The sequence below is a fragment of the Mytilus galloprovincialis genome, chromosome 1 (assembly GCF_965363235.1).
Source record: "Mytilus galloprovincialis chromosome 1, xbMytGall1.hap1.1, whole genome shotgun sequence".
NCBI classification, from domain to species: domain Eukaryota; kingdom Metazoa; phylum Mollusca; class Bivalvia; order Mytilida; family Mytilidae; genus Mytilus; species Mytilus galloprovincialis.
The window spans coordinates 76,652,870-77,229,585 of NC_134838.1; the positions used below are offsets into that span (position 1 = coordinate 76,652,870).

The 576,716-nt window shown below is 31.5% G+C and overlaps 14 protein-coding genes and 1 long non-coding RNA gene across 40 annotated transcripts; 6 read left to right on the plus strand and 9 right to left on the minus strand.

Moving 5' to 3' along the window:
* Positions 1-2,338: 2,338 nt before the first annotated feature.
* LOC143084771 (ubiquitin-like-conjugating enzyme ATG10) lies at positions 2,339-13,015 on the minus strand. 3 transcript variants are annotated; one of them, XR_012981168.1, is made up of 7 exons: positions 12,841-13,001; positions 8,441-8,509; positions 7,314-7,455; positions 6,722-6,819; positions 4,986-5,083; positions 3,433-3,582; positions 2,339-3,388 (listed from the first exon to the last, which is right to left on the minus strand). XR_012981168.1 is itself a non-coding variant. In XM_076260847.1 (6 exons), the coding sequence occupies exons 1-6, from the start codon at positions 12,943-12,945 to the stop codon at positions 3,486-3,488; spliced, it is 543 nt and encodes a 180-aa protein (XP_076116962.1). In that variant the 5' UTR covers positions 12,946-13,015; the 3' UTR covers positions 2,339-3,485. The 3 variants fall into 3 exon arrangements, 2 of the variants coding, with proteins under 2 accessions (XP_076116962.1, XP_076116961.1); XM_076260847.1 differs by having other exon boundaries at positions 2,339-3,582; positions 12,907-13,015; XM_076260846.1 differs by having other exon boundaries at positions 2,339-3,582; positions 12,841-12,999.
* On the plus strand, positions 12,742-90,874 carry LOC143084604 (single-stranded DNA-binding protein 3-like). 16 transcript variants are annotated; one of them, XM_076260842.1, is made up of 21 exons: positions 12,743-12,842; positions 14,143-14,278; positions 14,691-14,763; positions 15,652-15,713; positions 23,200-23,284; positions 30,522-30,563; positions 44,704-44,790; positions 45,308-45,373; positions 64,381-64,455; positions 65,449-65,503; positions 77,067-77,140; positions 77,464-77,555; positions 78,015-78,057; positions 78,715-78,750; positions 79,078-79,120; positions 79,607-79,687; positions 81,339-81,371; positions 82,894-82,958; positions 83,815-83,887; positions 84,431-84,549; positions 84,993-90,874. In XM_076260842.1, exons 2-21 carry the CDS (start codon positions 14,223-14,225, stop codon positions 85,011-85,013), a joined length of 1,281 nt encoding a protein of 426 aa, XP_076116957.1. In that variant the 5' UTR covers positions 12,743-12,842; positions 14,143-14,222; the 3' UTR covers positions 85,014-90,874. The 16 variants fall into 16 exon arrangements, with proteins under 16 accessions (XP_076116950.1, XP_076116958.1, XP_076116957.1 ...); XM_076260840.1 differs by having other exon boundaries at positions 88,093-90,874; XM_076260845.1 differs by having other exon boundaries at positions 84,431-84,498.
* Positions 90,875-94,944: 4,070 nt separating this feature from the next.
* Positions 94,945-109,067, minus strand: LOC143084819 (chloride channel CLIC-like protein 1). The gene is made up of 8 exons (XM_076260886.1): positions 108,951-109,067; positions 106,645-106,791; positions 105,865-106,122; positions 105,121-105,342; positions 103,046-103,186; positions 101,887-102,081; positions 99,080-99,361; positions 94,945-97,757 (listed from the first exon to the last, which is right to left on the minus strand). The coding sequence occupies exons 2-8, from the start codon at positions 106,783-106,785 to the stop codon at positions 97,416-97,418; spliced, it is 1,581 nt and encodes a 526-aa protein (XP_076117001.1). The 5' UTR covers positions 106,786-106,791; positions 108,951-109,067; the 3' UTR covers positions 94,945-97,415.
* Positions 109,068-117,102: 8,035 nt separating this feature from the next.
* LOC143084830 (uncharacterized) lies at positions 117,103-255,854 on the minus strand. Its single transcript, XM_076260893.1, has 4 exons — positions 255,850-255,854; positions 118,291-118,385; positions 117,936-117,994; positions 117,103-117,345 (listed from the first exon to the last, which is right to left on the minus strand). Exons 2-4 carry the CDS (start codon positions 118,372-118,374, stop codon positions 117,183-117,185), a joined length of 306 nt encoding a protein of 101 aa, XP_076117008.1. The 5' UTR covers positions 118,375-118,385; positions 255,850-255,854; the 3' UTR covers positions 117,103-117,182.
* On the plus strand, positions 124,529-147,835 carry LOC143084515 (striatin-interacting protein 1 homolog). 4 transcript variants are annotated; one of them, XM_076260822.1, is made up of 21 exons: positions 124,529-124,639; positions 126,856-126,925; positions 129,079-129,153; positions 130,245-130,376; positions 131,348-131,468; positions 132,507-132,575; positions 133,003-133,109; positions 134,019-134,146; positions 134,497-134,685; positions 135,630-135,650; positions 138,805-138,992; positions 139,325-139,454; positions 140,452-140,523; positions 140,856-140,930; positions 141,286-141,383; positions 141,821-141,947; positions 143,166-143,266; positions 143,555-143,621; positions 144,196-144,300; positions 144,730-144,934; positions 146,730-147,835. In XM_076260822.1, exons 1-21 carry the CDS (start codon positions 124,553-124,555, stop codon positions 146,978-146,980), a joined length of 2,418 nt encoding a protein of 805 aa, XP_076116937.1. In that variant the 5' UTR covers positions 124,529-124,552; the 3' UTR covers positions 146,981-147,835. The 4 variants fall into 4 exon arrangements, with proteins under 4 accessions (XP_076116937.1, XP_076116938.1, XP_076116939.1 ...); XM_076260823.1 differs by having other exon boundaries at positions 138,820-138,992; XM_076260824.1 differs by lacking the exon at positions 135,630-135,650.
* On the minus strand, positions 154,297-162,283 carry LOC143084562 (uncharacterized). The gene is made up of 4 exons (XM_076260826.1): positions 162,229-162,283; positions 157,866-159,935; positions 156,975-157,142; positions 154,297-155,201 (listed from the first exon to the last, which is right to left on the minus strand). Exons 2-4 carry the CDS (start codon positions 159,901-159,903, stop codon positions 154,408-154,410), a joined length of 3,000 nt encoding a protein of 999 aa, XP_076116941.1. The 5' UTR covers positions 159,904-159,935; positions 162,229-162,283; the 3' UTR covers positions 154,297-154,407.
* Positions 162,423-173,650, plus strand: LOC143084578 (uncharacterized). Of its 2 annotated transcripts, none has more exons than XM_076260827.1 (3): positions 162,423-162,557; positions 168,926-169,057; positions 171,287-173,650. In XM_076260827.1, the coding sequence occupies exons 2-3, from the start codon at positions 169,019-169,021 to the stop codon at positions 171,554-171,556; spliced, it is 309 nt and encodes a 102-aa protein (XP_076116942.1). In that variant the 5' UTR covers positions 162,423-162,557; positions 168,926-169,018; the 3' UTR covers positions 171,557-173,650. The 2 variants fall into 2 exon arrangements, with proteins under 2 accessions (XP_076116942.1, XP_076116944.1); XM_076260829.1 differs by lacking the exon at positions 162,423-162,557 and adding an exon at positions 167,656-167,680.
* LOC143084843 (uncharacterized) lies at positions 220,518-238,438 on the plus strand. Of its 5 annotated transcripts, none has more exons than XM_076260907.1 (7): positions 220,518-220,618; positions 221,981-222,006; positions 222,500-222,600; positions 227,090-227,204; positions 227,773-227,811; positions 233,705-234,073; positions 238,271-238,438. In XM_076260907.1, exons 6-7 carry the CDS (start codon positions 233,759-233,761, stop codon positions 238,436-238,438), a joined length of 483 nt encoding a protein of 160 aa, XP_076117022.1. In that variant the 5' UTR covers positions 220,518-220,618; positions 221,981-222,006; positions 222,500-222,600; positions 227,090-227,204; positions 227,773-227,811; positions 233,705-233,758. The 5 variants fall into 5 exon arrangements, with proteins under 5 accessions (XP_076117022.1, XP_076117031.1, XP_076117016.1 ...); XM_076260916.1 differs by lacking the exon at positions 220,518-220,618 and adding an exon at positions 221,064-221,129 and having other exon boundaries at positions 227,693-227,811; XM_076260901.1 differs by lacking the exon at positions 220,518-220,618 and adding an exon at positions 221,064-221,129.
* On the plus strand, positions 239,237-251,787 carry LOC143084878 (cadherin-like and PC-esterase domain-containing protein 1). The gene is made up of 18 exons (XM_076260937.1): positions 239,237-239,377; positions 239,808-239,892; positions 240,314-240,437; positions 240,899-241,043; positions 241,357-241,487; positions 242,037-242,109; positions 243,144-243,281; positions 243,778-243,876; positions 244,605-244,825; positions 245,115-245,179; positions 245,546-245,729; positions 247,169-247,340; positions 248,281-248,413; positions 248,935-249,292; positions 249,639-249,740; positions 250,139-250,226; positions 250,533-250,679; positions 251,175-251,787. Exons 1-18 carry the CDS (start codon positions 239,267-239,269, stop codon positions 251,286-251,288), a joined length of 2,490 nt encoding a protein of 829 aa, XP_076117052.1. The 5' UTR covers positions 239,237-239,266; the 3' UTR covers positions 251,289-251,787.
* A 6,217-nt stretch (positions 255,855-262,071) lies between the features above and the next one.
* Positions 262,072-311,081, plus strand: LOC143042629 (uncharacterized). Its single transcript, XM_076215403.1, has 19 exons — positions 262,072-262,287; positions 263,133-263,308; positions 263,635-263,744; positions 264,571-264,830; positions 270,625-270,668; positions 271,991-272,095; positions 272,701-272,814; positions 273,136-273,249; positions 275,403-275,513; positions 297,720-297,833; positions 298,385-298,498; positions 300,898-301,011; positions 301,408-301,521; positions 303,479-303,592; positions 305,157-305,270; positions 305,796-305,909; positions 306,320-306,430; positions 309,787-309,877; positions 310,301-311,081. The coding sequence occupies exons 1-19, from the start codon at positions 262,226-262,228 to the stop codon at positions 310,383-310,385; spliced, it is 2,181 nt and encodes a 726-aa protein (XP_076071518.1). The 5' UTR covers positions 262,072-262,225; the 3' UTR covers positions 310,386-311,081.
* Positions 311,082-335,406: 24,325 nt separating this feature from the next.
* Positions 335,407-379,603, minus strand: LOC143084957 (uncharacterized). Its single transcript, XM_076261055.1, has 28 exons — positions 379,466-379,603; positions 374,730-374,951; positions 366,185-366,415; positions 365,592-365,792; positions 364,335-364,508; positions 357,984-358,181; positions 355,327-355,461; positions 354,249-354,386; positions 353,189-353,332; positions 351,694-351,825; positions 351,306-351,414; positions 349,384-349,406; positions 348,370-348,626; positions 348,122-348,209; positions 347,548-347,615; positions 346,610-346,646; positions 346,240-346,337; positions 345,818-345,955; positions 345,266-345,411; positions 344,586-344,721; positions 342,085-342,234; positions 341,667-341,766; positions 340,940-341,013; positions 339,133-339,258; positions 338,470-338,580; positions 337,494-337,639; positions 336,659-336,794; positions 335,407-335,642 (listed from the first exon to the last, which is right to left on the minus strand). Exons 1-28 carry the CDS (start codon positions 379,518-379,520, stop codon positions 335,571-335,573), a joined length of 3,645 nt encoding a protein of 1,214 aa, XP_076117170.1. The 5' UTR covers positions 379,521-379,603; the 3' UTR covers positions 335,407-335,570.
* Positions 379,604-395,734: 16,131 nt separating this feature from the next.
* On the minus strand, positions 395,735-424,086 carry LOC143043682 (receptor-type tyrosine-protein phosphatase epsilon-like). Its single transcript, XM_076216058.1, has 26 exons — positions 423,987-424,086; positions 422,599-422,733; positions 421,847-421,990; positions 420,397-420,531; positions 419,820-419,963; positions 418,607-418,741; positions 418,099-418,242; positions 415,884-416,018; positions 413,686-413,794; positions 411,731-411,798; positions 411,058-411,299; positions 410,458-410,545; positions 409,246-409,313; positions 407,846-407,882; positions 406,838-406,935; positions 404,012-404,149; positions 403,279-403,424; positions 402,560-402,695; positions 401,140-401,289; positions 400,704-400,803; positions 400,265-400,338; positions 399,675-399,800; positions 399,162-399,272; positions 398,381-398,532; positions 396,841-396,976; positions 395,735-395,903 (listed from the first exon to the last, which is right to left on the minus strand). Exons 1-26 carry the CDS (start codon positions 424,066-424,068, stop codon positions 395,832-395,834), a joined length of 3,105 nt encoding a protein of 1,034 aa, XP_076072173.1. The 5' UTR covers positions 424,069-424,086; the 3' UTR covers positions 395,735-395,831.
* Positions 424,085-431,957, minus strand: LOC143044685 (uncharacterized). Its single transcript, XM_076217162.1, has 6 exons — positions 431,879-431,957; positions 429,477-429,695; positions 428,811-429,026; positions 427,884-428,081; positions 424,536-424,673; positions 424,085-424,146 (listed from the first exon to the last, which is right to left on the minus strand). The coding sequence occupies exons 1-6, from the start codon at positions 431,931-431,933 to the stop codon at positions 424,085-424,087; spliced, it is 888 nt and encodes a 295-aa protein (XP_076073277.1). The 5' UTR covers positions 431,934-431,957.
* A 32,412-nt stretch (positions 431,958-464,369) lies between these two features.
* LOC143085010 (uncharacterized) lies at positions 464,370-470,747 on the minus strand. Its single transcript, XR_012981225.1, has 3 exons — positions 470,549-470,747; positions 467,632-467,852; positions 464,370-464,549 (listed from the first exon to the last, which is right to left on the minus strand). It is a non-coding gene; the product is annotated as an uncharacterized LOC143085010 (long non-coding RNA).
* A 12,758-nt stretch (positions 470,748-483,505) lies between these two features.
* Positions 483,506-533,745, minus strand: LOC143084951 (uncharacterized). Its single transcript, XM_076261044.1, has 30 exons — positions 533,638-533,745; positions 529,134-529,200; positions 528,373-528,591; positions 525,724-525,927; positions 523,823-524,020; positions 519,588-519,767; positions 518,136-518,333; positions 515,708-515,848; positions 514,508-514,645; positions 513,399-513,542; positions 511,102-511,236; positions 510,111-510,248; positions 508,757-508,868; positions 508,045-508,124; positions 504,829-505,103; positions 504,576-504,663; positions 503,736-503,803; positions 502,925-502,961; positions 501,142-501,239; positions 500,256-500,393; positions 498,773-498,918; positions 498,152-498,287; positions 494,885-495,034; positions 493,995-494,094; positions 493,290-493,363; positions 492,493-492,618; positions 491,504-491,614; positions 488,209-488,360; positions 486,760-486,895; positions 483,506-486,368 (listed from the first exon to the last, which is right to left on the minus strand). Exons 1-30 carry the CDS (start codon positions 533,641-533,643, stop codon positions 486,288-486,290), a joined length of 3,876 nt encoding a protein of 1,291 aa, XP_076117159.1. The 5' UTR covers positions 533,644-533,745; the 3' UTR covers positions 483,506-486,287.
* Positions 533,746-576,716: the final 42,971 nt, after the last annotated feature.

Below are 576,716 nucleotides of genomic sequence, written 5' to 3' on the forward strand. Positions count from 1 at the left end.
CGCCTTTGTAAACCTTATATCCTCATTAAAATGACAAAGACAAGTCATTTACTTGACTGTGAAAAAGCACATGAATTTTCCTTTCCCATCAGTAATGAACAGCTGATTCTAAAATACCAGACCCAATCCAGAGAACATGGAGTTGTTATTGCAGTCTATTTCAGTTGCAGATTAGGAGTTGGTTTCCTAATCTTTTGTTGATTTCATTCTCCAATAATCAGGATAAAGACAATTTGGGGTATTGTAAATGGTTTTGCCAAACTCTCGTTGTTGAAGGCCTTTCGTGTTCTATATAAAACTAACTTATAACTATAGCTCTTTGTTGGATTGTGGTATCAGTCCCTGGAAGTATCATTCACCTCCTTCCCCAGTGCTTCTATTCTGTCATGATTTAAACTCCCTCCCTCCCTCAGGTGACCTTGCAGTTTGGGTTGTTCGTTTTCGTTACTTTTTTGCGACTATGCTTTATTCTTAGTTTCTATCCAGTATTTATACTGAGACTTCTTATGGTAGCATCATCGGAAATTTATTTTATACTTTATAGCTAAAGCAAGGGTTGACTTGAATACCGTCATGACTGTCAAATCTGTTTTTTCTGTATCCATCAGTGGACATACTTGAAATATAATCTCAATGATTTTTTAAACAAAATAATTTTAAATAGTTTTTATAAAGAATCAAATAACACCATGAAAAGTTAAACCAAGACAGGCATCTTACACAAAGAAACTGAATAAAGGGAAATAATTCAGTTTTACTTTTGTCATATTTGTAACTTTCTAGGATTGTCTCTCTTTAAAATCTTTTAAAGATGCCAACATCGTTTCAAACATATAAATACGACACTAAACATTGACAGCTGGCTAAATCTGTGTTTTTGAATTGGAAAAAAACCTATATAATATCTATGGAGCAGTGATGTTTAACCAGTTACATTGAAATCTAAGTTTTAAAACTGAAATTGTTTTTTATTTAATACATTGTACTGTCAATCAATTTTGTTTTAATGCATTTATAACTGCCTTTGTTGAACTATGCACACGAATATGAAATGAATTATTGTTATTTCATAAAATACTGCAAATAATACATTTTAAAATTAAAATGCGAGTTCAAATTATAGCAACATTTAAATAAACCATCATAATTTTTGCAATATTAAAAACAGTGTAAAAAAAATCAGATTTTGACATTTAGAACTACTATAAGCATTACTTTTGATAATTTGCATCAGCATTTCATGTGTTTTTTTGTGTACTCATTATTTTATTTACCATTGAGATAACCTACAATAACTGCCATCGATCATAAAACTGATATTAACACAAATATCACATCACATGCAATTGGATTTTTCTAGGTCTGTTTGAGTTCATATTCTAGATTAATCAAAGTGCTTATAAGCACGAAAGGGTAAAAGTTGTGTTAATTTGTCAGTGAGAAGTAAAATTAAATATTGCATTGTCAATAAAGCATTGGTTATAGAAGATTTAACTACAAGTCTGGACAATGAGAGATAACTTTAATAGTGACATCATTTTTATTTTTATAACAGATATTAGATTACTGCACCTTGCAAATTTTATGTAATTTTGTTGACAGGTGTAACATTGTTTTGTGACTTAAATACCTATCCATATATAACATTTATAAATTTCTACCAAGTTACCATGACAACAAATAGTGACAAAATCTGACTTTCTTGATTTTCCTTTTTTTTGTCATCAAATTCTAAGTACATGTATATATTATATTCAGCTGTTGCCTGATCTTTTGTCAGGTTGTTCTCTCTTTGACATATTCCCCATTTCTATTTTCAATTTTAAAGATTGACAAATTATGTGTGCACTCAAGAAACAACTTTATGCTTGGTGAGATTATGCTAATAGATTACTTTGTTGTTTCATGACTGTACACCATGTTTCCATGATGGAAAACTGCATAAATTATATGTTTTTCATTGAATAAAATGCAGTTACAACTAAATAACAGTGCCTGATGATAAAATAAAGCCTGACTGGTTTCGGTCCTTTAATGGACCTTCTTCCTAGTATAAATAGTTTTACTGTGTTTTTGGTCTCCTTATATAGTGATTCGTCAATGGTCGACATGATTGAGGTTATTTGTTACCCAGGATATTCTGTGTGCTACCAGCAGTTGTGTTAACAAGCAATAGATATAATTGGCAGTTGTTTTAACTAGTGGTTGGGAGAACCAGCAGATGATTTATCTGGCAGATAAGTTTGTCCTGTGAAAGAATTTACCAGATGGAAGTTTTATATAATTAAATCAGAGTTACTAAAAGTGAGTGTGTATTAGTTACAACCAAAAACATAGATAAAAATAAATATTTATTAATATCAAAATAACATAGCAAAATAAACCAAAGTTTACAAGTACACAGGTGTGGAGCAATGTTGTTGCTTGCTTATATATCTGCAAACCTAGATGGCTGCCTTAATATGGTTCATGGTGTCCTCCTTTCTTTTTTGTAATAAATGGTTTGCATGGTGGTGTGTGTGCTTGGTAGTTAATCTCCATTTCAGGTATCCAATAATCACCAAAGTTAATGATGATCTCCAGTGTACACGCACAATTGTTAAACGATAAGATTCAATATTCTGTATGAATAAAATTGATATCTTCAATATCTGTGATTTTCACCGTGCTAGCCTGGAGTTGAACATCAAGTCCAAAGTCCAACAAATACTTGACACTGACTGGAGTAAGGTTGATTTCAAATAGACGATGATAAAGATTTTTGTTGAAGTCAGGGCCAGATATGATCTGTTGATTGTTTACACATTTTGTTTTATGATTGTGCAGACTGTTTTGTTTTGGTACTGCAGTATTGGAGAGGTTCTTTAGATTTGCGTTTGACTCCTAGGTGGATCCATCTGTTGTGATTTAAAAGACTGTCAGATTTAGTTAATTTAAAATCACATTTTTCACAATCAATGGTTTCTTGGCTGTGCATGTTTAAGTGTCGTTTTAGTCTGCTCTTGCTTTTTTTGTTTTTAACTTGCCTGACAAATATCACAAAGAAAGGAGCTTTCTGACATACTGGACGGTAAACAGTTGATTCTGATGTCTTGTTTTTTTTTTTTTACATATCAGTGATGTTCAACTAGTCAAGATTTAAACGGATGTTTGCTTTTTCCAACATATTGTTATTTACAGGATTTGTATGTAATCATTTAGATGATATTGGATGTGTTCTAGTCACCAATAATAGTTTTTTTTCTATATTTCCCTTCTGTGAATGTACTATATGCATTTATCTGGAACTGCAAACCATGTTGGACTTTCAGATTCTTAGAAACCTGAGGATACATAACACTTCTCAGTGATGTGTTCACTTCTTATGTTTTGACACTGAATCACCAGCCTATCTGGTGTTCACTTCTTATGTTTTGACCCTGAATCACCAGCCTATCTGTTGTTCACTGTAGAATCTTATATCATATATCAACTGACTAAGATTATTAATCTCCAGGTTTGACATGTCCATATCCATACAGTGGGGATATCTTCAAGCCAACTACAGGACCTACTGCACACAACCAACTCAGAAGGTAGTTTCTGAAATAAACACATTTCAATGATATTTTTTCGTATGAATTTAGGATGAAAGAACATATAAGATGAATAAAACTATGGTAATCAAATCATTTGGACATTTAAAATTTTCTAATGTATGTAGTTCACAGATTTTTTGCATTCTAATTCTAAATTAAATAAACATTATTTATTATGTTTTGTTATTTGGTTTGTCTTTAATTTACTATAAAACATCACTTACATTACTTTTTTAAGGTATTTACTTCAAACCACTGTATCAAAGAATATGATCAAAGCATAAGCTTAATTATTTATAATTCTGTGAAGATTGGATATAATAAATACTAATGTATACTATTGATCAAAACATAATTGTGTAAAGTTTTCTCTCATAATTTTAAATTGAAATAGGATATATATAGATTCCTACACTGCAACAAGAGTATTACGATATTTCTCCACTCGAGACATTTAAATTTTATTATTTAAAGCGCGAGGCTTGCCGAGCATTTTAAATAATTAAATTTAACTGTCGAGAGTGGAGAAATATCGTAATACATGAGTTATAGTGTCGGAATCTATTTCTCTGATGACTTTAATCATTCTTTTTCAAAGGTTTTCAGAAACTTGTGTTCTTTATATGAGACGTCATCAGGCAAGGTCGCCTTTTTTCATAACGTCACAATAGGAAAATTGAGGAGAAAACAAAACATTTTGACGTCATAATCAAATTTCGACTAATCATTTGCCGAGAACAGATTTTTCACTAGTGAGGAGAAATATTTTTCTCACACCAGTCAGGAAATGTGAAAATAGCACAAAAATTAGAGAAAATAAATACTAATGTATACTATTGATCAAAACATAATTATGTAAAGTTTTCTCTCATACTTTTAAATTGAAATTGGATATAATAAATACTAATGTATACTATTGATCAAAACATAATTTGGTAAAGTTTTCTCTCATACTTTTAAAATTGAAATTGGATATAATAAATTCTTATGTATACTATTGATCAAAACATAATTATGTAAAGTTTTCTCTCATACTTTTAAATTGAAATTGGATATAATAAATACTAATGTATACTATTGATCAAAACATAATTATGTAAAGTTTTCTCTCATACTTTTAAATTGAAATGAAAAGAATCTACACAAGAAAGCTCACAAAAAGTCCAAATAGAGATAAAAACAAATGCAAAATACAAAATACATCAGAATTGTAAGGATATAATTGTGAGTAAGATAAATCGTTTTTTTCTTTCTTCAAGAAGGGGTTTCAAAAAGGTCTTGATTCAGAATTCAAAAATACAGATAATGTTTATTTTTAAGAATTTATGACAACAAGAACTTTCTCGTAATAAATTTCTGGTCAATTTGATGTCTAGTATATATATGTGTTTGTTAAAACTGACATACCTGTGACCATCATCTTGTATTGCTGTTACTTGTGCCATCAAATCTTTAGTGTGACATGGATGCAGCATGAAAAATGGACGACCAAGTAAAGGATGTTCCTGAAAAAATTTGAATTTAACATGTTAACATATGCTAAATCAAATCCTGAAAGTTATGTCACTATCTATATATTTTGCATGAATAAAAGATGTTTGGTACTAACCTCAGTTTTTTTATGTACATATAATATTGTACACATTGCTTTTACAACAAAAACAAAACAATGCTGCTTTTGCATACAATTTTGTTTTTGTTTGTAATATTGGGTTGCTTCCTTATTTACATATCCTTTTATACATATATAAAGTAAGAGTTATCACTTCCTGTAAGTCTAGAAATTTATTCACACCCCTTATTTGAAGAAGACCAATCATTTACTTGATGCATTGTTCTTTTTTCTGTACAGAGGGGCAATGTTTAAAGTTTTGACTTTCTCTAAACATACATGTGACAGAGTTGTCAAGCCACAACTGGAGATTTGGAAATTTTCAGCTGGAGTTTGGGCCTCATAACTGGAGATTTTTTATCGACGTACACAATGCTTTTTTCGTGTGTGTTTAAACTGCATATCTTCCTTTTTTGTTAAAAAAAAAACAATGATTCCATACCTTCAAGCACCTGCATAGCCATTTTTACTTAGTAAAATAGAAGATAAGGAGGGGGGATTCAAATATTTATTCATCATATATAGTTCAAAGATAAAGTGATCAGCCATCATACATAGTTGGCAAAAAGTACCTCTGCTTAAGTCACATTGTCAACTTTAGTACCACTACTGAACATGTTTGTAACAGAAGGTGTTGAATTGATAGAGTTGTGGGCTGTCTGGTGGGTAGCTGTCTCCATATTTTTGGTCAAGTAAGTAGGGCCCCATAGTCAGCTTTGCATGAAGTGTAGTAAGTATGGTCTTGACCATTGGCACTGGACTTGCCCCATTTTTAAATTTGGCTAGATACTGTGTCTTCTTTAATATTATGCTGAGGTACATGTATTTGGTGATAACATGATACAGTTTGTATTTTGTCAAAGTATAAGACAAACACAATTATATAGGTATTCCATTGGCCTAGATAGAAGACAAGCCATAAATATCATATTTGAGTTGATTTTATTGTCTTTGAGGTTCAGTATAAACTAAGTCTGTTCCATGTTTTCAACAGCATCAAAATTTATTAAAGTCGATGTTTATACAACTGTTCCATTGTCAGTATTTCACTTTTAATCATCCAGACATGTATATTTAACTAGCTAATTGATTACTAGATAAATGCCAATCATCTTTTATTGTTGTATATACAGTCAAATCCTTAACACCTTCATTGAAATTTACTCAAGGCTATTTTCCTATTTACCTTATTGACGCAAATTCCATTACAGGAAACTTCCGTTTTTCTCGGACTTTTCCTATATCAATTTAGAGTTTTTCTGACTTTTTCCCTGTCCGTATCTATTTTGTAACCAGAAATGTCTACTGAAATTTTTTCGAGATTGACATTTTCAAAAAGCGGAAGATTTCAAATTTTAACGGGAGGGACGGAAGAGGGTCTGAAAAGCGGGAGATTTTAACTCCCGCCGGAAGAATCACATGTATGTCTAAAGGTTTGGTTTCTACAAACATAAATGTAAATCAGTTACTACATTAGAGTATTTGTAAATATGCAATTCTGACATATAAAATTATCAACATGTATAATTACCTGTTGTGTTATAAAACTCCAGCGCTCTTCTAACAATCTATCTCGGTAGCATTCTGGGATATCAGACCAAACTTCATCAAGACTCAATAACTTTCCATCTGCAAAACCAAAATTTTGGCCTAAAAAAATATTTCCTTATTGCTTAGGCCAAATAAAAAAGTATGTGTGGTTCCAGATACATCTGAAAAAAAAGTTAGGGTAGGTAGGTACGGATTTTTTTTATTTTATGTTTTTTTTTTACATTGAGTATATGGGAGCAACATTCTGACTTTAACAGTGCTTAATGAAAAATAACAATAAAATCTTTAGGGTAGGCTATTTTTAAGCCGAAAAAGTAGGGACGGTAGGGTTACTGGAACCTCACATATATTTTTATTTGGCCTTATGGCTAGTATATGTTGTATAGGTGTCCTGCTCAGTTATCAAAACATGTTCATGTATTTCTATGATGTAAGAAGAGTCTTGTTTTATATTTGTAATTAAAAGTTAAAATTGTAGAATAAATATGTAATTTCTAGTTTTGTACAACTATCAAGGCTCAATCTTAACTAGAAAATGGAACAACAAAAATTATCACTGTTTTTAACCTTACTCTGGTGATACACATTAAAATATAAAACGGGAACATTATAACTGTGGCTGTAAACAACATGGTATTCATATGTCAGACATTCTGTAGAACTCAATTCTAGTTGACAACCATCTTCCTCATCTATTGAAGTCAAATCTTCAGTCTGTAAATAAGTAAATATAAATTTTTGGTGATACATTTTAATTTTATACAATAAGTCCTTATGTTTCAAGAAAATCTTTTAAAAGTTATATCATAGTAGATCTATATCGATTAAACACAGTTACAGCAAACTTATAAATAATAAGATATAAACTTTACATGCTTTTCTAAATTTCAAAATACTAATGGGAGATAACTCTAGTTTGCAGCTGTGCAATTTATAAATCTACATGCTTTGCCTTTAGTTAAAGTGTTATAAAACAAACACCACAAAAAGAAAAAAAGTATTGTATTATTCTTTTAATTAAAATATTTCCTGAAGTTAGAATATCAAAGAATAAAGAAATTTTTTGTTTCAGAAACTGCTCCACTAAAATTATTGTTTCCATGTTTCTTAAAACCCAAGTTATAAGATTCTAGTTTCATGATGACTTTCATCTGATCAACTAGAACAGAACTTTGACATTCAAAATACCTGTAATATCAAAATCACATAAATCAATGCCAACAAAACCATAAAATATGATCTTTGGATCTTCTTACAAACTCCAAAGTTACATCATACCACAAAATTATGTGGAAGTGTACAATCCCTGGATTGAAAAAATAAGAAATCTCAAAAGATTAAAATTCTGCAGAGAAAGTATGAATCTAAAAAAGCAATCTTGAATTCTCATCAAAGAAAAATTTTCTTTTCTTTTTAGAATTAAAGTCCCATAAATCAAAACAAAGCAAAATCTTACAAATTGAAAAAGAGCTTCATTTCCACACTCCCAGTATTTCATGTAAATTATAAAAAGTTCTTCAAAGCAAACTTGAGTAATTGTACAACACAGAGTCGTGATAGACGGATCCACAGAGCTGATTACTAATGAACAACCTATAAAATTTTGAGGACTCTAATAGCACTTGATACCTATTTCCACCTACATTGCAGCCACACATATTTAATGGTTCTGTTTGATGGTATGGATGGAATTAATAACCTGCTTTTCCTCAATGTGTTGTCTTGACACTTTTTTCACTTCTTTCTTGGACAGATAGTACTGTTGGTCCTGAAAAAAGAACATCAAATTATATACAATTTTATCATATTTGCAATGAAAACGTCATAATTTATAGAATTGAAATTAATCAAAAAATCACAATATCTTTATTAATCTACTAAAATGAAAATAAATAAAATTTATTCATTTCAGGGCCTTTTATAGCTGACTATGCAGTATGGGCTATGCCCATTGTTAAAGGCCGTATGGTGACCTTTAGTTAATTTCTGTGTCATTTTGGTCTCTTGTGGAGTGTTTTCTCATTGGCAATCATACCAGATCTTCTTTTTTATATAGAAACCAGATGCTCCGCAGGGCGCAGCTATATACGACCGCAGATGTCGAACCCTGAACAGTTGGGGCTAGTATGGACACAACATTCAAACTGGATACAGCTCTGAATTTGGATTGTGATTAACTAATTGACATAGGTTTTTGACACAGAATGAATGTGGTCTAATGAACTTAAAATGTTTTTTTTTTTGCTTTTGAGCAATTCAGTATGCTGTTGAATATTAATCCTTTGATATTTGAAGAAATTTTCTTTTTCATTTCTGAAATCTGAAATAAGAATTTTTTTCACCTCCCTCTTTTCCCTTATTCCAAAAATGATCTCAATTCAAATTTCTTATGGAGTTTTCAACAATAACTACTCACTTAAATACATCATAAAATATAAAATGCCATACAGTCATGATTTAAGTTGATTTAACTACTATTCTGGACAAAGAAAGATAACTCCAATGCAACATTTTATATTGGCAAATTTCCAATGAAGTTCATTAAACTAAAGTTTTTGGCAAATTTTCAATGGAATTTATTAATAATAAAGTTTTTGGCAAATTTCCAATATACATAATTTAAGAGCAGTTTAGGTGAGATATTAATGAGAAATGAGTTTCAATTACCAACCTTACACTGCTTTTAAATTATGTTTTGTACTTAAGTAATTGTCCATTAACCATGAAACCCTTCCCCCCCTTTTTTGCACCTTATTTCTTAACAGTTTGAGCCATAACTTCCAAAGACAATTCTTACCATCCCTTTGTGGTATTCCAATATCTAAAATCTAAATACATGGTTAGATTCATCATATCAAAGAACCCCAAGAATTCAATTTTTGATGAAATCAAATAAAGTTCAATTTTGGACCCTTTAGACCTCAATGTGAACCAATTTGATAACCGGTCCTAAATAGCAAAAATCTAAATACATGGTTAGATTCAGCATATTAAAGAACCCCATATATTGATTTTTTTTTTTGATATCAAATAAAGTTTAATTTTGGACCCCGATTTGGACCAACTTGAAAACTGGGCCCATAATCAAACCAGATGCTCCACAGGGCGCAGCTTTATACGACCGCAGAGGTTGAACCCTGAACGGTTGGGGCAAGTATGGACACAACATTCAAGCTGGATTCAGCTCTAAATTTGGATTGTGATTAAATAGTTGACACAGCATAGGTTTCTGACACAGAATGAATGTGGTCTAATGAACTTAAAATATTTTTTTTGCCTTTGAGCAATTCACTATGCTGTTGAATATTTATCCTCTCAAAAAAAGGTTTGAAGAAATTTTCTTTTTATTTATGAAATCTGAAATGAGAAAAATTTAACCCCCCCCCCAACTTTTTTTCACATCCCCCTTTCCCTTTTTCCAAAACTGATCTCAATTCAAATTTCTAATGGAGTTTGCAACAATAGCTACTCATTTAAATACATCATAAAATATTAAAATGTAAAATAAAGTGCTTGTTATCACTGAATGGTAAAGATTGTTTTAATTTATCAGTTGGTAGTAAAAGTGAATATACATTGTATATTGTATAAAATAATGATTTAAGTTGATTCAACTACTATTCTGGACAAAGAAAGATAACTCCAATTGAAAACTTCTTGCTATTGCACAATATTGTGCGATTAGATAATTCTTGCTATTGCGCAATACTGTGCAATTGAAAATATTTGCTTTTGCACAATACTATGCAATTGAAGATTTCTTGCTATTAATGCGCAATACTGTGCAATTGAAAATTTCTTGCTATTGCACAATACTGTGCAATTGAAGATTTCTTGCTATTGTTGAATACTGTGCAATTAAAAATTTCTTGCTATTGCACAATACTTAATATAATAATTTTGGATCCTGATTTGAACCAACTTGAAAACTGGGCCCATAATCAAAAATCTAAGTACATGTTTAGATTCAGTATATCGAAAAAGCCCAGGCAAGAATTCAATTTTTGTTAAAATCAAACTTAGTTTAATTTTGGACACTTTGGACTTTAATGTAGACCAATTTGAAAACGGGACCAAAAATTAAGAATCTACATACACAGTTAGATTTGGCATATCAAAGAACCCCAATTAATCAATTTTTGATGAAATCAAACAAAGTTTAATTTTGGACCCCGATTTGGACCAACTTGAAAACTGGGCCAATAATCAAAAATCTAAGTACATTTTTAGATTCGGCATATCAAAGAACCCCAATTATTCAATTTTTGATGAAATCAAACAAAGTTCAATTTTGGACCCTTTGGGCCCCTTATTCCTAAACTGTTGGGACCAAAACTCCCAAAATCAAACCCAACCTTCCTTTTATGGTCATAAACCTTGTGTTTAAATTTCATAGATTTCTATTTACTTATACTAAAGTTATGGTGCGAAAACCAAGAATAATGCTTATTTGGGCCCCTTTTTGGCCCCTAATTCCTAAACTGTTGGGATCTCAACTCCTAAAATCAATCCCAACCTTCCTTTTGTGGTCATAAACCTTGTGTTTAAATTTCATTGATTTCTATTTACTTATACTAAAGTTATTGTGCGAAAAACCAAGAATAATGCTTATTTGGGCCCTTTTTTGGCCCCTAATTCCTAAACTGTTGGCACCAAAACTCCCAAAATCAATCCCAACCTTCCTTTTGTGGTCATAAACCTTGTGTCAAAATTTCATAGATTTCTTTTCACTTAAACTAAAGTTATAGTGCGAAAAACCATGAAAATGCTTATTTGGGCCACGACGCAGACGACGACGCCAACGTGATCAGGGGTTTCATAATCTTTCATGTTGACTGGTACTTTCCACGGTTCTAGGTGCTACTTTTCTATTTATTCCATGAATATCTTATATAAAAACTCCTACATTTAGGCGGTACTTGTCAATAGCATAGGAGGGTAAAAGTACCGGGTACCGCCTCCTAATGAATGGCCTGCGTGATACCAATATACGACCAAAAAATTTTCAATTTTTGCGGTCGTATAAAACTAAGTACATGTTTAGATTCAGCATATCAATGAAACCCAAATAGTTCAATTTTGATGAAATCAAACAAAGTTTAATTTTGGCCCCTAATTCTTGGGACCATAACTCCCAAAATCAATCCCAACCTTCCTTTTGTTGTCATAGACCTTATGTTAAAATTTCATAGATTTCTATTTACTTAAAATAAAGTTATAGTGCGAAAACCAAGAAAATGCTTATTTGGGCCCTTTTTGGCCCCTAATTCCTAAACTGTTGGGACCAAAACTTCCAAAATCAATCCCAACCTTCCTTTTGTGGTCATAAACCTTGTGTTTAAATTTCATAGATTTCTATTTACTTAAACTTAAGTTATAGTGCGAAAACCAAAAGTATTCGGATGACGACGATGACGCTGACGCCAACGTGATACCAATATACGACCAAAAAATTTTCAATTTTAGCGGTCCTATAATAAAAATGGCAAAACACGTTGCACGAAAATAACCCTTTACCACCCTCTTTAAAAGTTTGGAAATAAAATTCTATACAAGTAAAAAAAAAAAAATCAAATATCATTTCTTTTTTTTTTAAATCTTCGTTTATTGGTTGATTAGGGCCAGTGGTAATCCTCATAAAAAAGACATCATATCATGACATACGGTCACAGGCACTTGTTTCTATCCATTGGAAGACCCACTATCAACGTATATTTACTCGTAAATATACGTTGATAGTGGGTCTTCCAATGAATAGAAACAAGTGCCTGTGCATACGGTAGTATTCACCTTTATTTAGTAAATATCAATTTGAAGGTCTGAACCAAATTAAAAGGCCTAATAAAAATCACTTTCATAAATAAGATTCTTCTGAATAGGTTTCATTTGAGTTTGTTATTACTTGATTTGTTTACACCCTCTTTCAATTTTTCACTGAGAAACCCCTGAACAGAATAATTCATTCTCAGAACACTCGTACGTTAAATGTAGAGTGTTACGAATATAACGGAAGTTTGGAGGTAGACTTGGAGTTGCAGCCACCAAAAATAGGACAAAGAGTTTCCAGGTTAAGGTGTATTGACACTTTATTATTCTTACAGGTATTTCTTTAATTTTCCACAAATCCTTTGTCTTTTCAGCCAAAACAAGGAAATCATGTGCTACCTTAACAAATTCATCACCAGAGATTGAACCTGCCGCCATCACATAAATCTGGTCTTTTTACGTGGGAGTAAAATCCAAGCGTAGAACACAAAAAATACAGGTCGATCGATGTAGTGTGTGTGTATTTACCGAGAGGCCGAATGTGAATAACACGTTGATTTTATTGTCTGTTAATGTAGACTTTCAGCTAGGTAACTTAATTGGATGATTCTTCACTGTTTTCAATACTGATAAATGTGCAATTACTTTAAGACAGAAATACGTCTTGGTTATATATAAAATTATTTTATTTGTATACCCCTAGGAAACCTCAGGACTTCTGTGGAGTTTCTAGATCCCCATATCTATTGAGTTAACTTGCTGCAAATAGGTCAACACTATATCACATTATTATTTAAAATTTTTGTATACATATTATTGACCACGTATATAACATTTTTTGTTTACTTTAAAACAAATAATTATTTAAGAAAAACTTGACTAAAAAAGCTTATTAGCTTCAGTAGAAATTTGCGAATTTGTATTTTGGACAAAAATTATTACGAAAATTCGGAAAAATCAACAGGAATTAGATTATAAATTCATAAAGTTTTGGTCGATTTAAATAGAGTTGAATGATTCTTATATTTTCTGACGAAAATTTTTAAATTTATGTTTTAATTACGATCATTGTCATTAGGGTTAAAAGATATTATATAGGATAAACTTTTAGTGAAATGATCTGCAACAGCCTGCTGTGGGACCTTTGTTATATTTATTATAAACTAAGGAGATGACCATTTGAAATATTTTGCTTTAAAAAAATTGTTTCGACTGTAGAAAATAAAGTAATTTATCCCAAAGAGTTTTTAATTTCAAAATCTGCTATCAGATTATTTCTACATATTCTATATTTGTTAAAATTTTGAGGGGGGAAAAACTAAAAAAAAAAAAGCTAGAATAGTCATTATTTTGAAAATTAAATAAAAATGTTACATTTAAGGAATTTTCACCAATATGTATTTACACATAATGTTTGATAATTTTAAGCGATGTCGATTAGATTAACAATACGTAAACATTCATTGACGCATTATTTTTTTCTCGCCGCTAACTTGTACAAAAATATACGTCTTTTGTATTTGGCTTTGTGCCAACTACTCTTTGTCGCTGTAACACACTAGTTCTAGTTGATCAGTTTCTAGATCCTCTCCTTCTCTAAAAATAACTGACTAATCAACTGTCTTCTTTGGACAGCACAACTTGATGTTACCACAGCTACGGGGTCAGTGTCGTCCTTGATGGTTTGACAGGTGCGTGACAGTTCAGCTCCCAGCATGTACGCCAAGGGGAAAGGATCAACGGTACCATCAGACGCTCAAGCAAGAGAAAAGTAAGTTTTTATAAACATATAACATATGTAAGAAGGAAAGCATTCATTTTCGTTCCAAATAAGATTTTTATTAGGGCGCAATTTCGATTTGAATCCGTGAAGCGGAGCGTTTTCCACCTGTACTGGGGGATGCCCCATTCACTGTGTATTATACACGGCTCTTCCGGTTATTAAACTTTCAACAATACAAATACATGTTTCATGATTTAAACAAATAACAATGCTTCTTAACTGACTAAGACTCCAAAAACTGATAAAGATGATGGCACATGAATAAATGTTCAAATGTACGATGCACACAACACGTAAACAATGAATTCAAGACAACTTCCTGTGTCCAATAAACATATGAATGAAACTGATTCTGAATGTCTGCCCAATTTGTAAATAATAAAATATTACTTTTTTTCAGATTAGCACTATATGTTTATGAATATTTGTTACACGTTGGAGCACAGAAAAGTGCACAGACGTTTTTATCAGAGGTATATATAATTTATTACATAAACAACAACAAAATATCATTTTTTTAACCAATCTACAGTTTTACATTATGAGTTGTATATATATACATGTACAAGTTTGGTTTGCATTGCCATTGCTGCAGCTTTGTTTTATTATTCTTTGTGACAAAAAGGGCATTGAAGTAGCCTAATAAAGTATACCAAAATAATCATGGCAATGAGAAATACCCTCTCTGTATAATAGAGGTTCAGATATTAAGATGAAACCTATTAAGATAAAACATCCATGACATACACTGTTGGAGCACATATATATATATCCTGCCCTCTTGCTGACCATGAAGATGCATAGGTGATTTTTGATAAATAACATGAAAAAAAACAACATAATTTCTATACATACAATTTATGTTCAGAGATATATCTGAATGCTGTCAGGACTGAGGTTGCACTTTACATTTCACTATCTCAATGGATAAAAGTTAATAGATATACAAACCAGGAATCATTTGATTGTTGAATAATTTTGAATTCTGGATAATTGATGAGAGATTAATGATGAAAACTAACCCAACTAAATAGGGTTAGCCATGCACACATGACTAAATGGGGTTAGTTAGTTCATACTGAAATGATAGTGAAAGTAAAATTAACCTTAGTTATGCATGCATGGCTAACCTTATTTAGTTGGGTTAGTTTTCATCATAAATTTCTAATCAATTTTCCAGAATTCAAAATTATTCCACAATCAAATGATTCCTTGTGTAAATGAAAGTAATGAGCTTGGATTAATGTTTGTAAACTTGAAAAAGATCAACTCTTCAACGAGGAAAATTATTTGGACAATGTGATTATGTCATTATGAACATATCAAAAAGGATTTTGAAATATTTTTATTAACAATTTCAGATACGATGGGAAAAGAACATAACATTAGGAGAACCACCTGGGTTTCTACATTCCTGGTGGTGGTAAGTATATTTAGTGTCCCTCCCTTTGTCAGTTTGTCTATATCACTCTGCTCGGTCACTCTTTTTGTTGTAAAAAGGAAAGACATTAGCAAGCATTAACAGCGACTTAACAGTGTTTGAGAAGTTTTCAGTGACCTCAGAATGTGTGAGGTGACTTTATCAAGCTTGCTTTAGTTCACTAGGGTAAATTAAAACTGTTGAAAGGAGGTAGAAAAGTCTAGTAATAGATTGATAAACAGATTATAAGGTTTTCTACATGTTCATATATGTATTTGTATTTAGATATTAGCTGCTGGACAGATTGAGAAGCTTGTTTGCTTGTTGACTGGTCTCACTTGCCCAAAAGGTTCACATTTTTTGCTCAAAGCTAATATTCCACAATAGCAATGTGTAAAGAACCCGATAAACTATATACATACAATATTAATAAAGTATGCTTGAACAGTGTCTACTAAACATATACTGAGTGTGAGACAACAAGAGAAATACTTAAAACCTTTTGTTTTCTGTCACACTTGACTGATGGACATTGTAGCACAGATTCTTGGAACTTGCTGGGGGCCTTGGTGGCCATGTGGTCTAAGTAGTTTTGTAATCACTAGCGGTCAACACTGAGGCTCAGCCGCTCTACTACTGTCAACACTGTCTGAGGTTGTGAGTTCGAAACCCAGATTGTGCGAATTCACTGGACTCCAATTTTAATTGTCAAGGATTATCAGTTTTCCTATCATAGTTTTGTGGTTTTCTCTGGGCACTCTGACTCCCTCCACCTATAAAAACTGATTGCCACAAAAAAGCCCAAAAGTGGCACTTACAACACCAACAATCAAACAATTAATCTTGGAACTTAATTATAATTTCATTCTTGGATTCAAACTTATTATCAACCACCCATTTAATTATTACAACAACTAATGATAACAAAGATGAGTATGACAGAAATAAATCAAGGAGAACCACTGAAATTCAGACTCCTTACTTTGGGACAGGCACATATAGGATTAGTCAGGATAAGCATTCTTGTGATTCTCTCATCCCTCTGCAGTCATCTAATCTGGAAGCCTATTAGAGATCGTTGATAGTGATACTAGAACAAATTAAAACACAGTTGGAAAGGACTAGGCTCCTCAAAGCAAATGAATGTTCTCTTGAGTCAGATTTCATGCATATGCAGGGTTCTCACTAAGGCGAGTCCATAAGTCCTGGACTCAGCAAAATCTGTCTGGACTCACCATTTTCAAAACTGGTGAGTCCACAGATGCATAAAGATTGAAATATTTTGTTAAAACTGAACACAGTTAAACACAAATATCATCATTTTATAGCAAAAGTTTAAAAGTGATCTGAATTTAATATCATTTCATTGCTCTGTTAGGAATTGGAGACTAAAATATTACATTATATTGCATTAAGATATTTTCTTCTTGCTGTTGGACTCATCATGGTTAAAAATGACAAGTCCCTGAACTCTCCTTCAAAAATCCTTAGCGAGAACCCTGCATATGTAATTATATAGAGAGTCATGATGTAGTGGTTCGATCCACTTTCTGGGGAGAAAATTTCAGGGACTGAATTTTCGGCTCTCCCTTGACAGGATTTGGAAGTATGAGGAAACGATGGTAGTCTGTTGTAAGGAGACAGTAAATGGCTGACCCATGTTAAGAAAGAGCCTTATAATATGCATGTAAATTTTGAAGACAAGAATAGACAGTTGTGTAGATTCCACAGATATTGGGATTTCAGGAGTATTTACAAAATTTGATTTGGAAAAGAGACCTGCATTGTGGTCTGTGTATTCATTTGTAATAACATTCCATCATTACCAACACCTTGAAATATTTCTCTAATGTTTCAGTCATACATCATGTTTACTCCAGTTTCTGTTACATCTGTGACCACCACTATTGTATATTCTTTTTTGTCTGCAAAAATATACTCAATCCTGCATGACAGTCCTTTTTCTTTGATTTTGAAATTGAAGAATGGAACATTTCCTTGAATTAGTATGTCTTACCATGAGACGTTGCATCCCTTACATGGTGCGGGCCAAGTTTTAGTGTTTTAAAAGAAGTCATGTTTATCATTATTAACATTTTGTTTTTGATGTGAGTGGCATACAAGTGTACATGTGCACCTTGAGATTAGTTGATGGTTGCATGCAATATTAGATATTTCATGCAGGAGGATCTGAATGGGTCAAAGGGAATTTAGAGAATGATGGGCTAATACTATAAATAATTGGTTGCTAAAGTAAAATGAATAGAGAAGAATGTCTTTAAATTACCTGAAAATTCAAGAATACAGAAATGAAGGACCCATTCAAACCCTTTGGCATTCTAAGGATGATTGCATATTAATGGGATGTGAATATGGAAATACTCGCTGTTTTATGCTAGACTTTAGACATACAACTTCCGTAACCCACATTATTCTGATCACGAATTGACCAGTCTTTGGTCTTACTTAAATGCTGGGTGCTTGCAATACGAAAGGAAACAACAGCTGTCCATTTTAAAGCCATTTGATTTCAATGACTCAGCTAGTTGAACCCAAAACCTCTGTAACATGAGTCGATCAGTCTACCACAAGACCACAAAAGCTGTCCATAGAGATAAAAATAATATTTACATCCATTTATAACCTGGTGTTGGTCTCATGTACAAGTATGCACAAAGAGGACTTGGAAGAAGAATATATTGATTATTCAATTAATTAATACATGTAGTTGAACTTTTGTGACCCATGTGGTTTAATGGCATCGTTTTCATTTGAAACATGCCATAGTAAATGGCGAAACAATGAGGGGTCTTTGGCTTTCATGCACTGCAGATCAAAGCAAGGAAACCATAAAAGAGAACCGATTTACATATCCTTCCATAAACTATCAAACCTGGTCTAATGTGGACCTGCTTATTTGGTCTTGGATTCAATGTAACTGCTCCCTATTTCCTTGTATAAGTGTTCATGTATAGCATGAACGACCCAACACGAGCAGCCAGCACCATGATTTACCTTGCAAAATGGCAGAAAAGTTTTAAAAACCGGTAGTTTTGTTAAATTACACAAGTAAAATGTCCACCTAAGATGTCAAAACAAACAACTTTTGAAGTTCTCTGGCTTTTTCAGGGTACTACCTCTTGCTGCATAAACATTATCAGTCCATAACACAAGTGACATCATGAAAAATGCATCAGATTTTTGTTTTACGATACACAAAGCATCAAATTGATGGCCAGCATCCTTCAAAAATTAAAGCAACCAATAAAAATTCATTTCATAATTTTAAGTTTTGTAGCAAAGTTTTCTGAATAGGATACCATGATTTTACAAACATGTATAACCTTTCCCCATGCTAAAAGCAAGTAAGAAAAGGTCTTATTATAAATCAAATATTTTATCTTCAAAATTTTGGAGAGAGGGAAAGTGACAAAAATGAATTATGCTTTAATCAAAGCATATTGCATCAAGTCCAGATAGATTAGATCAAGATCAATTTTTGTCTTCAATAAACTGGGGATGGAGAGTGGTAATTTTGCATTTTGATCTAAAAGTACATGAACCTGGCTCTCAACAAGGACAAGAAATTAAAATAACTATATCATAGAGTTATATATGTATAAATATACTGTTAATGTGTTAATTTACATGGCATTATGTTTTCACTGTTTTTCTTGTAATTCACAGCATTTTGACCTACTTCACAGGTCTTTACCATACATGTATGTCAGCTCTGAATCAAACATAGTCCTTTAGACATTAGTCCTATCAGAAATTACACTTATAAAACCCCTTTCCTTTAAGTTCTCCACACCATCCCATTATATAACTCGACCCTCACACATTTAAAAAAAGATTAGTGAAAAGAGATATGGCTGAAACTCCTAATGTTTTCAAGGTACAACTTTTATATCATGCTAGGTGTTAATAAATACATTTAAGGTGTGCATTTTATCATGAGCTTGATTTTGATTTTCTTCAAATGTGCCAAAAATAACAAAATGTTAGAAGAAAAATGGTAATAAGAACTCCTGAAATTTATGGAAATAAAATGCTGTAATTTTAATCAAACTGTAATTTTGTGAGTAGAAAAATAATGTGATGTAAAAGGTCAGAAATATATAACACTGGGTTGTTTCTGATAAAAATATAGTAAGAAAATTAGAAAAAAGTGAAATTAAATTTCTGCAAAGGCAATCTAAATTGCCTTATGCATATACATGGAATAAAATACATGTTTTCCCAAAAGTAGTTGGCTTGCAGTGTTTAATGCAATAACAGATGCCCAACTTCGCCTGAATGTGTTTCACCTACAGGGTAAAATTAAAACTGTGATAAAACCTACTGAAACTTGAATATTCAGTCTACAAGTAATATTAACCTTAAAAATTTCTATCAAGTTTACAATATCTAACTGGATGAAATTGAAATGAAGTTTTTTTGTTACAATATTGCAAACATTTCATGTCAAATCTTTTGCAAATTATTATGCTCCTACCTTAGAGAAGGGACATTAACAGTGGCGGATCCAGAAATTTTCATAAGTGGGGGCACGCTGACTGCCTAAGAGGGGCCGCTCCAGTCATGCTTCAGTGATTCCCTATATAATCAACCAAATTTTTCCTACAAAAAGGGGGGGGGGACTGAAAAACCCTTTCATCACAATCACATTCACGAGGTCAATTCTCAGTCATTACAGCTGAACGGATGTGCTGGGCCAGCTCTCCTTTACCCACTATCTTCGATGAGGGTTTACAGTTAGATGATCAACAACTTACTTCTTTAAATGACAGTAACCAATCCAACGCCGTACAGTAAACGCAATGGTTGGGCCGCCCCACGTTAACATGCACTCCAAAACCATTGTATCATGGGGAGTGTTATGCCGATTAACGTCCGAGGGCTGTATCCTAGGTGTTGGGTGATTGACCTTCATTTCACTGCCTCATGGCTTTGGTCCTGATAACGCTTCCTGTCATCTTTAGAACTACATCCACGACTCATCTACCAGTACTCCTTCATCGAGGTTAGCGGGCTGCCAAGCTGACCAAACTGGCCCTGAAAGCAGCCGTTGTGAAGAAATAACATCAAATTAGTCAACATATCAAACCAAAACAACTTACAAAACCAAGATGGCAACCTCCAAAATGGTGACCACCACTTGTTCCTGACCGATGACAAAATTATTCAAAGCTCACCAAACGCCTTCGGGCACCGAGCCGACCGTGAGAGGGCTGTATAGCCAGTCAAGGTCGTTAAAAACTTCCATTTGTTGAAAAACTCTCTTAATCCGCCTCTGATTAAGTAAAGTTTAACTCTTGTCTACCTATACATCCCAAAGTTGGTTTCCGTTCTCAAACTTTAGTTTGTCTCAACCAAATTAAATGAAACTTATACACAATGCTTATTACATGTACTACAAAGCATAGATCAAGTTTGAATTTTGGTGGCGTAATTTTAACCATTGATTCTAGAGTCATTTAATTATAATTGTAGACCCCTATACCAATTTGAATTTATTTTTTCCTAAAACTAAGACAATACATAGGTATATATTTATTGGATTTTGATTTTTGATAAGAATTTTGAATAAATACCCCAAATTTGTCAAAATCTTCACCTTCTTTTCCAACAAAATGTTTTTAGTAGATAAACATTCCTTTTAGAACCTTTCATTCAGATTCTAAAAAAAAATCAATTTAAAACATGTAAAAATGTATATTACACAACTGAGTTACAGATGTAACAAACATGATTTATGTACACATTTTGGGGATTTTGTTTTAATTTAAAGTTGTCAAGTTGTGTGCATGCAAAAAAGGCAGCATATTTATCAGGTAATAAATTAACACACGAAAACATCTTTTTGTGTTGAAATCTTGATTCTGATTTTTAATTGGATATTTATGGTTTCTTTTTCGCTGAGTTTGGTTTTCACAGAATACACATTTCAGTTACTGTAATAATTTGTGTTTCTGGTGAATTAAAGGTTCAATATATAGTCTTCATAGATTAATACATACATGTATATAGGTAAATTGCACATGTATTTCAGATGCAAATGAAATGAACTACTTGTAAAAATACTTTAAAAAATATATTTGCCTTATAAATTTCATTCTGAGTTTTAGACATGTGTAGAAGTTTTCACAATTGGCTCAAGTCTTTGTCCAGGAATGTAGGTCTTCTATAGTGACCGTCCCACTTCATATTTAACCCCAAGGACATAACATCATTGTTTGGTTTATGAAAGTTTGAAGAATTGAAATTTTAACTTTGTATATATTATGTATGAGGGACATGGCTGAGCGGTTATGGCCTGCAGGGCTTTCCATAGAAACTGATGGTTAAAGAAGACATATTGATTTTGTGATAGTATTGATTTTAGAGCTGCTATAGTTTTCCTCAGTCAACCAACCAGAATCTTGTACACCTGCATATCTGCAATAGTCAATGGTTTTGCGTAGCAGTAAAACCTGACACTGTCCTAAAGTTAGTTACAGTGAAAACTGCCTTATTTTTAACTGGATATTTCTATGAGTCATTAAAAAAAAAACAGCTCCATAAGCATTGTTACTTAACAAACAACAGCTATTACTGTCAAGGCCAAAGCTAAGTCATGACAGTAATGGTATGCTATGTGGGTCATCACAAAGACAAAATAATTCTTCTTTAAGTAAACATATTTAGAAATCATCTAGCTGGATAATTTTCTTGTGTGTATTTAAAAATGACAAATTTTCGACTTTCTTCACAAAACAGTGCATCATATTGAATAGGTTAACAATTATTATGTTGTTTACTCTATAGTTAAATATTTTTACTGAAAATGTAAGATTATAAAAAACCTATGTAATTATGAAAAAATTTGTTTGCTTCTTCCTTGACCTTTTGACCTTACAACTTCATCTATTTTAGTTTTTATGTTTTCAAGCACATTGTTTAATTTACTGAACTTTTAGTTTTGCATGTGTCTGATGAAGGTTATTCCAGAAGCAAGTGTGTTCACACTTAGTACACATATAGACACATTTTGGATCACATGTTTATGTGCATGTTTGAACTAAGAAAATGCTTTGATGAACACAGGTCAATACTATGAAATGACAAGGAATATTCAATGAATTATAATAATAATCATAATTGTAGTTCTTCATCATGAAAGTTGCTGAAAGATCTTCAAAAATGACTTAAAAGTTCTCAACCTGCATGAAGATCAAGAATGCCCTTTTGGTATTTGAAATATGCATCAATTTGTTTTTCAGTATGAAAATATAACTCGTGTAGGTACAATGATGTCATTTATGGAAATGAGGAATTTGGAGTATAGATAAATTGCTGATGAAAATGCATTTAAGGAAGTGTTGACAAATCTTGCTCCTTAAAGATCAGCATCCAAGTACAATTTATAAATTTTTGACTGGTTATATATGTGCTACCAATACCAATCTGAAATTTGTTGAAAATGACATATTTTTTTCTATTTCAGTGTATTTTGGGATTTATATTGTGCAGCTCCAGAACGAAGGGACACATGTGATCATTCTAGTGAAGCCAAAGCATTTCATGATTATGTAAGTATTCATAACCAAGGGCCAATGGTGTGCTGTCCTATTTTGCTCATCTATGAATTACACAACAGGTTATCCTCTCTTTGATGGAGTGCTCCTACGTGATGGTATCCTGTGTTTTATGTGTTAATAAATTTGTGCCCCTTGTAACAGTCTGCACCAGAATCTTTTCCAACTGCTAGTTGGAAGAACATTATTCCTACATGTACCTTTCTTATGTGTCTAAACAAAGTTTATCAAATGCTTTCTAGACTGAATAAAATTCATACTTGTCTGGGGAATCAGACTAGAGGCTTTCAGTGCAGACTGTTGCAAAGGTTCTTGTTGGGATCTTGACCATTTGACTATTGTGATTTCATATGGATGAAAATAGATTTGGTGTATAAATAAGTGAAACAGCAACCCACAAGACATTAATAGTTCAACATAAAGTCTGAATACATTGAAAATTATTGTTACAATATGCCAAGCTCAATATCTGCACCAGTCTAGAAAAGCTGGATACAAAGTTTTCCAGAGGCGGATTAAGAGGGTTTTTCAGGGGGCCGGGCCCCTTTTGTGGAAAAAAATTGGTTGTTTATATAGGGAATAACTGGGGCGTTCCCTCTCTAAGGCAGTCAGTGGGCCCCTCTTGTGAAAACTTCTGGATCTGCCACTATTTTCAAAGCTTAATACTCAATTCCCTGTATGATTGACAACAAAAATATTAGGAGATAACTGAAGACAATCCCTGCTAAGATTCCTGATGTTGAATCCCTAACTTTGGATAATTGTTGAATGTCAAATAAATGTTGTCAATGACAAAAGGATGTCTCATGACCTTGTCTCAAGGTCATTTTATAAGTATCTTGGTACATGTAACAGGACAAAGTTTTATATTACCAATTTGATCAAAACAATTCTTGAAAAAGATTGTTTGTTACTAAAAATGGTAGTGACTGTGACACCCTACATATTAAAGTGATTTTTAGGAAACATACGTATTACAGTCACGCAATAAAAGTGAAGAAAAAATTGTAGACATAAGAAAAAAAGAGAAATGAATCAGTCAGTATTCATCAATCTTGTTGCTTGTAACCTTAATTAAAGTAATTTACAAAACAGCTTAGATGTAAAGTTTTATTTCATCCACACTGAGATTAGGGACATGTTGGACAATACAGATTGGGCAAAGGATGGAGAGTACTTCCAAGTTGTTAGAATGTGTCCACAATACAGATTGAAAATAAAATTTATTTTGCTTCAAAATTTGATTGATATATGCAGTTTGAGATAATAACTTTTTAGTCACTGGTGCCTAGTAAGATACCTACCCTCTTAAGTCACTAGATCACTTTTAAAACGAACTCATATCCTCAGGTCACTTTTAAGACAAATTTGAAATAGTTGATTTTAAACATTTTAAAGATCACAAGGTGGCCTGCCCTCCAAACTCCAAAATCTGATTTTCATTACTTGTTGAGAGCAATTTTGTAGCAGTTGAGGTTCTTGAACATAGAAATTTGCTTTAGATTTGTAGACTTTAGAGTAAGTTAAGCTTTTATTAATAATATTCCAATTTAGACAAAAAATAAATCCAACTCAACTAATGATTAGTTGGGAACTCGCAGCTAAATCTGAAACATCGTGATGCTGGTTTTATATAAGTTTAGAGTAAAATAATTAATTCAAGAATTTTTAGCATTGAGTAGGTGACTCTTGAGTAGGCGACTCCTTTTAAATGTAAGACTTTAAAGGATAGAAGTGTACATGTAAAAAGTTAACTTGAACTGCCTTGTTTGGAAGAAATGGTAAAATCTGCACAAGACATTGTTAGTAGTGACATAAAGTGAGAATGAGTTCAGAGACAGATTTAGAAGGAGGACCCTAGGACCAAGGCTCCATTTAGTTGCTACATATAAGGCTAATGCTAAGACTTTTTTGAAACATTCTTCTGCTGGATAGGGGACTTTTTTCAAAATGCTTGAACTGCACTTGATGATTATAAGTTAATAATTCATGAGTTGAATTATTAAGGAATAAATACTGTGTTACATTGGGAAAAAAATAAAAGGCATATTGGATAGTATGCTTAATATGAAACAATTATGTGCCAAAAGGCCTAAAACCTTCTGAGGATGTAGATAAGGACCATGGCCATATAAAATGGTATCAGTTGTAATATAGGCAAAAAGTTGATTATTACAAAAGTTTTAAATTGAAACTTATTTCTATTACACATGATTTGAATTTAAGTTTTGTAATATTGTTTTAAAATAATTATTTGTACAAACTTAGGTTACAGTAATTTGATGTCAAAATTGGCTTGTGATAAGAGGATAGCTTTAAAGTATGGGAGTCTGGACCCAACTTGGGCCAAGTGGAGTATACGTACTGATCCAATAGTTCAATCAGTCTTGACATTACAATTTTCAAATTCCAAATAAAGTCTGTTGAATCATGCATTTATATATAATATATATAACTTTACATAATCTATAACAAAATTTAAAGGATAAATCCCCATTAAAGGAGGAGGACCTCTATTGATTTTGAGATAACTAAGTATATACATGTATATGTATAAGATCAAGGTCGCAGCAGCTATAAGTGATCAGAGTTCTGTAAAATAATTATTTTTATTGTATAGCAATATAATATTTCCAACAGAAAGTAACCAAAAGTTAGCGTGCAATAAATTCTAATATTGCACTAGTGCAATAAATCCTCAAAATTCATGACGTCATCAACGACAAAATCTTAGTTTAAACCAGTTAGTACTTTTAAATATTATATTACTATACAATAAAAGGGTTATTGCATGAATATTGGGGAATATTGTCCCTCGTAGAACATATATTGCACTCGCAAGCTCGTGCAATATAAAATTCTACTCGGGACAATATTCCCCAATATTCATGCAATAACTCTATATTATTGTATAGCAATATAATATTTCCAACAGAAAGTAACCAAAAGTTAGCGTGCAATAAATTCTAATATTGCACTAGTGCAATAAATCCTCAAAATTCATGACGTCATCAACGACAAAATCTTAGTTTAAACCAGTTAGTACTTTTAAATATTATATTACTATACAATAAAAGGGTTATTGCATGAATATTGGGGAATATTGTCCCTCGTAGAACATATATTGCACTCGCAAGCTCGTGCAATATAAAATTCTACTCGGGACAATATTCCCCAATATTCATGCAATAACTCTATAGTATAAGCATCTTTTAGAATCATGAAATTAAGTCTTTGCTATTTTTAGAATAATCCACAGGTATGCTCATAACCAAAAGTTTTCTCTGTAAATAAACTGCATTTTGACAAAACTTAACATCATATATACTGCAGTATAATTTATTTATAAGAATAAGGAAATATGGTATGATTGCCAATAAAGTATCCACTAGAGATTAAAGGATGAGGATGTTTACAAAGGTTACCGTTCAGCCTTCAACAATGAGCAGCACCCATACAGTATATTAAGTTTAAAAAGCCATACCATGACAAAATATGAAACAAATCAAAAGAGAATAACTCTTTCTATAAACAAAAATAACAAATTGGTTAGACAGCAATGAGCCACCAACTAAATTGCAGGTCTAGACACCAGTCCCTTTCCTAGGACAGTGGTGTAATTGTAAAACATAAGAAAAAACTGTAAAAATCAATAGAAGAGAGTCTATTTAGCAGATCTGTAAGGTAAAGACCAAAACACAAAGTAGTCACAGTAACTGAACTTTTTGCTACATGTAGTTCTAAGGTAAAATCAACTAATAAATAAAATAACTGCAGTGCTTAATCTATGACAAATTTGGAAATTGATACAGAACTATTTGGAAAATGTAACATTTGAATTCTGCTTGAAAGTAATGATAATTGACCACAGTCACCGTCACATATTGTTACCATGGTTACTAAATATAAAGGTTTATTGGAAAAAAAATTATGAGCAAATTTTGAAATAAGTTGTTTGAAAGGACTTTTTGCTATGCACATTGCTAAAATGATTTTAAGGGTTTGAAAGTTGCCATCCCAATAAACATAAAGACCCTCAAAATTATTTGGCATTTGGGCGACTGATACTCAAGCTTAAAACTGGTGATCTGTTTCTCAATACTGAATCAAATCATATTTCAACAATAGTAGGTCCAGAAAAAGATTTAAGAAACCAATGCCTTTAAATTTCTGCCAGTATGTTGTCAGTTGAACAAAGAAAGATTTCAACATGTGACTAAATTAGGGTTCCATATTTGTTAGAGACCTACTATTTGTCTATAAGTCTGGAAAGTTTTAAAATAAGAAACAGAATAGAAAGGCATAATCTGTTTGTATTACCTAAACAAGATGAATGTGCACATCCTCTTATTGGAAAGGCCCTATTATTTATTTTTTTGAGTGGGGGATGGTTTAATTTTTGGGGTAGTACTGTAAGGCTTTTATTTAAACTTTAACTTAAAGGACAGCCATTAGACTTGAAAAAATGCAACAAGCAAATTTTAACATATATATTCCATTGTTTGATAACAAAGAATAACAGAAAGATTCCAAGGACACCTGTCCGGGAAAATTCTAGAATGGACTTTTCACTATTGAAGTTCATATTTAGTCACTTAAAGACTAATTTGTTAGTATATGGATTGTACCCCTTTGTTTTGTAGGTACACGAGGTACAGCCTCAACTTTACCTACACAAAGTAACAATAATTATTTAATGATATTTCATGCTTTGTTGATAGTTATTATTCCTTGATGTTTAAAAAAGATGGTAACACATATTCTAAAGCTAAAAATCAATATCTGAGCTTTAAATCTATACACACTGGTATTGTGTGTAGTGTTTATTGATTTGAATGTGACATCTCTCTAAACAAGGTGTAAGGGTCCTAACTGTAACTGTTTTCTTCCCCAAACTTATCACACTGTTGTTGGCACATAAATTAGTACATGTAGGTACACAAAGAAGATTTGGTATTATATAATACAGGATGTGTATTGGAGAACTGTTTTACTTTTAAATATTTGTTTTTAACTGATTGCTTGCTGACTTCATTGTTAGATTTTAAACTTAAATGTTTTATTAGTCGATTTCTGCGAGTTCTATAATTACAACAGAAGAAAGCATGTGTGGTGAATCTACATGTTGACAAAATAAAGTTAAATAGAAAGGAGAATGTTAGATAATTGCCTGCTCTTTCATTAAACAAATTATATTTTTAAGTAAGTAATGCATATTTTGTATTGGAATATTTGGCTTTCTTTTGGACTGACAAAAAGGGGGGTATGTTTTTCCCCACTAACTCAGATGAAATTTACACCAAATACATCTATATGTAAAAAATAAAATTTGCCTTTTCTTAAATTTGGAATGATATACTAAATTAAGGAATAATTCAACAATATTTTTTGCAACATTTAAGTCAAATATGAAATACCTACTATTGAAGGGTATACCAGTTCTCAAATCTATCCAAAATTTGTTTGTGTATAACTTTTGACCACTGTTATTTTGACTGCCTTGAACATGTTAAATGATATCTGGGATATATGAAATAATTTTTACAAGCAACAAGGACTATAAGCAAGATGATGTAATGAGGAAGGAATGTTTGCAAGGTCAATAACATCATTTCAAATAAACAAATTCCAGTCTGCCTCAGAACTATAAAATACCTTTAAATGATATTTTGTATTAGTGTTGCCTACCAATGGATTAAGTCACAAATAAGGTTGTAATGTCTGACAGGTCAAGGTCACCAACTTGTCCAAATATTCAAAGTACTACAGCTGTAAAATTTTGATTTCCTTGAATACAAAATCTTTGATTATTTTGTATATATAATAAAATGCATAGAAGGGGTTGGGGTATCATTTTGTGAGCTTTGTTCTCTGTACCTTTTCTGCTTCAACATTGTGAGTGCTTCTTTGCCAAAGTTTCTTTCTTGCTTTAATGAAATATAACATTATGTCAGATTAACAAACATCAGCTATATCTCTGATAAATCCCTAAATTGTGCTTAGGAACTGATGTCCCATGCATAGAATCATGCATATTATGAAGGAAATATTAAGTTTAGGCACTCTATGATAAACTGAATCTATATGCATGTGGCTGTAAAAATGACAAACTACTTGTTCCAAATTAAACGGTCATTTTACTTAATAAGCACACACAATATTTGGTTCACTTGCTAAATAAGACAGAATGTTTTTCACACTGAAAGAGAACTGTGCACACGAATCAGTCATAGAACTGTATATTTGCTGTGAAATCTTTTATGCCTCTGCTGCTGCTCTTCAACAGAGGTGTCTTTAAGTGTTACCCTTGTTCCTCTGTAAATCTGTCTGTCCGTAAGTACATCTGGTTTCTGTTCCTTTAACATATGCACAACCAAATGTTATGAAACTTTAACACAATGCTTATTACCACTTAAATTTTCCCTCGCCCTGATCGTCCGAATTTAAAGTATTTAATCTCTAAATTCAATAGGCTATAATTAAGACAAACACAGATATAGGATTAGTTGCTCGCAGTAACATCTTTTTTTCTCTTGCGATACAATATTTTATTTTACTTTATTGTACTTATTTCTTCGATTGAAACAATATATAAATACATGACATATAACATTGTTCCTCTTTCACATCGTTTCTTTTTCCTCGGCTAATACCTCCAACACCTGTACGTACAATAAACATAGCAGCAACTGCATATATACCTATGTGACCAACTTCAATTCGACGTAACTGCGAGCACCTTCGATACTAATACATTTAAATGCCAAACTTTATATAGTACCATTAAACCCCACCCGTAAAAACAGCCAAAACTTTCCTCGTGCCTCCTGCACCTAACATCAAATTTATAAATAGTACATACTATTACAAAACCAGTATCCAAACTAGTTATACTAGTTCCCATCTATAAATAATTACTACAAACAGCGAACAGGAAAAACCCTATTTCAAATGAAATAAAATACATATAACTCAGATCAAGTTTTGGCTGGTGTTACTTTTACCGTTCTTCAGTTATGTCCCTTTATAACTTTATATGATAAGCAAGCATGGCCATCATCTGTGTCCCATGGACACATTCACCATTTATATTCATATGTGATGGTTCTTTAAGAATGATATATATTGGAATTCACAAATTTTTTTTGTTACTTATATAACTAAAATCTGATGTTAAACAAACAACAATCAATTAATTAATGTAACTAAAACGTTTGTCTGTATTTTTCAGGGTTTTGTAAATTCAGGGTACGGTGTCAATGGCATGGCACACGTAAGTACAATAAATTAATTTTATTTCAATAGTACATATTTTGTTTCGCATTTACTACTTGTATGCAGTGTACTGCTCAACTTAACGGAATCTCGAAATGTTTGATTTCTTTGATGAACCAACTCAATTAAACAAAAGAAATTTAAAAGCATCTTAATAAAGTGTGAAAGTCAACGTGAAGCTATATTATGGTCAATCACTTCTGTTAAAACCAGAATAAGTCTTGGATGTTGGTACAAAACTGCTAGCCACATTCTGTATTTTTAGGAGTCTTAATGGGTCTTTAAAATATAAGAATTGTTGTTATCACAGTTAGTTTAATTGTCCCTTCCTGTGTTGAAAGAAGAGAGATGTGAAATCTGATGTTCTCAATACACCACAGTGAAATATAGCACAAATGTACCATTTTAAAAGGATGTGGACTTTTGATTTTATTTTTGTGCATAACCTTTGATAGCTTCTTTCAGTGTATTTTCCAAATTAGTGATAGATTAATTGGCTATAATATTTCTTGCACAAACATTTGATCATTTTCTAATTGAATTAAGGAATGATGATTTGAATAAATTTTTACAAAATTTATAGACCACTTCAAATTTGCCGTATTGACCAGTTACAATTGACCAGAAGTTGACTTCAATATTAAATACTTAATTTCATAATTGATTTTGCAGTTTCCCCCTAATTTTAAAAGTAAAATGGAACCATATAGATCATTTAAAATCGTTTAATTATTGGAATTTCTGAATAATTTTCCATGATCTGAGCTGTTTGTCACAGAAGGCTAGATACATGATAAAAATCTTTTTAAAGGTAAGGGTCGAACAAGGTGATAAAAGATTTGCTATGCTATGCTTCACTGGTTAAATGTGACACCATTGTAAAATTCAAATATCTGTTATTTACTGAATATTTACCAATACTACAATAGTATATAGTAAATAATATCAGTAAACACCAACCAGGCTAATTGATTTTGATACTCCAAATTTGGGGATCTTTTCCCTGCCCTAGCCTTGGTGTAGACATGCATGAATAATAGAATGTTTACAGATTTTCAGCAGGTTGAAGTTGGACTATGAATAGAAACTTTACTCACTTGATAAATCAATAGAATTGAGGAATCCCTGGGGGTTCTTACAGGAATTCTTTGTAATAAAACTTTTGTTTTGTAAAATGAGGAATGTAATTGTAAATGCATGTAAGAGTTGAAAAAAAGTTGATGAAAATGTATTTAAAAATTAAACATGATTAATGCTTCTTGAAAGTAGGCCATTGGAAAGGTTTCTGTACAATACCTGTGTATAAATTAATGTACAAGAGATATAGGCCACACCATGCCAATTTTATGAGTTAAAATACGGAACAACTAAACACATGGTAAACATTACCTTTGTTTACAATCTTAAAAACAAGAAAATAACTTGGGGTGGTCAGTAATTTAAAAAAATCTTATAGATTAAACTAACAAATAAAAAATGTTTTCAATTTATCTATTTAATTTTAATTAGCCAGTTTTGATAGATTTTAAACCAAAAAGAATGAAAATTTCCTTTAGTTAGCCTCATTCTGTATACCAGTACATAATGTGTTTAGGGGAGACGTGAAGGGTTTATAAAATTTATCATTCCAAGGATTATTGATTGCATAATTCTAAGGCATTAATTTGTTTTAATTTAAATAAGTGAAAATGGTTTGACTAAAAAATAAATAAACAATAAAGATGTATCTGAAAAAGAAATGGAAAAAAAAAAATGGAATAAACTAAAACCTGATAGTCAGATAGTGATGATTTTTATTTGTGGCAGATGTAATCATACTTAACTCCCCAATTGTGAACCTCAGTTGCATCTATTGATCAGGGATGGTTTTGTAAGAAGAGGAAAGGTTTTCAAATATTGATGTTGAAAATCAGTGATATTTTTTGTCCATTTGACATTTAAAATAACCATATTTACAAGATTTTGCCTTAATTACAGTTACTATTGTTTTATCATTGTAGTAGAACTAGTGGACACTGCTTCAGCATTTGGGAGATCTCAAGATCATCAGGGGTGTTTTTGTGTTTTTTCTGTAAAGATTCATCATTTGTGTACAGAGCTTTAATTAATTTAAATAAGACTAGACTATACTATGTCCTTGTCAACTATCAGGAAAACATGGTGATGGCTGTAAATGGGACACCAGTTTCAGAAGTGTATTTAATGAGGTTCTAACAGGAAGTACTTGCTTACTTTCAAAAGTTTTGACCCTGTCCTGTTTTCAGATCTAGTAAAATTTCAGCTAGTAACATATGTTTAAAATGTGTTTTGTTTGTTCAACTGTTTGAAACTTATGTACATTCTGTCTGAGAGTTGTCCATTACTCAATAAAGGTGACATTTGCATATCTGATATATTCTAATTTCTCATTTTCTTTTTCTAAATGATGGTTAGCGAAGTCCAGGAATATATCACACACCTTTTCTAGCAATTTGATGTGGCCATACCTTCTCTAACCTGGTTCAATTGCAAGTATCTGTGTAGCAGTATGACATCATAATTTGGATAGATGCTGAATTTAATTCCCAAACAGTCGGTTTGTCATCTTTATGATTTGCAGTATCCAGTCCTACCTTTGTGATTGTAATCAGTCCTACCTTTGTGATTGTATCCAGTCCTACCTTTGTGATTGTATCCAGTCCTACCTTTGTGATTGTATCCAGTCCTACCTTTGTGATTGTTTCCAGTCCTACCTTTGATTGTATCCAGTCCTACCTTTGTGATTGTATCCAGTCCTACCTTTGTGATTGTATCCAGTCCTACCTTTGTGATTGTTTCCAGTCCTACCTTTGATTGTATCCAGTCCTACCTTTGTGATTGTATCCAGACCTTTGTGATTGTATCCAGTCCTACCTTTGTGATTGTATCCAGTCCTACCTTTGTGATTGTATCCAGTCCTACCTTTGTGATTGTTTCCAGTCTCCAGATATCAGAGGCCATTTCTAGTTTGACAGTAGCTTACTGTGCAGCTTTTCTCATCACTTTGCGTCCGTCGTCTGTCGTCGTCTGTTAACTTTTACTAAAATCTTCTCCTCTGAAACTACTGGGCCAAATTAAACCAAACTTGTTAAAAAAATGTGTCCGGTGACCCGGCCGACCAACCAAGATGGCCATCATGGCTAAAAATAGAACATAGGGGTAAAATGTAGATTTTGTATTATATCTCTGAAACCAAAGCATTTAGAGCAAATCTGACAGGTAGTAAAATTGTTTATCAGGTCAAGATCTGTCTGCCCTGAAATTTTCAGATGAATCAGACAACCTGTTGTTGGGTTGCTGCCCCTGAATTGGTAGTTTTAAGGAAATTTTGTCGTTTTTGGTTATTATCTTGAATATTATAATAGATAGAGATAAACTGTAAACAGCAATTATGTTCAGCTAAGTAAGATCTACAAATAAGTCAAACATTACCAAAATGGTCAGTTGACCCCTTGAGGAGTTATTGCCCTTTATAGTAAATTTTTAACAATTTTTCGTAAATTTTTGTATTCTTTTACAAAAATCTTCTCCTCTGAAACTATAAAGACAAATTTAACCAAACTTGTCCACAATCATCATTAGGGTATCTTGTCTAAAAAATGTGTCCGATGACCCCACCCACAAACAAAGATGGCCGACACGGCTAAAAATAGTACATAGAGTAAAATGCAGTTTTTGGCTCATATTTCTGAAAACAAAGCATTTTGTGTAAATCTTACAGAATAAAATTGTTCATTAGGTCAAGATCTATCTGCCCATAAATTTTCAGACCAATCAGGCAACCCGTTGTTGGGTTGCTGCCCCTGATATGGTAATTTTAAGAAAATTTGGCAGCTTTTGGTTATTATCTTGAATATCATTATAGATAGAGATAAACTGTAAACAGCAATAATGTACAGCAAAGTAAGACCTACAAATAAGTCAACATGATGAAAATGGTCAATTGACCCCTTAAGGAGTTATTGCCCTCTATAGTCAATATTTAACAATTTTCATAAATTTTGTAAATTTTTGTAAATTTTTACAAAATATTTTCCACTGTAACTACTGGGCCAAGTTCATTATAGATAGAGATAATTATAAGCCGAAAGAATGTTCAGTAAAATAAGATCTTCAAACACATCACCATCACCAAAACACAATTTTGTCATTAATCGATCTGTGTCCTTTGTTTAATATGCACAAAGACCAAGGTGAGTGACACAAGCTCTTTAGAGCCTCTAGTTTATTAGATTTTTAATTGCCAAAAATAAGCTTCATTGAGAAAGTTAGAATTTAAACATAATCTAGGACACTGTGACCTACTTTTTCCTCTTCACTAAATGATTTGGCAGTGATCATGCTGCTAGATACTTGGTGTCCTATGGACAAATATATCTTAAAACATGCAGTCACATATGGGGTCCTCAGGGACCAAGTGGTCTAGGTAGTCAAACGACTGTATCACTAGGATGTCAACACTGAGGTAGCAGGTTTCAATCCAACACATTGCATGGTTGCTGGACTCCTATCTTAATTGAAATGGATTGTCAGTTTTCCTACAGAATAGCACATACTGAATAGTCCTCAAAAAATTTAAACACCAATCAACCAATCAATCAATTTTGATTTATAACTCAGTTGAGGTTTTTCTTTGTTTTTATTAAACTTTTACATGTGATTGCTTTACTTTCATTTTTGCATCTTTGGGTTTTAGTAGAGATAATGATTATTGGCACTACACTAATTAAGCCTTTTCTGGTTATGTGTTTGCTGCCATATTCAAACTAGTTGTGTAATCTCCATCTAAACTTAATCCCCCCCAAGTTTTGCCCATATCCATCAGACCAAAAAACTTCATGTATCATATAAGTAATGTAATACTGGTAATCTCCCCTTATTTTAGTGGTGGCTCTGTATGAATGGTATCTATTATTTGCATATATGTATCCATATATTCAGTAGGCAAATACCTATTACAAGGTCACACAAAATATCACTAACTAATATTATAGGCAGTCAAGAATATGAATAAATTCCATACACTTTTCAGGTACTTTAACACTAGCATTGGAAAAGATAGGGATGTTTGTTTTTTGGTTAATCTTACAGCTGCAAATATCTTTGTGGTATTATATCATTTCATCACTTAAATCTTCACACTATGTTTTTTTTCTGGCAGTTTGAAATAGATTGTCCTCACAGAACTTGCTGACAGTGATTATAACATTTGTAAAGTATGTCATCTTCACCGTGTTTGTTTACACTGATATGGAATTTGTAAAGTAGGTCAACTGGTTGGGGAAGAGTGCAAGCAATTGTTGCACTAGTTGGTACCTATTTTTCCTTCGATAATTCAGTTGAGATCAAGAAATAGAATGGAAATATTGGTTATAAATATTACATTTGCATTTTCTTTCAGGGAAATAAACTTCATAAGTGTAAAAAAATGACTGGCAAATTAGACCTTTTAAAACAAAAGGTAACCAGGTCCAGGGGACTTAATTTGTGTACATTATTGATAATTTGTTGTTAGTATTTACAATTTCTTCTCAGATTCTTACAGAGACGAAGTCTAATTTTGGAGTTGATGGGAGATGCTGATATTTTTTAAGATCCAAATATAAGATATTTTGACACTTATATTTGCTGTAAGAAAGCACTTGGGAGATAGTTATTTCAAAGGTCAATGCAAGATGGCATTGTTGGAGATTGTAATTTGAAAGGTCAAGCCAAGATGGCATATTTATATACATATTGAAAAACATGATCAAATGAAGGTATATGCTAACCCTTCCAGAGCACCTGATCATGAGGTCACCTAGGTTTTTGGTAGGGTTCCTGTTTCTCAATCTTTAATATTTTATTTAGTTAGTGTTTTGTAGACTGTTGTCTGCCTTTTGTTTTTAACCCAAGATGCTGTTGGCCTCTCTGTGACTTATAGAGTTTTAAATATCCCTTCTTGGTGTTTTATGTCTGTTTTTATGCCCACACCGTAGCAGAGGGAGCATTAAGTTTTACCCTTGGTCGTCCATATGTATGTCCCAAAGTTGGTTTCCGTTCTCTAACTTTAGTTTGCCTTACCAAATGTTATGAAACTTGTACACAATTCTTATTACCACAAAAACACAGATCCAGTTTGAATTTTTGGTGGCAACACTTTAACCATTCTAGAGTTATGCCCCTTTACATGGACACATTACATATATTAATGCTGATAGTTATCAATCCAAGCTACTTGTTTACATGCTAAAGAGCTGGTGTAAGAAACTATTAAAAAACACATGCAAATAAGTGTCTAACATTGCTTCTATCTGAGTTGAATATTTTGTAGAATTAAGAACCAGTTGTTTGTCAAGCTGTGTGTATTCCAACCTTTGTTTATTATATTATTAAGACATTTATCATTTCTTTTTAAACTCAATTGCTGTGTAATGTTGATATTAAAGTCAGAATGTTTGACAATTTTGTAACCAGAATTGTTGAAATCTCTTTTCCCGTCAGGTGGTCCTTGAAGAAAATCCACTGGTCTTCACTTTTATTTCTATTGCAAAATACCAAAATAGCGTCAGTCTTTTGTAAATTGTGGTGGACATTTCTTCAGACCACAACTTTTCATGAACTCTGTTCATAACAGAAATTTTCTGACCCACTTTCTATGCTTGGTTGGATTTTGTCCTAGGCCCAAAAATTCAATTGTTGACACATTATCAGAAGACTTATTAGTGTAACCACCAGTAGGCATTGCCTAGATAGTACATATGTCCAGGCATGCACTAGTTTGCACCAGAAATCATCCACACTTTTTTGTATTTGGCCCCTGTAATTAAGAATATTGATTTATTGAACAAAACAAAGAGTGAACATAAACATGTTTACACAGTTTTGTTTGTCACTTTCACTCATGGGTTGGGTCAACAAAATCAATAGCCAAGATCATTGATGTAAGGATGTAGGGTATTTTATTGGGGCTCTACATGGGAGGTTAAGGTAATGTCCCATCACATTCATTGTAGTTTTTTAGGAGTTTAAAATTCATGCAGAAACCTGTTGTATTGGAAATGACCTCAGGATTATTAGATATTTAATGAGGTCAACATTTAGGTTATTTCACCTATCATTGATATTGTATAAATTTAAATGGTAAAAAAATTAAAATGTTTGTTTTTTTGAAAGAATGTTTTGTTCAGGACGGGTGAAGATGCTGATATCAAATGTTTTTAAATCAACTTGTAGAAGGGGAAGTAATCTCAATAAAAAAAAATCTATTTTGGATATTAAGCTTTTTGCTTGTTCCATAGTTCTCATATAAATTCGAAAATATCAGATAAGTGCAAAAAGCAGGGTAGATTATTAAAATTTTCATAAATTGGATAAAAAACTCTTTCACAATTTATTGTTTGTAATTGTATATAAGTTACAGAAATGGGTCATTACTGGAATGATAGTCAAGTTTTTATGGTTATATAAAAAAAAAATACCGGTATGTAACACAAAATATACCTGTATCTATATAATTATTGAGATATTTTTTGAGCAGAAAATTCTTTAATAGAACAGCTGTTGAAAGTTTTATTTTCCATATTTATTTCTGAAAAACTTTATATTATCTAATTAGTAATAATTATAACAAGTAAACAAAGAAATTTGCTACAGAATTCTCAAATGTAAAATCTAGCCTGAGTTTGGTTTTCATTCTTTTTTAATATCGCTATGTTACAACTGGATTGCTGCTTTGAATTCTATGAAAACTTACTGGAGGTAGGAAGGTAATTGGCTGCTTTCATGGTGTTAAAATACATGTACTGTTATTTTTTTACCTGTATCAATTTCAAATGCACAAAATTTGGCACAACTTATAAGTGACCGTAATATCAAGGAAACACACTAGTGTATTTAATGGGATGGCCTGAACATAGCTACAGTAAAAAGGAAGTTGATAACTTTATATTCTGTTAAGTAACAAAGTGATACATTTCAATATAGATGTTTAAAAAGTCTTTCTGCAAGCAGTCTCCACTGTTTGTTTTATTGATTGTATAATTATCGCTATTTGCCAAGAACTCAAACAATCATCTGTTGTCAGAACAGAAATCTCCCTTTGTGAGCCTCCCAAGTATTTGATTTTATTTGTAGGTATAGTAAAACCTGCATTATCAGTAGCTGGTATTGTGTGTATGTGTTTAAATGTCAAAGCTTCAAAATTTAAATCTATATAGTGGTGTAATTCTTATAAACAAAAATACTGATCTTGGAGATCTATGTTTACCTATCTTCTAAGGGAATAACCTAGTTAGCTGATAATGGTTTCACTGTAGGATGAATTATCTGAAATCACATGACTGTATATGAATTATAACAAAGGGAATGGCTAAGAATTCCAAGATATATTTAGATCATGAAAATAATTTATGCCATAACATTTATGTTACAAAAAATAGAAATGTTGTCAGGTTGTATTTTCTATCATTATAAATTCTTTCAACTGGTTTTACTGTAAGAACTGATCTAATTTGTGTCACTGCTAAAAAAAAATCATGTCCTGTTTTGTTTTATACTTTTATATTTTGATAACAGAAATTAAAACATTATATTTTGGACAAATATGTGCAGAAAAATTGGCTTTTTTAAAAAACTTGTGTATTCCCTTCAAATTGTATTTGAACACATTTATTGAACACACTGGCTATCTAAATCTAGTGAAACAAATTTGTATCCTGTAGCCTCAAAGTGGACACTCAGTATGTTTTGACCCATGTCTCACTCTGTTCTTTTGGTAAATGATACAACTCCAGTTGTATAAGGTCTGCAGAAAATACATAATATAGAGGTGAATTTTTATGTGTTTTTTCTTAGAGTTCATTGCACACTCTTTTAACTTTTATGACATAATAATGGTGCTTTTTACTTTGAAAATTCACAAAAGTTGTACATGTCAAAACTTGCTAGATTTTTGTTGGTGCCTGCAGATATTGAGCTAAAATGTACATGTAGTTAAATAATATTAAGTTTAAACATCAAATTCACATTTCTCCTTAAGTTAATATAATACTGACAAACTTACTGTCGTTTTAATTTCATGAAATTTGTCCACATATTTTTAAAAAAGTCTGGTTATTATTGTATTTGGGGAACAACATATTATTGTATTTAGGGAACAACAGCGGTCTAGCAGCATCATCTGTTTCTATGTAAGTAACTTGAAAACATAAGATGACAGTAGACTAAGGATGTCTATTTCCATGAAAATGATTTTCACTTCTTTTATCAGGAGTTATGGTCCCTTGTTTATTGGAATATGTAACTTTATGTCAAATCTGTTCGAAAACTCCAATCTTTTTCAATTTGTAGTATGTTGTTTCTTCTAACTAAATGGTAGTCAAGATTATTTCATTCATAAATTATTGCTCTTGATTGTTTGTCATTTTGACAGCTTCTTGATCTTTTTTTTTGTACCAGCTATATTATATTTGTAGTTCTCATGAATGAACATCTTTTAGATTATGTGAAATGTTTTTGTTTTGTTTTTTATTTACTTGTTTCTTGATTGTGATATTTTTTCACAAAGGACTTGAGAAATTCATTTAGTTAGTATACATCTTATGCTATTGGACAGCACCTCATACAAATGTGGTTTACATAGGACAAGAGGTGTTCATTTGGTTCATACCCATCTACTTGCTTTGAACTGCTTTAATTGCTCAAATGAGGATGTACAACTAGTTAAGTACAATTACACATCAGTTATACAGATCCAAAATCTGCAGAGGGATCGAAATCCTGAAGAACATGTATTATTGAAAAACCAGTATGGGTATTTAAGATCTGGATCAGATTTACATGAAGTTTATGCTAAGTTTGGACTGAATTTTGGGCCGAATTTGGATACAACAGTATTTTTATGCCCCACCTACGATAGTAGAGGGGCATTATGTTTTCTGGTCTGTTTTTCTGGTGCGTGCGTCCATCCGTCTGTTCGTTCGTGCGTCCGTTCGCTTCAGGTTAAAGTTTTTGGTCAACGTAGTTTTTGAAGAAGTTGAAGTCCAATCAACTTGAAACTTAGTAAAAATGTTCCCCATGATATGATCTTTCTAATTTAAATGCCAAATTATAGTTTTGACCCCAATTTCATGGTCCACTGAACATAGAAAATGATAGTGCGAAGTTCAGGTTAAAGTTTTTGGTCAAGGTAGTTTTTGATGAAGTTATAGTTACATCAACTTGAAACTTAGTACACATGTTCCTTATGATCTGATCTTTCTAATTTTAATTCCTAAATTAAAGTTTTGACCCCAATTTCACGGTCCACTGATCATAGAAAATGATAGTGCGAGTGGGGCATCCGAGTACTATGGACACATTCTTGTTCATGTAATTGCTTCTGACACAGGAGTCAGATCCCTGTGCAGATTTCAGATCAAACTGCTCAGCGTGAAATACTTTGGATTTAGTTATTTTCATTGGTACCAATTCTTTGTTGCTCGAGAAAAATTGCCATATACACTTTGGCTCATTATATGTCTCTATACTTTCCATTCCTTACTCATTGTTTGGTCCTGATTATGTGAAATACACTGGTACAATTTACTATATTTCCAATTTTAATATACACTCAGAACTTGATTTAGTGTGTCATTAGAGGTCAAGGACAATTTTGTTTTATACATGCATATCTTCATTGTTAACCAGGTTTCCTTACAGCATAGGTTGTCAAGTAGGTTAATGGACAGACAGGCAGCTCCAGTTGGTTCATACGATAGTTTGTTCAACCAATGCTTTCAAATTTATATATGTAATGACAAAATCATGATGAGTTTAATATGACTATTTTCACTTTGCCATTTAGGAGTTATGGTTCTTGATTGATTGGAAATGGGCATTTTAAGACTTTTCTGTGCAATAATTTGAGAACTATTTACTCTTTACCTTTGGAATGTTCATTTTTACTGATGACAAAATTGAGCTCATATACTATTTTGACAATTTTCACATTTTGTCTCACTTGAGGTACAAAACTTCATTACCTAAGGCCAATTAAAATTAATTGATAGATTTTCATTCCCGCGCGCCCCTCTGAAATTGTCCTGTCCTGATTTTTTTTATTTTTAAAAATTTACGATTTCCGGATTTTGTTCATTTCCATTTCTGGTAACGGCCAAAAATTACCCCCCATTTTTTTCAAAAATTTGGATGAAAATCTACTAATTTATTTTAGTTGGCCTATTTACAGATATGTTTTTCTGTCTGCCTTGTGTTATAGTTGAAGTTTCACTATTTTGAATCTTTTGTTCAGAGATATGTTTATACAACTCCTTGTCATGACTTTGTTTTTTTTTCTGTAGACAGTAAGGAAATATAGACGACAGTACTTGTCACGACTTTTTTTTTTTATAAAACTGAGTTCATTATTATCATTAACACACATATGCAGACAGATGAGGATATCAGACATATGTATAGTGTGGAATAACATTGATCTTGTATTCGACAGCTGTTACCATGTTAAGAACAGTTTATTCTCGATTTGTATAGTCCTCTTGTCATGAAAATTTCACAAATCATATACTTTGTCTTTAAAAGAAATAAATGCCATACAGAAAAAAAAAAAAGTAGGACTTTTTAGTCCCTCTGAGAACTTTCTGTTTAACTCTGTTGAGAATAGTTTTTTCTTGATTTGTTTTATATTCTGTCACGAAACTTTTTATACAAATTATATACTTTGTCTTTAAATGAAATAAATTCCATACGGAAAAAAAAGTAGGACTTTTAAGTCCCTTTGAAAACTTTTACCATATAACTCTACAAGTTATTGACATTGTATAAGGAACTCGTGTTTCTGTTGTGAATTGTAGCATTAACCTTGTAGATGATATCCAGTACATTTGTACTGTGAGTTTCCTTGTAATTGGTCAATTGACTTGAACTATTTATAAAAGATTTTAGAGTTTGAAATTTAAAAGACTTGTTAATCTGATACAATGTAGACAGTAAACCAGAGCTTATTTAAAATGATCAAAATCTATATTTTTATGAAAAGGGTAAAAAGTGGGTATCTACAACCTCACAACTGATAGTACATTATTGCAATTTTTTTAGGCATATCTTGTCATCTTAAAATAGAATTCCGAAATTCAGTGAAATATTGGGACAAATAAGACCCTTATCATAGGTAACTCTTTAAATAAATCTGACAATTTAAGAATAGAACCTGTTGTTAGGCATTGATTTCTACAGTGGGTCAAAGGATGTAACTTACATATAAAAATATGACTATTTAAAAAAAAAAGGTAAAGGACAGCCTAAAATTATTGTTAATATTTTGATGTACTTGGTTGCATACTGTAATTTAAACTTTACCATTTAATAGCGTAAGTCGACTCATTGTATGGGTTTTCCAAACTATGGGTAGTTTGAAGTGATGTTTAAAGTAATATGGAATTCTGCTTCTGGTATATTCATTCATTTCTAGAATTTTCTGATGCTGACAATTTCTAGAAAGCAGAAAAGGTGAACAAGGATACAAGATTAAATGAGAGGTTTAATGAAATGTAGACTTTCCAATGCTTGTATGTGTGTAGTGCAAAACGAAAAACATTAATAAAGAAAGGAAAGGGTTTATAAGTTTAACAATAGTTTTAAAAAAAAACAAAAATTGGAATAAATCAAATACTAGATCAGTCAGCACATGACCAAAGGGGAATAACTCCAATTCTAAACCGGGGAAGTAATTGTTCTGGTTCTCGGTTCAATATTATAGAATTGAATGGGATAGTTAATGGCTTAATTTCTTAACAAAACAAGACACTTATGAAAAAAATATAATTGTATTTAAGCGCATTTTAAGCATATAAAAGCAATCAGTGATGCATAGCTTGTATTTCATTTTTTTTCAACTGTATATTATTTTTCAAGAGAAAACTAAAACAGAATAGATACCAAATGATTGTAAAAAAAACCCAACTTTATATTAGTCCAAGTACATGCTTATAAATTTGTACTTTTAAATGAAACCACCTAATTTTTCTGAGCTATGCTGAGCTATGTTGACATTTAAAACAGTTCTATTCAGTAAGGAAAGTGTTAATCAATGATGTGTTTCACAAAATGTTTACAAAAACTTAAAATTTGCATGATTCAAAAGGAGTCATCTCATCAATTATCAATTCTTACATTAAAGACATTTTTGTCTGCAATGTTAAGGTTTGAGATGTTATCAATTTTTGTTGATTTTATTTGTAGAGTTTGCAAGATAGAAACTTATTGTCATAAAGAAAAAAAGGAGATGATTTACAATTTGGAATAAGATTTTATATGTGATGCAGGAAAAATTTTGATTGTATTTAAAAGATTTTTTTGACTTGTGTGAATTCAAATCTTTTTCTGGTCTGACTGATAAGTTTTGAGGTTGATTTCTTTTTTTTTGTCACAAGTAATATCCAACCATATCCATATAGGATATGGCAGTTGGCATTTTCAATTTTGTCAATGGAGAAAACAGAATCTAACACACTTCCCATAATACTGCAACAATTATCAACTCTTTAAGTCTTTGTAGTTCAATTTATAAACATTAAATTGTAAGAGTTACTGAAAATTTAATTATCTTGAGTGGATAAAAATTGTAATCAACAGGAACTGGTAGAATATTTTCTCAAAACATTTTCTTTTCAACCATATTATTGGGTTGTGATTTAAAAAATATTAGTAACGGTATGATCATTACAAAAATCCATGTTTGTGTGTTATAAGCGGTTTATTATGTATTCTTACTGTTAAAGAGAAGTTCCTCAACGGGCAGAATTCCTCAGACATTTGCATTAATGCAATTGCTTGGTATTGCTAACAAAGCTGTTAGAATATGTGCTCAAAAGATCTTTCATATGAAATTAGTATAATTTGTCACCTTCTATGATTTTTGCTGTCAGTATGAAAATACTCCTTCCTGAGATGTACATTTCATGACATTAGCAAGAATTTACACATTTCATTCTTTAATTTCAGATAACAGCTTAAAACAATCACATTATTTCCTTAATGAATAACATCAATTTCAACATCAGGTTGATTTCTTTTATCAAATAAATCATCTTGAATATTTCCCTCTGTTTATGATCTCACAGTTTTGTTTTATATCTTTTCAGAATCCAGCAGCACAGAGTCCGTTAGGACAAATGCCCCCACAGGATGGAATGCCACCAGGGGGGCCAATGCCTCCTGGTTTTTTCCCTGTAAGTATTTTTCTTCTTCCATTCTTTGTTGATAAAACACATTTGATGCACAAATTTCATCCATCATTTCTTATCAAGACATCCCATTTACATAAGTTGTATAATAAAGGCATGGGAGACAACTCTGCTTTCCTTGTTATATGTATTAACTTTTGTGATGGTGTTAACTCCCTTTGTATGCAAAATTCCATAATATTCTGTTCTGTGCTGAATGCATGGATTCCTGTTTAATAAAATAATAAAATGTAAGTTTTGGATATTATAACATAAGAATTTTATATAATTTCATAGCTATTATCTTATAAGTGTGTGTGTTTGTGTGAAGTTAATATGGTTATGGTGAAAGTTTTCAGTAATACTAAATAAGAAACTAATTTGGGCTTTAAAAAAATCAAGGGGCTAGATTAAAAAGTTTAATTGATTCCATTTAAAATATCACATTGTATTGCCTTAAAATTGACTGCACTAAACTTGCACTAAAGCACCATCAAATAATGTTGGTCCCTTGTATTGGTAGCCGCCAGCATCACAGCCGTCCCCCCATTCACAGCCTCCTCACCCCCCTATGATGGGGCCAAATCAAGTGAGTAAACAACAATGTATACATTTCTATACATCAGTGTTGTCACATCTTGTTGTTGCCTCTTCTATCATCTTACAAGCAGCGAAGTGGGAGTTGTGTTTTACGACAAATCAGTTTTACAAAAACAACAAATCAGTTTTGTAACAAAAAAAAAAACTAAAGTAAAAGGACAGCTATAAGAAGCGATACTTATGTGGAAAGACTTGTGCCTTCATTTTAACTGGATGGGAATGAGGAACATTTATGATTACATGTTCAACCTTCTGTTAAAAAAGGTCAGAAAGTACGATCCAATTAGGATATAGGGTTAACGTTTGTTTCAGTTAGAAAAGAACTTTGAGTGTTATATGTACTTTTGTATTTGCACATCAATCTGTTCTTGAAAAGAAACTGTTGACCAAGAAGGACTTGAAGGGAACCTAAGTTAGGATGTCAATTTCAACTTTGAATCTAGAAACCTACCTTACAAAAAGGTTATGGATGCAAAGTAGACCAAATAAGCTGGACACGCCACAATTTTGAGATTTCGTCAGATTTTGTAAAATTGATTTGTGGTAAAGTTTCAACTCCTGTTCACTGCAATATTTTACTATTCATGCTTTTTCCTTATGTAGATCTTAAAAAAGAATAGTCATACCATTCTGTTTATATTTTCTGTCACTTAAAACAAACCTTTTAATGTTTATATTTTTTAGATTAAAATTTTTATTTTGTTAATTATTCAAAATTCAATATTATATATTTCTCAAATTCAAATCATCTTACTTATACCACCAGACATACTGGAAACAAGATGCACTTGAAAATACCAAGAAATACACAAATTAATAATTATTAATGAGCATTGTTTTTTGTTTTCTTCACATTTTACATTCCTTTCTTTTTCATAAACCTTTTACAATTTAACAATTACTATTTGCTTTGTGTGGAAATGTATCATTGTTGTCGTAGTTTACTAAAATTTAACATTTCTAACACAATGGGACATAACTCTATTTGACTTATAACATATTTAAAAGGGGAGGCAACTCTGTATACCTTAATTATTATTTAGAAGGGAGGTAAGTTATTATATTTTATCAATTGGATTTATTATTACCATGAAGTTCAGTTTAAGAACATTTGACTGACCACAAGAGTATAAATAAATAAATATACAAGTATATTACAAAAAGAAAATTATAACCTTATACTACAATATGGATTAATAAATTACCTTTTCTTCTGATTTGTAACTGAATCCAGAAAATATCCTTTTCACATTCTAGAATGTTGATCTTGTTCATATTCCAGAAAGTATCCTCTTCATATTTCTAAAAAAAATTATAAGAAAATAATTTCACTCATCTCATCTGACAAGTATTATATGCATTGAGATTGCCTATAAGATTTCACAGGAGCTATATTGTTACAAAGTTAAGCCTTTTGATCTAATTGAGTCTGACAGGTGGTATTGAATTTTCAGTCTTTTATCCTCTAGTTTGCATGTAATGTCAATAGAATTCAGTGGTAGGTTTTTAATAACCGAATCATCTGGTTATTTATTGTACATTCAAAATCCTTTGATCTCATTTATCAACCAAATAGGTTTTATACAGAGAAATCTTTCACACTAATTGCAAAGTAAAGAATTTTCTGAAGGTTTTCCTAGCCCATTATTGATCCATTCATTTGATATATGTATCACAATGTGTCTTAATTCCTGGTGGATTCTCATTCAATATTGTTTTTTATCATCTCCGTTTTATTATTTTATTTATTACAGATTATAATGAATATGTATGAAATGAAATAAAAAATATCATAATGTGTTTCTTATATTGTTTTATTATGTCTTGAACAATTATATTTTTATGTATATGAATGCTCATGCAGCTTATGAATATCTCATAAACTTTTGTCTGTATCATGAAGCTTAAGAAAGTCTCTTTTAAAAGAATCTGCACTTTTAAACCATACACATAGTAGAGCAAATAGCTAATGTTCCAATGACCTTAGCAAACACATAGATGATGCCACAACACAAGAACAGACTGTTTGTTATGGCAATATTTTGAATAATTGTGCATCTTATGAATCAAACATTTAATTTGCAAACTGAAATTCAACCCAATTAAATCTAATGTTGACTTTTTTCTTGAAGCAACTGAGATGGACAGTTCTGACAGTAGCACTAAAAGCCATCAATCTTTATAAGGGTTCATGGAGATTGGTAAAAAAAACAATGACACACAAAATGGATGTTAACATTCAATATAATGAAATGGGTTTCGTGCAGAATATGAAACAATACTGGAATATAAAATCAGAACCATGGCGCATCAAATAAATAAAAGATAAAGGGTATATGTCAATTTGACCATAAAACATCCAAGACAGAAAATATCACCTGAAAACAAAAAAAGTAACCTTTTACAGTAGTCACAATACTCCACAACACATCAATATCAGACAATTTTTGTTGGCAGCTATAAATTGAAGACCTGTCACGACAAAATGAGCTGGTTTTATCAGAATTGAATTGATATGGGTTGTAATAATTTATATTTCAATATGTGAACATGAAACTTGTTTTGTTAATTATAGAGGGTAGATAGAGAGAGAGAGAACTGGGATTTCGAAATACACTTAGACAACATATAAATTCACTTAGATATATTACTACTGAGTAAATATTAATGCATGATAATGGTAATAAAATAGCATTTAGTGGAGTTTGATATCAGGGTCTTGTCAAGTATTCGTTTATAGAGACCACAACATGGCTTGTAATTGATGTTACATCAAAAAGACATTGCATTGCTTTGTAGCACTTAGATTTAAGTTGTATGAACTAATTATGTCTTTTTGTAAAAGGGCTTTGATGTAGAATCCTAGCAGATTTAACAGCTATGACAGTGAAGAAATAATCTTTATTTAAAGTAATCAGAACTTTTTCCACAAAACTTGAAAGAAAATCCATTTGAAAAAATAAATGGACCTGTGTAATGCTATTAATGTCAAATCTATAGGTTCTCAGTATAAAAGGGAAGACCTAAGAAAATGTATGAACACATCAAAAGATTTTATTAATCTGATATTAATGAATGAAGATGACATCTTGACTAGAATTATCTGTCTTTTGAATGATAGGACTTAAGTCGAGCGAAAAAAAACTATCAGATATTTGAATGATTGTATATGAGATCCATCAACTTTAAAGCTAACTGCATCACGTTTAAGTTGATATTCTGAACTGAAGTTGTTGTTGAGTCTTCATATTATTATTATGTAATAATTTTATCGAGTACTTTTATTTATTTATTCTCCTCTCAAATTTCAATCATAATGCCTTATGATTGAATTTTGAGAGGAGAATGAATAATTATTTTGAATTGGTAAGGATGGGTTGGTTTCATAAAAAGATATATGGAAACATTGTTGACACATGTTTAGGTTGGTGGTTAATTTATCAGTTCATTTACAGAATTGAATTGACAGTGAAGTTTGAGAAGTTGCATGATTTAATTTGACTGGGAAAGGATATTTTGCTTTTAAGTGGCCATCAGTTTTGTTTATAACAAAAACTTCGAATTTTATTTTGACTTTCAAGACATTATATTGGAATGTCCTTTGTATTGTTACGGTACAAAGTAAGAATGTTCTTATTAAAGTCAAAGTAAGATTCTTCACATTAAAACATATAAAAGGGATGAAGGCAAGAATCAGAAAAAATAAACAAGGCTTAATTGGAACACCTCTGGATTTGCCTTTGTCAGACAGAGATATGTGTTACTTAGGTCTCCAGCTTGCAATGAGTATAACTTTGTTCAATGACTTAACAGGATCCACGAGGTCAAAGTCAAAGACTTGTTCAAATACCAGAGTTGATGAATACTAATAAGGTTTGAATGTCAAGGTCACAATTAAGGCAACTAGAAGACACACTGTTTTTGAAAATGAAAAAATAGGATTAATATGGTTTAAAACATGATGGTGATTGTTGCTCTCTGTCAAGAAAGTTTGTGTAGCAAATAAAGTTAAATTATGTCTCTGTAAGTACCTGATAGTAAAAGTCTTGTGTTTCAAGTTCCATATCTATTTGTACTCTACGTAAATTCAAGTTTGTATGTGTTTGACAAACACCCAAACATATCAGGAAATACGAATAAGCACTAAGCAACTTGTTACACAATTTTTGCTCTCTAGACCATGCAAGAGATTTAATATCAAATAACAGTTGCCATCAAGTGCTTGTTTTACCAATATCTATAGATTATTTAGGAATTAATTACTATGAATACAGTTTTGTGGAGGAGGTAGTTTGTCCAATTAAAGTTTACATGACAGCCCATCTGCATACAGTTCTAGCTTTATTGTATAACCAGAACACAAAGGAAATGGAGTTCCTGTTGTTAAAACCTTAGATGTCAAACTTTTACCTGTAATTGATCACAAAATGGCCAGAGTCTTGAACGGAAAGTAGCTTTTGTCATTAGAACATCATAATGGTATTTGTCTGGCATTCCTACTCAAGTTGGAAAATTACACAAGCAGTTTGGAAAGTAGAACAGGCCTTGTAGTACTTTTAGTCAGATGGATTTGTAGGAGAAAACGTTTGTCATAGGCTGAAAAAATATCAACACTGTATAAAGTATCATTTAGGTTTTTGAGGTACTCATTGGGTATTACATGTCTGTCTTAAAAGATATGATTAAATTTTTGATTGAAATGTTTGATTTTTTTGTGAACAACTTATTTTGGGCTTTTAATAAGAGTATGGTTTGCTGCTTGCAGTTGTTCATAATCTTGTGCTGTAAATTGTATATTGGGAAAAGGAAAAAATTGGTTTGAAGAATGATATATGATCTTAGAAGTTTTTCTCCCATATCAATTGTCATTAAGCCACATCAAATCGTAGGAAAGCTGTCAAAATAACGAAGATCCAATAGATTTTTTTTCTTGTGAGGGATCCCCATCTTTCAACACATTCTTGAACCAAATCCTTGAGAGATTTGCTCAGAACACAGAGTAGATTCATCTGAGTTTTATGAAATGTTAGTTTATCACAAACAAATGCATTATTAGTTTTAAATATTGCATGCATGCCATTTAAAGAGATTAATTATCTTTTGAAATAGTTTTGTTGTCAGGGAAGAAGGAAATGGAATTATTAAATTGGTCAGAAAATGTTTCATTTGTTCTTGTTAAAAGTAAATTTTCCATGTATTTATTGTTTGTTGCAAGGTTTGTTTGAAGTAAAAGGTTTTGATAACTTTGTAACTAGTTAATTTTACAAGAGGGCAATTGGTAGTTATGATCTAATCTGGTGTTTATGATGAAGGTTTAGTAAGTAGTTGTGAACAAAATATTTGATTTCCCTTGAGTACAAGAGCCATTTGGAGATGCTTGAGGGTTTGTAATCCCACAATACAAGTTAGTTTTTCTGTAAAATATTTACATTGCTGGTTTAGTTAAAACTCTTAGCTGTAATAAACAAAACACTTTTTTCTTAATTTTGGAGAGAGAAAAAAGATGACTCACTAACCCTTACAGTTATAAACCTATTTGTCCATTCCAGGAAATGAAGATTTTAATCATTTAGTACTCAAGAAAGGTCAAGGTCACAAGATGGTTTTGGTCAAGGTCACAATCAGGTTATGATCAACAGTTCTACAGTCAAAAAGATTTTAATCAATAAGTAGTCAAAATTCAAGGTCACAAGTTGGTTAAATATTAACACCATGGCAAAAATTCAGATTAAGTTTACATGTCATTTGGTCTTAGTAGTAAGTCAGGTCAACTGAAGATAAATCTAATCAAGTAGGAGTCAAAGGTCAAGATTACAAGAAAATTAAACATCAAAGATGTAATAACTGTCATACAGTCAGACTAAGTTTATGTTCACCAATCATTTAGACTTGGTGCAGTTCAGGGGGTTACCCAGTGTTACTTTCTATTCATAAATAAAAATCAGATATCTTCTTGTTTAAAAAAATTGGCAGACATTAGAGAATCATTCAGATAAAAAATTGAATGTTTTAAGTCCTGAAGTGTTCAAACTCTCCCCCTATTTTTTTTTAAATCACATAGAAATATATAATCTCAAAAAAAAGAAAAAATCTTTAGCTCATCCTTTAAGATATTTCTGGATCTTAGCCTGCTTTTATAAAGAAAAATGGTTTTCAGCCATAGAAAAATGATCTTTTGATGAAAACTACTCAATATGAGAAGAATGTTTCAGATAAAGTGCTAAAATCTGGCACGATACAAATCCGACCACAAATCATTTCAGTTTCTATTAAGATTCATAATATCGTTTTTTGCTTAGATGTGTGCTAGGATTACAAATCATGAAAGCTGTATGTAAATTGCTATACCATGTGACAACAGACAGAAATGAAATTTATATCAAGAACAAATAAATCTTCTATTTTTTTTGTCAAAACCATCATATATAAAATTCATAGCAACCAAGGAACATTAAGTTTCTTTCAAAAAAGTCGTCTGAAGATATGGGTTTATTATATCATAAATATTACACTAGTTTTCTTTTATATTTTATTGAAAAACGACTTTATCCATGCTCTTAGGGAAAAGAAAATTAATTGGATGTGAAACTTGAAAGGGATCTGTGTGTAGTTATATTGGAAAGAATGTTTATGGATGCAAGGGTTTTGATTCAGGACTGGATTTTTCTTTGATGAATGATGGCACATACATTGGAGGCCGAAAGTTTAATTTGCAATACATGCTTGGTTAGATGCTTTCCGTTTTCTTGACAAGCTACTTAACATGTTTAATTCATCTATTCACTTCAATTATTGTTGAATCAGAAATCGGTATTGATCATAGTGACATATCTGTATACATTGTGAATCTCATTTGAGACTTCATGATGTGTAATTTTTTTCTTGCATAGAGAATTGACCATTTTTTGCAGACGTAATGTTCAAATATTATTCTGCTCAAATTGGATGTTAGCTTTTTAATGTTAACACTTAATTTCTTGCAGTGTAACTAACAGCTGCAGGATGTTAAAAAGATAAAAGTCCAGATTTTAAAGCTTGCTTGAATCTAAGACTTTAAGCCAGCTGGATGTAGGATAACTGTTCACATTTCACTAGATATTTTCAAAGCATTTTTTTATCAAGATTGTGACATTCCCATGGTGGTCATTTTGGAAAATATTAGAATTATTTTTTATTATGGGTAAACATGAGTTATTGCACTGAATAATTATTTTCAAATTAATTTATGGAGTAGTAATCAATAAAAATCAAACACACTATCCCATCTGCAAAACACATCAGCCCTAGACTATGTTTATGACATGTTAATGCAATCTTGATTATCTCTCTGAAAATTTGTCAGGTTTTGGTAATTGGATTTGCTGTTTTTGCATGACAAGTTCTACTTGCAGATGATGCACAATGAAAACTTTAAAGTTTTGAATTAAGTCTATTACTGGTATATGGTTCTTACGCCATTGACTTTGGTCAGTATCTTAAATCTGGTGGCAAATTAATCAATTATTGGATGTCAAATTGAAAGATTTGGGAAATGTTTAATGAAAAGGTGCCATAATGGAATGGAAAAATGTTTGGTTCTACAACTCCTGACTGTGAATAAAATTCCTATTGATATGAAAACCGTCTTTTTCCTTAGGGCTTTAGAGCTCTAGAAAATGTCTTTTTGCCTGCTGAGTAGATCTTTGCTTCAATTATAAGTCTTATATGATATGTTTGTATGAAAATAAGAACATGCTTATGATTACCAAAGAGATAACTCTCAAACCAGTGATTAATTGACATAGATGTTAGCAAATATAGGCACACTACCTATTAACACAATTGGACTCATGTGAAGCAGGACTTTAACCTATTTCAATATAAGCTGTATATTTTATTTCGTTGTAACACTTCCGGATGTTTTAAGCTAAACTTTTAATAAATCTTTGCTATCTGAAACAGCTGTAGTCGAGAAAGCACATCAGTTTTCAAGCATCTCTGTGAAGGGCATATCTTGACAAATTTTGGTAGTGTACTGATCTTCAAAACTAACCAATCTATAGATCTATCTAAAGACCAGATATAACACAGGAGTGATGGATCAAATGTATTTAATTCCCATTCTTCAAAATGACAAATTTGTTGAGGTCATGGCACTTGTCTCTGTAAAAAAATCTTGTATACCTAGGATATTTTTTAACAGAGACAAGTGGCTGTGATATTGAGCTGAACTATTTGGTATACATTTCACTCCCCGTCAAGAACAAAAGGCTACTTCAATTCTCAAGAGATTCATCTATCAAAAGATTACAGTAGCCTTTGTGACGATACATTATTGTATTATAAACTGTATACAGATAATGTTTAAGGAAGAATTCTCTCTTGTTTCTACATTTAAGCAGAAATGCAAGAGTTTGAATGGCACATGACTTTGAGGTCAATAGGGACATAGTTGGAAGAACGAAATCAGAAAAGTAGAAAGTTGCTGTTTGGCAATATATACCTGTTTTCTTGGGTAATATAGAATTGAACTGCTAAACGATTCAAAGACAAAGAATTGATGGTAATATAGAATACAGAGATATGATTGTTATCAGTATGAATGGTGTGAAATTTTAGCAGTTAAAGGTCACTGTATGGCCCTTGACAATGAGCAAAACATGTGTGTATTTTCAAGTTTATTGAAATTTACATCCAAATATCTTCCAATTATGAAGTAAAATGCACACTTCCTAATTTGGGCAAAATCCACATCCACCCAACCATAAAAGTTCAGATAATAGACAATATTCAATGGGCTTGTTGAATTGTTTGGTTCACCAAATCATTTTATAAAGTGATAGCCATGCATCCAACAACTCAATTTTGAAAAATTGGGATTCAGTAACTTTTGGAATTGATTCAGCCTATGAAATAGTACTAAATATAAATTTATCAGAGGCAGTTTGAGATCCTCAGTGTCTAAAATGAGCTGGTAATTGATTATGCTCATATCATGATGTGTGGGTGAACAATGCACCTAGAATTGTATCAGTTAAATTGCAATATTATGTTGACTTTATCATTATCTACATAATAAAACTCTGCAATCATACTACATAAAAATCTTCAAAAGATTGCTTTTATCCAAAACCTCAAAGGAATTTAAACCTTAACTGATAGTTCTTTTAAAACTGTACCTGGTGTAAATAAAATCTGCACATTCGCAAGTCAGCCTGGGGTTATGCAACAAAGTAATGTAAAAACACACAAAGCAATTTAATTTGAAATTGGCATAAAGAAAGAGTAATTTAAAATAAAGGTGTCTTGTCAACAGAAAATTGTTTTCGAATGATCGTTGTTTTAGTGGTATTATACCGCAGAAATATAGGTTTTGCTAGTATTATTGATAATCGGGCAATGAGCTAGTTCTCTCATACTGTAGACACTTTAAAAGTTGTGGTTGCCCCAACATGAGAATTTGAAGTCAGTTTCACAAAATAACTTACCATGATTGGACATAAGTCATCAACAAATCAATGCATGGTGCTTAAGATAAATGTTAGTCAATGTTTTTTGTGTAACAGACTCCTAGAGCTCTTCACAAATAATCTTGCTATGAAAATTGATCAAAAGTTACATTCAAATGTTCAAGACTTGAACTATTTTATTCTCCCTTGATTTTTATGTGAAATGAGTTGCTGAACTGCTAAAAAAAGATTGAGCAAAAATCTATACTGTAACCTTATAAATAATGTTAACGAAATTGGTGTTCCTTAATGACCCAAAGATAGATTGTTTATTACATCAAATCACACAAGGGTCATACCAATGTATACTGCCAAAGATCACTTAAAGACAAGTATATGAAGCTGTTTGCAACATATAAGTTGGAGTATGGTCAGATGTATTGGTTAAACTGTTACGATCAAAGGAATACTTGGTTACACAATGAGGAACAGGGTTGTTAAAATCATATCACAAGACTTGAAATTCTGCCCTACATTTCACAAAGTATGAAGTATTGTTAAGGCTTCTTAAAACCAGAAAAAGTACAATTTTAGATCACAAGAAACCATTCATTGAGGTCTGACAGTCTTTTTGGAACTAGCTTGAGCTATGGAAAATGTGCTCCTGCAAGACCTCGAAAAGGCTTTCAAATGTCAGAACCTCTGGAGGTTAGAATAATGCCACCCAGGGCCCAAGCAAGACAGAAACATAAGAGTAACATTGTAGACAGACTTGCAGACGGTCAAGGATAACTCTTAATGTCCCTTTCGCTGCAGCAGAAGCATAAGATAAAGAAAGTGCTTCCACAATATGAGCATCACTTGGTGTTACACAACTTTGGATCTAACAAACAAGGGTTAGTAATGCAATAGGTTATATGAAGCTGTAAATAGTTCTGCCAATAACTTCACACAAAACCAGAAGAAAAGCTGCTTTAAATGTTGCAAATTCAGTAGAGTTACTTCAGCTTTAGTTCTAGATGCAGTTCTTTTTAAATCTCAAAAGACAGGCATTATTTGTATTTAAAGAACATACTCAAAAAAGAAATAAAGTCTGCCTGAACTTGTGATTGACTTTTTTTAATAATTATTCCAGCTGTAAAAGTCATGTGCAGAACTAATCTAGAATGTCTTTTTTTTACCTTTATGAATATTGATTTGAAATTAAATGGAAGAGAAATAGTTCTGCCATAACAAACAGTAGTAATTAGAACAGTAAAACAGCTTGAGATCTCATAAGAGATATATCAGAAACTGATTACTATTGCATAAAGATGCTGAACAACAGTAGATTGAATTGGAGAGAGATGTTAACTAGAACAATTATGGAAAGAAAAAGGGCAGGATTTTAACTGGCAAGCCACTTGAGAGAAATCTTGACTATTTTAAGTCTTGTTATGTTAAACAAATCTTGTCTGCTTAACATGCATGCAACAAATAAAATCTTGAATGAATACTTTTTAGTTGTCAAAGAAGTATAGTCTATTCAGGAATACATGTATTTCTGAAATGAAAATGACACAAACATGACAAAATAGAAAACCGATCCATTTAAAAAGTCATTTGACTTAGACAACTCTGACAGAACTACTACATGGACTAGAAAGGAGGAATCTAAAAGACTTTGAAAGGGTTTTATTGGAATTGCAATGCTTTTGATAAATACAGAAGAAAAAAATTTAAAATGTTTGATATCTCACAAGAGAATTTTCCTTTCAAGGCGTCTCCAGGAAGTCTTAGGAGAAATATTAACTGCTTTTGGTTACTCTTAGGAGAAAAGAATGAAACTTGAGAAACTTTTTAAGCTGTGTACATGCAGAGAAAAATTGAATGACTTTTGAAAACAAATACTAAAAAAAACTTTACTAACTGGGTAAGAATCCAGAAATTATGCAGCTGAATATGTTAACCTACTTAGTTCAGTCATTTCTATTGCTTGTATTACATGAAAGGGAATGGAAACTATGTAACTGAAGTCCCACAATAAAGTAATTTGGACTTGACTGAGAAATTCAGATAATTTGACACATTTACTGATTTTACTCTATATTTTGTAACTAGATAGAAAATAATTTGCCAAAAAAAATAAGTTAATCAAGAAATTGTGATGTTTACTAATACTTAAAAAAAAACAGTTTTCAGCTTCTTTCTGTTTATTATGAAAAGATTAAAATTGATATTTTCTGTTTCCACTGACTTCAAAGTTAGTCAATCAAGACTTCTCTTCATTCCAATCGTAATGAACAATTACAAGCTATCTTTTCTCATCTTGAAAGATAAGTTTTGTACAATCCTGATAACTTATAGTTATACCTGTAAATTGACTTTTTACGAGTTTTCGTTAATTACTCGCATGCAACAAATGTTAAAATGATGATGGGTAAAATAGCTGGCAATAATTATCGAAAGTTTGATGTAGTTGTTAATGACTGATGGAAATATCTTTGATTGCAGTTCACTTATATCTACAATATATGTCAAATTTGGAAGGAGAAAAAATAGTGATTGCCAGGTGTAAACGATACATTTAAACATTTAATTAACGATAATGGTTAAGGGAGGAAAATACGAACAGGTGTGAAGGCAAGAAAAGCAAGAGCGAATACAGATAGCACATGTAGTACAGACGTGCCTTAGACTTTGGCAGATCTGATGATTTAGATTCTGTCTTTTAAGTCTAGCACAAAATTTACATCTACAGCCAAATTTGAAAAACGATTTTGGTTACCGGTATTTAAAACTTGAAGACTCAAGTTTTTCATTAGAATGGCTTTAATATTCAGACTCTCTTGCAACTTCATTAAGTAGGCTTTCCTAGACTGTCACAGTCTTGTCTAAGAAAATATACTTGGTCAAGTTTCAAAAAGACACTTTTACAGAATTTAAGACTGCTCAGAATTTTGAAATCATAAAAAGTTTGCATTTCAATCAAATTGTGGCGTCATAGGGGTTGTCAATCTCAGGATAAAGAAGAAAAAAAAGAAAATGAATAATACATTAGAGCATTATTTATGGTTGCTCTCTTGAGTGTGGTTAATTTTTTATCTCTTTATGGTTATTAATTGAGATAATATTCACAACATTTTTTTAAAAGGCATATAAAATTTTCACTTATGGTTCATTGGAAGAAATACAGTACACAGATTTTTTACAAAGCTTCCAAAATTTTATGTTATAGTGTTTTTTAGAAAATATATGGTACACAAAATTTTGATTAAGTCAACAAAAATTGAATTATGAGATTTAATTACATTAATTATTCACTTCAGATGTAATTTCAGTATGTAAAGAAATATGAAGATAGTATTTTTGAAAATAAATTTAAAAAAAAAATTGATTTAGTAGTTAATTTATTCTGCTTGTTGTGTCAGGTGCATGTGTATGGTGTTGGTTAGAATGTAAATTATAGAAATTATGACATGGACAATTAATTAGAAAAAGTATTGAAAAATACAGAAAGACTAGTCTTTTGTACCAGTTACTCAAGACATAATGAGGGGCGTAAAGGGGGGTATCTGCATGGAAGAACTTGAAATGAAATTGGCATTTCACGATGAACAAACAATAAAAAAATTCTTGCACGTTCATCTTTTTACTGATTTCACGAAACACTGTGAATAACAAACCTTTTTCACAGCTGCACGTGAAATAAAAATGGCAAAACACGTTGCATGAAAATAATCCTTTACCACCCTCCATAATGATGAATACAAAGAAGGCTCCAACATGTATAAATAATGGAGAAAAAGTATCCTTTAATGTGGGTCTTCTTAATCAGATATAAATCATTAGATCTGCACTTTATGGTACATATTGAAGAAGACAGGTTCTTTTATGTGACTTTTATAGTCTGTTGCATTATAAAAGGAAATGATAATGAAGAAAAATTACCTTTGGTCCCCTTGGAAAGATCATTGCAATCATGGCAGAGGATGAATGGTTGAGGTGTATTTTTTGTAAGACAGGAGCTCATAAAACTTTTGATTGACCAAGGAAAACCCAGACAATTAACAAGATAAAAGAGTTTCAAGAATCCTTGGAAGAAACCTGTCATAATAACAGAAGTTCAAAAATGATTTTGGAAAACTAATTTTAAATTTTTAGAATTTCTTGATCAAAGGGGGAAAAAATCCTGAACAGGAGGATCGGCTCTGAGGTACCAGCTTCAATTAGGACTGATTTAATGTTGTCTGCTTAATGTCCAGTAGGAAATATTTTATGCATATTCAAGATAGAAAAGAAAATGAAAGCCAAGTTTCACTGGGTGAACTGGATTAACAAACATATTTATCAGCAAAGCAATATTTCTTCTTCAAATCTTTGGAAAGGTTAAGATCCATCATAATAAGCTATGCAACAGCTGGATTGGATATGAAAGCTTTTGAAGTATGATTTTGATCTATAGAGCCATCATTAGGTCGTTTGTCATCTTCATAATCAACCGTTACATAAAAGAATTCAGAGGCAGAACTCTACACTGGTTCTTATGTTTAACATAGAGCTCATAAAGCAAGTTCTATGAGTTTGTGAAATGTTTAATCTTATTGGAAGTCTTTATCAGGCCATTCATTATCACTGACATTTCAGTTGATGAATTGTGATATAACATATTAAAGTGTTTATTATAATTTACAGTATCTTAAATGTGTAATTTAAAGCTTTAAAATAGCGATAACAAAGCTGAAAATTGAAAAATCTGCATTTAAATATGATGCATATCTCTAGGCAAATGTTGCTGTCAAACGCACCCAATGTACACTAATGTTTTAAAATATTGATAAAATTGTTGAAAAATGATAGAATTTTATGATGGGGTTTGGTAGAATTAATTTAAACAAATCTCCAGGGAGTAATATTATCAGAAAACTGTTTGGAAACATGACATACTAGGAGTATAAATTGAAACTGTTATTGGCAATAGTGAATATTAGATATTTAATTGGGGGAAAAGGGGGGGGAGTTATCTTGGGTTTGTTAGGAGAAAATTTGGAACTTGTGCTGCACTTAGAGGACAATACTCCTCCCCCAGATGATTGTGTTGTCACTCCCTCATATGAGATGGCATAATGCAAAAGGCTTGGATAAAACAGTAATTAATTCAATAACATAGGAAAGAAACAAGGTCTAGGTCCTTGATATAACCGACCTTGCAATAACCTTGTGTGTACTCAAGGAAGTTAAGAACCAGTCTCATCATTGTCCTTTATATCCCTTCAAATTTAGTGGGTTAGCTTTATATTAAATCAGTATATTATAATTTTGGATACTATGTATATGAGATGGGGACCCCACTCAGGATTCACTGATTCTTGTTATGATATGAAGAAGGTTAACCACAGGACTTTGTTTAGTGGTAATTATATATAATGAGAGGTACTTTGTAAACAAGTAGTAAGATGTATTTGGTAAGCAGATCAGTACACTTACTTAAGCTAAATGTCAAGTTATGACAGTTTTATGGCTTTGTTTAGACAAAATAGTTATAATGTAATTAGACCTTCAAAAAGTGTAGCCCCAAACAAGACCAAAGTGAAAAGAGGACTGCAGAGTTGTGAATTTAAGTAACAGCACCACTGTACAGCGGCTTATAACTTAAGATTTGGAAAGAAAAAAATTACATGCTTGATACATACTAATTTTGTTTTATGACAAAATGTTAGGTTTGTTGCATAAATATGAAAACTGCACCTCGGATGGATTGCACTTTTTTCATACACCCACATTTGGCTAACTGGATTTCCGAATCAAAATTTAAAGGCATTATCGTGGGACTGTTTCGTGATAGGAATACAATGAACATATCCAGTTTATTGATGCATCTAAATGAATTAGGTTTTGTCATTTAAGTTGCAATTATTATAAATAGCAGTAGATTTATTAGGGCAAACAATAGAAATTCCAGCAGCTACCTCAAATAAGTAAACTTGTCATGCTTATGGGCAATGAATATATTTCTCATATTTGTTTTTTTACCATAAATGAAGAAAAGATACAAAAAATGATAATTTTGTTGTTTATTTTGGGGTGTTTTATTTTGCCTATTTATGCTGGGGTCAATAAGAAGGTCAATAAAACTATTTTCACAATGACACGGTGACAGGATTTTCTGCTTTGCAATGTTTGCCCTTTCAGATGAGAATCTGTATAATATAACAGGCTATTTTTATACCTACCTGACACAAATTTGGCTAGTATTAGTAGGTTTAAATTTAGAAAATTTATATATATACATAGCTTGCATAGGTGACATAGTTACTACAATCAATAAGTTGATTTTTATCAGTTGATTAGTGAATTGTGGTTGCAATATGAGAAAAAAATGACACTTATGTTAGTACATGTAACAGCAAAATACAGCTTATGAATATAAGTTGTCTCATTAATTTGATGGTTTTCTGTCCCATCATCTTTTTCATTGAAAGGATAATATAAAAATTGTCTTACCTGATGGCTGTGCTATCTCATTAAATCTTCAGAACATAATCCTTGAAAGCATTTTGTCAGATTATTACATTACTGATATATATATAGATTCAAGTAGAATCAAATTCCATATTATAATTGAATATATATTCCAAATAAAAACACCATTACACAGCTCCGAGGAAATTACACTCTTTAGAAAATTTAGACACATCTTCTTTCTCCAATGAAAACTGTCACTGATTCCGTGCTGGGTTTGTTAATCCTGTGTGTTAAAAATAAAATGAAATTTAGCTACCATTATTATGCTGCACAATAAATTGCCTTCAGGCTAGCTACATAATGAATCTACATTTTAACCTGATATGGTTTATGTTCAAAGGTACTCATTATTAATTTTAAGCACAAAAACCAATTTCTCTTGGAAAAATTACATGTAATTCATCAAAGCTAGAGAAAATAGATTTTCCTTGTTTGTTTATCTGGTTTAGCGATAAAAAACTTGAAAGGCAACTCCATGTGATCAACATACAGAAAAGCTGGTTGCATGTTAAAAATACATAATGACTTGTTTAGTTTCCTTGCGCCAGGTATGTGACGACTGACTTGAGGTGTTCGGTAATGATAGGTTAACTTTCTTCACAAGTTGCTCACTCTACTTGGATGTTGGTTCATTAATCATTTCGAGGATGATCCTTGTCCCAAATTGAAGAGCCTTTCAACCCACTAATATTAATTTTACAGGCTCAAGTGGCCAATTGCCCATTGTGGAATACGACTTTGCATTTAAATTTCTTTTTATGCTTGGCTGTCTTAAATGTGTAGCAGAATCATTTCGCGAAATTAGAAATGTACACTTCAACGTCTCTTTTGAAAAACTTTGACATTTTTATGGATTCGTATTGGATAATTTATCATAATACACACCTCTTTTAAACATGTGTTTGTGCAAGACATTTAAGACTCTTGTAGAACATTTTAAGTGATTGCTTTTTCAAATGAAATGATTTAAGCCTTTCAAGTGAGTAAAAAAAAAATGAAATTGAATTTCCGATTTTGCTAAAAGCTTTCAATGTCATAGTTTAATATGATCTCTTAAAATCTATTTTGAAGAGAGATTGAAGTTTTCTCAAATATTGAACATTTAATGGTCATAATAAAGAATAGAGAGTTAAAGCTGATATTTGTTGAAAACTAATAAAAACCTACCTTTGTCTAACTAATATGATCCATGGAAAATGAGAACCTGTCAACTAATTTAATATGTCATGCAAAGCAAGAGTGGAATTTCAATCTAATCCAGAAGGAAATAAATCAAGTCTCCTTTTGTACCTAGCATGGATTCACTTGTATACTTGTACAGAAAGCTTCTTTGTGTAATTCAATTGGGGAAGTGTTTGGTTATAAGAATAATATGAATTAATTTCGTTTTTGGATTCCCAACAGACTTATAAATAGATTGGTAATTGTTTGCGGTATTTGGGGGGGAAAGTAACTACAGCCATAGAGGGTTTACTAACTGCACTTTTTAAATGCGTAGATCGATCTTCATTACAGCTTTACATGCTAAGCATGTACTTCCTAGTATAGTAAGGGACCCTTCATTATATAATGTGAGAACTATTACAAGAAGGGACTTTACAATACAAGAACAAATTTACTTGATAAAAATATGAATTTCACTTAAGATCCTCTTTCATTTCCAGACAATATTTTTATAACAGAAAGATGATCACTGGTGTAATACTGACACAATTGCTATTGGAAAGAAAAAAAATTAAAGGCAGAGTTGTCTTTATAAAAAAAAAAGTTTGTTTTCCTCTTAATGACATGAACTCAGCTTTTTATTGTATTGAAGTTCATTCCAAGTTGCTGACAGAATCCAAAAACAAAATTATATTTGATCAGAAAATTTGAATTAATGATTTTAATATGCCTATAGAAAATTCTGTCTGTCTGATGTATCACAAAAATTCTTCATTAAGTTGAAAATGTCAAAGGGTTAACATATATAAGGACTGGAAGTTCTAGGAAATCTAATCTTCTCATATTAATATCATCAAAGTGCATGGATTTTCAGGGGAAAAATAAATATCTTCAAAATTAAAACTTCAAATTTATCAAGATTTGAAATATCGGTGATAGATGATAGACGCTTATGCTTAATCTTAAGAAAAGATAGCAAAGAGCTCAGATTTTGTTAGGAGAATGCAACGTTTTTCATTTAACTCCAACAGTGCACATGTAATCTTCATCAAAAATCAAAAGAAGTAAATGTTCTATACTGCTTGTCAGTCTTGAGTAGAATTTGGATCTATTTTGCTACTTTTTCTAAGCATTCACAGGTGATAAAACTTCGCTGACATGCCTGTATTATGTAGTGTTATTTGTGTTGAATGCTAAACATGTTTTGTATACCTTTAGATGTTGTTAGGATTGTCGTTTCATCATATTAATCATAACTACCTTGATTGAAGAGAAAACACTTCATATCAGCTGTCTATAAATTGAAAAGTGTTTTTTCGTATGTGGCTTTAATTTGCTTAGAAATTTTGCAATGAACTGCTATGTAGAAAATGTAGAAATATTTTTAGGTGGGTGGGGGTATGGGGAAGGTTATCATGACACAGTTTTTTACCTTATATTTGCTAGTCTTAGACCTAAATGCATCTGAAAGAGGTGTGGCACTTTCTTGTGCTAAATCAATGATGGCTTGTAACAATATAGCTGTATCCCCACAAGTTTATAGTTGTAATAAGGCATAAGAAAACCACGAGGTTTATAGGTCAGGTAGTTCAATGGGAAAGGGGTATGAGACTTCCTTAAAAGAGGGATGAAAGATACCAAAGGGACAGTCAAACTCATAAATCTAAAACAAACTGACAACGCCATGGCTAAAAATGAAAAAGACAAACAAAAAACAGCACACATGACACAACATAGAAAACTAAAGAATAAACAACACGAACCCCCCCAAGAAACTAAAAGTGTTGCAGTTAAATAAGGCAAAAAAAATCATAATTTGAAAAATGTTGAAATCAACTTTGACTGAATACGGCAAAATTTTTAGGCTTGTAAGATTATAAACTATGTCTTTCTTTTTCAGCCATTTATGTCCCCACGATATCCAGGTGGCCCACGAGGGCCTGGGCCAGTGCGGATGCCACCAAATGATTTCAATGTAAGTAATTTATATGTCTTAAAATGCAGGATAAAAATTTCTGAGGACTTGAACTTTATGGAAGGCATTAAATAGTTTAGGCTTAGGTTTTCACAAAATTGTTGTAATAGTGGACTGAACATTCTGACAACCATAAAATTGTAAATAATATTTGGTGAACACAGAGTAAAGCAAAATAATCAGTCTTCCTAAGCTGATATGAATACTAGATCTCTACAAGTCGGAGTAGTAAAAAAGATGGTTTACGAGAGGTTGTAACTTGTAAACAGTAGTTTAGTCGAGAGAGCCCAGTTAATCAAAAGTAACATGTCTGGTTTCCTGACAAGAGATTTCTTATTCAGTCAGTCGTCCTATAATTACTCCAAATAGAGATATCTATCAGTCTAACCAGGACTAGTTCATTCTCTTATGGGCATTTGATTGTAATCAAATTCTAGTGAAATAAACAGCTGTGAAATAACATGCTATTGATTCAAGTCCACTGCCTGTATACTGTCTGAAGTTAATAATTACATAATTACATACAATAAAAAACAGATTGTTCAAAGTGACTTTTGATAGAAAAAAGAATCTATTAGTTAATTCCTGTTTGTTTGATGAATGTTATATAACATGCATATATTGAACCTTCATTGGTCTGTAAAATCATTGTTTACATATTTGCTATGACATATAAAATATGCATAAAAGTTTTCCAACATCGGAAAAAAGCTATGCTTTGATCTTCAAAAAATGTTGGAAACTTGAAAAGTATCAATTTGCATTGAGAATGCTGTACTGAATTTGGCTTTCATTTACATAGGGGTGCCTTTACTTTAAGGTTATTATTTGTTTATAAATAAGGCTAAGTTATGAGATGTTCTTGGTTTCAGGTTAGATTTTCAAGTTAGAGTAAAGGATATGTATAGTTTAGTAAAGCTCTATATGGGTTGGGATTGGGATCCCTTCAGTAAAAAAAGTTTTGAATTTAATAAAATAATATATTGTTTGTAGCCACCTGGAGGAGGGGGAGGTCAAATTCCAATGAACAGTATGGATTCTCGGCCAGGTAAGTTCATAGCACCTCAATAGTAATGTTAAGGGAGTTATATCCAGGGATGCTGTTGAAATAAAATTGAGAATGGAAATGGGGAATGTGTCAAAGAGGCAACAGCCCGACCATAGAGAAAACAGCTGAAGGCCACCAAAGCATTGAACAGTTAAGTTTAAAACCTGCATAGCTTATTGTTAGACTGTGATGGTTGATATTAATGAATATAATAATGAAATAATTCAGTAAGTTCATAAAACAAGAACCAGCACTAGATAAGGTTCTAGTGAATCTAGTCTAGTTTCACTGATTAGTTTCGATTCATAGGTAAGGTTAATTAGCAATACCGGTACCTGAAGTTGAGCTTCAAATAAACAATTTAAAGCTACCAACACCCAATGGATAGACCAAAATCAAAATTCTATCAATTTGAAAATTTTACAATATTAAGTTTTACCAATCTAGTCAAGTATTTGTGAAAATTGTTTGATAGCAAATGAGAAGATCTTGTAAGAAATGTGATTTAAATATCAAGATTAGATTTTAATACAGTATTATAAATGAATTATACAGTAGTAATATTTTATAAAGGTTAAAATATTCAATATATATCTTGAGCGTTATTTTTCAGCATTTATATTGTCACTGAATTAACTTTGAATAGGTCATCAATGCTCCTTCCCCTTCTCTCTTATTTAAGATTTTTTTTTTTTTTACAAAACAAGATAAAATGAAAATTAAAGAAAAACAATTAGGTGAACTTGCCTGTGTCATGTTGTATTCCACGATTTTGTATGATCTCACTATATCATTGATGACAAGACGTGATCATCACTTGACACTCGTAAATTCCCAACCTAATTGAACCAATTCTAACCATTGTCAGTCTTTACTTTTACTTTCTAGCTTCTCTCCATGGAGTATCTTTTCTTCCTGTAGACATAAAATACAAGAAGCAAATCAATTAGTCCTGTTCTTTATATCTGTCTTATTCTTGCCTCAATAGGCCTTCACAAACACCAGATAAATCCTATATGAGAGTTTTTGATGCCAAACGAGAGTAGCATTGGATTGTGAGTGAAGATTTCAATTATATAGAATGCCATTAATACTCCATTCTTATCATTGGTAAAGTGATTGAAAATCCTTAGAACTAAAACCCATTTGTTTGTCTCTGATAACTGCAGCTGAAATGTGTTGAAAACATTTAAATAAACGAATCTCGTTTCCTGATCGGTAAAGCCCTGTAGCTGTTCATGTCACTTCCAACTACTGTTCAAATGATAGAAACTAAGAAACGAGAATCAGGAGTGCTTCATTGGAAATTTTTATAGTATATATAAAAATCTGATAAACATTTAAAAGTTTCAAGTTGGTGATGTTTTTTACATAGTGGGATTTCTTAATACCCTTAATGAGAATCTGTTATCCTGATGTAAGCTTTGAAAACAGCTTTTCTAAAGATTATATTGAGAACGGGGCATTTATTATCCATGAAAAGTAGACTGATTGTTTATACAGAGATGAAGGGGATGTAAGAAGTTTGTTAGTATAGCAATATACAGAATTGTTTGTCTGGTGGTTTATAGACAATGGACATCTGTTTAGAAGCTAATAGAATTGTTTCATGTCTTCTGAAGATTAATATCAGCAAGAACTTTCCATTCAATATCATTCTTGGAGTATTTATTTTCTTCTTTGCTTTTGGTGGTTGAAGGCTAATCATCAACAAATAACAAATTTTCTGTAGGCTTCTTTGCTTAATTTGTTAGAACCATGAAACGAAGATCCTGTGATAATAAATATGTTTGTTGTTTTTGAAGATTTTGAGAGAGAAAACAAGTTTTTGTGTTGTTTAGTTGCTCTTGTTAATGTGTATACGATTTTCTTTTATTCATATTTCAGAGGAGTTTATTTTTTGTCTCATTCTTGTTTATAATTGTACCCCTTCATTGAACTCCCTCCCTGGGGTTATTCTCAGGCAGAGCTAGCTGATAACAGAATTGATTGATACCATTGCCAAAACCATGTGAGAGAACATCTTCATGTCATTTGGTTTTCAGAAAGCTGCTTTAAAACATTGTTCTTCTCCAAAACTCAATTTATACAGCTCTTTATCAATAAACAGACAAAATCAAGTCTCCCAGCAGACATAATTGCATGTCCTGTTTTAGTAATTGTTAGATTTTTTCGTAATGATCGAGTTACAAAATATTTGCTGAGCCTTTAAATTGGAAAAATATCTCTTCTTTATAAAAGTTAGTGTCAGCTCAGTTTGAATTGCCAAAACACATTTGTTAAATTATAAGCTATAGTCTTACCAATATTTCTTTTCCTGATTGAATTTTAAAGTTGTAAGCGGTCTCCTTTATATATCAGAGTTTGAAATAAGATAGTTTATATTATAGAGACCCCACAATCCATTAGATGAAATAAATAGCCTTATACACAAGCCAATCTAAATGTAAATAGTTCTAACAGTTTGCCTATAATAACCCATTACTTTTACCCAATGTTTGATGAAGATAAATTGACTTAAACAAAACTTATCTTTTTTTCTTTCTCCTATAAAACTGCACATCAAAGATGACTGGTTTTCGTTCAGACGTTTATGATTCTGGTTACTTTATTTCTCAATTAATAAGCTTAAGTAGTAGTGATAAACTGGTTGCTTATGTCTATCAAACTTACTTTTCTATAATGATCAGGTTCTTATAACAGATCTTCAGTCTTTTTATTATCCGTCTCTGTTTCACTGCCAGGGTTCATACAGAACGTCAAAAATGTTAGTATTCTAGTAGTTTTTGTATCCAAATTTTGATATCGATTCCCAAGGAGGTCTTCCTTCTTCTCTGTTTCACTGCTAGAGTTCATATAGAATGTCAAAAATGTTAGTATTCTGGTGGCTTTTGTATCCAAATTTTGATAGAAGTTTGAATTTTCACTTATCTTTTTAGGTACCGGTACTGCTTCTTTGCAATAAGTTTTCACATTGATGTCTATTCAATTTCTGAGTTGGTCCCACTCCTTTACTATGCATATTAATATGGATGTCTATTTAGTTTCTGAGACAGTCCCACTCCTTTGCTATGCATAAAAACACATGTACAGCATGACTGATAGTATTATGAAGTAATAACTGTCCTGTTTGTTTAACGATTTTGTTTCGAGAAGATTAACATTTATTATGTCAATTTGTCACTGACTTCTGTGACATCAATGTAGAAAAAATGTCGCCAAATGTACTTTGTGGTTTCGTAAATCTCCCATCAATAAGCATTGTACTGAATTCACAATGTAAACCTTCCAATTTATAATAAAATCTGCACCAAATATTAGTCTGTACGGTCTGAATAAATCCTTCAGCTAGATTTATTATAGTGTTATTAGAAATTCTTATTCATCAAAAAATCCTCGTAGCTACATAATCTACAATGGCCATGTCTCTCATAAAGTATGGCTCTTAAGCACACCTCTTCACTCAAACAGTTCTGTCAATATAAAGAAAATGGAGAGACTGGGAAAATACATGTTTGTATAAATATTTGATACTTCTCTTAGAATAAATGAAGTCCTTGTGATTACGAATGTCAAAACATAATAAATTGATTTTGAACTTGTTTGAAAAGCCTTTTATATACACTATCATAAATTTCGTGGTAAATTATCCATAATTAAGTGAGTTCATGCATGTAACATGAAAAACTTTGATTACTTTAGGGGAAGAGAGAAAATGTAATATTATCATTCTATATAAAGTTTACCATTTGATATCATTATACCTTGTATGTTTGAAGTGATAGCCTAGTCCCTTGAAATATAGGATAGCCTACCTGATATCCTATCATTGTATTCTGATCTGCCTTGATTAAAGGCATGGGTAATTACTGTTAAATGGAGAAATAATGAGTTTGCATGTTGACTTTCTGTAATCATGGAGGATGACTGTGGACGTTTATTGTACATGCTACAAGCAGTTCCTGTATAGCCATTGATTTAATGCATAATTGTAGCCAAACTGTTACTTCGTTAACAAAATTTGATATAATTTAGATGGTGTTAAATTGTATAGTTGTGTACAGATGAAGAACTTTGTACTTTGGCCATTTCATTAAGTTTTATTTTTTCCCTGTCATTGGCCATTCATTTCAAGTCTTATTTCCCCTTCCCCCCTTTTCATCAAGTCTTATTTCCCCTTCCCCCCTTTTCATCAAGTCTTATTTCCCCTTCCCCCCTTTTCATCAAGTCTTATTTCCCCTTCCCCCCTTTTCATCAAGTCTTATTTCCCCTTCCCCCTCTTTTCATCAAGTCTTATTTACCCTTCTCCCCTTTTCAACATAATCTTAATGACAGTTAAATCAGAATAACAATGATTTTCTAATCAGTTCAGCATCTTGAAGTTCTTATTCATTGCACAGAAATTAATGCTTTTTTCAAAACTCTATCTATAAGAAATATGAGTCGTGTATTCTGAAGTTCCATTATTTTTCAGAATTCCCTAAGTGTTTAAGAACAACCTCCATATCTTGAATGATGAAGCTAATTAATGAAACACATGTAACAAGCCTGCATGTCAAACATGTAATAACATTACAAAACCAAATTAGAAAAAAAAAATGGAAATTGTATGTTTTTATGATTAATGGCGAAGCAGCTGTTTGGTGAATTATTTTCGAAATGAGGTAATTAAGATGAGGTCCTATCTATGCTGTATTATAAAATCCTATAGTGACATAACCATAGGTTCTTCAGGTATAATTAGTCTATATACAAAACAATAGTCAATTTCAATCAGTTTTATCATGTTTATCATTGTGCAATTCAACTAGCTTTGATCGGGTCATGTGACATTTTTGAGATGGGATAAAGGAAAGATTTTATGAAGATTGTAATTAAAGGCTAGATTTGCATTATTATACTATTAAGATTGAATGAAAGAAAGTTGTTAAATTAAAACTGCATGAAGTTACTTAAAAGCCTTGAACATCTCAGAGAAGTGAAATAAAAATTGATGGTTTTCGTAATGAAACTCAAATAAATTTTATTAAGGCTAAAAGCTTTGGTTATAGGGTCTCTTGGTGTAATTTGTTTGGGGAAAAACTAATTTAAATAAATATTCATAGAAACATAAGTGGCTGCATATTTAATTTAAGTTTGCAATAATTGGTCTTTACTGAGCTTTTTCTTAAAGAATCTCATGTTAAAAAGATAGAAATGTCCTACCTGTGTCTGCGTTAACAATCCTATAAAATTGATGGTGCATCCCTATGTTTATATGTTTTCATTTCTTTTGATACTACTGCATCATATCAAAGCTATTTAATGTCCTATCAAACCATCAAAATTCCAATAAATTTACATGGTATCTATAATTAACATGCATTACTATAACATCATTGATAACACCTTTAACAGACCAATGTCTCAGCTCCTCTATGGTTGAAGCATCCTCTAAAGGTTTTTTCCGATTATGGAGGGAAATGAAAATCCTGTCTTATAGTCAGCCAATATCCCACTGGGTCGGTATCACTTAAGATTGATAACAATTTCAAAGCACTTACTGCGGCTATTTGATATCTCATTTGATGCAAGTACGATGTAATTTACCCATGCAATGAATATTGGCTATATTGAATTTAAAAAGCTGATTTATTAAAAGATAATTTACGATCATGTTCCAATTTTAAAAGGGATTTAATACAGTGAATTTTTGCTTTCGCGAATTGAAACTGTACCATTTATCGTAAAACAATTACGAATTTGATATAACACTTCTGGCTGTTTAATATTACACATTAAAATATTCAATGATAAAAAGATACGTCTGTTTTATAATGCTAGCCTGAAGGGAGAAAGGCCATAATAGCTTTTTAAAAATTGGAAGTTTTATTAAAAAATATTCTCTTACCGTTTTAATCATATTACGAGATAATTCAGTCATCCAGCTGGCTTGTAAATTCACTCACTTGCATGTTGCACTGATAGACATCCATATTAATGTAATAAAAACATTTTTATTACAAAAAAAAACAGTCAGACATTGGTTTTTATGTCCAAACACAATGTTGACTTGTTTGTCCTCTAATGTAGAATCTGTAGGGAAAAAAATCGTGAATAAGAAAATTGACTCTCTGAGGAGTCAAGCAAATATTGAAAGTTGGTTATCCATTAATCTTATCATTCTAAAATTACATCGCTGACAATAGCCAAGAAATGGGATCTGTTTTGGATAGGACATCTATCTGTTGAACGATAGATAAACATTCTCTAAAGCTCAAATAAAATTATTGTTATATGGTCCAATGATAAAAATCTTTAAAAAAATAAATACCAACCTATTATGTATTCATGAAAGACTCTCTTATTTCACATAATGTAAGAAATATTGTTAATTTTTAATGTTTTGTATGTTCATGTACCGCCCAGACTTGGTGCAATTAATGAAAAATTGAAATGCTCCTTTCACAACCTGCCTTCCTAGTAATAACATAATATAAAACTATGATGAAAAATAATCAAATTTTCCTATTAGTTTGACATTTATATGCAATATACAAAAGATTAGGGCTTAAGATGAATGTCAGATCTAATGGGTTTTGTAACTTAATAATTTTAAGCAACTAGTAGTTTAAAATTCTTTGATGAAAAAGTTTCTACAAACAGTGCCAGGATAGCAACAATTTTGCATTGAAATGAATTTGATTTGAAGAGAGGATGCTTTGGAGAATTCCTGTTAAATTTTTCAAAATTTAAATTTTAAAGGCAGCATTAGGGAAAACATCATGAAAATGTCCTTCAGACAACAACCCAATAATATAAGGCAACTTAAAATTTACTTTTATTAAGAGGTTGGTTATCATATGAACTTTTAACAACAAAAAGACTCCCACCATACACTTTGATATACATGCAGATACTTACTGACATTGCTGAAAAAGTTCTTCTGTTGTATCCATTCCACTTCTAATGGTTTCATCTCAGACAGTTATCTCCCCTTGTAATGCAACTCTTCTGTTAAAAAGAACAAAAAAGTCATTACAGTTCTCAAGAGGGCGATGTTTGTTATGGGTTGGTTAAGTAATATTCCTTTAGATTTTGACTCATGCTAAAGACTTTGTATGAAATGTACAAGGCAGTTACATGCAGACATGCTTAATTTACAACGGTGGTTAATGAAACCAACACAGAGTGATAATAGATACACAAAGGCAACCCTCCTGGGTAATACTTATATCTGGTTAGAAAATTATCCCACTACAAAAAAACATCAATATGTTTATTGAGAAAACAGAAGTGTATGATCTTGGAGAGAGCGATTCTGTGATTGATGAATTAGGAGAAAAATCTCTTATCTTTCTCTAGTAGGATATTAGTTTTACTGAGAACGATCCAACTTTTGATGGTTTCCTTTTGACAACTTGTGGAATATATTGCCTTGCATTTCCCAGTCTTTTGATGGTTTCTCAATCTGATAATTGATGGAATATGTTCTCCTGGCTGCAGTCAATATTGAACTCTTAATGTCTAATAAAGTCCCTCTAATATTTCCAAATATGTTGTGGTATTATTAATAATGTAAAATCATTGAAGCATGAAATTGTCTCCTCCCTGAGCTTAGATGATTTACTAATATCATGCTTGGTCTTTTTTGAGCTCCTGACTAGTATAAATGCAGTGCATACAGTGAATAATTTACATGGATTTTATATCCATACTATATTTAGAATATCATTGAATTTGTAATTTAACTTTACCTTTAACTCATAGCTCTATTCCAATTTATTCTCCCAATAATTCAGACCAACATTAATGAATTTTGAGTCCAAACCAAAATGAGTATACAATGTAAGTGCCATTCAAACTAAAAGATCCTTGCTAAATTGATCAATATGCAAAAAGTTTGACACCCGTTTGTTATTTTATCCACCACTCTCAACAAAAGAACAATTTTTCACATTCTTTTTTGCGGAAGCAGTGGGCGCTTAAAAAACATAACTTATCCAAAGTTTATAATGAATGTGTATCTTCAATCATTATATATAGTCTATGCAATGATTGAATAATGTGTAAAAGGAAAGGGGATAAAAATAAATTACCTGTGAAATTGTTCCCTTGTTAAACATTCCATTGTAAATATTGTCTAATGAAGAAGAATTATACCAGTCCTTCACAATAACAATATAGTAATCACATAACTAAAATCCACTCTCTATTCCCCCATGATGGAAGATATTTCAATGTAATTGCATGTTGACAGTAGAAAATTGCTTATGAAAATTTGTTGTCTGTGCCAAGGCAATGTCATTAAGTTTAGAGATTGTTTAGCCCGCTGATCCTCTGTAATATCCTGCGTTACAATGAATTTCTTGTGTTTTTATTAAACGAACAGATTAAGAAAACGGAGACATGACATATCTCAAAGCAGTGCAGTATCTGGTGAACACGGACTATTAACTACCATTTGAAAATTAATACTAAAATGAGTTTGGTGTTGATTGTTTAGATAGAAGATTGTCTCTCGGTTACAGAAAAAGTCCACGAATATCAAAGCTTTTGAAAAATTTATCATTAAGAGTCGGGTTTAATACTATTGTTTGATATTTCATGTCATATAATTGTCACGGCGTTTTTAAGATCGTCGTTAGAAAACCCTGTTCAAAAAGAAAATTAAATCCTCTTTGCTTCATTATAAAGTCTTGAAAATATAAATTACAAATTCTTCTTTGATTTTATTGAAGGAACGATAACAAGTAGTATATTAAATTTCATTTTTCGCAGTATTAATGGTAAAGTTAGGAAAATGATATCATTTAATACTTCATCATGTACACATTTTTTTTCGGGAGACGGTGAATATAAAAGCCTCAGATTTCTATAATAAATCAACAGGCTTGTTCTCTCTATTTGAAATTTTATTATTTAATATTCTTCGGCTCGGCTCGCAAGAGGATCCTTATGTGAAAGCTATAATTGAAAAATATGAAATAAGAATACTTACTTGTAGACTTTCCTCCTGGTAAATTGGAAATCCTTGTTTAGATATGAGGGCTCCGTGTAACAAGCTGTTGACTGTTTGTTATATGATAATGTAATAAATTGAACACATATTTCCAATTTAAATGGAGAATGCTTGTATTGACCCTAATGATTCGTTTTATCTTTACGTTCTCTGATTCACAATTTTGTAAAACTTGGAATACATTATTTCTCCCTCAATAGCAATAAATATCTGAAGTTAAAAAAAATGTATTTTTTTTCCCAAATTGATAAATGATATAGGAAAAGATTTTAACAAGTTTCTGCTTTAGATTTCAAAGGCTTATGTCTGTCAACAGTGATTAACTTTGGATAATCAACAACTGTTGTGTTGATATTGTACAGCAATATCTCAAAGTTTGATATATATTTTCTCCTTGTAATCGAAGCTATTTCTGTTACAAAAGATGCAACTGGAATTTGTATGATGAAAAACGATTATTACACCATGTGTAAGAAAGATGTAGAGAAGGTTTTAAATGTTTTCCACCTGTCAATCAATCTCTCATCACATTGTGTAGGGGTTTAAATTTTAAAATATTGCATTAGATCAATTATCAGAAAAAAAAAAGCAGAAATCTGTTCATCCTTGTTTTGGAAAAGCAGGAGGTAGCTTCCATATTATTATTGACGTTGCAAGGAGTATAATGTTCTTCGTTAAAAAAAAAAGAAGACCTAATAAGTTTGAAGTTTAAGCTGTGCTGAAATAAAAATTTTGCTAGTTTCTGAAATTTGAGGAAGTTTATGAGATTCTTTTAACAATTTTACCTGTCTCTTATCTGATCTATCTTTATTCCACCAGTGTGTTGAAAATGTCTCCTCTCTATTTCACTACCAATTGAATAAACTATGGTACAATATCTCTTTGGGGTCTGTGAAATATTTGCTGCTGGGTGTTGAGAAATAATCAATTGAGAAATCCATCCTTATCATATTTTTCCATCTGTTCCTTGTCTCCTTTTGATTTGGGCTATCTTTTCTGTCTTTTCCCATCAGTTCCTTGGCTCCTATTGTTTGAGGCTATTTGATATAATATCCAGTATTGTGAATCTGGACTATCCATTAAGTTTTGTCTATGGATATAGATATAAGTATATATGACTTGCATGCAGAACACACAGACATGGCAGTTGATATAATTACATGGCATTTCAGGCTGTCATTCTGTCGTTAATGAAGTTGTACTGTAAATTACTCTGCCTTGCAGGATTGCTTTCCTTGATGAAAGTTCTATAATCATATTTAATTACACTCGCAAATCTACCTGTAAGATAAGACTTGCTCAAGAAAATATGTTGCATTTTCATCAAATAACTATTACGAAAAAAAAAAAAAACTTTTATCAGTTATTAACTTGTTACTTACAGGAAATGAAAAAGAAGAATGGAAAAACACCTTGGTCGTATTAAATCCCATTATTATAACTTTAATTCCAAATCTATGACAAATCTGTCAAACAAACACAGTTTATCTTGAAATAGCTGATCTGCAGACGGCGAAAATAGGTTTTGTCACTTCCATTGAGTACTGTGAATAGTTTTGTGATTATGTTAAAAGATCCTGGTATCCCCTACGGAGTACTGTAATTGGTTTCCTTATAGTTTCATATAAGGACTAGTGCAAAATGAAATTATTGGGATTTTCTTGTAGATTAAATCATGTCGTTTTGACATGCCGATTTTTTTTTTTTCTTTTTAAAACCATCTATTTATTATCGTAAAATTTTCAAACCAATTTATTCTGAGCTACTGGATTTGATAATGGGGTTTAAATCCATCAGTTTTAAGAGCTTTTACTGAAGATATAAAATTTCCTTTATTCTTACAATGAAATGGTTTGTTTGATATGATATTAAGGACATTTTCATATGAGAGTACTTCAGATTATTATATATAATCACAAATTGAAATTCACTCGCATATATATATACAAAATCTAATTCATTACAGTGATTTGTTAAAGGATTAGAGTTATCTCCCCTTCATTGAAGACCACACAAGAGAACCTGCAAGATATTTTTTTTTTCTGAATGACATTTCAGTGGCAATGTAAATGTTCTTTGAATGATTAGGTATCTGATAATAATTCTTACATAATTTGCATAACATAATTTGCATAATTTGGAATGCTTGATCTGATTGGTTACAGCTCAGGGCTTCTGGTAGTGATTTTTATGACAGGTTTATTTTTCTATAGACAGTATTTACTGAACTACTTTTTTAACCATTATAAAGATCAATAGACTTGAATTCACATTACACACACAAAACATGCAAATATAACTTAAACACAGGTTTTTGAACAAAAAATAAAAAAGATGAATAATTATAAAGATCAAGCATTTTCTCTTCAGAGCTTATTGATGTGCTAACTTTACAAAGGAACATATAAACAAGTCCAATGTGTGCACACCAGAACACAAGTAATTGATCCTAAATGAAAAGTCAGCTCATAGCTGATAATTCAACAGTTCATCAAAGACCATGCATATTGACAAAAATTCTTGTTATATTAACTATTTAATATTTCTTTCTTTGTTTTATAGGTCATCCTGGAATGGGACCAATGGGTCCACGAATGGGACATCCTGGGTCACGGATGCCAGGTCCAATGAATCCTGTAAGTTCTACACATTATAAAAACACTTGAAAAATTGAATAAACAACTAAGAAAAGAAGAATATAACATTTATGGTCCATTGGATAATCTTGATGCTTACTTTTATAGATACTTATACTACTTTGATCATTCACTTACCCTTGGAAATTCAGAGAGCACGCTTCTGCTTATAAGTGTTGTGGAATTTAGGAACTCAAAAACAAAAGGGCCTTTTAATAAACAACACCTGTAAAAATTTCATTTGGAAACCAAAAGAATTCAGAGACACAATATTTACAGTTATTGTTTTATTTTAAAAAAAATAAAAATATTTTGTTTTGTAGTATGATCCAATGCCTAATTATGGAATGAGAGGACCTCCACCAAACAGTATGGGACCTGGTCCAGGTCCAGGGGGAATGCCACCAATGTCAATGTAAGTACTCATGTCATAAAACCATTCATTTATAGACTCTTAGTTATTGATAGACTTATAGTTAGGGATACTTATTTTATGTCTTTGTCAGCAAATTTTAACCACAAACATGAGTGTTCATTGAGATAAACACATTTCTTTTCACTTGTAAAGAAAATTTGTTAAAACCACAGAATCAATTATCCATGAACATTTAGTTTCATGAATGAAACCAACAGTTATTAAATAATGTTCAAAATGAAGCGTTTTAAATCATTTAGCAATAGTATGAATTGGTTATAGTGATATTCACATAATTTATGTTATGAGCCCACTGACATAGTTAAAAAGTTATCAAATCTTTTAGTTATCTTACTGGTTATCGCATTTTATACTATTGGATAAGGGGATGTAACTCTAGTTGCACCATTGAGGTTTATTCAACAATATTTGATTAAAATTTTCTTCATTTTTTTTCAGGCCTGGTGGAGCAGGAAATCGGTGGCCACCAACAACATCATCAGTAAGTATTTCAATCACATTGTGAAATGATCAGGATAGTCAGGCACTCACTATACAGGTCCAGTTGTATAAATTATTTGAATTAATCAGTTGCTGTGAAGCCATGTTAATTGTTCTGTTGTGAAATGCATATTCTATGGTAGTAAATTTGAGAAAAAAAAATAACTTGGAACTGATCATCTTTATTAGTTTATTGTTATTTTTTCAAAATATAAAATCCAGAAAAACGAAGGATAAGGGGTATTCATCCATGACACAAACAAATTAGTACATGCAGAGCAAAAATAACGTGGAAAGCAGGAACACTACTTTTATTGCTGTTCTGCATCTCAAAGTTATAGTGAGGCCTGCAGCACAGATGCAAAAGAAACTAAAACCTCACTGCAAGTTTAGGACAGACCCAAGCACCAGTTTGAGCAAAACCTTTTGCAAAATGAAACCAGAAACAAACACAGAGTTCAGTTGCAAAAAATATCTGTTCTGCTACCACATCTTTAATTCATGATATTTTGATATATCACTTCAGTACAGAAGAAATGACTTTTATCAACAACAGTCTGAAAGAAAGTTGTCTATTTGGTTATACAGTACATGCTGCACAAGCATGCATATATTATCATTGACTCCATCCTAATAAAACTTAATTTTTCTTCTTCAGATAAATTACTCATCAGCATCACCGGGTAGTTATAATGTAAGTATTCTCTTTATTTTTTCCCAATGATTACAGTTTAAAGGAGGGTTCCTAACTGTGATTCCTGTTTAAATTTTGAAAGGATAGCTGAATATCTCAGAAGAGTTATCATTTTTCAGTCAAGTCTTAGATTCAGTGCCTAATAATTTTAATTTATTCATGACTGAAAAATGTCTCACATTGAACACTAATGGAAAAAAAAATTTGCCTGTTTAATACGAGAAAATTGGATGATAATATTTTTGTTGCAAAAATGTTGAAAGTGAAAAAGATATGGCATATTTGAATTTGTAAACACAATATTTACCAATAATTTGTGTATTTCAGGGCCCAGGAGCACCAGGTACACCTATCATGCCAAGTCCACAGGGTAAGATCATCATAAATGCACAATACTGTTTCTAATGACATAATTGTGTCTATGATCAAAGGGAGATCACTCTAGTATTTTTTAGCACTCATACTCAGAGAAGTATAAAGTTTATTATTATGCAAAGTCATATTTATAATTTGAAGCTTCATATTTTTGGAAAATTGATATTATGACATACAATAAGTTGAAACATCCCATTCATACTATTTTAAAGCTCACTTTAATTATTAAAGACTACCAGAGTTCCAGAATATTGAAACCAATTTTGTCGAGTAAATAACTAGGGTTTACCCAAGAACCATTGAATTTTTATGGACAAGCATCTAGTAGAACAACTGAATTTTATGGACAAATATCTAGTAGTTCAATTGTTTATATTATATGTAAAAATGGTAAAAGTGTTGCACTTCTTATTATATCTGTTATGGAATATTGATTTTAAATGTTGACTTGACAATTAAATGGTGCATGTATATTTATTAGGGTCACAAGGACCATTTTCACCTGCCAGCCACCAGCGTATGGGTTCCAGACCAGGTGATTACTATAACGACAGTATGCAGGGTATTACCATGCTCTCAGATTTTTCTCCCCACCCAGGGGGATTCTTAGGGAAATTAACAAAAGCCCAATGACCCCTTATTTCTGTTTTTGAGTGTTCTAATTTTTGTTGTAACTGTTTTCACTTTTTAGTTTTTTTTTTCTGTTTTTTTTTTATCTGTAGAATAGTTTAGAGTTTTACAGCTGTTGTTCATTTTGTTTAGTTTTAATGATTATTATTCACAAAATTCAGATAAGCTTCTAAAACATAAAACGCACAAATCACATGTTGTACTAATAAAAATAGATTACTGTTAAATTTGCACTAATATTAAATTTACGAAAAAGGGACAAATTAAATTAACGAATATAAAAAAGGGACAAAATAGAAAGATGAAAATCTGGTAGCATGGGACAGTATTCTATTAGTGCCATGCTTAGCACACCTAATCAGGAATGTTTCTTACGATATAAGAATTATGGCCAGAACTGTTGTATATAAACAGCATTTTCAGTTTCGGGGCTACGGTTGCACTTAATCGTATACCATGTCATCAGAATAACAGTATGTCCAGTAACCAGCCTCTGGTTGCTCGAACGATAACTGAATTAACAGACACAATACTTTGTAATTATTAAAGAAAGACTAATACTTGATTGTTTTGCCAGTGATAACTTTCATCTTTTTGGGATGAACTATTAAATAAGGCCTTCTTGGATGAAATACTGAATGTCAAGTTAAAAATCACAAGCACAGAAACTATGCTGGCAAAATATTCTGTTTGTATTTGTAAAGCTAAAAAAAGCATGATTCTTTTGTTATGTTGAATTATATTAACGTAAGCATGCAGTCTAACCTGAGGAAAACATTTACAGTTAGAGGTTTACTTCAATTATGAAAACTGACTAATATTTCAAAATGCTGTTACACACTTCTGATAAAATATGATAGAGTTATTAAGAAAAAATGTAATATATTTGATCAAATGATTAGAGACATTTTCTAATTAAGCATTTTCTCTTGTGCAAAGCATAAAAAACCTAAAGAGCAATCATTTAAAAGTAAAATAAAATTAAGGCGTTGCTTTGACTCCTAAAAAACACGCCTGAAGTAGTACTACAAGTAAATTTATCTATTAAATATTTATAATGCAGAAAAGCATAAATGATCAATATTCAAATGTTGTTATTCAAATCGAAAAACATTAAAAAAAGATGTTCATGCCAGATTGTTTCCTAATTTCTAAAATAAGAATTTTTTTTTAAAGATAACCATATTATATATTTATGAAATACTAACACAAGTTATTGGGCTCCTTCCACAAGTTTGGGACACTTTGGTCCTGGTTTTCATTCATTCAATGTTCAATATATACTATCTTCTGTTCTGATGTTATTGTGTATTGTTATCTGGTTATGCAATGCTGTTTCTTGCTCTAGATTGACAGATTTTCTCAATTTCAAATTTGTAGCTTTCTTATTTCTATCTCATAACTAACTATTGATTTCGTATTAAAGAAAATTGAGATTTATATACTTTTATCTTTTTGTCAACTATCAACTTGAAAAAGCTTGGTTAAAACATATATTTCAAAATAATATTGGAGAATAAAAATACTGTGCAGTGATTGGTCACTATAAATATAAATTTTCTTTCCTCTTTTCTCATGCTCAGATGACGTTGAACCCCAAAAGATGCTCTGTTTAGGTAAGGCCGCCTCACAAAACACTTTGGTGCTATGTTGTCTTTTGGGTTTGGAGTCGGACTTTACTTGGCATGGCATGAATAAAAACCACAATACCCTACTTTGCATGTCTACTGAAATTAGCGTTATAATGGGAAATTGTGTAAATAATGTTACTTCAAAGGGTTACAAAAAAGAAATTAGAAACCAAATTAAATGTGCTTTGTATTTTATTATTGTTGTAAGATTAAATAAGTTGGAGAAGGAAGTAAAAAGAAAGAAAGGAAAAATTATGTAGCAAGTAAACTAATAATATATGCTTATACCTTATGCATGCACTATTAATGCTTGGTTGTTATTCAAACATGAATAGTATTTGAATTCCTATTCCAATATGCTTTGTACAAATTAAATATGTGATATTGTTTATAAATAATGTGTACTTTGTTTGACAACTATATTTATATGATGCTTCAGGGCAAAGAAACCATATTTTGCACAAATTGTTTCTAAGGTTATTTAAACTGATGCCTATATTTAGTGAAATTTTTAAATGATATTAGAAACATTTGAGATGAGAATTAGAAATGTTTCTATTAGCTGTAGTCTCTGGGATGTAGCAATGTGGTGAATAGGGCAGATAGTACATTGTAGTATGATATTTTATTAAAAAATTCTAGTTTTATTCATTTATTTCTTTTTTTTTTTACTTTACATTATGTAATAGGTAACAACATTTTGTTGCTATCTTTATATATTTAGTTGATATCATTTACTATAAAGCATTCAAAACAAATATGACCACAATTTGGTTCTGTATTTTATAAAACATGATTTTCAAAGATACACAAGTCCTGTTTTGATGTTTGGTGTTGTGGATTTAATTATTAAAAAAAAATGCTTTAGAGAATTTTAATTGTTGTGCATTAGTGTTTGAATTGTTTTAAATGAAAATAGTTTAATATAAGCACTCTTTAATTATAATAAGAAAGATAACTCCTGTTATTTGAATTTTGGAGTGTTGATAATTTCGATTTGATAAAAAATCATTATTTTACAAAAAAATGAGTGGCATGCTGTTAGTTTGCCCCTATTTAAAATTCTTAGTAAAATATAGTTAAGGGGTTACACTTATATAGATTAGAATTACTTCTCTTTTCTTTTTTTATTTACTTTTTAATGGTGTTTGGCAATTCAGAAATTTATTTGACTCATAGATAAAGAAAGTTTTACTTTTATGTTAAATTTTGGAAAGTGAATAGTGAAAATATTTAATTTCATATCAGTTAAAACCGTTCCAGTAACTCAGTATTTCCCCTCTGATATTAAACTGAATGACATTTAGAATTACTTGAAAGAATTGTGTAGTTTTACATGATTTTATAAGGGTCTTCAATTTATATTTTGAGCAGATCATTTATATGCTTTATAATTGCTAAAGTTGAAGGAAACAATAGGAATTGAATATAATCTTTATATGCCTACCCTTATCTTAAATCAAAGAAGAAAGACTTTTGTAAGATAATTGTTTTTCTTACCTTTCAGACTCTACAAATTCAGGTGATGGAATGTATGGTATGATGAAAGGAGGTATGCCAGGCATGCCAGGGGTAAGATTTACTTTTATTCATTAGTTTGATTATAAGCTCTGTGTTGAAGACCGTACTGTGACCTATAATGGTTTACTTTTACAAATTGTGACTTGGATGGCAAGTTGTCTCATTGGCGCTCATACCACATCTTGTATCTAATTAGTACATATAAAAATAAAAGTCATTACAGTACCTGTAAAACAAGGAGATGCAGTATAATTGCAAATAAGACAACTATCCACGAAAGTTAAGTTATTATATAAACTGTTGTTGATGCCTCCTTATCTGATATTTTGTTGAATACTGTGGATTCATTATTATTCGTTGGATACCAATTTTCGTGGATTTCGTGGGTATCGGGAAACCACGAATTTAAATATTCAACGAATTGCAAATTTTCTAAAGGAATATATGCATACTTTGTCAAAACCACGAAATTAAATACCCATGAATATGCAAGTTTTCCTCAAACCACGAAAATTGGTAGCCACGAAAATAAATGAATCCACAGTTTCTTATAGCCTTCTTAACTTTTCATGAATTACAAGCACTCAGATAAAGCAACTTGTATTTCTTAAGATTTCAAAAGACATTAGACTATTTGACATCAGTATTTATATTAGTGAGTTTTGCCTTGCATATTGGTATAAGGTCTTTAAGCATCTTATGTTGAAAAAAAAATGGATAACAGAAAAAAAAATGCCAAAATATCCTCATTTTGAGATCTTCTCATTAATATTTAGATATTTATAACTGCTTTACTTTTTAACAATATGTTGCTACAAAGTGTATTCAATGTGCGTAAATGTCTTTTATGATTAGTCTGAACTAATCCAATGAAACTACTCTCTATATGAGTATTTTGTGTTTTCAGCATTTTCCAGGGATGGGACCAGGAGGACCCGATGGTAGCTTAGGGATGGGTCCTGAAATGAGTGTGATGAATGGTAAGTGTCACAGATATCATCCCAAGGAAAAACATTAACCAAGTTACATAAGCAAGATAATTAATAGCCTAAGGACCATTGTTAGAAAAGTTTAAAGATTAAATAAACTTTCCTACTCACTTGCTACAAAAAAATATATTTGGTATGATTTTAAAAGAAATTGAAAACCCCAAAGTGAGCAAGTATTTTCATCTCTGTTTTAAAAAGTTTGATCGAAATGCAATTGTTTATTCACACAAAATAATGGCTAATGTTTCAAAGTATTGGCATGGGAGGCACTATTTAGATCCCAGCCACCAATATTATTAAATGTATATTTTTTAAAGCTATTCAGAGGAAAAAACAGCAGTTAACAATTTGAGAAATGCTCATCCTCTACCACTTTGAATTTTGGAAAAGCCTTTTATAAGACAATGGGGCGTTTTTGTCAGCTACTAAAAAAATGAGATCGAATGATAATTTCACTGAAGTGTTGGTTATTTTTTCGGATTGAATTTAAATGAGTTTTATTGCAAGTTGGATGTATGTTTTCTTCCCTTGTAGGTGATATAGATGGAATGAAAAATTCTCCAGTAAATGGTCCAGGAACGCCGCGGGATGATTTACCTCCTGTAAGTGGGACGGGCGATATGGGTGCATATAATCTAGCATACCAAGATAATGTAAGTCAGATCAGTTTGTGAAAAAAAGATCTGAATTGACAAAGATGCTCAAAGAAAACCATGATGTGGGACATAATTCCAATGTTTTAGTCACATGATTGTCATGTGATTTGTATCAACCAATCATTCAATACCTTCTCTTGTTTTTATCAAACTTTTTCATTTGGACAATCTACAGTTTACTTGTGTGCATCTGTAGGTGTTTTCAATAGATGGAAATTATCAAACCATTTTAAATAGTAGAAGCACTTCATTTTGTATTTATATAATCAGGAACTGGTTCTTAAGCAATAATTGAGAGAGAATTTCCAGGTTTTATGGACAAGCACAGATACATCATCAAAGATTGTTGAATATTATCATGTACATATTTACAGATCTGATGAAATCACCTACAGTTGCATATAAATCCATATAATGAATGAAATCAACCATATTTGCAGGTATGGCTTGATTCCCAGTAGTAGGCGCAGTTCAATCGACATTGCTCAGACAGCACTTATCTCGTTCTAAAAATAGATCTGATGAAAGAATTTCTTTCTTTTGTACTAATCTGATTGTAAATTGATGATATTGTTTTATTTATTGTATGTTACTGTATATACGGTGTTTTGTCTGTGTGTATGACTCTTTAACCATCACAATACATGCTTCATTTTCACCAACGGCTACCTAATCTCTTTGCATGCCAGATCTCAAATAGCTTCTTTCTGTCATAACTATTGCTTGTCATTTTAAGTTTGTTTTTCCTCTTTTTATATTTTTGACTCATTTAGTTTCTTTATTTACTTATATTGCTTAATCTGAATAAAGACAATATAATCAAACAATCTTGATGGATAACGCTAGGTGTGGATCCAAGATGACATAGTGGACTAACAAGCAGTGGAGTGGATTAGAGGGTGTTTTTAGTAGATGAAGTTTTGGATCCACACCTATTACATGAAATTGTTGCCCAGTGTTTTCTCGTATGGTCGTCAGTTCTTTGAATGCTGATCCAAATCGCACATGTTTACATCACCAAAATGAGCATGTCTGCACATAAGAGAAAGTTGATTAGAAAGAGAAGGGTGCTGGTTTCTCTCAAGTCAGTCAAGCATGTCAATTGAAGCACCAACTAATATACATCTCTCATCCTAATCCAAAGTCATCTGAAAATTCTCACTTTCAAATCATCCAGTATACTGTCTTTCTTCTGGTATATTTTATAGCATGACTTAACGTCTGTAGAAATCATTTGTTGTCAGCATGCCAAAGTAAGACAGGTGATAATTTTTTAAAACTTTCACATACCTGTCAAAAAAGAAAATTAAAATTCTTCAAAAATTAGATATCAGTAGGGGAGTACACTTTTTTTTTATCAAAATTTGCACATTTGGTCACAGTTTTATTGATGGGTGCACTCGATTCAACCTGCTATAAGGTGCATTTGACAGGTGTGTGGGACCTCAACTGATAGATCTGTTGTACCTTTGCAGGAACACAATGAATCTGCTGCAATCCTAAAGATAAAAGAATCTATGCAGGAAGAGGCAAAACGATTTGAAAAAGACGATCACCCAGAATATAACTTTATGGCACCATGATAAAAAAAATCTCGCGTAGAATTGTTAACAATAGTCATGTAAATTATAATTGTTATTTATAATTTTTTTTGTACACATATGACATTTTATCAGTCGCGTTAAGCATGCATTTCTTTCTCGGAACTGTATGTGTTTGGGTAGGGGGGAAATATGATATCTCTATGGTGCTGTTCCATTTATCATTTGCTACATAATTGGATGGTTTTACTAAAGATGGGAGCCTAGTACACATCATTCCAGTACGAACAAAAAACTCGTGTTTAGAATCAAATAAGTCAAAATTAACACCTGTTCTTGTGATTTTGGAAATTTTTTATTTGAACCATTTTATTTTCTAGTCGTTAGCGCCTGATTGTCGTGCCTAACCATGAACGCTTTTGTTTAAGTGCTATTCTCCTTGTTTTTATTCACTTTATATTAAATCATATTTTTTCAGAACTGCCAAATTTCATTGGTGTATGGTTTGTAGGGTGCTTTTGTTTGAATTTCTTGGTGCAAGAAAAAAATGCATTTTATAACTCATAAAACTACTCATTTTTTACGAATTATTTCGCTCCTTATCTTGGTCAAATCTTGCATTGTAAGCAAAGGGTAAAAGGTTTCATAAAAGAGGACAAGATTGAATTTGTCAGGTTATTTTAAGGGTACATCAGGATTGTTTGAACAAGGAATAGTCTTTTAAGCCAAAGCTGCCTTTATGTTATATCATTTTAGCTTGTAGAAAGCTAATTATGTCTTTTGCTTTAGTATTAACATGATTTAACAGAATTTTATACTCATTTTCTTCCTTTTTTGTTAATCTGCATGACCATTTTGATGATGAAGCCCTTCATTTCATGGGCTTTGTGTAAAAATGATGGACATGTGAAAAAAATTGGGTATGATGCAAAAAAGAAAATAATCATTATTTCCAGCTGATTATTTAAAAGTTTGGAAAGTGTGAATGTTTTGAAATTCATGGTGTCAAGACATAAAACCACAGATAATAATTGCTATTTGTTAAAACATATTTCTAACTACTATATGATAGTCTTTCCACTTTTTACAGCTTTCTTTTTTACTAATATGCCATTTGATGGCCATCTTCACACTTGGCTTTTGGCTTAGAGATTATTCTTAGGTTTGCACATCCTAAAAATGGTATAAACCAGGGAAATGGTACAATCTTCCCAATATAATTTTTTTTTATGGAGAATAGTGACTTAAAGTAGAAAAAGATAACAGGGGAGACAATTTTTTAGTCAATTAAAGTGTCTAAGAAAATGACCTAGTAAAATATTTTGAGATTGAAAGGGTTTTCAGAGGGGCATACTTAACAAAAAAGAAATGTGTTTCTGTCCTTTGGTTGGTGTGTGTTGTCTCTTTGACACATTCCTCATTTCCATTATCAATTTAATTGTTATTTTACATCCAACTTGTACGATATTTTCCTGGTTTATCCCGATCTGCACCTCAAGTAGACTTGATTATAAGATTATATTGTGTTGTACTTTATCCATGGTGTTGTTTCCTCCCAATGGAACTAAAGAATGTAAAGGGAGATAATCATGTAAAGAAAGATAATCATGGCCAAATTCTATTGGTGTCATTTCTGAAAAGGTAAGTTCAGATTCTCATGATTTCAGATGCAATTGAGAAAGAAATTTACTTTGAAATTTGACAAACTAGTGCTTCATATCAAATTTGTCAAATAGCATTGCAAAAACAATCATGAATTTTAGATCTAATCTAACTGATTGTTTTGAAAATTTTACCTTTGGGCCATAAAATTTACACATGTAGTAAACCACCATGGATAAAAGTAATTAAACAGAAAGAGAATATTTTGTACTTAATTAATCTTATTTACTGTTAGGAATTTGTAAAAGATTCAAGATATTTATTTCTTGTGCAGCCTTCTTTTCAAAGACCTCTCAGTCTTATACACATTTTCTTTTGAGTGCAAATTATTTTTCAGATTGTTGCTGGGCTATTTAAAAATAATTTTGATATGTAACTTGTAAGCTGTTGATGTAAACATGATCGCTGTTGGTGTCCATCTTGAAAGCTGCGGATGTTCAATTTGATAGTTCAATGTTGAGGTCAAAGTTGACAGCCGATGACAGCTGTTGAGGTCAAAGTTACTCAGACGGAACGTTAGATTAAGGCTCTTCACCTGAATCAGCCGACTTATTTTTATTTCAACAGCTTTTTAAATAGTCCATGTAACAATCTAAAAGTGATTTGACCTCTTAACGAAACTAATTATATAATGAAATACATATTTTTGTAGTTTTCGCAATTGACCAAAACTGCTTTCCTACTAATGATGTTTAATATTTATCTTGGAAAACTTTATAACTTTATAGTCTGTACTTCTTTTTCCAAACCACAGCTCTTGAATTTTTACTTAGAATCTGTGGGTTCAACATTGTAGCCAATTTTTGTAAAAGGTCTGTGGTTGTGACTCAAATGTGGGGAAATCATTAATATGTCATTAATCTTAACTGGTACAATTGTTTATATGAAATCATTAAATTTCAAAAATGTGTTGTAATTTTAAATATTGGTATCTCATTTTGGCATAATATTTTTTTTCTGTTATATTTGTTTCAAAACCAAAGACTTTAGTTCTTTACTTTAAGCTAGTTTAGGAATCTCAACAAGGATGTTTTTATTTCTTTAAAGCCTTTAACTTTTTTTAATAATGCAAATCCTTAATTTACTTTTAGGGCACCCAATCAACTTCTGTGTTTGACATTCACTTGTTTATAAATCACCTTTTCATTTTTATGTGACCTAAAGACAATTTATTAAGTTGTACTGATCTTGGTTGCAGTTTTCTTTTGTTTAGGTTGTAAGGATTTTTCATATTTACATTAATGTATTGAACATGTGTCTGTCATCACATGTGAGATCTCCCATGTGACATTGGTCAGATGACTTAACTTGTGTGTCAGATAACCATTGTGCGACTGTATGAATAGAATTTCATATTGAGTGTATTTATATTTGTACCATGAAAATCATTCATCAAATAGGAAGAAAGTTGTTGTGATTTAGGGAATAAAAGATGAGAGAATGAAATTGCATCGTGTTTATTTATAATAAAAGTCTCATGTAGTTACATTTGCAATACTTGTACATTCATGTGAAGTTAAATGTTCTGAATTTTTAAATTTTTTATAAACAACATATGTACAAATGACATTTGTGTTACCATAGTGACTGTAGATTTGGTGTCATATTTGATTATGGAAAAACCATGTAGACATTCAATTTTTGTTGTCCATTTTGTAGCAGTAGTGCTGTTTAAAAACTGTGAAGACAGTCATCCCTGATATTTTTCCAAACGTCATATAGGCTTTGGGAATTGAAAACAAGCACAATTTGAAAATAGTAAATAATACAGTTGAACTGCCAATCTATAAAATGTTTATTTACGGGAGTTTAAACTTTTCAACATATCAGAAAATTGAATTTATTTCAAATCAATTATTATAAAATTTTTGATGAATTTTAAATCAATCTGTGGAACAGAATTTTTATGATTAATATTGGATGAAGCTTTGTGATGTTTATATTTGTTAAGTTATGATAAAGCCTTTACATTGCCAACAAATTATGAAAAAAAAATGTTAATTTAATAAGCATTTATTGTGTTTCTAGAAGGTTGAAGAAATGAGAAATTGCCAGTTCCTGTTATTATACAAAACTTTGTAATTATAAATCTAAAAAATGTCTTGTATTTTCTAGATTCTCATCTATGCTAATTCAGTAATATGCCACATACATCAAATTTTCTTACTTCAAATTTTGATAATATAAAGGTAAATTTCATGTTAAACTAGAAAACAGTTCAGCTCTATTTACCGGTAAATATAATAAATAATAAAAAAAACTTTCCCAACACATCATTTTGTAATGGTTAAATTAGAATCTAGGCCTAAAAATTCATACCCAATATAATGCCATAAGAAGACTACCTCATATTGAGGGTTTTTCAGCAGTAAAACCTTCAATTTTAAATATTCTGTCAAATTCCACATACAGTGAAATCCACTGCACCATAGTTTACGCAAAGTCTCTGAAGAGTTGTCTCCCATTCTTATTTATTTTTAGGTCATAGAAATGTGATGATTGTTTACATTTATCATAGGTTAATGTTGATACAATTGCAGCTATTAAAATTATGCATTTTGTCATAAGAATCATAATTCATGTCAGACAGTTAGAATAGTTAAATGACCAAATTTGCATCATTAAATCTAAGTTGTGACCAACGCCATTTTGTTTGTATGAAATCATTTTTTTTATATAAAAAATAAACAAAACATACAAAGCATATCAAATGCAATTCTGTCAACACTAACGGATGATAAATGATTTTGTTTATATATATATATTTGTTGAACAAAACTTGTATTTATTACTCATTGTTTATAGATCTGCAATGCTTTGTAAATTGCCGTATACATATTTTTATGAACGTCATTGATGTAAAGGGAGATGAATCATTGTTTTTCTTTTGTTTATTTTTCGAAGCCCTCATCATCATCATCATCATATCTTTTTTTTTCTTTATGTTTACAAACCACAAACACATTTCACAATCAAAAGACAATTTGGCAATATTGTAATATAAAAATCATTTTACACAGGAGGTCTGTGTTGTAATGTTGTGTATCGTGTCAACTGTAGTGATGAGGGCTCTATATATATATATATGATGTTAATAAAATATCAGAGAGACCATGCAATCATTGTCTTCTTATTATTTAATTGGCTGCTTCACTTGCACATTAAAGGCAAAAGATATTAGGAATAGTGAACTGATATAAGAGGTCTTTAAACACATTAGCTCCAAATGAAGATAGATATATTATTTAACAGTAGGAATGAATGTACTGAAAAGATGTACAAGATACTAGTAATATATTTGATTCATTCAATTTTGGTGGGCAAATGTATGGTTTGAGAATGATATATGACAAATGCCTTTTATCCTTGATTTTATGCTTATGTGTTAAATCTGTATGATTATTGGTTATCTTAGATCATCTGAATATACAATATTAAGTTGAGAATAGAAATGGGGGATGTGTCAAAGAGACAAAACAAGCTGTATGGAAGATATTAGTTCAAAGTTTATTCAAGAAACATGTTTCTTCCTGTTATCCTGAATTTTATGTTTTTAAGGTCAATTGTAAAATCAATATGTGTACTGTAAATTCAAAAATCATTGCATGCATTTATTATTGCAATTTTGACATTTGAGACTTGAATGCTATTTTAGATACGATAAAGATAAAGATATTTTATTTCCTAATCATAGGGCTCATAACAAGCATGTAATCACATAAAGTAAAAATAAAAAGCCTTTCTCTCCCACTAGCATACACTCACACATACAACTATCGTTCTGATTAAGGATGATTGATTTAACAGTACAACATGCAAATGAAAAAGATAATTTTATGATTTGCCATACTGAGAAAAATCCTTTATAACACAGCCCCGTTTTCGCAATAATAAAAACAGCACAATAATTTCTGAATTTACAGTAATTGTTATACGACCCCAAAAATTATATCGTATATTGGTATGATGTTGGCGTCGTCGTCTGCGTCGTCCGAATACTTTTAGTTTTCGCACTCTAACTTTAGTAAATGTGAATAGAAATCTATGAAATTTTAACACAAGGTTTATTACCACAAAAGGAAGGTTGGGATTGATTTTGGAAGTTTTGGTCCCAACATTTTAGGAATTGGGGGCCAAAAAGGGCCCAAATAAGCATTTTCTTGGTTTTCGCACTATAACTTTAGTTTAAGTAAATAGAAATCTATGAAATTTTGACACAAGGTTTATGACCACAAAAGGAAGGTTGGGATTGATTTTGGGAGTTTTGGTTTCAACAGTTTAGGAATTAGGGGCCAAAAAAGGGCCCAAATAAGCATTATTCTTGGTTTTCGCACAATAACTTTAGTATAAGTAAATAGAAATCAATGAAATTTAAACACAAGGTTTATGACCACAAAAGGAAGGTTGGGATTGATTTTGGGAGTTGAGGTCCGAACAGTTTAGGAATTAGGGGCCAAAAAGGGGCCCAAATATGCATTTTTCTTGGTTTTCGCACCATAACTTTAGTATAAGTAAATAGAAATCTATGAAATTTAAACACAAGGTTTATGACCATAAAAGGAAGGTTGGGATTGATTTTGAAAGTTTTGGTCCCAACAGTTTAGGAATAAGGGGCCCAAAGGGTCCAAAATTAAACTTTGTTTGATTTCATCAAAAATTGAATAATTGGGGTTCCTTGATATGCCCAATCTAACTGTGTATGTAGATTCTTAATTTTTGGTCCCGTTTTAAAATTGGTCTACATTAAGGTCCAAAGGGTCCAAAATTAAACTTAGTTTGATTTTAACAAAAATTGAATCCTTGGGGTTCTTTGATATGCTGAATCTAAAAATGTACTTAGATTTTTGATTATTGGCCCAGTTTTCGAAGTTGGTCCAAATCAGGGTCCCCAAATTAAACTTTGTTTGATTTCATCAAAAATTGAATAATTGGGGTTCTTTGATATGCCAAATCTAACTGTGTATGTAGATTCTTAATTTTTGGTCCTGTTTTCAAATTGGTCTACATTAAAGTCCAAAGGGTCCAAAATTAAAAACAAAAATTGAATTCTTGGGCTTTTTTGATATGCTGAATCTAAACATGTACTTAGATTTTTGTTTATGGGCCCAGTTTTCAAGTTGGTTCAAATCAGGATCCAAAATTATTATATTAAGTATTGTGCAATAGCAAGAAATTTTCAATTGGAGAGTATTCAGCAATAGCAAGAAATCTTCAATTGCACAGTATTGTGCAATAGCAAGAAATTTTCAATTGCACAGTATTGTGCAATAGCAAGAAATCTTCAATTGCACAGTATTGTGCAATAGCAAATATTTTCAATTGCACAGTATTGCGCAATAGCAAGAAATATCTAATTGCACAATATTGTGCAATAGCAAGAAATTTTCATATTTTCAATTGGAGTTATCTTTCTTTGTCCAGAATAGTAGTTGAATCAACCTAAATCATTGCTTTATACAATATACAATGTATATTCACTTTTACTACCAACTGATAAATTAAAACAATCTTTACCATTCAGTGATAACAAGCACTTTTTTTACATTTTAATATGTATTTAAATGAGTAGTTATTGTTGCAAACTCCATTAGAAATTTGAATTGAGATCAGTTTTGGAATAAGGGAAAGGGGGATGTGGAAAAAAAATTGGGGGGGGGGGGGATTCAATTTTTTTCATTTCAGATTTCATAAATAAAAAGAAAATTTCTTCAAACATTTTTTTGAGAGGATTAATATTCAACAGCATGGTGAATTGCTCAAAGGCAAAAAAAAATTTAAGTTCATTAGACCACATTCATTATGTGTCAGAAACCTATGCTGTGTCAACTATTTAATCACAATCCAAATTTAGAGCTGAATCCAGCTTGAATGTTGTGTCCATACTTGCCACAACCGTTCAGGGTTCAACCTCTGCGGTCGTATAAAGCTGCGCCCTGCGGAGCATCTGGTTTCATATCATATCATATTGCCTTCAGCACATGGGTTCCTTGAATCAATCTACAGCCAGGGCAAACCCCAAACCATAAAATTATTATTTGCTTCTCCACAAGCCACATAGGATTAAGGAGTAAGGGCAGACTTTGCTCAAGTCAGTAAAAGGTTTCAATAGAATATTGTTTCTTGGGGAATAGTACCTTGTGAGCTAACATGAAAAATATTTAACTCTATGATGAAAATTTTAGAATGGAAATTGGGAATGTAGACTACCATTCTCTAACTTTAGTTTGCCTCAACCAAATGTTATGAAACCTAAATATTTCCACAAAACACAGAACAAATTAGAATTTTGGGGGTTGTAAAATTTTGTTCAGTTCTGGAGTTGTGTCCTTTTATGAAGTTATATGCTAGCTGGGGCATCATCTGTGTCCCATTGACACATTCCCCATTTATTGAACATAGAAGTCAATCAATCTAAATACTTAATTTGGTGTTTGGAGCACTTTTGTACCCAATGACTGACCAACATGTCAGTCCTTGTCATAATACTTTCGTGCACAATACATGAATCAATATTTACAAACATTACTACCAATGCCATCACTGTTTGGGGGAAAATGTAAAACTTTTTGGGAGGAATTTTAAGCCATTTTTTTTAGTAATTGGGAATTTTCTCTAGGGGAAAAGGCCGAATTTCGGCTGTAATTTGAGGCAAACAATATCACTGAAATGTGTTTTCTGGCTTGGTACAACACAATTTGTTAAATTTTTAATTAAGTTCACAATACACACTTTAATTTCTTTTGGCAATGGTCATGTAATGTATCTTTTTGCCCTGGTATTGCCTATCCTTATTTTGAGGTATAACTTGTACTCATTGCAGTTAATTTCATTCAAAGTGTCAAACTGGTAAGATGTCTAGAAATTGTGTTTATATATCCTCACTTTTATGCAACTTAATACACTACATCTTAGTGTTATTGACATATAGTAAAGAATATCTTCCAGACATCTTTTAATAAGTCATCTTGAACTGTCAGAGAGATGTGAACTTTTGCTCAATGTTGTAGGTCTGAATTTGACTTTCAGATGAAGAACAACAATGAAGGAGCTATGTCTTTGCTCTGGGTTTTAAGTCCTTGTAGTGATTTTGTGGTGTGAATTAATACACCATATCCATTTCTTCTGTACATCATCAAGAACAAGCATTGTTTCCCCCCGTTATAAACTGGCAGGAAAATAAGACAATACATTTTTTTTTCTTTTCATTAGCAATTTTACTATCGCCTGAAACAGTTGTTCAGAATATTATAAAGTATACATTGTTAGAAAAACAAATATATAATTGCAAACTTTTATCACTGTAACAAATGTGAATACAATTTACAAAATTCATCAATCACTTCTTTCTAAACAAAACATAAAAAATGTTCATAATATCTTACACAATAGTAAGTACACATGTACATGCATATGGCACATTTTTTAAATTGTAGAACAAAAATATATAAATTTTAGCACTTACTGTGCACAAGTTCACCTTGTAGATAAATAAGATTTGGTATGGTTGCTAATGAAACAAGTATCCACCCGAGACCAAAGCGCAAGTATGTGAACAACTATGGTTCTTTGACGTTAATATCGATCTTAGGCATCACTGTTAAAAAATTTCAGTCAGTATCTCATATTTCATTGAAAATTTGAATCTTTATATAGATTAAGAGAATCTACTACAGGGATTATATTCCAGTGGAAAAAATACTATAAAACTTGAACTTTACAAAGTTAATTAAGAAAAAAAAAATACATCTTTCATTGTTACTGGCAGGATATACAAGACTAAATAATAATATTCACTTCTTTAAAGACAATTTTGAGTGGTAAGGTTATTTCTATCTGGTAAGTAAGACCTGGCAGGACCTATCTGGGAAACACGGTAGACAATCTAACAATAAGCTGTTCCAATACATTGTGTTGCTTCTTCAGACCATATATTACGTTGGCGCTCCTAGGTAGGAGGAACATATAGAAATTCCTCGTTACATGCCATCTTCGACTGTACATATTATCCTTTGGTCTTTGGAGGATAGTTGTCACATTATCAACCATACAAACATACATAAAAAGCAATATCTTTTTCCTGGGATTGCGATAAAATAATCCTGTTCTCAAGAATACATTCAAATACATGTACATATATCAATAACTGACTCATTCACTAATATAAGAATCAGATTTTGGCAGCATCGAGAACTTTTACATACATTTGTTTACAATTCAGAGTGAAATAATATTTAACTGGATTTGACTGAAAATCAACAAAATTTTATCTTTTCATAAAAGGAGAATGTTAACCTTATTTATTTTTTATTTTACAGCTATTAATGTAAATAATATCCCTCAAAAATTTAAAATCTTCTTTACATTTAGATAGTTTTAGGTTTTCCTTTCAATTCAATAATGATTTCCAAATCTTTTAACTTTATAAATAGGTCATATTTCTAACCATAATTTCTCCAAAAAAAAAGTAGTGAGACAAATAACCAAAACACACTAAGGCGTCCATTTCAGAATAATTCAGAAGAAAAAATATCCACTATATATTAAATTGGGTATTTAACCCATACATAAAAAAATAGCAGAAATCGTCTATATCAACAAATACAAAAAGTAATCATGGTAATGTACAACAAGATCCCTGCATTTACATTTTACATGAAAAAAAATACAATGTACTGTGTTTCAAAAGTCAAGAGGATAAAGCTAAAGGTAAATTTCACTAAAGGACTATAGCTTATGCTGGGTCTATTAGGAAAAAATATCATGTAAAAATATTCTAAATATTGTAACATGTTTAACTTCGAACATTTCATTGAAGTCCAAAGCCATTATTCCATGTAAAATTAGTAAAAAAACAACAACCTATAACTTGTTGTTATATAATTACAATCAAAATATAAGCAAAGTATCTGCAGGGGTAAAGAAAACAGTCTATAACTGTATGATTTCAGAATAGCACTTTATTTGTAGTCATGACATTATCATTAAATGTTGACATTCAGCAGAAATGCACTGATAATGTCATGCTACAGGTTTATAATATATTAACAGATTGGTATTTAACACCGATTTCAACACTATTGTGCTATACATGGCGGTAGGTTTTTATTGGCGGAAGGAGTCGGAGTGCACAGAAAGAACAATCAACCTTTAGTAGGAAAACTGAAAATCCTAGTCAACTAAGATTGACAATGAGTGCACCTGCCCTGTGCAGGATTCACAACTTCAGTGTTGACTGGCTATTGATACAGTAGTTCACCTACTTAGACCAGTATGACACTGAGACCCTTTTAAGACATATAGGCAGACATGGAATACATTTTCACATTATTGAAGAATATCTGCCAAAAACATTGTTGCTAACAAAAAATCATATTCTTTATCAATTGCTACTTGTTTCTATTGAAGGAATTCATCTGTATATAATATACTTTTGCTTAAGAAGTTCCAAACCGACAAAGTTGTCTCCCCTAGAAATGGGTAGAATTATTAGAAACAAAAAATATACAACACATGAATACTAAAGGGAACCAATTATGAAATAATCTCAAACACACAATAAATTATTACACATAACATATCTTTCCATTTGATATCTAGATGAAAATGAGACATTTGAGATGAAATGATAAATCATCACAACAATCACAATAATCACAATAATCATGAATTAGGACCAATATTATCTACTGGTGTTGCCCCACTCGGCTGCATCACTTTTGTCACTGATTCCTGCCTAACCACAACTTCCTCAGTAACAGAAAAAGAATCGTCTGAACACGGAATAGGAGATTTTATCTCAGTTTCTGATGAAGATTCGAAACTAATGTCACTTCTGTTAAAGACAATAGCTGACTGAGATGAGGGAAGAGTTGGAGGAGGAACGTTAATCGTCATGGCAGCAGCCGTATATTCTATTGATCTTGTCTGTATTTCTCCCATTCGTTTTAATTCGTCTGCCATGCGGGTTTCTGAGTTTTCTATGCTGCCTACTAGAGCCTCAAGCTGAAATAATAATGATAAAATTTGTTATTTTATTTTATAGTGCAATTATTCACACAGAACATGACATTTTTATGTTAACCATCCAGAGTGGAGAAATATTGTAATGCACTAGATTTGGAGGTAGAATTTGTTTCTATAATAATTTTTAGATTATACAAAGGCACCCTAAATCTAGTGATCTGCAAAATCATTACTTTTTTATATGTAACTACATCAGACATGGTTGCCTTATTTAGTAACGTCACAATAGGAAATTCAGAGGAAAGCAAGAAAATTAGTAGTCATAATTGAAGTTTGACCAATGGAGAACTGAGATGAAAAGAATTACACATTGATTAAATTAAGGAAGTTAGCTTGTCATGTTTTTGGATTTTTGTCAGATTTTGGAATCCTCTGGTTTTATCCATTTGAATGCCTTACAAAAATTTGCCCATTGACCCCCATTTTTCTTTTTATAAATCTTTAACATGTTTAATGATAAGCCATCTGTAAAAGTCTTATAAAATTTGGATTATATTTTAAAAGTTTTTGAGAACTTAAACTTGTCAATGATAAAGCTATGAAAAGTCAAGAGAGAATATTTTCCCGCCAAAATTTCAATGGCTAAAACCTCAAAAACAAGCACATTAGGAATTTTGGTCGGTACTGCTCTTCAACTTCGTACTTTATTTGGCCCTTTTAACTTTTTGGATTTGAGCGTCACTGATGAGTCTTTTGTAGACGAAACGCATGTCAGGCATATATACAAAATTTAGTCCTGGTATCTATGATGAGTTTATTGACCTATGTATTTTTTTTGCTCCTTTGATTCCTTTATTAATCCCTGGCCAATATAAACTAGTATTTTGAAAAGTTTTGAAACTGAGAAGCGAACTCTCTTAAAATAGTCAACCAGTCAGAAAATAGATATATCAGCTATACTGTGACCTATAATTGCTTATAACCACTTAATTTTAACTCTGGTGGACAGTTGTCTCATTGACAATCATACCACATCTTCTTATCTTAATATTTGTCACTGTTCACATGTTAACACAGAAATAGTTTTATTTCATAACTGCTAGTAGTGATATTGGTATCTTATTAAAAACAAACTGGAGGCAAATAAACGGAAAGTGTAATAAGCTATATTCTCTCCCTAACTACTGTGGATTAATTCATTTTTCTTAAAATTAGAAAATTAGTAATTTGTTGAACATTAAAATTATGTGGTTCCCCTCTGACCACGAAATGCAAGAAAATTGGTATCCAACGAATTAATAATGAATCCACAGTATGTTCTATGCAATTCATAATTATTTTTTGGTGTCTAATGATCTGACCTGTTTCTTCACATCATCTATGGCCTGAGTATTATCTGTTGTTCCTCCTCCTGTTACCATGACAACAGGACTTGGTTCAATGGACACCCAAAATGGAAGTCTGATACTATATCCAAACCACATAAACAAAAACAAGAAAAAGAACAACGAAAGTGTAACTATAGCAACTGGATATAAAGTTAGTGGTAAGTCAATTAATAAAGCTCTCATGAATTCACTAAATGCTGTCCCGATATCCTTCAAGGGAGATAAGAAAAACCTGACAAATGTCACTGCTATTGCCTGAAATTAAACAACTAAATCAAATACATGTATATATATCAAATACTACAACATTTTGGAGCATTTTAATTGCATGCACAATTTTTAAAACTAGCATGTTTTAAAAGGAAACTTGCTGTTACATTCCAAGATGAACTGTACATTTAAATACAACTGTTCAATGGAAACTAGTTTTCATATACTTTGCTGAAGATAATATACATGTATTGTTATCAAAGGTCATTTGGATTGCTGTCTCACTAACATATATCTTATACATAATTTTTTTCATGCACATTTTAATATTCAAAATAGTGCTTATTTTCAAAAGATTTCTTATGTAAATAGTCAGAAAAGATCCATTTAAAAGTAACAACACTTGGATACCTTATGTCTAGTTATTCACAATATTTACTCTCTTCTTGTTTTTTTTTGTGTTGTTGGGTTATTGTGTAATTGATGAATACCCCATATCTTCTTTCATTCATTCTTAAAAACTTTTCAATAGGGTAAACAATTTAAACTTAGGAGTAGTAGGAATATTGATGAGGAGTTGGAAGAGACCATATATTAAAATATAGGGGTAGACAGGTTCAAAACAACTTTTCACACACAATTATACACATACATGTGAACCTCCCGACGGGAGTACAAAACTCCCGTTTTCAGGGGTCTCCTCCCGTCCTCCCGTTCAGGAGAAAAAACTCCCGTGTATGAAATATTTCATGAATGAAAATTTTCAGACGCCATATTTGATCATTTCTTACTACTGTACGGGTGTAATTGACACCTGTGTTAAATTTTACCTGTACATTAAAGAAGATGTGTAATTAGTTGGATTCACTTGACAGCTGGGGTGTCAAACATACTGGTAATCAACAATGTTTACCTTTGGCTAACTGACGTTGTGTTATAAAAACGATGTGTATTGGGAATATTGAAATACATTTTTGTTACTTCCCTTTGTTTTATCCTGTTTTCAGTTATTTTGCTTTCAAAAATGTAAATTGTAAAAAGACTATGAATGATTAATATTTTAATCAAATAATCATAAACGGATGTTGATTAAATGAATTTAAATGTTTTGGGACAAATAAAAAAATATAAATTTATAAATTATTTTAGCAATCTAGACCTCCTTTCAAGGATTAAATTGAAGTTTATATTATAAATCTGTTTATCTTTTACATGAATGGAATATGCAATATGTACATTTAGACTAATAAATTTCTAGTTAACCTTGGGTTTGAGAATTGTAGATGTTAGAATATATAAGATTTTATTGTGTAAGCTAGAAATAGCAAAACATTTTACAATGTTTAAGTCTTTTTAAGTTTTCTACAAATAAGACTTTCATAATGTTTAAAAGCCATGCAGTACTACTGTTAGTGTTTGTTATTTTTTTAATTAATTTATGATGTTGCAAACAAACATGTAGAGCTTATTTCTTTCTTATTTGTCTATACATTTACCAATGATAAGGAGATGGAGACATGAATAAAAATCTATACAGATAAGATAGATAAATATAATGATTTATTTGCAAGCAGTGAACAATCATTTATCAAAAACAAAACAAAGCGAAAGAGGAAACAGATTCTTCTTAATATTTAATTTTATTCAAATAGAAAGGCAATAAGGGTACTTTAAACATATTACAATTTGTAGAAAAAACACAATTTCTACTTCATATGGTTACATTTACGACAAAATTTATGTCGATAAAAAACCTCCTGATCTGAGTCCAAATCTCCTGACCAAAATTTCCAAATCTCCTGATCTGAGTTTCACAGTCCATCACATGTATGTATACATTAAAGGAGTAGGTTCAGTAAGACCCCCTTTTGGCCCCAAAATATAGTAGTTTTACAAAATTTTGAAATTGTTATCTTTTAGTTATTTATTGGAAAGTAGAATGCTTCTGCTACATAAATATAGGCTGTTTTTGACAATACAATGTACATATATCGGGTACTGGCATCATTAAGTCATGCTAAATTACTGAAATCTTCACAATTTGAGCATTTTAGTTAAATTCTAGACGGTTTCCGTCTTAAATGAAAGTGGCCGCATTCGTGTTCATTCATAATATTAAAATTTAAGTTGTATTTGATGATAATACATAACATATATAAAGGTTGAGGATGAACACGGATGCGGCCACTTTCATTTTTGACAAAAACCATTTGAAAAGTGACGTTATTTGGCATATTTGATAGATTTTTCATATTTCAGCTTGAATCGGAGGGTTTTTAATGACTAAATCAGTTAAAATCTTTCACAAAATCTAATCAAATCAATTGAAATAGACACTTAAGTGTTTAAAAAGTGTCAAAAATCTTTCGTTAGATGAATCTGAAATTTGAGGCCAAAATCGGCTCTTACCGGTCCTACTCCTTTCTAAATGAAATTGTACAGGTTCTGGAAAAAGAGGTCCTGTCAAACTCTCCTTGATACATCCAAATTTGGAATAACCCCAATTATCAAATTCCAAAATTTAAACCAATAAAATGTAGATGGTGTTAATGTTTAAACCAAACCCTGACCTTTGTTGGGGTAACTTTAAGCAAAGGATCAATCAACATGTGTTCATAGTACTTCTGACAGTTGTCCTCCTGGAACGTAAATATATGTTTGAAGGCATGTGTATAGAATGTCAGCCAGTCCTCTTTCTCCATATCCTGAACACATTCCTTTGGAGCCTCTTTCATTGTTACAGTCTGCTGGTTTATCTGAGCTGTCTGAATAAAAACAATAAATTCATTTTTTTTCTAAATTGCTACCTTTTCAGTAAAAATATAAAAAAAAGAAAATTGTCAGACCCTGTTATTAAATTTCTGGAAGTCTTTCATTAAATTTAATGTGTAATGTGATGAAATAAAATGTAATTTAATGTAATAGATTAACATGTAGTTAATGTAATAACATGTATTTGATGTAAATACATGTAATTTATTGTAATTCAATGTAATAACATGTATTTGATGTAAATACATGTAATTTATTGTAATTCAATGTAATAACATGTAATTTATTGTAATAACATGTAATTTATTGTAATAACATGTAATTTATTGTAATTCAATGTAATAACATGTTAATTATTGTAATTCAATGTAATACGATGTAATTTATTGTTATTTAATTTAATAACATAAATTATTTAATAACATAAATTATTAAATAACATAAATTAATGTAATAACATGTAATATATTGCAATTAATTAACATAATATGTAATATGGTTTGATAAAATTTAAAGTAATGTGACTTGATCTAGATATTTGACAATTAAATAGCCTAAAAGAGGTCAAATTTAGAGTATAAGTCAATCTCAATGGGCCTTTTCCTTTTCTTTTCATATTCAATCGTTGGTTCTTAGTCGTACATTGACTGGAAGCTCTCTATTTTTATATTACCTTAATTTTGAGAACTGTTAGCTAAGGCTGAAATAAAACTATGGTACAGATTTTTATATAAAAATCTGGTAAGAATTTGACGTGTGAGAGTACTTACAAGATGGATAGATTGACATAACCCACCATTTTCATTTCCCCAGAGGCATGTTGAGTGTATGGAAATTAAAGAATGTCTCCTACAGTTAGTTGAAAAAATGATTCATGCTGCTTTAACAATCAAATGTGCTAAGTGAGAGTGATGACTAAATACAGTGATAACCAATCAATTACAAATTTAATTTTACCTGATAAAGTTCATACCAAGTCATTGGTATACTTATAAGAAACGCTAGCATTATCAGCTGTGTAACTCGTCTCCTCCATGAAATATGTAAGCCAATCTCCATGTACAGTACCATTGATATTAAACTCATTATAGTTACCATCTGAAATAGTCAAAAAACTAAAATTATAGGACAGGAAAAATAAATCCATGGACCATTCAATCAATGATAGCTAAATTAATGTAACTACAGTCGATTCCACTTAATTGCATACCGCTTAATAGCATAATTCGGTTAATTGCATACTTTTCTCCTGCACAAAACCATTTCCCATTCATCTAATGTTAAATTGTCCGGTTATATGCATAGCCTTACAAGTGGCATTTCGGTTAATTGCATAGAAAATAATCGCCAGCTAGATATGCTTGTTAAAACTGACGAGATTTTTGACCGGAAACGGCAATTTGGTAAGTATATTTTTCTTGAATGCATCATTATTTTCGTTATTATTTCACATTTACTTCTGTGTTATTTAAATAAAGTTTTAAAACCGTTTCTTTCATGTTTATATGATTATAAAAAAAAGACCTCGATGTGTACACAGGTAAAGTTTCCCATATTCTATTTTAAGCCTCGAGGTCATAAAAATGTCAACCAGCTGATTGTTGTAAAAACACAACCATTCTATGATCTTCTATTTTCAAAGATGTTAATTATTGATTGGGTTTCAAACATTGTTCATAGATTACATTTTTGGTGAATTTTTAAAACATTAACGCCTGCTAATTATCGATCATTATCAAATGTGTTAATCTCATAATTCGGCTAGGGGTGATCCACATACATTTATGTTAAATATTACAGGACATTTATATATGGTTGAAGAATTTTATAAATCAATCTTTCATTTTAAATATTTTTTTAAAAGAACATTTACTTCCAATTATTATATTTTCTACTTTTCAACACTCGTGTCTAGCAAATAACCCGTACAGGGCCCCATTACCTGTTAACTGCTTTGCATATACAAAACTAACGAGGTTAAAGTAACAGTGTTACATCACTGTGCATTCGGTAAATACTGCATATCAAAGGCAGTTCATTACACATTTATTGTTTAAAATGATTATAAACTGTGTACCATTGTTAAACAGTTTGTTATAATCAAAGCGTAACAATGTTATGTGTACATCCGGGACATAGAAACAAATCTATTTTTAGAACAATTTTATTTTCGTATGACAGGTAAAGGAAAGTCGGTACATAAATAAACTAAAAACAAAATGTGTTTATAAACTTTATTGAAAGAATGCACAATGAAATAAAATGTGTGACACTAGACAAATAACTTTTATTAGAATAAATAAGCATTCCATATGTTGTAAGTGGATTATGGACGTTCATCTTTCTTCAGGGATTTCCTTTACTGATCTGCACTACCGATGTTATTTGACTCCGTAATTTGGCATTTCGGATATAAGCATACTCCGCTTTATTGCATAATTTCGTCTGACAAATAGGCTATGCAAATAACCGGAATGTACTGTATAATCAAATTAATAATATGATCAGTATTTTTTTTTTCATGAATTATTTTGTTTTGAATAAGGCCATTAGTTTTCTCATTTGAATTGTTTCGTATTTTTCATGTCGGGTCTTTTATGGCCAACCAATCAGTATAGATTTTTCTCATTGTTCAAGACCCTACTGTTGCCTTTTATTGCTTACATCCACTTGATTTAACAATGGTGGATAGTTGTCTCACTGGCGATCATACCCCATCTCATTATTTTTATATAGGAAGATGAAGTAAGAATTCATTAGACAGTCAGTCAATAACACATAAAACAAAAAAAGTCATTCTGTTCTAAATGATTCAAAACATACAATGTGTCAAGATCTATATTATTCAAAGTGTAAACAAATTGTGGAAGAATTAACCAGAAACAACCAAGATCTTACATCAAAATGAAATAAGTATCTGGGATGCAAATTTTTTATTGTACTTATATTACTTGTTACTGTCTACTGGTCATTAATATAAACATAAGAGCTTTTACAATGACTTTAGGAATACATTAAAATGGTTATTCTACCTTTAAGACATTGTCAAGTGAAGCTCCTGTCTTTTCTTCAAACCACATGGATAATTTAGCAGCAGTTCCAACATTAGATCTCGTCACATCAGTAATCATACTGACTAAGATTTCTTGAGCATCATGAATATTTGAATTGCCGTCTGCAAACTTTTGTAAAACACCATACTGATCCTTGGATAATTTGACCCATACATGATATTCTTGTGTGGTATCTGGTGCCTAGAAAATAAGAGGTTGCTACTAAAACTACAATTTCTTTGATTGCAATCACCAATAAATGCAATTAAGACATAGTAAGATATAACTAGGCATGTATTTTATTATGTGAAAGTCTACTTTATAAGTTAGAACTTTTATTTTTCTAATGTGAATTAAAATTTGAAAAATCCATTCATCACTATTCATAATTGGTCACAAGAAATTATTTATCACAAAAAAGTACATATATTATAATAATTAACAAGAATGTGTCCATATTACACCAATGCCCCACTCACACTATCATTTTCTATATTCAGTCGACAATGAAATTTGTGCCAAAACTCTAATTTGGCATAAAAATAAGAAAGATCATATCATAACTTCAAGTATTATTAAGCAACATGTGTACTTAGTTTCAAGTTGATTTGACTTCAACTTCATCAAAAACTACCCTGACCAAAAAATTAAACCCCAAGTGGGACAGACAAACAGGCAGACAATTACTTTTTACTTGATCTTTTTTGTTCTAACCATGCTAACCTTTGATTGAAAATATGAAATCAACTTTTTAACAAATTTTCTGAACAAGACAGAACCAGGATTTCTGTCTGGTGGCTTCTGATCTTCTCGCTTTTTGTTTGTAACTTGTGGTGAATGTGTTGTAGATACAGGAGGGATGTCGTGGACTAATTTATCTGATGTGACTTTTTCCTCCTGTGAGACCTTTTCATCCTTCATGAGCTTTTCATTCTTTGGGACTTTATTTTCTTGGTTTTTCTCTTCCTTTTCTTTGTTTACCTAAAAAAAATTAATTTAAACTTTTCATTTATATACATGTATTGTTGTTTTTTTTAAATTGGGGTTTCCTTTGATATCTAGTCATATTTTAGTTTTTCATTTTTTCTCTCAATCTTACATGGATGACAATGACACTTATCAAATTGGTGATTTCAAGGTCAATTTCTGGATATAACTATTGAGATGATTTAGGGCAAAAAGGGACACAATCATAGCTAATATCTATCCTTTTTGTAAATAATACCGCTACATTGACAACAACACAATGTAGCGATATTTGATTGATTTTTTTATCTGACAACCCTTCATACCATCTGGTATCCACTTAAGGGAACTCTACCAGCACAAAACATAAGAGGTGTTGGTTCAGCAGCTCTTTATTTATCTTTTTGTAAATAAATAAAATAGTTTTATCTGTATTATCTTACTAGCATTCAAAATAGCAGCTTTAAGAACTAAAAATTCATAATTTCAAACTTTATACTGTCCCTTTGATGTCCTTATTATCCATGGTAAAGGTACCTTATTCTTCATAGTCTTTGTGACTGGATCAAAATTAACCATGTCAAAGGGATCAATGTGATCGTCATCGTGTTCTTCATCTCCATAGCAACAGGTCAGGCTTAAAACCACCAATACAACCAAGCAGTATAAAAACTTCATAATCAGCTGGAAAAAGAGAGATGTTGAAATCAATTAATTATCAAAGGATAAATATCATACAAGGCTATTTGTTAAATTATACAAAAAGTGATAATATGCAGTGAAACAACAAAAAACTGTGGAATTATGTATTTTTATGAATCAAGGATTTTTTTTATTTCATAGATATTTGATATGATATTCTGCTAAAGCCTACTTACAAGCCAACAAAATTGTACTTTGTTCAACATTTAAATTTGTGGTCAACCTACAATGTATACCCATAATTAATTGGTTGATTGGTAGCATTTGATTTTGTCTGTTTTATGGACTTCCCCTTTTTGAATTTGCCTTGGAGTTCTGTATTTTTGTATAGTTTTTTGGTATCTGTGAATAAAAATGACTTGACTTAAAACAATAGAATATCATATATGTGATTCTTCCGGCGGGAGTCAAAATCTCCCGCTTTTCAGACCCTCTTCCGTCCCTCCCGTTAAAATTTGAAATCTTTCGCTTTTTGAAAATGTCAACCTCGTAAAATTTTCAATACATATTTTTGTTTACAAAATTGATAGGGACAGAGAAAAAGTCTGAGAAACTCGAAATTGATATGGGAAAAGTCCGAGAAAAACAGAAGTTTCCTGTTGTGTCAAAGGTAAAATGAGGTCGTAAAAAAGTTAAAATCAGCCTGAGGTGTTTAGGATTAAACTATATATACAACAATAAATCAAAGATAATAGGCAATTACCTGGTGATCAACTAGCTAGTTTAAGACACAAGCCTGGTTGATTAAAAGTGAAATACTGACAAAGAATTAAATTGACTTATTGTACAAGTTGTATAAACAACGATTTATTTGATGCTGTTGAAAAAATGGAACATTTACTGAACCTCAATAAAAATGAAATCAACTCAAATATGACATTTATGGCTCGTTTTCTATCCAAGCCAATGGAATACCTATATAAGTATAGTTGTCTTGGGACTATTCTAAAATTTTAGAATTTGACAAAATGCAAACTGTATTTTATCATGTTTATCACCAAATACCCCAGCAGCAAATAAAAGAAGACCAAGTATCTAGCCAAATTCAACTAGATCTGATTTCAAATGGTGCAGATTCAGTACCAAGGGTCAAGACCATACTTACTACACTTCATGCAAAGCTGACTATGGTTGCCCTAATGACTGGACCAAACTTATGGAGACAGCTACCAACAGCAAGCCTACAACTCTATCAATTTAACACCTTCTGTTACAAGCATGTTCAGTAGTGGTACCAAAGTTGACAATGTAGCTTAATCAGAGATACTTTTTGCCAACTATGTATGATGGCTGATCACTTTATCTTGAATTATACATAATGAATAAATATTTGAAAACCCCTTATCTTTTATTTTTATCAAGTAAAAATGGATATGCAGGTTTTTGAAGGTATGGAATTATTGTTCTTTTAACCAAAAAAAAAAGGAAGATATGCAGTTTAATCACACAAAAATAACATTGTGTACGTCGATAAAAAGGTCGATAAAAAATCTCCAGTTATGAGACCAAAACTCCAGCTGAAATTTCCAAATCTCCAGTTGTGGCTTGACAACTCTGTCACATGTATGGAATATTGCATATTTCTGTGTCTAATACACAGTCTATCCAATGTTCAGTATGAATTTTTAGAGTCAGTGGCGGTGTTATAACCTGTGTCTACAGAGCCAGGGGGTCAAAACACAAGCATTTTATTAATTTCTCCGAGCAGACCAGATGTACTCCAAAATTTCTGAATAATCTAATACAAGGAGTTTTTGCCATCAATTTCAATGATACTTTGAATTAGTACTAAGATGATCCAAAACTTTCCTTGTGGCATATTTCAAGGAGTTATAAAAATCAGTTACTAGTCTGCACTCTGCATATGTGGTAATTTGGTAATCTGGCAAAACAGCCGTTCGACGTTAACTTAGAGTAATCTCGGACTAAGTTAGTCCAAATAATTATGACGTCTTGGAAGGCTATTTTAAATTTTTGCTTTAACACCTTCCTGCGTCGATGTAAGGCGTCAAAGAAAAAAAATATAAAAGTCTTTCAAGATGTCATAATTATTTGGACTAGGACTAAGTGAGTGAATGTAGCCTGTAAGACATCCTTCTTCTGTGATATGGCGTGACATACTTAGAATTTTGTGTTATTACCTTTGACACGTATTAAGTTTGATGAATTATGGTTCTTCTTCTATGAAATCTAACAATAGGGAAATGATATTAGGATAAATGAAGTACGAGTCTACTTTTCATTTGACAACAAAAGTTTAGCGGGGAAATTTTTCTAAAATTATGTACAGTGCTCCGGTCTCGAGTTCACCTCTAAAACTTTAATTTCAACATGTTAAAAGTAAGTAAGATAGCTTTATTTCTTGTAAATTTTAGTTTCCAAAAAATATTTATTATATTAGATATTGAAAAGGAAGACTAGAAAATGTCTTAATGCGAAATTATTTGTGTGCCTGTTACGGGTCTGTCTGTTGAAATTTGTTTTACCTCTCGGAATTATGACAACTCGGACCACGCTGACTCGGACCAGAACAATCCAGACCATCGTAAAGACGACTTGGACAACTTTTTAAATTAAATTCAACTTTGTATTTCCATTTCACTATATATATATATATATATATATATATATATATATATATATATATATATATATATATATATATATATATATATATATATATATAAATATATATATGTTTATTTTTTTATATAGCATGTGGTAGGTTACCTTTACGTGATTTTTGGTCTGGTGGTTATGCCACCATTCAACATCGTTATTGGTACCAATGGTCTTCATGAAAACAGTCACGACCAGGCTAGTCCAATCTAATGGTGTTACTACTAATTAATTCATCCATAACGAGATCAATTTGGCATCAATTTGTCGGATCCTTTCAATAACTCATTGAGGTTGAATAAATTTCTGAACTTTATTGTTTAGTGAGTAGTCAATAAGTTTATATGATTAATTTAAAAATATTCGTTAAAATCCTTTATACCTGAGACATATAATACAATTTTTATATGTCTCTGTTATATCCGAATATCGCAGGCTGCTCAAATTAATGTATAATTTGTATTACATTTATTGTAAAAAAAAATAGTGGCATGAAAAGAGACGTTATAATTCTTAAAATTGAATAGAAGTATAAAAAAAGTGGTCCGAGCAGACTTTCAAACCAGTGGAGGATCCAGAACTTTTCCTAAGGGGGGGGGGCCGCTGACTGACCTAAGGGAGGGGGGGGGCGCTCCAGTCATGCTTCAATGATTCCCTATATAATCAACCAAATTTTTCCCACGAAAGGGGGGCCCAGGCCCCCCCCCGGATCTGCCTATGCAAACGCGTCTGTGTTGCTTTCATAAGTAGTCAAACTGTCTTTCTATTCAATTCGAAACAACTAAAATACTGGCCAAGACAACTATGACAAATAAAAGACAACTCAGACTACTTCATTTACTTTAAAAGACAACTATGACCAAATAAAAGACAACTCGGACTACTTTAAAAGACAACTTCAAAGACAACTCGGACAGCCACTTATCAAAGACTACTCGAACCAATCAAACTTGGACTATTATGTCTAAAGACAACTGTAGGTTGATCCCCTCTGTAAAATACCCAGTATGCCTTCGGAATATAGAAATATTGTCAAGAATTTCAATAACGGCCGGGAAACAGACTTAGACAACTGGGACCAATTCAGAATGCTAATCGGGACAAGTTTGAAATACAAATCGGAACATTTCGAAAAGCAATTCGGACCATGACGGTCAGTCCCATTTCATGACGCTTCTAGTCTTTTTCGAACACGATTCGGACCACTAACGTATCTGTAACATATATATATTATACAATATGGAAACAGAGAAACAGAAGATACTACTAAGGGGACATTCAAACTCATACACTTGTAGCCAATCAGAATAACGTATTATAATGAAACATACATCTAGTAATGTAATTATCTGTATATATAACAGCATACTCAAATTTGATGAAACGTTAATAGTTGTGTTTTTGTTTTTCAACACAGTTTTTCAGCACGTTTTTTTTTATTTAAACATTTTTTTCATTGTAAATGTAACGTACATGCATTGATTTGATAGGTGATACCGTTTATCCTGTAGATGCTATGAATGCAAGTTGATTTGTATATTCGAATGTGTATAAAACTGTCTTTATTTCATTTTTGTGCAAGATGAACCATAAACCCTTTTAAATATCTTCCCAGCTAGATTACATATTAGTCCATATCAACTTCCACTATAAATAAATGCAATAATGTCTGAACTTCAACAACAAACTCATATTTGTTAGCCAAGGGTTACGATCCACTCCCGCTCGGTGAAGAGAGCGGGAGTGGATCGTGAAGATGCAACAAACTTAGCCCCTTTATTTTATTTCAAATTTCAAAAGAAATTTGGCAATGCGGAAAATCGCCTCCCTATCCACACAAGGACATTTGCTGTTAATTGACAAACATTCAAATTAAAATTGACCTTAATATTGTGTAAGATTTCCCACTCCTTTTCGTGTTACAAAAAACCCAACCAAAACTCGAAACGAAACGAAGATGCAAGAGTTGAGATTTTTATTGAAAAATAGTTTTCAGATGCAGTTTTCACTTTACACTGAAAAAAGTATGATAAGTCTCTTATCAAATGGCAAAATCAAAAGTCCAAACACATCAAACGATTGGAAAGCGACTGTCATATTCCTGACTTTGGTATAGACATTTCCTAATGTGGAACTAAGAACTCTGACCCAGAAAGCAACAAGATTCATCTTGGTTCAGTATATTATCATCATTGGTAAAATATTATCTACTATGTCTCTTGTTGTGACGAACGAAAATGCACACAGATTTAAAACGTCACGGGCCCCAAAAAGTTTTACCACCGAATTCTCCGCTCGAACGATGAAAGACTATAATTGATTTTAAATTGTTTAAATTTAGGACACCTTTTATCAACATGAGCTGCCCAGTGTTGTTTTATTGTTAATATCTAGACAGACCAAATTATTGAAAGCAATAGTTTATTTAAAAAATTGTCTAATCATAGTACAAAACAAGGTGACTTCAAAAGTTATTTAAAGTAATTAGTAGTAGCTATGTACAACGGTACACAGTATAATTACTTCTTTTCGCTTTTAAAAATAAAGTTAACAATTGAAACTAGTTTTTACACTCATAGCATTTTGAACGATTAGAATATACATTTTAAGAAAACGGATATCTATTTGAAAAATTCAAGTAATATTTTGCACTAAAAAAAAGATGCAAAAACCCCAAAAACCTAAGAAACGGGAGGATGAAATAGGATCAAAATGCTATAATTGGAAAGATTGGGAAAAGAAGCATAATCAAATGACTGGATTAAGTTTTAATAGATTGTTTGATGTGTATCAGAGAAATGAAAATGTGCGTGTTCGCAATTCAACTGAGATTGAAAGCATTCAGAAAGAGATAGAGAAAGTTGCAAGAACCAACCGTAAACAGGTTGATGCTTTGCGCGAAGACTACCAAACCATGATGGCATATGCTTATGTTTATAAACTCCATTCGATTGGTCAGGATCCAGACAACGACGATTTACCATTAATGAGGAAACGTGTGAAAGTCCCTAAACCATCTCAGTCTAAATCAAAAGACCCAGACCTCCAAGAACTGCCGAAAGATATATTAAGTTATTACGACGAAAGACCAACATCGATTCGGTTTCCGCCAGTTGCACGTAAATGGCGACCTGCATCCTTCAGTGGGAACGCACATGAAACAGAATCATTGGAGTCCGGGATAAACGACCCGTACCCAACATTTACAGCAGAAGACATAGCTGCTCTTCAAGCAGAAAAACGATCTTCAAAAAACAATGAAGGTTCCAGCCAACATATAAAGCTACCTCCGATTGGAACTCTTACATTAAAACTAGCAAACTGGCAAAATTTTGGTAACCAACGATTACACAATCAAAACAGAAAACCAGTGAGAAATGCAATGTCAGAACCACCATCAAGATGGCGTGGCAGAGAGCCACAAGTCAATAATGCACAGAAAAATCGTCCGAAGTCGTACGTACCAGTCACCGGAGTCGCCTGTAAAACGCAAGTTAATACTAAACGATTTTTTGAAAACGAGGCCAAGAAAGCGTTACCAAAATTTACAGCAACTCATAGACGGGTTCAAGAATCGCAAAGAATTCTTCGGAATATTTCAAATCCTATGAATGATGTCATTGACTCTAAGAAAACAACTTCTGCTATTTTGAAAGACTATAGAATAAGACAAAATGAACTTCAAGTCAAAAAGGGTCCAATAAAGGTACCACAAATGGAACAGAAAACAGACACCCCAAAGGCTAAAATGTTTCAAAATTGGATAACGGGAAACGAGAATCAGTGATCAAAATTAGAAAAATGGTAATTAATTATTTTATTGTTAATTGTGATTTATTGAAATTTATTCCAGAGACATGTTACTAATTTGCATTCACAAGTGAAGGGAAAATATCATATCCGTTGATTGTTGTATTTTGCAAGAGCAAAGTTGGACTGCAAGAATGGCTCGTATAGTGGATAGAAGCTTTGTAAAATTAAATTTCAAACAAAATTTAGACAGTGACAAAGGATATATATATTGACACACCCTGTGTTACTTTTCTTTTCTCGATTCGCAGGTGCATGACTGGCGAGTTCGTAATAAAGTAGACATTTTGGCTATTCTAAAGTGACAAATGCTGTATGTATTATATATACCTGTTATCAAAATTGTGTTGTTTTTTTTAAATAGAAATGTAAACGTATAAATAAGTTTTGTCTTCCATTCATTATTTATAGGAGAATACAATTCATTAGAAGCTGAACCGACCGTGCAAGCGCTGTATAGCCAGTCAAGGCCGTTGAATACTTCCATCATTGTAAAAAGCTGAGTGCTGCACCGTTATTCAAGCATCTTAAATAAAGAAATCACGCCGAGTCGGTGACTGCTTATTGATAAAAAAAAATAATTAAAAAGTAATAATATCAGAGACATATACATGATATATAATTTATCAAAATTGGCAACTCAATTAATTTTCATATTATTTTTCAACCCCTAATCTGAGTAAACAAAATATGTTCATCCAGCTTTGTCAAAGTGAAGAGTCCGTTTGGCTGCATGTGCGGGATATATTAACACCTTTACAACCACATCCTGTCAGAATAGAAACGTTTAAAAAAATTCTCCAAGAACCATAAAGCAATTCTGTGAGGTGTCTGGATGTAGCATGTTGCAAGTATGAATATCAGTCCCTCTCCAACATACATTTACCATTGTTTTGTATTACATCCGATTGCATTGAGTGTGTAGCATATTGTAATATCTTTGATTAGCTTGCTTGCTAGCTGAACAATGAAGTCATTATAAGGTAAGGTAAATTATACCCTTCTTTCGAAGTAGCATAGTCTTACAGACAGATATATAGTGTATCTTTCGGACTAGTCTACTCTTAAAGGGTGACTTCACGGTTCAGCTAACAAGCAAGCTAGACAAAGATAGTACATTACGCTACACACTCAATGCAATCGGCTGTAACATTTTTAATTTTCCCCACTTCATTCCAGTCGACCCTTATTACTGGATCTACCTATTGCATTAAGTTCCAACTCTTGTAATGAACAATGCATGAACTATACTGAGCCAAAAAAGTTTAGCAACAAAAATGTGAAATTTTATTTGATTACAAAATCATAGCAACATATAATTTTGATAATAACAAAATGGAATTATAACATGTCATCAGAAATACCATGAATCGGTTTATCACTCGAATTCATGAGGATTTTCTTTGTATGGAGCGCGGGAGGGTCAAAATGCGGAAATGAGTATAGTGTTATTCAAAATCAATATCTCAACCGTGCCCTAAGTGTACCAATGAAGGATTGGCAGGCACACCAGCAGCTGCCCTTAGTCAATGCACTACTTTTGTGGCCTGAAAAAAACTTGTCACGTGTTGACGCAAAGCGAAGATAGCGCTCCTCCCTTGAAAATAGTTGTTTTGGTCTACTAGATATCGACCTATCCTGTGCAGTTGCAATTTCTCGATATCTGTTTGTTATTCTCTAAACTGTTGCCTTATACCATGGAAGTACACATTAAATCGAGCCACGATGTCAGCAACACTCATTCCGGCATCAACCATTTCAAGAGCTTTCTGACGGTCATTTTCGGGGAGGCCTGGTTGACGCCCCATGCAATTTCTTCAAACGTGTACATGTGTTTTGCTTACCAATGGTGTGTTTCTGAACGTAAGTGAAAAAGAAATTTTTAATGTCGTTTTAGAAGATAAAACATCGATTACACGTGCAAAGCTGAAATGGCGCGAAATCAATCACCAGGAAAAAAGTACGACTGTTTTGAATTACAGGTAAAACTAAGGATTATGTCAATGATGTTTAAATAAAAAATTTCCAGAAAGAACAAAAAATTAAAAAAAAAAAAAGTGTTGCTAAACTTTTATGGCTCAGTATATTTGCCACTGGGTCCAAACAATAATCAATTAATAAATAATTTTCACTATATTTTTTCGCGTATTGACACATTCCTTTCTTGTAAATTTTGACCGATATGGTTTTAATTGTTAACAAAGTTGAAGTTCATATGGTTCTTGAAATACATGCATACAGAAAAAAACATAATGATATCAACGGGAATTTTATTTAGTTTGCGAGTGGATCGGTTCAATTTACATATATATCCTCTAGAAAAAAAGGTGTTTAATCCTACAATTTCCGTGAATTCGTTTATAATACCTTAAAATATGTGTCTGGTTTTCTTTGTGTGGTTTCTACGGTATTTTTTTTCCTAAATTAGATGTACACGAAACAAATTTGTCAAGTCATGATCTATAAAGTTACCGCATTATATATGAAATAAACAAATCACGAAATGCATGTCTTCTAACCTATTTTTTTTATATACCAAATATAGATGTAAATATGTCACAGTTTATAATTTAACTTTTGTTTTTTAATCATCATTTGACTTATAATATTACCTAAGTTTTGATTTACCAACATTTGAGAGATCACTTCTCGCCAAAATTAAGAATAAGCAATTGAAACTGGGAGATACATTAAACTTTAGCGACGGAACGATTCTGCAAATCTTGCGGAGATAAAGTAGAAGATGAAATGCACTCCTTTATATCTTATCCCCTCTGTATAGAAATTATATCATTATTCATTGTCATAAGTTTTGTAGACTACAAGTGTGAGGTTTAGCTAGCTATAAAACCAGTTTCAATCCACTTTTCTACATAAGAAAATGTCTGTATCAAGTCAGGAATATGACAGTTGTTATCCATTCGTTTGTTGTGTTTGAGCTTTTTGTTTTGCATTTTGATAAGGGACTTTCCTTTTTGAATTTTCCTCGGAGTTCATTTTTTTGTGATTTATTACCTATTTTTCTTGTTATTTTAAATGTTCTATTTGCCTTTTTTGTCATATTGTATATGTCATGTTTGTTTCGTACACTTGGATTACGTTGTTTCTTATTAATATACGCTCTATATCCAATAAAATATTTGACTTAATTTTCTGCATATGTTACAAAAAAGTAGTTTCTGCATATGTAACAAAAAGAGTATTTTCTGCAAATGTAACAAAATGAGTATTTAAAGTTTCTGCAAATATAACAAAAAGAGAAGTTTCTGCAAATGTAACAAAAAGAGTAGTTTTTGCAAATGTAACAGAAAGAGTAGTTTCTGCAAATGTAACAAAAAGAGAAGTTTCTGCAAATGTAACAAAAAGAGTAGTTTTTGCAAATGTAGTAGAAAGAGTAGTTTCTGCAAATATAACAAAAAGAGTAGTTTCTGCAAATGTAACAAAAAGAGTAGTTTTTGCAAATGTAACAGAAAGGGTAGTTTTTGCAAATATAACAAAATGAGTATTTAAAGTTTCTGCAAATATAACAAACAGAGTAGTTTCTGCAAATGTAACAAAAAGAGTAGTTTTTGCAAATGTAACAAAAAGAGTAGTTTCTGCAAATGTAACAAAAAGAGTAGTTTCTGCAAATGTAACAAAAAGAGTAGTTTTTGCAAATGTAACAGAAAGGGTAGTTTTTGTAAATGTAACAAAAAAGTTTTGTCTGCTTTGCATATGTAACAACTTATTTAACAAAAAGGTATTTTCTGCTTATGTAATCAAAAAATGTTTCTACTCATTATGTAACAAAAAGTATTTTCTGCTTATCACATGTAACAAACAAGTATTGATCTAAGGCCTAGACATGTAATGAAATAAGAGCAATCTGGTTGCATTATATTTAATTAAACTGATGTAATATTAAAAATACAGGAAAGTTGTCTATGGATTGATATTCTAAACATTTATAAGTTGTTTATGGCATCTCTGGCATTCTGTGCAGCTTCACCAATTCTGTCGCCTGCCTTATCACCAAAGTCCTCTAGATGACCAACAGCATGGACAATGCCTTCTCTGGCTCGGTCTGCCACTCCTTCAGCAAAGTCACCAACATCGTCCGCGGCATCACTTTAAATATAGAAATGAATTACATCATTCTATGATAAACCACTAAAAAATATGTTTACTCTGATGTCTTGAAAGTGCAAATTGAACGGTTTCAATTAAAGAGTCAGGTTGAAAAAACTATTCCTAATATTTGCATTGAACTGTTTTTTATTGCTATAATTAACAACACGATTCTAATGATAAATTTCTGAATAGTGTTTTAACTGTAAAACATGCAAAACATTAAGGTATTGTAATTGTATGAAAACACTTTTTGAAAAACTGGAGATCGCTATATAATACAAGATTGTTTTGTTTACTTTCGAATACTTTAAAACGCAGCAGGCAACCTTTTGCATATTTTTTTTAATAACAATTTATGAAAGTGGCAATGCGTTAACCGTTACAACGACAAAATTTATAAGTTTCACAAAAACATGTATTTTATGCAAACTCCAACTTAATGGAGATGTTCATGCTGCTGACAATATTGAATTGATATATCCGCAATAATTCGAGGCCAAGACCGTTTACAATTTATATATACAGCTACAAGATTTCCGTTACATATATTCAGAATTCTACTTTTGCTATGAACAAAACAGGCTTACCTTATCTTATCTCCTAAATCACTAAAGACATTACGAGCTCTTGAAAAGAAATCCCATCTCTGAAAACATAACAGTTAAATTGAAATAAAGCGTTATGATTTCTAACCAAATAGTAGAGAAATAAATCACATTTTGTATGGGTGTAAGTTCAACGCATTACACCTTAAGAAAGAAGTTCATCAATAGCCGCAATATAATTTAAACATACGCAACATATTAGTAGTATTCTTTTTAACAAAATTCATATCCAAACTCGATTTTTTTAACCATGCAAACGACTTCAACTACAGTCTTTCTCTCAGATGATTATAATTGTTTTGATTGAACATTTCAATAGCATATCTGTTGCAGTTACCTTTTGCCTTTCCGCTGGCCGTCCCATCACCAAATCTGATGCCAAAACCAGGAAAACTAATCCTAAAACAATTGTTATCTTCATTCTTCTTGGTCCTGTATGTTTCAAGAATAATAAAGGATTTTATTACATTTCAGTAGTAGATCACGGTATCTCATGTTACAATGTTGTATTTTGCATACTAGACCAAATTCCCCCTCATTAAACGTTCCTACTCATTCGACTAATCCGACTATTCGAACCATTTGGTTCTGTTTTGGATATTTGTGTGCTGCTGTTAAAGAGGTATTGGGTTTTCAAGACATTTGACCGTTTCAGAATCTAATGCATCCTTGGTAATGTTTTTTAGCGTGCAGCAAAACGTTGTGATTGGTTAAAAACGGTCATAGTGTATTCAACCAATCAAATCACGTTAGTTTCATTTTGGTGTCCGAATAATGAGATAACCCATAGTCCTTTGGGCGATTCTGAAATGACAGACGCCAATCGAGGTAACTCAACAACATTATATACAATCAGTAAAAACAGTTGAAATAGGTTCAATTCATCAGATCAATATTGAACACAAAACAAACAATAAAAGGGGGAAAAACCCGATCTGAGAGTACTTGGACTTTCTGATAGTTCCAAGACATAATTTCAACTTATAACTAGACCATGCCGTTTATAGGGCTCTTGATTTTCTGTGTTGTTTTTTCGTAATTGTCACAATAAAGTCAGTTGCTTTTCAGACAAATTCTTGAAACAAGAATACCATGTCAAGTTTTTTTTGAGCTGCTTACAATCAAAGTGATTTAAATATCGTAATCATATAATTTTAGATATTCTCTCGATGAACTATGTTTTATAATAGTTCTGTTGTTTCATACTTAACTGCGTCAATTTGTTTTGCAAATTGATGGTCTCTCATGTAGATGATTGTTCAATTTCTTCTGTCGAAACTATAGTCTCAGTACCAACTGAGTTGTTGATAAAATAAGGTGCGGAGTGTGTGTCAGTTAGAAAGCAACCAAACAACATAAAAAAAGTTATGAATATCAATAAAAAGCGATGCCTTTCATGTGACCGAGACAGCAACACGACAGCCATGACAAAAACTCAAAGGCATTTAAAGGAAAACAGACAATTGCCAATGCAGTATCAGAAGGTAAAATCACAAAAATACTGAACTCCGAGGAAAATTCAAAACGGAAAGTCCCCAATCAAATAGAAAAATCAAACGACAAAACACATCAAACGAATGGACAACAACTGTCATATTTCTGACTTGGTACAGGTATTTTCAAATGTAGAAAATGGTGGATTGAACCTGGTTTTATAGCGCCAAACCTCTCACTTGTATGACAGATGTATTGCGATGTTATTAAATTGTTTTATATACGTAATATATTATTGTTTGTTATGACAGTATAGATGAAAAAGTGAGATTTATAGCTCATCATAGATACAAGGGTTAAAATTTTATACATGGACCATGCAGATGCGCATTTTGTCAACAAATGACTCATCAGTGATATTCAAATCAAAATAGTTAAAAAGGCCAAAATAAAGTACGAAGTTGATCAGCATTGACACCCAATTCCTAAATATCAGAAAAGACTAAAACTTTAAAATATAAATTATTCTTCACATAATCATTTAACTTCATAATAATAAAATTATTTTTGAGTAATTTCAACACTGAAAACTAAATATACAATAACTTCAACAAAAGATACGTACCTGTTAAATACGTTTCCAAATATAAAGTATTAAAATGATGTCAGTGACTTAATATATATATATATATAATTATTGGTACTCATGATTAAGTGGACACTCTTCCGTTTTTCTGGGACATAAGCACTTTATAAAGTTCAATTGCATCTCTCTATAACGAAATGTTTACCATCCAATTAGGATGTAGGCTACTTAAGATTATAATATTACAACATAAGTGAATATTGAACTAATGTTATGGACGTCATTCGTTTTGAAAAAAAATCTAAAGGGCCCTGACTTTTAAAGAATTTAGTAGATTGTTTGATGCATTTATGAAGGAAAGGCGGAACATTCTAGAGGGACATTCAAACGCATAGGTCGAAAATAGACTGACAACACCATAAAGGAGAAAAGGACCAACAAACAAACAATAGTTCTCAAAACACAACGTAGAAAACTAGACTAAGCAACACGAACCCCACCAAAAACTGGGGGGATCTCATGTGCTCCGGATCGGTAATCAAATCCTGCTCCACATGTGGCAACCGTCGTGTTGCTCATGTTAGTACAAAAGCTTTAATATTTATATAGACGAATAATCAGTATACAGAAAACATAAGCTCTATTGAGCTTTCATATCGTCTTATTACAAACAAAACCTTAAGGGCATACGATACAGTTTTGAACCTGTATTTACAAGTTGATGAAAATTTGCATATAGGCTATTTTTTACCTGATTAAATCAAATATGTAATAAAAAATATACCTTCATGTGCTACTTTTTGAGTAAAATGAGGTCGAAATTTTGTATATTTGCTCAAAATTCAGATTTGTGTCCGTATTTTCTTTTTCGAAAGAACGACGTAACTTTTTTGCTTTAAAAGATAAACACAAATTGTTTTTTGTTAAATAATCGGTAATTTCTGTATTTAAAAAGTATCATTAAAAATTATGCAATTTTTATTCCGAAATAACTCTATTTTTATAAAATGTTCATGAATAGAGGAAAAAACGTCATTTTTTGCTGCATGTTTATCAAAATTAAAAAAATTGCGCTATTTACAGTTTTATAAAATTTGGGTCACATAATCTTCTTGCAAAATGAAACAAATTGCTGTTTTAAAAAATTAGGGTCCATGCACTCGTTTTCAAATTAAATCAGTTTGAATGATAAAAATCAGTCGAAAAATGCATCTTTTCCCGATATGTTATAGTTTGACGTCGCGAAAATAACATTTTACGTTAGCAACGTCATTACCTTCCCTGTAACTATCGTATGCCCTTAAAAAAACACGCACGTTTAAAACAAACCAAGCATACAGCATACACAAGAGCAACACAACCAAAGAAAATCATTGCATTGAAGGATATATACGTCATATACAATAAAATGACACGAAGACGTAAATGTATGTTATACTTTGCAGAAGTATTAAAAGTATCGTACTCAATCAATATTAGAAGCATATTAAGCACTTCAAACACATACTAGTAAGCAGTTTTAGCACATTGAGCAGAAAATCCCTATAAATTAAGCATTAATTATTAAGTAATTAATGCTAAATTTATAGGGATTTTCTGCTAATTAATGCTTAATTTATAGGGATTTTCTGCTCAATGTGCTAAAACTGCTTACTATTTGCAGGCATTACATTGGCATGAACTACCATTCCCGGTAACAATTATTTTCGAAAATCGATTAAAATGGTTTCTTCTCTAAAACTCTTTGGTAGTTCATTTTAAAATTTTTGCAGCTGCTTATAGCGAAAGGAATTAATGTCATAGCTTCTTGTTCTTACCTGAGGCTGTTCGACTGTATCAAAGTGTGGTGTTCATATTAATAACCAAATCATGTAAATATGATAGTCCGTCATTTAGTGTATAATTTTAAAAGTTTCTATAGTTATTGATCGTTTTCTTCTGAAGATTTGTCTTATGTAAAAGATCTTTTTTATGTCAGAGCTATCATAATCCTAATCAACAAATATCAAGGCTCTCTCTTGGATTTTTTCCTATCTTAACTGAGTTTTTTTTTTTTTTTAATCAAAATGCCAGATGACTGGGCAATAATTGAGATTAGACAAAATAAATGAATAATAAATTGTTAGACAACCACATGAACCAAGTATTTCCAAATACCTACTAATACTTTTAAGAACATTAAGTGGACGAGAGGGATTCTTAAAAATCTGAGATATATGTTTATCAAGATTTAATCTGTACTGAATCTAGTTTAACTCCCAGTAGCTTAACATCATGTTCACATTCTATTCTATTTCCTTTTATATTAAAAACAATCATGCAGATTAAGAGTGTTTTGCCAAGAATAACGCATATATTTTTAATGCGGCGACCCCGGCTAGGATGAAAAATTTTGTCCTGCATTTTTTTTTTTTAGCTGTAATCTCTGTCCTGCCTTTTTATTTTTCAGTCTGTTCGGTCCTGCCTTTTTTTTTTTTTTAGTTTATCCTGACTTTTTTTACCTAAATTGTCGTCCTGACTTTTTTTTTTGCAAGTGTCTCATCCTGCCTGTTTTTTTTTACTCAAAACTCCTGTCCTGCCTATTTTTTTCAAATTTCATCCTAGCCCCCCCCCCCCCCCCCCATAAAAATCAAATGGTAGCTCCCTAACTAATATCTCGAAAACAAGCAAATTGACCTATATTTTTTTTGGCTCTTTTGATTCCTTTATTAATTCCCTATCATGTTAAACTAGTGTTATGAAAAGCTAATTATTTTGAAACTGAGAAGCGAACTCCCTTAACATAAGATAAATTCATATATGTGGCGTATCATGCGGTTGTTGAACCCACCCTCTCCAGCCAGTGACTTGAACCGCATATTAAATGATGGACATGTAATACATGAAATACATAAAATCAATATATCCAATTTTGATATCTATCTCATAAAGGATTTGTATAGTCGTCTGTATAGGGGTGTTTAAGAAATGTAGAGGTAAACGATGATTTTAAGATTTAGAAGGGAACAAATCATCTTGGCAAAATCTCTTTTTTTCTTATTTTGTCAAAATTCATTTTCCCCCTCAAGTTTCTTTTCAAATGTATTTTTTTTATATCTTCATTCAATTATTAAACATGTGTATGTGCTATAGATTTTGGTAAAATTTTAAGGCGGATGAACTGGGGTGGGTATCATCGGAGACTTGCAATAGATTATTATATCGTCTCTAGTATTATTTACACCCAGTTAATTAACTGCCAGAATGCAAAATTCTTGTTTCATAAGATATAAACTCAGCCCACAAATTAAAGGGTCCATGTCGAGGAAATTATTAAGTCTCTCAAACAAAGTTTGGAGACTTATTGTTTTTGGTCAGTTCATATTATTTTTATTATTCTTCCTCTTCTTCCTCTTCTTCCTCTTTTATTATTCTTCCTCTTCTTCCTCTTCTTCCTCTTTTATTATTCTTCCTCTTCTTCCTCTTCTTCCTCTTCTTCTTCCGCCACTTTAAAAATGAACTTGTCCGCAGCGGTTCTCCTAAACGGCTTGTCAGATTTACTTAGGATTTTACGATATGTTAGACTAACATGTCTAGGTGAGCCATCAATGTTTTGTTTGTGCATTGGGGTCTATTAAGGGGTATTTTGGGGGGTAGAAAGGAGGGAGGGGTTTACTATAGAACCCTATTGGATTTTATTTTCTAAAATTTTCAAATGAATATAACTTGAAAACTGTAAGTGATAGATACATGCAGTCTTCAGAAATGATTATAGGACAATAAAACAAATCACATGAAATATAGGGGGAGTCCCTGGGGGGGGGGTAATCCCCACCCCTTTCAATTTGAGAATATGCTTTTATCTTGTAAACGGTCCAGATCCCCACCCCTAAACCATATATATTCTTGAATGGGACGATAAAACAAATCAAATGAAATTAAAAGGAAGTCCTTGGAGGTCATCCCCACCCCGTTCAATTTGAGAATGTGCTATTATCTTGTAAACAGTCCAGATCCCCACCCCTAAACCATATATATTCTTGTAGGGGACAATAAAACAAATGAAATGAAATAAAAGTGATGTCCCTATGGGCTCGCCCCATCCCCTCTTGTTTGAAAACTTGTAAACGGTCAACATCCCCACCCCTAAACCACATATATTCTTGTATGGGACAATAAAACAAATCAAATGAAATGTAGGAAAAGTCTCTGGGGGTTACCACCACCCCCTCCTGTTTGAATACTTGTAAATGGTGGAGATCCCCACCCGTAAGCCATATATATTCTTGTATTGGACAAAAAATCATATCAAATGAACATGGGACCATATAAATGGCGAGTTATGAGAGCTTTGTTTGGGAGACTTCGTAACAGCATCCTGTTACAATTACTTCTTGTTATTATAACAATTTATTTCATTCTGATTGATTATAACATAACTCTTAAATACACAGGGGACTTATTTAACCGAAGACGTTAAATATTGGCATTAAGGGTGAAAAAGTGGGGCGAATTGCTAATGGGATGAGTTGTCTTACTTCCAAGGGTAAGTAACTCTGTTTTGTATACATGATTGTCTCCCTTCTAAATAATAATAATAATGATGGATGCTGGGCCTCGAAAGGGCGAGGGGTTGCCCAAATTAAGGGACCTTTTGCGGAGGCAAAGAGAAGATTCGCTGTCAGAGGTACATCTATAAATATAAGTTTAAAGACAAACTATGAATAAAAGCAATCAACAAATGCAATGTTACTTCCGCTGTCAAAATCATCCCAACTTTAGTCTTTACCAGTTTACAATAATTTACAGAGATTTATACAGTGACTAATTTTAAATTTACACTTTGTAAAATTTAAATGATACAGGTTCTCAGTAATATATGATATAAGTATATACTTTTTTACTTTTCATAACTATCACTGACAATTAAATATTCGATTTTATATATCTTCTTCTTTGTTACTACTTTGATTGTCTTACCAGGTTTTGTGAAATAATTTACTTGCACAGCTTCATGACTGTGATAATTTAGTGAATAAAATTATTAGTATTTGACACACAATCCTTATTTTACAAACTGTAGAGGAAAAAGATAATGGTCCCAAATCAGTAACTGTCAGTTACAGGTTACTGTACAAATAGTTTTTAACAGGAAATCTTTTGAAAAATATTCTTTAAAAATAAAACAGCTTTATAGCAAATGTTTGATTATAAAGCACCATAAACTTTGAAAAAAGGGAAAAAAAACTTTTAAACGAAATGTTTATTTCCCTTTACATGTAGTTCATATCTTTTATTTTACAAAAAAATTACATAGATTTTGTACTCTATAAGTCTGAACTTGGATACTATCTGAAAGCAAATTCTATGGTAGTACCTGATCGAGACTAGTATTTACCGTCAGAATTTCACAGTTTTTATCAAATAATTTTAACAGGAAATCTTTTGAAAAATATTCTTGAAAAATAAAACAGATTTAAACCAAATATTAGGTTTTATCATATACTTAGCATTAATATGATAGCTTTTGCATATGTGTAATGAGCGGAAGTACACAGGCCATAATTTCCCACCCGGGCTGATAACCCATATCAGGGGTATCTCGTGTACAAAATCCATAATAGTGCCTCTCGTGCAAGTTACTTCTGATATTTCCAGTATCATTTGTTTACTTTTCAGTATACTACAGGTACTACATTTTACCATAAAATTTGCTTTCAGATATAGTATCCAATTAGGGACATTAAGAATACGATATCGATGTTATACATTTTGCAAATAAAAGAAATGAACTATAGTGTGTGATAACATTGTGTGAGGGAATTCGACGTTTGATGTACCACTGTTCACTCCAGTGCAATTTATGACAATACAACTGCATCAATCAGAATTATTTTTTTGCAGTGTTTTAAGAAATGATTTTGCTTTGTTGTCGCGTATTATTTGTGAAACATTCAATGTTTTAAAAAGGCGAATTTTCTTTATAAAGTCAATGATTATGTTGACTTTTGAAGGCCAAACTTTCTACAGCCTTAAATACGCTAATGAAAGATCCAAAAACTATACCAATACATAACGACATGATTATGAAATTATAACAAATCTATTGGTTAACAAATTTTTACTCGTTATTGCAAAATAATGAACTTAATATATCTGACATTTTCTCCCTACCCAGTTTACCCCTATACATTTTTATGATGTGGACTGGTCATTGTTATTGAATCGTAGGCAATTTGATTGGATTAAGTTGTTATTAGTTTACCTTCAAACTTGTTTATGCTTTTCATACACGACTATTGATTAATTAGAACATGCATGAATGTGACCGGTAACTAAAATGACCTTCAAACTGGACACTGGACGAGTCAATATTATGTTTTATCAATGAAAGTTAAGGTATGAAAGGTAAGAATTGCCACTTATTCGATTTTCACAAAATTTTCGGAATATACAGTTGGAAAGGTTATTTTTTAAAAGCCTATTGTGAAGAGTAAAGAGAAAGTTTACAAATAATACGTTTTGTTCCATTAAACAAGTCATTTTCGTAAGAGAAATACCGAAATATATTTTACGCACGACTACGGCAGGTAAAATTATTATTTATCATAATAAAAAAAAGCATTTTTCAGTCTCATTGGAATATGTTGATTACAATTAATCCCAAACTTAAGAAGTAAGTAACTAAAGTCAAAATATGTCCGATCTGCCTATTTCTGCACATCAAAAGTCAATACGATCGTTTTAAAGTCAATTTCGTCTACCTCACAAAATCTTGTTAGGCACTATAAAAGCAAATAACTATTTGTGTAGTTTTTACCCCCAGTTCCATGTAGTTAAAATATTTTGAGTAAAGCTGACTGTTTATGAATAGTTAGATAATTGAGTCTTATTATTTTCCAGAGTATGACGGATAGTCCAGATATAGAATTTTTGTATGATGATGCAGACACTTACCAGAGTGAAATGTCAGGTATAGTTAAAAGAAGTATTGACAGATAGTTATTGATTATTAGAAATATTACAAGATGTAAACAGCATGAATAATAAATTTGTATCTGATGATTTCTCAAACATGTCAAAGTATCAAGTTTTTCTTTTAAGGGGGCTCGTGGGTCTAAATCATTTTTTTTATTTAATATAGGATTTTCTATATTTTTCTACATGTATATATGAACTTTTTCTTATACCTAATAGAAAAATAAAATAAAATAATGGGATCACCGTACATTTACGCTCACAATCTGACTTTGAAAGAAGCATACATTTTTGTTAATGTTCCTTTTTTCTGTTGAACTAATAGCAGAAATAGTGGTAATATCGAAATACAAAAATAACTAAATTACAGAAATTGCTTAAATTTTACAATTATTTAGTTTATGTACAGCTTCTTCGAAAGCAACAATAAAAAATATAGGTCACTGATGAGTTAAAAAAGATATTGCAATTTTAATGCAAAAAATATGGCATTTTTGCACCAAAGGGAGATAATTTGAAGCATTTTCAATGATATCAACATTTTAAAAGTCACCTGGGGCCAACACGAATTGATTTTTTGGAATGATTTATGTACCATATGATAAAGTCACAATTTCTAAAGGTAATAGATAAAATGTATAATGAAAAATAAATGTTTAATTTTTTTCTGAAAATCTTATACCCGCGAGCCTCCTTAATGCACTTATTTGTAAAAAAAATTTAAGAGGCATAAGCTGTCAAAGTCATGTTTCCTATTTGATAAACTCTCAAATATAATTTGATTTATGAAACCTAAATTAGAGCTGCAAAAGTTCCATAGAGGAAAACAATGCACAATTTATTGAACATTTATTAAGTATCAACTTTCTTGTGTTTTCCTAACTTGAATCAATCAAATAAACTGTCAACATGATCCATGAAAACTATTTATTTATTTATAAATATGAACAGACAGGCAGGCAGATGCAACAAGTATTATGTTGATATTTTATTTCTTTTGTTTGATCACATTTCAAAGATAAAAACATATAAATTATTAAATCATTTACTCATTATTGATACAATTGAGCAATGGGTAGACTTTACATAGATAAATTCAGCCGTATTTGACGTGAAACTGTACTTATGTATCCCGTCATACTTTGAACCACACCATTATTTTATTTATTATTTTTACTGTAAGTCTGTTTTTGTTATATCTACTTTACGTGAGTCTGCATTTATGTATGCCGTCATACGACAAAATTATTTTTATGTCTACCTGTGCGAATTTCAAACGCGCAATTTTACACCAGTAATGAAAACCTTCTTTCATTTATGGGTAGACTTTACATAGATAAATTCAGCCGTATAGGAAAAGCAAAATGAGAATGTTGAATTTGATGTATGCCTTTTTGTACTACTTTGTTACATTTGTTGTTTATGTAGTGATATTAAGATGATAACACAATATTGACTGTTGTACCCCTATTTTTGACATTTTTACTCTTTGAGTATGTTTGTTTTGTTCATGCATCGTTGACAATGTAATGGAATTTGATGCGACTGTCATACAAGTGAGAGGTTTAGCTAGCTATAAAACCAGGTTCAATCCACCATTTTCTACATTAGAAAATGCCTGTACCAAGTCAGGAATATGACAGTTGTTATCCATTCGTTTGATGTGCTTGGACTTTTGATTTTGCCTTTTGATTTTTGATTTTCCTTTTTGAATTTTCCTCGGAGTTCAGTATTTTTGTGTTTTTACTTTTTAATCTTATTATTATGAGATTGAACCAAACTGGCTGCTTGACGCAACTAAAGCCAGTCATGATTTCAATATTCTGCTTTCATTATACCCCTTAAACAAAGTTAAAAGGGCATATAAGAATCAGTCTGCCTTTCCATCTGTTTATCTACCAGCTTCTTTGTTCATTTAACTTCAAACTTTGTAGAATAAAATATCGCCAACATTGCCATGTGGTTAAAGGAATTTTTATGCTGTCTAGCTAAATGTTAATCCAAAATAAATATGGCCCATTCACCTTAGAAATTTTGACCCTTTTCAAAACCAATCTTTTAAACAATGTTCCAGAAAGGGCTCGATTGCCAAAGAATTAGAGAAACACATATAATGCAAATTCATACAATAATAATTATATTTTGTAGAATTATACAGTTACACAGAAGAAAGTGAGTTTGCATTAAATAGAAAGTGCTTTGAAGATGGATTCACAGCAAAAGGTAATAAATTAGAGACTTAAGAGCTACCAAAATGTCAAATAAAAAAATAGGTGTCTAAAAAACTCTTTTTCAAAAAAGGATAAAGAACATTTTGAAATAATTCAATAAACATGTTATTACATGAAAATTCACTGAAATCTTTATATCTTATTCAGGTAGTGACAGGGACAACCTTGATATTTTAAGTTTGTTTTTCAGATGACTGTATCTACTGTGGATTCATTTATTTTCGTGGGTATTTATTTTCGTGGATTGCTGAAAACTTGCATATTCATGGATATTTGATTTCGTGGTTTTGACAATCTCTGTTTACTAAGCCTATTAAAATATGTATTTCGTTGAACATTTGATTTCGTGGTTAACCCGTACCCACGAAACCCACGAAAATTGGTATCCAACGAATAATAATGAATCTTCAGTATGTTATTTACTCTAATATTAACAGTTTCAGCTTTGCAAGTAATAATCTGTTTAGACTTTGTTCTACATATTAGTTGAAGTTTGTAAGATTTTGACATCCAAATAACATTTATCAGTCAAGTTACTAGCTTTATTCCTGGCTAAATTTTGTTGTTACAAAAATCAGTTATCAATCAATGTCAAACCTCTAAGGTTAACAGTTATTATCAATTAAACATTTCAAAGATTTCACCTTAACATTGAACACCATGTATGAATTGAAACATTAAAAAGTTTAATGAAATCTGTAGACCCTTTATGCAGTATAGCCCCTTAAATGTATGTTTTACTGATTTTCACAGTTTTAATAAAACTATTGGAGTAAGGCTTAAAGTGGAAATTTCTAAATGATCAGCCAAGTGCGGTATTTGAAAATATACTAAATTTATTTGCAATGTGCTAAGATTCTTAGAATTTTCAGAACTATTTTGAAAAATAACGTAAATTTGAGTACAGTTTGACAATAAATGGGACATATGTTATTGATAGAGCTTTTTGATTCATCTTGTGAAGTATTATTATTACTTGGTATAAGTAAACCTATGGCAAACAATTCAAGTACATATATGAACGAACTGTATACATTGAAACTTTTTTTTATTACAAATAAATTGATTCAACTTATATTGCAGGGTATGACAAGTGGACAGAGACATCAAGTGAAATCAGAAAGAAACACATAGTGTATCTACAAAATGAACTAGAAATAGCCAGTGAAGAAAGGAGAACAAACGCTGTTCATGCTGTTCTTTATCTTGTCCAAGGTAAGTGTTGATGACAAATTTAAATGTTCAACTAATTATAAAGGAGTAGGTCCAGTAAGACCACTTTTTGGCCCCAAAATATAGCAGTTTTACAAAATTGTTAAAATGTAAACTTTTAGTTAATTTTTGGACAGTAAAATGGTCCTGCTATATAAATATAGGCTGTTTTTGACAATACAATGCACATATATAGGGTACTATCACCATTAAGTCATGCTTAATTACTGAAATCTTCACAATTCTATCATTTTTGTTAAATTTTAGACGGTTTTCGTGTAAAACGAAAGTGGCCGCATTCGTGTTCATCCTTAATATTGAAATGTAAGTTGTATTTTATGATAATACATAACATATATAAAGGTTTAGGATGAACACGGATGCGGCCACTTTCATTTTTGACAAAAACCATCTGAAAAGTGACATTTTTCGGCATATTTGGTAGATTTTTCATATTTGTGCTTGAATCGGATCGTTTTTAATGACTTAATCAGTTAAAATCTTTCACAAAAACTTATTGATTCAAATGAAATAGACACTTAAGTGTTTAAAAAGTGGTCAAAATCTTTCGTCAGATGAACTTGAAATTTGAGGCCAAAATCGGTCCTTACCGGACCGGACCTACTCCTTTCTGTAGGCTTACATTTGTTATTTCAGTGCCTTTTGTAGCTGAGTATGCTGTATGGGCTTTACTCATTCTTGAAGGCCGTACAGTTACCTATAGCTTATAATTTCTGTGTCTTTTGGTCTCTTGTAGAGAATTGTATCATTGGCAATCATACCACATCTTTTTTTTTAATTTAATACAAACATTGGCATATTGGTGGCCTCAGTCGATTTTTGCTCTTTGGTCAGGTAGTTGTCTCTTTGACACATTCCCCATTTCCATTCTCCATTATATAATCTCAAAATCAAATCTACTGAAAACTGTTACCCCAAAAATAAATGAATTTACAGTATATTTTTTTATCCAGGTGTTTTTGGAGAATGCAATTCATTAGAAGAACAGATGGACTGGGAACACAAAAATGTGCACATGTTATATGAACAAGGAATTTTTACTTCTTTTGTTGAATTATTATCCTTCGAAACTGAGTAAGTACTATTTATAACTTCAGCATATACAATGATATATAGTGGGGTTGAAGATATTTAATGATTAGTTGATGTACATCTACATTTTTGTTGTACTTTTTCCATTTTCTTTTGTGGTCCACAAACTGTAACTCCTCTTTAACCTTGAATTTAGTGAAACTTATATACTAGATCTTTGGTTTAGTTTAAAACATATTTATTTATTGTGGATTGGGAAACAAGTTATCACAACTTATAGTAATCACTTTCCACTTTGCTGGTGTGAGTGCTGCCTTGAAGCCGCATTAGCCTGCTCTTTTTATCATGCAAGAGATATTGCTCTCTCTTCACAGGGGTTGGCCATTGATTGTGCCCTTCTAATGGACAATCATTGTTTCTCAAGATCATACTCGCAAATGGTGTCGAGGGAGAGTCGAAAAATTCAGTACCAGAAATTTATTTCTAGGAAAGGGGACTGAACCAGGAGCCCTCATGCGCTAATCACTACACCAAGGCTCTCCACTTTGAAATTTAGCTGTATTTTGCCTCCGTATGACCTTAGATCTACTCCCAATCACCTTTTGACGTGAAGAAACAATCACTTTTTAATTGTGACATCAAATGTTTTGAATTATGATGTCAAAGTTTACGGGAACCTGTGTGATTTTACATAATGGCAGATAAATTTGCATACAAGTGTAAATACGTCAATTGCCTACCCTCTTCTATCAAATGAATGGTTATAGAACAAAAGAAAACATCTTCCCCTTTAGTCTAATGAGTGGCAATAGGACAAAAAATATGATATACTTTTAAAAGGAAAAATATTTTTTTTTAGAATTTCAAACAATATTTATTTATAACACATACATATACATGATCATAGTATTATAATCTATTACACATATGCATAATGAAATATTTCAATCAAAATGTGTTAAAGCACTTTGTAACATAAAATTTAGGTGAAGTAAGCAATGCACTGGCTATTTTCTATTTTGTTTATACATGTATTTGATGAATTTCTAACCTAAATGTCAAATGAATCAATCATTTTAGAAATGGAAAAGCAGCAGCAAATGCCTTGATTAAACCAGCAGTATCTCTAGCAGATAGTCTAGATCTTAGGTAAGTATCAGTCTAACCATCATCCAGAGAGTGCCAGTCAAAATACTAGTTTCTATTGTAAAAAGTGTTCAAGTTTTTACATTTGGGAGAGTTGATCACAGGAAGGGATTGAGCTATTATAGTAACAGTATTTTTTTCTTGAATGATATTGAAAACTGTTAATTCAGAAATTATTGCGAAAAAATGTGACAGGGTTATAGTAGCAATGATTTAAATTCGCATTTTGAATTTTTTATATGAATTAAAAAGGATTTTTCTCAATGAAGCAAAAATCAACATTGCATTTTAGTCTAAATGACGAAATTGCATTACAGTAAATTGTAGCTGCTGAAAGGTAGTGTTATAATTTAAATTACTTATTAAACAACAACTTTCAATGCAATTGTTAGATAAAAGTGAAATGAATCTATTTACAATTATTTTTTAGGATGATATTAAATGTATTGTACACTATGGTAGAAACTATGAGAGTACCATTACAGTCTGAAACAGAGGAACATAAACGCAATAGAGAACTTTTTACAGAAGAGTTGGGTGAGATATTATTAGTTTTCAGTAAAAACTAGGCCACTTTCACCTACATTTTACACTTTTTGTGCAAGATACTATCTGCAGTCTTGATGTGTCATGAGACTGTTTAAAATAATTTTACAAAGTTTTATTTGGTCAGAAAGACAAAAGTTGAAACTACAATAAATCATGAAACAGCCAGATCAGTTGATCAGCCGACCGTGTGAGGGCTGTATAGCTAGTCAAGGTTGTAAAAAATTCCCATCATCAATTGATTGGTTGTTTGATGCCACTTTCAGCAAAATTGGCTTTTTTTTGTGTCGGTGAGTTTATATTGGTTGAGGAAGCTGTTGTGCTAGGAGAAAATCACTGATCTTTGGTAGGAAAACTGACACTCCTAGTAAGTAAAGGTTGGAGTTGCACGCAGGATTCAAACTCACAACCTCTACCCCCCGACCACTTCCACTTTGATCTTTGGTAGGAAAACCGACGCTCCTAGTAAGTTAAGGTTGGAGTTACACGCAGGATTCAAACTCACAACCTCAACACCTCGACCACTTCCACTTTGATCTTTTGAAATTTCACCTACACATACACCAATGTATTTATGTGCATAGAATAGAAAAAGACAAAATATACATTTTGATGAGATGGGGCAAAGAAAGATATATGTCACCACCATTGCATTTGGATATTCATGCCAACAGTATATTTTTGTGTCAATTATATTAATAACATTAGAAAATAGAGTGGGGTTGCTTAATTTGAGTTTTACCAGTGAAGCTTGTCTCCATAAAGATTTGTAGGAGCAGTCACTTTGCACCATGGTCACTATTCAGATGCAAGCAATTTGTAAGTATTGAATACTTAAAAACTATTGTCTTTTTTATATAAAAAAAAAACCAACAAAATAAAATTGTTCTTTTATTATAGTTCAGCCATATATAGGAGATTCTGTCTTGCTTGTGAGTTTATTTGTCATGGTAACAAAGTTCTGCAGTGGAAATGCCCCACATTTTCCAATGAAAAAAGTTTTATTATTACTTTGGAAAATAACTTTGGTAAGTAAAACATTTTTAAATAGAATTTAATTTATTTTCTTTTGGATTGTTTTGTTTAATCTCTTATCTAAAATTTTGAAGAATTGGAAAGAGAGTTCACTTTAGTTGCTTGATTTGATGGTTTTAAGTTAAATTGGTCAGTTGTTTGCAAATTTACAGACAAATATGATAAGGTTAAGAGGTTATTTTGATTGAAATATTGTTAATAAGAACAAACAAAGCTATCCACTTGAAGGTCAAACGATGTGAACATTTTTATCAATGAAATTATCTAAAAATGCAAATTTTGTTATAACAAATATTTGAATCATTTATCTCATGATTACGGTACATAAAAATTTTCATTACAGATTTGTTTGGGAGGATTAAAAGATTTACAAGACACAAAGAATAAAGTGAGAGAGGCTCATGGGATATCTCCCCTACCAGAGGATACATATGAAGTCTGTAAGAACATGAGAGCTTCATCTCCTCCAGCATCTGCTGTTGATTTGATCGAACAACAACTTCCACGTAGAGCTTTCAGGGGAGGAAAGCGGGTATGTATACACACATTTATCTCTCTTTTAAATCTCATTTTGAACTGAAAAATTTCCATTTGATCCCACCTAACCCTGTATTAAATTTAATTTTGAAATTAGTAATTTATGTTTTGTTCAAAAATCATTTAAGACTTTTTTCAGTTTCACTCAATCTTCTATTCTTAGTTTCAGAATTGCTCATTTTATAAAAATTCACAATTCACCTCTTAAAATTTGCAAATAATTTGGATAATTATCTGTGGATAAATACATATAGCATTGTCGTAACATTAACTTATTTTTTATGACCGATTTTTGAAAACAAATGATGTTCATACTACACAGCTACTTTTGCATAGGTACTATTTCTGTACTAAAAATCTGTAGTGCTGGAAATTTACTTTTAATATTTAGTACTATTTTGTTACTTTAAAACTATTGTAAAATTTTCAAACATGGAATATTGTATTATTTCTGTACTAAAAATATTTAGTAAAAATCAAGTACTGTAAAATACAAGTACCTAAATATTACAATAATTTTAAAGTAAAGAAATAGTACTAAATATTAAAAGTAAATTTCCAGTACTACATATTTTTAGTACAGATATAGTACCTATGCAAAAGTAGCTGTGTATGATAATAAGTTTGATTTAGCCATGGAAAGTTTTTTGCAAGCCATTTTTATAAGTACAAGATGAATTTTTCATGGTTATTTTAAATGTTTTATATTTACTGAATGCCCATAACTTGTATTAGACGTTAACATACTGAACAATCTTAGATATAGGATGCCAGATGCAATAAAACTAAATTAACAATCTGTTTACTCTCTTAACTTTTCTAGAATTTCTAGTCATAATATAATATCTCCATGATAACAAAAAATAAAATACCAATACAATATATAAGAGTTTAACTAATATTACCTATATTTAATTAATTTCTGCCTATTTTATATAGGATGATCTGTTTATGATGAAGGTTTGTCAATATTTGGCATTGCAATGCATCATATGATAAATAAATCCTTATAAACAGAATCCTCTGCATGGCCTACTAATCATGTGCTAGTATATATACAGTGTAACCTGTGTTATCAGACACACTGGCGGACCAGAAAAAAATGTCTGATTAAGCAGGGTGTCGGAATACTCAGTTTTTTTCTGCACGGGTAGGCATATTTTGGGACCATGAAAATGTGTCGGTTAAAGTAGGATGTTGGAATACATAGGTGTCGGATTAACCAGGTTACACTGTAGTAGTTAAAACTGATTTTTCTGCATGGAATTTCAAAAGTATTTACGGTAGAAACTCAAAAGAAATTAAAATGGTGGTTAAAATTACAGATTTTAAAAGTAATATTCTTTGTAAGTTAAAACTTTCCTTGGGGTTGTAATTTCTTTGAATATATATATACACAAAATAGCAGGTGTATTGATATTATCCACTAAATAAATGAAATTAAAATCACAACGAAAAATTTAGATTTACAAAAGATGACATCTTTATCAATAATTTCTCGGAGTCCTGATTTTGATATACATGTATTCACACAATGAGTTAATTCATATTTTGTTTCTGCTGGTTTTAAACCATTATTATGTAAAAATTAAAAAAAATATAGCTGCTATTTCAATAACTATAATACTGTTAAGTTCACTATAGGGAACAAATTTGTAACTTCGATCTTATTCCAATTTATTTAAAGAAGAAACAGCATACAAATTTTGTCCACATTTGTGACTTAGGCTTTCCTAATCTTCTTTAAGACTAACAGACTTTACTGATCTTAATTAAAACTAACATTGTTTTAAACAGTGTCACTTGTACATGTAGTTTATATTTTTCAAGTTCTTTATTAGTAGACAAAAATAAAGCTATGCTTTTATCAGTTTGTAAATTGTCTCCCTTGCAAAAGTGTATTAGTGTCTTAGGAAGATAAAAGAGAGTGACAATACACCATGTACATGTGTACCTCATTGGGAAATATGGGCTCACTTCTCAGTCAGATCAAACAAGCTGGTATTTGGTGCTTCTTCATATTTTATTCAGTTATGTAAAAAGTAAAATAAAAAAAATACTGAACTCTGTGGAAAATTAAAAAAAAAAGAAAGTCCATACAAAAGGAATTTCAGAGATTGTATAATGATGTGAGAATTTTGGCATGATGATTAATGTGAACAAGTTATGTGATATATTCTGTTTAATATTTTAAAGGATTTGAAGCAAGTTGTTTAGTGCATGGTTTGCCTATAAGAATTAGTAGTTCATAATTCAGTGGTCACATGATCTTTTGTGGAACTGATTCCTTGTTTTGATTATGTACCTCTGACTATAATGTTTAAGTACATTCTTCACCAGTCCAATTTCTGTAACATGAATTGAATTTTTCACATTAAAATTTACACTTATATAAAAATGATCCAGAACTTTTCATAAGGAACCCACTGACTGACCTAAGGGAGTGGCACACTCCAGTCATGCTTAAGTGATTTTCTGTATAACCAACCAAATTTTTCCCACAAAAGGGGGGTACTGACCCCTAAGCCCCCTGGAATCACCTATGTGTTGGTACAAGTCCTTATAAAAGATCTGTTTATGGTAGTCAGCTCAAATCACAATTCTTGGTGCTAGGTGATACACTGCCATGACTGCTAGGAACTGCTAGACAGCTAAATTTGATTCATAATTTAGGATAGTATGGCCATGTCCAAAGCTTATATTTGGCAGACTTTAGCTATATAGAGAATGTGATATAACCTTTCAGTCAGAGATTTTATTTTGATTGATCTGAAATCAAGTTAAAAGTTAATGGTAGCGTTCTAAGTAGATGATAAAATAACGATTAATGTACACTTTGTTTTTAGTTTCCTTGTATTTTCTTTTTCTCTGTTAACATTTTTTCAACCTTTTTTTAGTTCAATGTCCTGTTGTATAAGCATGTCTTTGTTCTTTTCATGTTACTGAATATAACAGCAATAAATATTTTTATGTATATATGCAGCTGCAAACAAATGGTGCTGGTTAGTTGTTGTCTGTGATGCAGGTCTTGTGTTTGAGGCTGAGAAATGGGTTATTCAAAAAAGGAACCAAAGCATAATGAATTATATGTCAGTTTTAGAAAAGCCTTAAAAAAACCTCACTTCTTTACATATGATATCATATAATTTAACAACAAATGCCAATAAGTTTTCACAAATTGTCCCATGGTTAGTGTATATTAGATAAAAAAAAAAGTTCTACTTACAATAAGCAATACTGGTTGTTGGAAAAAAGTACTGTGGATTCATTATTATTCATGGAATACTAATTTATATTGATTTTGTAAATCATGAATTTATAGATGTTAAATGTTCATAGAAGTACAAATTTTTAACTGGTATGTATGCAGACTTTGTCAAATATCCTCGAAAATTATAAATTTTCCATTGTCTAAGAAATTAGTATCCATGACAATAAATGAATTCACATTGTTCGATGAGTTAAATACAGTAGTTTTAGGCTATCTTATAATCCATTTACATCACTAATGAATATGTTGATGTACATAACTGTATGTAATTGTATTTTGTCTGATGACGATCTGTAAGAGTGCATGACTTTGGTTTGGGTTTGTTTATTTGTATATATATATAACTATAACTAACAATGTCACACGTAACAAATGTACACAGCAATCTTGTTTTTAATGGGTCAAGTACTCAAACGATTAAACAGGAGAGGAAAGATATGAAAATTAATATTTAAATTAGAGGCAAAAGACCCTTTTTTCAGGAACTTGTTGTTTGAGCCATTTAGTTCACTAAATACTGGAATAACAGAAAAGCCAATGAAACCTTTGTTAATTCAGATACAATTATATTGTGATGTGGGAATGGGCACACTACTTTCATGGGAATTAAGGATTCAAAATTTTATTTTCACTGGAATTCAGGATGAAACCCCTTCTACACTTCCCCTTTAATTTTTATTAATAGAGACAGCTTGTGTATTTGGTACGTTAGAATGGTGTAATATATTAATATGTGTGCTCTTCTGCTAATATGCTTGCTTTTCTAACCTCTTTTCTGTGCGCCATCTATCCTATCTTTCTACGGGCACTGTATGGCTTGCTCGGCAACATCGCAATTTAAAGATCTTGGTTAAACAGAGTAGTTTGAATGATGACCCCTTTGAGAATGAGAATGGTACAGATGATCTGATGAAAGATGTAGATGGGATGAAACCCAATGGGGATGATGAGCAGCTTCCACCAACACCACCTAGACCCTCAACACCAACAGTTCCACAGTATAGAATATTACCATGGAAACCTAAAGTTAGGTAGGTTTTGAGCTCATCTAGTGATTATGTCATAAAAAAAGAAAAAAACAGTAGAGAGATTACAGCCACTTTATAAACCTACTGCAGGGTTAAAATTGTATTGGGACTATTCAACTCTTTAATTTTATGAGTCTGTGGTTTGGTATATATTAGAGTTTTCTAAATGGGAAATATTTAAAAAAAAAAAAAAAAAAAAAACTAACATGTTCTTTTTTTAGCCATTCTGATTTTCTGTAATGAATTGTTTTTGGAAATGATATTAATTATATTTATTTTGAGGTTCTACAAGTTTTTTTTAATTTTGATTTAGTTTATCTATTTATATTTTTCAGACAAAAAGATTTAGAGTTATTTTTAGAGCACACAAGGAAGAAATTTGTTGGTTTCCATGTAAAGAATGATTTTACATCTTTAGCTGGGTTACCAAGACCAATACATGAAGGAGTAAAGGTTCTAAAACAGGTACAATATTATCCATGCTACAATGGTAACATAAGCAACTGCATCTTTCATCAATTTGAAAATGGAAATTTTTGTATTAAAGAGGCCACCATTTTATAATCTAAAATCCTACATGTACAGATAAGAGGAGTTTATTGCTGGCCTCTATTCAAAAGTATAGCATTGTATAAAGTAAACAGACCAGATTTAGCCAGTTGTACATATGCATTATATATTGTTAAAGATAGGCAAAAGATACCAAGGGGATATTCAAACTCATAATTAAGGTGGTACCCAACACTTTCACTAAAATTAATTCGGCTCGTTTAATTTTCATAAAATTTGGTCAAAGTACAATGTAGTTACTTTGAACCTTTAACAAAAATATAAAAATTTCAAAAATTTTGCCCGTTTTGTCAGAAAAATTACACTGGTTATATAGCAGTTTGACAAACACCAATTTTGATCATTGAGAAGCTTAATATTCCCTTTACAACACAATGTAATTAAAACGTTTAGCTGACTTTACAGAGTTAACTCCCAGTATAAGTAAACTAAAGACTGAGGAACACACACACTCCACAAAAACCTGTGGTTGATCTTAGGTGTTCTGAAACAGTAAACAGATTCTGGTCCTCATGTTAGTGAAAACAAAAATAAACTCCTATTTTCAATACAACCTAATTATGATACAGATTTAAAATTATATGACACATGCTTCTAAAATAACTTTGGATTCAAAATTATTCATTCAATACTCATCTTCTAGGAAAAAGTCACCTATGAATTTAGGTTTCCAACAAAATACAAATTCCTAGAGGCCTGTATGCAGAATCTATCAGTTCCATGAAAATTTATACCCAGGAATACAAAAGAATCCTCAGTCACCTTTATCAGGTGTGGTCAAGATAAACGGTTTAGGACGCCAAATACTGTTTTCAAAAGCACAACGAAAAACGGTCTACACAGAAAGGCAAAAATCAGAATTGTAATATAATGAATTTTATATTTTTTTCAGCATTTATACATATCACTCACAGAAATTCAGATAAAAAAAGAGGAAGAAATGGCAAAGAATCCTTTGTCAAAGGTAAGTTATTAGATATTATTTGCTGCTGCTACTTGAAATTTGAAAATATCGCAAATTATTCACAATCTAAGTTAAAGATTGATATGTACTCTTGCCAATTCCTTACCGATAATTTGAACCATTATAGAATAAGATTGAGCAAAATTAACCTGATAAAATTTTAAAAATAATTTGAGGGAAGAATTTCTTATATGAATTTTAATGTCTTTCACATGTATATGAGCAGTTAGATGCTAATAATAAAATGTTGTTTACATTTAATAAAAAGACTAAAATTATAGTTGGACCTACAAATATCAGAAATATATCATCAAAATTGTTTATGTTTGTAGCCCGAAGGAGAGATCCAGAGTACACCTGTAGAAATATTCTATCAGGAATTATTACCTAACTTGCCACAGTACATGGTATGTTACTACTTAAACAATAAATGTATTTGTGTTGTAAATATCTAACAACAGGGGAAAACTTAACGAAATAAAGTATGGTTTATTACAATCCTAGCATTATGTCTGATCCGAGCCCTGTTCCACTGATGTCATTTTGACAGAATCTTGTTTTATTTTTATTATGCTAGTTTTCTGTTATTTTGTTGCTAAAATTTACTAAAGCTAGATATTTATTAGTTTTTTATTTCCATGATCTTTACTGTGCTTTACTCTAGAAACTTATGCAGGTGCACTTTCTTGTGAAAGTAAGTCGTTGTGATCTACTATGGAAGATTGTTGTAATTGCTTCTAATTAGATCCTTTCTATCTACAGATTGCTTTGCTGAAGATTTTATTGGCAGCAGCACCTACATCTAAAACAAAGACTGATTCTATAAATATCCTGTCTGATGTTTTACCTGAAGAAATGCCGTAAGTATCAATACACTGTTTAATATTTTTATTTGGAGATGAAAAAATATTTATAGATGAAATAAGTATACAACTATGCATTAAACTGATAATTAGAAAAAGAAATTGTTATATATGAAATATATATTGAAAATTCGCATGTGTCAAAGTCTTTTGTCCATGTTCTGTATATATCACTTCACATTTTTTTATCAGAACAATGTACCTAGACACTATAAGAACAATGATTAACAATTTAAATTTGGCCATAAAGGATTTCTATTGTTTAAGTATCAAAATAGTTGATTTTCTCATTTGCAAGTTGATTACACTCATGACAGTTATGTTAACCAGCTAAACAGTCAACATTGGTTTGCTCCATGAGTTAGGTTGGTGGTCATGATCTTCCAATTTTGTTGATAATATACTTGAAATTCTGTTGTTGTTTTGCTTTATAGAACTACAGTGCTGCAATCAATGAAACTTGGTATAGATGTGAACCGACACAAAGAAATCATTGTCAAGGCTATATCAGGGTTGACATTGTTACTGTTGAAGCATTTTAAATTGAACCATGTATATCAGGTAAGTTTGTTATGGTCTACTTTTAAAAGGTCATTGCGTTTTGTTTTAAGATAATATATCGTTCTTTCACTGGGTTTGTGTTATTTTTTTTGGGAAGTTTCCACTGATGCATCTTTAAAATACAATCATACATTAGAGAGATTTTGTGCCATGAATATACTTTTATTACTATTATCTTTTGTAAATAAAAATAAGATGCCAAAGTCAGAGACATTTCTTCACCAGAATTCTAATAACTTGGATGTAAGCAGCTATAGGTCCTTATACAGCATTCAACAATGAGCAAAACCCATACCCGCCCTGACCTCAGACAGTCAACACAACTTCCAAAGAGCAAACTGTAAAAATCATTTCGAAATAACTTGACTTTTTAAATCGACATGATGCAAAAAAAGATCCATGAGTACAAAGGTAATTTTTGTTGTTTTATCTTTTGATATTTCCCAGGAACTTTGACCTTTCCTTTGTAAAACCAATCAGGAGTTAAGTATATCTTTTATTTCCCTTTTGGAACAGAACAGTCAAAAGTTGTAAGTCACAATTGGGGCAATATGCGCAATTGTTTCTCCATAGGCCGTAATGGTAACGTTTTCTTCTGTTGCTCAGCCCATATCGTAAACTTGTATATGTATGATGGCTTGTTTCGAAGCTGAGACATTTTTACATATGTGGTTAAATTTTCGGGGTACGAAGTGTGATTCATTTTTCCGTAATTTAGCAAACCCCGAGAATCCTTTTGCGATGTGGCTCCTCATGGTAAAAAATCCCATTTTTAACACAACAAGTTCTTTGAAATTTTAATACTTTGAACACATTTAATAGCTCCATGGTTTTTACACATTTATTCTGTGTTCCCCTACTTTCTAAATTAACACTAATGGTTCAGCTCAGTCATTTGTTTATCATAGAAATGTGTCAAATATCACTACACAGAGATTTTTTGTTTACACGTGACTTTTGTGTTCCTCATTTCAAGGCGCATTAGGGGTATTGTCCCAATTGCTGTAGAGTCTAAAACCAAAGCTGATTGATATGATAAACCAACAATCAATCAATGTTTGATATGATCAAGGTCAATCATTCAATGTTTGATATGATGAAGGTCATCAAAAGAAATATCTTTTTACATAAGGAAATTGAATTATCTTTTACATAAAAATTCTCACAAATGTTTGAACTTGTCAATGTAAATGACAAGCATTATTGATTTGTTTTCAGTTTGAGTTTATGAGTCAACATCTTGTGTTTGCCAACTGTATACCATTAGTGCTCAAGTTTTTCAACCAGAATATCATGTCCTACATTGGTGCTAAAAATAGGTAAGTTCTTTGAAAATTATGTTAATATTTTACTTCCAAAGAATTTCTGTTACTTTTTTAAACAAATTTCGAGTTTGAAAATGAATAAAAATTAATTTTCGAAATTAAAACAGGTCATTAATATAGTGAGAATTCATATTTGAATAAAAGATAAAGTGAGATCAAAATCTGTGAAACAGTAACCCAGCAGCTAAAAAAAAATAGAGTACCTTTCGTTTTTTTTTTTAATTTTAAGATTAAAAACAACTTTGATTTGCACTTATATTATTTTTCCTTATTTTAATACAGTATACCAGTGTTAGATTTCCCATGTTGTGTAATTGGAGATCAAGTTGAACTGACAGCAGAGGCATTGGTAAGTCAATCAACTGTTCTATATAATTATTTCAGTCATATAAAGTTAAAGAAATGGTTTTAAAATTCCTTACAAGACATACAACAGCTGTTAAAAAACTTCAAACTTTTATGTGAAATAGTTACTAATTTAGATGTTAAATGAAGTATCTATTTTTAATAATGCTTGTTTACAGACTTTGGCAAATGTACTTGATCAAATATCCACAAATAAACATTTTTTCCAAAATCCACAAAAATAAATTTATCTGCATTACTGATAAGGGCTATTCCAGAAAAAAAATGTATGGGGGGTGTTGGAAGGCAGTTTTTGTCAGCGCCCACCACCCAGAAAATTGTAATTGAGAATTATAGTGCATTATAGTGTGAAAAGTTGCTCTGATACCCATCACCCATGTATTATTAATACAATGTGCCTTCCAAACCCCCCTCCATACATTTTTTTTCTGGAATAGCCCTAATAAATATTGATTGAGAGAAATCTGTATCTATATATATGTTTATAAAGAGTTATTCAAGACTGTGACTTGTGATTGTTTAGAAAATTTTATATAATTTGAATCATATTTTTACAGGAGAATGGTGACAATCAGCAGTATTGTTGGAGGAATCTATTTTCTTGTATAAATCTACTGAGAATTCTCAATAAACTCACAAAGTGGAAGCACTCAAGAACAATGGTAAGGATTTGAGACCGACTTCAAACATTTTCAGAATCATTAGTTGCAAATTTGCAATGGTTATACGACATAGTGTGATCAATTCACCATATTCACATTTGCTTTGTAAATAGAGGGACTATCTTGATATTGAGTAAATGTGAAGAAAGTGAAGTTGTATCCCAACAAACAGTGTTTTTCAAGTAGACTTAAATTTCATATCATTTGTAAGAAATACTCTTTTTCAATTTGAATTAAGTTTTTAATGCAAAAAAAAAAAAAAAAAAAAAAAATAGGATTAAATCAAAATTCACTGGATTGATGAGATTTTATAGATATTTTCTTGTATAACTTTAAAAGAAAAAAAACAAAAGCTGAAATGTAATAGTTACCAGTTTCAGAAAACTGGTTGCCTTGAGATTGTTATAATGTAACAAACATACTTTTCAGATGCTAGTAGTATTTAAATCTGCACCAATCTTAAAAAGAGGATTGAAAGTAAAACAAGCCATGATGCAGCTTTATATTCTAAAACTACTGAAGATGCAAACAAAGTATCTAGGTAGACAATGGAGAAAGAGTAATATGAAAACAATGTCTGCTATTTATCAGAAAGTCAGACACAGACTAAATGATGACTGGGCTTTTGGTAATGGTAAGTGGAAGACATTTTATAGCATTCATAGAGTAGTTTTTCAACTGCAATCGGGTCATAAAAGAAAGTATAAAAAAGAAGATGTGGTATGATTGCCAATGAGACAACTATCCACAAAAGACCAAAATGACACAGACATGAACAACTATAGGTCACTGTACGGCCCTCAACAATGAGCAAAGCCCATACCGCATAGTCAGCTATAACAGGCCCCGATAAGACAATGTAAAATTCACATTGAAAACAAAGGGGAAGATATGAATCTACATTTTAGGGTCCTTGACTTGCAATGTTCTGCTTGAGCATTCCGATTCAAGGTAGATTCAGAAGAACTCTCTGACATGTAAAAATTATAACATGTTGTTTTCAATTTTCATGGGGTTTCAATTTTGAAACATTGCAAGACACTGTAAAAATTAATTTCTGATCTGATTTGAAAATTTATACATTTTGTAATTTGAAAATCTGAATATATACTAGTCAACAAAAGAAACGATACACAACTTTTTTTTTCAAATTTCAAGATGAAGTTTTCCATTTAGAAGACCAATATTGAAGGTAGTAATACTTAATAACCATGGAAATATAAATCTGTTTAGAAAACATTTTTTTTGTTGCTTTTATGACTTCATTTGGCTAAATTTGAATTTTTTGACAAAATTTACATAAAACGACAATTTTAAATAACAGAAGTTCCAACTAATGATGTCAACCTCTCATTTAAAGGTTAAGACCATGTTTGCCATCAATTCTTTTTTAAAAATCGCACAGTTTCTTTGTTTATTTGTAAAGCAAAGTCTGGCCCCATAAGAAATCGTTAAAATAAATACATTATCCATTGATTTACCTGATAGACAGTATGTGTAAAGTGAAAAGGGTAACAATCTTAAAGCTTATCCAAAAGGTTTCAAATTAATGGTGTTGTTTTCATATCGAAAGCATTGATTTGAGACGAAAACATTTTTTTCTTTTTGCATTTTTTGAGATTTCAAAAAACACTTTTTTTTACCAAAAATTGAAAAAAAGCAATATTTCAACCCATGAGTTACAATATGAACATAACTTGATTAGCATATTGAATATTTTTAAACAAATTTGAAAATTCATTTAGTACTTAGAAAACTGTGGGTCGATTTTTGATCCAACTTTCCGCTTTGAATTGAAAGCTCTTTAAAATAGTGTATCTCATTTTGTTTTACATTTAATATCTTTAAGGCTGTCTGCTGGTCATGTTTTTGAATTCTTGTCATATTTTCGATTTTCTCAGGTTTTATCCATCCAAATGTATTAAATTTTTTTTTACACGACACCCCACTTTTGTCTTCATAAATCTGTTCAATAGATCATTTCAGATTTAGTGATCCGGTGGCATGAAATCCTTGTTATTTTTTCTTGGTTTAAAGGGTAAAAAACAATTCCAATGTTAACCAATAGTAAAGTCTGAAGAAAACCCTTTTCCCGCCATTTTCTAAATGTCTCGTATTTTGAAAACTACACACGAGACTAATGATTTTATTACTTTATTTTGTTTAAATATCAAAGTTGTTTTCATTTTAAGCAACCACATGAAATCCTTGTTATTTTAAATTAGAGCAGCAGACATCCTTAATGAATTTTATTCAAAAGTTTTGTATCGTTTCTTTTGTTGACTAGTATATATATATATTATAAATTGTTTATATGGAAATGGATAGGATTTAAAGAATGTTTAAATAACTACATTATGTCTCTTGGTAAAATATAAAACAATCCAATGGTTGATTTGACATTTATAAACTCTTTTATCTATTAATAGATATGGATGCAAGACCATGGGATTTCCAAGCTGAGGAATGTGCCTTACGTGCTTGTGTGGACAGATTTAACAACAGGCGTTATGGGAACAATGGAACGGATCCAGATTTTAAACCAGTTGATAATTGTACACAAAGTGTGTTGGGAGAAGATCTTGAACTTTGTGAAGATTTTAAACAAAATTATGAACGATGGTTAGATATTGAAGTCTTTTCAAATCAAATTGATTGGGATCAAGTTATAGCTCATTAGTATGCATACCTAGATTTAGGGCATGCAGTTATATGTTGTCATCAAGATGTTGGACAGGAGCTTAACTTTTGTCTCGTCAACTTAAGGTTTGCTTGTCGTGACCCCAGCCTCCACTGATAGTGGGGATTCATCATTATTCATTGGATACAAAATTTGGTTGGTATAGAAAAATCAGGTTTAATAAAGTGCAAATTTTCTATTGGCATATACATTCAAACTTTGATAAAAACCATGAAATTAAATATACAAATTTTTTCCCCCCTCAATTCATGAAAATTGGTATCTGTTAAAACTTTTAATACATAAAATTACGAAGATATATCCAGGTTTAGAATTTTAGATTGAATACGAAATATAGATTTTGGTCCATATAAAATAACATTGCATACATTATTTGCATTGGGAATTTTAAATTCAAAATAAATATATGTTTAGTCATCTGTGAATTGTAAATAATCTCCTACCCAAAACATATACAATGTAAACCTGTTTTTGGATATTAGTCATATAATTGTCTCACAACTGAACTAATCCAAGAAACTTTAACAATCAAAATATAATCAGGTTTTTTGTAATGATCATATGTGAAAGGTAAAAAGGCAAACTATATATGGAGAAAATGGATATGATAAAATTCTCTCCACTTATAAAAAGAATATATAATCTCATATATATTATGAAAAGTGACTAACTATGTTCAATACTCTTAAACATTTGTCAGGAGTGGAGTCATGTACTACAAAATCTTATAAACTCTCAGCTGGTATTGCAGTTGGATAAAAAATATGAATGAATTTGAAATTATGTAAATTGTTATTTATTATTTATAAGCTTTATAATATCAATAAATATATGTGAAGAATACCTGTTTTTGAGATCTGGAATTAGCCATACAATACAGGCATGACTTATAAGATACTGTAGTGAACTAGATTGGGAATAAGGATTGTCATTTGCATATGACTTGACCAGAGACTTGGTTATTGTTGCATATGGACACCTTGTGAAAGCATTCCTTTGAGACTTGTTCTAACAGCTTTCAAGTTTATGTGAGATTCTTTGTCAGATTGTGCAGTTGACAAAACTACTGGTATTTTATTGGATATTTACCATGTGTTTTGCTTATTATAACATTCTGATGTCTATAATTGTCTTACAATTTGATCAGCACTCTCTTGAACTTCACATGAAGATCTATCATTATGCCAACATTTCAATACAGTCTTTAAATACACAAAATTACTTTCAATGTTAATGGCAATTATCAATCCTACAAAGAGCTGAAAATAGGATAATGGTGAGTAAGTTCACACACACAAGAACCCCCCCTTCCCAAATTAAAATGCATAATTGGATATTGCAGATACCTTATGTTATGAAGTTTTAGTCTGTCATTTTGCAAAACTTTTAGGAATTTTGGTTCTCAATGATGTTCAACTTTGTACTTTATTTGGCATTTTAAACTTTTTAGGATTCGAGCATCACTGATGAATCTTTTTTAGACGAAAAGCGTGTCTGGCGTATATACTAAATGTAGTCCTGGTATCTATGATGAGTTTATTTACAACCACTGGGTCGATGCCACTGCTGGTGGAGATTTATTTTCCAGTAGTCATTACTTTTGTGCTGACATGAATTATCATTGATATGGTTTAATATATTTATAAATTAACTGTTTACAAAAATTTTTAATTTTTTAAATACTAAGGTTTTTCTACCTCAGGCATAGATTACCTCAGCGGTATTTGGCAAAACATTTAGGAATTTTGGTCCTCAATGCTCTACAACTTCGTACTTTATTTGGCATTTTAAACTTTTTTGGATTCAAGCATCACTGATGAGTCATTTTTAGACAAAACACGTGTCTGGCGTATATACTAAATTTAGTCCTGGTATCTATGATGAGTTTATTTGTCCAAGACCATACTTTGACCTACAATATATAAAGGTTTACTTTTACAAATTATGACTTGGATGGAGAGTTGTCTCATTGGCACTTATACTACATCTTATATCTATATATAACTACTGGGCATATGTGGTGTAGGGAATGATTGTAATATTAACTTGTAATTTCGACAGGTTTAATCCGACCATGACCTCATTTTCAGGGTTCATTCCCATATGCAATGTTTTTGAGCTTTGGACTGTTTTTAAGTACTATAATCGATTGCATGAATTGGTCAACTATATTTTGCATATGTAATGAATGTAAGGTGTAAATGTCAGTCTGGTAGGTATTTACCCTGACCTCATTTTCATGGTTCATTGGTCAATGTTAAGTTTTTTATATTTCGGTTGTTTTTTACAAGTAGGATAATCAATAGGTCAACTATCTTTGGTTTTATGGAATGACTGTTAGTTGTACATGTCAGTCAGGTAGGTATTATCAGACCTTTACGTCATTTTCATGGTTCATTGGGTAATGTCTAGTTTTTGTGTTCGGTCTATTTTTCAAGTAAAATAAGCAATAGGTCATCTTTATTTGGTGTAAGGAATGAAGGACGGTGTACATGGTTATCAGAAATTTACCTCATGTTCATGGTTCATTGGTCAATGTAAGGTTTTTGTGTTTTGATCTGTTTTTCGAGTACTATAAGCAATATGTCATCTATATTTAGTGTACAGAATGAATGCAAGGTAGACATGTCTGTTAGCCAGTATTATCTGACCTCGACTTTTTCATAGTTCATTGTTTAATGTTAAATTTTTGAATTTTGGTCGTTTTCTGAAAATACTAATAACAATAGGTCATTTATATTTGGTGTATGGAATTATAAGGTGTACATGTCTGGCAGTTATTATCTGACCATGACCTTATTTTCATTGTTCATTAGAGAATAATACATTTTTGTAATTTTGTAAGTTTATCAAAAACTATAAGCATTAGTTCAACTATATTTGGTGTACGGAATGATTGTAAAGTGTACATGTCTGTCTGGCTTGGTTCATCTGACCATGACCTCTTTATCATAAAACATTGATAAAGTTAAGTTTATGTGATACTTGTAGTAAAGCCTTCATGTATTAATAGACTTTCAACATAAATTCAATGTTAAGTAAAACATGTGAGACATTTCAGCATGTGCACACATGTTACTTGATTTGCTTGAGCTTAAACTGAAATATTGATTGAGTTAAGGAGGTAGACCTAGGTTAAGGGAAATAACTCTTAAAATCATCCATACGTTTGTGTCAACCATTTTCAAAAATATATTCTAAGCTTCTAGGTTACAGAGACTATTTTTTTCAATCTGTTTCAGGTAAATGCTTAAAATACATTGATGAACTTGACTATTACAAACGCTTAACTGATTTAAAGAGTTATCTCCCTGAACCAAGGTCTACCCCCTTAAGCCATCTGCAACTGAGTTTTAGTTTGTTCTTATGTTGTGCTGTAACACTACTGTCCCATGAAAGGGAAAGGTTAAGGGCTAACAATTTCTTTAACTCATCCGCCTTCTTTATATGTGCCTGTCCCAAATCAGAAGCCTGTAATTCAGTGGTTGTTGTTTTTTTATGTTTCATATTAGTTTTTCATAAATTGTATTGTACAAATTAGGCAGTCAGTTTTTCAATTGAATCTTTTTTTTTTACTTTTTTTTTTCTGGATCTGTTATAGGTGACTTTAAGGCATCTTTTGTCTGCACAGTGGCAAATTCATAATTGCATTTATCTTCATTATTTGAACTCTACTAGATTGTTTTCCCAATAGCAATAGTACCACATCTTCTTATTTTTATATCAAATAAGATAAAATCAACTTTAACTTACTGCGATTACTATATTTCCTACTCTTAACATTTTAATTTCAAATATTTGAAAATTGAAAAGCTGTTGATAACTGTTGACTGTGGTGTGTAACAAGTTGAATATACCCTCTTTTAGAAGTACCCATATTCAGTTAATAGGAAGTTGATAGGGATGGTTGAAAAAGCATCAAAAACAATCAAATGCTCACAAGAAGCTAGATACAAAATGTCTGAAAGCTCTGAAATGTAGTTCCTGAAAAAAGTGTGACAAAAAAAATTCATGGGGCGAAAGGACAGAAACACAGATGACCATACAGCCAGACGAACTGATGAAGGATGGGAAAAGACATAAACCGATTTATATATATATATATATATATATATATATATATATATATATATAATTAAAATTCCACCATCTAATTGATTCAATATTTATCCATTTGAAACAAATAAATTTACATACATTAAAATGCAAGATTTTAAAAGCATTTTAAAATTAAACTTTTGATGGTAGACAAATATTGTTGTCACAATCGTTAAGTGGTAGAAGTATTATTTACTAACTATTTAATGGAAAAGTTTAAGTGCGATACTCAGAATATATTTGGCAGGAAATTGCAGGAGACAAATTTATTCAAGTGTGGTATATCAAGACTGATGAAAGAGGTCAGAACCAGTTTTAATGCTGTAGTTTCAAAGAAATTGAAATATAATATATCAAAAAATTTTAATTGTCATAAGTGATCATAATTGGACAAAGTATCATATCACATTATAGAGAAACCTCTTCTAATAACTTAAAAAGAATGAAACATTCTGTCCTTTTATTGATTCTGTTAATGAGTATACATGTACATACTTACAACAAATAATAATTTCAATTAATTTCAAAATATTTCATACTGAACAGTAAATTTGTTATATTTGTGAATGGTGAAAACAATTATATAAATATTGAGAGAAGATAACTAGAGGCTCTAAAGAGCCTGTGTCGCTCACCTTTAAAATTTACTATAAAGGAAAAAAAATAACTCCTTAGGGGGTCAATTGACCATTTTGGTCATGTTGACTTATTTTTAGGTCTTGCTTTGCCGTACATTATTGCTGTTTACAGTTTATCTCTATCTATAATAATATTCAAGATAATAACAAAAAACTGCAAAATTTCCTTAAAATTACCAATTCAGGGGCAGCAACCTAACAACGGGTTGTCCGATCCATCTGAAAATTTCAGGGCAGATAGATCTTGACCTAATAAACAATTTAACCACAGTCAGATATGATCTAAATGGTTCAGTTTTTGAGTAATAAGCCAAAAATGCATTTTGCCCCTATATTCTATATTTAGCCGTGGGGCCATCTTGGTTGGTTGACCGGGTCACCGGACACAATTTGTAAACTAGATACCCCAATGCTGATTACGGCCAAGATTAGTTCAATTTGGCCCAGTAGTTTCAGAGGAGAAGATTTTTCTAAAAGATAACTAAGATTTATGAAAAATGGTTAAAAATTGACTATAAAGGGCAATAACTCCTAAAGGGGTCAACTGACCATATCGGTTATGCTGACTTATTTGTAAATCTTACTTTGCTGAACATTTGTGCTGTTTACAGTTTATTTCTATCTATAACAATATTCATGATAATAACCAAAAACAGCAAAATTTCCTTAAAATTACAAATTCAGGGGCAGCAACCTAACAACAGGTTGTCCGCTTCATCTGAAAATTTCAGGGCAGATAGATCTTGACCTAATAAACAATTTTACCTCTTGTCAGATTTGCTCTAAATGTTTTGGTTTTTGAGTTATAAGCCAAAAACTGCATTTTACCCCTATGTTCTATTTTTAGCCATGTCGGCCATCTTGGTTGGTTGGGAGGGTCACCAGACACAATTTGTAAACTAGATACCCTAATAATGATTGTGGCCAAGTTTGGTTAAATTTGGCCCAGTAGTTTCAGAGGAGAAGATTTTTGTAAAAGTTTACAGACGACGGACGATGGATGACGGACGACGACGGATGACGGACACCAAGTGATGTGAAAAGCTCACTTGGCCCTTCGTGCCAGGTGAGCTAAAACTTAACTGAAAGATTGTCTTTTTTTGCAATAACAGGAGTCAAATTATGACTCTTTTTAATTTTTGCAATAATAGGGGTAAAATTATGACTCTTATATACATTATATACCTCTTCCTTAAAAACTAAATAGGTAAGAATTTTAAAATATTTTAATTTCTTGCAACAGTTTCTACTAATATTTAATATTTGTCTGGCAGAAAATTACCTTTTTTTAAAATTATGAAAATTTCATATTATGATATATTATCAACAAAATTTCTTTCTTAAGTACATGTCTGAAATTTTTCTGATACTTTTGTACATGTATATACACTTTTTGATAATGAATATATGTACATGTATATCATAACAGAATATTTTAAATACAATCAAAGGCAAGATTACATAGTATAAATCATTCAGAAGATTGTCATGAAAATTTTATATCTGTGGCGTATTTCAGATATTTTCCTAAATTAGATAATTCCGATACATTCTTTGTTGACAATAATTGAACTTATTTAAAAACAGATGCATTTGTATAATAATACCTTTTTATATACATTTTTCTAATATTGTCATATTGTGTACAATCAACACATATGTAGTACATTATAATTCATTTCAGCATTGTTCATTTCTATTCATATTTAATAATAATAACAATAATAATAATAATAAAAAAAAAAATGCAAACAAATAAATACGTATAGATTTAGATAACAGAAATTATAACAAAGTTTTATTTCATTCATATTTCATGTCTTCAAAATACAAAACAAAACAAACATGGTTACATATCAGGGGCGGATGAAGCCATTTTAAAGAGGCGGGGGGGTCCCAACCCAGGACAAAAGGGGTGTGGGGTGTGTTTCCAACTATATGTCCCCATTCAAATGCATTGATCGACAAAAAAGAGGGGGGGTTTCAACCCACCCGGATCCACCACACATATATATGGCAAAACAAAACTTGTCTTTTTGTTACTCTTTAAGTACCCAAACCTGGAACAATAAATCATAACCTTATAAGACCTTAGATCCCTAGAAGTAGAAAAATATTGACAAATTGGAGTTTCATGTAAAAAATTATGTACATGTACTGTTTATCTTTCCACACACAATGCAGCCTATAGCTACACAATGACTTTAGGAACATACACAGTAACAATAAACAATTCTTGAACACAATCAGGACTCAGGAAGTATATGTTAAATAATCATCCAATAATATCTTTTCAAAATGCACCAATGGACCACAGAACAAAATAAAATATCATAACAAAGATTGCAACTTCCCAAAATTAAATACATATTTTTTTTTTTAAATGGCTGTTTTACTTTGAGACAGGTTTTGTTTTTTAATCTTAAAAGTACCCTGCAAGCCTCACATTATTTTTAACAAACAAGTTTTGTATTAGAACTTAAATATAATGACAAAAAAAACTTTTTTTTTGTCCCATTTATTGATCAAAATATTTTAAAACCAAATCATCAAACCAAACAAATGGCTGAAGGCCACACAGGTGCTCACAGAGGTGGACAAAAATATTGAAATCCCAAAACTTTCAAAGGCAAACTTAAACTTTTGCGAAGATTTTACACTACATGTATTTCAAAATAAAGCCTGAATGAATGGTCCAAGCTGGCTATAATCTTGACTCTGAGTAGTGGTCTGTTGTCCAGCAGATGTCATAGGAACCTGAGTCATAACATTCTGTATGTATGTCTGATGATCTTCTGGAATCAAGGTGACAGGGGTGACTGGACTAGTGGCTGGTAGAGGGCGTGATGTAGAAGTTTTATTGATCTCGTCACTAGCCATGACCAGATGTTCCATTGTGATTGGCACTTGAATTGTCATGCCTTCTAAACCCCCATGACCAAACTGAGCCTGTCTTATTTCTTCTAATGTGAGAGCATGTGCTCCTGAGTCATGAGTAATACCCTGGATCGTATAACCAGAATGATCAATATTTTTGACATACACTGCTTGATCAATGCCTAATTTTGATTGAGTCATTATTAAATTGTTTGGTGGTATTTGAATTTTTCCTCCTTCAGTCAGTATAATCGGTGGTGGTATTTGTTTAACAGGTTTTCTTATCCTTGGTTTTGATGGACGACCTTTGGTCTTTTTCTCTCCATTTGGGTCATGACTTTTATTAAGATGATACTTTAATTTGTCTTTTCTATTCGTACTATAATCACATAGAATACATTTAAAAGGTTTATCACTAAGATGTATTTTTTCGTGTCTCTTAAGATGACTTTTCTCTATAAAACTTTTACCACATTCTACACAAACATAGCTACGTATACCCAGGTGTGTCCGCATGTGACATTTTAACTGACTTCTCTTTGGTGTTGTGTAATTACATTTTGGATGCTCACATTTGAAAACTTCACCTGCAATAAATTAAAATCTTTATCAATACAAAGGACATGCAGTGCAAATGACCTCATATGACTTATTTTTTTTAAATTTAAAATTTGTATAAAAGACTTACATTTCTGTCCATTTTTAGAAGTTTTAAATTACAATGACAATACAATAATGTATAGAAATTCTTAAAATCATTTTCATATTGAATGATTTGGGATTAAAGTCCTTTAGGATGGTAAGTACCGGTATGCTTTATTTTATCACCTTGCACCTTCAGAATTCATCACTTAACTCTGGTTTCTTGTATTTCATACTATAAATTCAATATGCACAATCAACCCCAAAAACTTATTGTCTGATTTAAAATCAAATTATTTTTTTTTGCTTCTTCGTTAGATTACATTTGTAAATGTATATTTAAATTTATTGGTCATTTATGTCTATGATATATATTTACACAGTTTTGACCACTGGATCTCAATTATTGTCACATCAACCTATTATGTCTGTTTGGATTTCTAACCCAATTTTGATAATATAACTAAACATAGTGAACTACATACAACTGTAGTACAAGTGGGAGGTAAAACTAGCTATGAAACCAGTTTTTATGTGTTTGAATTTGCCTAAAGTTTGATATTTTTGTTATACAATGTACTCTTTGTAGTATTTAGCCTTAGAAGCACCTGATCGTTCTTTTAATAAAGAGTGCAGCATTTACACAGTGCTATATCATCAGTGCCTTATTTCATGTATTTACCAGTACTAAATTAAATAATCCAACTCAAATGAGAACCAAAAAGGGACATTTTTTAATTTAACAACTACACAAATGTATAAACATGATAATTTTAGATCATTATTTTTTTGCTATCAATATTGATGTACAGAATAGATGAATCCAGTCAAGGCATGACTAAGTGCAGCCTGTCATTTCTTTTTTTTTTTTTTTTTTTTTTTTACTGCAGAACAATTTTTTTTAATGAATCACCACATTCCATATTTAACATGCATGCATCTTTTTTTTCTTCTTCAGACTTAGATATATGCTTCACATGTAATTATTGTTTTTTTATTTCAGGAATGACTGTAATATTTTTTCTGTCTATGAAGGAATAACATCAGCACACTGAATAACCCTTGTAGTGGGTCATTTAAAGTGTGCACCACATTTTTTATGTTATTTCGAATAGGCAGAAAAAATATTACAGTCATTTCTTATAACATAATTTTTAAATCCATTTTAAACCATAGTAAATCATGAAAAAACATTGATGATGTCACAGTCACATGACAAAATTATGTTTATAGGCTGATAAACAAAACAACGTCCGCCAATCAGAAGACGTGTTACATCCAAAATTAAATCATGTAAATTATTACAGAAAGACCATCACAGATTAAAAAAAATCTGAGCTATAAACACTTACATGACTTACATAGAAATAAATGCCATGAACAAATTTAATAATGAACAAGAATGTGTCCCAAGTACACGGATGCCCCACTCACACTATCATTTTCTATGTTTAGTGGACATTGAAATTGGGGTAAAACTCTTAATTTGGCATTAAAATTAGAAAGATCATATTATAGGGAACATGTGTACTGTTTCAAGTTGATTGGACTTCAACTTTATCAAAAACTACCAACCAAAAGCTTTGACCTGAAGCGGAAGGAACGAACGGACAAACAGACGAATGAATGGACAGATGGATGAACGGACCCACAGACAAGAAAACATAATGCCCTCTACTATCGTAGGTGGGGCATAAAAATAACAAAATTAAACATACCTGTGTGTGTTCTTTTGTGAGCTGTTAAATGTGATTGATATTTAGTTGCAAATCCACAAAAGTCACATAAATATGGCCGAAGGTCATCATGGATTACCAAATGCTGATCAAGTGTGTTCTTCACAGCGAATGACTTTGGACAGTGTGGACACTGAAATGGTCTCTTCCCTGTAAAATAAATCAAACATTTCAAATAACTTATAAGGATAAAAAATTCCTTAGTTATCCAAGAGGACAAAATATTTAACTTGCAGTTCAATTTCTTTTTTTCCTCCCTACATTATCAACAACTCTAGAGGAAAATTTTAGCCCATTGCTCATGTTCCTTTCGCGATATTGATATTTTAAGTAAATTGTGGATCATTTTCATACCAGAGCAGTGAACTAAATATCTGACTTATAAATATATATATATATATGTAATTTACCATTTATGCATTTATTTATGTAATTACATTCATTCACATCTAAAAGAATAGTGAACAAGATGGGAAATACATGTATATAAACTATTAAAAGGACTAGTGGACAAAGGAATATTACCACCCCAAAAAAGGAAAATTACCAATAGGGAAACAAAATGGTCTTTTGTTTAAATTTTGTAACAAGAGCTTCCAGTGAGAAAATGAGATATATCCAAATCTAGATTAGAAGAGGACAAATTTTGTGATTTATATAAGATGTACCTATTCAATTCAGATTTATCAGAACAGAATTCTTTACAATTTAAAGTTGAGCTATAAACTGTAATATATTTTTTGAAATCAACCATGCTAGTTTTCTTTTGAGTAAACCAGGTTTAAACTAACCAATTTTGCTATTTTAATAGCTATCTGCAAATTTTTTATTGCAAGAAAACTTGTATCTTTTTACTACATGTACAATAATCACCTGTATGAGTCTTCTTATGAGCGTACAAATTATTTCTGGTTCTGAATCTGGCATTACAAATCTCACAAGCATATGGACGTTCTTCAAAATGTTTCATTCTGTGAATTAATAATGTTGGGAACTTTTCTGTAGAATAATCACATCCATACACTTCACAATGAAATGGCGGGCCATCAAAGTGTTTTTTCATGTGATCACTGTATGTCCTGTTCGATTTTGTTTCAAATGCATTGCACACAGTGCATTTTAATAGAATATCATTTTCATGATTCCATTTTAAATGTTTTCTTAACCTGCCTTCTATCTTTGTACTATATGAGCAATGAGGACATTCTAATTTGACCATATTGTATATAGGGGTATTCTTTTTCTTCTTGGAAACCTTTTTCCCCCCATTTTTCTCTGTATCACTACCATCTTCCTCCTCCCCCTCCTCCTCAATTTCATGTATATAATCTTCATCTTCCTCTGCATTTTCATCTTCTTCGAATTCATTAAATTCTTCATTGTTCTCCTCATCTTTCTCTAGATCTTCCTCCACATTATCTTTTGTCGAATCTTCTGTATTATTTTCTGACTGACCTTGACTTTCTCCTGAAGGTTGTGGTGATGACCTTGGCTGATATTCAGGTTGAGTATAACTTCTACTAACTATTAATGTATCTTTTGACATAATTTTAATTTTCTTTTTTACTTTTCCTCTTATACTTTTGTTTGGAGTTTTCTCAATTTCTGGTGTCAATATTGTGCTACTTGTTTCTTGTTCAACAGCTTCCCCAGACTGGGAACCAGTTACTTCATTTTCATTGGTTGCTGACTCATTGTAATTTTCTTCATTCTCTTCAGGTTGAAAGCTTTTATCCGATTCATTTATAGGCTTCGCGGTGTGAGATTGTATGTACATGTAAGACATATTGTCTGTGTTTGTCCCTGTGTTCAGCTTTATGTGTCTTGTTGTCGTACCAACTGCAGTAACAGCTATAAAATCATCAACCTCTGGTAAAATCAATCCTGAGGTCACAACTTCTGTAAGCAAATGAGAATAAGTGTGTCTCAATGATGAGAATGTTTCAGTATACGGACCCAAGGAAATCCCAGAACTGAATAATGTTTGCAGCAGAAGGTATAAACTTGATTCATGAGTTGTGAAGAAATTTTCAGTTCGACTGATCTCTAGTAGAAAGTCTGAAGCAACAGATGACCAATCAATGTGTTTTAATAATAAAACCAAGAATTTCTCTCGTGGTTGAACTTCAAAACCTACCCAACTTATCACCAAGAATAATTTCATTTCTGGTTTTAATTTCAACATGCATCCTTTAGAAAGTAAAGCATGAATTTTTCCAGCTTTCATTTGCAAGAACTCACTCTGCTTTACTGCATCTGATAAATTTGACTGTAAAAATCCGACTAGAAATTCTTCAAGTTCATCTAAACTGTATTTTCTTGACAGGAAGTAAGTACTGACAAAGTTCCCCAGATGTAAGTTGCATCGTAAAAATTCTTCACAATAACTTTTCAGTAAGTCTATCTTGAAGCTAACAGCCAAATGTAACAATTGGAGAAAATTTGTTTCTCTTGGAGCAATTGTACCTGTGTACAAAAATTCCAAAAAATCAGCAAATACCTCATAGCTATCATAGTGAACAATCAGCAAGTCTTTGTCAACATAGTCTGTGCTAGTCAAAGCGTCATCAAAATATGGACTCCAAGCAGCAACCAATGACTTGTGAGCAATAAACCGCATGCCTTTAACTTCAATAAACAAATCGCAATACCTCCCTACGTCTCTTAATTGCTTTAATTTTTCAAGTATCATTATCTGTGGTTTTGGACGTTCCTGGTTTGCACTATTTGGACTGTTACTAAAGTTTGTAGAACTAGGAGGAAATCCACTTGATGGAATAACTTCCACATTGTGAGTCAGTGGCACAGGAATGAAGCTGATGTGTTGTTGTGTTGTCATTACTGATGCATTCATCCCAGAGCTGGTATACAGCTGCTGGCTAAGAGATTGGTTGGAGGTGCTGAACGACATCTTGGATCACTAGAGAACTGTTATGGTTTCACCTTTAAAATATAAGAAGGGTACATGTATTTGCAATGTACATATATATACATGTATATGTATGTCACAAAAGAAAAAATAATTTTAACATACATAAAAAATAATGTGTACAATATTATGTTATGTGAATTATCACAAAAACCTGATGCTAAATTTTTGTCAGCAAGGGGGGATAATTCAATTAACTTTCTTTTCAAACTTTGAATTATCTCCCCTTAACATCTTTTTAAAAAAAAATCCTTGCACCAGCTTACAAATGTAAGTAGTTTTATTTACAACCTCTTCCATTTGTTTATTAATTTCTTTTTTGAGTTGACTCAGAAAACATTCCCCATTTTCATCCTCAATTTAATTTCATTGTATTTAGATAAAATTTGTAAAATATTAATTTTCTTTTCAAACTTTGAATTATCTTCTAGTAAATTTGACATATGACAGACAGAAACTTTATTACATAATCTATAAAGCATTTAAATACAAAGAATGAAGAATCCATGTCTTTTTCTTTCTCAAATATTCAATAAAAAGTGTGTTTAAAATATTGGACATGTCCAAGTCTGAAACTGACATGCTTTATAAAACAGAATAAAAAACATTATTTGACCTTGTAGTCAATGTACAGTTACATTACCTACATTGTATAGTATCATTAGTATGACAATAAAATCTCTTCTGAGAATTTAATTTTACAGCTTTTTGTTACATGTGTCAAAGATTTTTTTTTAAAAGTATAGACATACATGTGTACTCTATTTTTTACTCATATTTTCTTAAGACAATAACCATGTTAATAATAAGAAAAAGAGCATTGCCTAACAATGTTGTCTCACGTTCAAGTACAAAAAAAAAATGTAGATGCAACTGCATGAGCATTATATATTTGTGCATGGGTCATGAAGTGAGTAATAACTTCTATTACTTTTTTCCTTGACAATAATTTTATTTCTCCTGATTCCTGCTTAGTTTTTTATCATTTATATTTTCTGTGCAATGTGTTAGAGATTGTTACATCATGTGTTTCCCTTAGAGAGCCCCCCCCCCTTTTTTAGCAGCCTCTAAAAGGACATGAAAAACAGATATGAACAGATTTTTTTTTTAATTTTTGTTTTTGTTTCGCATTTTACTGGGGGCGGGGGGGGGGGGAGGGGGAATTCACAATCAAGTGGGTCTCATTGGGGTCTGAGCATGACACTGGATTGCTGATTTTTTGTTAGTGTGACGCGTGAAAGACAAATTATTGTGCCATGAAAATGGGCAATGAAGTCTAGAGGGACACAGGAAATTACAAAGCAATGAGATTTGCTTACATATATCATGTATATAGTGTAAGCGATATCAGAACCCTCCAATGAGACCCGAAATCAAGTTTTCATTTGGCTTTTCTACAATTGAGTATACATTTGTAGTTCATTGTTCCTTAATGTGTTTTTATGTTTAAATTTCCAATTTGTTATAATTTTTTTTAAAGGAACTGCAGTTTCACTCTTTCAGTGGGTGTCTCATTTTTGTGGATGTCTGATCCTGGATCTCACTTATTATTAAGTGAGAATCGCATATCATTATCTTGCTTCTCTTTCATTGGTGTTGCCAAAATAGCCCGTTAATGTAATTTCCTGTGTCCTGCTGGACTTTGTTTCACATGTTCTCCCTTTATTATGTGACTTTATGTGTCAACGATGCTTAAAAAAAACCATGTCAACCTTAAGTCTCCAATGAGACCCCAACTAGCTGCTACTACTGAGTGCTATCTGAGTGCATCTCATTTGCGATTCACAAAATCTGCAAATTACTGATATCTATTTACTTTTCACATTTCGTTCCAGATCCAACATGTGTAATGACTTTTTATTATATTGACTTTTATTGTATTATTTACAAGACAGATGACGTAGTCAGAATCGTGCCTACAAAACATGCAAAAGTAATCCATTTTTTTTGCAGTCATGACAGTAGAGATCAATTACACAAAAACATGACCTGCAAGATACATCAGATAGCACCAGCCTCTTTAGGCATTGCAACAGAAAGTAGAACCATCTTCAATCTATTTTACTTTTTTAGGCATAATTTGCATATTTTGTGAAATTCTTGTTATCCTTCCTTTCAGCTATAATTTTTTTTTATTTATTTGTTTCCTTATCTAGCATGTCTAGTATTTAACAAACAAGATTTGCTATTATGACATACACATGTATGCAATATGCCAAATAATTCGTTTGTGTATTGGAAATTTTCTTTTGTTATGGTAGGTGTTTTTCAAGTGGACATTCTCCCTGTATATTGAATGAAACTTACATTTAAAACTATTGAAATGATCCCCAGCTTTATCAAAGCCACAGGAAATGACGTCATACATTCATAATCTCGTCGCAAAGATAACATATAAATTTGTACATAAATAAAATTTTATATTTTTCTGACGTGACTTTCATATTTAGGTTCAAAATGGTATTTTATGTGACAGATAATTTCTTTTAATTCAAAGACAATTTTATTTAGAACGGAACCGGATATTGTTGCTCATGGTAACTATGACTCGGTTATAAACCGGGAGTTTGACGATGTTTTCTAGATTTTATGATATTTAAACACTCAATCGTATAATTTCAATGATTTCAAGAAGAGTAAGTTTACTAATTTAGTTGTTCATTTCACCCAAATAGCTGTCATAAATAGAATAAATCGAAAAAACTCACAACTTCTTGTTAAGCATCTTTTTGCCACAAGCACTTGTCTCTGACTCTGTCTTTTAAAGATAAACCTTTTTATAGGTATCTTTGTGTATTCTAACCTATAGAAATGCATGATTTTTTTTTTGACGAGAGACTTGCATCACAAACCAATGACCAGCTTCTGTTGCGATACATTCTTGAATGTTGTACTGTTGTACCACTGTCCCAGGTTAGGGGGAGGGTTGGGAACCCACTAACATGTTTAACCCGGCCACATTATGTGTGTATGTGTCTGTCCCAAGTCAGGAGCCAGTTATTCAATTGTTGTTGTATGTTTATGTGTTACTTATTTGTTTTTATGTTTTTTTTATAAGGCCGTTAGTTTTCTCGTTTGCATTGTTTTACATTGTCATTTCGGGCCTTTTTTAGCTGACTATGCGGTATGGGCTTTGCTTATTGTTGAAGGCTGACGGTTACCTATAATTGTTATTTTCTGTGTCATTTTGGTCTCTTGTGGAGAGCTGTCTCATTAGCAATCAATGAATCATACCACATCTTCTTTTATATATTTTAAGATAACTTACAATGTGAGAGGGATGCATCCTTTAGGAATACAGTTAACTGTTTTGTGACAGAAATTTTGCTACTGTTACTCAGTTAGTGACAAATGTAATATGAGGCAGGTGTTACCTGAAAAAGGTATCAATTAATTTTTTTTCCCTCCTCAAATATTTTAATGTTAAAAAAGAATCAAAAATACCGTAATGTTTATGATGTTGGTCACTTTTACTCAAAAACTCATGCCAAACGAGACTGGAAGAAAGAAAAAAAATAGATTTCTGCGCAAATGTGGGAAATTAAAAAGTGAGAAAAAAAGTTAACGATTTGGAGTTTATTAGTACATTGAAAATTGTATTTTTTTTCTTTTAATGATTTTTCTACTGTTTTAGCGGGCTATGTCCCCTTATTACATGAATTGACATTCATCAAATCTCATTTTATTGTAACAGTTATTGTCAAATGCAGCAAAATGTTTATTGTTAACATTATTTTAAATTTAAGAAATAACAAATATTTTACTGTCATAAGTAAAGAAGCCAGACCGGGTACCCCAATATCCCTACCCTCATATGAGGCTGTCTGTAAAAGGACACCCTTTCAACTGAGCCCATTTTAAAATTGGCTCTACAAACTTGGACTACTAGAAGAATTATGATTAAAGATGCCGTTTACTTTATTTCAATTGTATTATCAGTTTAACTAAATAATTTTAAACTTTTTACAAGAAATAAATAATTTTTAACATTTTACAGGAAATAAATAATTTTTAACATTTTACATGAAATAAACAATTTTTAACATTTCAGACATTGTCAGACTTAATATATGAAATATATAATTTTTAACATTTACCTGAAATAATAATTTTGAACATTTACCTGAAATGATAATTTTGAACATTTAACAAGAACTAAATAAAAAGTATGTTATCAAGCAACAAAAAAAGGAAAGAAATGTAGTTAATATAAATAAAAATTACAATTATTTTTCTTGTCTTTAATTGTTTTTAATTATTAAGTATCTGCACATACAATGTACATGACTCAATATTTGATTTAACTGGTCATGTAATAATAACGCTAACTGGTCATGTGATAATAACGCTATAGTGCAATGTGTACTGCTACATCTTAATTTTGTCACTATTGATCTAATTACTGAATACTGGCAAAGTGTTTTGTTGACAACTTTTACAATAAAGTTGTTAGAAATTCAAAATAAAAAAAAATATTGAAAAAAAACCATGTTGAAAACATAATCTACAAAACATTGGCTGCATTCGTTTATTTAATTTCTGTTTAAAAATACATGTAAGTTTGTCATTATTTGAGTTTTCTCCAGAATCCCAGAAAACAGTGTTGAAGTGTTTTCATTAGTTATTGTAAATGCTTGTGATCTTTTTCTATGAAAATCATATCTATTTGATAGTTTTTTTTTTGCAACAATTCAAAATTTCTCAAAACAAGTGGGCCAACCATGTGTTTATTGAAAAAAAAAAGTTTATAGATAAATCAATCCATATGATATACATGAACATGTAGATATTGCTTGACTAATATTTTTATTCATTTAACATCTCCCTTTGGAGCAAATTTAATGTGATTGCATTTTGGTGTGTTCATTTTGGCAGAAACTGTACATCTGTACCTGTGTACATGTATGTACGTTGAAAATACAAATTCTGGCTTTTACTCAAAAGGATTTTTTTTAACATGTACTGTACATGTATGCAAAAAAAATCATCAAAAAAAAACGAAAACTGAAAGAGTATTATCGCCTACTCTTGTTAATCCATCTACCATATCATATTGGAGTTTTATCTGAATCTGATGTTACATTTACCTGCAAAGCTCTAGAAGGTTATTGCTTTTTTTTTCAACAACGTAAGCAAATGGATTGTCAGCTATAATGTCAGTTGCTTTGTCTTCCTTCAATCCAATTTTTAGGATTCTCTTAGTTAATTCCACCTTGCTACATGTACATTGGGGGAGTGATTTATGAGCATTATGTCTGCCAAAAATAACAATTCAGTACCTATGGTCTGACAATTTTTAATACATGATGGCCTGTCACAAATGCTGCTGATTTCAATAAAGTTAATGTTGAGACATCATGAAAATAATTGTTACGTGTTTCTCTTTTTTCCATTTTCTTGTGCAGCAGTATCCAACCAAAAGCTTGCTATAACAAGGTTCTAAGAGCACATTTTGATTTTGCCCTCTGAATTAGGGGATGTTTTTTTTCATTGTTCATAGTATTATACATGTTATATATACCTTGTTGCTTAAGCTGCACCTGCACTGTTTATATTGTGTATTTTTCCTTCTATGACATATGGTCACGGCAGATTTAACTTTTGCAGCTTAGGAAATATTGTCCATGATAAATTGGAAAATGGCACTTTTTTTCAATTAATGGTTTTTAAAATTTAATATGTTGTTACTGATGGATAAAATTGGGGTTAAGTTTGATATTGACTGTTTTTTTCAAGTTTGTTTTTATTTGCCTTTCTGGTCCTTTTATATTTGAAATGACCTTTCTCAATAAGTTAACAAATGATTCTACCAATGCTTTCTAAGTTGTTGCTGATGACAAATTTGAGATCAAGTGTGACATTGACTGTTTTACTTTAATACAGTCGTGGCCATGGGTTGCTGTAATTTTGACAGGCTTTTGTTCTACATTTATTTGTATTCTACACAGTTGGATAATTCAAGATTGATAATTTTATATATAGTGTTTCAATAATTTATATAGTAGTTAGGATTACATTAGAATTATCTCCCTTTATACATCTGACTGACTCTTTGGCCAAGTTCGGATGGAACTAGAGTTCTGACTAGAGTTCCATATGAACGGTAAATAATTTTGAAGAGTAAGGTCTCTAGATTACCGGAAGTACAAGGCCCCTACTCTGAATATGTTTACATTCAAATTTGATTGGATTGACGTCATAACATCCGGGATATCGAGTCGATCTCTAGGAACCCTGCCTCAACCAGGGTTCCTCGAGTGTTAATGGCGGAAAAGCTTTATCCAATCATAACAGGTGTTATATATGACCATGTCAATTCAATCTACTCTAGATATCCATCCGAACTTGGCCTATAATGATAAGAAGATGTGCAAATTAGTGAATCAGTTTTATTTATCTTTTCTGTTGATTACAGGCTGGGGATGAGTATTTTGATTAGGTAAATAGCAGTTTATATAAATCTGTATGTCTGTACTGTCATGATTTATAACATTCATTTCTAAAATTACATGCTGAAAAATTTCTAAAGTAAGGTTCCAACTCCCTCATCATGGCCTCATGCAAGTTGACTTGAATTATGGGACTTTTATCATCAAAACTAGGGAAACAATATTTTTTACAATTGGTGGTTTAGCAGGTTCTTGCTTGTTAATGTGTACCATGCACTTTATCAAGAAGTATCAGTAAGATAACAGAGGTAAAAGGCAGAATTTTTATTAGAAACTATGGTTTTCTGGGATTTTAAGCTTAGATGGGGAAATTATTTTTAGGACCATGCCATTGAACAATAACTGACTTTCGATGAAGTTGATACAATTGTTGACAATCTCTAGAGACACGATATAAATAAATAACCTCATTTAAGTTTTCCAGTTGTATTTAAAATGTTTTACAAAAGAATATTCCTCAATATTCACCAATGAGAAAACAAAAATTTAGTAGTAAAGTAAAAAAATAATTATAGTACATGTACTTTAGATATTAAAGGAATTTAAATAAATTAATAAATGGATGAATCATTATTCATTGATATTACAAAAATTAATTAAACTTGTGTCATGATTGAAAAATCTATCAAAGAAGATACTTATAACATGCTTGCCTTGCATTAATACATTTTGTTCATGTACACAAATGTATATAATTATTACAGCCCAGTCAGCATTGGTATTTTATTTTCTTAAAACCACAAATGTGAAAATGTTTTTGTGACAAACATGCATATTAAAGAATCAAGATAATACTATTTATTATATTGATCAGACATTTCAAAGCTAGATTATGTTGTCAAATGAGGTTTTCTAACTCTATACAAAATATATACATGTATATACAATGTTTAAGACACACAGTGATCTGCCAAAAGAATTATTGAAAATTCTTTTATGCAGTTTCTTTATTTTCTATCATGAACTTGTTATGTTTTAATCCAATTTTTTTATCCAAGGGGATCATTTTTTCTTTAACTAAATACTTTTTTAAATCTGTCCAGAAACGAGAAAACTTAGTATAATACTTTTTCAAATCAAATATTTTGATTTTTTTTTTTCTTTCATAAAGACACGTTTCATAACAACACGTTCCCCTATCAAGATCTTTTGTCTGTTTGTTTCAGTCCATTACTTAGCATTTAAAGCAAATTAGAAACAACGTTTGTGTTAACCCACCGCAGATAAAAATATTGACTGGTGTCTTTTGTATAAAAATGGGCCCTTTAACATTGTCACATATTGTTGAAAAGGTGTTAGCATTATAACAGGTACGTGGTCGTGAAAAATCATTTAACAATGTATAAACTTCTTGAGGTTATTTTTGTGTTATAATTAGATGTTGATATTGTCATCCATGTAATTTTTATTTAAATTGATCTTTAAAAATTAATTTAAATTGCTATGATTTTTAATTGGTATAGATAATCGAACAAATTTGAAAGTTGACATGTTTGAACTAAAAGCTGTGATTTTAATGTATATTTAATATCTCTGTACATAAGCCAAGTTATTAAAGGATAGTATCATATTGTTAAGGTTGGTTGTTAAAAGGTATTTACGATATCAGTAGCATGTTTATCTAGGTTATTGAAATTTTTATAGATGTTGAAAATTGATTGTTAAATGTTGAACCTCTTATGATTGATAGAAATATGACTTTACAAATTTTAATGGAAAATTTAACAGAAAGGCTGACGTCTTTTATTTCTTCACAAAAATAGGATCTATAAAAGTCAAAATGGATGTGTACAATAGTATTGCTAAGATATTGTAAAGATATAGTTTGGTTGGTAACCAATGGATGCTTATTTATGGTTATTATTAAAAGCTTCATACATGTATCCTTCTGATTTTGTAGGCTTTAGTTCATGTCTGATGTGAATTTATGTCCTCAAATCAATTTTCAATACATTTACAAGTACAATTGTATTTATAATGCAATAAGGATGACAAGACCCACTGTGTAAACGGAATCCGAGTCAAGCTCAAAAAGAAAGGAATAACTGAGGATCGTTTCATGTTATCAGAATGCACATTAATGATACCAGATTAATCAAAAATATTGTTTGAATCTTCTTTGCAACTGGGATATATTGACTTTTGGTGGAACATAATTATATTTCAATTTTGGTAATGAATTCCTTAATTAATTTCTGTTGAATGATTTGAGTTGTCAATTTGCTGTTCTCAAAGAAATATCAATGATCATTACTAGAAATAAATATGCATTGTTAGAAATAAGCAACCCTGTCGTCAAAACAAATCTAATTTCAATTGCATGATGGCAAATAAATTGTCTCCTCTATCTATGGTAAAACACATTTTATTTGATTCCAAATAAAAAGTTGATTTCAAAACAGTTCTTTTGTGAATTGGTTAGATTAGTTTTGAAGGCAAATATTAATATGTTGTGTACTCTTGCATATGGGATAATAGATTTTATTGTATGTTCAATTTTGATTCATCTTTCAATAATATCTTTAGCATAACTAGTATTTTATTTTTCATTTCAGCATATATGACGGTAGCCATATTGGCTTTTGACATTTGATATTGTGTAAACCAAGATGTAAAATTGATGGTCTTGACAACAGACCAAGTGTTCAATGCATATCCCGTCTGACACAGCAGTCAAAGGAACAATGGTAAGAATTGGTCTTTTTTATATACCTGCAAAATGTTAAATATATATATAAAAAAAATTGTGGTACATGTACATGTATGATTGAAAAAATAAGCTATATATACTCTAGTAGATACATGTCATGCATGTAGTGATCTGATATTTGTATATTTATTGGTGAGTAATTGAAAATTCAGTTATTGAAAATTCAGTATTTGAAAATTGAGTAATTAAAAATTATAAGCTATTTTACTTAATTTTTGCTAATGTATAATGGACAATAATTTTATACTTCCGTTAGAAAATTGACCTGGTATTTACATTGTACCTTGGTCTCAACAGGGAAAGCAGGTCTAGCAACTGCTTCACTCCATACATTTGCCTTGACATCATCCTGTTCAAAACACCTTGGATAAAAACTTTTGTCAAAGATTTTTTGGCTTCTATAGAAAGAAATGCATTTATATTTGGTTTGGGCTTGGCTATGTTCACCTGTTGCTATCAAGCAATTTTCACAAATTTTATAACACTCAATTTCAAGGAAAATTTTGCAAACCTTTTTTTAATTTCTATGGAAGGAATGATTTTATATTAGGCCTGAGGGAATGTTATGTTGTATCTAGATGAAATTGAAATGAACAATTATGAATGATTCTCATTTCATACATTTTATCAATTAGATCTCCATTAAGGTATAAAACCACTAATTCATAGCCCCATTGCTTTCTATGTTAAATTTTGCAATTTCAAGCATTTATGGCTACTTTGTCTTAAGTTCAAATAAAGTGGCAGTTATTTCATGTCAAAACTGTACCTTACCCTGGCTTGTACTGAAAGAATCAACATACCTTTAATTGCATATTAAAGCATACTGGTTCCCGGAAGTTTGATAGTACAAAAACAGGAACTTCTGATCTAAACAACAAGCCAAATGTGCCCTCCTCAAGGTTGGCAAAAAAGCGGTCAATACTAGTATTGACCATGCCAGTGGTAAATACCGGTAATTACCGGGAAATACTGGCAAATACTGGGAAATACCGGGAAATACTGGTCGATTGTAATTTTGAGTGGTCATTACTATATAAACCATTCTTTACCTGGTCAATTGTTATTACTTTTAATAATTAAATATAGAAAGTGTTCAAATCATTTTTAATGCTTTCAATTCTATTTCTATTGTAAATTCAAACAGTGATCTATATTGATTAATGTGTAGTAAAAGATAAAAACTTTTTGTCCCTGTTTCAAAATTTCCATTTCCAGCATGAAGAAGGTTTTGTCACAGTTAAATAGACAGGAAATAATTTATTATTTAAGGGAGTCTTCAAATATCACTTTTATTACTTTCAACCCATGTACTGTCAACTTTTATTGGGGGCTGTTGTTTTAGTAATTAATTTTTCACACCTAGCAATGTCAGGTGATATGTAAAAAGACCCATGTAACATCATTTACCTGTAGTTTTATTTACCTTTAATTTTAATTACCTGTAAAGTCATATATTTTGAATAAAAAATATACATGATATCTATATTGATTTATAAATGTTGAAATAATATGTAAATTTTATATATGTCTTAAGTATACAATATCATAATTCATAATAATTAAATTTTAAATCAGTATGAATAAGTGTTATAAATGAATAAAACATATCAAATTCATTAATTTTATAAGCTGACACATGCATAAAAATTAAAGTTAAAGTATATTTAACTTTTTATCAAGTTTTTACTTCAATTAATTGTAAAAACAACCATGAAAATTTCAATTGACCAGTATTTGCCAGTATTGACCACTTTGGGAGTATTGTCCGGGGCGGTAAATACCGGTAAATACCACTGGTAAATACCGGGGGTGGTATTTACCGCCCAACCTTGGCCCTCCTATTAGAATTTTCTATACTTCTTTATTATTCAAGTAAAACTTTCAACAAGGGTTCTACAGTGATCCCAAGTCCCCAAGCTTTCATTTGATACTAAAACTACCCAAATATTCCCACTAAATGACAATGGTATAGCTATGCGTAGGAACTATTTTGTTTCAAATATGTACTACTTTCTTGTATGCTCTTTCCAACCGGCCCTGAATTAGTGGTTCTATACTTTAATGTTAAACACTATGCAATAACGGGTAATTCAACCTGCTTAGTGACTTGTTTTAGTTTTTTAAAAATTGCAAATGCAGCTTTATTTGTCAAAAAGTGAGAAAACTTTGTTATACTTCAATCAAATACCTTTTTTTGTTTCAGCCGGGGAAGAAAAAGGGTGGTGGAAAAAAATCGGGTAAAAAATCAGGTAAAAAGTCTGGAAAGAAAAGTGGCAAAAAATCAGCACGAGCCTCAGCCAAATCAGGAAAGAGTGAAAAAGAAGGACCCCCAGATATAATGAGTGGACCTGCTATGGAGAATTTATATTTTATTGCACATGATGCACCAGATGCATTAGAAAAACGCGGCTTTGGTTGGCCTGAGGCACCAAAGGGTAAAAAAGGAAAAAAAGGAAAAAAGAAAAAGAAGTGAAGAATTGGAATTCAGGCTTCCTGACCACAAGTCAATAAATAGTGCCACAATTTTTTTCTCTCAAGAAAATGCAACATTATGTTATTAGAGCTTTAAATGACTGTTTAATGAATATGTATATGTGATTGAACATGTTGAATGTCTGTGCTATTTTTGTCTTGGATGTTTACCACGGCTGAATAGGTAATGGGTACTATAACTACACAATGTCATCTATAATGCCAAATTCAGTCATAGCATTTTGCCTGCCATTATTGTTATAGTTTTTTGTAGACGTTCATATTTATTTACAAAATTTGTTATGTTTAAATGAATGTGTTGGTATGTTTTATAATAGATTGTGCGTGTATGTGTTCTCATTCAGAATATGGTTGTTTGACTGATTTATATTTGTGAATCTCATGCTAAATCTCAAAATTAGAAAACAACAAATATTAGAATCTAGTCATAGGAGAGTTTTTAACAAGAATTTATCATTGCAGTTAATACTAATATCAAAGTTTGAAAATATATTCTATATGCCAAATCATTTTATGCTAGATAAAAGATAGTTTTGTATGCATAATTAGTATGACAAGGGCATAAAATATGTAGATTCTACATGTTCCTGCAAAATAAAGACATAAGTGTCCAAAGTTTCAGATTACCAGTGACATCATACATGAAATGTTTCTTTTTTTTTAAAGTTTAACTTGAGAAATTAGATGCATAGTTAATGGAGATTCCGTACATGTATTTAATAAACAAACATTGTTAATACACTAAAACAATAACACTCAATTTAAATACACAATTAATAAAAATTATGCACCTTTGTATGAAACATGAACAAGTTATATTTGATAAAAAAATAATAATATTGTGCCTGCAGAGTTGAAAACAACGAAACAATTTACTTAAATGGCCTTTTGAAATGTGAAATCTTCTTTTCTACCTTTTAAGTTTTGTTTTACACTGTCTTTAGTCTTTTAAAAGAATTGTTTTGTTAATAAGTAATTAATACTGTAGTATTATATAGCTCAAATATTATCTTGCCTTTTGTTCTAGTTGATATGTTGTTTGATTGATTTTTAATAAGTTCAAATTTGAAATGAAATTTAACTCAATTTGAAATTATGAGGGGTGTCTCTTTAGTCATGTTTGATTTATGTTTCTTTTGAAATTTTTTCGTATATATCTTTCCAAATATTTTAAATATTTATTAATTGATTATTTCCGATTTAATTTAATGAATGTTTGAAGAATGTAAGTATTGCTACAACAAAGCTAAAACTGTGATGTTTGAATTATCTCCCTTTTTATGATATTTTATTTCAATGGGCATGTTGATCCTTTGAAGTAAAAATCAAATGAAAATACTAAATTTTGACTTCACTTGTGTTTAAATTAAAGTTATTTGCACTGAAAATATTACATCACTATGATGTTTGAATTATCTCCCTTTTGATGATATTTTATTTCAATGGGCATGTTGATCCTTTGAAGTAAAAATCAAATGAAAATACTAAATTTTGACTTCACTTTTGTTTAAATTAAAGTTATTTGCACTGAGAATATTTCAACACTTTGAGAATAAGTTTATACTATACAACATTGAAGTTCTGACTATTAAGAAATCTGTTCGCCAAAGAATATCATTTAAAAGCCTTTGATATTGACAAATTATTAATTTACACAGCATTTCACATATGCCAAATTGAAATCAATAATATTTTATACAGAAGTGTCCTTTAAATGTGATCTCTAGGTGTTGATTTTAGGTTTTACACGGTAACACTTAGTTATTTTAAAATGCTGCATAGTTTGTTAGGGCAACCACATGTAAACTCTCGAAACCATTTATATTACATATTATATACATTTTGTATTTTTGTTTTCTTTTGATTAATATAAGATATGGTGTGAATAGAAAAATATGTAAACTTCTGTAACATTTTATTTTCATTACATTTAGGTGTTCTGTTTTAAAAAAGTTCCATTTTGGAGTTTAATTCTTTGTCATATTTAAATCCATTTGTTTTGTGATTACTAGTTCTCTGTGTGCCAATTCATGGACAGGAAAGACAGTTATTACATATTTATTTCAAATTTAGGGGAAAAATACAATTTTTTTTAGAATACAAACTATATCATTTTTGCTTTTGTCAAAGGCAATATTAAAAACTTAACATAGAAATACTGGTTTTTCTCAGCAGTATTCTGTGAAGGTGTAAGAATGGTGAAAAAAGGGATCAATGGAAGTCCAAATAGTGCTTTATTGAAAAGTTAGCAAGATTGTTTTTCCTGCCCATGATTGTTTATTTGTTAATTAATTATTTTTGGAGCAGGGAAATATTACAAGTGTTCTTTACTAGATATTTATATGATGTAAAAGAAAATATTTTTTATACATCTTATTGTTACATCTCATGTGATATCCGTGAATAACAAATAGTAGAAACTATTTATTGCCAAATAAAAATATGAAAAAAATGTGGCTTTCAATTAATAAGTGAGTTACTTTTAACAAAGCTGAGATGAGAATCTTTTCCTAAGATATAAGAAGATGTGGTATGAGTGCCAATGCAACAACTCTCCATCCAAGTCACACTTTGTAAAAAGTAAACCATTATAGCTCAAAGTATGGCTTTCAACATGGAGCCTTGGCTTACATCGAACAGTAAGCTATAATGGGCCTAAAAAAATAATAATGTAATACCATTCAAATTTCAAACAGAAAAAACCAATGTTTTATTCTATATATAGTTAAATTAGTCTTTCCCAAAAACCTAATTTCTTTTTCGAGTTATTCCTTGATAGGTCTAATGAAGAAATCAGCTTTGTTGTCATTTTGAAATATCATTAATTAGAATATGCAGAAAAAGTCAGAAAAAAAACCATTTCATCCACTGACCCACCAACATATATATCTTAACGAAACATCTAGTGTAGGATTTTAGAGCAAAAAGTAGAGTATATTTTAATCCTTATCAGGTCATTAGCTCTCCATACTTTTTAAGATGAGAATTCAAAGATTGCTTACCAAGCAATTTACCATCAGCTCATACTGTTTGTATAATAAATTGGTGCAAAATGAGGTTAATAGCTCATCACACACCAATCTTAGTAAGAGTAAGATTGATGGCTTACCAAACAAATCACCTTTAGAAATTGGGTAAATTGCTACCAATATGATGCTGTGATAAGAATCACACACCATCTAAGTAAGGTCAGGATTGCTTTATAAACAATTCACCATAGTACACTGTCCTTCAAAGTTGGTATGATGATAAGTGATTGCTCACCACACACTGTTCTTGGTAAGCTAATGGTCAATTGCTCATCTTCACCATACACAGTAATTGGTATAAAGAAGACGATAGATTGCTCACCAAATAATTCACCATACACTGTCTTTGGTAAGACTAGGATAGATTGCTCCCCAAACAGTTCACTAACAACTACCCTTTGTAGGTGAGATGAAGTTATATATTTCAACAAACACTGCCTTTGGAAAGATTGTTGGTGAATACTATAATATATTGTCATTGAAGATGAGGATACATTGCTCACCAAACAACTCGCCATTCACCATCCTTAGTAATACTGGTGGTGATTTCTCACGAAAAAGCAACACGAATTGTCCCAAGTAAGATGAAGACATTGCTCACCAAAAAATTCACCATACTCTGGGTGCATGACGTGAGGGTTGATTGTATACCGGAAAGTTCATCATACATGTCTGCAGTAAGATTACACTTAATTGCTCTTCATACGTTGTCTTTTGTAAAATTAGGATTTAGGATTGCTCACTAAAATCTGTTTCGAACAGACGATGGCCGATTGCTTTACCAAACAGATAAGCGCATTTACAAACATTTAACAAAACCTCATGTATTCGTGACTGTCAAGTCTTTTATAAGTTTTGTACAAAGAATTTGGTTTTAATTTTATTTTCTTTTTGGTTTCTATTGATTCTCACTGTGAGAGTTATGTGATTGCTTCTTTCAAAGTCCATTTATTTGTTTTCGTTTTCAATGTTTACTAAAATACACTTTTGCTCTGTACGAGAAACAGATAAACCTCGTATTTTATAAAGTCTTAGCAGCCTATTGCATTGAGTGGGTAGGTAAAGGTAATATATTTTGTTAGCTTGCTTGCTAGCTGAACCGTGAAGTCATTATAGATTAGGAAAACAACCCTCCTTTATAGAATATAAAAAAAAGAAGTTGTGTATAATTACCAACAAGACAACTCTCCACAAGAGACCAAAAATGACACAAAATTTAACAACTATAGGTCACCATACGGCCTTCAACAATGAGCAAAGCCCATACGACATAGTCAGCTATAAAAGGCCCCGAAATGACAATGTAAAACAATTCAAACGAGAAAACTAACGGCCTCATTGATGAATAAAAAATAAACGAAAAACAAATATGTAACAAATAAACAAACGACAACCACCGAAGTACAGGCCCCTGACTTAGAACAGGCCCTTACTTACATAATGTGGCGGGGTTAAACATGTTAGCGGGATCCCAAAACTCTCATAACCTGACCGGGGCAGTGGTATAACAGTACAACGAACTATAAAAAATCAGTTGAAAAAGGTTCAACTCATCAGATGGATAAAACAAGAGTGCACATGATGAAATATCTCGCCTTCTATACTAATCATTGATATTATGTTGATAGTCCTAAGTATAAAGCTAAGCTTTATTACAACTGTCACATAAACTTAACATTAACCAAGATAACTAAACAAAGACCAATGAACCTTGAAAATGAGGTCAAGGTCAGATGAACCATGCCAGGCAGACATGTACAGCTAACAATGCTTCTATACAACATATATAGTTGACCCATTACTTATAGTTTAAGAAAAATAGACCAAAACACAAAAACTTAACACTGTGCAATGAACCGTGAAAATGAGGTCACGGTCAAATAAAACCTGACATAAAGATCATAAAATATTTCCATACACCAAATATATAGTTAACCTATGGCATACAGTATTAGATAAAAAGACCGAAACTCAAAACCTTAACTTTGACCACTCAACCATGAAAATGAGGCCAAGGTCTCATGACATCTGCCCGCTGGACATGTACACCTTACAATCATTCCATACAACAAATATAGTAGACCTATTGCATAAAGTATGAGAAAAATAGACCAAAACACAAAACTATAACCACTGAACCATGAAAATGAGGTCAAGGTCAGATGACACCTGCCAGTTGGACATGTACACCTTACAGTCCTTCCATACAACGAATATACTAGCCCTATTGCTTATAGTATCTGAGATATGGACTTGACCACCAAAACTTAACCTTGTTCACTGATCCATGAAATGAGGTCGAGGTCAAGTGAAAATTATCTGACAGACACGAGGACCTTGCAAGGTACGCACATATAAAATATAGTTATCCTATTACTTATAATAAGAGAGAATTCAACATTACAAAAAATTTGAACTTTTTTTTCAAGTGGTCACTGAACCATGAAAATGAGGTCAAGGACATTGGACATGTGACTGACGGAAACTTCGTAACATGAAGCATCTATATACAAAGTATGAAGCATCCAGGTCTTCCATCTTCTAAAATATAAAGCTTTAAAGAAGTGAGCTAACGCCGCCGCCGCTGCAGGATCACTATCCCTATGTCGAGCTTTCTGCAACAAAAGTTGCAGGGTCGACAAAAACTAGTCTGACTGACAGATAGCCAATGTATCTGTCTATAGGAGTGGGCTTTTTCGAAAGGAGGATAGTTTACCTTACCTTATCCTGCAAATAGGTGCTCTACTATACAGATACAGCCCCACAGATATCGATATGCTGTATCTGTATACTATACAGATATCGCTTTAAAGCTCCGCCCACTGCCGGACTGAGTATTGTAGATAAAGATCTCTAACAAATTCACATTGCACACTTAACACGATATAGTAAAAATGTATCGTGAATCACAAACTGTAGATAAGGATCTCTAACAAATTCACAGAGCACACTTGCTATGGTAAATTCACATTGCACACTTTACGTTGTATAACATCATGAATCTCCTTCTATAACTACGAATCTCTAACAAATTCACAGTGAAAACTTTACATGGTATAATATCGAGAATCTCAAACTGTAGATAAAGATCTCTAACAAATTCACATTGCACACTTTATATGGTATAAAATCGTGAATCTGAAACTGTAGATAAAGATCTCTAACAAATTCACATTGGACACTTTATATGGTATAATATCGTGAATCTACTTCTATAACTACGGATCTCTAACAAATTCACAGTGCAAACTTTACATGGTATAATATCGAGAATCTCAAACTGTAGATAAAGATCTCTAACAAATTCACAGTGCAAACTTTATATTGTATAATATCGTGAATCTCAAACTGTAGATAAAGATCTCTAACAAATTCACATTTGACACTTTATATGGTATAATATCGTGAATCTACTCCTATAACTACGGATCTCTAACAAATTCACAGTGCACACTTTATATTGTATAATATCGTGAATCTCAAACTGTAGATAAAGATCTCTAACCAATTCACATTGGACACTTTATATGGTATAATATCGTGAATCTACTTCTATAACTACGGATCTTTAACAAATTCACAGTGCAAACTTTACATGGTATATTATCGAGAATCTCAAACTGTAGATAAAGATCTCTAACAAATTCACATTGCACACTTTACGTGGTATGATATCACGAATATTCTTCTATAACTAAGGCTCTCTAACAAATTCACAGTGCACACTTTACATGGTATACTATCGTGAGTCTCAAACTGTAGATAAAGATCTCTAACAAATTCACAGAGCACACTGTATATGGTATAACATTGTGAATCTGAAACTGTACATGAAGATATCTAACAAATTCACATTGCTCACTGTATATGGTATAATATCGTGAATCTCCTTCTATAACTAAGGATCTCTAACACATTCATGGTGCACACATTATATGGTATAACATCGTGAATCTGAAACTGTAGATAAAGATCTCTAACAAATTCACATTGGACACTTTATATGGTATAATATCGTGAATCTACTTCTATAACTACGGATCTCTAACAAATTCACAGTGCAAACTTTACATGGTATAAGATCGAGAATCTAAAACTGTAAATAAAGATCTCTAACAAATTCACAGTGTAAACTTTATATTGTATAATACCGTGAATCTCAAACTGTAGATAAAGATCTCTAACAAATTCACATTTGACACTTTATATGGGATAATATCGTGAATCTACTCCTATAACTACGGATCTCTAACAAATTCACAGTGCACACTTTATATTGTATAATATCGTGAATCTCAAACTGTAGATAAAGATCTCTAACCAATTCACATTGGACACTTTATATGGTATAATATCGTGAATCTACTTCTATAACTACGGATCTTTAACAAATTCACAGTGCAAACTTTACATGGTATATTATCGAGAATCTCAAACTGTAGATAAAGATCTCTAACAAATTCACATTGCACACTTTACGTGGTATGATATCACGAATATTCTTCTATAACTAAGGCTCTCTAACAAATTCACAGTGCACACTTTACATGGTATACTATCGTGAGTCTCAAACTGTAGATAAAGATCTCTAACAAATTCACAGAGCACACTGTATATGGTATAATATTGTGAATCTGAAACTGTAGATGAAGATCTCTAACAAATTCACATTGCTCACTGTATATGGTATAATATCGTGAATCTCCTTCTATAACTAAGGATCTCTAACACATTCATAGTGCACACATTATATGGTATAATATCGTGAATCTCCTTCTATAACTACGGATCTATAACAAATTCACAGTGTACACTTTACATGGTATAAAATCGTGAATCTCAAACCGTAGATAAAGATCTCTAACAAATTCACAGTGCACACTTTATATTGTATAATATCGTGAATCTCAAACTGTAAATAAAAATCTCAACAAATTCACATTGCACACTTTACGTGGTATAATATCGTGAATCTCCTTCTATAACTACGGATATCTAACAAATTCAAAGTGCACACTTTACATTGTATAATATCGTGAATCTCAAACTGTAGATAAGGATCTCTAACAAATTCACCGTGCACACTTTATATGGTTTAAAATCTTGAATCTCAAACTGTAGATGAAGATCTCTAACAAGGTCACAGTGCACACTTTACGTGGTATAATATCGTGAATCTCAATAGAGAAAATGATCTCTAACAAATTCACATTGCACACTTTACATGATATAATTTCGTGAATCTCAAACTGTAGATAAGGATCTTTAACAAATTCACAGTGCACACTTTACATGGTATAACATCGTGAATCTCAAACCGTAGATAAGGATCTCTGACAAATTCAAAGTGCACGATTTATATGGTGTAATATCGTGAATCTCAAACTGTAAATGAAGATCTCTAACAAATTTACAGTGCACACTTTACATGATATAACATCGTGAATCTCAAACTGTATATAAAGATTTTTTAACAAATTCACAGAGCACACTTTATATGGTATACTATTGTGACTCTCAAACTGAAGATGAAGATTTTTTAACTAATTCATAATGCATATTCAACATGGTATAATATCGTAAATCTCCAACTATAATTTAGGATCTCTAACAAATTCACAGTTCACACTTTACATGGTATAATACTGCGAATCTCCTACTATAACAAAGCATCTCTAACAAATTCACAGTAAACACTTTATATGGTATAAAATCGAGAATCTCAAACTGTAGATAAAGATCTCTAACAAGTTCATAGTGCACACTTCACATGGTATAATATCGAAAATCTCGTACAATAACTAAGGTTCCCTTACAAATTCACAGTGCACACTTTACATGGTATGATCTCGTGAATCTCCCTCTATAACTAAGAATCTCTAACAAATTCACAGTACAAACTTGATATCGTATAATATCGTGAATCTCAAACTGTAGATAAAGATATCTAACAAATTCTCTTTGGACACTTTATATGGTATAAAATCGTGAATCTCAAACTGTACAAAACATCTCTAACAAATTCACACTCCACACTTTACATGGCATAATATTGTGAATCTCCTACTATATATAAGGATCTCTAACAAATTCACAGTGCACACTTTACGGTGTATAATATCGTGAATCTCCTACTATAACTACGAATCTCTAACAAATTCACAGTGCACACTTTACATGGTATAATATCGTGAATTTACTACTGTGACTAAGGATCTCTAACAAATTAAGATCGCACACTTTACATGGTATATTATCGTGAAACTCCAAAAAAGAAACGATAGTTTCAAACTGTAACTAAGGATGCACATGGGTGATCTCTAACAAGTTCACAGTGAAAACTTTACATTATATATATATAGTAACTATAATTTTCAATCTGTAACTAAGGATGCACATCGGCGATCTCTAACAAGTTCACAGTGAAAACTTTACATTATATATATATAGTAACTATAATTTTCAATCTGTAACTAAGGATGCACATCGGCGATCTCTAACAAGTTCACAGTGAAAACTTTACATAATATAAATAGTAACGATAATTTTCAAACTGTAACTAAGGATGCACATGGGCGATCTCTAACAAGTTCACAGTGAAAACTTTACATTATATATATATAGTAACTATAATTTTCAATCTGTAACTAAGGATGCACATGGGCGATCTCTAACAAGTTCACAGTGAAAACTTTACATAATATAAATAGTAACTATAATTTTCAATCTGTAACTAAGGATGCACATAGGCGATCTCTAACAAGTTCACAGTGAAAACTTTACATAATATAGATAGTAACTATAATTTTCAATCTGTAACTAAGGATGCACATGGGCGATCTCTAACAAGTTCACAGTGAAAACTTTACATAATATAAATAGTAACGATAGTTTCAATCTGTAACTAAGGATGCACATGGGTGATCTCTAACAAATTCACAGTGAAAACTTTACATAATATAAATAGTAACTATAATTTTCAATCTGTAACTAAGGATACACATCGGCGGTCTCTAACAAGTTCACAGTGAAAACTTTACATAATATAAATAGTAACTATAATTTTCAATCTGTAACTAAGGATGCACATCGGCGATCTCTAACAAGTTCACAGTGAAAACTTTACATAATATAAATAGTAACGATAGTTTCAATCTGTAACTAAGGATGCACATGGGTGATCTCTAACAAATTCACAGTGAAAACTTTACATAATATAAATAGTAACTATAATTTTCAATCTGTAACTAAGGATGCACATAGGCGATCTCTAACAAGTTCACAGTGAAAACTTTACATAATATAAATAGTAACTATAATTTTCAATCTGTAACTAAGGATGCACAGGGTCGATCTCTAACAAGTTCACAGTGAAAACTTTACATAATATATATGTAGGACTCGGAGGTGCGATGGGGACGCTGAAGTGCGATGGTCACGCTGAAGTGCGATGGTCCACGCCGAAGTACGATGGTCCTTTCGCTGAAGTGCGATGGTTTGGCTTGACGTTCGAATATTGTGACGTTTTATAATATAACGTTTTTAAAAATACAACATTGATTTGCAAGCAGGATGATATGATTTTGTAGATGAAGGTTTCATGCTCACAAAGGAAATGAAAGGAAAAAGAAAATAACGAACGATTTAAGGCGAAGTGTATGTAATTAAACTACACAATGGATTTTTTTGAAATTTTACATGTAGATTCTACTTGCAAAAATAAATCGGAAAATAAAATAAAAAAAGGGGGTAACCGTTTTCGTTTTTGAGATACGAGCTGTTGAAGTTAACAGCATCATACACCAAAATTACAAAGGATATATAGGGAAAATCGTGAAATTCGGCAGGAATTGTTACATTTCCAAGATTTTCTATTATATTAGACAATCGATTTTTTTTTAAATCTATGAGACGATTCTAAAATGTCTGAGGAATCGATTGGTGCAAAGAAAGTCCTTAGCAACCGTGCTACTTTTCAAGCTATATCCTGTTAAAGTTGAATTTTGCGTGTAAAAAAACAAAAAACAACGACAAACGTTATTGACGTCGCTGCAACAGTTACGACGCTTCATATAGTTCTATACTTGTATGAAATATATACCGTTTTGTTGGAGTTCATGTTGCTCGGTCTTTAGTTCTTTATGTTACGTTTTGTGTACTATTGTATTGTATTTGTCTATTATATTCGGGTGCATGCGGAGATCGCCAAGCTAGAAAACGGTTGACATTTTCTTCATTATGAACTAGAACTATTTTCGACCTTGGTGCCTTATTTTTGTTAAAATCTAAACACTGCGACGTGACCGGCTAGACCCAGACCGGCTAGTAATCGTTGTATAACTTTACACGTCTGAAGACGAATATTTGCGTGAAACATTTTTGTATGATTTTTATTTCTGGAAATCAATCTGAAATCTACAACAGTCCTTTTCCGAAAGTCGGGCTGGACCTTTACTTTTATGTGCATTCGGGATTTACACAAATTGTAACCCGAATAATTCAGTCGTATTATTCAGCTGATGTACGAATGCTACATTTCTCGTGTGGGAGAAAATCGGACACGGAAAGGGCTTGAATTATTCGAGTTACTCAAATTGAAACTCGGGAATATATTTCTCGGGAATATATTTCTAACTGTTCGGAATTCGCGGAAACAAATGATTGTTTTTCGCATTACGGTATTGAATCAATATGAGTCAGAGATACCAATTATTTCTTTTAACAAATTCGAATACCAGTCAGTTTATAGGACCTCAGTTTGAAATAGGGGCGGCAATCCATTCATTTTATCCAATCAATTGGAAAGGGGGCCGGGGGGGGGGGGTAACATTGATAGCCAAAAAGCCTTGAAAAACGTTGAATGTAAAATATATGAACTCCAAAGTCTCATATTATAAGACTAGTAAACCACAGTCTTCTCAATTCTTGTATGATCATGAACTAGGTGAAAACCTAGAGCTAACCGAGTGCGAGATCCTCATGGATAATCATCGAGGTCGTTAAACACCCCTTGCAGTAAACTTGGGTTAAATTTAAAAAAAAAATTAAATGTAATAGTCGGAACACATTTCACCTCTCATTTCACTAAATATTAAATTGCAGTTACAAGTATCACAAAACTTCCCTGACCTCTTTTCTTTAACCATAATAGAGGGAGGAGGGAAGGAGGGATCCAGATCCCGAAATCCCGGGCTTAAAAACACGAAATCCCGAGGTCCCGAATTTGAAATAAATTAAATCCCGAAAGGGTCAATTCCGAAATCCCGAGCTTATAAACACTTGATCCCGGAGTTCCGATAAAGGTCCTACCCTCCCCCTCCCCCGTAATTCTATATTCTATTCATTCATAATCTTGAATTGAGACTTGATACTTCAAAATTACATTCTCTAATTTTGAATGCTGCACACAGGCACAATAAAAGAAAACAGATATCGCTATATATCTCTTCGAAATTGGAATTTGTGAAAGAAGAAATGACATGTTATATTTTATCTTACATGTGTACTTTCAATTTCAATATGGTTCTAAATTTAGTTTTCCCATAAATTGCGGACGGAATAGAAGACACCCTGTTTATTTTCTGCACATGTAGAAAAAGTTGAAAACTGGGAGTTGAATGAAATAATTTTTACTTATTTTAAGATAAATGTTAGAGTGAGACAATTTTTAAGTTACTAAGTAATTTTTGGGGCATAATTTGTTTATTTTTTGTTTGTTTTCCGTCTTTGTTCTTCCTACTTGTAAGTGTTGCACTAGTGGTCAAATTATTCTCTTGGTATCGTCTGATATCTTATATGAATATAAATCATGTCCTTAAATTTTCAATTGCACAAAATACGAAGTTCAACATTTCAACGTCTTTTTAATTAAACAATTAAATTCACACGTTTTTCATTAATGAGGGGGGGCAAGGGGTTTAACTGTTATGTTGTTATGGGGTAATTTAATTCTTTGTTATCTGTTTTTCTGAAAATATATTTACTGTTAGCTGTTATTGTCTCATTCCTTGTTAGCTGTTATAGGACTATTATTTTTATTGTTATCTGTTATTGTGAGATTGTATTTGCTGTTAACTGTTATTGAAATTTGGAATGTTACCATTTTGGCAGCCAATCTTCAGTAGGAATTGAAGAAAATTGAACATTGTGATTTGGATGGAGAGTTGTCTCATTGACACACATACCACATCTTCTTATTATCACTATTGGGGTCTTTCCACTAGTAATATGGAGGTCACGTATTTGCAGAAGGATTCCAGTAACATACATCACATAAACATATTTAAAAACAGTCGGGTCCAGTATACATTATTATTATTTTTTGTAATAAATTCCATTGTCTGTGAACATATTTTAGATGTATAATTTTGTACAAATTATAATTTGTACAAAAAAGGTACAAATTATAGTTTGTATTTTGACTTTGTACACATTTTTTGTACAAATTATAGTTTGTTTTTTTACTTTGTACACATTTTTCTTACAAATTATAATTTGTGTTTTGACTTTGTACACATTTTTTGTACAAATTATGATTTATAGAAATAACAATGTGTATAAAATTTGACTAAAATTTACTTATAACTTTTACAATAACTTATTATATGGATTTTGTTATAAAAAAAAAGCATTGATACACCGTATATAATTTTAATTAAATCACCAAATGATAAACGTTATGTTGTACTGTTACACCACTGTCCAAGGTTAAGGAAGACTTAATTGGCACCAACCAACATGCTTAACCCCGCCATATTCTGTATGTGCCTGTCCCAAGTCAGGAACCTGTAATTCTGTGGTTGTTTTTGTTCATTATTTTGTAGATAAATTCGGATGTTAATTTCTCGTTTGAATTGTTTTTCGTTTGTCATTTCAAGGCCTTTTATATTTGACTATGCAGTATTGCCTTGCTCATAGTCTAAGGGGTTATGGTGAGCTATAGTTGTTAATTTCTGTGTCTTTTTTTCTCTTTTGGAGAGTTGTCTCATTGGCAATCATACCACACCTCCTTTTATACTTGTTTACAAAATACAAAAATAGAATATTTGTATCATTTGTTTGAGCATGTGAGTGAAATATTGCCTGTGGGAATTACACAGCATTGACTTCGTTTGCCTTTAGCATTCACATTTAGAAGTGCTACTCCTCCTCATATTTATTACATGAAAGAGAACCCTGACTATCATTTTTTAAAAGCTTTTTCAACTGGTTCACATAGTGAAAAGTGAAGCTCACAACTGTCGCTGCAAATAATAATGTGTCTTTAACAGCTTCAATTTAATTTCTCGACAAAATGTCCTGTAAATAAGTGAATATATATGTGTTTGTTTAGTTATAAGGCCTAGCTAGATCCATGCAACCAGTTATATAATAAGATCTACTGTATTGGTCCTGGGCCGGACTGATTTTAAGATTTCATTTACTGTTATCTGTTATTGACCCTTTTCAATTCCTTGTTATCTGTTATAAGCCAAATCAATTGACTGTTTTGCTGTTATTTGAACCCCCCTTGCCCCCCCTCATTAATTATTTGTAACCTATTTAAAACTTTACGTTGAGTACTGTGTTTTTCGTTCAAGACTACGGCTTTTTAAATCGATATTGTTGGGTCAATTCAGGTTTTATTTTAATTAATTTGATATCAATAGAAGAAACAATGTTACATGTTTATTTGTTTATAATTTTGTTGTGAGGCGTTTTTTCTTTCTGATGATATCATAAACACGAAATGCCTTCTCCTACGCGTCTAAAACCAAACAAAACCAGTGTTTTTAAGTCAGACTGCACACAGAACAACGTACAGAATGCTGTGATTTCTAGTTGGAGTTATTTAGATAATTTCTATGAGGTTTAAGACAGCACAGGCGTGCTTGTTGGATTCATTATAGACCGCAGAAAGTAGTTTCTCTTTCGTGTGTCCTTTCTTGGAGTAAGGGAGATAACTTGCGTAACTAACGACGAACGTTTTAAATCCCGTATTCCGCTAGAGGCGTGCAATTACGTACACTTCGCCTTAAGTCCCAAACTGATTTGAGCATAACATGTCGATGTTACAAAAATATTTTTAACCATGCCAGGCAGCAAAATAAGGAGAGCAACGGGGCTGAAAGATGAATTTGGTCAGCGAATGGGTTATCCTATGTTCGGAATAATGTCGCACGATAATGATTTAACTGAAATAAAGTATACTGATATAATTTTAAATATTGATGTTAAATTATCATTAAGTAACAAAGCTTCACGTGATTTTATGTGGACAATTTAATTAAAAAAAAATAATTGAGAGTATTAGCAATGTTTTTGTTAATGTTGTTTAATCCCGAGATAAATCTTGATTTCGTAAAAACACCGTCGTTCTAGTCTTTTTTATTACCGTTACAGTGATTATTGCCTGAAACAAAGTACGCCGAAATTACCCTGACTGCTCCCTACGTGTACTTCCTAAAATAATAAATAGGAAAAATTGTTGTTATCAATTTCTAAGTTTTGTCATAACATAAACCCTGCTTAGTGTTACCGTACAGACATACACGCTCATTTTTTTTTTGTTCAGTTCACCCTTGAGCATCTTAGATCTGACTCTATATTCCTGCGTGATAATCGGAAAATTGGCAAATTTAAAATTACATTAACAAAAATCAAAATTAAAATCTTTCGTTTGACTTGAACGGAAATTAAAAGATCTTCCAAACGCGAGGCTACATTGTAGCAGCTATGTTTGTAAAATCTAATTAGTTTGATTTCATTTTACATGTTCGTAATTAAACTTTTATTTTTTACTCAATGTGTTAGGTAGACCATCGCACTACAGCGTAACCACCACCGCACTTCAGCGTTGATATCAACAAGTTAACGTCATAATGTCACCATCGCACTTCAACAAATACCATCGCACTTCAGCGTGACCATTGCAGTTCGGAGTACCGTCCTACATATATAGTAACGATAATTTTCAATCTGTAACTCAGGATGCACATCGGCGATCTCTAACAAGTTCACAGTGAAAACTTTACATAATATAGATAGTAACTATAATTTTCAATCTGTAACTAAGGATGCACAGGGTCGATCTCTAACAAGTTCACAGTGAAAACTTTACATAATATAAATAGTAACTATAATTTTCAATCTGTAACTAAGGATGCACATGGGCGATCTCTAACAAGTTCACAGTGAAAACTTTACATACTATAAATAGTAACTATAATTTTCAATCTGTAACTAAGGATGCACATAGGCGATCTCTAACAAGTTCACAGTGAAAACTTTACATAACATATATATAGTTACGATAGTTTCAATCTGTAACTAAGGATGCACATAGGCGATCTCTAACAAGTTCACAGTGAAAACTTTACATAATATAAATAGTAACTATAATTTTCAATCTGTAACTAAGGATGCACATAGGCGATCTCTAACAAGTTCACAGTGAAAACTTTACATAATATAAATAGTTACGATAGTTTCAATCTGTAACTAAGGATGCACATGGGCGATCTCTAACAAGTTCACAGTGAAAACTTTACATAATATAAATAGTAACTATAATTTTCAATCTGTAACTAAGGATGCACATAGGCGATCTCTAACAAGTTCACAGTGAAAACTTTACATAACATATATATAGTTACGATAGTTTCAATCTGTAACTAAGGATGCACATGGGTGATCTCTAACAAGTTCACAGTGAAAACTTTACATAATATAAATAGTAACTATAATTTTCAATCTGTAACTAAGGATGCACATGGGCGATCTCTAACAAGTTCACAGTGAAAACTTTACATAATATAAATAGTAACTATAATTTTCAATCTGTAACTAAGGATGCACATGGGCGATCTCTAACAAGTTCACAGTGAAAACTTTACATAATATAGATAGTAACTATAATTTTCAATCTGTAACTAAGGATGCACATGGGCGATCTCTAACAAGTTCACAGTGAAAACTTTACATAATATAAATAGTAACTATAATTTTCAATCTGTAACTAAGGATGCACATAGGCGATCTCTAACAAGTTCACAGTGAAAACTTTACATAATATAAATAGTAACTATAATTTTCAATCTGTAACTAAGGATGCACATGGGTGATCTCTAACAAGTGCACAGTGAAAACTTTACATAATATAGATAGTATAACGATAGTTTCAATCTGTAACTAAGGATGCACATGGGTGATCTCTAACAAATTCACAGTGAAAACTTTACATAATATAAATAGTAACTATAATTTTCAATCTGTAACTAAGGATACACATCGGCGGTCTCTAACAAGTTCACAGTGAAAACTTTACATAATATAAATAGTAACTATAATTTTCAATCTGTAACTAAGGATGCACATCGGCGATCTCTAACAAGTTCACAGTGAAAACTTTACATAATATAAATAGTAACGATAGTTTCAATCTGTAACTAAGGATGCACATGGGTGATCTCTAACAAATTCACAGTGAAAACTTTACATAATATAAATAGTAACTATAATTTTCAATCTGTAACTAAGGATGCACATAGGCGATCTCTAACAAGTTCACAGTGAAAACTTTACATAATATAAATAGTAACTATAATTTTCAATCTGTAACTAAGGATGCACAGGGTCGATCTCTAACAAGTTCACAGTGAAAACTTTACATAATATATATGTAGGACTCGGAGGTGCGATGGGGACGCTGAAGTGCGATGGTCACGCTGAAGTGCGATGGTCCACGCCGAAGTACGATGGTCCTTTCGCTGAAGTGCGATGGTTTGGCTTGACGTTCGAATATTGTGACGTTTTATAATATAACGTTTTTAAAAATACAACATTGATTTGCAAGCAGGATGATATGATTTTGTAGATGAAGGTTTCATGCTCACAAAGGAAATGAAAGGAAAAAGAAAATAACGAACGATTTAAGTCCCAAACTGATTTGAGCATAACATGTCGATGTTACAAAAATATTTTTAACCATGCCAGGCAGCAAAATAAGGAGAGCAACGGGGCTGAAAGATGAATTTGGTCAGCGAATGGGTTATCCTATGTTCGGAATAATGTCGCACGATAATGATTTAACTGAAATAAAGTATACTGATATAATTTTAAATATTGATGTTAAATTATCATTAAGTAACAAAGCTTCACGTGATTTTATGTGGACAATTTAATTAAAAAAAAATAATTGAGAGTATTAGCAATGTTTTTGTTAATGTTGTTTAATCCCGAGATAAATCTTGATTTCGTAAAAACACCGTCGTTCTAGTCTTTTTTATTACCGTTACAGTGATTATTGCCTGAAACAAAGTACGCCGAAATTACCCTGACTGCTCCCTACGTGTACTTCCTAAAATAATAAATAGGAAAAATTGTTGTTATCAATTTCTAAGTTTTGTCATAACATAAACCCTGCTTAGTGTTACCGTACAGACATACACGCTCATTTTTTTTTTGTTCAGTTCACCCTTGAGCATCTTAGATCTGACTCTATATTCCTGCGTGATAATCGGAAAATTGGCAAATTTAAAATTACATTAACAAAAATCAAAATTAAAATCTTTCGTTTGACTTGAACGGAAATTAAAAGATCTTCCAAACGCGAGGCTACATTGTAGCAGCTATGTTTGTAAAATCTAATTAGTTTGATTTCATTTTACATGTTCGTAATTAAACTTTTATTTATTACTCAATGTGTTAGGTAGACCATCGCACTACAGCGTAACCACCACCGCACTTCAGCGTAGATATCAACAAGTTAACGTCATAATGTCACCATCGCACTTCAACAAATACCATCGCACTTCAGCGTGACCATTGCAGTTCGGAGTACCGTCCTACATATATAGTAACGATAATTTTCAATCTGTAACTCAGGATGCACATCGGCGATCTCTAACAAGTTCACAGTGAAAACTTTACATAATATAGATAGTAACTATAATTTTCAATCTGTAACTAAGGATGCACAGGGTCGATCTCTAACAAGTTCACAGTGAAAACTTTACATAATATAAATAGTAACTATAATTTTCAATCTGTAACTAAGGATGCACATCGGCGATCTCTAACAAGTTCACAGTGAAAACTTTACATAATATAGATAGTAACTATAATTTTCAATCTGTAACTAAGGATGCACAGGGTCGATCTCTAACAAGTTCACAGTGAAAACTTTACATAATATAAATAGTAACTATAATTTTCAATCTGTAACTAAGGATGCACATGGGTGATCTCTAACAAGTTCACAGTGAAAACTTTACATAATATAAATAGTTACGATAGTTTCAATCTGTAACTAAGGATGCACATGGGCGATCTCTAACAAGTTCACAGTGAAAACTTTACATAATATAAATAGTAACTATAATTTTCAATCTGTAACTAAGGATGCACATGGGCGATCTCTAACAAGTTCACAGTGAAAACTTTACATAATATAAATAGTAACTATAATTTTCAATCTGTAACTAAGGATGCACATAGGCGATCTCTAACAAGTTCACAGTGAAAACTTTACATAATATAAATAGTAACTATAATTTTCAATCTGTAACTAAGGATGCACATGGGTGATCTCTAACAAGTGCACAGTGAAAACTTTACATAATATATATAGTAACGATAATTTTCAATCTGTAACTAAGGATGCACATGGGTGATCTCTAACAAGTTCACAGTGAAAACTTTACATAATATAAATAGTAACTATAATTTTCAATCTGTAACTAAGGATGCACATAGGCGATCTCTAACAAGTTCACAGTGAAAACTTTACATAATATAAATAGCAACGATAATTTTCAATCTGTAACTAAGGATGCACATGGGTGATCTCTAACAAGTGCACAGTGAAAACTTTACATAATATATATAGTAACTATAATTTTCAATCTGTAACTAAGGATGCACATGGGCGATCTCTAACAAGTGCACAGTGAAAACTTTACATAATATAGATAGTAACTATAATTTTCAATCTGTAACTAAGGATGCACATGGGCGATCTCTAACAAGTTCACGGTGAAAACTTTACATAATATATATAGTAACTATAATTTTCAATCTGTAACTAAGGATGCACATGGTCGATCTCTAACAAGTTCACAGTGAAAACTTTACATAATATAAATAGTAACTATAATTTTCAATCTGTAACTAAGGATGCACAGGGTCGATCTCTAACAAGTTCACAGTGAAAACTTTACATAATATAAATAGTAACTATAATTTTCAATCTGTAACCAAGGATACACATGGGCGATCTCTAACAAGTTCACAGTGAAAACTTTACATAATATATACAGTAACTATAATTTTCAATCTGTAACTAAGGATGCACATGGGCGATCTCTAACAAGTTCACAGTGAAAACTTTACATAATATAAATAGTAACTATAATTTTCAATCTGTAACTAAGGATGCACATAGGCGATCTCTAACAAGTTCACAGTGAAAACTTTACATAATATAAATAGTAACTATAATTTTCAATCTGTAACTAAGGATGCACATGGGCGATCTCTAACAAGTTCACAGTGAAAACTTTACATAATATAGATAGTAACTATAATTTTCAATCTGTAACTAAGGATGCACATGGGCGATCTCTAACAAGTTCACAGTGAAAACTTTACATAATATAAATAGTAACTATAATTTTCAATCTGTAACTAAGGATGCACATAGGCGATCTCTAACAAGTTCACAGTGAAAACTTTACATAATATAAATAGTAATTATAATTTTCAATCTGTAACTAAGGATGCACATGGGTGATCTCTAACAAGTGCACAGTGAAAACTTTACATAATATATATAGTAACGATAATTTTCAATCTGTAACTAAGGATGCACATGGGTGATCTCTAACAAGTTCACAGTGAAAACTTTACATAATATAAATAGTAACTATAATTTTCAATCTGTAACTAAGGATGCACATGGGCGATCTCTAACAAGTTCACAGTGAAAACTTTACATAATATAGATAGTAACTATAATTTTCAATCTGTAACTAAGGATGCACATGGGCGATCTCTAACAAGTTCACAGTGAAAACTTTACATAATATAAATAGTAACTATAATTTTCAATCTGTAACTAAGGATGCACATAGGCGATCTCTAACAAGTTCACAGTGAAAACTTTACATAATATAAATAGTAATTATAATTTTCAATCTGTAACTAAGGATGCACATGGGTGATCTCTAACAAGTGCACAGTGAAAACTTTACATAATATATATAGTAACGATAATTTTCAATCTGTAACTAAGGATGCACATGGGTGATCTCTAACAAGTTCACAGTGAAAACTTTACATAATATAAATAGTAACTATAATTTTCAATCTGTAACTAAGGATGCACATAGGCGATCTCTAACAAGTTCACAGTGAAAACTTTACATAATATATATAGTAACTATAATTTTCAATCTGTAACTAAGGATGCACATGGGCGATCTCTAACAAGTGCACAGTGAAAACTTTACATAATATAAATAGTAACTATAATTTTCAATCTGTAACTAAGGATGCACATGGGCGATCTCTAACAAGTTCACGGTGAAAACTTTACATAATATATATAGTAACTATAATTTTCAATCTGTAACTAAGGATGCACATGGTCGATCTCTAACAAGTTCACAGTGAAAACTTTACATAATATAAATAGTAACTATAATTTTCAATCTGTAACTAAGGATGCACAGGGTCGATCTCTAACAAGTTCACAGTGAAAACTTTACATAATATAAATAGTAACTATAATTTTCAATCTGTAACCAAGGATACACATGGGCGATCTCTAACAAGTTCACAGTGAAAACTTTACATAATATATACGGTAACTATAATTTTCAATCTGTAACTAAGGATGCACATGGGTGATCTCTAACAAGTTCACAGTGAAAACTTTACATAATATAAATAGTAACTATAATTTTCAATCTGTAACTAAGGATGCACATGGGTGATCTCTAACAAGTTCACAGTGAAAACTTTACATAATATATATAGTAACTATAATTTTCAATCTGTAACTAAGGATACACATAGGTGATTTCTAACAAGTTCACAGTGAAAACTTTACATAATATAAATAGTAACTATAATTTTCAATCTGTAACTAAGGATGCACATGGGTGATCTCTAACAAGTTCACAGTGAAAACTTTACATAATATAAATAGTAACTATAATTTTCAATCTGTAACTAAGGATGCACATGGGCGATCTCTAACAAGTTCACAGTGAAAACTTTACATAATATATATAGTAACTATAATTTTCAATCTGTAACTAAGGATGCACAGGGTCGATCTCTAACAAGTTCACAGTGAAAACTTTACATAATATAAATAGTAACTATAATTTATAATCTGTAAATAAGGATGCACATGGGCGATCTCTAACAAGTTCACAGTGAAAACTTTACATAATATAAATAGTTACGATAATTTTCAATCTGTAACTAAGGATGCACATAGGCGATCTCTAACAAGTTCACAGTGAAAACTTTACATAATATATACAGTAACTATAATTTTCAATCTGTAACTAAGGATGCACATGGGTGATCTCTAACAAGTTCACAGTGAAAACTTTACATAATATATATAGTAACTATAATTTTCAATCTGTAACTAAGGATACACATAGGTGATTTCTAACAAGTTCACAGTGAAAACTTTACATAATATAAATAGTAACTATAATTTTCAATCTGTAACTAAGGATGCACATGGGTGATCTCTAACAAGTTCACAGTGAAAACTTTACATAATATAAATAGTAACTATAATTTTCAATCTGTAACTAAGGATGCACATGGGCGATCTCTAACAAGTTCACAGTGAAAACTTTACATAATATATATAGTAACTATAATTTTCAATCTGTAACTAAGGATGCACAGGGTCGATCTCTAACAAGTTCACAGTGAAAACTTTACATAATATAAATAGTAACTATAATTTATAATCTGTAAATAAGGATGCACATGGGCGATCTCTAACAAGTTCACAGTGAAAACTTTACATAATATAAATAGTTACGATAATTTTCAATCTGTAACTAAGGATGCACATAGGCGATCTCTAACAAGTTCACAGTGAAAACTTTACATAATATATATAGTAACTATAATTTTCAATCTGTAACTAAGGATGCACAGGGTCGATCTCTAACAAGTTCACAATGAAAACTTTACATAATATAAATAGTAACGATAATTTTCAATCTGTAACTAAGGATGCACATGGGCGATCTCTAACAAGTTCACAGTGAAAACTTTACATAATATATATAGTAACTATAATTTTCAATCTGTAACTAAGGATGCACATGGGCGATCTCTAACAAGTTCACAGTGAAAACTTTACATAATATATATAGTAACTATAATTTTCAATCTGTAACTAAGGATGCACATCGGCGATCTCTAACAAGTTCACAGTGAAAACTTTACATAATATAAATAGTAACGATAGTTTCAATCTGTAACTAAGGATGCACATCGGCGATCTCTAACAAGTTCACAGTGAAAACTTTACATAATATAAATAGTAACTATAATTTTCAATCTGTAACTAAGGATGCACATAGGCGATCTCTAACAAGTTCACAGTGAAAACTTTACATAATATAAATAGTAACGATAATTTTCAATCTGTAACTAAGGATGCACATGGGCGATCTCTAACAAGTTCACAGTGAAAACTTTACATAATATAAATAGTAACTATAATTTTCAATCTGTAACTAAGGATGCACATAGGCGATCTCTAACAAGTTCACAGTGAAAACTTTACATAATATAAATAGTAACTATAATTTTCAATCTGTAACTAAGGATGCACATGGGTGATCTCAAACAAGTTCACAGTGAAAACTTTACATAATATATATAGTAACTATAATTTTCAATCTGTAACTAAGGATGCACATGGGCGATCTCTAACAAGTTCACAGTGAAAACTTTACATAATATAAATAGTAACGATAATTTCCAATCTGTAACTAAGGATGCACATGGGCGATCTCTAACAAGTTCACAGTGAAAACTTTACATAATATAAATAGTAACTATAATTTTCAATCTGTAACTAAGGATGCACATAGGCGATCTCTAACAAGTTCACAGTGAAAACTTTACATAATATAAATAGTAACTATAATTTTCAATCTGTAACTAAGGATGCACATGGGCGATCTCTAACAAGTTCACAGTGAAAACTTTACATAATATAGATATTATAACGATTTCAATCTGTAACTAAGGATGCACATGGGCGATCTCTAACAAGTTCACAGTGAAAACTTTACATAATATAGATAGTAACTATAATTTTCAATCTGTAACTAAGGATGCACATGGGCGATCTCTAACAAGTTCACAGTGAAAACTTTACATAATATAGATATTATAACGATTTCAATCTGTAACTAAGGATGCACATGGGCGATCTCTAACAAGTTCACAGTGAAAACTTTACATAATATATACAGTAACTATAATTTTCAATCTGTAACTAAGGATGCACATGGGTGATCTCTAACAAGTTCACAGTGAAAACTTTACATAATATAAATAGTAACTATAATTTTCAATCTGTAACTAAGGATGCACATGGGTGATCTCTAACAAGTTCACAGTGAAAACTTTACATAATATATATAGTAACTATAATTTTCAATCTGTAACTAAGGATACACATAGGTGATCTCTAACAAGTTCACAGTGAAAACTTTACATAATATAAATAGTGACTATAATTTTCAATCTGTAACTAAGGATGCACATGGGTAATCTCTAACAAGTTCACAGTGAAAACTTTACATAATATAAATAGTAACTATAATTTTCAATCTGTAACTAAGGATGCACATCGGCGATCTCTAACAAGTTCACAGTGAACACTTTACATAATATAAATAGTAACGATAGTTTCAATCTGTAACTAAGGATGCACATCGGCGATCTCTAACAAGTTCACAGTGAAAACTTTACATAATATAAATAGTAACGATAATTTTCAATCTGTAACTAAGGATGCATATGGGCTATCTCGAACAAGTTCACAGTGAAAACTTTACATAATATAAATAGTAACTATAATTTTCAATCTGTAACTAAGGATGCACATAGGCGATCTCTAACAAGTTCATAGTGAAAACTTTACATAATATAGATAGTAACGATAGTTTCAATCTGTAACTAAGGATGCACATAGGCGATCTCTATCAAGTTCACAGTGAAAACTTTACATAATATAAATAGTAACGATAATTTTCAATCTGTAACTAAGGATGCACATGGGTGATCTCTAACAAGTTCACAGTGAAAACTTTACATAATATATATAGTAACTATAATTTTCAATCTGTAACTAAGGATACACATAGGTGATCTCTAACAAGTTCACAGTGAAAACTTTACATAATATAAATAGTGACTATAATTTTCAATCTGTAACTAAGGATGCACATGGGTGATCTCTAACAAGTTCACAGTGAAAACTTTACATAATATAAATAGTAACTATAATTTTCAATCTGTAACTAAGGATGCACATCGGCGATCTCTAACAAGTTCACAGTGAACACTTTACATAATATAAATAGTAACGATAGTTTCAATCTGTAACTAAGGATGCACATCGGCGATCTCTAACAAGTTCACAGTGAAAACTTTACATAATATAAATAGTAACGATAATTTTCAATCTGTAACTAAGGATGCACATGGGCTATCTCTAACAAGTTCACAGTGAAAACTTTACATAATATAAATAGTAACTATAATTTTCAATCTGTAACTAAGAATGCACATAGGCGATCTCTAACAAGTTCATAGTGAAAACTTTACATAATATAGATAGTAACGATAGTTTCAATCTGTAACTAAGGATGCACATAGGCGATCTCTATCAAGTTCACAGTGAAAACTTTACATAATATAAATAGTAACGATAATTTTCAATCTGTAACTAAGGATGCACATGGGCGATCTCAAACAAGTTCACAGTGAAAACTTTACATAATATATATAGTAACTATAATTTTCAATCTGTAACTAAGGATGCACATGGGTGATCTCTAACAAGTTCACAGTGAAAACTTTACATAATATATATAGTAACTATAAGTTTCAATCTGTAACTAAGGATGCAAATAGCCGATCTCTAACAAGTTCACACGGTGAAAACTTTACATAATATAAATAGTAGGCGATTTTTAACAAGTTCACAGCGTAAAGGAAATGATGATTTTACTGTGAATGGCTTACCTTAAATGGTATTCGACTAGTTCATCAAAAATTGTTATATAGAAAGATACTTACAATTTCACAGAAAAATCAAGTTTAAAATCGTAGCCTTGTCATAAGAAAAAAAATCCTTGTTACTCAACGAAGGACTGTCCGACCCTCGTGGCAGTGTGAGAGGGAATGACTGCATGCACATTCCCACCGCTATATTTATTTACCATAAAGACTGTGACGTCGACAAACGTCGCTAACCGACGGCTTTTTTCTACCTTGACAAATAGTATGCGCTAGGGAAAATAATCCTCGAAGCCTATGAGTTTGAACCGTTACTAGAACGTAGTGCATGGTTATCTAGATAAACATATCATGAATAATTACTGGTTATTCATAATCTATTTGCAGTTTGATTTGTCATCTTGTGAAAAGACATGTTTTGATATCAGTAACGTGGACGTGATAGAGAACACCTAAAACGTTCTCACGGCATACGAAATGAAACATGGCGGAATTAGAAAACTGTGCTTCCTAGAGCTTTTAAAATAAACATAATCCATTCAATACAACTTTGTTACATGTATGGAAAGATAAATATAATTAACCTTTTCGAGATTTGAAATTGAACACAAATAAATAGTTTTTCAGTATTTTTTATCTTTGTGTTTTTAGTGAAGAAGTGTGCTTATTTCGTATGATGATAACACTATGCACCATTTGAAAGCCACAACACTAGTTTGATATGATCTGATATGAGTCACAATATTAGTTTGCATGGACACATATTAAATGAACAGTGTCGGGAGGTTTGTTTTTTTTTTTTTTTTTTTTTTTGTTTTTTGTTTTGTTTTTGGTTGTTGTATATGTTTCAGGAGATTCCGTAATTTTGATTGACATGGAACAATCGCGAGGCATTTGCAAAACAATATTATATTTACAATAAAATCGGCAGCATCTGTGACTGCCAGACTACTTTTTGTTCTAAATGACAAAACAAAAACGATGCATATGAAAAAATTATGTGCTAGAAATATACTTCCACTATAACACTGTGATCGTGTTCTCGGAGTGTTACGTAAGTGGCCAAATCTGTCTGACAAAGAAACTATGTCAGGATGTGATATAAAGTTGCGTGAATCTGCATCATTTGGCCTCAGTTAAAGACGTTTCGAGTTGTCTCCCTTCTGGAAGTCACTTCCGTGAATTCTGAATCAAAACATTACGTTGAGAATAATTAACTCGTTCTGTCGATAAACGTCGTATAATATGAAAAACGATCGCAATTTAAACCGAGTAATGTGTACGGAAAGGAGTAATGATCACTGACCCAAAGGAAATTAAATATTTTAAAAAGAGTTAGGAATGGGGTTCCTCCTAGAATTAACGTACGAAAACAGGTGATAAGATACGAAGTGAAATACTTCTCTCACTCTGAGTCTCAGTGACTGCTGTGGAAAGTAAACTTGGAATTGATAGTACAAAAATAAAACACAATAGGCCTAAGTTCATTGTTCATACACTTTTAACCGGGATTGGCTATTTTGTAACTATTCAGATTACGTAAATTACATTTTACATGTGCAGTTGAATTAGTTTTGAAAATGATATTATCCAGCTACATGTATACATGTATACATGCGGACCTGTTTTTGTATTGCTATGAGTTACAATTTATGACAAAAATAAGCAAAGACCCATCGAAACAACATCTGATAAACAAATTTAATAATACTTTTAGATATTTGGATGATATTTTGGCTCTCAATAATGACGAGTTCAGTATGTATATTAAAGAAATTTATCCTGCTGAACTTACTTTAAATAAAGCTAATACTAACAATGACCACTGTCCTTTCCTCGATCTTGATATCTATATCACTAACGGAAAGCTGAATACTAAAATTTATGATAAAAGAGATAATTTTCCATTCCCTATCGTTAATTATCCATTTTTAGATGGTGACGTTCCCTTGTCACCATCTTACGGTGTTTATATATCTCAACTTGTACGATTCGCTCGTGTATGTAACAATGTTTTAGATTTTAACGAGAGAAATTTATGGATTACTGAAAAATTATTACACCAGGGTTTTCGATATCACAAACTAGTCAAAACATTTACTAAATTTTATCATCGGTTTAAGGACATCATTCGTAAATATAGCTCAACATGCAGACTTCTTATACGTTCAGGTATTTCACATCCAATTTTTTATGGAAATATTCTTTATAAAGCACAAAGGTGTCAGTATTCACCTCAAAAACTAACAAAACCTTTGAATAGACTTATTAAGAATGGATATAGTTACGATACTGTTGTCAGGTCATTAAAGATTGCATATTTTGGCGTTAATATTGATTCACTTATAGGGTCTTTGCATCGGAACTAAACACATTTATTCAAAAACCAGTTGTTGGCATGACACGGGTTATGTTCTTCTCATATATGTTATGATGGTATGATACTAAACCCCTAACGGGAAGGATTGTGCCTGATGTTTATATGATGAAATCATAATCTTTTAGTCAGTTTAATTGAAGTCTGGAGCTGGCATGTCAGTTAACTGCTAGTAGTCTGTTGTTATTTATGTATTATTGTCATTTTGTTTATTTTCTTTGGTTACATCTTCTGACATCAGACTCGGACTTCTCTTGGACTGAATTTTAATGTGCGTATTGTTATGCGTTTACTTTTCTACATTGGCTAGAGGTATAGGGGGAGGGTTGAGATCTCACAAACATGTTTAACCCCGCCGCATTTTTGCGCCTGTCCCAAGTCAGGAGCCTCTTGCCTTTGTTAGTCTTGTATTATTTTAATTTTAGTTTCTTGTGTACAATTTGGAAATTATTATGGCGTTCGTTATCACTGAACTAGTATATATTTGTTTAGGGGCCAGCTGAAGGACGCCTCCGGGTGCGGGAAATTCTCGCTACATTGAAGACCTGTTGGTGACCTTCTGCTGTAACAGTTGTTTTTTTCAATGGTCGGGTTGTTGTCTCTTTGGCACATTCCCCATTTCCATTCTCAATTTTATGTGTCAATGAAACAATGGCAATCGTATCCCTCAAAGCAATCTGCTCTTTGATTTTTTTAATTTTTTTTTTGGGGGGGGGGGGGGGGGGGTCAAATCTGTTGTTTATAAGTTGTAAATCAGGCCATTTCTTTTTCTCAATTTAATTGTTGCGTATTTACATGTCTGGACAGTTTTTTTTCTCTTTTTTGAAGGCTGTATAGTTGCCTACATTTACTTTGTTATTTTAACCTTCGTGGATAGTCGTTTCAATGGCAATCATACCACATATACTGATTTTTATATGGATTGCAGGCCTGAAAAAGAAGTCAAAGTTGAATATGCTGCAAACTTCAAACAGCATACTACAACTTATTTACCATGAAACTGTTGATCAGAACTATATACCTCATAGTTGATAGATACTGAATGCTTTTACCACAAATTTGTGAAAGTTTTAACCGGTATATATACTTGAAATACAATAAAATTTATGTCTTTCTGTTTCAGGTCTTCTGATTAAACCATGTAGTATGGCATGTTATTGAGATATGGTTTTGGTCGATGTTCGTGAAGGACCTGTAATTAATACAAAGTATATCACTGGATTGAGCTCTTTGTCTAAGTGTATTATGAAAGTGCTTTGCTCTGAGCTCAGTTCATTGTTATGCAATTCATTCATTTGGAAATAAAGATTTGACAGACAACTCTCATGTACAAGGAATTACAAAGTAGTATCCATTCTATGTACAATGTAAGTAATAGGGAGATAATAACATTTTATTTAGATTTGAATCAAACAATTTTTGTCCATTAGCCAATTTAAAAAAAAAAAACACACAAATTTACCAAGCAACGTGATGCTAGATTATGTTACACTTTATTTTTTTATACATCTATATATACTGCCTACATGACACCTTAGTTTTGAGTGTAAATGGTCATTCAGTATGTTAAAAAAGACTAAAATTCATAAGGCCTGTTTGGCCTAATTGAATTCTTAAACTACATTTCATTGTACATGTTCAACATTTACCATTCATTTGTTTATTTCTCAATTTGAGTGAATCAACAGCAAATATTATTTACTACAATACACTTTCATACCTCAACAAAACTGCCTTACTGTATTGGTATTACTTATATTTGTATCCATATAACTAAATAAATTGAAAAGGGAATATTTTTGCAATACCTTTTTCATATTGAATATTGTAACTTTTTAGATCTTTTAGACATACACGTATTAAGTAGATGTTCATATCCACTTGAAATTTTATCAGATGACTTCTATAGCAGTTATTAGTCTTTGAAGCATGCCCACAAAGGTTGTTTTGATGATATAATTTTCATACTGGCCAATTTGTTTTGCTTTGAACTGCTTTGGAGGAAATATTTTCAAATAATTTTAAAATTAATATAAAATAACACAGAAGTTTACTCTCTAGCTCAAATAGCCTCAAGCATCATGTCAGGCATTGTCATTACTAATGTCTTCTAATCTGAGTTAATTGATTACTTAAAACAATTAAATGTATTCTAATCTGAGAAACAATTTCGACATTTAATGAAATCTTTTACTTATGATAATGATGATTCTCCACAAAGTAATATAAATAGAACCATACAAATAGTAAGCAAATACATGTTTTCAGATACCATCTCCTATAATAAAAAAAAATCACATCATGAAAAAATTAACCTGTGATGTGTTCCTCTCCTAGCTTCAAAATGTATCCAAAATCAAAGATGTGGAACATATTCTATCTGACATAATCATTTGGTAATTAATGCAATTAGTGTCTCGAGCTCTTCGATGCCAGACATGATGCCCGTCTTAAACATAAAAAACTAAATATATACAACTCTCCTAATGCTCAGGTTGGTTGTCATGTTATGCAACACAGTTAATAATATAGAACCCTATGGGAAAAACATAGAACTTCTTTTGTCATACAAAACACTGTCAAACATCCTAACACACTATCCACACTGATCTGTGTCCACACTTGTATTTTAATAAAAAGTAAAAAAAAAAAAAAATAACAAAAATAAACCGCGGAAAATTAAACAAACAAAAAGTCCCCAATCAAATGGCAAAGCAAAAGCTCAAACAAATCAAACGAAGTGATATTTACCGTCATAGTCCTGACACTACAGGCATTTTCTATGTAGAAAATGGTGGACGAAAACTAGTTAAATGATACTTACGCTTCTTTGATATAAAAAATATAATACAAATTGATAATAATACAGTTGAAATAAAAGAAGAAAACAAGGTTAACAGATAATAGTACAAGAAAAATTGTATCTACGGAGATAGAATAAAAATGGCAAACCTAGTGTAGAAAATCTAGCTAGAATCTGAGACTACTATAATTGTTAACACATGCAATTATAGTAGTCTCTGCTAGGATGCTTCAACAAACAAAGTATTCAGTCAGTGCAGAGGCGGAATTAGGGGGAGGGTCCGGGCCCCGCCTTTTGAGGAAAAAAATGTGTTTGGTTATATAGGGAATCACTGGAGCGTGACGGAAGTGGGTCCTCACTTATGAAAATTTCTAAATCCGCCACTGCAGTGTATTCGTTTTATACAACTTGGTGTTGAGTACTATAGAAGATAACTACACACCTACCGTACGGTAGAACTTCGTATTATGATCTATTATGTTTGTTTTATAAATTCACACTGTCGACTGTTGCAAAGAATATATTTTTATTTTTTTTTTGCCATGACGGTCTGTGCATGAAAGTTGTTCAACTGGGTTGACTTTTTACAGCCGATTGCATTGGGTGTGTATGTAAAGGTAATATCTTTGGTTAACTTCCTTGCGGCTTACTGAACTTGGTCGTGAAGTCATTATAAATAGACAATAACAGTTTAGTGTCTTTAAATATCAGCTGTATTTGTATGAGGCTAGGAAACAGGTGTAGTAGCACGCTAAAAGCTCATATACATAACAGTTTAGTGTCTTTAAGAATCAGCTGTATTTGTACGAAGCTAGGAAACGGGTGTAGTAGCTCGCTAAAAGTTCGCATACACTTTGCAAATGCCTCGCGATTGTTCCTTGTCAATCAAAATTACGGAATCTCATGAAACATATACAACAACCAAAAACAAAACAAAAAACAACAAAACAAAACAAAACAACAAAACAAAACAAACCTCCCTACACCGTTCATTTAATGTGTGTCCATGCAAACTAATATTGTGACTCATATCAGATCATATCAAACTAGTGTTGTTGCTTTCAAATGGTGCATAGTGTTATCATCATACGAAATAAGCACACTTCTTCACTAAAAACACAAAGATAAAAACTACTGAAAAACTATTTATTTGTGTTTAATTTCAAATTTCGAAAAGTTTAATTATATTTATCTTTCCATACATGTAACAAAGTTGTTTTGAATGGATTATGTTTATTTTAAAAGCTCTAGGAAGCACAGTTTTCTCATTCCGCCATGTTTTGTTTTCGTATGCAGTGAGAACGTTTTGGGTGTTCTCTATCACATCCACGTTACTGATATTAAAACATGTCTTTTGACAAGATGAAAAATCAAACTACATATAGAATGTGAATAACTAGTAATTATTCATGATATGTTTATTTAGATAACCAACTATGTATTGGCTTCCGAAGCTACACAAAACCCCTTACAAATATAGATTTATTTCGTCTTCAAGCCATTGTTCAACTACTAAATTGTCTATTCTTCTTACCAGCACACTTGGTACAATTAAAAACCTGATAATAAATTGTTCAAATAAGGCCTTCGAAAATAGTGGAATAAATTACTTTTGGAGTGTCAAGAACTCGTTGGAAGTACTTGATAAATTGCATGCTTATATTGGTGATTTTGAATCTGTTCAAAGTTTTGATTTTTCTACCCTGTATACCACATTGCCTCACATTCTCATTAAGAAAAAATTCACACACCTAATTAAATGGGCATTCAAAAAATCAGAATGTGAATAGATATGTTCAAACTCTTTTAGGTCATTTTTTAGTAGCAATAAACAAAAAAACTATGTTAATTGGACATGCTTTGATACTATATATGCCCTTGAATTTTTACTAGATAACATTTTTGTTCGCTTTGGGGATTCCGTATATCGTCAGATTATCGGAATTCCAATGGGGACTAACTGTGCACCACTTATTGCGGACCTGTTTTTGTATTGTTATGAGTTACAATTTATGACAAAAATAAGCAAAGACCCATCGAAACAACATCTGATAAACAAATTTAATAATACCTTTAGATATTTTGGCTCTCAATAATGACGACTTCAGTATGTATATTAATGAAATTTATCCTGTTGAACTTACTTTAAATAAAGCTAATACTAACAATGACCACTGCCCATTTCTCGATCTTGATATCTATATCACTAATGGAAAGCTGAATAATAAAATTTATGATAAAAGGGATGATTTTTCATTTCCTATCGTTAATTATCCGTTTTTAGATGGTGACGTTCCCTTGTCACCATCTTACGGTGTTTATATATCTCAACTTGTACGATTCGCTCGTGTATGTAACAATGTTTTAGATTTTAACGAGAGAAATTTATGTATTACTGAAAAATTATTACACCAGGGTTTTCGATATCACAAACTAGTCAAAACATTTACTAAATTTTATCATCGGTATAAAGACATCATTCGTAAATATAGCTCAACATGCAGACTTCTAATACGTTCAGGTATTTCACATCCAATTTTTTATGGTAATATTCTTTATAAAGCACAAAGGTGTCAGTATTCACCTCAGAAACTTACAAAACCTTTGAATAGACTTATTAAGAAGGGATATAATTACGATACTGTTGTCAAGTCATTAAAGATTGCATATTTTGGCGTTAATATTGAGTCACTGATAAGGTCTTTGCATCGGAACTAAACACATTATTTTTTAAAAACAGTTGTTGGCATGACACGGGTTATGTTCTTCTCATATATGTTATGATGGTATGATACTAAACCCCTAACGGGAAGGATTGTGCCTGATGTTCATATGATGAAATCATAATCTTTCAGTCAGTTTAATTGAAGTCTGGAGCTGGCATGTCAGTTAACTGCTAGTAGTCTGTTGTTATTTATGTATTATTGTCATTTTGTTTATTTTCTTTGGTTACATCTTCTGACATCAGACTCGGATTTCTCTTGAACTGAATTTTAATGTGCGTATTGTTATGCGTTTACTTTACTACATTGGTTAGAGGTATAGGGGGAGGGTTGAGATCTCACAAACATGTTTAACCCCGCCGCATTTTTGCGCCTGTCCCAAGTCAGGAGCCTCTGGCCTTTGTTAGTCTTGTATTATTTTAATTTTAGTTTCTTGTGTACAATTTGGAAATTAGTATGGCGTTCATTATCACTGGACTGGTATATATTTGTTTAGGGGCCAGCTGAAGGACGCCTCCGGGTGCGGGAATTTCTCGCTACATTGAAGACCTGTTGGTGACCCTCTGCTGTTGTTTTTTATTTGGTCAGGTTGTTGTCTCTTTGACACATTCCCCATTTCCATTCTCAATTTTATGCACTACGTTCGAGTAACGGTTAAAACTCATAGGCTTCGAGGATTATTTTCCCTAGCGCATACTATTTGTCAAGGTAGAAAAAAAAGCCGTCGGTTAGCGACGTTTGTCGACGTCACAGTCTTTATGGTAAATAAATATAGCGGTGGGAATGTGCATGCAGTCATTCCCTCTCACACTGCCACAAAGGTCGGACAGTCCTTCGTTGAGTAACAAGGATTTTTTTTTCTTATGACAAGACTACGATTTTAAACTTGATTTTTCTGTGAAATTGTAAGTATCTTTCTATATAACAATTTTTGATGAACTAGTCGAATACCATTTAAGGTAAGCCATTCACAGTAAAATCATCCTTTCCTTTACGCTGTGAACTTGTTAAAAATCGCCTACTATTTATATTATGTGAAGTTTTCACTGTGAACTTGTTAGAGATCGCCTATTTACATCCTTAGTTACAGATTGAAACTATCGTTATTATTTATTTTATGTAAAGTTTTCACTGTGAACTTGTTAGAGATCGCCTATGTGTATCCTTAGTTACAGATTGAAAATTATAGTTACTATTTATATTATGTAAAGTTTTCACTGTGAACTTGTTAGAGATCGCCCATGTGCATCCTTAGTTACAGATGGAAAATTATAGTTACTATTTATATTATGTAAAGTTTTCACTGTGAACTTGTTAGAGATCACCTATGTGTATCCTTAGTTACAGATTGAAAATTATAGTTACTTTATATATTATGTAAAGTTTTCACTGTGAACTTGTTAGAGATCACCCATGTGCATCCTTAGTTACAGATTGAAAATTATAGTTACTATATATATTATGTAAAGTTTTCACTGTGAACTTGTTAGAGATCACCCATGTGCATCCTTAGTTACAGTTTGAAACTATCGTTACTATTTATATTATGTAAAGTTTTCACTGTGAACTTGTTAGAGATCGACCCTGTGCATCCTTAGTTACAGATTGAAAATTATAGATACTATTTATATTATGTAAAGTTTTCACTGTGAACTTGTTAGAGATCGCCCATGTGCATCCTTAGTTACAGATTGAAACTATCGTTACTATTTATATTATGTTAAGTTTTCACTGTGAACTTGTTAGAGATCACCCATGTGCATCCTTAGTTACAGATTGAAACTATCTTTACTATTTATATTATGTAAAGTTTTCACTGTGAACTTGTTAGAGACCGCCGATGTGTATCCTTAGTTACAGATTGAAAATTATAGTTACTATCTATATTATGTAAAGTTTTCACTGTGAACTTGTTAGAGACCGCCGATGTGTATCCTTAGTTACAGATTGAAAATTATAGTTACTATCTATATTATGTAAAGTTTTCACTGTGAACTTGTTAGAGATCGACCCTGTGCATCCTTAGTTACAGATTGAAAATTATAGTTACTATTTATATTATGTAAAGTTTTCACTGTGAACTTGTTAGAGATCGCCTATGTGCATCCTTAGTTACAGATTGAAAATTATAGTTACTATTTATATTATGTAAAGTTTTCACTGTGAACTTGTTAGAGACCGCCTATGTGCATCCTTAGTTACAGATTGAAAATTATAGTTACTATATATATTATGTAAAGTTTTCACTGTGCACTTGTTAGAGATCACCCATGTGCATCCTTAGTTACAGATTGAAACTATCGTTACTATCTATATTATGTAAAGTTTTCACTGTGAACTTGTTAGAGATCACCCATGTGCATCCTTAGTTACAGATTGAAACTATCGTTATACTATCTATATTATGTAAAGTTTTCACTGTGAACTTGTTAGAGATCAACCATGTGCATCCTTAGTTACAGATTGAAACTATCGTTACTATTTATATTATGTAAAGTTTTCACTGTGAACTTGTTAGAGATCAACCATGTGCATCCTTAGTTACAGATTGAAAAGTATCGTTACTATTTATATTATGTAAAGTTTTCACTGTGAACTTGTTAGAGATCAACCATGTGCATCCTTAGTTACAGATTGAAACTATCGTTACTATTTATATTATGTAAAGTTTTCACTGTGAACTTGTTAGAGATCACCCATGTGCATCCTTAGTTACAGATTGAAACTATCGTTATACTATCTATATTATGTAAAGTTTTCACTGTGAACTTGTTAGAGATCACCCATGTGCATCCTTAGTTACAGATTGAAACTATCGTTATACTATCTATATTATGTAAAGTTTTCACTGTGAACTTGTTAGAGATCACCCATGTGCATCCTTAGTTACAGATTGAAACTATCGTTATACTATCTATATTATGTAAAGTTTTCACTGTGCACTTGTTAGAGATCACCCATGTGCATCCTTAGTTACAGATTGAAACTATCGTTATACTATCTATATTATGTAAAGTTTTCACTGTGAACTTGTTAGAGATCACCCATGTGCATCCTTAGTTACAGATTGAAACTATCGTTATACTATCTATATTATGTAAAGTTTTCACTGTGAACTTGTTAGAGATCAACCATGTGCATCCTTAGTTACAGATTGAAAATTATCGTTACTATTTATATTATGTAAAGTTTTCACTGTGAACTTGTTAGAGATCAACCATGTGCATCCTTAGTTACAGATTGAAACTATCGTTACTATTTATATTATGTAAAGTTTTCACTGTGAACTTGTTAGAGATCGCCCATGTGCATCCTTAGTTACAGATTGAAAATTATAGTTACTATCTATATTATGTAAAGTTTTCACTGTGAACTTGTTAGAGATCACCCATGTGCATCCTTAGTTACAGATTGAAACTATCGTTATACTATCTATATTATGTAAAGTTTTCACTGTGAACTTGTTAGAGATCACCCATGTGCATCCTTAGTTACAGATTGAAACTATCGTTATACTATCTATATTATGTAAAGTTTTCACTGTGCACTTGTTAGAGATCGCCTATGTGCATCCTTAGTTACAGATTGAAAATTATAGTTACTATTTATATTATGTAAAGTTTTCACTGTGAACTTGTTAGAGACTGCCTATGTGCATCCTTAGTTACAGATTGAAAATTATAGTTACTATATATATTATGTAAAGTTTTCACTGTGAACTTGTTAGAGATCACCCATGTGCATCCTTAGTTACAGATTGAAACTATCGTTACTATCTATATTATGTAAAGTTTTCACTGTGAACTTGTTAGAGATCACCCATGTGCATCCTTAGTTACAGATTGAAAATTATAGTTACTATTTATATTATGTAAAGTTTTCACTGTGAACTTGTTAGAGATCACCTATATGCATCCCTAGTTACAGATTGAAACTATCGTTATACTATCTATATTATGTAAAGTTTTCACTGTGCACTTGTTAGAGATCGCCTATGTGCATCCTTAGTTACAGATTGAAAATTATAGTTACTATTTATATTATGTAAAGTTTTCACTGTGAACTTGTTAGAGATCGCCCATGTGTATCCTGAGTTACAGATGGGAATTATCGTTTCTATTTTGGAGTTTCACGATAATATTCCATGTAAAGTGTGCGATCTTAATTTGTTAGAGATCCTTAGTCACAGCAGTAAATTCACGATATTATACCATTTAAAGCGTGAACTGTGAATTGTTACAGAACCCTTGTTACAGTTTGAGATTCACGATATTTTATCATATAAAGTGTTCAATGTAAACTTGTTAGAGATACTTAGTTACAGTCAGAGATTCACAATATTATACCATGTAAAGTGTGAACTGTGAATTTGTTAGAGATCCTTAGTTATAGAAGAAGATTCACGATATTATACCATATAAAGTGTGCACTGTAAATTTGATAGAGATCCTTTGTTACAGTTGAAGATTCACGATATTATACCATGTAAAGAGTGCACTGTAAATTTATTAGAGATCCTTTGCTATAGTAGGAGGTTCACAGAATTATACCATATAAAGTGTGAACTGTGAATTTGTTACAGATCCTTTGTTATAGTAGGAGATTCACAGTATTATACCATATAAAGTGTGCACTGTAAATTTGATAGAGATCCTTTGTTACAGTTGGAGATTCACGATATTATACCATGTAAAGAGTTCACTGTAAATTTGTTAGAGATCCTTAGTTATAGAAGAAGATTCACAATATTATACCATACAAATTGTCCAATGAGAATTTGTTAGAGATCTTTTTCTACAGTTTCAGATTCACGATTTTATACCATGTAAAGTGTGCACTGTGAACCTGTTAGAGATCTTTATCTACAGTTTGAGATTCATGATATTATACCATATAAAATTTGCACTGTGAACCTGTTAGAGATCTTTATCTACAGTTTGAGATTCATGATATTATACCATATAAAATTTGCACTATGAATTTGTTAGAGATCTTTATCTACAGTTTGAGATTCTCGATTTGATACCATATAAAGTGTTTACTGTGACTTTGTTAGAGATGCTTTGTTATAGTAGGAGATAAACAATTTTATACCATGTAAAGTGTTCACTACGAATTTGTTAGAGATCTTTATCTACAGTTTGAGATTCACGATATTATACCATATCAAGTGTGCACTGTGAATTTGTTAGAGATGCTAAGTTATAAAAGGAGATTCACGATATTATGCCGTGTAAAGTGTGCACTGTGAATTTGTTAGATATTCTTAGTTATAGTAGGAGATTCACGATATTATACCACGTAAAGTGTGCAATGTGAATTTGTTAGAGTTATTTATCTACAGTTTAAGATTCACGATATTATACCATGTAAAGTGTGCTCTGTGAATTTGTTAGAGATCCTTAGTTATATTTGGAGGTTCACGATAGTATGCCATGTAAAATGTGCACTGTGAATTTGTTAGAGATTCTTAGTTATAGTAGGAGATTCACGATATTATACCATATAAAGTGTGCACTGTGAATTCGTTAGAGATATTTATCTATAGTTTAAGATTCACGATAGTATACCATATAAAGTGTGCTCTGTGAATTTGTTAGAGATCCTTAGTTATAGAAGAAGATTCACGATATTTATACTATATGAAGTGTTCACTGTGAATTCGTTAGAGATATTTATCTATAGTTTGAGATTCACGATATTATACCATGTATAGTGTGCACTGTGAATTTTGAAGATGATTTTCTTAGTTAATGGAATTTGTAAGATATTTCTTAGTTATAGTTTGAGTTTCACAATAGAATGTCATGTAAAGTGTGCACTGTGAATTTGTTAGATATTCTTAGTTATAGTAGGAGATTCACGATATTTATACCATGTATAGTGTGCACTGTGAATTTTGTAGATGATTTTCTTAGTTGATGGAATTGGTAAAGATTCTTAGTTATAGTCGGAGATTCATGATATTATATCATGTAAAGTGTGCAATGTGAATTTGTAAGATATTTCTTAGTTATATTTGGAGTTTCACAATAGGATGTCATGTAAAGTGTGCACTGTGACTTTGTAAGATATTCTTAGTTATAGTCGGAGATTCATGATATTTATACCATGTATAGTGTGCACTGTGAATTTTGTAGATGATTTTCTTAGTTAATGGAATTGGTAAAGATTCTTAGTTATAGTCGGAGATTCATGATATTATATCATGTAAAGTGTGCAATGTGAATTTGTAAGATATTCTTAGTTATAGTTGGAGTTTCACAATAGGATGTCTTGAACTGTGAATTTATTAGATATTCTTAGTTATAGTCGGAGATTCACGATATTATACCACGTAAAGTGTGCAATTTGAACTTGTAAGAGATCCTTAGTTATAGTAGGAAATTAACGATAAATTATTATACCATGCAAAGTTTGCAATGTGAACTTAGAGATCTTTAGTTATAGTTTGAGATTGACGATATTATATGATGCAAATTTTCACTGTGAACTTGTTAGAGATCCTTTCTTAGAGTTGTAGATTCATCATGCAATAAAATTTTGCTCTTCGAACTTCTTAGAGATCCTTATTTATAGTTTAAAATTCATGATATGATATCATGTAAAGGTTGAACTGTGGTCTCGATAGAGAGAATTTCCGCTACGCATGGCATTTTTTGTATATAATGAAGCGAAAATTCCCCTGTTTTTTTTTAATAATCACCATCACTCTAGGACGGGTTCACATTCACATTGCTCAAGTCTTGGCGTGGGACTCTATCGTTATTTACAGACGTGATTGATACCTACGTTTATAACTTATACTTATATATGTAGTTTTATCATAAGGTGGAGGCATCCCTCCCAAACCCAACCCTTTAACAGGTAGTTCAAACGAAACTGACAGGTTGCATTTGAGCGAATCTGATTATAATGCAGCTATATCTTAGATCCTGTTTTCTCGTTGATGCATAGTTGTAGCCGGTAAGTTGTAGCTAAATTCTGTAGTGTTAAGAAGTCACGGTTAAAACACCAAACACCAATATGAGTTCCTGAAATACTTGGGATTAAAGCATATATATATGGGAGATTTTCTCTCTCATCTTAACCTCACAATAAGATTTTAAAACAAGTGTTTAAAACTTCAAATATCGAATAAGAAGTCCGGAATAAACTATTACCGTGTTTGTGTTGAGTCGTATAATAAAGACATCCGGTTTTCATTACCACTATGCCATATGCAGATTCATAAGTTTAAACTTAAGTAAGTACACATGCAAGTAAGTATTTATTTTAAATTTTGATCAGGATCATGAGGTGAAAACCCCTTACAATCGACTATAACATAAGTCTGATTTACAGTAATAATCAATACAGCTATACGTCATTTCTGGAATATTGTCTTTCACAAAAATATTTCAAATAACACAGACACTTGTTTCTGCCAATGAGGGGTTTACTATCAACACCCGTACAAAGAAATATTTTTCGTAACAGTGTGGATAGTAAACCCCACATTAACAGAAACAAGTGTCTGTGTCAAATAACACGAGAAATGAGGTCTTGAAGATCCTTAAACAGGTTGGGAACAAACCCCCTGTATGGTGATTATACCTGTATAGAGGGATAATCCGTCTATAGAGGGGTAAATTTATTCCTCTATAGAGGGAATTTTTGTTTAGACTGGAGTGAAGGAGGAAGTAGAAGTATTTGCTAAAGTGCCTTTTTGAGATAAGCACCTTCATCTTTTCAAATAGTTTCTGGAAATATGTGGCTATCCTAAAGTAAAGAAAGCTATGATTCTTGTAAATTAAATATCTACCCATAACATTTTTGTTAACATATTCAAAATATGTTTGGAGTTTTAGCAGATGAAAATGATCTTCAACAGTTTAACAATTTTATAACCTGAAAAAAATCCTTTCGGCCTAGCCAAGATCAGATGTGCATTTCATATTGGGTCTATGTTATAGGCTTGTAAAGACAAGAAGATAAACTTTACATAAGTAATACATCTTTGAACTGAAGAAGTGAATATAGGGCTTCACAATGAATATTAAATATCATGTATAGGTGTTACCGTTTTGAAAAAAAAACACTAAAATACATGCTGAAAATGGGCAAAATTTCACGTTATGTTGTTTCATTTAAAATTTCGCTGTTTTTATCAATTGATAGTTAATAAGTGAACTTAATTTGAACTACATTATTGGTTCATTGCTATAGACAATTTATTCATCTTTCTTTTACTGTTTGTTGCAACAAAAAATCTTCAGTGGTTACAAAGTTATGATAAAAAGTTGAATACTATGTGCTTGTTATGAAATTTTGTACTTTTGTTTTTAGCTTGCTCAGTGTAGTGATAAAAGAGAAAAATAAATCAAATTTATGCTATTATGTGTTTTGTTTTCTCTTCTAGTATATGCATTATCAAAAACTACCTCATTTATCAAAATTGAAGTACCCTAGCTGGAGATATTTGCCATCAAAGTTGGATATACAAATAAAGTGAAAAAATGTCTTGTCCGTAGACATGCATTCCCTAGTAAACTGGAAGCATAGTTACATTAATGTTGCATTGCTAAGTTCCTGTTCTTTTGTAGATATGAAAACACTACTAACATTTTTTTCTACTATCTATTAATAGAGGAAAAAATTCAAAAATATGTCAGAATGTCTTGTCCGTAGACACATGTCTTGTCCGTAGACATGTCTTTTTATCAATATTGCTTGGCTTAGTGGGTCTTGATTAGTCCTATGTGTTGTTTAAACTTAGAAATATCTTATTTTTAATAAATAAATGGTAATTTAAGTGTTCTCAATTTTTGTAAAATTACTTTACAGGAGTGGATTTTAAAAAGTGTCAGATTATCAGTCATAAAAAGCATACCTTATTTTACTTCAATATTGTTTATTCCAGTTGCTGCATACCTTAAAAGATTTACTAAAATCAAATGAAGAAAAAGTATTTCTCCCTCTCTAACTTTATCTTTTGCATTTCAGTATTAACAGCAGATGAGGAAGTGTCTACGGACAAGACACTTGTACATAACAAGTATTAAATTCAATTATTGTCTGCTATGGAACTGAAATCTTATTTATAGGTGATGAAAGTTATCTATTCAAATTAAAACTCAGTATTTTCAACATAAATATAGTCACAATTAATTCTAACAGATTTTTTTTTTAACTGAAATTGTCTTGTCCGTAGACATTACCACAATACATTTGTATTCAATTTCCTCGAGTTCAGCCTAATTTGATAGGTAAAATGTATGTTATTTTTTCAAGAGAACACATTCAACTATGTCAAAATTGAGTTTTAATAATAGTTTGATTGTTTTAAACAGTCAGATATATGGATTTCAGTTAAAAGAATGTGTCTTCATTTTGGCTTAATCAATAAATTATTGAGATATGTAAAGAATTATGGGTACATTTTTATATTTTCCAAAATTAAAAAACACCCCTTAAAACTTAATTAGTAACTTTTAATCTTAACTTTAACAATCATCTTTGAAAGCATTTAATTGAATATCAATAAAATGTCTTGTCCGTAGACATTATCAAAATGTATTTGTTTCCATTTTCCTCGAAGTTAAGCATCATTTGATAGATAAACCTGATAAAATGTATGGTTTTTTTTCAAGATAACACTTTCAGCTATATCAAAATTAGGTTTTGATAATGCATTTCATTAAATATGAATACAATGTCTTGTCCGTAGACAAAACATATAAATTGTATTGCTAAGTTTGATTGTTTATTGTAAGAATATGCATCAAGTTATTTTAATGTTCTATACACCAAAAGAAAGGGTTCTTTTGGAAGTTTTGTTATTTATAGATAATTTTAGATACAGTTTTATCAGATAAGATTAATGATCAAAGAAAGCTACTGTTGTTTGAAATAACTGTGAGTCAAACATGTTCTTGTTATTTTTTTTTTTAATTAAAATGTTTGATATTCAATAGTTCTAAACATATTTTGTTGTCTTTGTCATTGACCAAAAATCTGTCACTGGTGACCATGTCTTGAAGGCAACCATTAAAGAAAATTATACAGTTTTTAAACACCATTTATTTAATAAAAATATTAAATATTTCCTTCAAAAACTGCATGTAATTATATAAATGCTTCCAGTGTTAGCCTAACGATGGCAATTTTTCATAATTTAAACCATTTTTGAACCAAAATATCAAAAGAGTTTTTCCCTGAGGTGATACTCATTTTTGACTTCATGTGAAACACAAAATGCACATCTGATTGTGGCTAGGCCGTTTTGTTTCTTGTTTTCTGTTTTATTGGTTATAAAACTTTTATCAGTGATACCAGATTGTTTATAAAACAGAAATGTTCAAGGTCTCACACAAGCTTGCATAATATTACAAGTAAGCTTGCATAGTATTACAAGTTCTGTTTTATATGATTAGACGCATGAAGCCATTAAGATGGTGATAAACTGTAAACATGCCCTACTGGTAAATTTCAACAGTAAGATAATTTGTTAGAAATAAGTTAGATGTAGGTAAAGAAAATAGATTAATTAAGCTGTAGCTGAAAATATCTTATAAATCAGCAAAGGTTTTACCCCACCCAATGTTGTATAATTGCAAGGTTATGATTTCATGTGATTATATAAACAATATTCTGTCTTTTTTTCCTGTTTTAATTGTAAGTTTTGTAATGTAATGTATTTCTTAGAAGACTTAATTTTAAGTTCATTGCAATCACCAGTTAATTAATTTCGGTAGATTGAATTTTATTAGAAAAAAATCCAATAAGCATATTTGATGTTATAATTAGCTTTTAAAACAAAAAATCTATAAAATAAGCTTGTATCTTATTGAAAAATTATTTTTCTTTATATTTTTACTGACACCAGCATCACGAAGAACAGCCATAGCCACATTTTGTCTAACTGTAGGAACTTCAATCTAAAGTTTATCTTTTTTGTTGGATATTATTTAAAAACTTTCTCCAGAAGGAGAATTATGAATATTTCAAATGAACTGCATGGAAAATCTTTTGGTCAAATGGTCAGATAAGTTTTCATAATGAAGGCTGTTCTGAAGTACGTTATAGGGCAACATGATTTGGTTGTATAGATGTAAGAAGATGTGGTATGACTGCCAATGTGACAACTTTCCATCCACATCCAAATCATAATTTGTAAAAGTAAACCACTATTATATGTCTATCTGACAAAAACTGACCTGCCCTTATTTTCCTGCTGTAGTAATCAGAAAAATTAGTGGTACATGTACTAATGTTATCCTGACAGAAACATTAACAGAAATGTTAGATAACAGAATGTTAAATTTATGATTTTACCAGGTGTTAAGATGAGGAAAGTGAATTTGATAAGATAAAATAAATATTACTTTGTCAGATTTTCTAATGTTTATTGCATTGCAGATAAGTTGCAGTAAAGAATATTTGTAATTCTCATGCATTTATCAAGTACATGTCTTAAAACTAGTCAATTTTAAAACCAGGTGCTCCGCAGGGCGCAGCTTTATACGACCGCAGAGGTCCAACCCTGAACAGTTGGGGCAAGTATGGACAAAACATTCAAGCGTGATACAGCTCTGAATTTGGATTGTGATCAAATTTTTGACATTACATGGGTTTTTTTTACACAAGACAAATGTCAAGATTTTACAAATCAATTAAAAATTTCTTCTTCAAACTTTTTAAATCTAAAATTAAATAGTTGACACAGCATAGGTTTCTGACACAGAATGAATGTGGTTTAATGAACTTAAAAGTTTTTTTTGCCTTTGAGCAATTCACTATGCTGTTGAATATTAATCCTCTCAAAAAAATGTCTTTCCCTTATTCCAAAACTAATCTCAATTAAAATTTCTAATGGAGTTTGCTACAATAACTACTCATTTAAATACATCATAAAATATTAAGATGTAAAAAAAACTGCTTGTTATCATGAATGGTAAAGATTATTTTAATTTATCAGTTGGTAGTAAAAAGAGAATATACATTGTATATTGTATATAACAAAGATTTAAGTTGATTCTGGACAAAGAAAGATAACTCCAATTAAAAAAAAATCTTGCTATTGCACAATATTTTGCAATTAGATATTTCTTGCTTACTATTCTGGACAAAGAAAGATAACTCTAATTAAAAAAAAATTTGCTATTTCACAATATTGTGCAATTAGATATTTCTTGCCATTGCGCAATACTGTGCAATTGAAAAGACTTGCTATTGCACAATACTTAATATAATAATTTTAGATCCTGATTTGGACCAACTTGAAAACTGGGCCCATAATAAAAAATCTAAGTACATTTTTGGATTCAGCATATCAAAGAACCCCAAGATTTCAATTTTTGTTAAAATCCGACTAAGTTTAATTTTGGACCCTTTGGACTTTAGTGAAGACCAATTTGAAAACAGGACCAAAAATGAAGAATCTACATACACAGTTAGATTTGGTATATCAAAGAACCCCATTTATTCAATTTTTGATGAAATCAAACAAAGTTTAATTTTGGACCCCGATTTGGACCAACTTGAAAACTGGGCCAATAATCAAGAATCTAAGTACATTTTTAGATTCAGCATATCAAAGAACCTAACTGATTCATTTTTTGTCAAAATCAAACTAAGTTTAATTTTGGACCCTTTGGACCTTAATGTAGACCAATTTGAAAACGGGACCAAAAGTTAAGAATCTACATACACAGTCATGACAGTTAGATTCGGCATATCAAAGAACCCCAATTATTCAATTTGGATGAAATCAAACAAAGTTTAATTTTGGACCCTTTGGGCCCCTTATTCTGTTGTGACCAAAACTCCCAAAATCAATACCAACCTTCCTTTTATGGTCATAAACCTTGTGTTTAAATTTCATAGATTTCTATTTACTTATACTAACGTTATGGTGCGAAAACCAAGAAAAATGCTTATTTGGGTCCCTTTTTGGCCCCTAATTCCTAAACTGTTGGGACCTAAACTCCCAAAATCAATACCAACCTTCCTTATGTAGTCATTAACATTGTGATTAAATTTCATTGATTTCTATTTACTTAAACTAAAGTTATTGTGCGAAAACCAAGAATAATGCTAATTTGGGCCCTTTTTTGGCCCCTAATTCCTAAACTGTTGAAACCAAAACTCCCAAAATCAATCCCAACCGTTCTTTTGTGGTCATAAACCTTGTGTCAAAATTTCATAGATTTCTATTAACTTAAACTAAAGTTATAGTGCGAAAACCAAGAAAATGCTTATTTGGTCCCTTTTTGGCCCCTAATTCCTAAAATGTTGGGACCAAAACTCCCAAAATCAATACCAATCTTCCTTTTGTGGTCATAAACCTTGTGTTAAAATTTCATAGATTTCCATTCACTTTTACTAAAGTTAGAGTGCGAAAACTAAAAGTATTCGGACGCAGGACGACGACGACGACGCAGACGCCAACGTGATAGCAATATACGATGAAAAATTTTTCAAATTTTGCGGTCGTATAAAAAATTTTAAGTGCATCTAAACTTTGAATAGAGACAGTTTGAACTACTTCCTAAAAAATACCTATAAAGGAATTTTGTTTATTTACGATTAACATTGATCCTGTTGCTTTTGGTCACAATGCTTATACATGTCTACATTTGATAGTCATTATAGTTTTGAACATCACAACTACAATTATGCTATTCAATGATTTGAAAATTATTCTCTGTTATCATTGGCGGATCTAGAAAATTTCATAAGAGGGGGCCCACTGACTGCCTAAGGGGGGGCTGATTCCGTCACGATTCAGTGATTCGCTATATAACCAACTGAAATTTTTCTGAAAAGGATTTGGTGTTTAGATACACAGTTGTCAGAAAATACATTTAATAACTCATTTAAAACTTATCATTTTGGATAGAGAACTTTTTGCATCAACCGCTTTTAAGATCTTTTTTAAAAACAGCTTATGATTATTCCATAGATGTATAAACCCTGGGGTTTACACATCTATGATTATTTCTTTAAAAAAAAGAAACGTGAATGTACGTAATTAGCCAATTGATCTTGTTATGTAATTGAACTTAAATCAGTCAAAATGCAAGCTAATATCAAATATCATCTTTTGATTATTTTTATGAGAAAAATTAGATCAGATGATTGTTATACCAGTTTGTGACCTGGCCATTGGTTTTTCGTTTCAAGATGCTTACTCAAATACAATGTACTTTTTATTTAATTGCAACCCTTGTTAGATCAAAGTCTCATATATAAGTTGAGGAAATTCCCTGCATTCATTTACAGTCAAGGTCAGAGATTGTAGAATGGAAAAAGACCAACATTATTGCAGTTAAATAGTTTTTGAATGCTAAAGTTAGTAATCCATGTAGGATTGCAACTTTACTTGAATATTAGTCACAAATAATGAGAGGAAGATCCTTATTGATCAATACCCCTATGTATAAAGTCAAGGCCATATTTACATTACTAGAAATAGATATTTAAGATAATGTTACTGAATGAAATAAAAAAAAAAATAAAAAAATAATACATAAAAGTAAGCAGAAAAACTAGGCCAGCAGGTCACAATAAGCTCTTTCCCATTATATAGGTGTATGTATGTGACCTTCCTTGTCAAGGTCACATACGTACATGTACCAAAAATACTCTAAAATATTTACAGTAGTTTCTAGATCATTGCTCAATTAAATATTTAAAAAAAATGAAAATGGGAACATGATGGTTTTGGAAGTTCTGATTGGTTTAGGTGCCATTTTGAAGTATGCTGAGACCAGTCAACATAATTTGCAAGATTGGAAGTGGAATTTATGAATTTGTCCATAATAGAACAATACCAAACTTATGAAAGGTAAAATACTTTAAATCAAATACTAGTATATAAAAATAAGAAGATATGATATTATTGACAATGAGATAACTATCCACAAGAGACCAAATGACACAGAAATTGAAAACTATAGGTTACCATATGGCATTCAACAATGAGTAAAACCCATACTGTTTATTTATGTTTACTATATACAATGTATGCTTGGGATTAGAAGGCTAGTCTCTAAAGGATCAGAGAATCTATAAATATGTGTTTAAGAATTATTTAAACATATTGCACAGACTATGGAAATCAGCCATATGGCAACTAACTTAGGTGAAAGATAATTTCTGTTATAATTGATTCTTCCTCATGACTTAATATGTATAATTTACTACAAATTAATTTACATGTAGTTATATAATATTCAGTCATGGGTGTCAGAAATGTACATCTGTGTCATCTGGGAAAGTGAATAAAGACGGGCACCACTATTGGTTTTAAATCTAATACATGTATTCAAAAAGATGAGAAATTCCTAACAGTAATGGTAAACATTTATATTTAGTTGACATTTTTAAGAAAAAAGTTTTTTCTTAAGGAACAGAGGGAACCAATATTTGTGGATTAAGGAAAAATGGCATTGGTGTGGATGTTTGATATGGTTTTGCCGAAGTCTGCATTCAATTTGCACTTCATTTAATATTTATATGCATGGATTTTAAAAACCCACGAAATCTACGAAAATTGGTGTCATAAAAATAATAGTGAATCCATGAGTATAACTTTGTAAAGGACAACAAATTTGTTGATTTCAGTGAAAGTACTATGATTGGAAAAATTATTTAACATTTTGTTACATATTATAGTCTGATTTGCAAACATTAATGATAATTAACATTAATACCAGATACATTTTGAATCATATAATATCAATAATTTTTGTTTAAGAAGTTTTGGGGATAATATTTAAAAAAAAATTGCAAACTGTTCTTAATTTGTCCTTTTGGCCATTTAATAAACATTGTAACCCATAACAGATATGCGTTTTAAAAGATCTTTTGCATCCTTTGATCACTGATGTCAATACTTTACTATTGCCAAATCCCCAACAGCTTCTGTACTTTAGAAAGTTATATTTGAATTCGTAAATGCCTTGTTTACTATTAATAAAAAGGATATTATGTTCAAGGGTATAGAAAATTTATCTTTCAATTTTATTTTGTATTTGTTGAGATATAAATAAAGATTAAACTGCATTTGAGCATACATTTGATGTGTAAATCACTACTAACAATAGGGGATGTCATGAACGCTAAGAAAATAAAACTTTTTCAACATCTGTCACACATGTTATTGGAATAAAACAAAAAAGGGAATAATTTTGTTTTTCATTTTCAGGAAACAAAAACTGTTATGCACAGAAGGTGAGTACTTTACACTAGTATAAATATTTCAAATTCATAATATGTATTATTGTTTTGGATCATATCTTCAAATATGATGCAAATCAAATTTTTAATTTAACTTTTGAAATATCTAAAATAAATGGTAGAATGAGGGTATATGAGACATAAATGTTAATCAGATTTTTTAAAGCCTTTTGTCCTTATACGTTAAGGTCAAGTTTCAGTAAATGGGCTATGTTATAGATTTTGGTAAATTTTGCATAAGACTTTGGCTCGTTGAACTATAGCCCTTTTACTATCCCTTAACCTTAATTAACATTTCTGTCATATGTTGTATATAAAGCTTAAAAGATTAAGGACACTAAGATTGACTAGATCATTTCAAGCAAAAAAAGCTTACGTTTTTTAACTTTAAATTTAAAGATTACAGATATTAAAAGGCTGAAGTTAATTTAAAATTTAATCAAAAGGAAAAGTTTAAAGTTTAATAATATGAACAAAATGATTACAGGCTAAACAGAATGGACATTTAAGATGATAGGACACTGCTCCAATGATGAAAAGGCTCGTTGAGGTGTAGCCAGAGTTTGTTCTCAGGTGAAGGTACACAAAGTAGGTTGACACATTTGTATCTTTACAATCAAAAGAAGATCTTCTTAAATTTCTCATAGTATTTGGAAAGTATTGTTAAAGGTAAACTATGCATACTTTAAAATCAATATATAGTTGAAAGGGATGCTATAATTAAAGCTTTTTTAGGGTAAGAGTATTTTGTTAACCTTTTTGCAATTTTTTTTTTTAATTTACAGTATCATTTTAATTCTCTGTAAATTCTCCAGAAATTATATACAAATAGCAATAAGTTTTTTGTCGATATATCATGTTCTTTATGACATTTTCACGTCTGATTTGAAAAAATGAATGCTATAGGCATTTAATGTATGATTTTATGAGTAAACTTTAAACTATAATTAGATGGATTAGGAAAGAGATAAGTAGTTTTGAGAACTATTAGATACAGATTAAACACATATAAGTCAGTATAAAGATGTATAAACTCAGATGGTATTGTTTTCCATATTTTCTTTAAAGCATGCTGTGAGAATTTTATAGTTTGACCCAGCTATCTGAAAGTCTATTGTTCATCATTTGTCATTGAATAGTATATAAGAAACTTACAGTGTTACATATGATCTCACTTATTTGTATTGATACATTATACGACCAAAGTGTATATCACATTGGTGTGTTTACAAGTCAGTGCCACTATGTCCCACACATTGTTATGGATACAATACATAATTTGAGTGTATCTCACATATTTAGTGTGGATACAATATACTGCTAGTGTATCTCACATATTTGTGTAGATATCTATGCAGCATCACATATACTGCCCCTACATTACACTGGATACAATATACTGACAGTGTCTCCCTCATTCTACAAATTATTGTGGATTCAAATTACTAACAGTGTTTCTCGCATATGTAAGGGTGGATATAATTATACTAACAGTATATCTCATATATTAATGTGGATTCGATATACTGACAGTGAATGTCACATATTTGTTTGGATAGAGTATATTGGCAGTGTCTCTCAAATATTATAGTGTGGAAACAATATACTGACAGTGTATCTCACATATTTGTGTGGAAACAATATACTGACAGTATATCTCACATATTTGTGTGGAAACAATATACTGACAGTATATCTCACATATTTGTGTGGAAACAATATACTGACAGTATATCTCACATATTTGTGTGGATACAAAATACTGACAGTGTCTCTCACATACTTGTGTGGATACAATTATACTGACAGTGTCTCTCAGATATTGGTGTGGATACAATAAACTACAAATATGAGAGAGACACTGTCAGTATATTGTATTCACACAATTATGTGAGAGACACTGACACATATTTGTGTGAATACAAATTCTGACAGTGTCTCTCACATATTTGTGTGGATCCAATATACTGACAGTGTATCTCACATATTTGTGTGAATACAATATTCTGACAGTGTCTCTCACAAGTTACTGTGTATACCATATACTTCCTGACAGTGTGTCTCACATATTAGTGTGGAAACAATAAACTGACAGTGTATCTCACATATAACTGTGTACACTGATGGTATAGTTCTCAAATACCCACTTAAGTCTTTAGCGGTATCACACTTCTAAGCAACTTATATCAGAGCTTTTCGATATTTGATACCAATCTTCATATTGGACAGCCAGCACTGTGTGACACATTTATTTTCAAATCAGTCAAGTATCAATCTTCTGTTTGTCCATACATGTATGTTAAAATTTCTTCTCGTTGATGTACTGTGATTAATGCATGAAATTTGTATTATGTCTGGCTCAGCAACTACAATTCACATTTCATTGATACCAAGGTTATTGGTTTTGTATGACACACTTCATACCCTCCAAATATCTACTTCCAGCTTGCCTGATACAATTTGTATGGTCTTTGCATTGATAAAATTACAAATTAAATATTCTTGATATTTGGTACCAGACTTGAATATTACAAGACTCTTATGGTCTGGATTGATCTTGACTATAAGTCCTTGTTCAGACATGAAATTCTACCTATGAAGCAATATGTATATTTTAATCAGTTTAGGTCTATTTTCCCTCACCCTTGTAAACCATTAAGGTTAGGATTACAAACTTTTGACCGTAAATTCAAATTTTCTCCATAGATTTGTATTTTGTAACAGAAGGTTACTGTCACTGTGGAAGATGTATTACTTCTTTAATTTTATGTAAAAAGTTCATAATTTGAAAATTTCTTGTGAGAATGTGTATCCCATATCAATCTGTATTACCTTTACATTACACCTGGGGTGGCTAGATAAATTGTTTTGGACAGGTGTTATACTGGTGTGGTGTCAAGAGATTAATTTATCTTGTCACAACAAAGAAGTGACCACCCAGAGTCACCTCAAGAGAAAGTGTTCATATAGGGCATAATTTTATCATCAGATTTCATGACCAATTTGTCCAAATGTTACAATTATTTAACCATGATATCAAGATTGTATGGATTAGTGAAATTTAACGCTTTAATTTACTTGTATTAAGAATACTTCAGAATCTATATATACAAAAATAAGTGAAGGGGAAAGGGATGGCCATGATTTTTTAAGTCAAAATAATAAAGGTCAGTTTGGAAAATAATATGCACTCTTATTTAAAACTGCTTCCAAGGCTTGTATGCCATTATGCAGACAACAGTATGAAACATGAACTGAAACAGCTAAAAGTGTTTAATTTTTTTGAAAAAATCTTAAAACGTCTTAAACATATTTTAGGTAGTCATCTGAATTTTAATTAAAAACAAACCTTACAGAATTTGCATACTAAAATGGGAATTAGCCTCACAATAGCATAAAGGTACCCGTTCTGCAGCAGAAGGTCACTTGTCCTTTCAATTATATAATTCTTCAGCACTCCAGGTTTAGTTCACATTCTCTTTACAGTTTTGAGTTTTACTCTTTATGTTTTTTTGTACCTTCAGACTGCTGTATTTGTTTATAAATGTGTTTTTTTCTTTGCTATGGTGTTATCTGTCCTTTTTAAATTATGAGAGTTATCTCCCCTCCATTTCTTCTTTTTTTTTATAGACAATGTTATGGATGTGATGATAAAAGTTTCTAAAAACATGATAATTTGTGCTTATGAAAGTAAAGGGGGTGGAGTTGTTATAATTTCCAGTCTGTGTATTGTTTTGTTAGTCTGTCCCTTAATTACTATGTAAAAGATAGGTAACACTCAAGTTGTTATATCAATTTGAATTTTTTGATACATGTTCATTACAATGTGAATTTTTAAAATCTTTGCAAAATAAGGGTTTTGACCACAATGTTCTGGTTCACTGAAGTGGAAATATGATACTATAAGAAGGACGCAGTAGCCTACGGACACATATAGTAGTGAAGCATATAAATTCACAAACTTTTTAAATGCTATTCATTATCAGAACTTAGAAATTCTTCCAAATTTTTTTATTTAAATCTTTTCCTAAAAGTTGTATACAGATACGGAAAAACGCTCAACATACATTTTATTTGATGGACTTAATTGTAAAAGGGCTTAGCTTGAGGTACCATTACTTTGAAAAGACCACTCAAAATAGGATATATCATACAGAATTAAATCCTATTATACCTATATATAAATCTTGTTTAATGTTTAAATACATTTATATAGAATCCATTGAAAGGGGTTGATGTGATTTTAAAGATGTTATGATAGGGGATTAGGTTCGTGATGGATAATGTAGGTAAGGTTTATGGATACATACAAGCATGTTTATCTGTGAATATTTCTTATAGAATTTGAATGATTTTTTTAAATAAAATATTTTTGTCTCCTTTTTGCAAAAGTTCAAAGGTTAAAGATTTTATTGATTTAAATTCCAAAATTTTCATTGTCACCACACAACAATTTTAGAAATAATGAAAAAGGTATGTGCCTGCATTAATCAAACAGCTAGTTATAAATTGTTATGTATCGACTGTCTTATTTATTTTGGGATTTTTATGGTGGAGATGTAGAATGACACTATGTTATTTTATGTATTGATACATTTCATTGTTTCCTTTGTCCCCTACAATAATTGGTGACGCCACTATTGAAACTTCGTGATTAAAATGTTGGTGCAACTACATTCAATGCATCAAGTCTGCAACATGATTACTGCATTGTTTATCTATTGGTAAAACTATACTGTTTAATTCATTAAAGTTGTTAAAATGTTTGCATCACATTAAAAAAATATTTGATTATTTCCAGTTGGAAAATTGATGGAAAAAGAATTTAAAAATTAACATATGTCTTGAAACAACATGTTAAAGAAAAGTATGTGGGACATTTTTTTATAAATGCATAGTAACTAATGTTAACTAATGAATAAATTCATGTGCAAAAAATCCAATAAAACTGTTATAAATTTCAACAGAAACTGATATAATTACTTCATTTTAATTTCAAGTTTCATAAAAAATTGCATAATCTGACAACACAGCTGGTTCTTGTCAAGATTGGTGAAATTTCTTCCATCATTTTCAGATAAACTTAATCAACCTTGAGATGATGGATTATCTTCAATAATTTAGAACAGTTGTACCTGTTTCATGCCAAATGATGCTGGTCGTAGAATACAATGACCTTCACAAAACCACTAGTAAGTTATTTTAAGTAAACCTGATAGTTGGAAAAAAGATAAAAATACTTTTGTTTTTGCTTAAATTTTCCTATTTATTCTAAAGTTTGCACTTACTTGTCACAAACTTTTCTCTTTTTACCATTGTAATTCATAATGATGTGTTTCTTGCAACAACAAAAAATTGTCAGGTTGATTTGATTTGATTCATAATTATATAAAAATTTTATCAGATGTTTGCAATTATTATTTCATCAAATTTCTGTTCTATTATAAAATTTCCTCTAAAATTCCAAATGGTATCCTTGTTGAGAAACTTTTTGTTGCAATTAAATACCACCGAGTTCAAACCAAATTCTATAATTTATAAACCTGATAGAAATTTAATTCTGATAGAATGAGGTTGAAAATAATAGCTAAACCACCAAGGAAGAAAACTGCCTTTTTCTTATAAAACAAAAAAAGTCCTATAAAATTTGCATTATGTAATAACATTTGTTATATTTCAGAAATTTGACAGTTTTGAAAAAAAGAAGATAAGAAAGAAGGAAAGTGAATGAATTCTCAAAATGTTTCATTATTTTTCCAGATGAAAGACATCTGTACTCGGTGCTGACTTTTATAGAAGGTGAGAATTTATGTGATAAGCATGTACTAATAAAAGATAGTATTAATCCGTAAATCTATACTGATAGGTAATAATAACTGTAATATTGGGGCTTCTGCTCAGTTCACACATTCTTACTTATAATTGACAATTTCTAATATTAAAAGTTGAAAAGTTATAGTTAAAAACCAGTGAATCAGAATCATTGAAAACCAACAGAAAAATAATTTTAATTGTTGCAAATATTTCTGAATAGGATTTTCTTTTATAAGAACGCATCAACAAAGAAATCACTAAAAAATGAAATAGTTGCAAAGTCATCAAGATAGAGCTAAATGTAAATACTTATAATTATTTTCAAAAAATAAATTGGATTTACACTGTTAGGTTTGGATGAAAGATTGCAAAATTGTAAAATTTTGTTTATCTCAATAATAAGTGAAAATTTAATAAAATTAATTAATATTGGATGAAAATTTTCGTACCAAAATGGATTGTTTTGTTTGTGGACAAAATTATCAATAATGCATAGTCCGAACGATTCAACTTTGACAAAAATGGAAAGGAATAGTTAAAAATAAAAAAAACAGGTATAACCCTCACAAAGCAGGGGCGGATCCCAGCCCCGCCCCCCCCCCCCCCACCTGGATCTGCCTATGCAAAAATTGTTGAATTAAAACAATATTTATGGTTATCATGGTTATACTTCATGCAAATTTTTTCACCAATTTAGAGTGCTTTCATACTGTAGAGCATGGCAGAGTAACATTCTAAGTACAGTTGAACAGTTGAACAGTTTCTCTATACCTTATCAAAATGATGGTTTATTGAGAATAAAGATATACAACTTTTAAAATTGTTGTGTTGTAAGTATTCATTTTGAAGTCACAAAACTTAAAACAGTTAATGTAAACATCAATTTTGGACAGCTATATTAACAAATTCATATGCACATCCAGGATTTTTAACACCAAATCAATTTTAGATAAAAGTCTATGCATTAACCGTATATTTAGCATACCCGTAGCCAGTGGGGTTCGGAGGATTCGGACGAACCCCCTTGTCCGATCCCCCCTTGAAAACAAATAATGACTGCTAAAGTCAACGTTCTGTTCAGATTGTCACTGTTAAAGTCGAGTTTTTGGGGCCAAATAACCCCCCTTTGGAAATTCCTGGCTACAGGCCTGTTTAGCTACGTAAAACTGCCAATATTCAAATGTAGTAGTTTAAAACATTAGAAAATAAAAAAGAAGTACTTTCAGTATCATGCACAAAAAAAAACCCCAAAAACTTGAAGAGTTGATAATCTATTTCATAATCTTAAAGTTTTAATGTGACTGCATTTGATAATTGAATATAAAACGCTAAGATAGAGATTCAATTTTAGATCAAATACATTACACTGAATCTCAAAGGAGGAACAGCATTGTACAGTAAACCAGTTATTTAATTGTTGACATGAATATTACAACGCTATAATCCCTAATGAAAACAATTTCTAAACAGATGCATTTGATACATCTGCCCTTGACTTTAAATCCTTAGAATATAAAAGTTTGCAGAGCCATTATAGTATTTGATCATAGTATTAAAGTCTTTACATAAAACTTGAAGGGAATAGCAATTCGTTTTGTTACTATTGGGACATTGTTTGGTTTCACGTAGATCAGGTGGAACATAGAATTGTTACAGGTAGGTCAGGAATATATTTTTGGTCCATGAAAAAAAATTTCATTGCTATTTTTATAGGACTTTCAAATCCTCAGAGACAGGAATAGATAGTAAATTATGATATAATAAATTGGTGAATCTTGTTAAATCTTGTTTGTCAGATTTATGATTGACAATTGGTTTGTAAAATAGGGGCTTTGGGGCAGGCACCATCACTTTATTTTTTTTTATTGTTCTGTACAGCTGTTATTCATTATTTCATCTAATTTTCTGAATTTTAATTATTTCCTAATCCTGTTTTGCAAAAATAATGATAGTTATAGGGGTCTGATCCTGGATCCTGCTTGTGGTTCCTTCCAGATATATTTAAAAAATGTTAGGAAATAGATAAAATAATGATAAGATATAAGAGGTTTACAGTAAAAAAACAACTTATTTTAAAAAAGAAAAGGGTTCTTGGTAGAGATAACAGTATGTATAATTTACTACCAGCTTACATTATACATTTTTACAATGATAAAACATTATGATATAGTGTTTAATATGCACCTGTAAACGAAAAGTGAAAACTAGATAAATAGTAAGTTAGAGATAAAGATGTCTTCTATGGCTTTTTCAGCTAGAAAAGCATGAAAAGACTGTGAGACAATAAAAGTCAAACTTTCTTGTATGATGCTTTAAAACCTAAAAAGGCCTCAAGGACCATGTGTGGTCAGTTTAAATGAAAATGAAATATTGAGGTACGTGTGGTGAAATTAAGAATCCCAAAATAGAGAATGATTTATTGCGGTATTTGTGGTGAAGTTAATGTACATGTATACAAGTTTGTGGGTTACCACAAGATATATCAATCAGGCAATGAAAATAAAAGTAAATGTTTGCTCAATCAGCAGTTGTAATAGCATAGTGGAAAATGTTATTTTATCATTCAAAAGTTCTATTTGTATGTAAATGTATTGAAGCTTGTGCAGTTTATGTTTCTAAAGCTAAAGAGCTTTTGTTTTATATTTCTAAAGTACTATTTAACCAAAAATAATAAAAAATGAATAGTACTTCAAATTAAAAGCTGTGAATTTCAGAGTTTTTTTAAGGAATTGATTTTTATAGATATTTGGTTCATAGATAGGGTCCAGTATTTATTGAAGATACTGATGTTTCGTTTTGATTTATGAGTACTTATAGTTGTATTTCTTGTAACCTTGGACTGACACCAGTCAATAAAACAGATAACCAGTAATTAATGGGTACCAGTATAATATATTACCTTCAATCTCTACCATAACTTATTATGTCTAGAGTCTAGAGCTGACATGACAGTTCCAAGTGACATCATCATGATATACTCTTAGTCTTGTCTGTTCTCTTGAAGAGTTGTTGCATAAATAGATACTATACAAAAGTATAAAAACTCTTTATAGTATGACTATTTTCATTTTTTGGAAATTTTCTTTCTTTGTTTTTTAAAATATTTTTGGAGCCATGACTGCCTTTTTATTACTAAAACTACAACTTAGTATTATGATGAGGCTCTGCATGTAGAAAAGGCATGTCTGGCATAATAAATTTTAAGCCTGGTGTTTTTTATGAAATGTTTTATGAGCATAAAACAGCATCTGTTATTAACTTAATGTATATTGAGAAATTGAATACTTAGATATCTATCTGAAAAAAAAAAGAGCTAGATTGTGAGTTAGAAAGTTTTTTTCTGGTATAAGTAAAGTGTGTGTCTGCATGAGTCTCCTATTTCTCCTCACAGCTCACCTTAAAAAAAAATTATATGGAAAAATATTTAGTAACATAAATCTTAAATTGCTTTTTCTTAATTTGAAAATTGCATTATCAAGTAACATTTATACACATGTCATAAATGACAAGAATTTTAATGAAAAAAGTTTTAAAAAATTGTACGACATACAACATATTAAATTTCATTCCCTAAAAAAAAAAAGATCATGGCAAGATTAAAAATTTCTCTGGCAGAAGATATGAACTGACAATAATATAATACATCCATGGTCTGACAGAAGATATGAAAACGATCAGGTTTCAATTACTCAAAACTTTCAATTTAGAAGATGTTTAAATTTCACAGTTATTTTGATAACGATGTAGAGATTTAGCTTGAGGCTGTGCGGCTTGTTTAGTATATACTGTGATGTATGGTAGGTTGATCCCAGCGTTAACAGTTTATCATTGTCAAGTTACAATGGCTCTAGGGTCAGGGATTATTATCCCCTCCCATCCTTAACATAAAACAGTATGTTGCTGGTTTTGTTTACATTGTTAACCTTTAACTTCTTTAATCCATTCATTACACAGAGATCAGTGACCCTGGATTAAACAAACAATCTCTTGTTTTTTTTCATGAGTGTGGAGTTTTAACATTTTTCGTTTTCAGGTAAGATTTTTTTTTCTGTGTTTGAACTTTAAACAAAAAATTTAATGTCTATTATTAAGGATTATTTAAAAAAAAATTATGTTAGAGTTAATTGATTTATGTTTAATAGTTTTATTAAAAACAAGTAATTTTTTCAAAATTTATAAACACTTGTAGCAGTTAGAAATGTAGGGAATGTATCAATTTAGAATATAGCTTTTATTTTGGTTATCTGAAGCTATAAGAGTCACATTTGAAATATGTATGTCTAAGTTTGGATTAATGCTTGTTGGTACTTTTTTGTATGAAAATCCTTGAGCTTTTTGATATTTAAAAAATGGCAATAACAAATAAATCTTTATAACGCACTCTTTAATATGAAGGAGTTAGTTTTCTGCTTTTAATTCTTTTTTGTTTTTGTTCACCCAGCCCATTCTTTCGTTATTCAATTTGGGTGTTAGTCTTTGCTAATTTATGATTGCCTGTAGAAAATTAGATTTGTTGAAAAGTTTTTTTTCCACATTGATTAACCATTTGGTAACTCAGGTTTTACAATGTATGAATAATTTTTTTGTTAGTATTGAACATATTAATTTATAGATAATTGATAAGAGGTGCTGAAATGGAGCATGCAAAGATATTTTTTTAATAAGATTTCAAAATATATTAGACCTACCCAAAAATGACATTTATCACATTAGTAGTAATTATAGAGTAAAAACCTCTTTTTTCAAAGTTACAATGTAAAAGTTTTTATGAGACGAGTTTACCCCCGTAATCCAAGTTACAATGGGACGAGTACCCAGGTAATTCATCATCTATGGCATGAAAGTAAATACCATCTTGCTTTGTTATTTATCTAGGTATTCCCTGTTATTTATATATCAATTGTATGTTATATATACCCTTTATTGAAAAATTAAAGAATTATTTTCCCACCATTTAACAATAATTATATCTTAACAGTAGGGGACATCACTAGACATTATGTCACATACGTCCTTGTTTATTTCACCTTTTAATTTGTCACTAAATAGCTAAGTAATAATTGTTATTTTCATGGTTTATTTGATAATCATAGACCATGAAACCTTTTATCTCTAGTAATGATAGAGCATGGTCTGTCTAAGGGAAAGTTTTGATAAAAATTCTGCAGTTGCAGATAGGATTAGTTAACAAACAGATGGATTGTCAAGGTTTTGTGGTTGAAATTAAACAGATATTTTTGAGAAAATGATATACTTTTTATCTTAATTGATGGTGAAAGCTGTGAGGAGTGATTGTGCTAACTAAATGCATGTTATGTAATAGAACTGTCAAATGATGTTTATTTTTTGTGTTTTTTTTTTTTATATTCAGCTGTTGTGTCATATTATAAAATTGTTAGAAAATATTGTGAAGAGATCTTATAGGATTTTAATATTCAATTTTGGTAAGACATCTTTGAGAGAAATATATATTATTACTTTATGAAAATTAATTTTATAAAGATACATAATTATTTTGATACCATATGTTAAGAAGGTACTCTTTAATATGTTCATGAGCGAAATTGCTTATAATTAATTGGGCATTTTTCTCTCAAATTGAGTACTATATTTATGTGCATACAATGCATTATTAGGAGAGAGTACACGTACATGACTTAATTGTCCTATTAAAGAACTTTTTATGCTCAGCCATTATTATCATTTTCATTAAACAAATTGCCCATTATAATTAGACTAAGTATAAAATTGTTATATATCAACCCAAATGATCTGTTTTTATCCATCTCCTAAAATTAGCATACATGTATATATATATAATTCTATAAAATTGGATATAAAAGTACATTACATAAATTATATAAAAATTATCTTGTAGATATTGTCCTTGGAATGATTACATGTATGTATGAATAGAAAGTGATGTTGAACAATGTCTGCCTGTCTGTCAAAAAGTACTTTGCGTCAGACATTTCTATGGATGATAGTGGTAGCTTGCTTATCTTCACTGGTAACCTACCATATTGGACTGTTACTACCATGGGTAGAAATGAACCAGGCTTCAGATCAGGTCCAGCAACATGTCAGAATGAACCGTATGTTGATGAAAGAAGTTAATTCAAAAGAGACTTCTGGCATTGATGATAGAGTATACGAAAGAGATGGCAGGCAAAATTCCTTGAGGAAGTTATCTGTTAATCAGCAATACAGTACTCAGAGCTCTACTATACTGGCCAAGTTAAGACAAGTAAGTATCAGTACTCATTTGTTTGCTCACAGTACTCCGATTGCCACAGGACCTTTTTTTGGGACGTCGGGATGAGGTGTTTTTGAGCTCTGGATTTCGGGATTGAACATTTCAGGATCTGGGAATTCTATTTTTGAATTTTGGGATGTCAGGATTAAAATTTCTTTTAATTCGGGACCTTGGGATTTTATTTTTTTAAGCCAGGGATTTCGGGATCAGGACCCCTACCACCCCCCCCCCCCTTTTTATCCCTATTAAAGTATTGTAGCTATAACAGTTCAAATTCTTTCACATTTTGTCTTGCCAGGTCCTTTTATTGCTTACTTCGTAGTATGGGTTTTGCTCATTGTTAAAGTCCGTACAATTACATATAGTTACTAATTCATTCACATCCTATGGTCTATGGTGGATAGTTTTCTCATTGGCAAATGACAAGCATTAACTATATTTTATAGAGGAATAAATAGTTCTATTCAGCAATTTTTTTATATTGGATGCAAAAATAAAGAAAACAAGATTTCCCAAAGATAAATCCTATTCAACTTTAGTATTTTTCAACAATCCACCTTTTCACTGATAATTTGGTAAATTGGTATCATTTGTTTAGTAAATACAAGACTATGCTTTTGAAATTGAACAGATAAGCACCTGGAACAAATCTTTTTTTTCTACAGATTGCATTGACACATACAAATTGTTTAATGCTTTGCTTTTGATGTTGAGAAAAGGTGGTACAAATGTTTGTGCCAAAATAAAGATTGGTCTATCTTATTTATATACAATACAGAATTATTTTTAATGTATTTTTGATGATTTAAATTATCAAGGGAATTTATCTAAAAAATCTCTTTTGATTGCTTAACATGGAATTCTGTCAAGTCATTTTGCCATTCGGAACATTACAACTGTATTGAACATCAGACTGCAGAAAAAAAACCAAGTTGGAGGAGTTTTGTTTGTTTCTCAATTTTAAATCAAGGGAGGGGGTAGAGCATATATCCCCTTATGATTGCCAGAAAAATAACAATATCATGTTTATCCAAAAAATTTATATATTTTATACATGTTTATTCATTCAATTATCAGGAATGACCCCCTTCCCCTTTTCCCCTCCCCAAAATCCCCCTGAAATCATGCCACAATGTGATAAATTATATTTCAGAATACACATGTTCTAAACAGTATAATTGGTATATAATTGGTTTATTTAGCTGATGATTTCTGATAACATAGATAAGTGCATTGATGATGTGTGATAAACTTATCTGATTTATATAGATTATTATCATAATGTTGCTTTGTGTTATATAAACTGTATACAGAAGATATTACAGTTGTTTATAGGCAAGGTCTTGTGATGAAAACTATCTGTAAATTATTGGATCATAAAAAAAATCCTCTTTATTAATGTATAAGTATGGTAGAGCCATTAATTCAAGTGAAGACATTAATTAAAAATTGCTGCTACTTGTATTTAAACTATTAGGACAATACAGATCTCAAATAACTAGTGAAAGGTGAATGTGGATTCAGTCTGAAACATCAGAGGTTGCGAAATCTTTTTTTCCCTGGTGGTCCTTCAAGAAAATCTGCTGGTCCTCACTATTAGTTCTATTGAAAACTACTAAAATTGTGTCAGTCCTGTGCAAAATTTTGGTTGTAAAATCCTGAGGACCGCCACTTTTCGCGAACTCTGATTAACATGAAATTTATGCAAATTCATGCAAAATGATGACTTCAAAGATATAAAGAAAACGACCAATGTGAATAAAAACTATAAGACAGGGACATTAGCATGTAAATGGGTTATCTCCCTTTTTAATTAAATCCTTGGACAAACTAAAGAATTAACAATTCTGATATCTAAGGTCTGACAAAGGCATATTTCACATTGCTAGAAGTTAGTTCAGGTTAAGTAATGGTGACAGTATCTCTTCAGATCTCTATGAAGTTTAGTCATAAACTGTTATATATATATTATATAAGCTTGGAAATAATTCTGTGATAAAAGAGGTGCACAATTTGTCCCAATCAAAATGCCATTTAAACTGTATACTCTTTCTTTTAGATTATTAAAATTTTATAAAAAAAAAACCTTATAGCTTGAAAGATTTGTGTGAATGTCTATAACCAGAGACTCGTTATTTATCTCTGATTTTAGTAGTTTTTTGTGTTGTTTTGTTTTTCCTTTAAAGGAATTCCAAAGACTACTTTTACACATATAAAAACAAGGATTTATTGAAAAACCTCTCATACATAAGAAAATCGTGTTTGATAAGATCTGATAGTGCTGTGTAAACAATTTGAACCTGACCCTGGAACTAAGTTTATCTAAAACATTCAATATTTTTTTTAAAGCTAATTAATTGCCACCTATACATATGGTAATTAACACTGTCAACAAATATATATGGGTTATTTTACAGTGGCGGATCCAGAAATTTTCATAAGTGGGGGCCCACTGACTGACCTAAGAGGGGGCCCACTCCAGTCACGCTTCAGTGATTCCCTATATAAGCAACCAAATTTTTCCCCAAAAAGGGGGGACCCAGGCCCCCCCCCCCCCCCCCCCATAAATCCTCCTCTGTTCTACATCTACGAAGTGCTTATCTAAGATAGCATACATTTTAAAATACTGGTCAATTCACTTTATTATTGTTCATAAAATGTAGCAGTACTACATAAATCAATATCAGTACCATATAAACAGATGTAGGTATATCAACAGGTGCTTGTTTTCTTGTGTTATTTATTACAGTTGATGAATACATATGTTAGATTTAATTACTACCTGCTTCCAGATAATTTATACATGTCACTATGTTTGTCTACAGGGGGAGATAATCAATTAATCTAAGTGACCCTGCTTCTTGTTTTTATGTTTTGACCTTGGGGGGGACTATAATAGACCATTTATCTCTATTACAACTCATAAACAAAACATTTTCACTTACATATAAATAATAAAATTTAGGGACTTTTTTTAACAGCTGTAAAAAGTCAATTGTCGTTTCTCTGTTAACTGTGGTGTGAAATCTGATACGCTTTTATTTTAACCCCTTGGAGCATGTTTTTATGTTGCGGTCTTTTCGACCTATACCCCACATCTCCTTTTAATGAGACTAAAAGTCATGTAAACCTGTCTTTTTTAGTGTAAAGCAGTTAAAAATAATGACATCTTCTTTTATAGCAATGTATTTGTTAATGGAGTTGAGGGAAAAGATAAGGTCTTGACTTTAAATAATAATGTGGGTCCAGCAGTAATCTCACAACATACAATTAGTCTACATTTAACCTTAAGGATGTGTTAGGTCTGGTTTAGGATTTTTTGTCAGATGTTCAGGTGCAGACTCCTTGTCGGGGAGGTTGGTGGCTGCCAAACAGTTTTGTCTTTTGTGGAGAGTTGTCTCATTGGCAATCATACCACATCTTCTTTTTTTATATCAGCTATTAACATGAAAACGCTTTGACAAAATCTTTTCAAAATTTATATATGCTGTGTCCTGTGATTAAATGATGGTCAAGTTTAATGTTCAAGAATTTAGCTTATCTTGTGTTGAGTTGTAGACCTTTCAGTTATTTTTTATGTTTATTTATTTTTATATTGAGTTATTTCCCTTTGAACAGGGAAACAATGTAATTAATAAGTAAATCAACTTTTGTTTGATTACATACAAATATTAATCCTTGGTCTTTTTTTGATATGCTGATGTACTTAAGATTTTGGATAATGGATCATAAGAGGTAAATGTCCAATTTCAAGTTTTTTAGTTCTATGACCACATTCATTGTGCAAACCTATATGCAGTGTCAAATATTCAATAACAATCCAAATTCAGAGTTGTTGTAAGCTTAAATATTGTGTCCATACTTGCTCAAATGTTCAGGGTTTGACCTCTGTATGAAAATTTGGTTTGCTGTCAATCGGACAGCCTCTTGTATAGTTTCTAAATTAATTTAAACATAATATCTTAGTTGAATATATCATCAACTAATGTCAATGCTCTTTGAGGTTTGGCCCTTGACCTCCAGAATTAATTACACATGCTCTTTAGTGTGTTAACTCTTGTTGATAATGATGATTCAATTTATGCAATGATCTTTACCATAATAATAGAAGTTCAATGGTTTTTAATTGTAGATTTCAAGCTCCATGTATTTATACTAATTATCAAATTATGAATATCTCTTTTCCAGATTGAAAGCAGACTACAGAGTATATCAGCATACAGAACTGTGCTGACATTAGGTCTGACTAAAAACCAAACACAAGTTATAAAGGATGTGTTCTCTAAACATAATTATACAGTGTTTACAAAAGATGAAACTACTGGTATGTTATATAAAGGTTATGTTTATTTCTAATCTCCAATGATAATTAATTCAATTAAATATGACTTTATTCAAATTGCTGGAATAGCTCATCAGGTAGCAGTTTTAGTTTGAATCATTTTCATAAATAATGTGAAAAAGAATGTTGGAAACAGGGCTATCCACTTAATGTCTTGTGATTCTCCAAAAAGTAACAGAGAAAGATTAAGAGCGCATTTGTTTCTAACCTAAACGACGTAAACGATGTACGCGCAAAATAGTCGCGTAGTCGTTGATCGTTTATCGTTGAGACGTGTAAACGATATATTTGTTTCTGCATCTGTCGTTTAAATAATTACGAGCATGTGTTGTTTTCGCAAAGTCCTGGTTATTTATTTCCTGGACTTTTACCTGTTTGTTTACAGTGCGTGAGTGTAATCTATTTCTGTCTGACTACGCGGGGTCGATAAAGTTTATTTAACAATGTTTTTGTTTCTAGCAGCTCAACGTTTACTAAACGATAGTCATCGATGACAAAATTTCGGGTTAGAAACAAATGCACTCTAAGTAAAACATGAGTAGCAAGTCATATCCTTGTCTTCATGATAAAGCAGTTCTAAAAACCTAAATAAAAAATGATGTATTATATAAAAACAGGCTAGGATCCAGAGGGGGGGGGTTCCGGGGGTTGGAACCCCCCCTTTTTTTGGACAATCAATGTATTTGAATGGGGACATGTAAATGGAACCCCCCCTTTGTCCTGGGTTAGGACATATGTTCATTATGATGTTAAATATATAATTATTAGCTAAATTAAGGGATTGACCCCTATTTCATGGTTCACTGAAAATTGAAACATGATAAGATGATCTTGTATATAAAATGTTAAATAGTGTTTTCGATATTTGTTTTCTAGATACAAAAGTGAACTGGTCTGTCGTATGGAGTGCAAGTAAAACTGATATAGAAAATAGAAATGATGCCTTTACCAAGGTAAGGAAAAGAATTCAAAGAAACAGTACTAGATATCTTTGCCCTCTTAGTGTTAATGTTTTTTTACCAGCGTTCAGATACTTTACTTGTATGATAGGCTGACTTAACCCTTATACCACACCTCTTCAAAAGAGTCTTACAAAAAAAAAATAACCATGTAATTGAAAAATGTTTGCCTACTCATTTCCAGAAGAATTTTTTAGTAAGTTGTAATCATAGAAAATTGTCATGAAGACATTTCTACTTTCAAAGATATACAGTCAAATATAAGAATGTTAAATATCAGGTTTCAAAGCTTTTATCAATACCATTGTATGAGCACTATTAAGTTGGTGGAAACTATTTTGGCAATTTTGTTCTATCGGCAAAAATAAGCAAAAATTTACACCCCAGCAAAAATAACCCGCTATACAGTATTATTATCTTTCAGTACAACCACATACCAGTCCTACATCAAGTTATGGAACAGCCAGAATATATCTGTTACCTACATACAGTCTATAGCAAAATTACAGGTATTTATAATTTATGTAGAAAATTTTAAAAAAGGATAAAATATTAGTTCTCAAAATTAGCATGCCAAAAAACCCTCAAAATAAGAATGTTAAAAAACACTCAAAATTAGGATGCTAAAAAAAAATTATAACTATGCTATTATATGCCTGGAAGCTAAACTCATCATTTAAGCTCAAAGTTATAGAGTTAACAAGTTAATAAAATGTCAACTAAATTCAATTATACTGAAGTCCCATGATGCTTGAAAGTTAACCTGTTTAATTGTCTCTAAATGAAATGAGTATTTCAGCACAAAATCTTGAAACATATTTTTTGCATGAAATTATAAGATTTGGTATTGTGTAAAAAATATTTATAAGACACACAAAAGAGTAAAAGTTTTGACAAGGTTCGTTCTTATTAAAGATAATTGTATTGCAGAGAGTCATAATGCAACATGCTATGACAAACTACCAGCATTAGAAAAGAAAAAGTCTAGATATATATTGTATGATGAAAAGAAAGGAATTCAGACCAAACATGGAACAGATGCAAGAGATATAAGGTGGGTTTAAATCACCATCTCTGAAACTAAGACAGTCTGGGTAATAGTTTCAAAAGCATACATCAAAATGTTGCGATTGGTCTCCAAATTTTCAACTTTAAAAAAATGAAATTAAACCAATGATGTGATCATATTTTTATGAACAATGAAATACCCTAAAGTCCTTCAGATTCTGAAATGGCAATTTAAGTGGATTTTAACTTTCCTAACTGGATTATCATGTTTTGAAAATTAACTTAGAAAAGGAGATGTTGCGTTTACCAGACAGCAACCCAATAACTTAAAAACAAACAACTTCCAGAAGTCAATATATGGGTCGCTTAATGTAAGATTTTCTTCTTTATAAAAATGAGTTAATGACATCATATTTTCTTACATTGCTTTTGCTTTTGGATTAGCAGAGAGTAGACATCTACATTGTTTGACACGTCTTAACAGTATTGGATTTATTGTTTTTTCAGATACAATGGTAGACTATGGCACAGCGACAGCAGTTTATTGAGGAATAATGGTACTATCATCCATATGAAACTAAACGTATATGTGGCAGCAATGTTTCCTGTAAGGCTATACATCTACTCTGGAAAAAAACTGGAAGAAATGAAGGTATGTTATTTTTTATGGAACTACTAGACATGTTTTGAATTTTCTTTATAAAATGTTGAATTTCTATTATCATCAGTTTTTCATACTCGGTCCTAATCAAATGTTAATATATTAATACATTTTTCAAATTTGCATTGTATGACAAATAAAGGAAGATAAAAAAAAATTGACCAAGGCAGGGGAGATAATTTGCCAAACTTTGTTTAGACACTTTATAAAAATGTTGGAATATTAGTCAAAATATTTTGGGGCATACTGTATTAGCTTTCATTAAGATTTCTGAATTATTGATATTTGACATGATATTTTTTAGACATACATATCAGATAGTGTTGGTGAAACATTAGAGGCCATCTGGTGGACAAACCTGAAGCGGTCTGTTGTTTTAAGTTTATTAACATCAGAGAATTTAGCATTGAAACTGAATCTACAGTACAATTACATGTAAGTTGTTGAGTGAAAATTTTGTCAATTTAAGTTGTGGGTTGGCTGTTAAAGTTTGTTTATTATTTTTATAAAAGCAAAACTATATTCAACATAAGGGGAATGCAAAAAGTGATACATGATACAATTTTAAACTATTTAATTACAAGTGACTTTTTTTTTATTTTGAAAATGATAAAACATATCTCATATACTAAAGATCAACTAGATCTAAAGGTTTTAAATTTTTGAAATCTTACTTAACATAATTAACTCTACAGAAATCACCATATATATCATGTAATATACATGCATTATTTTTTAAATGTAACTGTGTCAAATAATAAAAAGGATGGCTTAAAGAAATACACTTGCTGATCGACACAGTAATTCATTACTTTGATTTTTCAACATCTCTTTAAATTAATTTTCAGATTTGTCATAATCTTTCAAATTTGCCAATTTAACACCTAATTGTTTTTTGCATAATGATATAAAATATGTTATAATATATATCTTCTCTTTTGAAATTTGTAAATTAGCAATTTCTTTGACATTTCTTAATTGTAGATATAACCAATATACACAGTTGTTACAGTACCATGTGGTCTTCACATCAAATTTCCAACCAATCATATTGAAGGTTTGTTAAAGTTTTTGAAAAGCACAGAACTATATAAGTCTATGAATTCTTATAAGTCAGATAGAAAATAATGTCTTTGTTGAAATTTTAATAACTTCTTAAGGTGGTACCCAACACTTTCACTAAAATTAATTTGGTTCGCTTAATTTTCATATAACTTTGTCAAAGTATTAACTTTTATCCTTAAACAAAAATATAAAAATTTCAAAAAAGTTTTAACCAACCGTTTTCTTAGAAATATTACACTGGTTATATAGCTGTTTGACAAACACCTATTTTGATCATTGAGAAGCTTAATATTCCTTTTACAACACAACATAAGTAAGATGTTTAGCTGACTTTACAGAGTTATCTCCCTGTAGTGTTAAGTACCACCTTAATGGAGTAAAAAGGAACTGTTTGATAACTGTAAATACTGCTTATTATGGTTATTTATAAATGCGTACATAATATATTTAAAAATCTTTTATTGCAGCAAAACAATGATCAATGTTAACACTGTTAAGACCAAATCTACAAGAAAATATAGTTCAACAACCACAACACTTAAAATATATGGCAAACAATATAAGAAATTAATCATAAATAGTATAGAATTAGGAGATATTGTATGTTTGCCAATTAGAATAAAATTGAGAATGGAAATGGGGAATGTGCCAAAGAAACAACAACCCGACCATAGAAAAAAACAACAGTAGAAGGTCACAAACAGGTCTTCAATGAAGCGAAAAATTCCCGCACCTGGAGGCGTCCTTCAGCTGGCCCCTAAACAAATATATACTAGTTCAGTGATAATGAACGCCATACTAATTTCCAAATTGTACACAAGAAACTAAAATTAAATAATACAAGACTAACAAAGGCCAGAGGCTCCTGACTTGGGACAGGCGCAAAAATGTGGCGGGGTTAAACATGTTTGTGAGATCTCAACCCTCCCCCTATACCTCTAGCCAATGTAGAGAAAACTATATATAGTAAATAAAAAAATATATATATTCTTATATAAATACATCTATGTTTTAATTTCTTTTCAGATGAAACCATTAACCCAGAGTGAATGTTTTGACATAGTAAAAGATACTGTTTCTCTAATGATTACTAAGGAAACAGTTTCAATGGAAGTAGCTGTAGCTCTCGGTGAAAGTACCAGTGATATTATACTGGATCAGAAGGTATATTATTGATTTTCCTGAATCAAAAATTGAATGATTTAGTCAGCAAATTTGGCAGTTGAGATCTAACACCTTAGTAATACCTTAAAACTGGAATGGCTGAGATTTACAGATGCCTGAAATTATAGAAAAATGTATTTGAGAAATTAATATACCTTTCTTCAAATCATAGTTATCTCCCCTTAAATAGATCCAAATTCTGCATACAAGTCGAGGAACTACAGGATAATTTGAACTGGATAGAACACTTGAATTTGTGTTACACCAATTCTCACAAAATCTACTAAAACTATAACCCCAGGAATAGAAATAAATCTTATTTTCTAAAATGTCATTCTAACACATGATAAGATTTTAAAATTGGTTCAATGTTTTATACAACTTTCAAAACCTCTTTTACTATGACTTTAGATTTCTTTTAGATTTACAAAACATTCTGATCAAAAAAGAAAAATATAACAAATTTGTTTATTACTTATATATATTTCTTTTACAGAAATGCAGAAATGGTTTTGGTGTTTGTTTACTGGAATCTGACCTGATTTATCTTCTTAATAGTGCAAAAGAGAGTAAATCATTAGGAAATTTTATCAAGGTAACAGTCTTTAAATTAAAAAAAGTTACCATTTATGGGATGAATATGCAAACATTGATGAGGATACTGACTTTGTATTTGCTATAAAATTTACACCATGACAAGTTAGCATTTTCATTGAAGGACAATGAATTTTAAACCTCTAGTGGACTTGGTATTGCCATTCCATTCTCTCAGACTGCTTGTTGATTAATGATAAAATTGAGAATGGAAATGGGGAATGTGCCAAAGAGACAACAACCCGACCATAGAGCAGACAACAGCAGAAGGTCACCAACAGGTCTTCAATGCAACGAGAAATTCACGCACCCGGAGGCGTCCTTCAGCTGGCCCCTAAACAAATATATACTAGTTCAGTGATAATGTACGTTATATTGAACTCCAAATTGTACACAAGAATCTAAAAGTTAAAATAATACAAGACTAACAAAAGGCTCCTGAATTTGTTTCTGTAAATCAACTTATTTTTGTGAATTTGACGAGTAGAAACATAACCTGAATATGAATAATTGCCAAAATGTAAAACCAGGATCTTTTGTTATCTAACTACATCAGGTAAATTTGAAAATCCCGCATGCAATGAAATCATCGTGAAGTGGTCAAGAAACGGCAAAAACCTGAAATAAAGTATCCACTAAAATAAGTTAGTTTACAGTATCTCTTTGTTATCCTCAATCTTTGCTGGACAAAATAGAACAAGTTGAATGAAATATTATTTTTGATTTCAGATATATCCTTCATTGTCAGATGACTATACATTAGATATAACCAAACTCCAGCAGATCTGGATGAATGATAGATCTCTACAGACACTTAATCAACAGATCAAGGATCATCATATCCCAGAATTCCATTCTACAGCAGATGTCCATTCTCTCCTTCATCAAGTGGAGAGTCACTTATCTGCAGAAGTGGATTATGTTGAGGAAGATTTACTCAGATCAAACTTGTAAGTAATATTTAGTTAAATATATGGCAAATATAAGTTTTCTGTAATTTCAGCCCATCCCTTATTGAATCTGATATCTAACTTCTGCCCAGATTTTTTCCATTATGTCTTTACAATCTTATTTTGATTGGTAAGTGTATAATGTTGAGTTACAGATCAAATTCATATTTCCCTTCCAATGACCCTCTTTTCAAAGAATTTCTGTCCTCTGACTTTAAGAATATTTTCTTTGATAGAAGATTTAAAAAAAATGCTTTAATCAAAGGTTTGAAAATAAATATATTTACAGGGTTCCACACTCAAATTTCCGCAGACATCTAAAAAGTAGTGATCAGAAAGACTACATATTATCTGGTAAGTAAAATATCAATAAATAACAAAATGTGTGGGTTACATATTAATTGGATCTCAAAATAAAAAGAGAAGACAAACAAAGGTCATTGTCATTCTTTCAAGGTCAAATAGAACCAAGATTTAAACATCACTATTGCTTAAAGCTTACAAAGAACTATAGAAAACTTTTCCATCTACAAAAGTATTCTATCCAAGACATAAATCAAATCATTCTTATGATATAATTATGTTATAGGTATGTTATTAAACACATGTGATATATGCAAAAATAGCAAAATGGATTGGACACAGTTATAACAACATTAGACATTTCCAAGAGAATAAGTTCTATATGTGATGTATTGAATTATCATATTTCCATTACAGATGAAGAAGGTGCAACATTACTAAGCCATCTGGAGGTATATCCTACAATTGACCTTCAACTTGACCCATACAAGATGAATTATAACATTACAGTGAACTACGACATCATAATGTTACATTTTGATGTCAGAACTAAAGACAGTAAAACTGAAGCTAGATTTGAAAATATTAGTGGTTTAGTCAGGTAATTAGTCACATATTCTAGAAGAACCAAGTTAAGTTTAGAAACGTTTTCAGAATATTTTTGGTGCTCAAAATTTTGTGGTATGATTGCCAATGAGACAACTATCAGACAGAGTTCAAATGAAGTGGATATAAGCAACTATAGGTCACTATACAACAATATGCAATATCCATACTGCATAGTCATCCAGGCCCAAACTTGACAAAATTATTCAAACAAAAAATCCAACAGCCTGTTTCATAACAAAACAATAAACACAAAGTAAATCTGACACATACAAATTATATTAGCAACCAAATTTCCACCAGATTCAGATGGTCGCTCATTTATTGTAGAAATTTAAAATTACAAAAATTTTGCTTATTAGGATGTTATATGGAAACATAAAATATAGATGATAGCTATGACACAGAAAAGTTTGCCTTTTGATGCTCTTCAGTAGGAAAGAGTTCCACAAAATGTTGCTGTATTGAGTTTCTAGAAATATCCTATTTGATATATATAGTTAGCAATTAAGCAAGAATAGCTTACTCTGCTGTATAAAATTATTTGTTTTTATACCCCCGCCTTTAAAAAAGGGGGGGTATACTGTTTTACCTCTGTCTGTCAGTCCGTCCGTCAGTCCGTCCGTCCATCAGTCCGTCAGTCAGTCCGTCCCATGAAACTTTCGTCACATTTTTCTCAGGAACTACACATCCACCCTTTCTGTAATTTGGTATCAACATTTATATATGTCAGCCATACCGTGTGATGCGTTTTCAGATTCATCACTTCACAACTTCCTGTTTACCGAACACTTGTCTGATTTTACACATGATAGCCAAGTTGAAAATTTTCGTCACATTTTTCTCAGGAACTACAATACAAGGATTTCTGAAATTTGGTTTCAGGATTTATATAAGTCAGCTATACCTTGTGATGCGTTTTCAGATTCATCACTCGACAACTTCCTGTTTACCGAACACTTGTATGATTTTACACATGATAGCCAAGTTGAAAATTTTCGTCACATTTTTCTCAGGAACTACAATACAAGGATTTCTGAAATTTGGTTTCAGGATTTATATAAGTCAGCTATACCGTGTGATGCGTTTTCAGATTCATCACTCGACAACTTCCTGTTTACCGAACACTTGTATGATTTTACACATGATAACCAAGTTAAAAATTTTCGTCACATTTTTCTCAGGAACTACAATACAAGGATTTCTGAAATTTGGTTTCAGGATTTTTATAAGTCAGCTATACCGTGTGATGCGTTTTCAGATTCATCACTCGACAACTTCCTGTTTACCGAACACTTGCATATTTTTACACTATTAATATTATCCACTTGCGACGGGGGTATCATCAGTGAGCAGTAGCTCGCAGTTTCACTTGTTTTGTTTTCTTTCTCCCTTCATATTCTGACAAATATATTTTTTTTCTTTTCATTGTAGAAAAAGTAACTTCACAATAGGACTGGGAGACAATTTAATCAAGATACATGTAGTGGATATTAGTAAAAGACAACCAGTTATAATAAATACCTACACATTCAATGTCTATAGAAAATATGGAGGACAGACAGGCATTTCTAGTACTGTACTGAAAACATGTGTTCTTAAACAGGTAAATTATACACAGTCCTGTACTGAAAACATGTGTTCTTAAACAGGTAAATTATACACAGTCCTGTACTGAAAACATGTGTTCTTAAACAGGTAAATTATACAGTGCTGTACTGAAAACATGTGTTCTTAAACAGGTAAATTATACAGTGCTGTACTGAAAACATGTGTTCTTAAACAGGTAAATTATACAGTGCTGTACTGAAAACATGTGTTCTTAAACAGGTAAATTATACACTGTAGGACATACATAGTACTGTACTGAAAACATGTGTTCTCAAACATGTAAATTACAGGGCATTTTAAATACTGTACTGAAAACATGTTTTAAACAGGTATACAGGGCAGTGCATACACAGTTTATTGCCCAAAAAACTAAACTGTCATGCTACATGTCCCTTATAGTAAGCTATAAAAGGCTGTGACATAGACAAAAGTTAGAACAATGGAAATGAGAAAACAAATTAACTGATTTACATACAAACAATGAATGAAAAACAAATACGAAAGACAGCATAAACAACAATAACCACTTGGTACAAGCACATACAGAATGTGGTTCGGTTGAACATGTTTGCCAGCACTCAAACCTGCCTGCTGGGTCAGTGGTGCAAAGACAGAACATGAGAACATAAAAAAATGTAGACTGATTGTTAGACCTTGATTGAAAAGAAAATATCAGTCCCCAAAACTAATATCATCTATTAGGCTTATATAGTATTGTATTAATTTGAGAGATTATATTTGCCATAAAAATTCTTGTTTCATTGCAAAAAAAAATGTTTTGGTTTTCAGAGATCTCTTCATAGAATTTTAGTAATAAAAGTTAGAAATATTAATCAGGTATTCCAAATATCATTGTTCTAAGTTGCCAATTGAAGGAGAATCTCTTTACAATTTGTTATCCAATGTATTTTTAATGGCTCTAATTTAAATTATAGGATTGTACACTGAAGTTTCTGCCTGATCAAAGCTGTGGATTACAACCATCAGCTCAGTATACAACATGGAACCAGTTTATTTTAGAGTCAAACAAGAAACCATATTGTTACAATTATCAAGATTCTTTAGATGGTAGGCATTACTTTTTAATGGTTAACTTTTGACAGAAACCAACACCGTAAATATAATAGATACAAGAAGATGTGGTATGAGTGCCAAAGAGACAACTCTCCATCCAAGTCACAATTTGTAAAAGTAAACAATTAACAGGTCCAAGTACAATCTTCAACATGAAACCTTGGCTCAAACAGAACGGCAAGTTATAAAGGGCCCCAAAAATGACAAGTGTAAAACCATTCAAAATGAGGAAAACCAACTGTCTAATCTATATGAAAAACTAGAAACAAGAAACACTTATGAACCTATCTTTTGACTTGACTACTGAGTGATGTAGCAGATCTACAAAAATACTTGTTAGGTTGATAAAATAAAATAAAAAATTCTTCTCTATTTAGATGAAAGTTATCGGCTGCAGGTAAAATTATTGTAAAGTTACAAATATTTCTGAAGTATGAAATTTACATTCTTTATTTAAATAATGGTACAATCAGAAATTTATTGTCAAACTTTCTGACTATAATTAATATTTGCAGCTGACTGGAAAGTTCCATGTTATTCATGTGCAGATAGAGAAAGTTGCTATTGGCAACAAGCAAGATGGCAGCCATCATCATGTCAGCACAGGAAACATAGCATTACAGAAGTGAAGAAATGTTTTGTTGGAAAGAAATTTTTATTTATTGGGGATTCTACAAATCGTGGTATCATGCACTATATTTTAGAAAAAATAAATGGAACTTTGTATGACTGGGATAAAACACATGATCTAAAATTTTACACAAGTGTTAACAATCAGCAGACATTAATGAGTTTTGCATATTATCCACAATTCTGGTTGCCTAACAACCATAGACCAGGATTTGATAAAGCTGTGTATCAACTTATTAAATGGTATGTAAAAAGAATATATTATTTTATATTTCGTAATTGACCTTCAAACTTTTATTCTTTACTGATATTTAATTGTTCACAGAAACTACCTTTGATATCTTTTAATCACCTTGACAGAAAAAAATTAGAGTTATCTCCCTGTATTGTGAAGATAAGGAAGTTTAGTGCCAAAAAACATCTTTGATCTCTATTTAAATTATATTTTACGAAGAAAAAAAAAGAGTTATCTCCCTGTATTGAAAAGATAAAAGCAAATTCAGATGAAACTCTGTTATTATATTTCCTCCCTTGAGGGAAAATGAAAATTCAAGAAGATAGTTTAACTTATCCTTTATTATTTTAACAGGACATCACCTTTAGAGAATAATAGTAACACTGTATTGGTGGTTGGAGGAGTCCATTGGTTAGGCAAACAACACATTAATGTCATATGGAAGGCATTGAAAAGGTATGTTATAGGTAGCATTGATTACTTAGTTCTTAAGTCGTATTGACTATTTTGGAAGAATTTCACAATAGGAAAATTAATATGAGGATCAGTTCATATGAGCAGAGACATATATACACATGTGTACTTGACATTGAATTAAGTAACAAGGGCGATAAAAGCCTTGGATGTGCAGGAAGATTTAAGGATAAAAGAAAATTTGAAAAATAGTTTGCACATTGCTTTTTCAACAATTTGAATAAAACACACTGGAAAATGAATTCAAGTATGTTAAAACATGATATATTAATGGCAAACATGTTGCATGAAAAATACCTTCAATCAACTAAAATTGAAATTATAAATGTAGATAACGAGTTATAGTTTTTTTTTTATTATTGATCAAATAATTGTTTCAGGGAGGGATTGACGGGAATCAAATTGATAATGAAAGGTCATGGTGCAGGATTTCATCAGCATGTAGAAGGTGTACATTTTGCATCACAAGTGAGTAGACAAATGTATTTTAGTTACCTCAGTAGTTTTATGTTACAGCATGTTTTAAAGTTCAGTCAGGTTTATAGTCTGCTCAGGGTTTACCTCATTAAAACGTTTTTTTTAAAGCAGACTATTAAAATTTTATTTTCAATTAGAAGAAACTCATCATCTCCTAGTTACAAGTTTGCAGCAGAAAGGACTTTTGTAGATAATTTGGAAATTTTATTGTGACTAAGTTCCGCAAAATTGTAATAACTGGGTGTTTTATTCATGCCTGTGTCACATGTTAATCTTGTCACTTTTCCTTTTATCTAGAACCACCAAGAGAAGTTAGAGATACAAGAAAGAGAAGTAGGCAGATATGCTAGTAACCATGGATTCCATGTTATACCAACATTTAATATGACTATGTCTAGATATAAAGATTTCTTACAAGGGAAATGTGCTTGTCATTTTCATAAGGTATAGTATATATATTTTAAGAAATAAATACCTTGATCTTGTCCTTCAGATCAAATCATTGGTTGTAATTTAGCAGTACAGAAAACATCAGTAGTGAACATCTAGTCTCACAAGTCTACATGAAAATTTTGACACTTTTAACATTTCATAAAATAGATTTATATTTGATTGACTGCTAGTTTATCAGGGTATAATTAGCGCCAGAGTCAATGTGTCAGTACTGACAAGATTTTTGGCATGCCTTTCTTTAATTTTCAATCGTTGAAATTCTAGACTTATGTGTGTTTTTTTAATATAGCCTACAAGAACTTTTCTTGACTGTATTTTATGTACTTGTTTATGAATAAATTTATCTTATGTTATTTGTCTTAAGCTAACAAGAGTATGTTGTATTTAGGCAATGCTTCTGTATTGACATGAAATGGCAGGTTACCTTAATGACAGTAACTAGTCCCCCACAATAAAAAATAATTTAAATTTAAATTTTTTTTTTAGGTTACCACGACAACAAATAGACTTGGAATAAAGCAATACCACATTGAAGGTGACATCAATGCTGCTTATTCAGAGTTAATGATAAATGCAATATGTCAGCGTCATCCTGGATGAAAAGCACAGTTTCATTTTTATCAGGAAAAATGACTTGATCACATGATCTCAAGAGAACTAACACTTAACCTAGATGTGTGCAGAAGTACCTAGAGTTTTTAGTCACATGGTTCTAGTCAACGATTCTTCAGAAGTATGTCAGCCCAAAAGTTCATGGCAAGACGTGAAGTAAAGAGAATCTTCAGTACATTATGATTGATGAGTGAACTTGTGACTTTATATTTGATCTTCATAATAAATGTTCCACAGCCAACAAAATAGTATATTACAAATGTTCCTTAAAAGAACTAAAATTACATGGTATTTTATTAAATTATGTGATATTTTTTCTTCATAGAATAGATTCCCTAACTTCAAGCCCTATAAATTTTCTTTCAGGAATGATTGGAAATAAAACAATAGAGTGATTTTAAAGGTCAAAATAAAAGATAAAATCAAATTAATAATAATTAACAAACATATTCATCATGTGATTGTTTACACCTATTAAAGTGCATTTTAAAGTGTATCTCATGTATTTGTACTTTTATACATGAATGATATTTTTTCATAAATGAAAGTTAGAAGCAATATTTTACTTATTTAAACATTTATTGCTCTTAGTTTTTGAAAAAATGTCTTGTTTCTTCAAACTTCTTCAAAGAGAAATGCCTTGCCAAATAATTTTTCTTTAAATATCTGTTAAAAATAGATATTCCTTGCAATTCTATTATATAATAAATATTCCAGGAACTTCTCTTAATAATTATCATTGTAAGCTTTTACATATGTAATCATTATTCAAGGAACTTTTCTAAGATGAATATCATTCCTGGTATTTGTATTACACATTTTTTAATTCTAAGAACTTCTCCTACATAAAATAAAGTACAAAATGTTTTTTTCTTTTCATAATTGTTTACTGTCTTTAAGTGCTTAAAGGGTAAAAGATGTTTTATCTGTATGAAGAATTACTTTATGATACTATTTATCTGTGGTATTTTAGTCTACTATCATCTCATAACATATTTGGTTGTTTGATGAGAGGGTAATGTCATCTAAAAATAAACCTCTGTTTGTCACACCTACAAAACAGCTGGCTCCTAGACAAAAATATATACTATTTCAGTGAAAATGGAGTTCATAGTAAATTCTGAAATATATAAATGATTTAAAAAAAAAACCAGCATACAAGACCAACAAAGGCCAGACACTCATCTGCATAAATGTGACAGGGTAATGTTTATTGGAAAGGCATCTATGAGTGCTCTTTAGATTAAAGTTTATCATTTTACAAATTACCATTTGTTCTACATTTTTTATTTGTTTAAAAAATGCCTTGTTATTTATATATTATGCACAAAATGTACTATTTGAAATGCAAATTTTAACTATTTTGCATTGTTTTATTAACATATGATTTTTATAATTTTATGTTAAATTTTTTAAGTATACAATATTTACCCATGTATGTTTATTTCTATTGGTGCTAAAATTCTATTGTACTATTAATTGTTAGTTGATTAATTATTTATCTATTTGATAATTTGAAATTTATACCAAATGCAACATCAGAGTTCTTTCAACATCTTTAATGATGTAAAAATTGTGAAAAAATTGTATTCACATAAATATAAACTCATTTTACACATTTTCAATTTTGAAAGCACTATTTGTATGCAGTTTTTCATAAAACTGTGATGATAAATCTCATAATTTTGTTTATTATTAAAAAATCAAATAATAAATGCATTCAAAAATTTGAGGACTTACAGTATTAACTACATTGACAGTGCCTTGACTCCTTTTGATAAACTGTTAATATAAGCATTAAAATGAATTGTTTAAAAGCAAACAAAGAAATAAATGCACATTCTGATAAGACCAGAAAGAGAGAACTTTTACCTTTGCTAATTTTTGTATTGGACAGAATAGGTTTAAGTTCTCAGTATAATTGATGTTTGGGGAGGATTTTAATAGAACATTCTAAAGAAGTCAATAATAAAAGTTCATTGTATCAAGGTAGTACACATGCATTGACTTTTGAGGATAGCTTAATAGTAAATTGCAAGAAAGCTTAAACAGTCATAGAAAATGAAAAATTAATGTCTTAGATATGTTTTAACATTTATGTATTGCATTACAAAAAAAATGGTTTGGCAGTCAAGTGCAATGGAATATTTCTGTTAATTTTTTTTCTCTTTATAAATGACTTGTGTTTGTATACAATATAACATGTACACATATTTGGTTCTTGTTGCCATGTTCTACACCCATTGTCTTTCAAATATATATTTTTATCAATTTATGTATCTAATAATAAATTGTATTTGAAATAAATCATATATATTTGAATAATTTGAATTTGTGTTTTTATTAAAAAGACATAGTAAAGATTCTTTTTTGTCTGTATATGTATGAATTCTTCTTAGTTCATAGTCAAAGCAAGTCTTATGGTTTTTTTATGCTCCCACTGTAGGCAATGTGTGCATTAAGTTTTCCTTCTTCTGTCCACCCCATTTTCGTTTTCATACTTTAACTTAAGTTTTCCTCATCCAAATTTTATGAAACACATACACAATGTTCAGAACCACAACACACAGACAGAATTAGGCAGTTAGTCATGTACCATTCTATAGCTTTGCCCCTTTTAAACCTTCAATGCTTGAATGGGTGCATTCATGTCCTCCGGCACATTCTTCTTTTATTTTTCACTGTAGATTTCTGAAAATGTTGTATTGATATCACTTGTTTAGTTGAACTATTTGTGTCTATAACACAAGTTTTAGGATTTTGACTGAAAGAATTTGTGATTTTAAAACTTTTTAGACTCGAAAAGATAAAGTATTAGAAAAAGGCAACAGTAGTATACCGCTGTTCAATATCCGTGGGAACAGTATATTTACATGTTCCTGAATAGTCATAAATCGATTTAACTAAAACCAATTCGGGTCACAAACCAAAACTAAGGGAAACACATCAACTACAATGGGAAAACATTGGAAACACTGAACCGGAACAAAAACAAATGCCAACATACACAGAAAATGTCACAAAACAACTTTCATTTTAGAAAGATACAATGTATAGACTAAAATGGTCTATTACTATAAAACATAATGCTGGAGAACAGACATGATAACAATGATACATATATTCTAAAACCAGGATATAAAATAATGTTTTGGTTGCAATACATTCATGCAAGTTTTGTCTTTTACAATTTTGGCAATATCAATTTTATGTATCCCTCTTTGGTTTACTGCTCCCAAACATTTTATATTTTTGAATTTCATAACTCTTTGTACTGAAGAGTATTCCAGAAACTCTTGTTATGCACAATAAAATTAAAGACATCACTGTAAGCTATAGCCATTACTTGGTGTCCATCATCTGTCTGTCAACGGTTCATAATTGCATCATCTTTTAAAATAACTGAACAGAATAAAACCAGATCTTTCAAAGAGCTTTTCATTTAATGCCAATTTTTAAAAGAAATTGCAAATATCTCATTGTGGTTCAAATTATTAGAATATAAAAAAAAATCACAAAAACGATAATTGAATTAATGTTCGATAAATAATATGCAAATAAGGAGATTGACAACTACTGTGAAGCATTAGTACGGGAATTTTGCACTCATTTGGCGATATTTTCCTGTATGCAGGGACCTTGACTGGGAGATCTCTCATTACAATGTCGACAACGCACAGCTCAAGAGCTCGGGGAAAAAACCATGAAATGTAAACAAACGTGCGCTGAAAGGTAAATAGTAATACATGATTCTAAAAAGAAAGAATTTAATACAACAACCCAAAAAACAGTTAGTAAAAAGTTTAATTAACGAATGGCTCTATCAATTCTCTTGTTTGTCACTGACTTATATTAGTGTATATGCATGCATTGGTTCAATAATTTACAGAACATTAAAATTACAAAAAAAACTAATTGTAATCAAAAGTTAAACATTGAGTATCGACAAGTGTAGGATCATCCAACATTTGTCCAATGTTCAGTCTTAACTTTGTAGAAATAAATATTTGGAAAACAAATTATGCATTTTAATTTACTAAAACAAAATCAATGTTAGTACTGATTAATATTTGTTAAACCTATAGCCCAATCAAAAAAATGAAAATAATATAATCTTTTTTTTAAATAATAATTCATACAAAATCTTAAAATTTACTTCCTCTTTCATTTCAGGCAGTCTGAACCTGCGTAAAGCAGAACAAACTCTATAAAATTGTCAATATGTCTAATTCATAATCATTGTTTATATTTTACATATTAATATAGTCATTATGTACAATACTGATTATGTATGATTAACTATGTAATTAATATACCATGAGCCTTAACCATTTATTGTTGATGAGTTTGTGCTAATAAAATATTTGTATTTGTATCAAAAGACCGTTAGTCTCTATAACTTATTATCTTATACTTACAATTTAAAGTAAAGCTAAGTCTCAGACTAAAGTGACTCATATCTAGTCTCAAGATCGCTTCTATCAAAATTAATCTCAAAATCAAAAGGTCCTTCACGGAAAGACCGAAAGAACTAAATTATGATTAATATTCGTTAAATACCATAACTGATTCCATGTGAGCAGGCTATGTAAAAACATATTCTTAGAACTCATAAAGGAATTATTTAAAAATAAAACACATGACGTCAGTACACGTCAAACGCCGGACTATAAATTACATTTTTTCTAGTTATCATAGCATAGACAAGTTATACTTGCATCTTCATAGCGTTTTTTTTTGTAGCGAAGATGAATTTTAAAAACACAATTTTGACGGCATTAATATTAATTGGAAGTAATATTATAGAGGGATCTCATTTTAGAGGTGGAATTATTTCATGGAAATACAGAGACAATAAGGTAAACTTCTACAAATGTAAAATTTGATTTTAAAAGAACAAGTTAATCGCCATATAGAAGCTTATAGAAGCACGCAATATTTGAAAAAAGTTAAATAACACAAATACCGAACCCCAAGGAAAATACAAAATGGAAAGTTCCAATTATCAATTGATAAAATCGAAAGACCAAATATCTCAAACTAATGAAAAAACTCTGTCATGATCTTGACTTTGTACAAGCATTTCCTTTTGAAGAAAACATGGAAATAAACCTGGTTTATAGCTAGTTAAACCTTTCACTTCTATGACAGTCGCATACAATTCCTTTATATTGACAACAATGTCTGAAGCCAGTAGGTGATAACGCCGTTGACGTTTGGTATTTTGAATTTCATGGACAAGTCACCCCTCTTTCTTTTATCAAAAATTAAAACCCCATGCACAATTGACCTCCCCTGTTTATTCTGTACAGGCACTTATTGAATTTATAAGCAGTTAAAATGCTATTGTGAATGTATAATCTAATATCAGACTTTGAAAGTTAATGGGAGGGGAATTGTCAACCCCCGTGATATAGGAGTCAAAATAAATTGCACATGTAAAAAGTCTTCAGCAAAACAAGTTTTTTTTTATTTCAGATACTTTTTACAAGCATAATGATTTAGATATTTTTATATTTTAGAATTCTGATACTGAAGTAAAGGGAGTTCAATCTGTTCCAACATATATTTTGTCATTTAAGATACTATTTACTATATTGTAACTAGTGTAAGATTTTAAAACACTTTTTAATATTAATTTTGATCTATTAGGGGATATTTGAAAATTCAATTGAAAGGTGGGGAGAGGGGTGTAAATAAAATGGCAATGACATAGCGTAATACAATCTTTCCAACATTCATTTTTCACTTTAAAACTTTTTGGAATTTTATATTCTCAATGTTCTTCAACTTTGTACTTGTTTGGCTTTATAAATTTTTTGATATGGCTTTATAAATATTTTGATATGAGCGTTACTGATGAGTCTTATGTAGACGAAACAAGCGTCTGGCGTACACAATTATAATCCTGGTACCTTTGATAACTATTAGGATACTTTTTGAAACTTTAAAATTAGATTATTTGAAATCCTGATTTATATATGTTGAGTGATCCAATTTTCAAATGGAGGGGGTAAACTATCATGGTTAAGATTTTTTTTCCATTTCAGATACTAGTTTAGGCAGTCTGAGTATTACTAGTTACAGTTATTCCAATCCTTTTATAATTTGCAATCTGGCCTATTAGGTGTTTATAGTGTGCATGTGTGAAAAGCAAGGAGGAGGTGCTCAATTTCTTCATTGACATTTGTTACGTTTTTAGGACGTGTTTTTACCCTAACAATCAGCATTTAATATCTGATATTAATGTTTATTGTCAGCACTTTGATGTTGACATGAATATCAAATATATTAATAAATATCCTGTTTACAAAAATTTAAATATTTCGAAAAAATAAGGATTTTCTTATCCCAGGCATCGACTTCCTTATCCGTATTTGACACAACGTTTTTGGATTTCGGGTCCTCAATGATCTTCAACTTTGTTTGGCTTTATAACTATTTTGATCTGAGCGTCTTTGATGAGTCTTATGGAAACGAAACGCGCGTCTGTCGTATCAAATAATAATCCTGGTTCATAATAGAAATCCACGGAATCATCTACATCTAGGTTTCGTCAGCTATTCTATGTATTCTGGCCATACGGACATCACGTGTAGTTTAATCCAACTTTCACTTTCTTGATAGTACTTACATTACATGTTTCCTATTACAAATCACTCTATGATTGTGTATTGATATTTGAACTGAAATTTCTTCCTATATTTTCTCGTAGATTCAACATTTGTAATGTGTAGTATTAAACCTCAAGCACTTGATTTTAACATTGTTTAATTTTATGAATGAAATACATGGGCAGTAGAACAACTGTGTCACTGAGTACGATTTTTCATTCAATTAAATACTATTTTAACGTTTTGACAATTGTTTGCCAGGTTAATTCATTCCTAATCACTTATTCACAAATTGTAAATCTAGTATTTCTAAATTTTCTAAATCTTTTGCTTATAGCATGTATAGTTTATTTATTCTTTTGTCAAAATTCATGAGATTTCTTAAAGAAAAATATTTAAATATTCTTTGGTTAACTGGCATATTTTTGCAGACATAAAGCTTCATATCAAATCCGTAATGGATTCTTTCCCAAAAGGTCTGGAAACTATGAGGAACACAAAACACAATTTATTAAAGGCATTGATAGTATTCTATAATTTTTTTATAAATAAAATCGTCGAGAAATGTATAAACAATAAGAAAGTATTGTTATTAATAGTAAAACAAAATTTGGCATTGTAAAATAGGTTATAAAACAAAGCTTCTGTATTGACTGTATCTTGAACTTGAAAGTCTTGTCGATAAGACATTTTATGGTTTAAATATGGTTACTTAGTCTAACTCTACAATTTTGTTCTTAAATTGAATTTGGTTTCATATAGTATTATTTTTTTTCAGAACCTTATGTAAAACGATTGATAACATTTTATGATTTTTTTTTCTCCAAAATAAATATATAGTGTAGGGTCATTGAAACAACCTGCTTCAAAAATTGGTTTGATAAAATTTCCCCTTCCATAATTATGATTACTTTTAGATTTTAGTTCGGCAATGAAAGAACACACTGGTGGCCTTCAGCAGTCATCTTCTTGTTGATTGGGTTGTTGTCTCTTTGACACGTCCCCATATTCATTCTCAATTTTATTGCATAAATAAATTAATTATCAACGATTGAAGAATTTATAATATAGATCTACCATTTAAAATCCTACAGTGTATATACATAATTGCAATAGTCAATAATATTATTGTCGTATTGATTCATATATACTGATGTTATATTGATTATTTGTTGTTTGACACTTTTTTGAATGATAAAATGATCCGAGTCGAGTAGGTTAAGGTGGGTATTTAAATCCTGCACTATCAATATCTATCAATTAATTGAATCATCTTTAGAATCTTGCACATTAAGAAGAATTCATTTCAGAAATAAAAATAATACATAAATAAAGTTCGTTCTAAAATTTGGACCATAGCATATCTTTGATCAATCCATAGTTGCGTATCTTTTTAAAATGACATAATTCTTTTAAAGAGAATAGTTAAAGAAGATATGAATTTGGAAAGATGACGTGCACCTATCTACCTAATGTTCTTTCAAACTTTTTACAACTAATCTGATGTAGTTAGATGTGAATGTTGAACCTATTCAAATTGATCCAATTACACTATTTACTGTTCTTGGTAAAGAACAAACCCTAATCAAGTGCATATTATGAATAGGTGGTGTAATGAATCAATATAAATTAAAATATTATAATTGCGACTATGATTATAATTGGAATTATAAACGTAGAAGTTTCCTATTTAAAAGTTCGATTCTATATATCTTCGAAAAAACCCACCCCTTTATTCATAGTTTTCCTAATTCCAGAAGTGTTTAGGTTCCTTTTTTCAACATAGACTTTTTCTGTTATGTCTGTGTATTTTGTTCACATAATCTTGTCAATATAAAGAATTTTATGCGACTGTCATACAAGTGAGAGTTTAAGCTAAAAATAAAACCCGGTTTTATGTACTATTTTCTACACAATGAAATGTCATTTCCAAGTCAGGTATATGACAGTTCTTGTCCATTCGTTTGATGAGCTTTTGATTTTGGCCGTTTGATAAAGGACTTTTCGTTTTCCTAGGAGTTCGGTATATTTGTTATTTTACTTTTGAGTCGTCATCATATTATTTCCGACGTTAAACAAAAGAGAAGAAAAAACCAACATAATTTACTTTTGAATTATACTGTTCGTTAATGTAAATCTACCGTTTAGTTATGAAGTGTTCTTGCTTTTATTCATACGATATTATTATAACAGTAGTTATAGTATATGGTTCCCCTTTTTTCCCCAAGAAGGCATTAAAGACAAAAAAATAAAAATAAATATCGTACATCTTGTCCCCCCAATACATATTATTTGCAATATTTTCATTAAATCATGCGAATAAGGATATGTATGACATTAAAAAGTCTGACCTTTTTGTTTCTATTGATGCTTCATTTGGACAATGAATCCTCTATCCAAAAATTGTTTCACATCACGGTGCCCAGCATTAGTTTCATTTTATGTTCACGCCATTTTAAATCATTCCTTAACTGCTACTATTACAGGTAATTTCATCCTCTATAAGGATCACTCCGAAAGGAAAGCATACATTAAGAAAAAATATACTCTAAAAGATATTTACAATTTACGTCAAACTGTAAATGTATCCAATCAGCCATGATTATTGCGAAAACTAAAAACATTGTTTGTGACTTTTTATAAATCGGCATATTTCAATTAGCATTACGACGAGTTCCGTTGTTTTCCTCTTATTGTTAATGTGTTTCCCTCAGTTTTGGTTTTGGGACCCGGACTAGTTTTATTTTTTCGATTTATGACCATTGAACAGCGGTATACTACTGTTGCCTTTATTTGGTTGGGTTCGTGTTGTTCAATCGAATTATCGGTTTGTCTTTTTGTCTTTTTCGTTATTGGCAATATCGTTGTCAGTTTAGTTTTGACTTATGAGTTTTAACGAGTCTTTAGTATATTTCTCCTCTGTTTAACATGGTGTCTTTTTTTTTTATATGTGATATGTGCGGGGAAAGGTTCTCCTCACATGGGGCCAATCACAAAATTTTCTTGATATTGGTTCAATGTCAATGAAGTTTATTTTCATGGAAATAAATCTTCCCACACTTAAAAAAATGGAATCCAAAAAAAGTTGCAGAAGAAGTCCTCCTTTTATAATATCTTCATATGCATCTTTTTTTTTTACATCTTTTAACTAACGTTAGGGTGGTCAAGTGTTTTTCCGCAAGTATTATTATTTACCATTTATCAACCAAAAAACCCTCTTATCTTCTGTACCATTTGAGCACGTTTTGCATTTTGCTGTCTCTGTGTTATTGCTAGATTTGCCTTTATTCATTTGTATAGTATTAATTCTAGTTTGCATGCTGGCCTTTACGTTAGTTTTTCACCTTTCCATGCAATTTGGAATATATTTTAATACCTGATGAACATGTATAATTATAACCTATCAAGTTTCGAAGAATGATAGACTTATATCCAATTTTTAACTGTAAAGGTTATCATAGAAAAAAAACCCCAAAAATTAAACATTGAAAGTGTATACAAAATTAGTAGACAATCGTTACACATGTTGTTTTTCATTACTGCCTACTTTTAATTTCGATAATTTGTAAAACTAAGATAACTTAGAAAAAGATAGTAAATCAGGAACTATTGTTCTGATTAGAGCGAATACATATCATATTACACAATATTTGGTGGTGGAATATGTTTCTCTTATAGCAAAAGTATATTGGCAATTGTATATTCCAATCTGATATTCATGCAGTAAAACCACTATTGCTCATACGAATATTCATCATATTCTATATTTATGAAAATTCGTAAACAAACTTGTTCTTTCCATAAAATTGTGTCGGATATTGCGGTAAGTAGTCAACTTTCCTTTCGATTTTCTTTTTTTTAAATTATGAAAATTTAATACTCCCAATGATTTCTTGATATTTCCATGCGCTTAATTGAGACATGGACCCCGTTTTGTGTTAACGTTGTTGTTATTTATTCTTTTAGTTGATAACCTAAATATAACCACTAATTTTCCCTTATTAAATGTGTACATACAAATAAATATACACCCCTTCTTAATAGTATAGTGAATCATAGTGATTGTGCCAAGAGTATAATTATCTTAAAACTGTTTTTGTACTGAGCTATTGTTTTTTTGATGGCACAATATTTCTGTATCTTTCAAAATAGGTCGACATAGCATATAAATTGACATATACCGGTAGTCCTTGTGGCGATTCTCTTGATCCTGGTGAAGGTAGCATAAATTGCCATACTGGATGTGTAGGTACCTTGATAAGTCCGCTGTCATATTATTGCACAGATAGCAGTGTCGATGAAAACTGGAAAATGGGTCAAAAAACGATGCCTGTCACGCTTAATTCTTCGACAGACAACATTTACCGATTTGGGTATGTATAAAAGAACTTCATAAGCCATGACAAATTTTTGAACAAGACATAAATATTGATGGAAATTTCGGGTTATTCAGGTTTCAAGTTTCTTACTTTAAGAGAAATGAAGTCAGTTTATCTTAATCAAGTATTTCTTCATCTTTAAATTGTTAAAAGGAAGTGTTGGTTAAGCCATAGCATACAAGTTTTTGTTCATTATCTCTACGTTATGAATGATTTTTTTTAGAAACTATATCAATCTTTTCTTCGATGTAGAGAAGGAAAGCTAAACAAAAATGCAAACTTGTTTATTACGACACTTAACTTGATTGATAGACTTTAAACGCCTCTTTCCTCACGTTCTATCTCGTGGAGGTAAGTTTTCCCTTTGGAGGAGGGTAAACTGACAATAGAAGTCAATTAAGATTAGAGTCGGTTGCACCTGGCACGTACGGGATTTGAAATCATTACCACAGTGTTGAAAAATTAGAAACAGAGTAGTTACCTACTCAGATCACCCGTCATTTTAAAAAAAATATTGGTGAAAGCATTTTTTTAACAGAGCGAAAAAACATACAAATTTCAGCAGAAATGGGATTTTTTAATTCCACATTTGTTTTACGCCACTCAACCAGTTTCTAGTTCGTTATTGTAAAAAGTGAAATGAACATTATATCTTTCAAAGAAGAAAACAACAAAAAATGCCTTTTAAACATATACTACACCCAAAAATATATTGGTTGTACAACTTCACAACCGAATGAATATCAAAATTCAAAGCTGCATATTCCAACATTTGTTTTCGATTTATGAGTTTACTGTCCCTCTTTTATATGTATTTTAATACCTCTGTCTGATTTAAGATACTCAGACTGTTGCTTGGTCTCTCTTGTCGAAGGTGGAAGCAGCTGGTCAGTGATGGCAACTGCGAACTTAACCGTTCGTTCTGATACTGGACTTATTAATTCACCACCAATTTTTGCAATGCAACCAGTTGTTCGACTGAAGCAAAGCTGTTCGTATTCAATCAAAATTCCAGGTAATTTACCTACAGATTGTTCTGTATATCGAATCACAATGGTTCGCTTTGATATTTGATAAAGGACCCTGTATTAAAGGTAGGTCTATTGAACAACACTGAAGGTACATTTAAAATTTGCAGAGATAATTTGTGTAAAAAGGTTCATTAGGAGTAAGAATATTAAAAATTGTCAAAATCTGTCATTTACAGGATAAGTTACTAAATGAAAATCTAGTCTGTTTAAAAAATATATTGAAAATTATCAATTGGAGAATGACTTTCTTGTTATAAAAATAGGTTATCTTGTTTATATAACCGTTAATACTTGAAATATCTGACTTTAGTTATAGATGAAGATGGCGATTTTGTAAAGTGTCGATGGGCAACCAATTCGTCGGGAGTAAATGAATGTGGGCAAGCTTGCAGTGGTCTAAGTAACTCAATACTGGATGAGGTATATTTCATTTTGTTGTATGTCAATGATTCGCATTTATTTAACATTTTCGTTTTTAATAATTGTTGATTGTTAACGCATTAATTGCACACTTCTTTTATATTTGTTATTAATTTTATAATTGTAGAGTATTGTTTAAAAACGACCGGAATATTATTCCAATAATTCTAAATGACATTTACATAAACGTGTATTTAATGAAAAAACCAATAGAAAATAAATAGGACTGAACTTCTTTTATCAATCAAGTGAGATTATTATATGACCCATCATTCGAAAAATCACATGCTACAGCCCCTAACAATTTGCATAGCTCTACTAGTAGTCTTCTCCTAAATTTATAGTTTTTGAAGGAGATTTGAAAGTGTCATGTCTAATTGTTGTCAAGTTTCTAAGATACCATGCCAGTAGTTGTCTTTTTTTTTTATATCTGAATCTTTTGCGTTTTTATGCCCCATTTATGGGCATTATGTTTTCTGGTGTGTAGGTCCGTTCGTTTGTTCGTTTTTCCGTTCGTCCCGCTTCAGGTTAAAGTTTTTGGTCGAGGTAGGTTTTGATGGGGTTGAAGTCCAATCAACTTGAAACTTAGTACACATGTTCCTTATGATATGATCTTTCTAATTTTAATGCCAAAATCAGAGATTTTCCCCCATTTTCACGGTCCATAGAATATCATATTGCAGATGGGGCAATTGTGTACTATGAACACATTCTTGTTGGATTAAAGTCAGGCGTTGTCAGTTTATTTTCGATTTATGAGTCCTTTCGTCCCTCTTTTAAAAGTGAAAAATTGAATTTTATTTGAATCAATTATATTCTATTACAGGAAAACTGCACTGTTACTTATAATGCAATGGGAGCATCCGGATGGTATGTTGTTGCTCTTCAAATTGAAGACTTTGCTACTCGGCAATATACGAATCCATTAAGTAGTTTGCCTTTACAGTTCATGGTCTACATTTACTCTTTTTCAACAAGTTGTGACAGTAAACCAGTTATAGAAACTAATGTTGCCGATGGTTCAGTAATTCAAATTTATATGAATATCACTTACCAACAAACAATCATAGCAAGCTCATTGAGTTCGTAAGTATTATGAAATAGTTAATTTGTGGTTAGGAAGTTAAAGAGTTCAAATATATGAGAATAATTCATACTACGAATGAGTAAAAATTTGTAGTACTAAGGTTTATATGTAAAAGCTTTCAGCATATCATAGCATCATACATTACTTCCTTTCCAAGTAAACATACTATATTAAAAAATGTCATATAATTATTGAGCTTGTCATACCACCCTGCTATTTGGCAATGCTGTCGTATTTGAACAAACATATTGCAATAGGGAACATTTTGCTATATGTTATTCACTAATAGAATTAAAAGACAAGAACACATAAAATATTAAATATAAAAAAAGACAGGTGTAAAACAAAATAATGACGAAAGGCAACAAACACGTACTTCTGTGCAAAATTTTGTAATCTATATCAGTTCATTCAATTCTACAGATATGAACATACATTCAATTTTAACTTTTTTTTACAAAGAGTACTTTTGAACCAAAAAACATCTCTTTTTAAGATTATTCATAATCAAACAACAGATTCACACCGTCTATTGGTATTACGATCACGTCGTCTATTTTTGATAAAAAGGAAAAATATTAAATAAAAACAAGAATTTGTCTCCCGTACGCGGATGCCCCAGCCGCATTTTTATATTTTCTATGTTCAGTGGACCGTGCACATAGGGTAACAACTCTGATTTGGCATTAAAATTAGAAAGATCATATCATAGGGAACATGTATACTAAGTTTCAATATGATTGGACTTCAACTTCACCAAAAACAACCTCGACCAAAAACTTTAACCTGAAGCGGGACAGACGGACGAACGGACGGACAAACGGACCAATGAAAGAATAGACGGACGCACAGACCAGAAAACATAATGCTCATAAATGGGGCATAATTAAAAACGGGAGTAGTATTGATGCTTTCAATTTTGAACATTTCATGCATTTGAATGCATAGTTCTTTCCTTAATAAGTAATTACAAGTTTAATGAGAGTGTGATGTCTACATCTTGATATGTAAGTTTTGAATGCAGTTTCTTTAGCTATTTTCATGTATCAATCATTACAAATCCAGCGTTCAATGAATTGGGTACAGGCGTCATTAACAATCAGAGAAAAACATAATATTGTTCAATTACGAAATACGAGTATCGTCAGAAGGTAGAACCGTCAACTAGATGTGGCAAACTAAATATGCTGAATATCGTTTTGTGTTTCCTTCGGTTTTAGTTTGTAACAGGACTTTGTTTTTGCTTAATCAATTTATGAGTATTGAACAGCGGGGTATTACTATTTGCATTGAACACCGTCTGTTATCAATGATATTACCATTGCTGTCATATCAATTTTAATGGACCTTCAACTCAATTTCACAAACAGGTTTGATGGAGAAATATATTTTCAATGAGGTATTATAAGCTATCAGTTTTTTTTTATATTAGTTTCCAGATATAATTCTAACGCTATCACCGGTTGTAAAAAGGCGTTATCTGCTTCTATTTCCACAATTTTAGACATCCCTTCAAATACCTTATATTAGTAACCACTTTTAAAATACTATTCCTGTTGTCAATTACCGGTCAAAAGGTTTTAAGAATTATTGCCCGAAAATGGGGTGTTTATTATACTTGTATGGTCATGAATTCTAGTTCAGAATTAAAACTTATCATATATGTATGTCGAAAATGCTAATTTTCTAGCAGACAACGCTTACAGTCGTCCTCCCTAGACACCACATTGCTTCAAAACGTCTTAAACGTCTTATCTGAATAATTTTGTGATATTTGACTATAGTTTTCTGTTAGATTGTTATTCATATTTGGTTTTGTCAAAACAATAGGTCATCAAATGCTATATCTTTTTCCTTAGAATAGCAGCAATAACTACAGTGTCACCATTGGGAATGACAAAGTCCGAATTGCTGACGTATGGTATATCCAATAATAAATCTTCTATAAATGTAACATGGACGCCCACGGAGACACAAATCGGCAGTCATATATTCTGCTATACAGCATTTGATGTTAACAGGTAATTGGTCATTATATATTAGAAGTAGGAACCTGAATACCACAATAGCGACATTTGTTTTTGAAACGTTCTAAGATATAACACACATTATTATTTAAGTTTCTTAACTAAAATGATTCACGGGTAGTAAGGTCGTCATAACGAGAAGCGTTTAGTACAGTGATTTTGTCATAGTTTGGTTAAGTTGAACATGGATAAGTTATGTTACTTCCCAAAACGATTGCCTCAGTTCTTTTCAAATGAGCAAACAAAAGCAAAATAAATGTTTGAATCTATATTGTGAGTCAAACTATCTAAATTGAAATTGTTGTTTTTTTGAAGAAATTAACGCAGGATGACCAAAAAGTAAAATCACAAAAATACTGAACTTAGAGGAAGATCAATTGGGAAAGTCCATAATCACATGGCAAAATCAAATAACAAAACGCATCAAAAACGAATGGACAAGAACTGTCATATTCCTGACTTGGTACAGGCATTTTCAGATGTAGAAAATGGTGGATTAAACCTGGTTCTATAGCGCTAACCCTCTCACTTTTGTAATGACAGTCTCATCAATTTCCGATATTTTTACATTGATGCGTTAAATAAACAGACAAAATAAATATAATAGTCAAAATGACCAAAATATCCAAATTGGTTTGGTTTGTTTAAGCGATTGACAGGGTTTAGTTAAGAGTCTAGAAATTCGCCATGGTTTTGGTTACATTTGTCATGGTTTAGATCCAAATTAATACATATTTGTGGCACCTTAATTTTGATAGTTTGTTTGAAGGCGATTTTGGAAAATTACAGTAACACAATTAACTAATTGACTAAAGTGGAAACAAAGCCTTTTGACCAAATTAGGTGGTCATAAACGGAAAATCGTAGATTTATATATGTTTGTACCCCGCGTAACGTATTGCGGGGTCAATGGAAATATCGGGCGTCGTCCTTCTGGCCGTCCGTCTGTGTGTTCATCTGTCCGGTCTCACAATTACAATTCTTGCAGGATTTTTTTATGATAATATCATAGTTTTTTTTAGTAATAGTTTAAGTTAGTTAGAAAATCAGTGTCGATCATTTATTTTCAAAAGAGTCATGCCCCTTGGAAACATTAGTTATACTAAAAAAATGCGTTGTTAGCACTCGCAAATGTACAATTCTTGCCAGAATTTTTTGACACTTACATCATAGGTTTATATTAGCAATGTCTTGGACGAATTCAAAAAGTATTGCCGATCAATTAATTTTAATAGGGTTGTGTCCCTTAGAAATATAATTATATGGAGAACTGCATTTTTAGCGCTCTCAAATGCATAATTCATACCCGAAGTTAAATCATAGGTTGATATCAGTTATGTTTTGGGCTGATTTGAAAACTAGTACCGAAAGACTATTTTTGTATTATCTAACTGCTTCGTTTTGCAAGTCTAAGTAGACGTCATAAATCATTTCTTACGATAATTATCCCCGGCAGAGTTCACCTTCTTGGAAATTATACCGTCCATGAAACAATAACTCAACTATAAAATTTAACAAATGATATCGAGAGGACACCATACAGTCCTCAAACATTCACGGAACAAAATGTTAACCTGGACAACAGTTTAAACTTATCTATTTAGTAAACTGTAAGTATAATTGATATGAAAATTAATTTCTAAGTGTAATATTTAAATGTATGAAAGATCGCAAGTTTGAATTAGAAATAGGTCCATAATGTCTACTTTAACGAACGAATAAAAATGATTACGTTTTATTCATATTGTATAAGTGAATTATGCAGTACCCCTTTACTCATTTAACCATTTTTTCTTGTATGCCATAAAGTTCCGATAATATCTGAAAAAGCTCTGTCGGTTTAGTATTTAATATGAAACAATGTACATTATAAATTGTGATTGAAAAACATAATTGACAAATTCAATGATACACGTACTGTTGTGCTTAGTACAAGTACATTTAAAATGTGAACAGCCTCATTTCTGATCCGACAAGGCGATAGATCACAGACAATAAGATAAATATTGGTAGCAGTATTTCATTCTAAAATAAATAAAAAAAAATTGTTGTCTTAGACTTATGTTTTTTTTATTAGTTGTAATTGGCTTGGTATATATTCACCTGACATTTACGTCATTTGCTCTAGGGTGGATAGTTGTCTCATTGAAAATCATACTGTATTTACTAATTTCTTAGGCCATAGTGTATTCCAAATACACCAACTTTTAAATAAATTTGTATAATTGAAATTTATTAATATATTACTCTTGTGATCTCTTTATACGTACCTTTTCTATGATTATGATAATTTTAATGCTGATATCTTAGCTTTACTGTAGTCTGTACACGACTTATTTTCTCGTTAATATGTTAAACTCAATTCTACTCGTCTTGTAACAAAATAACAACACAAGAAAATAGCGACACTATATTGACTCAAAAAAGGATAGAATGTGTTAAACACGAAAAAAAGTATCAGCGAAAATATTGTTTTAATAGTGGTTCATAATGTCTGTTTATTTTGATCGTAACACTTCCATAATTCAAGACAGGAATCACATAAATGAACCATGTCGATCATGAACTAAACTATGACACTAATGAACCAAACCATAACACTGATTTTTCTATTATCTTAAATTGTGTGCAAATGTAGTTTTTTTTAGGAATAATTGACGGCAGATTTATACCATCACGAAATATGGGACGTAACAGACAGTCACGAAAAAAACTGTACCTTATACATAAGAAACGAACAACAACTTTTAAAATAAATTTTGACAGACGCAAGCATTATCCTGTGTCAAATTATAACTATATGATGAAAACTTTAATGTACTAACTTATTAGCAATCAACGAAGATACTTACCAGCTTGAATTTATAATCAGAGGTTCCTTTAGCGAAAAATCCGAATGTTTATATCGTGCCATTGATTGTCAATAAAAGCTGTCTAACTTAACCAAACTAGAACAAAATCACTGTATTAAGGTTGCACTTGGTAAATACAGCTGTTTCCCAAACCACGCCTCTTTTGGGGGGATTTAGAATATTCATAGAAAATTTATTTTGTTTACATACTGGTTCCCAGTTATGCTCTCTGTGTTCCATCTCATAGAGACATAACTTGGGAATGTTACCAGTAAATATACATGTGCATATTGTTTACATTGAAATCTGTGGTAACCATTCATTCGAGGTAAGTGTAGTTAAGAAAATTAGTGTTAGTTTAAACTCTAAAAAGTTCAGGGCATATAAACGTTGAAAATATGCCGCACAGCCCTATATTTTACCCTTTGAAAAAAATTGTAGTGCATATGAACTTTCAATTCTAGGAATATTTTTTTTCAAAACTTCATAGTTAAAGTGATACAGTTTTAGCCGTAAAAGGAGTTCCTATGGAAAATTGCATTGTCAATATTTACAGAAATGCAACCTTAAACGCCTTTCGATATGACGACCTTACTACCCGTGTGATTGTCTTGCATAAATTTATTTGATATGATATGATATGTTCGAATAAAATTGTTTTCGAGCGCTCACGATAAAAATATACAAAAAAAAAAATATGTCCTTTTGTAATTTTAGTTTGACTTAAAACTCATTTGCAGTGCAAATAATTCTACAATAATAATGTTACAAATATTAAATGAAGAAATACAATGTTTAACTATTCAACAAAAAGTTATTCATAAAAATCCTTGTCTGGATTACTCAAAATATTTTAGTGTATTTCTAAGTATTTTTTCGATTAATCTATTTTTTTCTTCTTCTCTTTTTTTCAGAGAAGCATCCGACCAAGAATGCGTAACACTTGTTGTTTTAAATGGTGAGAAATTTATTATATATATTTTGATAAACAGATGGCTGTTAATGAAATATAGTCGAAGCAGAGATAACTGATGTCGTTCCACAGCGTATAATTATAGCGTATTTAAACTTGTCCATGTCTCTGTTATCCACAAATTGACTTTTTATTTTTTTTTTAATTTTTTCTTCTACAATGCGATATCTAAATATTTTAGTAAATGTTTAACATTGAAAGGTTAGCCACATACATATTAATTTTTTATTCAGATGTGGATAAAATCACATCAAAACTGTGATCTTAAGGTAAATTTTTATTTTCGATAATATTGTCGTAATCGAACATTGGTTTATCCAAGCAATTCTAAATGGCAGGTCCCTCCTTTGTTCACTTATTTGAATTCGAGTTACCTCCCCGTTTACGCAAACCTTACCTTGAGTAAAAATAAAGCGATTTGAAGAGTGACCTCAATATGTGAACCGTTTGTCCTTTAGGTGGCATACCCTATCAAAACCGTTTACTTAATTTTCAATGTTGATAGTTATTTAAATATTTTAAATGACTTTTTATTCGAACCACTAATGTCATGAATTCTGTACGTGCCATATTTTTAGTCACCTTTTCAGCAGATAGTTTGCTTTCTTTGCTGATTTGTTAAATTGCTGATATGACACTACAGTGTGCAAGATATGTATTTAAATTTCAATGACAACTTCATTTACAACATTAAAACTTCAGTGTTGCGCTGAAAATTTTTGCAAACTTAGGTTAATCGTTACGTCTTAATTTCCTATGCAACAATTATCCAATTCTTGGTTAAATGTGTTATATACAAAAATAAAAAACTCCAAGGTTAACTCGAAAAGGGAAAGTTAATAAAAATAGTGTGTTAAACCTGTTTACATAGCTAGCTTCACCTCCAACTTGTATCACAGTTGACAATAGTTCCGTTATATTGAGGAAAACTTGTGGGCAGTTCAAACTTTACATATTAAACCTTGATTAAATAGTTGTATTTCAAGTACAAAAGTAGTCAGTAGAACATAATTTCGAAAAGAGAAATTTTTCATACGAAATAGGTACTTGTCATGATTTCAAAAGTAAATTTTCATAATTCTTTCCGAATGTATATAAAAACTACGTATCAAGAATGATTTAAATGTTTTCAGAAAGGAATACTTGTCATTTATAATGTGAAATAATTTCTAGCTTGATAAAAAAAACCGGCTATATATGTGAGGACAAGTATATTGAACAAGTCGAAAAATGTTGCAAGGTAACTGTTGATATAGTTAGAATACATAATTGGATGTCAGGTTAACAAAATTTGAATTATTTTACAGATTGTTCATCTAACCCATGTGTTAATGGAGGTTCTTGTAATGATGAAATCAACGGATATAAATGCACATGTGCTGCTGGATTCACTGGCACACGCTGCGAGATAGGTAAACAAGTTGATCTAACATTTGCAATTCGTTATGGTATAGTGGTTATATTAGAATGTTACTGAGAGTACTGTTTCAGGTACGAATTTTGTCAGTGCAATACTAGTCCTAACGGAAAAAGTTATTAACATCAAAAATGTATTTGTGACTGTCATGGTTCAACAGTGAAGTTGCGTTTTCCTTAAAAAAAATGTTCATCTTCAATGCCCTTCAACTTTGTACTTGTTTGGCTTTATAATTATATTGATCTGAGCGTCACTGATGAGTCTTATGTAGACGAAACGCGCGTCTAGCGTATTGAATTATAATCCTGGTACCTTTGATAACTATTACAGGTTTTCAGTAAATAGTTAATTGTGTAAATGAAAAAAGAATGTTATTAATTTGAAACCAATAAATGGAACTATTTAGAAAAAAATCAAGATATTATTTGACAAGTTAAATACTGAGTTCAGTATTTTTGTGATTTTACTTTTGACAAGTATATATATATAGTCGAAAACAATTGTGTTTATATCGTCAGAAAAAATTATAAAAACATAAACATATGTAATTGAGATAAATACTCCGTGTATATGTAAATATTATATGATATTGTATTACAGATATTGACGAATGCTCATCTAACCCATGTCAAAATGGAGCTACGTGTAATGACAAAGTCAACGAATATTACTGTACATGTGCTGCTGGGTTCATTGACACACACTGCCAGACAGGTAAAAAATGTAATAACAGTTACGATTCAAATTTTTTTAGATCTTATATTTGTTGACTGAGGTTGAGTATTTACCAGTGAGACGGACTAGATATGCATACTAAAAGAATTGTAATGCACAATATGAGCTGGTAGAATTATAAAATTCCACAGAAAACGAAAATTTAATTTTAGCAGCAGAAATGATTATTTACACGTTTTATACTAATCTTGGTCAGAAGTCAAGTTTTGATACCTTAACATTGCAAAATGTGATAGTCCCATGAATATATGTGAATGAAATGATTACTTTGTGTACATGTATATAAATATTTTGCTACAGATATTGACGAATGCTCATCCAACCCATGTCAGAATAGAGCTACCTGTAATGACCAAGTCAACGGATATAATTGTTCGTGTGTTGTTGGATTCATTAACACACACTGCGAGACAGGTAATTAATAACACAAAAAGACGAAATATTTGTTATTAAATTTGTTTAAGTATAAAAAAAGAAGATGTGGTATGATTGCCAATGAGACAACTCTTCACAAGAGACCAAAATTACACAGAAATTAACAACTATAGTTCACCGTACGACCTTCAACAATGAACAAAACCCATACCGCATAGTCAGCTATAAAAAGCCCCAAAATGACGATATAAAATAATTCAAACGAGAAAACTAACGGCCTTATTTATATAAAAAATGAATGAAAAACAAATATGTAACACATAAACAAACCACAACCACTGAATTACAGGTTCCTGACTTGGGATACGCACATTCATACATAATGTGGCGGGGTTAAACATGTTAAGTGTATTTATTTAAACTAACTATGATAGTTGGTTGCAGGTTAACAATTCTTCCGTATTACACGAAACCGTATACAGAAAATTGTTCAATTAAAAATATGTTTTACTTTAAAAAAAGCAATGTCTACAAATGGTCATTTATTGTATTTGTGTCTTAATGTTCTGTTAATGTGCTTTATCTATATGCCTTTTGTTTTTCTTTATTTCTTGAAGTTGCTCTGTATACTTATACATCCCGCCACTGTGGTATTGTTCAATGGTAATTTTGTGAATTTTTGTTTTTCATTTTTGCTAAACTGTTTTGTCTTTAAACCTTTTTCTTCTTCTTTGTTACAAATATTTTGGTTTCATAGTAATTAAGATATTAGCATAATGTTGACTGTTGTACACCCTTTTTGACATTTTTACCTATTTTGTCTATAAAAAAGAAGATGTGGTATGATTGCCAATGAGACAACTGTCCACAAGAGACCAAATTGACACAGACATCAACAACTATAGGTCACCGTACGGCCTTCAACAATGAGCAAAGCCCATACCGCATAGTCAGCTATAAAAGGCCCCGATAAGACAATGTAAAACAACGGCTTTATTAAAAAAAATGAACGAAAAACAAATATGTAACACATAAAAAAACGACAACCACTGAATTACAGGCATAATCATAAATAATGTGGCAGGGTTAAACATGTTAGCGGTATCCCAATCCTCCCCCTAACCTGGGACAGTGGTATAACAGTACAACATAAGAACGAACTATACAAATCAGTTGAAAAAGGCTTAACTCATCAGATGGACAAAAATACAAGTAGACGTGGCCGGGTACTTATACATCCCGACACAAAAAGACACAATGAACTGATCTGAGAGTACTCGCAGTTATCTGACAGCTAGTTCAAAGCCACTAACAACTAATAAAAATATCATGCATCTAAGACTAAACTATCAATCCGTACACATCCAACATCCAATGGATTTAGTGTAAAGACGTCATAAACAGCCAGAGAAAAACATGACCTTGTGCAATACCAAGTTACAGGAATCGACAGATTGTAGATCCATGAATATGTATATGTATATAACATACTAGTAATATTTAGTTAGCTTTTAATTAACTGATATCAAAATCAATATTTATACCAATAAAAACAATATTCAATGATCTTATTACAGTGTTGAATAGGTAACCTTATAGAATAAGTTTATTTAAAGGAGCGACAAGTTTACATGGATCATTTCTAAATTTCCGGGCACGGTTAACAACATTTCCGTAAAAATGAGGATGTGCTATCCCGTTTGAAATAAGTTTGTTTGTTTGTTTTGTTCAAACATCGTTGCCAATCTGACTGTCAAACACGTGAGAGTTTAAGCTAGCTTTAAAATAAGGAGTAACTCAGCATTTTCTAAATAGGAAAATGTCTATACCGAATCAGGAATATGAAAGTTATAGACCATTCGTTTGATGTGTTTGGCTTTTGATTTTACCTTTTGATTACTTACTTTCCGTTTAGAATTTTCCTCGGAGTTCGTTATTTTTGATAATTTACCTTTTTTTCATTAGATTAGCAGAGAAAACATTTCAGAAGCTTCCGTACTGAGACCTCTTCCACCAAAACAAAAACATAGAAAATCAAACGTTACCAAAAAATTCAAGTAATGACCAAACAAAGTCAAAACAATGAGAAAAAAGGGATTCTGCTGGTCTCACATTATATAGTCACTAACATAAGTTTTCAAGTCAAATCATGACGTGCGAAATAACAAATAAAATATATGTTTTGTTTACAGACATAGATGACTGTGCCAACAATCCATGTCAGTATGGAACATGCAATGATCGAGTTGATGATTTTCACTGTGATTGCGGAATCTTCCTCACAGGCAAAACATGTAACAAACGTAAGTACAATTGATAAATAGAAGCAATAAAAGATTGACAACAACTAGCTAATAAGTAAATTCAGGCTACATGGATTGTTCACTGTTCGGATTACGCATCAGGTTTAGCTTCTTTTAGAGCTCATGCGATTCTCTGTTAATTACCTTTATTTTACTTTTTAATTGAAGTGTGAGTTTTTAACATTGGTAAACTACTGTTGCCAAATTTGCAACACCACACCATTAATCTAGAGGGTATGATCATTTTAAAAACTTATATTTTGGAATACGTTCGAGGTTATCCATCGAAAAACGTTGTAAAATATAATAAGTCCATATCATATACAATGAAAATATAAATAAATTTAACGATGATCTAATGCACGATTATGGTACCAACGCTACATGTATTAAGTAAGCAATACGCTGTATGTGAGAACGCACCATACGGGATAACAAATTCCTTAAACACATTCGTAACAAATATTATACATGACCATTTTATATAAGAACTCGCTGGACTAAACACATTCAACTTGAAACTCTGATGAGAAGTTCCTTTAAAAATGCAAAGTAAATATTATCGAAGAGACACGTAGACGTAGGTAAAACAGTATGCACATATCCTCTGCACCAAGTGTATATAAAGAAAAAACTAAATATTCCTTCGATTTATGTTAACTTGTACAGGAAATACAGAGTATTTGAGTGAATAAACCAATTGAAGGCAACAAAAGTAGCACACATGTATCAATTTATTAGTAATCCTCAAGGATTTTCAGATATCGCTATGAGTACGCTATGTGTTGAAAAATTTCCTGTCATTTTGTTTTAAGAAAAGTTTGAATTGCTCATAACAAAATTTGAAAACAGAATGTACTAGTAATGTATTTATTTAAGACAGTCACAACAATAACATTTTCTGTAATTAAAAATATACAATTAATCTATTTGTAGTTTCATCATGGTCCATAGCTTTTATAGCCTTAGTATCTGCTACAGTTCTTGCGACTTTTTGTTGTTTTTGTTGTTTTTGTTGTTTTAGGAGATTTTTTGGAATGTAAGTACTATGAATATATACAATAGCATTGACCTTTTACACGGCTGGTAATCTACACACGCAGAACATTTGGTTTTGCAATGAAAACCGTGAGAGGATTTTCCGGTTGTGGTTGAGTGGAGTAATTGTCACCGCTTCAAAAGGTATGTACATTTCTAAAACTCAATTTTCTTATTCAACTGATCAAAATATTGAAATCAGAGAATGCTATGCTGTGGTGAATACTTTAACGAAAAAATACATATATCATTTACTGTTGTACGTAGAGTTGAACTCTTACAAAAACAGTTGCCTCACGAGAAATTGCCTAAAAAAGTGACATTTCAATTTTGAAATGGTTCTATTTACAGACCTACAAGTTCAAATTTAGTTTTTTTAGGGCAATGGGTATGAATGTTGTTTTTGGCGGCGTGTACGCTGTCCGGGATTGTCAGACGTCTTAATTATTCCAAAAACTACATTTTTTCATTAAGTCATGCGTGAGGGGATCGGTTCTGATTGAGGACATCGTGAATGCGTGAGGGGAAGTACAAATCATATCTTTATATTCAAGCTATGAGTCGTTGAAACTTATCTAAATAGGGCTACATTGTTCATGAAAAAACACATAATGTGTGCTAAAAAAATCACTGAGATTGATATTGAAATAAATTGTTGGAACCTAGGGTTTAATAATATGTTTCACGAAGAATAAAAACAAAACATGTTGTCAACGATAACCAAAAATACTGCAGAGATGTTGGGGAGTATCTCATTCGTCTTGATTCATCCTTTTCAAACTACTCAACAATGTCCAAAAACAGGTCGAATGCAATGTTGTTTTAAAGGATAACGTCCACTAATAAAAAAAAATCAAAAATCTTTCCCTTTTCCCTTCGTCTCAGAGTTTATTTAAAGCACTTTGAAAAACTTTATGTTCTTCCTCAATGTCTTCCATGTGGTCTTTCCCGTGGTCTACTACGTGGTCTTCTTCTGTGACTTCTTCTATGTCTTCTTCGTTGTCTAATACATGCTCTTCCTTATGGTCTTCCTCGAGATTATCTTGGCTTACATCGATGTTCGTGAATAATAAATTCTGTATATCTGCCCTTTTTGTTTCGAAAATTTCGTGATTTTAGGTGAACAGATTACGTCTAATACATATATAGGTGTTGAAGTTTTGATCGGCGATATACTTTTCTTTAATATATGGCTTTTTGTAGAGAGTCAATTTTAGTCCTCTTTTCCTTTTACCTTTGAATAATGGCATTTTCTGAATTTGAGCAAACAATTTTAAATAGTTTGATTTCATTGAATCAGTGATCAGTTTACATCTGTTAAAGTATAAGGACAAATCTGTGATGATTTTTAATCAGCATTGATCACATGTATTGAGTCAACAAAAGTCACAAAGCCAAGGATTAAAAAAAAATTCTGTACTTCCCCTCACGCATTCACGATGTCCTCAATCAGAACCGATCCCCTCACGCATGACTTAATGAAAAAATGTAGTTTTTGGAATTATTAAGACGTCTATCAACACCGGACAGCGTACACGCCGCCAAAAACAACATTCATACCCATTGCCCTAAAAAAAAAACTAAATTTGAACTTGTAGGTCTGTAAATAGAACCATTTTAAAATTGAAATGTCCCTTTTTTAGGCGATTTCTCGTGGGGCAACTGATTTTGTAAGAGTTCAACTCTACGTACAACAGTAAATGATACATGTATTTCTTCGTTAAAGTATTCACCACAGCATAGCATTCTCTGATTTTCAATATTTTGATCAGTTGAATAAGAAAATTGAGATTTAGAAATGTACATACCTTTTGAAGCGGTGACAATTACTCCACTCAACCACAACCGGAAAATCCTCTCACGGTTTTCATTGCAGAACCAAATGTTCTGCGTGTGTAGATTACCAGCCGTGTCTTAAAAATATTTAGAAAGAAAATATCTTCATTTAAAAAAAAAGCAACTTATCATTTACAAAACGCTTGTTTATATTTTAGTTTCATCTAATTTTTTCTTTCTTTTTTATATATACATGAACTATGAGATTGTTTATAAAGATGGAAACAAAACTATCAGCTTACTGGTAAATGGAGGAGTGAGCTGGAATCTAGAGATTGTCAAGTATTTTTGTCAACATATGACTGAATATGCTTATGTGTTGTATGTAATATATGTTTCAGTCTTTGCATGTACAATAAACGTGTGTATACTATAAGCTTATCTTATAATAAAACATTTCGTGTTTTCAGGTGTAAACTGGACAATGAAAAGAAAAAAGTTAAACCGCTAAAGATAAATGTTAAACCAAAACTTCTGGATTTGGAATGGATATGACAGATGGTTATCAGTGTTCGTTATTACAAATACTACGGCAAAAGAGTTATATTATAACAATCTGATGTAAAGGTATTATTTTCAACAGGAGCTCCGAAAACTTGTTAAATATTCGGATACCCTACACCTACACCAGATTTTTTGCACTATGACTGATGTGATATTTCTAATATGGAATTGACTACAACTTCATCATTTTCGTTTTGAAGAAAATTGATATCTCCGAGATGCATATCTTAACGTCATAAATAATCGAAATTGTTTTTGTTTGAGTTTACTTTTAATTCTTTAAAAGTCGTTTCAATTTCAATTCAATAATGCAATATATATGACTTTGATTTTACCATAATCAACAACAATCGATAGTTACAATTGTCCCATTTTCAAACTTTTGCTATTGGTTTTATGGAAACAATTTTATAATACCTTTATCCTGTCCTGGTATGCGCGGACGAACATTTATAGAGCTGAAATATTTTTGTAATTTTATTTTGTTTACATCGTTGATCAACAAATATTTTGTTTCAGGTGCTAAGATATTTACATTTTATTTTGTCGTTTGTTGTTTTAATATTCGTTATATTCATTATATCGTTGTCATGGAAATCATGTAAGTTTTGTATGCTTTGTCTAAATATAAACTTAAATTTCACTTTAAATCAACAAGTTCTAATTATCGGCCAAGTAAAAAATCACTTCAATGTACATATGTGCAAGCAATATTTGTAGATACTATCTGTTAAAGCATGATATTCATAATTGTTTTTAAATACAAATACTTTTCACCTTTAGTTGAATGTCAAATTCGTTTAGATAATCCTTACATTGAAGGATTTTACTGGTAAAAATGGACTACAAAAAACGATTTTTTATTGATTTTTGAGCAAAATAATAAAGATTATACCAGCTGAAAAAATCTATTGAAATCATTATAGGTTGCATTTCTGTAAATATTGACAATGCAATTTCCCATAGGAACTCCTTTTACGGCTAAAACTGTACCAATTTTACTATGAAGTTTTGAAAAAAATCTTATCCTAGAATTGAAAGTTCATATGCAACACAATTTTTTTCAAAGGTCAAAATATAGGGCTGTGCGGCATATTTTCAACGTTTATATGCCCTGAACTTCTTAGAGTTTAAACTTACACTAATTTTCTTAACTACCCCTACCTCAAATGAAAGGTTACCACAGATTTCAATGTAAACAATATGCACGTGTTTATTTACTGGTAACATTCCCAAGTTCTGTCTCTGCGATATGGAACACAGAGAGTATAACTGGGAACCAGTATGTAAACAAAATCAATTTTCTACGAATATTCAATTACTCCCCAAAAGAGGCGTGTTTTGAGAAACAGCTGTATTTACAAAGTGCAACCTATATGCGGTTAGATATGTCGTTTACAGTTATAGTCACATGTTGTTACATTTACATTTGTTCTTTTCTTATTAATGAATAAAATTGAATTTTGTTTTGTTTTTGTGTTTTGTGATTTGTATATTGTTGTTCGTTTTTTCGGTTGTTTACTTTTTTGCCCTGGAGTTGTCAGATTATTTTCGACTTACGAGTTTGAGTGTTCTATTGATATCTTTTTGCCTTTTTTGCAATAAAGAATTATGGGTAATAGGACCAAACACAGAACACACAATTAATGAACTGCGTTATCAGCAATACCAGCATAGTAAAAATCATAATGATTATCGTCACCGATGCACATTATTTATTACCAAAGGATTTCTGTTTGAAATTTTTTTTTATTAATTTTCCGTTAATTATATTCTTATTGAACGAAAATCCCAGCAGCAAATTTTGATTTTGGTCTCTTACGTTGGTTACGAAAGTTAATCCAGACAATCGTGTCTCGCGGATGGAAATCGACAAAATTTCGTTTTTGCTTCTTTTCTTTCTTAAAGTTAAGTAATAAATGCACCTTCCGATACAATACCACTTGTATACATACGCAATTCAAATTATTATCTATAATCAATCAAATCAGATTTTTTTCCTAATTTGATGACGTAATCAATTGATTGATCAATTGTTGCTTGCTTAACGTCCAGTGGCAAATATTCCATGCATATTCAGGACGAGAACAAGTTCACAATAAATACAATAGGTAGGTCGTGTCATAATAGAGGCCATTCGGGATGATGATCGGGGAAATTTGGACTGCCACAGGAAAATGAGTGTATATTGGATAGGGACAGAAATTTTGCCTTGCAACAGTCCACCTATGGGCCCTCAAAGAGTTGTTGTTAGGGTTTTTAACGTGCAAAGAACATTACACTCTCTTTACACGAGACATCGGATTTAACGTCCCCATTCTGACCGGACGTGACTGCGAACTTGATACATCCCGCACAGCCAAACGGACGCCCCAATTCGGCAAGAGTTTTACTGCCGGTCGGGAGAAGACCAAGTGACCATATTTCTATTCCTCAGTCACCCTTGTGACGACAACGTAAGGATGTAAATAAACTGTGGTTGTTGTATGAAGAAATGTTATTCCGGATATCAATACATTTGATTGAATCGTTGTTATATGAAGTTTTCCATTGTAGACTATGAAATGTTAAATAACGAGCACCTGTTCTAAGTGTCGAACTATTTTAATAATTATTTTGTTTAAATCTAACTTCCGCGGGAATTTCTTACGTTCCAACATCCAACAATCCAACATCCCACAAATGTCCAACAGTGATGTATTAAAAAACGCCTAAAACTTTGGCTAGTTAAGGCAGAAATTTAATTCACGTTAATTTTTAGACAAATTTCCAAATTTACTTTAACTAATGGATTGATTGTTGGTTGCTTTACGCCGCATTAGCACAAAAAGGCTATATCGCGGCGATACTTTAACTGAATTTATAGTACTAGAAGTTATTATAGAAAGCTTATTTTAGTAGACTTTAAGGAGCCTGGCTCTTAAGATTTTTTCTCATCAGTCATAAAAAATTAATTTTGAGAAACTGTAGCAAATACTTTCAAACCCTTTCAGTTAATTTTTACGGATTTTGTAGACAATGCGCCAGTGTAATAGTTCCGAGTTTATTCAAATTGCCAATCCGATAAATAGTTATTTATTTGGTGTTTGTATTTTAAATTCACTACTTTAAATAGGAATAAAAAGGCAATATTTGGAAATAGGGGTTATGGTTTCCATAAGGTTTTTAAACCATATTTAAATTCGATACAGTTAGAAAGGATCTAACTGATATCTTCAAATAGGTACAGTTTCAGGAATGACCTTGCAGTTGCCTTGATATTTTTTGGAATGCTGTATAAGGAAGTACCTGACAGTATTTCTTTGAACAACATTTTTTTTTGTATCTGTAATAGGAAGGTCCTGACAGTAATTAAAACATATTTTGAACTAATTAGGAAAATGTTTATGATTAACTTCTATTAAATTTATTAAAACCTTATATTTATAGAAATGGTAAGCCTCGGTCACACCTTACCGGATAGCTCGAACGGACGCCTAACGGATAACATTTTTTCAATCCGATCATGTCCGTTAGACGTCCGTTCTTATCCGTTAGACGTCCGTCCATATCCGTTGCATGTTCGTTAAGCGTACGTTTTATCCGTCGACGTCCGTTCTGTCCGGTGGAAAATTCTGAGCATGTTCAAAACTTTAAACGGACGTCCAACGGATAAAATGTCCGTTGAACGTCCGTTAGGCGTCCGTTTTGTACGGTACTCGTCCGTTTCGTTTCCGGTTTGAATCCGTGACGTGTCCGTTATACATCCGTTGGAGATCTTGAAGATAAATTCACCAACGGACTATTATCGGACGTTTAACGGATAAAACGGATGTTGAACGAATGAGAAACGGACTTCTACCGGACGTATAACGGATAAAACGGATGATGAACGGATCTGAAACGGATAAATGCCAATTGAAAATTTCGCGTCAGAAATGCCAATCATTGGTATGTCAGATTTCTTAAGATTCATGAATTCTTATTATTCATAATCGATCTTAGAGTAAAGGCACGTCTTCACAATCAAACAGCTTTATTCAGGCTAGACACTGCACGTTGGCGGCATTTTGAAGAACGAACCAAAACCAGTTACACAGAAACATTTTGAATATTTATGCGATTTACATGTATTATTATTGTCGCCTTTAATTTTTTCGTATATCTTGTTTATCCGTTTTATCCGGTACGCTTCCGTTAGGTGTCCATTTTAAGCGGTACTCCTCCGTTGGATGTACGTTCGACATCCGTTCTGTCAGGTACGTTTCCGTTTCTCGCACGTTGCATATCCGGTGTGTGTCCGTTATGCATTCGTTACACGTTCGTTTTATTAGGTCAGTACACCAACGGATAACAATTTTGTCAACGTTATTTTCATCCGTTATGCCTCCGTTCTTGCTATCCGGTAGGGTGTGACCGAGGCTTTAGTTAGATTAGCACATTGTATAGCAAGACTCAAACATATAAAAGTTCGCATATATACTGCTGTACAATTGTAAATACATATTTAATGTATAGCCCATATAGTATATAAAACTGCAAACATAATAAAAAATGGAAACATCAATTATTTATTTACAAAATAATTGCATTAGAATTATCTATAGATTATTCAGTCTTAAGACTTGAGTTTATTGTTTTCTAAGTGATTGGAATACATAGATTAAAATTGTGTTTTCTGTTGGGCTAGTCATTATAATGTCATTGCACCAGATGTTAAATGGGCCAAATGTACAAGTTGCATCCACCACCTGTCTGATACCGAATGTTAGAGAGTATAATGTTCTTTGCATATTAAGAACCATCGAAACGACTCTTTTAGGGAATCGAAGATTGTTTGTTGTTAGGTAAAATTTCTGTCTCTAAGCAATATAGTAGTATCTTAATGCTCCAGTGACAGTCCTAATTTCCCCGACCTTTATCCCACAGTGACACAGTCTCTTTTATTGAACCATTTATTCTATTCATAGTTTATTTAGGAAATTTTTGTTTTAATAAAAATGATTAATTACGGAGGAATAATCTTACTTTTTGCAAGATTTATCTACTTCAATGTTTCAAAATTGTGTACCAAAGTTCTGTTATACATTTTATAATTGAAAAATAAAGTTGAAATCTACTTACTTATATTTACCTGTTAAATTGCATACCTGCAATTTTCACCTTAATACTCAGTTCTTTTAAATATATAAAAAGTTGAACGATTTTGATAGACTTAAGAGAAAAATATTAATCCGCCCTCCTGTACCCTAAATACATAAGTGTGTTATATGATGATATATATACTAGTTTATGGTTAATTTTAATTTCTATCTCGATAATTCGTGTAATTGTTTCTTTATTTGAACTATAATTGCCTATTCATATTCATCTGCAGACATACATGCATCCAAAGGATCTAGCATTAAGACGTAATAACCAGTCTGATCTAACATGTCATTGTTCAAAACATAAAGATGAGTATCTACATCTAGGACCATAAATGTTCCTAATTGTGTAGCAATAGATATTTTCAATAGAAGTAATACGTTTAAATTCATTACAACAAACTCAATGTTAGAACCGATTTCCTAGAATCAGAAGACCCTAGGACTCTATTTGATTAACTTAAATAACAATTACAATTGAATACATTAAGTGGAAAAACTTTTATATCTAGCCCCAAGATCGCTTCAATTGGTGAACACTATTATCAAAATCAAAAGGTCTTTTACAGAATGGCAGAAAAAAACCTAACGATTAATATGTTTATATCCGCATACCGAGTCCCTGTGAGCAGGATATAGACAGAAATATTCTGAAATTGAATTAAGAGGTCTTTTAAAAGTAAAAATACACGAATTCAATACAAGTAAAATTTCCCGGACCTAAATTGATTTTTCTTAGTTACCAGACTTTTCATACCTGAATTCTCCAAGTGTTCGTTTGGTGATTTTTTTTGGTTTAGAAAATGAATTTTAAAAGCACCATTTTGACAGTAATATTATTGATTGAAAGTAACATTATAGAGGGATCTCATTTTAGAGGTGGACTAATCTCATGGAAATTTAGAGACAATAAGGTAAATTTCTACAATTGTAAAAGTTAACACCTGCTAGATAAAATCGATATACTGTAAAAACAAACCCCAAATATCACTGCTTCCTAGCAGAGAAGTTTCTAAATTCCATGGACAATTGATCTCTCCCCCTTTGATTTAAAATTGAAAGCACATTGAAATTGACCTTTATTGTAAATTGATCAGTCCAGACACTAATCGAAAAATGATTTTTTTAAGGTTTTTGTAAATAAAAACTCTGACACATATAAAAATAGGGGTTAAGGTATGTGTTGGGGTGTTTGTCAATTGCATATACTATGGGACCCTGTAACCATATCTGAAACAGTTTTATTAAACCTTATCGAATTTTGTTAGTTTGAAATCCAGATACTTCACGCTACATTATGATTTGAAGCCTATATATCTTAAAATTCTGATATATAAAGAGGATTAAATTTTCTTCAAACGGGAATTCAAAACATCGTCTAAAATCTTTCATATATACATTTTGTCATTCAACATACTTCTCACAACATTATAACTAGTTTAAATTGGTTAAACACTTTTTGGAATTTAAATTTTTGTCTATTTGGCAGGGGTTAAAAATTCCTTTTTAGGGGGTTAAAAACCCATTGCAATAAAATAGTGTCATATAATCTGTTCTAGTAATTGCTTTCAATTCAAAGATTCTTTTCAAAACATTAAAACTTTATAATTTAAAATCCTAATTTATAAAACGGAAAGGGATTATATTTTAAAGAAGGGTAAAATTATAGGGAATTTTCCAAATAGGTTTTCCTTTCCAGAAACTAACAGGCTGACTGAGTGTACTACTTACAATAATTCAAATCTTATTGTATTTCAAATTTTGCCTATTTGGAGAAGGGGGAGTCAAAATACCATGGCTAAGAATTCGTTCTATAAAATTTGTTCCAATATACTTTTTCCATCCTGATACTTTTGTGGTGGGGTTAAAATACATTGATTTCTTTTATAGATCTCAGGTTGCAAGTCATCTCATTCATTCAAACTGTTTTTATTTAATTATAATTGATGTAAAAAGTATTTTGAATGAATATATCTCTGAACATTAGAGAATAGCCATTTTTACCCCAAAACTATGGAAAGTTGACCGTCATTGGATATCCTATTCTCAATTTATTATAGCTATTCAAACTACTTTACTATTTTATACGGTTATTTGGCATGAATAGAGCATGTTCAAAAAGATGTTTTTAATATTTATTTACTTAACAATGGTGTTATACCTCCGCACAATGAAAAATTGAACTATACAATACAGATACCATACCTTTAAATCAGCATGGATTATCAGTAATAATTAAAACTGTAAAAGATGTTTTAGCCTTTAACTTTATCTTATTATCTTTAGAAACTCTGACCCTTTATAGACCCTAGATTGTCAAATCATCATATCCATTGAACCTATATTATATATAAGGATGCTATGGTTAGTATGTTCAAGAATACTAATAAAACATGTTGGAAAAGATGTTTTACCAACTTAACTTAATGCTCTATTTGTATTTAGTATTATAAGCTAAGATATATCGAAGATATTTGACATTTTTATTAAACAATGAAAAAAAAAAATTGCAATTACATTTCACCTAAGAGAAGTAAAACTCTCATATAGAGTCTCCAGATTGCCTCGGTCAAAATTATTCTCCATATCCTGGATATGAAAGGCAATCTGGAAAAACACATTGTTGGTTTCTTTTGTTGGTGTGAAGGAGTAGCGATAACAAGTTAACAATAACGTCCAAGGATACACCTCTTTTCATTTGTCTGTTTGTCTTTTCTTTTTAGCCATGGTGTTGTCAGTTTATTTTCGAACTATGAGTTTGACTGTCCCTCTTGTATCTGTCGCCCCTGTTTCAAAAGGAATGTGTTTTGTTAATCAGAAATAATTTTCAAAATTAAGAAAGACATTATGATTTTTTTATATCCGCTAACTGAATGATATGCATGGTATTGAAAAGAATGTGCCGATTTGAATATAAAAGGTGTTTCAGTGCAGTCTTTTCAAAATTAACAATGCAATAAGTCAATACAAGTCAAGTTACCCGTATTTCAATAATTTTACCTAGTGTAGTTACTAGTTACTGTATTTTTTGCCAAAGTAAATTGAAAAAGGAATTCAATTAAAACTTAAAAAAAACCCCGTACGCTCGACTTTATCAGCAAACGTTACAACTAGGACAAAATAAAATTCCAAACCCGGGGAAAATCAAATCCGGAACATAATATAGCATGGTAAAATAGTTTATATAACAAAGCTTCAATATATAGCGTTTGAAAAGCTTTAACAAATATATAAAGCAAACATTGAATAAAACTCTTCAACTGTGTACTTCTTTGACTTATAACTATTTTGATCTAAGCGTCACTGATGAGTCTTGTGTAGACAAAACGCGCGTATTGCGTATTAAATTATAAGCCTGGTACCTTTAATAACTATTGGACTACTTGAAGGTTCTCGTCGTTAAGGCATTTCAAAGTTCAAAAATATGGTTCCAGTTCTACTTTTTTGTCTTAAATGTACATATAGCATTACTGTCTTCAAGTTGTAATGTGATTTATAGGTGTAATACCACCATTGATTTTTCCCCATTAGTCTTTGTTAAATTGGCACTTTTAAAAAAATCGTACAGTATTTACCTTTATTTCAACCAAAGAAATACTTTGCATGTGTAAAGTTCAATCCTTTCCAGTGATACAGTGAAAATTTCACACTACATTTCATTGCATATTAGAAAGTAACCACCGCCGAGGGTAGACAACCCAATTTTTACACTTTTATTTACTGGTTACCTACTTTGGTAACTATGTAACCTTAACGTTCCAAAATATTTTATAAGACCATCAAATAAAAAAAGAATGATGCTTTCAGACACCCAACATACATATTTAACTCAGAAAAATTTAAGTGCATTGAAATGCAGGGTTAATTTTCAACAACTGTCAAATTCAAGGGAATATTTTTTTAGGCCTACTTTCGTATGCAACCGGATGTGACGTACCATGATTTGGTGGTATTACACCTTATAAGTTTGACAATCCCTCTGGTATCTTTCTCCCCTCTTTTATAACATTGTATTTATGTTTTTCTGAATAAGTATATAACATATCTTCTTTATAATAAAGGGTCAATGCAACAATCTTCTTTGAAGATTGCGTTAATAAAGTTATCCCTTCAAAAATCAGAATAAAATGTGACAACGATAAACGCTTTTTAATACAACCCTACAAATTCATAAAAAAAATAAACATTCAACAAACATTATTCCATATTCATGATGCAACCATGAAATTAAGAGTAATTTAAAGCTTTTCTTTTGTTTTTCTGTGCATTGTTTTATAATTGTCAAGGGTATCACGTGCAGTCATAACTGTAGTATTTTTTTTATTTGAGTGTCTCACTATTGTTGTCAGCAAATCATGAGGATTATAATAAAATATAAAAGTAATGTTATTATTTGTCATGTGAAAGGTTTGCAATACAAACGAAATAATCATCGATTGAAGATCAAATATAGTTCTACCATTAAGAATCCTAAGGTGTAAATAATTGCATATGTCAACAGTAATCATATCATTTACATTTGTATTTTCTTAAAAAATATTTCTTTCACTTTTTGAAGAATTCAATGCGGACACAAACACTAATGTAGTTCTTTATAAAACTTGACTTATTTGAACCTCAACATATCATTGACTAATTTATCAATCGATTGAATACCATGAATGATATATTTCTTATAAAGGGGAACAGTGAAAGAAAATACGGAATTGGAAAGTTGATGCACCTATCTGCACAATGTCCCTTTAAATAAGTTAACAACCACTCTGATGTGAATGTTGAACCTATTCAAATCAATCAATTGAAAAGCACAAAATGTCATGTTACGTCAGTAACTAATAAAACTATTTACTGTTCTTTGTAAAGAATTAACCCAATCAAGTGCGTATTATCAATAGGTGATTTCTTTAAACAAGAAAAATTCAAGATTACAGTTTCGACTTTATAATAATAATTGGAATTAGTAATAACGAATTTCCTGTTTAAAAGTTCGAGTCTATATATCTGTGAAAAAAAACCCTCCCGTTCATCAATTATTATTTAATTTCAGAAGTATTTATAGTCTCTACATATCTGTCTATATTGTTGGCATAAACAAACCATAAACGTGTGTGTGGTTCGTGTACAGCCACAGGTGCTTTTTGGAAATAAATATCCTTTTATTCTAAATATTTTGGTATTTGGTTATTGAACTTCCGTCGATGAAGGAGGATATGAAGATTTAGTCTCCCTCGAATAGTCATATTTAACTAGGGCGAACAAATCTATGATCTGCCTCAAACAAGAGAAATGAATGTTTAATGATTTTAACATCTTTAACTTGTATCAGTTGTTCTTGGTTTTATTCATACGATTTATTACATCAACTTTGTTTATATAATGTCCCTTTTTTTAATGTCATTTTCGTTTCTTTTTATGGTTCGTATGGACAATGATTCAGCTTTTAATAAATTGTTACAGTTTTTTGCTTTGCATCATGCTGTGAAATTATTTGTTTCATTCGATACTCACGCCATTTTGAAATTATTACTTTATGGAAAAACCGGGTCTGGTTGGTTGCTTAACTACATTGCTAAGGTTATGTTACCTATAATTATATATAGAATTGGAAACATATCCAGAAAATACAAATAATAATATATCAATGAAAATGGATTCAAACACAGTAGACACTTTTTATAAATCTTGTTTATATGTTGATTTAACCATACATCGTGTGTACCAAAAAATCTATAACCAACAAAAATAGAGAGTATGTCAGGAACAATGGTCCTGCAGAATTATTTTCTGTACATCTATTCGCGTAGTTTCGTGTTAGTGAGAAATATATACTCATAACGTTCTGTACATCTTTCTCCCACAGGCGCTTGAGGTATGGACAACTTTGCATTTTTTTGTATGTATACCGTTTAATTTGATTTCTTGAACAATACAAATATTTTGCCCTTATTGGTGTGTACTTGCTGTTACATTTATTAAACTAGATAACTTAACTACATATCTTTTTAATAATGTAGTCAACCATTGTGGTTGTCGCAAGAGTATATTTATCTTAAAAGAACTTCTTTGCAGCAACTAATATTTTCTTTTCTTTATTTAAGATTATCATTTTATCTTACAAAATAGGTAGACATTACATACAAATTATCATATACCGGGAGTTCCTGTGACGATTCTCTTGTAACTGGTGAAGGTAGCATGACTTGCCATTATGGATGTGATGGTACTTTGATAAGTCCACTTTCATATTATTGCACCGACAAAAGTGTCGATGAAAATTGGATTATGGGCCAAAGAACGGTGAATGTCACGTTACATTCTTCTTCAGATAACATTTACCGTTTTGGGTATGTATAAAATATTATTACATTGGTTGCAATGAATAACATTGATTTTCTAATAAAAAAACCACGATAATTTCACAGTGAAATAAACTTGCACGTGGTTATTTCACTTCTCTGACGTCATACAACAATAGGCGTTGTCATGAAGTAGGATCAAAACATAGTGGAAATGCTTAGAAGAGATAAAGTTCCTTACATTTTCTACTTTAATTTCAGAAAAAAACATTTACCAATGTAATAAAAAGAATAATTAATCAAAGAATTCAAATATCGGAAAATATTCAATTCGTGATCGAACAACACTGACAATTAACTCATGCGCTACGCGCATTCGTGAAGTAATGTGTTGGTTGGTCACTCGTTGAATGTTTATCTCTTTTTGAAATATTCGATTAGTTATTCTATAAGTATCATAAGCCATTGCAACTTACATATTCATTGATATAGACCTATACCACGGCTCTTAAAAATACACACATATATATATATATATATATATATAAGGTGAGTGTGTCCCTTATAAGTAAAATATAAATTATTTTTACATGTTAACACACATGTGACTATGGTATTTAACAATTCTACTATCTGTCAACCCTGGTGTCGAGTCAAAAATCAAGTAGTTACTGGTAGCGTAGCTTGCTGAATGGTCAAGGCTATGGTAGCGTAGCCGGTAAAACAGCTAAGGCACTGGTTTAAAAATGGTACCTCAAAAACGCTATACCATTAACTTACGTTGTATTTTATTTACAACAGATAACAAAATTAATTAAGCTTTACATTTTTGTTAATAAAAAAACATTCAATACTCTTACAAGTTTAAATGAAATATACAAAGACCCCATTTTTGGTACGTTAATCGTTTCTTAACAACGTAGTAAGTGTAGTAAAACATCTAGGTCAATCATGGATAGGTTCATTTATCCAACAGGCATGCATACAATTTCAAAGGCAGTTTACGGGTTGCATCAACCGCGACGGATTTGGTTCGCACAATAAATATCCTTGGTATCAGTAGTGAACGCCCTGGTAGTGGGCCGTAGTCTCTCTGAGGACTGTTGTGCGCTCGTTTTTATACTTTAATCCCACCAGTCTCGTGCCCCTATGGTGGTGGTGGGCAAATTACGTAATGATGATTGGATGCTGATATCGGGTGATGAAGTTACTGACGTCAATAAACCTAGTGATGCATATGGTGACGATTTCGAATGTTGACAGTCTGTCGAGTCGGGAAATAGAAAAAAAAAACAGGACTTAACTAAGCTTACTCTTAGCATGTATGGCCCCGGTTACAATATTCAGGCCACATTCAAATAAAATAGCAAGATAATACATCGGGAACGTGTGAAATAAGGGTAAACAGAAGACTGGCACAGTCGTTCAGTCAGGGGACCCCACTGGTCAAACAGTGAAGACGAACTTGATAACTTTATTCCGAGAGACATAACTAACAATATTTACTTACAATAACAATTATGGTTTGTACAATGTACATCAAATGTCTTTGTATACACGTTGATTAACAGTACACGACGAACGTGAAAGTGAGTCTCAAATTTAGCACAATAATGTTAGAACTTCTAATTTAAGCAAGTATTTGTTCTTCCCTCAGGGGGCTTTTGTGACATCATAGAGATACCGCCTGCAACATGACCAGCGCCCAAGACAATTTTACCACCAAAGCTACATTAAAAATTGCTTTTTATGGTTGATGTGATGCCCTTCTTTGTTCGCTTTATCTAGGATTGAAACACAGAACTGTAGAAGGAATGAAGTCAATCTTCATTCAAGTATATCTTCATCCTTAAAATTGTTAAATGTGTTTACTCGCTTACTTACTAGATAATAAAAGGTTTTGTTTGAAGATATGGAAGACAACTTTTCGGATTTATTACCTAAGTTGGAAACTTTCAGTCTGTTTTTATCTCGTCATTATAAAAATTATTTCAATCTTTACGTCGATTTAAAAAAGAGGAAAGAACTAAACACAACTGATATCTTAGTATATACGCTGTTTATTGATCGTCTTCTAAGAAGAATGAACATTATACATGTTATATTAGTTAATAATTATGAAAAAAAAAAAAACCAAAGAGCTGTCATAACGTATACGCCATAAAAAAATATTTGTTGTAAATATGTTAATAAAGAACGAATATTAAATTTAAAAATGCTTATTTTAACATAATATGATTTTTTGACACCACACTTTATTTAAGGTACGACGGCGGAAACTGGATCCCTCTAGTAGAAAGTGGAAGCAGCTGGTCATTAATGGCAACTGCAAACTTAACAGTTCGTTCGGATACTGGACTTATCAATTCTCCACCAATTTGTTCTATGCAACCAATTGTTAGACTTAAGCAAGGCTGTTCTTATTCAATGAAAATTCCAGGTAATTAACCAACAAATTGTCCAGAATATTCAAATACAATGTTTTCGCTATACTATGTGATGTAGATAACCGTATTTAGTGTAGGTTAATTGAACCACCCCCATAGTAACGTTTATGATTTACAGATATATATAAAATAGCAATTATTTTTCTAAAAAGCTCAATATGCCATGACCAGAAGTATGAAATATAGTGACGTTTCTAAAATGCATGGCTTAACTATTAAAGAAAAAAGAAAACATTTATTCCTTTGAACTATAAGTTACCAATGTTTTTTAATTGTTTATACTGGCAACATCTGCTTTCAGTTGTAGATGAAGATGGCGATTTTGTTAAGTGTCGATGGGCGACCAGATCGTCAGGAGTAAATGAATGCGGAGATGTTTGCTATGGTCTAAGTAATGCTACACTGATTGAGGTATATTTCAGTTTATAGTTTGGATTTAAAGAACTGTTAATTTGTTAACACACAATTGCTCATTTTTCTAAGTTTGATATTTTTGTTGTTATTGTTAAATATCGTGAAGGACATTTTATACAAAATAAATATGAGCCTAGGATATGTAATGATGATATATGTTTTTAAAACGATATTTCAAAATCGTGAATGATATTCAAGATGATGTTTGACATTTACATAGATTTGTATTTACCTGAAAACAAATGGAAAATACTATTAGACTGACGTTCTATTATCAATCCATATTGAAATGACCTATCATACCAAATATCATATGCTACAACCTCGAACTATCTTCATAGCTCTACTGGTAGTCTTCACCTGGAGTATAGTTTTATGAGCGATTGGAACGTTTTGTGAGTGTCATGGTTCATTCCTGTCGAATTTTTAAGATACCAAGTCAGTGGGTGTCTTCTGTTTTATGTTGATGCTTTGTCATTTGTGGTCTGAAAAATGTTGCTGAAAAATCATCCATAGTTCCTGTGAAAATTATTCGCAACTTGTACAGTCTGGAGCACAAAAAATATTGACCTATTGTATCAACAACAACCGGTCGTTGAAGAATGTATGTTGACCTTTTATTTGACTTTGCGATTATAATTTGTTTTCTTATATAGTTTGAAACATAACTTTATAAAATCCATATATTCATAACCACAACAAACTCGATACTTGGTATAAATGTAAACCTGTTATTCCATCAATACTTTAAGTTACCCTTTAGATGTCGTTTGGTTATACTCATCTATCGCTTGTTGTTTCATTAACTCACGAACGTATACAATACAATTAATTAAAAAATATTATACTATGTCGAAAGCAGAAAAATCTTTCATTTTTTGGTTTAATTTTCTCAATCTCAATCTTTTTCCAGGAAACATGCACTCTATCTTATAATGCGACGGGAACATCAGGATGGTATGTTGTTGCGCTTCAAATTGAAGACTTTGCTTCTCGGATAGAAACAAATCCATTAAGTAGTGTGCCTTTACAGTTTCTGGTCTATATTTCTTCCGGCTTAAGTGATTCGTGTGACAGTAAACCAGCTATAGAAACTTCTGTTGCCGATGGATCAGTAATTCAAATTTCTATAAATACCATCTACCGACAAACTATTGCAGCAAGCTCTTTGAGTTCGTAAGTATGACATCTATCCCAGGCATAGATTACCTAGTCGTATTTGGCACAACTTTTTGGACTTTTGGATCATCAATGCTCTTCCACTATGTACTTGTTTGGCTTTATAAATATTTTGATATGAGCGTCACTGATGAGTCTTATGTAGACTAAACGCGCGTCTGGCGTACTAAATTATAATCCTGGTACCTTCGATAACTGTCAACAATATCCACTTGTATTTCTGAAGGGACTCAAATTTAACTATGGTTAACCAAGCTTCCATCTTCCAGCAGCAGTTTTTTTTAATTGTTTCGTAGGTTCGCTTGCGTTGCTGGTCCAATGTGACCCGTCTGTTTAATTTGCAGAGACATTTGCGACAGAAAGGGGTTTTAATTAATGGTGGTAATTGATGATTGACCTCTGTCGTGCGAGTTCAATTGAGGTGGTATGTACGAACCCCTTTAGTAACATAAATTTGTTTTTAGTTTAATTGGAATTACAGTATTTGTTTGTAGGCAAATTATATGTACACTTCTTTGTACTACAGTGTTTTAACAGCCTATACTGTTTGGAATTAAAAACTGTCAGTAATTATTCATTTTCACATTGCTGCCATATTTACACTACGTTGCTACAAAACATCTTATCTAAATATTTTAGTGATTTTGAATATAGTCTTCTGTTAGGCTGTTAATCATATTTCATTTTGGTAACACTATAAGGTCACCATAAGATAACGTTTATCACATCTATACTTCTAGAATAGCAGAAATAAATACAGTGTCACCATTGGGAATGACAAAGTCTGATTTACTGACGTATGGCACATCTAATGATAAATGGTATATAAACGTAACATGGACTCCAACAGAGACACAAGTCGGCAGTCATATATTCTGCTATACAGCATTTGATAATAACAGGTACTTGTGCGTCATGTAAAAGAAGTGAACATTTTAATACCACAATAGTGACATATATTATGGGAGCTTTCTTAAATATTGTATACATTTTTATTTAAGTTCCTTATCTGAAATAATTGCCTTGCAAAAACTTAATTTGATATCATGTGTTTACTTTGCATACATACAAGAATGTTCCAGCGCTCATGATGAAAAAATAAGGAAAACATTGACAACTTCCTTTTGCAATTTTATAATTTTTATTCGTATTTAAAAAGCATTGACTAAAACACACTATATGTATGAAGTGTCGACGCGGTTTTAAGAAGTATGTGCGTATGATCAGCGTTTTTACAAAAACAAACGTAAACAGGCATTCGATTTTCATGATTACATTTATATGATGAACTATAACATGACGTGTTGTGTCCCTGTTTTCGTTTTTTTTAAATGTGCTTTGTTGCGCGATGCATATTGTCACGAGGTACAGGTGTTGCCATACAAGTTGTATGCTATTTACAGAAAAGGTTACAATAAAAATCAACAAATATTCAGAGTTCCAATGTGTATTTACCTAAAGCTATTCAATAGCCAATTCCTGCTCATAAAACGTAGCGTAACATAAAAAATGGAGTTTCCAAATTAATGTAAAGTAAAGTTTAAAGAATGATCGCAATACGCATGGATCTATCATTAAAATAAACTATTATCTGATTGTACATGTTATAAACGTGCTCAATATCCATGCTTCTTTGTTGATTGTTTACTATAAGGTGACAATCGGTAAACTACGGCTTGAAAATACGAAAATTAGTTAGCTGCCATATTTTCACCTCATAACAGAAAAAGAGAGAAAAAATGACGATAATACGATATATTTGCGTACAAAAATGATAAAATTGTAAACAGAAGATTAAGTTTATGATATATACATTCATTGGTTCAAGAATTGGATAAAATTTTCTTTTCACCAGTCACTCGTTTCATATGACTTTAATGTTATTTTTATGTACACATTTTTTTATCAATTTATTATCTGTTGTCCCTTTTTTCAGAGAAGCATCCAACCAAGAATGCATAAGACTTGTAGTAGTAAATGGTGAGAATGCTTTTCTTATATATATCGTATTTATTTTTGTTTCAAATGAAGTGCAGTTGAGGTAGTCACATTTTACTTCATTTAAACCACAATTTTACTTCATTTAAACCACAATTGCCCTGAACATGGTGATTGAGCATGTCTCACATTTTTATTTCCAAATTCCAAACAATATGTTCTCTATGCTGGTCATTAAATTTTCGACATGACACAACAGAGTGCAAACTATTTTATATAATTTTAATGACGTATTCGTTTATCAAATTTTTCCTGACTCTTTGTGTAGGGCTGTTAAATGTCGATTACATATCTTGTCAGTGCCGTGACAATGACACCCTGTTGATACCCTCAGTCACTAGTTACGTTACAACATAGCGCTTGAAAATGAGAATGATACTTATAAGTTTGTTGCGTTCGAAGTGCTTTAATAGATTTATCTTCAACGGGAACAATGTATATACTTTAAAGGTATTGTATCAAACAAGAATCTTATAAGGCCACATAAAACAAATTTGGCCAATATAGATGAAACATAATATTCACATTATCATAACATTAAAAAAATAATTTTGTATGTGGGGTAATGTAATCCTTTTAAATTGATTATTTTGGACAATGATTAGTGGAAATGTTGTCTCTAGTGACGAAACATAATAATAATAATAATAACAAAATCTTACACTTAGGCAAGTACAAAGTATGACAAAATCAAATATGTTCAAATTCAGTACATCTTTTATAATGAAAATATAAGAACAGAATACAAAACGATCCTTTACTGTTTCTCTAAATTTTCTTAAAATGAAACATAAGGACCGAATGTTTTCTAATTTAATATTATTCACTTCAAATATTTGAATATGTACCTCCAACCCATGTAAAAATACAGCTACTTGCAATGACCAAGTCAACAAATACAGCTGTACATGTGCTTCTGGTTTCACGGGCACAAACTGTGAGACAGGTAACTAATTGACTTAACATTTCCGATGTTTTACGATACACTTATAACTGTCTTTTCTATGAGTGTTGTGTTTTCGGTTCAAAATCGACAGATTAAGTGCAACATAGTTCTGAGAAAAACAATCTACTTATAAAAATGCATTTGTCATGCTTTAGAAGTGAATGTTTCACTGGCTTTCTTAATTCACGTTAGAAAAATGGAACGCTTGTAACTGATAAATTAACTAAAATAACTGTTACGTTTTTGAACTTTTGAGTATCACTTTCAAGAAAAATCATGATTATATATTATAATGACATCAATCAAGAAAATATATCTTGTCGAGAAAAATTGCAATCTGCGTTCACATCGTAATACGCTCATGCAAATTCACATTTATTGCAATATATACTTTACGTAAACACTTTAAAATTTCCTTGCAGATATTGACGAATGTTCATCTAATCCTTGTCAGAATGGAGCTACTTGTAATGACAAAGACAACGGATACAACTGTATATGTACTGTTGGGTTCACTGATACGCACTGCGAGACGGGTAAATCCATTGCAAAAGTAAAATAACAAAAATACCGTACTCCGAGGAAAATTCAAAACGGAGGGTCTCTAATCAAATTGAAATTCGAAAGGTCGAACACATCAAACGAATGGATAAGGAAAAACTAAAGACAGGAACACAAAAATGTACCATAACAATATATGATAAGATGGTTATATTTGACCTTACTTAAAGAGTTATACAAAGTTCTTCAGTAAAATATAATGCTGAAGGTTGAAACATTGTTTATATATATGAAATATGTACTTGTTTTGGTTCAACAAATGCATTTCCCGCCTTCCTTTCCAAATGTATATAAACACAACACGGTAAAGATACGTTATACGTTTTCAAAAACTAATACTTCCAAATTATAATGAGAAATTGTGGTATTTCTTTTTAACTTAAAGAGTTTAACTGTTTAGAAAAAAACAGCTATAAATTTCAGGACAGGTGTGTTTACCAAGTTCAGAAATATAGTAAGGCATGTGATGATATCGTTAGAATACACAAGTGATGTCAAGTTACCAAAAATCCCGTTTTTTTTATAGATATTAACGAATGCTCATCTAACCCATGTCAGAATGGAGCTACTTGTAATGACCAAGTCAACGGATACAACTGTGTTTGTGCTGGTGGATTTACCGACATACTCTGTCAGACAGGTAAAAAATTGATTAATCGCTTACAATCCATTATGATTAAATGAATGTATTCTACCTCATTTTGAGAGATGTGTTCCCGGTTCATTTCGATTGGTTTCATACCGAATTATCCTGAATTAAAATTAAGTTCATACAATCCAACATCGACTTGTCATGTTTCAAAAGTGAATAATGTCCTTGAATTTACAAATGTATATAAGAACGACACAATTAGAATGTTTAATTTAAAACGAAAAACGGATCTAATGTATCTTGAATTTTAATGTATAACTTTAGAAAATAATCCTGATTTAAAAAGTAGCTATATCTAGTGTATATAATTATGAGGCGTGTTGATATAGTAAGAATCAAATACGGTTGTGATTGGCGCATAAACATGAGACTAAAATTAATCTGTATCTATATGTATTGAAATTTCGAAACATTGTTTATATGAAATATGTAAAATTGAGAATGGAAATGGGGAATGTGTCAAAGAGACAACAACCCGACAAAATAAAAAACAACAGCAGAGGGTCACCAACAGGTCTTCAATGTAGCGAGAAATTCCCGCACCCGGAGGCGTCCTTCAGCTGGCCCTTAAACAAATATATACTAGTCCAGTGATAATGAACGCCATACTAATTTCCAAATTGTACACAAGAAACTAAAATTAAAATAATACAAGACTAACAAAGGCCAGAGGCTCCTGACTTGGGACAGGCGCAAAAATGCGGCGGGGTTAAACATGTTTGTGAGATCTCAACCCTCCCCTATACCTCTAACCAATGTAGTAAAGTAAACGCATAACAATACGCACATTAAAATTCAGTTCAAGAGAAATCCGAGTCTGATGTCAGAAGATGTAACCAAAGAAAATAAACAAAATGACAATAATACATAAATAACAACAGACTACTAGCAGTTAACTGACATGCCAGCTCCAGACTTCAATTAATCTGACTGAAAGATTATGATCTCATCATATGAACATCAGGCACAATCCTCCCCGTTAGGGGTTTAGTATCATACCATCAAAACATATATGAGAACATAACCCGTGTCATGCCAACAACTGTTTTTAGAATAAATGTGTTTAGTTCCGATGCAAAGACCTTATCAGTGACTCAATATTAACGCCAAAATATGCAATCTTTAATGTCTTGACAACAGTATCGTAATTATATCCCTTCTTAATAAGTCTATTCAAAGGTTTTGTAAGTTTCTGAGGTGAATACTGACACCTTTGTGCTTTATAAAGAATATTACCATAAAAAATTGGATGTGAAATACCTGAACGTATTAGAAGTCTGCATGTTGAGCTATATTTACGAATGATGTCTTTATACCGATGATAAAATTTAGTAAATGTTTTGACTAGTTTGTGACATCGAAAACCCTGGTGTAATAATTTTTCAGTAATACATAAATTTCTCTCATTAAAATCTAAAACATTGTTACATACACGAGCGAATCGTACAAGTTGAGATATATAAACACCGTAAGATGGTGACAAGGGAACGTCACCATCTAAAAACGGATAATTAACGATAGGAAATGAAAAATCATCCCTTTTATCATAAATTACTTGTTTTGGTTCAACAAATGAATTTCCCGCCTTCCTTTCCAAATGTATATAAACACAACACAGTAAAGATACGTTATACGTTTTCAAAAACTAATACTTCCAAATTATAATGTGAAATCGTGGTATTTCTTTTTAACTTAAAGAGTTTAACTGTTTAGAAAAAAATCCAGCTATAAATTTGAGGACAAGTGTGTTTAACAAGTTGAGAAATATAGTAAGGCAAGTGATGATATCGTTAGAATACACAAGTGATGTCAAGTTACCAAAAATCCAGTTTTGTTTATAGATATTAACGAATGCTCATCTAACCCATGTCAGAATGGAGCTACTTGTAATGACCAAGTCAACGGATACAACTGTGCTTGTTCTGGTGGATTTACCGACATACTCTGTCAGACAGGTTAACAATTGATTAATCGCTTACAATCCATTATGATTAAATGATTGTATTCTATCTCATTTTGAGAGATGTGTTCCCGGTTCATTTCGATTGGTTTCCTACAGAATTATTCTGAATTGAAATTAAGTTCATACAATCTAAAATCGATTTGTCATGTTTCATAAGTGAATAATGTCCTTGAATTTACAAATGCATATAAGAACGACACAATTAAAATGTTTAATTTAAAACGAAAAACGGATCTAATGTATCTTGAATTTTAATGTATAACTTTAGAAAATAATCCTGACTTAATACGTAGATATATCTAGTGTTTAGAATTGTGAGGCGTGTTGATATAGTAAGAATAAAATACGGTTATGATTGGCGCATAAACATGTGACTAAAATAAATCTGTATCTACATGTATTGAAATTTCATATTTGCTTTCAGAAATTGACGAATGCTCATCTAACCCATGTGAGAATGGAGGTACTTGTGATGATCAAGTCAACGGATATAACTGTGAATGTGCTGATGGATTCACTGACACACACTGTCAGACAGGTAAACAAATTAACCCCACTTTAGCAACAATACTGATAGAATATCCAAATTTGACCTTACTTTAGAAAATGTGTTCATCGTACACAGTTGTTCAGTTAAACATGATGTGAGATGTTCTTGTCATGATTTCAGAAGTGAATTTTGCGTCTGCCTTTCCGTGTAATTCATGTTAACAAACACAAATACTTGTCATTACTAATGTGCAAGAGTTATAATCTATACTGAGCTCTTGAGATTGATATTAGCTTTATAAATATAAATATTTTTAACTAGACGAGAACCATTGTAAGTCCTATTGAGATCATTTTTATACCAAATGTGATGAGCGCGGAATTGTAGACAAAACTTAGTGAATATGTGTTATAAAGCAACTCAATTTCAATATATTTATTACAGATATTGATGAATGCACATCCAACCCGTGTGAAAATGGTGCTACGTGTAATGATAAGGTCAATGGATATACGTGTACATGTTCTGCTGGGTTTACAGACACTCAGTGCGAGACAGGTAAACAAATTCATTCAATATTTGCAATTCATTACGTTAAGTTGGTATTTTATTTATCCTTGCTTTAAAATTTGTGTTTCATGTACGAATTTGCGCAGTGCAACAAAGTTCTAAAACGGGAACAGTTATACAATTGAAAAATGTTCTTGACATGATTCAAAAAAAAAAACCTCGTGTTTATGCTTTTCCGAATGTCTGCAAACCCTACTCATTAATGATAAGTTTGTTGTTATTAAAATATAGACAGAATAGTCAATATGTTAATCTATTCAAAAATTTCAGTCGCTCGAAACAGATTCCACCAATCAGATTATTATGTGATATTTAAGAAATAATTCATGGCAGCCGTATATTTGGTTTCATTTAACCATGGTTTGGCATTTATATTCGAGTATTTTACCTTGAGCGTTAGCGAGGGGTAAAATACGAATATAAATGCCCAACCCATGGTTAAATGAAAACAAATCTACGGCTGCCATGAATTATTTCGATTCTAATTGGACAAATTCGGTAGTTTTGTTAACCGTGAAGGCCCTCTACATACGATACTGTTTTGGCTGTTCCGTGTTACCCAATTTTGATAATATTAGTAAATTTATATAATTCAATAAATATTGTTTTTTTTAATCGCATTTTTCACTTACATATTTTCTTCCAATGTTATTTTATTCGTTTTGTTGCGTACAAGAAGTTTTAAAACGCCCGGTATTTGCATTTGATTTTTTTGTTCTGTTTACGGAAACCTACTTGTGACGTCACCGTGTTTCGTTGCCATGCCAAGACAATAACATCATTTCGCGGATTTTAAGTTTTATCATGAAAAATAAATTGAAATAGACTGATTTGTTTATTGTGCTGTAAATAGAGATTTATATATGGTATCTGAATCTTGCCATATGTAAACTGGGTGTTTTGATGTCGAAATATGGGAATATCTAGTAAAATAAATAAGTTGGTCGTAACGCGGAACAACCGCTTTTGTGTTTTACTGCGTCTGCGCTAAAGGTAGACATATTGCGATTATACTGGTTGACGATAATAGGTAGTCATGTTAGAATTGCAAATAAGACTGGAATTATGAATAGAGCTATAGTAGTATTACTCAATAACCAATGCGATTTGTCCTATTTTACTGTAATGGGTAAATGGTCTTTATTCTTTTAGAATAAATGAGGCCGTCAATTTTCTCGTTTTAATTGTTTGACATTGTCATTTCGGGGCCTTTTATAGCTGACTTTGCGGTATGGGCTTTGCTTATTGTTGAAGGCCGTGGGATGACCTATAGTTATTAATTTCTGTGTCATTTTTGTCTCTTGTGGAGAGTTGTCTCATTGGCAATCATACCACATCTTCTTTTATAAGTTTCAATGAGCTGTTGACTTTAAAGAAAATAAATATTCCAATATGGGGAGCTTATTACGTCATATGAATAGAGCCATAATGAATTACTCAATAAATCATAATCCCTCTAAATGGATGACTACATAATGCGATTTGTCAGTGTAAACCATTTGCAATTAAAATTTTCTATTAGAAACACGTTTTGCAGGATCTCAATATGGACGACTTCAACCTCTTGTCTATCACTCAAAAGTAACAACCTCTTGTCTATGACTCAAAAGTTCGTCTGATGATGTAAACAATATCTACACACCTCTATTTTCGTTTCCTACCAAAATAATCCTCACAGAGAAATCAAATGAGACTATGCAAAGGACACAGAGACATGATGATTAATTTTATTGTGGATGGAAGAGAAGCGACATACAAAATGGATTCTGTTAATTTGATAGTACAGATATATGACAAGTATATTAAACAAGTCGGGAAATATTGTTATGCCTGTTAAGTATCAATACAATACAAAATTTGATAAGCGCAGAATAAAATTTAACTCTGAGTTCATGTGTTACATGTAATGACACAAGTATTCCAAAAATCAGTATTTTATTTACAGATATTGACGAATGCTCATCTAACCCATGTCAGAATGGCGCTACTTGTAATGACCAAATCAACGGATACGAATGTGCATGTGCTGCTGGATTCACTGACACAAACTGCGAGACAGGTAAACAAATTGATAAAACATTTGCAATTCGTTATTATTACGTGACTATAATTGACCTTACTGATAGTTATGTTTGAGGTACTTCCTTTTTCAGTGCAATATAATTCTAAATTGGAAAAAAATGTTGATTCTCATATAATATATGAGTGTTACTATATTTATTGAGAAACACCAAGGCAATATTTGAGAAGTATATATATAATCTAGATAATTATGAGACAAGTCATAATATCACTAATAAGTGATAGACGCATATTTATACGAAATTGAAAAAAAACCCATTTATACGTGTATTAACTGACGGCCTTAACAAACTTAACACATATTTTGGGAGATTTGTCAAAACCAAATCATGATTGATCCTTATATAAATACTCATTATGTTTACCATACTTGTAGAAAAAAAGGAAAATTAGATACCTGCCTTACCTGAGGAAATTTTACATTCTGATATTTTGAAGCTTTTAAAGCGTTATTGGATACCAATTAATGATTCTTTGAAAAAAAGTTAAACGTAAAACAATTCTTTTAATAAATACCCATCATTAAATCATTATTAAAAATTACATCTTCATTTTACTGAGATAAAGCAATGACAATCGGAATTAGACCATAATCATGATGCAGTCAGGAATACGTGAACATGAAATTACTTTGACATTTCACGCAAGAAACTCCACTTATTGTCGTCACAACAACGGTACAGGGAGGTACGATGTGTTGATGATCACCCATGACCAGATAAAAAAAAAAGGTTTTGACATTGCAACTTCAATGATATCGAATATGTTCACAAATGATATCGGATATGTTCCTTACGTCATAACTACAATCCCCTTCCTTTTCATGAATGTGACCTACCGAATTAGACTATTTACCGGATTTGTTATCACATAAGTAACACGACGGGTGCCACTGTCGAGCAGGATCTGCTTACCCTTCCGGAGCACCTGAGATCACCCCTAATTTTTGGTTGGGTTCGTGTTGCTTATTCTTCAGTTTTCTATGTTGTGTCATGTGTACTATTGTTTGTTTGTTTGTCTTTTCTCCATTTTTAGCCATGACATTGTCAGTTTATTTTCTATTTATGAGTTTGACTGTCCCTTTGGTATCTTTCGTCCCTCTTCTATAGATTTGATAAAGCAATGTCGTTTGCGAGACATCTTTTTGGCAGCAACGTCACCTCTATATCAAGCAGAAACAATTGTAAAACACACTTTCAAGTGTGGGACAGAGATCAAATCAGAAGGTACAAACCTACATTCCCATCAGAATTGGTTGACATTTCTGTCAATCATTTTGCGTTTGTTACAGGCAGTCATTGTTGTCAGCGGTGATACATCCATCGATATGGAGAAAATACAGGGTTTCAGTCACATGATTTGAACAATAAACATTACTCAATAAATGCAACTTATGAACTGCAAACTATTGTAGACAATTAAGTAATGCATGAATGGTTACAGTTATATTTTACAAGAATTATATATTTAAAAATGAGAATCGAAAGTATGGTTTTCACATGCGTTTCCAAAGTCAATTAATATATGATTATTTTTAACAGATATTGACGAATGCGCCTCTAATCCATGTAAGAATGGGGCTACTTGTAATGACCAAGTCAACGGATATAACTGTACATGTGCTGATGGATTCACTGACACACATTGTCAGACAGGTAAAAGACAAAAAAAAACAAAAAAACGTTTGCTATCCAACAATTCAAAGATCCTATATTCGAGAATGGTACGATGTCAATCGGTTTAGTACAAACATAATTGTCAAATAACAACTTCAATATAATAAGTTGTTCATGCAGGATATGTAATTATCAATTTTGCGCTTTCACATGAGAATATTCAAAAGAATATCGATGTTATATATCGATGATATATAAAGAATATGCGTTATCAAAACAGATACTTGCCATTTTTAATTCAGTGGAAGGCGTTTTCACTTTTGTTTTTATCTTTGATTATTTGAGAAAAAAATCACGGTAATATTTTACGTTAAGTATACTACTCAAAAAGTGTACAAAAGTACATCAATGTTAAAATAAAACAAGTCAAAAAAGTATTTGTACATATTTCATGTAACAGATATCCTTCATCAGTATGATACGATAATGTTAAATGAATTATGATTAAACTTACATAATCTTTATTTAAAACAAAATTACATGTATTATGCAATTATGCCACAGATATTGACGAATGTGCATCTAACCCATGTGAGAATGGAGCTACTTGTAGTGACCAAGTCAACGGATATAACTGTACATGTGCTGATGGGTTTACCGACACACACTGTCAGACAGGTAATTAAACACAAAATGGCGAATCATTTGAAATTTATTTTATTTTAGAAGCTTTATTTGATTTTACTATTTTAGGTACACAATTCTTCTGTATAAAATCAATCTGAATGCAAAATAAAAACAAAAGATCAATCCTATAAATGTGAATTTCTTTACAAATAAAAAAGTCTTTTTAAGTCATCGTATATATAGAGAAAAAAGTTCGAAAGCATCATTTACACTAGACCCCTCCCCGAAAAAAAACAATTGAAAAAAAGAAAATCAGACATAACAAAAAAAGTCAAAGTAATGACGACAAATCAAGGAGAAAACAAATTCTGCTGGTCTCATTTAATGAAGATATTAACACAAATTTTCAAGTGAAAGCATGATGTGCAGAATAGAAATGAAAATGTATGTTTTGTTTATAGACATAGACGACTGTGCCAACAATCCATGTCAGTACGGAACATGCAATGATCGAGTTAATGATTTTTATTGTGATTGTACAATCGTCCTCACAGGCAAAACATGTAACAAACGTAAGTACACTAGATAAATAGAAGCGATGACATATAGTCAACAACTAGCTAATAAGTGAACTCAGACTACATGGATTGTTCACTGTTCGGATTACGCATCATGTTTAGCTCCTTTTAGAGTGCATGCGATAATCTATTGGTAACCTTAATTTGACTTCTTAATCGATGTGTGAGTTTCTAACATTAGTAAACCACTGTTGCCTTAATTTGCAACACCAGACCAGTAATCCAGAGTGTATGATCATTTTAAGAACTTATATTTTGGAACAGGCTCGAGGTTATCCATTGAAAAACGAAGTAAAATATAATAATTCTATATCATATACAACGCAAATTTAAACAAGTTGAACGATGATCTAATGCACGGTTATGATACTGACGCTACATGGTTTCGATAAGCAGTACGTTGATGACAGATGCATCATACGAGACAAGCCACAATGAAGCTGGTTTTCAAATTCCTTGACCAAATTCGTAAAAAAAATCATACATGGGCGTTATGTGTTAGAATTTGCTAAGCAGGGATATTATTAGCGAGTTAAACAGGTCACATGGTATAGTATGGAAGTATTCAGCTTAGTTCTAAATCTCATAAAACTATGATGAGAAGTTCCTTTAATAAATATTATGGAAGATACACGTAAACGTAATAAAACAAATATTATGATATTCAGTATGAAAACTATACAAAGTAATTTTTCTTTTTCTTTTGATGGTGTTACATTAGAACCAGTTCATACGCATAAGTATCTTGATGTCATATTTAGTAGTGATTGTAAATGGAGTAAGCATGTTGATAAGCTGATAGAAAAAACTTCGAAGCAGCATAATGTTTTACGAAAAGTAAAATTTGGAAAAAAGATATATGACCTTTATTCGGCAAATTTTGGAGTATTCATCAGAAGTATGGGGTAACTATGGACAAGTAAATTCTGATCGGTTGGAAAATATCCAAACCGAGGCTGCTTGAATAGTTTCGGAATTAACAAGCTACGCTAGCCGGAACAGTGTCTTTTTAGAGACGGGATGGGAAGAATTAAGCGTCAGACGTGAGGTTAAAAAATCATCTTTGTTGTATAAGATTATTAATAACCAAGAGCCGGATAATTTACACGATTTGGTTCCGGATTTTGTATCAAATATTTGTAATTAAATTTGCGAAACAGTCAAAATATTACTATTCCCGTAAATCGTTCATCAGCTTATCAACAGTCTTATTTTCCGTCATCTATTGCATTGTGGAATTCTTGAGACTCAAGTATAAGACATATTCTTTCATTTTCCTTTGAAAAATCTAATTTGCATAAACTATACTATAGAAATAATAAATCCCTGAGATATTGTTCTTTAGGAGACCGTTTGTATTCTGTTTTACACACACGACTGCGTAGCAGATGTACCGCACTGCATGCTGACTTGTTCAAAGTAATTTTGATACAAAATGCAAATTGTTTATGTGGTTTTATCAATGAAAATGTTGAACACTATCTACTATATTGTATTAATTTTTGGTGACGATGCTTTAAGTACTGAAGAAAATGATAATATTTGTTTATTTGTTCAAAAGTATATTAAAGTATATAAAAACATCAAACGTTTTTCTCTGCATTGACAACCTAAATTCTGTTTACAACAAATGTGATAAAGATATTTCTATATACATGTAATGGCAATAATCGAATGATCTTGATGAATAACTACTGTTAACCTGGGGTCACACATTCACGATTTTTACTGCCGTCCTTGACAGGTCCATTCCCGATTAAAATTTGTAAAAAGTCAGATCAAGATCCTGTGAATCGTGGATGGAAATTCAAACTTTAATTAAAATCACGACAACAATCAGATATTGGTCAGGAAGCGTCGATATTCAACCGTTTCCAAGCAAATTTATCCCGAAAATCCCGCTCTCAATCCGCTTCCAATCCAATTTGTATCTTTCGCCTGGTAAAATTCGACCGAGTATGTCACGACTGCGTCCCGATTCTACCGAATGTAATCCGACAGAGATCAGACAGTGACCAGACAGTGAACCGACGCTGACGGACGTTATCCGTTCAAAAACTGTCGGCATACTCGGGATGATCAGGTACTGTCGGAACGTAATCCTATCACTGTCCACTCTATCGCATTGCAAACGACTTTTTCTGATCTCTGTCGTATTGTATTCTGTAATTGTCACGACTTTGACGTGGGTATCATTGACGAATTTCGTATTAACCAAAAAACAAAGAAAAACAGCAATGAAAAATTTCTCCAGATCATTTCCGTTCCACAGGACACCGCCCAGAATACACAGAACATTGTTAGGATTTTGATCCGATACAGCAGAATCTGTCACGACATAGGCACGATTGTAATCCGACTAGACAAAATCGTCTGAGTTTCCCCGAATGTTACGGGACCCACCTAATTGTCGGAGTGCTTCGCCGAACTATTCGGACCCTTCCCGACCCGTAGGAATCTGTTTCGAACTAAAACGAATGCGTTCAGACAATGATAGGACATTCCAGATAATGGAGGATAGTAATCCAACTTTTTCACTTTTCGTGTCGTATCGCTGTCTGATCTCAAACGGGAGCAATAATCGGCAATGTGTGAACCCCGCATTATGTTATGTTATCAATAACTATACAAAGGATTTTAACGAAAGAATATTAAGATTAAACTTGGATAATATATTAAGATCTCACGCATTATTATGAGAAACACACAGACACATTAAAGTTATGTCAAGACAAAAAAAAAAGGATTGGCGCAAAGGTAATTCAACTAACAGTTCGGTGTGTTTGTGTTTTTATTATACTGTAAAAAAATGCACTCGATTAAAATCCATACCGTTAAGTTTTCTTTTGTGTTCATGTCTTTATTCTTAAATTATTTGTTAGTATGATTTTAGTATGTGTTAGGAGAAGACGTTACTTAGTTGTAACACTTGTGTCTAATCCATTTGTCATTTTGAACAATAAAATATGTTTAAACTAAACTAAACGTAAACGTGGGTTAACCAGTATGCCCATATCCTGTACATCGGTTGTAATATTAAAGAACAAGGAATATATAGCTTTGATTTATATGAACTGTTAAAGGAAATACAGGGTATTCAAGTGCATACACAAATAGAAGGCAGCAAACGTAGCGCACATGTATCTATTTATTAGTAATCCTCAAGAATTTTCAGATATCGCTATGAGTACGCTATATGTCAACAAATGTCCTGTCTTTTTGTTTTAAGAAAAGTTTGAATTCTTCATAACAAAATTTGAAAACAGAATGTACTAGTAATGTATTTATTTAAGACACTCACAACAATATTATTTTCTGTCATTAAAAATATACTATTAATCTATTTGTAGTTTCATCATGGTCCATAGCTTTTATAGCCTTAGCATCTGTTGCAGTTCTTGCGACTTTTTGTTGTTGTTGTTTTAGGAGTTTTTTTGAAATGTAAGTACTTTGAATATATACAGTAGTATTGACTTCTAAAAAATATTTCAGAAAGAAAAAAATCTACATTTAAAAAAAAAAAACTTATCATTTACAAAACGCTTGTTTAGATTTTAGTTTCATCGAATTCTTTTTCTTTTTTATATATACATGAAATGTTTGATAACTATGAGATTTTTAAAAAGATGAAAACAAAACTATCAGCTTGCTACTAGTATATCTGATGTTGACACAAATTGTCTTTAAATTACTTGTAAACGGAGGTGTAAGCTGGAATTTAGAGATTGTCAAGTATTTTTGTCAACATATTACTTCATATGCATATGATATGTGTGGTATGTGATATGCGTTAAAGTCTTTGCTTGTACAATAATAAACGTACGTACACTATAATCTTATAACATTTGTTTTTGCATTTTTCAGGTGTAAACGAGACAATGAAAAGAAAAAAGTTAAACCACTGAAAATAAATGTTAAACCAAAACTACTAGATTTGGCATGGATATGACAGATGGTTATCAGTGTTCGTTATAACAAATATTACGGCAAATGAGTGATATAAAAATAATCTGATGTATATGTATTATTTTCAACAGGAGCTCCGAAAACTTGTTAAATGTTTGAATAGCCTACAACTTAACTAGATTCTTTGCACTATGACTGATGTGATACATTTACAAAATGTATTGACTACAACTGTTTCATACTTTTTAATGATTGTTTCATTTTTCATCATTTTGTTTTATGCAAACAAATCTATAATTCCTGTATCCTGTTCTTTTGGTACACGAGCTGAAATCTTCTTTTTGTAAGTTTATTTTGTTTACATCGTTGACCACCACATATGATATTTACATTAAATTTTGTTTTGATGGTTTTTGTTTAAATATTCATAGGCTTCATTATATCGTTGTCATAGAAATCATGTTCAGTCGCCTTATTAAAATGATGGAAACCAAGTTAACTGTCTATAAATTGAAAATCGTCATCAATGCAATAAATCACTTCAATGTAAGCAAGCAATAGTTGTAGATACGTCATGTATAAGTGTGATATTGTACTTGAATACAACCACTTTCTACTGTTATTTGAATGTCATATTGGTCATTTTGAAAGAATTTTATGGGGATAATGCATAGTACGAATTTTATTTGGTTAAAGCAAAATGAAAAAGATTGTACCAATTACAAAGTTACCATTTAAACATTATATTATGACGTTTACACTAATTGTCATATGTTGTTGTATATATATATTTGTTGCAATAACGTAGATTTCTTTATCAGAAATTAACGTTATATCGTTGATTTTTTTCTAATTCATAAATAAAATCGAGTTTTGTGTTCTGTATGTGTTTTTACTTTTCATAATATTGTAAATCTTTTAGTTTTTTTTCTTCATTTTGTGCAATGTTGTCAGTTTGTTATATGTCCTTTGGTATCTTGCACCTATCTTTCGTAATAAGGAAAATATATATTTTAATTGAAAGAAAATCAAATCAGCAAATTGAAATTTTGGTCTCGTACGTTGATTACGAAAGTTAATCCAAAACAGACGTGACTTGCGCATGGAAATCGATTTAATTGCCCCAGTAGTCATATGCACATTCCGATACCGTAATAGTTGTATACATAAAATCACAAAAATACTTAACTCCTAGGAAAATTCAAAACAAAAAGTCCCAAAACAAATGGCAAAATCAAATGATCAAACACATCAAACGAATGGATAACAACTGTCATATTCCTGACCTGGTACAGGAATTTTCAAATCAAAATGGTGGATTGAACCTGGTTTTATAGCGCTGACAGACTGGTTTCAATTTTTTTATTCACAATTACAAAATCATGATAATTTCTTCGTCAATTGGTCTCTTGTGGAGAGTACTCTCATTGGCAATCATACCACATCTCCTAATTTTAATATAAAGAGGTCTACGAAACACTCCATTGTATTGAGGCGCTAGAGTCGTTTTTACTCTAGAAGATTGAATCTATTAATAAACAATAATTTCTCATACAGAAGTTCTCTTTACCAAAAGTTACTCCTAACGTACAGAAACAAATATTTAAGAACAGTTTAGTAATCAATCTGAAAGATGGCTCTTGTAGATAATGAAAAATATTAAAAGGAAATATGAGATAAACAAGATTACGCCTAATATAAAAGTTATTTTTGTAGGAGTTTTACAGCAAATTTATTAAGAAATATGCAATTTTTGTTAAACAAACGAGTGTTTTTTTTTAGTGCAACAAAAGTTCACACTAGTAACCCGAATTTAACTTGAACGGACAAAAACGTGTTAACGCTATTTAAATGAGATTGATCGTTTATTGATAAAGATTGACAAAAATTAAAAATTATATTTAATTCATATCAATTCATATCAATTCATTTTAACGCCAGTCAAATAGATTTCTCTGCGGTGAATCAATTGAAATCAAGTTGCTGGTTAGTTGCGTTAAACTAATAGGCCACGCCCCCGTTAAACTATTTCAAACATCCATTAATTCGTTTTAAACATGGATGAGACCCGAGCTTTTTACAGGTAAATCACCCAAGCAAAACGACCTCGATGTATCTATCGTTTTTTGTTTCAAACTTTAAATGCGTAGTCTTATTAAGTCACATGCTCCACAATTTAATTAAACGAACGTATAATACACGTGACATTTTCATATATAAGGCATTTAAATAAAAACATTAAAATATATATGCACGCGTGGTTTAAAAATGTCAAACTAGGGAATCTGTTGAAAATAAAATAGTTAGATGGATAACATAAATTTAATTTGCTCAAATGCACTAGATCTTTATCGCACATATATATGTGCGTTTCAAAAATTACTGAATGCTATGAAACCTCATGGCATGTAAGTAACATGTGGTCCTTTGCAACTATTTACGAAACTTTATGTATTCCTGTATATTTACCGTTTCTCTTTTCTCTTTTTATGTTTACTATATTGTACTCGTAAATCAAATGTAGACATGGAAACTACACAGCAATTATTTATTGTGTACATAATTTAAATCGATGTATCTTATATTTCCGGTAAGCAACAAATATTCATTCTCTTGCCGTATATTGATATACGGAAAAGCTTGTAATGAAAAACAAGGTTTTGATGAATTGAATAATAAAATTGATGAAGACAATGTTGACGTATGTTGAATATGATAAACAGAAAGTCATACCCAAAATTATAAATGAAGTAGCAGCCCACTGAACTTTTAAAACTGTGTTAAATTGTAATACCGGTCACTGGCCAAATCGGGCGTTAATTGTGGAAGAGAAGCAAATATCAAACAAAAATATTGTTCTTACGATTCTGTAAAAAGATTATTGTGCTGTCATGCATCCTGACGTACTTGTCATAAATGAACATATATATATGAGTTAAATTTTAGTCTGCGATAACGATGGGTAAGTTGATTTAAGTTTAACGACCTAGACTGGCTATTTATCGGCATACTCTCACGGTATGTTTTAAGGAGGCTCGAGGGTATAAAAGTTTTCAGAAAAAAATCAAACATTTGTTTTTCATTACAAATTTTATTTATTTCCTTTTGTAGTTGTTACTTTATCATATGGTGCAAAAATCATTCAAAACAATCAATTCGTGTTGGCCCCAGCTGACTTTCAAAATGTATATACTATTGAAAAAGTTCCAAATTATCTCCCTTTGGTGGAAAAATGCCATTTTTTTGGCTCTAAAATTGATATCTTTTTTAATATAATTTCTATATAAGCTGTACTTAAACTAAATTACTGTAAAATTTTAGCGATTTCTGTAATAAATTTCTTTTTTTTTATTTCGATATTACCTTTATTTCTCCTATTACTTCGACAGAAAAAAAACACCTTTACAAAAATGTATGCTTCTTTCGAAGGCAGATTGTGAGCGCAAATGAACGGTGACGCCACTTTTTTATTTTATTTTTCTATTAACTATAAGATAAAGTTCATTTATAGAAAAATATAGAGAAATCCTATATAAATGATTTAGACCCGCGAACCCCCTTAAAAGAAAACATATATTTACGTTTTGGGCATTAAATATAAGTCTACTTACCAAATTGAAATGAACATAAACATTGTTAAAAAAAAAATGGAAAAGAAACATTCTGCATTGTTGTTTTCATATAATTTTATTTCCTATATATTTGAGCGGAAATTTCTAAGTTAAAACTGATTGTAGTATAGATAAAATATTTCATCTAGGTGCTCTCGTTGAAGTTCGCGTTACATATTAAAATGAATTTTATTGGTCGGAACGTTTGCAAACTTTCAATTCAATACACAATATAGAGTCCAGTTCGGCAAAAAAAATCAAATTAAGACTCTACTTTGTCCGATTAAACAAACAGAATTTAGAAAAATAACACTTTTACGATTCTTTCAACCACGACCAAAATATCTATCTTTTTCTCCGCTGAAAATCATTACTATTGATATTAGAACAAGTCAAAAGTTGCCGGAGCCGGTTGATTTATGATGCATACGAAACTTTAATAATTAATTATACGGTTTGTATTTTTCCAAATAACTACTATATCCGATAAAAATCGAAAAATAAATTATCGGTTAAAACTACCGATTTTTCTATGAGACAAACATTATCCTTATATGAGTCAAATTTGCAATATAGATTCATAAAGGACAAACCATATCCTCATTTTTTTTTATGCAACACTAGTAAGCATAGTTCGTCTGTTCTCGCTTCAAACCAAGCCATCATAAATACACCAGAGATGACTAAAATGAAAGTCTTTTCGCTCATTGAGATTTTTTGGTAGGTATTAAGCTTCAATTCGACCATTAATTACCGTAAATTTTCGATTTTTGCAAAATTACGAAAAATATGTTATAATCCTTGACCTTCCCGAAGCTTATACTTCGTTTAGTCGATTGTATGAAAGTTTTTTTTTAAGAAACCGGTCTTTTACTGCAAAAAAGAAAAAAAAAAGATAAAAGCGATTTTTGTTTGAAGTAACGAATCTCATTCTTACAAGAAAATGAAAGTTTTCGTGTTTTAGGTTGTGCTGAAGCAAACGTAAAAGTTGAAATAAAAATTACACTCCGAGATTATCTTTATGTCTTTATTACCAAAGTCTATATAAACTATAGGTATACAATTATATCAACATCAATAAAACATATAATACATACATAAACACAGACTATGTGACAGCAGAAGGTGTTGTAATGATAAACAAACATTATTTTAACATTTCGGATCTAAGCTTAAAAGATCTAAAAATAAATTTACCTAAATTACACAATTCTTTTACATTATTAGTACTCATCAGTTTAATAAATTTGTACATCGACGGTTTTTTCCAATAAAATGGCTTAATATAAATTATTCTAAAACCTTGAAAACGTGGACATTTGAGGATGAAATGAAACTCATCCTCTATATCATTTTTACAAAAAGTACATATTCTATTATTTCTTGTTATACCATAAAATCTTCCATTTTCTATAGCTAAGTTGTGGCTACTTTAATCTTATTTTTGTTATACATTTTTTGTAAACATTTGGAATTGGTTTGCATAAATAAAATTGCAGACAAAAATTATCTAACATATATTTATAATTAGAACATTTTGGAGACATATGTAACTGAGCATCAAGTTCTTGTTTTAGACAATCGTATAAACGTTGCTTTATGACAGCAAAATATACATCAGGCAAGTCACAAATAAGGTTTTGGATTACACTAAAGACATTTCGCTAGCACACATGGGACTAGATTTATTAATTGTTCATTTGCAAGTCAAAATTAATAATCATGCAAAACAAATGATAAAACTTCCCAATTTAAAATTGAGAAAAAACCGACAGGAAACCAAAGTACAAAGGTACGGCATTTATTTAAAAACAATCTCCATCCAACTTCAAAATGTGAGGTAAATCGATTAGCTTACGCTAGCCAAGCAACCAACAGACAAAATAAATCTTGACTCTCCGATCAAGACTATCTATAGACACGGAATAAAAAATAACGGAAAATAATAGCATGTTAGAAAGGTTACAAACATATTTAAACAAACAGGAAGCAGCTGTTTTTTTACTGAACTGGTCAGTGGTAATACAAAACTAGGGTTTCAAAAAGATGAAGAAAAAGAAAAAGACATTTAAACATGCTAAAGTTTCTGAAAAAGCAAATCAGACATAGTGTTTAACTGAAATTGAAAAAAAAGAATCATGATAGTCTATAATATGTAAACATTTATTTCAGAAAGCCAACAACAAAATGAAAGGAAACTATGTATTGCTTAAAAACATTGACCAGGGCCGTAACAGCCTCATGTTTGAAATTTTAAAACAAAGTCACAGTACAAAGGCTTGTCTTCATATCAAATTGTTTTCACGGCGAATGTCTTGCAAGAAGCAAACTCCCATTACTCCGATGTCGCCCCTGCTTAATTTTGCGTGATCCATGCATTCCCTATTTCCATTCTCAATTTTATGTTTCTGAATTACTTGTCTTTTGTTCATTTACTTCCCTACTAAATGTCTATAGTCTAAGTGTTAATTTTCATTTGTAAATGTCTGGTTTCGCATTAATGCATGTCCACCAATATCCAGACATTGTGCGAAAAAATATAGTTTAAAAGATATTATTCTATGCTGAATACAGAAAACATATAGTCGTTTCTTCATGAAGATTTGAACTCTAACATTAAAGAGAACCAAACTGGCTCTCCTTTTTGAGTATTTCCATCTGGTGTCTTACATTTAAGGGTTTAACTAGTATAAACATGATTAAGTCGTGTCAACTTACTGTCAAGACAGACGCCTTTATAGAAAATAAAGGAATATGGGGTAAACATACACGGGACCTAATCGAACACAAAGTCAGAGCTTAACAAAAATACAAATTATCAATGGTCAGCGTTTTTATTCCTGTTCATCTTTATAGTCGCTAGAGGGTCTTCAACGATGAAAGAATCTGAGAGTTCTTAAGTTTCTGACAGCTAGTTCACACTGTTACGTTTGGAGTCTTCCTGTCCGTCATCCCGCAATCTGATAATTTGATTATCTGTCTCAGGACCTGCGCATATATAAAATACTTGCCACTGAACATTGAACCAAGTAAAATCAATACACATCGTTTCATATATAAAAATCAATCTACAGATGATTATGCATTTCTTAGTTGATTAGATTCCCTTTTGTGGGAGTTGAACACTTTGCGGGACAATTTTCTTCTCATGGGAAGATATATTTTTCCCATGGGAATATTAGTTTTTTCTTTTCTTTTTTTTCAGAATTTGTAAAAGTGCTATGAAATATCGAAATGAACTGACAATCATGCACTAGTAACCAATGACTGGAACAATATAACAGGCATTTCAATAAATTAAAAGTATTTCTATCATACTTTTACACTCAAAAGGCTTTTTATATCGTTGAATGATTGATAGAAATTCTACCGTTCAGCGAATGATTTTACAATTTGAATCTTTCACCTTTGTTTTCGGTCAATATCATCGTGCATTTCATGTAATAGTGTTCGCTGAACTGTCACGTATCAGAAACATGCCTTTTGAATTTCAGAATTAAAATTATAATTTTGTTTTAATCTATAATTATACATGGGGAATGACGAATCGTGTTTTAGATTGTTTTCTAATTATAACCTTTTAATTTCGTGAATTTACATCATAATTATTATGAATGTAATTATTCTTTTTCGTCTACGTAACTCGATATGCGTGTTTTTCGCCACTACAAAGATGAGCACGAACTTTTTTTGTTCAAATTTCCTAATCATGCTTATGCAATGTTGTAACTCGTCTACACAAAAATCTTTTATTTCAATTCATTTTTGGTCTTTTCTAGATCTTTTATAACCTCTCAGGTAATTTTCAAAGAAAATCCAGAGTTTTCGGCATTTACAAGGACGCGTACGGATGAGGATTAAATATAATCTTTTTGTGATATATTCACTTGTACTTTACCCGTAGGCTGTCTTCGTGTACTGCAATTTATGGTTTACATTTTTAAAGGAATACGAATACTTTATTTCTCATAAAACTTCAATTACTAGTTATCAAGAACATACATACACATAACTATAAGGTAAAATTAGTACATGCATGTGTAAACGATACAATTAAATTAGCTTGGAGGACTGACTTTCACATTTATAACTTTTACATAGTTTTTCTAATATTACAATATTTGATGAGTTTAACTGTTGATCAGCTTTAAAGATATAAGGGTTTGACTAACAGTAGTTCCTTAAACATTTCCTTCTTTTTCTATAGTTTATATGTTCTACAATTCATAATGTAATGGTACTCATCATCAATGTTGTTTGTGTCACAGAGACGACATATTCTGTCTTTTCTGTGTAAATCCTGACACCTTCTGGACTCAATCGGCAACTACCACATCTATATCTGCGTAATATATGAATTTAGAAATGTAAAAAGGAGTTTTCTAATTGATACTTCTTTTTGAAAATATGACAGCATTATGTTTTATGCGATTCTGCATAAAAGCAAAGAATTCTTCTTGAAACTGGTCTTTGGGTTTCTGTTTAATACATTTTGACACCCATTTATCACAAACTGTGCACAAGGACGGAAAACAAATATACGTCCTTGCTGTGCACTATAATTCGAAATAGTTGTAAATTGCAATTTTTTTTAATTTCTATTTTTTCCTCACTAGATAGGTGAAAGTATGTATAACATTTATTGTAAATTGCGAAAATGCATTACGAGCATAAATTTATAATTTTAAGTTAGAATTTAGAGTCTCAACTTTTTTCAAAATCTCTGTAATATTACTCATGTATAATTTATGTTTATGTCAAAGGCGTTTGATTGGATAATAGGTAAAGGTAGGCGTGGTTTTTGGTAACTTTCCTCCAATCAACTGCCCCATTCGAGAAACCTGTGTGCGCTGATGCGTGTAAACTGGGTATTGTAACGGTACGTGTCTTACATCAGAACCTATCGTGCGTGACCAATGTTTATTGTATAATTTCTTGTCACGTGGTCAAATTATCTGAAATACAAGTTCTAAAGGTGCACTACAGCAGAATTACAGTTTCAGTTGTTATAATTCAGACACAAATTAATATGGTTATTTTGAAATCTGCTGCATGGTTTATTCTATTGGCAATCATATTCACGAAAAGTTGTAAATCTTGAATATTCTGTAATATCTTTATGAAGCGTGATTGAGAAGTAGATTCACACAGATACTGCAATCATTGTCATCTTTAAAATTTACTTTGCATGCACTAAATTTCTAATCCATTTGTTTAGAACAATAAAATATGTTTAAACTACTAAATATCTAAATGAGATTACATAGGAATAACTTGTGGTGTATTCATGTATACTAGTATGTAATAATAATAAAAAGAAACCAACAGCACTATTTGACGAAGACGAAATAAAGGATTGAATTTTAACGTTCAGTGACATATATTACAATGATGTCGAAACAGAACTTGAACTTGACAATAGGTTTTCATAGAACCGTCGCTTTTCCAAAGTACGCTTAGTTGCGATTTCACAACTTCGGGTTCGCATTATAGTTATACATGTACAAAATAACTTACAATAAACAAATTCTGATGATTTCTTCAACTGTTCGAGGACTTTCTAGTTGTAATACAAATTTGTGATTTTTCTATATTCGTACTTTCGACGAAGCAAAGCAGTTCGATCTAGATCTGGACATGTATCATCATTAAACATTTACAATATTCAATAGTTGTACATTTTTTTTGGTACATGTAGAACATGTAGAAAAATCCGTCTTTTCGAATAAAATCTTAATTTACGTACCATTGTAAAATTGAGAATGGAAAATGAGGAATGTGTCAAAGAGACAACAACCCGACCAAAGAAAAAAACCAACACTGAGCAGAAGGTCACCAACAGGTCTTCAATGTAGCGAGAAATTCCCGCACCCGGAGGCGTCCTTCAGTTGGCTCCTTAACAAATATATACTATATATATATTGCGATCCGATGGATACATCTGTTGTAGGGTTGTCACTGACTCAGACGTACTTATGAATATAATTATTTTCTGTGACTGTATCTTACATTAATTTGTAGGATCCTTTACTATAGATAATTTAGCTGATCTGTAACAATAACATCTTCATGCCTTATATATCATGTACTGTAGTACGCCGCTAGATTAAAACTGACGTGGAAAGGTAACACATGCCCACCGAAAGCTCTTTTTTTGAGAGCCCAGGTGGTCGTGTGGTCTAGCGGGACGGCTGCAGTGCAGGCGATTTGGTGTCACGATATCACAGTAGCATGGGTTCGAATCCCGGCGAGGGAAGAACCAAAAATTTGCGAAAGCAAATTTACAGATCTAACATTGTTGGGTTGATGTTTAGACGAGTTGTATATACATTATGTACACAGCCATGTATCACCATCATTGATGGCGATCCGATGGATACATCTGTTGTAGGGTTGTCACTGACTCAGACGTACTTATGAATATAATTATTTTCTGTGACTGTATCTTACATTAATTTGTAGGATCCTTTACTATAGATAATTTAGCTGATCTGTAACAATAACTCTTCATGCCTTATATATCATGTACTGTAGTACGCCGCTAGATTAAAACTGACGTGGAAAGGTAACACATGCCCACCGAAAGCTCTTTTTTTGAGAGCCCAGGTGGTCGTGTGGTCTAGCGGGACGGCTGCAGTGCAGGCGATTTGGTGTCACGATATCACAGTAGCATGGGTTCGAATCCCGGCGAGGGAAGAACCAAAAATTTGCGAAAGCAAATTTACAGATCTAACATTGTTGGGTTGATGTTTAGACGAGTTGTATATACATTATGTACACAGCCATGTATCACCATCATTGATGGCGATCCGATGGATACATCTGTTGTAGGGTTGTCACTGACTCAGACGTACTTATGAATATAATTATTTTCTGTGACTGTATCTTACATTAATTTGTAGGATCCTTTACTATAGATAATTTAGCTGATCTGTAACAATAACATCTTCATGCCTTATATATCATGTACTGTAGTACGCCGCTAGATTAAAACTGACGTGGAAAGGTAACACATGCCCACCGAAAGCTCTTTTTTTGAGAGCCCAGGTGGTCGTGTGGTCTAGCGGGACGGCTGCAGTGCAGGCGATTTGGTGTCACGATATCACAGTAGCATGGGTTCGAATCCCGGCGAGGGAAGAACCAAAAATTTGCGAAAGCAAATTTACAGATCTAACATTGTTGGGTTGATGTTTAGACGAGTTGTATATATATATATATATATATATATATATATATATATAAAGATCACTATAATAAATGTTCTTGTGTATAGAAATATATATAGATTACTAAAAAATCCAACATTTCCGATATGAATAGTTTTAATTCACTAGTACTTTCATGTTTAAATATCGGCCAAACAGGGAACAGTGTAACAGAAAGAGTGCGCATTCATAGACAACATATAAGGCAGCCACAATACAGAAAAATCCCCCTAAGCAAACATTTAGACGAATGTGGAGGGGGATTTTTTAAAATATTCCCATTTTATAAAATGAATATGGGTTGTGACATTACACGAGAAGTAAAGGAAAAACATTTTATTTCAAAATTTAAATCACGATTGAATGCAAACTATGCATTTTCTATTGTGTAATAATGACGCTCCATACTTCTATATATAGACTAAGTGTAATACGATTTATCTCCCTTTATATACTCAACGACAACTATGACGTTACATACCTACCGTTACATAGTTACGTTAATCATGTATAGTTTCACCTGAAGATTGTTATTTAAACATGAAAGTACTAGTGAATTAAAACTATTCATATCGGAAATGTTGGATTTTTTAGTAATCTATATATATATATATATATATATATATATATAGTCCAGTAATAATGAACGCCTTACTAATTTCCAAATTGTACACAAGAAACCAAAATTAAAATAATACAAGACTAACAAAGGCCAGAGACTCCTGACTTGGAACAGGCGCAAACATGTTTATGATCTCAACCTCCCCCTATATCTCCAGCCAATGTAGAAAAGTAAACGCATAACAATACGCACATTAAGATTCAGTTCAAGAGAAGTCTGAGTCTGAAGTCAGAAGATGCATATACGGACCCTGGATTTAAATCAGATATGATCTGGCGGTTTTTGTCTTTTTTTCAAAAAACATATTTTTAATTGTGACTATCTTTAGTTTCGAATCTTTCTTTCATTCTAATTAATTTAGTTTAAATGAAAATAAGGAAATTGGAATTAAAACACTGTTGAAGAGAAACTACATATTCGGGTTAAATTCACCTTAGTTTGTTAATTCAAGTTTGACATCTAACATCTTAATCCGTAATCCACATTTACCCGACAACCTTAAATTGTTTATTGAATTTTATCAATCAAATATCCTCACACAGGAAACTAGACAAAATAAGTTATTTGTAATGGTATTTATCAAAACTAAAATGATTGAAAATATCTTTGTAGAATATGAATTTGCCTAATAAGCGAATAATTATAATACATATATTTCAACATCTTCAATAGAGAGATTACTGATAAGATGCCCAAAATATATGTACATGTATACATATTGCGATTAGTGCTATATAGTATGTCAATGATATCGAATGCCCGCTGAGTGTTAAACATGTTTGACACTGCTGGTTTTAATTTTCTGACTCAAGTATAAATTTAAGAAAAGTTAATAGTTTCTGAATATTTTTAGATTCAATATTTTATCATTATTATTATTTTTTAAAGTCTCACCACATACAAACATAAAATGAGAATCACAGAACTAAACAAAACATTTAAACATTTGCATTGTGTGCATCAATCTTTAAAAAGATAAATGAGACGCGTATAAGACACAATATATAAATATAAACAAATTTTTACTCATTTACATTCAAAATTTACAGTGTCCGTATATAACAAATGAAATGAAACATCTTTTTATTTAAGAACAAGTGAAATAAAATGCCGTTTCTTTTCAATAAAATATTGTTGATGTTTTTGGCATCTATTGCAGCAACATTGTCGTTATTGAATAAATATATATTTTTTTCGCTATTTGATATTAATAAATTGAAATGTTAAGCCTAATGTATTATTATATGTCTATAATGGGCATTTTAAAAGGACAGGAATATAAAAAAGAAGATGTGGTATGATTTCCAATTAGACAACAGTCCACAAGAGACCATAATGACAGAGACATTAACAAATATAGATCACCGTACGGCCTTCAACAATGAGTAATGCCCATACCGCATGGTCAGCTATAAAAGGCCCTGATATGACAATGTAAAAACAATTCAAACAAGAAAACGAACCGCCTTATTTATATAACAAAAAAAATGAATGAAAAATAAATATGTAAAACATAAACAAACGACAACTACTGAATTGCAGGCTCCTGACTTGGGACAGGCGCATACATAAATAATGTGGCGAGGTTAAAATTGTTAGCGGGCTCCCTATCCTCACCCTAGTCTCGATCAGTGGTATAACAGTACATGTACAACATAATAAAAAAAAGAGGGTTTGGATGGGGTTCAATGATTAGAGAATAATGCCCTTGAAAATGAAGATTAGAGAATAATGGGCATAAAAAATAAAGATTAGAGAAATGCGTGGTCTAAAAATATAATGAACATTGAATGATCAATAAAAGAAAACGCTAAAAGATACCTGAATTTTATTGAATGATTAATAAAAGAAAATGCTAAACATTATCTGGTAACAGAATTTTCTCTTCTTAAAATTTAAAGAAAATTATCAAAGTTATCATTGTAAAAATATGATAAAAGTGAAAACAAACTTGGTAAACCTTTTTTGGTTTCGTGGTAACAGACTATAGGATTCAGTCAATATGAACTGGTTTCCGATACTTCTACTCGGGCTTTAAATTCAGTGGCGGATCCAGAGGGGGCGTAGAGGGCGTACACCTCCCCTTTTGCTTGGACTTTTTTTTAAATGACTAATCAGACTAGACTTCGTGAATTAATAGGGAGATGCAGCATCTAAAATGTCCAACCCTTACACCTTACCAGCAACTACAAAATATGCATGCCCCACGCCAGGAACCGTTTAAAAAGTGCATATTTCACTTATTTTATGTTTTAAGTCCTAAAAAGGGGCAAAAAAAAATTTCGCCTCGCTCCCCTCGTTACAAAACTACAGCCCCTCTTTCAAAAAGCCTGAATCCGCCCCTGTTTATATCTGACTATGCGGTTGGCTTTAGCTCATTGTTGCATGCCGTACAGTGACCTATAGTTGTTAATTTCTGTGTCATTTGGTCTCTTCGAAGAGTTGTCTCATTGGCATCTTCTTATGTGTAGTCAAAATCACTGGAAAGAACTGATGAAAACTTTGACTTGTTACTTCATAGAACTAGCACTTAAATCATGCAGAACAATACACACCAACACGTCATTGTTGAGTAACAAATGAAAGCCTTGCTGTTGTTTGGAAATCACCGTTCTCATTCATTTAAAAGAATGATTTTTACTTTTTTTTTTTAAATTAAAGAAAACTGGGGAAAAATTAGAGAATAATGCGTAAAAAATTACTTTTAAAGAATAGACTTATTTTTTGAAGAAAAAAAAAGGGGTGAAAATTAAATGTTTACAGAAAAACAGCCCCCCCCCCAAAAAAAATTCAGACCCTCCTATAAGAATCATTTTAAATAGGATGGACAAAAAGATGGAGGGGTAGAGTGTAATATTTGTAACTGGGCGTTAAGCAATCATGAATCATTTAATCTATTCTTTATATTTTCATCTCTTTATTCTGTAATTTAAAGTGCTTATTCCACTATCATCTTTATTTCTGTAAACTTACTTTCATAGCCTCATATATGTACATGTACATGGTATTTGATACAGGAACAATATACCGTCGTATATTACAAAAATTGAGAATGAAAATGAGGAATGTGTAAAAGAGACAAAAACCCGACTATAGAGCAGACAAAAGAGGAAGGCCTAAATTACGGGTCTTTAATGTAGCGAGAAACTCATGCGTATACATACATGTACATGCATTATTGTATGCACATGCTTGTTCCAGAGACATATAATACAATTATATGTCTCTGGATAAACATAATTATTTAGAATTAAAAAGTGTATAGTTATCAATAAGTTCATTTTCAAAATCATTTATTTAAAGTGAAAAATCGCGAATTATCCCTTTAAGGCTTGGTGAAGATCTTCATCAAATAACGAATGAATATAAGAAGATGTGGTATGCTTGTCAATAATTTAATTCACCGTACATGTGGAATACCGTATGATAGTTTTTTTGGTCTAAAAAAAAATACATCTACTACATGTCTTTGATTTAACAAATGATAAAAGATCTGGCATAAAAACGTGATTCTGAATATAATCTAAAAATTGAAGAGAAAGCCAGACTAAGACGTTATACAATTTAAAGAATACAAATCTTAAAGTTTTATTACTTAGAGGTATACTGTCCCCTTCTTTTAACCTACAAGAAAACTTCACGAGAGCCGATGATTAAATATCCACCTTGTTTTTCCGTATATATACTGAGCCAAAAAGGTTTAGCAACACTTTTTTTTTATAATTTTTTTGTTGTTGTTTTTGGAAAAAAATATTTAAACATCATTGATATAATCCTTAGTTTTACCTGTAACAGTCGTACTTTTTTCCTGCTGATTGATTTCGCGCCATTTCAGCTTTGCACGTGTCAATGATGTTTTACCTTCTGTACCTGTTATTTTAAAACGATATTAAAAAATTCTTTTTCACTAACGTTCAGAAACACACCATTGGTAAGAAAAACACAAACACCGTTGAAAAATTTGCTTGGGACGTCAACCAGGCCACCCCGAAAATGACAGTCAGAAAGGTCTTGAAACGGTTGATGCCGGAATGAGGGTTGTTGACATCATGGCTCGATTTAATGTGCACTAGGCAACAGTTCAGAGACTAACAAACATATCGACAAATTACAACTGCATAGGATAGGTCGATATCTCGTAGACAAGAAAAAACTATCGTCAAGGGAGGAGCGCTTTCTTCGCTTTACGTCAACACGTGACAAGTTTTTTTCGGCTAAAAAAGTACTGCATTGACTAAGGGAAGTTGCTGGTGTTCCTGTCAATCCTTCATTGGTGCACTAAGGGCATGGCTGAGAAATTGATTTTGAGAAACACTATACTCATTTAAGCATTTTGACCCTCCCGCGCTCCATACAAAGAAAATCCTAATTAATGTGAGTGATAAACATTCATGTTGCTTCTGACATATCATAATTCCATTTTTGTGTTATTAAAATTATATGTTTAAATTTTATGATTTTGTAATAAAACAAAATTTCACAATTTTGTAGCTAAACTTTTTTGGCTCAGTTTATATATTAAAATAACTTAAGAAGCAATGCAAAAGATATCCAATTTGTTTCAATATTGCCGAAAACTGAGGCTACTATAAATTTTATACATGTAGTCGTCTCAGCCGAAAACAATACATAATATTGATAATATAAGCAAGTGTGACAAACCAAATTGAATCACAATTCGTCTTTTATATTAAATTTGCTTTTGATTTCATATATTTTGGCCTCGAGCATCACTGAAGAGACATGTATTTTCGAAATGCGCATCTAGTACAAGAAAATTGGTACCGTTAATTGTATTCTATATTAACCAGTGACACGTGTCCTAATTTTTAAGAAAAGGGATAGAAAAAGTATGAATCAAAAATATCCGGTTTTTCAAAACTATATTTTCAAAATGCATTGCATAATTTAAACCGATTTAAAGTGTTTCATTTTATTGTATGTTTGTGCGTATACGAAAAAATGATAGAAAGTTAAACTTCAATGTTCATGACTTACAAGTATTATAATATTTCTTGTAAAATTGATAAATGAGCGGTTTTCACAAATACTGAACATTAGAATATATCGTAAACGTCAATTAATGAACAAGCAACCCAACGAGAAAAATATAATTTCAGAGGCATCTACATGTACATCTATAACTAGTTTTGAGTTAGAGAAATCATTCAACATGTTCATTGCCATATGATTCTATTCAGATTTGTGAGTTTTTTCGATTTACGAATAAGTCTATAAGATACAAAAAAATAATTGAAGCAAAAAAAAAAGAAAGAGACATGAAATAACGAATTAACATAAGTTTACAAATACATACCTAGGTGCATTTACCAAAACAACATTTGAACTTATTAATACATTTTTTCATATTATTGTAATTGTATGTTTATGTACCCGATATGGAGTTCTTCTGAAATTAAAAATCACTTGAATGGGTATTTCTGGTGTATATACATGTATCACACTTGCTATCTACATGTACAATATACGGAAATGACACGGCTGGGTATTGTAAAGTTACTGAAGGTAGATTACTGGCAGGTGTATATCCCCGGGCGAAGAATTTACTGATTTGTCAAAACGGTTAGGTGTAACTTGTCATATTGTAAAGTTTTGAATCGCGCTCATCTCTTTTTTTTTATTATATGTATTGCGCCAATAAATGAAACTTGACACATTCCCCATTTCCATTCTCAATTTTATTAATTGTGTCATATTTATCTCGAAACTATTAACCTATTTACACGTACATGTAACATTAGAATACCTACTTCAACTGTTGAATAACTTTATAATTACTAAAATTCAAAATTATGTACTTCTCCTTCCGTATGCTATGTTTTTTTGTGTCAATTCTATCTTTCCATCAGGTCCATAGTGCACTTTTTTTGTCAGTCTAAGTGCACTAAGGAGGCCCTTTCAGTTTGCGATTTCTGTACCTACATGAAAATACCTAAAAGGACCTCCTCAGTGCACTAAGAAGAAACATTTGAAAAGAAGTCTATAATATTTGCGCAATTAAATGATTGTTTTATTGGCGCTAATGAATGTTGCATTTTTTAATGATAAAGTTGTGCAAAAAAAGAATTCGCGTAATTAACTTGTGGTGCAAATTAATTCTTTTTTAGCCAAACTGGATATCGGCCTTCAAAACATTGTGTATACACAAACAAAGCAAGATTTATCTTTTGCGCAGTCTAGCCGGAGAATACAAGTTTTTGCAATTTGTGAAGGATTTTAATTTTAGAATGTAATGAACAAGTAAGAAGATCGTTAAATCGGAAAATGAGCTATGCACGATGAAAGTTTGGTGCGTCGATAAAAATTTCATGGATTCACTTGATAATTGTAAAGTTTCAAGTCTTTAAAAATAACACCCATTTGTAGAACTGATTATTTCGATCCTTCAAATATGCATGTGTAGAATAATAATAAAAAAAATATATTATTAAGTCTCTTTCATATAGATACTGTAGATTTGTATTTGAACATCGATTGCAAACATAACGTTCAGTGAGAAATATTTCATGTATTCGTACAGAAAACAAATCAACTTCTTTCAGAATACAATTGATTGGTTATTGAAGTAAATGATTTGCGACAGAATCAGTGACACTTGGCCAGAAGCTTACCTCTAAAATAAAGAAATATAAAAAAAGGTAGAGTTATTTTTAATTCTGTATTTTGCTCATAAAGGACTTAAGCACTTTTTACAGTCAATGCCGAAAATATGAAATACATCGATTTAAATTATGTACACAATAAATAATTTTTGTGTACATAGTTTTCCGTGTCTACATTTGAATACGAGTACAATATAGAAAACCATCATGTTATATATTTAACTTTTTTTTTTCAACAGATTCACAAGTTTTGCATTTTTAAACCGCGTGTGCATATATATTTTAATGTTTTTATTTTAATTCCTTACATATGAACATGATACGTATATTATTCATTCGTTTCAACGTTTTAAATTGTGAAGCATGTGACTTTAATAAGACTATACGCATTTAAAGTTTGAAACAAAAAACGATAGATACATCGAGGTCGTTTTGCTTGGGTGATTTACCTGTAAAAAGCTCGGGTCTCATCCATGTTTAAAACGAATTAATGCATGTTTGAAATAGTTTAACGGGGGCGTGGCCTATTAGTTTAACGCAACTAACCAGCAACTTGATTTCAATTGATTCACCGCAGAGAAATCTATTTGACTGGCGTTAAAATGAATTGATATGAATTGATATGAATTAAATATAATTTTTAATTTTTGTCAATCTTTATCAAATAACGATCAATCTCATTTAAATAGCGTTAACACGTTTTTGTCCGTTCAAGTTAAATTCGGGTTACTAGTGTCAAATTCAGTTAAATTGAAATTATAATAATATTATTGATGGCCAAACGGGCACACAAGTGTATTCAATTATCTAAACTCAAAAGAAGAGTGAGACATGGTGTGACGACAAGGTCAGGATATATGCTATTACCTACGTTTTGTGTCGTGGTATTAATGTATTGTTTCCTGTAAGATATTGAATCGACTTGCCGAAAAAAACAAACACCAAAAACAATAGAAATCTATAGCCTTTATAATTAATAATTTATCACCATTTTGACAAACTTCATGAAATTAGCAACAATTAAATTAATTTAATTTCATGCGAAAACGATAACGATAGCATTTGAATTAAGACAAAAACACGTTTCAATTTTACTATATATCATTAGAAGGTCTTCAGAATGAAAACAAAAAGCATTCAGGAATCCAGTGAAAGAGCATACTTTAGTTGCTAATGTCATAATTTGACTTACATAACAACAATACCACGGATCATTTTGTGCTATCATTACATCGAAGTTAATGTATGCGTTAGCATCCTATTTTTAAAAACAAATTGTTTGTCTTCACATCAGATTATCACAGTTCAATTTATAGATTTATGTTCTATTTAAAAAATGATTTTCTTAGGAAAATAAGAAAAGGATAAACTTGTCGACACCAGCAGCAGTATAAACTATATCAAACTCTATATTGAAAGATATTTTGTCAAGTTATAAGGTATTCGGAAATTATAAATATATAATTCTGGGTAAACTTACTTCAGACGCCATATCATTTAATCTAATGAAATGAAAGCATATGATGGAATTAAATAATTCGTTTTTCATCCAATAAAAAGTTAGCATGTGTTTGATATTAACATCTATCGTTAAGTTTAACAAAACGATTTTAGCTCTATATACATAAACTTCTATAATCTGTTTTTATACTCATGATAATGTTCCTTCATCCAAGCATATCTTGGATGTGCAGGATGAAGGTCATTCTTAGAATATGAGCCTGAGGCTCGAAAGTAATGAATTAGCTTTACTTCTCTATGAGGGGTGAAGCTTACATATAATATCTCTGTTTAAAGAAACAAACTATATAACCACCTATAGCTGGCCGGTGACCTTGACCCTAGTATATAAGCACCTGTTCCATAATAACTTGTCATAATTTAAAGCAAGTTTGTGTCGACCAAATATAAAACCCAGTGGAAAAGGGTGGGTCTGACTGATAATCCCTAGGGTGGGAATTAATTACTTTCGAGCCTCAGGCTCATATTCTAAGAATGACCTTCATCCTGCACATCCAAGATATGCTTGGATGAAGGAACATTCTTATTCATATTTCGCCTTCGGTCTCAAGTAATGAATTAGCTTGTTTAAAGTGTAGACACAAACTAAAAACAATTTTTATATAAATGCCAACATTTAATAAAGGATAAAAATCACAAGATCATCCAGTAACTACAACTGAAGAAAAGTGTTTTAGTACTGATATTATTTACTTTCCTGTTATAGAACTTGTAAAAAGTTTTACCATATGTCCAGACAAAACTGTTGCCATAATGTCCTTAATAGAACATCCTGAAGCTAAATGCACTTATGAAGAGGTTCCTCCAAATGAGTTAACCTTAAAACCTCGGATAAAATTAGAACTCTCTCTAACTATCTAAACTTTACGAAAAGACTTAGATGAATTCTCTCACCTATTTTGTACACAAAACATGATAAATCATTGTCTTAATCAACACAAAGCTTTGGTTTATCAAAACCTTTGATCACCTCATTAGGTAAACTAACTAACAGATCTAGTATTTTTCAAAAACTCATGTATATGAAAAAATAAAGTGCCATGTCTCTGAATGAAAGACATAGAATGTAAATCTACAGCTGATAAAGATAGTACTTCAAGGCAGATGTAGTCAAGGCAAATAAAGACACAAGTATAAAAGACAGTTTCAATGTTAAATACTCCAATGAATATTAAGAACTTAAAAAAGATAGCGCTAAATTCATCTCCCAAGTGAAAGAGTATCTAACTCTTCAATTGCAGATTCAGGTTTAAGCAACCTTCCACAAATACATGTAGTAAACAAACAAATTCAGTAAAATCTATTTCTTAAAGGATAAAGTCTGTTTCAACATAGACCAAGAAAAATTCACATTAAACATGCTGAATATGAAAAGCTTGTGTTTTACAAAAATTTCAATAATCCGTGACTAACATCCTTTTTAGATGGTGATAAGGAATTGGTTCTCTAATTGAACACACCAAATAATGAAATTTCTCAAAAAAATATTGATAATGCTTGATTATAGATGCATGGTCTCCAAGATGAAGTGTAAATATATTTTACAAATGATTCTGAAATCTCCTGTTTATATTAAAGTGATTTCTGAGTATAATACACACGTTTTTACCCTACTGCACAATCAACCCTTCAGGTGTTGGTTCACTTTAATTTTTTACAATATACAGTTAAATTAAGTCTCTTCCTGACGGAAAGACATTATCTTCAGTATGTAACATTGTTACTAATTTTTATGCTTAACAGTTTAACTGGCAAATAAATTAAAATTGGTCTTAGCAAAGAAAACCAACTCTGAGCAAGCCAAAAAGGATAATCAAAAGAGCCTTCTGAACTTTATCACTAATAATTTTCTTTATAAATATCCCCAACAATGAAAAAGATGGGAAAATATAAGGTCATAATTCTGATCATGAAAATAAAAACATCTCTGAAAGGAGCTTGTTGGTCAAAAGACAACGAAGTAATTATCTACAGATTGAAAATGAAAACGTAATAACAACAAAACAAATATATCTTCTTTCAATTGACATCCTTTTGAATCTGTAAATTTTTTAGACATATGATAAGCATCAAAAATTTTCTTACCAGGAATATAAAGAGCTGTGATAAAAATGTTCTTTCTTGAACACCAAGCCCAAATAATGAAATATTTGTAGTAAGCATGTTAAGTGACAAAGAGGTTACACCTCCTATTGCATAATAAAAGCTACTGAAATTGTATCTTCTGATTGTATAACTCTCTGTGACTAAAACTTTTTCTCCAGAAGAATATTATAGCCAACAATACTATGAAATCTATATGAAATGAGTGCATACTCTTAAAGAAGCTCCGTCTACCAACAGAAACATTTTCTTCAAATTTGGATCCCAAATCCTTATGTCAGAGGAATCTGGTACAACCCAAAAACTTATTTGGATGGGTCTATAAATCAAATTTTTAATTTCTGATTTTAAATTGTTAAAAAATTTCACCTATTGATGATAATAAACAACTATACAGTGTTTCAACATTATTTCTCGCCATGTTTCTGCAATGTAACATTCCCATGCATGCCACAGATACTGCATTAAAAGCATTCATCACAAGACCAATAAATGATGTAAAACATCTATAATACCGTTACACAATTCTATTTAAAAAGAATTTCCCAAGGGAGATAATTTTACCATTTCTCATCTGTCAGAAAAAACTTAAATAGCTCAGTATCAATAATGAGACAAAGGAAAACAATGTGCTTCCAAGGAATGAGTACCAACTTCTCAAAATTTTTCTGAAGCACAGCTTATCAAGCATTTGCACCACCTCTTCTGTATTCACAATACAATCATCTAAACTCTGATCCATAATAAAATAATCATCAATGTATAAACTATAGCATGTATATACTTCAAGTGACATTATTTCATAAATACATAGACAGGTTTAAAAACCTTAGTAAAAACTCTTGATGCAGAAGCCAATCCAAAACAAAAAAACATAAATATCATATCAATGTCTTTTCCACATAAATCAGGAAATTGTGATATAAACATAAATGATACTTAAATATGCATCTGTGAGATCTATAGATGTTAGCTCTATCTATAGATAATTATTCTAAAGAATTACATCTAAACAAAAGATAAATGGTCCTGCTCCAAATGCTGATAAGCCACACACTTAGTTTGTTTTAATTTTTCAAATAGATACAGGCCTTGAAGACCAATCTTTCTTAGGAACCAAGAAAATATAGGAAATAAACTGATTTTCCATTGATCGATCAACCTTTTAAATAGCTCTCTTAGCTATCAATTTTTGGACTTCTGAAATTAATTCATCCTTATGAAAGGTGAAATGTATTTAATTCAAAAAGGATAAACCTTGTGGTACATCATTAAAAATAATTTTATAACCATTTCTTAATAAATCTAATATCAATAGATCATTAGTAACATTTTCCAAATCATAATATTTAAGTTATCTACTGTATATATAGCAACTGGTTGAGAAATGTGACCTCTTTGAGATTCTCTGATCCCTTTTTGGAAACGTCTCCCTCTCAATGAAGGGAATTGCCTACTACATGTAGTATAGTCGCCCTGTTGACCAACAGAGCCTCTGCAGTTAAAAAACTGATATTGCCTTTCCCATAACAGCTGGTAGTAAATTAATTGCTAGACCTGGAACCTCTTCCAAGGAATCTATAATTTGCTAAGAATCTTTGTATAAACACTAAGTTTGCTTTTTGCAATCATAACTAGAAATGTGATAAAGCAACTATCACAACAGAATTACAAATAAGTTTTATCATCTAAATATTTCTGAGCATCTCCTATGGGTTTAACCAGAAAACCATGGTAAAACAAACAAATATAATTTTACAATAAAATCCTTGTATTATCAAGATCCAATGGCTCATTCCTACAACAAGAAATAGCAAACTCAACAATAGGGGTGATGATCAACCCCTTAATAAAGTATCTCTGGGTTTCCTGCATCTTTGAAACCACAGAGTGGGCCTGTCTAGGCATTGCCATTTCGATTTTTTAATTATCCTAGACACACTAGGATTGTCACAGTTCTCAGTGTGATAGTATTTCCTCTAAGAACTTTATATATTCCTGATTTTATCAAAATCATGATTAAACTGTTCAACAAACAGGATGAGATAATGGACCATTAATCTCACTAAAAGAACCTTAAAGGCTTCTGAAAACCTTAATGCAGGATCAAAAGACCTTAATGCAGGATCAAAAGACGTATCAAATTCAACTCCGGCTGGACTATCATCAGCCATGGCACATACTCCAAAAGGAGGTACATACACCGTATCAATTCAGTAGATAAGATCAAAATTTAGAACTAAATCTTCATTAAAGTAAGCCTCTAATGGCAAAAATTCAAATATAGCAGCAGGTTTCTCTACAAACTCTGCTAGAGTTGAAGGCAGTGAAACTGTCTCAAACCTCATGATTCATACAGGTTCTTTAATACATTAATAATAAATAGTAAATGTATCAATATACATGCCTATCTAAATCTCAACAGCACTTTCGTTAGAAACAATCACAAATCAAATAGATTTTGAAGTTATACAAGTAACACTAGATTTTAAAACTTACTTTTTACACGTTCTGTTGCTTTGTCAATTATTTCCAATTGCCATGCCATTATGATCTATTATAAAACTACTAGGTTTTATAACTGTTTAAGAAGAGGATTTATTCAAAATACCTCTTGTATTCCTATTAAATTTATCATCTTTAATTTCTAAAACATTCCAGAGATGATGAAAATCATAACCATCACCCTTGTAAGTGTAAACATCATTCTAAACATCTTGCAAAAACAATACATTTGCATAAACAAATTCAGCCATTGTAATACAAAAATGTGTACCTGTGCAGGTAAAACACGTGTAAATTGTGAAAAGTACTCACGACCTTCAGATGAATAGAAATACTTTTAAATATCTACCTGTTTAACAAACAGGAGTATGAATTAAGTAACAAATGTGCTATTAGGCAAAAACTTAATGAATATATAAAATTGTCATACATCGTAGACAATAAAATATTTAATTAATTTCCATGAACACTTGTCATACATCGTAGACAAGAAATTTTTAAATTCATTTCCATCAACAATTGTCATACATCGTAGACAATTGAGGAATTATTATTTGTAAATAACAAAATAACATTAGAACTTGTCGTACATCGTAGACAAGTTAATGTAACTTTAATAACTTTCTGCCAAATTTAAGATAAAAATAAAATAACTAAAAAGAACTTATGTAAAGTGTTCACTTCAACCCTCTAGAAAAATAATGACAAGTTATTATGGAACAGGTGCTTATATACTAGGGTCAAGGTCACCGGCCAGCTATAGGTGGTTATATAGTTTGTTTCTTTAAACAGAGATATTATATGTAAGCTTCACCCCTCATAGAGAAGTAAAGCTAATTCATTACTTGAGACCGAAGGCGAAATATGAATAAGAATTATCTGTATGCATCACTGTACGCATGGAAGCGCTAACAATTTTTAATAATTAATGACAGATTTATCTAAAGCATAACAGTTGAAATGTTTCAATAACACTATGTTATAGCCATTCTCATTTGTTGGTCGTAAAAAACCCTTTGAGCACGGAGTCTGGTATCACTATAGATTTGCATACACCGAGTCGTTTTCTAAAAACTCTTTGATACACCTGTAGCAATATTCATACTGATCCTGTCAAAAAGAAACATGCAGTCGTTTAAGAAACAATATTTAAATGATTCAGACAGTCGGAAATATCATTGACCTCATAGGAGTTGGAAAATTTATAGAATTGGATATAGTAAACATCGAAATTTATAACCAAAACTAAACATTTGCTTGTGCTTTTATTTTCAAATAATGCATATATACAAGTGTCTCTGAACAAAAGAGTGTGTACCTTGAGAATGTACTGATTATAAAGCTCTTTAAAAAAAAATTTCTTCAACTGTTGTGAGTCAAGTATTACTGATGAAAATTCAATAGATGAAACATGCGATTGGCATACTTCATAATGATCCTTGTAGGTTGTTTTTTTTGGAAAAAAAACCATAACATTTGTGATAGATTTTTTCTAAATTTTAGCCTTAAACATTCTCAAAAAATAGATACACGATTTTATTTTGCTGTTTTTTGAAAGATCACACCTAAATCTGAAACATTCACCAAAATAAAACATTGGACAATTCATTGTGAAACTAGACCAATTTAACTATAAAACAGATCTGACATACATTTAATGCATTGTTGAAAAAAAGAAGGACGGAATTTTTATAATTTTGTTGTCTTTTCCCCCTTGGTTAGTAAGGGATTACTATGAATGCAAAGCATGTCAAATCACACACAATAAACACCATGATAAGTATTACGTCCAGTATGTTTCTTAGAGGTGAATAAATAAAGTATGGAAGAACTTTAAAGCTTACATTTAAATAAAAATCTAAAATAAATGATTTTGAACATGTTAAAGGGGTAGGGGTAAATTGGATGCTATGTTTGTTGACATATGTTTTTGTTTCACTTAGTGCTGTTCTTTGTTTTTTTCTTTAAGTTTAATTGTTTCCCTCGGTTTTAGTTAGTTTAATTTGTTTTCTATCAATCGACTGAATTTTAAATACCGGTATACTACTGGTACCTTTACCTGCTTCCGTTATATATTTGTAAACAACTTGCATTTTCTAAATAATATTTACTCAAACGAAACTTACAAATTCCGTGAAAAATTCGGGTCGTCTAACTTGCATTGTTCTAACAACTTGGAAAACATCAATTTCATCGTCTATCTCCATTTTTTCCAAGATAAGTTTCAAGGCAATAAACACCCCACTTTTACTGCAACCATCACTAAAAAGAGTACGGGGTTGTTTCATGTTTAAATAACAATGTCATGACCGTATAATTAATTAAGTAACAATAACTAAAAATAACTGGTCTAATAAACATGCCAATAACATTTAAACCTATTGGATGAGAAAGGATTACCATTTCAGTAGTCGAAAATAAAAAAAATAATCTTAAATAACAAAAAAGATAGTATTCCCATCGGCAACATACCAGGTATATTATTTAACCATATTTTTTATTTGAATGCTCTATGCACTTTTCAAGAAAGCCAATATCAAATTCCATGGCAAAATTAGCTTTTAGTCTCTGTGCAATAATGATAAATTGTTTTTGAAAAAGATTCTATCATATAAAATTAGCACATAACAAGATGTCTGAACATTACTCATTACTATTTTATGATTTTAAACTCTAAAAAAGTCAACAAATTGAAATATACAAATATGATTCATTTGTGTATTTTGCGGTCTTTAATATGTTTGACGTGTATTAATTTCAGAACATCATTGGTACGAAACACTTACATACAATCATCTTGATAAACATACAAATTCCAAATGTGTTTTGTTAACAGTGTTGCTGACATTTTCTCTGTGATTAACGTACGAACGGCATATTATATTGCATTGACGAATAAATGATGCAACAGAATATCCAATGACACATTGTATGAATGATATTCATATGTTATAGACTCACCTACACACAACAGTAATTGGACCTTTTTGTATTTTCCAGTACTCTGTTACTTTTTTCAGCAGGTCAAGTAAAACGTTTGATGGAAGCATTGCATCATTGTTCACTTTACTTGTGGTGAAAACAGTTATTGACATCGGATCCTTTTCCTGAAGGGAAAAAAATCAGAATGTATTATCACATAAGTTAAATTGTTGAATGAAATCGCTTATTGATCAATGTTTGATTACAACAGGCGACGCTTACTCTGTTTATTCACCTGATTTTGTTTTTTGGGTTGATGTGAAAAGTAAAATCATAAAATTACTGAATGCCGATGAAAATTGATAACAAAAAGTATAATCAAATGGCAAACAAACAAACACAACAAACGAATAGATAACAACTGCCATATTCCAGATTTGGTTCATGCATCTTCGTAAGTAGAAAATGGTGGATTACACCTGGTTTTATAGCTAGATTTACCTCTCACTTGAAGGACCGTCTCATAAAATTCCGATATATTGACAACGATATGTGATTAGAGCTTTTTTTTTTTTTTTACCTCCTCAGACATTTTATTAGGTATCATGAAAGTCGCATAAATTTCCATTACATTGATTTTCACAGTTATTTGTTTTAAATTATGGGATTTGAGGTGGTCAATCGTTAGTTTTTCGTGTTCATATATCGTGTTGTGTTGAATTATGGATGTCTGTTTGTTCTTTTGTTTAAATTTCATATTGTAACGTCGACGTCTAATCCACCCCCCCTTTTTTTTTTATTGAAGTGACGTTTTAAATGGCTCTAATGGTACTATTTAATTCATGATCTCAGGTTGCACATTTGCCTTCAATTCTTACGTTCACTACATTTGAACTTGATGGATAGTTGTCTCATTTGCAATCATATCAAATAACTTTTGTTACAGAGGTGTAATGCATATCAAATAAAAAACTTATTCTGCTTAGAAAAAATGTTTTATAACCTTCACATTTACCTTATGGTTTAAAGTAAGTTTAAGCTCCTCGGGATTTGGTGAGTTGTCTTGCACAATAGTAAAATCTTTAAACTCCAGCACTTCCTGTCGACCTAACCACAACGGAGCATTCTAAGAGAAAAATATCATATTTAATTTGATAGCTTCTATAAATACAACCCTATTCAGAAAAATTTAAGCAGATGAGTATATAAAATACAAATGAGAAAGAAACACCTTAAAATATGTCCCACAGTGTCTTCAAATGCAATAAACAACGTATGGTTTTATTCAAATACTTTATTAAAACCAATACATCTAATAAAGAGTACTAGGTTACAGTATTACAATAAATATTCAATAGTTATCATTTTTAATATATAATGTAGAACATAGATAAATGATAAATAAGAAAAATAATACTACATATTACGGAACTTTACACTTTTTACTTTAATTATTCAGTTTTTTTCTCATAATTGTCATTATATATTCTAATATAACATATAAGTTTTTAAAATGAGTGAGTAAGATATTTTGTCAGATCTTTTTAAAGATTTTTAAGAGAAACGTTTAATTTGTAAGTGACACATTTTGATTAATTAGACAATGAAAAAAGAATTTGTTTTTTTACTTTCGATTTTTTAATTGCATACACTCTATGATCACATAACAATATCTTACCCTGTTCAACTGGTCCAACAAAACAACAATAGGAGAGTTATGGTCATATACCATTGTCCAGAAATCAACAACAGTTTCTTCAAGAGGGCATTGAGTTACTAAGATTTTACTGGCATATGTATATCCCTGTAATGACAATAGCATTGTATTATCCATGTATACCAACAAATGGGACAAATCATATTTTGCACTGTTATCGTAGAGTAGATGCAGGCATGTAAAAAAATAAATAATTGGATCATCCCAGTAGATTAACATAGATTCTACCACTGCATCGAGTGCAATACGATATTTATCCACTCGAGACAGTTAAATTTTCAAATCTAAAACGCGAGGCTTGCCGAGAGTGGATAAATATCGTATTACACGAGATTAGGTGGTGGAATCTGTTTCTCTAATGATTTTCTAACATTATGCTGGCAAACTTATTCCTTCTTTTCGAATGATCTGCAAAAAGATGTGTTCTTTCTATGTGACGTCATCAGACATTGTCGCCTTTTTTCATGCCGTCACAATAGGAAATTCAGAAGAAAGCAAGAAAATTCGACGTCATAATCAAAGATTTTAACCAATGAAGTACTAAGATAAAACAAACCACACGTTGATTCATATTTGTTATACAATGGATGCAGAAAGGGATAAATTGATGAAGAATTAGAGAAATACGTGTATGAGAAAAAAGAATAAAAAATATCTAATAAATAAAGAATCTACTCTGTGTTTTTGAATATTAGTAATATATGGTAAACAAAATCATTCGCTGTGTTGTTTATCACAAAAAAGTACAAACTATCATAATGTTGTTTGTAAGCAAAACAAGGTACTTGTTGCACTTATATGTTAATCATTTGACAAGTCTTAAATTTTATAAACATTAAAATTGTATAAAGATATTTATAGTAATGATCATAATTCATGATATAATATGAGACAAGCATTACCTGTGAAAGGGGATGAAGTCTGTATTATTTATTTGTTTTGTAACTCAAGTTCAAATCTGTTGAAAAATAAACTGAAATACCGTAACGTTTCCGATTGTGGTTCTGTTGTTAGGGATTTTACTTGTGACGTTATTTAAGTTATGGCGTCATATTCAATGTAAACAAAGAAACGCGATCATCAGGTAACGTTTATTCATATCAAAGACATTTGAAGAATTATTAAAAATTAAATTTGTATTGTGTTCCTTGAGTTCCTATATTTTACTAGATAACTCAAAGTCTCATGACAACGAGTCCGGAAAAGGAAGAAGATTTCTGCGTTCTGCGCAAATGCGGGAATTAAAAAAAGCGACAAAAAAAAAAATAAAATTGAACGATTTGGAGTTCATTAGTACAATGAAAATTTCGGGAAATTTTCCGATATTTTTTTTAATTTATTGATCTTTCTACTGTAATAGGGGACTTCGTCCCCATTTACTAATAAAGAGGAAAATCAATTCATATTTTTTAGCAATCAATATTTGCATAAAAACTGTTAATATGTAGAAACAACGTTCAAATAAGACCTTTTTGATGATATAGATTTCAGTTCCTATACTTCCTTAGATTTCAATTATTTGGCTTTGAACGTTCCTGATGAGGGTAAATTCAGAAGAGCGCTTCGACCGCATTACATGTATAATGTGATGTTTTAATTTTTTAGATGCAACTTTCAATACGTTAATATATGATCTAAACCTAAACCTGCATTGCAATATATAGTAACAGGGACTGATATCAATTTATCTCCTCAATCATTCCTTGTATCTGGCAAAATGTATTTTTTTAATCTAATGTAAATCAATTATAACACAAAGTTTACTCACGGGAATAATCACTGCATTGATGTAATCATTGCGCGTTTTTGAATATGACATTGTATAAGGTCTATATCTGTTGTCTAAAACAAAAATCATATATGTTCAATACTTTGGAATTGTTAGAGCTCTGTCATAAATTCTGCAACGATCTCTTCAATTTCTAATATAGTGAAGTTGAGTTAAGGAACCATCAATTTATCTTTAAGAGGAAAATATCTAATATTATAGTGTATTTTGTTTTTTTCTATCCGAGACCACACTTTTTTTTAACTAAAGATAAATAATAAATGTCGAATATGATCGCTAGAAATATCGCACATAATAAACGACATACATACTTTTTGTTGACGACATTGTTAAATTAAAAATTAACTGTCTATGGCAATGGTTTTTCACTTGTTTATATTGATTGATAATACATTCTATGCAAATTCTAAAAGGAGAGTCCATAAAAAACGACAAAATCAAACACTGTCAATTTACGGAACATGTTGAAAACAAATGCAATAATCCTGAAATAGTGCAGGCATTTCGAAAATGATGGACAAATAGATATAAGAAGATGTGGTACGAGTACAAATTAGACAACCCTTCATCCAAGTCACAATGTATAAACGAATTCCCTGGTTGTATTGATAGACTTCAGATTCAGTCAATTATAAATATTATGTTAAATATATCGTTTTCCAGAGCATAATAATAATTGAATAAACAAAATGTATTCCTTACTTACGTGGAAATATTTTCTTATTCGAATTTTTCGATATATTTTCTTTTGATGTAGCAGCAGAAAATGCTGATGGAGGATACACGGGTCTCAGGGTTTCCAATCTCTAAATCAAATATATAACTTTTATTGACAATTGGTTATAGTACCTAATTTAAGGTAGATGGTTGTAAAGAGAAAGTATGTATATACTTTATAGTTAACTAGCCGTATGAAATTCCATCTAATTTGTTTTTATTATTATAAACCCTTATGGAAAATAACAGAGTATGTATGGTTCTAACAAATACATTTAAAACAAATAAAACAGGGTCAATCAACAATGTTTTTGAAACACAAAAAAGTAATTTTTAAGCGGGTATTTGATATAGTTGAAGAAACATTTGTTTTAACCCACTTTTCTATATTTTGACTATAAATATACCTGAAATTCTAGTTTATAAAGCTTTTGATTTTGTGGTAATTTCCTCTGTTCTTGATCCAAAATAAATTGACAAAACTCGTTCTTCGGTATAGACGTATCTGGTACTGTGAACAACTCCAACAAGGCTTCAAATATTGCCTCATATTGTTCCTGCAATTTAAAGTAACTCCAGGGAATTTTTACTTTGTAACTGAAAACAGTTCATTTCATTATAATTCTTATATCATTTGCATATCTATAAATACTTGAATTGGATTGGTCAAGTAGAATTTTTCTCTGGGTTTACACCTCGATAAACAATGTTTCCGAAACTACTTTTGTAATCTATTCATGCGCGATACACATTCTTGCAGGGATACTGGGATTTTCAGCAAGTTGAGATTATAAAACAATTGCATAACAGTTGTTTCTATTCTAATGCATATACAATCAAAAAAATAAAATAAAATAAAATAAAACAAATACACTAAAGCTTCGAAAATGTATAAAAATAAAATTTAAATAAAATTCCGGGAAATTTCACGAATGATTTGGCGAATTTATGTCATGGCAAAACACGACGTCATACGATTGAAAACTTTCAGACGGAAGCTTATTTCGTAACTTGTACGCTTCGGATAGTATCTAATTAAAATAAAGTTTTTGAGGTAGGTGCCAGTTCATTTTAAATTCTGTTGCATTTATCGAACATTTAATTTTTTAAGAAAGTCAAGATGGCGGCGTACTCCTTAGTTACAACATGCCATTGTGCTTCTGATGGTACATATAGTAGCCTTCAAATTAAAGTAATAATGTAAATTATTAATCGCGTTTGTTTGGTTGAAGAATTATAAGGATTAAACACATTTCGGACTTTTATTCAATTTGTGAGTTAACCGCCCCGGTTTACACACCAATAACCTCTAGAAAAAATGTGTTTTATCCTATAATATTTTTCAGTCTACCTTATTAATTGTATCGATGATAAGTTTAGTTAAACCCACAAGGTGTGTCCAACTGCTGTTGGAAATTATCCCCCCTTTTTAAAAGTACCACCAGCCCAGTAGTCAGCATTTCAGTGTTGACATGATATGGTCATAATTATATATAAGTTGTTAAAACCTTTTGAAATTTTAAGATTTTTCTTCCCCACGAATATATTACCTATGCTTTATTTGGGAAAACTTTTCTGAAATTTAAGTCGGCAATGCTTTTCAATTTTGTTTTCTGTTTAGCCTTTTTGAATAATTTTGATTCTAGCGTCATCAATGAGTCTGCATATCTTGTGTTCATTTATTTTAATTTTTGAATGTTTTTATTGAACCAAAATAAAGCAATGTATAACCAACAAGGTCGGTAGTCAGTATTTCAGTGTTGACATGATATGGTCATAATTATATATAAGTTTTTAAAACCTTTTGAAATTTTAAGATTTTTCTTCCCCACGAATATATTACCTAAGCTTTATTTGGGAAAACTTTTCTGAAGTTTAAGTTGTGGGTTATCTCATGTACCAATTTCTAGGTTTAACAGATACGGTCACGAATGGTTATTGTATTTGTATATTACGTTTTTGAGTTTTATTTGGTTTTATATTTACATTCTTAAATACATTTTTCTCAGTTTTATATCAAGGTGCTGTGGATGTTTAAACTTGCATTCTATTTTAAAAATTTCCATTCAAATATATTTATTCATAGGAGAACACTTATTTCTTGTGTACAATTTACTTGTTTCTTGTGTACAATTTACTTGTTTCTTGTGTACAATTTACTTGTTTCTTGTGTACAATTTGGAAATTAGTATGGCGTTCATTATCACTGAACTAGTATATATTTGTTAAGGGGCCAGCTAAAGGACGCCTCCAGGTGCGGGAATTTCTCGCTACGTTGAAGACCTGTTGGTGACCTTCTGCTGTTGTTTTGTTTTCTATGGTCGGGTTGTTGTCTCTTTGACACATTTCCCATTTCCATTCTCAATTTTACTAAAGCAAGTAGCAGTTTTAATTTCAATTGGTGACTGACATCGATGAACAAGAGTTTGTTTAAGTTCATGCAGAATGATATTTGAAGAATTATTTTTTTCTTCATAGTTTGGTGTCATTCCTTTGGTGTTCATAATTTTAGCTCCTAGCAAATGAAATTTCAATACAATTTTGTCGTTTCTGAATTTATAATTTTGTATTCATATAATTTTACCGAATATCGATCAATTTAGTAAAATGGAATCGTAGAAAAATGTACATGGCGAGAAATATTTGAAATCCAAAGCATAAGTTGATATAACATCACATCACAATTTCTTCTTCTTCTGGAAAGCAGTTAGCCAAATTAATGGCCGTGTTTCGGTCTCTTTTCAAGCCAGAAATATTTTGTTTCATTTCCCATTTCCCAATCAAATATTTATTTAAAACAAGCAAGACATTTAAATTTTAGAGTAATTAAAAAAAATTGGAAATGAGTAACAAGTCATGCGACTTGGCTTTCAAACTGTGTTAATGGTTTTTGTTATATTGTACCTACATATGTTTGAACCATATTCATTCTGTCTTTTCGCATCATCTGTATACATTCCATCACATTTATATAACCTACTTTCTTTCCATTTTCATACAATGCATCTACAGCTATAAATGTCCCTGTTCGTCCAATGCCAGCACTAAATTCATAAAGTATATATGTTATAACAAAATACAAAATATTTTTAATCTAAACAAAACATAACCAGCCATTTACAAATACATCGTTAATATGTACGTGAAGAAAGATTGATTTCAAAACATAGTTCTTAACAACTATTGAACTAACGTTTGACTATTAGTTCATTATTTTAGTTACACAATAACTATCTCAACAGATCTAGACAGGCTATACATATGAGTTTTTTTTCAGTTCAAATTTATCATATATAATATAAGATATGATGGTTCAACTGATAAAAGTAAGTTACTGTTACGAGTGGAAAGTGGTAAATACTCAGTTGTCGATGTATCGGTTTCCTATGATTTATAACATTTCTTTCTCAAATTTTAAAATGATGAATTTAAAAGCTCCTGAACCCTCAAACAATGATTACCCCATTTTGCTATGACTATTGAAGGTACCTTTTTGTCAGACAACTCAAGTATAAAATATTTAGACATTGTTGGTTTTCAAATCTTTTGTGTTTGAACTTTCCTATTTTTTTTGCCTAACGCACATACCTACAGTGCACAACAATCGGTCCAAGTTGATTACACGTTTTACTCATGACCTTTCTGTAAAAATTTACCACTTTGATGCTGTCTGGGACACCATGGTCAGGCCACTCAGTAAAATGAAAATGATGAATTTCTCGTTCTTTCTCGTTCTATAATTAGAAAAAACTATACTGATGGTCATAACGACACATATACATATACTCATATAAAGATATTAACATTTGAATTTGAAAATATTTTGATCAGTGTTGGTAGTGACAAAAAATAATCGAAGTCAAAAGGGATTTTATTGGTGTTCATCTCAAAGAGATTGATTTTCTCACGAAAGCGAGAAAAGCAGTCGAGTTGAGATGACCAATGATAATCTGTTTATCGCTATTTGACCTATGACGAGGTTGTCAATTTCATTAGCAACGCAACGTGCCTCCTTAGTTTCTAGCGATAATTTTCAATCTCAAGCGAGTAACACAATATGAAAAATAAAAAAAAAAAGATCAAAGGAAAAATGCTCAAAATAGCGATAATGTCTTTATATCATATATTTTATTTTGTCACCTTGACATTTTTGTTCGATACTATGAGCAATCTGTACACATAAACTGTATGTTCTCTTTCTTCTTTCATTGTAACAATATAGTTGTTTACTACCATTGGTGTATTAACTGTTTCAGGCCAGTACATTTCACATTTTTTCTGAAGAAAACGTATAAAAATGAATTCAGTTATGGTATCGCATTAATATCACACGTTATATGTTGCTTCTAATCTATTATAATAAGTGTCAAATAACGTGAACAGTAAACGAAATCATGTTGCATTAACAGCATTTAAAATTATCGTATTTATGTCTTTGAGCATTCATTCGACAAAATACTTTTTAATAATGCTCATGAGAATCAACCTATAAAATCTGTTACACTTTCAAATCATTCCCAGAAGAAATAAGATGTTGAAATTATCCCCATGTAGTGTGTTACCTTTTTATTTTCTTCAAGTTGTGTTACCATCACTATTTTCCCAACATTCTCTTGCCATATCATATGCCAGAAATCTCTCATCGTCACCTTTTTAGGACCTTCATATTGAGAAATACAAAATATGAATAGTTACAGGATAACGTCAAAATTGTATAAAAAAGTGCCAAATAGCATTATTCTTGAGTGAACCTCTCCATCGCTCCGATGGTCACCTTAGAAAACTTAAGTTTTGAATATAAATGACGAAGTTTGCTTCAGGCAAGGAAAATCGGATTAAAACATTACATGTATAAACCATCATATTCGAAATTAATTAAAAAGTACTAGTTAAAAAACAAATACATAAAAGTACATGATTTTTCCCCGTTACCTTGTGATGCTATGTATGCCTTTTCCTGATTATAGTTCTACAATGATAAAAAATAAATTACGAAACCAAGTGATTGATATTTTTATATGTAATTTTTTTATGCTATTATTGTGTTTGGTACTAGCATGTTGTATAAGGTTCGTGTTGCTTATCCTTTAGTTTTCTATTTTGTGTCATGTGTACTATTGTTCGTCTGTTTGTCCTTTTCATTTTTAGCCATGGCATTGTCAGTCGATTTATGAGTTTGACTGTCCCTCTGGTATCTTTCGTCCCTCTAAGTACGTTTCGGTCATTAATCCCCTTACGTTCAGCCATAATCTAATATTCCTGCGGTTATGACGACCAAGAACAGCTCGTAGGAAGCACGTTATTCATGAAGACGTTATATCGTTTTCTAGAACTGGGTCGATACCTATGCTGGTGGGCGGATGAACTGGATAAATGGATTTTCATCATCTAAGAAGAAATCTGCTTCAATACAGTTAAAAAGTTTAGAAATTTTAACTTTTGTGATACAGGATATCTTTCGACCTTTCGGATGGATAAGAGGAATACTTATTTTGCATTTACTTTATGGACTCATTTGGCGTTAAAATAACTTGAAGCATAGAATTTATGAAACTTATTTTCGTTTTGTAGAGAATTAACTCATTAGTCATCGTGCGTCTATTCTATACAAAGCCCTCTCACAACTCAAAGTAAAATAAAAAAATATCACAAGAAACGATATAAAACACAAAATTAATATAACATATACATGTGTTTGTATATTTATATCCCTAACACGTATTGCAGCACGTACTTTAAAACTAAACAAACTATTTGTAAAACCTTCTACTATTATATTCAAGAACTGAATAAAAGTTAATAGCTGTCTCTTAATTTTCAAAATAGAAATATTTCCTCTTATAACTTAGCCAGTTTTATTTTAAACTTACATCAATATAACTAGCATTTATATAATCATGCTTCGTGTCTCCATTCAGAACAACACGTGAATGGTCATCTACAATGAACAAATATAAAAACTATATTATTTGTTTAAAAATAAGAAGCTGTTATTCGAACATAAGTTTAGGTTTGAAATTGCAAAAAACAATTTGGAAGTAGTGATTTTGTTGTTTGTTTTTAATTTAGTCTTTTTTTTTATGCCAAGGCGTTGTCAGTTTATTTTTTGCCTATGAGATTGAAGTTGTTTTGGTTTTAATTATTTGCCTCTGTTTTAGAAATTCGAAAATATAATCATAATTGTATAAGGTTATTAAGGATTTTTTACACTCCAGATGTATTTTTGAAATGATGCTTTTATACATTAAATTGTCCCGTTGTTGGACTCTATTTCCTTTATTAAAAATGATCATCGTTTAAATGGAACTAACAAACTTGTTGATTACTTTTTATATTTTAGAATCCAATTCTTACTTTTGATTCTTGTAAATCTTAAAATCATAATGTAAAATTTAATATTAGAAATGAGTAATATAATTTATTAATCATTTATGTTTTACATACATGGCCACGTTGTAAGAAAACGATTTTTTACTTTATTCTCTGCTTTTGAACCTGCAGAGTGTGCACAAACAAGCCCACTAGGTAAAACCTACAAATAAAAAAAATACAAATGCATGTTATAACTGACTTATCATTTAAATGGTATTTCATTGGACAATTATTTTATTTGAATGACACATTGTATACCACTTCGGAAAAGAAATTATGGAACAAGTATTACCTGTAAATGCACCTATTTTTATCGTTACCTCATATTCTTTTTTAAAACCCTCGTCTTTCTGTTTCTCATGTATAGCCTCTTTCAGATCTTCAACAAGTATCTTGTATTTGAAAACGTTGTGTTTACTAGGTACATTATTGTACACGTTTCCATCTCCATCGTCTTCTATTTGGAGTCCATTCTGTCTTCTGTCTTTGAAGGACACATTAACCTCCTGTGCATCAAATACTACTGCTGCATTTACATTTGCATAATTGTTTCCCGTATTTGTTTCCTTCTTCGAATCTGTACAATATTTAAAATATAATATTAAAAAGATTGCTTATCATGATTCGGCTCTCATTTAAATCCACTAACATCATTTAAGAGAAATTTGTTGTCGAAGTGCGCTAATAGTACATCAAAGATCTATATTAATAAGAGCATCTCCCAGTGCTAATCACGTACAAAAGTAACGATAAAGTGCAATTTATGATTGAGGCATTTTGTCGATAATTCTGTATCTTAATAGGAATAATAGTAAGAAAAAATGATAAAGTTATCAACAATCAAAAGTCTACAACAGGCATGACAAATAAAATAAATAAAAAAAAACTATTTACAGTAAGACAAGATAGTGCAGAAAGTAATGAAAGATATTACAAAATCATGAACTACATGGCTGTGGAAAATCTAAGATTTCAACCCTGGTCATACTTTGATTTACTCATTACAATAAAACAATCCATGGCATCCTTCTAGCGAACATTTATAATAATTTCTACTCAAAGTGATCATTATAGGAATCAGGATAAACAAAAAAAATTGTTGTTCATCAAATTCATACTTGATACCAATATCACTGATACATCTTTTGTAGACAAAACGCGAGTCAAGCATGCAAAATTCGTGTTATTTTGATGATTTTATATGCACTTCATTCTAAGATTGAGTATAATCCTAATTGCAAGCAAACATGTAAGTAGAAAATCTATAAAACAATAAAACAGATTTATCTCATCGTCCGGCCACTTAAGTTGAGTCCGTGCGGTTTGAATATTACCTTTTGTTAACGAAAACCTGCGTCTGCAAAAAAAAATAAATAAACTAGTTTAAATCACGGTGTCCCATTAATTTGAAAATACCAAAGCAATATCAGGGAAATAACCATGTTGAATAATTGAACCTATCAAGACAGAACATATGACTTGGATATTTCATATGTCCCCCTTTCATTGTTATCAAAAACTGTTCGTTTGTCTCAATGTCCAGTAACATAATCATTTCATTTTACATATTTCATATTCCAAGCATAATAATTAAACGTATACAGCAATGTTTTACATGAAAGCTATACGATGCTTATATTTTTTTCAGACCGACAAAAGTCTATATTTTTGCAAGATTTGAAATATATTTGGTATATGGTTGAATATCGATATGTCAACACGAGAAACATAAAATATAAAAATTAAAAACAAATACAGAAAACTCAGCCTTTTCTTGTACGTGGATCTAGTCAATGGACATGATGAACAAAATTGTGAAAAAAAATTATGGCGGATGTTGTTGGTGAATTTCTTCAAGCGAAATATCGCTTTTCTTTGCTGACGCAGTGTAAAGCAAACACGAATCAATCGATCAATAAGGTAAATTGAATTACAGCAGATTCCAACGAGTATGAAGATATATGTAGATTCTTTGGTTAGCTTCCTTGCTAGCTCAACCATGAAATCATTATTAGGTAAGGTACATAAGCCTGTGGGTGGAGTCAATAGTTAAACAGAACCAATCAGAACTAGTGACAGAATATAAACATTGTAAAACTAGTTTTACAAGTCATTTTAAAAATAAGTTTTCAATCTAAATTTAAAATTTATTGATTCACAAGCATTTTGTAGGTGTGTTTGAATTGCCAATTTTATTTCAATCAATTACTCAGTTCTTTATAAATACAGTTATGTGTATATACTTTACAATGGTACAATGAAGGCGTAAATATTCATTTGTTTCCTTTGAATTACGAATTTTTCAAACTGCAATAGTATAAAAACAGCAAAGATAATGAATAATAGAGATGGGCCATTTTGTACACATACAAAGAGAAACTTCAAGCAAGCATTATTATTTATAGTTTCATTGCATTTTTAAAGGTAAACGGGATTTTGTGGCAAAAAAACCCCAAGATTTTTGTAAAAAATCCACAGATATTTTTGTTATAAAATTTTAAGCATAGATTACTCTCTTGATTTTCTATGATATGCTAGCGTTTAAAGTTTACAAAAAGTCCTATTACAACCTTTAAATTAAAACAAATCGTGCTAAGTCAAGAAAGTCGAGTGCACCCTAGAAGGTGTACTTTAATTGGTCCATATTTATATATATTTGTTTAAACCAATATCTAAATTTCTAAACTTGTTTTTTTAGGAAATCATTGCTAGCACTGCTTGCAGTAATCCTCCATCTATCAAGTACCAAATTGCCAACTATGAGAGTACAACGGGGACATGGTGTGGTCTATAAAATTTCTGTTGGTTTAGCATTGAATCAACACTAAATATTATCATCCTTGAACAAAACATAAACCGTAACTCCGCCTCTAATTTATTGTAATACAAAGATTTTTTTAATTCAATCAAAGACTATAAGAAATAAAATTTAATTTACAAAGTTATTTAGGTAAACCTGTTTGTATGAAACATACATTTTTATTATAAACAGGCCATTGATATGAGTGTTTTCATTGGATGACGAATTAGTGCTATGCTCCTCCCAATTATAAGGTAATAATCATTTCATGGTTGAGCTAGCAAGAAAGCTAACCAAAGAATCTACCTGTAGCTTCATACTCGTTGGAATCTGCTGTAACTGATGAATTAAATTGCAATAAGTTGAAAAGTTAGATAAAAAACAAACATGAAAAATTTCACATTAATCATTCACCGCTTATTTTATTTGTTATATTGCAGTAAAAATAGATCGTACTTATAAAGTATAAACGCCACCACCACTATTAACACTATTACAACAGCAGCAAAGCCACCACCTATAGCACCAGCTTGAGAGGATTCTTCTGGCTGTAAAGCAGATTTCACTGAAAAGATATTTCTATTTTAATTTTTAAATTTCCAATGCATTTACATAAAAAGACTGATTGATACATACTACACTATATACTATGTATGAATAAATCGTATAAATATTGAGCGATGGTACATGATATGAAAATATACATAGCAAATAACAAAATATGTAAAAAACAATATTGTATTTACTAAATGCCAACAAAAAATGACTCATTCCAATAACACTATGGCATGTTTATCAACATTTTTTTATTTAAAGGTAAAAACTTTAAAATTAATTGTCTAACCTTCATCGCATGCTTCGCCATGCCATCCCTTCGCACAACCTTCAGGACAATATCCTGTAAGTGCGCTACAATTTCCAGTCGCACAATTACACACCCTTGTACAGTTATTACCGAAATATCCATCGTCACAGGCTAGAAAAATAAGAAATACTGTTTAGTGTATTGATGAAACAATAGATATTTTTTAATGTTAAGAAGGTTTATTTGTCATTGTAATACTTATGTGCTATATTGTTCATTGAACACAGTTACTATGATTAAATGTAATTATTGAGGTTAATTTCAGGAGCACATGTCATACATTGAACTAAGCAATACATTTATTGTAAAAGGTAAACGTAAATTCTCATTAAAAAAAACTATGCAAATGCAACTATCGGATCATAGAAATAACTAGAAAATGAAGGATACCTTGTCAATAATCAATCATGACTATAAAACGCGACCACCAAACTGACGCATTCTTTACATTTGGTTTTTATCACAACATTCAATAATTGAAAAAGATTATTACACCTAATTGTGTTTTGTACATTGGTTTATTTTACTTTTCAGAGCTTTTTTTAATGTGTTTTTTTTTTGTGTTTAAAGACTCAGAAGCCATAGGCGTCATAAATATTTATGTTAAAGAGACTATGCATATTTGTATAGGGACCAGCTGAACTCGCTACATTGAAGACCCATTGGTTGCCTTCGGCTGTTGTCTGCTCTATGGTCGGGTTGTTGTCGCTTTGACACATTCCCCGTTTCCATTCTCAATTTTATTTGAATGCCATCAACTAATTGGGAAAAATATATTTCTAGCAAAACCTCGTTACAATGTTGGAATGACCATTTTGTATCAAAATGTCAAATAATCTGAACCATTTGACTGTTTTGAGCTGAATGACACAAACATAAACTTTGACATGTTTGATTATACTTGTTTGAATATGTACAATATGTATATGTAAAAGTTATAGATTGTCACATAAAAGGTTTTATCTTCATAAAAGGAACCAAGTGAAACTGCAAGTTACTGCTCACTGATGATACCTGCGCCAAATACTTGACGATAAAGAGGAAGTTGTTGAGTGGAGGATCTGAAAACGTATCACACGGTGTAGTTGACTTATATAAAACATGAAACCAAATTACAGGAATTCTTGTAATGTAGTTCCTGAGAAAATGTGACGGGAATATTCATGGGACGGACGCACTGACATATCGGCTAATGGACGGACGGCAGAGGTAAAACAGTATATCCCCACTTTTTTAAAGCGAGGTTGTAATTAAAAAAATAAGTTATAAATGTCAAGTGTCCGATGCCCTTTTCTTGATAAACCTTCATCGGAAACGGTCAAATCCGAATATTTGAAAGCATAAGAACCAAAGCAGATAAAGAGTCATAAACAAATAGGCATGGAATAACGTGAGGCTTTTTCTTTACTTTTGCAAATAATTTATTTATGAAATAGTTTCATGGCACATTTTAGATATACCAAATAAAACGTACTTCTGTTGCAGTATGCACCATACATATAACCAGGACTACAAATAGACGTGTCATCACATAATCCATTAACAGGATCACACTTCCCAAGAAAACATCCATGACAAAACTGAGAACAGTTCCTCCCAAATTGACTTTTAGGACATTCTGAAAAAAGCGAATTCTGCATCAGTACTTTATATGTATCGAAATAGTAACATGTTTAGAAACTCATAAACATAAGTCAGCATCTATTAATAAATTAAAAATACAAAATATCAATGTTTTTTAAATTATATTATTAATAACACACCAAACATTCTTGAATTACTGTGCGTATCAAACACCAGTAATCTATTTACATAAATTATCTTAAATTACATGGATAATGTTTATTGCATTTAAACGACCATTTGAATAAATAAGAAGTAAAACTGAACAACTCAATTTGCAAGTGATAAAGTTCACAAAGGAATTAGTTGTGGAGATAATAGTTAAACGATGTCCAAATGTTGTAAATCGATAAAGAAAAGACAATCAAATATTATAAAAAAATAAAAAATGAGGGATTCGGAAAGAGGCCGGATGCATCAACTGGGTAATCATTAAAATTGGCCATCACATTTTGATATTTGTCTATACATTGGCCAAATCACTATATATTAAACTCAGAAATAGTTGATAATATAACTAGTAATACAAAATAACTTCTTGTTAGCATACATAAAATATGAATTATTTGTATTGTAACGTCAGTTTTTTTTTAAATTTGTCGTTATATATCACTGTTTTCCGAAATGATATCTTTAGCATCCAATGCTCCAAAAAAAGCGTTGTTTCTAAGTATTCAATATAACCATTTAGACCTTTTGGTTACTGAAAATTTTGATCGGAAGTTAGGGCGAAGGTTTCTGAAGCTTTTCGGTATATCAATTGACCATACATTTTTTCTCAAATGAATAGATTATTACTTTTTTTTACTTATTTTGCGATAACGTTGAATTTCAAAGTCAAAGCTAAATTTCTATAAACGGTAACCTAGCCCTTCAGATACAATGTCAATTAAGAAAACAATTAAACAAACTTTCAGAACAATTGAATCCCTGCCACCCATCAGTGCATCCACCATTGCATCCTCCAGTTTCGTGATTACATGGTTGAATCAAACAGTTAGCGGAACAATTCCAATGACAATCTTTTCCGTAATAACCAGATTCACATGCTGTAAGATGAAAATTTCGATTCAAATAAATACGTAGGCATACAAATCATAGAACTGTTAAATAAATATTTGAACACAACAACACAAAACCTGCTTAAACCACTAATTTAAGACAATTTATTTACGTTTTTGTTTAAATAAAAATGATGATAATTACGAGTGAATGATTACTTGTAATAAAATATTATAGAAATATTCATTGAATAATCTGTATGTAGTAAAATCTGGAGCACAGGTTGAAAACCAACACGTGAAAATCACCAAAGGTACTACAAAAATATGTTAGCATCAATCTCAAAAGATTATTCCTAGATGAGATTGATTGAATGAAGATCGTATTCGCTATGTTAAAAACCTTCTCTTGCAGATGTTTAGATACATTTATTTTTTCTAAGTGCAAACCTTAAACACGTCGTTAATATACAAAGGTATGCAAAAGTTTATTTGAATTGGGGATCTGAAGTTTATAAACTAATTTTTCGTTTACGAAAGTTAATCTGAATATACCAACTTCCAAAATTAACAGAACTACACTAGACGAAATGCAATGGCGCGGGTAAACGATAAACGAATTACACACAAGAGACACGGGAAAATGCGTTAATCAGAACACAAAACAAGACAAATTAATAAAAAAAAGCCAGGAAATCATTAATCTTAAAAATATAATTATATGTATATTAGAGAAAAGCTCCAAATGCCTCTAGTCTTGCAAAAAGTGCATGCATCTATTAAAAGAAAGATTTCAAGTTAAATATTTACAAAGTTTGATGCCCAGACCTTAGTTTAAATGGTTACTGATAAAAATGTATCAATAGTAATGTCAAAAGCTGCCAATAATTGCCTGTTTACTGTGGTTCCTTTCTGCAATAAGTATCATTCATGGTGTGCTTGATACAAAAAACAAAAACCTATAATTACATCGTAAAAATGTGTTTACCTTTGTCACATTCAACACCAATCCACCCATTTAAACAACCAAATACACAATGCCCGTTCTTAAGGTCACATGGTCCATAGCAGTTATTCGGGCATGATGTGTTACACAAGGGACCATAATGTGTAGGAGGACAACCTAAAAAAAGGTGAAAAGATTAAAATAGAAATCTAATAACTCAATTGTATCCTATATCTTTTAACTTACTGAATCACTTTTGAATATGACGCGTTAGAAGCGTTTTACAGATTAAAAATAATCCTAACAAAGTACAGAAAGACAATTGAGGAGTATGTACCCTTCTATTGATTCAATGCTAAACATATGGACATTTTATAGAAAATCTACAGCCTTTTCCCTTGTACTCTCATGTTTGGCAGTTTAGTGCATGATAGACAGAAGATCAACGATGCAGTTCTAGCCATGAATTCCTAAATAGAAGTTTGTTTATGTAATTTTTGGTAATAAAAAAAAAATATTGACCAAATCAAGTACACCTTTAAGGGTACGCTCGTCTTTAGTGACTCAGCACGAGTTTTTTTTTGGAATTAACAGGTTGCTTTCAACTTTTGTAAACAATAAACGCTATCACATCATAGAAAAGCAGCTGAGTAATTGATGTTTAAAATTTTATAACAAAAATCTCTATATAAAAGGCTGTGGATTTTCTATAAAAATCTTGATTTATTTGCCACAGTGCCCCTTTTCTATTAAATGCAATGAAACATTAGATAATACTGCATTGCATCAAGTTTCCCCTTGGTATACGTACAAAATGGCCTTTCTCTATTATTCATCATATTTGTTGTTTTGATACTATTCCAGTTTGAAAAGTTCGTACTTCACTGGATACAGAAGGGATCATACACCTTAAGACCCCTTCTGTGGCCTGTGAATTCTGAACCTTTCAAACTGCAATAGTATCAAAACAGCAAAAATAATGAATAAAGATGAGTCTATATACCAAGGTGCAAATTCGTGCAAAGCATAACTTTTTATAGTTTCATTGCATTTAATAGAAAAAGGGCATTGGTGAAAATAAAATCAAGAATTTTGAAGAAAATCCACAAATTTTAATACAGAGATATTTGTTTTAAAATTTGAAACATAGTTAACTCACAAAAAATCATAAACAACCTTTAAATTCAAAAACACTTCGTGCTGAGTCACTAAAGTCGAGGGCACCCTAGAAGGTGTACTTGAATTGGTCCATATTTATACTTATTTTAATCAATGTCTAAATTTATAAACTTGTTTTAAGAAAATCATTGCTAGCACTGCATGCAATAATCCTCCATCTGTCAAGTACCAAATTGCCCAAATATGAGAGTATAAGTGGAAGACTGTGGATTGTCTATAAAATTTCCATATGTTTATCATTGAAGCAACACAAGGGTATAATATCCTTAACGTTAATGTCTGCTCGTATATATTGACTTGTGTTAATGGTTATCGTCTGAATGGTATTACACACATCTGTCTTTCAATCACAATCCTTGTGTGACCTCACAAAGCAAATCATGTGAATACTTTATTAATGTAGTCATTGAATTTTTTAACTTGGTCAAACATGTCATGCCCAACCTAAACGTCAATAATTATAAAAAAATAGAACATTTAGTTATTCTTTTTTTGTGAGAAACCTAACTATATAGGTACATGCTTTTCATATTATATTTTCGTTAAAGTGTGGAAATAAACAATCGATGAAAATGGATTAAAAACAAATAATTGTAAGATATTTTTTACAAATGTTCGGGCGCTATTCGGAACAATACAGAAATGTTTGAATGATATATATGCTTATTTAAAATTGGTAGTAAAATAATAATTATTGCTTGTTGCAAAACGACTGAAACTTCTTAGAAGTGAAACAGAAACTATTTACAGAGCATACACAAAGAGTAATTTTATTTAGATGAACATAGTTTGCATTCACCCAAGAAGTCAAAGTGTGTATTGTAAACTTCAGAAAGAGTTAAGATAAGACAGCTGTCAAAGACACATAAAGGAAAACTGTGTACTGTTTGTACAGTGCAGAAAAAATTATAAAATCGATAAAAGGTGATAACAAGAACCTTGTGTGACAAAATGTCTAAGATTTGTTGAATGATAATCAGTTATGATTTTGGAGTTTGTTGCTTGGGACATGGTTATACAAATGACATTTGTAAAACACTATATGATTGTGAACACCAAACAGAAATAACAATTTATGCAAGATCATTTGCCACGACAGCTTAACTGATATGCTTACAAGAATGTCTGCTTGTTTTCATTCGCAGGTCGTTGTTAAAGTGGTAGCATTTTATGCGAATGCCATGCGGGGGAGGTTTGGCTGGATGTGAGGCGGGTTTGGTCAACTATTTTCTACACGGGAAGATGCCTGTTCCGAATTGGGAATGTAACAGTTGTTGTTCATTCGTTTGGTGTGTTTGGGCTTTTGATTTCGCCATTTTATTAGGGACTTTCCGTTTTGAATTTGCCTCGGAGTTCAGTATTTTTGTAATTTTACTTTTTATATGTTGACAAAGAAGTTTTTATGTTTTTTATAAAGTTCGATTTAAAGTTGAAAATGCTCTCATGTAGATGGATACATTTTCAGCCTGCTAATTACTAACATTGTGTATCACTTTTTTTTATGCTAAAGAAAAACTCACCAACAATCCCAATTTCACAGATCTCAAGTTCAGAAGTTTGAGTCTTAACTGAATGTACAAACGTTAAGTATCTGCAAACAGCATGAAAGTTGACAGAAGTAGGCAAATCAGTCCCGTTGTATAAAACTGTTCCAGTATTCCAAAAATTGCTGTTATTTGAGGCAAAAACAATATGAGAACCATCCTTTGTAGTTGTTTCTAAAATGATAAAAATAAGATTGAAAAGATATACATGTATATATAAATAACAACCCATGTTTTATATGCAATTCAATATCGAGATAAACGCAAATAAAAAAAAAAAAAAAAATGTATGACTAGCTCATAAGTATTGCATTAATTATGAATAACAGCGATATTAATGCGAATTAAAAAGATAAATGTAAAACGAAAAGAAGCAAATCATCTAAACTGTAAGGCTCATTCAATACAACACTAATGACTTGCAGAACAAGGAATAGTACAAGGAACTTTTAGAAATAGCGCATGTTTTATTATTTACAACTGCTATGTTTATCACAATGCATGTAGATAAACATCGTTATAGGGAACTTAAGACCAGTTATCTGGGACATATATTCAAAATCAAAATGTGGTTGAAAGCTATAAAAAAGAAAAGATAGAAATATCACCAAAGAAGTTTTATCTAACTTTTATAATAGTTTTAAAAGTTTTAAAAGTGACGATTATACCAATAAACGGGTTTGTAATGACATGAGCAACACGACGGATGCAACACGTGCTTACACGTCTGGAGCACCTGCGACCACTTCCAGATTTTGGTGGGGCTCGTGTTGTTTACCCTTTAGTTTTCTATGTTTGTGTTTTGTACTATTACTTGTTTGTTCGTCTTTTTATTAATTATCAGCTATTGCGTTGGCAGTTTTTTTTCGATTTACGAGTTTGACTTCCCCCCGGGTATCTTTCGCCGCTCTTTAACGCTAACGTTTATTCTGTCGATTCCTAAACGCAGTTTTTTTGTCTTTGATTTTTTTTTGTTTCAAGGTACAAATATATTTATTCATATTCAAATGAATAAATAGTAATACTTTGGCTTGCAAATATTTCGTTTTGGTTGTTCCTGATGAAGTTATATTCAGGAAAGCACCTCTTACACTCGAAAGTTATAGTGTCATTTTCATTAAAAAAAGCCCAAGGTTTAAACAATATTTTTCATTTAAGTAAATAAGGTATATGGATAATTAAACCAATAGGTGTTTAATGTTGATTTGATAATCTGATGACTCAATCAAAGAATATGAATGAATGAAATGATAACCACTGTAACAACTCGTCACGAAAGACGTAACAGTAACAACTACAGATTGTTATATAGCCTTCACACAATGAGGACAATCCATAACTCATCGCAGACTATAGAAGGCCCCGAAATGACAATTGTCAAACATTTCACACGACAAAAAAATCAAGCATTTTTCCACAAAAATGTTTAGGTTTTTTTATGACGAACTATTACATAATAGATACAGGAAGAAATTTGGGCGCGACAAATTATAGTAACAAATCCTCATTCTGTATTTCAATGGTTGTCGTTGATTATGTTATAGGTGTTCTTGAAGGTTTTATGGTTTCCTATAGTTGCTAAAATCTACATCATTTGGTTTCTGATAGATTGTTGTCTATTTGACAAGCTCAAGTGCATATCAAATGTTTTTAGGTAGAGGCAACAGTAGTTTAATTATGTCATAATCTCATAAGACATTAAACCAAGCATAATCATCGCTAGTAAATTATGGACTATTCATATCATAACTGGAAAGGGAATATCGTAAAGTTTGGAATGTATCTCTCTCATGTATAACTCTGTTCCTTTTCTGGACTTGGATACACATTTTAGTGCTTAAACGGTTCTATATTTAAATAAGTTTTTGACGACGTTTGTATTAGGTTTAGGTTTTCCAAATAACTTGACCTCGATCATCCGTATTTGTAAAACGATAAGTGTATGTTTCAATGTTTTGATATTTTTTTTCTGGTGTTGTAAGTATAATCATTTCAGTCTTTATCTCGGTCAGTGCGTTTGACAAGAGAAACAGATACAAAAATATATGTGTATATAAAAAAGATGTGGCATGATTGCCAATGAGACAACTGTTCACAAGAGACCAAAATGACACAGACATTAACAACTATATCTCTCTCATGTATAACTCTGTTATATATTTATTATATATATTTATTACATATATTTATTACAGTTAATTGCTATTAATAAGTATTGCAATATGCATTTTGTTTAAATGAATTATCAGTATTTAGTTCTAAATCAATCCTAATTCTATCTCATTTTTGAATGATAATTTTTCATGTGTGACGTCATGCTGTTTCTAAATTTCATAAATTCTAATGTGGCATAACGTTTCTGCCTTTTCGGCATCGTATGTGACGTCACAATTTTTTTTAATTACGTTGACGCCTGAACTGATTCGGATGTGTGTCTATTTTGTGATAAACTTGGGTTTAGTTTTCTGTAATTAGTTAATATTTCAGTTTCATTATGTATATCGCTTTCATATTCATTTGTTAAAATTTACTGGTTGCAATAGCATTAAGTGTTCTATATTATAAGGATATTCTTATCCCGTGCATAAAAACAATGCCGTGTTTGTCAAAACCTTTTCAACTTTTGATCTTCAGTGCTGTACAACTTTGTACCTTTTTCACGTTCGATCTTTTATATCTAGGCGTTATGTATTCAGGTTTAGTTTTCTGTAATGTTTGATGCTTCAGTTTCTTTGTGTATATCTCTTTCATATTCATTTGATGAAATTTACTGTTTGCAATAGCATGAGTTGTTCTATATAATAAGAATGTTCTTGTCCCGGGCATAAAAACAATGCCGTATTTGGCGAGACCTTTTCAATTTTTGATCTTCAGTGCTGTACAACTTTGTACTTTTTTCACTTTCGATCTTTTATATCTGGGCGTCACTGGTGAGTCTTGTGTGGACAAGGCGCGTTTTTGGCGTATTGAATTTTAAACCTGATGCTTTTTGTTATCTATTAATCATGTTTTTCTTTGTCTAATATGTTCTCCTATTTATTTGTATTGTAGTCCTGTAATATTATGTTGTCATTTCAATGTTATATTTAACTTTGCCATTAAAGTGCGAGGTTTGGCATGCCATAAAACCAGGTTCAACCCACCACTTTTATTCCCCTTTAAAAGTGTCCTGTACCAAGTCAGGAAGATGGTCATTGTTATATTATTGTTCGTTTCTCTGTGTGTTGTATTTTAACGTTGAGTCGTTTGTGTTTTCTCTTGTTTTTGAGATATTGAGATAAGACGTGGCACGGTACTTGTCTATCCCAAATTCTTGTATTTGGTTTTCATGTTATATTTGTTATTCTCGTGGTGTTTTGTCTGATGATTGGTCAGTTTCTGTGTGTGTTGCGTTTCGGTGTTGTGTCGTTGTTCTCTTATATTTAATGCGTTTCGCTCGGTTTTGGTTTGTTACCCCGATTTTGTTTTTTGTCCATGGATTTATGAGTTTTGAACAGCGGTATACTACTGTTGCCTTTATAGGTCACCGTACGGTCTTCAACAAAGCCAATACCACATAGGCAGCTATAAACGGCCCCGATAAGACAATGTAAAACAATTCAAACGAAAAAACTAACGGCCATTTTTATATAAAAAAAAATGAACGAAAAACAAATATGTAACACATAAACAAACGAAAACCACGGAATTACAGGCTCCTGACATGGGACAGGCACATACATAAATAATGTGGCGGGGTAAACATGTTAGCGGGAGATATGTATATATGTTTCTGGTTTAATATATATTTACTCATACACTTGTATAGTGCCCTTGTAAGTTCGTGATAAAATTAAGTTACACCTATGTGTTGCTTTCCTACCAAACTATACATGTATAATTTTATCAGATTCAGAATGTTATATGCTTTCAAGTGTTTTTATCAGTGTGAGGAAATATCAGATTCAGTGTGCTAACTTTTTATTGCATATATCTGATTATTAATTTTTGGAATTTAAAACAATAATTAGTGAATCCGACTAGTCAATAGCAAGAGGTTTTATATTTACTAAAAGTTTGTCTTAGTAAAACATTTTCATAAACCACACAACATCAACATTAATTACTCTTTTCTAGCTTTTGAGTGTTGATCAAACGTACAGAAATCAGGAATACATACCTAAATAAAACACAGAAAAATTAAGGAAAGACTTTTGAAACTGTAAATGTATGTTATTTCTATTTTTATGATTATGCTTTGATTGCAAATACTCTGAATACCAATAGACAATCAATAATAATCTTGATAAATAGGAGTGAAAACAGATGTTTTTACATATTAGATATATATTATACTATAAAAAAGAAGATGTGGTATGATTGCCAATGAGACAACTGTCCACAAGAGACAATACTACCTATTATTTAAGTCTATTAACTTAAGTTAAGTACCTAATTGTTAACATAAGGAGGAATGTAAAGCCTATGTCACACCTTACCGGATAGCACGAACGGACGCCTAACGGATGAAAATAAAAGTTGTCCGTTGACAAAATTGTTATCCGTTGGGAGTCCGTTGATGTACTGATCAACTAAAACGGACGCCTAACGAATGCATAACGGACATGCAACGGATATGCAACGGACGAGAAACGGAGACGTACCGGACAGAACGGATGTCGAACGTACATCCAACGGACGAGAACCGCATAAAACGGACACCTAACGGAAGCGTACCGGATAAAACGGATAAACAAGATATACGAAAAAATTAAAGGCGACAATAATAATACATGTAAATTGCATTAATATTGAACATGTTCTGTGTAACTGGTTTTGATTTGTTCTTCAAAATGCCGCTTAAGGGCAGTGTAAGACCTGAATAACAGCTGCTTGATTGTGAAGATGTGACCTTATTCTAAGATCGATTATGAATAATAAGAATTCATGAACCTTAGCCGGGTAGCACTCCACAGTTAGATGTGTAATTTCTCATTTTGGCCCCTGTGGATTTTTCAAATATAAGACCTAGTGTGCAATATAATTCATTTTTGGATAGCTGAGTATTAAAATAGCCTTCGCATTGGGTTTATATGAACATCAAGATCATATAATGTATGTAATATAGGCTGTTTTCTATATGACAGTCCGTATTTGTATGTCCATACCATACATTGGTCCGGCAATTATTGTAATGTTTTTTTCCAACTATTTGTCGCACGAACTTTGTGATTAGATTTTACGAAAAAATGAGGCAAAAGACACCCATTTTTTGATCATTAGAAAGATTTATGAAAACAGTTTCTAAAAGGTATCACTCAAAGGCATTGAAATTCTAGTTTGATCCGAATTTCGGGGGATATGTGACATGTTTACCCCCCTTTTTGCAATATTTTATGGTAAATAAATGCAGAATGTTGCCATGGATACACAGAAAAGGAATTATTTTTCACCCTTTTAACTTTTAAAAATCAATTCTATGGAAGATACTGATTACATACATATGCACATGTACAGCACAAACAGTTAGTTAGGTAAATGTATTAGAAATCCAGGAATAGGAGATGATAAAACATTTTGTGGCTCATTTTTTATTTTATTTTCTAACTGTGAAGTGCTGCCTTAAGAAATCTAATTGGCATTCCTGACGAGAAATTTTCAATTGGAATTTATCCGTTTCAGATCCGTTCATCATCCGTTTTATCCGTTATACGTCCGGTAGAAGTCCGTTTCACATCCGTTCAACATCCGTTTTATCCGTTAGACGTCCGTTAGAAGTCCGTTGGTGAATTTATCTGCCATACCTCCAACGGATGTATAACGGACGAGTAACGGATACAAAACGTAAACGAAACGGACGAGTACCGTACAAAACGGTCGACTAACGGATGTCCAACGAACATTTTATCCGTTAGACGTCCGTTCAAAGTTTTGAACATGCTCAAAATTTTCCACCGGACAGAACGGACGTCGACGAATAAAACGTACGCTTAACGGACATGCAACGGATATGGACGAACGCATAACGGATAAGAACGGACGTCTAACGGACATGAACGGATTGAAAAAAAGTTATCCGTTATTCGTCCGTTCGAGCTATCCGGTAAGGTGTGACCGAGGCTTAAATGATATGCATTTCGCCTTTTTCATAACTGAGTGTTTGTTAAAATTAACAACAGATGCGTTGGATCACCTACAGAAAAAAAAACTAACAGGTCATGATCTACATGCACATGCAGTGAGTTTTCGTTTCCATTTCAAATACAGCAATTATCGCAGAACATAAAAAGTTTTTATTTGAAACTATCCTGTTACAAACTTATATTTAATCAGTTTCTAATAACATACCACTAAATGTTATATACATTTTGTTTACGATGCTTTTTTTCTTTAGGTCAACATGAAATGATACATTTAGTCCACTTGTTTTAGAGCAAGTTGTTCTGTCGCCATCAATTGATAGACTAGCAGGTCGATCGCCACCTGGATTTTGAGAAACGAAAGCGTCAGAAACCACGTTATCTGTAATAAGAAGATGAAAATGTCATCAAATGTTTTAGAGTTGATATTGGCAACAAATAACAGGAAAGAATATATCAGACGGTAGCATTCCATACTTGTCTGTTTGTATTATGTTATTTTCTTTGAATAAACTGTATTAACTGAGTAAATCTGGCGAAGTGAATACTAGTTTTTCTAAAGATGAAAATACGTTATGTTTATAGAAATAATGAAAAAATGTGTTCTACCTAATTACAGGGATACCCATCTTGAACAATTTAGTTCATTGATCGATTGATGTGTGTTGTATTGCCAGAACGAATCCTGATGTAGATTTCAGCATTTGGAAGTACTCTTTTTTTAATTCTTCATCTTTACTTATCAAACATGTTTCTATTCATTTTGATTGTCCGATGATTATAATGGAAGTGTTTCTTTTTCAAAATGTGTTCCTTTGACATTTCCATGCGTTTTCATCAGTAGATAACCATATTTTTTTTTTTGTATAAGTTCCAAGATATAAACTTATTTGTATGCCTATAATATTAACCTGCATATTTTAAATATTAGAACCTGTAATGCAGTGGTTTTTTCGTTTATGCTGTGTTTCATTTTTGTTATTCGTTCATTATTTTTGTACTGAAATGATGCCGTTAAATACCTCGTTTGAATTGTTTTACTATTGTAATTTCGAGGCCAATTACAACCGACTACGAGGTATGTGTTTTGCACATATGGTGACCTACAGTTGTTAATTTTCTATGTCATTATAGGTCTCTTGTGAAGAGTTGTCTAATTGGCAGTTATATCTTCTTATCTTTGTCAAACCAGTTTTTAATTGTAACATGAGTTACTAGGAAATGACAACTGCTATAAAAATTGCTCGCACATTATAATTCAAACAACCCCATGAATGTCCCTGAAAGTCCAACATTGTGTTTGTACAATCTTTGCATTCATTCAAGTATCATTTAAATCATTGATACTTAAAGTACTGGTTATCAGTTAAATCCTATATGTATAGAGTTGGCTCCTGCTGTATTTATATTGTTTATACATAATATTATTACATATTATACAAGGTTATTATCAAGAATAACTTACACTCGTTACAATATCTACCAGTCCTATTTTTCTTACAACCCTTGGTACAGACTGCAGTATCTTTATTACAGATATCATGTAAACAATTTTCAGGGTTACATCCCCAAACACAGGAACCGTTTCCAGGATAACAATGTCGATCAAAACATTTGTCGGGGCACAACTTCTCGCATTGACTTCCCCAATGATATTTTTGACAACCTGCACAAAAGTAGAATTTACATTATTATTTAATTACAATTATAAAGGCCTATATTACAAATGAATTTTAATAAAATGATTACAATCATTACATATAATTTTGTAGTTTTATAAGTAAACAATGTCCTACACTATGTTAAATATTGCCCTTTAATGAAATTATTTAAGAATAGTTTCCTCTAATTTGCCTTGATTGAACCAAGAAAAATTTTGCAAAACCAGCATCCATGCAAACCAAAGCCAAAGTATTGGAACAAACAAACTGTAGATCATTTTAACGAGCTAAAACAATGAAACAAATCATAAAATATACATATGCATGAAGTAGGAAGAAAGATTTGTGCAATGATAATGAAAGGTTGAAAATGTATTCACATTCATACTTAACTCACCATTGATGGCAACGTAACATAACTCAACAATAGGTCCATTTGTGCTATTGTCTGATTCGGTTGATCCTTTATTATCATAATATATGACATATTTTCCAAGTTGATTACAAGGAATATTTTGAGTGATGTTTGGAAGACCAGGATCAGGATCTTCATAACAGAGATGACCATCAGGTGGAATAGTTGTTGTATTAGTCACATACAATTTAAATCCATCCATTCGATTAGCAACTGTAATAAAAACACTTACAGTAGAATTAGTGTCACAGTCTGTAAATGATATAAGCCGATAACAGTGTATTCTGTAAAAAAAAATTACAGAAAGGACTGTTAGAGGCTTATATCTTCCTGCAAACATTTGTTTAAAATGCCATAAAGGTGAAAAAGCTAACAAAAACAAATATTTATTAAGATTTATTTTCATCAAGTGTGTAAGATGTTTGGTGGATAAACTTTATTTACATTATCCTACATGTAATGTTAGCCCCTTTAAACAGTAGCTGAAATTAAACAATAGGGAAGAATAAACAGTTGAAGGTGATCAACAAGTATAGCTGGATGCACATAAAGACACAGTGTATGTGTATCATGCTATTTGCGTGCGCTAGGACTGCTGTATATAACTTCCGTCAATACATGAAACTCACATTATCAAGATGCTTGATTTTTTGATGGACAATATCTTTGTTACGTTCGGAGGACGTGTTTTTCAACAGACTGTCGGCATTCCAATGGGAACCAATTGTCCTCTCTTTTTGTAGACTTGTTTCTCTATTATCATGACGCTGACTTCATGCAGGAATTTCTTACGAGGAAAGATAAGAAGTTAGCAATATCCTTTAACTTAACTTTCCGCTATATAGATGATGTTCTCTCACTAAATAATTTAAAATTTGGTGACTATATTAAACGCATCTATCTCATTGAGCTAGAGGTTACATCCAGAAATTGATAATGAAAGTCGGTTGAAAACAAAACTTTACGACAAAAGAGATGACAGCTTCCGAATTGTGTCCATTTCTATGTATCAACATTCAAGCAGTGCCTGCATACGGAGTATACTAGTATATATCTCACAAATGATATAATATTCCCGGGCTTGTATGTCTATCATAATTTCTTTGATAGAGGGTTGCTGCTAACAAGGAAGCTTTTAAACCAAGCGTTACAAATGGTGAAGTTGAAATCATTCCTTCATAAATTTTACAAACGCCATCACGAGTTGGTTGAGCGTTATGGAATAACCGTTTCACTGATAATATCGGATCTGTGCTGTATGTCGTAACTACAGTCCTCTTGCATTTTCACGAATACGACCTACTGAATTAGAATATTTACTGGGGTTGTAATAACATGAGCACGAGACGGGTGCCACATGCGGAGCAGGATCTGCTCACCCTTCCAGAGCACATGAGATCACCCTCAGTTTTGGGTGGATTCGTGAAGCTTATTATTTTGTTTTATATGTTGTGTATTGTGTTCTATTATTTGTCGGTTTGTCTTTTTCTTTTTTAGCCATGACGTTGTCAGTTCATTTCGATCTATGAGTTTGACTGTCCCTTTGGTATCTTTCGCCACTCTTTCACATGCGTTTATTGTCTCAAAACGGATGAAGACGATGAAATTACATGTCTATTCTTAATGCCAAAAAAGTAAGATATTGATACTTAGTCATTATTAGTGTTGATTGTGTTCGTTCAAACTTGGAATAAAAATCATTGGCATTCACACCACATCTTCCTATATCTATCCAATGACCGAATGTACATATCAAAATCATCCGTTTGAAAATGAGGAAGGTTAATGATTGTAAAAGTGAATACCAAATACCAATAACTTATCATAAGTCGTTCCCTTTATTTAAACCAATACACAAACGTTAGTTTGTAAACTATGTAAAAGTTTCATAGCCTATTAACAAGGGGTTGAACAATATAATATCCATGTAACTTGCAAATGCTTATACTATCAGTTTATTACATGGTATTTTTCATACCGCATGAATTATCAGCCCTAGGTTCAATATCAGGCCAAGAGCCGCATGGCTCGAGGGCTGATATTGACCGAGGGCTGGAAAATGGCGTAGAGAGTCTCTAATCAAATAGCAAAATCAAATAATAAAACAAATAAAATAAATGGACAACAACTGTCATATTCCTGTCTTGGTTCATGCATTCCCAAATTGTAGAAAATGGTGGATGAAACCTGGTTTATAGCGCTAAACCTCTCACTTGTATGAAATCGCATCAAATTCCGGAATATTTATAACGATGCGAGAACAAAACACATACTATTAAGTAAAATTGTCAAAAAACAGATACAGACATCAGCACCGTGTCACAATCTCAATTAGAACAAAAACAAACAAATATATGTAAGACTCAGATCGACGTCCGGTCTCTTATCGACGTCCGTTCCTCAAATCGACGTCCAAATCTGACGTCACAATAAAATATCCTCCCAAATCAACGGCCAATTTTATGCCTTTCTAATCGACGTCCATTTTTTGGCTTCTCTAAACGACGTTTTTTTAAGACACAGAACACAAAATTGACCAGAACCGACATCAGCTGAAACCTTGAGACCATTGAACATATAATGTGTGACAAAAAGGATCTATTAAAAAAAATGGTATATGATAACAGTTGTTTAACAGCACAATATAAAAAATAATGCCAAGTTCTTGCGTACATGTTTCACTCCATGTGTAACAATCAAAAATTTGTTGAAAACTGTCCGAATTATGACACATGTAATACTAAAAAGTCTATTTGCTATACTTCTTTAGTTTGTCTACTGTTGAGATTGAATAATGCTCTCTAGCTGTCGTTTGGTTTTCTTTGTCGTTAGGCTGCTTTCTTCTTGACAAACACCTACATGCATGTCGTCTATTAACATGAATAGGAATGACACACTACTATTCTATGATGAGTTTATCTACTATGTAGAACGTTTCGATTAACTTTTTATCAAGATAAACTTTAATATGCATGATACCTATTTCGGGTTAAAAAAATCTATATGGAAAGTATGTATAAATGTTTGAACCCTACAAAACATGTTCAGAAATCTGATGTTCAGTGGTTGTCGTCTGTCTATGTGATTCATAAGTGTTTCACGTTTCTCGTTTTTATATAGATTAAACCGTTGGTTTTCCCGTGTGAAAGGTTTTACACTAGTAATTTTCAGGGCCCTTTATAGCTTGCAGTTCGGTGTAGGCCAATACTCGTTGTTAAAGGCCGTACTTTGACCTATAATGGTTTACTTTTATAAATTGTTACTAGGATGGATAGTTGTCTCATTGATACGGAAGCCGTAAGGGGACACACAAAACATTAGAAAATATTTTTATTAATTCGAGATCACGATAAAACATAACCGTTTTACCGAGATCTCGATAACAAATATATCGTTATCTCGATAAAACGAAATTGTTATATCGAGATCTCGGATTATTAAATCGTTATCTCAATTTATTATATCATTATTTCGATTTATTATATCGAGATCTCGGATTATTATATCGAGATCTCGGATTATTATATCGAGATCTCGGATTATTATATCGAGATCTCGGATTGTTAAATCGTTATCTCGGTTTAATATTTCGTTATCTCGAGAAAACGAAACTGTTATATCGAGATCTCGTATTATTAAATCGTTATCTCGGTTTAATATATCGAGATCTCGATAAAAAATATATCGTTATCTCGAGAAAACGAAACTGTTGTATCGAGATCTCGGATTATTATATCGTTATCTCGATTTATTATATCGTTATCTCGATTTATTATATCGTTATCTCGATAAAACGAAACTGTTATGTCGAGATCTCGGTTTATTTTATCGTTATCTCGATTTATTAAAACGATATCTCGGAATATTAAATCGTTATATCGGTTAAATATATCGTTATCTCGATAAAACGAATCTGTATTTCTGAATTCGTCATTTTGATGTTATCTTACAAGTATTCAAATTAATATCAGAAACAAAAATTCAAAGCACTCTTTAAAAATTTTAACTTAATTCATTCATTTATTTAGTTTCGGAGAATAAACTAGTGGATTTCCCTAACTATCATTAATCGAAATCTTTGTATGGAAAACCTGAATACCAAAACATATATATAAATATTAAGAAACTCAACGTTATCTTTTTTATTTTCACGTTACCTTTGCTGTTCTTCATCCCATATATATAGATATAACATGTCCATTGTACCGCAATGACCATTAGAGGGGTTACGGAGGACCGAAATGCCAAAAAAAAACGCGTGAAAATTATGAAAATAGCCAATTTTAAATAATGGAATGGATATTTTGAATAATGGAATGGACTGCTGCGACCCTTTAGCCCCTTTTTACATACATACCTTATACCTCATTCGAAAGCTTATTTATAGAGAACAAAAGACATATAGTCAATATGTTCCGCAACGCATATTAGAGGAGTAACACAGACCCTTCGGCCCCTTTATACACTACTTGAAATCTTATAGAAAGAGAGATAAAATGGTATATTAATAAGCTTTCGAATGAGGTACAATGTATATTTGGAATTAGGAGCTGAAGGGTCACAACAGTCTATTACATTTTTCAAAATATTCATTCCATTATTCAAAATAAGCTATTTCTTAATTTTCACGCGTACTTTGTCATTTAGGTCTTCCGTAACCCCTCTAATGGTCATCGCGGCACAATGAACATGTTATATCTAAATATGGGATGAAGAACAGCAAAGGTAACGTGAAAATAAAAAAAAATAGAGTTGAGTATTTTAATATTTATATATATGTTTTGGTATTCAGGTCGTCCATACATTAAACCAAGGAATTTCTGTTAAAAATAGTTAGGGAAATCCACTAGTTAATTCTCCGAAACTAAATAAATGAAAGAAATAAGTTAAAACAAATTAAAAATTATTTTCATTTTTTTTTCTGATATTAATTTGAATATTTGTTAGATAACATGAAAATGACGAATTCAGAAATACAGGTTCGTTTATCGAGATAACGATATATTTTTATTGCGATCTCGATATATTTAACCAGAGACATATATACACATAAGATCTGAGTCTAACAAAGAAGCACAAAAAGGAAATACAAAATTTAACAGCCACATTGCTACTTATATATGTATTAAAATCAACCGAAATGACTTAATGGCGAGGTTCACATCAACTCGAGTAAAGAGTCGCGTGTTTGATGTTACTGAATGTTACGTCACATTAGAAGAGATATAAAATAATTTTGTCGTTCAAAAGTAATTTACAATAGTATAATAGAAAAATAACATAATGACATTACAATAGAACAATAACGCATATTGTGGGATGTTAAAAGTACAAAACTACGTCATATGTACCAAAGAAACACAGAAGGTAGCACGTACAAAGCACACCGGCAAAAATGAACGATTATAAAAACAACTCATTATATGAGAATTCGTGGTAAAGTAATATCATGCAAAAACTGAAGACTCAGCTTATTCATGATTCTCTTCATATGCAACTCGTTCTTTTTTTTTTTTTTTTTTAAATAATTATCATTAAAAATGTCTTAAACCGAAAAGATTTCGTATTCATGATTTATTGGACAAGAAATATTAATACACATACAACTTGTAATTTATCTATCTTGTTTAGAAAAGTTAAATATTAAATTGCCAATTTAGAACCTTTGAAATTTATATATATAATAATTAACCATTTGAGAGCACGACCCTCCTATGAGGTCACGGTGGTCAATAAGCACTCGTTGTCAGAGGGCTGGAAACAAAATAACCGTGCTAAGCGAAATTCATAAGCGATGATACTTTTGTTCTTAAATGGATTTATTCTCAATCACAGTGACACTCCCACTGGTTCATGCTGCTTCACTTCATATGGCGCTTCAAAGCAAATACAAATATTTGTTAAAGATTCATTTAACAGATTTCAAATCACGCTGTTCATAGCCGTGACGTTCAATCGTTGGCAAGAAAAGTCACAATGAAGGTATCTTAAACAGTACATACTAGTAGTTCTATCTGTGTACCTAGAATGCAATTTTTTCATCGTAAAATGTTTTCTCGACCAATTATTCTAATCTCAGAGGTTTTTTTATAGATTATCGTTGGTCATCTCAACGATATTGATTTTCTCGCTTGGGCCAGTACAGCGAAAGTGAGAAAAGCAATCGAGTTAAGGTGACAAATTATAATCTGTTTATCGCTATTTTACCTTGACGACGTTGTGTTAATTTCATTGACGACGGCATGTGCACCCTTAGTTTCTAGCGATAATTTTTCATATCACTCCACTGGGATAAGAAAGGAAATAATTAGTCAAAGGAAAATTTCGTAAAATAGCTTTTATATATAATTCATGTTCATATAATTGCGATGATTTTATTTGGGTTCTTTTCGATCAAAAAAGTAGTTTTCTTTGCGGGGGTTTTACCTTTATTTACTATATTCAAATTATATTCCGTTGAATGTTGATGTGATGTATATTTAGAACATTTAAATTCAAACAACCCCCTCCCCAAATTATTAATAACATGATAATATCATAAAACTAAAACCACAAGTAAGCATTACATATGATGAAAAAGAAAATTGAAAGTCTATGTTATGTCAAAGAGATAAGTGTTATGGGTATATTTGGATGGAGAGTTGTCTCATTGGCACTCACACCACATCTTCCTATATCTATATGGATGTTTATTTTATCAAGATATTCATCTTATATATATACAATTCCTTGTTTTTATAGCGACTACAACTATATCATTAAAGCAACAATAGTATGAAGTGTCAGCTCATCATACATTTTAACGATGTTAAAAATCGACTAATGCTAAAACCTGAATTAACTTTTTTTATGATTGTAAAAACAATGTTCTATTTATTTTGCTTTTTATCAGTATCGTTCTACTAGTATTTTTTTTTAATATTGCTATATAATTATACACATTAACGTTCAAATGTCGAACATAATGTTCCCTTAGAATTAGCAATCAAGATAAAACAAATGAAAATAAGGTAATAAAACCAAGACATAAAGACTGTTTCATATATTACAGAAGCTAAAATAGTCAACGAGTTTATTGTCATGAATTAACAAGTAAACGATGCTTTAAGAGTAATATTTAAATATTGCTGGTTTAGTGATAATGCAAAGACTGGCGATTGAAAAGAGTTTTTTGCAAATACACGCGAGTTCGAACCCTTCATATGAAACTCGATTTTAAGAGGATATACCATCGTAAGTTAAAGGTTATAAAACAAGTTATCTTAAATCAACACAGTGGTCATTTAATTCTTGAAAAATTTAGAAGTGCCTGTGATCTGTAATTAAGAGCAGTTTGTCTCATCGCACTAAGAAACTTAATGATGATGAGGATAGATTTGACCTTGCACATTTAGGACATTCGTGCACGATGTAACAAAACATATTTATATTAAGATAATAGAATTATTCTTTATATTGGTATATATAATTTAACACATTTCAAAACAAATAAAAGAAATTATAGATATACTTAACTGTCTTTCATAAGGAAGACAATCAACACATTTACTTTATGAAATGAACATAGTTCAAAGGAATATAACTCTTGTATATAAATGAAACATCAATCGAATTAATTAACTGCACATTTGTGCTCCATCTTCACGGAAGATTCTAAATTATCAATATAACACACGTTGTTAATCTATATGTAATGCTGACGACTAATGAAAGCTAACCCACAATAAAGAGTATTTGTTTGATATTTTTTAACACTTACTCAGAAAATGCTCGAACTACATGACTTTCAAAGTATATAATTAACGTGTTTACACACTGATATAATATTGTTGTTAAACATTACAAACTTGTAACCGTATAAGACACTATATACCTCGTGTGATTGCATTAACTTATCCAAATAGATATTTATTTAAAGCCTGAACATTTCGACATATTGTTTACATTTTATAAATTTTGGTATCACAAATTCCGGTTAAGATTTGACTAAATACCAATTATTCCGATATCGTCAGGTAAATATGCTACTATATATACAGGACAGTCCTTAACCTCTATTGAAAACTTTTAAATTGCCTAGATGACAATGGAATTTTTATTTGTTTACCAAGCAAATGATAATAAAAGAAGTTCAATTTGCACTTATAAAGACGGTGAAATAAAGTAGAATAATGTGTCCCAAGTATTGTATTCTACAGCATTTTTAAACCAGTACGATGACAGCGCATGATAGCTGATCTTTAACAAATAGAGAATATATTGTATACGATATCAAGTTTAGTTCTTTTTCTTGCAGAGTACTTTACAAGCTTCATAATCCCAAAGCCTAATATGTTAATTTAATGAAAAAATGTAACTTGTTGAATTGTATAGGTTTGGATTTTAGCAGTCCAATAAAAAAAATACTTCAGGTTCAATAACAGCTGATGAGGTCAAATACTATAATTTGTTGTTTCATACAATTATAAATGAATTTGTGGGCAGTATTCACACATTGATAAATATATATAAAAGCATCTATACTTACATTGTTCCCTGTAGTAAATAGTAATATTCGTTACGTATGCAGATACGAAAGAAAATCGAAACATCCACCAAGCTGGTGTTTGCCCTGGGTGCACGTGTGTGTGAGAACAAATGGTTTCATTAAATCCATTTGATATAGGCGGCTGTATCGCATACACCGATTTATATTTGCCACCACCAAATTCAGAGCTATGTGTTGCTGTGCCAAATGGTGTAAGATTATCTATAAAACAAGAAATAGATATAACTAAATAAACATATATATATATATATATATCTTTAAATTCTACATAAAATTGAGAATAGAAATGAGGAATGTGTCAAGGAGACAACACCCCAATAAAAGGGCAGAAAACATTCGAAAGCCATCATTGAGTCTTCAACACAGCGATAAAACCTGCACCATAGGACGGGCTTTATCTGACTCCTTGACAAAATGTGTACTGTTCTAGTGAAAATGAACACAACAATGAACTTCAAAACAGACAAATGAACTTTGGGACAAGGGAAAATATGCAGCGGGGTTAAATATGATTTGTAAGATCTTAATCCTCCCTCTATATATCTAGCCAATGTAGAATTAACAAAAACACAGCAAAACGAACAGTTAAACTCTGTTCAAAAGAAGTCCGAGTCAGATGTCAGTGTAGATTACAAAAAAAAAACTAATCAAATTGACAATGATACATATATTAACAGAGGACTACTAGCCGTAACTGACACGACATCTTTTTTTTACAATGCAGAAACCCTATGACGACATGACAACAGAATCGTTATTATATCTCTTTGGAATGATTCTGTTTAAAGGTTTTCTTAGCTTTTGAAGTGAATGCCGACATTTTTGGGATTTGTTTAAAAACATTACCATGAAAAGATTGGATGTAAAATACCTCAACGTATAAGATGTCTGCATGCTGATTTATATTTACGAGTGATGTCCTTGTACCGATTATAAACTTTAGTAAATGTTTTGACTAGTTTGTGATATCGGTTTTTAAATTTAATCATCGAACGTGCTACATGGGTATGTCATATATCACTCGATTGGACAAAGTGCGTATTTTAGTTTCAACGCGATCGTGTGAAGAAAAGATGGTGCTATTTTTTTGAGAAACCTCAAGATCAAAGGCCAAAAATTATTCAGCATAATATTGCATTGGATATAAACTTCAATGGATAAAAAATGATTGACTTGTTTGAAGAAACAGACCGAACAATACCAAGTTTAAATGAAATTTTGATGATAATTTTTTGTGATATTTGGGATGAGGACATGTACAATTGTAATTGTTGATTACACAAATACTAAAAATATTTATCCTGCCTTTGGTTAATTTACTTATATAATGTAATACATATTTGAATTGTTAAGAGGAACAAGGAAGCAGCGAATGTACGTTTGTTGGAAAGGGTCATTGTCATTGCACAGATTAACATTTCTTTTCCTCTATCACTTTATATTCTTACTTCGCATGATATCGAAAGCATTTTATATATATTATGTCATAGAGGTAAAACGCCTTTGAAACTGACACTGTTTAACCAAACGCTTTACTTTGTCAGGTTTATCTCACAGAACACTGTTTTACTTGTGTTTATTACTCCTTTGCATCCATCAAAGATTATGTTTGAATAAACCCATCATAGATACCAGGACTAAATTTAGTATATACGCCAGACGCGCGTTTCGTCTACAAAAGACTCATCAGTGACGCTCGAATCCAAAAAAGTTAAAAAGGCCAAATAAAGTACGAAGTTGAAGAGCATTGAGGACCAAAATTTCTAAAAGTTTTGCCAAATACAGCTAAGGTAATCTATGCCTGAGGTAGAAAAGCCTTAGTATTTTAAAAAATTATAAAATTTGTTAACAGTAAATTTATAAATATGACCATATCAATGACAATTCATGTCAGCAAAAAAAGTGCGGACTACTGGACTTGTGATACCCTCGGGCAAATAAATCTCCACCAGCAGTGGCATTGACCCAGTGGTTGTAAATAAACTCATCATAGATACCAGGACTAAATTTAGTATATACGCCAGACGCGCGTTTCGTCTACAAAAGACTCATCAGTGACGCTCGAATCCAAAAAAGTTAAAAAGGCCAAATAAAGTACGAAGTTGAAGAGCATTGAGGACCAAAATTCCTCAAAGTTTTGCCAAATACGGCTAAGGTAATCTATGCCTGACGTAGAAAAGCCTTAGTATTTCAAAAATGCAAAAATTTGTAAACTAAATTATCTTCCAAAAGTTCTTGAAATATCATAAAATATCGAATAAAAAAGGTTTGAAAGAAGAGGTACAAAGACTCCATATTGCAGAGTTATAACCTTATGTATTTTATTTATATGAAATTTATTTGTAACTGGTAAATTACACGTGATGGAGACCATGGGCGTTTCGATCTGAGGTCCTTTATCAAATCAGAAGTCTATGAGGTCAAAGTCAAGTGAAGATCTTGTTCTAGATATTTTGTTTTGGTTTGTTTTCGCCTCTTCTAAAATACCGCATAAAATATCGATTTTCGTCTAAAGTAAACAACAACGTCATGGGTAAAATAGACCATGAGACAAATAGATAAACACTAAGCAACACAAACCCCACCAAAATATTGGGTTGATCTTGGCTGATTCGGAAGGGTAATTAGATCCTGCGTAACATGCGACACCAATTGTGTAACTCCAATACAATATGTGTACAAGCTATAGCAAGTGATAAGGCATCACACAATATCGTATTTGCTCTTATCTTACTCTTTATGTTTTAATATTGCGAAATTTTAAATAAAAATAATTTTCCCCCAACTACAGATCAGCGCCTAATTAACACCAATTTCGTGTTTCATTTATTCAGATTTCAATATCCTTCTAAATGTATGACAGTTTCTAATTAAAAGGTCGGTCATTTGAAATTTTGGTTGTGTTTTTCATTGAATCAGTTTTAATGTCAATTTGAAAATGACTACAATAACGATTGTTTGAAGACCTAAATAAATTTCATTTGGTAAGGAAGTTGAAACATTTAATAAGTTGGTAAAGAAGTTTTTCTACTAAACAGATTCGCTTCGGCTAAAACAATGTATCTCATATTTATGTTACTTGTTTAAATGATTTTAAAACATTTTACGAACATAATATTTCAAATGCATTTCTTTAATTAAATAGACTAAAACACTAGAAACTCACCACATCCTTTCTGGTCCCGTGTATATCTATTTAAATAGTTTAACTTTACTTTCAAATAAACTTGATAGCAAATAAACAATACATTGAATTATTTTAAGTGTTCGTTTAGAATCGTCATATCTAATCTAGCATCTCAGTTTCTACTGAAAAAGTTGAAATAAAAAAATAAGAGTTTAAACAACTTTTAGCAATGTATGCTAGGTTTAAATGCCATGAGAAAAAGGAAGGGAACTATCGTGTCATTCTGTCTTTAATTTTTCTAAAGAAGTTTTTTGTTTTACTTAATTTTACAAATTTACAAAATTTTAAAGAAAACATTTACATATTCAGGTTCTCAAATATGGAAAAGTTTACCAAATGAAATAAAAATGAGTAATACACTTGTATCTTTTAAAACAAAATGTTACACATTTTTCATCAATTGTGCAAATTAATATGCTTTTTCATTATTATTTAAATACAATTGTATATTGTGTATAATATAACTTTATAATACTCTTTGTACTTATAAATATGCTATTATTATTTTGAGGACTCTCAGGAGGATTAGTTTTAACTAATGGGATCATCCTCCTCTTGAAATAAGGATTATTTATTTATTTATTTATATGAAATTGGGTATTTAATTACAAAGAAAATATTTGCATAACGTTTGATGTTAAACAAAAAAACCCCAAAAAACAGAAAAAAGTAATAGTCAACAATATTTCGTGTTTAAATTATTTCTTAAGTAGGCATCAGAGTAATATCAAAGCATAAAAGTGTAAGGCGGAAATGGTAGAAGCAGGCAGGAAAAGACATCTTTTTGAAATAAGGAAATCATGTAAGTTTAAGGACATACGATACAGTTTTGATCCCGTATTTACCTTTTGATAAAAAATTCCATATAGACTATTTTTTACCTAATTAAATCAAATATGTAATAAAAAATATACCTTCATATGCTACTTTTTGAGTAAAATGACACATTTTGTATATTTGCTGAAAATTCGGATTTGTGGCCGTATTTTCCCTTTCGAAAGAAACTCATCACTTTTTTATTTTAAAAGATTAACACAAACTGTTTTTTGTAAAATACTTTGTAATTTTTTTATTTTATAACTAACCTAAATATTTATAAAAAAAAATTCAGAAAAAACTCAATATTTTTCAAATATTCATGAATATAGAAAAAAACATCATTTTTTGCTGAATATTTTTTAAATTTAAAAACTATTTATGTTTTCATGAAAATTGGCTCACATAATCTTCATACGGAATCAAACCAAATGGCATTTTAAAAAAGAGGGGTCCATGAACTCGTTTTCAAGTTGAATAAGTTTGAATGATAAAAATCAGTCGAAAACTGCATCTTTTCCCGATAAATCATAGTTTGACGTCTCGAAATTAACAACTTACGTTAGCAACGTCATTACCTCCCCTGTAACTGTATCGCATGCCCTTAAGTAACGATATATAACGATGAGTTTGTGCGTGACAAGAACCATGAAGTTTAGTATAAATACTGTTCACATATTGTCAACACACATTAAATTCTAAACTAACTTACGTTGTGCTGTAACTGTCAATATAACTGTTGCCTGGATTAGTAAAACGAATAACATTTCAGCCTTTGTATTTGTCGGAGCTTATGTCTTGTGCTAAAATGATATTAAAGAGACCATCGTATTCATGCAAAATAGTTCATTTAGATAGAAACGTCTGAGGAAGTAATCTAGACTACCTGGATGGCGCGTATTTAATCTTTTAAAGTATGTAATGAATCAATACTTTATCATCAGTTATGTCACATGTAAATACTCTTAAATGTCAAAAAAGTATTGTTTTAGTTTACCGCTGTTTATATATCAATTTTACCGCTATATAAAATACATTTTATTTTAAAATTTTTGAACTAATTATACCGGCAGTTTTTCGTTGTACGTTAAATATCTTTCCTTTAATAACATCAGATTATTACATGGCATTTTTCATATCGCATGTATTATCAGCCCTAGGTTCAGTATCAGCCCAAGAGCCGCATGGCCCGATGGCCGATATTGACCGAGGGCTGATAGTACATGCGATATGAAAAATGACATGTTATGATCTTTTTATCATATGCTTCAACAATGGAGAAAAAATACAGATTCATATATTGATCCTTTTACGTCGTTCCAATATAGGAGTTCAAAGATTGAAAAGTTCACGGACGTCGGACCCCAGATTTAGTACATTCGATATGATATCTTTCTATAATATGCCTCAACAGAGAAGAAAAATATTCTTATATGGACGAATTAACAAAATAAATAATTCAACAATAAACACAATGAACACTGTTTGGAAAAGTCAACTGTTTTTAAAGCAACTTTCTAAATTATGTTTGAAACTTTTAAAAATGCATTTTAATAATAAATATTTTTATTTGTTTTTTATTATTTTACACAATCATACTTTCCAGTAGTATCCAAATGATTGTTTTGTATACTACTTCGTTATGTTTTTCATGGAAAACGTAGCATTAAGGTGGCTCGGCCCTTTAACAGTGCGCATATTTTAACGCATGTTTCTTACGACGAGTGCCTTGGAAACGGTCGCTTTTAGGGGTCTTCTCAAAAATAGCTTTGACGACCTTAGAACGCGGGCGTGTATGAAAGCACCCTTCTTCATTTTTCGCTTAAGGTGAAAAAGGACAGAAATATACATGATTTAGGCATAACATTTAAAAAAAACCTTATAGATACTGACATGTACGACGTCGACGGTATTCCCTTCCAAAAACACATTCTCGTCATACATTTCATACACGTTCGCCCCTTTGGTTGGGTCTGTTCGCACCATATTTTGAATTCACTTAAATACCGGTTGAATTTAATGATGTCTAAAAATTTATATTTGAAAATGTTTTGCCAATGACGCAATGATTAACAGTAAACAAATGATAGCGATGTAAACAACTGCATGTCATCGTTCAGTTTTAAAGTATAGTATGTTCGGCGTTTTATAACATTTTGTTACTGTCTTAAATCTCTTTTTTATTTGAAATATCTGTATTTCCATGTCTTGTTAGGATTTTATTCCCAAGTATGTGAAATATTTTTTCACTGCAAATTTTTGATAATAGTTAAGTATTTTCTCAAAACTTGAACATGTCAATTTTCCGCTAACAAATCAAATAAAAGACTTTTAAAATACTTGACAGGCACACGTAACATTTTCATACATAAAGATTTGTTTACTTCTATCAAATAATGAGCACGAAGATCATCTTACAAATTTTCTCGTATCACAATTTTAATTCCCGGAACACTAGTCCTATAATCTAAGACCTCAGGGCCAATGTTTTCTATTTTTATGATATTTTCCTATAATACAGTACTTATTTTGCTAATTCAGTAATTGTTATTTTGTTAATTTGCAATTTTTTGTTGTATCTATCAATATCTCAACCGAGTTCAAATTAAAAAGAGGAAAACTAGTATTATTGAATCAGAGAAAGGGTTATTATAATAGACCAATGGATCCAGCAACTTATTTCACTAAATTGATTATTAATTTTGTTTTACGCAGAAATAAAACGACAGTTCAATAATTTGCTGTTTTCCGCCTTTTCATCACTCGCACTTGTCTCTGAATCCCCTATATACCTTAATATAACACAAGGTACTTAACCAGAGGCGGATTTGGGGGCCCAGGGGGGCCGGCCCCCCTTTTTGGGAAACAATTTGGTTGCTTATGTAGGGAATAACTGAAGCGTGGCTGGAGCGGGCCCCTCTTAGGCAGTCAGTGGGCCCCCACTTACAAAAATTCCTGCATCCGCCACTGTTTAACTAAAAATGAAAAATGAAAAAAAATGTATTTTCCGGAATATGCCGAGTATCACCGGAAGGCCATGCGATAACGTTACGGAAAGGCATTTGATAACAATCGAAGCATGCGATAAACTTTTCATATCAGCCCACTAAGCACCAATTCGTAAAATATGAAAATTACGTTAATTTAATGCTATTGTCGTACAGTAAAAAATCATATGTTATAAGTATATGATAATGATTGTTTATTAAAGGCTTAAGTTGTCGCACAATATTATGAAAGCGTTTTTTTCATTTGAATCCTAACTCCATATCAACTTGTGAGAATTCTACATTTTGCTGGACCGAAGATGGCCGCGATCTTCTCGGAGGAGATGTAATTCTTCAAAAGGATAGATACGAGTCACTTTGAGTTTTGGTGAATTACTTGAAAAGTTGCAACAACCAAGTTGCGGAATATGAAAGTGGAAACAATCTTTAACGGGAAAGCTAACATCTACACACAACAAATCATGTACACAATTCTTCTCGTAGAGAACTATTGCATATGGTATATTATTATTCAAATACTGATATTATGGATTGATATACATTGTAGTAACAATTCGTCTAATATTTTATCCAACAATATGGATTTAACAAAGTGAAATATTCATCAAATTATGTTTATTCATAGAATAGGGGTCTCAGTTATATTTCTGACGGAGTATTCAAGATCACATATATATTGGTTATTGTTTATAAACATAACTTCAGAGAACAATTGAAGGTCTTTCCATCCTATGATACGGAAAATATGAAAATTGGGTTTGAAATGTGACTTCCAGTTGCAAATTATAGCTTATTGTTAGTTGATTATATAAATAGATAGTTTGTATACACTTTATACTAATTGCTAACTTTTTTTGAAAAATATGCAATCGATAGCAAAGAAAAAGGAATCTTTAATCACCCACACTGACATATTTCAGGTCTTAAGTCGTGAAACATGTGGCAATTCTGAAAGTGTAAGATAAGTTTTTTCAAGTTCGTAACTGACTAGTGAAAAGTGTGACATTCGATATACGGAGCTTTTTTTTCTGGTCATTTGAAATTTAATTTGTTTCAGATTTTTTAAACATACGTACAGCGACACCTTATACACTCTTAATCGGACATTCATCATATATGTAAGCTTCACATTCTTTTATGGACGATCATGGAATTAAAGAAGTGTGATCATATTTAATTGGTTTAATTATCCGCGTCGATGTCTCACGATTTTTAAGTACTCACTTTGGCTAGTAGTTTGTATAACGATAGGTCCTCGTACTATGAACAACTTTACATTGTAAACAATAGTTTCCTACTCCTCAAAACACAATAAATATATTTAACGTTACCAGTACATGTGTGCGTAATTTATTAAACGCTTTTTTGTCACAGGTTATAGTTGTCTTTTTTACATTGTTATACATATTGTATTTATAGAGTGTCATATACTAGTAATGAATTTGTTCAGTTTATGTTTTCTTGTTGTTAAAAAAAGTACGACGAAAGATACCAGAGGGAGAGTCAAACTCATAGATAGAAAATAAACTGACAACGCCATGGCTAAGAATAATGAAGAATGGTGATCGCAGGTGCTCCCGAAGGGTACGCAGATCCTGCTACACATTTTGCACCCGATGTGTTGCTTATATTATTGAAAATCCGGCAAATAGTCTAGTTCGGAAGGTCACAATCGTAAAAAGGGAAAGGGTATTGTAGTTACGACATAAGTATGATATCCGATATCATCTGTGAAACCGTTATTCCATAACGGTCAACCAACTCGTGTATATCGTTTTTATTGAGTTAAGCCAGCGCAATTGATATTTTATATTATGTCTCTCAATGTTGCCTTCTATCTTTTCACGTTGGCATAAAGGTAGGAACATTAAAAAAAAAATTAACCCCGCTGCATTCGTTTGAATCTGTTCTATTAATTCAGGAACCTGTTGTTCGGCGGTTGACAAATTTTGATGAAGTTCATTTGTTTTTCTCGTTTGTCTTTTTTTTCAAAGATTAGACCGTTGGTTTTACTGTTTGCATTGTTAAACGCTATTCAATTCGGGGACCTAGTAACTTGCTGCGCGGTGTGAGCCAAGGCTCTGTGTTGAAAAACGTATTGGATCTATAACGGTTTTCTTTTTTACACATTTTGACCTGGATTGAAAATTGTCTCATTGGAAGTCATACCACATCTTTTCATTTCTGTGTTGACTCGTGTAAAATTATGAGAGTAAGGAATCGATGTTTTATAGAATTAATTACCTTACTCAATAAATATAAAAAAAATATCAATATTGTGTAAAATTAGTTTTAGTAAATTCGAGCATAATCTTAATTTTTTTATCTATACGTATGGGTTGTAAAAGTGTCATCATTTTAAACTTGTTGTTATTAAGTTTTAGAACATTTATAACTGACTGTACTTAGAAGACTGTGACTAATAAAATTTCATAATTTAGAAATTCATATGTAAACATTAAACAATATAATATATCATAATAATTTAATTCACAAAGGATCACAAAAGTGTCATCAGATATTTAAGTATCAATTTAAAAATAAATAATTGATCCCTGGTTGAGAGATACAATATTATCTATATAAACACTCTTTTTTTTCTTGTATTTATAGGTGAATCATAGATCATTAGTAAATATCTTATTATTGACTTATCTCTTGCTATATAATAGTAAGAATGTTAGTGTCCATTAAGTAACAATTCATCCAATTACATCTGGCTACGTCACGATACCGAATTTCAGGATCAAAATATCACACTCAGAACTACTAAATTCCCTCTGATATATCAGCAAACAGAAAATAATAGAAAAAGAAAAAGCGCCTCTACCATTTCTTGTTAAGTACTTTTGTTGTTTTCGATAAATATTTACAACTGTAAATAAGTTAATGCAATATACAAAGTAGTCATGTCTTTAAAAGTAGGAAAAAACAAAACATAAGGTCAATTGAATAAAACAATATTAATATATAAACAAGTGAATAGTTTGTATTTTAGAGACAAAAGTTCAGTGTATGCATATGAAAATATTTTTATTTTCTGATTGATTAAAATCGATCATTATCTACCCGTTTGAACAATACATTAACGAAAAAACTTCATTAAAAAATCATCTCAGATTATCTTTATCCTTGGTTGTTATGAGATCTACTTTTTTTAACAGTTGTGCCAACAGTGCGCACTTTAAGGTCCGCGTGATTTATATAAGAACACTGTTCATTAATGATGGGTTTTGTTTTGTTATAGATTAGGCAGTAAGATTTCTCATTTGAATTGTTTTGTATATTTCATGTCAAGACCTTTTATAGCTGACTGTACGGTATAGGTATTTCTCCTTGGTGAAAGCCGCATAATTGCATATATTTGCTCAAATCCTTTTACTTTGGCAATCATACATCATCGTCTTACTTATTGTAAACAATATTCAATTATGAATAATACAAGTATAAATAATTATACATACATTCACAATTAGGATTCAGAAACAAGCAACAAGTACTGATATCGTTTTACTTGTATGCCATTAGATATGTTCGAGTTTTATCATTGTATTTTAGTGTTGATTGTAGGCATAGAAGAGGGGCGAAAGATACCAGAGGGACATTCAAACTAACAGACCGAAAACAAACTAACAAGGCCATGGATACATAAGAAAAAGACAAACAAGACACAAAACAGAAAACTACAGACTAAGTAACACGAAGTGACTTCAATGTTTCAGAAACAATGTATCTGGTCCGAGACCACCATTATTTCGTAGTGCATTTCTTTTAGAACAGAAATGAAAATAAAAAAAATCCCACCTGCGCTTTCTCAAAGAAACTTTGACAGTGTGTTGTACTACTTTTGGGACAAATTATATCAAAATTATTGAAAACTTCATAGGCTCTAACTCAAAATATGGACAATTTTATGTTTAGGGCGTCTTGAAATCTTTTGACAGCTTCCGAAGTGCTACTTTTAAACCCTTTTCAGCTGGACCAAATCACTTCTTTCCTTTAAAATTCATGTACCAAATTTTTTTACAGTGTAATTTCACCACCCTACTTGCATTAAACATGGAGTAATAAATTTGGAAGGGGTATAAAAACTAATGGCAAGTTACTCACTGTCAACACTAGGGACTATATTTGTGAACAACGAAAATCAAGGGACGACAATTGTGGTCTCGGACCATCTTACGAGTTTGATATTTGTTTGGCATGTGGTTTATTATATCGAATCTTAAATTACTCAAGTTTAGACAGAAGTACCAAATTAATGACACATTGGAGTCATTGTTTTGACTTTTTAATACAAAATAAATTAGGCATATTTTTGTGTTTCTTTGTAGATTAGATTCATTGTTTATTCGGTTGGTGTCGTAGTTTGAATTGAAACTTCCAAGTTGTATACACAATTAGGGTTAATATCAAAATTTTAAATAAAAACATTTTAGATTCCAATGAAAACATAAGATAACGGTGTCTACAAAAAAACAGACTTCAGTGTACCTAAAAAAATATATAAAATAATAAGTACAATGTATGGTTAACATGAGTCGACATATTTTGAGTGTTACAAAACATTACTTACACTGGGATGTAACGGCCAACAGAATGGTCGTTTGGATTACTAGAAATATTAACATATCAGCGTTTGTATTATCCGACAGTCTGAACTAATATCATCTTCAAAGTTATGAATAAGTTGATTGTTTGAATAAACAACAGTTCTTTTAGATAAAAATGAACTAGGAAGTAAACTATATTGAATGATATGATAAAGTCAATAGTTTATTGTTTGAACTGAATTTATATTTACAGTTCTTCCTTGTATGTTATATAATTCCTTTAAACGAGATTAAATGTATCAATGTTTAGTTTTAGACAACTATCATAACACAGCATGAATGTAGTGTGAAAAGTAAAATCACAAATACTGAACTCAGACGAAACTCAGATCGGAAAGTCCCTAATCATATGTCAAAATCAAATGACAAAACACATCAAAAACGAATGGACAACAACTGTCATATTCCTGACATGGTACAGGCATTTTTAAATGTAGAAAATTGTCGATTAAATCTGGTTTGATAGCGCTTAACCTCTCACTTTTAACGACAGTCTCATCAAATTCCGTTATATTTACAATGATGCGTGAACTAAACAGACATAATAATACTTGATATCATCTATATAAATATCTCATCGAGAATAACGCAATCTAGAGAACCGAGAATTGTTTTTTTAAATTCTGTCTTTTTGGTTCCCTCTTTCTAAGCATTCCTATACATGAAACGGGTATCAAAGACTAAGCCTTTTTATATCAGATATATGCGTGATATAGTTCTAAACATAGAAATGACAATGAATGGAACCATTTTATTCTACAGCGTTATGACCTCTTAGAGTTAGGCATAGTTTCCCTTATAATTCGTGAAACATCTTTGCAGACAATTGTTTTTTGGATTCGTTATTCATACGTTGAAATATAATCATACATTTTCACACTGTATATCGTAAAGACGTATCATATGGCAACTAAACAGTGTAAGGAAATCACGAAAGATAGGAATGTCATAATTTTTCAAGTAATTATAACTTTTTAGTAACTTTGATTTCGCTAAATAGTAAATATATCATTTCTTTTCAAATGTCCTGAAAAAGCTTGCGGATATTTATTTTATATATTTTCAAGGCAAAAATAACTAATAAACGCATCATAAATACCAGGATTAAAATCAGAAAATATTTCTATCTGAGCAAGAACTCAAAAGTAATAACTTTACAACTGATAACTAAATGTTAGATTTCCTTTAAACTTATTTTAAATATATATTTGACTGCGTCGATATTAAAGACGTATGGCATTAAATTTCGACGTCAGAAAAATGACGTTCGAGGTGAAAATATATTCAATGATAAACAGTTCCTCATAAATTGCTGCTATATTTGTTTTGTATGAATGCTTTCTAAACTTAAAGGACAAGGCATGATATGGATATATTTTGCAACTGAATACGAAAAAAATCAAAAAAAAGAAAAGAAGAAAATCCACCAAATAACAGGTTTTAAATATTAAGAATTTACGCTTTTTAAGACCAGTATTTATTTCATATATTTTGTTCCTAAAGGATATGCTCAAACCAATAATTATATATGTTATGTGAACAAGTTATCATTTTGTACAACTGTACAAAAAAAATTGAACAACTTATGATTTGTATTTTAACTTTGTAGCAGTTGTAATTTGTACAAAAAGTGTTTGTAACAAGTTTGATATTACAGGACATTACAATATATATCACCAGTTGTTATATTTATATATTTTGTCCTTGCAGGAAATGTCTCACCAAAAATTATATATGTTGTCATTTTGTACTATTGTACCAAAACATTGTACAACTTATAATTTTAATTTTAATTATGTACAAACTGTTACAGGTTTTAAATAACACGACATATGAAAAGTATTTATATTCTTATATTTTGTTCCGAAATTTAACCAATTTTAAAATAGTACATGACTCATACACGTTTTGTGAGATCAAGAATGGATTTAAGAATTTTTTAGTTTTTTTTTCTGTCTATATACTACCACCGAAATCCATCTGTGAAGATATCTTCTGACATCAGACAATTTGTAGCAAATAACGAATGCTATTTTTAATGCGACTGTTGCGATGAACAAAAAGGGTTTCTTTTTGCTACATGTTTACAAATCAGTTTTGTCTCTTATTGTACAGGACGACCTTTATGTAAACATATACTTGTCTGTATAGAAATGCATTCAAACTTTAAAAATTACCAATATTAGTTGTAGGAATACATTTAACTGTTCTTTGAACATTTTAATCTGTATGACTTACCTTTGATTTTGAGAGTACAACAGAATAACTGATAGTTAATATTTTCAATTCAACTTACCTGATCTCATTTTAACCGTGTTGTGAGACAACAGGAAATTTTAAACATTGTAATAATTCAATTGAATAACTAGGGCTGCATTTTTTAAATCTTACAAGTGGTAAGAATTTAATTAAGTATTTGTCTGGTCTGTCTGTCTGTCTACACAACGTGTGAACACATACATTTAATATTTTTGTTATACTACACGGGTGAATTAAGGAAAGATAAGCATGATAAGTTCGTAATCTATCAATAAAAACAACGACTTTACAATCTATACTGATTTTGGCTTCAAACTGGACAAATGATAACCATTACAAAGGGAAAGACGACGTACCTTGTTTTTGAGTTTCACTCGAAAAAACATTTGCAGACAAATCTTATTTTTATAGATTTTCTAAGCAGTGTAGATTTGAAATCAACAAGATTTAAACCTATATAAGTCACGCATATATTTGCATGCTAACCTTATGAAGATTTAATTTTTTATTTAATGAAAAATAATTACCTTCTTTTCTAAATCTATTTGTTTACAGTTATTCCCCAAACTTATTGACACGGAGTAAGTCTTTAAGCAGAGGTTCTATTTACTAAGATTTATAATGGGATGATTAATTTGACACTCCTCCCCTTTCGATAACAGCAGTTTACCCCTGTTCAAAAGTAATAAATCGATTGAGAGAAAACAAATCCGGGTAACGAAATAAAACCGAAGGAAACACATACAATGTAACAGAAAAACAATGGAACAACAGAAACCTGAAGTTCAACAAAAAGAAACACCAACATACATAGAAACGGACTGTTTGATAACAATTGAAATATTCCTGACTTGGTACATGACATTTTAAGAATGTCCATAATGGGAAAATATAGGAAAAAAACAGCAAGCATAATATATCTTCGTTACAGTTTCGTTACTTTTTTTTGGGGAAAAGGGGTAGGAGAACCATGATGGATCCGGAGAGAACAATCCGAGCTTCGGTAGGAGCAAAGACAATCGAACCTTCATGTAATATAGATCGAAGTCGAACACACTGTTACGAGCGGAGTTCGACTTCACAATCTTAGTGTTGACAAGCTAGATATAACCGTTGTTGGTCTATTTAGACCAACAAGGTACTTGAATATTAAAACAAAGGTCTATATGAGTTTGAAAATACAAATGGTAGAATTTCAAAATTTATGTCTTAATGAATATCAAGCTGTCGGAGACGGTACTGGCTGTTTCAATTTTGAACATTTTATATATCTTTTTTTTTTAGAAACCGGAATCAAATAATTCGCATGTTCCTTTTCCATGAAAGGAAATGTCAAATAAAAATATACATGAAATGAATAATAATAAAATAAACTTGCTGTTGATAAATATTAGATTAATTATCTTTCCTAGTAAAACGAAAATAATGATTTATTTTAATGACGTTTATCGCAAAATTTTCATTTTTATTTTGATAATGTTGAATAAGACGTTGTCAATTTTTGTTGATCATAGATAACCAATTGAAACAGGTAGGTTGATAGTTTTAGATAGACGAATATGTCAATGTCAAGAATTAGGTGACAAGTTTTTGAATTTTAGACGACTCAATATAACTGTTTTTGGAGTCATGTTATTGTAACAGGGTAAATGTAATTAAATGGTGTAAATTATTAACAACAACACAAAAAAATAAGTAATATTAGAAATATAATTTTAAAGGTTAAAAATGCACTAGCAGATCTTCCTTGAAGGAAGTAAAACAATACTAAGATTTTCAACCTTCCCTTGAAAACATATATTGATTTTGTTTAGATTATTCATTTTTTTCCGCAACTTTTGTTACTGAAATGTTGATTTTGTTTCACACAATATAGATATGATAACATCTTAAGGAGTTTTCTACCCTTATATATTCAAATTTAAGTGTTTTGTAAGAAAATCCATCAACATACTTATATTTTTTTTAATCTGATATACATGGCTATTAACTTTGGTATTGAGTTCATGGTTACAAGCCGATTTGACGTTAAAAATGTTTACAGTTGCTTGTTTTATTACATGTAATTAGAACTTCATCAAAAAGAAGAAAATATTTTGCACATCAAGGCCAAGTTTTATATATTTTGTTCAAACCAATTCGATAAAAGTTATAAGAATTATTTTCCATAGGATGCTTCGAATAGGAAACGATTAAAAATATGTTCAAGACTGTTCAACACTGTACAATACATTTTTATTAACTTTAATGTCACATTCAATAAAAAAACAAAAAACAAATAGAAAAGAAAAATTATGAAAGTAACATTAATTATAACAACGATTTGAATAATAATAATAGTAATGAGTAGAATAATATAACTTTGTCAAATAAAACGGTTAATGTTCATTTCAAAATCACATGTTAATTATGAATTGCATTGTGATAAAAAAAATTAAAATTAAAATATGAAGCATTTGGATCCTCATCAGGAATGTATTGTTTAGATATTGCTTTTTATATATTTGATGATTTTTCTTCTCTCTTCTTCAAAACACGCACTCTCTGTCATCATTATCGCAAATATTTGTCCATTTGGTTTTCCATGAGATACCACCATAATAAACATAAGACATTTTATTTTCATATTGACCAATGTATTCGAGTAAAGTATTAAAGTGTAACCTTTGAAGAATATCAAAAATATGGCCACGACGGATTGAATTTTCGAGAACATCTCGTGTGTGAGAGGTCATATGTTTTATCAACAGTTGAGTAATTGAAAATTGAAAAAAAGTGGCTGCTTCAATACTGCTAAACACTAAGTATTCAGGATTTAAAGCAAAAATCAGTTGACAAGAATGGAGATCGCCATCCATCATAATCTTCATAAATGATAAATTATTCGGACGTGTCCTTGTAATGTCTGAATAACAAACCATTCGAATGTAAGTGCAGTTGGGTTCATTTCAAAGGTTTATCCTGAACTTAAATACTTTTAACAAAGAGATTTTCATGTATATATATGATATGCCCTATTTACGCTTGGTTTATTTATACTATTACATTTGGAATGCATATGCATCCAATGTTCACAATTGAATATATTATTTTGAACCTATATGCATATAAAGCATTCATAAAATGTTAAATATCACATGTATTAAAAATAAAATTCAGTAAAAACCACAGCTAATCAGAATATACATTGAGAAAAATATCAACATAAAATTAATGATTAACAAATTTTCATAGGTTTTATGAGCATTAAAACCAGCAGTCATGATAAAAAAAAACTTCATCTTCAATGATAAAAAATGTCTTTTGAAACCTATTTTTCTTCAAATATATACATATTTTGCATGATTCATGGCCCATTCGTGAAGATCCCCTTTATATGTCAAATAAACATTGTTACTTTTTTTTTTTTTTTTTTAATAATTATTCAGTTTATTGCACTATTGGTTGTTAACAAATACCCTGAAAAGTACAACTATCCCAGATAGGTTTATCCCTGTGTGTGAATTATCAAATGAACCAGGGGATTCACAAGATAAACTTATTATAAGTTTCAAATAAACATTGTTACTTTTTTTCTTTTTTTAATAATTATTCAGTTTATTGCACTATTGGTTGTTAACAAATACCTAAAAGGTACAACTATCCCAGATAGGTTTATCCCTGTGTGTGAATTATCAAATGAACCAGGGGATTCACAAGATAAACTTATTATAAGTTTCAAAATGTTTATTATGTATCTTGAACACGTGTGTTTTATTCATTCTTGTATGTTGGAATATTCTTAATTTATTTGGTAAGTTTTAAATTTAATGAAATAACTGTTTTGTTTTCTTTAACGATTACTTGAATGCGCTACAGAATACTAAGAAACTTGATGCATTAGCCTATTATGAGTATCAAACATTGATGACATTCTGATGGTATAAAGTTAACATGGTCAAAACATGGACATGATGGATAAAGAATGATACTTTTTTTTATACTTTGTATAAAGTATTGACAATTGTTTCGTGTTAACAGAGAAACAGTATTCATAAAACATAAATGAAAAACATAATATTGCTCTGCGAGTACATGGAGTATAATGTCTTAACTTTCACATAAACAGACACACACACATGTGCCTACACACAAACTTGGTCACAAAACTAGCACACACACACACTCTCTGTCCCACAACTACGCAATTATAAGTACTTGTACGTCTCACCTATTGAATTACATTGTGGTGAATTATATATATTTAAATGTTTCTTTCAAAAATTTACTACATTTTCTTTCTAGAGTATACTATTTTCATACCATTCTAAGAATTCTAATTTAAAAACCCTGTATACATCAATGTACTTGTGTTTTAACTCTGATGCATAAATGCTTTTGTAAACAGCAAATAAAACAATTGTTAACAACACATTAATATCAAAATATGAACTGTCATGAATTTTGTATCGAAGTATTAAATTTTGCATTGATAAAATATGTGTACCTATTTTTATTTTATCTAGTAATGACCCAACTTTAATCCAAAATTCTTGTAAAAATTCACACTCTTTAAAAAAATGATTAGAATTGTCTACTTTGTGACATATATGACATTGATTATCCTTCATTATTTTCCATTGATAAAGCAGTTGCTTACATGGCAATATATAATTGATCAATTTCCACCTAAACATTTTTAGTTTGTTATCAATTAACTGGTGAAATGTAAAGTTTAATATATCATGTAATTGATTTGAGGAATTTAGATTGAATTTTTTTTTCCATTTTATGAAACCAATAGGTGTGTCACTTTCCATACCTTTGATATAATTATATATATCTTTAGGTTTTAATGTTTTAATGCAAATTGATTTGGCTTTGTTTTTTGTTTCTAAGTAAAGATTTCTATCTATTTGAACTTTAGTTGAAATTGATTGATTTGATTTTAACATGAGTTTCCATTCCTTTTTGATTGCAGATTTCAGTTTAGAAAGTTCTGCTATCCAGTTTGATTTTTCTTTCAATTTATTTAAGATTACTTTTTGGGAGATATTTCCTTGTTTATCTATGATATCATTAATAAAAGGAATGTCACTTTCTATCCAGTTTGGAAAAACAAGACTTACTATTTAAATTAATTGATTGATTACCCCAAATAAATTGCTGTCTTATACATTTGAAATTTAACCCCTTGCTTATCTTGGAACTATTATGTACTTTATACCAACTTTTTAAAATTTCAAAATAAAATTCTGGCATAATTTTTTTTAAATTTGGTATGTCATATACATTTTCAGGGTTCATGTTAAATAGAGCAAAGTTTGCTCCAAATTTGTTAAAGTAATATAAGGGTATAACCTTCCAATTTGAAAATTCTTCTGTTGTTAACCTTTTAACCTAAGATATATAGATTGATGTTATATAACTATCTATATCAATCATTTTTAAACCTCCATCCTGATAATCATTACATAGAGTAGATCTCTTGATTTTCTCATTTTTGTTTTGCCATATATAGTTAAATATTAATTTTTTAAATTGTGTTAGAAAGTCTCTCGATAAATTAGTTACTGATGCTAAAAAGGTTATGTCTGGTATAATTAATGTTTTTATTACTGTTATTCGTCCAATCATTGTAAGCTTTCTTTTCTTCCAATTTGAAATTGCTTTTTCTGACTTCCTCAAAATATTTTCTGTGTTTAATTTATGGCATTCAATTTTATTAGTTCCAAAATATACACATAAACTTTTAATGGGGCTTTTATTCCAACTAATGTTTTCATATTTATCTTTAGAATGTTTTAATTTACCTAGCCATATTCCTTCAGTTTTTGACTTATTAAGTTTTAGACCAGAAAGAGTTCCAAATTTTTCAATTAAATTTAATGCCAGGCTTATTTCTTGTTTTGATTTAAGAAAGAGAGTAGTATCATCTGCAAGTTGTGAGATTTTAAGACTATGTGTTTTAGAATCAAGTTGGATTTGAAATCCTTTAATACCTGTATCTTGTCTTATTCTACATGCCAAAATCTCTACAGCTATAACAAAAATTGTCGAACTCAAGGGACACCCTTGTCTAATACCACGAAAAATGTTATAGGTTTCAGAAATCCACCCATTATTTCGCATACAACCTTTGACACCATTATATAAAGTTTTAACCCATTTAATAAACGACTGCGGGAGACCAAATTTTAAAAGAGCTTCATACATAAATGACCATTCTTACGAGTCAAAAGCTTTTGAAAAATCTATAAATAACAAAGCACCATCTATATTAAAAGTTTCAGAGTAGTCTATGATATCTTGAATCGGTCGGATATTAAAACCAATGTACCTATTTTTTACATATCCATTCTGATCACTATTTATTATTTTTGATAAAACAGGTTTTAACCGTTGGGCTAAAGTATAGGCTATTAATTTGGTGTCTACATTTAGTAAAGTTATAGGTCTATAATTGTCTAGGGATAGCGGGTCATTTTTTTTGTACAATAAAGATACTATTCCTATTTTTTGTAATGTTGTTAATTCTTCTTTCTCTTGAAAACTTCTACAGCTAGTTCTTTTATATTATCCCAGAATGTGCGATAGAATTCAAGATTTAGACCATCTATACCTGGTGATTTGTTTAGTTTCATATTAAAAATGGCTTCTGTGCATTCTTCTATTGAGATGCTGCCGCCTAGAGAGCTTTTCTCGTCATCACTTAATTTATGATCTATTTTTGTTTCTTCAACATATTGCTTAATATTATTAACATCTGGATTTGTACTTTTATATAAATTTTCATAGTAACATTTTTCTAAATTTAAAATTTCCGATGGCTCTGTTATAATTTTGTCTTGCTTATCTTTCAATGCCAAGATATTTTTTTTTGTTTGTCTTGATTTTTCTAAACCTAAAAAGAATTTTGTGTTTTTTCCCCTTCTTCTAACCATTTGACTCGAGATCTTACTTGCGCACCTATTTTACTTCACTATTAATAATATGTTCATTTTTCTCTATTAGATGGGATTCTTGTATGAATAATATATTCCATTTTTGATGTTATTCCACAAATATTATCTCTCTCTTTTCTCTTTCTGTCCTAAACCTTGACAGTTTAAGTTACTTTTTTTTAAAGTGTCTTATTCTTATTTCCTATAAACAGGAAGAAAAACATGTCTTAATAAATTGTGTTATTATTGTCTATATCACTGTGAGGCTGCCATCATTATACATTTGCATACAACGAGTCGTTTTCTATATGGTCTTTGATACACTTGTAGCAATATTCATACTGATCCTGTGAATATAGAAAATAATTGAGAAATCTTTTATAATTGATGTAACATGTGTAAGGTGTAAGAAACATTTTTATAACATGACTCAAATCGATCATGAAAATATTTCCAAATATAACGGATACAATATATTTATTACTTATTAGATTTGTCTACCATTTGCACTGAAAATACATTTTGGCATGAGACGTCTTTTATGTTTTCGTACATCACCATCCAACAAAAACATAAACAACATTACATTTTGGTAATTATTTTAGATTTATTTTCGTGCATACCAATTTTTGTTGTTTAATGAAAACTTAAATATTTGTGGAAATTAAATTTCGTGGTTTTGGCAAAGTCTGCACTCATTCCTTTAGAAAATTTGTAATTCGTAAGACATTTAAATTCGTGATTCTTCTTTGCACACGAAGTCCACGAAAATTTGTTAAATATAAATGACTCCATAGTAGCCGTAAAGTAAACCGCTTGAGTTTTATAAAACTATGCATTGTATAAAAACTTTGAGTTATTTCTGTGTTGTTGTCCTTAGTAAGCATGTGGTAAATTATAGATGTAGCATTATAAATCGTATCACAACAAATATGATTTCCATAAATACGATAAATGGATACGAAGAGGCAAAACGCATTAACTAAAGTTAAATGAAAAGACTATTCAATGTCCTCTTGGTTCGTCATCTATTTACAAATCCCTGAACAAAAGATCTGCAACTAACTGTTCTTCAACGTAAACTAATTTTATAATTTCAAAGAATTAAAAAATAAATAAATATAAAACAATGAGAAGATTGACTATAGGTAAAATAGCTTACATCTACAAAACAATTTATCTGAACAAATGCAAATGTCTAAATAATTGAATGCGAAACTCTTACTTTCTTAACATTTCGCATTTAAGATACGTTAACATAAAAGTTATCTATTGAAAACTTACAAAATTCATTAGAAATTCGGGTCGTCTAACTTGTATTGTTCTAACCACTTGAAAAACATCAATCTCATCATCTATTGCTATTTTTTCTAAGATAAGGCGTAGAGCAAGAAATATCCCACTTTTACTACAGCCATCGCTGAAATATTAAGGTGGTGTTTCAATGTTACTATAGTAAAAACCAATAAAGTAACAAGAACTCGTAAACACTGATCAACTTCTTCGACTACCGGATGTTTATTAAATCAAAACAATATCAGTATTTGTATGAATGTCCTTTTTATATCTAACGAAACAACCAATATTCCATTTTGTGGCCATTAAAACTCATATTAATAGAACGAGTCAAGCTGAAATTTTTTTAAAATATTTTAATGATTTCCATCTAGACATGTTTAATCAAGGCTTGCAGATTTAAGAGACTAAATATCCATATCAGTTTTTTTGGAAAAAAAACCTTTCGGAATTTAAAGATCTTCAACTACGAACTTGTTGGCCTTTTACCGTTTTTTATTCTAGTGTCAGTGGAAAGTTTGTTTCAAAAATAAAAGTTGTCACTGGTTTACACAATTTTAATTCTGGTAATTTTTCCTGTTAGAATTGCTCTAACTAGCCATTTTTGGGCACTTTTTAGGTTGTATTTATGGTGACACAGTGCAGACCTATAATTTTTTACTTTTTACACATTGTGATTTTGTCTGAGAGTTATCTCATTGGCACTTATATCATATCTTCTTATTTGTATTTTATATGAATGCGAACCAATAGAGAGACATATGTCATAGGTTAACAAAAAAGTCATCATTGATTTCAGACTAAAAATTTGAACCAGTATGTCATACGAAGAAATTAAGGCATCACTGCTAACACATGTACTGTATTATTTCAATACTGTTTGACACCATAATTGACCTCTAAATGTAGTGATATAGGTTAAACACATATGTAAGTTACTTGCTACTCAATAGCCAAACCATCTACAAAGAAATCTATGTACTGAATATAAAAGTAAAATATCAAAAATACTGAACTCCGAGGAAAATTCAAAACGGAAAGTCCCTAATCACACACTTTGATATCGTAGACGTAACAAGTGATCGCCATATTAAGTTAGTTAATCCACCATTTTCTACATTTTGAAAATGCCTGTACCAAGTCAGGAATATGGCAGTTCTTGTCCATTCGTTTTTTATGTGTTTTGTTATTTGAGTTGCCATGTGATTATGGACTTTCCGATTAGATTTTTTTCTAAGTTCAGTATTTTTGTGATTTTACTTTTTAATTGTTGTTTAAATCAAGATAGCTCTTCAAGACTAAAATTTGCCTTGTTCTCATCATGCTCATTAATATAAACTTGCTAATATTTCACACAACATATCATAAGTGATATATTTGAAATAAATAAATCAATATAGTTCCAAAAAATCCGACATGTCGAAACAAGTCTTGACTTTAAATTTAAAGACTGCAAAAACAAAATAGTTACATTAAAACTTCACAACAAAGATATACATAGTTTATCGCTGAAATTTTTTGTACGAACCTGCAAACAACAGTAATAGGTCCTTTGTTTTCTTCCCAGCAATCGTTTACATTTTTCAGAAGATCTAGTATAATGTTTGAAGGGAGCATAGTATCACTTGTTCCATTTGATTCGTTTAGTGTAAAAACAGTTATTTTCCTCTCACCTTGATTCTGAAGAAAATACAATAACAAGTAGCGAGGTCTTCTTAAAACATCGATTTCTTATCAAAACAAATTATCATATTAGTAAAGCGTATAACAGAAATACTAACTCCAATGTAAATTCAAACAAAACAAGGAAGGTCCATACAAAAAGAAATATTCAAACGGTAATTATCAACGAAACTAGTGAAAAACTCAACTGTCATATTAATAACTAGGTACAGACATTTTTCGAAGTGATATTAGATGCGGATAAAGGGGGACAGTCAGTAAAGCTTCCCTTACATGAAAATTTGTGTATATCAACTCATCATAGATACCAGAATTGAATTTTTATATTAACGCTATACGGGCGTTTCGTCTACAAAAGACTCATCTTATTTTGCTATATAGTGATTAGTTTTTGTAAAAATAACCAACCAATGTGGGTACCTCAAATAACCGTATGCATGTGTTTCACCACGAATTGTTAAAAACATATATGGCGTTTTGATTGTACGACAACCGCAATGCAGACAATCCTATTATGACCAGCATTTTTTAAAACCGTTTTCGTTTTTTATGCATTTATCATTTTTGTTATTATCATTTCATGTTATTGTGGACTTTCTAAGAACTATATGTAAATGAATATTCACCTCATGAGTCAACGTAAGCTGCAGCTCATCTGGATTGGATGCGTTTTCTTGCACAATATTGAATTGTTCAAACTCCAGAACTTCTTGTTGTTCTAACCACAAAGGAGCATTCTAACAGATATACAATTTAAATTTGAAACCAATTAGTTTTTTTTTATCAATACACATAAATATTATAAGAGTATTAACTCATGAAAGATACAAGGCTGAATAGTCGATTTGAAATATCATAGTATATATATCGAGAAAAGATTTTTAATATCTTTTATAATATTTTTAAATGTGATTGAAGATCAACGATATCATATCTATTTTTCCAAATGTTTGAATAAATCTTTTCTTTACTGGTTACTGTCAAAGTGACTTTTGTGATACGTGACCAGACACACTTATGTAAAAAACGACCTGGGAAATCTTACATAATAATTGTTTAAAAAAGCTCACTAAGTTATCCTTAAATTATAGAATAGCATATGACTGAACATACTCCCTAGTCAAGTAAGATTAACATACCACGTTTAATTGGTCTAATAAAACAACTATGTTAGATTGATGATCATAAATCATTGTCCAGAAATCAACGACAGTTTTCTCTAGAGGACATTGTGTAACTAAGAGCTGACTCTTCTCCTCGTATCCCTGGAAAAAACCCATTGAATTAGGCATCAATTAAATGTTAGAATACGGAGAAATTTAGTTTTCCATATCAGCCTTAAGTTTGGACAATAATAATATATAAGTTTTTGTAAAATGACAGTCAGAGACTGTTTGTGAAAAACGTAAGAAGTATTCTGTTGGATTGATACAAGAAAAAAAACCTCGTGTTTTCCTACCTATTTATGTCGAAAATGCTTTAAATAACGTATTTTACTTTAAATATGCACAGATCAGAAAAACGAAATATTAATATATAATAAACATGTGATTGTATGGTTCTGGTTTCCTTGTGCATAACAAATACTTGTTTGAATCTTTGAGTGTATATTTATATGTTCATGAGTTGACAAAACGTTTGCATATTATAGTGTTAATCAGCCTTTCATTTATTTAAGAACTTGGATATTGAGTATCAATATATAAAGTGTGACAAAATTAGAACTTACGGGAACAATCACAGCGTTGATGTAATCATTACGTGTTTTACCATATGACATTAAATACGGTCTATACTTGTCATCTAAAAACAAAACAAAATATAAACATTACATTTCGATTTCGAAAATGCTGTTATGCTGAAATGTTTTTGATTTAGATACAAGTAAATCGGTTCTTATTCAACATTTTGATGTGTATAAAGCCAAAGACATTAATTGAAATACTTTTTAATCTATATGGTAAATTTAACACCATTGACTAGCAAATGAAAAATATAACATTTGTCAAGTGTATTTTTCGTGCACTTGAAAGTAAACACGTGTTCCCTTTTTGTGTTAACTGATTTTGTTAATCCTAAAATAAACTTTGTGTACATTAGTTCATTTTTTATTTTGTCTAAATATTTAAATATAATATTCTTATATTAAAGAACGTACGACTACTTACGTGGAAATATTTTCTTTGCCGCATTTTTATGAATATTTTCTTTTGATGTTGCAGCAGTATATGCTGATTGAGGATACATAGGTCGCAGGGTTTCTAATCTCTAAAATTAACAAACAAATCAATGACAAGAAAGAATAGATCTTTGGTCGAAAAATCTGGCACATAACATTACATAAAAGCAATAAATGCCCACCCATAAGTACTTCAAGAGGACACCATAACAGCTTGGTTTTAATTTTTTTTTATTGGTTTCAATAAAGAATAACATTTCATTAGTGTTTCTTAAGTGATGCAATTCTTTATGCATATGGAAAAGTGATTGTTGGTCAACATAATTCGTTGTCACCGTTTGTTTCAATTTTATCCCAAATGCGGTAGCCAATTTTTAATTAATTCACTATACGTTATCCAAACCATTCAAAATGAAAAAGTATACCTGGAATTCTACTTTATACATATTCTGATTTCGTGGTACAGTTTTATGTTCTTGATCCGAGATGTATTTACAGAAATCATTCTTCGGAATTGACGTTTCTGGTACAGTAAAAAGTTCTAATAAGGCTTCAAAGACCGCTTCGTATTGTTCCTGCAATTTAAATTGAGCAGATTTAAACATAACCATTTACAAAGTAACAATTGTAAAAGAAGTTACATTTATATTACAAACGTATTTTCAGTAATTTGTTTAATATGTAGTTTTTCGTGTGCGCATATAATTGCACAATTGTCAAAAACGATTTTTTGTCTCTGGCAAACGCGGGTTGTACCAACAACTTAAACAGTCTAGTTCAAGTAGAGTCCTTATCAATGATTCCTTTATTTATGTAAACATTTTTCAGTCATATTATTAGTCTAATTACACTCATTGCTTACTATATAAGAAAGATTGTTATATGACTATGCATGAGAGCATAACGATAATTCTTGTTTCTTACTACTAATGCAACATAGTTAAGTTTCATAATTTGATCAATCTGAAACATTCTGTTTTTCTAGTAGCAATCACATGCACGGTACATGTAGGTATTGTACCAGATACGCATTTCGAGAAATCATGTACACTGCATCTTCAGCTACGTTTGGGGTTAAAAAATTCAATACCGTATATCTCTTCAGACACAATACTAAATTTTTATTATTCGTGATTCATGCTTGCTAGTTTACGTTATTGCTTTGTTTCCTTTGATACTGAGACAGCTATCTATGAGGAGATCTAATGGATCAAAGGGTATTAGATTAAGAACATTTAACCTATTCTTTAAAGAATGCTGGATAAAATAGAACACGTTACATTTGTAGGTTAAACAAATGTAGTTGAAAGAGTTACCTAATGGAGTCTTTCATAGCCCTGATTTATGATCACGTTTGGCTGAATATGTTTCTGCCTATTTTGGATTTGGCTCAGAAATTTTTTTTAGACACTTTTCTGCGTGACTGATTTCTGATTGTTCCTGTTATTATTAAATACATCCTATTTTTCTATCAACTGTTTATTGTGATTTTTTTGACTACATTTAATCATAACGCTGTGCGGACATAACAAAACAATAAAAAACACAATAAAATTGTTACAATACTTCCAATAAGGCTGGAATAATGCTTCGAATGTTATAAATGCCAATCAACTTTTGTTCCAATGAGATCAGAGCCTATTGTATTATCCTAAATCATAAACGTGGAATGCTTATGCTCAATTCATAAACGTTCCTAACTACATAATACAAGTGATTTAAGTGTTGCATGTTAGGATACAAAAAAAAAAGCAATAACGCATGCAGGAGTAGCAGTAAGGAATTATAGGTCTGTCTTTCAAACTTTAGTACAAGTATCACGTGTTTTTACATAATTATACTTACGTATGTTTGGACCATATTCATTCTGTCTTTCCTCATCATCTCGATACATTCCATAACATTAACGTAACCGACGTTCTTGCCATTTTCATATAAAGCATCAATAGCTATAAATGTTCCAGTTCTTCCAACACCAGCGCTTTAGAATAGAATACTACAATGTACTTGTATAACTGAAGAAATCATAAACATTTTATTAAAATATAAAAAAGGACGTTTTTCCTTTTAATTTTACGAAAAAAGAATTGAAAATGCATTGTGTTAGTAATGTTTTGAAAGCAGTTTTAGGTGGGGTTCATGTTGCTTAGTTTTTTGTTTTCTATGTTGTGTATTTTGTACTATTATTTGTCTATTTGTCATTTTTGTTAGTCATGGCGTTGTCAGTTTATTTTCGATCTATGAGTTTGAATGTCCCTCTGGTATCTTTCGCCCATGTTTTCAAAATTAACAGTTGTTATCTATTTGTTTCATTTGCTTGAGCTTCTGATTTTACCATTTGATCAGGGACATACCGATTTGAATTTTCCTCGGCGATCGGTATTTTTTTAATTTGACTGTTTTTCGATATTGAATTGTAAACATTATTCTAGTTGTGAGTGCTTTTTTTTTAAGAGACAGCAATTTAAACAAAGTAGTGTAACTACATTAAAATTATTTTTCTAAGTTATTTAATGAATGAAGTTTTAATTTTCATTTACGATATCTGCTTTTCATACACATACCTACAATGCACAACCATTGCATCATTTTGGTAACATTTTTCAATCTTTACTTTTCTATAAAAACTGACTAATTCTATGCTGTCAGGAACACCATGGTCAGGCCATTGTGTGAAATGAAAATGGTGAATTTGTCTTTCCTTTTCACTCTAAAATAGAAAATATTGATATCATCCGAGCTGCAAATATTTTTTTTTTACTTTGATATTCACTATAGCATCAATCTAAACATCTTCCTGGTTTCCAAATATAAAAAGTAAAAGTGTCCAAAGTATAGAGAAAAAAAAGCAAAGCATTATAAAAAAATAAAAACAAAGCAAACTGAGTAAGAAACACTGGTCCTTAAGGAGGAGTAGGCAATTTATAAAATTCCTTTAAATAAAATTGCAGATTAAAGCCTGAATAAAACATTATAAAATCTCCTCGGTTTATCACCAAAATAATCAATCTTAGTACATATAACTTTTGCTTTGTTACTCTTTTTGTAAGCTTCTTGTAATTATTGACTTATCAATCCGTTTCAGACTTTTCATAGATATTTTTTAAACCCGAAATATGATAACAGGTTACTTAAATGCATTTAGATATTATCGTTATCTATCCGACGCAGCTCATATGTAACCATACACAAATCAAAGGGGTAATTTAATAAACATTTTGATGCTGATTCGTCATAATATTGGTGGTATATAATTGAATTTTTTTATCGAGCCAGATTCGTAGATAATGAAATTACCGTGTCGTTTTTGTTCAACACTGTAAACAACCTGTACACATATACTGTATGTTTTCTTTCTTCCTTCATGGTTACTATATAGTTGTTTACTGCCAATGGTTTTGTGACTGATTTAGGCCAGTATTGTGCACATTTTATCTGAAAAACGAATGAAATCGAAATAAGTTAAAATAAAATCTCAGAGCGCTGTTATAGAAGAGTTTGGTTTTTACTTTACTAAAAGGTAAGTTGAAATCATCACTTTGTGAATTTTACGGACGCCATTACGAGTTAGTTGACTGTTATGGATTATCAGATTCACAGATGATGACAGATATGTTCCTATTGTAGGAATCGCAACCCAGTCCTCTTTCTTTCGAATATGACCTACCGTACAAGACTTATCACCGGGTTCGTACTAACACGAACAACAACACCAGTGCCATATGTGACGCAGGAATTGCGTACCATCCCGGAGCACCTGATTTCATACAAGTTTTTGGTGGGATTCTTGTTGATAAGTCTATAGATTTCTGTGATGTGGTTAGTACAATGTTTGTCTTTTTTGACAAAGCGTTGTCAGTTAATTTTCGACTTATGAGTTTGAATGTCCCGTTAGTATCTTTTGCCTATCTTTTACCATCTGATGATATAGTTGTTGCTTCCATATTTATATGAGTTGAACATGGTGAAATATTTTAGTTGTCAATTAGGACCTGACTGTTTATGACGTCTTTACAACACAATCCATAATATGTTGGTTGTTCACTGATTGATAATTTAGAATCAGATGTATGCTTTTGTTTATAAGTTATTATTGGTTTTGAACTAGACGTCAGTAACTGCGAGTACTCTCAGATATATGAAGGACTCAAATCTATGGCGGGTTCCAAATCTATAGCAGATTCTTAATCTTGGGCAAATGTAACGTTACAAACGCCAAACAACTCAAATATATGGCAGATTTTTGTTTTCTTAAATTCTATGGCAGATCTGGGATAAAGAGTAACATAAAACGTCACTATTGAATAACGCCATATTACATCTTCGCCGCCGCTAACGATGTCGGAGTTCATAGATTTAAACACCATTCAATATGAAAGTATTTTACTGACAAATATTTGCGGGTGGTTTAAAGGAAGATGTGACCTACTATTCTGGAGAGGGACAAACTGTTCTGTACTGGTCGATGTCCGCGATGAATAAGGGCATCGCTATTTTCAGTATTTTCAGTCAACAAATACCAAAGCGGCATTCTTGTTTGTTAAAGGACTTATAATAAAATTGAGAATGGAAATGGGGAATGTGTCAAAGAGACAACAACCCGACCATAGAAAAAAACATCAAGTTCACCAACAGGTCTTCAATGTAGCGATAAATTCCCGCACCCGGAGGCGTCCTTCAGCTGGCCCCTAAACAAATATATACTAGTTCAGTGATAATGAACGCCATACTAATTTCCAAATTGTACACAAGAAACTAAAATTAAAATAATACAAGACTAACAAAGGCCAGAGGCTCCTGACTTGGGACAGGCGCAAAAATGCGGCGGGGTTAAACATGTTTGTGAGATCTCAACCCTCCCCCTATACCTCTAGCCAATGTAGAAAAGTAAACGCATAAGTTGGTTTAATACATAGTCGTATTTGGCACAACTTTTTGGAATTTTGGATCTTCAATGCTCTTCAACTTTGTACTTGTTTGGCTTTATAAATATTTTGATATGAGCGTCACTAAAAAGTCTTATGTAGTCAAAACGCGCGTCTGGCGTACTAAATTATAATCCTGGTACCTTTGATAACTAATTAAAAAAGTACCATGCTCAGATTTTTTTTTGATTTTTTACAGACCACATCATTTTCATCTTGAAGTCTTTATTAAGGTATATGAATTTATCACTTTTGATTTTTTTTTGGTTGACCATTAATATATGGAATGTTTATTTCATTAATGATTATAGACATGCTCCCGTTATCGTAAATTTCCACTTGCCTAAGACAAGTCATTGTTCGAAAATGTACTGCATTGTTTTCCATTTGCACAATTTGCCATAGATTTGAAAAACGACATAAATTCGCCATTATGATAGATTAGGAAATTACAAAACTTGCCATAGATTAGATTGTAAAAAATCGTCCATAGATTTGGAATGGCATGACGTCACATTTACCATAGATTAAGAATCTGCCATATATTTTGAATCCACCATACATTTGAGTCCTACATATACACTGTGTGTCATTTTGTTGTCTAGACGTACAAGTCTAAGTTCACGTCCACTTTGTTTTCTTAGATGTATTTCTATTTATATCCCTCTGATTAGTTAAACCTTTTTCAAATGATTTTTATAGTTTTTCTTATAATGTATTGTAACACCATTGTCCGAGATTTAAGGGAGAGTTGGCGCCTCCAAACTAGTGTAACCCAGCCACAATTTGTATGTGACTGTCCAAAGTCAGTAACCTGTAATACATTGGTTTTTGTTTGTCGCTGTTTTTCGTTCATTATTGATGTACGTAAATTAGTCCGTTTGTTTTTTGCGTTTGAATTGTTTTACATTTGTCTTTTAGGTGCATTTTAAAGCTAACTATGCGGTATGGGCTTGGCTCATTACTTAAAGCAGTACAGGGACCTATATGTGTTAATTTTGGTATCACAAGGTCTCTTGTGGTGAGTTGTCTCATGATCAATCATACCACAGTTTCTTTTGCTATTGTTTATGTTTTAGTTTTGAGTATCCAGTGAGCAATGTCTTCACAAATGAAGTTTAATATCTCTGCACATATTGATAGACTAAATGATAAAACAAATGTAACATGAAGAAAAAATGTTAAGATAGTGTGTTACCTTACGATTTTCTTTAAGTTGTGTGACCATCACTACTTTCCCAACATTTTCCTGCCAGATCATATGCCAAAAATCTCGTAATGTTTCGTTTTTCGGACCTTCATGTTAGAAAAATCATAATATTCAGATGTGTAGGTCAGTTTATTGAATCAATTAGGCTTAAAATTATTTTCTACTAAATAAATTCATTAGTTGTAATCTATCTTTTTGTTTAATTATATTTCGCTCGCGATAGTCAGGATTAGTAACTTATATAGTCTACAGGGCCAAATGAAAAAAACATCTTTTCAAATATTGTTCAAGTAGTCCAGAGAAGACTGCCAAATATATAAGAAAAAAAAGAACAATTAAAAAACAAACAAAACGTCGAGGATACAAATTTGAGTAGTTCTTTAAACTTGAAAGCTCTTTCTAACATATATACCTTGACCGATAAAGGTTTACGTTTATAATTGTGACTTGGATGGAGAGTTGCCTCCTTGGCACTCATACCACATCTTCCATTATATATAACTATCACCCAGCTATAACAAATGAATTGGACTACTATTATTACTTTTATGTCCCTTTGGTCATTCAAATCTGCATGTGATCCTTATACATCCTTGGCTTTTAAATCATTTTGTACGAACGTTTTTAATAAAGGTAAATCTAATTTATAATGATCAATTTACATCTATGGAATGAACGCAGAATTTGCACTTCTTTTCTTGTACAAGTACAGATGATTTCTTGAATACATATAATTCACCTTTGCAAAATATCTTATAACCATAGACATCAATTTATGAATAGCTCATCAACGTTTTTGGTCTTTATACATCCTTGACTCTCAAACATTTGGTTTGATGAAGGTAAATCCAGTAAAGCGTTTAGGACGCAAGAAATTTATAAAGTTTTGTTGTCATTTCATTTTATATTTATTGAGTACACCTTTCAGACTAAATGACTTTCGATTATCGATTTCATACCAAAACAAACATCAAATATAGGAAATACTATACCAACCTTGTGCTGCTATGTATGCCATTTCTTTTTCATAGTTCTGAATTGTTAAGAAGATAGTTTGAATATACTTGGTAAGTGTCCCAATACAATGAAAATCATACCAAATTAATAACATGCAATAACCTTTATTTAGTCCCGAACAATACGATTGGTATTGCCAGAACAAAAGAAATATTTGGTCCAAAACCTAAAATCGCATCAAATGAACCTATCCTTAGTGTATGCTTTATTTCCTGACTGATATTGACTATTATCGACAATTTTGTACAATGAGCATTTGAACTAACTGCCTTATATTGTTAACCCTCTTGCTGCGGGAGGGACACATATGTTTATGTTTTAATTCATGCAAACTTCTTATCATTGCTGTTTCTCTTTCAATTAAAAGACTGAAGATTAAACAGTGTTATATTTTCAATAGGACCCAAATGTAACGGTCATTATGGCGTGACTTCATATATCGTATGATGACATTGTTGGGCATGTGACCTCGCAGACGTAGAGCTGTCGTTTTTTTTTCTGGAACACGGAATACAACCTTGAATAACTACCGGCAGTAAGAGGGATATGATCAATGATATGCCTTAATACTCAAAAATGATAAGCAATGACGTCAAGTATCAAGTCAATCTGCGTCAATATAATAATGAAATAAGCGCGAGTTCTATCATACAACCGAACATTTATTCTAACGATGTGTACGCGTGAACCGTTTTACTAAGTATTTCATTTTAGTACATAGTATCAACCCGTCCCCTTAAGTATAAATTGCCGATAGACAGTATAATTGCATGTCATTTATTTGAAACTGTCTTCATCAGCTAGATCAACTATGAGTCTTTATGTATTTGCAATGTGTTTTCTCTTGTTCCAAACTTTTTTTGCCCTGTTATCCCGGTCTACTTTTAAAGTTCCCAGAATCTACTTGAATTATTTGAAAATATGTTGATGTTAGTTTTTTGCATGCCCAATTCGGACGATAGACAATCATCATTGTTTTCTGTCCTGTTTTACAGTTTTTTTTGTCTCCAAGTTTTTTTGTCCTGCTTATTTCATTATCATTTTATTTTTACTAATAGAACATATTTTAAACGTGACAATGAATAAACTTTGATTGTATAAACATGTCAAAACTATTCACAGGTAGTCGTTTACGTTTAGGGTAACAGAAATATAATATTATATTCGTTTTATTACTGGTTTAGTGATATATTCGACATATAAATAATTGAAAATACCGATTTTTTTTTATCCGTTTCCTAACAAGAGTTGAATATGCATTTCAAATGGTAGAAATATTGTCATTGAGACTTACACCTTTGAATATCTCTAAATTCAATTTGACAACATACACAGATGATAATATTATAATATAACAGAATGTACATTGTTAAACTTACATCAATATAACTAGCATTTATATAATCATGCGTCGTGTCCCCCTTCAAAACAACTCTTGAATGATCATCTATAACAAATATATATTGATGATTATGATGTCAGTATAAAAAATTGATACCAATATGTCATTGGTATAATTAAATACGTCGTTAGAATACAAATCAAACGTTAAGCATGTATACTTTTACTATATCTTGTCGATTCCATTATGTATATTTGTAATCACAGTTTGCAAGAAGATATTTTCGTCATAAAGAAGATACAACTTGGGATAGGTTTGGTTGTTCTCCTCACATGACAAAAAATGCATGATTGTATGTAACTCCGTCCATGTTTAAATTTTAATAAAAAATTCTTCGAGAAAATGTGAATAGCATTATGTTCTTCAAAAAATAAGTTCTCACCATTAACTAAGTTAACTGTATCATAACTGCTATATAACATGTATAATGCATAGCATACAGACGGTTTATTAAGAATTCTAATTTGACGTGCTTCTTTCGCTTTGTGAATAAACCCATGCTCTTAATCCAATAAAATTTGTTTGTACATGCGTATATGGACTACTGCAGAATAAGGAATTTTATGAAATTAACATGCATTTAATATATTTCATTAATTTAAAACACTTTCAAACTCTAAAATAATGCTCAAATTGATACTAATTCATTTATTATGACTGTAATGTGTTTCAGTTCGAAATTGAAATGTATGACCTAGATACGACAACCGTTCATGCTGGCTGTTCAAAAGTCCTCCCTCTTAAAAAATCACATTCTCGTTGTTTGCTTGTTTACAAATAAAAAGGGAGGTTCATGGAGGAGCCTACACAAACACTCTACTCTTATACAAATCCTTCCTCTAAAAAAGCACATTGTCAGTTGTTTGTTTGTTTACAAAAAAAAGAGGTTTATGGAAGAGCCTGCACAAATACTCTACACTTATACACATTGGACATAAACATTACCTTAATTGTCCTAATCAGAATCGAAATAATTTATGCAAGCTACACTTTATTATATTTTTAACATGGGTAGGCATTATATTCGTGTTATTTTAGCCCTCACTATCGCTCGGGCAAAATAAATCACGAATATAATAACTACCCATGTTAAAAATACAATAAACTATAGCTCTCATCAATTATTTCTTTTTATAAATTAAACAACAACATTATTAAGTAAAACTTAGAATATTCCCTTATTACATACATGGCCATAGCGACAGAAAACGGTTTTTGACTTTATTTTCTTCTTTTGAACCTTCAACATGTGGATAAAGTAGTCCTTTTTGTATAATCTAAAAATAAAGCATAAAGATGTGTTATATCAATCAAACTACAGCATTTAACACTTATCAGTCAGCACTTCTCTGTTGACTTTAACTATCAATGATATGATCATATTTTTAATAGAACTGTTTGTAAAATTTGGATTTACTTCGAAATACTTTCTTTCCAATGTTTAGATTACCTGTGTGTTATATAAAAAGACATTTCAGAATAATGGATCCTAAATGCTTTTTCATATTTTATAAGTCCTATTTTACCGGTTTGATTCGAGAGTCAAGAGATTTTTTATGATGAGGTTTTAATTATGAGTCAGATGGTTCAGCATTGTTGAATTTCAGCGTTATTCAACAATAACCCAGTAATTGATTTACATGACGTGTATGTTAAAAAATTCTAGCTTTCATATTTTTAAATAGCTGATAAATTATAAAACAAATATCTAATAAAACGAAAAGCATGATCTTTTGAATTAACCGAAAATAAAATAACCATTAAATCAAATGTGATAAATTGTGCATACCTCATACTCTTTTTTGAAATCCTCGCCCTTTTGTTTTTCATATATAGCAGCCTTCAGATCTCCAATCATTATCTTGTATTTCAAAACGCTTATGACATTACCGTACACGTTCACATCATCGATTTTTACTATTTGTGACTCAGTTTCTTCGCTCTCTGTCATGGAAGAAGTATCCTCTTTTGTCTTTCCTATACTATCTATATTAGCGTAGTTATGGTTATTACTGGTTTTCTTGCTTGTTTCTACATAAAATGTTCAATAATTTATTCACATTCATCTCGAATGTACATATACAAATTGTTTAATAAGTCTTCATTACAAAGTGGATATGATTAGGTCTCTTTTATAACCCATACACATTTCCAAAATCTTTTACATCTAGTTTTTAATGTCAAGAATAAACATGATTGTAACATGAACAATAAAAGCTGAAATTCGCTTTACAATATACTAGCTATAACAACAGTACTGAACCATAAACAGGATGGTGCACCGGTTTAAAGCCTGCACCATGTATGATGCATATTTCACAACAATGGGTGTGAAACAGAACAAAAGGTTTACATTGAACGCACTACAGTATTAAGGGTTCTGAAATGCAAATACGTTGTCTTTTTGGTGTTCAAGGTGAATATAATAAGATTTGAATGTGAATTGCTATGTGTTTGCTCACCAAAAGCAGTCTCATTCATTGATGATTTCCGGTCTAATTGTCTATCTTCTGTCAATATTGACCTGCGTCTGTTAATACAAAAAACCTATAAGTATTAGTGAAGTTGTAAATGTCACGGAATAATGGAAAACAAAATATGCCTGTCATAAATTCATAGAAACGAACAAATAAAAAAGATCATTAATAAAACTGTATCTGACAATGCACAAAAATCTCAATAAATGACTGCAGTTTTTTTCTAAAAAGATGTTTATATTTTACATACAATTAGTAAAAAAAACTCTTAATGTAATTAGTTATGTCAATAGCAGTATTATGCACAAATTAAATGAAACACTTCGAAAATTTTCCGCGTAACGTTTTGCACACACGTTAGTATTGTCGAGACACTTCATAGGATACATCATGCTTAAGGATGTACTTGGGTGAAATTAGTAAGATTAAGAATTTTTAATTGATACTGTCGGAAGAACATTAGTTAAGGAACAAAATAAGAATCTGCTTAAATTTTGGTAAATGACCTCGGGGCCTTTTATAGCTGACTATGCGGTATTGGCTTTGCTCATGGTTGAAGGCCGCACGGTGACCTATAGTTGTAAATGTCTGTGTCATTTTGGTCTTTTGTAGATAGTTGTCTCATTTGCAATCATACCACATCTTCTTTTTTTATATTGTATGAGCTATTGAGTCTTATATGAAAAGACAAATGGATGTTATGGGGCAAAATATTGTACTTTGTTTCGTATGGAAAATAGTTAAGAATTCTAAAATTCTGACACTAATTCCAAAATCTCATCCTTAAAATAGAAAGCTGAAGTAAAAAAAAGACGTTTAACAAACATTGATTCATTGATTGATTGTTAGTTGACCATCGTCCAATGGCAAATATTCTCTGAATTTTCAGGACGACAACAAATTAACAATAAATAAAATAGTTAGGTCTGGTGATCGAGGCAACTAGAAAACGATGGTATTAACAGTATTTATATCTTGCAACAGGACCCCTCAAAGAATTGTTACAAGATTTTTTAACGTGCAGAGAGCATCGGATTGTATCGTCTCCATTTTGTTCGGACGGGGCTGCGTACATGTACATCATACACTGCAAACATTACAGAGCTGGTAAAACAAAAAGTACATAAATAAGATAAGATATATTCCAACGGTTAATATGCTTCTTGGAATCGAATATATTAACGATGTAGACAATTCACTAGTCTGAAACTCAAATTTGCCCCGATTTGAAAGCATGTGATCTTGAAACATAGAGTATACGTTATAATGTTTTGATTAATGAATTTAAAAAATAACGATATATTAAGAATCGTCTTACATTTTTGCAAATATTTTACGTTACGGTACTTTTACTGTTAGAATGGAATATGGACAAAGAAAATAAACAAGTTTTAAATAATGACTTATTCCATTTAAATTGTCTTTGTCAAAACATATGAGTAATTAAACGATACTAGCATTCACTACATCCGATACATATGACCCTAATTAGATATTTCAATAGATGACCGAGAAAACACATGACGTCATACAAAACATAAACGAGCTGATATTTCCAAAGAAGGATAAAAGCATACCGAGAAGGAACCGGGATATAAAAAACTTGACTGAAAATATTACTTGCAAAAGATATCAAATAGACAATCAAAAGTCTGGACGAACAGACAACACATTGACAGCAATTTATATTATCAATACCATTATTTTCATGTTTTTATAGCAAAACTGAACTGTTATCCTTTGGAACTAGCATTCTACTATCAGAGGTATCGACTAAGATAAACAATTTTACGTTACCGTAATTACTGTACTTTATTTGAAATCTTCTGCATTGCTTTCAAGATAATACATTGAACAATAACATTAATAAATGATTAATGGTGGTAATAAAAACTTTTCAACGGAGAAGTGTGATATCTTTCAAGAACAATACAACTAACCTGTAAATGATGAATATCACAACTATAAGCAGAATAAGTATGACTGCAGTAGCACCTCCTCCGATTGTGGCAGCGTAAGGAGGATCTTCCTTTTGTAATTCAGATATCGCTTCAAAAATAAAGTAAATCGTCAGTCAATGTTACATTATGAAGAAAGAAAGAAGCCAAAAAGGTAAAGCCATTTTTGCCGTGATTGAAAAGTGCACGTAATAAATTTACAGCGTCCAAAGTCTAAAATACTTCCATTTTCAGCTACAATTAGTTTTCACTGATACTAAAAGTATTGTGAACACATTTTTAATATACAGACATTGGTTACTGTTGCAGAATTTTAAAATTGATGACTACGAGCGAGTATAACCACCTTATTACATCCAAGAAGGGTCTCATTGATAGAATCCGTAAAACACAAGTTATAAATATCAGGCCCGTAGCCAGGAATTTCTAAGGATTTCCAAGGGGTGTTATTTGGACTCACGAACTCGAATTTAACAGTCACAATTCGAACAGAACATTGACTTTAACAGTGCTTATTTATTTTCAAAAAGAGGGGGGGGGGGTTCAGAGGACCCCCCCCCCTCAGTACCCCCTGGCTACATGTACGATTAAGTATAGTTATTACCAAAAAGCACCCAAAATTAGCCTCTAAGGTCAACTTTGCCCAATGGAGTTGAAACCTTAGCTTTCATTTATTTCGAAATTTATCAACGGACAATTTAAAAAGTTTTGTAATAAATCATCTCGGTACCGAAGAACTGACTACTTAGCTAATGATAGCATCTAGGAATGATGGTCCGCCAGCAGAGGTATCCCACATTGCTGTAAAAAACTAGAGGCTCAAAAGAGACTGTTTCGCTCACCTTGGTCTATCTGCATATTAAACAAAGGACACAGATGGATTCATGACAAAATTGTGTTTCGGTGATGGTGATGTGTTTGTAGATCTAACTTTTCTTTACATTCTTGCTGCTTACAATTATCTCTATCTATAATGATTTTGGCTCAGTAGTTTCAGAGGAAAATTTTTGTAAAAGAGTACAAAAAATTAGAAAAAGTTGTTAAAAATTGACTTATTTGTAGATCTTACTTTGCTAAACATTATAGCTGTTCATTGTTTATCCCTATCTATAATAACATTCAAAATAACAATAAATAACGTCAACATTTCCTTAAAATTGCCAAAATTGCCAATTTAGGGACAGCAACCAAACAACGGGTTATCCGATTCATCTGAAAATTTCAAGACAGGTAGATCTTGACCTGATTAACAATTTAACACATGTAAATTTGTTTGCTCTAAATGCTTTGGTTTCAGAGATATAAGCCAAAATCTACATTTTACCCCTTTCTTCTATTTAAAATCATGGCGGCCATCTTGGGTGGTTGGCCGGATCACTAGACACATTTTTTAAACAAGATACCCCAATGATGATTGTGGCCAAAGTTTGATTAAATTTAGCCTAGTTGTTTCAGAGGTGAAGATTTTGGTAAAATTTAACTACGACGGACGACGAACGCCAAGTGATAAGAAAAGCTCGCTTGGCTCTTCGGCCCAGGTGAGCTAATAAAAACAACAAGTTACAAATGTCATGCGTCCGACGCGCTTTTCTAGATTAACCTTAATCATGATCAGGAACGCTCAAAATGCCAAAGGTTTATGAAAAGCTATATATAGCTTAAAAAATTTGGGAGCTGTGTAACAAAAAGGAACTTTGAAAATAGATAAATCGATCTAAGGTCAACTTTGCTAGAGGATGTTGAAAACTTAGTTAATAATTATTTCGAAATTTATAAACGGTAATTTCGAAAGTTTTATTATTTGTTATAGATCATGATCATGTCAATACCGAAGTACTGACTACTAAGCTAATGACACCACCAGGGACTGACAGTCAACCAGCAAAGGTATCCCACAGTGCTGTAAAAACAACACACGTTATTTATGTTTTGTTTTTTATTGACTTGTTTAAACCTCTGCACTAGTTGCCAGTAGGTGTGACTCACTTAAATCTGCATGCGTCTTTATAAAACAAACAATAGAGCACCACATCATTTTTCAATGATTCAGAATGAATAAGCTTAATCATTGAACCTTTGAAAAGTAAGGTAAACCTTTAATACTCTGGTAAGGTAAGAATATAAATCGAATGTCAAAAAGCACTAAACGAGTCACAGCAAACATTAATTAAATGTCCTACCTTCTTCGCATGATTCGCCCTGCCACCCCTTTTGGCATCCACCAGATGGACATATTCCCGTAACCCCACTGCATGGCTCAGTTAAACAATAACACTTCCCAGTGCAGTTTTTACCATAAAACCAATCGTCACAGACTACAAAGTAGCAAATATAAAGTACCTTAATAAAACGACAGCTATCCTAGCTAAAACAAATCCATTTGTATGTTTTTTTTACCCTATTTTCAAACGTGCACATACCAGATGCTACTTTAGTCAACATCAACAGTAGTTGAAAGGGTAAAATTATACAGGTATATATTATACAGAAGAAATTATGATATAGGGGACAAAATGTTTACATGCATTTAACTGACACAGTGGTATAATATTCCATTAATTTCACATAGTTCTTCATGTTGGCAATGGAATTCGGTTCTGAAGAATGTAATGTCAACAATAGATATATATATCAAGTTAGCAGTAATTTATACCATGCGGTTTGATTTATGTCTTTATTTAATTACCGGGCCTAAAATTTTCTTAGGAGAACATGCCGAGCTGTGATGATGTTGGAAAAGTTAGCAAACTTGACCATGTGGTTAACTTGCAGTAATTGCATACAAAGAGCTTTCGTGTAATGTATGATAAATAGGAAGAAAGAGTGCACATGATGATGGTTTTTAAAAATATATAGCGTTCACCCCTAGCTTTTGATCGGATATACTCCTTACGTCGAAACTACAATCCCCTTCCCTTTCATGAATGTGACCTACAGAATTAGACTATTTACCGGATTTGTCATCACATAGGCAACACGACGTGTGCCACATGTAGAGCAGGATCAGCTTACCCTTCAGGAGCACCTGAAATCACCCCTAGTTTTTTATGGGGTTCGTGTTGCTTATTCTTAAGTTTTCTATGTTGTGTCATGTGTACTATTGTTTGTCTATTTGTCTTTTTCATTTTTAGCCATGGCGTTGTCAGTTTAATTACGATTTATGAGTTTGACTGTCCCTCTGGTATCTTTCGTCCCTCTTTTAATGAATGGAAAATTAAGAATTGTAAAATTGAGAATGGAAATGAAGAATTTTTCAAAGAGACAACAACCCGACCATAGAACAGACTACAGTCGAAGGCCACTAATGGGTCTTCAATGCAGTGAAAAACTCCCGCACCCTGAGGAGTCCTTCAGCTGACCCCTAAACAAATATGCTACTATTAAAGTGATAATGGACGTCATACTAAACTCTGAATTATACACAAGAAACTTAACTTACAATCATACAAGACTAACAAAGGCCAGAGGCGCCTGACTTGGGACAGGCGCAAAAATGCGGCGGAGATAAACATGTTTTTTTATATCTCCCCCTCTGCCTATACCTCTAGCCAATGTAGAAAAAAACAAACGCACAACAATACGCATTGTAAAATTCAGTTTAAGAGAGGTCCGAGTGCGTTTTCAGAATAGGTAGCAAAAGAAACATAAACAAAACAAAAGACAATAATACATAAATTAACAAAGAACTACTAGCAGTTATAGTCATGCCAGCTCCAAATCTAGACCTCAATTAAATTGATTGAAAGATGTCTTCATCATATGAATATCAAGCACAATCACTCCCGTTAGGGGTTTAATATTATGCCATCATTAAATATATATGAGAAGAACATAACCCGTGTCATGCCAATTGGTTTTAGAATATATATGTTTAATTCCGATGCAAAGACCCTATAAGTGAATCAATATTAAAGCCAAAATATGCAATATGTAATGACCTGACAACAGTATCGTAGCTATATTCCTTCTTAAAAAGTCTGTTTAAAAGTATTCATATAAGATAGTCCTATTTGAATAGGGAATGGATACACAGCGTTTTTTTTTAATTCAGAAAATAACAATTAAAACCGTTGAACAAAAACAAAAATCTGAAAATTGATTCTGATTTTTCTCGACCCTTTCGAAAAAATTAAAAGAGTTACTGTATCAGAATGGAAAAGGAAAAAACAACAGGTGGATGTACTTTCATACAGGGAGACGTAAAAGAAAGATGTATATAAAAAAAACATATAAAGCTTACAATGTATCTTTCTAGACTCGCGAAGTGTCTACAACAAACACATCAGTGGCGCTAAAATCAAAACGTTGATAAGGTTAAATCAAATACATGTACGAAGTTGAATTGCATTAAAACAAAAAATTCTACAAAATGATCTATAATATACATGTACGTACGTTTGTTGCAATATTCATCAAACTGATAACCAGGTTCACAACCAGTGGTGTTAAAACATAATCCATCAGTGGCTTCACATCTATTTGATATACATCCATCACATGAACGATTACAGTTTCGTCCAAAATGACCCTCAATACATGCTGAAATGTTCGTTATATAAGACTAATATAGTATGTATTCAATCTGTTTTAAGTCAAAGTAGACTAACTTCTTTGTTTTCACATTATAAGTTTGAATACTCGTTTGAAATCATTCTTCGTTTTGTCGGAGTAAATATTTAAGAATAGCACACTCTTATGTCGCTTAGTTGAAATGCATGTCGTCTACAATATTATATAACGATAAACATCGGAGGAGATATTTGGAATTATCTATTCATACTCGATGTGTGGTACCTTATTGACTCGATTTATGACAGACAGTAAAGAACGACAAACAATGGTTTATACTTTGATATAGAATGAATATAATTCTTAAGCCGAAACATGAAAACTAATCGCATACCTTCCTCACATGATTCGCCTTGCCATCCTTTTTCACAACCACCTTCTGGACACTTTCCTGTAAACCAGTTGCATGGTCCAGTCAAACAATTACATTTTCTTGAACAGTTAGAACCAAAATACAAATCATCGCAGGCTATAAAATAGAAATTTTATTAACGTATATCAATGGTACAACAGATATTCAAAATACACATTGCAACATAGTATTGAGTTTATATATCTCATATCTCATATGGTTTATATGCTCTTGCAAGTTTACTTTATACGCATCTATTTAAGAGCGGTGTTTTTGTGTTCAATCTGATTATTAAGATGAACGAATATAAATCGACACTGCACAAGTTATACTTGTAACTACCTAGTAAGGCTAGTTGGGAATACGACAGATGATTTCCATTGGTGTAATATGTTTAAACATTTGAACACTTTAAATGTCTGATAATCTACTGTTGCCTCTTATTTGCTGATATGAAGATGATCAACACAACGGTTTTAAAATGTGGAGTAAAGCGGGATCTGCTAACAATATAGGGTGTTTTGTGATCGTTCTCGGTTTTTGGTGTGGTTCGTTGTGCTGTGCCTTTTTTTCTATGTTGTGTTTTTTTATTAAGTCTTTTTGACGTATCATGTAGTATAAAAAGTTATCTAATTCTATCTATATACACACATGTTTAAATGTAATCTGTCGATTTATTGATCCAATGTGTTCTGTTTTGATGATCGATAATTTTGTAACATGTTTCCAATCAATCTTCTATAAAAAAAAATCTAGCTACAGTGCCTCTCGTCTAGTAATCTTTCTATTTTGAATTATTTTGTATTTTAAGTTAATCATATGAGGAACTGTTGAAAGGCATCAACATATGTTCATCAGGAACAATGAATTATGTGGTGAAATCAGATATCTTAATTTAAACAACAATATATTTATCATATTTAGTACGATTTAGTTTCGGGTTATGAAATCGTATTAACATTGCATACCTTATTTGTGGAAATAGTTGCAATGCATGTTTATTATTCCGAAAAAGAAAACAACAGATGATTGTAAATAACACATAGACAAATGTCTTCAAATTTATTATCGTTTTCCTATGCTATTCGAGAAAGTGAAATGTCTAACAAACAAAGTTATTCGACATAAAAAGAGTCGATATACTGACATTAAGAAAAGTTGGACAGAAAAAAGTATATTCCAGTTTTGTACGTACTTTTGTTGCAGTAGTCCTCCAAGTAATAACCAGGTTCACAACCAGTGGTGTTAAAACATAATCCATCAGTGGCTTCACATCTATTTGATATACATCCATCACATGAACGATTACAGTTTCGTCCAAAATGACCCTCAATACATGCTGAAATGTTCGTTATATTAGACTAAAATAGTTTTTATTTCAAATTATCGGAAGTGAAAGTAGACCAACTCTCTGTTATTACCTTATGTTCAAAATCATTCTTTGTTCGTTCGAAGTAAATTTGAACAAATTATTCATACATATGACTATCAATGATTTAGATCATTTTATACCCGTTTTACTTAAATAATGGCATACACGTGTCTTGTTGAGTTGAAATGCCATGTCGGTTCAATGTTGAATTACGATAAAATCGGATGATATCTAGAATCAGCAGCTCAAAGTCAATATGTGATACATATGTCATTATTCGTGACAGCAATTTCGATTATAATTCGAATAGTATGTCAGGTCAACGACAAACAATGGTGAATGACTGCGATTTAAAATAAATATAATTGTTATGTCGAAAACATGAAAAACAATTTTCTACCTTTTTCACATGATTCTCCATGCCACCCCTTTTTACAGCCCCCATCTGGACACTTTTCTGTAAACCAGCTGCATGGCCCAGTCAAACAATGACATTTGTTTGAACAGTTTGTCCCAAAATACCAATCATCGCAGGCTATAAAATAGAAATTTTATTAAAGTATGATTCAACGTTTAATGATGCAAAATAACGACCGCGACATATTATTGCGTTCATATATCTCTAATGGTTCATTCTGCTCTTCATGTTAACTTTATTCTATTGTTGCCTTCGTCTTGCTGATATGAAGGAGATAGAATAGACCACTTTCGAGTTCATCCGTCACCGGAAAAAACTCGTCAATTATACGCGCCTTTATCACCGTCATTTTTGCGTTTAGGGGCGTCGTCACTTCCTTCCAATGTTGAGCGAGTGGTTGGAAAACTATAATTCTATATTGTACGAATTATTCGGCAAATTGAATTCTCAAAATTGACAATCAACACTGCTGTCATTAGGGAATTGTCAGTAAGTACCTACAGAGCAACCGTTATTTCTAGGTTATCCTGCACAAAGACGATCACTAAGACGCTTGATGAACGTAAATAGTGCAGGGATACAGGCGAGCCCCTCTATCTGGTAAGTGACGTCATAAAGGCGTGCATAATTGACGAGTTTTTGCCGGTGACGGATGAACTCGAAAGTGGTCTATTCTGGGAACAATCTGCACTTTGGAAATTTGATGGACACTTTCACGAGTTGTTTGACCGGTGTGGAAAATCTGTTTCACAGATGACGACGTATGTGTCCCAACCTTTGTAACCATATTCCCATTTCAATTCCCTCAAATTTGACCTTTCGATTACGACTTATAACCTGGTACGTTCTAAAATGAGCAACACAACGGTTTTCACATGTTAAGTGGGGCTTCAGTGATCAATCCCGATTTTTGAATGGGTTCGTGTCGCTCGATCTATTATTTTCAAAGTTGAGTTTTTCATTAAGTCTTTTTAAAAGTATCAGAAAGTATATAAAGTTATCATCTTATTTCATCTATATACACATATTTTAAAAGTAATATGTCAATTTATTGGTCCAATGTTTTTTTCTGTTATTATGAAGGATGATTTTTTAACATGTTTCCGAACAATCTTAGAAACTAGCCGCAGTGCGTCTCGTTTAGTAATCTTTCTATTTTGAATTATTTTAAATGAAAATTGGTTGAAATCGTATTTACATCCTAGTTTATGGAAATAACAGAAAAGCATGTTTATTACTCCAAAAAGAAAAAAATACAATGATTAAAAAAACCAACATAAACAAACGTCTGAGAATTTATCATCCTTTTCCTATGCAACTTGGGAAAATAAAATGTCTTACAAACAAAGCCATTCGACATTAAAAGAGTCGATAATAATTACAATAAAAAAAGTTGCAGAAAAGACAAAATATGATCCCATTATGTACGTACTGTTGTTGCAGTATTCCTCGAAGTAATAACCAGGTTCACAACCAGTGGTGTTAAAACATAATCCACCAGTGGTTTCACATCTATTTGATATACATCCATCACATGAACGATTACAGTTTCGTCCAAAATGACCCTCAATACATGCTGAAATGTTCGTTATATAAGATTTTAATATCATGAGTTTTGTTCTTTAAAAGACCACATGGCTTTCTATGTCATACGTCTGAAAACACAATCGAAATCTTTCTTTTTTCAATAAATAATATGAATAGATCGGAAATTTGAAAATTTGTGATATATATTCACATATGGCGTCCACTAGTTTACTTGTTACATGTAGGTTGTTATGTACAGAAAAAAATACATATCATCTACAATTTAAACTTCAAAGATCAGAAGAGATATTTGGTTTTTGAAATGAACTAGTAGTTCATGCAAAGTATATGGAATCTTATTCATAACAGTAAATTCGATCATAAATCCAAAAGTACCTTAGTTGAATATCAAGAATTGGTTTATTATACAATGTTGAATGCCTTACCCCTATATTGACACTTTAACCTATTATTTCCGTTTGTTTTGTTTACAAATCGTTGTTAATGCGATGGAATTTTAGGCGACTATCATATACTAGTGAGAGGTTTAGCTACCTAGAAAACAAGGTTTAACTTTTTTCCTGCGTACGAAAACACCTGCACCAACTTAGGAATATGACAGCTTATAAATAATCCAACAAAAATTTAGCTACCTACGTTGATTACACGATTCACCATGCCATCCTTCTTTACAACCTCCAAGTTGACATTTTCCGTCTACTTTGTTGCATGGTTCGGCTAAACAGTTACATTCCATTGAACAATTTTTACCAAAATACCAATTGTCACATTCTGATGGACGAAAAAAACAGTAGTCAAATATAAATGATAGATTTGTATAGCATATGATATTCTTGGTCCAGAAAAATGCCCTCGCCCTAGACTGTAAAACAGATAGTTGGACTCGTAAATCAATGTAAGATGTACTAGCTAATAAAATGAAATTAATGACATAGTCAACATGGATTTCCTTATACTTAGAGTTTTTTTTATATCAGCAATGAAGTAATTTTCACTTACCGAAACCATAACATTCATAACAATGCCAAAAACCACGTTCTACTTTTGGGGTAAATAGTATTAGTTCTGTCATGTCATGCTGTCCTGTTAGTGTTATATTTAACATTGCCATACAGGGTGAGGTTTGGCTAGCCACAAAACCAGGTTCGACCCACAATTGTTTCTTAAAATGACCTGTACCAAGTCACAAAAATGGCAGTTGTAATCTTATAGTTCGTTTCTATGTGCATTATCGTATCGTTTGTTTTTTTGTTGGACTTTTGTGTTTCTGTTGTTTTGTTGTTTTCCTCTTATAGTTGATGTGTTTCCCTCGGATTTAGTTTGTAACCCGGATTTGTTTTCTCTCAATCGATTTATGATTTTCGAACAGGCTGTTGCATTTATTTAGATAAGTTCCTTAATTAAACTAAGTAGAAAAACGTTGTTATTTCGAGATGACTTTGTATAATAGATATAAATTGTTGTTAGGGAAAAGTAGTCTCCAATACCCATGATCTTAAATAAATTGCAGGATCATTAAAAAAAACTTGCTATGATGAATTGGGGGGAGGGGAACATATGAGTTACAGAATAAAAAAAAACTGAAAATAATTCCTCTGTCAATATTAAAAGCCTTAATTATGAACAACATTGCAAACGATTATAATAATTACATCTGTTTAAAATGATTTGTCCAACCTTTTTTAAATTGAATGCATGATAGTAACAGTATTTGTATAGTTTAACTTGTATACAATTGATTAACCATCGAATTTTATATGCCAGTTCGATGTTTGGTATTGTGTTGTAAGGCTTCTTTTATTATATAAATTAATCAACATTAGTTTTTTCAATTTCACACACTACTGAGGAGACCACAACGTTCGAAATGCTCATCTTGTTAAATTGGTACCTTTATACTATTCAATGACATCCGAGCGTAAAACGGTCATAAACACTCTGTATCTTTTTTTCTGAAATAAATCACTATTTCGTTGGTGAATTGATCAGGTAAATGTACAATTTTGATTTTGCAATCTACATACCTTGTTTGCAATATTTCTCGTATTTATATCCAGGGTTACAGACCGTTATGTTTTCACATAAACCATCGACATGATTACACATATTCGAAATACACCCATTACAAAATACACCCATTACAAAACTTTGAACAGAGTATTCCAAATTGACCATTAGGACATTCTGAAAAATGGTTAAAACATAAACTCTGTACATATATAATAAGAACAGTATTTGCTCAAAACATGGTACTAAATTTCAAAGTAAAGTATACTTCAAATAAAAATGTGTTTTTTTTTACACATATGTTTTCTGCAAAGATTACTTTGAAATAAATTTTGCAATTACCTTAAATGAAATAAATTACTTGGACTGCATATATCTTCAATAATGAAATAATGCATTATGATTGAATCGCCTCATAGAATAATTAGTGAAATATTGATCATAACGGATGTCCATTAATACTTACATTTATAGACAATGTCATATAATGCATTCATCTCATTATCATAAGTTATGGTTTTAAGTAATACAAAAATTGAATACTTGATCGGAAAAAAGAAACATACTTTGTGAACAATTGAATCCCAGCCATCCATTATTGCATCCACTGATGCATTCTCCAGTCACATGATTACATGGTGGATTCAAACAGTTTTCTGAACATTCCTCAAGACAGTCTTTACCATATCTACCAGTACTACATGCTGCAATATACAGTCGTACTTTTATAATACCAATATGTGGATATAATACCCTTTACCTTAATACTTTTTGTAAAAGTATATATATAAACAAAGCATGTGTATGTGAACATAACATGTTTTTTTATTTTTCTACCCTGTATACCACATTGCCTCACATTCTCATTAAGAAAAAAATCACCCACCTAATTAAATGGGCATTTAAGAAGTCAGAATGTGAATATATATGTTCAAACTCTTTTAGGTCATTTTTTAGTAGCAATAAACAAAAAACTATGTCAATTGGGCATGCTTTGATACTATATATGCCCTTGAATTTTTACTAGATAACATTTTTGTTCGCTTTGGAGATTCCGTATATCGTCAGGTTATCGGAATTCCGTTGGGAACTAACTGTGCACCACTTATTGCGGACCTGTTTTTGTATGGCTATGAGTTACAATTTATGACAAAAATCAGCAAAGACCCATCTAAACAACATCTGATAAACAAATTTAATAATACTTTTAGATATTTGGATGACATTTTGGCTCTCAATAATGACGATTTCAGTATGTATACTAAAGAAATTTATCCTGTTGAACTTACTTTAAATAAAGCTAATACTAACAATGACCACTGCCCTTTCCTCGATCTTGATATCTATATCACTAACGGAAAGCTTGATACTAAAATTTATGATAAAAGAGTTGATTTTTCATTTCCTATCGTTAATTATCTATTTTTAGATGGTGACGTTTTCTTGTCACCATCTTACGGTGTTTATATATCTCAACTTGTACGATTCGCTCGTGTATGTACCAATGTTTTAGATTTTAACGAGAGAAATTTATGTATTACTGAAAAATTATTACACCAGGGTTTTCGATATCACAAACTAGTCAAAACGTTTACTAAATGTTATCATCGATATAAGGACATCATTCGTAAATATAGCTCAACATGCAGACTTCTTATACGTTTAGGTATTTCACATGCATTTTTTATGGAAATATTCTTTATAAAGCACAAAAATGTCAGTATTCACCACAGAAACTAACAAAACCTTTAAATAGACTTATTAAGAAGGGATATAGTTGCGATACAGTTGTCAGGTCATTAAAGATTGCATATTTTGGCGTTAATATTGATTCACTTATAGGGTCTTTGCATCGGAAATAAACACATTTATTTAAAAACCAGTTGTTGGCATGACACGGGTTATGTTCTTCTCATATATGTTATGATGGTATGATACTAAACCCCTAACGGGAAGGATTGTGCCTGATATCTTTTAATCAGTTTAATTGAAGTCTGGAACTGGCATGTCAGTTAACTGCTAGTAGTCTGTTGTTATTTATGTATAATTGTCATTTTGTTTATTTTCTTTGGTTACATCTTCTGACATCAGACTCGGACTTCTTTTGAATTGAATTTTAAATGTACGTATTGTTATGCGTTTACTTTTCTACATTGGCTAGAGGTATAGGGGGGGGGGGTTGAGATCTGATAAACATTTTTAACCCCGCCGCATTTTTCCGCCTGTCCCAAGTCAGGAGCCTCTGGTCTTTGTTAGTCTTGTATTATTTTAATTTTAGTTTCTTGTGTACAATTTGGAAATTAGTATGGCGTTCATTATCAATGAACTAGTATATATATGTTTAGGGGCCAGCTGAAGGACGCCCGCGGGTGCGGGAATTTTTCGATATATTGAAGACCTGTTTGTGACCTTCTGCTGTTGTTTTTGCTATGGTCGGGCTGTTGTCTCTTTGATACATCCCCCATTTCCATTCTCAATTTAATAATATGAAAAATTATATGAAATGTCCATACCATCATCCATCTTTCATTTTTGTTGTTTTGATGCCACTTTTAAGCCCTGCTTTAATGCTAACTCGTGGCGGCCAGTTTTTTTTTCTTGAAGGGAGCCGGATTCCCCGGAGAAAACTACCCAGTACCTTCGATAGAAAAACTAACAATCCTATTCAATTAAGATGAGAGTCGAGTGCACCCGCATGAGCGGGGTTCGAACTTACAACCTCAGTGTTGACTGGCTAGTGATTTTAGTAATAACTTCTTAGATAAAGAAAGGCAACAGTAGTATACCGCTGTTCAAAACTCATAAATCCATGGACAAAAACAAAATCGGGGTAACAAACTAAACCCGAGGGAAACGCATAAAATATAAGAGGAGAACAACGACATAACACTAAAATGTAACACACACAGAAACGGACCGAGCATCAGACAAAATCCCACGAGAATAACAAATATAACATCAAAACCAAATACATGAATTTGGGATAGACAAGTACCGTGACACGTCTTATCGCAATGTGAATTCACAATCAAAATAAAGAGAAAACAAACGACGCAACGTTAAAATGTAACACACACAGAAACGAACTATAATAGAACACTCGGCCACCAATCCAACATTTTGAATATTGTAGATTCTTAAAAAGAGTATGAAATAAGAGACTTTTTATTGTATGTAACCATGGTAAAATCGAGGTTGAATTTCATTGTATTATGAAATGTCCAAAATATGATAAAATAAGAAAATTGTATATTAAAATGTCGATGCCACTGCTGGTGGACGTGTTTGTGTTGACATGAATATCAATATTATGTTGTTTTTTTTTTGTTTTGTTTTTTTATATATTTCCCGTTTCATGCCTTTACAAAAGTTTGAATTTTTCCAAAAACCAAGGATTTTCTTATCCCAGAAATAGATTACCTTAGCCGTATTTGGCACAACTTTTTGACAATTTTGTATCCTCAATGATCAAATTTGTACTTGTTTGGCTTTATAAATATGTTGATATGAGCGTCACTGATGAGTCTTATGTAGACGAAAATCGCGTCTGGCGTTCAAAATTATAATCCTGGTACTTTGATAACTATTATCATACAAATGCATCTGTATTTAAATTAGTTCAGTTATTGTCATCAAATAATGATTTTTAGAATTGTCTAATTTAATAAATATTTGAAAAACGCCATACATTTTCAGGACAATCCTTTGAATGATGTATGCTCTGTAGCCTTACCTACGATTGTATTGAAACTGTTTTGTAATGATATACGTATAGATTTATGATATACTTATAAGCTGAATTGCTTCCAATTTGAAATCAACTATTAAACTATTAAAACAAGGTGTTTGTTACTTTTGAGTTTCGTACAAATTTTGCTAGTTTGTATATTATGATTATAGAAAACAATACTTACATTTGTTACAATGGGTTCCGGTCCACCCTGTCTTACAACCGTCGATACAAATTGCACTATCTGTTTTACAATTACCATTTAAACAGTTCCCAATACATCCCAGTACACAAGAACCATTTCCAGGGTAGCAATGACGCTCTACACAATGTTCGTCACAAGGTGTTTCACAATTAATTCCCCAAAAGGTCTTTTGACAACCTGAAGAGAACCATATTTTGTATGATCATTGTGGTTAATTGAAACTTTTTTTAATACTTCACAATGATATATGTTTTAATAGAACAAAACTGAAGTAAAATATATTAGTGAAACTCGTTTACTGGTTATTAAATATCATCACTAACACTTTTTAAAATTTATTTTTTACCTAATGACCAAGATTTTATGTGGAAAGGATAATCAGATAAACAGGAATAACATAAATGTAGTTCAAATCGAGAAGATCACGAAGTTCAATTATATTTTGACTATTTTACTAATGATGCCTGTTTTGTTTACGCATCGTTGTAAAAATAACGAAATTTGATGCGACTGTCATCAAAGTCAGAGGTTTAACGCTATCAAACCAGGTTCAAACCACCATTTTCTTACTTTTGAAAATGTCTGTATTAAGTGAGAAATATGACAGTTGTTGTCCATTCGTTTGATGTGTTTTATCCTTTGATTTTGCCACTTCATTAGGGACTTTCCGTTTTGAATTTTCCTCGGAGTTCAGTTTTTTTTGTGATTTTCCTTTTTTTATATGAATTTATAGTTTTGTTTTAAATTTAGCTAAATGCTTCCTTTTGCTAACTTGAAGTTTGCTTATATCAAATAGTCTGTGAAGAAATGAGACAATCGACCAACATATAAAGTATAGCCACGCATAAATAACGCGACATCGTAAGAGGAAGTTAATGATACATGTCTATATGATATTATGCCCACCATTAATGGCAACGTAACATAACTCTACAATCGGTCCCTGTTTGTCATCGCCATAAGTATCATAATAAATGACATATTTTCCAAGATGATTACATGGGATCGTCTGAGTGATGTTTGGATATCCAGGATCAGGATCTTCATAACATAAATAGCCGTCGGGTGGAATAGTTGCTGTGTTGGTAACATATAATTTGAATCCATCCATCCGATAAGCGACTGAAATAGTAATTCATCATAATTGTAAACGTAAGAAAACTTATAAACACCACCATTGTCATTTCAGACGTACACGAAGAATGCAACTGTATGGTTAACCAAAAATGAAGCTGTATTTACTGGTCGAAGTGTATCCAAATTGTTGCCGGTTGTTCTGTTCACAAATGAAAAAATGAATTATTTGGGTCAATTGAACAATCCTTTTTTTCCCGTAATACCGGTACGTACCAAAAGATAATTTGCATAGGACCGTACACGTTACAGGATAAATTGTTTTGGTTTGGCTTTACGGAGTTCAAATAAACAAGTCTGTATACATAGTCAATGTTACAATAAAGTTGATAATCTCCCAAAGTTATTTTAATTGAAAAAAGTCTAGAATATTTAAATATAAAGAGTATTCAATCTATAATTAACTTGTACAATGTACATCTTGTGTATAATACTTACAACCTACTCTGTAATAAATAATAATGTCTGTGATGTATGCAGAATCGAAGGATAACTCAAACATCCACCAAGCCGGTGTAGTACTGCCCGAAGGATATGTGTGTGAACAAATATGCCTTGAAAAACTATTTGAAATAGGTGGGTTTATAGCATATCGTGGTTTAAATCCCCACCGATAAGACGAACTTTGCGTAGCTGTGCCTGTTGGTGTAAGGTTATCTGTGAAATGCACAAAAAAGATCACAAACGTGTATTTACAGTAAACAAATGATTAATTTGATATCTATAATTTTCTAATTTCAGAACATATTCAATCTTAGAAGAACATATACCGGTAGAAATGTTTAAATGGCAGGTAATTATTTAGGTTTAATATATTCTAAATTTTTACTTTAATCATATCTGACCTGGTAAGTGCTCCTGCATTTTTTTTATTCATATATCTTAGGAACGAACAGAAAATTTAGAATATTAGCAAGCAAGTTGTAAATATAGGACATTAAAGTAAACAGGAGTAAAGCGTTAGTTTATTTTGAAATCCATACCTGTCAATTATTTTATTGTGAATAGAAATGCAGATATGTCAGACACCAAACCGGTTAAAAAAAACGAAGGCGAGCTGAGATTTTGGAAAACTAGCCCTACGACACGTTTCATTTTTTTTTGTCCCAAGTAAGAGACTGTGTCATTAGTTGTGTTTTCTTATATACAGTCCGCCAAAAGTTAAGCACAACCTATTTTGCTTGCATCGATCTAAAAAAAACCACCAGTTTATCCTCGAAAAAGAGAAAATATTCATGTAGCAATTTTGCTAATAAACGAACCATACACTTAAGTCTGGTCACTTATGCAAAATCTTTGCATTTGAATTTTGTGTTCATAAAAATAATGAAAATTACATAAACGAACCATACACTTAAGTCTGGTCACTTATGCAAAATCTTTGCATTTGAATTTTGTGTTCATAAAAATAATGAAAATTACATAAATCTGATGGAATTTAAGTTCAAATTTAATTGTGATTTTGTTTTTTTGCAACTGTTAATCACCCAATATCATTAAATGTCTCTATAATTATTTTTTGGTATATTCGGCAAATTTAATTTCAATATTTGAGTCAACAGAATATGTAACCACCTCTCTTCCGATACAGTTCCATAACACTGCGTCTCATACTCTTAACTTTAGTTGAGCAAATTCATTCCATTCATAAACAATTGGCCCGCTTAAAAATATTGCAAAGTTGGATCTTAACGATTTAGATTTATGTAAATGGCATTCCAGACATGTTCATTGGGTTCATGTCTGGAGACTTTGAAGGCCAAAAGACAGTGCCAATGGCTTTTTGCTCTTTGTACTCGTCACAATCCTTGCCCTGTGTGGTCTAGCGTTGTTGTCCATGTACAATGGTCTTCACGCAAGTGGCGGATTATCAAAATGAGAGACTACAATGTTTCTAAGAACCAAATCCCTGTATGTCTGTATGTTTCCCTGCAAAATATGCATACCCAGCTTACACCAGTATGAGTATAAACCCATATTGCAACACCACCGGCAACGAATGTGAAAATGCAGTTTTGGTCATATTTTTTCCGTCGCCAAACTCGTATTCTGCCCTCTATTGGTTGTAAAAGAAACTGACTCTAATCTGACCAATGAACATTTTGACAGCTTCTCGTGTTCCAGCGTTGATGGTCATTAGCCTTTTGAAACCTGATCATACGGTATCAGACTGTATGGAAATGTCTCTTGACAACAAAACGTGCACCAATGTTTCCTCTATGAATTCGACAGATCAATGATCGAAACACTAACCCGACTACCTGGAGGACAGAAGTGTCTACGTTCTGTGGTAGGAGTAGATTGATTGGATTTAGCACTACCAATTAGCAGTCTGTCATCACAATAGTTGTTGAACGGGGTCTTCTGGATCTTCGTCTTCCATTAACAGAACCTGTGGTAACATGACGTTGTAAAAATCTGACAATGACGATGTGATAAAGATTGAAATGGTAACCTATGCTTCTAGTGTTCCTACCGGCATTTAATAAATCAATCGCTTGACAACGTTCAGACACGGGTGGTGCTTAACTTTTGGAAGATTGCATGTTTTAAAGTTTTCGTTATATATAGGATTATGATTTGATTGCAGATCTTTGATTGAATAAGGACGATTAAGATATTGTCTTTTGTCTAAAGCTAAATTTTGCCCTTACCAGGTATTTTCATTTGTGTTGTCTTTATTTTGCTTATGTATTCAACTTGTACATGTCTTTTGTTTATTCAAATATATCATGAATTATCAATAAGCTGCAAGTAGAAAGCTTCTTCTAACATGGAAGATAAATGAATTCAGGTGAATAATTAGAAATAATACATTGCATCTGGTAGTATTAACTTACGTTGTGCTGTAACAGTTAACATAACAGAGGTCTGGATTATCAAACCAAATAACATTTCAGCTTTATTTTCTTCCAAGAATATACAAGTGAAGCTATTTCTTGCTGAAATCAACAAAGAGGTCTGATAAATATTGTATAAAACAGTTCTTTAAAATGTTAATGTACTTGAACTAAAGTACACTATTATAATTACATATATAATACAATTTTAGTTAATGAGACTATCTATCCAAGCCACAATGTATAAAACGTACACAATTACAGGTCAAAGTACGGAATTCAACACGGAGCCTAAACTTACACCGGGCAGAAAGGTATAAAGTGCTTACAAGAGGGACAAAAGATATCACAGGGAGTGTCAAACTCATAGATTGAAAATAAACTGACAACGCCATGGCTAAAAATAAAAAGACAAACATACAAATTATAGTATAGAAGACACAACATAGAAAACAGAAGACTAAGCAACATGAACCAAACTAATAACAGAGGAGGGGTGTGTGTGATCTCAAGTGCTCCGGATGGGTAAGCAGATCCTGCTCCACATGTGGCACCCGTCATGTTACTTATGGTATTATATATCCGTTAAATAGTTTAACTCAGTAGGTCACATTCGTAAAAAGGGATAGGTATTATAGTTAGGACATAAGGAACATATCTGATATGATGTGTGAAACGGTTATTCCATAACGGTCAACCAACTCGAGATGGCGTCTGTAAAATTTACAAATGACAAAATTAAAAAAAAATTACAGACTTCACCAGTTGGAACTATTGGTTTAATAGCTTCCTTGTGAGTAGATACCCTCAATCAAGAAAATCATGATAGGAAATATCGTACCAATTAGAAGATTTATACTCTGCATGCAGGTGCTGCTTGAATGTTGCTACACAGAAATGGAAAGTTTGCATTTGGGAAGCTGAAATCATCTAGTTTGTCGTAAAGTTTTATTTTCAACCGACCCTCATTGTCAATTTCTAGCTGTAAGTTATAAGGCAGACTTTAATGTATCTGTAGTATCCTTAATATCTAGTTCAATGGGATGTATTCGTTTGACATAGTCACCAAGTTTTGTATTAATTAGTGAGAGAACATTATATTTATTCTTTATACGACTAGTGTTAAACAAATTAAACAAGTCCATGTATATATGTTACAAGGAATTTGTAAAAAATCAGGGATTTTTTAAAATCACTGGACTTATCAGTGATTTTGTAAAATCACTTACAGTTTCAGTGGTTTTGTAAAATCCCTGAAATTGTGAGGGATTTTACAAAATCACTGAAAATAGAGCTAGGGATTTGGTAAAATCCCTGATTACAATTAAGTTCAACTAGTTATTATAAATGTGTTTTTCCTTATATGAAAATAGACAAATGATCACTAATGATTTTGAAATTTATTTGTTTAATAAACACAATGAGCTAGAACTAGTGTTTTATTATTTTGGTTTTCCCTCGCCGTGATTGGGTTCGAATCCCGACGAGGGAAGAACAAAAAAATTGCGAAAGCAAATTTACAGATGTTACATTGTTGGGTTGATGTTTAGACGAGTTGTGCGTATATACAGAATGTACACAGCCATGTATCAACATCACTGCTGTTGATCCAATGGAGAAATCTGTTGCAGATTTGCAACTGATTTAGACGTACTTATAAATATAATTATTTCTGTGACTGTATCTTACATTAATTTTGGAGGATCCTTTACTATAAATAATTTAGCTGATCTGTAAAAATAACATCTTCATGCCTTATATATCATGAACTGTAGTACGACGCTAAATTAAAACTGACGTGGAAAGGTAACACCCGGCCACCGAAATTTCATTTTCATTTCAGGTTGTCGTGTGGTCTAGCGCGCCGGTTACAGTGCAGGCGATTTGGTGTCACGATAACTCAGTAGCATGTGTTTGAATCCCGGCGAGAGAAGAACAAAAAATTGCGAAAGCAGATTTACAGATCTAACATTGTTGGGTTGATGTTTAGACGAGTGGTAAATAAATATATACATATATAAAACGAGAAACTAGAAACAATATGAATGGAATGACTGTAAGATTAGCATGTCCGCCTTATCATTTTGATAATCTACTGTGAATGTAACGTACGGGACATTTTATTGTAAAGACTTTCAACATCAAATTGAATCATGATTAGTAATATATGACATTCCGTTGTGGAATTTTCCCCTTAATGAAAATATTAAAAAACCCAATCATTTTTTATATTAATAAATAAATATCAGTAACTAATATATGAATCCTTAACATGCGGAACTGTAATTTAAGGTCCGAAATTTCCGTAAAAGTCCTTATGTCAAGACTATTGTTGTTTTACCACAAATGGAATGATAATGACTTTGGCTTTGTGAATGATGTCATCCTGATTATTTAGAAATACGATTTAGTAGGTCATATTGAAAAACGAATATTGACAAGTTACTGTCCTGTGCAGAAGCAATGGAAATCATAGTTAAAAAACGTGTATATGAGTATGAAGAGAACGTTCTTAAACAACGCCTAGACAGTGACAATAACTTTGAATATTTTAAACTTATTCATAATTCATATTTAACCACACCGTGCTTTGACAATATCGCGCCAGTATCCATCTTTGAACTTTTAAGCAAAATTTATCATATCTCTGTGCGCCCTGGTTAGACCAAGCGAACCTGATGCTGAGTTACTGTTACAAATGTATGTCATAAGTGTGGTTTTTTCTATAACAATGCAATTGTGCACATTTTAATACAATGTTGTAGTGTAGCGTCTACAAGAGACTTGTTTTGGATAGATATGATTAATATTGGACCCATTGAGTTTAGCGCAACGCTCCATGCTATGGAAGATATATACTTGACACTAACTCTGCTATCATGTAATAGTGACAAATGTTTCATTCTTGAAAAATCAGATGCAGACAGTTTCACCCACTCTGGTGTAAAATTTATATATAGGTTATGTAAGGAATATGACAGTTAACTTGATATTTATTACAACTGAAATATCTTAAAAGACATTTTTTCGATTCATCTGAACATTTACTTGTCTATTCTATTTAATCAATGATCTATTTTATTATCTATTAATATAAATATTTATTTATTCTTTATTTTATTCAAATCGTTTATTTAAATTCTCATTATTAACACTCTGTATTATACCACATTTTGTTTATGTTCTTGTATATCCATACTCTCCTTAAGGAGGATAATAAACATATATATATATAATACATGATATCAACCTTAAACTATGTAGTGTCATGTTTATCAGGTTAAAGGTTAAATATTTATTTTGAGCTCATTAACGAACTTCGAAAATAGAATTCTGAAAAAAGATGGGCTTTTTTGGCTTTCCCTATAATGTTTGGCATACGAAGTTGAGGGGCATAAATCTCCTCAAATATGTAAAACCAAAGGTACATAACTACTGCGTACTGTTCAATTTAGAATACACATAGACAAAGACCACATCCGGTTTCAGGCCCAGTTGAACTCAAAGTTCGGGAAATTCTTGATTGGTTTGTGCAAATTACCCAATTGATAGATATAGGAAGATGTGGTGTGAGTGCCAATGAGACAATTAAGACTATTTAATCTAGTTCGTTTTCATTCTCAACTGTTGTGGCTAATTGGGTTACTGGGGTCCACCCTATATGCAGACTACAGTAGGATACTTATGTCCATCCTCGGTCTTCCAGGTCAAGAAATAGGACAAAAAATCGTCAAAATTGACACTTGTTGTACCGGAAGACTAATTCTGGGCAAAATCTAGCCCACCCAAATTCTTTCTGTTTTTAATATTATAAAAATCAGCTTCAACTTTGTAAGGCGAAAAAGTACTAAATATATTTTTAACATTAACATGTAATCAGTAGGGCATTTACATCTTAAACGAAAGATAGTGAAACATTATGTTACTTCATGTCAGCAGGGGCTTGTATAGCTTGTTCTCCAATTGTGACAGTCTGCACTGTCAATATAATCAACTTGTACGCTAATTTTGTAACCAGTTCAAAGTGGTGTCACAACTTTAGGGAGAGTTCCGTTTACGCCAAAAATACGTCCTTTTGCGCCGAATTTGTTTTCTCTAATGCTACGTTTGCGTACGCTCTGTTGATTTGCTGTTTTTTTTCCATGCAAGAACATTAACAGCGCGCTTACTCACAATTCACAGCCCCAAATGACGTTTCTCAATCACTGTTATATCCGTTTCGAATGCATTATTTCTTGATAGGAATGTTCTCCAAATGTTCCACTGAGGTAACATAGAGAATGTTTTACGAACACCATAAACCTAGACTTGCTACATGTCCCTTCCTAATTATGTTTTTTCTTTTTTTTTTAATTTTGCCCCTTTAACAGTTTTACTGCTATAACTAGGATATTACAATTATACTGACATCTGCCAAGGGCAATCAGTAGGCTGGCACTTATCAGTAAACATATAAATTAGTAAGAGAAAAATAATAGAAAGGGAATTGTAGCAAGTCTGTCCTAAACCTTGAACAGGCCACTACCTTGGCGTCAAAATGCCTAAATTTGCAAAACGAGCTCAAACCATGTTTTGTAACAAATAAGATTCTCCTTATTTATAATCAAAGCGATTAATACATATAACAATATATGTATGTGTGACATCAAATACATGGATACACTCATGTAAAAATAATTGTTAAGGAATATTTGTGTTATTTGAGATGCCACTTTATTATAACTCATTTAAACTAGACTATTAACATCGCATTCATTGGTTTAAGTTTTTAGAAAATATAACGTGACCCTCCAACAATGCAGAGTTCCTATGTTCATATAGAAAAGTCATATCAAACATGTCAAAAGAAATGAAATGGAAAAATACTAATTTTAATTCCAAATATACGATGTGTTCGATCTCTCTGTTGCATACAAATCCAGAGACTAAAATAAATATAGATGGAAATTGCTCATGTAATTTTCATTAGTGGTAAATATCCTCCCGCTTTCTGAGAAATTAAACGCAAATAAACTGAATAAACCTAATATAGTTAACATACAATACTGAAATTGCTTTTATTTTTATTTCGAGAGTATTTTGACTTAATTATAACTTTACATCATTCCGCGGTCTAACTTACATATATAACAACAGGAAACGTAAGACATTGTTGTTTTGAACGTTTGAAGTCAATTTTATATCACTAATTGTAGTACTTTTACACACTTATCAATACATAGTTTTTCCGAGATATATTTAAGATTTCGATTCTCATATGATAAATTTTGACTAGAAAAATTACATACCTTGTGTTATGAGTTCTACGTATACAAGATTACACAAATAACAAGCGGACGTACAAAATGTATTCTTTTCAAGTAATCTAAATTTAAATCGGAAAACATTCTAACCTAAACCAGTCAAGTGTACATTTGAATAACTACTGTGTATCATACCATTATGTGAAAGTATGATTTAGTTAAAGTTATCATCTATTTAAAATTCAGGTAGAATGCATCCATGGATAAATAAATCAAATAAAGGAGATAAAATTAAGTTCGTGTTGTTAAGTCCAAAAAGGACCAAGTGAGCTATTCTCAACACTTGGCGTCCGTCGTCCGTCGTCATCTGTCGTTGTTAACTTTTACAAAAATCTTCTCCCCTAAAACTACGTGGCCAAATTTAACCAAACTTGGCCACAATCCTCACTAGGTATCTAGTTTTAAAAATGTGTCTGATGACCCGGCCAACCATCTAAGATGGCCGCCATGGCTAACAATAGAACATAGGGGTAAAATGTTGATTTTGGCTAATATCTCTGAAACCAAAGCACTTAGATCAAATCTGACATTGAGTAAAATTGTTCATAAGGTCAAGATCTATCTACCCTGAAATTTTCCGACAAAACGGACAACCTGTTGTTGGATTGTTGCCCCCGAATTAGTAGAGACTTATTTTCTAACACGTCTATTCAAAGTGCATAACAAACACGTCACATCATCTTTTTTTCATACCTTGAACATGTATTCCTACAATAATCAAGGTCAAGACTAATGATTTTTTTGTTTGTTTATCAAAACCTACATTGATTATGCCCCTGAGAAGTATTAAAATATGAATCATCAACTAATAGATATTCAAATAAGTTTTGTATAAAGAAAACATGTATTTCATAGCTTTGTTTAACTTAAAACTAACCAAATACTAAACAAAAATGTGTCCATAGTACACGGATGTCCCACTCGCACTATCATTTTCTACGTTCAGTGAACATTTAAATTGGGGTCAAAACTCTAATTTGGCATTAAAATGAAACATATCATATCATAAGGATCATGTGTACTAACTTTTAGGTTGATTGGACTTCCACTTCATCAAAGACTACCTAGACCAAAAACTGTAAGCTGGAACGGGACAGGTGGACGAACGATGGAACGGATAGACGAATGAACGAACGAACGGACGCACCGACCAAAAACGTAATGACCCTAAGTGACGCACACAAAGGGGTGTTAAATATAAATACGAGAAACAATTAATAGTATATTATTATCTGATATGAATCAGATAATCTTATTCAAAATATGTATCTGTTTATATGCAAAGAAGCAAAAAATATCGGACTCATTTTACTGGAATATTGTTCATTATCTGGATGTATTTATATCTATACAATGTACCGACTTTTAAAGCTTACCACCTATATGAAACGGAAACAGCTGACACCAGCTGGTACAAAACGGCTTGTGTAACATACACATGTAGATCTGGTCTTTTCTGCATTGTACAAAATGGATCGCCGATTTGTAGTGGACAGTACATGGCGCCAAATGGGACTCTTGTGGTTTGGTACTCGAAATTCACTTTTGTACGGACAATAGTGAGTTTTGTTCAACAAGAATGGGTTCAGTTTAACAAACTTTGCAGTATACTATAAATTTGTCATACAAAATTATCTTTCAGTGGACAAAAGTTACTTTTTTAAGACAGAATTCATTTTTGTAACACAGATTTTACTTTTGTTACCTAATTATTTACTTGAAAATGTCCTGTCTACGGGGCGCCGAATGGGACTCGAACTTTTTGTAATCAAAATAAATTTTGTGTCCACAAAATTCAATTCTGTCTTACAAAACTATGTGATACAGACTTATTTTATGGAAACTTCAATTTTGTAATGAAAAAAATTATTTTGTTATGCAAAATTCACTGTTGTCATGACAAAATTCAGTTTTGTAGACAAAATTCCTTTTAGTTTATGTGTCAATTTTGACACATAAACTTATTTGGCATACAAAATTGACTTTTGTTACCAGATATGGAAATTAAAACACAAAGGTCAGTTTTGTGAGACAAAATTGAATTTGTACGCAATTAATATGCTGATTAAAGTAAATATTTGTAATTTTATCCGCGAAATTCACGCGAAGTCATTCTTACTGTCGAAAATTATTGCAAACTTTTTTACGGATAATAGATGTTTTTCTTTTCTTTTTTTTTATTAAAGTTTCCAATTTTACTCCAGGAAACACGTATCTATACAAATTGACGATAAGAGTTATAATTCAATTATTAATGACTTTACTAGCTCGCGCTCTTTTGACTAGCTTTATAATCTTGTTTTAAAGATAGTATAAAAACAAAAATGACATTTTATATTACTACATTTAAATATTGAAAAATTCAAGGTAAGTAAATATAATTTATAAAAGACACCATTCAAATATCTTTCTAAACTTTTACAATTATGAAAACATTAAAACATGACTACGCAAAATTTGAACAGGGTGAATGTATCCTTGGAAATACATAATTATTTTGTACTGACATAGTAGAGAATGATTTGACACGATGGTCTTTAAGTGTAGATTCTGGGTACTGATATTGTTTTTCATCTTATTAACGTGCATGTTATTCTTAAATTTGTCTTCAGAAATATGACATTCACTGTTTAGTCTATTTTTTATGATTTCCATTTCACGTGGCATTGTTCTTGTACATGTACAGTCCGTCATTGTGTTATTGTGTTGTGGTAAATTTGTTTATTCTTTTTTTTTCATTTTTGTTAAAGTGCTTTGTCTATATGTTTTTTTGTGTTTCTTTGTTGACTTGCTTTTATAGTAATTAAGATTAAAATACAATGTTAACTGCTGTACTTCTAATTTTGACATTTTTACCGTTTTGTTTTGTTAACACATCGTTGTCAATATAATGGAATTCTATATGACTGTCATGCAAGTGAAAGGTTAAGTACCTATAAAACCAGATTTAATCTAACTTTTTCAGGTTTTATCAGGTCATTTTATCATTAAAAAATCACCGTTTTTCCGAATTTAGTTTAATGTTTTTCCTAAAAAATTTCACAAAATTAACTCTCATAAAAAAGAATCAAAATTTCCCATTGCTGAACAGATGAAACAGGAAGTTTTAAAAAACACTAAAAACAACCTCAGGAAAAGTGATACTAAGCAGTATTGCGATTACTAGGTATTATATGTATTTTGACTTCTTCTATTTTAGGTTTAAATCGCAGTTATATCAAATTACCCTTTAAATATTTAACTTGTGCGACACTTATGACAATAACACTTTTCAAAGCTTATACTTTCTGATATCAATATTGTTAAAATCTGCTATGAGATTTAAAACCATAAATTACATGACATACTATATCTCTGAATCTCAAGCTGACACATTATTATGTATTAAATTGGATTTAAAAATAAACCCTAGTCAGTCAACGTAAAAAAGTCAGCAGTTTTAAAAGTTCATTGCACAACACTCTGAAAATAAAAAAGAATATAAACAAGATGTGTTATGATTGCCTGTGAGACAACTTTATGTCAAAGGCTATAGATAAAGGAAACAGTAGTATACCAGTGTTAAAAAGTCATAAATCGATTAAGAGAAAACAAATCTGGCTAAGACACCAAGATCGAGGAAACACACATCAACTTTAAGAGAAAAACAAAGGAACACCAGGAACACCAAAGTGTAAAAAAAAGAAACGCCAACTCATATAGAAACGAAATATTTGATAACAATTGTCGTACGTCTGTCTTGGTACAGGCCTTTGGAAGAAAATAATGGATTGAACTTGGTTTAATAGCATGCCAAACCTCCTGCTTTATGAAAATAATAAAACAATATCGCTAAAATACTACGTGACATACAAACACACACATGAACATACATAATAGAGAAACACACCAACACAGAATATGATAGTCGACACAAAATGCATAGGATCGAAATCCATTTAACAATCTGCAAACAAATATAAAGTATAAAAATACACTCATCATATATACCAGACTTTAATTAAAGACATGCGAATCAAAAATGTGAAGCTTTTCAAAGGAAAAGCAAAAAGTCAGGACGCTTCTTAAACAAGATACAACCAACAATTATAACAGACCAAACCATCAACACTTCTCTCTGTAACTTTCAATTTTTTTTCAGTACCTCTAAGTATTGTCGCAAGTGTGATTTATTTGTTGTTTCAAGTTCGATTAATAGTTATCTATCAAAGTTCCCAGGTTTATAAAAGAGAGAGGGGCGAAGGATACCAGAGGGACAGTCAAACTCATAAATCGAAAATAAACTGACAACGCCTTAATACGCCCGACGTGCGTCACGTCTACATAAATTTTCCCTCAACACATATTACATTCACCTTTCAATAATCATAGTCTAAATTTGGCAGTACTCATATTTATGACATTTTTACCTATTATGTCTCTTTGTTTTGTTCACAGATCGTTGTCAATATAGTGGAATTTTATGCGACTTTCATACAAGTGAGAGGTTTCGCTACCTTTAAAACTAGTTTTAATCCATTATTTTCTGCGTGAGAAAATGTCTATACCAACATGACCAAGTCGGGAATACGACAGTTGTTATCCATTCGTTTGAAGTGTTTAAGATTTTGATTTTGCTATTTGACTACGGTCTTTCCTTTTTGAATATTCTTCAGAGTTAGGAATTTTTGTCATTTTACATTTAAACATATAATACATTCAAGTTTTAATAAACCAATCGCCAGTGTTTCATATAAATACCAATTTGTTTTGTCAATTACGCAAATTATTTGGTTTCTTGATTCAACAAAGATAATCCTTACCTATCTCAATTAAAATATTGATGGACAATAAAATACAAAATATTGGAAGGTAATTTTCATGGACCTATTCTGTCATTTAAATTTAAACTCAGATCCCATTATTGAAGTGGATGGTTTTTTTTTTATGTGTCGGTAGCTACTAGAATGTATTTAAGTTAATTCACCTATATACTACCTTATACACTTCTGTAATTGAAAACGGAAATACATACGTATTTACTTTATTAAGCATTGATCTGGAAACATTTTATTAGGCCGGGTTTTAATACTTGAAATAATATCCTTGTCTGTGCATTTGCACTTAAATGTATTATTTTTTTTAAATGATTACTTTATTATGCTTCTAGTTTTATTCCATGATTTAAAGAGTATTATTCAAAGTTCAGACCTTAAAATACATAAACTTATATCTTAGAAACAATTTGAATTTAGATAAAAGAAATGTTAATTACACACTTTGATTCTTCGCTGGTTCAAATGTTATCCTTATCAGATTCCTCAACGAGAAATCAAATATCCAATTTTAAAGTAATCTACCGCACCTTAAGTTCATTATTTATTCGAGATGCAGCCTTGGATAACATTCTTTTCTGTCATCTATACCATAATAGTATGACTTTGGTTAAAGTTGTGCCAATGTTTTCTAATCCACTTAGATATGACGTCTTATTACTAAATAAACTCATTATAGATACCGAGATAAACATTTTGAACGCCAGACGCACGTTCGGTCTACAATTGACCCACCAATGATCTTCACAAAAAATTTGAAAAAGTTAAAATACGAAGTTGAAAAGTGTAAATTCAGAGAAAAGTCGTCATAATTTTACGAATCTGTGAAATTGGACACTGTGTTGCGTTTCAGTTACTGCATTGACTCTCAGATCGGTACGTAGTGTGTTTGCGTGTGCTTTATTCCGACCAGAATGGTCACGTAAGTATACATACATGAAAGCTATACGGTTATCTTATTTGAAATGTTTAAATTTTTAAATACAAATTCATTTTGAACCTTTTATTGATAAAGGAAGAGAAAAAAGATACCACGGGAACATTCAAAATCATCAGCCGAATAGTTATCAAAGGTACCAGGATTATAATTTAGTACGCCAGACTCGCGTTTCGTCTACATAAGACTCATCAGTGACGCTAATTTCAAATATTTAAGTGTCAAACACGTACAAAGTTGAAGAGCATTGAGGATCCAAAATTCCAAAAAATTGTGCCAAATACGAAAATTGATTAACAACGCCAGGGCAAAAAAAAAAAAGAAAAGACAAATCCACAAGAGGATCGTTGTTAGACAAAACATAACACAGAAAGTAAAGTATAAACAACACAAACCCAACCAGAAACGAGGTGTGACCTCCAGTAGGATGTACTTAATTTGGATGCCGTGCAGTGACGATAAACCAGGTGTAATGACTACTCATGATGTACAAAGACAGTGATTTAACTGTCTGTTAAAATAATGTATTTGAAACATGAAATATATGTCATTACCGTACGTTTAAAACTCTTATTTAAATTTAAATCGTATAACCAGAAACGTTCAATTATGATTTTATAGATATATTTTTGCACAGGAATTTAGCACAATAGTAACTTAAGGATAAATGAATACATTAAGCAAATGGGTAGTGATTTGAACAAAATTATCTCCATGGAGTAGCTTTGATAATAATCATTTTCCTGTCGATCTTACTCAGTGCTATAGATTGAAACTTTGTTGAATTGATTATTGTTGAATATGATTTTAACAATGAGAAAAAATATGAACTGATAACCTAAATGTGTCTATAATAGTGCAATAATATTCGTTTTTTATTTTATTTTCTAAGTTTAAGACAACAAATGGAGGTTTTTAACGACCTTCACTGGCTATACAGCCCTCGCACGGTCGGTACTGTAAGTTTAATTCTCTAGTACAGCTGATGAGAAGTTAAAACATTAAAAAAAAATACACATGGGTAATTGCGGGTGACATTTCACAATATCAATCTGGGGACAAACCGATCAAAAATTTATACTTATAATCTTTACTTATAATCACAAAGAGCAAGAGAAGTATAAATCGGTTTCCTTTGAAAACATGTCAGTCTGTTTTCCTTCCTTATTGGAGTAATATACATACATACACTATGATTGCGATTAAACTATCTTGTATTTGTTAGGCTGCTATTTATCACATTATATTTTATTTTACCATCTGCATCTTATAAGCAATCAAAATACATTATTTTTTTAGGAGGTATTTATCTGATCATTATCATTTGATGTTGGATATATCATGTATATATTTTCGTTTTTAATTGGAAGGTCGTCATAATGTTGCTGCTCATTTCTACGAAAAAAGATGATAATTAAATGAGTTTTATGAAATTTTGTATGGTATTTACAACTCGATGATCTGCGATTGCATTTAAGTCATGCATAACGCCTTGTTTAGTATTTATTGGGCTCGTTTCTCATAATCAGAAAAAAAGAAGAAAGAAACCTTGAATTTCTTTAAAATCACTCGAAATGTATTTCTGAAGATTATTATATTAAAGAAGTTATTAAAATCATCTCGGAACAATATATTTATATATATGTTTCTGAACTAATTTATAATAGAAAAACAAGAGATATGGAGTATACATCGATGGCACAATATCAGTTCATGCACAAGAAGAAACCCCCTGTTTACAAAAGTGACAACCGGTTAACTTCGGCCTCAACAGAAGAAGTTAATGTGCTGATGTTTTTCACATCAACACTGATCGAATGAAATTTTTTTTTTGACGATTATACGATACGGATACGTAAAAAAATGATAATTTTGTGCACAGAAGACAAAGTTTATGATATACGCATGCCTTGGTTAAAGAATTTGTTCAACAATAGTTTTCAACGGTAACTCGTTTCATACGACTTTAAAGGTGTATGTATATATGTGAATTGATTGTTTTTCTTCTGTTGTCCGATCACCTTTACAGTTCATATCCACGTCATTCATAATTAACTTATAATGCACAAAACCAAATTCTACAAAAAAAATGATTTTATTCATAAATTGCATACAAGAAAGAACAAAGATATGTACAACAAACTTGTCAAATCAAAAACCATCAGCTATAAACATGATCTACATGTATATATGTTGTATAAAATCTATTCATTCATCACATTGTGTGTATACAGTTCTTTCCCAAGTTGTTCATGACATATAGTCCATCAGCTGGTAAGGTAAAATTTCAGTTCTGTGTTACACCCCAGGGTACCGCAATCTTTTTGCATAAATCTAAAGAGTAATGTCTGAAGAAAATTTTAAGAGGTGTTAGACTTTTGAAAAAGTGTCAAAAAGGGGTTAAAAGGGGTCTTATTTAAGAGTATATCAAAAATTTTGTTTAACACATTTATACAGTAAAAAGAAAAAATAAGACCAAGTATTTGGTACTTTTTCTCTTATTAAATTGAACAAATCATATCTTATTAATACGGAGGCTAATTTTTACTTAATTTTTAAATCGTATAGGACCAAGAAAAAAGGGGGAGGGTTATATCTAAAATCCATGATTTTGAATGAAACAAAGCATACATACTAGTTTTCTTGATAAAAAAGGTATATTTTTTACATTGAAACATAGAGCATCAAGTAACTTAAGGCAGTTGAACAAAATTCAAAGGTAAGATAGGGAAAAAACATGGAATCAATGACAAGCACAAACATAAGCAATGCACATCACAGTCATTAAAAAACACACATAGTACTAAAAAAATAAAAGAACTGTCAGGGTTTCAAGATCTATATTATAGTTCTTTTAACAACAGAATCACCACATTTTAAGGTCATGAAGAAGGTCAGTCCGTAGAATGATCAATCATCTTCAATTTCGTCAACGCCATCTACCGAATTACAATGTATCATCACCATCATCTTCATCATCTTCGTCGTCATTGTCAGCCATATCAACGATTTGATTATTCTTGTTGCTACAAGCATTCGTACATTTGCAGCCATCTGTACAGGATAAACCTTGTCGAACACATGAACATCTTTTGGTGGCACAACCAGTTTTTCACGAACAGCTTATCAGTATCAATATAGCATCTAACGCTGGCGGTTGGTCTAGCCAATGGATGCTGATCAAATCGTTCTTAACAATCCAACCATGGTTGTTTGGCGATGGAACCGTGTTGTGTTGAAGAGCAGATTTCCAAATCTTTGCCTGAAAGTTGGTTCGTTTGATGTGCTTTAACATTGCATCTTTTATTGGGAGCAATAAATGACAATGAATGTGTTTTACATTGAAAAAAATTCTGAATCTTAATTCATTGATGTTATTATTCTCGTAGCCATATATAGCACACAAAAACCTCTCGAGTGTTTTTGACAGTTCTTCGCCTATCCCTTCAAAAGTTTCACCAAGACGAGATAGACCTTCTGAAAACTCCACAGAACGTGTCAAAACGCCGAATGCTTTACTTTTTCCTTTACCGGACAAAGCACTAAATGAATCACAACCATTAAAAGCGTGAAATCCTGGCAGTGCTCTACATACATTTTCCCCAAATTTTGTGTCGGCTTTTTCCTGTTTGCTTAAAACATCAGAGCATTTTACACTTGTCACTATTTCATTTTCAACAGAAATTTTGTGGCACATACTTCCATGTGAAATAAATAAATTAATTCCTTCAAGTGTAAATCTATAGGATTGTTTACTCAATTCTGACACAAAGAATTCAAAAAGAGCAACTTTGTTTCTACCAACTGACACAAAGTTCTTCCATTGCCGAGGACACGATTGTGATGGTCTCGAAATTATTGTTATGACTCGCCCTCCCAAGGACCTGCGATCCCGTTTTAAATTTTTTTACGGATAATGTGGGATACTGACCAGTGACAAAATCAATGCGGGGAGCTCTTTTTGAAACTGAAAGGATGGTTTCAAAAACAACATTTGCCAATTCAGAAAAAGTACTTGGTATCCTTGTGATGGATTGAATGACTGCCATGCCATCAAATATCCACATGCTTTCCTCAGGAATAGCTTGCATTTGTTCAACGCCCTTTTCTAAAAGACCAACCAGGACAGATTTATTTGTCTTTACAGGTGTACCATCAACGTTTGCAAGAGACCATGGAAGAGGACCTAATTCAAACTGGAGGACCTCTCGCGTATCCAACTGTCTTGTTTGGCTATTACAAGCAGGCGACCAAAATATTTCTATCTGCTTTCAATGTGTTATTGTCGTTATCAGCCATTAACTGCTTACCTTTTATTTCCTTTGTTGAAAATGTAAGCAATGATTGTCTTGTGATTGGTTTGAAAATGTCGATTGACTTTTGAACAAGTCGTCCACTGATGAAATTGTCTGATGCCAACTTTCCCCTTTCATACTCGTTCAGAAGGTCGCACATTAATTCAGAAGCAACAATACCCGAGGACAAGCCTGATAACTGCTCAGATGTATCAAATGGATTTTCCCAGCTATGAAGTGTTTGAACCAATTTCAAAACGTCAGTGTTATCTCGCTTCATTTGAGTTTTGCCAAATTCTTTTTGTGTGGATGTTTCAGGGTTAACTATTCCTGCCAAATCTCGACATTTTGATGATATTGAAGCTCTTTCATGTGCATTTAACAACCAACAATTAACAAAACTTTTATTTAAACTGAAACCAACAATGCTCCTCTTGTTTTTGTATCTCTGTTCAATTGTTACTCGATTATTTGGTCAACTGGAGATCTAGAAAATCCATGAGAGCTTCGAATTTCTCTGAACACAAAAAAACAACTAGATGAAAGATATTGATTCCCATCAGGATGGGTATTTGACAGATTTTGCATATGAGGCAAATAGACTGACATGTATCGGAAATAGTTTTAACGGTCATATGCAAAAAACTGAATGCAAACAAAGTAACAAAATCAGTTGACAATATGTGCAAAATTTATAAAACAAGACTAAATTCATTTTGAATAGTGAAGCAATAAATCCAAGTAAGAAGGAAAGAAAATGAGAAAAAAACACTATCAAATGAGGAACAATGTATACATTACGAAAAGCAAATAAATAGTAACCAGATGGTATGTCAAATCGACATATTTTTGTGTCAAAGAAAGTAAAAAGTCTGAACAAATTCCCCAACTGACTATTAGACCTTCGTTCAAAGCAATGTTTGTCGATTGAATGACTTTACACTCTCACCACATAGCAAAAACACAAAATGTAAGCAAGCACACCTTTATTGAGTTCGATAGAGTGCACCCTTTCAGAAAGCAAAAATTTTACTTTAATTTGTCATTTTTTCATAAAAATTTTTGTTATACATTTACTTTATAAAATAATTTGTCTCACAAAAACAACATAATCGGCAATTTAATGTTTGTTTTCAGTTGCAAATTGATAAGCTTGAAGTGCTGATGTGTGCACTCAGGTATGAATATATTGTCGACTGAATCGAAGACGGTAATGTGATGATTTCCGTTATTTTACGAGTATTTGCACGTACATATGTTTTATTGAATAATTCATATCTTAAACAATATATAAATACTGCAAATAGTTTAAACATTGCATACTGGTCAATTCTAAAGTTTTATTCACGAATACGGGTAATTGTATTACGAATTTCTTTATGAAATGAGAAAATATGCATTAATTTTAACCAAAAAAATCGGATTGTTTGTAATGTAAATAAACATTTTTTTAAAACAAAAAATCTTCAGTGTTACATTAAATAGGATAGTTTTATATCTGTTTTAGTTGTTTATACCTATACTTTTTTTAATCGCTTTATATTTAAAATGTTCAACCAAAATTACTTAGTCGTGATAGCTAAATGAGGGGACCATTGAAAGGGACGTTTTTAAACTTCGTTTGGACACTTTTTTTTTTTAGTCTAACACCTTGTATTTTATCAATAAGATAATGAAGTTGAATTCTATCCAAAAAAATCGCGATACCCTGGGGTGTAACACAAACTCCTTAACTAGAGCGCTTTTGAAAACTAGCTGATGGACTAGTACACTGTACATGTATACATACAAAATATAATAATCCAAAAAATCAAACATCATCTTCATTTAATATAAAATTTATTTACACATCAAATGGTATGTATACAGATCTTTAAACAAGCTGTTCATGATAAACTCATCATATATACCAGGACTAAATTAAGTATATACGCCAGACGCGCGTTTCGTCTACAAAAGACTCATCAGTGACGCTCGAATCCAAAAAAGTTAAAAAGGCCAAATAAAGTACGAAGTTGAAGAACATTGAGGACCAAAATTCCTAAAAGTTTTGCCAAATACAGCTAAGGTAATCTATGCCTGAGGTAGAAAAGCCTTAGTATTTCAAAAAATTCAAAAATTTGTAAACAGTAAATTTATAATATAACCATATCAATGACAACATGTATACACAAAACATAGATGAATAATACGAATAATGTTCATTAGAATCAAGCTTATAAGTTAGATCTATTGTTCAGGTAAAACAATAATGGGTCAACATTAATGTTTTAAGATGATGATTATTATTTGCAGCAATTTTCAATACTTTCTTGTATTTATTTTCATGGCACGGTGTTAATTTGTTGAACATTTTTTTCCATGGAAATGTCTTTGACATTCTGAGAAAATCAGAATTTTACAATTTTTTAATTTCCAGTAAGGTATTTGTTGCCGTTTCTAATTTGAAATATTATTATTACACACATGTCGGCATTTATTTCCCCTTCAGTAGCCAGTATTTGATCTCAATATTCAATTGCTTCTCGTTATTACCAAATATATCATCTACTTTTGCAGTTGCTAACTTTGTTAGTTTTAATTCAATAAGTTTTCCTTAAAAAAAGACAAGAAGAAAAAAGACGATACAAACCTACGTCATTTATGTTGCCTTGGAATAATTATATTTTAGTTATACGTTAGCTGTTTCAAATTTTATATTTATTGCTCATGATTTTTCCTGGGATGAATATATATTGTTTTTGAAAGGACAGTTCTAGTGTTTTAGCCTAGTATGAAAAAAGAGAATATTCACGGTCAAATAATAAAAGTAAATGGCTTTTGATTAAGTAATTTTTTTTTTAAAGTCAAATAAAATAATTTTTTCAAAAAAAGAACAGTAATTATTTTATCACATATTCCGAAAGAGTACCGAGAGAAATGCATGTAATGACTTTTATTTACAAAAAAAAATTTTTTTACAACAAACGATATTTACATTATTATTCATAAAAAGCTTGTGACATTTTGCGCGGTGAATACACTTTTTTGCAGGTGAATATGCTTACTTATTCAAATCTCAATAATTTAGAAAAAGCCTGCTCAATTTTATCATTATTGAATAACAGAAATTATACAACTTTCTCTAAAGAAAAAAACAAGAAATAATTTTTTATATTATTTTGTAGGTTAAATATGAAAAAATGGTTTTGTCGGTTACCGCATCAAGAAAATTTACGCATTTTATCTCAAATGAAGTACTTATGGTAAGTGTGGTCTAGCGCTATATATAAACAGTGAATATATATCACATAAAAAAATTAATGAACTATTGCAGTATAAATAGAATGTATAGAATAACGTTAAAGATATAGCTATGGATTACAAAAAAAAACAATTTTACAGCAAACGGTATTTATATTACTATTCATAAAAATCTAGTGACATTTTGCGCGTTGAATACACTTTTTCCGCAGGTGAATATGCTTATATATTCAAATCTCATTCATTTAGAAAAAGCCTGCTCAATTTTATCATTATTGATTAACAGAAATTATACAACTTTATCTAAAAGAAAAAACAAGAAATTATTTTTTATATTATTTTGTAGGTTAAATGTGGAAAAATGGTTTTGTCGGTTACCGCATCAAGAACATTTGCGCATTTTATCTCTAATGAAGTACTTGTGGTAAGTGTAGCATAGCGCTATATACAAACAGTGAATATATACCACATAAAAAAATTAATGAACTATTGCAGTATAAATAGAATGAATAACGTTAAATATATAGCTATGGATTACAAAAATCAATTTTACAGCAAACGATATTTACATTACTATTCATCAAAATCTAGTGACATTTTTCGCGTTGAATAAACTTTTCAGCAGATGAATATGCTTACTTATTCAAAATCTCATTTAAAAAACGCCTTCTACAGTTCTATCAATATTAATAGCAGAAACTATACAACTTTATCTAAAGGAAGAATGAGAAATATTTTTTTTGTTCTATTTTGTAGGATAAATGTGGAGAAATGAGGTTTTGTCGGTTACCGCCTCAAAAATTTGCACATTTAATCTCCAATGAAGTATAAGCGGTAATTTTGGTCTAGCACTATATACGAGAAGTGAATATATATCACATATAAAAAAATATTGAACTATTGCAATATAAATAGAATGTATAGAATAACGTTAAAGATATAACTATGGATTACAACAAACGATATTTACATTACCATTCATAAAAAGCTAGTGACATTTTGCGCGTTAAGTAAACTTTTTCTGCAAGTGAATATGCTAAGTTATTCAAATCTCATTCATTTAAAAAAAAGCCTGCTACAGTTCTATCAATATTGATAGCAAAAAATATATAACTTTATCTTAAGGAAGAACGAGAAATCATTTTTTTGTACTATTTTGTATGATAAATGTAGAGAAATAGGTTTTTTTCGGTTACCGCTTCAAGACATTTGCACATTTGATCTCTAATAAAGTACTATCGGTAAGTGTGGCCTATCGCTATATACGAGAATTAAGTGAATATATCATCACATCAAAAACATATTGAACTACAGTATAAATAAAATGTAGAGAATAACGTTGAAGATATAGCTATGGATACTAAAAACAAATAAAACTCATACACTACAAAACCCGTTAACGAATATAAGAGCACCATGGAGTCATTCAGTTATATATATATGTCATTTGAGGTAATATTGGAATAGATTTTCTTTCATTGTCAACTGCGTTGTTTATAGCAATGTTGAATAAGAAGGTATAAAATAGTTTCATTTAAAAATAACTGATTGTTTATACTAAAAAATGGACGTATTATGGTGTACTATTATCCACGCGCGTCTGCACGGGCATGTTATCTGACAATTGATGTGCCTTGTCTAGTGTATTGATGAAATATTAACTATGTCTTTATTTTGAAATATTTTTTTTTGGAATAACAAGCTCTGAAACTTCCTGATTAGTCCTGACAATTTGAAAATGTGTCAGTTTTGACGATGATCAGTTTAGGCATGGCTACCCGATCAAATATTTATATCATATGTACAACAAATAATTCAATAAATTTTTAAAAGAAAAAGTTAAACGGCATATGCATCATTAAGTATTTGCATAGATTGACTCTCTTTACAGTAGTTCTTTGATACACTTATAGCAATATTCATGCTGCTCCTGTAAACAAAAGAATAAAAAAAGGTGAATTTGCAAGTAACATCAACGTTGCACCAACAGTAAAGATAAGATCTTAGAAACTTTACATACGAATTTATTATTTTACTTTCATTTACTTATATAAGGTTTGAAAAATATATCTTCCTTTCCAAATTATCTTTTCTTACATCATTTTTATTTGTATACTGATGTTAAATTGATATAATTTTATAAGTTTTTTTTGTTTATTATGCTCTAATCTGTAGTTTACATTGTTGTCCACTTTGGAAGTGAATGTATCATAATTAATGCTATTACAGTCAAATATTTCCCTTTCACTTGGATATATATGATAATTAACACGTGAAAAGTTTTCATTTCAAACAGATGCACATAACTCATGTATTTTGAAACCACAATTCGTACAAATACTTTCTCGAAAGACCCTTATACAAAACAAAAACAGATTCTTTTTTAAATCTTCCATTCTAATTAAGTTTAGCATTTATTTTTATTTCAACACTCGCTTATACGCCAGCTATACAAAAATATGACCATTGGTATAATAATCCAATGCAGTTAACATGTTGTGTTCTGTTTTAAACTGTTATTTGTCTTTTGGTAATTATTTTGTTTTTGGCCATGATACTGTCAGATTGTTTTCGACTTTTGAGTTTGATTATCCTTTTGGCACATTTTGTCTCTGTTTTATGTTTCAATGCAACTAGCTTTTAATCCAAAAGTAAATATTTTTATGTAACAGAGATATGGAGTATTTAATTTTTATGTTATCGTTCCAATTAAACTAGGGACCTCAAGTTTCGATCCAGGAAACAATTTCAGTTAATTCCTATTTCTAGTATCAGTGACTTGTTAACTTTAGCTATTAGACGATTAACCACATCCTACTTATGTCTATCTTAAGCATCATCCTACTTATATCTCTCATCTGTAGAAGTGCGATTTTAATCTATCAATGAGAACATATAGAAACCCTTTCCTATAAAGTACCTTAAATTTGTACATATTGGTCACAAGTATCGATAGACTTATTTCCCGTGCTTTGGATTTTAATCTGTATTATATATATATAATTAAATTTGAATTTGAACAAGGTGAACCAACATCTGAAGTGGTTATCGTGGCGAAACATGTCGAGCATAATAAACTCTTACCATCCGGTATTTGATGGGTGTTGTTGTCAATGTTATCGTTTTATTTTATTTTATTTTATATTTATAATTTGTTTGATTTTGATCAATGTATTCTTACACCCATTACCCTCCATTCAACGTTTGATTCGGACACACGGGAGACAGGGATGACAATAGGAATCATAGACCAACAATGCGATGACTATATTCTACCGACATATACATTGAAACTGGACGTTTTCACATAAATGTACTACCGTGTGATCATGTTTTTAAACAACCTCATTTTTCGGACAAACGGTTTTTGGATAAGTGAATTAAACTTTGCATGATAATGTGTCGAACATATACTTACACAGCTCTTCAATAATTCTGAGCGTCTGGTTGGAATTTTTTCTTACAACTTGAAAGACATCGAACTCTTCATCTATTTCCAAATTATCCAAAAGTAAATAAAGTGATATAAGCAACCCGCTTTTGGTGCACCAGTCTCTAAAAATGTTACAAAAAGGTTATAGATAAATTAGTATTAAAACTGATTCAGTACAAGTTACGTTTAGAGTATAAACATGATAAACCCCTACGCTAGTGTTTAGAGATATTTTTCTACCAATGTGAACAAATCTAAAATTCCGGTTATTTAGTTTGAGTATCATTCATAACTAGAGATTATCGACCTATTTTCTACTAGTATGTCACATTTTGGGATGTTTTCTCCTTTATATTCATATTCCCCTCAAAATGTGCAAGTGAATGTAATGAACGTAATATTATTGACTGATGACTATCAAGCCATATAGGCAATGGAACCAACGAAATTTCAAAATGATACAGAAATTTAAATATTATCATGATAATATTGACAATAATCTACAATACGTCCTTTTAATTTTCTAACAGTGATGAACTCCTAACTTGCAAACACATACTTAAGAATTTAGAAAAAAGTGACTACACTTATCATTTCACAATCACGTATTGTATGATAATTACAAAATTATTGTTTTCTGGTTTATTACAGAAATTCGAATTAGTTGAAAATTCCGCATAGGACATTGTCATCGGTTCCATCTTCTTGACAATCTTATATATACTTTAGTATCGCATTACATGTGATGCTTGTATAGCAAATATTACAGCATCGACGCAAATAGTGTCTTTTTCATTACATGTGAAGTTCTTGTATTTGGCGTAAAATATTGTGTATGTTACATGTACGTTAAATCTAATGTTGGAATTGAGTATCTTTTGATATCTTAAATTTAGGTACCTGCATACAACAGTAATCGGACATTTCTGTGAGTTCCAACAACTAACTACACTCTTCAGAAGATCCACCATCAGCTTTGTTGAAGGAAGTGCAACACCTTGCAAGTCACTTGTCGTAAATACATGTATTATTCCTTTATCCTGTTGTTTCTAGGAAAAAGGGACACAGATTGTGATAGAAGAATTATTTATTTTATTTTTATTAATGAATACAGAGAAATTGTATATGCAAAACAGTCAACGGCAATCGTGCTGTATCACTTATCTGTGATGATATCAATATCAGTTTCGATTGGAATGGATTTATGACACCTTTGATATGAATGAAGGTACATTATCGATATCATTCATAGTTGAAAAGATTCTTTGAAATGTCTTATTAGAATGTTAAGAAACATTATTAAGTACTCATATAAAAAAGGGTGGTTTTATTTAATTCAGACAACAGCGAAATGATAACAAATTGAATAATGTTTGAACTGCAGTTTTCAATACCCTGTAAAATGACAACGCTCACTTACATATACATGTAATTATAACACTGTGAAATAAGTTTTTGAAGAAATGGCATACTTCCACGTCATTTTGAATCTGATGTATACCTTTTCATTGTCAATTATTCAGTATCTCCAAATTTGGATATCCAACAAAAATTTTGAAATAAACGAGCAAATTTGAGCTTAAAGTACAAATAGTTTTATTATACATTTTAAATTGAACTGTCACTCAGGTTACAACTACAGAATTTATATCATTTACCTGATATTTCAGAGCAATATTCAGTTTATCCATATTATGGTCTTCTTCTTGCTGTATACTGAAGTCATCAAGTACTAGCGTGTCTGGTCTTTCAAACCCCAGTTTTGCGTTCTAATATAAACAAGAGCATAACAGTATAGATCCAAGCAATATCCAATATGAAAATGATTGAACAGTTCAAATACAAATATAAAGTTCCGATTAAAACATTGATGATAACTGACCAGGATCAGGATATTTTTTCACTTTTTCATATGACATGTTTAATATCTTGAATGAAAATATAGAATGACGATTCAAAGAAGGCGACAACAAGCACATTAGTCAACTGAAAACCATAGAAATAATATTTATCGACTTCCGTGACAACAACAGACACAAAGAAATATAACAGTATATTATTTAGCAGAGACAACAATAATCCCACCACAGTGTGAGGTCGGGCGCTCCGGAAAGGTAAAGAGCTACTGCTATACTTGAGATTCTCACATTTTTTCTCGGGGCAAAAACGAAACGGAAAGTACTACAATATGTTCGTTATAAATTATGATACATTATTAGATAAAAAAAAGCATACTATATAGCCTACTTTACTTTGATTTCAGATGAATGTACGGGTTGTCATACAAGTGATATCTGAAAATAATTATTAAGTGAATGGAACTAAAAGATATATAGTTGAAAAAGATATTTGTTACTAAAAATATGTGTATTGCAATCAAAACGTGAACATGGAAGACACTTCTACATGTATTTTTCGTTCGAAGCATTTGTTTGTATGTGTCTTCACCATTTTTACCACGAACACTTAAAGCATTGAACCGAATTTCTGAAAACAGAATTTGTTTGACATCACCGTTATATTTATAAAGTCTTGCCTTATTCTTCACTTTCAGACATTTGTGAGCACTGTATTGTGGCATAAATCATACTGACCTTTAATGTGAACACACGTTGATATATCGATAAAATCCTGACTAAACAAGTGTTTGAAATTAGTCTATACTGCAAGAAATACACTCTTTTTGTGGTTGCTCTGGGGTGATTGTTGTCTCAGCTGAGAAATCTTCCAACAAAATCGATTTTGTATGATAATCACTTTACATCAACTGTTTATAAAGAACGAATTTATTGACTATTAAAGTCAAGACTCGCAATATACTTCAACGGCAGTTACCACAAACGAAATTTTGAATTTTTGACCTATTTTCGTTTGAAAGTTCAACCAAACAAAACTAAATCTTCTTTCGCTTTTTTTTGGTTCACAAATTTCATAAAAGTCCTTACACGCATTGTTATATTGTTGTTTATTCCAAATGCGTTATAAACTTTTTTCCGAATTCTTAGCATCTTTTGTTTGAACACATTGCCTAAGAACCGTAAATAAATCTACTTCATATAGGCGATTAGAATCCGACGAGGATATGTTCACAGATATGTCGTTATACATTCTATTTAAGAATCTTTGTCATGCAAAAAAATATATCCTTTCCTTTAAAACTAGACATCAAACATTTCAAAAATTGCAATACTAACATGTACGATCAAATAAAGGCAACAGTAGTATACCGCTGTTCAAAACTCATAAATCCATGGACAAAAAACAAAATCGGGATAACAAACTAAAACCGAGGGAAACGCATTAAATATAAGAGGAGAACAACGACATAACACTAAAATGTAACACACATAGACAAAATCCCACGAGAATAACAAATATAACATATATATATAACATCAAAACCAAATACATGAATTTGGGATAGACAAGTACCGTGACACGTCTTATCGCAATGTGAATTTACACTCAAAAATAAGAGAAAACAAACGACACAACGTTATAATGTAATACACACAGAAACGAACTATAATATAACAATGACCATATTCCTGACTTGGTACAGGGCATTTTTAAAGGAAAAAATGGTGGGTTGAACCTGGTTTTGTGGCATGCCAAACCTCGCACTTTTATGGCCATGTGAAATATAACATCAACATGACAACACAGGACTACAATATAAATAAATTGGAGAACACAATTGACAAAGAATCACACGAACAACAGCCAACAAAAGGCAACAAGTTCAAAAATTTTAATACGCCATAAGTGTATTTTGTCCACACAAGACCTATGTGTGACGCACAGATACAAAAGTTTGAAAGCCGAAACGAGTACAAAGTTGAACAGCATCGAGGACCAAAAGATCAAAAAGGTTGTGCCAAAAACGGCAAGGGTTTTCTGTTAAGTTACCAGAAAATCCCTATAATTTAGAGTAATTTATACTTTTGCAAACAGTAAATTTAATAAAATGAATATACAAAAGATGTACATGATAAAGCTGAAGTATTAACTAATTACAGGAAACAACTTAAATACATTTACATAACCAGACATTTGAAACACAAAAGTAGACACATCCGAATACGTTTAAACCTCTACGCCGAGTGACGTCCTATTTGAAACTGAAAAATGACGAAAAAATGACGTCATTTGAATTAGTAAAACAGAGCATCAAAAAATGAAAAATGACGTCACATAAGAATGAATAAGATAGAATTAGGATTAATTTAAGATTATATATTTGAACTAAATACTGATATTGCATTTAATAACAAAGCACATTTAAATTCTTATTAATATAAAACTGAGGTAGCAATTAACTATATTATAAAACTATGTCAGGTTTGTTATGAATCTAACTTCAAACGTAAAATATCGTACTGATTACTTTGAACGAAATCAAATCTGATAAATGAAGGCGGTGATTAATTTTCTTTACCATAACACATAAATATAATAGAAAAGACGTCAACACATTTGACAAAATCCGATGAGAATTACAAATATAACATTAAACATTTAAACTAAATACATGAATTTGGGATGGATAAGTACCGTACCACGTCTTATAGTAATGCGAGTTCACACTCGGCAAAACAGTCACAATCGGGAATAAGTCACGTATGGTAATTAAAAGATTAGACGACATTATGACAAAACACAATCTACCATGTGGTAAAAATGTCCTTAGCTAGTTTGGTCAACGAAACATCGTATGGATCCACCAAATCGTGATGGTGTCCATAAAATTTACGGAGTGTCAATTTTAATCTGTCCTCCTCATAACTTTGTTGGAGCAGTTTCTGCGTAAGGAGCACACTCCTGTATATGAAGTCCGTATAGTGTGAACAAGCACGAGAATAACGTATCAATTGTGATATGTAAACACCATACGAAGGGGCAGAGGGTATGTTACTGCTGAGAAATGGGAAATTGATAATTGGGAAGTTGAAATCGTCCCGTTTATCATAGATTTTCGTGTGAAGTCGTCCATCTACGTCAATATTGAGGAAAAGATCAAGGTATGAAGCAGTCCTTCTAGTATCAGTGGTATCCTTAATTTCAAGTTCACTTGGATATATGAGATGTAAGTATTGGCTGAAATATGGGTTATTCAATGATAGAACATCATCAATATATCGGAAAGTAAAATTAAAGAATTTCGCAAGGTGCTTTTTCTTTTTGTCTTTTAGAAGGTTCTGAATGAATTCTGAATCAAAGAGATGATTTGTCATTTCATATTGATAATTATCCATTTAAGATGGTGAAAAAACCTTGGCACCATCGTATGGTGTTTATATATAAAATCCTAGTACCTATGATAACTATTTATTAACTCAAAGAAAGGACTTTTTCAATGAAACATTTTGTTTAAAGCAAAAGTAGAAGCACATACAAGTCAAAGATATTGTGTTGTACAAGTTATTATCTTTTTCTCAACAAAAATTGTACAAGTAATTACTGGTACAATTATATTTGTACAGGTAATAACTTGTTTGGTGGCATCATACAAGTAATTACTCATACCAACCTTTTGTACAAGTAATAACCTGTACAAAATAATAAAATGTACACGACATATATATATATCTACTTGTTCAATTTGCTTGTGTGTGTAACAACGCATTTTATTTTTGAAAATAAATATATGTATTACTGTAATAAAATAAAGAATGGAAATGGGGAATGTGTCAAAGAAATAACAACTCGACCATAGAGCAGACAACAGCCGAATGTCACAAATGGGTCTTCAATGCAGCGAGAAACTGCACCCGTATGCGTTCTTCAGCTGGCCCCTTAACAAATATGTATACTAGTTCAGTGAAAATGGACGTCATATTAAACTCCGAATTATAGACAAGAAACTTAAGGTCACACAAGACTAACAAAGTTATCACAATAGGATTTTCGATGTTACTAACTTTTAATAAATTTGATCATCGCTACAAAGACATCTTTCGTATTTACAAATCACGAGCAGAGATTGTATACGTTCAAGTATTTCACGTTTCCATCTTTAATGGTAATATTTTATGCAAACCACAAACATGTCAACATCATAAGCTGACTAAACCTTTAAACATACGTTTTTTTAGAAAGGGGAATAGCTTCGATACGGTCAAGTTATGAAACATAGGAGTATGTAATATTTTCACTTTGATTTTCATATATTTTGTTAGTCTGTCGTGAAATGTTACTAATTTTATTCACAAATAGTACTTACCATCAATGATTTATTAAACGGTAGAAATTTCAAACTGGTTTGTTAATTAGTTAGTCACCACCATACGTCTCATTTCCATTGGTGGTAAAACGTGTAAGTTCTATTTTGAATTGTAGTCTGGTAAAAATAGTAGGTATCTTGGACCATTGAGCAGGCATTGTGTAGAGAAAAGTACAAAAATGCACGATACAAATAATAATACGCATGCCAGGTGTTTCTGTGAAACTCATAAATGTCCACAAACATGAATTATTTTGTTTAATTCAATTATTTCAATGAATGTTTCTGAATGCAACGTTATTTTACTATTACTATGAGTATTTATAAGGAATGGTATGCACTATTTGTTTTTTAAATCTAGTACACATCCAAAATATTTTTAAACTTAGGATATAGAGGTACGCAAAAAATACAGAGTAAATCAGTAAACGACTTCGATAAAGACGGCAAACGCAAATTATTAAACAAGTTGAGAGTTGTCTCATTGGCCTTCATACCACATCTTCCTATATCTATCTATGATATATTCAAGATAAATATCTTCAGTGAGACTAGTGTAGCTGAACATATATTCGGTTGATTTTTAGGGTCGACTATAACATAAATAAACAAATACACAAATTTAACATAATATCAATTTGTAAGTTAACACATTATTTATAACAATGTATAAAATGAACTCCAATATATAAGTTAAGCACAAACCACTATACCAGCATTATTTAAATAATGGAAGCCGTATATTTGAAGCATGCTAAATATGATTAATAACGTTGCCTTGCAACTAATCACATATATTAGTTTTTTCGCTGAATCACCGCTAGAAAAATTAAATATTAATTGGTGCTATGGTTTTGTCCTAGTATATAAACACAGATGATTAGGAATCATGGATGTGTACATAATGTATATACAACTCGTCTAAACATCAACCCAACAATGTTAGATCTGTAAATTTGCTTTCGCAAATTTTTGGTTCTGCCCTCGCCGGGATTCGAACCCATGCTACTGTGATATCGTGACACCAAATCGCCTGCACTGCAGCCGTCCCGCTAGACCACACGACCACCTGGGCTCTCAAAAAAGAGCTTTCGCTGGCCGTGTGTTACCTTTCCTCGTCAGTTTTAATCTAGCGGCGTACTACAGTACATGATATATAAGGCATAAAGATGTTATTGTTACAGATCAGCTAAATTATCTATAGTAAAGGATCCTACAAATGAATGTAATATACAGTCACAGAAAATAATTATATTTATAAGTACGTCTGAGTCAGTGACAACTCTACAACAGATGTATCCATCGGATCGCCATCAATGATGGTGATACATGGCTGTGTACATAATGTATATACAACTCGTCTAAACATCAACCCAACAATGTTAGATCTGTAAATTTGGTTTCGCAAATTTTTGGTTCTGCCCTCGCTGGGATTCGAACCCATGCTACTGTGTTATCGTGACACCAAATCGCCTGCACTGCAGCCGTCCCGCTAGACCACACGACCACCTGGGCTCTCAAAAAAGAGCTTTCGGTGGCCGTGTGTTACCTTTCCTCGTCAGTTTTAATCTAGCGGCGTACTACAGTACATGATATATAAGGCATGAAGATGTTATTGTTACAGATCAGCTAAATTATCTATAGTAAAGGATCCTACAAATGAATGTAATATACAGTCACAGAAAATAATTATATTTTATAAGTACGTCTGAGTCAGTGACAACTCTACAACAGATGTATCCATCGGATCGCCATCAATGATGGTGATACATGGCTGTGTACATAATGTATATACAACTCGTCTAAACATCAACCCAACAATGTTAGATCTGTAAATTTGCTTTCGCAAATTTTTGGTTCTTCCCTCGCCGGGATTCGAACCCATGCTACTGTGATATCGTGACACCAAATCGCCTGCACTGCAGCCGTTCCGCTAGACCACACGACCACCTGGGCTCTCAAAAAAGAGCTTTCGCTGGCCGTGTGTTACCTTTCCTCGTCAGTTTTAATCTAGCGGCGTACTACAGTACATGATATATAAGGCATGAAGATGTTATTGTTTCAGATCAGCTAAATTATCTATAGTAAAGGATCCTACAAATGAATGTAATATACAGTCACAGAAAATAATTATATTTATAAGTACGTCTGAGTCAGTAACAACTCTACAACAGATGTATCCATCGGATCGCTATCAATGATGGTGATACATGGCTGTGTACATAATGTATATACAACTCGTCTAAACATCAACCCAACAATGTTAGATCTGTAAATTTGCTTTCGTAAATTTTTGGTTCTTCCCTCGCCGGGATTCGAACCCATGCTACTGTGATATCGTGACACCAAATCGCCTGCACTGCAGCCGTCCCGCTAGATCACACGATCACCTGGGCTCTCAAAAAAGAGCTTTCGCTGGCCGTGTGTTACCTTTCCTCGTCAGTTTTAATCTAGCGGCGTACTACAGTACATGATATATAAGGCATGAAGATGTTATTGTTACAGATCAGCTAAATTATCTATAGTAAAGGATCCTACAAATGAATGTAATATACAGTCACAGAAAATAATTATATTTATAAGTACGTCTGAGTCAGTGACAACTCTACAACAGATGTATCCATCGGATCGCCATCAATGATGGTGATAGATGGCTGTGTACATAATGTATATACAACTCGTCTAAACATCAACCCAACAATGTTAGATCTGTAAATTTGCTTTCGCAAATTTTTGGTTCTTCCCTCGCCGGGATTCGAACCCATGCTACTGTGATATCGTGACACCAAATCGCCTGCATTGCAGCCGTCCCGCTAGACCACCTGACCACCTGGGCTCTCCAAAAAGAGCTTTTGCTGGCCGTGTGTTACCTTTCCTCGTCAGTTTTAATCTAGTGGCGTACTACAGTACATGATATATAAGGCATGAAGATGTTATTGTTACAGATCAGCTAAATTATCTATAGTAAAGGATCCTACAAATGAATATAATATACAGTCACAGAAAATAATTATATTTATAAGTACGTCTGTGTCAGTGACAACTCTACAACAGATGTATCCATCGGATCGCCATCAATGATGGTGATACATGGCTGTGTACATAATGTATATACAACTCGTCTAAACATCAACCCAACAATGTTAGATCTGTAAATTTGCTTTCGCAAATTTTTGGTTCTTCCCTCGCCGGGATTCGAACCCATGCTACTGTGATATCGTGACACCAAATCGCCTGCATTGCAGCCGTCCCGCTAGACCACCTGACCACCTGGGCTCTCCAAAAAGAGCTTTTGCTGGCCGTGTGTTACCTTTCCTCGTCAGTTTTAATCTAGTGGCGTACTACAGTACATGATATATAAGGCATGAAGATGTTATTGTTACAGATCAGCTAAATTATCTATAGTAAAGGATCCTACAAATGAATATAATATACAGTCACAGAAAATAATTATATTTATAAGTACGTCTGTGTCAGTGACAACTCTACAACAGATGTATCCATCGGATCGCCATCAATGATGGTGATACATGGCTGTGTACATAATGTATATACAACTCGTCTAAACATCAACCCAACAATGTTAGATCTGTAAATTTGCTTTCGCAAATTTTTGGTTCTTCCCTCGCCGGGATTCGAACCCATGCTACTGTGATATCGTGACACCAAATCGCCTGCACTGCAGCCGTCCCGCTAGACCACACGACCACCTGGGCTCTCAAAAAAGAGCTTTCGCTGGCCGTGTGTTACCTTTCCTCGTCAGTTTTAATCTAGCGGCGTACTACAGTCAATATAATCATTAAATGTATCAATCGAAATATAAAGTTTGAGCTGATAATTATTACTGTACAGTAACTGATTTTATATCGATAGAATTTAAATACAGTAACGTTATATAAGATCCTATGGATAACACGAGGTGTTAGGTAAGTAATGAGGAAACAGCATCCAAAAGACATGATTAAACAAATAAAAAAGCGAAAAAAATAATCAACAATTAATGAGGCGTATAAAATTTTAATATCTCTAAATGCTACATACAAATACATTGATGATGTTATTGTTTAATCAAATATAGAAAATTATTTCCAGTGCATAACAAAATATAGAACCAATTCTTTCTTTGATACTCATATGCATCTAGAAAAAACAATATTCTTCGTTTATTTTCAAACATACATTCTACAAATTTAAGATACTTTTAGAAAATACTTACATTTGTCACAGGTACAGTATCGTCTTATCCATCCTGTTACACAACCCTCAGTACAAAAACCTGTATGTGTATCACATCTTCGATTAACAAATCTTTGGGGACCACACCCCCAAATACAGGAACCATTTTCATGATGACAGTGTCGGTTAATACATATAGATGAACATGATTCTGTACAGTTTGGTCCCCACATACCTTTTGGGCATCCTACAATGTTAGAAACTGTTTTACTAAAAGAAATGTAGTAATCCACGATCAACACTACAGCCAATAAATTAAACAAGTGCAAAATAAAAAGCATAAAAACGAATCCAGGAAGTCTATGAACATAAGCTCAAACGTGATAATTCAACGGAACAAATGGGGAAAAATTGTCATAATCCTGACTTTGTACAGACCTTTTTTTATTGTGATTAAAACCTGGTTTTATACTGAGATTAAACTCATTCGTGTATTACAGTAACTATAGTTCTGCTATACTGAAGACAAATGTGTGAGCTAAACTTCTTCTGTGCATATTTTGATTGATTAACGCCTTCTTCCAAAATATAAAACCGTAAAAATCTTATTAGGTTCATGATTACAACAAATAAATTGTTTTTCAAATATAGGTTTAACCTTTTCATAGTTATTTGTATTTTCATATTTAACGGGAAGTTACTTTTTTCTTTTATTCTGAATAGGTTTATAAACAAAGAAAGCCGTTTTAGTAATGATTGTAATGTCGAATCACACAAATGTAGGCGCGATCATATTGCCTACCAAAGAAAACAACCTCATTTCAGCCAGTCCCGATTCCAAAATGTAGTATGTATGATACTTTATAAGATAAGATATAATTGCACGTATTTAAATACGTCAACACTGCCTCGTGGAAACAAATGCGAGTTTGAAATTTTATAGGAGCACATCGCATATCTTATAAGTCATATATTCTAAAGAAAATTAAAAACAAATCTGATAAAATATAATACGAGTTTAAGTTTGTTTGCTAGAGCAAAAATTCATAATCAATCTCAAAAGGCAAAAACATATAAAACCGATCTAAAATTGTAGAAAGACTTCCTTGTGTCAAGTTCTGTAATTATGAGATATATTGAAACGTTATCTCACCATTTATAGCAACGTAGCACAGTTCAACAACAGGTCCAAAGAATTTATCCCCTATAGTATCGTAGTAGATAACGTATTTTCCTAATTCATAACACGGAATATTCTGAGTGATGTTTAGGAGACCAGGATCTGAATCTTCATAACATAGATTACCGTCAAGTGGAACAGCTGATGTGTTGGTTACATATATCTTAAATCCATTCATCCGATGAGCAGCTGTAAAAATGAATTACCATTTTTGCTTGATATTTTCCTCAATATAATTGTTAATTTGAACATGTGTAGGCTCTCTCTGCACGAAACTAATCACAACAATGAGTTAATTCTCCGATGAGTTATATCATGGTCAAAACAAATTAAGACTGACATGTTATTCCATGCATTATTACAAATGATTCTGTGAATATGTGCCATTAGTTTATCCAATTATAAAAGAATAGGTCAAAGTTATCAAGAGACATTTAAACTCACCATGCAACTGACAAACAAAAGTACAGAAAATATAACATAGATCAATAAACACTGAGCAACACGAAAAACAACCAATTTAGGTTGATCGCATGTCCTCTAGGAGGGCAAGCAGATCCTCCTTTACATGTGGCACCTATCGAGTCGATCATCTTAGTACAAACCCAGTTAAAAGTCTAGATCGGTAGGTCATTGATTGCTGCAGCAACTCTACGAAACATTTAATTAGGTTTTTGTTGTTTATTCTTTAGTCTTCTATGTTGTGTTATGTATACTATTGTTTGTCTGTTTGTCTTTTTCATTTTTTGCCATGGCGTTGTCAGTTTATTTTCGATTTATGAGTTTGACTGTCCCTTTGGTATCTTTCGTCCCTCTTTTAATGGAAATGAATACAAATCGTTATTAAAACATACTTTCTGAATAATGAGTTGGATGCTAAAGGTAATATAAATTTATCTTCCATCTGGAATTCAAATAAATTTGGTAATTCAAATCAATTCCGCTCTCGACATTCCTTGTTACAAAAAAACAAACAAAAATATCCTAAATCAAGACATATTTATGTTTCACTGCTTATTAACAAAAAATGCTATCTTAATTAACAAACCACAGCTTATTGTGTACTGACATGTCTATAAATATATCTGCCATTTGAAATTCATGTCTTCTCATTGAAGGTGCATGTATATAATCTTTAAAGTAAACTAATCCGACCACGTTCTCACTGTTTTTTTGTTTTTTTACAACACCGAGTTTAGGTCAAAGTGAACACGGCCTAAGATGTATTTTCATCTGTATCAATCTGATGAGTTAAGCCTTTTACAACTGATGTTATAGTTGCTCATATGTTGCTTTATTATACTTCTGTCCAAGGTATTGTCCAAGGACGAGTGTTTGGATACCGGTTATGTGTTTAAACCGGCCACATTCTGCATGTGTGTGTCTGTTCGAAGTCAGGAGCCTGTAATGCAGTGGTTTGCAATTTGTTAACGATTACCTTGTATAGCCAACTATGCGATAGGGGCTTCGTTAGTTGTTGAAGGCCATTTGTAGACCTATATTTGTAAATTTCGGTCTCATTTGATAAAAAAAATCGTCTGACTCTATACTAAAAAATGAAAGAAAACAAATGACTTCTCTGACAGGCAGAATAGTTTAATAACATGTTGAATGGTATTATTCGGGTTATCCAATCATCATTATCATTTGTGAAGGTTATTTTTCTGAGAGTCTGCTGAACAAGGCACAAGGCAGTTGCGCTTGACTAAAATCTTAACTGACTATGGTTTGAACGTTTTTCTACCAAAGATCAGTGGATCTATTTCGAAATTCAATTTCTAAGTGAGGGGTTTACTTCAAGGTTGCATGCATACGGATTTAATTAGGTAGAATCATTGACTTATAAGTGAATCATTCATCTGCATGGTTTCTTAACACATTATTTACAAAATTGAACCACACTGGCTGCTTAAAGCAAATTATTATTTCACTATTTCATTTTTACTGATAAGTGGACAAAACAAGTTATATTCTATTTGTTTAATATCTCGTAGCTAGTGCCCCTTAAACAATTATTTTTTGTAGTGAATTATTGTCATCCTCAACTTTGATTATCTTTGAAGAAGGACTATTCTGGATATGTGTACATGCGTGAAGGCAAAGAAGATAAAGTAGAAATACTATTCTATCTGAGATTGTGTATACTTACATTCTGTTCTGTAGTAAATAGTTATATCTGTGATGTACGCCAATTCGAAAGAAAATTGAAACATCCACCAGTCTGCAGATGGATCACTGCCATCTGCTGTGTGGGAACATATATTCAAATCAAAGTCATTTGAGATAGGTGGGAGTATAGAATTGTTGGGTTTATTATAGTTCCTCCATACACAGTGCTTTGCGAAGCTATGCCAAATGGTGTAAGGTTTTCTGTAAAATGAGCAAGACATATTTGTAACATATACATATTTATATATACTAGGTAAACATTACATTTTAATTAATTTTGTAATTCGTCATACCACGTATCATCAGACTCTTTTTCTCAACCTTTATATGTTTTTATCAATGAAACACCGCTGACTAAAGACTTAACCAAAAGGCAATGTATGAAATAGAATTTAAACACCGTAGTGTACCCATATGTGTTTGATGCCTGTCACAATAATACCATCTCATAACGTTAAGTACCTTTCCCAAAGATATGTGAATGCTGCGTACACTGCAACGCGCACTAGGTACATGTTCACATTATCAGGGTATGTTAGAGAGATAGAGATATAAAAAGTATCAACATGTTAATATCGCAATAAAATCGCTATAAGCATGACAGCATCGACGCATATAGTGCTATACTTTCTTACTCACTGACGTATTTTTTACCTAATAAGGACTTATTATCTATACTATTAAACGAGAAGACCTCATTTTGGGTGTCGCTTCTCTTCTTTCCACGATTAATTAAACACCATGTCTCTGTGTTCTATAGGTAACATGCATAGTCGCATTTGTCGTCCATTCTTATGATTATTCAGGTTGAGTTAATTTTGGAGAAAAACGACAAAAAAGGAGTCCGGATATTGATTTCGTCATCAGACTGACTTTAAGTCATAAATAAGACTTTCGGTTTAAAACAACCAATCGTATGATAGATAACAAAAATCGAGAAATAAATAAGCCAATCAGAGAGTTCTCCATATCATGGTGTTTATATCGCAAGAACCACAACTATTATACCTCCTTAGAGAGGACAATTATTTTATGCGTTTTATCTACATGTAAACTACGATATGCTACTTTAATATATAGATCCTCTCTGTATTCTGTCTACTGTTTTCAAATTTTTACTATATTAGGGGGCATACCAGTTGCATATATATTAAAATAAGTAAAACATGTGGAAACAATAATGTGTCCATAGTACACAGATGCCACCTCGACACTATATTTACTAAGTTTCAAGTTGATTGGACTTCAACTTCATCAAAAAGTACCTTGACTAAAAACTGTAACCTGAAGCGGGACAGACGGACGGACGTCATAAACGAACGAACTAACGCACGGATGTACAGACTAGAAAACATATTGCACATAAATGGGGCATAAAAATTTATTGTTGAAAGTGAAAGTAGTGATTTTGCAACAAAGAAAGTAGGGTAGAGACTTGAGGGAGGCAGGACCTTTTTCGGGACTTCGGGTTCGGGTGTTTATAAGCTCGGGATCTGGGGATTGCTCAATACGGGATCCGGGAATATATTTTTCAATTTCGGTATTTCGGGATATGAATTTCTTTAAATTCTGCATCTTGGGATTTCATGTTTTTAAGACCGGGATTTCGGGATCAGGACCCCTCCGACCACCCCTCAAATTAGCCTTAGTCGGTCTTAGTCATTTATACAAGATTCATATCCTACCATTGACATGTTAATAAGGCTCGCAGAAGAAAAAGCACTGATGAATCCGATCGTCCTAGAAGCATATTTTATTAGACTAAAAACATATTGCACATAAATGGGGCATAAAAATTTATTGTTGAAAGTGAAAGTAGTGATTTTGCAACAATGAAAGTAGGGTAGAGACTTGAGGGAGGCAGGACCTTTTTCGGGACTTCGGGATCGGGTGTTTATAAGCTCGGGATCTGGGGATTTATCAATGCGAGATCCGGGAATATATTTTTCGATTTCGGTATTTCGGGATATAAATTTCTTTAAATTCTGCTTCTTGGAATTTCATGTTTTTAAGACCGGGATTTCGGGATCAGGACCCCTCCGACCACCCCTAAAATTAGCCTTAGTCGGTCTTAGTCATTTATACAAGATTCATATCCTACCATTGGCATGTTAATAAGGCTCGCAGAAGAAAAAACACTGATGAATCCGATCGTCCTAAAAACATATTTTCTTAGTCGAACGGTCGATATATAATTAGTTACATTTATTTCATGTTTGAAGCGGTGCAAAATTTTAATTTGACTTTTACCAAAAGATGCATTGTAGCAAAGGGGAATAATAATTGTGGTCTGAGGCCAGAAACACGAAAATCATTGAATTTAACAGAAAGGAAACAAATATCGGACTTTGGAAAAAGGGAGAGGGCTTTTGATACCTTTTCTGAAATTCTTCATGATACATAATTATCTTTTACAAACATCATCCTACAACAGTTCACAAGCTGTATATGCCCGCGATTTCGCGGGTGTGTTCTAGTGTAATTTATAGTCGGACTAGCAAATATAACAATATTCTTTTAATTAAATTAGTACCCTATCTACCGTAGCATTCTAAAATTACAACTTTAGGCAGAATATTTTGATCAATCAACCCTTATTTGGAATATTAAGCAGTTAACACTTTCATGCAATAATCTCAGAACGGGAGGGTCGTAATCTTGTTCATCTCAAAACATACTAAATTGAAGGTATAATACTGTATTGAAAGATTTGTATGTCTCATATAATATATCTATTACGTTGCTAGGGGAAAAATATTGAATGTGACTAAATCCAACCCTCCGAAAGGTTAAACTCAATAACGACCATCTGATAAAAGCCAAGGTTGAGTGACATTAACTATGTGTTGCAATTAACATATATGAAATGAAACTTAAAATAAAAAAAAGTCACTTACGTTGAGCTGTAACTGACAACTGTAGAATCGTGTGAATTAGCATCACCAACAACATCTTGTTACATCGAACAGATAAACGCGAAACTACTGAAATGAATTAAAAGTTAATGTTATTGAGTATTAAGCCAATACTTATTAATAAGATGAACGCATACGAGGTAAGCAATAGTTTACCATTTATAGATATGTGAATTATCTGCGAGTATACTGTAGAAGCACAAATTTTCGTGGGGGATTTAATTTCGTTTATTTCGTGGATAAGAATTATCCACGAAATTAAAACCCCAACGAAAATTTAACTGTAGATTTACATTATTTTATGATCTGACTAAATCTTATTGACATTATCTAATTGATGAACATAAATGCAGACAATGAAATAAATAGGTTAATTGATTAGACATCGATATTCAAAGGTTTTCTTTAAATCAGATGATAATCCTAATCTTTTGTTTGTACAGTAATTAATAATCACCAAGAACTGTCAGTCAATGTCATTTAACAGTCTAATGCGTCTGTAATGCCCTCAAGTTGTAATACATTTATTACACAATCATTGTCCTTGGATAAAACATCAAAGGTGTGTAACAGCCAATTAGTGTGTGCCGGTTACAACACTTGATTAGTGCTCACTGTTACTATGAAATGCAATTATTGATTTTTCCCAACAGCAAAAGTTCACATCAGTTTTATTGAGTATTGTTAATTATATAGTGAAATTTGTATAATTTTTTTCTAAACTTAAAAACCACGAAAATTAATCCCCACGAACTTACTTTTGCATACAAAACCACGAAATTTTAACCCCACGAAAATTAATGTTTATACAGTAGTAGTTAAACAGTAATGAGCAGTGTATGAAAGGACCAAAACTTAAGACCTATATTTTTTTTTATATATTATATATTTGCTTAACTCTGTGTCATTTGGTTACGTGTTGTGTTCAATTTTTAACATCACTTGGTCGATACGTCTGCTGGTTTACTATCAGTCCCCGAGGGTATCATCAGCTCAGTACTCTGGTACTGACATGATTTAACAAACTTTTTAAAATTTCCCTCAGGCAAAGTTGAATTTAGATGAATTTGGCTATTTATTTTATGTATATTTGACAAATAGGTCTTCAACGGTTTCGGTACTTATACATCCTCGGATTCCAAATGTTTGGCTTTGAGCGTTCCTGATGAAGGTTAATCCAGAAAAGTGCTTTGGTCGCATGAATTTATTAAACGTGTTGTTTTCAATTTTATGGTGTCTTGTGGAGAGTGTCTCATTGGCTATCATACCACATCTTCCTTTCCAGTTAAATGTAAAAATAAACAATTATATGTTTGTATCAAAACACAGTATGTTGGTGACAGAGGTCATAGCATAATTGATTCGCCTAACAGATGTTTTCTGGAAATTTTGTCATACTATCTGTTTCTTATGAAAGAAATATTACATAGCCTGTTTCCCAGTAGATACATGTCGTATTATGATAAAACTTTTACTTCATGACAATGTTATCGGTAAAACTTTCACTTTGTGCATAATAAACCGGACATAAAGCTGATATGTGCTATGCAACTTGAAAAGTTTTATTCAAAGCCCTACTCAGTCACTCATTCATTTAAGTTGTATCAGCTATTACAATTATTATGTGTATATTTGAATTGACAGGTGTGCTGTATGTAGAAATAGTCACGGTCGATGACTCTGTTGGTGGACTGTAAGTCCCCGAGGGTATTATTACCCCAGTAGCCCTTACTTCGTTACTGACATGAAAATACGGATTTTTTTGTGTTATTATAATTTGATGTTACAAAATGTTAGAAATTATTATAAATTGAGAAAAATGTATCTCTCTCATGCAAAGCTCTGATTCCTTTCACGGATTAGGCTATACTATTTGGACCTTTTGGATTATAGCTCTTCACCTTTTATATAAGCTTTGGGTTTCAAAAATTTTGGCCACGAGCATCACTGAAGAGACATGTATTGTCGAAATGTGCATCTGGTGCAGGAAAATTGGTACCGTTAATGTTTTTACACCAGGTTGTTGACGTTCTTCTCTTCATATGGTTTAAAATAAGGACATGTGAGTTAATTGTCAAACAATTTATTTTACCACCAGAGAAATCACGTGGGTTTAATCGAATTAACGGTCATCGTAAGAACTACAACAATAAGCATTACCCATGCTTACTTTTTAGTCCGCTAAAATTTCCAATAATACAAAATTAAAATATAAAAGCATAAGAAATGAAGCAAAAAACAGTCTTTTGTTCCGTTTTTATTTTTACATTTAAATAACAGATAATGTACAAAAAATAACTATCAATAATGTATCGTGTCGACATAATATTGATAGTAGTAGAAGGAAACAAATGCAATTTTCAACTGATTTAAATATGTTTTTGAACTGTTCATTTACAGACGAATACCGTATCAATAAATGATTATCAATGCTTTTACCAACTCTTTAATTATCAGTTTAGTATATTTAATATATATGTGTTAACAGAAGACGTACCTTTCATATGATAATCCATCTCAATATAATACAATAACCGGACGTATAACAGTTCATGTATTTGATATTTACTAAGTTAGCAGATGTAAATTACGTTATAGTGAGGAGATATTTTTAACCTACATCACTCAAGCATACATTTTTGTAATCAGATATTATAATTCTATAACAATGTGAGTGTTTTCGCTAGATATAATTTAACTACAAACGTCAATGTTCGTTTTATAAAGTCCCATATCTTTCCATAATAAATCAAAAGGATAGGCAAGCGTTGGATTTATGAGGATTCTTAAGGGTCGACTTCGTAAAGTGTTTCTTCGTTGACAAAATAAGGCTCATAGTTTATGTTGATGCGGGTTGATTAAGATACAATTTTTGTATAAGGAATTAGGTGAAAAGAAAGTAAAACATAACTGTTATGTGACATCAAATGAATGATTTTTATCATGTTTATCTTCCTTTAAGTTTTCCGACAAATTTGTATCGACATTCTTGAGGTTGTACACAATGAACTGCCTTTCTGATGTCACGAAATTATGAATGCCATGTACATTAAACATATATATTCCTCAATAGAAGTAACGTTTCCGATAGAAAACGCTTCGAAAAAAGGAAGAATTTTGAATTTCTGTCACAAATTGGCGGTCTTCACTTATTTTAATAAGAATTATTTTCAGGCAAGTAACTGCAATATTTAAAATAGAATAAACAATTTTTGTAGGAATAATTGTAGCAAGCAAAGTAAAACGAAAGCATGTTACATGTTTATAAATCCTGTTAATTACTAAACCGACATGATGAGTAGAATAGTTAGCGTGCTAGTTTATAAAGTCATCGTCCGCATGTCAATCTAATTGAGACATTATTCTTATTATAAGACGACAAAACGTCGTCATGTGATTCTTTAAATGATAAATTTGCATTTTGTAGTGGTGGTAAAACATACATTAAAACTTTAAAATCCCTGAGAAATATCTGAAATATTGGCCAGCAAACAGAAACAATTCTTAAGGATGCGAAGATGAAAATTAGCTCTGTGTTCAATAGTTTCTTTGGTAGACACGTAATGTATATAAAGAAAAAAAACTCTTTGTGAAGATAGTTTATTTCAGTATTAATATTGTTGTTTTATAAATTGATTCCAGTCTTTTTATAGGAGATAGACCATATATATTTTTTCTCCAGTTATTGACGGCTGCATTTATAAAATTGAGAAAGGAAATGGGGAATGTGCCAAAGAGACAACAACCCGACCATAGAAAAAAACAACAGCAGAAGGTCACCAACAGGTCTTCAATGTAGCGAGAAATTCCCGCACCCGGAGGCGTCCTTCAGCTGGCCCCTAAACAAATATATACTAGTTCAGTGATAATAAACGCCATACTAATTTACAATTTTTTACACAAGAAACTAAAATTAAAATAACACAGACTTACAAAGGCCAGAGGCTCCTGACTTGGGACAGGCGCAAAAATGCGGCGGGGTTAAACATGTTTGTGAGATCTCAACCCTCCCCCTATACCTCTAGCCAATGTAGAAAAGTACACGCATAACAATTTGCTTATATATTGAGTTTAAATCATACAAACATTTCCAGCATAGTAAAACATTCATCGATAACAATTATGTTACAGCAACGTTAACATAAATAACCAACATATTATCAAAATTGGGTCTTAGTGCCCATTTTGTTTAATGAAACATGTGTGGACTTCTAACATCGGTGGCACAAATTTCTGTACTACCGCTCTCCTGGTTGGTCTCCTACGGTGTGATTCTGTTTGTCTCTAGAGTGGGAGGTTTGAATATCGACCTGGTTAAACAAAGACGTTAAAAATTGGCACTTGCTACTTCAACAGTAAACACGTGACAACATAGAATAAGAGTATTGGGCGCTCCTTAAATATTTCTATTAATTTTTCTAAATGTTTCTAGAGTTACCAGTTTTTCTTTCTGTTTTAAGAAATATTATAATATATATATATAAGTATATCTTTGAAGTTGTTTTATATAAAAACAAATCTAAATAACATAAAGGCAAATATGTAACTTAAAAAGGGTTTATGTTCGAGGACAACAAAAATATTTGCGACAGCTTCTTGTTCTTCTTGTTCTTGTTCTTCTTGTTCTTATTTTTATTCTTGTTCTTGTTCTGCTTGTTCTTATTTTTATTCTTGTTCTTGTTCTTCTTGTTCTTGTTCTTCTTGTTCTTTTTCTTCTTCTTGTTCTTCTTGTTCTTCTTGTTCTTCTTCTTGTTCTTCTTGTTCTTCTTCTTCTTTCAATACAAAGTCGGACTCTTCTTGAGTGTAAAATGACTCTTGCTCGTAAAACCACGAGGCCTTCCCTCCTCAGTTATCAAAACCAGCAGTAATTATTTACAGTAACTATTAATAACAAATTAAAACTATATACATAACTATGAAAATCGTGCTTTTACTGTTATACAATATTTTTCTTCTTTTATGATTTTCAACTAAATTTTGAATAGCGAACTGACTGCTAGTAGCCGGTTGGATATTGAATAGCGAATAATATCGAATAACGAACCGGCTGCTAACTTCACATACATATCATATTGCCGTGCGAGTCAATCGATACTTTTGAAATAAAATATTCCTTTATCTTCATATAGTCTAGACATTCGTATAGCAAAATGGGCATTATCTACACGGAGAGAATTGTGATTAAAGAGATATTTGAATGTTCATACCGATACCAAAGTACTGGTTTCTGGTCTTTTTATACCTTCAGGGACTAATATCCTACCAGCAGAGGTTACGAACAAGTCTCTATCAACATGAACAATTTATACTGCAACAAATGCTCATTTTGATCAATAATGTCTTTAAGGTGAAGCTAGAGATACAAGATGTGAAAATAAAATTAGACATAAACAGCCTATAGTATCCAAATCTGTATAAAGAAACAAAGATGTCCATAGAAGAGATATGACCATGCCAATGCCGACGTACTTGCTTCTGGATTCGGTGATAACCTCTGGGACAAACAGTCCACTAGAAGAGGTATCGACGAATTGTTAGTTATAATTATTATATTGACTTTTTTTATTTTCATATGAGCATTTCGACAAAATATATCCGGATGTATTTCAATTCTGACTTACTCAACTTACACATGTTGTATTGCATGATAATAATTTTCCGATCTTTTCTTATTAATAATATTTGAAAAACTTAAAAAAGAAAAGATCAAAACAATTTGGATATACATGTACAAATGTTTTCCTTAACAATAATACATTTAAAATTATTTGTTGACATATAAATTGTCGATTTCTTCATCTTTGATGGGACTTGAATGTGTGGTGAGATCTTGATATGTAGACTCTTTTTTCAATTCTGAGACCTTCATAATGCTGTTCATGACTGAAAAAGAACACAAATACTTGCGTAGATGGTTTGGTGGATTACTAAACGTTCAGTAGCACATTTTGCTAACATATTCATGACTTCAAGAAGTTAAAAATAAATTATATATTTATAACATATTTTCACCTGGGATCTTCCGTAATGAAAGGGAAAACGATAACGTTCCTAATTTAAAAATTATGAATCTTAAATAGAGCTGGATCTGTGCTTTGTAACCTACAGATCCGTTAGATACAGCTGGGTGCAAACCAATCGTTACTTGTAGATGGGTAGAGAAAGTTAACGCGGCGTATACTCGCGTGCACTTCATATAAACGCCTCGTTAACTGTGCGTTAATTCCGAAATTTCAGTAGACTTAAAAGTAAACAGCCATTTACTCTTGCTTTTACGTTTACCTCCGCAAAGACGTGAGAAAAGGAGCGTCTTCTATTTTCGTAAAAAATAACCCACGTAAACTGCTTGTAGTAAATGTGCGTTAACGCAGATTGTCATCGTATCATGGATTCATTGACTTAACGTATTGAATAAGGTACATCAACTTTAAATGACCAACTTGTCATTTTTGAATGACATATTGACGATGACAATTACTGATGTTACACCTCTTTAAATAATTGAAAATTTAGCATAGTATATTTTCTTTTTTGCACAAATAAACAGTTCAAGCAAGTTCCTTTTTTATTCAATGATTGATTTTCTAATACAAATGACAGTAATACTGAAACAAAATGCCTTTTCAATTTTGTCCAGATCAATTTAGAGTGCCAGCATTCCCTATCTGTATCAATAATGATTAACCGAAGTCAGTAGTTCAGGATGGTTTGTATTTTAAACAAGCATATTTAACGGCATTATTATCAAACACTGACATGACTGATTTCATCTGTACTTTAAAATGAAAAGTATGAAAAGTTCTCTTCTTGCAATAGTTTACTGTTATTATATTATGTCGGTTTATTGATTTTGTCTTCAGCTCAACATCAAGGAGCACATATTCAATTCATGTTCAGAACAAGTATATTTTTTTCGGACGTCCCATTTATCATTTATAATCGATAAGGATAGTGCAAAATGTGTCTTAATTGACGAGATTGATCATAATTGTACAAAACATGTATATATCCTTACATTGTACAGTTTTGGTTGAACATTTTGGAAAATGAGAATCGTTAATCCAAGGCTAACAAGGTGATTTTCGATGTTAAATCCATGTAATAAATGCATAAAATTATATAAAAAAGAGACTAAACATGGGGAACGAAGCAACGTAAACCATGATGTTTATAATCATCAGAGAGTTCCAAATTGTGTCTATTACATGTAGTTAAATTCTACGCTCTTAGAGCACCCATACCACAGAGAAATTGAATTGTCTCGCACCGTTTCAAAAATATAAGATACTACAAACTAGTACCACAGAGTAATGTATTAGTCAACAGTGTTCTATATAGCTAAGTTGTCTTCTTCTTCTCTGAGTTATTCTCCGTTCTATGAGCACCTGTGTAGACAGGAGCTACTAACTGGACATTCAAAATACTATGGAAGATGAACAGACACACTTATCAAAACCATCAAAATAATGCACTAGTGCATACAAACAGTTTGAGAAACACGAATCAAGGCTGTGTTATCACTCTAGACATTTCAAGTAGTATTCATCCCTTGTTTTTCTAGTGTCAGTGCATATTTATAATTTGATTCATATGAGATTTTATTTTGTTCCATGTGGTTTTATTTTGACCCAATAAATGAGATAAACAAAAATACTATTGGATTAAAAAAAAATCACTTGATGTTGTAAAATCCAATTGACATCAATTGTATCGTCTAGAACTTAAAACGAGAGGGGCAAAAGATACCAAAGGGACATTTAACCTATAGATAAAACGTAAACTAATAAACTAATCATATATATCAGAATTGAAATGTTATTTAAATGTTCTTTTATATAATATTTTTTTTATCGTTTTCCGGCAATCATTCTGCTCATTGTTAATCTTTAAAAAGTATTACTTTACTTTTTAAATATTCTGTTTCTTTGATATTTAAGCATCTGCACGCTTTATCTATATATGTTCTTATGCATAACAGACACAGTTTTATCACTTTATTTTTATTCTTGGTATAGATATAGGAAGATGTGGTGTGAGTGCCAATGAGACAACTCTCCATCCAAAAAACAATTTATAAAAGTAAACCTTGGTTTATTTTTGCAATAAGTACCGTTATTCATGATTCACGCCGTATCCCCATGAAATTTTGTTTTGAAAGTAGAAATCTAATTCATAGAAGCTTAGGATGATGTGTGAAAAAAACGGGGAATTTTACAACTATTAATTCGTTTTAAAATGGTCATCAAAAAAACCGCTCGGACAAAATTGAAATTTATTTGGATGAGAATACGGATATAATTAGAGGGGGGAGCACAATACAAGCAGACGTTGAAAATCATACAGAAAATAGTTTGTTTGTATGGAATTTAAAAAAAGTGGTTATTTAGCCGAATAACTTTTCCTGTGTTCCATGTGTAAACAGTCTCTGAAATTCATTGGTCTGTACAGAGTAAATTCGATATAGTTTTGGAAATATTTTAAAATACAGCGCCAGCTTTGTAATCGTATAAACCATGTCTACTCAGGACGGATAGCAACATCGGAATGAAGCATTAGAAAGTTAACGAAGGCTGATAAATACATGGGCACTTGATTCGGCAGAAATAAAATAACAAAATTCAGGTTCCGTTACAGTCTAAATAAAGCCAGCCCCGAGTATCCACTTGCGTCTACAAACGCAAGTTGATAGTTAGGGCTGGCTGTAGTCAGACAGGTTCCGTGTTCCCCGATTCCGTTATAATTTTTTTCTCGAAATTTACATGCAAACGGCTGACTTTTTATTATTCAAACGGCAAGAGACTGTATAAAAGCTAGATCTTAAAATCATTTAGATTTTATAATCGTGTTAATTTACGCTTGCATGGGTATTCGGTGTTTTTGTTTTGTTGTTTTGAGTTGGAAGTAATGTACATGTACAAGTTGGGAGACAAAACGACCGAAAGAAAATTAACAAAGTTACCTTTTAGGGCTCTGCGGGCCATACTGCTCGCATAATAGGCGTCGGAAAAGGCCCGGAAAGTTTCTTTCTTAAAATTAGTTTTTAGAACAAGTATACAAGTATATATATACATGTATAGCGTCAGTTTAAATTTTCCCGACCATAATCGCGGATGCCCTGCCTCTATTGCAAAACCTACCTATTGTATTTATTGTTAACTTGTTCTCGTCCTGAACATGCATGAACTATTTCCACTGGACTTTAACCAACCAATAATCAAAGCAATCAATCCTACAATTTTTCCCCGTCACTTGGAACTTTAGTTGTTAAAATTTAAATCATTGCCTCTAATTTTTTCAAAAAATTCGACAAAGTTTAAACGCAGACCGCGAGGAAGACCAAAATTGAACAGTTACGCAAAACTAAATATCTACGTTACCGCTTGCTCATTTTGGAAGTGGGGTAACATGAGACTTTATTTGTAAAAGTACAAGTACAAAGAAAAAAAAATTGTGTACATGTACATGTTATTTGTACAAAAGTTGGCTGATAGAATGATAAATGGAGATATGTGATATGCAATTTATAAGATAGAACAGCTGGGCATTAATTAATCGACATCAACACCTTGAAGACATCAAGAAAATCCTGACTAATGCTAATTGGAATAGTATCTTTACACTTCTTATTTGTAGTTTAGTAAAAGTTGGAAAATTAGTATGTGTAGTATAATTGTCACAGTAACATTTCAGTCTCTTGGTAAATATTAGTTTAAGTCTTAAAACTTTTACTCTTCTCTAGAAAATTCAAACCATTATGAAATACTATATAAGGAGATGCGGTTAAATTTCCAATTAGTCAAGTTTCCACCAAAGACGAAATGACGGAAATGCTATCCTTCTTACATTGCTACTACATTTCAGATCTCCAAATTACCATTCCATTATATGAACTGCATATTCAAAAATATGCATAGTCACCAAATTACTTATAGAGCACGTATCATCATATTGTTTTACATTTGTCCGTTCGACCGTTAATCCCGCACTTAGTATATATAGAGTTAGTTCGGCTAATTATTTAGAACTACAGTAGTTTTGCTTCAGCTTTAAAACTATGTACCTGGTGTTACTACTCATATTATAGGTGCGCATATCGTCTGGAGTTTCTTTTTTGTTTCATGACAGGCTGCTGGATTAGGCATTTTGATAAAAATACAAAGGCACACAGATTACAGACTCCGGCTTACATCTGATACAGGTTGAATTTCAAGCTGGAACTTTTAAATTTCGCAGTTGTTTTACTTATATAAAGAATGCATATATGTTGTTTGCTCTATGGTCGGGTGGTTGTCGCTTTGACATATTCACCATTTCCTTTCTCAATTTTATATATGATCTCAAGATTTGTTATGTAAATAATTTTTCACAAATGACAGAATGTTGAAATTTGTGAAATTTTGCATACAGTTTGCTAACCCGAATAATTCAGTCCCTCCCCGTAATCGATCTCTCCTACTTACGTAATGTAGTAAGCGGAATATAACGACTGAATTATTCGGCTTAACAGTTTGCAAGTTTGTCCGACTTGCTGAGCAAACAAGCAACACATTTACACAACGCAGAGTACACTATACTACATGTATTGTATGTACAGTCTGTACCAAGTCAAGAATATGACAGCTGTTTATCATTCTTTTGATGTTTTTCAGCTTTTGATTTCGTCATTTGATAAGGGATTTTTTCGTTTTGATTTTTTCTTGGAGTTTTGTTATTTTATTTTTTGGAATGTGTATTTTATCATGATCATTATTTTTCTTCATAATTTTCACAAAATCTTTTTTGACTGGTGCATCAAATGTGTCTTTTATAAACAACTGTTTTCAAAATTGTATTGTATCGTCCCGAACATGCATGAACTATTTGCCACTGAACGTTAAACAACCATCAAACCGAGCAAGTAAAAAACTGTTAAATGAATCAATTTTTTTAAAAATACTATATTTCTGCATCACGGGATGCAGTGATGATACCACCATTGTCTAACATGATGGAGTTACAAAACTCAGTAATTCGGATGAATCTCACGTGAAATGTTTCATTTAATTTTCACGTAAACTTGACAAAAATCTGAAGGTATTTTTTATGGTTTCAATCAAATTTTAGAACAAAGATATTATTTAAATAATTTTATTTCAAATATATACTTGAATTTAACGTACAAAATTCCGGTGATTTATGCATGAACTATTATCATAAGATTTACATGGAACCTGTTCCCGCAAGTTTCAAGTCATGATAATTTTTTTATGCTCGTTTGATGTGAAAATCGGACGATATTGATATTAATTCATATGAGTGAAATTCCATGTGCAGGACGAAATAAAATTATATCTGATTCAGTAGAATTTTATATTGCATTACTAGCAACTTTACGACAGTCGACAGGGAAATGAAAATAAAATATACTCATTCAGATCCCGACACATATTTTTTTCTCCATTTCTCTGTGAAGGATTAACGATATATTCCGTACACCATAACGTCACACGTTTTTGGTCAAATTCTAGGCCTATCGATCAACTTTGAAGCCATTTATTTCAAAAACAAGGATGGTGACATATGAGTTTCTATACGTGTATGGATTCACTATGCAATCCTGGATATTATGTTAGTTTTTTGTTTTTCTCCGTATATAAGAAAATAGCCATCCATTCGAAAATCTAAAAAGGTAAACCGAAAAAAAGGCATTTCCCCTATATACCTAAGTAAATTTGTCGCCAAAATTGACGTTTTCCTATGAAAATTACAAAAAAACAAAAATGGTGACCCCCATTTTTTATTACATATTCCGATGTAACTCGATTCAAAGTACACGTATGCCAAAAATTTTGGAAATCGGGAGATATGCCATTCGGTATCGTGTTACATGTACATTAAGGGCTTTGTATGCATGTTTTTTACTGAACATGTGTAGTTATGTACAAATATTAATATACAAATTGATATTTCTTTAATACATGATGTGTATTACCAGTTGAGTTTAATCAGTGTATTTATTCTGTTAAACAATATTAAATTGAATTGTGTGATTTTAATATCCAAGAATTTCATAGAATCTTTGGTAAATTGTGAGCATGGAATACGTAAACAGATTCCAGTTCGTATGGTGGCGTTCGTTTTTGTTGCACTTCAGTTTTAATGTTGTTTCTTTAGTTTTTCTCTTATAGTGGATGTGTTCCCTCGGTTTTAGTTTGTTATCCCGAATTTTGTCCTCTCACTTAGATAACACAGTATATTCAAATGAAATCTATTTAACCCGTTTGTGTCTCTAATCAAACATTTAATAAACAATAAACACAAACATATTTGGCTAATATCTTAATTGGAAATATTTTGACTAGTGAACGGGTTATTATGATCATGAATTCTTAACGATTGCAACTATGTTCAAGCAAAGAAATGGATTACGCATCGTTATGACAATTTAGAATATGTAAGAAACACGAGAAATTATATGGTCACTAATGCAATTAAGAGACTATAAACAATCTGTCTCAAAAGACAAAACATTCAGATTAATATATAATATTAAGAAAAAGAAAAAAATAATAGCATGTGCATAGTAGAGGCTTGCACGTACATTGTATTAAAACTTAAGTATATCTTTTAGTTTGATACTCTATTGATAAATAAACATTATAGGACACGCAAATTAAAATCCGAAAATGTTTTAGATAAAAAAAAATAAAAAAATTTGTGAACAAATATCTTCACATTCTGGACTTGGCGAGTAAAACTTAAAACCCTATGGATATCAGTGTGTATTAGTTGTGACAATTTTCCGTTTATTGTTAAATGTGATATGTGTATAATTGAAGTTGATTGTCAAAAATGAAATTGAAATTATTTGTTTCTTAACAGTGTTATCTGTGTTTACGTTTATAAATCAACAAAACGGAATTCAATCAAGATCATGTATAATTAAGGCATAACAAGAGGTTTACATGACATGTCTTCTTTATTATGTAATATGAAATCATACAATAAAAATTTGTAACAGCATTAAATGAATTTAACAAATGGCTTGATAAACAAAACGTACATTTTGGCATATAATTGGTATGCAATAAGATCGCGTTCACACTGCTCGTGTGAAACATGTTTTGTGTACACAAGTTGTATTGTTTACGTCTTCGAAAAAAACCCAACACCATATCAATTGTTTAACATTTATTTAAGGTAGATGGGGTGTCTAAAGTTTAATCCATAGAATTTTTTAATAATTTGCCAAAATGTAGTTTTTATAATGCTTTTTAAAAAATAATAAAAAAAAGAATGGGTCACCGTGCATATTTTCACTCTACACGGTGTTCAAAATTGACAGATTTTGTATAGATTATGCATGTAAAACCCAATTTTCTACAATAAAGCGTTAACTACACCATATAATTTTGAGATAACATGGAGAAGATAGCTTAAGTAGTATGCTTTCAGTTAAAAAAAAAGAAAACATGGGGTCACCGGACCCGTTTTCTTGCTACATAATAAAATAGGTAAATTCGTAATACATTCTATTGTAAAAGTACCTTTATCTGAATTATCTGCCCTTGAATTTGAGTTGCCTCCCCTTGTGTGGCAAAGTTGGAAAAAAAAATAATTAAACAAAAGTTAACTGTTTTTTTGTAAAATCCAACCATAAATATGATAAACACATGAATTACCTACTACTCTCAAAATTTTCACATTCCATTAAAGATCTAGACCTTGTTTTCTGGTATTTCCAAATCCAAGATGGAGGGAGACACCCTATCTACCTTAATTCTGTATTCAAAAGTTTATTAAAAGTTGCGATTGTTTCAAGAATAAACGCGATTTTTTTTAAATCAATGTTATAAATTTCAATTAAACTTGTTTCAAACTTGTTTGAGCCTCAGTGTGAGTACATCGTAACTCTAACGTGAATGAATATATAAAATCATTGGTTAGTTTATATTTCAGATATATATATATATATATAAAAATTCAATGATCAATGTTTAAGCATTTAAATGACAGATGACGATAAAACTTCACTCTAGTATTATCCTTGTGACCGGTTCAAATATGTACGATACTTAAAGTCTGAAATCTCCTAATGTTTTTTAAGGGGCCTCAAATGCTTACAATGAAATACATAGTTTAAAAAGTGAGACGCATGAGTTATATGATTAAACATTTGGAAGTTGACTATTCTTATTTTTTTTTTAAAGAAATCATTAACAAACATATATTATATACATGTATATGGTCTTTTCTTGTCAATATTGTCAAACTTTAACATTTCATGTATATATCATTTGTTTAAGATTGTCTTAAAACTATGACCGACACAATGGCGGCACAATGCATTTTTCCCGAGTAAATCCATATTTCGGTCGACGAGAAGGTCAAATCTAGTATCAGTGTATATGTAATATAACAGAAGGCGATACTGGTATACAAGTTGTTTCTATATACTTGCACAAACAAATATTAAGTTTGGTATTTTTGCGTAAACTTAACAATCAATGTATATTTATCATTTTGACACAAAATTGACCGGTTAATAGAATAATGTGATTACAACAAATGAATAAAACAATACACATGACAGTTATATATATGTATGCATATGTGTGTGTGTGTGTGTGTTTGTATGTATGTAGCTAACTACAGGTGCGGTGACAAAGTAAAAAAATGATATAACAAACAATCATCTTTAACAAGTGGAATAGCGAAAACAATTAAATGATATATCAGAGAAACAACTTTTGCTTCATCAAACACTTTTTTAATGCCTTCATGTATCACCAGAATAACTATTCTGTTTGCAGGCAAGATGCTAATTAATGCTTCTTGTGAGACAATTGTTTACTTAGCAAAAGGCTTAAAAATTAAAAAAAAAAGCATCCAGAAAGTTACAAAATAATATACAAGGGCAGTAATGTTTTTCTCTTAGCTGTATTGACATTGTTCATCCGATTTTAATCATCTTGTTTTCTTAATCTTGAAACTGAGTTTGCAGCTAAAACAACAATTAATCTTTCTATAGAATTGATTCTTCGGATACTTAAAACTGTGTGCGTTTATTTGATCTGTTTGTTGAAATCAAATTTGCAGTTTCCCGTACGAAATAAGTAGTAGCATTCCACCTAGACATTAGTAGGAATGAAGGAGGAATCTGCCTAGAATCAAAGATTCCATATAGAAAGTAGGCGGACATGGAAAATGAACAAAATACTACCAAATCCTACTACCTAGGTGGAATTTTAAAAGTTTGTATGGATTTTTTCCGTTTTGAAAATCTGATTTTATTATTTCTTATTCCACTACATGTACAAGATTCCTACCAGAATCAATTTATAGATTCCTACCAGAAAATCTTTCTACCTGGAATATTTTAAGTTATCTTGAGCTGGATTCTTGTTTGCTAATGACACACATTTTGCAGTGTTAAATGCAAAGCAAGTCCCAGTTCTCAAATTCAAAAGTTGGAGGGGAATAGAATGAAAAGTTGTGTTGGAACAAATGAATGCTGCAAGCTTGGGTCACACAACTACAATATAGAAATGTAAGAACATATGGCTTGTGAAAACTGAAGGTCATTCTGGAATATGTCATACAGGTTGTACATGTATATCATAATTGCTAGTAAAATGTGAATAAAAAATGATAACGCAGATGTGAGATACCCTTACACATTCATAATGTATAAAGACCGGTGAAAAAAACAATTCAATATCACAGATAGTTTGAACTTCACTTAGATATTCGCATACAATGAATCACGAGAATCCCCATCCAATAGCTCTTTGATACACTTGTAACAATATTCGTATTGATCCTGAAACATACAAACATAATTTGTTACAGTCAGATACGAAAATATTACAAAAATGATGATATATCGAGTCGTTACAAATATCCGTTTATCATAAAGTGAAAGAAGAAAATATCATAAGCATCTCTTCCTTTATCCCTTAGAACAAATAGAAAAACAGTTTGTATGGTTCCAAACAGAACTGCTGATTAAATTTAAGTTAACACATGCATTTAACTAGTTGATATCCAAGCTTTTTAGACTTTTTGGACAATTGTTTTTGGGATACATCTGATTCCTGCATGTCAACAGCCTTTTGGATATCAACTTCAGGCACACTATTTGCAGACAGTTTAGTCGTGCAACCTAGCGATAGGAAATTAACCTTATTGTAATTGGGCCTTTAAATACTTACCAATTCCACGAGGAATTCTGGTCGCCTCATTTGAATTTCTCTAACAACTTGGAAAATATCGATTTCCTCATCTACCTGCATTTTTTCCAAAACCAATTTCAATGTCACAAATAACCCACTCTTGCTACAACCATCACTGAAACATTGAGAAAAAAAATCTGGAAATTATACATGTTATATGTCGCGTTTCTATTCATTACAGTTATAATTCAATTTATTAATCTTTTAAATATTTCAAAGTTTAGTTTTTGATCGTTGATGAGACCATGACAGAAAAATAGACTAACGATAAATGTATCATCGAAGGGTATATTAATCAAAGGGACAACAAAGAGCTGCGCTATAAGCGCATGATACGCCCCTTGCCCTTTAAGCTTGTCTTTATGCTTGTCTTCATGCTTTAAATGATTTTTCAACGAATAAATTTCATTTGCCGTTTCCGGCATTTTTTTTCAAAATGACAAAATTCAAAACCTGTACAACATCAAATCAGAAATTATATAAAAAACAAAAGGGAACTTAGTTCAATAGATATAAACAAATCACCATAGTTTCGTCCTTAACTGCTGAAAGCATATTTTATCATTTATCCGAAAAACTGGAAAAAAAACCTCATTGTGCTTTTAAGAAAAGACTGCATAACACCAAAAATGTAAAATCTGAAATTTATACAAATCAAAAGGGATCTTACATCAATGGATATAAACCATTCACCAAAGTTTTGTAAAAGGTGGTGAAAGTGTTTTTGAGTTATTGTCCCAAAACTGGAAAAATCCCCCTTTTTTCAGTATAAAAATTCATAAAAAAACCAAACAAACAAATAATTTATTAGAGTCTCACCTCTTTAACACATTTGATATAAAACTGAAAAACGTAAAATCTGTAATTTATAAAAATTGAAAAGCAGCTCAAGTCAACATATATTAACAATTCACCAAAGTTTCATAAGATTTTGTGGAAGGGTTTATTAGTAATTGTCTGAAAACTGGAAAAATCCCCACTTTTTAAAGCATAAAAATTCATAACACGGAAACGTTAAATCTTGAATTGATAAAAAGAAAGAAAGCATACGTCAATAGATATAAACATTTCTCAAAAGGTTCATTAAAATTGATATAAGCATTTTTGAGTTATTGTCAGAAAACTGGAAAATCCTCTTTTTTTAAGGATACAACTTCATAATATGGAAAGAAAAAATCTGAAATTTATTAAAATCGAAAGGGGACTTACGTCAATAGATATGAACAGGTCAACAATGTTTCATAAAAGTTGATGGAAGCGTTCTTTAGTAATTATTCGAAGTCTGGACAACGGACGGACGGACAACGGTATACCAAAATACGTCCTGTCTAAGACGACCGTATAAAAATGATCCGAAAACCGTGATAAGAAACAGGCATATACTTTATATTTATGTGTACTAGTACTATTAGTTTTAAAAAAACATACCTGCAAACTACTGTTATTGGACATTTTTGGGTTTCCCAACAGGTTTGTACACGCTGCAGAAGATCTAACATGTACTCTGGTGATGGTGGTGCATTACTTTTAATCCAATCTTCAGCAGTGAAAACATTTAATGAAATCATTTCTTTACTTTTCTGTAAAATTACACAAATCACAATGAAATGTAAAGTACTGTTCGTAAATATATTCAAACGTGTTTTCTAAATTTGAATGTGTCAGATGTCTTGTCAAAAACTAAAAAATAAAACTTGAACATATAATCTAATATACAAAGCTTAATTTGATTTATTACAGACGCGAGTTGAGTTGTCATTTAGACTCATCAGTGCCGATCAAGGCAAACATTTAGTTGGTTGAGAATCATAGCACAAATTCTAATAAGAAGTTCAAAATACGAATAAGGTCACATATGACTGAGGTTAGGATAATCCGTGGTGTGTTTTATAAGAAAAAAAAAATAAACGTAACACGAACATATATTACTTAAAATTGTTTTAAAATTGTCTTCAAATATATGTGAAATATACATATATTTTCTAAGAAGGTTCATATGTAATTCAGACCTTCATGCAAATAAATAAAATCAAATAAGTATGTCTATATGTACATGATTGTAAAGATTACATTGGAACCTATCATGAAAACTTTACATCATTAGGTCCAGGTAGGTTGTATCGTTACCAATTATACCACATCTTTTTATTTGTTGAAAGACATAAAACTGCTTCAACGTATTTCGTATAGTGTTATGTAAATAGTAAACGCAATAGGCAGATTCTCTACGGTTTTTCTGGTATAAAATGAGAAGACACGTTTAATTCGTAACACTTTTAAAGTCACAAGAAACGAGTGAGTGGTGAAATAAAATGTTTATCCTATTCTTGGACCAATGCATGTATATATCATAAACTTAGTCTTCTGTGCACGAATTTCTCATTTTTTGAAGTGTAATTCAAATGTCAATTTTTGGCGATACAGACGTTTTAATATGACTAATGTCTTTGTCTGTTTGACGTTTTTCTATTGGTGGTAGCTTGGTTTTGATTTTTTGAAATTTTGGCTAATAATGGTGTCTTGGTTTTACCACGACTTTCTCATATTCATAGCAATATGCAGGTTAATATATTGATTAATCAAGCGGTATGATTTCTACCTTTTTTTTTTTAAATTTGCAGACTATTATAACCAATCTCTCGTTTAACATTCTGTTTTATTATACTTCATGTCAAAATGCCAGATTTTGATTGGTTAATACGAGGGTGTTAATTTACTCTATTATCCTTTATGGAGACGCTTGATCAAGTGTGCGCTTTATTAAATACGACTCTATCCTATGGCAAATACTCTATTACCCTTCACGGAGACGCTTGATCAAGTGTGCACTTTATTACATGCAGGAACTTCTTAGGAAGAAAGATAAGAAGTTAGCAATATCCTTTAACTCTACTTTCCGCTATATAGATGATGTTCTTTCACTAAACAATTCAAAATTTGGTGACTATGTGGAACGCATCTATCCAATCGAACTAGAGATAAAGGATACTACAGATACAGTTAAGTCGGCTTCATATCTTGACTTACATCTAGAAATTGACAATGAGGGTCGGTTGAAAACAAAACTTTACGACAAAAGAGATGATTTCAGCTTTCCAATTGTGAACTTTTCATTTCTAAGTAGCAACATTCCAGCAGCACCTGCATACGGGGTATATATCTCCCAATTGATACGATATTCCCGTGCTTGCATTTCCTATCATGATTTTCTTGATAGAGGTTTGCTGCTCACAAGGAAGCTATTAAACCAAGAGTTCCAAATGGTGAAGTTGAAATCATCCCTTCGTAAATTTTACGGACGCCATCACGAGTTGGTTGACCGTTATGGAATAACCGTTTCACAAATGATATCGGATATGTTCCTTACGTCGTAACTACAATCCCCTTCCCTTTCATGAGTTATGACCTACCGAATTAGACTATTTACCGGATTTGTAATCACTTAAGCAACACGACGGGTGCCACATGTGGAGCAGGATCTGCTTACCCTTCCGGAGCACCTGAGATCACCCCTAGTTTTTGGTGGGGTTCGTATTGTTTATTCTTTAGTTTTCTATGTTGTGTCGTGTGTACTATTGTTTTTCTGTTTGTCTTTTTTATTTTTAGCCATGGCGTTGTCAGTTTGTTTTAGATTTACGAGTTTGACTGTCCCTTTGGTATCTTTCGTCCCTCTTTTATTAAATACGACTCTTTCCTATGACAAATACTCTATTACCCTTCACGGAGACGCTTGATCAGGTGTGCGCTTTATCAAATACGGATGGTTGTTATGTACAAGATGTCATAGTTTATTACTTTGAATTTATAATTTAATCGACAATAATAACAGAACATTCAGTATAATAAATTAAATAACACATATCTGAGAGGGTGATAGAGCAGTTTGTTACCCCTCGAAAAGACATTGTCAACCTTGGCTTCGCCTCCGTTGACAATGTTTTTTCGGGGTAACAATCTGCTCTATCACCCTCTCAGCTATGTGCTATTTAAATAATGGTCAATGAACTGTAAAACATAAAGCTTGACGTATTTGGTGAAATTATGTTTTATTTACTGAAATCAGTGGTGTTTCAATAGAATAAGTAATCATGAAAACCAATGATAATGATAAAAGATATATAGGGTTGTATTAGTAATTCGTATATTTTAATAAATTTGATTCGTTGAGGGAAAGTCACATGTTAAACTATATTTTCGAAGGTAGAAAGAAAACGGCGGATAGCAAAAAGCATATTGCACGGTTATTTTTAGAAACCGATACACTTTGTGACGTCATGTAATGAATTTCAGAATACTATTCAACGTTCTGAAACAAACGATATCTGTGATCGATTATTTGACGAAAAAAATACATGAGATGTCAAACAAATAAAACAAAGTAAATTAAATAACAAGTAATATTTTGTTGCTGTCAAGGAGACAATATGATATCTATAAACAATTCCTACAAAATCAAATGACGATTTTGATACATATATGGTCGGGAATTAATAATATAACAAATATAGCCTTTTGTATGAGGTCAATACAGGATTAATCGACCCAAAGAAGTATATCGACCTCGTACTTCGTCCTCCGTCAATATACTTCATTCAGGTCAATATATCCTTGTGTCGACCTCATACAAAGGCTATATTTGTATAAAGTCATTTTAATTACCCTAGATGAGGTTAATTCATTTTTTCTACATTGATATATATCTACAAATTAGGCTCCTACTAACCGTATGGTTCAGAGTGATCTGAAGCTCTTTTTCTAAATTTTCGTTGTCTTTTATAATGCTAAAATCATCAAACTGAAGCTTTTCATTCTTCTCCAACCATAATGGAGCACCCTGAGATAAATATATATGTGGCTTCAGCTTTACATGCTACATTATACTGCCAGAAAAATTCTATTTGCGGATACTTTCGTTGTGTTTTCATCTTTCTATCTCATTCTGCAGCGATGGATTTCAACCGATTTTCTTTAATTATGTTAAATATTCATATAAGGGAAATTACTGTACTTAAATGTGTTGATGTTGATTAATACTTGTAATTGCCGTATATGTTTTTCTCTCTCAAAAGCCATTGAAATAAATCGCATGACATAATAAATTAATTACCATTAACTTTGTAAATACTATATTTAGGAGAGGTTTGCTTACATAGTTTAAAAAGGTTCGAAAATAAAACTAATTAATAAGGATATCCAACTGATTTTTAATTGGCTTTCAATAACTGCGAAAACACAAATTTTGGTGCTTTAAATGGATTTCATTTGGTTGTAAAGTAAGTTGTTTGTGTGCATCGTAATAGTTGCTAGTAAACTGATATCAGATACCTAAATCAGACTTTTGTATTCGCACCAGACGTGTGTTTCGTCTACAAAAGACTCATCAGTGACGCATGAGTCAAAAAAGTTAAAAAGGCCAAATGAAGTACGAATATATTTACAGTATGTTCTTATTAAACCACCGTACAGGGTTAGGAGAGAGTTGAAAACTGAATCATGCTGAACCAATCACACTATGTATGTGCCTGTCCCATGTCACAAGCATGTAGTAAAGTTGTTGTCTTTGGTTCTGACATATTGGTTTTTTCATTGTTAAAGGCCAATAAAGTCTGTAATTACTTACATCCACATCTTATTGGCAATCATTCCACCTTATTTCTATTAGACTAGTCTTCACATCGTTGGTATAAGTCGCGGTATATCGATAAATCTCACCTTATTTGCTGGATCTAATAAAACAATAATCCTAGAACCGTGGTCAAACATCATTGTCCAAAAATCAATTACAGTGTCATCTAATGGACACTGCGTTACAAATAATTTACTTTCCGCCAAATAACCCTGCAAAACAAACAATGAATAAAGGCATCATAATTACATTTAATATGTCAAAGGCTGTTGTCTGCTCTTTGGTCGGGTTGTTGTCTCTTTGACACATTCCACATTTCCATTCTCAATTTCAATGATAGGAAGATTGATATGAAATTTTATTCAGTGATTATCAAATTTATAAACAAATACATGTATGATAATCTATAAATCAAGGTACTAAGCTTTATGACAGAAAATAGGAAACCTCATAAGAACGAGCTCCAGTCTGGGTAATGTTTACACAAAACTGCCACTTTGCCTTGGGATTTGTTTGATAGGACTTTATACAGTTTCCGTCACTCCCGTGGTAACGACAAAGGAACATCTGGGTCAAAAGGTATCATAAATATGGAACTCAAACATGTCACAATCTATAAAACATATTAATAATTTTACAGTACCGTGTCATTTTATCAACTGGTCAACAGAAATGTCAAATAAACATATCAACATATTATCAACAAGGAACGTAAACATTAACATGTAACGCTGCAATTACAAAGAAAGAAAGTTCAATGGATGGTACTGTAGTGCCTGACGTGTTTCCTGTGCAACTAAATGTTAATACAAAAGGACCTGATGCAACCAAAGATAATAGAAATTCGATGTGAATAAAGGTTTCGAATTATGAATTTACTCACAGGAACTATAACTGCATTGATGTAGTCGTTTCTGTTTCTACCATAAGTCATTAAGTAAGGTCTGTAGTTATCATCTAAACGAAAAAAGTATAAACAAATTGTTCTTTTTCTGATCTTCAGGAAGTGGTGAACAACCTTTGCATCTTTTCAATATTGTAAGATTGTAAATATTTTATACTTACAATTGACGTGTCTTTATACAGAGTTGACATATAAAATAAGAAATAACTAGATAAAAGAAATCAATCTTCTTTTGCTAATCAAAATGCTACATACAATGCCTAGTCGAGACTTATCTGATTTACACAATAAATGCTATATAATTCAAAATAGCAGGTACTCTTGAAGCAAATTGTTTTTTTTATAAGAATAACATATGAGTATGTTATACAATATATGCTAACCCATATTCTTTATCTGTGTAGTAAGGAGTGAAAAGTACTTCTCAATTACAAACTTATGCATGAAATAGGTGTATGTTTCTCAAAAATAGTTCGTTGGTATTTTTATTATTAATCAACCAATCAATACTTATGATTCGAAAAAAATCTACAAAACTACTGACGTGAATTATGTTTGTCTAAGATATAAAAAAACACAATTGTTTGTGGCATTTGGGAACAACTATTATTCAGATTTCACCATGTTCAATAAAGAAACGTTTTATGTTCAAGAAAACACTTTTAAAATATTAATTTTACTTACTTGCAAGAACAGACTTTGAATAATTTTTTGATAAGTTTTCTTTACGTTTTGCAGTTGTATAATTATCAGCAGAATATACTGGACGCAACGTTTGCAATCTCTAAAATGTAAACAGAAAAACTTTGGTGTGGTTGCATTTCGACATTCAATTTGAACATTGTTTTTTAAAGACGAATGTTTGTTTATACACACATTACTTCATTGTACTTCTCGGATCAAGAAGTTGTCCAGTAATGTGTTTGTAATCTTAAGTGGACAGCCCATGATTTGCAATCTTTTTACAAAATGAAATAAAATTAAAAAGGAAAATATGGAATATTTTAAAGAGACAACAACCCGACCAAAGAGCAGGTAACATCCAAAGACCACCAATGGGTGTTTATCGCAGCGAGAAAATCAGGGACCGGGAGGTGGGACTCAGCTTGGCCCTGAACAAAAGTTTGTACTATTTCAGTGAACATTGACGTCATACTAAACTCCAAAACATATAAATATACTAAAGTAAAAAAAGTACATACAAGCTAGAATAACAAAGGCCAGAAGCGGGGTTAAACGTTTTGTGAGATCCTAACCCTCAGTTCACTTTGTATTATTGTGTGGTACATTAACAAAAGTACTGGTTATGACTGCAATTGTTATGGTCTTTCTGAATTCCCATTAACGTTTAAGTTAGTGACTACCTTCAAGTGATAATAAACCTTAATCTCATTACTTGTGTTTACGAATATTAGCCGATACAGTTTCTACGAGTAAATGGCTGAAGGGGAAATATGGTCTTCCTTAAAAGAACATGTATTATATTTTTATATTAAAGCTACATCTATATATCTATGTAGAGGCAACACATCTGTGAAGAAAATGTTTTGCCAGATAATAACAAAAGGCAATACCTGAAACTCTTCTCTAAATACTGTTTGATTTCTTGGTAATGTATCTTGCTCCTGCTTTTGAATGTATTCACAAAAACCACTCTTGTGAATGGACGTATCGGGGACAGTAAACAATTCCAACAGGGCTTCAAACACGGCCTCATATTGTTCCTGAAACAGATAAAATGCAAAAATGGTGTGTGCATTATAAAATTTTGCTATTCGTATTCATCAACTTGGTGGCAACGACACACCGATAACTGTTGACGTCTTACCACACTTAAGACTATGTCTATAACTTGTCGATGACGTAGCAAAACACGATATATGATATAGTAGTATTGATACGCTTGCTATCTTATACGTATGTGTATGTATAAAAGATATCCATGTTGCAACACTTATAGTTATGTTAACAGTAAAACTAGCGTTTTCAAGAGATAATTCCATTTCAAAGTATATCGATAGTGAATCAACAGGAACAACTTCAATGTACAGAAACTGCATGAACGTGCTATTTTTTAGCATATAATGTTTTTTTCGGTCTCCTTTTCCAATTTGTTTTGGGGTGCAATGTACATTTATATGCTTTTTTCACTCCATATTGTGTCATATACGCCCTAGTGTGGTCTATTTTGTTTATTCTATGGTTTGTTAGTAATGCCATGAAATTGTTTTTGGAACGCAATCTTTATAAATCATCATTAACTGTCTATAATTGTCGGATATTTCCCGTTGTCCTCAATGTTTCATTTTCGCTTGTTGTCTGGTGTAATGAAAACATTTCCTCTTTTAAAATTTAAAGATATACCTATATATCTGATATTTAATTACGATGCATAGTTTGAAGATGTTTATCAGTGTAAAACAATTGTACTGGTTATTTATATTTATTTCGTTTCTGCTCCGTTATAGTTTGCCGATCGCTGTTAGCTAAGACTCCTTGTTGAAGGCGGTGTATGATCTTTAATTGTTTCTTTTGTGCTTATTGTGACTTGGATTGGGAGTTGTATCATTGGCACTCATACCACACCAGTGACATCTTTTATCTATGTATGTAAATAAATTATCGGATCTTGAGCTTATTCCATGTCTTCCCTTGTACAGTGAGGATGTTCAAAATACAAGGGTTTCTAATTTTGCAATCTTGGCTACGTCAAACGTAAAAAATTGCTTGGTTTAACATTTTTGCTTCATTTGAATAAAGATAAAATCAAGTATCAATGATCTGCATGGAGACTTTAGAAAAATGGTAATACATGTATATTGAATTTATATGCACGATAAAATTAATTTTCTAAGCACTTTATACATGTTATACATATTCTAACGCCTTATATTTCTTAATCATAAGAAATCCGGTGGACAAGGTATAATCGGCAGTTGTCAATACGCATAGGCAGATTTATACATATATTAATTGAGAGTGGTTGTATGCTTCTAAAAAAAGATTAGCATCTTGTAATTATACTGACGAGGCGGGTTGATGATCATGTCTGTACAATCAAAAGAATACTTCGTGTATTGTATCAGATATCCTTGTTTAATTCCTATGCGAATGTAACAAACCCGAAATGAAAGCTTATTTTTACAAGAGGCTCTCAAGAGCCTGAATCGCTCACCTGAATTTTTTTGGTTTAATCTCTCATCAATGATTATTTTGGCTTTTCAATTTATTTAAATGTTCTTTGAATCGTCCTCTTTTCTTCAAAAGCAAAAAAAAATCATTTTCTCCTATGTTCTATTTTAGCCATGGGAGCTATGTTTCTTGACATACAAGGAAATGAAATATAAAATTTATACTAGATACTCTGAAACTCTGAAACTCATTTAGCCTAAGTTTGGCTGAAATTGATACAGCAGTTTCATAAGAGAAGATTTTTTAAAGTCAGTCAACATGATGAACAAATTGTGAAAAAAGTCTTTAAAGGGCAATAACTCCTAAAGAGGTCAATTGACAATTTTGGTCAAATTGACTTATTTGTAGATCTTACTTTGCTGATCATATTTGCTGTTTACAGTTTATCTTTATCTATAATAATATTCAAGATAATGACCAAAAACTGCAAAATTTCCTTAAAATTACCAATTAAGTGGCAGCAACCCAACAATTGGATGTTTGATTCATCTGAAAATTTCAGGGCTGATAGATATTGACCTAATGAACATTTTTACTCCATGTCAGATTTGCTCTTAATGCTTTCGTTTTTGAGATATAAGCCAAAAACTGCATTTGACCCCTATGTTCTATTTTAAGTAACGGCGGCTAAGTTTTAACCAAATCCATTCAGTAGTTTCAGAGGAGAAGATTTTTTAAAGTTAGCAAATATGATGAACAAATTGTGAAAAATTGTCATTAAAGGACAATAACCCCTTAAGGGGTCAATTGACAATTTTGGTCATATTAACTTATTTGTAGATCTTACTTTGCTGATCTTTTTTGCTGTTTACAGTTTATCTTTATCTATAATAATATTCAAGATAATGACCAAAAACTGCAAAATTTCCTTAAAATTACCAATTAAGTGGCAGCAACCCAACAATTGGATGTTTGATTCATCTGAAAATTTCAGGGCTGATAGATATTGACCTAATGAACATTTTTACCCCATGTCAGATTTGCTCTAAATGCTTTCGTTTTTGAGATATAAGCCAAAAACTGCATTTGACCCCTATGTTCTATTTTAAGTAACGGCGGCCATGTTTTTTGACGGATCAAAAATCGAAGCGCACATTTTGTGCAGGATATACTAAGGAACAATCATGTTAAGTTTCATTCAAATCCATTCAGTAGTTTCAGAGGAGAAGATGTTTGAAAAATTGTTAACGACGACAGACGACGACGACGACGACGACGACGACGACGACGACGACGGACGCCAAGTGATGAGAAAAGCTCACATGGCCTTTTAGGCCAGGTGAGCTAATAAGCAATAGTTAGAGGAGGGAATAAGTTGTATGCACAATGTTAGGCGGTATTGTCGTAGAAGTAAGAAATAAAAAGTACGGGAGTCGGTTTCATAAAATAACTTTCGACTATGATTTGTCGTTAGTATACTGAATTGTTCATGACCTATGATCAATCTTAGTTGTTAGTTTTTTTGTGAGCCCTGCTTGAGGTGAAGTTACGAATCAGATCTACTCTAACGTCGTTAGGTTGACTCTCTAGGCATTTTATACATATTCGAACGCCTGATATTTCTTAATCATAAGAAATCCGAAGGGACAAGGTATAATTTGCTATTGTCTCTATACATATGCGGACTTATACGATATAAATTTACATACATGTGTTTGTACCATATTCATTCTGTCCTTCCTCATCGTCTGAACATACTCCATTATGTCAACATAGCCTTCTTTCTGTCCATGCTCATATAATGCATCTATAGCAATAAATGTTCCGGTTCTGCCGACGCCAGCACTAAGATATAAATATTTTATCGTGATTATAGCGAGAAAAAACTTTATATTGCATGATTTTATTCAATCAAAATCTATATGTCAAAGACATCATTAACGAAATATATTCCGTATCACAGTTGTTTGTAAGAATAGTTCTTTTATAGTTTATATATCATACTCTATCTACAAGTTTTGTGATAATGATGGCGAGAAAAAAAGAATAAACTAATTCGATATTTATCCCTGTAAAGATTACTGTGAATTGGAACGGCTTGCAGGGTTTGGTCAAGAATTACAAAAACAGTATCGGCAAGCATATTTTATTGCCAATTACTTTTAAAAGTACATTTTAACCAAATTTGTACGAAATATATGTATAATCAACAAAAAATGAAGAAAACAAAGGTGTATTTCAATATCTTAAAATTTAGGCAAATGATCTCAAGGTTGAACATACTATCTAAATAACTGTCTTTGTCTTTTGGCGAAACAAAATAAACTTACCTGCAATGAACAACCATTGGGGCAGTCTTATCCACCTTTATGCTTTTGACTTTTCTGTAAAAGTTTACCAATTTGACGCTATTTGGGACACCATGATCCGGCCATTGAGTAAAATGGAAATGATGAATTTTTCGTTCATGCTTATTCTAAAATTACAGAAGAATTACGGCTCGTACATTAAATCAAAGGCTCCAACATCATTAACAAAATGACTTTTTTATATCAATATTTTTATTATTTCAAGCTTAGGGTAAATTTATAATTTTGTAAGATGTTCCTATAAACCAAACAACAACATGTTCCTTCAAATACGCTCATGTTCCGGACCATATGAGTATTTGAACCATATGCGTATGGTCCGACCGTACGCGTATGGTCGGACCATATGAACATATACTCGATTGGTTATTAACGAGCCAGACCATTTGAGTATTTAGACCCTATAGGTATTTTTTTCAAATATGCATTAGAACCGTTTTTATAATACATAACTAAGATTTTATAATTCAAAGAATACATAAACATTACATATTGATGCCATAGTTAGTTTTCATCGCTAATTGCATTCTTGTATTGATGTGTAGGGTGAGATTTATTTCCACATGGTAGTAACGGTACAATAGTTGTTCTGCATTTGCACGTCTCGGTTGTGCACAATCCTTCGCAGTTACATGTTTTGCTGTCGAGTGAAGCGTTAACCTTTTTAGCAGCTTCGTGCAGTGATGCCGAGGTCTTGGAAATTCCATAACAGTTCTTTAAGAAATTCTGGAAAATATTTTTCTAGGTCGCCATGTTGCCATTCTAGCGTAATAACAAATAGATTATGACCATAGGTATATCATGTGTTTACCATATTCGAGTGAAATCAAATGCGTGAAACTGCTTATCCATGTTATTCTTATTTATCATTATAATATAACAAAATGACCTTTGATGTCGGCTTTTAAAGACGTGACAACTAGAAGGGTCATACCTTATGAAGAGTTTTAAAGTATTAACTGTAAACTTGTTAATTACCCCGACTAATACGCGTAAGGTCGGACCATATGAGTATATACCTATACGTTCATGACCATACAGTTCAGTGTTACATTGTGTGCACTTCTTAATTTAGTATTTTTGAAATGTATACCTATACCATATGCAAGGAAATCCTTTACAAATTGTGTATATTACTCATCACCCTCTGCATCAAACAGTAAGATTAAAACTTGTCGAAATTAAAGCAGATCATGTGGATTCTTTATTTATTGTAAAAACTCATCATGGATGGCTTATTATTTAGTACGCAAGATATGCTTACTCTAATTAAATACCCTAGATACACTGTAGGTTTGCTTTATTTCTAGTACGCTATATGTTTGAATTGTTTATTATATAATTAAAATTCTCTTTAATGATCTCATCTATCGGTGGATAAAAGTGTACCAATATTAAATATTGCATTTTTAAGACATGGGGTGCCGTTAAAAAATTTAATTACCTTCGAGCTGTTGGTTTGTAGCATAAATAATCTATACACATACACTGTATGTTGTATCTCCTTTTTCATTACAAGTCTATAATTATCTACTGCCATTACTTTATTAACGCTCTGAGGCCAGTATGGTTCACATTTTTTCTGAAACACAAAAAGTAATAAAGTTCACGTTTAGTTTACATAAAAAATGTTATCAATATGTATATTTCGAGCAAAAAAGAAAAGAAAAAAGATGTGGAATGATTTCGTATGAGACAACTCTCAATAAGAGACCAAAATGACGCAGAAATTAATTACATGGTGTGTAAATACACTCTTCTTCTTTTTTGCTTAAAGTAAACAGATAAAAACATCAGCAATCTGTTTAAACAAGTGACAGAACAAAATATGTGAAAACAGTAGAAACAGTAGAAGACCTTTTTGGATACAAATCATTTTACAAAATTTTGATTATTAAACAAACTAAGGCTTTTCTACCTCAGGCATAGATTACCTTAGCTGTATTTGGCATAACTTTTAGGAATGTTGGTCCTTAATGCTCTTCAACTTCGTACTTCATTTGGCCTTTTTAACTTTTTTGGATTCGAGCGTCACTGATGAGTCTTTTGTAGACGAAACGCGCATCTGGCGTATATACAAAATTTAGTCCTGGTATCTATGATGAGTTCATTTCTTTGGTCTCTTAAAACCTATGCAATTAAAAATATTTCTTACAGTCAAAAGACATGCCAAATGTATTTTGTTTCTGTAGTATATCTTAATAACAGTCTTATTTAGTTGAATTTTCGTAGTATGTTAATAAGTTACTTGTTCTGTACAAGTAATTCATTTCATACTAGAGACATGATACATGTACATACATGACTCAGTAACCTAACCAAATAAATACCCTTCTTTCCTCTTCTAATTTTGTTACCATCACTATTGTGTTAACCTTTTCTTGCCAGATCATATGCCAGAAATCTCTGATAGTATTCTTTTTCGGACCTTAGAACATACAAACGTAAGTAAGCATTAATACAATATAAGTGTCTTTTTAACTTTATCGACTGCCAAAAACAATATAATGGCATGGTTAATGTTTGTAAGTATATTTGTTTTGTTTCTAGAGTGATTAAGATGAAAACACAACGTTTACTGCTGAAACCCTATTATCGATAAATCGTTTGATATAAAATAAATCTGGGTTACAAACCAAGGGAAACACGTCAACTATAAGAGGAAAACAACTTTGAAGTGAAACAAAAAACAAACGACAATTCAACAAACATGTACATAAAAACGAGCTATTAGATAACAGCTGCCATATTCCTAACTAGGTACAGGTCATTTAAAATAAGAGGTCAATTAAACCTTGTTTTATGGCTAGTCAAAACCTCGCCCTCTATGGCAATTTTTAAATATAGTTTTAACTAGACAACATTACTTAACAGCCTTTTTTCCAAATCAAACTGTGTCAAACAAGTACATCCTGTGCAAATTGTTGCTTTGAACTGAAATCATACAAATGACCTGAATGATTAATTAATTTTACTCATACATACGAATAGAAAATATAATATAGAATCACAACTTCAAACGATTAGACACAAAACAATGTCCGATCAGAATTACAAATAAAACTACGTTAACTTATTGAATACATGAACGCTGGATAAAAAAATATCCGGTACGCGTCTTACTGCAATGCGAATTCACACTCAGCAAAACAGTCATATTCGGAAATAGGTCAGGTTTCGGTACTTAAAAAACCATGTAAATGGTGAAACACTATCTTAGACTTGGACAACATGTCCTTAGTTAGTTTAGACACATCGTAATAATCAATCAATTCGTGTTGGTTTCGTAAAAAGTTACGGAGTGTCATTTTTAATCCTTCCCCTTATAACTTTGTTAAAGCAATATGTATGTAAGGAATGCACTTCAGTATATGAAGTCCATATAAAGTGAACATGCATGGGCATAAAGTATCAACTGAGATATGTAAACACAATACGATGGGGCAGATGGCATGTTACTGCCGAAATCATTTTTATCTATTGTGTCTGTTTGTTTTGTTCACACATCGATGTCATTATTATGAAATTGTATACAACTGTCATACCAGTGAGAGGTTTAGCTAGCTATAAAACCAGATTTATTTCACCATTTTGTACAAAGGAAAATGCGTGTTCCAAGTCAGGAATATGCCAATTGTTATCCATTCGTTTGATGTGTTTGAGCTTATGATTTTGCCATGTATTAAGGGACTTTCCTTTTTGAATTTTTCTCGGAGTTCAGTATTTTTTTTGTGATTTCTCTATTTTATATGTATTCATATTTGTCTTACGAGGATTAATTTGACTAGACAAATTAATTAAAAATCGATGCATTATTCGAGGACAACTGAACGTTGTTGTTTTAATGTCGCTTGTTACTGATATTGAAAGGTTGCTTTTGCATTTAAAAATACCTATGCCCCACATCTGTTTTTCAAACATGATTTATTGGTTTTGAAATATTTGTTTTAAAAAGTGTCCTTTAAAAGATGTCCCTATGTCCAATTAACCAACAAAATATGCGATTGTTATGATGCATAAAAGCTACAGAATTAAGAAAATCACTGCCTGAATGAATAAAACGACTTACTTTTTTTTAATAAATTCGCTATAAAATCTACTTGTATAACTAACCTTGTGAAGCTATGTATGCCTTTTCTTTCTCATAGCTCTGAAATTGATATAATTGATCCAAACTGAATATATCACTGATGTAATAAAACACAGGTGTGATAAGTTATAGTGTTGTGTCACCAAAACTGTTCTAAACCTTTAAGTGAAAGCAGCATTTGTTTTGCCTTTCGTGAAGTTACATAATTTTGTAGCATGACATTTTTGTGTTTTTTTGGGGTCTATATGACATGTATTACTGTATAAATATGGATGATAAAGACATAATCTTTCAGTCAGTTTGATTGAGGTCTGGAGCGGGCATGTCAGTAACAGCTAGTAATTCTATGTTAATTTATGTATCATTGTCATTTTGTTTAGTTTCATGTGTTAGCTTTTCTGACATCGGACTAGGACTACTTTTGAACTGACTTTTACTGTGCGTATTTCTAAGAGTTTCTCTGTTTTACATTGTGCAGATGTATAGAGGGAAGGTTGAAATCTCACAAAGCATGTTTAACCCCGCAGCATTTTTTGGGCTGTCCCAAGTCATGAGCCTCTAGCCTTTGTCAATCTTGTATGTTTTTTTTTAAATTTTAGTCGATTTATATGTATTGGAGTTTAGTGTGACGTCTCTGTTCACTGAATTAAAACCATTTTTTTAAGGGCCAGCTGAGGACCACCTCGGGTGTGGAATTTTGACACTGCGATTAAGACCCATTGGTGGCCTTCTACTGTTATCTGATCTTTGGTCGGGTTGTTGTCTCTTTGACATATTCCCTATTTCCATTCTCAATTTTTAAGTTTTTAAATAACATTATAATGTATATCTTACATCAATGAAACTAGCGTTTATGTAATCATTGTTGGTGTTTCCAGTCAGAACAATCCGTGAATGATCATCTACAACAAGTCAAATCGAGCTATGTTTAAATACATCTTAATTTTTATTCACACAATTCAATAGAAATGACACCAATTTTTTATATAATTCGACAAAATTTAAGTCATAACCAGTTTTAGCATATGTCATCGTGTAATGCTTTTTAACTCTAAAAATTGGATTTGGCATGAATATGATTAAAGAAAATGAACAGATGTTATAAATTCTCGAATGTGGACTTTTGTTTGGTGATTGTAGAATGATATACAAAATGCGTGTGCTTGGTACGTAAGTAAAGGTTGGCCAGGTATGACAATAATGTTGTAATATGGTGATGTTTTGCTTCTTTGTGCGCAATCACTAATAATGTGGCTCAGTATGTCGGACCAACACTTCTGTGTTGACATGAATAATCATTGATATTGTCATAATTACGAATGAATTTTACAAACAAAAAATGAGCTTTTCGAAATACAAATGATTTTCTACCTCATGAGCAGATAACTAGAACCTTAGTTGTATTTGGCAAACAGTTTATTAATTGCTGGCATAAATGCTCTTCCACTTCGTACTTTATTCGGTATTTTTAACTTTTATCTTATTTGAGTGTCACTGATGAGTCTTTGTGTAGGCGAAACGCGCGTATGGCGCAAATACAAAATGTCCATCCTGGTATCTATGATAAAAAAAAAAAATAGTGTCGATCTTTAAATTAATTTACGTAGCAAAGTTGTTCTGTGTATCAAAAGTGAATAATGCCTTGGCATTTAATTCTATGATACAATTACATACATGGCCATGTTGCAAGAAAACGGTTTTTCAGTTTGTTTTCTTCTTTGGAACCTTCCAAGTGTGCATGAACCAGTCCTCTTGGTAAAATCTATAAAAAAAGAAGATGTAACCGATTATAGTGTATCTTAATAAGCGTTTGACAATACTAGTAGTTAGTTATAATGCGAAACAAATTATTGCAAACTTTTAACTTCAAATTCTTGAATACAAGAGGTTGTAAACGGACGAGAAAAGATCCGTCAAAATAACTCACATCGTATTCCTTTTTGAAACCTTCGTCTTTCTGTTTTTCATTAATTACTTTCTTCAGGTCTGCTATGGCTATTTTGTAGTCAGCTTCTGTTTGTACATTACCATATACATTTCCTTCGTATTCATCTTCGTATTCCTGTGGTATTTCTTCGTTTCCTTCATTACCACTTGTGTTACCGGAATGAGTTTGAGGTAATGACACTCTAACATCCTCAAGATATGCGTCACAACCTTCATTAACAAATACGTTCATCGATTGTGGTGACGGGTCATGATCTAAAAGTGATATCAATGACATGAAATTAGCTCGGAATTGAAAGCAAAGTGTACTGTCTGTATTTTGAAGACATTCTTTATTGAACTTAAAAGGGCAATGAGTATAAAGCAAATGTATTTATTCTAGTATGTAGCGCATACAGGTTTGTTTGACCTGTACATTTTCAGACTTTTTGTTAGATCTATTAATGTGTATAGGCCCATTGGTGGCCTTCGGCTGGTGTCTGCTCTTTGGTCGGGTTGTTGTCGCTTTGACACATTCCCCATTTCCTTTCTCAATCATTCTATACATGTAATTCCTGTATGGTTAATATACAAATTATTAAGCTCAGTCTTTAACTCCTTCAGCTTACTATAAAACCAAATTTAATCAATTAATTTCTCCATAAGGAAATGCCCGTCCCGAGTCAGAAATATATATGTAAAGACAACAGTTACCCTAGTATAACGCGTTATAGTAGTCTTAAATCGATTAAGCGAAAACAAATCTGGGTGAAAAACTTAAACAGAGAAAAGCACATCAACGGTATAAATATAAAACAATAAAACAGAAACACTGAATAAACGCACACGTCAATGAACAAATATGACAGATGTTTTTCATTTGTTTGATGTGTAAAAATCGTCTACGATACCTATATACATTTGAAAACTTATTCGGTATTCAAGCGCTTGCAGCTCCTCCTCAGACTTTGTAAAACAGTGTCGGAGCAGAAAGTTAATTAATCAGTGGTATGTCAAAGAAAGTCTCGTCTTTTTTCCAAAAAAATTCATCGGAAGGTACCAAGACCTTGTTGATAAGTTTTCTGTAACAACTTCACAAATAATAAACTACGATCAAGAAGAATAGATTCTGCGTACTGACGTTATTTATCATCTGAATAACGTGTTGTATTATTCTTTTAGTTGTCTTTATTAATATTACATTTACTGTTAAGTCAATTTTTTTTTGTTGACTATTTGACATGACTCTGTACTTATGCATCCCGCTCGACATTGAACGACAAAATTATTTTATTTCGGACTGTGTGACTGTCAAAGGCGATGCTACGTCAATGTTAATGTTAATCTAACCATTTGTCTGTCAGGGTAAGGATTTGTTCTCAGTAATTAAAATCTTCCAATCCTCTAGGGATTTATTTTGCATAATATATAAATAAAATCGTATTATAAAAAAGCAAAACTATGTTGTTAAATTTAAAGTATGCCTTTTTGTGCTTCTTAAAGGGGCACACGCTGTCAAACTCATGATCACCGATTTGACTTAAATTCTCATATTTGATTTTAATAACAATTTAAAACTATCAAAAGTCTAAAATAAACCGTTTAATGAGCATGGGGTAGATAATATGTAGGTTCGTTTCGTGTGTATTTTAGTCCAGACGCCATCTAATCAACTATCGATTTTACCTCAGATGACCATACAAGCGATGTAAACATATATAAAGATATGAATAGATTAAACCAACACGTGCAATTTGATTTTTATAGGTCTGTTTGATTTTATTTCATAGATTGAACATATATGTTTCTCATTGTTTTTAACCGTTTAAGAATGATTTTATGTGAATCGAATCGGTAATCAAATGATTTACCGTAGTTTCACTTTCATTGTTGACATTCTTTCCTAGAAAATACCCAGTACACGTACAATGCATGCGTTGTCAATCTTTAACTAGGGGGTTAAATTGTAGTTCACATGAATACAGATTTAATGAGGTCCAATTATTCACTTGCAAGTGAATAAGTAATTATCAATGTTTCTTAGCTTAATTTGACAAAATTGAACCATTTTGGCTGCTAAAAGCGAATTATTATTTCAAGATTTCACTTTCATTATTGATTGAACAAAAAAAAAATCTTACTTTAGATTTTTTATATATCTCGTAGCTAGTACCCCTTTAATTACCTTTGTTTGATTTTACAGTGATTGAGATAAAAAAAAAAAAAAAAAACATTGTTGACTGCTGTACCTTCGAGTTTTATATTTTTACCTATCATGCCTATCGTGTCTTTGTTTTGTTCATGAATCGTTGCCAATGTAATTGAATTGGATGCGACTGTCATATGAGAGGTTTTAAGTTGGATAATTATTAAAACATAACAAAATGCCTGTACCAAGTCAGGAATATGACAGTTGTTATCCAATCGTTTGATGTGTTTGAGCTTTTGATTTTGCCGTTTTAATTAGGGACTTTCCGTTTTGAATTTTCCTCGGATTTCAGTTTTTTTGTAATTTTTCTTATTCAAACAGAAACAAATGAACGATTGTATCGTTTGGACATGGTGAAGCTATTATATAAGTACAAAAACTATATCTGGGATAGGAAAATACAGTTTAGCATACTAGCTGATAAACTAAGTGATCAAATATTACTTCGTTACCAAACTATTGATTTAAAATTTAGCAGCAATCTAAATCAAAATAAAATTGGAGCATCTACAGCAGTTGTTTCACTTGATAAACGTTTCAAAATTGTCCGTTTAGAAATTTTGAACTTATGTTCCCTCAGGCAAACTTAGAATTTTCTTATTTTGTATTTGACTTTTTCGGTTATATAGCTCCTCAACTGTTTCGATTCTTTTGCATCTTTTGTCTTCAAATTTTCGGCAACGGACGTTCTTATGAAGGTTAATTCAGACAAAAAACTTCGGACGCACGACATAAATAACGTCTTGTTTTCGTTTCCTTTAAAGTTTTCTTAATAAAGAAAGTTGTCTATACAAAACCAATTAAATAATAATCCTATATTAAAAAAACTAATTGTTTGTTCGTTTCAATATCTACAAAAGAACAACTTCATATTTAAGTTGAAGCTGATACTTATATAACAAACAAATTAAATTTTTAATACATTTATTAACCTAAAACTTATATTTAATACAAGTTTATAATTTCTATTTGAGTATACACATATTTAGACTGTTTAGTTCTACTCACTAATATATGTGTTTTCTTCCGTTCCACTCAAATGTTTGCTGTCACTTAAATATTTGTTAGGTCTGGAAGCTGATCTACGTCTACAAATTTTTCAATTAATTAATATTCTATTGTACGCTAGTCTTTATCATGATAACTTACTAACAATAAAAATGTATCTGGTTCATGCATTGTAAAAGGTTTTTTTTACCATTTGTGCATAATGTATGCAATGTTTTATACTGTACAACCGCAAATAAAATTGTACACGTTGTAGACGGGTATGATTTTTAATTACATGTAGCATGCTAATTATTTTCGTCATTCTTTTTTATGTTCGACTTTTTTCAATTGACCTTCAACAATGACCTTTTATCTCAGGGTCAACTACTGCATTTCTATTACAAAGGGTTTTGAAATTAACCAAGTATGGTGTGTCACACATAATTAATTCATATTCGATTAAGTTCCTTAAGGTCATCTATTATATGTGAATGCTTAAAACATGTCTAGGTCAATCTTTTTAACTGACACATTTAAATTTAGCATTTAAACCTCTCAACCAAGGGCAAAATAAAACACATGTGAATGGGTCAACCATTAACTGACTTTTTGTCCATGACTTTTATTTGTTTCATCTTATTGAATCTTATTAGAATTTATAATGGTCTGAAAATTACATATGTGTAAAAAAAAGACAGTTTTTGCATTTGAATCTGTAAATATAGCTTACCTGTAGATAATGACAGCAAGGGTTACAACTATAATGACAAGTAAGATGGCACCTATGACTCCTCCTATTGCTGGACCAGGATCAGATGAAGAAATATGTTTCTTTGAGAGTTCTGAATAAAAATCAATTTAGAAAATTCTGTATCAGCATTTATATCATAGTCATAAAATATGGGATGCATTTTAAAGATCTTGTGCATTGTATTAATAAACATACAAGAAGTGGAACAATGAGAAAGCTTGTATTTTCATTTTTTTTTTATCAGAAATCATTTTTTATCATGTTTATGTAGCATGTGTAACAACAGATATTGTAAGAAATATTATTGTTTGCCTATGTTATAAATATATTTGTTTTTTCAATAAGATAATATGTTTTTTTTTGTCCGCCACAGACCAAATAGAAATGATGTAAGCAGATATCACCGTAGCAAACTATAAAATGCCCCAAAAGACGAAAGTGGCCATACAATATTATCGGATATCATGGGTAGACCCTTGCTAGTTTGGTTGCATTTTAAATGGTTCAATACAAAAGCTATTTCGTATGTTGTTTTTTGTTACTTCTTAATACCGAGTACAACCATAATATGTACAGCAAGACGAAGTTTGTTTGTCTAATGAGCAATCATAATGACATTACTTTGTTTTTAACTGCTCCGACCAGTCCCAAAATCAAGGTAAAGTTAACTTAATAAGCATACTTTGTCTTGGGACAAAGGATTCCAGAAATTTGTAACTTTTGACATATGTAACTGAACTCGGAATAAACTTCCCTCATTAAAGTCCTGCAAAAAAACTTAACTTCGATGCATACAATGTGCGTCTACTGCCATGGTGTATACATATCTGATCTTAAGTTATCTATAAATTTATTTACATAGATACATTCTGAAGTTAATTTTACAGAATAAAAATACAAATATATTTTGGTTTAAGAAAAACGAGATTACTGACAAAATCAAAGTTGTCCTAAAAGCTGGTCCTGTCTGTATGGCTGGTTGGTATGTTGCAGCCCTACCATAATAGTTTTAATGTTATTGAAATTTATTGTTACAAACTTTGATTCCTTGCACGGCTTGTTTGTCCGTTTTTGGTTTATAGCTCATCATCCTTTTAATAAGCTTTGGACTTTAAAATATTTTGGCCTCGAGTATCACTAACGAAACATTGTTTGTTAAAATGCGCATCTGGTACAGACAAATTGGTACTGTTTATGTTTTTTATTCTGAGAAAAACACAACATTTGCAATTTAATAAGTGTCCATCTTTGGCAATAAGGATGCAAATCTCTTCTTGTGTTAGGAAGAGCAGTATAGAATACGTAAATCAAATGTCAATTAATGTTTTATAACCTTTTATGTCACACATATCGCCACTATATCCTGTGGAACAACCATCGGTACAATTCCCGTCGAATACACTACACGACTCGTTCAAACAATTTGCACAAAATCCATTACAGTTGAAACCAAAATATCCATACGTGCATTCTGAAACATTGTAATTTGATTTTATAAACACACATTTATAGGTAATACATTTAAGAATAAACTAAAAGACATTGTTTTTGTAGATCGGCACATAATCGTGTTGTAACGTAAAATTTGATGATGAAACAGTAATATTGTTTTATTTATATTTAAAACTGCCAATGAAACTGTACTTTTCATCTCATTTTTCATTGGTTATTGTTTTTAATATTCGAAGTTATGATCCAAGTCGAAAAGAATATATTGTTTTTCTAGAATTTAAGTCGTTAATGTGGCTGTAGATGTATTCATCCTGCACAGCAAATAAACTCAACTTTAATTTTAACCCTTTATTTTTAGAGCCCCTTTACAGCATGAGATCCAACTTCGAGCAATGAAAAAATAAGACATGATGAGATTGTGGTATGGTTGGCTTGAATATCCAATATTTCATAGTTTCCACGTTCATACCACGATTTTACTGTTAAATGATCTTGTAACGCTTTTCGTAGTCAAATTAGACATACAGTGTAAACAAAACCACCACTACTTCCAAACATTGTGCGTATTGCTGTGTGTTTGTTTTTGCTATATTGGCTAAAGTATAGGGGGAGGGTTGATATATCAAAACATATGTTTAACCCAGTCGCATTTTTTGGGCTGTCCAAAAACAAGATCCTCTGGCCTTTGTTAGTCTTGTGTTATTTTTCTATTTAAGTCTCTTTTATATATTTTAGAGTTGAGTATAACGTCCATTATCACTGAACTAGTACACATTTTCATTTAGTGGCCAGCTGAAGAACGCCTCCGGTAGCGGGATTTTTCCGCTGTATGGAAGACCCATTGGTTCCGCTGTTAACAATAAGCCTTTTACCTTTATCGCATGAGACACCATTCCATCCTCTTTTGCAGCCATCGGTTGAACATTGACCAGAAAATGTATCGCATGAATTTTCAAAGCAGTTACAATATTGTGTACAGTTTATTCCAAAATACCAAGCTGCACATGCTGCAAAGGATATTTTCTATCAGTGTCATTATACAATAGGTAAACAGTAAATCAATTGCAGTGAAATTTTGCAAACTGTTTAACCTTAACACCTTCAATTCTATAGTTTAACTAATACGCATGAAGTTTCACTTAACTACATCGGTATATATATATATTAAAATGTAAGAGCTTTTTTTTATCTTCTATTTATAGGACTATAATAGGTTTAATGTAAAATTAAAATTGCATTGTTAAGATAATAAAGGGCTGCGCTTTAGCGCATGATACGCCCGTTGCTCTTTTAACTTGTCTTTTATGCTTTAAATGAATTTATATGATCAACTAAAAATATATATACAAATCAAAAGGGATGTTACATTAATATATTCAAAAAAGGTTTCATAAAATCCTCCTTTTTTAAGTATAAAAATTCATTACTTAAGAAAACGTAAAATCTAAAATTTATAAAAATGGAAAGGGAGCTTATGTCAATAGATATAAACAATTAATCAAAGTTGCATAAAATTTTGTGAAAGTGTTAGTTATTGTCCCAAAATTGGAAAATCCCCCCTTTTTTAAGCATAAAAATTCATAACACGGAAATGTAAAATCTGAAATTTATAAAAATTGAAAGGGAGCTTACATCAATAGATATAAACTATTTACCAAAGTTTCATGGACATTGGTGAAAATCTTTTTGAGTTATTGTCCGACGTGTTGAAAATCCCCCTTTTTTATGAATAAAGCCCCATAAATCCACAACTTAAAATCTGAAATTTATAAAAATTGAAAGGGATCTTACATCAATAGATATAAACAATTCACCAAAGTTTCATGGACATTGGTGAAAGCCTTTTTGAGTTATTGTCCGAAGTGTTGAAAATCCCCCTTTTTTATGAATAAAGCCCCATAAATCCAAAACTCAAAATCTGAAATTTATAAAAATTGAAAGGGAGCTTACATCAATAGATATAAACAATTCACCAAAGTTTCATGGACATTGGTGAAAGCCTTTTTGAGTAAGTGTCCGAAGTGTTGAAAATCCCCCCTTTTTTTATGAATAAAACCTCATAAATCCAAAACTTAAAATCTGAAATTAAAAAAAAACGAAAGGGAGCTTTCGTGAATAGATATAAACAATTCACTCAAGTTTCATGGAAATTGGTGAAAGTGTTTTTGAGTTATTGTCCGAAGTGTGGACGACGGACGGACGGACGGTAAGACAGACGGACGGACGGACGGTAAGACAGACGGACGGACGGACAACGGTATACCATAATATGTCCCGTCTAAAAGACGGGCGTATAAAAATGTGATCAAGTTTTAACGAATCATAAAACCTTAAAATTTACATTTAATTATTATAAAGTAAATAGAAAACAGAAGTCAATACAAATTTTATATAGTTACAAAGCAGTTTATGGGGCAATGGAGTAAAAACCATATAAAATAGCAAATACTGAAAAACAAAGGTTCAGCATTCGTAGAATCAAACTAAAAATGATATACGGTGGTCTAAATGGAGATTGAAATTCGTATTTCTGTAAAACAAATAATAAATAAATAAAAAAAATAGTGCATTGTACATGTAGCTTTAAATTGCTATACATAATTATAATTATATATATATATCTTGCGACACACATCAACCCAAACACATCAAAGAATTGCAAATGTGTACAAACAACGAAACTTAAAAAATGGATTTTAATTCGGCATTAAAACAGATGTGTTGTATGAATAAAAGGAGAAGACGGGTGTGTACTTTTGATACAACAATTCAACCACACTCCACTATTACATCTCGTCGTTAAAGAGATGTTCATAACATTATGGTCTTCAAAGAAATATAATCGTTTTATGCAGCTCAAAATCATTCAAAGTCTCAATAGATTTACAAAAATAACCACCCACACCTCAAAGGAAAAACATAGTAATATGTTAATGCATTGCATATATAACCATCTGAAATTACTCAGTTTTATTACTGCAATTGAAAGCAGAATTAATCATTTTTTTATTTATATATACATGTATATCATTTTGAAACTTTGTATGCTAATGTAATACGACTTGGAAATAACACAAAAACCTATAAGGTAATAACCAACAAACAATATGGATAAACCTTTTTAAGATACTTTTTGCTGGAAATGTATAGGTATGAAATGGGTACTCACTCTTATTACAATATCTTCCATACTCATAGCCTGGTTTACATCTACTAAGGTTTGTGCAGACACCAGAAATATGATCGCACGAATCTTCTGTACAGCCGTTACATTTCTCCGAACAATTCCAACCAAATGTTCCTGTACTGCATTCTGTAATAATGTGTATGTTTATTTATGTAGGCACAAAACTTGTGTCATCTTGTGTAACTATTACAATAGTTAATTAAGCTATATGTAGTTCCACAATATATTTGATTTAAGTGACTAATACAATGATTGACGTTTCCTCAAATAGAAAAAAATCAATACATGTAGTGTATGTATCCACTATTCATTTTACTTTTCTACAATGAAATGTGACTACTAAATTAGACATAGCATCGAGTTTGTACTTATATATGCTACTATGTCATGACGAATGTCACATTTGGAGCAAGATCTGTTTACATTTACGGAGCACCTGAGATCACTCTCTTTATTTTGTGTATTTGTTTAATTGTAGGGTTAGTCAGTCTTTGGTTATTTTGGATTGTCTTTTGGTCACTTTTGTTTGTTTAACATGCCTTTGCAATTTTTTGAAATACTAAGGCTTTTCTACCTCAGGCATAGATTACCTTAGCTGTATTTGGCAAAACTTTTAGGAATTTTGGTTCTCAATGCTCTTCAATTTATTTGGCATTTTTAACATTTTTGGATTCGAGCGTCACTGATGAGTCTTTTGTAGACGAAACACGCGTCTGGCGTATATACTAAATTTAGATTTAGTCCTGGTATCTATGATGAGTTTATTTTGCTAGATCGTTTTCAAATCATGATTTTTACCATCTAGTATATATTCGCCTCTCTCTGATATGTCTATATTTTTTGAAATATTTAAACAAAAACAATCATTTTAATACTGATAGAAATATTGATTTGTACTTCAATATTATGATAGATGTATATAAAAAGTATGAGTTTTGCCTTGTTCTCGTATTTTTTTTTTTATATTCGGCCCTAAACAATCCATTCTCTTAGATATATTAACATATTTGTTTAGTTGAAGTATTTGAAAACATATATATAATTATCCAAAACATTCTCTAACAAAGATGTATGCGTTTGTTTCAACCTACTTTCAGTACAATTTAGTGTGTCCCATCCTCTATTGCATCCCCCATCACATACTCCTGTCACATGATTACAAGGTGATGTTAAACAGTTTTGTGAACATTTCCGAAGACACTGATTTCCGAAGGTACCAGCAGTACAGGCTTTGAAACGATAAAGTCAACAACAAATTAAAATAAATATAAAATGCATCCTTGCAATGAACACGATAATAACCATATTAATCTATGTAACCTTCCTATTATATTCAAGATCCCTGTTTTTTTAAGTAATTTTGCATAGTGTGGGGGAAATGATGTGCCTACCCATTGTTTAATTTATTTAAACATCACTCATCCTTCATGTTGCAAATCCACATGCAGACATAAACTACTGGAAGATATTGAGTTGTATATATTTAATCAATCGGGAATAAATTGGGACACCTGACCTTTTTAAGAAATACAACATTTACAAACAGCCTTTTGTGCGACGTTTACTTTTAAGTAATCAATTTACTAACCCATGCATATATATCTTGGTTGATGTATGTCATGTTTTTTCCGTTTATTGGGGTTTCAGTCAGTCAGCCGTTGTGTTTCTTCGTTTAAAATGGTTTAACCTGTGATCATGTTTCGGCCTTCTGTCACTGACCTAATGGTATGAGCGAAGGTCATTGATGCCGTTTTGAACGATGACATAATAGTTGGTAAAGTTTGGTGAATAGCTGTCTCATTACAAGACTACGTCTCCTTATTGTATACAGTACGTAAGTATACTGTAGAAATGTCAATAAATGTTTTTTTTTGTTTTATTTAGTTCTGGAACAATTTATTTTCTTCATAATATATACTGCATTAATTTAGACGCTTTATTTCCCTAGCCTTCGATTTGTGGCGTTTCTGTTTGATTCATTGATACGTACCGCACTTGAATCGTTTTTTTTTTTAATTTAACGACAAGTGAGCTGCTACTTTTTTTTTTATTAAATATTTGGCACTAGAAGACACCCCAATTCGCCTAAAACCTAAGGTTTACAAACTGGACTGCAGTAAACGGTATCGATTACATCTGATGAATGATATTCAGAAAACAAGTGTGTATAACATTGAAATTGGCAAACTACTAGTAACACAGTTTAAAAGGTAGGTTAAACTATAAATATTTGTAAAAAGTATACACAGTTCTTCCAAAAACGATATCTAGATGACAAACATATTCAATACCTTGGTCACATTTTTCGCCAACCCAACCATCTGAACATCCCGAAAAACAACTTCCACTGACTAAATCACATTGTCCTTGTCCCAAACAGTGTTCTGAACAGACATGTTCACAATTTTCTCCGTATCTTCTATATGGACAACCTGGAGAAAATGCAAAATTTAAACACTTATAAATTGCTTGTCAGTAGCAAAGCATAAGTGTATATTACATTTTAGAGTAGTGTAGATGCTTGCAATTATTATCTATTTTAAAACAAACACATATTTTCTCTCTCTTTTTATTCATATTTACTTCTCTCAAATTGTCTCAATACATTTTATTCATCACAGCTTTGAGGAGTCTCAGGAATCATTTTCATATATGACAGCACGGACAACCGTTGGTATGGTGGACTGATACAGGTACAAGCAGTATATGTACCTGTATCAGTCTATGTTTTACGCTGTGAATTCTTTGTAAAGAATGAACAATTGAAAGTGATGTAAATTAGTGGTATACATATGCCCGAATAGATGAATTGTATTATTTTGTTCATCATTTTCTTCGTCGTTCAAAGAAATTTTCTCGTGTACACCTAACGATGATATAAAAATAAGGAGATGGGTCATGAATGTCAATGAGACCACTTTCGACTAAAAAATTAATGATGTGGTTAAAATATTAACAGGAAATGTTACGCCTTCAACATTAGAAAAAAAACATAGCGTAAAGTCGTCTTAAGTATTCAATTTGTCTTAATCGTTCACAGTATGTGTACGAAATTACAAGGTAGGAACACAATTATATAAGCAGTGTTTTTCTTGAGGGCGCTGTTTTTTTTTTTGGTGTTTTTTTATATTGTAGTTAGTAGTGGTTAATGTCTTCTCGTCCTAAACATCCATGAAATTCTTTTACCTGGTCATAAAGTACATAACAGTCAATCAATCTCAACCAATCAATCAATCAATCATACAAAAAAATAACCCAGCATTCTTGTTAAAGGTATCTGGTTATTATGGTTTGATACATACAAGTGAAGACAATATGAATAACATATATGATAGAAAAGGTGATAATAATTTCTATGTCAATTGTATTTTTTATAATTTATATAATCAATTCAGTTATCCGGTTTGTATGCCACGAATGTGTCTAAAACTTTTGTCACAAGCTTTTCCAAAAAAAAAAAATTCACTGGTTTTGGAAACGGAAATCATATCGTGTGTTTTAATGCAACATACACATTGGTTGTTATTAAACGCCTGTAGTTTATTCATTAGTTGTTGTTTGTTGCTGTATATCATATTTGTATTTCGTTTATTTATATTTTGAACATAAATCAGGCAGCCAGTTTTCTCGTTTGAATTTGTCATTTCGAGGACCTTTTCAGCTAATTATGGTTTTGCTCATTGTTTCAGATGTTGTTTGTGAAAAAAAAACCACAAACCCACAAAAGACAGCATACACTTTACTTGTCAAAATCATTGCCCAATCGACACAAACATTAGAACTTTAACATGATATAAAAGCGTCATCAGAAAGTACTCCAAAAAAATATAACAAATATTTTATAACTTAAAATTGAGAAAGGAAATGGGGAATTTGTCAAAGCAACAACAACCCGACCATAGAGCAGACAACAGCCGAAGGCCACCAATGGGTTTTTAATGAAGCGAGAATTCCCGCACCCGTAAGTGTCCTTCAGCTGGCCCCTCAAAATATGTATACTAGTACAGTAATAATGGACTTCATACTAAACTCCGAATTATACACAAGAAACTAAAATTAAAAATCATACAAGACTAAGAAAGGCCAGATGCTCCTGACAGGCGGGGTTAAACATGTTTATGAGATCTCACCACTCCCCCTATACCTCTAGCCGATGTAGAAAAGTAAACGCATAACAATACGCACATTAAAATTAGGTTCAAGAGAAGTCTGGGCGCGATGTCAAAAGATGTAACAAAAGAAAATAAATAAAATGACAATAATACATAAATAACAACAGACTACTAGCAGTTAACTGACATGCCAGCTCCAGACCTAAATTAAACTGATTGAAAGATTATGTCTTCATCATATGAATATCAGGCACAATCCTTCACATTAGGGGTTTAGTATCATACTATCATAAAATATATGAGAAGAATATAACCCGTGTCATGCCAACAACTGTTTTTTTTTAATTAACATTGACTTGGTTGTTAAGCTCACTTTGACTTTTAAAAAATGCCGCAAATTTATGTTTGAATGTCATCCAAAGAGTATCATATTAAGCAAATTCACTGAAAATGCATTTTATTAAATCTTCTTGTAAAATTGATGACAACATTTTTTTTTAAGTTGGAATAAATACAAAAAAATGTATCCATTCTATTGAAAATACACACGTTAAAAATGTAGTAATTTAATACACATAGATAAATTGCAGCATGCGAAGACACTTACCACCGATTTCTATTTCACACAATTCGACCATATCACTTCCACTTAACATTGGTGGTACATATGTCAAATATTTACAACCAGCAAAGACGGTTATGTCTGTGTCCAAACGTATACCACTGTATAACAAAATGCCATCACTCCACTTGCCAGTGGTATTAGAGCAAAAGATAGTATGATCATCGTCAGCAGTTGTTGTATCTATCATAGGCAAAAAGCAGAATGATGATGTAAACAACGAATACTGTAAATTTAGAATTATTACTGCGTGCATTCACTACAGTGTTTTTTTTATTGACAAAAATGCGAGATTAATTATTATGAATTCAGGAAAATCTGAACATTTATCAGATATCAAAATGAGAGTTCTAATGATTGCGATACTCACCCAGTCTCCTTATTTGCATTTTTAAAAACCTCGAAATAATTTCTGCAATAACATTAAAATCAAATTTTTAAATTCTCTTTGTTTGTTTTTTGTGTTGTGATTCAATCCTTGATCTTGGGTCTAGCCTCTTTACAATTGTGATGGTGGTATACTATTAAACCACTGACAAATGAGAGGGTGAGGGTTAATATACCAGCAGAAAATATCATCCCACGTCATGCTGCATTTTGAAGTGCAAAGTCGGAAGTCTGTAATCAGTAGAATGTCGTTCAAACTTTGTCAACTTCAGAGCTATTATAGCTTACATAGGCATGCGGTATAAATAACATGTATGATCACAAATGAAGTCCGTGTGGTGTCCATTATTTATTAACATCTTTGTTCTCTATGTTTCATGAAAAAAATCACTCGTACTCAAATTACATTTTCCAAGTGTTATATTAAAGCAGCAGTTATTTTTTCAAAGAAATACGATCGTGAGATAAATAATATTTTCGTACTGGTTTGTATTGTGTGTACAGTTTGTTATTCTTCTGTACAGGAATCAAAATTAAAATATGGCTCTTAAAAATCTAATTTCACCCAAATTTGTATTTATGTGCCTTCTCCTCAAAGAGATTGTTTAATGCAATTAGCATAATCTTATCCTTGTTATTTTGAATATGGTGTGGTTATTGATCTATAATGTTGCTTTTTATCTTATATACACAACTTTTGGAAATTTGATTAAGAGCACGACTTTGTTACGTTTTTTTGCGGAAATTATTGATTTTTCCCTATGTCTGTTAGTTACATTTGTCGTAGAGTAAATGCCGAATTGATCTTTTTGGTGTACGCCTACATCTAATTGTGTCGACTATTTATTTTATAAAAATCTGTAGATATCTATGTTTCCTAGCGTCACTTAAATATGCAACTAACCTTTTTAAAATATACACTATGATACTAAACTGTTACACACCAGTGTGCATTTGCAAACATTGAAAGAAACAGATGAAAATGTATATTTGGTTCATGAAATATTCTAAAAAATTATAAATATTTCATATATATTGTGATATGCTCACCTCCAAACACAAAATGCACTGTAGTTATAACACTTAAAGATCCAAATTCAACCTGCAAATAAGAACGGGTTGTAGAAGATGAAAAACTGTTACAAGTTGATATGAGTCCATCAACTGAAAGGCTTGCATGTGATTGGCCCACAGGAACTATCTGTGCTGTTTGATTGTAAGCCAAGTTATCTGTAAATTAAACAATTGTCATGAGGTTGTAGTACAAATTCCAATGAAGCTTTAAATAAGAAAGATCATTTGTCACCGATTGAACAGAATATATAAGTAGAGGTCGACACCATGATTAAAGTAGACGATTTCATATCACTGTTAGGGGTGTTTTATTTTCAATAGGAACATAGGTCAACTGCAATTGGAAATTTGTGTACATCGCTCCTTCGTTGTGGCGTTAATATACATGTATATATTGCCTGAAATGTATAATTGGACAAGTCATTGATAGACAGAACTCATGTTGTTCCTTTAGAAATGCCGATTATGTGTTGAAAAAGCTTGTTCTAAAAAAGAAAGAAGATATGGTATGATTGCCAATGAGACAACTGTCCACAAGACCAAATGACACATAATTAACAACTATAGGTCATCGTACGGCCTTCAACAATAAGCAAAGCCCATAACGCATAGTCAGCTATAAAAGACCCCGAAATGACAATGTAAAACAGTTCAAACGAGAAAACTAACGACCATAATTATATATATAAAAAATTAACGAAAAACAAATATGTAACACATAAACAAACGACAACTACTGGATTACAAGCTCCTGCCTTTGGACAGGCACATACATACATGATGTGTCCCGGTTAAATATGTTAGCGGGATTCAAACTCTCCCTCTAACCTGGAACAGTGGTATAACAGTACAACATAACAATAACATAACAATAAGCAAAGCCCGTAACGCACAGTCAGCTATAAAAGGCCCCGAAATGACAATGTAAAACAGTTGAAACGAGAAAACTAACGACCTTAATTATATATAAAAAAAATGAACGAAAAACAAATATGTAACACATAAACAAACGACAACCTATGAATTACAGGCTCCTGCCTTTGGACAGGCACATAAAAATACATAATGTGTCTCGGTTAAACATGTTAGTGGGATTCAAACTCTCCCCCTAACCTGGGACAGTGGTATAACAGTACAACATAAGAACGAACTATAAAAATAAGTTGAAAAAGGCTAAAATCATCACATTGACAAAAATACAAGTGGACGTGGCCGGGTATACGTATACGTCCTTGTACATCCAAACAACAAAAAGATACTAGGAACAGATCTGAGAGTACTCACAGTTATCTGGCAGCTAGTTCAAAGCCACTTACAACTAATAAAAAATCATGCATCTAAATTAAAAGACTTAACTAATAATAGTATGTTAACAACAAAATTCAAGCATTTTGATGTTAACATATTCAGTGAATCAAAGGTGATTTATTTTCTTCACAAAAGATAATTTTTCCTTATTTTAAAACAACGAAGTTTTATCTATTTTGACCATTACCTTTTTTTCTTCATAAACTAAAGTCTTACTCGTTCTTCAGTTTGAATTTAAGTTAATAATTAGAAATACAAGTGTCAAGGTACAGAAACGATATATTGCACGAGGACAGGAAGTTCGATTATATGATACTGAACAAAAATTTTGATTCATCCGATCTCTTAGTAGTAAGGTTCACAGTAAATCTGACGAACAATTGTAAAAGCTGTTTTCAATTGTTGTTACTAGTTTTGAAAATGATTTAGTGAAGCATTAGTCAAACGTTTAATACATGTATATATATATATACATGTATATAGAGTCTATAAAAAATACCAACCAGTAAACTTAATAGGTATTGGATCATCAGAGATGACAATACTACACAAACAGGAAAAAGTATATGAGTCTAAAAGATTGTGTAACAATACCAAATAGATGGAAAACAAAACACTTAAAAGTGTTGAATATCATCGCACAAAGATGGAAAAACTGAACAGATGTTATAAATTATACAATAATTTCAAATAATTCGGCTCAACAAATACTGATATATAATGTATAAGGTGTAAACATCGATCAGTAATAATACAGGTAAGTTTTGGTCGATTGATTTTAATCCAGAATACTGAATATCATAATATAAACATTAGACATCTGGATGGAGGACGCCCAGTTCTTTTATCCAAAACCTCTCCCGATTCTCTCTTTGCCTATGTTGCCATGTACGATCCTGTTCGATCATAAGGATCTTCATGTGATCAAAATCTTTCAGATTGTGTATATATATATATACATATATAACAAGTCAAAAAGGGTACAAAATCACCATTAAATAACTATAAAATGTACAAATATTAGATATTTAGGATAACAGATATCCTTCTTCAATAATAGCATGATGTCAAATGAATCATGTCAAAATATTCAAACTGAGAAACTTTTTCTAAATCTCGAAATTTATACAATTTAAGCGAACACCACAGATGCTGATACAATTTTAAAATTTCCAAACACGGCGCAAAGATAACAAAGATATGCCAAATGAAAATAGTTATTTTCGATGTGAACTGGCACAACTCTAAATTTCCAAAGGTTGTGACAGTTTAGCTGTTATAACTGCATTGAGGGCAGTCCTCAAACAAAAAAATCAAAAATGTCCTAACCGATCCAAGTTAGTATAATATTTCAAATTTAACAACGGTAAGGCAATTGCAACAGAAACTACATATTTAAGCCTCCCAAAGGAATAGCAGTCTAATAATGATTAGAAAAATAAGTTTGATTAAATGAGGTAAAATAATTGAACGTAGTGTACAGAATCATATTACATGATCCATCGCCCTGTAAGATTGATCGTTGACTATTTATTCAGTCATTATATATACATACATATATATATATATCCCTTTTGATTAACACTCTCATATGATTGAGGTACCTAGTATAGTTACAGGAGATCAATCTCTTTGGTTTTGGTTTCAGGAATTTTAAAAACTTTATAGCAACATTCTACATCGGAATCTTTGCATATGTATACGAAAAACAAAACTGTTTCTGATAGGATACATTTAAATGAAAACATATTAATTTTGTTTACAATATTTGCAACCGATATAAAAGTGACTTTATTATAGTGTTATAATTTGTTCCTAGAACCAACCTTTCAGGAGATTTTAATGAATGTCAAAGAATGTGCCTTTATTATTAAATTTAGTCACAACTGTACCAATGTAACCTGGCATGTCAGTTAACTGCTAGTAGTCTGATGTTATTTATGTATTATTGTCATTTTATTTATTTTCTTTGATTACATCTTCTGACATCAGACTCGGACTTCTCTTGAACTGTATTTTAATGTGCGTATTGTTATGCGTTTACTTTTCTGCATTGGCTAGAGGTATAGGGGAGGGTTGAGATCTCACAAACATCTTTATCCCCGCTGCATTTTTGCGCCTGTCCCAAGTCAGGAGCCTCTGTCCTTTGGGGAATGTGCCAAAGAGACAACAACCCGACCATAGAAAAAAACAACAGCAGAAGGTCACCAACAGGTCTTCAATGTAGCGAAAAATTCCCGCACCCGGAGGCGTCCTTCAGCTGGCCCCTAAACAAATATATACTAGTTCAGTGATAATGAACGCCATACTAATTTCCTAATTGTACATAAGAAACTAAAATTAAAATAATACAAGTCTAACAAAGGCCAGAGGCTCGTGACTTGGAACAGGCGCAAAAAAAATGAGGCGGGGTTAAACATGTTTGTGAGATCTCAACCGTCCCCTCTAGCCTCTATGAATACATTTAATCAAGTACATGATAAAGGTCATTGTAAAGAAACGGAGAACTGTTTTTCTTCTTGGGTTTGCGTGTTATATATATATTAACTGACAAATAAGATACGTTATAACGTAAAATTATTCACAAAGTCCTGTATGGTAAAATGTATTAAGTTACGCTTGCGTTTCGGGCATATAATGCCTTTATCCTATTTTAAAAATAGTTCAAATTTCCTAGGAGTAACAATTAAATGCATCTACGCAAAAAATCCAGGCATCTACGCATCATTTGAAGGCAATGAGTTGTTTGCTATCGCCCATCTGTAAATATATATGTAAACCAGCAATGATTATAGTTTTACAAACAACATCTAAAATTACTCAAGTATCACTTAACGATGTGTTGTAATATTTTGTTATTAAAAATAACCGATATGGTAAATCAAGTATGGTACTTTACTTACATTTATTACAGTATTGTCCAGCTCGTCCAAGAGCGCATCCTCCAAAGCAAACACCTGTACGGATAACACAACTCTGTCCACAGTTTTTAGGGTCACATCCCCATATACAGCTCCCATTTGCAGGATGACAATGTTGGCCAATACAATTAGATGGGCATGGTACACTGCAGTTTTCTCCCCAGAAACCTTTCCAACATCCTACAAGTATACAATGTATGTATAAAATATCTGATTTCAAAAATACCCATATCCAAAGTAATCACACTAAATCATTTTACAATTCGGTAGTACATATTCTGTAAACACTTTGTATTTGTAGCAAAAAAAGATATGCAACAGGTTTTCGAAATTCGAACTGATAATTGAAGGTTCCAAATTCTAGAGAGGAAATGGTTCTGCACAAACATCACGGTGCAGAACTGTTTGCGATAATGTCTTTTGTACAGTAAATAGAGTAAACTAATGTCAAAAAAATCAATATGTGCATAAATTTACATGAATTAGAAATAATACGATAGTATAACCACCTTAGTACAAAGATGAAAATCACAACAGAACAAGGTGATAGAATCGTCAGGCAATAATTTCAAAGTGAAAGGTTTTTGTTAACGGAAATTGATAAATAAAACAAAAAATAGTAGTGTCCTCATTTTATTTTAGATATTTCTCTATTTTGTTGTACATTATAATTGCATTTTACTGTGACACTTTGTCATTATTATTTTTTGTTGTTGTTTTGTCTATTCATTAGGATTTCAATAGGTATGTCTTGAATTTTAGTAGGCATTATAATACTATATATATGTATTCTTAACCATCACAGTTATGGTTTTAACACATGTTATGTATTGTACATAAAGGCAGCAGTAGTATACCGCTGTTCAAAACTCATAAATCCATGGACAAAAAACAAAATCGGGGTAACAAACTAAAACCGGGGAAACGCATTAAATATAAGAGGAGAACGACGACACAACACTAAAATGTAACACACACAGAAACGGACCAAGCATCAGACAAAATCCCACGAGAAACATGATATATAAAGGGAACCAGTAATTACGTTCCACTTATGTTATATTTACATAACAATTCTTTTATTTTCTGATTCACAATTTAAAAGAAACAAATAGGGTGATATCTTTTCATAAATATTTAACAGACCCGTTTTGCTAACCAGAGGCAAACAATGTTTATACATGTACCCCTCCAAGTGTGCGTGCCTATCATAAAGTAGGAGCCTCTAAGTGTCAGCTGGAGCCTTTCTCTGGGTGCAGGATTTTCCGGTTGTGGTGAAGACCCATTGGTGGCATTGTGCTGTTTATCTGCTCTTTGGTTGGGTTGTGTATTTTGACACATAATCATTTCCTGTTTCAATACTACATTTTATGTAGTTATCATACTAAGGAATAAAACCACTAATGCATAGTTCCAATTTCTTTCTATGCTTTAAACTGCAATTTTAATCACATATTTCTATCAGGATCAGTTCTAGAACAAAACTGCTCAAATTTGCTTTAGGATACTAATGTATTAACACAAATACCTAGTAATCATTTAATTTAGATCAAGCATTGTATTTTTGTCTGTCACTGTGCATCATTCAATCATGGTCAACCAAAATTATTGAATCATAAGTAAATTTCGAAATAATGCAATTATATTAACGTAAAGTAATGTGACGCTTACAGTTATAGTCCCGACATTGCTTGAAAATCATTTCCTACATCTTTGTCAAATTGAACAATGTTAGCGTAAAGGAACTTACAGTTACAATTTACAGTACTAATTTATTACAACGGTTATATTTCTAGAATGTATGTCTATATAGTGACTAATAATTCGTTTTGATGCATATCTAACTTTTTTCTTGTCTTTGCTTACTGACAAAAATACTTCACCTGTTATTTCTATATAACATAATTCGACGAACGTATTTCTGTTAAAGTAAAACACATTCTTGGTAGGACTTAAATTGCAATCGATACTCTGAATCAGGGTAAGGTGTGCCTGCTTGTCCCAATCTCTGTAACACAGTTCAGTCAGTGTAGAATACACACTACCATTTGTAAAGTATAACCGGAAATCATTCATGCGCTCAGGTGCTGTAAAGTAAATGGTATAGTTCTGAATTAGTACGGGTCTCGGTGGCTTACTTAATTAAGCCAGCATGTATGTGATCGATCAAAATGTTTGAAGGTATTTTGTTGCGTTCTGCTATGATTTTTAAAAGATTGTATATCATTTTCCAAATATGTAACAATACTGAGATGAAAGTTAAGGAAAAAGGAAAACAAACGGGAGAATTGTCATAACTATTCAAGGGGGAGATTTAAATTGTTTGAACTGGTTGAAAATTAGTGGTTTTCAAGGGTTTGAAACAACAATTTTATAATTTAGGTAATTTTTAAAGGAATAAAAAAATAACTTTTTTATTGTTTTTTTTTTTTATATCTAATTTTGAAATAAGTTATCTGATACTAAACCCCTAACGGGAAGGATTGTGCCTGATGTTCATATGATGAAATCATAATCTTTCAGTCAGTTTAATTGAAGTCTGGAGCTGGCATGTCAGTTAACTGCTAGTAGTCTGTTGTTATTTGTGTATTATTGTCATTTTGTTTATTTTCTTTTGTTACATCTTCTGACATCAGACTCGGACTTCTCTTGGACTGAATTTTAATGTGCGTTTTGTTATGCGTTTACTTTTCTACATTGGCTAGAAGTATAGGGGGAGGGTTGAGATCTCACAAACATGTTTAACCCCGCCGCATTTTTGCGCCTGTCCCAAGTCAGGAGCCTCTGGCCTTTGTTATTCTTGTATTATTTTAATTTTAGTTTCTTGTGTACAATTTGGAAATTAGTATGGCACTCATTATCACTGAACTAGTATATGTTTGTTTAGGGGCCAGCTGAAGGACGCCTCCGGGTGCGGGAATTTCTCGCTACATTGAAGACCTGTTGGTGACCTTCTACTCTTGTTTTTTTTTCTATGGTCGGGTTGTTGTCTCTTTGGCACATTCCCCATTTCCATTCTCAATTTTATCTGAGAATGCAAACATTTTTAATTTGTTCCAAAACTCAAATACGTATTGCTATACATGTACGGTTAAAATGTATGAGTACTTCTTATTTAAGTTTATCTTAAACATAATTATTTAGAGTGAATTGGAAAACAAATTATTGGAACTTGTGTCAATTCTTTCCACTTTGCATACTTGTTATCCTACAGCATGTCGATACTGTATACTCGAATTGAACAATGTCATGCGTCTCCTAGACTGTTAACGACGTCTTGACACTTAAAGCTCTGAACTGGTTGCTATTGTTAATCTTGTCTTTTATCTGTGCTTTTTACATCGATCATTACGATGTATTGCTATCGCCTAAATTTACATTATGCAAATTCGTTGTGGATTTTCAACCGATTTATATAAATTATGGACATTTTCTAGTGCAAAAAAAAAAATACTTATCGCGTGTTTTAAATTTTTTTTCAATGGATACTCTTATAAATACTTTTTTTAAACACAAATTAATAAAATGAAAATGTTTTGTCGTTAGATATATATGTATATATGAAAATTAAAAAAAATCATTGATAATGTCTGTGTACACGCATCGAAAAATTGTGTTAAAGCTTGCAGACGAATATCGCAAGAACGTTTATCGAGACTTCAAGCAAGGACCGGAAACTCTGTAAATGTATTTGCGGGAAAATTCGAATGGCTTCTTATGTTCATTTTTTTTTTTTTTTTTTTTTTTTTTTTTTAGAAAAATTGATTTTTTACAGAAGAGTGTCCAACATGCACTTGCACTGCACTTTTATTAGAATAGTAAAATAGAATGATATACAAATGGATAACAATTATACATACGTGTACCTGTTATATTAATATTATATATAACAACAATCTAGTGTATACTCTGGGACTATAAATAAATTAGTAATAAGTCCAAGGTATTTTGTATCACTACAATATGAAAGTTATTACGGTACGGTTGAATTTCCTGTCATCAATGCATCATCAACGCACGAATTTATCTAAAACATATCTCTTTACGCGTACCTCAGTTTCCGGTATAGATATGTGATTTTTTTCTGTGACATGTGCTTTTGACCATCCACAAGAACTTGCCGTAATCCGATGTTCAGTACTTCAGTACTTTGATTGTCTATTGTTGTTATGTCATTACTAGTGCGTGTTTGTCTTCAATTTATACTCAAAAAGGAATGACAAAATCTGATGTCAATGGTCTTAATAGTAAAAGAAGAGAATAGGTATGCAAAAGTTATCCTATTTCCGAAAGCGACGGACGGCTACAATGACAATTGGCTAATGCATTATATAATGACAGACTTCTACTATGACGATTGTCTCTTGCATGTACAATGACAGACTACGACAGACGCAAAAAAAAATGACAAGGTTCATATTGCTCCTTTATGCAAGGTTTAAATATTGCATAAATATGTGCTAGATTTAGATAAAAAAAAGAGGGGGGGGTCAATATTTAGTACAATTAACAGTTTGTACATAGTTATTTACTTTCCTTTCGGTAATAACTCTTCACATTTGAAATGTAGGCCAACTTGGGAAGATGTAGACCCCACCATGCTGTCTTTTGATTACCAGCTGTAGCTGAACATCCATCTGCCCAATTATTATTAGCTGGTCCTTCTATAGCCAAGTTTGCACCGTATGAAGTACCAGCTGCGTCTGTATATGTTGTTTCTTGCTTCACTATTCCGTGTAAAGCCAGATTTACTGTAAAAAGAGTGAAATATTATCAGGATACCTTTTTGGCAAAATTTTGTTACATAAATACTTAACTATTTGTTTCATTCCATGTATTACGGTATAACACGTGGTATTTATCGTATATGTATGAAACTTGTATTTTGTTTTCCCAATTGTATTTTAGTGCAAATATTTGAGGTACAACTGTACATTTAAAAACACTAAACTTGCATCTAAACTGGCTTACTGTTACAGCAAAAAAAAAGATTCCATTAAAGTTGTCTCAAACAAAAGGTGACATCTAAGGAACAAAAAAAATGGTTAGTATCCTTATATAACCCGTCAATAACCAAATAACATTATACATTGTAAAGTGGTTATTGCCTTTATCTTGCATAATATGTATAATGCAACAACCTTACAAGTGTCCTGTTAGCATATTGAAAACGATTATTTTGATCAATCAATAGAAATTAAAAAAACATAATTATTGTTATTTCATAACAGGTACATGATTGTAAATACTTGGTGACGATATTAAAATGTATATAATATATAATAATACTTACTCTGCGCTGTTACTGACACAAAACGGGTCGCTATGATGATTAAAAATACAGGTAGCTTTGGGATCATCTGAAAGTAAATTTTGTAGTCGTATAAAATTCGAGATGGCCAACATATAGTCATATAAAAAAAAAGGAATTTTTTGTAGTTACCGATATTTTGTCGGAAGCAATTACATAAACTGATATTCTAACTTTTGATGTTATACCACCAGAAGTACATTGTACATTACTAGACTAGTTATAATAGACTTATGATACCACCCAATACAACCCATTCATAACACGTCACTACCGGTTGATGAACAAGGGTCGACACTTTTTTATATCTCAATCTTCCCCTATATCTCTAGCACTTTTCCTATTTCCCTTGGTGCTGTTATGGAATATTTTGGAAACTTGATGTTACATGGTTACTAAACATGGTACATAGAAATAAAAAGGGGTGAAATATGATTGGTTAAGTTCCAATGATGGATATTTATATGCAATGGAATGTTATATGCCAAGTTATTCTTAATTTGAAACAAAAATAAATTCTGCACTTTTGTTTTAAAAGCGCAAATATACCACAGAGTAATGGGGTAGACATTGTTGGTATTACACCTAATATAATATGTCTATACTTAAACTGATTCAATTCAATCCCCATTCCCTGATCCTTATGCACTTTAAAAATATATGATTCAAAACGTTTAGTCCCAAAATACCATATCGTTCCAGTAGGGAAACCTAAACTTTAAAATTTCCATCATCATTCTCTTTTACTCTAGATACCATTCTTTCAAACCTCCAACAGTAAAAAAATTGTCATTACATTTTGTAAATTTGTAACAGTCTATTATAATATACCAGTTGCCATATTTCCTGATTTTGAAAGTTTTATTCTTTGCCAAATGATCATTATTCTTTTGCGATGGGTATTTGATCGTTGTTTTTCCTGATTCAAATTGATTTTCCGCAAAGTTTCACGATTTTTGTTGTTTCTTATGCCTCGTTCACACGTACCTTTAATTCGAATTGAATTCGAATCGAATGCGAATCGAATTCGCTATTCGCGTTCACACACTCTTCTTTTTTTATTCGAATTGATTCGAATTGGTTAATTCAAATTAACTAATTCGCATTAGAAATACGTTTTTGTTAATCCAAATTAAAAGTTAACGTCGTTAGGATATGGAACAAGTTATTACTTAACCGTATCATGTAATATCAAAGACAAAATATCATCAAGTAATGACGTTACCATATTGAGCAGTATCAAAACATCATTAAGTAATGTCAAAACCATATTACGTAATAACAAAATATCATCAAGTAATGATCAAACCACATCACGTTATGTCAGAGCACCACATAAGACAGCTGTGGCGTTCCATATTAGGACAGTAAAGCGAATTTGATGCGTATTCCAATTCGAATTAGAATTGACGTTGGGACGTTAAACGTTTCGAATGCGAATTAAACTAATTCGAATTAGTTAATGCGAATCGAATTCGAATTACGTGTGAACTCAGCATTTAATTCTAATAGTCCAGATTAAAAATGAAACGACAAGATAGGTATTTAAGAAAATTTACATATCTAATAAAACAGATGGAAAGATGATGTGACAAGCAAAATTTCATATCTTCAGTTGTCTTTTTTTTGACTAGCTCAAACCGGCTCGGCCATTGAAGATCAAGACAAGAAAGAAATACTAGTAAATCTGTTTTGCAAGCCTAAAAGATGAAAATGTTTTAAATCAGTTTATATTAATTTTTTAAATGTAATTTAAACGTAGTATTCAACAAGAATATTTCACCGAATAAACATGTATTAAGGAGGTAAACACAAATTCCAAAATTAAATTATTGTCTGAAAAGATGTTTTATATGTATGGTGGAAGCCGGAGTACCGACTGGTGAGACCCTAGTAGTTGTAGTCATTCAAAATTGAAGACGTACACATAATGCCGTAGTGAAGTTCGATGTCACAACTCCAGTGTTAACAAACTATATAATCAGGTGATCGCTGTGGATATAGATGGGCGCCATGGATGGTCCTCCCCCAAAATACAGTTAATATTACGTTTTGGGACATATGTGTTCATGTACATATTTACTGATGAAGGTTTTACAGACTGTAGAACCCTTACGCACACATAGAAACTCATGGAAATGTGGTTTTAGTTAAAATGAAATTCTTTGTGTCTAAATGATCAAGATATAAATACATTTAAACTAGAGGCTCTCAAGAGCCTGTATCGCTCACCTGATTCTACGTGGGTTTTTGAAATCATATAAAAAAATATAAAATTTGACTAAAAGTAACAACACTTGGCCAGCACCTCATAAGGAAAGGAACATTCATGCTATGTTTGATTTCATTCAATTCAGTGGTTCTTTAGAAGAAGACTTTTGTATGCATTTCCCATAGGGTCCTATGTTAAACTAAGTCCCCCGCTGGCAGCCATCTTCGATGATGGATCGGCTACAAAGTAACAACACTTGGTCAACACCTCATAAGGAACATTCATGCCATGTTTGGTCTATTCCATTCAGTGGTTCTTTAAAAGAAGACATTTGTATATATTTCCCATAGGGTTCTATGTTAAACTAAGTCCCCCGCTGGCGGCCATCTTGGATGATGGATCGGCTACAAAGTAACAACACTTGGTCAGCACCTCATATGGAACATTCATGCCATGTTTGGATTCATTCCATTCAGTGGTTCTCTAAAAGAAGTCATTTGTATGCATTTCCCATAGGGTCCTATGTTAAACTAAGTCCCCCACTGGTGGTCATCTTGGATGATGGATCGGCTACAAAGTAACAATACTTGGTCAGCATCTCATAAGGAACATTCATGCCATGTTTGGTTTCATTCCATTCAGTGGTTCTCTAAAAGAAGTCATTTGTATGCATTTCCCATAGGGTCCTATGTTAAACTAAGTCCCCCGCTGGCGGCCATCTTGGATGATGGATCGGCTACAAAGTAACAACACTTGGTCGGCACCTCATAAGGAACATTCATGCCATGTTTGGTTTCATTCTATTTAGTGGTTCTCTAAAAGAAGTCATTTGTATGCATTTCCCATAGGGTGCTATGTTAAACTAAGTCCCCCGATGACGACCATCTTGGATGATGGATCAGCTACAAAGTAACAACACTTGGTCAACACCTCATAAGGAACATTCATGCCATGTTTGGTTTCATTCCATTCAGTGGTTCTCTAAAAGAAGACATTCGTATATATTTCCGATAGGGTCCTATGTTAAACTAAGTCCCCCGCTGGCGGCCATCTTGGATGATGGATCGGCTACAAAGTAACAACACTTGGTCAGCACCTCATATGGAACATTCATGCCATGTTTGGTTTCATTCCATTCAGTGGTTCTCTAAAAGAAGTCATTTGTATGCAGTTCCCATAGGGTCCTATGTTAAACTAAGTCCCCCGCTGGTGGTCATCTTGGATGATGGATCGGCTACAAAGTAACAATACTTGGTCAGCACCTCATAAGGAACATTCATGCCATGTTTGGTTTCATTCCATTCAGTGGTTCTCTAAAAGAAGTCATTTGTATGCATTTCCCATAAAGTCCTATGTTAAACTAAGTCCCCCGCTAGCGGCCATCTTGGATGATGGATCGGCTACAAAGTAACAACACTTGGTCGGCACCTCATAAGGAACATTCATGCCATGTTTGGTTTCATTCTATTTAGTGGTTCTCTAAAAGAAGTCATTTGTATGCATTTCCCATAGGGTTCTATGTTAAACTAAGTCCCCCGCTGGCGGCCATCTTCGATGATGGATCGGCGACAAAGTAACAACACTTGGTCAACACCTCATAAGGAACATTCATGCCATGTTTGGTTTCATTCCATTCAGTGGTTCTCTAAAAGAAGACATTCGTATATATTTCCGATAGGGTCCTATGTTAAACTAAGTCCCCCGCTGGCGGCCATCTTGGATGATGGATCGGCTACAAAGTAACAACACTTGGTCAGCACCTCATATGGAACATTCATGCCATGTTTGGTTTCATTCCATTCAGTGGTTCTCTAGAAGAAGTTCAAAATGTAAAATGTTAAAGACGACGACGACGACGGACGACGACGGACGACGGACGACGACGGACGACGGACGACGGACGACGGACGACGGCCGGCAAGTGATGAGAAAAGCTCACTTGGCCCTTCGGTCCAGGTGAGATAAAAATGAATACAGTACTGTAGTAAAATGTCCTTTTGATTTTGTTTGTATATTTATTTCATATCTCAAATGGAACAATGACGTAGACAAGTTAATAATCTATGTTATTATACATATGTATCTTACGTAACCATCAACACAGAAATTATAAATCATCTTATTTTTTTCTTTTATGGTGATTTAAAGCGTACCCTTTTGTAAACGTTTGTTCCTTCTTATTAACCATCTGCACAATTGGTATGAACATTTTGAATGGTTTCTGCATTCAGTTTGTAAAAAAGTGTCTCATAAAGTAATGTAAAATACATTTACCTTCATTGCAACAAGACCAGCATCACACTGTTTCCACTACTAACCAGGAAGTACACGAAATACTTTACATATATACCCGATTTGGATATTCCTATCCTAGTAGGTACATTGTGTACCAGAGCAGTCAGGCGTACAAATATAACATTAAGGTCTTTAACAGTAACGCTATAGATTCAAATGAAAGTATTTAAAAGTATTCAGAAAATCTAATGTCATTTTTTGTACTGGTGTTTAATAGGGAAAAAAGATCCGTGTATGTCTCATGTGTAAAATGTTTATTTATTAAAGTTCATGTGGATGAATCAAATAACTCGGTCATGCTTTGTTGCAGTCGATTATCGGATAGCAAACACTAATCTTTAAATTGCAGACCGAATTAATTTTTGTATCGAGGCATTGTAACGTAACGATGTTTTTGTAAAATCCTGCAATTGCTTATTAGAAAATTTTATCTAATTTACGTAACTACAAAACAATGTATCAAATTCGTTCATTTTTTATCCCCATTTTTCCCTTGTAACTTGAAATGAATGCCTCCTTATTGTATTCGGAATAAGTACGCCAGAGGTGACGGTATGTTGTCACTGAGATGTGCAGTCAAACACGCACGATGTAATACGTATTGATTTTTTCTGTCGATCTTTTAAAACTAATAATTTGTGTGAATGATCATAGCTTCCTAGTTTGAAAAGAACAAAAAGAAATTGTTGGTAAAGTAAATAATCCTATAAAAAAAATGAACTTATTTCTTTTCCTATTTTAGAAGCTGGGCGGTAGCCAATCTTTTACTTAGAAGCTGCTTCAATATTTGAAATATGTTAATGCTGTAGTTTGACGCACAGTGTGTATCCAGGGATCTCCATGGCCTGTTGAACGATGGCGCGCCGCCATCATTCAAATGTCTTGCGCCATCGTCAAATGACTCGCGCCATCGTTCAAAACTGTGATCGTTTTTATAGCCTGACGCCATTTTGTTAGCAATTATAATTAAATGCATGTAATTGCATAACCCTCAGGCTTTTTTTTATAGTATAATCCAATACAGTTCTAACGCCTGAGGGATATCCGGATTAAGATCGCTAATCACTTGTACCTGAGATTGTACAGGTAGATCAACAAACCAGACAGGAGAATATTATCTGAAGATAGACGATTTATTTGTCGAATTATTTAACTAAGTTTCCGCAAATGCTTATGATAATTCAGATTAAATAAATAAATTCATAAACCAGTTACAAAGTTTAACAAGTCGAACGCGTGCTTTTATTTTGACTTACGCAATCAGCACCCCCCTTTTTAAGAAGTACAAAATAAGACGTAAAACAGTAATTATTATTTCATCGCAAATAACTCGAGTACTGCTGTATCATGTGTATTGTAACGATAATATAGAATTACTTTAAAAGTTAAAAAGTAAAAACTTTTAATATTTCCTGTAAAGAAATATCGTATCGTAATTCGGTATCAACTATAATAGATATGGTAAACTCTTTGTAAAGGAGATATTTTAGATGAATAAGTCTATACGAAGTTTAAACTCTTTATGAATTAAATCCAAAATAAATTTATGTAAACAGTTATTGAACACGGGTGTCATTCGATATATCGAGAACAGATCGTGAAGGAATACATGTACCTAATTGTGGTCAAGTATTGCGATTAGATCATTAAATTAAAACTTTGGTATATGATCGTGAAGTAAATCTTAATGCCCGCGTCACACTGTCCCGATTTTTACGCCGATGGCAACACGATAATAGAAATTTTCAAAATCGGGACTGATCGTATCCAGATCGGGCTATTCGTAGTGCCATCTTTCACCATCGTAGAACCATCGGCCACTTTTTCTAGCCTTCGGGGACAACTTCGGGAAGGGTTCTAAATTTTTTAACATGTTAAAAAATCCCCGAAGGTGCGTCCGATGTTGAGGGTTCGTATTGAGTTCGTATCAACATCCTCACCATCGTAATGTCACCGGTAATGCATCTTTGAACATCGTATTGCATTCGTGTTTCCATCGTTTCCATCGGGCAGTTTTGACATTAAGATGTTTACACGAATGAATCACGAAGCTACCCGAAGGTCTTACGATGGCAACACGACTTCGTGAAGACCTCGTAATCCCGTCGTGATGCCATCGAATAAAAGTACGAAGGTGACAAGATGGAACTACGACGGCAATAAATCCAGCTAAATGTAAGTTAATTTTCGCGCTTAAATACATTTAAAGTGCCATGCGCGATATGCACTGGTCAGTCTAATACGACAGTTAAGAAAGACGTTCACAAAACATGGAGCTCATATCATATGATTCTATGAGAACAAGAAAGGCGACAGCGTTGTTTCTATTAATTCAAATGGAACAAGACGAGCAGGTATTACAGGCTCATGATTTACTTTTACAAATAAAATATTATTTTTTTTAATTTTTCATATCAAATAACATAATGAAAATCATAAACGCCTCGTATACCAACACTGCAGGTACACGTATATAGGGAAACCAACTTTTCTTCGTTATTCTGATTTTTATGTATCGTCTGAGATGTTGTCACACGAATGTTTACTCCATAAACATTTTGTTTTCTATATGTCATATTTTGCCGCATTTGTTGTTTTCCCCACATCCTTCCTTTAGTCTATATTATTATGATATTCTCCTGGAAAGAGCTCTTTTTGAATAAAAGGGATCAACGATCCCATTACCTTACCTTTAAGATAGATCAGTAAACATGGGCATAATTATGGGTGATTATTCAGACTAGTGCACACATTTTACAGTTCAAACAAGGCAATGCCGAGCGTGGCATCCCCTCGTATGTAACATATTGGGGACAAATATGGACACTATATTTGTATATGACACATGCAGAAAATGGTAAATTGAATACGCATTTTGATACATAAACTATTTTTTTAGAAATCAACCAAATTATTCAGTAACTGGAAATACCCACGGTCTTCCGTCTTATGATTAAACCAAAAATTAAATGTACAATATAATATATATTCAATGTTGATCAAACAATTTAAAACGCGTGATGCCTTCGGCATATAACTTAAATGCATCGTAAGCTGTACAGACATCGTATGGCCATCGCGCCATCATCGTAATCCATCGTGTAGCCTTCGTGTTCCATCTTGTAGGCTTCGGCTGAAATATGAAGCTTAAATACCGTCTTCGGTTAACCTTCGTATGTCCATCTTTTGCCATCGTATATACTTTCGGCACCCTCGTATAGACTTCGTTATTCATCGTACTTGCTTCGGTCACTTTTTGGTATTTTAACGAGATCGGGACCAACTTCGTACGAACTTACAATTTTCGCATTCGGGTGTCCATCGTATATAAAAATCGGGACAGTGTGACGCGGGCATTAAGAGAAAAGATGTCATGCAAGGTTGCATGTTACATGTATTACAAATATAATTTTATCAAATATATGGACAAATTTAGAAAACTTAAAACTGGTTGTCAAAATGGTTCAACATTATCAGTATCTGAGAAAAAAAAGGTTTAACAGTAAACCGTTCTTACAAAACTATAAAAGACAGGTTGCTCTAAGACATCTGAATGACATTGATTATGTAAACAAACATGACTGTTTTTATAATTTGAATGACTAAACATTTTTCTGTGCAACATGTCATTCCATTTTAACGATTCAAATGGTTGTATTCTATTAGTATACTTAGAAGACAAAGAATGAAATAAAAAGTATTTGTTAGATCGCTTTCGTCTTATTGAAGATCGTAAAAAGGATCGGGAAAGATCTGTTGATACGAAAACATTTAGATAGTTCTTAAATTGTGTGATTATTTATATTTTAAATTGGTATATCAAAAACAGGGTTTGCATGACTTATTCCACTTCTCTTTTATTCAGGAATATGGCTTTTCTCGTTCAATAGAATTTGATCTGATAATCATATAATACCACACCGACCAAGTACTTTATAGCAATATCAGTATATTTGTAGTACTACTACGTTCTTTAAAACGTTTTTATTTCATATACAATATAAAATTGATAATAGAACCCAAATCGACTAAAGCGCTAAGTTTGAACAATGACGTATGTATACATGCAACTATTGTGAACAGACTTATAAAACAATCAAGTAAAAAAACGTTATATTGGTACTTTTTTAGTTTCAGTCAGCACAGCTTCAAAATAAACAATAAATAAGCTAATATTTTCATACGATGTACACGGAAGCGACAATCCATATAACTGAAGATGACAACATACAAAAACCAAATTGCGAACACATGCATGCATGTATTTACAGAGCCGATGCATTAAGCATTACATACTTTTACTTTTCGTAAAATTCCTGGAGGTCTTTTTATCCTGGAAATCTACTCATTAAGACACCTTTTTATTAATTTTTGAAGAAAAAGTGTTGAATTAAAAAAAAAAGTGAAAAAACGAACAAAAGCTTTAATGTTTGTTCTTATCAAAAGAATTACACGCTTCAGCAAGTACTTTTGAGGAATGTTATGTGTATATTATTTAAGATTAGTGGGAGATAGTTAATCAATAAGTAGGAATTTAATGGATCGAAGAAAATCAATATCATTCAAAAGGGGGAAAAATGACGAAAGTCAAACAAGAGTTTATATGACATTGGGAATAGTGAATATAAACTCTTTTGAAAAAATCATTCTTCTATGCATGGTTAAACAAAGTACACTCTCCTTTAAGCGTGTATTAACCGTTATGGTACATAGGTATGACTCTTATGCATTGCAATAAGACAGCAAATGACCAATGAAAACAACCAAAGCGGTATACATCGTTGCTATTCAAAAGGATACATTCTGGAAAGCTTACATTTTACTTTTGTTAAGGTAAATACAAATAATGAATCCAATCGCTAAGATTGTTTTAATAAAGTTCAATATAAAGATCAATCCAATCTTAAGGATTTCCTATTGTCAAGGTCAATATAAAAATGAATCAATCGCTAGGGTTTACTATTGTCAAGGTCAATATAAAAATGAATCAATCGCTAGGGTAAACTTCAATCAAGGTCAAAATAAAAATGAATCCAGTCGGAAGGGTTTACTTCAGGTGTTTAACCATAAGTCAACATCCTCAAAACTATCAAATATATGAAATCGTTGATTTTGATTTGCAAGTTACACATATGTAAAAACAAAAAGTGAAATAAGAAAGAAAAAAAACAACACAATCCAAGTGGTAAACTTACAAAACTATGGGTAAACACGAAAAACGGTTCTCGCTAAAACAGTTGAGAAATTCAGAAAAATACAAGCTGAATAATTCTTTACTGGATCAAGATCTAGACACGGAGGGCAGGACATCGAAATGGTCGACAAACTTGTACTTTTTAAAAGTACTTAACGTTTTGTGACTTAATGGGAAATATTATATATATACCATGAGTAGTTCATATGTAACCAAGTTTAGAAGGCGATTTAACATTGGAAATAGTAATTAAATAAGAGCCACTAGACCACGAGCTTCATGCACGATGACAGGGCATCGAAATACTCATCAAACTGATATTAATGCAACATTACTGTAAAAATAACATGTAAAAAGTATCATTGATCTAGATATCATAGGTACAAAATGTAGTTCCTATCAAACTAAATTGCTTATTACTTGTTATTGAAAGTTGTCGATGGATCACTTCATACTACGTTGACGCCGCCGGAAAGCCATCAGTTACGTCTCGACTTCTTTCAATTTTGTGGCAGACGAAAAGAAAAACAAACAAAAATAGCAAACAAAAAGACAAACAACCTACGCGTAATGAAAACACTGCATAGAAAACTTAAGACTGGGCAACTCTGCAAAATGCGGGTTTTGAATGTTTTATTAGCCTTTCTTCATTCATTACAAATGATTTAAATTTAAAAATTGTAGTGCGGATATATTTCATGTCACACAATCAACACATAACGCAAATTAAAGTACAATTATTATATCATAGCCGTCTAACTGTACGTCTTTATCAATTGGTTTTAAGTTAAGCATTTAAATAAGTATTGTATCCATTGTCTACTTGAATAATGATTATCATGACCCCCTCTAAAAATGTCAATTCATTTTAAATCAATGGATGTATTCTAATGAAACACCGTTGATATTATTAATTCAACACAATACATTACCCAGACAAAAAAAGATATATGCATGTAAAAGGTTTGCATAAATCTCTTAATATTCTTACTAATTATGTTTTATTTAGACCAAACATATAATTCCTACTATTATTCATTCTTACTAAACTGTGTAATAATAAAGTACATGTATAAATTATTATTAGTAAAGAAAACAGGCAGTGTATACTGCCATGCATCATTATCCCCCCTCCCCCCCAGCCGCAAAATTTCACTTGCTGGCAGTTTGTTCATTTATTGAACGATGTATGTGTATGTGGTCAGTTGTTTGATTTTTTAATTGATATTTGCTTTTTTGAAGATAGTTGAACTTTGTAATTTTATTTGTGTCTTCAGAGATATCAATATATTTAAGAAAGTCCTACATTTGCTTTGTTGTAATACAATAACTTCGGAATTCAGAGTGCTGTGCAACGGATTACTTTGTCTAGTGTAACACAAGAGTTCTGTGTTATTTTTACATTTTAGATACTAGTAATTCATATCATATTTCCATGATTTAAGAATTGAATGCTACTTTTTGTAATTGTACTGCAGTGTAAAAACTTTGATTGAACCCTTTTTGTTATAAAGCGCAAAGCCTCAGATGTAGGTCTTTAATTACTTCGCCCGTTTTGACATTTTAGCCCGTATGTCATGTGACATTATCACCTTTTATTTGTGCCTTGTGTGGATAATATATATATAAAGAAGATGTGGTATGATTGCCAATGAGACAACTCTTTACAAGAGACCAAAATGATTAAAACATAAACAACTATAGGTCACTGTACGGCCTTCATCAATGAGCAAATCCCATACTGCATAGTCAGCTATGCAGTATGGCGATGACAATGTAAAACAATTCAAACTTGAAAACTAACGGCCTTATTTATGTACAAAAAATGAACGAATAACAAATATGTAACATATGCAAAACTATGTTTTACGTTTTAAAGTTTGAAGGGAAAAGTTTGTCATTTCTTGGCTTTGGACGTAAAATGCAGACATTCCGTTAGTATTTATCCACCGTGACTATTAAGCTTAGCAGATGTAGATCTTATGTCAATGGCTATAATTTGGCCATACCCTAACTTTGGACCTTTGTTATAGGCCATCCGTACATTTGCGCAACACGGCCTTTTATAATAGCAGGGCTTGCACCTTTGACATTATTTGTAGCTTTTGTGGACAAAACCTTTGGCTAAGGGACTTTAAAAATGCGAAACTTTACAATTCGGCCATTGATAGTTTGTTATTCAAATGAAGAATACTTACTGTAATGGTATGTACCAGACTCAAGCTAGCGACCAATCCTAACGACCAATCAAGCTAGCGACCAATTCTAGCGACCACTAAAGAACACAATGAGAATCAACTTGTCAAAGAATCATAATGTGGTATATGAGAAAACCACAAAACGACATAATGAAACAACGTTCTGTTAAAAATAGAATATGGCTACCGATACGGTTTATATTGTTTTTTACCTTTAAATAACTAGAGATATCCATCATATCAAGTCAGAAGGGACACTACAACATCAATGTCGTCTGTAGCCTAATGTACTGACTAGTTTGCTTGCTAAATGTCTGCATCAATATAAATCAGTAAAGGGGCTATGGATTTTGGGAAAAAAAGTTGGTTTCCAGTTTTGGGAGAAAAAAATAATTTGTTTCTGATTCTGAGAAAAAAAAAATTGTTTGTTTCACCCTCAGCTGCCACTATATGTAATGCTAAAATTGAAAGAAAAAAATTGTTTTCGACTTCTCAAAAAAAAATTGTCCAGAAAAAAAATCCCCCCCCCCCCCTTAGAAAATCAAATGGTTGCTGCCTTACGGTCTTTACTGTTGTATGCGTAGCATAGAATAACTATTTAATGTGAGTTGACTTAAACTCGTTCCTGTGTAAAATGTATAAGCTTTCAAATAAACGAAATAAGTAATATCTTATGTTCGAAAGAATTATTATATACTGGCTTTCTATACAATCGGCATCCTCAAATGGTCCGAGTACACAGTTATCGTCCTTTGATTTTTCGTTGTCCACGAATATAGTCCTTAGTGTGGACAGTGTGTTATTTGTCATTTTTTTTATACCCCTTCCAAATGTATTTCTTCATGTTTTATGCCTCAAATAGCAAGTAAGGGGGATTAAAGCACACTGTAAAAAAAAAATTGGGTCATGAATTTTAAAGTAAAGTAGTGATTTGGTCCGGTTAATTAGAAAAGGTTAAAAGATAGCACATCGGAAGCTTTCGAAAGATTTCAGGAACCCCTTAACATAAAATTGTCCGTATTTGGAGTTAGAGCCAAGGAATTTTTCTTTAATATTTGGGTGCTATTGAGAAAGTGTAGGTGGGATTCAATTCCCAGAAGGTTTTAACTCCAAACACATCATTTCAGTGGGCCCTGCTCTGATTTATTACCTTCCAGTTGAGCCATGTCCGGTGGCGAACTTTACCGTATGAAGCTTGCGAGGCCTTCCGAAAGAATGTACGTTGGACACGAAAAAAAAAACGACATCACCACGTGTGGGAAAAAACTTTGCCGTAGGGAACTGTACAGAAAGACTGAAAATGAGCCCATACCCATAACTGTATAGGTACCTCAGACTTTGGATGGCCAGTGAAGTCTTCAGGTACACTTTCCCAACCAGGGATTGATACGAGTTGAAGATATGGATAATAGCTTTCAATCTAACCACCTGCGGTCAAGAACTTTGCCGTAGGGGGGTAGCAGTAAAGCCACAGTCATTCTGTACAGTTCCCTACGGCAGAGTTTTTACCCACACCTAGAGGGATTGAAAGCTTGTCCCAGACCCTTTTATTCATGAAATGCCCGGGTGGGAAAGTGCACCAGAAGCTGACAACCCCATACCCAATTTCTCATTTTTGTCCATTACGGGTGGTGGCAGCAGTGGCTTTACTGCCACCCCCCTACGGCAAAGTTCTTGACCGCAGGTGGTTAGATTGATAGATTTTATCCATATCTTCAACTCGTATCAATTCCAGGGTGGGAAAGTGCACCTGAAGACTTCACTGTCCATCCAAAGTCTGAGGTACCTATACAGTAATGGGTATATATGGGCTCATGTTTTCACTCTTTCTGTACAGTTCCCTACGGCAAAGTTTTTACCCACACCTAGTGGGATTCAAAGCTTGTCCAAGACCCTTTTATTCATGAAAATGCCCGGGTGGGAAAGTGCACCAGAAATATTACATTAATTTCTGGACCTATGGCTGGTATAGCTATGAAAATACGGAAAGTCAAACAGAAAATAGCCTATTAAACATGTAAAAAGAACATTGATGTTTTTATAAACTATCTTTGAAGGCTAAATTAGTAGTCAGCTGTCTGAAAATGAATTTTATTGCACAACAAGTTTCATATATAAAAAATCCACAGGGGCCAAAATGAGAAATCAAACTCCCAACTGTGTATTGATGTCTTCTGGTCCCCAGAAATTCCAGAATAAAAACAGGTACTAAGCCAACTCTACAACGGGGGGAATATGCCCTGTTTTTTATTAATTTTTTTCTGATTATTATTCAACACGGGTCTTTAGTGATCCTAAGTGAATATGCTTTCATTTGATACCAAAATGAACTACTAGTAAATATTATACTAATTGACAAAGATTTATAAATATGCATAGTAACTATTTTGTTTGATATACTACTTTGATCGGGGCGATATCGTAATTTATTATAAAAATTAATGTAATAGGACTAGATTGTTTCCCTTTTCAGTTATCAATTATTTTCGACTGTTTTTTATTTGCTTATATCATATTATATTTTCATTTTATTCATTCTAATTGATATTCAATAATTGAACATGACTGACATTCCAGATCCTTTTTTATTTGACGTTTGTTATAATTTTGTAATGTTATTTACTTTTGCTTACCATTTTTTTCAATACTTGAAATAATAATATTACAAATGTATCTTCAATGTGTAATATATACTGACTGTGCACGGGCTGTATAGCCAGTCAAGGTCGTAAAAAACTTCCATTTGTTGTAATATATAATAATTGAATTATAAATGTATATATGTTGAATGATTGAATAAAGGTAAAATAAAAACAAGTTGATACCCAAATTCAACGAGCTATATTTAAAACTTAATCTGATTACATTTGAGAAGATAAGAAAGAATATTCACACAACATTAGTTTTTGTCATTAAATCAGAATTTTTTCTTGACATTGCATTGTGTAATTGATAAAAAAAAAATACGAATAATTTATCTAAAAAGAATGTATTGAATAAGGAATAATGTATAAAATGTTATCTGTTAGACAACTTATTACTCTTTTGTCTTTATCGGACACTTTATTGATAACATGCTACATAATGTCTGAATAAAGGTTGAAACTTGGAGAAAAAAAGTTGTATCTTCACAGAAGGAATTTACTTAAGAGGTAAAAACAGTAAAGTTGACCTTATACAGTATAAAACATTTTATTTATCTCACCGTAAGTTGACATTTGAACGGCTGTACTTAATTTTTTTTATTCTGTTTTACAATACTTACGAATATGTTCCGAACCATATCAATATTTGGACCATATGCGTGCGATCATGACCATATGCGTATACTCATATGGTCTGACCGTACGCGTATGATTAGACCATATTAGTATTATATTCGTTTTATTATCAACGGGCTAGACCATATGAGGTATTTGGACCATAAATGTTTTTCTTTTTAAATATCTAATCTGGAAACAGTATATCTAGTTAAAACAAAAATCTCGATTTGAAATAAATGTATAATACCATGTAATATAAAGTCTTCAAAAACTGAATAACTGATTTAGAATATTAGCCTTCAGCAAGCAAGCACGCTACTCATGTTTTTTTGTTGGAATCCAAAATAAAATTGAAACAAAATTAATAGGTGTTTCCTTTGCAATGTTTCCTTTTCAAAGTATATTTAGTATGTATTTTTTCTATCAATAGCGATACCTCATGTATTAAATATTAGTAGAACGTTGTAGTATAATGTCATTTTGTGATTTTCAGACATATCTCGAAATGGTTCTGTTATGTGTTTATTCTCAGTGGTCGATAGAATTGGTCGCTAGCTTGATTGGTCGCTAGAATTGGTCGCTAGCTTGAGTCTGGTATGGTATGTGCTTAATATTATAATATTTTTAAAGACATCAATGCATGTCGAATTTATTCAATGTTAACAAAGTTTAGGATCGCCTGTTTTTACAACAACAAAAAAATTGTTATAAAGAGAAAAAAGTCTTTTAATCAACGAATACGAAAAAGGAAAAGGGGAGTAATAGAAACACTCATGAACAGCGATGTCTGAGTTTTAATATTATAATTGTGGCTTAAATAAATATCTAACTTATATTTGTCTATTGTCTATTGTCTACATTTAGCATTTAGTTTGTTTTACTGGGTAATTTTATGCAAACACATTTACTTTCATTTTGTTGGAAGACTTCGATTGTTACATTAGGTGCATACGTAACTGACAAATTTGTTTTGGTCAAATTTGTTACTGTAGGTATTTGATAAATGACTTGTGGATGACAAACAAACAACAACAACAAACCATAAGTGGGGTTTTTCCTTCCAGTTACTTAATCGGAAACATGTGGTTAACTTAATTATATTATACATGTACTAATCCGTTAATGATACACGTCATATATTACATATTACATAAAAAAAAAAAAAATTATTTTTGTATACGTTAGACGTAGTTTTGATACAGCTGAATTATTCATCTTACATATGATTAAAACTGATACAGGAATCAATGTTTCTTTTAAATTATATTCTATGTGTGCGTATACAGTCATGTCAATTGACGAATTTTTTGAAAAAGACTAAGGTTTTAGCTACATTGAAAACGCTAGTTTTAAAACCATTTGCATGTGTAGTACCTGAACACTACGGTATGATTTGATTGGCGGGTATTTGAATAAAAATGATAATTGGAAGGTTGTTACAGCAATGCAAATTTTTTAAACGGTTAAAACAAACTTTCACTTACTTGATTTATGTGCCGAATAATTTCGAGTTAGTATCAATGTAAAGTATCGCATCTGATATTGTGGATATTGAATCGGAATTTTTCTGGTTTACCTACAAAATGTATCTTTCCCTTAATATCTCAATGAACAAAAGAAATGACTGCTTTTACGGTATACATTTTGCACATTTTTTCATTTTCGAAAGCCGAATGGACAATACAACTACATTGTACTTAAATAATATGATACTAAACGTTTAACAACTACTCAAAACACATGAACAAAATAACTAGACTTACCATTTTCTAGTTAAATCCATATTTCATTCAAAATCATTTTAAATCGTGACCATGAACAATAAACCTTTTTAAGAATCTGTTGATCAAAAATATTATATCCATATTTAATTTTGTCTGTGTGAAAGCTATATACGTATTGAACAACTGAACCGATATAAGTACATGTACGTGTATGGTGTACATGTAGCTGAATGGGTGATTCGATAATCTAAACTTCCGACATCGTTTGGGTCATTGTATGGTCAGCTTAGAATAGATCAATTATTTACTGATTTTATATCTTCATATATTCACTATATAAATATAACAGGCTAAGCCCAGGAAAGGGTTACTTACTATAATATTCAATTTGTAAATTGTTGTTTTTAACTTTTTGATTTTAATATTCGATGGTTTACTGTTTACGTCAAGTATATAACAGACATAGATGACATTGTAAGTGTCTACCTCAGATGTGATAACAAGTCAAGCTTCGATAACAAAATTATAACTTAAGTATCCTTTACTATAGATAATTTAGCTGATCTGTAACTATAACATCTTCATGCCTTATATATCATGTACTGTAGTACGCCGCTAGATTAAAACTGACGTGGAAAGGTAACACATGCCCACCGAAAGCTCTTTTTTTGAGAGCCCAGGTGGTCGTGTGGTCTAGCGGGACGGCTGCAATGCAGGCGATTTGGTGTCACGATATCACAGTAGCATGGGTTCGAATCCCGGCGAGGGAAGAACAAAAAATTTGCGAAAGCAAATTTACAGATCTAACATTGTTGGGTTGATGTTTAGACGAGTTAAATATAATATAATATATAGTTTGATATTTTGCACAGATTAAAAACACCAAGAAACTGACGCAGCAATCAACTAAACACAGCGAAAGTCTATCCGTCAGACGGACATGCATTTGTGCACATAACATGTACACCTAACACTCATGGTTCTATAGACCAAATATGTTAGACAGTTTCCTTCATAATACATGAAACTAAATCAAAACGATTGCATATAATACGTTTTAATCCTTAATTAGGTCTTTCCACTTTTCTGTGGAAAGAACTATTGTTTTTCTTCTGATTGTTTTTTTTTCTTCCGCCAAATTTTGTTCTTGCCATAAACATTTGTTTCGCAATATGTCGCTTAGATATTTGGTATATGATATCGAACAGTTTATGCGCTTTTGAAATTTACCCTGCGTTACCGAATACTTTTCTTTGTAGGAGTTATCTCCCCAAACAATGTTTTCCTTGTGATCACAACTCCTTCGCAACCGTAAAAGATTACGACAAATTTATTTTATAAAATTGCTCGTTATATCCTTCGCATGATTTATCCAATTTCGACCGAAGCAATATGAACGCTCCATATGAGAGTTATTTCCCTTTTTGTATTTGAAATTTTGAAATGTATTTTAAACTGGAACACCATAAGTGATGGAGACCTAGGATCTTTTGATTTGAGGTCCTTGGTCCAAAGAAATGAAAATTAGGTCAAGGTCAAAGGTCAAGGTCGTATTTTAGATTTTTATTTGTTTTTGATTTCCATATAACTTTGGAATGGTTATAGATACAGAAAATTTAAGTAGTGAAAAATGCTTGGTACTTCAAGGGGCAACTTTGTTGCGTTATTACTGTATTGGTTTTACCATTATGTAAGGGACATAACCCCCATTTATGGTTTATAAAAAGCCACTATTAGGCAAAACTCTTAAACAAAAGGTCCTTGACCCATAGGGTCTTTTGCAATGACACTGTGGAGCAATGAACTTGACGAAGGTCGAAAGGTCAAATGTCAAGGCATGTACTAAGAGGCAAATTATGTGATTTTGGCACTATTTAAAGAGTTTTATGTGTGTTTGAATTCCAACCAACCAACCAACCAACCAACCAACCAACCAACCAACCAACCAACCAACCAACCAACCAACCAACCAATCGATCGATCAATCAATCAATCAATAAATCAATAAATCAATAAATCAATCAGTGCATGCATGATGCATGCATGCATGTTTCCGTCTCATGTGTTTAATATGGGGTCCAATATCTCACTTATTTCTTTTCCGCTTGTTTCAAGAAACACTATCCAACGTGTTTAACCAACCAACGTGTTTAATCAACCAATCAACGTGTTTAACCAACCAATCACTCAATCAATCAATCAGTGCATGTTTCCGTCTCATGTGTTTAATATGGAGTCCAATCAATCAATCAATCAATCAATCAATCAATCAATCAATCAATCAATCAATCAATCAATCAATCAATCAATCAATCAATCAATCAATCAATCAATCAATCAATCAATCAGTGCATGTTTCCGTCTCATGTGTTTAATATGGAGTCCAAGATCTCATGTTATTTTTTCGCTTGTTTCAAAAACACTATTCAACGTGTTTAACCAACCAACCAACGTGTGTAATCAACCAACCGTTGTGTTTAATCAACCAATAAACATGTTTAACCAACCAACCAATCAATCAATCAATCAATCAGTGCATGTTTCCGTCTCATGTGTTTAATATGGAGTCCATTTGTTTCTTTCTCGCTTGTTTCAACCTATCCCACGTGTTTAACCAATCAACCAACGTGTTTGATCAACCAATCAACGTGTTTAACCAATCAATCAATCAATCAATCAATCAGTGCATGTTTACGTCTCATGTGTTAATATGGGGTTCAGGATCTCATGTTTCTTTCTCGCTTGTTTTAGGAAACCTATCCAACGTGTTTAACCAACCAACATGTTTAATCAACCAACCAACCAATCAATCAATCAATCAATAAATCAATCAATCAACCAATCAATCATTGTATGCATGTTTCCGTTGTGTGTGTTTAATACGGGGTCCAAGTTCTCATTTGGGTTCTTTTTCGCTTGTTTCAAGAGACCTTATCTCAAGTGTTTAAGTTATAAACCAACCAACCAACCAACCAAAGAACCAATCATTCAAACAATCAATATGTATGACAGTTTATTTATTACAGTATATTTAAAACAAAAAGGAAAGAAAAAACTCTCAATTATTCAAGATTTTGAATTTAAATATTTTTCTTACATCTCTTCTAAAAAAAAAATCCACATGTACTCTGAAACAACAAGTCCAATCGACCCCAAAATTTGCAGTCAGCAGGGCATACATATACTAAAGGTTCATAAAACAACGTGGTGCAGATATCACTCAAGACTTTTCCTAGAGAAAAAAAATGGCAATGCCGTAAAAATTGCTTGCTAGGTCCGTAAATCTCAGTGACATCCTACAATAAAATGTCCGCTCCTAGATTGAAATACTAATCTGTGTTACAAACAGGTGCTGAAAAATGTACATTATCAGAAAATAATCCTTAAATGTATATTAAAGATACACCGGATCAATTAAATCCAAAACATGCACTGCATGTGAACTGTGATCAAAATGTCAATTTCCTACAATGACAAAAGAAATTACATTGTGTACATTCTGTCTCTATACATGTTGTCTGTTCAACGTCCGCACCTAAAGAGAAATAAAAAAAAAAGTTTTCGTTATTATAAACCCGCGTCACGTGATGTCTCCTCAATGTACCTAAAATAAAATAAAAACTTTCCAAACTAAACATGAAACTTCTCCGGTAACAATGATATAGACCCCACACAGAAACAAACAAACAAACAAACAAACAAACAAACACCCCCCCCCCCCCATTTCAATCAATTTCAAAGGGGGAAAGACCGCCTCCAATTGCTTTTTAAAAGCAATTGATTTATATTTATTATTGACTTGATTACGATTAATTAAAGTGAGTTATGAAAGTCCTTTTCGACTAAATTGTATTGCACTGTTACATCATAATACATTTTTGTTTGGTTATTGTTTTGTACGTGCACCATCATACCGTTAGTTTTCAGATGAGAACTGTCTTTCTTTTGTCATATCTGGGCCATTTTAAGCTTACAGGGTTGTATGGGTTTTTCTCATTGTTAAAGGCCGTATGGTGACCTTTACTGGTTTTCATTACATTGTAAGTCATCTGGTCTTTGATGAATAGTTATTTCATAAGCAATCTCATCTTCTTTTTGTTATGCTTGTATCTACATATGGTTTTATGTCAAAAGTGGCAGATACTAGCCAGTAGAATGATGTTGTAACAGTAAAATTTTCCTGAAAAGTAGCTATACAAAAATGAACAGGTGTAGATAAAGAAACGCAATCAATCAATGTACAGAGTTTGAGAATATGTTTATATGGTTTATGTAACACTGTGTAAGGAAAGAAAAAAAACCAATATCCGTGATTGGAAACAGCAGCACTTGTATTTAAAAAATTCCCGAAAAAATCACAATCATGTTTTTCATTAATCCTATATTCTTTTTCATACAAAAGGGGTAGAATCAATAGGTCTTGAAATAAGTCATATTTTGACACAAATTAAAGAGTTTCATTGTACAATTGCAACTTGGTTTACACAGTTCAATTTTGGATGCATTTTAAACGGACCATATATTTGCTTCTCATAATTCTATGTTAGTTTATTATTATATAATGTTTTTAAAACTCCAAACTAGTCTTTCAATTTGGAAAGTAAAAATTAATGTTGGTAGAACGTTCTAAAGCCTTTTACTATCGGGAACAATTGGCACACCATTTTAATTGCAATTCAAAGCATAATATATTATTAAATATCTGTTTTTATGATTTTTCTTTTTTTTCTATATTTTTCTTGAAGGTTAAATGCCATGTGGACCATATATAGCATGATTGATACACGTAACTACATGTAACATCATTCTATATTTCAATTTCAACCAAAGTATAAAATCCTAAAAAAGAAGATGACCTGGCTGCTACTAAATAAAGATTCTTTGAGTACTCCCTACCTATAACCTAGAAATCAATTAATTGATTTTGTTTTTGCTCAACTTCCATTATCATACCTATCATTCATGTTTAGGATTAGAACAAGGAAACAGTTGATCTTAAAGGTACATTGTACGAGGAGGTACTGAAGTAAATGGTAGACCTTAATGATTATCGTTAAATTTCGACCGATATTGAAAGATGATCATGACATACATGTATATTGGATATTGACTGACATTTACCCTTGCAACATGATCTAAAATGTATCCCTGAAATAGATGTGTTAACGGTTATTAACATACAGACAATCGCCGCATATGGAATTAAATAAAAAAAAAAAGAAAAAAAAACACTGTGCGGGACAAATTTGCCATTCCGGTATCGGCAAATCTGACTTTGTCGGTTTACAAGATATCAAAAAAAAATTTTGCCCATTGATAGATTATTGAAAAATTAAAAAAATGCCATATGTCCCAACTTGTCACTAGTGTCACTCTTGTCACTGCAGCTGATTAAAAGTACATTTCCCATGGGAAATTTGATAATTCCCATGGGAATATTAGAATTTCCCATGGGAACATTGAAAGTTCCCATGGGAAAAATTACTTTTCCCATGGGAAGTTTAGAGTTCCCATAGGAACTTTAAAGTTCCCATGGGAACATAAGTAAATTGTTTGTTCCCATGGGAAGTTTTAAATTTCCCAAGGGAAACTTTAAATTTCCCAAGGGAATTTTTCTTCCCAAGGGAACTCCTTTTCTTCCCATGGGAAAATACTTTTCCCATGGGAACAATATTTTTTCCCATGGGAACAATAATTTTTCCCATGGGAACAATAATTTTTCCCTTGGGAACAATATGTTTTCCCATGGGAACAATAATTGTTCACATGGGAAGTGATATAACTAAAAAGAAAACATAAAAAATCCCCTCATTGCATGAGTGAAGCAATTTCACAAAACGGACTAAGTTATTATGGGTACAAATATTTCTTTGAATCTTAATTGTAGAAATATATAATTGTGTGTTCTACGATTTTTGTCTTGGCATGCTTAATTGAAAGTAAATCACTATGTGTCAAAAATTTAACTACTATAAATTCAGAAATTATTGCTGTTTTTATTATTGTGAAAATAGTGACAGGGTTATAATCACAATAATATACACTTGCATATTGAAATTTTTTATGAACTAAACAGGATTATTCTAAATTTTGCACACAAAAAAATGATGAAATTGAGAAAAATCGCAAATACAATTGCTAGCAATAATTTCTGAATTTTCAGTATATAGTTTTGCATATATAGCTTTCACACCATTGCACACAGTGTCTTATGTTTATCCATTTGAATGTTTTTGTATTTTTTTCATGCAGACATTTAAATGTTGATAGGTCTTGCTCATTGTTGACGGCTGTTCAGTCACTGGCTGAAAATACCTTTATCTCTGGTTTTTAGTTGTCTCATTGGCAATCACATACCATATCCTTACTTAATTTCAACACTTCTTAATCTAAGTTATGTACATTTGAGAATATCATTTTCAAAAAGACAAAACATTACAATTGGTATAACAAATAAGGCACTTGTGTTTTAATATTTCATCTTTCACTGAGATAACACCATCAAGTAAAAAAAGGGTGACAATTCCGGGAAAACGAACTTATTTAGAAATAAAGTATTTAACATTGTGCAATCCTAGCTCAACAACACGTACTTTCAACTTTACGTCGTGTAATTTCTAGTGAGCATATTGTATTGTTAGCTTATCGTGACATTAAAGTAATAAAACAGTATGCTAGTTTAGCTTTACATTGTGTAGTTTAAAGTCTACATGCATTATGATAAGCCTATCGTGACATTGTAATGATATAACGTTGTGATATCTAAACTTTACATTCATCAATAATAAGTCAACATCATAAAGTTCAACTTTTCGTTTTATTTGTTATCCTAGCAATCTAAAAGTACGTCTTAGCTTTATCGAGTATCAAGTTTACATCGTGCAATGTCATCTTTACAATATGTAGTTTCGACTCAACGTTACGTGTTATAAGCATATCATCATAACGCCGTGGCTTACCACGATGATTTCACAACATCAACACTTGAAGTTGCAAGTCAACACAACGCAGATTCAACTTAGCATTTTATTATTTAAAGGTTTCATTTTGATAATTTAATTCATCATCACGCTGTATTAAATTCACAATGGAAGCTTCAGCATAACGTTATGTAAATCTCTAATATATGACAGCTGAGGCTTTCCATATTTTTTAGGCTAATATATATTCATAAAAAAAGCTTAATATGTTCTCAGGACATTTTAAATTAAAAAAACGACACATTTTTACGTACAGTACCATGTCCCTTATGAAAAGAGAAACATTGCTGCAACCTTGCGGTAAGGTTGCAGCAACCTTGCGGCAATCTTTTTAGTTCGCCAGAAGACCTGAAAGTTGTTCACCAGTGTTTGCTGCTAGCAGCGACCTTTCGGCAAACATATGTAAAAGTTTGCCGCAAGGTTGCCGCAAACTCTTAACTTTCTTAAATTTGAAGGAAATTTGTAAACAAACTTTAAAGGAGTCCTAAAGTTTGCTGGAACTTCGCCGCAAACTTTACAGCATACTGAGCATGCTCCCTGTACTAAAATCAGACTTCCTGCTTCTTTGAATTTGAAATAGGAGGGAGTTTTTAATGTTGGTGTTTTCATGTTAAAAGTAAATGGATGTTATATATGATAGATGTCTGAGTTATACAGTGGAGATCAGCTCTAACCTCTCATAAATTCTGTCAGAATCTGTCAGGAGAACTGTTCTAGAACAGTATGTAGAACTGTCAGCCTGACACCTTTTAGTCAGTTCTAGGTTAGAACTGTTCTAGTTAGAACTGATTTGGTCAGTTCTACCTAGAACTGATTTGGACAGTTCTAGCTAGAACTGATCCTGACAGTTCTACCCTAGAACAGTTTTAGACAGTTCTAGCTAGAACTGACCAAATCTTTGGTCAGTTCTACTTCTAGAACAGTTCTACGGTTAGAATTGATTTCAAATTCTACGGCTAAAATTGATTTATAAATTCTACGGCTAGAATTGATTTATAAGTTTTAAGAAATATTTGTCTTAATATAAAGGCTTCGGCAAAATAGCGATTAATATTATATAGAGTTTTGCTATTTTGCTGGTTTTATTTCAGATTTATAATCGGCAAGAGAACATGTTTAACCCCGCCATATTCTGCATGTATGTGCCTGTTCCAAGTCAGGAGCCCGTAATTCAGTGATTTTCTTTGGTTGATATGTAACATAAAATATTTGTTTTTCTTTCATTTTTTTGTACATAAATCAGGCCGTTAATTAGTATTATGGGGGTGAAGGGGGGGGGGGGGGTTATTATTTGAATTGTTTTACATTTGTTATTCTGGGAGTCAGGATGGCTCGTTATCACATAAAAAAATTAACTGACCTTATTAACCAAAATTAATGTAATATCTGTTTACGAGTAGTTTCCATACCTCGGACGGACATGTTTAACAAAAATCTTTTGACCACATCAATCTAAACTGACATTATTTGCTCTTTCTTTCTGCAAATCTATATAGCTGCACACGGTACTTCAGTTTTAATTTTAGGTCAAGAGGGACTGTACTATACAAGTTACAGCAATATTGGAAAACAATTTTGTTCGCATCAATTTATAGTGCCAGCATCGCGGCAGGGGCAGATCCAGCCATTTTAAAAGGGGGGTCCAACTATATGTTCCCATTCAAATGCATTGATCGTCAAAAAAAAGGGGGTTCCAACTCCTGACCCCCCCCCTTTATCTGCCAATGAGCATGTCCTCTTTTTATTCAAAATATTGAATCATAAACAAATATCAGTAGTTTTCATACTTCAGACTGAGTCGTATAATAAAATCTTTTGACCGCATCAACCGAAACTTACCATATTTGCTTTTTTTTATGTAAATCAAAATAGCTGCACAGTAATTCAGTTATAATTTTAGGTCAAGAGGGACTGTAGTATATAAATAACTACAATATTGGAAATCAATGACAATTTTTTTTCTCGCATCAATTGAGAGTGCCAGCATTTCCTATTTTTATTCAAAATATCGCATCAGAAACAAATATCAGTAGTTTTCATACCTCAGACTGACAGTAACATGTAATCATGTAACAAAATTATTTGTCTGCATCAATCAAAACTGACCATATTTGACAGCATCAACCAAAACTGACCATATTTGACCGCATCAACCAAAACTGACCATATTTGACCGCATCAACTAAAACTGACTATATTTGCTCTTTTTTATTAACTCTTATAGTCGCATAGTAAATCTGTAATATTTGTATGTAAGGATGGATTGTAAAATCATGAAAATACATACCTCAGACTGACTGGTATAACAAAATAATTTGTCTGCATCAACCAAAACTGACCATATTTGCACTTTATTATGTACATGATGTCAATCTTAATAGCCGCAAAGTAAATCACCTATATTTTTATATCAGGATGGATTGTTTAATATAAATGAAAGCACTATTGGAAAATAAAATTATGCTCACATCAGTTTATAGTGCCAGCATGTCCTCTTTTTCATCAAAATTTTGAATCGTAAACTAATTTCAGTAGTTTTGATATCTCAGACTGACTCATCAATATAACAAAATTATTTGTCAGCATCTACCAAAACTGACCATATTTGACAGCATCAACCAAAACTGACCATATGTGACAGCATCAACCGAAACTGACCATAATTACACTTTGTTATGTAAATTTTAATTAATATATATATAGCCGCATACTAAATCACTTATAGTAATACATATTACGATGGATTGTATAATTCGAATGACAGCAATATCAATGAATATTGGAACACATTGGCTACAAAAAAATTTCCACATCAATTTAGAATATCAGCAAGTCATTCAAGTCCTTTTTTTATCATGTATATGGCCTCATTGTAAACATGGTAAACCAATATTATTTCTATTTGAGGACGGATCGTATGATAAAAATGACACCAACTTTGAAACACAATTTCTTTTATGTAAATCTAATAGTAGACACTTTCACATATTTTATTAGAATCATTTGTTAATTAATGCAATTAGTGTCTTTATCATGGCAGTCTTAAACATTAAAACTAAATATTAGATAAATGAATCGCTAATACTGGCTGACCCGGCCTCTTGAACTTTTGAAGCATACAACAATGACTTTTCCCGTAATTGTGGCGTTAGATATTTTGTTTTATGACGTCAAAATTTTACGGGAACCTGTGTGATATCCAGTAATGGCAGACAAATAGCAACAAGGTGTATTTATACCATATCTAAGAATTTAGCGCGCCGTTATTTCCTCTCTGTATCCATAATAATGAACCGTCATTAAACATGCTAAAGTGACTTTTTAACATGTTTAAGTCAGTAGTTTATGATGGCTTTTTTTTTTAAACAAAAACTATTTAATGGCATCATCCAACACTCACATGCAGTCGGAAAGCAAGCCGTTAGAAACGACCGTTGTTGCTACTTTCTTAAGACAACAATGGGACTGATATTAAAACCCGCCATTCTGAAATTGCGTTAATTTCGCGGATTTTTTTTTTGGGCGCCAATTTGAAAGTTTATCTTTTTTTCAGTTTCCTACTTGCCATTAGGGTCTGAAATAGATTTATTTCGATTTGTTGAGCATGGAGTTTATTATCAACAGGAAAAAAATCTCAAACATGTCAAATTGGCCGTGTTTTAACGATCCCGTAATGCCGTTGATCGTCGTTTAAAATTATTTTCTTCTATTTTTTCACAGATTAACAAAGACTATATGTACTATACAAACAATTAATAATACTTATCTCAAAATTTTAAAAAATCATGAAGTATAACGTTCTATTACCCCTTGGGAAACCCCGTTTGAACTAAATTCCAAAAGAAAGACATTTTTTGACATTGTAGTTTTTCGGTCTTACACATCGATGTCACCTGGCATCTGAACAAAGTCAATGTACACACATTTAGTATGTTTGTATGAAAAAGTAATGGCGAGATCAGCTGTGAATATTTGACTGGATTAATTATTCTCTTTAAGTCAGTGAAATGTATGACTTAACTAAACCAAGGTAAGGAAATCTTATACTGTCTTTGCACAACCTAAACTGCTTTAGATGCACTGACATAAAACACATTCGTTGTTTAAAATAATACTTTTTTTTTGTGATAAAGGAATCCTGCAAAAGTAAATGAGAAAGTATTGTCCTAAATTTCAACTTAGGCAGCCAACAACCATTTGATTTTCTGTAGGGGGTAGGGGGTGGTGGCTTTTGATTGTTTTGAAGAAAAAAAGTTTGTTTCCAATTTTTGGATAAAAAAATAATTTGTTTTTGACCCTGAGAAAAAAAAATGTTTGTTTTACCCCCAGCTGCCATTAAATGAAATGCTAAAATTGAAAGAGAAAAAAAGTTTTCAACTTGTCTGGAAACAAATCCATAGTCTCCCCCCCCCCCCCCCCCCCCCTCCTCCCTGAAACAAATGGTTGCTGCCTTCAAACAATCTCTTTCAGAGTATCATTTTAATCAATCTTATTCAAAGCATTATCATACTGACATGAAGTGTGACTTAATTTTGACTTGTGATCTAAAACATAATTGTTGACTTAGCCCCCAGAAACTGCTCTGAAATACTTTTATATAAATGTAAAAATGCATAGTTTTTTTAATGTTATTATTATTTTTTTCAAATAGAAAAAGAAAAATATTACTAAGTCTATTTTGTTCTTATTTATTTTCAAGTTCATGACCATCACCATTTATTTATTTATTGGTTTAGTGTGTTATTTTTATAATTTGAGTCCATTCATTAGAACTATAACTTGCATGAAATCAATGAGACAACATGGTTATATTTAGTTTGTTCATACAAGGATTGCAAACTAATTTTCCTTTTATAAATTTAAAATAATGAAGATTTTACATTCAGAATACTTTCATTATGATCTCTTTTATGTTTAAATGAAAAAGGTATGACCAACTTGCAAGTGTCAGTAATGAAAAGGAATTCCTGTTTTTTTTCATTTTAATACTGTTTTGATCCATTATTCATGAATATTTAGACTACCCCTTGTATAAATTGAGTAGACATTTATTTCTGTGTTAAAATAATTTGGTTGCAGCAGTAAAATTACTTACCAAAACATGAATATTAAAATAACTCTTGGAATATTAAATTAATATTAAATTATTAACCCTATTATGGCACATAGGGACACATAGGGCCTATTTCACAGGGACTGAGTTCTGAAAAGTGATAAAATGTGTTTCTCTATTTTTTGGCACATGTTTACAGTATCAAAATATATTAATAAGATAATTTTTAATAATATCCACATGTAAATAACAGCATATTGCTTGATATAACAATCATGACAATAGTTTGTTCATGATAGTGTCAAACAAAGGGACGTAACTCGTAAATTACCGTCGGCCCCGCTTCGTCAGAAATATCGACACATCTAACTGGCACATTTGCGTATCTTAGCATATCAACTGGCACAAATTTGACACATCATAGTCCAAGTTATGTTACATAACATAATTTAAATTCAGCATAGCTTCCCGAGAAGTTAAGAAAGAAAATTACGATTTTAATTTTCTGTGACCAATTTTTTTCGTCAACACCTTGACTTTGAAGACACATTTTGAGAGAAAAAAATGAGTTTAATCCATAATTGAGTTGAGTAATATATTTCTTATATACTCAAGAATGTTCACTTAAAAGGGAATTAGTTTTAATTCATGCAAAAAACTACAAATTCCAAAAAACGAGCTTCACTTTTTTTGGTAAAAAAATGCCCATATATGGTAATCACATGACGTCCATTGTTGCTTTAAGAAATGGGGTCAAACCGGGGTCAGCTTTCCGACTGCATGACTGATTCATATACTTTATTTTAAAAATAATATAAAAAGTACATGTATGGGAAGTTCTCTTCTTGGAATAGTATACTGTTAATATAATTTGAAGAAGGCAAAGAAAAATGCATTTTGTTCAGGGGCGGATCCAGCCATTTTAAAAAGGGGGGGTTCCCAACCCAGAGTAAAAGGGGGGGGGGGGTTCCAGCTTTATGCTCCCATTCCAATGCATTGATCGGCCAAAAAAGGGGGGGTTCCAACCCCCGGAACCCCCCCCCCCTCTGGATCCGCGCCTGTTGTTTGTAGCTGAACGTCCAGGGGCAAATGTTTCATTTATGTTCAGATCCAGTATATTTTTCTGAGTTGCAGACTCCCAGATATCATTTATAATCGTTATGGATAAGTCTGGCTAAATTGACGAGATGGTGCAAATGTATATATAGTTTTTTTACGTTGTACAACACCTTTTTCATTAATATCCCATAATTTATCCACTGTACAATTTTCGTTTGCACATTTGTCAAAACAGAATCTTAAATGAATGTAAATCCAAGGCATACAAGGTAAATTACGATTAAAATTCCATGAATTAAATGGAGAGTTTTATTTAGGAAGAGACTGTTAAAAACGGGGAACGAAGAAACGTAAACAATGATGTTTCCGTATGCAATTGTAACAGGAGGGTCGGGTGGCTATGCGTCACCGTTCCCTCTTGTCGATTAATGGTTCGTTCTTCTGCGACTGAGCTCTGGCAAATGAGACCAAATACAGATGTTCAGATACTTTATTAAATATATTCCACATAATTTACATGAAAACAGTGAATCAAACCATAAATTTGATTATGTATAGCGAAATTCATTGGCCGGACTAATGATAAATCCATGTAATAATAAATGTAAGACGGTTTATTGATTTTTTTTTTTTATCTTTATTCAATTCTTCAACATATATATACAACAGATATATTACATATTACACAAAAATATCACAAGGCAATGTTTTTAAGTATAATCACATATTATATAATCAGCACAATAATTAGAAATTAAATGTTATGACACCTTCTGTTTCTTGTACCAGAATATTATTCTTTAAAAAGTGTTTCTCAAAAACATTTCTCATACATCTTGCATCACACAAGTTATATAATGTTTTACAGTGTATTTAAATAGTCTAATAAGATGAACATTACTGTTTAAATTTTTAAGTAAATTCCTTCTTCTGAAGATACAATATCTTGCTACAGATAACATGAAATTGACAAAACTTACATTTACGCCTTTGATAGATCCAAATAAACCAAACATAAATACCTCTTCATACACTAAATTATCAATTTTTCCAGAATCAACATTATCAAATAAAACTGACAACTTTTGTTGCATAAACAGATGAAATTCTACTAATTCAGAACATAATAGAAATAAATGAGTGATATTTTCTACTTCCTTTTCACATACATCACATACATTGTAATTTATAAGTTTCATAGTCATAAGTTTAGAATTTGTGAAAATACAATAATGTGCTATTTTGAAATCTAAATCCATTAATATAGATGGTTTCCAATAAAAATTAACGTTTTTCCATACTTTACAAAGATCATTCTCTTCAATCTCAAAAACTTCCGTCCACTTTTTATAGCAAATAGGATGCTGACATAGTTTACTAGTAAGTAATAAATACAATTCTTTTGTCGAACACATAGAAAACTCTGACAATTTATCTTTGAAAATGACATTAATATTTATAGAGCGAGAAACATTTCTCCTATGAATATTTTTATGAATAATTTCTTTCCATTCTTTAGGCAATACAACTTTTAAAGTATTATATCTTTTTACAATACTGTTAATATCACAATGATTAGTTACATTTTGTATCATCTCAACTATAGCCATTTCTGGTAAAAAAACCCTCTATAACTTCATAACATATATCTTTTACTTGAACAATTCCAGCATTTATAAAATCATACCATATAACAGTTTTTCCATCGAACAACACATTTGGATTACAAAATAAGGGTTGATCGTATACATTTTCAGTGCTAAGATCAAATTCAATATCATCTCTTAAGAGATCAAAACCTTTAAACATTTCTTTGTAAACATTAGGAATACACTTCAAGTTTTCAAGTAAAGACATGAATAATATTTCTTCTGATAAGTTCATATTTAAAATTTTTGAAATAAAATATTTAAATGTAGACTTCCATAGCACTTTATAATTCTTGTCTAAAAACCTGGCTAAAAATTTTAATCTAAATGCATACATCTTTGATTCAATATCAGGTAACTGTAAACCTCCATTACACTTTTGATCAATGATGGTGTTATATTTTACTAAGTGTGCACCATTATTCCACACAAAACTAACACATGCAGTTTTAATATCTCGTAAAACTTGATCTGGCATCGATGTTACAAACAAAGAATACCATAATCTTGACATAAATAATGAGGAAATAACATTTACTCTACCCTGTATTGTCAATTGCCTCTGCATCCACATATTCAATAAGGACTTAATTTTACTAACTTTGCCACTCCAATTTAAATGATCACAAACAGTTTTGTCTTTGCAATCATACACTCCTGACAATAAAATAAAGTTTTCGCAAACTTGCAAAGACGGTTTATTGATAAATCCAAGTGGTCTATTTCAGACCCAGTACAAAATATTTCTTTAACAAGTCTATACTTTTTACAAGTCCATTTCAGACGGTATAATTCCTCCATAAGAATAGCAAAATCTTCTTTTAAATATCCAGTAAGTTTGTTGAAACGTCTACCAAATCATTACTATATAATTTATCTAAATATACACTTTGTTATTCCTTTCTCTGACAGTGAAATAGTTCATTTTGCGTCGTTCCGTGTTTAGCAAAGGGAGATTATTACACAGCTGCGCATCTCCGTTACACAATCTTATAAAAATATTTCTCCGATGAGTTGGATAACCTTTTATTCACTTCGATGTTTGTACATGTAACGTAATAAAAGTCGTTTGATCAGTAAAAAATATAGAAAATCTGCTATTTAACATATAGCAAAGTAATTGGAAGTGATTTATTTCTTCTAAATTCTAAAGTGCCCTTACTGCAGTGACGTCATTTAGAACTGTTCTACAGTCCTGACTGATTTAGTCAGTTCTGGTGACAGTTCTACGGTTAGAAGTGATTTGGACAGTTCTACCTAGAACTGATTTAGACAGTTCTACCCTAGAACTGATCCTGACAGTTCTACCTAGAACTGATCCTGACAGTTCTACCTAGAACTGATTTAGTCAGTTCTACCTAGAACTGATTCTGACAGTTCTACTTAGAACAGTTCTAGGGTAGAACTGTTCTAGGTAGAACTGTTCTAGGACAGGTTAGAACAGTTATATGACAGAATATTCTGACAGTTCTAATGAGAGGTTAGAAGTGATCTCCACTGTATATGATTCAATTAGTTCCTGGAACAGGCCTTGCATCATTGATCATCTCTTTATCTCTTTGTAAGTTAATTTAGACAGTTTTTGCATGTTAATTTGCTATTATTGGTACACAAATTATGTCAAGAACCCCCATTTTGAAATAAAGATTGTGTTATACACTCTTATTGCCCTTAGAGAAATATCATTACAGTTGTAATCTTAAACTTTGTGGATAATGATGTTTTGCAGGAAAGGTCTTCAAAACAATTTGTAATTCTATATTGTTTAATCACATTTGTCAGATTTATATTTTAGATATGATTTTATGCTTAATGTTGTAATGCCTTAATTATGTTAATCCCAGTTTCTTTATAATTGGCCTTATAAAGACAGATATGTTCTTGTTTTTTTCATACATATGAATCTGTTAAGAAATTAATCAGCTCATTCTGAATTATGCACTGAGTAAATTAATAAATATACATGCATGTACCTACATTGTTTTGATTGTGGTCACAACTTTTATGTCTCTCTTTCACATTTCTTTAAAAATGTAATTTGATCAGAAGGTGAGCAGGTAAATATCAGTTATGGTCATAATAATTAATTTTGATCCACATGTGCATCATTTTGAATAAGACTTACAGTTTTGAAAAAAAAATAACATATAAAGGTAGGCATAGAGCATCATTATCACTTGATTTGCCAGAAGTTCACCGCAAACTATATAAGGCTTTGAAAGTTTGCCGGAAGTTCACCGCAAAAATGGCCAGAAGTTCGCCACAAACTATATAAGGCTATCAGAGTTCGCCAGAAGTTCACCACAAACTTTATAAGGCTATCAAACTTTAAGGCAAGTCTGCCGCAACCTTCATTTGCATGGTAAAAAGTCGCGGTGAAGTTGCCGCAAACTATTTGCAGCAACCTCACCGCAGTGTTTGCGGCAAATCTGCCGCAACAGTTCGCCAGAAGGCTGATTTTTCAGTAAGGGGTGTTTTGGTTACTGGCGCTACCCTATGTATACATACTGTATGGTTTCACTGTGTATAATGTGTCTTCACGTTCCTCAGTGGTGTAATTGTGACTTATGTAATTTTGGGAACTCCATATGACGACATGCTTTATTTTGTTTCCTTTATTCTTTTTAATGGAATGATTTATTTTGCATAAACATTATAATTTATTTTAATGGTAGCTTGGTGAATTATCGCAATGTCATATCGGGATTAAAACTTTTGACAATTTATTAAACAAATATTGTTTCAAATGCCAAAAAAATAATCAAACCTCTCTTCTAAATTATGTACCGTTGATATCAAACAAGCATATAGATGTAAGAATACGTGGTATGAGTGCCAATGATACAACTCTCCATTCAAGTCACAATTTATAAAAGTAATCCATTATAGCTCAAAGTACGGTCTTCAACACGGAGCTTTGGCTCACACCGAACAGCAGACTACATTTTGTACACATGACTAGTGTAAAACGTTTCAAACGGGGGAAAAACGGTCTAATCTATACAATCAAACGACAACTACTGAACATTAGATTCCTGACTTATGACAGGTACAACCAAATGCAGCGTGTTTAAACGTATTAATAAGTACCAACATTCACAGTTTCCGAAACCATAGTGTAGCACGACAACATACAAAGAAAAAGTATGCAATGTCAATTGAAATGGCGTTCCTATTAATATATATAGTTGCATATGTTTACATATAATGAATACACAGTAGATTTTGTCTGTAATTATATCCTTAAGAATCGTTTCTTTTTACGAAAATACATGTACAAAGTCAGAAATATGACATAATATTCGCTCGTTTGATATGCACGAGATTTATATTTTACTATTTGACTACGAACTTGCGTTTTGATTTTTCCTCGGAGTTCGGTTTTTTCGTTACTTTACTTTTTGTTCTCAATATATTCAGCAAAGGGCTTTGATATTTTCTACATTGGCTAGAGGTATAGGGGGAGGGTTGAGATCTCATAAACATGTTTAACCCCGCCGCATTTTTGCGCCTGTCCCAAGTCAGGAGCCTCTGGCCTTTGTTAGTCTTGTAATTTTTTAATTTTAGTTTCTTGTGTACAATTTGGAAATTAGTATGGCGTTCATTATCAGTGAACTAGTATATATTTGTTTAGGGGCCAGCTGAAGGACGCCTCCGGGTGCGGGAATTTCTCGCTACATTGAAGACCTGTTGGTGACTTTCTGCTGTTGTTTTTTTTCTATGGTCGGGTTGTTGTCTCTTTGGCACATTCCCCATTTCCATTCTCAATTTTATGTAATTGTAAGTTGCTCTCATTTGACCTTTCATAGATATATATTTAAATTCTATATTGTGTGCCATGATCATATTTGTATACATGTACCAGTAGCAATATACAGAGAACACGAAGGCACTTTTTATAGAGAACACCGTCATAAATAATGATGTTATCACTAGACAAAATGAAGAATAACATGGTTTTTGAGGATTTTTCTGATAGCTTCTCGAGACTTGTGTACCTTTTTTGCTTGGGCAATGCCCGAATAAACTAAAGACACGAAACGGTTTATTAGCCTAATACAGAAGAGTAAATGCATTGTTTTTAAATTTACCTAATATTGTCATAAATACACTTTTTAAAACACTAGTTTATATTGACAGAAGGGGGGGGGGGGGGTTAATAAAGGAATCAAAAAAGCAAAAAAAAAATGTGCTTGTTTTCGAGATATTAGCCATTGATATTTTGACTTTTCATAGCTTTATCATTGTTTAAGTTCTCAAAAACTAGATTTTTTAGAAAATAATTAAAATTTTACAAGACTTTGACAGATGGCTTGTCATTATACATGAAAAAGATTTATAAAAATAAAAATGGTGGTCAATGGGCAAATTTTTTAATGGCATTCAAATGGATAAAACCAGAGGATTCCTTATCTGACAAAAAAATCCAAAAACATGACAAACGAACATCCTTTATGCGTTTTTTTTTCTCAGAAATAAACACATGTTATATTTTAATCAGATTCTATTGATTGACATATGCATTATTAATTTGATCATAGTCGCTGGTCACAGTAATTGTTTGTTTCGTCAAATCTTGATAAGTTGATGCATTTTCCATTTTCATAATGTCATCATAATGCTGCTCGTAACTACAAAATACAAAAAAAAAAAAAAAGAATGTGTCCCAGTACACAGATGCCCCACTTGCACTACGTTCAGTGGACCGTGAAATTGGGGTCAGAACTCTAATTTGGCATTAAAATTAGAAAAATCATATCATAAGGAACATATATAATATATATACTAAGTTTCAGGTTGATTGGACTTCAACTTCATCAAAAACTACCTCGACCAAAAACTTCAACCTGAAACTGGACAGACGAACGAACGAACGAACGAACGAACGAACGAACGGACGGACGGACGAACGGACGCACAGACCAGAAAACATAATGCCCATCTACTATCGTAAAAGGGGCATAATAATTTTATATTGTTGCTTATCAATAAACATTTAGAAAAGTCATTCAGGACTTATACATTTGTGAAGTGCAATTACATGCAATCAGTGTATTATATATACATGTATACATTAACATTACAAAAACATATGACATTAATTTGTTCAAGATAAAGAAACGAGAGGAAAAACGATACTAGGATATAGGTCGTCAAGTTTTTCTCCTGTTTCGTAGCAGTTGCAAGCGTCAAGGGAGAATGTTTTGAACGACCCAATTTCAAAAGCTCTTTACAAGGAAAATGAGTATTTTTTGACAATTCAAATGTATTGTCTTTATCTTGCAAAAACACCTTTATGCTGAGGATGAAAAGTGCTTACTTTAGTTATCAACTATTGTCTTATATACTAACATTATATTCTAGATTATATATTTATATATATATCAATTATAGTTGTACAGATGCTGGGGTTAAATATCTATAAAATTTAAAGTCAATTATATTCTACAACTTATTATAAAACATTAATATGTTAAAGCATTTTTTATTTGTTTTAATAACATGAATAACGTTATGATACATCTCTTTGTTCATTCAAATGTTTTTTTCACGTTTCTTTTGTTTTGTTTTTTCTTTTTCGATTTTGAAGTTTACACTAGCAATTACAAATAACATTGGTTTTGTAAAATATTCAATATTCATTTTCCATATAAAATATAAATTCAACTATATACTGAAACGTTTTTTCTTCTAAATTTGTTATGTAAAAGCATTTCCTTTAATTTCTTTTAGTAAGATTATAATATAACGTTTCTTTTACAATCAAATTGATACAAATATGTCCTAAGGATTCCTTCATCCATTATGATATGCTTTATTTTCTTCGTTTTAGTGAGAAGATTAGAGATTTTTCATAGGAATTGCGACTGTGACAATTTAAAGGTTAATCAAATATACATACCTATTTGAATGTGAAGTGTCTAAACCTTTCCCATTTTCTGTAAAACAATTAGAATTATTGTCACCGAAGATTCAATAAGAAAAGACATTTACAAGCGCAGACATATAATACTAGGAATATGTGCTTCTGAGAACAAATCATCATTCTTTAACATTATTTCTTTTAACATTATTTTATACTTTAACTTTGTTCTATACTTTAACATTATTCTATACTTTAACACTATTCTTTACCTAACGTATGATATATTCAGGTGAACAATTACAATATATTAAAAAGAAAGGAACAAAACAATACAAAAGTAACGAACAACACCGATACTGCGGCATTTATCAGGAACGCTCAATCCAAAAACTCAACAGCAAGTGTTGTATAAATAATCGAATATGCAAGACGACAAATGAAAAATAAAAAGCCCAACACTTTATGCGATAAGCTGAATTCACTGAGGGGCATTTTGCGTATTGGTGTCTGGACGATAGTGTCCTCCTGATTATTAAAATTTGTCGACGGATAATTTTAGCAGAAATGCAATTTAAAACTCTTTTAAAATACCTAATGTGTGTTTCTCCTCTACGCTACAACTACCTACGGAAAGTGTTTTATCACCGTCTGCCTATGCCAAAAAGCACATGCTCGCTTGTAACACTGATGAAAAGATGTCTTTATTTGAAACTGTATTTTGATAATTAGAGTTTATATACCTTGGTTTTTCAATATTCGTCTTCTTGCATTCTTCACCATCCAAATTATAAACAGAACAAAACACACGCTTGCTGAACCGCCTATGAAAAACCCAAATCTGATCACTGCTGATGATTCTGCTGAAACTGAAAATAATATAAACATGAATCAACATATAACTAGGCTAAAATAAAAGATGCATATTTTGTCACCCAATCGGCTGTCGTCATCCACAAATCAACAGGTCTTTCAGATACATAAAAAAGAATCGGATTCACCAAAGAATACACAGTTAGTAATGTGATCTCGAAGTTGGGTCCTTTGTTGATATGTCTCTGCATTCCATTGAAAATAAAACAAGACTGATTGAAGCACGTCTCACCGAAGAAGATATAGTTAAAACAGAAAAAGCTAGATACACATTATAAAATAAATAAACTAGAAGCTAAGGCCACACCAATTTAATTTCTTGTTCTACGGATTTTTGGACTCCAAAAATTGGGGTGAGCGAGCGATTTGAAAATTTTAATAAAAAAATATTTAATTTGCAAATTTTTGAGGCGAAGCTTGAAAAGTAAAGTCGAGCGATTATATATTTTTTTTTGTTAACATAAGATAGTAGGTTTTGACAATATTAAAACTTAATTTATCACTTGTACTTTGACAATTCTTTAATTTATGAAGTATTTTTTTCCTGTTCAATAAGAAATAATCAAAAAAATAAATCTGGTCTATGTATGTGTAACTGCCAATGAGACAATTCTACATCCAAGTCATAATCAGGTTCAGAACAACCCATTAATGTTACAACTATCTCTGTTATGACATGTATGAGAGGTCAATATAAGTTATAATATTTTTCAGTATAAAAGGGCTCATATTTTCCACAAGAACTATAATATCACTCTGATATTAAATGGTCAAAACATGTCCAAGAATTTTGTAATATTCCTGGACTTTAACCATGTTAACACATTTACTTTAACAGTTTTATAATATTCAAAATAAGTGAACCCCTCTTTTAAAAAAGTTGTTTAAAATATGATGTAATTCGCCTCTTTTTTAGTAAAAAAATCAATTTTTCAAAGGTTTTGAATAGTGGCACTATACACTTTACAAATCCTTTGTATTTCTTTTTTCTTTTCTACAATCAGTAAAATGACCCCTTGTCCCAACCTGATAATAACAGACACAGGTCCAGGTACGGCCTTTTACATAGGGCTTTGATCCAGACCAAACAGCAAGCTATCAGGGACTCCAAAATTATTAGTGTACACAATTCGAACAGGAAAACCAACAATATACATGTAATATATATATGCAAACAGGAAAATACTAATGAACCACACAACAATCGATAACTGCTGAACGACATGCCCCTGAATCAATCAGGACAGGTGCACATGTAAAGCAAAATTATATCCGGGTGAAATTTGATCCGGAGGAAAAAATGTTACAGTAGTTGTTGTTATTTTTTTATCCGGAGGAAAATATTTCCCTGGGATATTTTTTCCTTTGCCGTGAAATTCGATCTGGGTAGTTAACTTATTGAATAGTTATTAGAAAAAACTTATCCTTTAAAAATACTATGAAATAATAATAGTGTATTTGAAATAAAGCGAAATTGTAAAAAAAAATGTATTATAATGTGAAATAATTTCACAAATTATCCTTGAAAAAATTTAAAATGTAAAGCAAAATTATATCCGGGTGAAATTTGATCCGGAGGAAAAAATGTCACAGTAGTTGTTGTTATTTTTTTATCCGGAGGAAAATATTTCCCTCGGATATTTTTTCCTTTGCCGTGAAATTCGATCTGGGTAGTTAACTTATTGAATAGTTATTAGAAAAACCTTATCCTTTAAAAATACTATGAAATAATAATAGTGTATTTGAAATAAAGCGAAATTGTTAAAAAAAAAAATGTATTATAATGTGAAATAATTTCACAAATTATCCTTGAAAAAATTTCCTGAAGTATTCAAGTCAATATCATCCTTTTAAAAAGAAAATTATCATGAAACATAGGGAAGAAAACCAGAAGTAATTTCGAAGATCGTAATTGTGAAAATAATATCATGATTAAATAAGGTTAGTGAAACACATGTAAAAGTGAGTTGTGTTCAGATCTCAGTACAAATATAAATTTAAAAGTAAGGTAGAAATATAGTTGCATTACTACTGTTAACAGTAATAGAAGAATTTGATTATGATGATATTTTTAACTATATAAATAGTTTTGTCTGGGGACAGAGATGTAGTTGTTGATTATATGGAAATCAGATAAATCATAGCATAACAATATATTGGAACAAAAGCATGTTTAACAGCTGGATAGTTTTTACCTGTGAAATGGTATCTGTCTTATTAAATCAAGTTGTAAGTCATCTAATTATATAAATGAATATATAAAAAATAAGATTCAAGGAAAAAATTCACTATAAAATAGATTCAGAAATATATTATATTAATATCTTTAAAATATAAATTGCTCATAATTACCCCCCTTTGATAAATAATGCAAATTTGGTCTACCTTTGTGAAACATTTTATAATTATAGTCGGGTATATATTGATTGTGAGTAACTTACATAGTAGTAAATGGGACTCTATTTCACACGGTTCTGTGAAATATAGTACGGCAAAAATATACCGGTACATACTATCCGCAAAACACAGATAGATTTATGTATAACAGCGAAAATACCTTTACAGGTCCTGACAATGTCCTGACAGTAGCCTGACAGAAATGATTCCATTTCCGGGTGCAGGAAGCGGGAATATATCTTTATTATTTTTTAAATTCGGTTTTAAAAAAAATAGGTGCGGGCGGGTCCGTCGAACAAGAAATTCCATTGGTGTGGCCTTATATATATATGTATATTGAACATTGAATTGATTATCACATCTATTACCTTTGGTAGTCGATGGGATTTGTGTTTGCTCAACCTTCATTTTTAAATGTTGTATTTTGAAGAACGTTGTTTTTTTCAAATTGCCAGTCCGATTCAAACTATTTTGTATAGTTCTAACAATTTTAAAGTATTTGATATGATTAAATAAAACACGTCAGAAAGTGGTAATATAAAAAAGAAGATGTGGTATGATTGCCAATGAGACAACTATTCACAAAAGACCAAAATGATACAGAGTAACCATTTTTACTTAATCATGGTAATTTGAGCCCGATCATAAAAAAAATGAATACTATCCAAAGTGATTCACCATTTGGTAATCGGCTAGAGCAGAAATATCCGTGGTGGTTCATATTTCAATTGGTCAATTTTAAATTTGGTACTGTGATCCCGGGGTAACTTTTCAGGAGAAGGAGGCAAATATATTATATAACACCGTAGGTGATTCCAGATGAATCAAAGTTGTCATATCCTTCTCCACTAGTAACATCTGCTGTGTTACTCATTTCATAGCTAGGAAAAGAGATTTGCTCAATTAAAAAAGTACTACACAAATACTGAATTCATAGGCGAATTGAAAAGGGATGGTTTATAAAAACTGACAAAATTAAACGCAAGCAATCGACGGAATAAGTGAAAAACATCTGTCATTTTCCTGACTTAATACAGACATTTTCAGTAGGAAAAAAGACTGTTACAACTAGTTTGAAACAGATGTAGCTAGAGAAAATTGGAAAGCTCACGAATGGAAAGCAAAGACATTCTTTTATGTCGTTAAGTTAAGTCATCAACCAACCCCATTGTCAAGTTCTAGACGTTTGTCAAGATATAAGGTAGACACATCTGTATCTGTCGTATTCATTTACAGGTTGGATGGGATACGTGCGTTCAACATAGCAAATACATAGTGAATTAACATAGTCTACTAACCAGAAAAAGAGGAAACTTCTGTTCATGCTTTATATAGCTTATATAAGACTCATATGAACAAAATAACACGTCAGCTAGAACCAGGGTACAAGTGTTTAACAATATTCAAACTTTTACAGTACATTGATAAGCCTTATATAGACGAAAAATGCTTCAGGCATCTTAGTTTTATATGTGTCTTTAAAGAGCTTTAACAAACAACTCCAAAGTTTCTTTTTTTTACCTTGATCACACGAGTCACCTTCCCATCCCTGTTTACAGCCGCCAACTGAACATTCACCAGTAAATATGTTGCATGTTGTGTTACGACAATAACACATTTTATTACAATTCGTTCCAAAATGCCAAGCTTTGCACTCTACAAAACAAGTTTTAAAATCAATCAAAAAACAATATATTTTTTTAATGAAACAGTTATTATGAACATGATATAAACAGCTGATATATATATATGTTAGCGGCAGTAAGTGAAATTAGGAGTTAAGCTTAAATCCTAGGCAATAAGCTAACGCCTAGGAAGTAAGTCTATTGCCTAAATGATGTTAGCCATTAGTCTTAAATCCTAGGATTTAAGCTTAAATCCTTAAAAATGTGTGCAGTCATTAAGCTTAATGGCTTAAATATAAATACAAATAAATTAAAGACATTTATCCATTTAAATACAAATATTTTTGTTACATAATAACATTATGAGAACTGGGGCCTGTTTATAGAAACTGTCCTAAGATCGGTCCTATAAGATATTCTTACGACAGAAATTATGATAAAGTTAGGACCGACAAACGACATGTCTCAGCATTCACACCGAAGCTATCTTAGGACTATCTTAGCTAGATGTCCTTACCGCTGTCCGTAGTATTGGGGTAAAAGAAAATAGCAAATGAAAATATGGAATATTGGATCAAATTTAACAAACAACTTTGATTTATAATGTGATTAATTATTATTAGTTTTAAATTAAAGGTAATACATACTTTTGATATTATACATTTTAACTCTATGAAACAAAACATAAGCAAACAAAAATCATAACTACGTTTTATATCAGAATTGAACAAAATAATTGTAAATAGTTAAAATTGAATATATAATCGGTAAACTCATTATATGCTTTGAGGGAGCTGAATTCGAAGAGTCACAGCTTCATACTTAAAAGTTCGAAGGCAAATCTCGTGCATCTCTCATAAAAATACTGAGTTCTTCAACTATTTTATTTTATTACTGAAAATAACATACTTTGAATATGAGCAAGAGAAGAAATTCAAATTTTATCGATACAAAACTACAAGGCCCAGTTTCATCCTAAATTTAAAAAAGAAGATGTGGTATGATTGCCAATGAGTCAGATCTCCACAAAAAAAGAAGTAAAAACACAAAAATACTGAACTCCGAGGAAAATTCAAAAAGGAAGGTCCAAAATTAAAAGGCAAAATCAAAAGCCCAAACACATCAAACGAATGGATAACAACTGTCATATTCCTGACTTAGTACAGGCATTTTCTAATGTAGAAAATGGTGGATTGAACCTGGTTTTATAGCTAGCTAAACCTCTCACTTGTATGACAGTCGCATCAAATTCCATTACATTGTAAACGATGCATGAACAAAACAACCATACTCAAAGAGTAAAAATGTCAAAAATAGGGTTACAGCAGTCAATATTGTGTTATCATCTTAATCACTATAAAAACAACAAATGTAAGAAGAATACATCAAATTTAACATACTCATTTTGCTTATCTTAAACGACTTTATTTATCTATGTAAAGTCTACCCGTAAAGGATGGAAGGTTTTCAGTACTGGTGTAAAATTGCGCGTTTGAAGTTCGCACGGGTAGACATAAAATAATTTTGTCGTTCAAAGTATGACGGCATACATAAATGCAGAGTCACGTAAAGTAGACATAACAAAAAACAGACTTAACAGTTAAAGTAATAATATTAAATGAAATAATTGTGTGGTTCAAAGTATGACGGGATACATAAGTACAGTTTCACGTCAAATGTATATCATAAAAAACAGACTTAACAGAAAAAGTAGTATTATTGAATAAAATAGTTTTGTCATTCAAAGTATGTCAAGATCCATAAGTAAAAGTAATATTAATAAATGAAATAATTTTGTCGTTCAAAGTATGATGTTTTACATAAGCACAGAGTCACGTCAAATGAATTTCTCAAAAAACTGACTTAACAGTAAAAGTAATATTAGTAAAAACAAATAAAAGAATACTATAACACGTTATTAAGATGATAACCAACGTCAGTACGCAAAATCTATACTTCAAGACCATCTTGTATTATTTGTGATGTTGACATGGTTGATACGGAATATTTATCAACAAGTTCTTGGTATCTTCCGATGAACTTTTTTAGAAAAAAGACGAGACGCTCTTTGACATACCCCTGAAAAACCTTTTTAATATTTTGTAATACCACAAAAACATGACAAAAGTATGAGTTAATTCTGTTTGTAACTGCTAAAATTACTAAATAAAGTTAATGAAGATCTGTCAAATGAATGCATATATTTATACATGTAATATATATTAGAAATATAAATAAGAAACCAAGAATAAATCAACAAATAATGGCAAATATGTATAAATTTCAGAGTTCACTTATTGACTAAAATTATGTTCGGCAATAAGATGTATAATCATCATCAAAGTAGTAGGTCCGGTAAGGACCGATTTTGGCCTCAAATTTCAGGTTCATCTGACGAAAGATTTTGACCGCTTTTTTAACACTTTTAAAAGTGTCTATTTCATTTAATTCAATTAGTTTATGTAGAAGATTTTAACTGATTTAGTCATTAAAAACGATCCGATTCAACTTCAAATATGAAAAATCTACCAAATATGCCGAAAAATGTCATTTTCTAGATGGTTTTTGTCAAAAATGAAAATGGCCGCATCCGTGTTCATTCACAACCTTTATATATGTTACGTATTATCATCAAATACAACTTACACTTCAATATTTAGGATTAACACGAATGCGGCCACTTCGTTTTACACGGAAACCGTCTAAAATTTAACTCAAATGCTAGAATTGTTGAGATTTCAGTAATTTAACATGACTTAATGGTGCTAATACCCAATTTATGTGCATTTTATTGTCCAAAAAAGCCCATATTTATGTAGCAGAAGCATTCTTCTTTCCAATAAATAACTAATTTTGTAAAACTGCTATATTTTCTGGCCAAAAAGGGGTCTTACTGGACCTACTCCTTTCAGGAAATAACCTTAATGCCGGAAAATTGCAGGCAATAAATTAATGCCTAGGCATTAGCTTATTGCCTAGGATTTAAGCTTAATGCCTAATTTCACTTATTGCCGCTAACATATATACTATAATCATCAAACCAAAGACATTTTATAATGTAATACTATTAAATAATATGAAGATATTAAAACATAATTACATAAAATATACCCAAATAAAAACAGTTTTCCCAAAAGATAAAATTGTCTGCTGGTACTACAACAATCTGATATAAATGACATGTACAAATACAAATATAAGTCACAGTTAATGTTTCAACTATGAGTAAAAAACATAGCGTATGGCTATATGCAGCTATAAAAGGAACGGAAAAGATACATTTGAAACAATGTAAACCAGAAAAAGATAGGTTTGTTTATTCCATTGTAAATTCAGACATAAACCAACGACAAGTAATGACTTTTAAGAGCTAGAGTTATGTTACATATTTGCAATTCTATCTTTAATGTAAAAAAGGAGATATAACAAAACAAATTTATGCGACTCAAAAACCCCAAGTAGGCATATGTTTTAAAAACCCAAATTATGTATGATCACGTTCCTTTAATTGAGAATACATACACACTTTGACGCTGCCATACACCGTGAAATCTGGGTAAAAACCCGTAACTGAATATATTCAAAAACCTTCACACATAATGCATAAGTGTACTATGCTACTGCAGATGGAGGTTTAGTTCCCCGAGAATATCACCAGCCGAGTAGTCAGCACGTCTGTGCTGACATGAACTATTCTTGATATGATCATATTTATAAATTTACTGTTTACAAAACTTTTGAATTTTTCAAATACTAAGGCTTTTCTACCTCAGGAATATATAACATGTACCTTAGCTGTATTTAGCAACACTTTTAGGAATTTTGATCCTCAATGCTCTTCAACATCGTACTTTATTTTGACTTTTGAATTTTTCACTGATGAGTGTTTTGTAGACGAAACGGTCGTCTGGCGTAAATACAAAATTCAATCCTGGTATCTGATGAGTTTATCTACAAAATTTCAGGTTGATGATTAAAAATTGTAACAAAAATACTAACTCTTAGGCGAATTCCGTTATCAATCAACGGAACAAGTGAAAAGCAACTGCCCTTTACCTGACTTGGTAAAGGGATTCTCTGACTCTCTGACGCAAACGGTGGGTATAACCTGGTTTTACCTCAACTTTAAAAAACGGATCTTAAACAAAAACAAAAACTTAATCCTGATAACTGACAAATAAACGGACGGAAATCGTACGTTGGTGACATACAGACGTACAGACTTAGAAAAAAATCCACAATGCCCATATCATCAAAGACATCAATACAACATACAAAGAGAAACGTCAACAATGCTTATCACTTGCATAACTACATTTAATGTCTAACATATCTAATTTGAACAAATCAAATTGAGAAATGGTGAATATTGACACAGACAACAACCCGACCAAGAAGTAGGACAGGCGCAAACATAAGGCGCGTTTAAACTTCTTTTTTGATATCTCAACCCTCTCCTACACCTCCAGCTAATGTAAACAAAAGAAGTAGACAGAAATAATACGCACAGTAAAACTTAATTCAAAAGAAGTTCGAGTCTGATTTCATAATAGGTAACAAAATAGAATAAACAAAATAACAATGCTACATATAAAAACAAAGAACTACTAGCAGTTACTGACATCAAACTAGGCCGCAATCAAACTGATTGAAAGATTATGTCTTCATCATATGAAGATCAAGCACAATCCCTTCTGTTAGGGGTTACGTATCATACCACCATAAAACTAGTATGATAAGAACATAACCAGTATCATGCTAACAATATGCATCGTTCTGGACTTGTTTAAAGTAGTGACACTTACTTTTATTACAATATGTTCCATACTTGTAGCCAGGTTTACAAAAACTATCAATTTTGCAAACACCATTGATATGATTACATTCATTATCTATACAGCCATGACATGTATCGGAACAATTCCAACCAAAGTTTCCGTTACTGCACTCTGAAACATCAAATTACAAATTTAAATGTATGGCTAATGCTGATGTCAGCGACAGATATACTTAAAGAGGCACGATAAATAGATATCTGAATCTACATCACGACTTGATTGCCTTGATAAACATATGAAGTTTTCTAAAGAAAAAGGTCCGTCCGTAGATTAACCCTTTCTTTGATTTTCTATCACATGCAGTAGCTTGACGACAAATTTGAAATTGTCTTTGAGATATGT

Coding starts and splice junctions, on each gene's coding strand:
- LOC143084843 (XM_076260907.1), top strand. CDS start 233,759: ATGTCTGCCTGTCTGTCAAAAAGTACTTTGCGTCAGACATTTCTATGG. Junction 234,074..238,270: donor TACTGGCCAAGTTAAGACAA/GTAAGTATCAGT, acceptor TCTCTTTTCCAG/ATTGAAAGCAGACTACAGAG.
- LOC143084578 (XM_076260827.1), top strand. CDS start 169,019: ATGCATATCCCGTCTGACACAGCAGTCAAAGGAACAATG. Junction 169,058..171,286: donor CAGCAGTCAAAGGAACAATG/GTAAGAATTGGT, acceptor TTTTTGTTTCAG/CCGGGGAAGAAAAAGGGTGG.
- LOC143084957 (XM_076261055.1), bottom strand. CDS start 379,520: ATGTTATTCGTTTTACTAATCCAGGCAACAGTTATATTGACAGTTACA. Junction 342,235..344,585: donor TGAATATGGTTCAAACATAT/GTAGGTACAATA, acceptor TTTAAATTGCAG/GAACAATATGAGGCAATATT. Junction 338,581..339,132: donor TGTTGGACCAGTTGAACAGG/GTAAGATATTGT, acceptor TTTTTCTCTTAG/AATGCTCCGTTGTGGTTAGG.
- LOC143042629 (XM_076215403.1), top strand. CDS start 262,226: ATGGGTCAAAAAACGATGCCTGTCACGCTTAATTCTTCGACAGACAAC. Junction 263,745..264,570: donor GTAACTCAATACTGGATGAG/GTATATTTCATT, acceptor ATTCTATTACAG/GAAAACTGCACTGTTACTTA. Junction 297,834..298,384: donor TGATACGCACTGCGAGACGG/GTAAATCCATTG, acceptor TTTTTTTTATAG/ATATTAACGAATGCTCATCT.
- LOC143084951 (XM_076261044.1), bottom strand. Junction 518,334..519,587: donor AGTGCATTTTGTGTTTGGAG/GTGAGCATATCA, acceptor TGCCTATGATAG/ATACAACAACTGCTGACGAT. Junction 510,249..511,101: donor TGGTGTCTCATGCGATAAAG/GTAAAAGGCTTA, acceptor ACAATGTTTCAG/AATGCACGTATGGATATTTT.
- LOC143084604 (XM_076260830.1), top strand. CDS start 14,223: ATGTACGCCAAGGGGAAAGGATCAACGGTACCATCAGACGCTCAAGCA. Junction 77,141..77,463: donor TGCCAGGTCCAATGAATCCT/GTAAGTTCTACA, acceptor TTTGTTTTGTAG/TATGATCCAATGCCTAATTA. Junction 78,058..78,714: donor GGCCACCAACAACATCATCA/GTAAGTATTTCA, acceptor TTTCTTCTTCAG/ATAAATTACTCATCAGCATC.
- LOC143043682 (XM_076216058.1), bottom strand. CDS start 424,068: ATGTGTAATCATGTCGATGGTTTATGTGAAAACATAACGGTCTGTAAC. Junction 418,243..418,606: donor AGGCGAATCATGTGAGGAAG/GTATGCGATTAG, acceptor CGAACATTTCAG/CATGTATTGAGGGTCATTTT. Junction 399,801..400,264: donor TCAACGCTGTGATTGTTCCC/GTAAGTTCTAAT, acceptor GGTTTTTTCCAG/GGATACGAGGAGAAGAGTCA.
- LOC143084562 (XM_076260826.1), bottom strand. CDS start 159,903: ATGTCGTTCAGCACCTCCAACCAATCTCTTAGCCAGCAGCTGTATACC. Junction 157,143..157,865: donor TCATAAGAAGACTCATACAG/GTGATTATTGTA, acceptor TTTATTTTACAG/GGAAGAGACCATTTCAGTGT. Junction 155,202..156,974: donor TCACAAAAGAACACACACAG/GTATGTTTAATT, acceptor AATTTATTGCAG/GTGAAGTTTTCAAATGTGAG.
- LOC143084830 (XM_076260893.1), bottom strand. CDS start 118,374: ATGAAGATAACAATTGTTTTAGGATTAGTTTTCCTGGTTTTGGCATCA. Junction 117,995..118,290: donor GGCCAGCGGAAAGGCAAAAG/GTAACTGCAACA, acceptor TTATGTTTTCAG/AGATGGGATTTCTTTTCAAG. Junction 117,346..117,935: donor GATTTAGGAGATAAGATAAG/GTAAGCCTGTTT, acceptor CTATATTTAAAG/TGATGCCGCGGACGATGTTG.
- LOC143084878 (XM_076260937.1), top strand. CDS start 239,267: ATGTTAAATAGTGTTTTCGATATTTGTTTTCTAGATACAAAAGTGAAC. Junction 242,110..243,143: donor TCCAACCAATCATATTGAAG/GTTTGTTAAAGT, acceptor ATTTCTTTTCAG/ATGAAACCATTAACCCAGAG. Junction 249,293..249,638: donor GTGTATCAACTTATTAAATG/GTATGTAAAAAG, acceptor TTATTTTAACAG/GACATCACCTTTAGAGAATA.
- LOC143084819 (XM_076260886.1), bottom strand. CDS start 106,785: ATGAAGTTTTTATACTGCTTGGTTGTATTGGTGGTTTTAAGCCTGACC. Junction 106,123..106,644: donor CAAAGACTATGAAGAATAAG/GTACCTTTACCA, acceptor AATTTTTTTTAG/GTAAACAAAGAAAAGGAAGA. Junction 97,758..99,079: donor TAGATGATGTGAAGAAACAG/GTCAGATCATTA, acceptor TTATTATTTCAG/CTTGAGGCTCTAGTAGGCAG.
- LOC143084515 (XM_076260822.1), top strand. CDS start 124,553: ATGATGGATGCTGGGCCTCGAAAGGGCGAGGGGTTGCCCAAATTAAGG. Junction 140,524..140,855: donor CAAAGAATCCTTTGTCAAAG/GTAAGTTATTAG, acceptor TTATGTTTGTAG/CCCGAAGGAGAGATCCAGAG. Junction 140,931..141,285: donor CTAACTTGCCACAGTACATG/GTATGTTACTAC, acceptor TTCTATCTACAG/ATTGCTTTGCTGAAGATTTT.
- LOC143044685 (XM_076217162.1), bottom strand. CDS start 431,933: ATGTTATTTGGTTTGATAATCCAGACCTCTGTTATGTTAACTGTTACA. Junction 428,082..428,810: donor ATGTTACGTTGCCATTAATG/GTGGGCATAATA, acceptor GGTTCTCTTCAG/GTTGTCAAAAGACCTTTTGG. Junction 424,147..424,535: donor GGGATTCAATTGTTCACAAA/GTATGTTTCTTT, acceptor ACCATTTTTCAG/AATGTCCTAATGGTCAATTT.
- LOC143084771 (XM_076260846.1), bottom strand. CDS start 12,945: ATGGCGGCAGGTTCAATCTCTGGTGATGAATTTGTTAAGGTAGCACAT. Junction 6,820..7,313: donor TTTTAATGTGTATCACCAGA/GTAAGGTTAAAA, acceptor TTGGTTTTGCAG/ATGGAAAGTTATTGAGTCTT. Junction 3,583..4,985: donor ATACAAGATGATGGTCACAG/GTATGTCAGTTT, acceptor TGTTTATTTCAG/AAACTACCTTCTGAGTTGGT.